General features: G+C 35.4%; 1 protein-coding gene across 4 annotated transcripts; it reads right to left on the bottom strand.

Annotated features, from left to right (window-relative positions):
- Positions 1–3,410: 3,410 nt before the first annotated feature.
- Dok6 (docking protein 6) lies at positions 3,411–385,474 on the bottom strand. Of its 4 annotated transcripts, none has more exons than XM_034518225.2 (8): positions 385,080–385,473; positions 271,071–271,178; positions 244,132–244,246; positions 168,206–168,325; positions 153,205–153,394; positions 105,895–106,033; positions 93,718–93,835; positions 3,411–6,171 (listed from the first exon to the last, which is right to left on the bottom strand). In XM_034518225.2, exons 1-8 carry the CDS (start codon positions 385,143–385,145, stop codon positions 6,032–6,034), a joined length of 996 nt encoding a protein of 331 aa, XP_034374116.1. In that variant the 5' UTR covers positions 385,146–385,473; the 3' UTR covers positions 3,411–6,031. The 4 variants fall into 4 exon arrangements, with proteins under 4 accessions (XP_034374116.1, XP_076768442.1, XP_076768444.1 ...); XM_076912327.1 differs by lacking the exon at positions 3,411–6,171 and adding an exon at positions 87,483–87,808 and having other exon boundaries at positions 385,080–385,474; XM_076912329.1 differs by lacking the exon at positions 3,411–6,171 and adding an exon at positions 87,579–87,723 and having other exon boundaries at positions 385,080–385,469.
- Between the last annotated feature and the right edge of the window lie 54,179 nt (positions 385,475–439,653).

Below are 439,653 nucleotides of genomic sequence, written 5' to 3'. Positions count from 1 at the left end.
ATTTCAACTTCTGAACTCCTGCTTACAGCTAGGTAGCTTACTCCAGTGATACACAGCTCTGTTTACAGAAAGGACTGATTTTATATGCTCAGCCTAAAAACCATCCCGAGAGTAATACATTTGTAAGTTATTTGTATTAATCAACATAAGGATTTCAGATTAGTGATGTTGTCAGAGAAAATTAAATACATTAAAATAAAGCTTATGGTATATGTGGAATTACTATAGGGAATAGTTCTCTTACAAGTGAATTTTTTTTTACAAATATTTACAGGATCATAATACTTAACCTTGAGGGAAAGTGTCTGAAATTTACAACTGAAAGGTGATTTTTAAACTTTTTTCTTATTCATCTAAATTTCAAATAATTTAAATAATGCTCACTAAAATTCATAAAGAAAAACATGATGAACATGACATCCGAATATAAAATTCTAATTCTTAATTTTTTGAGAATGAAAACTGTGTCATTTCCATGAAAGAATATAGCCTTAATGTCATCGTCTATCTAATACAGTTGTGATAAAAGCTATTGACAATGGTACCATAATTTCCTTTGGAGGAATAATAATAATCCCCAGGTTCACACTCTTGAGTAAAATAGAATGGGTTGCTAGCAGATTCACACACAAAAAGTCAGGTGACCCTTCTAATTCATTTAGAGGGATTCATAAATTCATAATTATGGGGATATATATATATATATATATATATATATATATATGTTTCCCTAAAATAATAATCACAGTTATCATATGAGTTGTTAGTAGGCAAAAAGAAAAACAGTAAAAAGCAATCAACAACAAGAAAGACATTGCCTTAAGTTGTAGGTTGCTTATTATTTGAGGTAATAAAGTACTGGTTGACAATTTATACATGAAAATGTTTATAACAACCAATGGAGTTAGTTGCTCACAAAAAAGCTTTTTGGTTTTGGTGTATCTTGGTGATGAGTCTAAGACAAAAAAAAAATTGTAAAAATGAAAGGAGAGCATATCAAGGTACAAGGGCTTAGGTTATTCTAAGCCACAAGCCATTTTCATTTTCCACCACATCCTGCTGAGAGATGGGTGGAGCCAGGAAACATTCATGGGGCCCAGAACAGGAGGAAAACATTCCCAGCTGTTTATTGCCTCTGAACAAATTACAAAACGCTCAGGTTTCAGTTTTCTCCCAAGGGAACATAAAAAGAACCTTTCACTTTGTATGACCTTCAATTGCTGCCAGGGTTTAAGCCCATCTCAAAAATGTGTCTTGTTCCTCAAGATTTTTGCACAAAACTTATAAAACTATTTAAGCCTTCTTTTCTGAGAATAATTGTAGAAATATTCCAGATTCACACTCTTGAGTAAGGAAAAAAAAGGGTTCATAGTAGATCCACATGCAAAAAAGGCAGGTGACCCTTCTAATTCATTTAGAATACATAAATATGGGGATATATGTTTCTCTGCATATACTAACCAAGTAGTCATTCTCATTGATAACACAACTTCATGTTGAAATTCCAAAGAAGTTGCCCACAAAAAGCAATTCTGTCATTACAAAATTGCAGTTTACATACCTTCTTTTGTGTTAATTTTTTCACAAACTGAAGAATCACATGTGTTGGTAATGTGTTTTCTATGGTAATTGTTAAGACTTAATATGATTGTTTTTCACTGCACATAATAGTAGATGAATACCAGTGAAGAACACAGAAGAAACTCTGAATCTTGGAAGAGTATGGCCCAAATGTCATGCTGGTTTTATCAATGGATTCTTTATAATTTTGCTCAAATTAACCTACAGACTAATCATTTCCCATTGATTCTACTTTTTGATGGGTATTTTCATAAACTTTATAACCTAAGAATACTTCATAAATTTCATAGGCTAGAAATTAATTTGTGTAGCATATTACTTAATTTTAAAACCAAGATTACATAGACAAGGAACACCCTTTTGGGGTGGTTTATTTTTGAGAAGGTGGTAATCCAAAGATTATATAACTAATGATTGTAAACGGAAGTTATCATTGCACTATACTGATAGACACATTAATAAATTAGGAGAATATATATAATTTTCATTTGGAGCAGTCATTGACATTATATTTGTACTTTGTGAAATATTAAGTATTAAAGGCCTAAACCTCAGGACCACTGAATGTATACTGCCCATTTATTGTGCTATATTAAAATAGTCAAGACAGAAATATACTTAAAAAAAATAACATAATTACCTTAGTTTGCTTTCACTTTAGCACTAATGGTTATTTTGTATGTGGTTCCAATTATCCAAGAAATAAATTATACATGCTTTCTTAAAACAAAATTTTGTGAGATCTTGGCCAAAAACGAGGGCTAGACACTAACCTTTATGATGTATTTTTAATATCCACTATAAAGATACCACATGCAATAAATTGAATTGTAAAATCTACAACTAACAGTGTGTAGGTATTGATCACCCCACGACTTCTATGTTAGATGAAAGATATGAATGGCTGGTCATTTTATAAGGAAGATGAATGATTTTCAAATAAAATTTCCCAGTGAAGGCAGAAGAATTGCACACTGGAATTAATTGCCTAGATACTAGAATGAGGAAAGGTTTAGTTCTAATAAATATGCTTCTCTTCATTTCACATGCTCTATCAAACAGCATCTTCTCTAATATATGAGACAGTGGCTTCATTCTGAACCAGCAAAAGGCTCACTCTAGATATCTATCTAAATATTATTAAATTCAAATTGTGTCAGTGGCCAAAAGCTACTGATTCAAAACTATTTCCAACTGGTATGAGTAAATTAGCTCTGAGTGCAAAAAAGAAAAAAAAATTGTAGTTGTTCAATCACTTAGTGAAAGATGTGGTTTTGTTCCAATTCCCACCTACCAGAATAGTAAAACAGTGGTCCAAGTCCATTTACACTTTCTGCATATTTAATGCAATGCTATGTAACACAGGTTGTATGTATATTGATAATATCACTAGGGCACAAAATAACCAACCCCCCTCATAAAATATTTAGTGAAAACATGTAGACCTCCAGACTTTGAGAGGAGACCTTCTCATGCACATCAGCCTCTTTCATCATTTGTCTCCACCAACTTGATATTGATATGGTAACCATCTTCATAACTCTGTATAAATCTGAGTGGAAACCCAACTGAGTTACACTCAGAAGGAGCACAAAGATGTCTTTGGTGCATAGCAGTCTCTCCCTCACAATGAAAAAGTCATATATATATATATATATATATATATATATATATATATATATATATATATAATACAATTTTTAAAGGGAGACCAGTTTGCAAAGTATAAGAGGCATCTTAAGTCAGAACATACAGGTTCAGGTGAGCTAACACATGCCCACATTCTAGTAATTTTGGTGGAATGGATTTTATGAGGCTCTGGGAGACTGTCACAAGTATCTTTCCATCTTTGGTTTTTATAGGTTCATCTATTTGTCTCTTTTATTACAGCAATCACTGCCTCATGTCAAGCATATTAGACTACTATAAATTCTTTTACCGCTTTTCTGAGTAGTTTTGAATTAGCTGAAATTTTTGAGTATACTTGGAGGAGTATGCTAGGATAAAGCTCCAAAAGTCTACCATGAAATATTTTACAATGTTATTCTCACTATGGTGAGATTGGTTAAAAGACTAAGGAGGTCACACACTCTTTTCGTGACACTGTTTTCAGGAGAAAAAAAATTATTGGCCTAAACTTACGTGTGACTTTTGGTTCCTTCTCAATGAAACTCATTGTTAATGATCAGAACCAAATGTTGAAGCAACTTTATTCGGGTACTTGTCTCCCACCAAAGAGACACAAGAGCAGACTCATAATTAGCAGAATCCCACTGGACTTGCTATCTGTGCTTCTGGCACATTGATAAAGCTGAGATATAAATCAAGACCCCCAGGGCCTTTCCCATAAGTTCTTTGTAGAAACTTGTGGTGTCTAAGCAACAGCTCGACTCAGTGAGCCAGCAAGAGGCTCGCTCTGATGGCCACACTAGGAACCGTGCTAGAACTGTCTCAGCTCAGAGTTGCTCTGATGTATTTACAAATGGCATTTCTACAGTGCATGCCATGTGTTAAAGAAATCCCGAGGCATTAACCCTGAAAAGTGGGATTTCAGGGAAGGCTGTATCCTCTCTCCTCAGAAGAACCTAGTCATTTGCTTTTCTGCTGTGTCAGCAAAATCCACAGTGCAGAGTTTGGGCAATTTTCTTTTTATCCCTGAAGGCTTAAGGTAATTATTTTTAACAGCCACATTAACTCTTATGATTAGTCTTTATGGGGTTTTCATACCTATTTGAGTGATTTGCGGAGTGTAGGTAGTTGCAGTAAGTGCACATTTATCAAGGAAGGATGCATAACCACTTTTACTCAGTAGTAATTCACTGAAATGAGTTGTCAGTCTACTCTCCACCTATGGATAAGGATGAAGAAAATCCTGATGGGGATCAGAAAAAGGTCCCTTTTAACAGACTAACTTTGATAGAACATTTTGGTATTAAGGAAAAATAAAATCAGGTTTTCCTCTTGCCTAATCTCGGTTTTTTGTTTTTTAAATATGATCTGGATATCTTGATGGATAACTGGTTTAGGCACATGACATCAGGTGAGTCAGGCATAGTAATTTATATTTTTATTCCCTAAATTGTCAGTACATGTTTCTATTTTGACCTGAATTAGCCAGACTTTTCTTTATTGAGTGGAATTTCCTATTTTCCTTCAAATTTGGTAGTTTGTCGTATTTTAGGGCTGAAAAAATTTACAAGTGAAACAGTTTCTCCTTTCATCCCAGCCGAACAAGTTCAGTACAAGAAAAATTAAATCCAAGTAAGTTCTGATTCCACAGTGAATGCTAAGCCCCTGATGATGATAGCCTTTGTGAAATACATCTGTGATATTTGAAATCCTAATATCTACTTTTGTGTAACTTTTGCTCTTCCTCTCTTGACTACAAGATAGCTGAGTTTACTTTAAGTGCAGTTTTGTGTCTCTCTCAGACATTTTGGAGTCTCCCTTTGGAGTTGGAGATTACACCAATTCCTCAAGTATTTCTGATAGATGGCCAAGGGAGGAAACAGTCAATAACAAGGCAACACTAACTAGACACACAATATGGCAACCAACACACAGTACAGCTAGGCCTGTTATCTTGCTTCCAGAACACTTCCCTTTTGTGTTTCCACTCATACTCCTTATAGGATCAGAGTGGACTACAGAAATACTGTTGCTAGTAGGGGGCCTTTAAAATTTTTTTTCTAACATCACTATGTTAGAAATAGCTATTCAACATAACAATCTTAATTTTAATGCAACAAATTAGTTTCCAATAATTTAAGTGAGCATATCCTATCACCCTCCACTGATGATATATACTTATCTGTAGGTTGATATCGCAACATTTGTTACTATACTTTTACACACACACACACACACACACACACACACACACACACACACACACACACACTAGCTATAGGGCCCTTCTTAATGGAGTATTCTAATTTTACACCTCCTTAATTGTCACTGGGCCTTTTTACATCGAGAGTTAAGATGTCATCTGTAGAGCTTACTTGACTTATTTCTGTAAAAACTGAAAAACCACAGGGCTTGCAGTGGGTAATCATGTGTCTAAAGACAGGCCCTATGTCCAAACAGAAGCACCTAACCTTAAGGACAAATATCAGTGCCACCCAGGCTCAAACTGGAGTGAAAAAATTTTCCAGTACCAAAACTGCTAATGTCAGACACAAAGAATTTTTCTTAATTAGATGAGTGTTCAATTATTGGATTCTATTTTTTTTTGTAAAACATAGATTTCCCCCATAGAAATTCAATAAATAAAGGACTTAACCACTGAATCAAGGAAGCAGAACTCCAGTTTTTAACCTTCTAGTCGGGGCTAGGCCCTACCAATGTTAAATTGTACTGCAATTGGTCTTCCAGGAGCATGGGGTGAAATGACCCCATGGCAGGTCCAGGGCAGACTGTCTTGCTGGTCATTGGTGGTCTCTGTGTGTCATTGAATGAGGCTGGAGCTATAGCTGAATCCATAGCTGCTGGACCGTGACAATGGTGGCTGAGCCTCTTCACTCTGTTCTGGAGCATAGCTGGGAAATGTCTGTGCCCTGGACATCTTTGATGAACCAAACCCATGACCTAAAGAAGAGGAAAGAAAAGCTGTACTAAGAAAAACATTCAGAAGAAACAAAAGGATATCTTAGCAAAGAGAACAAATAGATCTAACAAAAGACTTCAAACCCTCAAAACCAAACTTGCAAGGAAGTGGACAAGTATCTAGACTTTGGTATCCTGACTCTTCTTTCACTCAATACTGGGAACTGAACCCGAGGTCAACCACTTTATAGTCAAATACCTTCTCCTTTTACTGTTTATTTTGAGATCGAGTCTTAGCAAGTTATGAAGGCAGATGCTGAACGTCTGATCCTCCTCCCTCAGCTTCCCAGTTAGCTTTGATTACAGTCCAAGCACTACATCAGGCCTGATTTCTTGATCTTTGATGATGTAAAAACATATTCAGACATCAGGACTTTTCCCACATATATCTTTCCTAGGATTCTGGACATCTATACAGCTAGGCTAATTTTTAGGACTCTCAACTTTCCTGTCTTCAATCTTTGAAATAAAAGCAGAAAATCCTTTCCCTGGAAAGCTATTTCTGATGGAAAGCCTAATAATTATTTTCTTTTTCATTACACTCACTTTCTGCAACTCAAAGGTAATGAAATGCTTTCTTTAGAGCATCTGTGAACAGACACACCGAATTTTACTCTAGTTAGTAACAACCAATTATCAAAGAAGATTTTATAACAATAGGTTAGGGGTTCTGGAGTCCCTAGGAACTTTGTGAGTTCCCCCATAACTGATTACATATATTGGTTCATCAAGATGATATGCTTCAATTGGTCACTAAAATTCTTTAAGAGTTTAATATTATACAAAATTTATTCCAAGAAAATTCTTCCCATGATTCCTTGTGATACAGAATTGTTTAACACAAACCAAAGCACAGTGATTGCTTAAAATTTGCCAGGATGTTTAAAATGTGTAGAAAGAAGTGTATATATTAAGGGTTTAGAAAGATTTTCCAGTATTGTCTTGCCTCCTTTTATAACCAGTGATTATTCTTTGTGCTTGAGGATAGTTTGTACCTGATGGAAAGGCTCAGAGAGACAGAAGAAAAATAGATACTAAGCACTTCCCCTTCAGAGTTTATATTATACTCAAGGGATGAAATAAATTTAATTTGATTTGTGTTTTAGCTGATCTCTAGAGTATGTATCCAGAGAACATTATCTGCAAACACAGAAACATGGGACTCCCACTGTCATACCCATCAGTGGCCCCGTCCTTTGCAATGTCATAGTCTCAAAGCCAGTTTCATTGCCACATGCTTGATGACTCCAAAAATATCCTTGCAGTGTTGAAAGCTTGAGATCCAGGGAGAAAACCCACAGGAATTGTGTAATTAAAGGCTAATTAAAACTGGTAGAACTGCTTAAATGTTAAAAAAAAAAAATGTGAGAGACAAATCTTGCTTTCTAGCAAGGAATTGTTTAACTTTGTTGTTGGCCTGATTCTCTTGATGCCTAGAGATGGGGAAAGACTATTGACTATTGCTGCAAATCTGGGAGGAGGAAGAGTGTGGGACATCCTTCCTGTCCTTCTAACGGGTAGCTCTTCTATCAGGTACATTTGAGCTTTTTGAATTCTTTTTGCTTCTGCAATTCTTCCTTATGACTGAATTTATGCTGTGGTGTGATAAACAAAGTTAATACACATCAACAGTTATTGCAATATTATGAAAGTTAAAAGTGGACACCTGAAAAGTCCTTTATTCTCATTTTCCCCACTTAGTGTCTCTGTGCTTTGGAAGAGGCATGTTATTACTCCTGCTCTTGTGCATCTGTCTTTCTCTCTTCCCGTTAGCTACCTAGGCTTTTCCTATCAGTCTAGATGCAGTTTTTTTTCCATTAAATTATTTTAAAATTTCAGCCAAATGTTTCTGTTCTTTCATGAGGACTCTGGTGATATAAAAAGGAAACATGAAAATGAAGCAGAGAAACAGGAAAAGGAGGGAAAAGTCAAGAGAGTTAGGGAGGGTCAATAAAGGCAATGTTAAGGCAATGTTAAGGCAATGTTAAGGCAATGTTAGAGAGGGTTTTGGAAAGGGTAAGAAGTTAAAAGAGTGCATAGAAATTAAGAAAATGTTAAAAATAAGGATCTCAGAAGTGGAAACACCAGGTATAAATGCTGCTTCTGGTATTTCCCTTTTTGTAGTTAACTTTAAGGGATATGACTTTGCTAGGAGAATTTTGGTTTACTTACCTGAAATCAGATGATGATAACAGAGGCACTCAGCTGTATTTTGGTTTTATTTAGCCTATATTGTAGTTTTAAATGTTAAGTCAGTGAGCTAGCCTGTGCCAAATGTTGTCATCCAATAAAAGGATGTGATTCCATGGTAGTCTCCATGGGTTTCACTGTCCCAGAGGGAAGACCACACCGTCTGTTGACTGTATGTGCAATAAACTCAACAACACATAGGAAGACATCTGAGACAGCAGTGTGTCCTAAATGTTAGCTAAAGCAGTAGTGAAGACCTGTAAGGAGGTAGAATCTTGGCATGACACTGATGGTAAACTGATGTGGTGAAAACTATTGGTGTGTGTGTGTGTGTGTGTGTGTGTGTGTGTGTGTGTGTGTATTTCCTATCTCTTTATCTTACCATTGACTAATGAAATTCATGATTCTTTTAACTAGGAACATAACTAGGAACACTATGTTTATCTATATATACCAGCTGGAAATATTAAGAATTTGGCCTTGTGGCTAGAAAGATGCTTTGTGGTTAAGGTAGTGTCCTCTTCCAAGGGACCCCGGAGTTCATTCCAAGAAACTTAACAACTGCCTGTAACTTCAGATCCAAAGGACCTCTTGAGATCCTTCAGACCTCCATGGACAACTGCACTCATGTGTACACCCACTCTACACATATGCATGTAATTAAAAATTAAATATTCATCAAAAATACACTTTGGGCTTTGATTTTATGCAACTGTTATTAAATATAAAAATATCTGAAGAGAGGTGAGACAAATCTTTAATTCATATTATTTGTGGCCTGAAAGTGAAGGCTTAAGTTGAAAATAAAGATTTTTCTTATGAACATAGTATTTTTCTTTTAATTCTATAATATTGAGCATAAAAAGAAGATAATGCAATGTTACAGGCAGTTTTTAATTTTCTTGTTATGAGTTCTGGGAACAGAACTTGGGTCTCCTGGAAGATAATACAAAGAACATTTACTAACCTTCTAGTTAAAAAGTCTCCAGGAAAAAGTATTAGAAATGGCGGCTCTGACTTTATAGATCTGATCAGCTGTCTTGAGAAATATAGTCAAGCAAGGACAGCAAACTACAGACAGCAAGTGAATGGTTTGCCCTACTTTTGTTGAGTAACTAGAGGACAGGTGGGTGATAAAACCATACACATCACTTCAGCACCCCAAACCGCTTCCCCTTCACAGTGTGAACTGTGAATCTCACAGTACATTTCATGACTAGAATGAGCTTCAGAAACAAATTGGACTTTGCTGTACTTTTGTGATCTCATCATCCCATGTTGGGAGATCATATTCTCTGCAGGTATAAAGGAAATTAAACAAATCAACACATAAGGCTGTTAGCAAAAACTGTAGGTGTGTGCTTAATTTTTTTTCTGAGCAGACTGGGCTCACAAGCTTATCATTCCCTGCTCAGCACCCATGTTCCCTTACTGTCTTAATGTGCTGCCTGTCTCCATGATGTTTTGAATGTTTTCCTTTTTCAAGGTCATCAGTACATTTTTCACCTCCTCTGTGAATCATTTCTGGTTTAATTGGAAATTAATTTATGACTTTCTTTTACTTCAACTATTCATTTACTTCAGACAGTTCATAAATTATGCTGTTTAATGCTAATCAGCAAAATAACATGCCTCAATCAGAACTGAATATGTGAAAGCTGTTTGATCAAGAAAACAATAAATGTGAACAAAGAGAGAAAAATAATTAGGCCCCTTTCAGCATTCACTGGAACCATGCCCTTAGGCAGTGTTGATGAAAGAAAAAAAAACAACAACAAAAATAAACTGTGAGGCTTAAACTAAAAACTCAATGGAATAGACTTGTTCATCCTACTGACAGAAAGTCTAGTGAAATGCTTGTCAGTTTTTCTCCACTTGGCCATACAGACAGATATGGAGAATATATACCCAGAGCATCTGCACAATGCTACATATTAAAAACAGCAAATATGTTAATAGCAATAAGTCCATTTAAAAAAAAAACCTCTTAAATTTTTTTTATTTCCACTCTGTAGTCATGTCTGCTTCAGTAGAAATGATACTTTGGTCAAGGACCCTCCGGCATGGCAATTGTATGTGCATCTACTGAACCTAAGCTTCAGAGTTTCACTCTAGAAGATAATATGCTGGGTATAGAGTCATTTAGTGCATTTGTTTATGCTAACAAAATTATTCAGGGAACTGAAGAACATCCCATAACAATAAAGACACAATGAATGCTTACATTAAAGGAAAACTTCACTGCTGGATCCCAAAATGCCCAAACTATCAATGAACTGGAAAGAATGCAAATGCAGTAGAAAACAGTAGCCAGACTGGAGTGCAGGAGCAAAGATTCTTACACAGAGATGGCAGGAAGGAGAGGGTACAAGAAGACGGACACAATATCCTCTTTCCCAATAATTTAGAAGCATGTTATCAGCACTTATTGCTGAATTCTCTCAAACTGATTGGCATCTGGTTTTCTACTTTTACTAACTAATTTTATTTTTAATGAAGATTCTAAAGGAAAAATCTTTTCATAAAAGCCAGGCAGATTCCTCAAACAAAACTCTTGGACAATAGCTTGTAAGAGGAAATGGCCCTGATAAAGAGACTTAATAGTCATGTGCTTAAATGATTTTTTTTAATCTGGAGGAGCTGAAAGGGTGTTGTTTCTTTAAATAACAAAAGAGAAGCTGGTATTACAATATATTAATTGAGGAAGTTTCCTGTGAGGAAGAAAACATGTGGAATAAAAGTATTAGTAAAAGTTTAGGCTGAATAGTTAGGAGAGATATATCCTTAACAAGTACCTTCTAGACACGAGCTGCAAGAAGAGTGGGCAGACTGTGCCCATGCACCTGGATAGGAGAGGAGATGTTAGAAAAATGGGTGTTGCAGAGCTAGGTTGGCTAAGTGAACTCACCACAGTGTCTTGTTGGTAGAGGAGGGTTTTATGCTGTGTTTGATACTCGAATGCTAATATTAAAAGCAGGTGAAAGTTGAAACCACACTAGAGTTAGTCAGCCACAGCTCTACTACATCTCAATAATTAACCATCAGGGATTAATTATGCACTGAAATGCCAACATGCACTGCCAAGTTTTTTTTCCCTACAAACTGTATTTGAATTTTACTCAATTTTTAATAGTTGAAATCTAAACTAGCATTCTTAGAGACCTTCTGAGTTTCTTGTGGAGATTTGGGGGTGTAGCTTTATGACCTTGGGAAACCTTTGGGGTTTATCAAAGATCAGGTTCAGTATATTTGATCCATTGGGGGAAAATGATAATTTGTTTAATCTACATAAAGAATGGTTAAAAAGAAAATTATAAAAACCACTGCTTATCGAGTACAAACTTCATGGCGATCTTATGCTAACTATCAAAGAAATGCCATCCTTAATAAAATCATCTTATCAACTTAATAAAATCATCTTATCAACTCTAGAGGAAGAGATTAAGTATCATGTGTCATCCTGACAGGGTTGGTGAACATTAAGACTTCTGGTAAAATAATTATTTCCCAATATGTCTTTGGAGGTGCTTTGTAAGGCACTCAGTAGATTAAATAAATAAGATCTCTCATCAATGTGGACAGACCTTATCCAGCTCATCTGTATAAAGCAAAAGGAAAGATAAAGGTAACTTCTTTTTTCTAAGCTGAGGTGCCCATTTTTTCTGGTTTTGGATACAGAATTCTTGATTCTCAAACTTTCAGATTTTTTATGAATTATGTTACTGGTTTCTCTGAGTATCCAGCTTACAGATCCCAGGTTTAAGGATTTTCCTCTTCTAATCAAACAACCCAATTTCTTATAAATCTGTGCAGAGTGAGGTGGATCTCTGAGTCCAGCCTGGTCTACAGAGTGAGCTGCAGGATACCAAAGGCTACACAGTGAAACCTGGTCTCAGACAATCAAAGCCAACCAACCAATGAACCAACCAACCAACCAAACAAACAAACAAACAAAACCAACCAACCACACAAAACACTCTTAGGCTTCTTAGGCCATAAACATTTTTACCTAAAGTATAAAAATGTCTCTCACTAATTTATACCCGTTCCCCCAGGTTAGGAAAGTACTTTTCTAAAGTTCAAGAAAACTTTATGAGAACTTACATATATCTCAATGGTGCTTAGAGTTTTTTCTTTTAAATATTTAAATGTTTGTATGTGGTGTGTGTGTGTGTGTGTGTGTGTGTGTGTGTGTGTGTGTGTGTGTATTTCTCAAGTGTGTGAGAGCGTTATGGAGGACAGAGTATGTCAGATCTCCTGAGTGAGGCTGGAGTTATGGGTCCTTATGAGGCATTCAGCTTGTGCTAGGAACTGACTTCAGGGCCCTTGTAAGAACAGCAAGTGCTCATAACTGCCGAACCATTTCTGTAGCTCCATTATTGATGTTTTGTTAATTTTCTTTGGTCACACAAAGTTCCTAAAGCTAGATTTAAAAAAAAAGTCAGGTCTGTTTTTAAGTTTTCTAGGTTTTGGATAGGAGCTTGGTATAGCTGTCCCCTGAGAGGCCCTCCCAGAGCCTGACTAATACAGATGTGAATGCTAACAGCCAACCGTTGGACTGAGCACTGAGACCTCAATGGAAGAGTTAGGGGAAGAACCGAAGGCGCTGAAGGGGTTTGCAATCCCATAGGAAGAACAACAATATCAACTAACTGGAACCCACAGAGCTCCCAGGAGCTAAACCACCAAACAAAGAGTACACATGGAGCGACTCATGGCTCCAGCTGCATATGTAGCAGAGGAGTGCCTTATCTGGCATTAATAGGAGGGAAGGCCCTTGGTCCTGTGGAGGCTCATGCCTCAGTGTAGGGGAATGCTAGGAGAGTGAGAAGGGAGTGGGTAGGTAGGTATGGGAGCAACCCTCATAGAGGCAAAGGGGAGGGGGAATGAGATATGGGGTTTGTGGAGGGGAAACTGGGAAGGGGGACAACATTTGAAATGTAAATAAAATATCCAATAAAAAAATTCTTCTTTTTCCACGAGTATTAAAGTATTTTATTTACCTTTTTGCCAGTATTTTAATAAATTTGTTTTCTCTCTTTATCTTGAACTGATGAGAAATTTACCTTGGTTAATGCTCTACATTAAATATGTCTTATCGTGTAGTATTCAGTGGCATGAGCTTGAAAGACTACTTGGTTTGAGTGTTCTCAATGTTTTCTAACTACCCAGTCCTTCCAGTTTCTCAGAATTGTAATAGTGTTCATAATAGTTCCTTAAATAGAATATGTAGTAAGCTAACATGCTGTGCATTCTAATAGCTAATTACCACATGCTAATACACAAAGAGCAGAGACAATAAGTATACTGCCTCTTTTTGTTTTTTTTAAACCCATTAAGTATAGTATGTGCAGCCCAGATATGCTTGACTGTGTGGCTTTAACTTGAAGATGGTCAACCTATTAGGAGTTTCACTCCTTAAAAAGACTGATTCTTCTTCTCCCAGAAGCTAACTGCCAATAGCTCCTCAGATAGGGGAGGAACTTTGTGCCTGTCATCCTTCCCCATGTTGGAATTTTGTCTGGCCTGAGCCTGCACAGTTGTGCATTCTCATGCAAGCCCTGCTGTATATAGAAAACACCATTTACTTTCTACTGCCTGTTTCTCTTACAATCTTTCTGTTTCATTTTCCATAATAGTTCTTAGATCTTGAGAAGAGAAAGTATGATATAGGTGTTCCATTAGGACTGAGTATTCTGCAATACTCAGTCTACATGTTACTAGTTGTGGGTCTCTGTGTAAAGTACCATCTATGGCAAAAAAGAAGCTTCTCTGATGAAGGCTGAACTAATCAAAGGGTAAAATGAAAAGTTATTAGGAGTTGCTTTAATACTAAACTCATTTAGCTGAGTGGTAGTAATAGATTCCTTATTAGGGCTAAGAATCTGTCTGTTTAAAAGTTCTTGGTCCCAATAATGGTGCCAGATATGGGCTATGCTTTGTGGAGTGCACCATAAATTGAAGCAGAAAGTGGTTGGTTACTAACATGATAGTCATGGCACTATTCTACCAGTGGATATATCTTACCAGACTGGTCACAGATACATTTCATAATGTTTTAAATATTTTTGAGAATTACTCTCTTTTTTCTAAACTTCAGTTGTTGAAATATTTGAATACTGTATTTATAATGTTAGAATCTACTTTCATATCCTATTTTTGTTGCCTGAATTTGTTGTGGGTTTTTAATTTGTTTAACCTTTATTTCCAAATACTTAACAGAGTTACAGTTAAATTGTACCAATTTTAAACTTGTAACAGTCTCATCTCTTTTCTTTCTTTTTCTTGTCTTTAAGGTGCAAACATAGGGATTAAAGAAATATATTTATTGATATTATTAATGGTGCTGTTATCTTTGAAGTTATGGTATTGTCTCACAGGAGAATATCTGAATACTCTTTACTCATATTTCTAAAAATTTTATAAAATATTTAAATGCATAATGTTTAGTTTTATGTAGCACTCAGTTCATAATTAGACTTGCAATTTAAAAACATTCAGATACTAACAAATCAATATAATGTAGTTTTATTACTACTAAAGATTCTTTAATTTATTAAAATAGAATTATATTTTAATAGTCCTCTCATAACAGTTTTCATAACAGAAATAGTTTTACAAATTTTCTGGTTGATGTAACATCCATTTATTCCTATTGCTTGGAATTAATTTGTCTTGTATTCTAATTCTTATAATTACCTACCAGGATATTAATTTTCTACAACTGTGATCGCTTTATGAAAGCTAGCTTAACTCTTTACTATTAGCAGACAAAGAATCCATTTGAATAATTATAGGCTTTACAAACAGTCTATGGCAGCCAATAAAATGATGAATGTTCAAAAGGAATATTTTAAGTTGAAACAACATGAGTCTAGAATGTATTGAAAATCCATTGGTGTTGATGAACAAAAGGAAAAGCAAATAACCTACAACAAAAAATTCAAGTGGTTTCAAAAGTTTATTCTATCATCATTTTCAAAGGGTTGTTTATAAAACTTGAATTCAGTAAAAAACAAAGTATATGTTATATACTGGCTCTCATCTGTGAGCATGTTAGCAGTTTTGGCAATCAAGGAATTATCTATGACTATAAATATACCAAGTTCAGATAGAGACCTGAACAGTATATTCAGTCGTTTAATACATTTGCTGGAACATCACATTAAGGCCATGCAATTTAAGGACAAGAAAATTCATATCAGCTAATGATCCTCAAAATTGTAATTAATACGTAATGAGAATAAGTAATGAGAAATGCTGTTTGTTGCAATCCTTATCTTAAATTAGGCAGATAAACATCTTTTTCTGAGATGCAGACATTTCATGCAATATCTGCTTAGATTTGATTTATTACAGCAATACTACCTGCAGAACTGTTAAACGTCAAATAAATTTTTACAGGGATGGGTTTCAAAAAGTCATCCTAAATGTAATATCAGGATGCTGTTTTTTCAAATAATAGTTTGGATTTTCAAACAATAATGCACACTTTTATTCTGTCGCAGGCTGAAAACAAAGTTCCCACATAGCCTAAAAACTTAAAGTACAATTTATAAGCTCTGCTGTAAAATTTGTGTAACACAATGAATCTGGATTATTCACCTCACTGGTTTTAGAAGTTTGATTATATGATTATTAAAATAATTATCAGAGTAGAAGCTTGGTTAGGACATATTCTTTAATAAGTATTAGATTGATTTTTTTCTGAGATTTGATAAATGCTGTGATAATCACAAACAAAATCCTTAACTTTGCAAGTATTTAACATAAACATTGTATTTCTAAAATATACTATTTGTCAGTTCAAGTGTGTACATGTGTGTGTCACAAAGTATAATCACATAGAGCAAACACCAGGAAAATTAACATGATTTTGACAATATATTTTAGAGTTAAAGTTGCACAGTAGAGGTGGTAACTATTTTTATGTAAACTATACCATAATCTAATTTGTTTGTAGAAAAATCTGAATTATTTGTATACCACTTAAATATAAATGTCTCCTAAGAACTCTCTATTTATATTTTTATTTCCATTTTATGACTCCAAGAGTTTTATCCATAATGGTGTTTTTAAAAAATCTTTTTTTAACTTTGTAAGTCTTAATTATTTATTAAAACATAATCAATTAATCAGTCATTATGATACAGAGTGATACTGGCAATTACAGTCCTGAGAGGCAGACATAGTATGATACAATAAGTTCATGGCCTATCTGGGCTACATGATAACCTGTCTCACAAAATAGAATATTATTTAAAACTTATATTTATATGCAGAGTATCTGCACTGTTTTAAACTTTAGACAGAACATATACATTGGTTCCAAGCTGGATTAGCAATAAAATTAATACGCTAAAACATTATCCTCTTTTTTCTTTTAAAAAGAACTTTAACACTCTATGGGAAATACAGGAAAATGACACAGAACATAATTTGAGATGCCACAGACTTAATTCTGCATCTTGATGCTGTAACTGCATCTTTGGCTTATGTGCCTCAAAAATTGTGATGGTTGAGATTGCATACATGAACTGGTCGATAGGGCAAAACCTGGTATATCTTATGAATATATTTCATTATTTTCTTGTATCTTTCATTTACTTTGGATAAAAATTTTCTCCAAGGAACACAGAAAGGATGCAAAGATGCTGTGGGAAACTGGGAAAGCTTATCAGCTGGAGCTTCTACAGCCTCATTACTCTTGTATTACCTACTGGCAAAGAACAGATTTCTGAAATGAAGGAAATCTTCATGCTTCTTCAGTTTGGCATTTATCAATGGAATAGTAACACATGGTCCAACAAGAACTTGGCAATTACCAAGAAAGTGTTTATCACAGATGTATCCATCACTCTTTTCCATTGTGTGCCTTTTCTTCCACATTCACTGATGTGGGGTATAACTCATACATTAACCCCACAGCTACTGTCTCATGACGGGGGGAACATCTGTCTCCTGGTCTTGCCGTATTCTCTTGTCATGATGTCAGTCATCGTGTCCTGTGGTTTCTACCTCCTTAGCACCTCTTTGATCAATGTATTTCCTTCATGTTTTCTCTACCTTAATTTTATCATCTGGGTTCTTGCTAATATTTAAGAAAACCAGTTGCTTTTCTTATTAAGCTGACCACATAAACAATCTATTTTTTGACAAAGTAACTTCTACTTTTGTACTTCTTTTGAGAGAATGAAAACTCTCTAACATAGTATTTATGGTTCTTAGATCAGCCAGAAACATAATTTTGTAAGTTTGGGAGTTACAAAATTTCTACCCATAAACTGTACTTTAAAAAGCAAAATCTGTTAAAGTATTGTATTTGCTGTGGAAATAATAGTTTACATTAAGTCTGTCTGGGCTTTTTACTAAGAAAATTGTTATCTTTAGCCAATTCTGTCATGTAGTTTTATGAACATGTATTTAGTGTATGTGTGTGTTCTGCATATATGCACATATATATGTATATGTATGTGTGTGTATTTTTTGTGTGTCTTCTGTGCATATGTATATATGTGTGTGTATCCATATATATATATATGTATATGTATATGTGTGTATGTATAGATGTTGTGTGTATATCTCTATGTGTGTGTATATATATGTGTATGTTTTGTGTATTGTGTATATATGTGTACACATTTTATATGTGTGTGTACATATTTTATATGCATGTTATATATATGTATATATATATGTGTGTGTGTGTGTGTGTCTGTGTGTCTGTGTGTATGTGAGTGTGTATCAACTAAGGGTTCTTTGTAAATGTAAATGTGCTTACTCTTGTACCCTTGTCTTTTTCCAGTTTCTATCTTACACTCATCTGAACTTCAGCTCTTACCAAGCTAAAGTTTCCATTTTTCCTCTAGGAATTCATTTAGAAGAAGGGACTGGAGTACTGCCTGGTTTACTTAGAGAGACTTGATCTCAAGTAACAAAATAAAGGGCTGACAAAGTGGCCCAGGTGGTTGCTGCCAAGACTGATGTGCTGGCTAGTTTTACATCAATTTTACACAAACTAGAGTTATCTGCGAGGAGAGAGCTTTAACTGAGAAATCAGGCTGTACAGTGGCTTGAAGGGCATGTTCTTACTTAGTGATTGATGTAAGAGAGCCCATCTTAATGTGCATGGGGCCATTCATGATTGTTGGGTCTGCATTCTATAAGAAATCAGGCCAATTAAGCAAGTAAGCAGCACATCTCCATTGTTCCATCAGCTCCTGCCTTCATGTTCCTGCTCTGTTTTCTGAATTCTTTTCCTGACTTCCTTTAATGATGAACAGGAATGTGGAAGCTTCAGCCAAATAAAATCTTTTCTCCCCAAGTTGCTCTTGTTGTGGTGTTTCACTACAGCACAACAATAGAACAGTAACTAAGCAACTGACAATCTGGATTTGGTCCTTTGAACATAGATGAGGAAACGAGAAATCCTTCTTCACAGAGTTCATCTTTTGAATAGAATATGAGCATTCTGAATGCACACACACACAAACACACATGCATATGCATGCATACACATGAGTAAATGCATATATATGGTAGTTTCTCCATCTTTTGGCTAAGACTGAATATAAAACATAATCATTTAGGAAGCCTGACTTTAGCCTGAGTGAGAAGCCACACACACCTTACTGTGTTCCTTTAGCATCTGGTACAAACCTCCTTTTATCTTTTATCTCTCATGTAGCTTCTCCTTTAAGCTGGTGAAGAGGAAGCTTATTTACCTTTATGTTTTCCCAGCCTTGTAAAATGCCAGGCACATGACACTCCATAAATATTAATGACTAAAGCCATGAAAAATGCATGTGACAGTTCATTCTTGTGTGCACAAAAGAATGGAACATGCAGGGATTGAAGCAGTCACACTTCTTGCTTTGCATACCTTTGATCATAAAAAAATACATGCTGAATCAAAGCAATTAAATGATGAAACCTGGTCCTGACTAATTGGGGAATAACAATCTTTTTTAAAATGAAAATTTAAATCATAACACAAAGCTAAATGGGATCATCTAATATTCATTATAGATATAAATATTATAACAGTCAAAACAGGAGTGAAGATATTCTAAAGAGACACTTGTGCTCTTCCCTTGCCTATCAGACTATAGAAACACTGGTATTCAGGAAATTAAAATTTCTCTAGTTTCTTAGGTTTCTATTGCTATTACAAAACACCATGACAAAAAGCACCTTGGGAAGAAAAGAGTTTCTTTTACCTTACAACTCTCATTACCACTGAGAGAACTCAAGAGTAGAAACCTAGAGGCAGAAACGGATGCAGATACAATGAAAGTATGCTGTTTATTAGCTTTCTCCTTATGTCTTTTCAGCTTACTTTCTTATAGAACCCCATACCAGCAGTTCGAGAGTGGCGATGCCAACAGTGATCTGGGCCCTCCCATATCAATCATCAATCAAGAAAATGCATCACAGGCTTGCCCATGTCCAATCTTATGAGTACATTTTATCAGCTGAGTTTCCTTTCCTGTACCCAATGAATCTAGCTTGTGTCAGGTTGACATAAAACTAACCAGGATACCTAGGAAGTTCATTCTAGAAAAGGAAAGGACAGAGTGAAACCTGGTGTCAGCCGGAAGAACAACTCAACTTATCTGACCACTGTTCAGGGTAGACTTGAGTCTACATAAAGATGGGACAGTGATGGGCAGGACAACATCTTGACCAAGTTTGTTCAGCTGTGCACACCTCCTGGCCTCCATTTAAACCTAAACCTTAGTTAAGGCCCCAAACATGGACCAGAGTGGGTATCACTGGACCTCTTTAGGTGATCCTTTTCCTAACGTGGTCAAATTGAAGAAATTTCTTTTCTTCACTTTTCATTATTACGTGTCGGTTTTATTGGCTTATTGAGGACAGGTGCCTGAGCTTAGTCTGCTAGAGCTAACAGGGCACAGGCTTTGGCTCTAATAACTCTGATAACAATATGGAAAAGGATATGATTGTTTCAGGCTTCTTATAATGAATTTTCCAGCAATGCTAACAATTTAAAATATTTTAAAATTGAAATTGAAATTTATTGGGTGAGAAAATGAGAAAACAAGATCATGCTGTTGTGGCTTTCTAATAGACAGCTCTGTGGATCTTTTGCATCTCTTCATGTTTTCTGAGCAGAGACACTGACTTTTTTCTTCATTTATCTTTTCAAAGGTATTTGTAGAACTCAAAGATTTAGCTTTGGTTCTTACAGTACAAGAAAAAAAGCTAGATATAAAATCTAGAGATGTCCTAAACTTTGGGTTACATATCTGTAACATATTTTACCTCCTGTACAGGTCACCTGATCCCTTTTGATGTCAGCTACTGGTAAGAAACAGAGCTTTGAAAACTATCAAAAATGCTGATGCGGTGGTTAGCAACAATGTTGCGAGTAGTAAATAGCTGGATGTCTTTACCCTACATATCTCAGCGATTCTACTAGCAGCCATGAAATGGTGGGAAGTTTATTTCCAACATCATATGTAGAGTATAATCTCAGAGATTTTCATTGACAATACTAAATCACATTATTTATGATCTTAAGGCTAAAGGAAGCACTTTCAAATTTTGGCAGATTTTACATTTGCCATTTAGTAAAGCTGTGTAAGGTTGCATTTAAGTTCTTCCTGTATTTGAAATAAGTACCACAATGAGGTAATCTATACAGCAGTGACATATTGGATGGTTTAATACAGAGAAATGAATAACTAACTCTATGATAGAAGATACAATGAATGAATATAGACAATAATTTTTTTTTGCCCTAGAGAACAAAAAACAAGGTAAGTGGTATACTTATCATTTAAATCTACATGATTGAAACAAACCATTAATATCAAGTCATTTCCAACACAAACAGCTGAGGCACATCAGAAGAGTTGTTCAAATTATCTCTTATAAAGCAAATAGATTTTGTTGTTGTTGCTGCTGGTATTGGCTTTTTTTGGAGAGAATATCTGTTCTTTAGATGATTTTTTCTTTAAAGAATAGCATGCTGTCAACGAAAAGATGAAACAAGAAAAAATATCAGGGAGCTCATCTGATTTTTCACAGGGAAGAAAGAACCATTTATTTTAGTAGTAACACAAAGCAGAGAAAATGAATGATTCCTATGGTTTTTAGAACCAAGTTTTTATCCTGTTAGAACCATTGTTAAAAAGAGTGAAGCACGTTTTCATTCTGAATCTGATAAATTGTTCTCAGAAACTTGCAGCTCCCCTCAGTTTCTCTAAGATATGATTGCTCTATTACAATAGAGCCCTTTGAAAAGTGGAAAATAAAGTAATTGGAGGGTAAGTAGCCTACAAGCTGGCATGGTTAAAATTCAAAGGACAACTTACTGCTGAATACAGCTCCCATTAGAGGCCTATTGTTGAGATAAGTTTCTTTCTGTGCAATGTAACAGACAGTTGAACTGAAAAGACCCAGACACTGAGTGTTTTGAATGTGCAGTGTTTTAGAATGTTTTATGAAAAGCAGCTAAATGTGGCCACCTGAAGAAGTGGATGAAGAGGGTTGGAGCAGCAAGTAGACAGTCATATCTGCTTAACTCATAATGTTCAATCTCCTGCCTCACCTCAAGATTCTAGACCATCACTAAATACTGTGTGTGATTTCCACAGCATGGAAATCTTTGGTTTTATTCACACAAAAATGATTATATGTTTAAGTGGCTTATGTTTATATTATTCTGATATTTAGAAACATTTGAATGACTTCACTATAATGGGTTTCCATGACATCCACACAGCATATTCATATTTAAGGTTATTGTTTAAAATGATTTGCTATTTCTAGGCATTCTGCCTCTTGCTTCCCAACAACATTACTAATCTGAAAAGATTCACATAAAGGTTGCATACATATATAAATCTATGCAGGAGAAACAAAATGTTTAAATTTACAAATCTGTGTATCAGCAGCTTGAAAGCTTGTAAGTATGCTCATTCAGGTCCCTGGGATTTGTAGTTTTCATGTAGATGTTAGTATAGTAAACTATACTTAAGACTGACCTGAAGATTATTCACAATAGCTAAGGTAAAGGAATATCTAAAAGTCCATTGACAGTTGAATGTATAGTGAAAATAAAAAATGTGTGTGTGTGTGTGTGTGTGTGTGTGTGTGTGTGTGTGATGAATTTATGTAGTAGAACACTACTCTGCTTTATATAAAAAGGGAACCAGCCAATTTGGTAAAAAAAAAAAAAAGTGATGACCTGCAGTATATAATGTTCCTAAAAGTTCCTGCTATCCTGGCATTTTAGTTATGAAAATGAACTAGAGCTGTGGTGTAGAACTCTGTGCCTGCACTTGATAGAACATGTGCATACAAAAAGATGTGGCAGGAAAGTGGTATTATATTAGTGTTGTTTAAACAATTATTAAGCACAGATAAAGGTTGGAGGAATGATTTAATAGATAGAGCCCTTGAAGAACAAGTATGAAGACCTGAGTTTAAATCCCAAGAACCCATGTAAAAACCAGACAGTGACAGGTGTTGGTAATTCCAGTGCTCATATGCTAAGATAAGATGTAAATTCAAATGCATCCCCAGAAGCTCCAGGTTTGGGCTCTTGTTTGGTGGACAACAAAGAGCCCTTGTCTCAAGCAATGTAGAATGGGAAGGACCTGTGTTCCTTTAACATCTATACATATAAGATTGCACTTGTACACATACACAGAGACCACATACCTCTGATTCTGTACATGACACCCCTCCCATACACATAGTAGAGATTTTCACAAAACATCTGCAGTAGAAAATAATACTAATTAATACTCAAGCACATTTTCTTTTAAATAAATGTCCTTGCTATCAGGGATGTTGATGATGATAGATGATGATGATAACATGAAATAAAAGTTCACCTATATGCATACAAAAATATGACTCTCATTGTATGTTTATACCTATTATTCAACTGAAAACTATGCAAGAGCAAGCCAGATGACAATTGTTATGCAGATTCTGCTGGTGCCCATTGCCACCTATACAACGATGGGAGGTTATACCAGCTGCCCAGGGCTATCTTTGGTTCTTTTTTCATTTTTTCCCTCTGCTGGTAGCCAGGGGTCCTTTAACATGCTGGTTTCAAGATGGTTCCAGTTCTTGTTGCCTGGTAGCCCTTAATCACATAATGGAATATTACATGTAGGGATGGTCCTTCATTATATGAACACTACAAATTATAGGTCCCAGTGAATAAACACCAACAGGAGCATTTCTCTAAAGATAGTTTTACAGATGATGAACGTCATAATTAGAGAAATTGTGTGCTACAATCTGAGTGCCCGTGATTTCATAAGTTGAAATAACCCAAGAGCAGCACTGGATAGCTTTGGAAGGAAGACATCTGCTAATGGACAGCAGCTCAGCTTTGCTAGTGTCTTATATGTTAACCTGACAATTGTCTGCATAGTACATGTTCCCACCCTTATGTGAGCTGACTCACTGCATTAAGTCTCTTAATACCTATCTTCTACTCGTCCTGCATCTTCTAATCCATTATAGAACGTACCATGTCCTAGAGATGTCCCTGGATACATTGGAATTTCATCTGAAGTAGATACACCAATTATAGAGTTCTAGGACTGCCACAGATGTAGTACAACCCTGACCAGTGCCACGGTCACTCCTTTCTTTGTGAGCATCAGGATTCAGGTGGTTTTGAGGCACTTGGAATTCCTGGATCCTGAAGTCAAGGAAAGTCTTCAATTTGGGTATTCATAGTGACAGAAGGCATATGTATTTGGTTCTGACTCCCCAAGACTCTTTCTGAATTTCATCGAAGTTTTATTTTTGCAAGTTGAAGGGGAAGGTTGTGATTTCTTTTGAGATGCTAATGTAGGCACTGAACTGATGGCAGAATGCTTATTTTGTATCTAGTATGTGGGATCCTGGTATGAAGTCAACTGTTAGGAGACTGCTCTGGACTGAATTGTGCCCTTCTCAATATTTGTGTTTAAGTTATAACCTTCAAATATTACTACTGAGATATATAATTGGTTTCTTTTTTCTATGACCTGCTTGTCTCCTGTGCAAAGGTAAAGAAGAGTATATGTCACAAAGCACTTGCTGGAGTCAGTCCTATTCTTCCTTCCACCATGAAGTTTTTAGAGATAGTACTCTGGTCATCAGGCTTGGTGTCAAGTGCCATTACCCGCTGACCCATCTCAGCAGCCATAAATTTGAAAGAGAGCAACAAGGGGAACATGGAGATTTTGGAGGAAGGTAGGAGAAGGGGGGGAATAAATAATAAATGATGTAATTTGTATTATAATCTCAAAAATCCAGTGATAATAACACAACTGAGGGTCACATCTTAAAGGGATGACACTTTTCACACAGCATTTACCCTTGTAAATATTCCATGCATGTTAGTTACTGAAGTTCATTAATTCAGTATGATATATCCTTTTTATCACAAAGTGTCTCCCACTGAAAATCTATTTAAAGTCCCTGTAGTTAATTCATTACTTGGCTTATCGAAAACTTAGAAGTTCATCATGTGTAGTTTCTGTTATTTAGAAGACAGATAAACACATCACCCAAGAGATATTAAAGAATGGATCCTATTGGCAGAGGGAAATGCAGAACCATCTGCTATACTTCCAGGGTTCAGAGGATCAGGAAGTTTGGAAATGAGCCTGGTAAAGCCTCAGGCCTTTCTTGTCTGGAATTTGACACTGTACAAATTGAGAGCAATTGGGTTGGGAAAGACTTCCTAATAGATTAATGAGCCTGCTTTAATGTTTTAAAAGATATAACAGTCTAGGGGCTGAATGAAGATGTTTCTTTGTACCTGTGTATTTGGCTCCTCTCCTTTCTCTTAATTCATAATGGTTCATTGTCAGAAAAATATATTTATTTCCATACAAATCAGTATTTCCAAAAACCTTAGAAAATATTAAGTATAGAAGGCAAAAATATAGCTGTATTTTTTCATGTAAATCTATCAACCAATGAAACAAAGCAAAATAAATTTGTAGCCAAATAGATATTACTATTATGCTCTACTATTCTGTGTTCTATCATCTATCTGTATCTATCTATCTATCTATCTATCTATCTATCTATCTATCTATCTATCTCTATCATCTCCCATCTGTCATCTATTTCTGTTATCTATCTATCTATCTATCTATCTATCTAGCTAGCTAGCTAGCTAGCTATCTTCTATCATCACTTATCTCTATTATCTATCATCTTTTATCTATCTTTTATCATCAGTCTATCATCTGTCATATTCTAACATCTAGTATCTACCAACTTTCTATGGTCTATTTAATCTTTAAAATTTCAATATTAGAGTCATCAACTGAAAAATATTAAATATTTCATTTGAAGTTTAACCTAACACACATTTATAAAGAAGAACATATTTAGTATCAGGGTTATCAGTCCTTCTATCACCTGCTATTTTGCTCTTTTATATTTAAATTGTTTATTCCTGAAGACATGTTCTTTGTTAAACATGACTTTGTATACAGAATGATTGTATAACACTAAGCATATCAACACTGCAGGAATGTCATACTTATGTGAAGTTCCAGCTAATTGCTTTACTAAAGTTTGTAGCAGGTCTCTCTGTAAATATCATTGCTTCTAATTTTGTTTTCTCTGTTAGAGTTTCAAATGACACAAAGGATACAAGTCTGTTGAAGCAAGTGATATGATACAGCATATGAGGGAGTGATGTAAAGTTTGTGTTCATTCTCATCCAGGCTCACTGAAGCAGCTATCTCACTGTGCATTTTCACGTGTGCAGTCATACTTCTCAGGCTTGGGCCACCAGCCTTCCTCCCTTCTCTCCTCTTGAAGAGCTGCTAAAACCTTTGTCACACTTTTCCCTGGTATATTCCATTCTGTGCCTTACTGCATTTGAATCTTTGTTATGGTGGCATGAAATAGGGTAGGATGGAACAGTTCATTTCCCCTTTCATTATCATGGGTGTTGGATTTGACTAAATTGGCTTCATAAAAAAAAAATAGAAATATGAATCACCTTTCTTTGTAAAGCCAGGAAATCTGAAATTCCTTTTGATTTTGATGTTCTATAATTGTGTTAATGTCACCCACAGAACTGGAAAACATAATATGTTGTCTGTAATTCAGGCACACAGCAAAATCATTTAGAGTTTTTAAAATACAGGCTTCTGGAAAGGGGAAATGATTCAGTAGTTAAAGGATATGTCACACAGAGATGAAGACCTCAGTTTGAGTCTCAGGACCTCATGTAAAAGCTGGGTTGGTCATATTTATCTGTCCATCATCCCAGTGCACCTATGGCCAGTGCAGAGAGGAGGTATAGAGAGGAGAATCTCTAGAAACTGGAGGCCATAATCTAGGGAGTGTTGTGGCAAACAATAATAATAGTAAAGCAATTCTGTCTCAAGCCAAGTAAAAGACAAGTGTCAAGACTCAAGGTCATTCTCTGACATACACCATGAAGTAAATGTACCCAAGTGCATGGATGTATGTCCTTCCACACAGTCATCCACAAATAAAAACAAATAAATGCAAATTTCCCAGTTCTAGAATTTCTGATTCAGTAGGTTAGGGTGTTTGCAGGGCAAGAACTGGTATTTCTCACAAGCTGTATGGAGATATGTTGATGAGATTAATTTGAGGACTACATTTTAAGAGCTAGTAGCCTAGATAACATCTGAATTTCTATAAATTATAGTGGTTTGTGATCAGGAGTAAGAGAATGATCCATATCAACATCCTGCCAATAAACTATGGAACTTGACACTCTTCATAATTAGCAATGAGATAAAGTGTACTCTTTATATGTCCCCAGGCATCTTCTGACCAGAATTGCATAAAACATTATAGGACTTATAGGAATTTATTATAGGAATTCAAAATTGAATATGTAATGGACCTGGTAAGTTACTGTTTACATTTTAGAAATTTATAAGGCTGTAACAGCAATCCAATTTGTGAATATGTTTAGGAATAAACATAAAGATTTTTAATAAAAATTATTCCAGTGGAGTCTATCTATGATTACCTAGTGTGCCTTGCAAAATACAGATCCTTAAAGTTGATGGTCATAGGACTTTCATGATTGGTAAATGAGATTTATACTATAGTCTGGTTGTTATAAATGTAAATTCAAATGTGTATATTTGACCAGAATTTCTTGCTTGTATCCAGGGAAGCAGTTGTAAGATTTGTTTCTTAACTGTTATTGTGCTTGCCTCCTGTGTTTTAAAGAAAATAATTATATCTGCCTAATAAATATGAGGTAAGCTCATTAATTATACTGGGATTCATGTGGCATTTGGTATAGCTATTTCAAAGATCATTCACATTGAATATTTGACTTTTTACATTATTAAATGTAACAGGCCAACATTGTTAAGTGTTGTGCTGTATAACATACAAAAATAGAAAGAATATTTTATTCAGCTGCCTTCTAGCAAGAATTTAGGCACCCTAATAACACTAATTTCTAAACTGTCTGGATTCCATTAATGATGGAAACTTTCCCACTAAGTAACCGAGCAAATATCTTTAGATGGGACTGTACTGAACTTGGAGATAAAATGATCCAAGATAGGAAAGACATTTAAAGGAGCAGAATAGAATTTCAGTTTAAAACCTTAAAATAGACTGAAAATTCTTGAATATATTAGTGAAAGAGTAGAAGAAGCTGAGGAGGAGGGTGACCCTGTAGGAGGACCAGCAGTCTCAACCTGGATGCCCAAGATCTCTCAGACACTGGACCACCAACCAGGCAGCATATACCAGCTGATATGAGGCTGCCAACACATATAGAGCAGAGAACTGCCAGGTCTGGGTTTAGTCAGAGAAGATGTACCTAACCCTCAAGAGACTGGAGGCCCCAGGGAATTTAGAGGTCTGTTTGGGTGGGAGTTAGAGGGTGGGGACATCCTTGTAAAGACAGGGAGGTGGGAAGGAGCTATGGGATGTGGAACAGTAAGAGGGTGAATGGGGGGGATCTGAAGTATAAATAAATAAATAAATAAATAAAACAAAAAAGAGGCTATCAACTATCATGTAGCAAGTAGGGAGATATGGGAGGGACTTGACAGAAGATAGCTGGGAGGGTCTGGAGTGAGAAAAGGAAGGGGGATGAAGATATAATACTATTTAAATTAAAACATATTTTAAGAAATAGTTGGTCAAACACAACACATGATCTCCTCTTTACTATTCATTTAAACATTTAAGACATAAATATCAAAAACGTACTCTTCAAGATCAAGTAATGAGCAATTATAAGTTGTCAGAACTTTTTTCTTAATAATAAAGAAAACTTGTTTGCAAGCCCAGATGATTATAACTACTTTTCTTATGGATTATTTTGTAAAAATTTCAGTTGATCCTTCAAATATATAAGAACATTTTCAGGAAACTATGACAATTATTAACTGATAGTTATTAAGCATTGTATATTTGCATATTGCCATGGTTCATTTTAATGTCAACTTGGCACAAATGAGAATCACTGGAGCAGGGAGCCTCACCTGTAGAATTATCTTTATTGTCTGAATTGATGTGGGAGATCCAACCCCTGAGTGTAGAGTCTAGTTGGCACCTTCTGGTAGGAGCTGAGATGGGAGGGATGGTAGAAGGGCAATTCTTCACTTCACTTTTTGGTAATCTGACCTTCCCTCTTGCTGATGAGCCTTCCCACTAAGATGATTCTCTCTGTTGCTGCTACTTCTTTTGAGGATATCAGAAGCAGGGTTTCTAGGCTTCCATCCCTCTCTAAGGACCAATGCCTCTTCAAAAACCTCTCGGATTGTGGTGCTAGAGTAGAAATGCTGAGGCACCCATCCTTGTGAACTGAGCAAATACCCATCCAATGTGAGATAGTCATTGTGGGACTATTTCAGCTGATGAGGGCCCAGCCTCAAGGATGGAGAAACTACAGTGCACTCAGCCTTTCAGATGAGACACAACTTGGCAATAATTTATGAAGAATTAATAATTCTCTGTCTCTGTCTGCCTGTCTCTACACAGACACACAGACATACACAGACACACAGACACACAGACACAGACACACACACACATACACACACACACACACACACACACACACACACACAAATACACACACATATACACACACACCATCCTATTGGATCTGTTTCTCTAGAGAATCCTTACTAATGAATATATGTATATTTGTGTATATATTTATATAAATATACACACAATAAATTTCTTTATATCACATCAGGGTAAATGTGTGATAAAACTGTTGAGGAACAGTATGGTCTGCTATGCATTTTTCTTTTATGCATGAGAAATATTAATAATGTCATATTTTCATGGAATATTAAATGAAGAACACACCTCTACAGAAACAGGTTTAATTACAATTTAGGCACCACCTATTTCGTAGGTGGCTATGTTATTTTAAAAATACCTACATTTGTTTCACCTTTTCAATCAGCAGTTTATTTCTTGGGTCATTGCTTGTCATTACTCATTTTTTTGTGACATCTCTCAATAGCTGTCAAGAGCACCTTCAAATCTTGTACTTCTCGTTCTATCCTCTATTAAAGAACAGAGGAAATAAAACCACCTTACCTTTGTTCACGAACTTTTATCCCTTGAGATAAAGATACTTTTTTGGTCATCATTTTAATGTCTTCGTGGGTTATTTAATAGTTTAATTATTTTAACAAAGAAGCAGTATGTATGTCTTCTTTACACTATAATCTACAGAAAGGTGGCTGTGTCCCTTTATGTCCTGTGCAGCTTCTGACTTACTCATAGTCCTTAGTCATAATAGTTGTTAATGAGTAGGTGTCTAACCTCTCCTTCATGTGACTCCATTTTTGTCACGAAACTGTATTAATCACAAGTTGCTCACATATCTTACCCTGCAACCCTTAACTTCCATAGTACAAAGGGATGCCTTATTTACAGAGTAGAAGTTTATTTAAACATTTTATATCCAAGCCTGTGGACTCCCTTTGTTAGATAACTCACGAGAATCAAAGCCAGAGAGAATTTGATTCATGCACACACAGAATCTGTTAGCAGCCTAGGTCTGATGAGCAAGCACTTATGTTAATAGGAAACATTTGCTGTAAGTTTTTATGAGATGCTAAGAGTGGAATCCAAGGTACCATGAATGCTAGGCAAATCCTCTGTCCACATATTGCCTTGGGGTTCTGGAAGAAAGGGTCAGAAGTAGTTGGGTTAGAGGCTGAACCAGTTCTGTGCTAATTCTCATACTCTATGCTGTAATTGTGGTCACAGGTTGTAGATAGAAATAGCAATAACAACAGAAAATTTTCATCTAAGGGTTTATGTTAAGAAAGCATGAACATGAGAACAAGTAACAATTGTGTGTGTTCAGGCCACTAACATTCCAGTGTGCAGACAGAACATAGGGAAAGTTCAATCAATGGGTAATGAATCCTTTGGTCTCTCTTTTAAGTTTTCTTGTTTCTAATTAAAACCAGGACTCAAAGGAATAAATGAAAATGTATAACTCTTACTATAGAATATGAAACTCCGCAGACACATTGGTTGTTTACATAACTTAACTGTTAATAAAGGGACATTTTCTAAACTACTAAAGCATAAATTTGACTTCAATGATCTCAGCAGCTGACTTGCTTAAAAACCTTAATTAAGCTGCCGTGGGGATCTGGCATAAGGAAAGGTTATGTCTGCTCACTCATTGCCTCAGTGAAAGCACTCTAGACTCAGAACCTTAGACCTTCATTCACACAACTGAAGCAATAGACACATTCTCAAAAACTCTGATTTGGTCATTTGATTTGTTCTTCTTTGAGCAGTCTATCATAAGAAAAACAACCCATGCAATTTTATGGAGAGAACAATCTTCTCTCTGAATTACCTCTGTTTTTATTTGACTGGATGATTTTTGATTGTTAAGAGTTTTGGATAATAATAGCCCCTAATACCTTTCTGTATCTCCCTTCAAGCTTTTCTACATTTTATTTTCCAAAGTGTAGGTCAGCGTCATTTCTGTGAGAGTCTTGGCTACTCATTAGATCCTTCTGGAATTTCTTTGATCAGATTATTAAAGTCAGATAGGTTTTGTAAGGACATAAATCCTCTTATTTTTCCATGCACATTTTAAATCTAAGTTATTGCATTTAATGTATTTACTTCTCACTGCAGGCTTGCCTTTTGTTTAGAGGGAAGTTTCTCAATGCTGTATAAAATATATTTTCCCTTATTTATTATTAATTTTTGGAAAATAATCATCAAATATGTGTGGTATTATCAGAAATTATGCTCCTAAGAAGGAAGCATTTCAAAAATACATTATTCTAATCATCAACATTACACTGTATACTGTAGAAATTTTGTCAACGTACCCCTTTAACATTCAAAGGTTATTTAGAAACACAGTCATTAATGCTGTGTTAGGAGACAGGAAGTCTGCATAGTTAGGTAAATCATTACAATATCATATGCAATGTAAATTAAGACAACTTTGATTTAGGGACCTTTATTTTAAAATTATTTTTCTGATGGACTTTTAACCTATATTTAATTCATTTTTGACAGAAACTAATTATATACTCTTTACAAAATGTTCTTAATAAGAGCAAAGAAGTTCATTTCAGGAAGTAATTCTATTTGAATTTTATTTAAATAGATAATTTTGCTTAGAAATTTGGGACTAAGTACATTTCATAACAAGTATTTGTTAGAAGTCAGCTTTATAAAGGGAAAAAAAGGGTCATGATTACTAGCCTCTTAGAATTGTGGTCTAGTGTAGAAGTTGGCAGGGCATAGTTAGACATGTGTTTATATTGAGCATAATGTGGCTCTGGATGGGAGAGAAAGAATAGATGTGGGTGCCAGGAAAGATCCTTTGGTGTTCTCAGGCCATGGTAATGGTACACAGTGAGAGACAGATGGGCCTGCAAGAAGTGTATTAATGGAGGTGGTTTAGAGAGGGTATAGTTTCAAGGATGGGGTCTGGCAATGGCATTCTCTGCTTGACTTATTTATAATATACTTTGACATTAGCTAATGGAGAACATTTGTTATATAAGCTCTGCTGCCTTTAAATTTTATTTCAAAAATTGTAATAACTTTTATTTGAAAAAAAAAAATCCCAATGGACCTACACAATTTTGTTTGTGTGTAGGTGTGTGTGTATGTGTGTGTGTGTATCTGTTTATGCATATAGAAGCCATAGAATAAACACCTCAGGTACTGTTTTTATGTGCTATCACCTTTAAATTTTTTTTATCTATCTATCTACCTATCTATCTATCTATCTATCATCTATCTATCTATCTATCTATCATCTATCTATCTATCTATCTATCTATCGTCTATTTATCTATGATGTGTGTGTACACGTGGTGTGTGTGTGTGTGTGTGTGTTTGTGTGTATGTATTGTCAGAGGACAGCTTGTAGGTATCAATTTTCTCCTTCTACTTACTGGGTTTCAGGGATTGCCAAGTCATCAGCCTTGACTGCAAGTGCTTTTACCAGATCCATCTTGCCAGTCCCTTATCCAACTTTTTCTTGAGTAAGAGCTTCTTATTGGCCTAAAATTAAATTAATTGGCTAGGCTATTTGGCTAGTGAGCCCAAGAAATCTGTCCATAGTTCCCTTACTAATGTGCTAGGATCATAAGCTTCTACCACCATGTCCAGCCTTTTAAAAGAGGGTTCTGAATTTGGAACTCAGGTTCTGTGGTTGCAAAGCAAGCAATTACTTGATGAGAAATCCTGTTAACATTGGAGTGACTTATAGGAATTAAGGATCAATGACTGACATTGGTTAGACAGAAAGCCAATGTGAGGAGACAGGAGGATGGAGAAAAAATATACCCCAAAATGAAGCTTTCAAACTCCCACAGGGAACATGAGATTAAATACGGCTGCCAGTGGATTTTAATCAGTGTTTTAGAGCAGGCAAAATTACCATTACCAAAATTTAACAGATTGGGTGTTGCTGGTGGTAGAAGGATGGTTCACATCAGGGTATAGAGAAGAAACTTAATTAGAGAGATACAGTATGTGCTGTTTTAACAGCTCACATCACCCAAAAATGTTTAGAGACCCTGAAATGATCAGTTAGCTCTAGAAATTTTGGCTAAAAATTAATTAGATTCATTGCAATTTAGGTTTGATAGCAAGCAAGCCAAGCAAGTCTCCAAAGACAAGAAACAACTTAAATACCTAAATATGGGTGTTGATTATATCAAGTAAGGTACAGATATTCTGGATAGAATGTCACATAGCCATTATGAATGTTACTTTGTGAGCATTGATGGTGCAGGGGCACTCCCAGAACATATTGCTAAGACAAATGCTGATTAAAGTACAGAGATGTGTCCTAATGAGTAAAATCCTAGATGTACACACATGAGTACCTGAGTTCCAGTCTCTAGTACCAACTAAAAACAATAGCAACAGCAATAGCAGCAGCAGCAGCCAAACAACAACAACAACAAAGGCATGGCAGTGCATGCTAGTAACCTCCACACTGGGGAGGGGAAAGCAAATGAGTACTTAAAATCATTATCTACTCACTAGCTTATTATTGAATAGCAGCTGCATTGAGAGACAATATCTAACAAATATTTAAGTGGAAAATTAAACCTGTCCCCCAAAATAATGTACCCACATGTATAAAGCATGCATTAGAGTATATATATAAAGATAAAAATAAAAAGATTAAAAGTCACCATTAAGACAGTTTGATGTGCCATAAATGAATAAATAACTGAAAAACTGAATAACAAATCCAAAAAAGAAGTTATGACATGTTACCCCAAAATCTAGCACATTGTTTCTGGAAATGAATTTTAAAATACAGTTTCTCATTTTATATTTAGTATTCTTTTGTTTTTCTCCCAGATTTTCCTCAAATGCCATATATATACACACACACGTGTGTGTGTGTGTGTGTGTGTGTGTGTATAAAATCTTAGAATACATTTAAAATTGAAAGCTTGCTTACACAATGTCAATTATTCCTCCTTTATACTCAGGATAAAAGAAACTATTTCAAGGAATAATTTGATCTTAAAGGATCCTTTTATAGCTGGAAAGGTAGATAATAGATTATAAACACAGTCTTTATCTTATTTGCAATTTATGTTCCTAGACTCTTTGCAGACAGGGAAGACCATATGTCAAAATCATGGCCCATGAAATGGAAAGAGAAGTCTATATACAAATCCTGGAAAGATTTTCCATTAAAAGCTTGTAATGAAAGCCTTTTAATAAAAATATTTCTGCTCTTTCTTTTAAGGTTGAATGTGATGTCTTGAGTTATAGCAGCTGTGTTGTGAGGATTAGCTGACAAGCAGGAAGACAGGAGCAAAGTGGAGGAAACACAAAGACCTTGAGCCACAACATCATCGTTGAATAGCTCATTCAGTAGGATAAGACAATTAAATTTTATTTAAGGAAAAAGCAAATAAATACTCTGCTGACATAATTTATTTTACGTCAGTTGTTCTTTATTTTACTTGTAGAAAAATATATAGAAAGGAAGGGAAGGAAGGGTAAAGGGAGGGAAAGGAGATGGAAAGGTGAAAAAAAAAGAGAAGAATTTTGAAAAAAAAATCCTTATTATGAGGTCTACTAACAAAATAGGCTTCTGGGATCCTAACAAATGTTTCCTTCTGTTCTGTTGTAACTACTTTGCTTCTAAGTCCTTTGTGTAAACATGCTTGGGAGGTGAGAACAGCTTCCCCCAACTTGCCTACCAGAACATACACAGGCATATATTATATTTTCTTATATGATTTCTAAAGTGATGTTTCCCTGGAGAAAAATAAATGTGAAAGGTAACTTAGTTTTCTTAGTCTATGAAGGGCAGGAAGTGGCTTACAGTGCCTTCTGAATCTTCTGTGGGAAGATTCACCATAGTCACAGCCACTGTGGACTGTGTTACTGTCAGAGTGTAAGCTCTCCTCAATTGCTTAGCTGGAGCTCAGGGTAGTCTGTTGGCACTACTAGGGTACACTTCAATACCTCTTTTGATTAAATATGGCCCCATATTAATAGTTCAGAAGGACACTCATTGTCTCAGTGCCCCCCCCCACACACACACAGTCTGGAGAAGAATGGAGTTCTTTGGCATTTTTTTTCAGCTAAACATGATAATTTTAAGACTTAAAGAAACATGATGTCACAATACTGAATTTCTATTCTGAGTCATCTTAAGCATTGAAAACAGGGGAGAACTTCTACTTAGAAAAATAAATATAAACTCACCTGTTAGATTTTAAATTTCAAAATGCCCCTTGAAGACTTGTTAAGGGCTTGGCTGCCACCTGGTGGGTTTTTGAAATGTCACTGGATCCTAGGGGCTCTGACTTTGTAATAGATTATGCACTGATGGATTCATAATTTATTGGTATTACTGTGAGAAGCTGAAAGCTAGGAGGCAAGGCATAGTTGGAGAGCACGTGCATGTGCACGCACGTGCACACACGCACATGCACACGCACATTTCCCATAACTTCTACCTCTCCCAGAACCTTAGATAAAATAACAGTAACATTTGTGAACATTTTTAAATGGGGCAGATTATCAAAGGTATCAGACGTTGGTTCAGAAACTCAGAGTGGCCAGGAAAATCAGGAAAATAAATACATGATACCAATCATTATAACAGCTTTATAGAGGTCACTTTTAAAAATGTAAAAGAATAGGATTCAACTATTATGGGAAAATAGAAAAAATGTGGAACTTTTCAGAAGACTTTTTTTCCCCAAATGATCAGATCTGACAAAATAGAGTAAGAGGTTTTTGTGCAATGGCAAGCTTCTTAGACATGTATGTAAATAAAACATAATAGATGAATAGTGTTTAATAATAGTACTTAATATCTTTCCCTAGAACACAATGTGTAATTTCTACATCTAAGTGATTTCTGGAAAAAGGCATTAACTAGAAGTAAAATAAATGTAGGATGATTTGGCTCCTTTTTATGAGCAATTTAAAAATATAATAAGGAAAGGCAGAAGTAAATTGTAATATAGAAAAAAATTAAAATCCCTTTTTAATGAAAAGCTGTTTAGTTAGTTGAATATATAAAAGAAAATGTTAAAATAATTTGAAATTGAGGAAATTCATAGATTAGTGCCATTTGAATTGTTTTAGTATTTTAGTGCAATAGGAAAATGAAGGCAAATTGAATGATTCTGATTGAGTCTCTTTATATAACATACTAAAAATTTAAAAAACTAAAGATGTAGAAAATTTTTTATTCAGAAACATGGCTGATCTTACAATGGATCAAATCCAAAGACCTTCTAGTTCTGTATGATCTAGCTGAAATGCAGACATGCCACACACTTTTTATCCCTCTGAATGGAATACAGACACCTTTTACACACCTTTAAACCCAAAGAATAAAAGTAAGGTTAGTTTGTAGAAGGAAGCAGCCATGTTTGAAAGTGATGTCTAACTGAGAGATAGACAAAGTGACAAATCAGAGAAAGATTTGATACAGTAAATCCGAGATAGGATACTTCCAACTCAGGAGAAGAGGACAGAAAAGATTTTTCCAGAACAGTTTTACAAAAGTCAGGTTGCATATGGAGACAGAATGAGCCACAGAATAAGAAGGAGCCAGAAGATTAAAACAGATTACCAGAGTAAGTTTAAGGCCAAGCAGAGCAATTCCGTGAGACGCTAAGAGAAGCTAGTTTGAAGCAGTCATTTTGGAGAGGTGTCTGGTCCAGAACAGCTGAGTTGAACCAGCTGGTCAGAGTTCAGAAAGACTTAGAAAGGGTGAGCTTAATCAGCAGTAGTCTTCAAGATGCCAATTCATCTTGTGAATAAAAGTTACTTTTACATAAAAACAGTAAAAAGAAAACCCCCAAACATAACTCCATATAGATAAGTCAGACCACAGTGCTTTTCATGATGATTGCAACCTATTGGCTTACATTTTATATGCTGGGACATGAGTATAATACTTAATTTTAAATGCTTTTATATTAAAGTGAACAGCTTGTGGAATCAAGCTGTGTAGTTAAAGTTAGAAAATTTCTTACATAATGTTTTTTTTAAAGAGCATTTTAGAGATGACCAGTAGAGCTACACCTTGAGTAAATTAGGCCACATCCCTAAATGGCTGATGCAGACAAGATATAGCAGACACATTGAGTTCATGTTATATGCCTTAAAGTTGGTAAAACCATTTTATTTAATAGATTATTGACTTGGTAGGAGTATTTTTGTCATCTTAGATGCCTATCAGAAGAATGCTGGAAATATTTAAGCATAGCTAAAGAACACATTTTTTTCTTTTTATATGGAAGTTCATGAAGTGATAGTTTATTACATTTAGTAGTAATGGACTGTCTCAGTGATTTTGGAATAATGGTTTCTTTTCATAAGCCATCTGTTGCATTTTGTCTCAGGGTCAAGTAAGAATTCATGATTTCATTTGATTACAAGTAAAGGTTAGGTTTCCAGATTTGTAAATTCTTAATCTCATCACACAACTGGCAGCATACTGCTGCTGACAAAATCTTTATTAAATAATTATTTCTAATAGAATGTGGAAAATAGTGAAAAGAACAGTTAATATATTAGGAAATAGTTTCATTTGGCTTACAACTCCAGTATTTTGTTTTCAAGCCAGTATATAAGCAGTAATGGATAAATAGCAAAAATCTTGGTAATTAAGAGTAAATATAAGTTTATTATATACTAAGGTTTTTTTGATTCTTATATTAAATTCTGCTTATAATCCATTGAATTACTAACAAATACTTGTGTTTTGCACATTAATAAATAGCTTCAGCACTGTCATTAAGCTTCCTGGTTACAATTACACTGCCAGCACTGGGCAGAAAATTTCAACAATGTCTACATATCCAAAAACAGTTCCCTCTGCAATAGCAGTATAATTAAGTTAAACAAAATAGCATACCATTAAGCTACTTGTATTTATCATCTTAAAACTTATAAATGTCAGTAAGCTCATAATTTTCTCCTAAATTCTATAATTAATAAAATAGCATCTATTATTTTTATTTCCTTAAGAACTTCCAAAATTCCTCCTACAGTCTGAGGCCTGTAGGGGAGTGCACCCCGGATTCCGCCAGACACATTCTGGGGGATCCATAGAACCCATAGCCAGTGCTAGCACGCCCCTTCCGCCACTCGCCCCTCCTCTGGTCTGAGGCCTGCAGGTGAGTGCACCCTGGATTCTGCCAGACACATTCTGGGGGATCCATAGAACCCATAGCCAGCGCTAGCACGCTCCTTCTGCCACTCGCCCCTCCTCCTGTCTGAGGCCTGCGGGTGAGTGCACCCCGGATTCCACCAGACATATTCTGGGGGATCCACAGATCCCACAACCAGCTTTAGGTAGGAAAACCCACATACTACCCTGAGCTCATAGCTGGGCGCCCTAAGTGCTCAGAATCCAGCAGATACCCCTCCTCGCCCCCCTCCCCTGCACCCCTGCCGGCTAGCACCCCCCTTCTGCCCATCTCCCGGGTCTGAGTCCCGGACCAGACCTCTACCAGGTCTGCAATTGTGTGGACCCCGGATACCGCCTGAGACATACTGGAAGGTCCACTCAACCCAGAGCCACAGAGGTACAACTGAACTCAGAGTGTCAGACAACATATCCTGAGATATCCAAGAGGAGACACTGCACCCAGAACAGCAGACATCTAGCTGGATTGCTACCTTGGAGGCACCATATCCTGAGGCATCCTAGAGATACCACTGTAATCAGGGCAGCTGGAAAACATCACAGAGACATCTGGACTCCTAGAAGACCAAACACAAGCGAGACAACTGGAAAGACAGGCTTCAATCAGAGACAGAAGTACAGGTAGCACTAGAATTAACCAGATGGCAAAAGGCAGGCGCAAGAATGTAAGCAACAGAAACCAAAGTTACATGGCATCATCAGAACCCAGTTCCCCCATCATAGCAAGCCCTGAACACCCCATCACACCAGAAAAGCAGGATTCAGAATTAAAATCACTTCTCATGATGATGATAGAGGACTTTAAGAAAGACATAAATAACACTCTCAAAGAACAGATAGAAACCTTTAGAGAGGAAACACAAAAATCCCTTAAGGAATTGCAAGAAAATGCAACCAAATGGGAGAAGGAATTAAACAAAACCATGTAGGATCTAAAAATGGAAGTAGAAACAATAAAGAAATCACAAAGGGACAATACCCTGGAGATAGAAAACTTAAAAAAATGATCAGGAGTCATAGACACAAGTATTACCAACAGAATACAAGAGATGGAAGAGAGAATCTCATGTGCAGAAGATACCATGGAAAACATTGACACAACTGTCAAAGAAAATGCAAAATACAAAAAGCTACTAACCCAAAATATACAAGAAATCCAAGACACAATGAAAAGGCCAAACCTAAGGATAATAGGAATAGATGAGGGGGGAGACTCCCAACTTAAAGGACCAGTAAATATCCTCAACAAAATTATAGAGGAAAACTTCCCTAACCTAAAGAAAGAGATGTCCATAAATATACAAGAAGCCTACAGAACTCCAAATAGTTTAGACCAGAAAAGAAATACTTCCCGCCACATAATAGTCAAAACATCAAATGTACAAAACAAAGAAAAAATACTAAAAGCAGTAAGGGAAAAAGGCAAAGTAACATATAAAGGCAGACCTATAAGAATTACACCAGACTTCTCACCGGAGACCATAAAAGCCAGAAGATCCTGGACCGATATCATACAGACCCTAAAAGAACATAAATGTCAGCCCAGACTACTATACCCAGCAAAACTGTCAATCATTATTGATGGAGAAACCAAAATATTCCATGACAAATCCAAATTTACACAGTATCTCAACACAAACCCAGCACTTCAAAGGATAATTGGTGGAAAACTCCATCACAAGGAGGGAAACTACAACCTAGAAAAAGCAGGAAAGTAATCTTCCAAAAACTGTAAAAGAAGGTAGCTACACAAACATATCTCCACTGCCAATAACAAAAATAACAGGAAACAACACTCATTTTTCCTTAATATCTCTTAATATCAATGGACTCAATTCTCCAGTAAAAAGACATAGACTATCAGACTGGATATGTAAACAGGACCCAACATTTTGCTGCATTCAGGAAAAGCACCTCTGTGGAAAGGACAGACACTACCTCAGAGTAAAAGGTTGGAAAACAATCTTCCAAGCAAATGGTCCCAAGAAACAAGCTGGAGTAGCGATTCTAATATCAAATAAAATCAGTTTTCAACCAGAAGTAATCAAAAAAGATAAAGAAGGACACTTCATATTCATGAAAGGAAAAATGTACCAAGAGGAACTTGCAATTCTCAACATCTATGCCCCAAATGTAAGGGCACCCACATACATAAAAGACACTTTACTAAAACCTAAAGCATACATTGCACCCTACACAATAATAGTGGGAGATTTCAACACCCCACTCTCAGCTATGGACAGATCATGGAAACAGAAACTAAATCGAGACACAATGAAACTAACAGAAGTTATGAACCAATTGGACTTAACTGACATCTATAGAACATTTCATCCTAAAACAAAAGAATATACCTTCTTCTCAGCACCTCATGGTACCTTCTCCAAAATAGACCATATAATTGGTCACAAAACAGGCCTCAACAGATACAAAAAGATTGAAATAATCCCCAGTACCTTATCAGACCACCATGGATTAAGACTTGTCTTTGACATGGACAAAAACAACAGAAAACCGACATACACTTGGCAACTGAACAATGCTCTACTCAATGATAACTTGGTCAAGGAAGAAATTAAGAAAGAAATTAAAGACTTTTTAGATTTAAATGAAAATGAGGACACATCATATCAAAACATGTGGGACTCATTGAAAGCAGTACTAAGAGGAAAAATCATGGCTTTAAGTGCCACAAAAAGAAAGTGGAAAGAGCATACATTAACAACTTGACAGCAAACCTGAAAGCATTAGAACAAAAAGAAGTTAGTATACCCAAGAGGAGTAGACGGCAGGGAATAATCAAACTCAGGGCTGAAATCAACCAAGTCGAAACAAAAAGAACTATACAAAATATCAACAAAACCAGGAGCTGGTTCTTTGAGAAAATCAACAAGATAGACAAACCCTTAGCCAGACTAACCAAAGGGCGCAGAGACAGCATTCAAATTAATAAACAGAACTGAAAAGGGAGACATAACAACAGAAACAGAGGAAATTTAAAAAATTATCAGATCCTACTACAAAGGCCTATACTCAACAAAATTGGAAAATCTGGAGGAAATGGACAATTTTCTAGATAGATACCAGGTACCAAAGTTAAACGAGGAGCAGATAAACCACCTAAACAGTCCCATAACGCCTAAAGAAATAGACACAGTCATTAAAAATCTTCCCACCAAAAAATGTCCGGGGCCAGATGGTTTCAGTGCAGAATTCTTTCAGACCTTCAAGGAAGACCTAATACCAATCCTCTTCAAGTTATTCCATTGAATAGAAACAGAAGGAACACTACCCAATTCATTCTATGAAGCTACCATTACACTCATACCTAAACCACAGAAAGACCCAACAAAGAAAGAGAACTACAGACCAATCTCTCTTATGAATATTGATGCAAAAATACTCAATAAAATTCTCGCAAACCGAATCCAACAACACATCAAAACAATTATCCATCAAGATCAAGTAGGCTTTATCCCAGGAATGCAGGGATGGTTCAATATTCGGAAATCCATCAATGTAATCCACTACATAAATAAACTCAAAGAGAAAAATCACATGGTCATCTCACTAGAGGCTGAGAAAGCATTTGACAAAATTCAACATCCCTTCATGTTAAAAGTCTTGGAAAGATCAGGAATACAAGGCCCATATCTAAACACAGTAAAAGCAATATACAGCAAGCCAGTAGCCAACATCAAACTAAATGGAGAGAAACCTGAAGCAATCCCACTAAGATCAGGGACTAGGCAAGGCTGCCCACTCTCACCTTACCTATTCAATATAGTACTGGAAGTCTTAGCCAGAGCAATTAGACAACAAAAGGAAGTCAAAGGGATACAGATAGGAAAGGAAGAAGTCAAAATTTCACTATTTGCAGATGATATGATAGTATACTTAAGTGAACCTAAAACTTCCACCAGAGAACTCCTAAACCTGATAAACAACTTCAGCAATGTGGCTGGATATAAAATCAACTCAAACAAATCAGTAGCCTTCCTCTATTCAAAGGATAAACAGGCAGAGAAAGAAATCATGGAAATGACACCCTTCACAATAGCCACGAATAAAATAAATTATCTTGGAGTGAATCTAACAAAGCAAGTGAAAGATCTGTATGACAAGAACTTCAAGTCTCTGAAGAAAGAAATTGAAGAAGATCTCAGAAGATGGAAAGATCTCCCATGCTCCTGGATTGGCAGGACTAATTTAGTAAAAATGGCTATCCTGCCAAAAGCAATCTACAGATTCAATGCAATACCCATCAAAATTCCAAATCAATTCTTCATAGAGATAGAAAGAGCAATTTACAAATTCATCTGGAATAACAAAAAACCTAGGATAGCGAGAACTATTCTCAACAATAAAAGAACCTCTGGGGGAATCACCATTCCGTACCTCAAACTGTACTACAGAGCAGTAGTGATAAAACCTGCTTGGTATTGGTACAGAGACAGACAGGACGATCAATGGAACAGAATTGAAGACCCAGAAATGAACCTGCATACCTATGGTCACTTGATATTTGACAAGGGAGCTAAATTCATCCAGTGGAAAAAGGACAGCATTTTCAACAAGTGGTGCTGGCTCAACTGGAGGTCAACATGTAGAAGAATGCAAATTAATCCATTCTTATCCCCTTGCACAAAGCTCAACTCCAAGTGGATAAAGGACCTTCACATAAAGCCAGGTACACTGAAACTATTAGAAGAGTAGTTGGGGAAGACCCTCGAATACCTAGGCACAGGGGAAAAGTTCCTGAACAGAACACCAATGGCTTATGCTCTAAGATCAAGAATCGACAAATGGGACCTCATCAAATTGCAAAGCTTCTGTAAGGCAAAGGACACTGTCAACAAGGCAAAAAGGCAACCAACAGATTGGGAAAAGATCATTACCAATCCTACATCCGATAGGGGGCTAATATCGAATATTTACAAAGAACTCAAGAAATTAGACGCCAAACAACAAAATAACCCCATTAAAAAATGGGGTACAGAGCTAAACAAAGAATTCTCAACTGAGGAAACTCGAATGGCCGAGAAGCACCTTAAGAAATGCTCAACATCCTTAGTCATCAGGGAAATGCAAATCAAAACAACACTGAGATACCACCTCACACCAGTCAGAATGGCTAAGATCAAAAACTCAGGTGATAGTAGATGCTGGCAAGGATGTGAAGAAAGAGGAACATTCCTGCATTGTTGGTGGGGTTGCAAGCTGGTACAACCACTTTGGAAGTCAGTCTGGCGGTTCCTCAGAAAATTGGACATAGCACTACCTGAGGACCCAGCTATACCACTTCTGGGTATATACTCAGAAAATGCCCCAACAAATAACAAAGACATATGCTCCACTATGTTCATAGCAGCCCTATTTATAATAGCCAGAAGCTGGAAAGAACCCAGATGCCCTTCAACAGAGGAATGGATAGAAAAAATGTGGTACATTTACACAATGGAATATTACTCAGCTATTAAAAATAATGAATTCGAGAAATTCTTAGGTAAATGGATGGATCTAGAAAATATCATCCTGAGTGAGGTAACCCAATCACAAAAGAACACACATGGTATTTACTCACTGATAAGCGGAGATTAGCCCAAAAGTTTGAAACAACAAAGATTCAACTACCAGAAGACACGAAGCTCATGAAGAAGAAAGAACAAGTGAGGATGCCTAGGTCTTTCTTAGAAGGAGTAACTAAATAACCAAGGGAGCAAATATGGAGACAAAGTGTGGGTCAGAATCTGAAGGGGGGGTTGTAGGGAGACCATTGCGTCTGGGTATTCATTCGATAGGCAGTCACCAAAAATAGACGCTGATAGGGATGTCAGGATGGGAAAGCTGTCAGCAGCCTGATAAGGCTATCTCCTTAGAGGTCTCTCAGAGTCGGACATACCCAGAGACAGATACCCACAGCTATCCATTAATCTGATCAAAGTTCCCAATGGAGGAGTTAGAGAGTAAATTGAGGGAACCGTGAACTGTAAGGGCTGGTGGCCCCGTGAGGAGAGCAACAATACCAACCAGCCAGAGCTCCCCAGGGTCTAAACCACCAGCCTAGGAGCACATAGGGAGAGACGCATGACTCCAGCTGTATATGTAGGGGAGGATGACCTTGTTGGGCATAGGTGGGAGACAAGATCATTGGTACCCTGAAGGCTGAGCACTGAGGAGGGGGGATCTGAGGGTGGGGAGGGAGGCTGGGGGTAGGTAGGTAAACACCTTCATAGAGGCAGGAGGAGGGGGGATGGGATAAGGGTTTCCTGGGTGGTGGGGGAAATATGGTAAGGGGATAAAATTTGAAATGTAAATATTATATCCAATAAAAGAGGGGGAAAATAGAAAAGCGGTTAGAACCAACATTCTTAATAAAATGTCAGCCCTCTTTAAAAAAAAATTATCTTGATACTAAAATTTGTTTTGAGAATTGTATATTGCAGAATGATCAGCCTTGGTGTATCTACTCAACAAGCAAGCTGGGCAGACCTGCCCAAACCTCTGAGGTCCAGGAATTCCATCTGGAGGCAGCGAAGACACAGCATCAGAGGATTGTCAATTTGCTGTCCCCCCCACTCCTCTTCTAATATCTCAATGCCCATAATCAGCTTGAAGAAGCTAATGATGATCAGCGCCCCTATTCTCTGGGCATGGGGACTAAGGTGGTAAATGTTGGGCTGTCTCTCTAGGGAAAAGAAGTGGTTTTGTCGGAATAGAGAGGATTAGCTAGGGTATATTGCATAGCCATAACCTATTAGTAGAAATCTGTATAATTAATATCAAGATGAAGATATAAATTCTTAAATGGCACCAATTTACTTTGTTTACAAATTTTAAGGTTTTCATTGGCATGAGCTTCTTAGTGATATAAGAGTGAGATGAATATTGTTACTCTCATAGGCATTGTACCAGTATAACACATTTAGGAATACAAAGCTTAGACCCAGTCCTTCTTTAACTTTTTTTAACTGATTTGAGATGGTCAGCCTGTGAGTTAAGGGACTATAGCAAATTCATGACTTGGAGTTTATTATAAGGGTGTTCTCTATGTTTTATTTAAAAGTAGCTGAGTGGAGTTAACAGGCAACAGTCCAGATTACCTTACATGGATAGCTGGTTTTCAAAACATCAGAAATCCTTAGAATTGACATGACAAACATTTCAGTATTAATGTTCATTTTCATTAGAGACCTGTCTGCTCCGGACAGCTTCCTATGTTAAATTCTAAGAAGAAATTGAGCAGCCTTGGAGTTACTCCAGTTGTGGTGAGACAGCCACTAGGCAAGAATTGCCACTTTCCTTCTACAGACAAATTACTGTCCAGAAAAGGACACACTTGCAGAATAGTCGACTGATTATATCTGCCTAGACAGAGTAATCAGCCCTTAATAATTCTGCAGCACTAAGGTCTGTAAGATGATCCTGGGCCAGAAGGCAGAAGAACAGATGCTCCAACGTTTTGAAGTAGAGCGAGTGTCCAGGTGTTCAGAGGTCTCTATAAATTGGCTAAGTTTTAGAAGCTATGCTTTGTGCTTCCCACAATTATAGTTAACTCAGTCATTCTGGATTTCTGACGGGGTTGAAAACTTATAGCTATTTACCTTGAGAGAAAAGATTTGAGTGGATGATCGTCAGCTGACATTCATCCTAAAGCCAAGGAAAAAGCCAGGTTCAGAACTAAGTGTTTTAGTTAGGATAGATGACAGAGGTGCTGGTTAGTCAACAAAAGGATGGACTGGGTATTAGGACTATCTTGTACCTTACTGGTACAAATTGGCATAATTATGCTCTAATTGTATTTTGAGAGAAAAGTTTCCTTTTAACAGGAAGGGTGATGTGTAGGAGGAGCTAAGGTGGGAGGAGTACTGAGAGGAAGAAAAGGAGTAAGAAGAGGAGAAGAAGAAGGAGAGGAGAAGCTAGGTGATGAAAGAGAGATAGAGGGGGGAGACAGGGAGGCAGATGTTCATGTATCTCCACCAGTCAAAGATAGTTGATATATCTAGGTTGGGTAGTGTGTTACACCTCTGATTGAACAATACCAAACTTATAAAGCCTATGATTAACATTTTTTAAAAAAATGTATAAATTCAAAAAGGAAAAGGGGGCATGGGATAGGGGTTTTCTAAGGGGGGGAATGGGGAAAGGGGATGGCATCTGAAGTGTAAATGAAAGATCTAATTAAAAAAAAAGAACTTCCAAAATTACTTAAAATTAAAAGAAAATTATTTTCTCTACAAATCTGGTAAGACTGAATAAATTTTTAGGTAACTAAATTTGTACAAAGATGTGAAAAGATACAGTTACTTTCTAGCTTTGTCTTAAAATTGTTAAAATGGTTACACTGTTCTATCTGTAATACTATATTATATATTTAAACAGAATAATTACTTTATTGTACAATAAAATATAGATACATAAAAGATGCATAAAAGCCTAGCTTCATATCATAGTTAATCATTGTCAGTTTGAATGAATTTGGAGTCACCTAGGAAACATGAATGTGGGTGAAGATATGTCTAGTGAAGTCAGAGGAGGAAGATGCTTCCTGAACATTTGTGGCACCATTCTATCTGCTAGAGTCTTGGACTATACAAAAAGAAGAGGGAAAGGAGCTCTCGGTGCTTCTTGACTATGGGTATAGCTCCCTCATGTCATATATCTCTACCATACCTGCAAACTCTGAGTCAAAGTACATTCTTCCTTTTTAAAGTTGCCTTTGTCAAGTATTTTGTCATAGCAAAGAGAAAAACAACTACTATTGTCAATAAGTTGTTTTAAGCCTACTTATTCCTGTAGTCATTGAGCCCTTGTAGCTATCATTCATATCAAAGCACAGAACTTTGTTTTCCTATCTCAAATCCCCTCAACTTGCTCATCCTTACAAATTTCACTTTCTAATTTAAAATAAGTAGTCTTCTCACTTTTGCAATCATCACTTATTTATTAAACTCCTTATTTATCCTTTGCCCAGCTGCAACCTACCCCCTGGAGCCCCTCCTCCTAGCTCACAACACCCCCTATCAACTACATCTCTTAGTACAGTCTCAGAGCCCCTTACTTTTTCCTGGTGTCCCCTTTCAGCCTTTCCTTCTAGCTCAGCTCTATAGCTTGTGACTCTGCCAACTGGTAAAACTTCTTTCTACCAGAAACCCAAAGCCACCACACTAGACTAATAATCAGGTTGTAGATATTTATTCTCTTTTCTATCCTTTGTTCTAATCTCCCCAGACTTACCCTTAGTTCTGCTGCAGCCTGCCTGCTTGAGCTCCCCACCCCCACCTGAGCCCATTTCCATCACCTTAGAATATGTTCTCCTGGTTCTGACTCAGGGTCTCCACATCTCTTCCTTATCACCTCTCTCAGCCTTTCCTTCTAGCCCATCTCCCATTGTTTGTGGGTATCTCACAGATGTTCATAACTGTTCTTCACAAGTTCACATGTTCTTCACCATGTCTACTATCCTGGGTTGGGTATCAGGGACTCCAAAACTGCCACATTTGGCTAAAACACAGAGTGAGCATCAGCATCAAGAACATAATAACCACCCAACAACAAGGCCAGATATCTACACCAAAAAAGGACTTCAAAAAACTGTAACTCCTTATGCCTACTTCCAAGCACAAAACCAAAAACATGAGCAAACTAAGAAATACACCTCTTCCAGAAACTGCCAACTGTATTATACCAGGTTCTGAGAAAAGCAATTTAACCAAAGCATGAGATGTGAATTTCAAAATAGCAATTATGAATATTTTTGAAGACTATAAAGGGGATATGAATAAATACCTTAGTGAAGGTCATGAAAATACAAAGTTAAATGAAATAATGCAGACCATTCAAGACATAAAAATAGGATTGAATAAAAAATAAAATTACTAAAGTAAATTCAAACTGGGATACCTGCCCACACCCTATAGCCTGTGTATCTTTCAGGAAATCTGCAGTAACCAAAAACATAGCTGGGATACACACAGAGCTGAACTGATGAGGGATCTACCCACCCTCCTGAGCTCCACCTTCCTTCAGGTCCACCTGGGCCAGATTATCTGGCCCAATACACTCCCACACCCGATAGCCTATTTACCTCCCAGGAAGTTTGAAGTAACCAAGGGCATAGGAGGTCCACTGTAACTAGGGACACAACCAGCCTGCCTGCCACGAGGCCCACAGTAACCAGGGGCACAGGAGGTTCACCCTAAGCAGAGACAGCACTTCATGTCTCCAGGGAGGCCAGCTCTAGTCAGAGACAACCAGGCCAGTTAACACCAGAGAACCAGATGGCCAGAAGCAAGCACAAGACTAAGCAACACAACCCAATGCAATTAGGAACCACCAGATCCCAGTTCTTCCATCACAACAAGCCCTGGATACTCTAACACGCTGGACAAATTGGTCAAAGAAAAGCAAGATAATGAGCTAAAATCCCATCTCATGAAGATGATAGAAGCCTTTAAAAAGGATATAAAGAACTGCCTTAAAGAAATTCAGGAAAACACAGGCAAACAGGAAGAGGCCCTTTAAAAGGAAACAAATAAATCCCTTAAAGAAATGTAGAAAAATATAATCATGCAGGTGAAGGAAATGAACAAAATTTTTCAAGAACTAAAAATGGAAATAGAAACAATAAAGAAAACACAAAGGGAGGGAGATTGACAATTGAGGAAAAAGATCAGGGGCTACAGATGCACATATCATCATCAGAATACAAGAGATAGTAGAGAGAATCTTAGGTGTAGAAGGTACCATAGAAAATATTGACACATTGGTCAAAGAAAATGCAAAGTGTAAAAAGCTCTTAAACTAAAATATACAGGAAATTCAGGATACAGTGAAAAAATCCAACCTAAGAATAATAGTAATAGAAGGAGGTGAAGAACCTAGCTCAAAGGTGCGGAAAACATCTTCAATAAAATCATAGTTAAAAAAAAAAAAACTTCCTCAACTAAAGAAAGATGGCCATAAATGTACAAGAAGCCTATAGAATATCAAATAGATTGCACAAGAAAAGAAAATCCTATTGTTACATATTAATCAAAATGCTAGATGCACAGAACAAAGAAAGAATAATAAAAGAAGTAAGGGGAAAAGGCCAAGTATATTATAAAGGCAGACCCATCAGAATTATACCAGACTTCTCAACAGAGACTCTAAAAGACAGAAGACCCTGGACAGATGTCATCCAGACCCTAAGAGAACACAAATGCCAGCCCAGGATACTATACCCAGCAAAACTCTCAATCATTATATATGGAGAAACCAAGATATTCCATGACAAAACCATATTTAAACAATATAATTCTACTAATCTCACCCAAAAAGAGGATACTGGAAGAAAATCTCCAACACAAGGAGGGTAACTACGCTCCAGAAAACACAAGAAATTGAACATTTCACATCACACCCAAAAGAAGAGAATCATACATACATAATACCACTTCCAGCAACAAAAATAACAGGAACTAACAATCTTCTGTTTTTAATATCTCTCAACATCATTGGGTTGAATTCCCCAATAAAAATACACAGGCTAACAGTCTGGATATGTAAACAAGTTCCAGCATTTTAATGTATACAAGAAATATAACTCATGGACAAAGACAGACACTACCCCAGGGTAAAAGGTTGGAAAAAAGTTTTCCAAGCAAATGGTCTAAAGGAAAAATCTGGAGTTACCATTCAAAAAAAAAAAAAAAAAAAAGACTTTCAACCAAAAGTTATCAAACAAGATGGGGAAGGACACTTCATATACACCAAGAGAAAAATTTACCAAGAAGAAGAGAAGCCTCAATTCTGAAAAATCTATGCCTCAAATGCAAGGGCAACAACATTTGTAAAAGAAATTTTACTAAAGCTCAAAACACACATTGAATCTCACACAATAATAGTGGGAGACTTCAACACCCCACTCTCATCAATGGACAGATCGTGGAAACAGAAACTAAACAGAGACACAGTAAAATTAACAGAAGTTATGAACCAAATGGATTTAACAGTTAACTACAGAACATTTCATCCCAAAACAAGAGAATGCACCTTCTTCTCAGCACCTCATGGAACCTTCTTCAAAACTGAGCATATAGTTAGATAGAAAATAAGCCTAAACAGATAGAAAGTGATTGAAATATTCCCATGCATTCTATTAGATCACAACAGATGAAGGCTAGACTTCAATAACAACAAAAACAACAGAAAGCCCACATATTCATTGAAACTGAACAACTGTCTACTCAATGATAACTTGTTCCAGGATGAAATAAAGAAATAAAAGTCTTTATAGAATTAAATGAAAATAAAGACATATCGTCCCCAAACTTATGGGACACAATGAAAGCAGTGTGTGTTAAGAGGAAAATTCATAACACTAAGTGCCTTCATAAAGAAATTGGAGAGATATCCAGGTAACATAACAGCACATCTGAAAGCTCTAGAACAGAAAGAAGCAAACACACCCAAGAGCGATAGACAGCCGGAAATAGTTACATTTAGGGCTAAAACCAACTAGTTAGAAACAAAGAGAATGATACAAAGAATCAACAAAGCAAAGAGCTGGTTCTTTGAGAAAATCAACTAGATAGATAAACCCTTAGCCAAACTAACTAATGGGCACAGAGATAGTATCCAAATTAACAAAATCAGAAATGAAAAGAAGGGAGACAAAACAACAGAAACTGAGGAAATTAAAAAAAATCATCAGAACCTACTTAAAAAGCCTATACTCTACAAAACTAGAAAATGTAGATGAAATGGATTATTTTCTAGACAGATACCACATACCAAAGTTAAATCAAAATCAGGTAAATTACATAAGCAGTCCCATAAGCCCTAAGGAAATAGAAGGAGTCATCAAAAAATCTCCCAATTGAAAAAAATACCATGGCTAGATTATTTTAGTGCAGAATTCTACCAGACCTTCAAAGAGGAGCTAATACCAAGACTCTTCAAGTTATTCCACAAAATAGAAACAGAAGGAACACCACTTAATTAATTCTATGAATCCATAATTACTCTGATATTTAAGCAACACAAAGATTCAACCAAGAAAGAAAACTTCAAGCCAATTTCACTTGTGAATATCAACGAAAATACTCAATAAAATTCTCACAAACTAAATCCAAAAACACATCAAAATGATCATTCACCATGATCAAGTAGGCTTCACCCCAGGAATGCAGGGCTGGTTCATTATAACAAACTCCATCAATGTCTGCTAAACAAACTCAAGGAAAAAAAGTCACATGATCATCTAATAAGATACTAAAAAAAAAGCTTTTGAAAAAATACAACACCCCTTCATGTTGAAAGTCTTGGAAAGATCTGGCAATCATGGCACACACCTAAACATGATACCAAACCAACATATAGCAAACCAAGAGCCCACATCAAATTAAATGGAGAAAAAAAAGAGAAGCAATTCGACTAAAATCAGGGATAAAACAAGGTTGCCCAGTCTCTTCCTATCTATTCAACATAGTACTCGAAGTTCTAGCTAGAACAATTGGATGACAAAAGGAGAGCAAGGGGATGCAAATTGGAAATGGATATGTCAAAGTATCACTATTTGCACATGTTATGATAGTATATGTAGATGACTTCCAAAATTTTATCAGAGAACTGTGCAGCTGATACACAACTTTGGTAAAGTGGCAGGATATAAAATTAACTCAAACAAATCAGTATCCTTCCTTTATATAAACAAAAAACAGGTTGAAGAAAAAAATTAAGGAAACAATATGCTTCACAATAGCCACAAATAGTGTAAAATATCTTGGTGTAACTCTTACCAAGCAAGTGAATGATCTGTATGATAAAAACTTCAAATCCTTGAAAACAGAAATTGAAGAAGACCTCACATGGTGGAAAGATCTCCCATGCTCATGGATTGGTAGGATTAACATAGAGAAAATTGGCCATCTTACCATAAACAATCTACAGATTCAATGCAATCTGTATCAAAATTCCAACACAACTCTTCACAGACATGGAAAAATCAATTCTCAACTTCATATGGATGAACAAAAGACCCAGGATAGTCAAAACTAATTTCAACAATAAAAGATCTTCTGGGGTAATCACCATCCCAGATCTCAAGCTGTACTACAAATCAATAGTGATAAAAATCAAATGATATTGGTACAGAGACTGACAGGTCTATTAATGGAATAGAATTGAAGACCAAGAAGTAAACCCACACACCTATGGACACTTGATTCTTTGACAAAGAAGCAAAAAGTATGCAGTGGAATAATATAAAACATCTTCAACAAATGGTGATGGTCTAATTGGTGGTCTACATGTAGAAAAAATGAAAATAGATCCACATTTATCACCTTGTACAATGCTCAAGTTGAAATGGATCAAGGACCTTCACAGAAAACCAGATACACTGAATCTGAAAGAAGAGAAAGTGGGAAAGAGCTTGAACTCATAGGCACAGGGGGAAATTTCTTAAACAGAACTCTAATGGCTCATGCTCTAAGATCAAGAATTGATAAATGGGACCTCATAAAACTGGAAAGCTTTTGTAAGGCAACAGGCACTGTCAATAGGACAAAGCCATAACCTACAGATTGGGAAAAAGTCTTCACTAACTCTACATCTGATAGAGGGTTAATATCCAAAATATATAAAGAACTCAACTAGTTATCCTCTAACCTCCTAAATAACTTAATTAATAAATGGGATATAAAGCTAAACAGAGAATTCACAGCTGAGAAATCTGGAATGGCCGATAGAAGCACCCAAAGAAATGTTCAACATACTTAGTCATCAGGGAAATGCAAATCAAAATGAACCTGAGATTCTACCACACACACACATATCAAAATGGCTAAGATCAAAAACTGAAGTGACAGCACATACTGGCAAGAATTTGGAGAAAGAAGACTTCTTCATTGCTGGTAGGATTGCAAACTGGTACAACCACTTTGGAAATCAGTCTTTTAATTCCTCAGAAAATTGGAAATAGTTCTACCTGAAGACCCAGATATATGGGTATATACCACTCCTGGGCATATACCACTCCTGGGCATATACCCAAACATGCTCCACCATACCACAAGGACACACACTCCACTATGTTCATTGTAGTGTTATTTGTAATAGCCAGAAGCTGGAAACCACCCAAATGTACCTGAACTAGAGAATAGATATAGAAAATGTAAAATACTATTCAGCCATTAGAAATGAGGATATCACTTAGAAGTGGGGATAATATAGTCATAAGAGGCAGATGGAGAAAAGGAACTGGGTGGGAGAGGGGATGTGAAGGGGAATGAGGGGTTCTAGATCAGGTATGGGGAGGGACAGGAGATACAGCCAGATGACCCTGAGAATGAATGGAAATATGCAACTGAAGCGGGTGGGAGGTGGCAGAGGAATTTCCAGGAGAGAGACCTGTGATAAGGGAGATGCCCAAGATTCAATGAGGGTGATTTTAGCTGTGACTCACAGCACTGGTGATAAGGAACCTGAATAGGCCACCACCTGCAACCAAGCAGGAACCTCAGTAGAGCAATAGGGACTCCAACCCACCCACCAAACTTTCAACCCAAACTTTATCTTGTCTACAAGAAATACAGGAACAGGGGATGGTGCAGAGACTGAAGTAATGGCAAAGGAATAACTGGCCCAACTTGAGACCCATACCATAGGCAAGCAACAAATCTCTGACACTATTTATGATAATCTGTTATACTTGCAGACAGGAATCTAGTATGGCTTTCCTCTGAGATGATCCACCCAGCAGCTTACTCAGACAGAAACAGACATCTACAACCTAACAATGGAAGGAGCTTGGAGACTTATAGAAAAACAGGGAGAAAGATTGCAGCAGAAGGAGATAGAAATGCCACAGGAAAACCAATAGAGTCAACTAACTTGGACTCTTAGGGCTCTCAGAGACTGAACCACCAACCAAAGAGCAACATGGGCTGGACCTAGGTTCCCTGCATACATTTAGCAGATGTGCAGCTTGGTCTTTATGTGGGTCCTGAACAATTAGAGTGGAAGCTATCTGAAAAGCTATTGTCTATCTGTGGGATATGTTCTAGCTGAGCTACCTTGTCTGGTCTCAGTGGGAGAGGATGTGCCTAGCAGAGATTTGATGTGCCAAGGTTGGGGGAATACACATGGGTGCTCTACCCACTAAGAGGAGAAGAGGGGAGAGGTGGGAGACCAATTGTGGGAGGGGTTGACTAGGAGGGGTGTTATGAGTGGAACTTAAAGTAAATAAAAATTTACGTGTAGTTTTCACATGTGGCACAACATTGGGCATATTTCTTACATATTTACAGCACTAATGGTATTTCAATTCTGTAAAAGAATTCTAGTTAGATACTAAGATATTTCTGGAAAGACATGGAATAAACCTGTCTGAGTGAATAACTTTTTAACTTAAGTTCAATTTTCCTTAGTATTATGACTGCTAATGTTTGTTTCTGTCATAACATAATTTTAGTCAAAGTAAACTCATATATTTGATTTTGATTGTTTTGAATATTTTGCCCAATATTATCTAATGTAAATTGTATAAAGCTTATGTTTAATAAATAATCTTTTACTTTAAATAAATAGCCTCAAAAATATCTTGGGATAACTCTAAACAAGCAAGTGAAAGACTTGCATAATAAAATCTTCAAGACATGAAATAAAGAAACAGATGGCACCAGAACAGATGGAAAGGCTACTCATGTCCATGTATCAGTAGTATTAATCTCTACAGATCCAATACAATCTCCATCAAAATTTCAACACAATTCTTCACAGGAATTGAGAAAGAAATCTTATGGAAACACACACACACACACACACACACACACACACACACACACACACACAGAGTAAAGGACTTTCTGAGTGGGATACAGAAAAATAACACTGCATTAAGCTAAAAAGCTTCTACAGAACAAAGGATACCATCATTCAGGCAAAGTAATGGCATACAGAACAGGCTTTTACTCACTATATATCTCGTATAGGGTTAGATTCTAGAACTAAGAACTAAAACTAAGAAACCAAACACAAAGAAAACAAATAACCCAATTAAGTAATGATGCTTAGGACCAAACAGAATTATCAAAAGATGAAACAGAAATGGCTAACACAAAACATGCAGGAAAGCCAGGACACAATGAGAAGACCAAACCTAAGGATAATAGTTATAGATATATAACTATTATATATATATAATTATATATATAATATATATATATATTATATATATAATTATATATATATAATATATAATATATATAATATAATTATTATTTATATTTATAATTATTATTTATATTATATATATAATTATATATATATAATAATATAATATATATAATATAATTATATATTATATATAATATATATATATATTATATATATATATTATATATATATATAATAGTTATAGATATATATAGATGAGGGTGAAGACTCCCAACTTAAAGGGCCAGTAAATATCTTCAACAAAATTGTAGAGGAAAACTTCCCTAACCTGTATCACATTTTAAAGTAGAGGGTTAAAGTGTTTCTATTAGTATATGTTTTTACTGTCTTTATGCTTGATGCTTCTCTATTGCTTAGTTGAGTTTGCTGAAGTTATTCAAGAATGATCCAGACACCCCAACATATGGATGGCCATCCTAAGTGGGCTGTCCTACAGAAGATTACAGTATTTGTTGTCTTGGTTTCTAAGGTTGTCTGTATATTTTCTTTGCTTCATATATTTAGTTCTCAAATGCTTTCTGCTCATTTTCAGTATTATATCTCATATTCAGGCTTTGCTTATTCAGTCTCGATTACATGATCTCAGGATACATTTGAAATTTTATACCATTATTAAAAGATAAAAGGGAATGAATAGTCTTTGGATTTCATGGTTTGTCCCTGCTTTTGTGCAGCTCAGGGATTAGGCAGTGATTGTGTGCTGCTTCTTTAAGCCACCAATAAAGCATCTGTTTTCTGTCATTGCTGGGGATATATGTGGTGAGAGAACCCATTTAGAATCAATTGGATACAAAGTCTTGCTGATTCATTGGACTCTGATCTATGTTTTGATGAAAACATGAATAAAAAAGAAGGGGATGTGAGAAACAATGATAGGTACCATGAAAAAAATAGCCACCAACTTATTAGAGTAAATAATTATGTAATGTTATTTGTAAAGCCACCAGAAAAGTGGCATATGAAAAAAGATGAAATATACAAAAAATAAAATCCTGTTTTGGGAACCAGCTATAAATGTCTGGAAGAACTAAAAGACAACCTGTACTGATATTTGCCTTAATAGCTTCTTGTGTTAATATATGTTTCATATTCCTTAAATTTTACTATATTAAAAATTAGTTATTTTAGCCTAGTGGTGGTGCCTTTAATATGAGTACACACAGGTACATCTTTGTGATTTTAAGGCCAGCCTGATATGTAGAGTCAGACCCAGAACAGCCAGGGCTGTTAGAGAAAACTTGTCTTGAAAACAAACAAAACTAAACTAAAACAAACAAAACAAATCTAAACAAACAAAAACAAAAAAGAAAGAAACCAACCAATAAAAAAGGTATTTCCCTCTAGAACCTACGAAATAAACCTTCTAGAACCTATGAAATAAACCTTCTGATAGTTTTATGTTCAGCCTGAAAGTATAAAATTATTTTTATAAAGGTTAGTGTCATTTCATACTTTAACATTTTGAGGCAACTAATAATTTGTCAGTTCACTGAATAAAAACATACTTTCACACAACCTAGTGGGATATAGCTTTTATATAGTAATGGTAATTTCAGTCACATGAAATAAGAATGTAGATTAGTAGCAAGAGACTCAGACCTCTACCCAGCTATACCACTCCTGGGCATATACCCAAAAGATGCTCCAACATATAACAAGGACACATGCTCCACTATGTTCATAGCAGCCTTATTTATAATACCCAGAAGCTGGAAACAGCCCAGATGTCCCTCAACAGAGGAATGGGTAAAGAAAATGTTCACAACGGAGTGCTACTCAGCTATTAAAAACAGTTATTTAATAAAATTTGCAGGCAAATGGATGGAAGTAGAAAATATCATCCTGAGTGAGGTAACCCAATCACAAAAGAACACACATGATATGTACTCACTTATAAGTGGATATTAGGCAAAAAGCTCAGAACACCCATGATACAACACAGGCCATATGAAGCTCAAGAAGGAAGACTATGCCTCCAGCTTCAAATGTAGCAGAGGATGGCCTTATTTGGCATCAATGGGAGAGGATGCCCTTGGTCCTGTGAAGGCTCAATGTCCCAGTGTAGGGGAATGTTAGTGTGGTGAGGCAGAGTGGATCTATGGATGGGAAAGCACCCACATAGAAGCAGGGGTAGGGGGTATGGTATAGGGGGTTTCCAGAGGGGAACCTGGAAAATGAGATAACATGTGAAATGTAAATAAATAAAATATCCAATTAAAAACAAACAAACAAACAAAAAACCAAAACAGAAGCTGAGGCAGGAGGACTGTTACATATTTGAAGCAAACCTAGGCTACAGGGGAGACTCTGGCTCAAAACAAAAAGAAAAACAATGAACAATTTTTAAAAAGAAAATTAAAGCAACCAATGTATGTGCTTTCCTACTTGTTTGTGTCAAGTTTTCCATGCTCAATTTGCATTTTATTTGTGCAAAGGTATTTAACTTTAATGTTACAGGTAATTTTATACTTCCATAAAGATGCTTTCTTCAGTGCCAAGAGATAGTTTGTAAGACTTCATTTCTTCCCATGCTTCATGCACAGGACTATGCATTTTGGACAAATGTAAGTTACAATTTCCTAGTTCGTTCATTATAAACACACAATTTTGTCCACAGAGAATTAAGAATCCAAAACATTACATCAATTTCTATGAACAGCTTTGGTTTCCATATAAAGGAGTCACCATAGCAGGTGACTTAGGTTATCAGATAGAAGAATCTTCCTAAAAACAGAAAACTAAAACTGAAACAAAACAAACATTTTTATCTCTGTCTTAAGATATCCTTCTAGGAGATAGTTATAAAGCATCAAATAGCTTTAATAACCCAGTAACAAAGACAAAGACCAATGAGAACGTATACCTTCATCTAGATATACAATGTGAGCTTTGGGCTGCCATTTCCTGTGTTAGACATGTACCCTAAATCCAGCACCTGCACACCCATGGTAAATGGCCATAGGATACACTCACTTTCTAATTTATGAAAGAGAGAAAGAGAGAGGTGGGGAAGGGAGAGAAATAGAGAGACAGAGACAGAGAGACAGAGACATGGAGAGATGGAGAAACAGAGAGAGGTAGAGAGGAAGAGAAGGAGACAGGGAGAGATTTTAATATTTCTCTTTTACCTTAGGAGCAAGATTGGTTCTTTGAAATCAGTTTGTGTATGCTTTGTTCATAAAATGTAACTTTTAAATGCATGCAAATAAGTATGTTTGTGTTTGGGGGTGGGGGGATACACGCCTGTATTCACTGCCATGTGAGAGGCAGTGGATAACTTTGGCTCTCATTCCTCACAGGCTGTCCACTTTGGTTTTCAAGATAGTCTGTCCCTGGCCTTCATCTCAACAAAAGGGGCTAGTTTGCTCACCCAAAAGCTCCAGGTTTAGCCTGTCTCCATGTTCAGAGATCTAGAATCATAAACCTTTTTCACCATAGCCAACTCTCTTTCTTTGGTGTTCTAGAGATATCTTGAACTAAAATATCATGCTTGCAAGGCTATCATTTTGCTGATAAATATATCTGCCTAGCCCCCCCCCCCCAAATATTTTACTGTTAAGACTAAAAGTGTATCTACCTAACTTTTCTCACCCAACAGGTTTCCAAAGTGGTGAAATATCCAGGTCACTTCCTCCGAAGTCTGACATGCAGGTGAAAGCCATAACAGATCACTGCCATTTTTGCAAGACTCAAGTAATAAACCTTCATATATTAGGAAATTAGCCAGAATTGGAAAAAGAATGAAGTACTCTGCTTATATTACAGAGAAATCCCTAGCCACACTTTTTTTTTTTTATGTGGAAGTACAGAACTGGTGATTAGAGGCACTGCTTGGGAATCTGAACCGTTAAGCATTCCCACAAAGTGTGCCAGGCTTGTTTTTGTGTTTCCAGGAACTTTCTCAGGAATTCTTACCCTCATCTCACTAAAATCACCTTGAAGTGACAGGAGAGGATTGGATCCACCTTCGCCTAATCTGGTAATTGGAACTCTGGCCACGGCAGCTCTTCCTGCACTGTCCACTGCCCAGATAATTGCTGTGACATTTCATTTCTCTCTCCTCTGAAAGGAACACTCAGGCAGAAAGCTCATTCTTCTAGAAAGAGCTCCAGGCCTTCAGTTACTGTGTGATTGCGGTTCACAGTTCAATGCCTTGCTCTTTACTTCACGGTCAAGGGCTGCTTTCCAGTTTGATTACTTTGAGGTGAAATAAGTCTAGGCAGATACAGGACTTTTTCTTCTTTTCCACTTGTTAGGATGTGGTTAAATGCAGATAAAGCTTCTCATTAAAGGTCTTTCCCTTTGAGTGTGGCAACACATTCTGCCTGATAAATGGATAAGACTCCCAAATGGGCCACCATTAAACGAACCCATCTGAATAATGAAGAAACTCTGTTACAAGAAAACTTGGTATTTTGTGGAGCACATAGTCAGTGTTGCTTAAATTTGTAGATGAAAAAAAAAACAATGGTAGAAAACTGTTCTGGTAGATTAAGAATAAATATTAATTTTCAATATAGTTTCTTTCTCCCTGGACCAATGAAAACAAAGAACACTCTATACTGGAATATAGAAAAACTAGATACTATCAGAGAAATGTAACTAATATATAATGAGGACATTTGATAGAATTATTTTTAAAAATTAATTGTATAATTATTCTATCTCTCACAGAGTGGCAAAGATGGAGTCAGAGGCAGATGCAGAGACAGAGGCAGAGACCAAGGTGGAGGCAGAGATAGAGATGGGGACAGAGACAGAGAGGGAGACAAAGACAGAGATGCAGACAGAGAGGCAGAGTCAGAGACAGGCATTTATCACATGCATGTGACCATCAAAGGACAAGATCTGGTGGTCAATTCTCTTCTACTGTGTCTTCTGTGAATCTAACTCACTACCATTTGCCATGATATATCTAAGACGAATAAGTAGCTACTAAGAATATTTGTTTGAATTTAATGGCTATGATACCATCGCTTCTCCACAAATACAGAAAACAACTTCTTAACTGCAGTCAATGCAGTTTTTACTTTCCAATCACAATGCCCCTTAATCCCCTAATTTTCAGTGTGAGTGTAATTCTTTTTTAGGGATGCTGAAAGTGTCATTTTTTCCTGGATTCTTTGTTTTGTTCTCTAACATAAGGGGAAGATGATAAGAAAGTGGTGCTGATTCTAGAAAATCTTGAATTTAGTTGTCAGCAGTGAAAGAAACTCAGAAACTTTTGTCCAATCATTGACCAGTTACATCATTTGTATTTATGTATGTGGTGTGTGTGTGTATGAGAGAAGTTATATTATGAGTTCCTGCATCAACTCCTCAGTAGTTAAAATGTCTGAAAGGAAGTCTGCATCTTAATGCAAAAATGATCTTTTGTCTGTGGGTACCAATGTAAATTTAATCCCAAGTTTAAAATGGACACTGGAGTTATATGCAAGGAATGTAATCCTGCTTCATGTTTTATCCACGTTTCTTCATCACTGTTACCAAACATCCAACAAAAAGCCAAATTAAAAGAGGAAAGGATTATTGGAGGATTGAGACAAGGAAAGGATTTGAGGATATTTGCTGCTGCTCTTCTTTGCCTCCCTAGACTTTGGCTGAACAGAAAACAGGAGGCTGAGCCAGGTTTTAAATCTCAAGATACCAGGGACACACGACCTCTATCCATACCCTGCTTTCCAAAATACACATCGTTTCCCAAAACAGTAACTCTGGCTGTCAAATCTCCCATCACAGTGTATGATTAATGCTCAGAGTTTAGAGTTATTGTGGAATGTTTCACACCAAATAATAAAAGTTCAGAGTTCTTGTGCCATAATAAACCTGCTTACTTTTCTGTCTTGTCATTATGCACAATGAATATGTACTAATACAAATTTTAATAGATTATTATTTTTTTTCAAGACAGGATTTCTCTGTGTAGCCCTAGCTGTCCTGGAACTCACTCTGTAGACCAGGCTGGCCTTGAACTCAGAAATCTGCCTGCCTCTGCCTCCCAAGTGCTGGGATTAAAGGCTTGCGCCACCACTGCCCGGCTACAAATTTTATGCATAAAAAGACCTTATACCAATTTCAACTTACATGAACACTACTACTACTATTTTACATTTGATGGAATGTTAATCTTAAGTGGCAAGTTTGTTAAGATGTTGAAGTGATGTTATGTACTCTACTGTAGTGTATTTCTATCCCTCATGCATAGGAAAACATTACCATTCTTCCATGATACCCTCTGGTTAAAAGGGTAGAGCAACTAAAGCAGTTTTATATTGTTAATTTATAGATTGGGGCATATTAAGGAAGCAAATGAGACAGTCATTTCTCATCAAGTTGTCTGGCTTCATTACCTGGTGATTCTACTATAGACCAGGGTGTGTTTAAGAGGCATTATGATGACAATTTACACATTCTGAGTACACTAATGCATACTGTCTTGTGCCAAACTCATTTGCCAATGTTCCAAACAATCAGTTATGCCTCTTGGTTAAGTGCCAAGTTTAAATGGATCATATGTTAAACATCAACTCGATATTGTGATCTTCATGTATCCCTTAATTTTTATTTGCTACATATCATGGATAATTTCTATTCTAACTCTCAAATAATCTACTCAGTAAAAATAGAACTGAGCCTCTAATTGCTTCATATTACAGGTGTACTATTTATAGTTTGGGGTGATGGCCACAATCTCTGGGAATTCAGTCACTTGAGTGATGAAAAGAAAGGTGTGGGCATCCATATTCCTGATGATATTCACACACACAGTGGGTCATGTGCAAGTTCCAAGGACATGATGAGTGTTCACCCTGCTTCATGAGGAGACAATGCAAATGGTTTAATCTATGGGAGACTCAGTTTATAAGCCAGTTAATTCTTGGAAGTAGGGCAGATAGAAGTTCTAACAAAATGTAGGTACCACACATGATATTTCCAGTCAATATACTCTCCCAAACAAGATATATCCTCTTTCTAGGGCCCCATGATATTGTTACATTGGAGAACTTGAAACTACCCCTTACTTGCCTGGAGACTTTGTAGCTTCATCAAAAATAGTCTGTCTGATGGTGCCAAAAATCTCAGTTAGTAAATAAACAAGATCAAGTATGTCAGTAGAAGTGAGTCAGAACTGGGTTGAATTAGCATAAAACATGGAGAACTCAGATTATTTATTATTTCTTTTTTTGCATTTTAAGGTATGGTTTTCAAAGTTATCTGCTCTTTGGGACTTCTTTCATGAAGTATCTAAGCTTAATGAATTAAATAATTTTTCCATCTTTCACCATATTATAGCTCACAAGAACAAATACTTCTTTGATGTCATTCATGGACTTTTTAAGTATTTTTGGTACGACAAATTAAATCTCCAAACTAGCAAATTGAGACTTGCCATCACCAGAGAGTTACAATATGTACTCTCTAGAATATACTGGGCAATATTCTATTGTATTCAAGGTGTGAGCATATACATTGATGTATCACTCAAATTTCCTTTCACAATGTCTGGATAATGTATTGTTTTTAACCTATACCATTCCACATTTTGAAACAGACTTCATTATAGAAAAGATATATGCATGCTGAAAATGAGACAGCATCTTCAACAAATAGGCACTACTTCTGACAGTACAATCCACAGAGGAAGAAATCATGATTGCCAGGTCTCAACATTGAAATAGATGGCTAAGGAAAGAACAATACAAGAGGCTCTTGAGTGGTGTCTTCCTCAAATACAGCAAGATATTGCTCTTAGTATAGGCATCATAGCTGCAAAACTTTGGGGGCAGTCTGCTTGCTTGACAGAAGAAATGTAAAAAAGGACAAGTTGAGACAAAAGCATTCTAAAAACTCAAATACAGAATAGTTCCTTTATAAGTTACTGCTTTGTGCCTGCATTATTTTCTGAGACTTTTTAAGTCAATGGATTTTTGATTGTCTCAGTGTTGTTATGATTCACATTTAAACATGTATAAGCCATTAAAATATATGTTTGGGTGATTTTACTTATTTTATATGAATATTTAAATAATAAATGCATATAGTAGGAAAGTAATTGATAAGCAAAAATAAATATGTAAATCTTCTGCTTTGGGGGTCTGAGCAATTCATCAAATGAACAGCTAAGTATTATATAAGACTCAGCTTATTTTTCTTAGTGGGTCCAATGCCCATTGATATGTCCACTAGGGTGGGTGTGTGTATTTGTATGTGTGTTTGTTTGTGTGTTTGTGTGTGTGTGTGTGTGTGTGTGTGTGTGTGTGTGTGTGCTGACACAAGGTTTTACTATGTAGCCTAGGCAGAAATGAAACTTAATTTTCTTCACTCAATTCCCTTAGCCTGGTAATAGAGACATATGCTACCATACTAACATTTCTGGTGTGTTTTTGAGTGGTTTATAAGTTATAAACATCACTTTTAAATACCAAACTTTCTATATTCTAAAATTAATTTATTTTGTATTTTTCTATTTCAGAAATAAACTTCAGGATAATTGATGGTTTTCTTTATTAGTGAACAGAAATAGAAGTAACTTATGAGTTGAAAACTTTTTTTTTGGACTGGATGAAGAATTTATTGCATGTTTGTATGATGGAACATTATTCATCTGTTTTTTTTTAACATTTTCTTTTTTCTTGAATATTTTTTAATTTACATTTCAGATGTTATCTCTTTTCCCCATTTCCTCCCCCCAGAAACTCCCATCCCATTCCCCCTCCTCCTGCTTCTATGCCTCTAACCATCCACCCACTCTCACCTCCCTTCCCTCTAATTTCCCCACACTGGGGCATCCAGCTTTCACTGAACCAAAGACCTCCTCTTCCACCGATGGCCCCCACCCCAAGGCTAACCTCCCCTGGAGCCATGGGTCCCTACCTGTATGCTCCCATGCTGGTGGTTTAGACCCTGGGAGCTCTGGTTGTTTGGTATTGGTGCTCTTCCCATGAAGCCTCAAACCCCTTCAGTTGAAAATTTTGGTCATTTAAATTTCTGATGTGGTTATGCTTTCAATGGGAGGAGAAAGGGAGGTACCTACAAACAGCAGGATGAATTATGCTCCAATTCCCTTTTATTTCTCCCCTAGGAGTTACCCTGATTTTAGAAAGGCCTCAAGTTTGGAAACATACATCTTCATACTGACTACTATATTCTTATTAGAATTACAAACTACCACACAGACTCTTCAAAATGACTAAAATTAACAAATAGACAATAACAACTATTGGGAAAGCTATGAAGTCAATGGAGTCCCATACTCTTCTTGATGGAATAAAAATGGATATGAACATTGGAGGAAGCTTAGCTGTACAACTTTAGGCGGAGAACATAAATAGTTGATAACGAAAGTATTTTAATCCTGAGATATACAATGAACATTCCCAAGATGAACTGTTTGTAAAAGACAACAATTCTACATACCTTAAATGTCAATTCTTAGTATATGATGGGTAGTTAATGTAGCATATTTATAAGTACAGTACAATACTATGTAGGAGTTAGAACTAGCCAGTAGCTGCCACAGTGAAGCACATAATAAATATCTTTATTGATCAAAAATATCAAGTAATATAATTTATATTCTCATGTTGTTGTTTATACATATTTAAAGACCAATAAAAGCTAAGTGAAAGTTGGGATCAAGGTTACTGACACAGAGAAGAGCATTTATTGGAAGAGGACTGGAGCCAACAAGCTTCAGGTTTGATTTCAATTTGGGTATTAGTAATGAAAATTCATAGAGCTATACTGCAGATTTCTTTATTATTTTTAAGATTTTATTTTATGCATTATATTTTTTATATAAAAAATGAATGACTATTGAATACCAGTTGTTTCCTGATTTAATTTGTTGATGAGTATGTCCAAAGTTGAGGCTATATTTTATTTTGTTTCAATATCAGACCAGGAAACAATATTCTCAAATGAGAGATAACTTTGATTTATTTTATGCAATGTCCATCTGTGGTTTTTTAAAAATAGAAATGGCCCACATGAGTTCATTTTGTTGAATACTTGGACCACAACTGGTGGTGGTGTTAGGGAGGTAATGGAACCTTTAGGAGGTGCAGCCTTGCTGGAGCAAGTATATTGCTAGGAAAAGGTTTTGACAGTTCATAGCCAAATCTCACCCTTCCTTGTTTTCTCTGTTTCATGTCTGTGTACAAAAACATGATCTTTCAGCTTCCTTCTCCTGCTACCTGCTGTCATTTTTTTAAAACCATATGTTAAAAGGAACCATAATTGAAAAAAACCCTCCTTTTTATTGGATTTATTTTTCTTTAAAAAATTTTTATTGGATATTTTATTTATTTATAATACAGATGCCATCTCCTTTCCCCATTTCCCCTCACTAGAACCTCCTATCCTATCCCCCCCTTTTTGCTTGCATACCATTTTAATTACATGCATGTATCAAGGTCAATTCTAAGTTGAAGGTCTAACAATAAAATACATGCAAATAGTCAAGGAACAAACAAGACAATAAACACAAATAGTCTTGTGTTTATTTGACAAATAGTCAAAGAAAAAGCTAAACTCTTATTCAAGTTTTTTTCTGGTCATGGTATTTTATCGCAACAGAAAAATAACAAGTACATTACCCCCACAATAACAGAAGAACAGTTCTTACTACTCTTTCATATCTCCAAAAGATGAGAGAAAAATACATATCTTCTTAAAAGTTTGGAAATCATTGTCCAACATGTCTGGAAACTGTACTCTATATGGAGACAATGGTTAGATCTTTCCACTTCCATTATTCAGGAGTTTTGCCTTGGTTACTTCTCAAAATATCAGTGTATGTGTCTTACATGGCAATGTGTGGCCAGTATCACCTGCATGACATTTAGTACAGCTTTGGCCATCAGTTCAGATATGTTGCCAAAATAGGCCTTATCATATCCACCAGTAACGAAACTCCAGTCAGAGGAAGTTTGACAAGATCCTAATATTCTTTTTCCTTATAAATCTGTTTTTAAATTTCATTTTCATGTAGAAAGCAGTCTGTTTCTCTATGCTTACATTATTTCCTGATTTATATTATCCCTTTCCTTCTCCCCAAACTGAAAGCATTGTTTCCTTATTTTTACTTTGTTTATACTTGTCCTCATCCACCATAGTTGGCTAAAATTCTGGTACAAACTTACTTGAGTTGGCTTGATTTGATCAATTCATCATTTTTTTTTTTGGTAGAAAATCAGAACAGATGAATGCAGTATATTTTGTTATAGACAGTATGCATGTTTTTAGTGCTTTCCTTTTGAAAGTTTTGTAGTGATTCAGGGAGTGAAATATTACATATTCCCTCACCTTTGTACTAGCTACAATAATTATTACTTCCTTTGATGTTTAAATAGACACTACTGCCAAGATCATTTCCTTTCCAGAGTGGCTATTAACCAATTTGGCAATGTTCTCAGTATCTATCTAAATACTTTAGTTTCTATAATTCATGAAGTATTCCAGGTTTACCTAACTTTTTTCATTAAAAAACTGGAACCAATTATTCTCTCAGCAAAAATGCTTTTTCTGGGTAATAGTTCCATAGATATAAACATGTGGCCCATGCATGCATTACATTGTTTCAACTGACCTCATAATGAACATTTAGTGTGACTTCAAAAGCCCTACTAGAAAGCTTTTATCTCTTTCTTTCTGTCCCTCTAATATAACAAAACACATTATTGACTGCCCTCCTTCTCTTGTGTAACTTCTCTTCATTGATAATTTTAGTATGCCAAAGGACATACAAGAAAGTGTAAAAATATTTTCTTAATGTTTCACTTACTCCAATTACATGAAAACAGTCAAGTTGCTGGTAAAAGCCATATATATAATTCATATGTGTACATATATACATATATATGAGATAGTATAACAATGAAATAATTTTTTATAAAGTTATAGAATATAGGATGAATTGGTTTAAATATTCTCTAATAAACAATTCAGGAATAGCATGATGAATGATGAAATTATATATACCAACTATTTCTGTGTATTCATATTCCATATACATACTCATGAAGCTTTGGTAAATTTTTTTAAGATTTAACTCTTCATTTAAAAACATACTTCAAAGAATTAAAACCATTTTATTTTTTAGTATACATACTTAAAGTTTCAATTGGCAATATAGGTTATTTTTGAATTAAAATTATGCATTCTTGAGTGGTTTTATAACCATGGTAGGTAGAAGACCATTAAAAACATTAAAAGAGACAGATGATTCAACTCACTATCTTTTATTCTAATTTGTAAGGGAGAATTTTAGAGCTAATTAAATGTTAGTGTCCCATTATATTTTACTGAAGATATTTTACAGTACGTTTAGATTGAGTACATCCAATTTTGAGGGCTTCAGTCAGGACCTAATACATCTATAAAAAGACACCAAGTATTTTAATGATGTGCTCTCTGTAGTTTTATTTAACAACTGTGTTTTAACCCCCTGACTAAGATGTAACATGACAGCACAGCACATGATCAAATTTTAAATTAGGTAACTGAGCAGAAACAAATTTTATAAGCTACTATATAAGTTGTTGGTAAATATATTTAAATGTGCAATAAAATGCTGGGTACAATTTAGGGAGGATATTTGTCTATCTTTGATTGAATGTGTTGAAAAATTTCATCATATTTTACTTGACTATCCCTTTCTTTGCTAAATTACATTGGTTTTTGCTGCAGAATAATAATCATTAAAGTATTTATTAAAATTGAACAAATACCACCATAATCAAGTAGTCTGAAGAAATAATCATAAATTACCTAGAAAACAGAATCAATTGATATTTAATGCACAATGAACATAAGAGTGTTTATTGTGACATAATGCATAATTAAAGACCTACATTTTAGAAGTAAATTCTAGGCTTGATGAATGAGTTGTCTAATGAGACATCACCTGAATAACCTTTTGGTTTTGTGACTCCACACAGGTAACCTTCTGCTCCGTAATATGTCAACAAAGTTTTACTGATGTTGGGTTGTTGTTATACATAACAAGTTCTGGAAAATGATAACGGTTGGAGAATTACATACATCATATGCCCTTGATAATGGAAGGCAAACCAGCAAACCCATCATTTTCCATTTTTTAAAAAAGACTCTGAACGTACTTTAATTATAGTGGGTAAGATGAAATTATGATTTTCATTTTAAATATTTGTCTTCATGTTTATAGAATCAGGTTTTGAATTATTTTCAGTGTCACCATGGTTGAAAAAACAGTCTGGCTTTGGGTTTCATAATTATATAAAAGAAATAATAAAGTCACTTTTACCTGCATTATTTAAGGTAAAAAAATCTAATACCACAAAAATGCAAAATCTAGTGAATCTGCTCTTAATACTAAGACACTATTTTAAAATCTTCTTAAAAACCCAAAATGTTCTATTTTGTGGAAATAAATCCTTTTTTTAATGAAAAAACTGTTGTCATACTTGATGCATCCAGGAAAATCTCATAGATTCAAATAAATTCATCAATAAAAAATTTTACTGGAATAAGTACAGCCAACCACAGCATGGTGACTAATAATCATATTAGTCAATCATATTTTATGAATAATCATAATTTTGTATGCACAAATGTACTATGATACTTAATAGTAAACTAAAAGAGTATGCTCTTAATATTGAAATGCCAAGACAATCTGTTTTGCATAGTTAAAAAGATTCCAAAATAGATGTTTTTTTTTTAATTTAAGAGAACACAATTTAATGCTAGAGACATCTGTAGTTCATGCTTAAGGATCATAAAATTATCACTATTTTACCATATCTAAAGATTTTTGTCAATTTGTATAAATGTTAACTTGTAATGTTCTGTCATATTAATGACATTAATGAAATGATAGACCTAGATTAATAACCCTTTTGAACGTTTTGTGTGTGTGTATTTTTGAGATGATTGTCACACAGCTCAGATAATCTTGATCTAATTATGTAGCCAAGATTATTCCTAATCCTCTTGCTTTTCTTCTCAATAGGCTAGGGCTTAGATATACATTACCATGTCTAGTTTGAATATTTATTTTAAATAAAAATATTTAAATAATGAAATTTGCATTGTCTCTGAAAATATGAATAATATTAACTGAAGAGTATAATGAAATATAAAATCATAGTATTAGTTTGGAGTTTTTAATAAATAACTAAATACTTAGAATATTTAAAAGAAAAAACTCAAAAAAAATGTGCTGAAAGATACAGAGTTTAGGTCAGCTTCAGATTGGCTGAAAACATAATTAGCATTTGGCTTGGAAGGACACGACTGATGACCAAAGCAAATGTTTTTGAGCTATACATATAATAGGACATCTACTTATGTCTCAATAAAATCAATAAAAATGCTAAAGGAAGAGATGGTATTGATTTCATGATCAGATATTAAATGTGCATGCTTGCATGTGTGTGTGTGTGTGTGTGTGTGTGTGTGTGTGTGTGTGTGTGTTTGTTAGTCACAAAAGTTGTTGAAGTCCCTGGAGCTGGAGTTCCTGGTGGTTGTAAAATGCCCAGCATGGGTGCTGCAAACTGAATCTTGGTCCTTTGCATTAGCAACAAGCGTTCTTAATTATTAAACCATCTCTCCAGCCTTGGTAACAGATTTTGATCCAGTCCATTAAAAATATCAGTTCAACATGTGATTAATATAAAATTACTAATGAGATATATCGGTATTGTTTTCTTTTTAAATCGTCACATCTTCAAATGAGTTATCTTACAAATACTTTTTAATCCCAAGGAGTCAGTGTTTTTAATCCTGAGTCAGTGTTTAACTGCTCAGCAGCCAAATGGGCAGTGGTTATGTTATTGAATATCACACCTCTGCTGCCAGCTTCCCTATACTTTAAAGACATTTGGGAACAGAGATAACATTTTCTGCTTTCTTGATAGGTGATGAGTTTGAGATGTGGCTTACTTTATTGTCTGAGTTAAAAGTATATTCCTGGATCAGTTCTTATGGTCAAGAAATATGCCACTTCAGGGCACCAGGGTTGCTGATGCTGGAAACAAGGATCGATTTATTGACACATTCCAAAGTTCATAGGCAACAAGATGTATAGTAACTACTGAAATGGGCAACAGAGATCTCACAGGAGGAGAAAAAGTGCAGATCCCCTTAGGCGTAGATACTGGGAGAGTATTTTAAATCACTTGTGACCTATTTTGATGTATTGACAAAACAAATTATCTTTGCAAGTGACTTAATGAAATGCAACTTGATATTTAATTTCCCTACAGCTAACGTTCTAGGAGTTTATTCAGTAAGATACATGAAACTTAAGAAAATCATAGATAACTTGGGTTTTCCATGTAGCTTTAGATTTTTATAATATCCTCATCACTCAGCAGAAGAGAAACTAACTACCTTCCTTAAAACTACACTCTTTCTAAATTTTCTCTAACTTCTTGGTATTTCCTTCTTACAGAAACTTCTAAAACTGTAGGTCACAATATAACTATTATGCTGTCCTTTCTGATTATGATTTATTTTCCCCTGGCTAATTCCATTCTATAAATATCAAGAATTAATGGATTGGTTTTTGTGGAGCCAAAACTACAACAAAATGCTTCTATATTCCTTAATGAAACCACTCTTTATTTTGTTAGTAAGTATATTTTTGAGCTGGGGTGATAGCTTAGCAGGTAAAAACACTTTCCATCCATTCAGGCAACCTGAATTCCATCTCTGAACCAACATGATGGATGGAGAGAACTGACCTCTTTAGAACATGCTGTGCTTACACACATACACATACAGCACACACACACACACACACACACACACACAAATAAAATAAAATAAAATAAAATAAAATAAAATAAAATAAAATAAAATAAAATTTAAAACACTAAAAGGAAAGATCTATTTATTGCAAGCCTTCAGGTACATAGCTAGGTAATGTAGGCATCTCAATACAAGGGTATTTTTTCTTTAGTAGCTTTTTTTTTTTTTTTTTTTTTGATAAAAAGAATCTTCTAATTTTTGAAAATTTTCTTCAACATCTGTAAGATGACTTAGAGAGAAAACCTCACAAGCTGCCTCTGGATACTGGCCTAATGACTTGAATCTGATACTACTCGAGTTTAAGCTCATATATAGGCAGAAGGAGAAATCAAAAACTACAAAGTTGTCCTCCTTCCTCCGCACACACTTCTACTATATGCCCACCCATACATAATAATTAGTTGATTGCAATGACTGCAATTACTCTTATGTAACAAAATTAATTATAGTGACCATTACTAGGCAATCTTGTCTAACCCCCTGTATTTAAGACACCATGTAGGACCCCTGTACCTAGCATCCCCATGGATAGCTAGCTGAGACACTTATTTGGAGAACACGAATGTACCTGTACAGCTTCAGTAACATAGTACATCTCAAGTTTCACCTCTTCTTGCTTTGTGATCCTATGCTTAGTAACAAATCCATCACTCCATCATTATGTTATGATATCTCTAGCATTCATTTCTGGGTTACAGACAACCTGTTTTAAAAGAACACTGTTGTGAAACAAAAGCTGGTTTGTTTGAATGTGTGGATAAATTACTACAGAGAAACATCTCTGAACAGATGGTAAGAGTTGGAGGATGTACTCAAAGGAATGCTTTTCTCAAGAAATTTGAGAAAGATCACAAAAAAAGAGCAAGACAGTCAGCCTTAATAAGTTCTCATCCTTTGTTTAAAAAAAAAAAGTAATAATTATCCTACTCAGGAAAGTTCTTGACTGAAGCGTGCTGGTTATATTTGATAGTTTTTTTTTTTTTCTTGAAAAATCTAAAGGAGACAGAATATAGGACTTAGTCACTATATTCAGTCTTTAGGTAGCTGAAATCGTTTGCGGTTCTTGCAAAGACAGGGACAGCATATTTCTAAGAGAGCATCTGTCATCAGTGAACAGATAATCAATGATAACCTCATTGGCTGATTTAAGAAAACTCACAGCTACTACTGTTAATACCTACATTTTCATGCTCATTAAACAGAAAGTAGATTGGAGTTGTGGGATGGCACACTTGTAAAGCTTTGTTTCACAAGTTCACAAGGTCTGGAGTTTGTTATAGAGCAGCCACATAAAAGGTTGGTGTGGTGGTGTGTGCCTGCAATCCAAGCACCAGGGAGAAGGAGACAGGTGGATCACTGGGCCTTACTGACAGTCTGCCACAATCTCCAACTCAAGATTCAGTGAAAGATTTTGTCTTTAAAACTAAGGTCAATGATTAAGGAAAATATCCACCATCAGCTTTAACTCCACTGTATACACGTACACACACACACACTCACATTCACCACATTTATACATGAGAAATAACACCAAATTCCACAGTTTTTCCTAAAGATACTTGGTCACACATAACAAGAACTTAGCATCTTAATTTAAATTACTAGCTTAGTTTTATAACTTTACAGTATCAAATAATAAAAATACATAGTTTGTTTTCAAAAGGGAGAGAAAAACAAAGAATGTGAAGTTGGAGGGAGGATCTGGGAGGGGTTGGAAGAAGGAAATCTGTGATCTGAATATAAAAAAAAAAAACAAGAAAAATTATTTGAGCCTCCCTGGACTAACATGGAAATACATTAAATCCTACGAGTTAAGTTATGAACAGTATGTATAGTGTGGTTAGGCTTAACTGCCCTTTTTACAAACATTAAAAAACTTACAGAATGTCTGACATTGTATACATTTTTATCAATTCTCAGAGATACTGGGAAAACAATTTCATTTTAACCTTCTTATTAATAGATTGTAAATGTTTAATTACAATACACTTTAACAAATATTACAAATGTACAGAGATTGTGTTCACCAAAACTTAAAATACTAACACAAGCCTCCTAATTCCTGTATTGTTTGTTTACTGAGAATCTGAAAGATCTATATTTTCTTGCTCTATTATTTATAGAACCAGAGAAGTTTTTCATAATTTAGAACACAGATATTTCTTTTTCTAATCATACACCACAAATAATATAAGCAGGATACTTTCACTCAGTAATTTTTTATATGAAGAATATGTTACTTATTTATTCACAAGACAGTACAGTGTTTGTCTAGTGTAAATGGCTTTGTAGGAATTAAGTGATCACTGGTAGAATTTCTCAAGAATAAAGCAAAAGAAAAATGCTAAACATATGGTCTTAACTGTGCCATAGTGGCACATGTCACTGCCATGAATTAGTATAAGGCACTGGGCTGGATAGGCAAAGAGGAGACAAGAAGGTCTTTCTATTCTGAGAATCTGGTGTCCACAGGAAGCGGGTGGCATAAAGATATAAAAGACACTTCACTGAACTTATCAATCACAGGTAGAAGGATGATGGTATTATCTCAGTCAATGGAGTAAAGAGAGGGTAAAAATGGGAAAGGTCATTTCGTTTTGAAGCAGTCAAGGCCAGGGCTTTGGAGTCATTGTAAACACTGCAGATATTGGTGAGAATAGGATAGTCACCATCGATATCACTCAGGAAGAATGTGTAGAGATGCTTTTACATTCAGCATCTAATGGTTAACATCCTTGTATTCCCATTTGTATCCCAAACTATAAATGATGCATGATTTCTGTTAAAGATCCAACTAGAACAAATGAGAGCCCTTAAATTCTATCTTTTGTTACTTTTCCCCCTTTTCATTCTCTGGAAAAGCAAGGTTAAATCCTGACAGTCTCTAAAGGAACAAACAGCTAGGTGTGACAGCTATTGCTGTAATCCCAGCACATGCAAGACTGAAACAGGAGGATCACTGTGCGTGTGAGGCTAGCCAGGGCTAAAGACCAACTAACTTTGCAAACTTAACAGTAGTTGTACTACTATTCTACGTTGCCACTTGTTAAGCCAGAATCCTTTAGGGTGTTTCCTTTAATGTGTTATTCACATTGATAATTGAGAATGTTTTTAATTTAATTTTTACTTTTAAAAATAATTTTTTATTTGAGTACTGTTTTGGATCATTTACACCTCTCTCTAAACCCTTCCAAGCTTCTCCAAATTAATGAAATACTAAAAATCACACACACACACTATATAGTATTATACAACAACATTTTAAGTTAATGAGACAAATAGCAAATTGGACCTGTAATATTATAAGCTGAGGAAATGACTTACAATATATAAAAAAAATATGAAGAATAGGATGAGAAATTATAGTATACAATTCAATGTAGCAAGAATTTTGTGGAAACAAAAGGAAGAGCAAAAGTAACATTTGAAAGTAGTTTCTGGAAGTTTTCAAAAATAATAAAAAAACAAAGAATTTTCAAGTAATAATAAATTTTGATCAAAATAGTACTTTTTATTGACAGGCTCAGTGAATTAAGTATGCTTAATGATAGTGTATACTTTAATCCCACCATATGGGAGGCCAAAGGAGACTTTTGAGTTCAAGAAAAAATATCCACAGGGGGAAATATATCTCCTGAAAGAAACAGGAAATACAGAAAACATCATAAAATCATGCATTTGATATTAGATAACCTGTTAAGAAGCATATCGGTGGTGAAAAATTATTCTTTTTTTACAGTATCTATTAATTTCCTGTAGCTTTTCATTGAGGGATAAGACCTTGTAAATTTTCCTCCAAACATTTGTGTGTCAACTGGTGTCACTATACAGGTTGTATATTGAAATTTCATATAAAATGCCCTTGTCATATCTAAGAGATATTATCTAGTAGCAAGCATATTGATCCTCTGTCTCTTACAATTTTCCTGCTACATTTTTTTTATACATTTTTTGAACTGTAGGCATAAAATTTATGTTGTAGTTGTCTTTGTGGGATGGTAGAACATCTCTTGGGTATATCTCCAGGAGTGGTAAAGCTGGGTCTTGAGATAGAATTATTCCCAGTTGTTTGGCAAACTGCCAACTCCATTTCCAAAGTGCTTGTACAAGTTTGAACTCCCACCAGAAATGGAGGAGTGTTTCCTTGGCTCTACCTTGCTATCAGCATGTGCTATAACTCGAGTTTTTGATTTTAGCCATTCTGGCTGGTAAAAGATGGAATTTCAGAGTCGTTTTGATTTGCATTTCCCTGATGACTAAAGACTTTGAACATTTCTTTAAGTGCTTCTCAGTTATCTGAGATTCCTCTGTTGAGAATTCTCTGCTTAGGTCTGTAAAGTTTTTAAAAATTGGTGCCACTAGAGACCCATCCCATGGGCAAACACCAATCCCTGATGCTATTAATGATATGCTGTTATGCTGCAGACTGTCCTCTGAGAGGTTCTACCCAGCAGCTGTCTCAAATGAATGCAGAGACCCATAGCCAAACAGTGGATAGATCTTGGGGACTCTTATGAAAAAGTTGGGGTAACAATTGCAGGCCCCAAATAGGATAGGAACTCCCTAGGAAGACCAAAAGAGTCAACTAACCTGGACCCTTAAGGGCTCTCAGAGACTGAACCAACAAACAAAGAGCATTCATGGGCTGTACCTAGGCCCCCTGAACATATGTAGCAGATGTGCAGCTCAGTCTTCATGTGTGTCCAAAAAAACTGGAGAGGGATTTAACAATCCCAAAAGCTATTGTTTGTCTGTGGAATATTTTCTTTGAGGTGGGCTGTCTTGTCTGTTTTCGATGAGACATAATGTGATTAGCCTTCGAGAAACTTGATATACCAGGGTTGGGGGATACCAGGAGGCCTCCCCCTCAAAGAGGAGAAGGGGAAGGAAGGATACTGTGTGTGTGTGTGTGGGGGGGTCGACTGCAGGAGGGAATTGCAGGAGAGAAGGCAGTAATGGGATGTAAAGTGAATGAAGAAATAAAAAATATAAAATAAAAAGACTTGAAAACATATTATGAAGGAAAAATACAGTTTTCTATAATAAATAAAGCAACTTCCCATTGATTAAAAAAAAGTCCTTCTTCTGGCATGCACTGGTGCACTGAGAAGACTTTGAACATCAGCTCTGCACCTAATCCCCCAAAATTCAGAGGAGGCTGGACTCCCAGGAGCTCTAACATGCCCAAGATCATAGGTGAGGAGGCAGCGACATTCACCCTTTTTATCCTGGAAATACTTTTATTCCTGAACATCCTGTGAAAGCTTTTCTTTAACAACATCACCATGTTGGCAGCCAAAGTATATGACTTGAAACTGAAAATAGACTCCCCAGACAAGTAATTAATTTAACAGGCCAGCAAGCAAAGAACGGGTAAGATTCTGCACAGAGCCTTACCAATCTAAGACAGAAGTGCATTGCTTTTGATAATACATATTCCATGATGGTAAGGAAGGCATTCTTGTCAGAATGGCCTAAGACAGGCTCAGTCTTGTTTATGAAATAAAAAAGGGGGATAGGTGGAGAGCTTTTAGGGCTGCCTGGCAGGAATCTGACATTGGCAAAGGACAAGGAAATGGGCTGCTTAGAAGGAATCTGATATTGACCAAGGACGAGAAAATGGGCTGAAGACAGGAATCTGACATTAGGCTAGAACAAAGGAGTAATTTCAGGCAGGAATCTAAATTCTATGCTAAAACAAATCAGTAATTTCAGGCAGTAATCTAAATCTTAGGCTAGAACCAAAAAGTAACTTTAGGCAGGAATATAAATCTTAGGCTAGAACAAAGAAGTAGGCTTCAGGCATGAAAATGACTTTGGGCTAGGACAGGGAAGTAGGCTCAGAAATTTTGCTCATCCTGATCAGCCCTTAGAAATAGTTATCACAGGAGTGTTCACAGAACTTTGTTACTGCTTTGCTTGTTCTTTGACTATTTGTGCTTATTGTCTTGCTTGTTTCTTGACTATTTGCACCCATTGTATTGCTAGTTCCTCAACCTAGCACTGATCTTAATACTTGCATGTAATTAATATGGTATAAAAGCAAAAAGGAGGAGGTGGAGGGATTGGATAGTGGGTTTATGTGGGGGGATGGGGAAAGGGGATAACATCTGAAATGTAAATAAATAAAATATCAAATAAAAAAAGTCATGTAAATGTATCAGTTGGAACTGTGTCATTCCTCTCCATTTTGATCAGTGTGGATCAAGAGGACATAGACCCTAAAACAGACCCAACTACAGCTATTTTTTGAAATCAATACAATTTCTAACTATAATCTAAATATTTGTGCTTATATCCACAGATAAGTGTATCTCTTACCCCTCATCAAAGTGATTTTCATTTTTGTAACAGATGGAGACTCAATGACAATGTTTTAAGGCTGAAATTTATAGTTTTCATGTTTGCCCATTATAGACTTCCTTTTTGCAAAAAAATAATAATAACAAATACATAAAGATTTACTATTCTTAATTATGCCCTCTCTACCTTGCATGTACTTCCCTTGGCTCAGGCCCAGAATGGTTGCAAAATCTTTAAGGCAATATGTAGTATATGTATTATTTTCAGCCATCTAAGTAGTTGCAAGTTAGTTATATAGTGTATAGTGATTTTGTGTGTTTTTTTCTCAAACTTCTGACTTCATCTCTGAATTTTCTTAATATGCTTGGTTGTTTGCACAGTTTCACAATGTATTCTGCATTGCCATTGCTTTTTTGGATTGCTTTTTTATTGGACCTATTTGCTACACTCTCCACATTCTTTTGTACAGCTTCTTCTGGTCTGACCCTTGCCTGGCTAACTATTGCATGCCTCAATACATCAACATATCTTGCCCTCTCACCTGTTTCTTCAGGATCTGAGCAGGAAATTAGGTTTCTTTTTGTTTGTTTGTTTAAATATTTTTACAGAGAGACAGCCTTTATTTTTTATTTTAGGAATGCCCACATGCTCAACTTCTATGTCAAACACATCAAGGCACATTTATTTTTTATTTTCAGAATTCATTTCTTAGTTATTTAGTCAACTGTTATTATTTCCAGGAACTTCTCCAGGTTATTTTTACCTACAATTCTCTGAACTACAGAGTGCTAATAAACCTCTTTTATGTATATGATTCATTGTTATTCTCAGCTGTGATGGATAAGTAAGCCCACATTACATCTTTTTTATTGTCTACATAGTCATGGATGTAATAACTCTTTTGACCCATTCTTATAAAGTATATTATTTTCATAATTTTCTACATGCATAGAGACAAAATTTTGGTTTATTTATATTTTTATTGTTACTTTCTTTTCTCTGATTACAAGCAGAAACCATGTTAAATACAGACTGCAAAATTTATATTTTTAGACTGCTGGCCAGCCTTCATTATAAGCGATACTTCAGAAGTTTGGGAAAGCAGAAGACATGATGTTTAAATTGGACCTATGACTAACCTTATCAAACTGGTTTGTCCTTTGTGATAGGAACTGGACTAGTCTTTTGTGACATGTGGAGCAAGTGTGAAAGGTGGTTTGTCCATGAGGCCTCAATGACTGTGTGGAGGATTTGGTCAGTTCTGTTATTCAACTGTCTCTGGTCAATTGTGGCAAAGCATGCTGAGTGGTTTTTTTACATATCAATGAAGATAACTTTAGCTAGGAATATGTGATTCCAAAAAATAATATTCATCATGGGTCTTAACTACCCCAAAGTACCACATGTTAAGGCTTGGGAAGTGGCAGAAATTTTAGAGTTGGGCATAATGAGAACTCTTTAGTTAATTTGATTCATGCTTTTGAATGGGAAAGTTAGAATTTGAATTCTTTTAAGTTTCTCTGTTACGTATTGTTGTCACAAGGTCAATAATGACTTTTCTGCCATATATTTCAGTCATGCAGTGCCACCTAGCCATAGGCCCATAGCAATGGGTTAACAGAATGTGTGATTACACCTCCACAACTGTCAGCCAAATGATCCTTTTCTCTTAATCATGTTAAATATTGACTGCATATGTATATCAAGCACTTTGTACAATGGTGATATAACTGATTTAGTTAGTGCATCAGTTACATCATAGAAACTCTGTCTACAAACTGCTAGTACATAGTTCTACCACACTGTGAAACCCACTGTTCCTACTGCCAGGACCTCTGAGACTCCTTGGTTTATCTTCCTTCATCTCCCATGAGACTTACTAAATGCTTTTGATAATCGTCTTAAGGCACATTTCAAGGAACCTATATTCAATGGTAGAAATGGAGATCTTTGTTTCAGGCTTTGGTGTCCACCAATAAAACAGAGCACAAATGTTACTAGGAAAATCTACTTGTGCTTATGGCACCAGGGATTGAACTTAGAGCAGGCAAAAGTTCTTTTATTTCCTTGTATTTTTATACTCATTTTATTATCTTTTATATTAAACTAAAATATTACTAAGTTACTCAGGCTAGCTTCTATTGAACTCACTGTGTAGTACAGTGAGCTTGTGATCCTTTTGTTCAAATCCATCTGCCTCAGATGATGTTATGGGCATCTGTGACTAGGCTAGACTTAGCACTCTTAATGATCTGATTTTTATAAGAAAGTAAGTTCTTACTTTGTTTGAATTTAATTGCTTCATTTTGGCAAGTTTTCAGGTTATGGCAAGGATGTTGAAGGCTTTTCCTTCTTATAATTTCCTAAGGGTATGTATCTAGAGTTTTTTTATATGAGGAATGATGGGATTATAATTGGTCCTTACACACCAAACCAAGAGAAGAAGTTGAGTTGTAATTTTCATGATGATACATTAGACTGTGATAGCCAAGAGACATGAAGACTGAGAGGTTTCTACTGAGATACACCATGATTGGTGAGCAGTACAGGAAAGACTAGATAGAGACAACTGGAAGCAATTCTAGGTCACATGACTCATCATACTTGTCTTTATTGTTCAGAGCCTAGCATAAACTTGGCATTGATGTGGCATTTAATGCTTATTAAGTAGATGAGTTAATTTGGGGTTAAAAAAACCTGAGAGGGTTGCCAGTTTGAAAATAAGGACACACAAGAGTTTGGTGATGTCAAGAATGTTTCTAAGTAAATAACACAGATAAAAAGTTCTACTATGCTAATTACTTTATGGATGACTTTGACGAGAAATTGGGCTTACTAAGAATATTCTAACTCAAGTTCATATAACTCACTCAAAATTATACTTCTGCAAATATGAAATCTTAAGAATAATTGATTAAAATCAAATACTTGTTAATTTACTTGCCTTCTGTGATTTATTAGTGTTAAGAAAAATTATCTACAAAAAATAAATTAACATGAAGTGCTATAATGTCTATGGTTCAAAGACATTAATTTTATTTTCATCTCTTCTTTTTAAAGATCCAATACAAAATAAATAGGAGTGAAGGGAACTGATGTGTGGCTTATGTAGATTTTACAGGGGTGTCTTTCTTCAGAGTGGTAGGTTTGATCATTTTCTTCTGGCTAATCCCTTTCTCAAATATTGATACCTAACAAATATGTGAGGCTAGTGTTCCCTCTTGTAAAATTTCATAGAATTGGAACAAAGCATGTGAGCTGTATGATGCTCTACTCCCATCTAGACTGATGTTCTGGACACTGTATCGCCTACACTGTAGTCATGATCATGTGTTATGCAGTCTCCTTCCTCCTTCCATCATATTGCCAGAGTTTCCTTTGTGGGAGATGTAACATGTTATAGACCAGTTAGATTTTGTTGTTGTTGTTGACAAAATCCATTATGAATTACTTTCTTTTCTGGCATTCTTATTTTACAATCCTCAGTTCTATTCTATTATAGAAGGGATGAATTACATGTTCATATATCTTAGGCACTTGTGTTTGGTACAGATACCTTATGAATGCTAAATTTAAGAGGTGAGAGCTTATCTATGAGCACTGTAGTACATAGTATGCTTTTAAAATAATGTGTATGAATGCTTGTCCTGCATGAATCTGCAAGAGCAGCTAGTGCTCTCAACCACTGTATCATCTTTTTAATCCTACACACAGTTTAAGTGAGTACTGTTTTGTATAAAACATTTGTTTGTATTCGCTGAGATCACTTGGTAGCATGCAGCTTCAAGTTCTTGATAAGAAGTACTTATATAACACATTATTATTAGACTAAACTAACCTTCTTGAGATAAACACAATAAAGCTGTGATGTGGGAGATTGACAATATATTTTTCCTTTTTCTACTATACCCATTTAAATGTAGATCAATTCTCAGGTAATTACTTTTCACCTTTATTCTCTTATAGATATACACATTTGTGGCTATAAAATTTCCTACAACTACTAGTTTAACCACATTTCATAGGTTTTGTGTCATGATCTCCTTATCTTGTAGTTCAATTGTTTTGTGTGTTCACCATTACATTTTTGACTAAAGAACATAGAACTGGGAGAGAGTACTAGAATCAAGGGTACAGCAGGACATCTCTTTGATGGGCTAGATACCTAGAACAATAGAAACTCCCAAGAATTTATGAGGATGATCCTAGCTAAGACTCCTAGCAATAGATATGGAACCTGAAATGACCACCTTCTGTAATCAAGTAAGACTTCAAAAGGAAGATTTCAAATTAGACACAAAACCTTACACCCACAATTTGTACTGCGTACAAGATGTACAGGGATTAAGTTGGAATAGAAATTGAGGGAATGTCTTACCAATGATTGACCTAACTTGAGACCCATGACATGAGAGAGAGAGAGCCCATATCTGACACTATTAATGATAGTCTCCTATGCTTGTAGACAGGAGCCTAACATAATTGACATCTGAGACGCTTCACCCAGCAGCTGATGGAAACAGAATGAGAGACTCACAGCCAAACATTACGTGGACCTAGGGAAATCATGTGGAAGAGGGGGAGGAAAGACTGAAGAAGCCAGAGGAATCAAGGACACCATAATGTACAGAATCAACTAACTAGGGCCCATAGAGGTTCACAGGGAATAAACCACCAACCAAAGGATGCATAGGATGAACAGACAGAGATCCCCTACACATATATAACAGATGTGCAGCTTGATCTTCATGAGGGACCCCTAACAACAGAAGGGCTGCCTTGTTTAGTACCTTGATGCACCTCATCCTGCTGTAACTTGATAGGCCAAGGAGGGCTGATATCTATGGGAGGCCTCCCTTTCTCTGAGGGGATGGAGCATGGAGGAGAGAGAATCGGGAGAGAGGAGGGAGGGAAAGCTGTGATTAGGATGTAAAGTAAGTCAATTAATGAAAAAATACATTTACACTTTTGTATAATTGTTTATACTTTTGGTTTTTGATTAACATGTTCCCATTTTACCATTTTATGATTAGAAAGAACAAACACATGATTGGTTATCTTATAGATGCTAAGATATATCTGTGAATTCATATATGTTAAGTGTAATTACTGGTCCACACATGTTTAAAATGTAGTAGTCTCTAATTTTGTTTTTACTTGAGCTTTATAATGCCAATCAGTTATCTATTTTTCTGCACAACTTTTAGAGTGATGCAATAATAATAGTTTGGCTATTAGAAGAAGAATGGACATATTCTTAAGGTTAAAAGAATAAGAGTTATAAGAAGGGTTTATCAGAGTAATAAGGAAAAGCCAATAGAAAAGAAGATTCTGAAAGATGGGGTATTAATCAGGTATTAGTCACTGTATTAGGGTTATCTTGAGTAACAGATATGTATATGTATGTATATGTATATATATATGTGTATATACATATATAAATACATGAATATATATGTGTATATATGTATAATTATTAGAGTATAAAACATATTTATTAGAGTGGCTTGCAGGCTATAGTCCAGCTAGACCAAAAATGACCCTTTACCAATAGAAAGTCAAATAACACAGTGATATAGTAGTCGTTCAGGCCTTAAGACTCCAGAAATTGAATTTAATCATAATCATTTCTGCCTTCAGATGTGAGAGTATATTCAGTTAAATTTTGTATATTGATTCTTTGCTATTTTGTCAGATTTTCAAAGATCTTTTTCAGACTAGAATAACCACTTTCAACAGAGAGCACAAAAATATTTATGTAAAGGCATTACACTTTGAGAGCAGTTGTACCTTTGCTAGAGAAGCCACTTGAAAAGGCAAGAAAGAATACAATGAGAAGACCCTTCTTGTCAGCATTAGTGCTTAAAACAAGGAAGAAAATATGCTGCAGGATGAAAAGTGTATAGAATAAAAAGAGTGGAGACTGGAGAATGATTTTGAAATCCCCAAAATAAGACACATCAAAAGAAGTTGGAGAGAAGGAGGAACACATTTGAACTTGCTGTCAAGCTTAGTTAAAAGCCTGAAAGGAAATAACGAAAAGTAATTGTAACCCTCAAGGGTCATGCCAATTACTTTACATATACAATGTGCTTTAAAGTGTTTCACAAAAAGAGCGACACCCAAGCCATACAGAACTTATCTTTAAACACTAAGGACTTTCCACAAATTGCTTAGATGGCTTCCATCTGGGTAGTCTCATTTAAAGCCCATTTGAGAAGAGTTGTTGCCTGCTCTTCAGAAAAATAATTCTTGTAAACCTTGATTATGGTTCAGAAAGAATGTACCCATGCAGAAGGATGGTGACTATAAATGTTTATTCTGTCCTGTCTTTAGTTTTGTCAACCCTGGGGTTAGTCACAGAGCCACAAACAAGCTAGAAAATCAAACCAGTTCATTTGACAATACAAATCTTTGTCCTGAAGAAGTTCTTTTGAAATTCTGTCCATCTGTTTTCTACATTTTCTTGTAAAATGTAGACACCAATTATACCATTGTCAGAGAATTGATAGGAATATTAAATATCATGACACAGCACAAAGTGATCAATATATGAGAACAAAGTATGTATACATGACAAAGAAAACTGAAATCTTTTAAATATTTTTTTGCTACATAAAACTTTTATTGAGGTAGTTACAAAAATCTCTTTTTTTAAATTTAATTTTTATTGGATATTTTATTTACATTTTAGATGTTATCCCCTTTCCCCATTCCCCCCCCCCAGAAACCCCCATCACATCCTCTGTCCTCCTGCTTCTATGAGGATGTGCCATCACCCACCCACTCACTCCTACCTTCCCGCCCTTAAATTCCCCTACTGGGGCATTCAGCCTTCACTGGACCAAGGACCTCCTCTCCCACCTATGCCCAACAAAGTCATCCTACATATACAGCTGGAGCCATGGGTCCCTTTCTATGTGTTCTTAGGCTGGTTGGTGGTTTAGACCCTGGGAGCTCTGGTTGGTTAATATTGTTGCTCTCCCCATGGGGTTGCAAACCCCTTCAGCTCCTTCAGTCTTCTCTCTAACTCCTCCATTGGGAACTCCTTGATCAGTTCAATGATTAGCTGTGAGCATCTGCCTCTATATATATCAGGCTCTGGCAGACCTCTAAGGAGACAGCTATATCAGGCTCCTGTCAGCATGCACTTCCTGGCATCCACATCAGCGTCTGCCTCTGGTGATTGCACATGTGATGGATACCCAGGTGGATCAGAGAAAAAGAGGGGCGAGAAGACGATAGAGGAGGACAGAGGGGATGACTGGGAAGCAGGAGGTAGAAGGACAGACGTGGGGTCTGGAAAACCCTCAAGTTATAAGGGTCTCATAGCTGGGGAACAGTGTAGTGTTCATATTTGGGTTGGAGATTTAAATATTTCCCACCACAGAGCAGTCTCTTGATAGCCCCTCCTTCAGTTTCTGTCTCACTCTTTGTCTCCATGTTTGCTCCCATGAGTATTTTGTTAGTCCTTCTAAGAAGTACTGAAGCACCCACACTTGGTCTTCCTTCTTCATGAGCTTCATGTGGTCTGTAAGTTGTATCTTGGGTATTGCAAGCTTTTGGGCTAATATCCACTTATCAGTGAGTACATACCATGTGTGTTCTATTGTGATTGGTCTAACTTATTCAGGATGATATTTTCTAGTTCCATCCATTTGCCTATGAATTTCTTGAATTCATTGTTTTCAATAGCTGAGTAATACTCTATTGTGTAAATGTACCACGTTTTCTGTATCCATTCCTCTGTTGAAGGACATCTGAGTTCTTTCCAGCTTCTGGTTATTATAAATAAGGTTTCTATGAACATAGTGGAGCATATTTCCTTGTTATATGTTGGAGCATCTTTTGGATATATGCCCAGGAGTGGTATAGCTGGGTCCTCAGGTAGTAATATGTCCAATTTTCTGAGGAACCGCTAGACTGATTTCCAGAGTAGTTGTACCAGCTTGCAATCCCACCAACAATGGAGAAGTGTTCCTCTTTCTCCACATCCTTCCCAGCATCTGCTATCACCTGAGTTTTTGATCTTAGCCATTCTGACTGGTGTGAGGTGGAATCGCAGGGTTGTTTTGATTTGCATTTCCTGGATGACTAAGAATGTTGAGCACTTCTTTTTTTTATTATCAAATTATATTTTTTACTTTTTATCACAGGGGTTATAAACACAAAAATGCAGGATGTGGGGAAGGGGATGACACAGGAGCGTAGGTGTTCAGCGGAAGTACATACATCTTTCAGAACAACAGGAGGACCAGAGCTATTATAAGGTACCCTTTAATTACTGGAGGTCAAGCGTTTATCCCTGCCTTGGCAAGATTAGAATCACCACGGCCCTTCTATACTTGGAGAAGGGAGGAGATGTCATGGGCACTCCACACTGAAGGCCTAAAATCAGCCATAAGCCTAAAATCAGCCATAAGCCTAAAATCAGCAATAGGATGTTGAATATTTCTTAAGGTGCTTCTTGGCCATTTGAATTTCCTCAGTTGAGAATTCTTTGTTTAACTCTGTACCCCATTTTTAATAGGGTCATTTGGTTGTCTGGAGTCTAATTTCTTGAGTTCTTTGCATATATTGGATATTAGCCCTCTATCAGATGTAGGATTGGTAAAGATCTTTTCCCAAGTTGTTGGTTGCCGTTTTGTCCTAATGACAGTGTCCTTTGCTTTACAGAACCTTCGCAATTTTATGAGGTCCCATTTGTCAGTTCTTGATCTTAGAGCATAAACTATTGGTGTTCTAGTCAGGAACTTTTTTCCGTGCCCAAGTATTTGAGGCAGAGAAAGGCCTTTCTTTTTAATTTAATTTATTTTTTCTGTTTTTTACTTACTTACTTTACATCCTGCTCACTCTCCCAGTGGTTATCTTCTCCCATTCTCCCACAAACCTTCCCCATATCCCATCTCCTTCACCTTTAAGCAGGTGGGAACCCCTGGGTATTCACTCCCACATCCTCACTCCCTACTTCACTTCAAGTCTGTGTGAGGCTAGGAGCTTTCTCTGCCACTGAGACCAGACAACACAGCCTAGCTGGAACATAACCCACATACAGGAAACTGCTTCTGGGATAATTCCCATTCCACTTGTTTAGGACCCACAAGAAGGTCAAGCTTGCACATCTGCTACATATGGGCAAGGAGGCCTAGGTCCAGCCTGTGTATGTTCTTCGGTTGGTGGTTCTGACTCTGAGAATCCCAAGTGTACAGATTAGTTGACTCTGTTGGTTTTCCTGTGGAGTTATTATCCTCTTTGGGGGCCTGCAATCCTTCCTCCTATTTTTCTTTAAGAGTCTCCAAGTTCCATCCACTGTTTGGCTGTGGATGTCTGTATCTGAGTCAGCTGCTGGGTAGAGCCTCTCAGAGCACAACATGTTCCTGTCTGTTAGCCTTCCCCTGAACTAATATTATATCCTATTGTTATGTAATTTTGCAACTGTAATAATGTATCTATTATGTAATAAACCAAAGGCAATATATGTAATTTTCATAAAACTCGATTAACATTGATTATATGTGTTACTTATATTTATTGTAGTTAAATAATTCAGTCTGGGAAGTTTGGTGGGGGAAGAAATAAAATTTAGAGCAGATTTTGTTTTTAAATTTTTTTATTTGAATTAAAATCATAAAACAATTTATTGTAGTTATTGTTGGACTGTACTAATTAAACAGAACACCTGGAAATACTTAATCTTTTTTATCTGTTGAAAAGTGATTCAGTGTCTGACTTGCTTCATGTCATGTCTTCAGCATATGTCTTGTGCTATTCCAGCAAAATTCTGCCATCTCATCCTGAGGTTCAGCTCCAGTCTAGTCAGTAATGTGATGCTCCTGAGAACAGGGTTAGCAATGTCAGATTCAGTCAATGAATGAGTGTCTGCCAGAGGAAGTGTGCTTCCAAAAGGTCCTTCACCACCTAGAATAAAGTAGTCAGTAACACTTCAAGATTTTTAGCTGGATGTTGGTGAAGCAGGGTTGGCAGTATGCAGAGAGCCTCTATTCAGTGATAGAGAAAAGTCCTAGGTTCTGGAGTTCATTGGCTCCAAGATCTTCTAGATTTCTTAGGCAACCAGACTGTACCATGTAAGGCTGGAAAGGAGTGTCTTCTTCTGATAGTGAGAAGAAAAATGATTGCAAGTAGGTTCAAGACTGAATTTTACTTTTTGGCTGTAAAATCCTCAGGTAAGTGAGGCTTCAAAACAGTGATTCTAGAATTTTAAAGGCAAGAATATTTTTCACAATATAAGATTTTATGAAGTCTTTAGGGGGAAGAAAAATTCTTTATGCATAAAGGAAACTGTAATTCTATTTGGAAGGGAATATTAGAAGTACTGTTAGCAGGTAGCAAGACTGCTGCCAGAGAAAGAGACATTTCTTAGTATGAATTTAACTTACTTTAATACACCAACATTCACTCATATTTCTTGAACATCTGGTCTTAAATAATCCCATTTATTCAATGTGGTAGGTCCTAGTATGCTTGTTTTAGAGACAAATAAAATGAAGCTTAGAAAGGTTAAGTATATTACCCAGAGTCACACACCTAAACAGTGGTAAAGTTACCATTAAAATCAGATTTATTTAACCTCAAATTTCAGGAATGGATGGTACCTTTTTACAAAATTGATCTGCCATAGCATAAAAACGAAACTATCTACAATGTCACTAGATGACAACCCAAAAGATGAAGAAGGGCTTAAGCAAATACATTGATATAAGTTATACATCAGTGCCCCAGAGAGCAGGAAAGAGCTAATGATTAATTATGCCTGCAGGAGATAAGAAACATTTCACAGTGGGAATATTTTGTGCATTTTGGTGATGTCAACTTTGGGGTACAGCGTATTCATTTATCTCAAAATAGTGACATTCAGAGAGATACTTTTTGTTGTTGACTTACTTCTATTAAGGTAAGGATATGCAATAAATTTCCATAAGTATGGTTTAATAGACAAAAAGTGTTGCTTCCAGAAGATGAGTCATATTTTGAAGACTGTTACTCAATTGCCAGGGGCATGCTGGTGCCTGTGGGGAACACTGATGTATTTAGCTACTTTTAACTGTTCTGCCTTCCAAAAAACATATAATCTGAACATAGGAGTGAAGCAATATAGACTGTTCTTTACTTTTGCTGCAAATTTATGTATTAGTCTTTAAGATGCTTTTACTTTATAATCTGGAAAACATGTCATGGTAAAATTTTAAGTAGAAAAATATCAATGGGAAAATTATACGGAATTGAAATTTAAAGCTCAATGAGCATTAAAGAAGGACAGCGGGTCCCAGATCACTGAAGAATAAATAAAGCCTTTGATTCACCTCAAAGTCTATGCTGGAATTCTCTTTAGCATTTTCTGAAGGTTATCTCTAACTCTAATTGTGTGTTTCTGTCCTGTCCTTCTGAGAAATTGAAGCCACAGATGCCCTTTCCATGAGCATCAAATGCCTTTGGTGTAATTAGGTAAGCTTCGGTGCTGACACTGGTGGTCTGTAGCTTAATTACAGGCACACAGAGGGCAGAAGAGGGCAGGCAATTCAGAGCTGACATTTGGATATTAATTGGTGTTAATGAAAGCAGAACTTCTACAACTCCCACCTTTACAGAAGATGGAGCCTCAATCATATTTGTTTTAATTGCTCAGAAACAATACAAACTGTACTCATCCCATATAATTTTGTATGAAAATAAGAGCTTACATATATCAAAAATTTAAGAATGGCACTCCCTCATTAACACTTTATTTGAGACCATTTCAACTCCCTTTTCATTACAGCTTATGAAGAAAAGCTAATCTCAGTGGAAAAGTAGAGATGAAGAGTGAAGAAAATTGAGCTAACAGGTTAAAGGGACAGATTTACTGCATTTCAGAATTGTTTGTGTGCTTACTTATTAATGACTAGCAATAGAAAATGTGTGTGCTCAATAACAATGACCCCTCCCAGCCTTCCCTGCCAACTCCTCTTTCTCCTTCTCTCTACCTTTACTTTAATAGAAAGTATTGCATCTAGAAGAAGCTTTTGTTTATATGAGCTGCTACCAAGTTACCAGTAGCAGGCTAATGCCTTTCTTCCAATCTTCCCTAATTTTCTTTTCTCTTTCCCTTCTTCCTTCCATATATATATATATATATATATATATATATATATATATATATATATATCCTTAAAAGTTCATTTACAGTTTATTAAGAGAGTAATTTTTAGACATAATTTCAGAGTCAAAAGTTCAAAATCAAGTTTTCATTTCTTCAACAGTTTAGGCTCCCTTGGTTCTAGAGAAAACATTTTTGTATGTGTGTGTCTTGAACATTTGACAGAGAAGAATTTGGTTAAATAAAGATTAAAAAGTTACCTGGCAATACAAATTAAGCAGCCTTACCTCTTAAAATAAAAAGAAGTCTTCACTTGTATACAAACAAGTGGGCAAAGCTGACCTATCCTGAGCTATGTGGAGTGGAGGTGGTAAACAGCTCTCTATTACTCAGGACAGCAGGGACTTGTTAGAAGCTAACGATTTCTTTTCTCATTCATTTGATCCAGACTCCATAATATCTCATCCTGTCAGAGCACCCTCTGGGGGTAGCATTGAGAGAACAGATTATTCTACAGCACTTATTCTCCAATCACAAAGTCAAATTCTGCTTCTCATTATTGACATATTTGTCTTTAAAGGGGTGTCTGGCAACAGACAAAGAAATGAAGAGAGTAAAACTTAGCTAAGTGTAAAGCGTAGATGCTGACAGGCAATCGAAGTTTTATGTAAGTTTAATATAGATTAGTTTGTTTTCAGGCCATGAAATTTTTTTAGCTCTACTACATGTGCTGCTTATTAATGAATAAATCTATTAAACTTGGAACACATAAAACTTTCCCTCTTTTCCTTCTGAATGAAAGCTCAGTGAATTTAGTTCACATTGATCCATAGCTTCATAGCTCAGATATAAAAATATAATGAGAAAATTCTGAAACAAATTTGCCTTACTAGACCTTACCTGTGGCTTACTTGACATGATAACTAATATTTATTGCTAGCTTTATTGGATTTAGAATTTTCATGGTAACACAATCTCTGATTGGGTCCATGACAGTGTTTCTAGAAAGAGATAACAATAAACCTTGTCCTTCAGGGAATGTGTCTGTCTGTGTTTAAAGAGATAGTTCAATTCACCTTTGTAAATTTAATTATATGAAATTATTTCTTAGATTGCTTTTCAGTCTAAATATTAACTCCTCTATTGGAAAAAAGTTTCAGTTATATGGTCATGAAAACAACTGTTATTCTTGAATTATAACCAAATCAATAAACAAAGTGTTTATATATTGTATTCCAATAATACATAATTTTATTAACCTCTCACATTATTTTAGATGTTTAATATAAATATTTAATTCAAATATTCCAGTTTCCTCTAGAGAGAAAATAGTATTATCTGCATATACACGTTTATAACTCTAAAAGCATGTTTTCTTGACTTTTTTTGTTGTTGTTGTTCACAAAGAGTGAATTGCCAACCAGGGAACCTGCATGTGCATGAGCCTGATGTAGGCCCTTTACACATATGTTACAGTTGTATAGCTTGGTCTTCTTGTGGGATTCCTAATAGTAGGAGCAGGAACTGTCTGTGACTCTGTTGCCTGCCCTTGGGAGTTTCTTCCCACACTGGTTGTATCCTTAATAAAAGAGCAGGTGACTAGTCTTCCTGCAACTAGACATACAATGGCTGGTTGATATCCATCAGGGCTGGACCTTTTTTGAAGAGTAATGAAGGAGTGAGGAAAAATGGAGGAGTTATAGATAGGGGTGGGGAGAGAGGGGAGGTGTGTGGGAGACTAGGAGGAGAGGAGGGAGGGGAAACTTCACTATTGAAATTGGTATGTGAAATAAATAAAATATAAACAAATCAATAAATAACAAATATGAAACCAATCTGCAGTATCTTAAAAATAAAAATAAAAACAAGCAAGCAAAAGAACCCATGTTTTCTGACTTTAATGCAAGAAACATAGACAAACAAGATCATGAACTATTTTATGGGGCAGTGGTTGGCACTCATGGGGTGTAAACACAGGAAAAACTCAGTTACTCATTTTTCTCTCTGGACTTTTTCTTTTAAACAACACATTCTTATTCTGTAGTCCTGGCTTATCTAGAACTCACTTTGAAGACCAAACTGGCCTCAAAGTTGCATCGATCCTTCTCCCTCTGCTCTCTGAGTGTCTCTCAGTGTCTGTGGTGCGAACCTGGTCCTTTTCTGTCTGTCTGTTTTGTTTGTTTGGTTTTATTTCTGTTTTTGTTTTTGACCAAGAGCATGCAGGGGTCTGGAACATTCTAGACAAGATTTTGAGTACTAATCTCTATATATATGTTCCCTGTCTCTGATTTTTTTTAACCTCCAAGCTTTGTTTACTTTCCATAACTATTGGTCTTTATACTCTTAAATATTTTCCCATCCAAATAAGTGACACTAAAAGACACTGTCTTAAGTACAAGTATCAAGTCACCCATGCATTTAAATAGCTGTTTAAAGTATAAAACGAAATTTTATTTTATGTATGGAAAGAAAAAATATAAAATGATACAAAACCACCAAACTAACCTTATGGCTTAAGTAGCTATGCATTCACTGGGTATTTACTGGGTGCCTACTACATTCAAATCAAAGGTGCACAATAACTGTTTGTTGGATGAGTGTATTTTCAGCTGTGCATTTCCGTATTATTCTTGTGTTTCTTTCTTTTCCAGGGAGTATATTCTATTTGAAGGATTAAAGTATTTGTTTTAAATAAAGGAGAATGGATAGAAAAGCTGATGGCAGGGATTCTGTGGATATACATCAGTTGTCTGTTACCATCCTAGTTCCCTCATCTATTAACTCATTGCCATGTTGGTTAGGTGATCATTGGGAAAATCACAAGGGCGCTGCATTAATACTCCATACCTTTTTGCATTGTCCCTCCTTAATGAGACCCTGATAAGACTTTGGTTACACCTGAAGGCTTCTGTGGGTAAGCTTGTGAAGCATTTTAGTACCAAGCCTGAAACCAGATCCTGATCAGATGTTTAATACTAAAAAGAAAGATGGTGAAAAAGAAAGGACTGAAGGAGCCGAAGGAGTTTGCAACCACACAGAAAGAATAATAATATCAACCAACCAGTCACCCCACCAGAGCTCCCAGGGGCTAAACCACCAACCAAGGAATACACATGGAGGAACCCATTGCTCCAGCTGCATATGTAGCAGATGATGGCCTTGTCAGGCATCAATGGGAGGAGAGGCCCTTGGTTCTGTCAAGGCTAAATACTCCAGTGTAGGGGAATTCAAGGGTAAGGAGACAGGAATGGTTGGTGGGTGGGGTAACATCCTCATAGAAGCATGGGAGGGGGAATGGGATGGGATTTCTGGGGGGACGGGGAAAGGAGATAATATTTGAAATGTAAATAAAGAAAATATCCAATAAACAAATAATAGGAAAAACGATAAAAGATAAAAGAAGTTCTTTGTAAAACAGGGTAGCACAGAGTTCAGCATTTGGCTTTTAGCTTTTCAGAATGTGCTTGGCATAATGTTTTAGTCATTGTCTTCTGCCAAATTTGTTCCTTATCTATCACAATAATTTTTAGAACAATTTTATAGCATGCATGTATAAAACAATAGCTTTTAAGAAGTAATGGTGAGTCTCAGAGTTCTTATTGTGCCCTGAGTAAGTTGCTAAGTGGAAATATAAGAAAAGAAATCAATGCAAATGAACAGGAATTTGTAGGACTCTCCCACAGAAGGAAGTCAATGACAGACAGTGAGGCTTTGTTACTGTAAAGCTACTTGCCTTGCAAGCTGTAGATTTCTCCAACACTGTTCTGACGTGTAATGTGATGCCAGTATGCACTTCGAGGAAGAGAGATGGATTTCGATAATGTCATTGGTTCAGTCAAGCTTGTCTGAAGCTAAAAGAGAAGGAAAATGTTTCTTAGTCCTTTTTAGAGATATCAAAATCAGATCAACCCTTTAAAATGGCAAGGATTACATGTGAGTGACAGAAAATAGACTATGTTAAAGATACCCAGATAATTTCCTATTCAAGGAAAGCTGTGTCAAACGTGAAATTGCCACTGATATGCTTGCCATGCTCCAGTAGATGGCTCCACAGATGTACACATGTGGACAGCACATTTAGACTTTATGTATGGGGGAGAGAGAAACAGAGAGGGGAGTAGGGAGAGAGAGAGAGAGAGAGAGAGAGAGAGAGAGAGAGAGAGAGAGAGAGAGAGAGAGAGAGAGAATTGGAAAGAGAAAGAGGCATGCCGGGGTATGTGGAGAGATTTAGAGGAGGAAAGTAGAGCAGATGTGATCATATTTCATCCTGCAAGTGTATGGAATTATTGAAAATAAGGAGACATCTAGAAAAGTATCAAAGGAGGCAGGGAGAATGGAAATAGTTAAATGGGTAAAAGATCTTGCTGCACAAGAATGACACCAAGCACCTGCTTAAAAAGCTGGGTGGTCAGGTAAGTTCCTGTAAACCCAATGCTTGGGGATGAACTTGAGCAGGATCAAGTTCTTTCAGTCTGTTATTGTTATGCAGGTTCAGAAGAAGCCCTGTCTCAAGGAGTCAAAAAAAAAAAAAAAAAAAAAAAAGGACACCTGATAAAACTTTGGCTTCCACACACAGGTGTTCACTCTGTCACATATGTGTATACACCCTCCATACACAAGCACACACATCATGTGCTACTATAAATATATAAATACTAAAACACACATAAAAAACAAAAGAAAATTATACGAGAAGAATACATGTTAAGCAATGAATCTGACTCATTAACAGGAGCATTAAGAATATCAATGGCTTCTTGCCAATACAGAAAGAACACTGGCAAATACCCAAGGGGAATCAATCACAGGCCACCTTTGAACTGGTTTGCATTTCAATGGTTGAGGATTGTTTATATTGCCCACAGCATTTTTCTTTGTATAGAATGGCAAAATAATTCCAGGCATGAAGGAGCAGGCTGTCAAAGTGACATATTCTAGAAATGGTGACAAATGCAAAAGAGCCATTTTCAGACTCTTCCTAACACCTCCTCCAACCTTTGTGCAGAGCTGTTTTCCTTTACTGCATCATGCTTTTGCACATACTGAATGAATATTCTCTCTGGGAATCTCTGTGATAAGATTTTGTGTGTGCTAAATTTTGAATGTATTGTTTTTGAGGTTAGCTGATTACATCATTCCCTGGGGCACATGAGTAACAACAACAAAAATACAGAAATGGTTCATTTGGTCTTTGAACATGTTACTTTAACATAACCCAAGTAACATATAAACAGACCCCTTAGCTAATGTCATCACAAAGGATAAGAATGCCATTAGTTAACTTCTGAGGTCTATACCAGAGACATCTCTGCTTTGCTGTAATTTTTCCACCTGACATTACCACTACAGTATTTGGAAAATGTCTTAATTTATGCTGTTCTTTGTTCTGTTCCTATTAAAGCTTCATGAAATGTTGTCATGCTGGAAATTGGAATTTGGAGTAATTTGAATTTGCTATCTTGTACAAGATCAACACTTTCAGTTTATTGAAAGTTTGCTACCAGACCAATTTTGCAGCTGATTCTTATGTATCTCAAATGATACTTTCCAGTTCTCTTTCCTATTTACACAGTACACATGCTCCCTCCTCCCACCTTCTATATATGTTGGTGTATATGAGTATGAAGGACAACAAATTGTGGATTTTTTTTTGTGTGTGTTGGTATTAAGTAGAACTTTCTGCATCTGCAGCATCCTTGTTTTGAATGACATGTCCAGTTCAGCTACAGCCCTGAGGGCTAGGAAACAGCTATGTGTAGGGCGATTTATGTTTAGATATCATCAAATATGCTATGTAGATAAATTTCATCTCCTACTACTGTATAGTATACTGTATTGGAAAAGTAGAATGAGGTTTCATTTTATGGTAGCACTATTGAGAGAGGAAGTCAACTTCTCATATGAAACATGGAATTTATTAAGCACATAAATCTTTATTTAATTGGTGTCAGCAATGCTCATTAATAACATCAACTAAACTGAATTCATATTAATCATAGTTTTGTTTATTGTCTAATCTTTATTCTTTTCTTAATCTCGTATAATTTATTATTTTTTAGAGTTACTAAAATTTAATGAAAGTCATTTTCTTTCTGTAGTTTAATTTTGGTAGATATTTTTTATACCAAATGGCCAATCTTGGGCACCATAGAAACACAATAAGCATATGGAAAAGAAATTCCAGAAAATCAACAGAAAATTCCTTCCCTGAACATCTGAGACATCACAGCTCCTGTTGTCATACTGCTGTCTCCATGTTTAGTTTCTTCATTATTTGCTTTTACTTTAGTTTCTACTTGTAGAATGAGATATTTGTGTCTAAAAGTTGGTTATGGATTTCTCTTGACCTGTGTACAGATTTTTTTGTACATTATAATTGTTTTCCTGGACATCAGTGTGTCACTCACCAGTCATACTATAAAGTATGGCTGTGGAGTGAATTGTGTCCTCACCAAGGGCATTGAAGCACTAAATCCCAGCCAATGTGATCATATTCAGAGGCAGGTTCTTTGAGGAGGCCAACAAAGGTTAAAGAAGACCATGGTGTGCAACCCTAGTCCAAGAGGATGGCACTCGTATTTAAAAAGGAAGACACTACAGGAGACAATATTCATAAAAAAGAGGCCATGGGATGATACAACTATGAAATGAACATCTTCAAGGCAAGCACTGAGATATAAGTAAAAAGTAAATTTTTTCAGTGTTGACTTTGAACTTTTAGATTACAGAACTGTGAAAGAGTGAGTTTATGCTGACTAGGCTATCCACTCTACAGTGTTTCTTACCACCATACCAGACTTTAACCAAACAAGGAAGTTGTAATTTTTAATTCTCTTAATATCTTTAAGCAATGTGTTGAAAATTAGCCAAAAGATAGCCATAGTGACTAAGTGACATAGTGACTAAGACAATTTATGGTTCAAGTATTTTTATTAGAAACTACTGTTTATTTTAATTTTAAACTTTTGGTAAAACTTCTTTTGGTGACAGAATTCAAAAATAGAATAGAAAGTCATAATTCTTAAGCCTGAAGGTAAAAAATAGGTCTTAAAATGCTATGGTCATTTCTCAACTGAAAGAAATTTGACCTGGAATACATTACGATAGTTACAATAAGTGTATACAAATCCATGTTTGTATAATAATATTTATATTAGAAATATAAAAAGAGAGATGCACATTTGCATATATATGTAAAAGAAAAATTATGAAACCATTTGCCTTAGTTGGCCTTTCTACTGCACTGAGCAAAACACCAAAAGCAACTTGGGGAAGAAAGTGTTTAATTTTACAATTCATCACTGAGCTAAATTAGGGCAAGAAGTCAAGGCAGGAACCAGAAGGCACAAACTAAAGCAGAAGACATGGTAGAATACTGTTTACTGACTTGCTGTCTATGGCTTTCTCAGTCTGTTTTCAGGACCACCTGCCCATGGCTGTTGTCATTCCCAGTGGCCTAGTCTGTCTTACATCAATAATTTATCAAGAAAATGTCAAACAAACTTGGTTGTAGGCAATCTTATGAAGACAGAGGTTTTTGTTTGTTTTTGTTTCTTGTTCTGTTTTGTTCTGTTAGATAACGCTAACTTTGTCAAGTTGAAAAAAACAACAACAAACAAACAAACAAACAAAAAAAACCAGGGCACCATTTTGGTATATGATAGTGATTTAGTAAATGAAACAGCATTGATTCATGTTTTCCAGTATCTTTGTTGGGAGAATCTGTTGTATTGCTATTTTTTTTGTGTGTGTTTTATCTAGTGAGAAATTGTTTAAGAATATTTAACAATTAATACTCTGGCAAGCAGCATTCACCTGATTCTCATTTTGTATAGGTAGGGTCAGGATATAGAAAGGATGCTTCAGCACAGATATAGAAATCAATTCGACAAGAGAACAGTTAGTTCAACCCAAGAAACACTTGCCAGTACTTTCTGCCACCTCCTTTTTTTGTTGTTGTTGTAGCCATTTGAAATAACATTTAGTTCACTGAGAGCCTGAGCAATGAACCAGAAAATGCTTATTTAGTGTCTGAAAAGACTGCACGTCACAGCTCAACCAAGTGTGAAGAATAGTAGAGATGTCTGTGTTCTACCTGAGAGTGCAGCCCACAAGGCAAAGCCAAAGAGCATGACTTGGGTCCAAAGTGATCTATACACAAATGAAGTGTATACTTGTATGAGCTAGCTACCTTAGATCTTGTCTAGGCAAACAATTTAAAAAATTATTTATTTGTATATTTTTGAGATCTATATATAGGCAATATAAAAACAGATCCTAGTACTATAGGCAAAAACTGAGCAGGCAAAGTAATGACGCTGGAAGTGAGAACATATTTTTGGTCTAAGTCAAGGTTATCTATAGAAGTACAAAAGCCAAGAAAAGTGGAATATTTAATCAATGTGGATGGGGATGAGTGTGTCAGAGAGGAACAGACCTAAGCAGGCTGTATATATTCATGGGTGTGCATGCATGTGTATGTGAGTGTTTTTGTGTATACAAGAATAACTCAAACTAGAAAAGGATAGTCAATATCTTAGTTTCTTTTTCTATTGATATGATGAAATACTCTGACAAAAGCAACTTTTAAAGGGGAAAAGGTTGGCTTATAGTTCAGAGGTACAAACATCATGGTGAGAAATTGAATTACAACAGGAGCTTGAAGCAGCTGGCCAACTCACAACCACAGTTAGGAGGGAAGAGAAATGAATGCTGCTGTTCATCTTTCACTTTAATTATAAAGTCCAGGATCTCAGGCAGGGAACAGTGCCTCCCACAGTAGGTGGGGGTCCTCCTTCAATTAATGCAATCAAAAAAATCTCCCACAGACTTATCTCTCAGGTAATTCTACATCTGTCTAGTTAACAAATAACACTATCACATCTGTCTGATGAGTTAAATGCTTTAAGGAACACATGTCAACATGTTCATTGGTATGGCTGAGACAGGGCAGAATTAAGAACAATGCTATAAAAAAAGCCAAAAAACCTAACTATTGCAAAAATACCAATAATCAAAAAAAAAAAAAACCAACCCACACTAATATGTGAAATATATGTTAGTTGTAAAAAAAATTGGGCTGTGGAATATAAAAAAAAAATGTACAGAGAACTTCTAGTTGAGAATACCACATTTTATTTGTTCTTAGCAAGTTCATAAAACTTTAAAATTGTATGTGAATAGAGACTCCAGGGACAATAAGCCAGCCATGCTTGGCACTGTTTGCAGTCATTAAAACAACCCTCTGAAGTTTGATGGTTTATGGGCAATTGGTTTCTCACGGACTTGGCTTAATTTTCAGTAGGGGACACCTCACACTTAATCTTCCATTTTATTCAAGATAAATGGGAAGGAATTAAAAGACATTTTGCTGAGTTTGTTCTAAGGTAACAAATAAAACGTGATTTACAGAGCCATTTAATGAAAGTTGTTCAATGCCTTTCATTTGATCTTCACAGAATATTATCTTAATTTACCTTGAAACAGTGATTGTTACTACTGTATGTTTTAATTATGTGCTAACAAACTTCATTTAGGTAACTTGAAAAATATAAAACAAATCTTAGAATTAGACTAATGATACCAAAACAAGTAGTCTTTACAATACTCCTTTATTTTTATAACCAGTGATATCTTTGAGAAAGTAAGTACGTTCAAGCCAGGCTTGGTGTGTACTGCAGGTTTATAATCCTAGTATTCAAGAGGCTGAGATGGGAAGGTTCTGAGTTCAACACATGCCCAGGAAAATTAATGAGACCCTGTCTCAAAATAAAAAGAAGGAACATTTACCACCACCTCTTCTTCTTCCTCCTCCTCTTCCTCCTCCTCCTCCTTCTCCTCCTCCTCCACCACCACCACCACAACCACCACCACCACCAACAACAACAACCCCTTGAGATAAGGGTTGGCAGTGGTGGCCTCAGTTCTGTCTTCAACAGCAGACATTAAAAATATTTGCATATCCTTAGATTATCTCACATTTGTGAATTAGAAGATAAATTCATTTACAGAACTACTCTTGGTACACAGGGATCCTGACAAACACATGCTAATCATGAAAGTTTGTTTTACATTGCAATTTTGCTTCTTTAAAACTTTAAATATACAGTGCTTTATTTAAGTAGTGTTCACACATACTAAAAGCTTGGATCAACATTTATGCACAAAGCTAATTTCTCTTTCTTAGCCTCTTTATGAATTAGTAATCTCTTAGTTATCAAGGAAGCCATGCTTTCATATTAACTCTCTGAAGTAGGGGTTATTGCCAAGTTCCAATAGCCAATTGCCAATAGCCTCTTGAATGAGGCTATTTATAGAGGTAGGTAGATTTGTGCATGTATATATGAGTACTCATGGAGACCTGGAGGGAGCCTCAGAGTCCCTGGAGCTGAAGTTATAAGCATTTGTGGGTGCTGGAAGCTAAACTCTGGTCTTCAGTAGTGCTCTTAACTGCTGAGCCATTTCTCTTGCATTTGGTTTCTATTTTTGTAATTTACCTCATGTATATGCATATGATTCCTGGAGTTTTTAAAGCTTCTGTGACTGTATCCAAAGACATCAGTTAAAGATGTTCTGTATATCACCACAGTAAGATGCTTCCAAGTTCTTCATATATTTTTCTGTAGAAAACCTTATCCTTTTCCTGATAATAGAACTGTCTGCAGAATGCATCTAAGAAGCACGTTTTAATGGAATCCTGCAGTGGAAGTCATAATGCTAAGAATATAGGCCATCTGGGAGGCCATTTAGTTTCTTCAAAAGTTATAAATGAGTATATCCCTGCCAGTTATAAAAATTATTGTTATATTTCATATGCTCTAAAATTTTATCCATTTTAAGATAAACAACTATCATACCAAGCACTACAAAGGACTGGATCTGCCAGTCAAATGTGGCCTACATTTGAGTGCGAGCTACTAACATGATGAAGAAGAGGAGGAGGAGGAGAATGATTACTAGAAAGAGAAAGAGGAGGAGGAAGAAGAGGAGGAGGAAGGGAGACACATACACACACACACACACACACACACACACAGAGAGAGAGAGAGAGAGAGAGAGAGAGAGGGAGAGAGAGAGAGAGAGAGAGAGAGAGAGAACTAAATCTGTCATCTTGAAATTAATGCAACATGGTACTTTCCACATGCTGATAGGTCAGTCCATGTAACTATTTATACAAAACATCATTTTGTATCTGGGCAGTAATGAGTGATTATGAAGTGCTGTAGTAAGGTCTAACAGGAGAAGGGTGAACTCATTCAGTTTCTACAGCATTTTAAATGATTTCCCTGAAAAGCCAACTCCCTCTCTTTTTATCTTTTCTTTAATATTACCCATAAAAATTAGATTTTAGAAAAAAAGCATTTTAGATATTTGGTTTCTATAAAATGTTAAAGTATACATCTCTGTATATGGGGATTTCAAATAGGCTTTTTAGTTATTTGTGATATCACAAGTTTAGATATTACTAATCACAATGCCTTTCTTATTTTTTGACAATGTATCAGGAAATCATGTTTTTCTTTCACACATGATTTCTCATTTATTGTTTAAACCATCAGCATTTTACTATGACTATAATACTTAACACCATACAAGTAATTAAAAAGGAAGTTTTTTTTTTATCTCTTCTCCTCTTGCTCCCTCTAAGATCTTCCTCCCCAAAAACCTGTTTGGGTATCTAGGGATATTTTCGGCTTCCCTGTCTATCATGGGTAGATATGTATTCAAATTCCACAGGCTGGAACACAGAGTATGTGGGTCTGAAACTCTGATTAATGATTTCTATACAAGGAATGTAATTCTTGGCACATTCATGGCATAATATTCTTGGCAATATGGTATCTTGATAGCAAAGCACCTTTAAGTAATGAAATTTGCTAAATTTCACTAGTTCTGGAAGGAAGAATGCTATCTGTGAAACAAAAATGAATTCTAGATATATTCTCTTTAAATATACAAATTAAATAATTTGCATATTACTAATCAGTAATAGCTCCAGTTTAAAGTGTACTACCTTCCTTAATTCTCCAATGCACCATAAATAAGATTCTTCTTTTTTTTCTGTGTTTAAAGGTATTTGTATTGATTCTTTGAGCATTTCACACAATGTATCTTGACCATATTCAGACTCAAACTCCTCCCATATCCATCTTCACACACTTACTCATTCAACTTTGTGTTTTATCACAAACAAACTCCACCATATAAACAAACAGAAAGAAAAAAATGATCATCTCATTAGATGCAGAAAGCCAACTTCCCTTCATTTTCTTTTTAATCTATCAGGTCCAGCTTGTATTGCTCAAATGTGTTGCTTTGGGGAATGGGTTCTGTCCAAGAGCATGGTAGATCTACCAGGCTTACAACATAAAGTAAATTGATAGCTCCTCTCCTATGAGCTATCAAATTGCAACAGCTTCTAAGCTAGGTGCACCATTTTCTGGCCAGGTTTCAACCTCCATGCTGAAACTTTTCTGGCCTCACCTTGTACAGATTTTGTGCCTGCTGTCCCAATCATGACTTCATTTGTCCAACAGACCAGCTGTATCTAGAATACTACAGTCTTCTTGTATTCATCCACCAACCACTTTCTGATTTGATTTCAATCTCCCTTCCTGAGGTGGAACCCAGACTTGGTGTTGTTATTAGTGAAAAAAATCTTCACTTTCTGTATAAAACATATTAGGGTCTAAAATCTAAAGAAAATGTTGAAACTACCCAAGATCTCCATTTCTACAGAGTTCTTTCTCCACTTTACAGTAAGACAGCAAGGCTCAGGAGCAGTGTCAATGCAACAGTGGAAGAAAGCCCTCTTATTTATGGAAGGCATTCTCTCTGAAGGGCCCACAGATAGACATCTAAGAAGTTTATTATCCAGAAACTCACTTGGACTCCACTGCCATAAAAACATGAATAACCCAAGGCAATATTTTATTACCATTTATTAAAAATTTCATGATAATAATGTCTTATACATAGTTGCGTTAAGACTTGGGAAACTTGTATTTCAAGAAGTAAAGGGACTTGATGCAAATATGGATAGTACAAACTATTTAATTTTGCAAAACTGCACACAATCTAAAAGAGGAAACTTTAGTTCTTCTCTTGTATTCACCAGTACAGTTCACTGAGTACCAATTAAATGCATAATAATCTTGTACGAGTTAATAAGTAGTTAAACTATGTAAAACATACAGTTTACAATATTAATTGGTCAATATTAATCATTTCATAATCTTTCTCAGTGACAGAAATCAAAATATACATCTTTAATTGTCTTATCAGTTTAGAGGGTGTTTTTTATATTGATATTCAATACTACTTAATAGAAAATATACAGTTGTATTCACTATGGCTGAAATTTTTCTAGATATTAAATTGTTTTATAAAACTATTTTATTTTACATCTATTTGTTTATTTGTGTGTGTATGAGTGTGTAGAAATGTGCACCTGTTATGACACATGTGTGGATGTCACAGGATAAATTTTAGGAATTAATTCTTTCCCTGCATCATGTGGATTCTAAGGACTGACCTCAGGTTGTCAGTCTTCATACAGAGCACCTCTACCTGCTGAACTATCTCATCAGCTCTCTTAAATAACAATAGCAATATGGCACAACCAAGATGATGTAGACATGTTAAAATAAAATTATTACTAATAATGGTAAAACCAGGTTTTACAGCAATGTAATATTAGAAGATTCTTTTGAATTCCCCTTTTTCAAAAAACAAAAGCAGCTGAGGCACTATTTTTACTGTATTTTGCACAAGTCTGTAAATCCACAATCATTTGTCATTAAAAAGGTAAAAGTAAATGCTTTCAGTTTGTCTGTAAGCCTGTTTAGGGAATCCACTGCTATGAAATTCTTTGGTTACCTATAAAAGTATTTTAAAGCATATGAAAATGTGTAAATATGAATATCACGTGGCCTTGTTTGAAAACTAAAATGACAAAACAAAAACAAAACAATAACAACAAAAAACAATTGCCACTGTCATCTTTGTATTTTTTAGCACACACACACGTATAATATATATCTCATATATATAACTATATATATGATATATAATATATATGATATATAATTATAAATATATATTATATACATATATAGTATATATAATACATGTATATATATCATACAGACATATATAGTATGTATATATATAATATGTATATATATATTAAATACAATACCACATTTTTACATTTTAGAGGGTTTTATTTTCACCTTCATTTTGTACTTTTGCCTAGTTTTCACATATAACTTTATATTATTTTAAATTGAAAACAGATATCATGCAGAGCAATGAAGTGCTGTTTCACTATTATTGGAAAGCTTTGTGTGTGTAGAGGAGGTATATTTAAAAAGACAGGAGAAACCTCTGCCATGGGTTTAAAACTTAGTGCTCTTGAGAAGTTATCAAGCTCAGTTAGACTGATTTAAGAAAAGTGCTAGACTAGCTTACTTTGAAGTATTGACTAGAAAGGAAGTACTTTAATTTTTCTAGCATTAATTTTTATGTGGGGACGAATCTCGCGGGCGGGGAAAGGAGGGAGTCCGGCAACAGAGTCTCAGGGCGGTCTGGCACCAGGGCTTCCCGCGCCGCCAGCCCCACATTCATGCAGCTGTCGGTGGGCGGGCCGGCGGCTGCATCGGCAAGGTTCCAGGGTTCCAAAAGCTGGGAATCAGGTGGAGAGACCATGGACACGTGGAGTCCGGTTTTCCAAAGCTTTTATTGTTCATGACATGGTGAATGGATGCAGGTGCTGTGTGCTTCCCCCCCAAAGGCCAGGGGAGACCAGTCTTATAGGGAAGAGAGAAAGGGGAGGGAATAACTTAATTAGCTATGTCCCTGGCCTTTTGATAATTCATTAATATTTAAATCTCTGGAGGTAGAGACTTGTTAATCACGCCCTCTACCTGTCTTACGTGACTGAAAATAACAGGTTAAATGGAGTTACCTCCAAGGCCCAACATCTTTAGAGAGAAACTTACCTGTAAAATTGATATGGAGTTTTTCAAAAACTTACATTTGAATTAGTAAATTCTACTGCTAAGCCTCACAAGACCCATTGTTTGAGTATCCTAGCCTCTTAGAGAGGGAATGCACCCATCTTTAGTGTAATTTAGATCTTTGTATAGGTACCCATCATCTTTAAGATTTTAGGGATAACTGTCTGACTCTTGCCTCAGGTCTGGCCTAGACTGTGATAAGAACACAGCAGCCTCACTGAGTGAATTAAATTTTATTTATAAAAAAAGTCTCAAGATTCTTAGACAATTTTGAAAGAGTGTGCATGATAAGTTGTCACTACATCTGGGCTCAATGTCTTGTTTCTTCACAGATATTGGAAGGTAAGTATTTAAAAACACCCTATATGTTCTGTTACCATCATAAGATGAAGCGTTTCTTGATGGTGTGTATATGTCTGGCAGCTAAATGGATATTAGGGTTTTAATATCCTAGGAGTACAGTCTGTAAGCTGTGATGTTGGGCAATGGGTTTGGAACCCAAACAGGGTGCTGTGTTTCATGACCAATAATTGTAATATACTGAAATAACTAGACATCTTCTCATGAAAATATACTTAAAATTTTTCCGTGATAATCTGCACACCTAGAGCAAGTATAAGTAACAAAGTTCAACTCTTGCCTCATTCTTAAGCCATCAACAAATCTTTTTGTAACCAAGGTGGCAGATCACACACCTATCTATGGCGAGCAGGGCTTCTAAGTCCTAGCAAAAAAATAGTTTTGTGTTAAACTATGCATGGTACTACAGAGCTGAGATTTTCCTTCACAGGTTTGGTTACAGAGACAGAGCATGGGTTGGCATCATATATTACACAAATGGACTAGTACATTCATTCAAAAGCGTTAGATTACATAGGATGGATCCTTACCCGGGCTTTCTGCTCCATTTCTAACATTAATCTTTCATGTTGCTCAGCTATAGCCAGTGTTGCAGAGTGGACCTTCTGGTAGATCATTTCTCCTTCCCTTGTTTGAAAAGTGAATAGTCCTTCTCCTGTGTCACACATTCTGTGAACAAAAACAGATTAAGAGATGGGTCTTTGTGGCTTCCAGTGTGTCAACAATTTCCATATTAAAGATGCCCTTACCCTCAGGTTTCTTCCTCCATGCTACTTCATTCTTAGAAAATCCATCCAACACATGCATCTCTAAGTTGTACGTGAGGGGGAACTGAAGGAGAAAATCCATGTGTACTTGAGTTTTTAATACTTAATTAAATGTGCTGGATCATTAAAAATGGTATGCTCAGTGGAGGCATCTGAATGCTGAGGTTTCCATACTAGCAGAAGTAGCTACCAAATACTTTGATCAAAGAAGAAGAGTTTTAATGTCTGTCATACATACTGTATTTAAATTAAGAATATTTGGTTTTAACATAGTTTCTGCCAGAACAGGGGTGTAAATTTAGGCAAGATGCTCTCTGCCTGTCTCTGTTTGATGTGTTTACAAAATAGGAATAATCAAACCACATCATACAATATTAAAGGTTATAAAGTTGGTAAAGAAACAGTTTACAATGCTGTATACAATGAAGTATAATGCAGTTAGTACTATAGGTTACACATATAACAATATTTAACTTCTTACTAAAAATTCTAATAGAGATATCAAAATAATTTCATTTCCAATTATTTAATCATAATCATTTGATAAGACAATCTTCATTGACAAATTATTAAACACCTTTACAGATCAGTTTTATTAGTACATGTTATTTGTAAAATCTTATTTTAATTGAGATTATAGCCCAGCTTTAACCATAACTGAAGAATACCTATATTCATTGATATTTATACACTGATATGAGGAACTGGCTAAGTTTCTATGCTGTTGGTTTTTAGGTAATATTGTTGATAGATTTACAGGTTAAAACATCAAAATATTCATGAGGCCAAACTAGTGAACAATTTGGATTCTTCTGTGTGACTCTGCAAGGGAATTTTAGTAGCAAAGAAATGTCTCAAGAGATTTCTGACATTGCCCAGACTGTGACTGCCATCCCTCCAGGCCCCATACAACCAGTACTTAGCTTCTGTGAAAGTGATCTTAATAAAATTCACACAGCGTGAAATGGAAAGTCTTGGGGAAAAATGAAGAGTTTTCACAAAGTGAAACAAATGAACTATCTTTGTTGATGCCGGAGTATTTGGAAATGCAAAAGCCACAGAAAAACCATTGATAACTTCTGAGCACATCTTATTTGAGATGGAGGTTTTGTTCATTGTCAAGCACAGAACACTGCTTATTAGCCTCGGGAAGTGAGATAATGAAGACACAAATTGTTATTTCATACTCAGTCATTGAGATGTGAAGTGCTGATGTCTGTCCACTTCCCAAGGCTTAATTCTGCCCAGTGGGGGACTCTGAATGCTTACAAGAGGGTTTTCCTAATTTCCTAATTCACTTCCTTTGAGCCAAGAACAAGGCATTTGAATGTATTACAAGGACTAAAGAAACATTAACTGCAAGGAGCTGATTATATCAACCAAGGTGAAGGTCCATACTCTCACATGATGGGTTCATGCCTATTGTTTTCGTCAGTCATGTTAACTTGAGCAATTTAAGGCTCCCTGCATTAACATGTGCTATCTGAAGGAGGATAGGGAACAGAAATGTAGACTTTTTCTTTTCTGTTTAAACAGCATCATGATTGAAAGCCAATACTAGAGAACAAGGAAAAAGGATAAATAATATAGTTGGCTTTTGACTTGCTTTTCAAAGGAGTACCCAAATAAAGCAAATTATGTCCTCTGAAAAATTATTCAGGTCTTGTAATCTGTATCTTAGCAATGTCCTATGTGGTTCATTTTAATGTTAGGGGACTCAGCTTGTTTATCTGAACATACTCTTTCCTTAACATGGGAAGAGCCCAAGCAGGGGTGCTCATTGCATTGGAGCAATGACTCTATGTCCACCAACTTGACATTAAATTAAAGACATTCAGTGGACGCATTTATTTTGTGAAAAGTTGAAAACATGGATGGTGTGTATTTTCTTAACTCCAAACTACAATTGTCGGTATATATTTTTTCCTACCTATTTTAATAAGAGTTTAACCTCTCCTCTAGACTAGCACCCAGCAGAAGTAGTGGAAGAGAAAAGTTATTAGGATACGAGGGAAGTAGACTTGTTTAGAAATAGTTGTTTGGGGACAAGTTCAATCTTCCTTGTCAGAATATCAGCAGTTTATTCTCATAGCAAACATCCAATATGAATCAGCAGCTGGAGTCCAGTCCTCTTGACAGGCAGAGATCACACAAAAACCAGCAGCTAGAGTTCAATCCTAAAGAAACTGAATAGAAGCCCCGAAAAGCCTTAGGAACCTGACAAGAAGTTCTTTGGTGAATTTCTTGCTGGCTTTACCACAAGCAGATCTCAGCAGCTGAATATAAGGAGAACCAATACTTGTGTGTCATTAGCGAAGAATAGCAAAGAGGAACAAACCAAACCAATGGTTGATCTCCCACTGTCTGTGGAGTCATATTTATATTCCTTTATCACATGGCCTATCACATGTCCTTTCACACTTCTGCTATAGCAAAACATCCTTTAACCTGTGTCTGCTTCAAGAAAAACATTCTTTCATATGTCTGCTTTAGCAAAACATTCTTTCGTCTGTGTGCCCTAGCAAAACATCATTTGACACAACTGACTAATTAAAGATGAGGTTATTATCTCTCTCTCTAAATGTAAGGTATTTACTCAGGACATAATTTTTTCTAACCAACTTAAAAAATTAAAAATTTAAATTTATGCATATGGGTATATCTGTGTACAAGTAACACCATATGCTTCCCTAGAGGCCACAATGCACAAAGTCTTGAAGAGGGCATCAAATACCTTGAACCTTGAATTGTAGATGATTAAGAGATGCTCACATGGGTGCTGAGAACTGAACTTGGGTCCTCTGGAAGAAAGAAGGCACTCTTAATTGCTAAGTTATTTCTACATCCCCCTCTTTATCTAAATTAAGTTGTTGAAGGTCCCCTTAATCTCTGAGGAATAGTCTGGGACCTTATAAAATTCTAAAATGTTAGTAGGGTGGACACACTTGCTTCCATGTTTGTTTTGTTTTAATTGGACACTGGTAAGAAGCAAATTATATCAGCCTAGGACTCTGGAGATGGTGGCATAAATTTGGACATTTAGGTCATGACCTGTCAATACATTTATCATGTATTTTAAAGTCATCCCTGTAAATCAGATACTGAGAATTAAAAGAAAAGAAAATAAACACAATTAATTATTTCTGAGACTTTTCAAGTAGCTCAAGAAAGGAAAACATTGCTTAAAAAGCCCTATAATATTTTTTTCCATATGACATGGAAAATTGCTTTTTTCATGTCTTTGAAAAATTGTGTTGGAATTTTGGTGGGGATTGGGTGGAATCTGTAGATTGCTTTTGGTAGGATGACCATTTTTACTATGTTAATCCTACCAATCCATTACCATGGGAGATCTCTCCATTATCTGAGGTCTTCAATTTCTTTCTTGAGAGACTTGAAGTAGTTGTCATACAGATATTTCACTTGTTTGGTTAGAATTACCCCAAGATATTTTATATTATTTGTGACTATTGTGAACAGTGTTGTTTCCCTATTTTCTTTCTCATCCTGTTTATGATTTGTATAATGGAAGGCTACTGATTTGTTTGATACCAATCAGTTATTTAATACCAAAACATACACACAGGCAACATTTTATAGACTTACATGTTCTGGTTAGCAATATACTTGTACATATATGCATATAATAACAAATAATGAATAAAAGAGGCCAAGAATTTGAAACAAAGCAAGGAAAGGTTCATGGGAAGGTTTAGAACAGTGGATCTTAACCTGTGAGTCATTCAGATGTATTAACAACTCCTACTGAAATAGATTTGAAATGACAATAAAACTGAGAAGATTTTGCTTTAAAAAAGCCCTATAATGTTGTAAGTAGCACAATGTGGGAGTATCAGGAAGTGAAAAACAGAGACCTGACCTGAACATGCTTTTAACTGTTACCTCTTCATCTATAATATAAGGCCAACAAATTTTGGCCAGAAGTTTTGAAAGTCTAATTTATTTATTAGCTGATTAAGTGACCTAATATGGATGCTGATGATCAGGGCAGGGCTTATTTAGTATGTCTGGGTTACCAAACCCTCCTTATTCATTTTTTGCAAAGACTGTTTACAAGATAGTTCTTGGGATATTGTTTCTGTTTTTATAAGAGGCTTGGGAGATACCCTATTTTGATGCTAAAGGGAATACAAAATCTGTGTGCAGGGGTCCCTTCATCAAACTCTTGAATAAGGCTCGGGTGAGTCTCTCTGTTTGGTAGCAGTTCACAGGTACACACTTAAGAGAAAGTTGTGTCCCATTCTAGAAGTTTTTGCCCAGTCCCCTCATTGTTTCATTCAATGGCTTTAATGTATGTTGCATGGTAATCAACCACATTGAATAGAATGGCTTTGACTTATGAGTCTCATAGAAACCTGATGTTGAGACATGTAGTATGTGCTAGGTTGTCAGGATATGATAACATGATCAGAATCTACTTCAAAGGTTTCCTTAAGTGAATAGTTTTTAGATTCAATTTCCTGAGGACATTTCTGGGTTCAGACCTCCACATGTCAAAAACAAAATCAGAATGGTTGGTAAATGATCTTACTACAAAAATAAATATACAATATGATACATACTATTTATCTAGATTTGGTCATTCCATGGTGTATACACAGCGAAATATAGTTACTGCACTTGGCAAATACCTACTATGTACCTGTTAATTTTTAAAAGTGTGTATGGGAAAAATTTATGGGTATTTTTGCTTGTACAAGCACTAAATTCTTAAAGAATATTAAAAAATCAATAACGGAGCTTTATGAGGCATGAAGTATTGACATGGCTCACAGTATAGAAAAGAAACTCTCATAGATAAACCTTCATGTTAGTGGTCAAACCTTCCTAAGGGTTGCAATTAAATTGAATTAGTGAAAATTTATTTACCACATTTCATTTCAAGGCAAGTTTGCTCAATGTCTCAGGAGCATGGTGTAACTGTTGGGGTTATACTGCTTAGCTCATTCTCTGCTCTTAGAAGACACTTTCACTATCAAACTTGAAAAATACTCTGCTTATCATCATTAGGAGTCTCTCATTATTTTAAATTTTTAAACCTCTCTCTCTGTCTCTGTTTCTCTGTGTTTGTCTCTCTGTGTCTCTGTCTCTCTCTGTCTCTTTCTCCCTCTCCCTCTCCCTTTCCCTCCCCACTCACTCCAGAGTTGGCTCTTGAACTTGATTTAGCTGTCACAAGCCAGTCAATACTCTAGCATGGATTGGAGTCTCAATGAGAACTTATTGGCAGTTGATAGCCTGCCTCTGTGAGAGGAAGAATCAGTTTTCTTTAGTGATGACCCATGGTATACTGCACTTGTTCTGCTAGAAGGCCCAGCTCTACATCTATGTGCATTTGGGCAACACTAATAATCCTCAGAGGGTTATACAAAAGTAAAAATATAAGAAATTTGAATTTTATAGTAGTTTGTGAATGCAGAAAGTGTGGGGGGAGTTAAATAAGAGAAAGGAAGCAGAAATGATTTAAGTTCACTGTATTCATCTATGAAATTGTCACAGGTCTCCAGTAAAAAGGCAGGGCATCAAGTGGAGAAATTTGGTTGCCATCCCACAGTAAAAAACTCTGACCCAGAATTCCTGTCTGAAAAAAACTGCAGGAATTAAAATGGAGAAGAGCCTAATGAAAAGGAGATCCAGTGACAGGCCCAAATTGAGATTCAACTTAGGGGCAGGCCCCAAGGCCTGATATTATTACTGAGGCTATGAAGTGCTCACAAAAAGGTTCCTATCATGACTGTCCTCTGAAAGATACAACAAGCAGCTGAAAGAGTCAGATGCAGATATTGCACCCAACCAGTGGACAGAAGGTGCTGACCCTTGTGGTTGAGTTAGGGAAAAGCAGGAAAAAACTGAGGAGGAGGGAGACTCCATAGGAAGACCAGCAGTTTCAACTAACCTGGATCCCTGGGATCTCTCAGACACTGAGCCACCAACCAGGCAGCATATACCAGCTGATATGAGGCCCCCAACAAATTATACTGCAGAAGACTATGGGGTCTGGACTCAGTCAGAGAAAATGCACCTAACCCTAGAGAGCCTTGGAGCCCCAGGTAGTGGAGAGGTCTGGTGGGGTTGAGGAGGACATCCTCTTGGAGACAGGGGGAAAAGGTATGGGATGTAGAACAGTCCAAGGGTGGACCACAAGAAGGATAAGGATACAGTCTAGACTGTAAAAAAAAAATTAAAGAATAAAAATAAATAAATAAAGACAACCAACTAAACAAATAGGGCCAGAGAAGTGGCTCTGCATTTAAGAAGGCGCAATATTATATTAGAGCACTGGAGTTTGTATCTGAGAACACTCATATTACCAAGGCCTCCAATCCAGCTTCAAGGAATCCAATGCTCCTTCAGGCCTCCTGCCCACAGATACACACACACACACACACACACACACACACACACACACACACACCCCACACACATGTACTTACACACAATCTAAAAAAGAAACACAACCATTTGTAGTTTCAAACAGTAACATGTCTACTCTCTTTTCTTAAAAAATTAATACTCAAAGACTTTTATTGTTATCATCATACATTCTTACAAGTATTCATGTGAGATAATTCTTCCATGAATTTGGCCAGAAAATACATTTCTTCAACTGATGCATATATTTCTTTCTAAGCATCCACCATGTTGCTTCTGGTCTCTACATCTACTTAAGTGTTTGAAGAATACTGATTATATTTTATTGTAGTGATATTATCACTAAAGAGGCTCTTGGTGCCACCAGAAATTTAGAAAGAACTAAATCCAAATGTTAGTTACTCTTAGATGCTGAGCTTGTTAGATAATATATAATATAATGAGCACTATTAACTCCAGTTTCCACCCAGAAAAGAGTTCACTGTGGTTGAAGATCCATGTTTCCATAAAATATTTATGTAGGACTTAATGCCCAGTTCAACAGAGTTCAGTTTTGCTACTCTGAATCCATCACCACAGAGCCCTTGTGGATAAGCTGAATGAGCAGTGATTGTTTGAATATGCTTGACCCCTGGAGGGTGGCACTATTAGGAGGTACAGTCATAGTTCTTAAAGATAGAGTCCAATAATAAGCGGCATTTATGTCACATTTATATGTGTGGTAGAATTCTTTCTGCTCTGGTCATCTCACTCAAGATTAAGGGAGCTTGAATTAGTAGGCTAAAATCAATTGTGTGGGCAAAATTTATTCTTGGCAAGAAAGCAGAGGAACAGTATGGGCTGAGATACAAGGAGTGACAACCAAGCAAGAGGTTAAGGAACAGAAAGACAAATGAAATAGGCCACAGAGTCAAACGGTATTAAATAATCAATAAGAAGTAAGGAGAAGTGATTACTCAAAAATAAGAACCATGGTAATATCCTTAGTACCAGAAAGTTCACGGGAGACAGAGTGAAGGGAATAAAGGTCAAATACAGCAAAGAAGGCAAAATCAAATTCAAACTTATGATTTATTTTCAAATCCCATTCTTTCATAATATTTTATGCATCTCTCTTATTGTGCATCCTGTCCAAAATCATAGCTGAGTGTACTAACTGAATTCTGTTGAAAACCTAAGATGGACTAGTGAAAAAATTGTTATCTCTATTAGATGATTTAAAGTAAAGGACACAGTTGCCCCACATTAGATACTGGGGCAACTAGTATCAGCTAGTTGTGAAGGTAAAAATCAGAAAGTGAAGACTTTGGTGAGGGAAGACAGCCTTTTCTTGAGCTCTTAACTTTCTACTCTGGTTCATCTGGCAGTCATATTTTGTTTCATGCATTCACAGTTTATAAGATACTCTACCATCACCAGTTCATGATATTTCTGTGAGTGAACTAAAATATATTTTTTTCGAATTTCCAGGAATACTTTGGATAAAAATTTGGTAGCCTTGGAAAGCTTAATACTGCTAATCAGAATGAGTGAATCACTTCTCTAGCTTATAATTATTAACAGAAATATGGATTTATTTTTTTCTGGAATGAGCAATTTAAGACATGAATGGAGGGCAATCACGAACACTTTGGTTTCACAAACCAACGGGGTCTCATAAAAATATTGTAGGCATGTGAGTAGGAGGAAAGAACTTACAAAATTACTAAGGGGATGACATCAGTACAACATTCTTTGGTATTATGTTAAGAAACGTGTGAGGTAGTTTAAACATCTGTATAATATCTATACCCTTTCACACACCTCCTATAGGAGTAGCAAAGGAAGAGTAAGGGAACATAAAATGATGGGTGTTTCCTTTTCTCTCTGGCTACAATCCTGGTACAGAACACAGCTCTGTGAAGGCAGAATGTAAGTGGGTCTCACTGGATCCCTTTCTGTTGTTTTCATCCCTGTGCCATGATAGCTGTTATAAAGAGAATAAAATGCTAAAGGAAAATTGTTGTGAGAAATTTACTCTTTTACCCTTGAGGCTTAATGGAAATTTATGTGGTATACATTTTATCTTATTTTTCTTAATGGTCAATGCCCTTGGCTGTGTGTTGTAAATACCTATCAGGGACAAAAGCAATCTTGGTGAAAGATATTCCTTCAGCTTTGCTGGTTGTTAAAGCTCCATGAAATGTTCATTTTAATCTTCTCTATGAACAAAAGACTCAGCTGCTAAGTAATATCTGCAGGACTTCATTTTTCTCATGGAATATAAATATGCATTATAGACTCATAATTATGAAATATCTTGCATCACTCTGCTGTCTAGGATTCTAAATGTTAGAGGTGCAATATTATTTTGTATTTATATAATTCAGGACTATATTTTCTTATATTAGGATTGAATCAATAATTCAATTTCCTGTTATTGTTTGTCTCATTATTTTCATGGTATTTTCCAATAAATTAAAGAGGAAAACAAACAAGTGATGTAAAAAGAATAACTTTGTATATTTTATTTAAAATGATATATAAAAAGGAGTAGTAATGGTTTTTCAAGCAGGGTTAACTTGTTTGTTATACTAGGTTATACAAGAAGTAATAAGACTAATTATGAAGTTAAGATAATGCCCCTGAAAGGTTTGTAGGATCCTAAGGAATGCCGATGAGAAGCTTAAAGATTGGGTTGTGCATTGTCTACCCTGGGAAAGTCATCTGTACTCCAATTTGAAACTCTGCCTTACATACTTTAGAGAGTCGCCTTGAGGCTCAAAAGTAAATACATGTTGATGCTGCCAAGCATTCAGCCAAGATAGATAGCAGCATGCTTATGGGACATGGCTTCACAAGTGCTCTGTACCACATGGAAAGAAAATTCTCTCCACAGTAAGTATTATTTTTCTTTTACAAAAGAAGTTGTGTGTGTGTGTGTGTGTGTGTTTGTGTATGTATATGAGTCTGTCATGGGTGCATATGATTATGTATTTGTGTTGAGGTGTAGTTGTATAACTGTGTATATGAGCATGAATGTCAGAAGACAACATTCCTCAGGTACCTTAAACTTTTGTTTTTTGGCAGGGTCTCTCATGACCTGGAATTTTTCCTAGGCTAGGCTAGCTGGCCAGCAGTTTCCAAAGAGTCATCTGTCTCTGCCTCCTATTTCTCTATTACTGAGGTTATAAGCGTGAACCACCCATCCCAGCTTTGCATGTGGGTCTCAGAAAGTCCACTGAACGACAAAACGTTTCCTGTGGAGATGCACATCCACATCTACTCACACCAGATTGGGATTCCACAACAGACAAGTACAGACACCACCAAAGTTCAGCTTGGTAAACCAACAAATTTTATTGTAGTTACTTACAGGAATATGGATGAATAATTACTTTCAGGAGCAGAAATGACTCAGAGCTGAATCACTAAGGCTCACCACACCCTGAGTAACAGCACACAAAACCTGAAACCTAGAGCATGTTGCATAGCCTGAAGGTAGCTCAATAGGTTAGAGTATATTTTCTAGGTGCCTCAGTTGGTGCAAACCTCTTCCAGGCAGCTTGGCTGGTTTCTGTTTTTTTTTCTGGGTAGATAGTCCCATCTGTGAGTCTTCTTTGCAGTTTAACTCCTCTGTGAAAACAATTCTATCTGGCCCTGTAAACGGGGCTTCAAACACAGCTTCTCTTAATCCTAGTTCCCTCTCTAGCATATGCACCTCCTCTGTTTTTTCAACTCTTGATATTTGTGGGGAACTCAGATGGAGATAATCAAGTGTTCTAATGGCTTTCATAAGCCAACCCATTAGGGCCTGATTACTCTCATACTACTTCATGTTACATTGCCTTTGTCATAAGGAGAGATATATAGTTTTCCTACTCAACATCCCTGTCTCTGCAGCAGTCAGACTGATCCCATCCCCTCCCATGCCCCACAGCCTCACAGGCCAGGCTGCAATAGATTCATTTCTATTTAAAAGTTCTCCCCGATTCCAGCAATTCAAGCACAGTGTATTTCTTTATAGGCCTAGTTTCTTGCATTGGACCATGGTTCATGTCCCATGAGCACAGATCCAAAGTGTTTTCTTTTTTCCTTCCTACCCCAAGCCTTAAGAAGCAGAAAGCCAACACCTCTATCTTATCCTCTTATTTATCTAATTTACTTGCCAAATCAGTCACTAACATGGAGGATGCTAGCTGTATTTCACTTGTTGTAATTCCTGCTTTAAACAAACAAGTTTTTGCTTTGACCCCATCTAAGGCCTCAGACTAAATTGTACACACAACAAAGGCTAGGCAACCTCTGTTGCTGCTTGTTGACAACCTCAACCCTAGTTTGCTAATCTCAAAGACTGTAAATTTTTCCCTAGACCTTTAACTGTTTTATGGCATCTCCATATTCACATGGTGAAGTCCATCTATTGAACCGGCATGTTATTCCATACCACACTGATGATGACTGCCATCTGGGATTCCTTCCACTGACATTTCTGATCCTGATGGTTTAGCCTTAGTTAGACATCTCACTACTCATAGCAACAATGATGCAAGAGCTGTTGTAGCACAATGGTATACTAATATACTCCATTCAGGTGCCGGGGCCAAGCAAAAGAAACTTATTCTATGTACTACCATTTCATATTTAGAGTCCATTTAATCATAAACAGAAACCAAATCTAAGGTCCCAAGCTCTAGGGAATCTGTGGACTTCCTGATAGCTGAACAGCTTCTATTATAAGGAAACAGTTGTCTGAATCCAGACATCTCAGGGAAAATTTCTCCATCTTGCTGGCAGGGTCAAACTAAGGTCATGTTTCCAAGCCCAGGAACCTATTCTTAACATGATTGGTAAAATTTCCTTGCTCAATGCCTTATGCCAAAATGTAATTGTACAGTCCTACAGTACACCCTACTCTCCCCTCAATTTGTGGTCTCATCCTTTAAATATGCTGTGCAATTTCTCTTCAGGGTAGCATTTCGTCTCCTGATTGGTAAGTAGCTTGATTACGATAAATTTTTGTCATCTGCATTAATCTGGTGTTTGAGTTATGTCAGATTTGTGTTGTATGTAAATGGACCCCAAAACACAGAAAAGCATAATGCTATCAGAATTGCTCCCACAGATACTCTCCTTTCAGCCTCCTTAGCCTCAGTTCAATGCTTTGCTACCTATAACCATGACCATGTACTCACTTCTTCCCAACTCATTTTTGGATCTGTCATAACCTTGTTCAACTGGCAATTATGTTGTGTGATAAAACTTTTCCTGCAGAGATACAATAGGCATATCTACTCACCTCAGATAGGAATCCTGCGACAGGCAAAGTACAGATACTACCAAAGTCCAACTAGGTAAGCCAATGAGTCTTATTAGGGTTACTTTCAGAAATATGAGTGAGGAGTTACTTACAAGAGCAGAAATGACTTATAGAAATGAATCATCAAAGTCCACCTCAGCATGGATGACAGCTCACAAAAGGTGGAGACATGGAGCACACTGCACAGCTAGCAGGCAGCTCAACAGATTAGAGACTGTCCTTTCCAACTGACTCTGATCTAAATCTCTTTCAGGTAGTTCTCTGCTTTCTGCTTCTTCCAGGGAGATGGGATAGTCTCAGAATCTTCTTTGCATTGTATTACCTTTGCAGCTTGACTCTCTGAAAGGGATGCTCAGCTTTTATTACTAACCCTGGCATGGAAGGGCCTATCAAATCTGGTCAGTTTCAGTGACTTCCTAAAAACTATTTTAAGTAGTTTACCCTACTATCTAAGAAGTGTCCCTTCAGGATGAAATGTTTCAATCTAGGAGGAAACTGTTACAGCATAAACAAAACTCATGTTTTCAAAGCAGTTTATTTGACTGAGCCACACCCCAACTTGATAAGGACTCTTCTTCAGTCCTTATCAAGACATACTTTTGAAGCTTTGGTTAAGTCAGTGCTGTTGAATTTTCTATGTTTGGAAATAGCTTCTGTTTTGAGACTGTGACTCACAATGCCTCTGATAGGCCCAGCCACAGTGTACTTTCCATTAAATTAGTCCTTCTGCCTTTCAGATAATTTGTCTCTTAAAAAGTATTTCCCCTGGTAGAGAAAGAAGTCTGCTTTCCACAGAGGCAGCTTCTCTGGGGTTCTACTAGTTCACACAGAATTTGAAAAGGGAGCAGAAAACACTACTATTTCACCATCTCATGGAAAGGTCATTTGTCAGTGTGTTTCTCCTGCCCGTGATTGTACAGTTCTGGTAATGCTTCTTTTTCAAAATTCATTTTTGTTCTGGGGCCTGTGCTTTCTCCCCCTGCAGCAAGTTTCATTATATTTAGAGCAGCAGAGCGTGCAGAAGATGTAGTTAGAATTGCAGGCAAAATAGCCCACCCCTATTCCTATTGTCAGTTTTCCACATGTTTAATAGAAGTGAAGTACGAAAAGATATTTATAGCTGATCAGGATTGAAGGAAACAGAAAGGCTTAAATCATGCCTTTAGATTTGTGTAGCTTTATTCATTTTCCTCTGGGGTACTCTTTTAAACACATCAATTTTCCTTGGCACAAAGAATAAGACAACAATTTCTTTTAGTGAATATACTTTCTTTAGGGTCCCTATGTTATTATTGGGCTCAACTTGAACAAGTTTTCCTAGTGAATAGAATGATGATCTGTATCTCTTCAAAATCCTATGCTGTCATTTGTGCTTTTGGTATCTAATGTTTGTTATCAAAGTCTTAAGTGAGATAGGATTTAAACCCACAGACATGAAATATTTTCTATTAATGCAAATATTAGCTAAAGAAAATAATGTGATACTTTACTATTTAATTCTTGTAGCTTTATTTGTGTGCTTGCTTGAATCATCATTATGGATTCTATCTCTCTAGTTCTGCTGATAGTGACTTATATGACCTTTAGTGTTTGGCTTGCTCCTTATCTGTGCCTTGAAATCTGTTCTCATTGTCTTCCATCTCTAGAATTGGGCTCATGGAAACCAATTTATACAGGTTCAGATTTTTTGACTTCTGATTTGACCAATGGAAGACTTATGTACTCAAAAGGAGTAAGAACTTGGGGTGTTTTCTCCTGTGGACTTTCTGTTTCACTACAGGTTTATACAATAAATTACCCTTCAAAGATCCAGGTTGTCTGTGAGTTTTGGTTTCCTCAGACCTTTAGACCTTGCTTTGGGAAGAAAAGACATGTAAATCTCCCTTTGCTGCTGCCCAGTGGAGCTCATCCATACTAAGACTATTTCTTAATCATGGTCATACCTCTTGAAATGGTACCTATGTTGGGTTCTCCTTTGTTAATCTCTCTGAGTAAAGTCTGTATATCTTCATGAACCTGAGTACAATTTCTTAAACAAACTGAGATTAACAAGTTTAACAGAGTCCATCTTTTTCCCTGGTCCACTGGACACTCCAGTCACAGCTATGTTCCATCAGCCAGTCTCCATTAACAGAAAAATGATGTGTAAAAGCTGACCTAGCGCCTCTCTAATATTGATAATCTAGAGACTTATGAGCAGAAGTGGTTAGTATTCAAACAATTACACTTTAGAATCAATTGTATCCCCAGCAACAGGTAACTCTCATAGGCATTCTTTGTTAATAAATTTTAAAATGGCTAAATATTTTAAGCATATTATAAAAGCAAAAGGTTATCAGTTGTTACATTAATTGTCAGTGCCATTATGATGGGAAAAGAGTGCTCTAGTGCTGTGATTTCTGGGGCTACTGCAGCAGCTGAGGAAATTTGGCCGAGGCCTTTGGAAGATGAACAGGAAGATAATTTATAACATGAGTTTCCAAATGCCTGCCAGCCATACATATCAAGGAATGATTCCTGAGTGTTGCATAATAGAACTAAAAAGTAAAAAATATACAGAAGAACAACAAAACAGGAATTAGATGGCAAAACAAATAAGTTTCTTGTATTATAGTCTTTTAACAATAACTATATATTTTAAACAACACTGATCATTCTAAATATTTATTGGATACAGTATTGCATTTCAGTAATAGATTATACTCTTAATGTGACACTCAGTTTGGCTGGAGTAGTAAGTAGCTCAGTTAGTAAAGTGTTTATTGTGTAAGTGTAAAGACATGACTCAGTTTCCAGGACTTACATAAAATGTTGGGTGTCGTAGTTTTCACTGGTAATATGAGATTTGGGGAGATTGAGACAGATTTATCCTGGGAATTATGAGTCAACTACCCTAGCCTAATCAAAGTTTCAGGTACTAGTGAGAAAGACTCTGGCTCAAAGTACAAAATGAATGGTGCCTGTAGAGAAAAACAGTGATATCTGATGTTGTCTTATGTCCTCTAGAAGTATGAGCACATACCTGCACATGGTAACTCTTAGAAGATTTGAGCAATACGATTATAAATGTTACTCAAATGTTTTTCTATCCTGATACATGACTATATAAGGAAAAGGAGCTCATCAATCACATTTCTTAAGGAGTCTCCAGAGGACAGTAATGATTGGGCTGAAGAATTCAAGATCTACACATTTGTAGCCAAGTATTTAGCAAATTTGAATGCTCTGGCTAGGACTTCCAGTACTATATTGAATATGTAGGGAGAGAGTGGGCAGCCTTGTCTAGTCCCTGATTTTAGTGGGATTGTTTCAAGTATCTCTCCATTTAGCTTGATATTGGCTACAGGCTTGCTGTATATTGCTTTTACTATGTTTAGGTGTGGGCCTTGAATTCCTGATCTTTCCAGGGAGTTTTTTTTTTTTTTTGGGGTGGGGGGGAGAGCATAACATCTGAAATGTAAATAAATAAAATATCCAATAAAAATGGAAAAAAGCAAATACACACACATACACACACAAAAGAAAGAAAGGAAACATCTACGCCAATGTTAACTCAGATAGGTTTCAAAGAGATAAGCCTTTAGAAGAAAGTGCATTGTAATTGTCTCTAGAATTTGCTCATTAATGTGCTTCTAGTTTTAAATCAAAGGAAAAAAGTGAGTCATTAGGTTTATGTTCAATGCTGACATCCTCTCTGCTATTAAGGACCTATTTGAATGTTTGAAGGTACTCATTTAAAAACAAGAATAGTATTTTACTGAGGTAATCCCCCCTCCCCAATTTTTAGCATTGAGAACCAAAGGTTTACAGGTATGAAAGGCAACATTATTTTTGAATAAATAAGGTATTAAGAATATCAAAGCATCTTCAGCTATGATGAAAAGTGGCATGTAATCCTAAACATTTGAGTCCATCTTGTAATATGGGATTAAATTTACAGTTCTATTTGAAATAACACCATATCATTAAATTTACAGTTCTATTTGAAATAACACCATATCATTTTAAAAGTCAAATTTCTTATGTTACATGCCCTGGATGGACTCATGCAGTCCAAAGTTACATAAATTATTTTTCTTTGACCACACAAATGTTTTACTGAATATACAGTATATACATTTTTCACACTGGTCCAAACACATTTTCCATGATTTTTTACTTTTTCTTATATCATTTATTTATGTAATTTTCAGGTTGTCTTTTGTGACCGGAGGAAAAATGTAAGTCTTTGTTATTTGTTTTTTCTATTTTTTGTTCTCATCAATAAATGCATGAAATACATACTTTAAGTAAATTTCTAATAATGCTGCTACTGCATTTTTAAAATTCCTTCCAAGGGAGATAGCTTAGGCAAGAACTAATATAATTAGCATTTTTTGATGGATGACTAGTGTCAGGATATAGCGATGAAACTGCTTATTAAAGTTAAAGAATTCACCTGAAGGTGTACTGCATACAACAGCAAAATAAAGAAGACAAAATCCCTACATTTTACTTTAGAACAAACATATGATGTTTCCACTTTTATTCATTGTATTTTCATAAGTATATTTTTGGCAAAATTATTAGTATGCTTTTAAAGTTCTTATTGGATCTATAGCTTGTGACTTTGACATTTCTGCTGAATTTGTCATCAATCTTCCAGTGAAATAGGAAGTATGTCAAAATAAGAAAATTTTGTCAATTAAATATTTGATTGGAATATAATCTTCAAGTAGTCAAGTAAATATTTATTGAGCTCTTGATATGTGTTAGAAATATACATGCTTATTCAAGAAAACAGAATAGTTTTCAGTATTGATTCTTTAACACTTGTTAAAGACTTAAGAATATAGGGATTATGTACTTTCTAATGTAAAGATTCTTTTATCACAGGGGATTTAGGTCATGTCTGTCTTCTCTGATAATCCTAATTTTAATGTTTATATGCTATTGTGCTGGTAGATATAATGAACATTAAGGATATGAAGGGTTTGGGAGATGAGTGGAATTGGGATACATGATGTGAAATTCACAAAGAATCGATAAAAAGTAAAAAAAAAAAAGTTACAACAAAACTAATTATAACTGAAGAGAGAACTCAGAAGCTGCTTATAACTACAGCTCCAAAGGATCCCAAATCCCATTTCTAGCATCTATATACACCTGCATGTACACAGGATATATTTATGTCACCACATATGCATAATTAAAAATTTAAAGTAAGATAAAACACTTTTTAAAAATATAATTTTAGTATTTCCCTATGAACTTTTGGTTATGAGCAACAGAATAAAAGAAATAAATATTTTGTGAATGGATTTTTTAATGACATAATGGATAGCTAGCTTCACTGCTGGTGGTATCATTAGCACTAATGCGTGTTCTTAGGTGATGATATAACTACCATGAAGTTAAAAATAGATTGTGGTTAGCATCCTCACTCTCGCCCACTCTGCTCTTACTAGACAGCTTTTTAAGGAAGTTGCTTCCTTGATTATTTTTAGTCTTACCTCTGTGTGTGTCTTTTTAAATATTGTGGTTTGCTTTTCTGACTTTGCAGTTCCCTTGCCTATGTTATCCACTGTTCATTCAAAAAGATTCTATTTTAAAATATATGAACATATCCATGATCTCATATTCTCAACATTTATGTGTCATTCTTTCTCATTTTCAGCATTATTTTGTATGTATAGTCTTACTGAAATCTGTCATGATTTTCTGAGTAGTTACACAATTGGATACATGCTTTTAGCAACACAGTTGGGAATTTACAGTGTGAGGCAGTTCACATTTTCTTTCTTCAGTCAGAGCACACTCTCAGATTTCTCTATATCTCAGAGCTTTTGGCTTATTCATGCTGAATAAGTTCCCCTCTCTGAAAAGACATCAGTATATTCCTTTACCGACTGATCGATGTATTGGTTTTTTCCAAGTTTTATAATTATAAATAAACCAGCTGAAACACCTGTGCACAGAATTTTGTGTGAATATGTATTTAAATCTGTGTAAATGATGATGCAGGGGATGGGCTATATAGTAAGACTGTGTGTATTTTGAATTATATTATATAACTGTATCTGGGGATTTTGAGGTTCATTATTACACTCTCTTTTTGCTTCAGTTGTCTCATCAAATTTTGTTCTGATTTCCTTTTAAATATGCCTGTGGTAGACACTTTCTATTTAATATATCAAGTTATAAGATAGAAGGTTTTCTTTCTACTAAGACAGTTCATGTCTATTCTTTTTTTTCTTTTTTCTATTGAATATTATATTTACATTTCAGATTTTATCCCCTTACCCCATTTCCCCCACTACCCAGGAACTCCCTATCCCAACCCCCCATCCTGCCTCCACGAGGGTGTGCTCCTACCTACACCCCAGTCCCACCTCCCCACCCTGGAATTCCTCCCCGCTCAGTGTTTAGCCTTCATGGGACCAAGGATCTCCTCTCCACCCATGCCCGACAAGGCCATCCTCCCCTAGGTATACAGTTGGAGCCATGGGTCCCTCCCTATGTGCTCCCAGTATCTGTCCCCTGTGCAGTCACCAAAGATAGACGCTGATATGGGTCAGGAAGTGCATGCTGACAGGAGCCTGATGTAGCTGTCTCCTCGGAGGTCTGTCAGAGTCAGACATATCCAGAGGCGGATGCTCGCAGCTAACCATTGATCTAATCAAGGGTTCCCAATGGAGAAGTTAGAGGACCGAAGGAGCTGAAAGGGTTGGTGACCCCAAGAGGAGAGCAACAGTGCCAACCAACCAGAGCTCCCCAGGGTCTAAACCATCATGTCTATTCTTAATAAGGTCCTGCCTCTTTACATGCTGCATGTTGAGTCAGAACTGCCAACAAAATGATCTAGCAGATGACAAAAACTTCAGCAAATTATAGCAGCAAAAATATTGATTGTAACTTAAATATACTGAGAAACAAAGTGATATTAATTAGGTTTTTTTTTTTTTACAAATAAAAACCAATGCATTTTGAAAGCACAAAACTAATTTTTGTATCCATACACTGAAGTCACAGAGTCTTATGAGTTTAGTACCTGTATTGTTGTGCTTTATTAGTAGGAAGAAAGCTAATTAGTAACTAGTAAAACTAATTTAAGATAATAGATGCTGGGATATAAATAAATTTTCTACACTAGGCAATTTCAAAAGAGTCTGGTAATGTGCTGGCAACATCTTGCAATCAGAAAATGACTTGATTATTATAAGAGATTTTTGCACATCTTGATAAAAGGATATAAGTAAAGATTATGAATAAAAGCAATAAGTATTTGCTTAATAATGAAATTGCCAATATAAGTAATGACAATATGAAGAATAATGGGTAAATAATATGATTAATTAATGATTACCTGTAATGAGCTAATAATTGATGTTATGCAAATAATGTAAAGACAGATTATGAAAACTATGATTATAATTGTAACAAAATTATTTAGGTTAATGAAGTATGCAGTAAAGCATGTATGTGAACTTCATCAATGCAAGTTACATTTGCTAAGTTGTATTTTATGTTATTCTTTAAAACTACATATTGTTTGTGAGAATTAATGTGAAATGTACAGTTTTGCAAACATGTAGGACATTTGTATTAACTATATTTTTCTTCCAAAAATTCTACTACAGTGTCTTCTTTGTGAAGATCACAGGTTTATTAAGACTTTAATATATGAAGATTATATTATACCATTGTTTTGTAGTTCTAATCATTTAGATTTTATTATAAATATAAATACACATTCCAGTCTTTTTTTGACATTTAAACTATTTTCTTTCTAGAAATTAACACTGTCTATAGCCCCATCAAAACTCAGGGGCAATTTTTTTTATTTCTTCTTTGAACAAATTATCATTGATTATAGAGTTGTTTAGTTTCCATGGGTATTTGGGCTTTCTGGTTTTCTTTTCTTTTCTTTTCTTTTCTTTTCTTTTCTTCTCTTTTCTTTTTTGTTACTGAAGTCCAACTTTACTCCATGGTGATCTGATAGAATGCATGGGATTATTTCAATCATCTTGTATCTGTTGAGGTTTATTTTCTGTCTGATTATATGATCAGTTTTGGAGAAGGTTCCATGAGGTGCTGAAAAGAAAGTATATTCTTTTGTTTTGGGGTAAAATATTCTGTAGATACCTGTTAAATCCTTTTGGTTCATAACATCTGTTAGTTTCACTGTCTCTCTGTTTAGTTTCAGTTTCAATGACCAGTCTATGGAAAGACTGGGTTGTTGAAGTCTCCCGCTATTATTATGTGAGGTTCAATGTGTGTTTTGAGATTTAGTAAAGTTTTCTTTTATAAATGTGGGTACCCTTGCGTTTGGAGCATAAATGTTCAGAATTGAGACTTCACCATCCTTGACCTCAAGCTGTCTGACAGAGCATTAGTGATAAAAAACCATATGGTACTGGTACAGAGACAGACAGGTCGATTGATGGCAAAGAACTGAAGACCCAGAAATAAACTCACATACCTATGAACAATTGATCTTTGACAAAGAAGCCAAAACCATACAATGGAAAAGGAAAGCACATCCAACAACTGATAATCTGCATGTAGAAGAATTCAAATTGATCCATATTTATCACCTTGTACAAAGCTCAAGTTGAAGTGAATCAAGGACCTTAACATAAAACCAGATATATTGTACCTAATAGAAAAGAAAATGGGAAATATTCTCGAACACATTTGCACAGAGAAAAACTTCCTGAATAGAATACCAATGACTCAGGCTCTAATATCAACAATTGATAAATGGGACCTCATGAAACTGAAAAGCTTTGGTAAGGCAAAGGACACTGTCAATAGGACAAAACAGCAACCAACAGATTGGAAAAAGATCTTCACTAACCCTACATCTAACACAGAGCTAATATCAAAAACATACAAAGAACTCAAGAAGTTAGACTCAATCTCTTTGACTTCCTTTTGTTGTCTAATTGCTCTGCTAGGACTTCCCGTACTATATTGAATAAGTAGGGAGAGACTGGGCACCATTGTCTAGTACCTGATCTTAGTGGGATTGCTTCAGGTTTCTCTCCATTTAGTTTGATGTGGGCTACTGGCTTGCTGTATATTGCTTTTACTATGTTTAGGTATGGGACTTGAATTCCTAATCTTTCCAAGACTTTTACCATGAAAGGATGTTGAATTTATTAAATGCTTTCTCAGCATCAAGTGAGATGATCATGTGTTTTTTTTTTCTTTGAGTTTGTTTATATAGTGGATTACATTGATGGATTTCCAAATACTGAACCATTCCTGCATTCCTGGGATAAAGCCTACTTGATCATGATGGGTGATTGTTTTGATGTATTCTTGGATCTGGTTTGCAAGAATTTTATTGAGTATTTTTGCATCGATATTCACAAGGGAGATTGGTCTGAAGTTCTCTTTCTTTGTTGGGTCTTTGTGAGGTTTAGGTATGAGTGTAATTGTGGCCTCATAGAATGAACTGGGTAGTGTTCCCTCTGTTTCTATTTTGTGGAATAGTTTGAAGAGAATTGGTATTAGTTCTTCCTTGAAGGTCTGATAGAATTCTGCACTAAAACCATCTGGTCCTGGGGTTTTTTGGTGGGGAGACTTTTAATTACTGCTGCTATTTCTTTAGGGATTAGGGGACTGTTTAGATGGTTTAACTGCTCCTGATTTAACTTTGGTACCTGGTATCTGTCTAGAAAGTTGTCCATTTCATCCAGATTCTCCAGTTTTGTTGAGTATAGGCTTTTATAGTAGAATCTGATGATTTTTTTGAATTTCTTCAGTTTTTGTTATTATGTCTCCCTATTCAGTTCTAATTTTATTAATTCAGATACTGTCTCTTGTTGATTTTCTCAGAGAACCAGCTCCTGGTTTTATTGATTCTTTGTATAGTTCCTTTTGTTTTTACTTGGTTGATTTCAGCCCTTAGTTTGATTATTTCCTGCCATCTGAGGGAGATGAAAGGGTTTGTGGCCCTATGAGGAGAGAGAGCAACAATACCAACCAACCAGAGCTCCAAGGATCTAAACCACCAGCCTAGGAGCACATAGGGAGGGGCCCATGGCCCCAGCTGTATATGTAAGGGAAGATGACAGTGTCAGGCATAGGTGGGTAAGGAAGTCCTTGGTCCAGTGAAGGCTGGACACCCCAGTGTGGGGGAAATCATGGGTGGGGATGTGAGAGTAGGAGGGTGGGTTGGAGCATATCCTCATAGAGGCAGGAGGAGGGGGGATGGGATAGGGAGTTTCTGGGTGGGGGGAAGGGGATTACATCTGAAAATATAAATAAAATATCCAATAAAAATTTAAAAAACAAGTTAGACTCAAAAAATTACTCAATTTAAAAAATGGGGTACAGAGCTAAAAAAATTCTCAACTGAGGAATCTCGAATGGCTGAGAAGCACTTAAAGCAATGTTCAACATCTATAATCATCAGGGAAATGCAATTCAAAACAACCCTGAGATTCCAACTTAAACCAATCAGAATGGCTAAGATCAAAATTTCAAGTAATAGCACATGCTGTAAAGGTTGTGGAGAAAGAGGAACACTCCTTCATTGCTGGAGGAATTGCAAGCTGGTACAACTACTGTAGAAATCAATCTGACAGTTTCTCAGAAAAATGGAAATAGTTCTACTTCAAGATCCAGCTATACCACTCCTGAGCATACACCCAAAAGATACTCCCCCACACCACAAGAACACATGCTCCTCTATGTTCATAGCAACCTTATTTGTAATAGTCAGAAGCTGGAAACAACCCAGATGCCCTTTAACCAAAGATTGGATATAGAAAATGTGGTTCATTTACACAATGGAATACTTTTAGCTATTAAAATGAGGCTATCATGAATTTTGCTGGCAAATGGATGGAACAAGAAAATTTCATCCTGAGCAAGGTAACCTAGACCCAAAATGATATGCATGTATCTAATCACCGATAAGCAGATAATAGCCAAAAAGTACAGAATATCCAGATACAACTCACAGACCATATGAAGCTTAAGAAACAGGAAGGCTTAAGTATAGATACTTCAATCTTACTCAAAAGGAGGAAGCAAATAATCACAGGAGGCAGAGGGAGGGAGGGAACTGGGTGAAGAAGGAAGGAAGAGGAGGAAAAGGGGACAGGATCAGATATGGGAAGAGTCCAAAGAAAAGCCTAGAAGGTCATGGGAATACGTTGAAATGTGCAACATTGTGGGGTGGAGGGTGTGTGTGTGTGTGTGTGTGTGTGTGTGTGTGTACCTCTAGAACCTCCCAGTGTCCCGGGATTTGAGAGGTTCCCAGGACTCAGTGGAGATGACCTTAGCCAAAATGTCCAACTGTGGGGAGATAGAACCTGAAGTGATTACCTTCAGCAGATAGACAGGGCCTCTAGTAGAGTTATGGGGCCACTGATACATCTTGAAAAATTTTGACCCATAATTGTTTCTATCTAAAAGAAATGCAGGGACAAAAAAGTGGAGCAGAGATTGAATGAAAGTCCATTCAGTGACTGACCAAACTTGGGATCTATCCCATATGCGGCACCAAACCCTAACACTATTACTGATGCCATGTGCTTGCAAGCAGGAGTTTAGCATGGCTGTCCTGAGAGGCTCTACCAGCAGCTGACTGGGACAGATGCAGATACTTACAGTGAACCCTGGGACTGAAGTCAGGAATCCCTAGAGAAAAGTTAGGGGAAGCATTGAATGAGCTGCAAATGATGGCAATATCATAGGAAGAACAACAGTATCAACTAACCTGATCCCTGGGAGTTCCCAGATACTAAGCCACCAACCAACCAACATACATGGGCTGGTCTGTGGCCCCTGGGGTGTGGGGAGCCAAAAGAAGGCATCTATCATCCTTGCAGCCATCTTGAGCCATATACCCTGACCAGAGACTTGATTGTATTAGCCTACAGCAGCTGAGCACACTCTGATAACATCTTGCTTTAGATACCCAGGATTTTCCCTTGGGTGTGTGAGACTTAAAGGTGTGTGACTTAAGGGCGTGACTTAGAGATCAGATTTAGAGACAAGACCTAAAAGGTGAGAAGCAGACAGAAGAGTAACAGAGAATCAGACACTTCAGAGAGTACAACTTGGAGTGGGAATTAGGCATTAAGACAGAACAACTTAGAGTACAACTTGGGAGTAGTTATTAGACATTAGAGAGAACAATTTGGAGACAACTTAGAGTACAACTTGGAGTACAACTTGGAACTAGGAATTAGGTTAGAGAGTACAACTTAGAGTACAACTTGGAGTAGGAATTAGGCATTGAGGAAGAAGATACTTGGACTAGAGAATTCAGAAGGAGAATTATCATTAGGTATTAGGCACTTGGCACTTAGAAGAAGAACTTGGAATTAGACATTAGGCACTTAGCACTTGGAAAAAGTACTTGGAACTTGGGGGCACTAGGGACTAGGAACTAGGGACTAGGAACTCAAGACTTAGGACTTGGAGAGAGGAAGAGAGACTGAAGAATAAATGGGATTCAATCACACTCTGGTCTCCATTCCTTGTGTCCGTCCTCACTCTCTCTCTTGCTGAACCCCAACCCACAGACTAGAGCAGCTTGGCGCAGTGGCTCTAATGATTTAGCCCCCAAGGCTTTGGCAGTACGGGTTCAAACATTGACAGAGCGGCCCGGAACATTTTGGCTCCCAAATGTGGGGTAGAGCGGCTCTCAACATTTCTGGCCCCCAAACGTGGGCAAGCTCGGGCGGCAACACTGGGGTATGTGTATTTTAGCAGAGGACTGCCTTGTTTGGCCTCAGGCAACCAAGATGCTGGTGGGGATGAGGTGTGAAAAATATCAGGGGCTAAGAGAGGCCTAGTATATTGGAGAGTTGTATTCACAGTGTTTCTTATTAGGTTCATTGAATTGGTAGAATTCATGTGTATAAAAACCCTGAGGCAAGCGAACCACGGGTGGCTCGGCCCTTAAGGCTCCCGCCCGCAGAGGGCGCACCGTCTCTTGGTGCGCGGGTTCGAGTCCCGCCGTGTCCCGTTTCCCGTGTCTTGTGGGAAAAAAAAAAAAGTTTTAAGCCGGGCGGTGGTGGCGCACGCCTTTAATCCCAGCACTTAGGCAGGCGGATTTCTGAGTTCGAGGCCAGCCTGGTCTACAGAGTGAGTTCCAGGACAGCCAAGGCTACACAGAGAAACTCTGTCTCGAAAAAAACAAACAAACAAACAAACAAACAAAAAACAAAAAAAAAACAAAAAAAAAAACAAAACAAAACAAACAAAAACAAAAACCCTGAGGCAGGTTCTCTCTTTATGATCTACTGATACAATAGAAACTGTCTATTTTTTTTTTTATAAACAATACTCTTTCTTCTTAAGGATAAATTGGGCCCTTATCATAACTGTCGCAGCCCAAGCAAAATGTTGAGGCCCGGGTTGCCCCATGTTTGGCGGCCACTGTATCACGGTCCAAGCTGCCGCTCCGGTCCACGGGTCAGGGTTCAGCAAGAGAGAGAGTGAGGATGGACTCGAAGAATGGAGACCAGACAGAGTATGTTTCAATCCCGTTTATTCTTCAGTCTCTCTTCCTCTAAGTGTCTCATTCTCTCCTACTCCAAATTGTTCTCCTTCTCTGTTCCTCCAAACTGTTCTCCTTTACTGTCCTAATTGTTCTGACTAGAGCCAAGTGTCTTCTACCTAATGTCAAGTAATCTGTTACTTTCTCTGTCTGCCTCTATCCTTTTATATGTCTCACTTCTAAGCCAAGACTTCAGGTCACGCCTTTAATCATGCCCTTAGGTCTTGTCTCTAAATCTGATCTCTAGGTCACAGTCTTAAGTCACACACCTTTAATCTCACACACCTTTAATCTCACGCACCCAAGGTATCTAAACCAAGATTATCAGAGTGTGCTCAGCTGTTGTAGGCTATTGTAATCCAAGTCTCATGTCAGGGTATATGGCTCAAGATGGCTGCAAAGATGATAACCGCTTTCTGCTAAAAGTCAGCCCCCAACAATAACTGTAGAAAAAAACCTATTTTTCTAGCAATTTTATTGTCTTGATTTTCTACCCATGACTCATAATTCCTATTTTAAACAAAATGTGCGCTTTTAGTATTTTCAACTCATGTGAATTTGCTGCTTGTTGAAGACAGGATTGAACAATGTAGCATGATATCATGTTTAATGGAAATCTGTCTTCCTCAGCATTTAGTCAACTTTTGTGTACTTTACCCTAACTCCTCTCCTTAATTACCGCAAATAACTTTAATGTTTAGTAAACTTCAAAATGCAAGGAAAACAAATTCTATCCCTGTCTTCAGAACTCAGAGCAGATTCCTTAACACTTCTTCCCAATGGCTATGGTGGCTTAAACTTTAGCTACACAAAGGCTAGACAGAACATCTTTCTTTTGTTTTTAAATGATGGTCAATGGGATTGAGGAAATAACACAAATGTTATAAGCACTAGCTACTCGTCTAGAGGACTAACCAATAATCAACACTAATTCAATACCCAGCACCAGAAAGATAGCGTAAAAGTCATATGTAACCTCAGTTCTGTGGCATTTCTCTTCTCGCTTCTGTGGGGATTGAACACATGATATTCAGCTAGACAAGCAAATTAAACAGCCAGATAAATAAAATGAATATGTAAAAAATGTCTTTTTCAAAAAGATAACTAAAAGGATGTTTACATAATTTCTCAAACAATTCCAAAGGGTATCTTAAAGAAATATACTGAAGAAATGTTTTAAATATATGAATTCTAATTCATTGGCATCTGGGACCTATGAGTTTGGAAGCCCTACCCCTCAGCCAATTCTCAGATACTGAACAATTTATATCAAAATATGCTTTTTCAATGCAAATTCACACATCCAAAGTACCTCTACTCTGCTTCTATGGTGTTCCTACCTAAGCCACTGTCCAGCTGCCCTAATTATATTAAAGATGGATACTAGACAAAGAGGATAGCTCTAAAGTACAAAGCTAGCTGACAGCATTCAAATGAGATAAACCATTTTATCTGAGCTTGTCAGTTCTATAATAAGGGTTCTTCCTTTCAGTTTTCCACTTTCTGTTTCAGAACTGACATGGATAACCTGCACTTTCACTACAATCCAGCTTTGCTTTTATCTCTTGAGACCTTAAGAAAACAATGGTTTTTTCAATTACAACTATCTCTTTATCTCCTACCATAAGAAATACTAAAACCAACAAAACCAGTATCTGTGTATTCAAAGTAAGTTTTGTTTTAAATATTAAGGCAATAGAAAACATTTTATTTATTTATTTATTTCAACTATTATTAATGAAATTTAAAATGTTATCTTGTTTTTGCATATATATTTTTTTCCCCAAGTTTTTGTACTAAACATTAAAGATGTGAAATTATAAATGGCATTTGAGAACACTTTTACCTGACAATCGGTGGTGGTTTGAACACACTTGGCCCAAGGAGTATCACTATTAGGAGACGTGGCCTTAGAGTAAATGTGGCTTTGTTAACAGAAGTGCATCATTGGGGGGGGGGGGGGCTTTGAGTCCTTCCTTCTACTTGCCTGGCAGCTAGTTATCTGGTGACCTTCAGATCATGTTGTAAAACTCTCAGATTCTCCAGAACTGTGTCTGTCTGGACACTGCCTTGCCTCCCATCATGATGATAATGGGATGAACCTCAGAACCAGTAAGCCAGCCCCAATTAAATGTTGTCCTCTATAAGAGTTGCCTTGATCATAGTGTCTCTTCACAGAAATGAAAACCCTAACTAAGATTCAATCTTTTTATTATAAAGGTTTCATACCATAAATTTTTATATGATACATACTGAATATACTTACATTGATTATTAAGAATTTATAGAATAAATGAGTTAGTCTTTCACTTTGGTACTTTGGTACCAAAATTCTTTGGTGAGAGAATTGTTAGAGTATAAAAAATCCACCTTCTGGCCAAGAGAATGAAATCACTGAATAAATTTTACCTGGATCTGAGCAATAATCTGGCTGAAAGACCTGTTAGAAAGGTGGACTTGCCTTAAGCCACACTAAAGAAATAAACAGAATAACTCTTTAGTAGAATACTGTATTTCTCCTTCCCAGAATACCCACTCCTTGAACAGTAGTTTATGGAGCTGCAGACCTGGAGCTTAATAAGTCGGCCTGCTTTTCTCAATTAAAAGGTTTAAATTCCAATCTTCAGTCTCTCTTTTCCAAGAAAAATTTTCTTAAAACTTTTTTCAATGTTTGGGCTTTTTTTTATTCTTTCTCTAAAGCCTTCCTCCCTACCATGTGGCTACTTGTCAGCCATGTGACTTTACCGCTAGGCCAGCTTAAAGGCTTGACTCCCTAACCTCTCCAATGTCCTCCTAGGCAACTATTTAGATTTGCAGCTTACATGTTCTCTGAGTTTTTCTTTTAAACTCTAATAAAATTGCTCCTATTTTTCCCTTTGTGCCCACTCCTAAATTCCTAAATTCTTTATTAATGAGTTGCAAGTCTTATGAATGACCCTTGATTCTCTTGTATCATGTGGCAACCATAAAGGGACATCAAACCCCCCACTAACAGAATTAATTATTTCTTAACACAGAATGAATATATGTGTTTGAATCAATACCTAAAATTAGGGGCCAGCAAGATAGTTCAGTAGTAAAAGCTTTGTATTAATGTTCCAGAGGGCTACAATTTGGTCACTAGTGCACAACCATCTGTATTTGCAACAGAGTGTCTGTGTCTAAGGCCCTCTTCTGGCCTCTACAGGTACCTGCACTCACATGAGAACATGCTCCCAGAGAGTTATGTGTGCACACATAATCAAAAAATGTCTTGTCTTTTTCTAAGAAAATAAAAGAAATGCAAGATTCTTGACTGGTGACAGGTTAAGTAGTTGCAGTATAATCAACTATACAGGACAGAGTAAACTGTACAAGGAGCACTGATCAAAGAATTGGGCTGAGTGAGAGGAGTCAGACACACAATCATATTCAATTCTATGAAAATATAAAAAAAATGTGGAAACAAAAGTTAGATCAGCTTTCACCAGGCACCAGAGTAGGCTGAGTAGCTGTGCTTCTTATGTGCCTATTTAGAAGTTAGAATGAATTCAGAAAGTTTTCTTAACAAAAGAACTTTCTAAAAACAATTGTACAACCTGTGAGAAAATTTTACTTAAGAGAAAAAACTGATCCACAAAGAACTAAAAAAAGTATTCATAGGAAATGTCAACCTTATACTTTGTCTGATATAAACTACTCCATTCTATGACAAGATATGAGAACTATACAAGGGAAGACTACCAGATTTAGTCATAAAATGGTTTGCATTTTAGAGACTTCTCCTAGCTAATGTGGTTTATATACAATATTTATTAAAATAATAGCAATTAAAGAAACAGGCAAGGTAAGTTACATATAGTACAATTCAAACAGACACACTCTGTATCAAGTCTTCTTAATTTATATGCTTTTAGATAAATTCTGTGCTTCAATAAAGATGGAGTCCAGTTTATTTAAGTTTTTATATATGGATGAATACATTTATTGCATTTTAAGTGTAACTATGGAAATAAAGTATTTATTATACAGAACATTTCAAAATATTTTATGATGAGGTGACTTAGTCTGCAAAATCTCCCATATTTTTATTAAATTGCTGTAATACATTGCTGTTTATCAACATGTTTGCAACATGAATTTATTTACTATTAGAATATATTCTTCCTAAAAAATTTACTTGTAGGAATTACTTATTTGAAAGGAACATGAAAAAGACATAATTTCTGTTCAAAATTTATTTTATCTACTTCCTATCTAACAATATGTCTAATATTGGTGAGCAAGGCAAAGTAGTCATATTATTAAGAATCAGTGCTAAATTTTAACTTTACTACTAATAATATTGATCAAGAAGCACATGAAAGGCAATTAGAAGTCTAGGGAATCTAAAACATTCCCACAGACCCTTGTTTTTGACTCTCTAATCCCAGATACATGAGGAATCTAAGACTGATGGTAGGGGTCCGAAAAAAGGAATGTAGGAGTTAGAAAATGCTCTTCATAGCTCAAATGTTTAATGTAAGTACATTTTCTAGAACTTTGTCATGTACTGTAGGTTTGCTTGTCATATATAATTCAAAATGAGGTGTGCCCCACTAAGAGCATTCCACAAAGAAAAAATCTTTTCTTATCTACATCAGAAGCATGTCTAAAGAGGACTGAATTTTTTGCCACTTTCTTTTGTATTTATTTATTTATTTATCTATTCTTTTTTCAATATTTTATTTATTTACATTTCAGATGTTATCCACTTTCCTCATTCTCTTCACCCATTAACCCCCTATTCCATCCCTCCTTCTCCTTTTTTGCTTTTATGCCATTTAAATTGCATGCAAGTATTAAGGTCAGTTCTAGGTTGAGAAACTAGCAATACAATAGATGCAAATAGTCAAGGAACAAGCAAGACAATAAACCCAGATAGTCAAAGAACAAGCAGGACAATAAACAGAATCCTGTGATCACTTTCATGATCACTGTTTCTTTCTTCTTTTTTTTTAATTTGATATTTTATTTATTTATATTTCAGATATTATCCCCTTTCCCCAACCCCCATTAATCCCCTATCCCATTCCTCCTCCTTTTTTGCTTTTATATCATTTAAATTACATGCAAGTATTAAGGTCAGTTTAGGTTGAGGAACTAGCAATACAATAGATGCAAACAGTCAAGGAACAAGCAAGACAATAAACCCAGATAGTCAAAGAACATGCAGGACAATAAACAGAGTAATAAATCAGGCTCACTCCCATGATCACTCCTGTGATCACTATTTCTAAGGGTTCATCAGGATGACCAAATATCTGAACCTACTGAGACTTCCCTGTGCATAGAACCTTACCAACCTAAGACAGAAATGCATTTCTTTTGACAATGCATATTCCACAATGGGTAAGGAAGGCATGCTTGTCAGAACAACCTAAAACAGGCTTAGTCTGGTTTATGCAATAAAAAAGGGGGAGATGTGGAGAGCTTTCAGAGCTGCCCAGCAAGAATCTGACATTGGTCAAGGACAAGAAAATAGGCTGCCTGGAAGAAATCTGACATAGGCCAAGGACAAGGAAATGGAATGCAGGCAGGATTCTGACATTAGGCTAGAATAAAGAAGTAACTTCAGGCAGAAATCTAAATCTTAGGCTAGAACAAGGAAGTAATTACAGGCAGGAATCTGAATCTTAACCTAGAACAAAGAAGTAGGCTTCAGGCATGAAGAGGACTGAATTTTTTTTAACACCCTACTTTACTATGATGCTTACTATTTCAAAAAGTCTTTTATCCTGATTTTAACTAAAAGTAAAAAAGAGCTCACCAAGGACCAAATGCCAGAAAAATTTTGTTTCTAGTACTTCTAACCTATATGACTCTTTTAGTCAATATGCTATTGTTCTTGCACATAGTATAAAATGAATAGTTATTTGTCATTATTAGTAATTAATTGGAACAGATCAAGTGAAAGATGTAAAATTTGCACTTTAATTGGGTAAACAGTTATTAAATTAAAGTAGATTGGGCAGAATTTTAGGAAGGATATGTTACTAACTTATTAAAAATACTTGTAACATTCTTTAAGATATTTTCATTATGAGAGCTAGCTCCGCTGTGTTGTCCAGGCAAAGTGCAGGGCCTGCTCTTCTAAGTATTATAGCTAATGAGGGGACAGAGCTAGCTCTCCTACTCTCATGCCATTGAAGCCTTAAAATATACCTTTTGAACTATATGCTACTGTGATCATATACACACACACACATTATATATACATATATATGTATATATATATGTATATACATATTATATGTATATATAATGTATTATAAACTATGTACTATGTATTATGTATTATATAAGAGCATATATATATAAATTACCTAGATCGTTCGAGTATGTATTTATCAACCTGTTACTTTTGAATAGAAAACTAACACAATGAAGAAAACATCTTTTGAGTTAATAATAAGTTCATTTATCTGACTAAGTAGAAACTAAATTAAATTCATTTATGTGGTATTTTGACAAGACTATGCATATTTAATTGAGACTAATGTGTTCCTCACTTTTCATCAGTCAAAGATTATACATAGGGCTATCACCATTGTGAACTAAATCACAGATATATGATATTAGCTTACTTAGGAAAGTTTTTTGTACAAAAGTTTTGTAAATTGGTCTAAATCATTGAGGTAATAGAAATACACTGCCTTTATGAGGTGATCACTTTTCAAGAAAAAGCCCCTCTATATAATTGTGTTCAAGCCACATGTGTCTTTTGAGATGTCTATAGATGGCATATCCTATTGTTTTTCAAAGGCATCCTTCTCGATTCCTCAGATAAGCCTGTACTGGTGGACATATGAATCTGCATCTGCTGGATTTAAGTAGATTTATTTGTGCCACTTATAGTGACTTTCAAAAACTTGTTTTAGAGCCCATTACTTGCACCTCAAATCAGCCCACAAGGTGAAAAAGTAAATATATTCTTCTCAAGTTCCTATGGATGAGAAAATCAAGCCCCAGAAAGGTTAATGGGATAAAACAAGCTCACACAGAGTATAAGTAACAGACAGATACACAAGTCTCCTGAGTTGTCTGGCTTGTTTTTCTCCCCCCCCCCCAAAAAAAAATATGATTGCTGTGAGAACATTGACCTGGGCATGCCATTTATTTGAAATTATTAACCTACCTAAAAGATCCATATTAAGATATCTACCACAAAGTCACCAGAAAGATATATCTGAAATTTAAATCTGTGTTTATTTGCTTGCTTTAAGAAAAAAAATCCCTGCTGGCTATAAGATAAAGACTGAGTTCTTTTGTCATGACCTAAAAGCCACTTGGTTCTGAGTTTAATCTGCCTTTTCATATGTTATCTCTGCTGCTTTTGCTCCTTACTCTAAATCATAGCAGGAACAGCAGCAGCAACAGCAGCAGCAGTAGCAGTGGCATCAACAAAACAGGAGAAGCAACAATCAAACCAAATCATCCAGCAAAGTAGGACATCCATGCTCAAACCAAGCTCTTCAGTTTTTGTGAGTGTCCAGGCACTCTATCTCTAAGCCATTCTCTCTTTAAATTAAAAAACTCCAGCTCATTTAAAATCATAATTTTTGGGAGATTAATTAATATAATTTCTCCTCCCTTTTCTCCCTTTAAGACTTTTTGTATAATCCTACTTGCTCTTTTTCAACTTCATGGCCTTTCTTTTTAAAATTGTTATTACATACATAAATTTTTGTCTGTATATATGGATATATCATCATATAACTGTGATTTAGTTCACAATGGTGATAGCCCTATTTATAAGCCTTAACTAATGAAAACTAAAGAAGGAAGTATATTATACAAACACATATTAACACACACACACACACACACACACACACACACACACACACACACACACACACACACATATATATATATAACCTGCTCTTTCTATATAGTGTTATTTGCATGTATATGTTTTCAGGGTGACCATTTAGTATTAGATAACCAGTTTATATACTTTTTCCCCTAAAAGGTCTATCTTTCCTCTCACTTTTCTCATTGTATTTAAGAGCTGCTCAGACAAGAGGGGAATCATGCTAGAACCAGAAATCCACTCAACTACTCAGGGTGAGTGAAGTTTTGGATCTTGAAAAATAACCTACAAACACCACTTTATTAAACCAGAATGTTCTCAAACTACAGTTTGAATATCTGGCATAATATACACAGAGAAGAATAGTACTACCACTCATCAAGGAAACTTCTCTTTGCACAGATCAAGACCATTATAGAAACCTATAACGAAACCAGTTAATATGCAGAGTTGTGCATCCCAGTCAAATATCATACATCTACAAAACATCCTACATTTAAGGCTCAGGGATCATTGTGGAAGAGGGTAAAAACATAGTTAAGAGCCAGAGAACAATGGAGTTTACTGTAATATTGACTCTACAAGAAATGTTGGAAGCTACATCTGTTAAGTGCCACTGACATGCATTGAACATAATGCCTAAACAAGAGTTGAATAAAAATGATATCAATAGATAAGCTAATGGAGGAAAGTGAGTCCCAGGAGGACTCAATCCTACACAAACAACTCAGGCAACTAAAGAATAATGAGAACAGGAGATATTCTTCTCCAGCAAAGAACATATCAACTGGATATCTAATACCAAATGGTCAGCCCTGAAATCATGTACAAAAGTAACATTATACAGACTGAGCAGAGTGTATTCATATATTTAGGAATATATCTATTTGTATAATATAACATATATACATGTGTATTAACAAAAAATAAAAAAAAGGCCGTGAACTGAACAGAAAAGAGGGTGTATTGGAGGGGATTGAGGCAGGAAAAGGAAGGGGGAAATGATATAATTATATTATAATGTTAAAAGCAAAAGAGATTTTTTTAAAGTGACGAAGAGAAGAATAGCTGAAATCTTTGTGATAGTATTAGACTATTGGTGTATAGGGATTTCAAGATCACTATCTACTGTGGATACTGTGTTCACCATCATATCTTAATTAGATGGGACAATGAATATGTTAACTGGGTCTTTGCTGAAGAAACCTGATAAAATCAAGAAACTAACTACCTTTAAGACCAAAAGTTCTTGGTGGTGGTATTGGTGGAGAGAACTGTCACAGCAGCAGATGTCAGTATTATTTTTTATAACAAAACAAAACAAAGCAAAACAAAACCTTTCCTTAAAATATATAAATTACTGGATGATATTCTAGCAAAGTTTTGTTGAGGGAACTAAACCAAAATGTTGAGTAACTTTGTTATTTTTTAACTTATATTAGACTAACCACTCATTCATAAATTTTATTTAGCAGTGTTTATATATTTATATATAAATTTATATAAATTTATATCTATCTATCTATCTATCTATCTATCTATCTATCTATCTATCTTGAGCATGGTGACATTTAGAAACTAGTTTTTTATAGAAGAGAGAAATGGAAATAATTTGCATGATGGGTGCTCTCAGATCAGTTGTGAGCCACCTTCTGTAAGACATATCAGTAGTGATTCATGTCAGTAGACATACTTTTCTAAAGTGTCACCATGCTTGCATGAGAAATAACCTCTGCCTGAAATGCCTTATAGACTTCATATCCAGTATAAACTTTATTTCCAACTTATATACTAAGTGGTTGCCTCTCTCTACATTGTCTTTTATACTTGATCAGTTAATATTGTTGTTGACAATCATTTTGCCCCAAATTTTTATGGACACAAAATACTGCCTTTGGTTAGAGTTTTGGTTAGAGTTTTGGTTTCACTTTTCAAACGAAGGTAGGTTAAAGCATGTAAGAATCCTCACTCTTTCTTGCCTGCCTCCTACTTCTTTAGGGTTTATTCATTATCTGATTTGCCTCAGACATCTAGCACCAGTTCTCAGGATGCAAGTGACTAGAAACCTGCCACATCTGAGAAGAACCTTTATCCAATGTCCATGTTAGACATAGTCAAGGACGGTAATGGATGTTAATCCTACTAAGTGAGAAAGGACAGCATGGAAGAGATGGGAGGCTGAGCAATTTCCTACCAAGAAAGGTCATGGATCTTTGTTAGATTGCAGGGTCAGACTCTTGGAATGTCCACTGAGCATCTTTTCAGATTTGACTTTTAATCTTTTGTTTCTTGAGGGAGTATTTGCCATAAAGGATCTTTTTCTCTCTTAAACTACTGCTCATTTCATAGGCTAGGTGGAGGCAGAAAAATGATCCTATTAGATCATTCATCTGGAATCATTCTTCTGATTTGTCGAGCTGTTGTTGCCTACATTACAAATTTCCTACAGACTAAACTCTGACATACAGTCTGAAAGTGTGAACTTTTGAGAGGTTCTTGCTCTTATGGATAAATTGACATGAAGGTTGCATGGAAAATAGATTTTTTTTTTAATTATCAGGGATATGGTTGTGGCAGAGGCATTGATGAGTACCAAATATTCTACACACTGTCCATGTTTCCTCATTCCCTCACAGTTAGATGGAGCTGAGGCAAATTCCAGATAGTGAACTGTTCAAAGAAGTCACATGTATTAGCTGTGTGCCAGAATAGAATATTCAAATGATTTGTATTAGTTATCTCAGGCTGCTATAACAAAATGCCATAGATTATGGATCCTAGACCATAGAACTGTGTTCCCACACAGTTCTACAATAGTCTGAAATCAGTAGCCAGCATGATTGGGTTCTGATTCAAGCTTTTACTTTGCTGGTGGGTTGTGACTTTCTTTGTCTTCACCTGGATTTTTTTCTGTATACTGCATAAAGGTAAAAGAGGAGAGTGATCTCTTTCTTCCTCCTCTTTGTATATAGATAATCATAAATCCTATTAGATCACAGTCTTATGTAACTTAATTTATGTAGTAATGGCTTCATCTCCACTGTGATGATACTGAGGACAACATTTTTACATATGAATTGTAGAGACACATAATTTAGTCCATAACACCTACTAAAGACTTTTCTTCTCCTCTTACCCTGTTTTGTCAGCTGAGGAGGTCAGATTTGTTTGAATTTCATGACTGTAACAGATACAGCTTTTTAATCCATCTGTCCTGGTAATTTGTTTTAGGCATGTATCACATTAATATGATTGAGAGACACTTTTACTGTGTTTAGTCACTGAATATTATGTTAGAATCATCATGTTTTTTAACCACACTGCATAATTTAAGCTCTTTTGGTTCTTACTGATATGTAAACCTCATGGAATTTTTCTTATTGCAGTTTTCACATAATACTTTAGCTACTGATACACTAATCTCTATTCCTTGATGTACATAAGGCCAGTATGTGTGCTTTTCATCTTTACTTCTCTAGTTCTTATCATGGCACCTACTAAATGAATAGTGACAGTTCAGAAGATAAGTCAAGTGTTTTATTTGACAAAAACAAATCAGGGCATCTAGTTGGGTTAATCACATAGTATATAGGACACAGGATTGGGAGGGATGTGATGTGAAAGAAAATCATAACAAAAGGAGTATGTTAGACAAAGCCATTTAGAAACATTGATTTTTTTTTAGAGTATCTAATTTGGTAAATCTCTTGCTTCTTGCTATGATAATAGAACTAATTTTTTCCCCATAGGATAAAGCATTAATTAAATGCCTTAGGAAACCATTCTTATCACAAAATGAAGTCTCTGATCTTAATTTTGCTCCATTAACTCTAAAGTTCAATACATTTTTTTATTGAACCCACACATGTTTTAGTTTGAATTGCTTTTCAGTAATTGGTCTATAGGGATCACAGTGACAGTTTTGTTCTTCCTTTTAGGCTTTCTAATTTTCTTTCAGAAAGTTCCTAAACTTTGCTAATAGTCATTAAGTGAAAAAAGTGATTTCTAGACTCATGGGAGTAAAAAATCAATAGAGAGATATTTGAAGTTCTGGTCTGATCCTCCCATGTTGTATATGGTCACTACTCATGCCAACCAGAAGAATAATACAACATACTAGGTAGTCCATCCACTGAATAGATGCACACAGAAATGCTGTCATTTCTGAAGCTGGGATTGCATTGTTTTATACTAATAGAGGTGTCTTAGCTGAATTGTTATTGACTCTTCCTGTCAGGGATGGCAATCACATAGCTGATGTCATTTACTTACACAGAGTTAAACTGTCCTCAGGTTGATTGGAACATATACCCACCCTTATTACTGTCTAAAATATTCATTGCTGGATGTAAAATGTATCAAAGAGTACAGTATTTACTAAATGGGAATCAATAATTCAGGCACCCCTCTCTTTTTTATAAAGAAAGAAAGAAATCATATTAATACTCTTTGGAAACTTTATTTTGGGAGAAATAACAAGCCAGGGTGGGGATGATTCTGGGTTTCTTTAGAAAAGCTGAACTAGAAATTGTCAAGTAATTTAAAATGTATACCTTCCAAATATTCAAATAATCAAATCTGAAATGTTCAAAATGCTGGAACTTTAAGACTTTCAGATAAGTAGGACCTCAATCTGTACAATGAGTTATACACAATAAAACATATATATTCATGTATTATACTTCTTTAACTATCTCACAACATGTTTAAATAATTTATATTTTAACTTTCCTTGAACTACTATACTTGAAATTTATTAGGGAAAGCAGGCTTTCTCTCTTTATATGCTTAATATAAAAAGTTTAGAGATAAGTTAATTCTATCTATGGAATAATGTGATTTTTAATTATATACATACACTATTTGTTTTCATTAACTAGGTCTTTAAAGGATCCACACTGCAGGATTTCTTCTTTTTTTCTTATTTCTAATTGTTGGGCAATAATTTTATAAAATATGGTTTAGTTTTGCTTTAGATTTGTCATTCAGGCATGCCACTCATTTGGATTTTTGCTTCCCATATTTATGCAGCTATGTGAAGTGAAATTGCAACATCAGCAGTTTACAAAGTAATGTTGTCTTCCATAGGAAAAAAATGAACATAATCAAGAGGCCTGTGACTTATTCTGCAGGTCTGGTAAATTTGCGATATTTTTGGAAAACAAGCTTGCATGGAAAATTGGTTGGTTCTTTTGCTCTTAAAATGCAAAGTTACAATCTTGGTGAAAGAGCAATTGCTCCAGGCTGTTTTGAGAATATGAATGAACACAACTCTCTAATGCTGTGTCTTTCCAAGGGAACAATTTTCTATCTTTGTTTCCCTTCAGCAGTCTTCATGAGGGCATGTGCACCCTGAGGCTCAGGATGTATGATTATAACCATAGTGTGAATGAGCTAAGCTATCATACCAGAGCAATGTTCGAATACCATGCAGACTGTTGATTTTCATGACTTAGTAGCACAATAACATTGATTAGTATGTTTTATAAAGGATGTCTGTGAGAAGAGTATTTTGACAATTTTATTAGACACAGATACACACACATACACACACAAGCATGTGTGTGCTCACACTCACTATACATAATAAGACCCTTTATGAAATGGGCTACTAAATTTTGTTATTTTATATAAGACTAGAAAAATCTAGGTTTCTGTATTAGGCTTTCTGTGATGACTGGTTTGATCCCACCCACAGATTTGCTACCTAGAAAATCTCCGGCCTCATCTCCCATAAAATACAATGTCCCAACTCTGTTTCTATTAGTTAAACATGTACTAAGCCTCTCTGCCTTGTTTCTCTTTAACCAGAAGAGACATACAAAGCTATGATCAGCATCTCAATCTTGAAACAGAAAATAGAAATTAACAAATATACAAAAAGTCAAATATCCAACATCAAAGACAAGTAAAGAAAAAAAGAAAAATGAAGATAACGAGATGTCAAAAGGTTCTATAAAAAAAAAGATTTTGAATCTCCATGTTAGTTCATGCATTCGTGGGTGCAAGAAGGGCACTCTCTCTCTTTGTACTATTAGTAGGTATATCAGTAGATATTACTTTGAAAATAATGTGCTATATTTCAAAGAACCCTTACAAATTTCTCATGCTTTGACCCTGTAGTTCTTTTTAAATCCCCTGTTAAGAAGATAATCAGAATTTTAAATTCTTTCCATAAATAGTTCTGGTGATATTATTTATTAAAGTTCATTTTAAAATATACTATGTGGAATTAGTAATGTGCACAGTTTTATGTTCAGACACCATACTGCTATTATAATCTTGATTGTAAATATTTTCAATATTATATTAAGCAAAATGCATGATAAATATTTGTATGAATGGCAATCTGGCCAGATCTATTGCCTTATGATACCTAGTTCATAGAATAACACAGATTTCTCACTAATCTTTAGCCACATTCTTTCAGATAAGGTATTTTATTATAAAATTCCATTGCCAAATATTCAAACAGTATGAAAGAGTATAAAATGGAAGCAATAAACCTCTTCCTACTTTCTTTCTTCATAGGTTTCCACACGAGGAAGTTTATGATGCAGTTTGCCTATAATTATATGCAAACATGCAATATTTAGTTAACAATTTTATAATTTTCAACAAGGGTAAAGTTGGAAGACAACATTAGTAATGTGTCAGAGTCTTCTATATGATACTCTCTTTGAAAGGGTATTAGAGAGGAGCTAAGGCTTGGCACTGTGAAGGAAAGCATGTAGTTCATTTTTTATTTTACAAAAGCAACAGTAAAAATGACTGAAGTCTTAGTGATGTCTTGAATTTATAAATATTAAAAATTTAAAGACTGTGTGACTTTAAAAATGGACTATTTTCAACTGTAATATTGACATGAGATTTCTAAGGATAAGAAATGAAAAGGTTACAGCTTATAATGATGTGTTTGTATGACAAAGTTAACAAATGGTGGAATGCCTTCTTTCCAGGTATATCCAAGCTTTGTCAACTTGATACAAACCTGGACATATCTGGGGAGAGGGAATATCAGTGGAGCAACTGCCTCCATCAGATTGGCTTATGGGCATGCCTTTGGGCATTTTCTTAATTGCTGATTGATTTGGGAAAACCCACACAGAGCTACCTGTTTGCAGGCAGGCCTGGTCTGTATAAAAAATATACCTGAAAAAAAGTCTTTAAAGAATTGCACTCTGGGGTCTCTGTTTCAGGTCCCACTCCCAGGTACCTGCTTGAGTTCCTGTCTTGGCTTCCACCAATGTTGTACTATGACATGAAATTGTAAGCTGAAATAAATACTTTTCTTTCCCCAATTGGTTTTTGTTAGTGTTTTATCAGATCAAAAGAAAGCAAAATAGACCACTCTTAATGTTTTTATAAGAGTGCATATGAATTGAGATAAAAATTCTCAAAATAATTCTAAATGATAAAATAAAGGCACAAAATAGTTTTCAATGGTATTGGTCATAGAAAAATCAATATAAAAAGTACATTGAGATTCTATTTCATCCATCAGAATGACTATTATCAAAAAATCAACAAATGTATTAAAGATGTAGAAAAATTATTCATACTGTGAATTAGAATGTAATGTGTGGAAATCAGTGTGAAGGTTCTTTAGAAAACTAAAACTAGAACTTCCAGAGGATCAATCCAAGTCACTCCAGAGAATATACCTAAGGGAATATAAGTCAGGGTACTATAAACACCCACATACCTGTACTTTTACTGTATTAGTTATTGCCAAGGTATTCAATTATCATAGATGCTAATGAACAGAAAAATCAAGAATACAGTATATACATATAACTATACAAAGACATAGATACAGACACACACACATGACATATAGCTAACCATAAAGAAGAATACAATTATACTATTTGTAAAAATAGAGCTGAAAAACATTGTATTAAGTGAAATAAACTGGACTGAGAAATACAAATATCATATATTTATTTGTAGGTAGACAAATATTTTGAAATTATTAAAATACAAAGTAAACCATGTGGGAAAATGAAGAGGACTAGTGAGAGGTTGAGAAAGAGAACAGTAGACAGAGTAAGGGGGGGGTAAGTATGAGTGAAACATCCTATGCATGTTTGAAATGGCTCCCTTAAGCCGATCATTTTGTAAAATGGATATTAGTAAAAAATAAAAATATATGAACCACAGGATGTCTTACATGAGACATACATATGGCATGAAATATATAACAAGAACTAATTAATTAAGCCATCACATCAAATCATATTTTTTAATAGTAAAACATTTAGCATTTCAGGATACAGTGTAGTCTTCAGCTGGAAAATTTCTTCATACATTGTGTACCCCAAACTTTCATCTTCCTGTCCATATAAATTAGTTTGATTGATAGAATTTTGTAATAATGTACTCATATGTTGCTTAGAATAACGTTCCTTGCCTTAGACTTTGTAGAGTTTTCAAAAGAGATATTCTATTAAGTAACACTACTATGATTTTTGTATCCAGTCAAATTGTAAATTTTATTGTTTCCATTTTGACTACTATGTAGAAAGCAAATATGAACATCTAGATATGAATATTCTTTTAAAAATAAATTTGTCACAGTAAAATTTTTCTGTCATATAGTGTACATAAAAACTGTCACAGGATTTCTATAAATCCTACACCAGTTTTCATTCACATTACCAAGAGAATAAGAATTGTTATGTCTCTGCTTGAATACACTGGTATTTTGTTTGTTTGTTGGCAAGGTTGAATGCAGTGGAGCTTTGTTTTAGTTTACCATTCCTGCTTTCCAATTTTGTTGGTCATATTTTCTACATATGTTTTTCAGAGTATCAGTATAGCTTCTGTTACAAACGGACATGTTTGGCCATTTTATGAACAGGCTATTTGTCTTTTAATTAAGGACTGTAAAAACTGTTCAGGAATTTTGAATGCTTATAATTTTGCAGTGAAAATATGATTAGATTTCTTTTACTCTGGTCCTGGCTTGTCTTTTCATTTTGTCTAGGATGTCTTTAGAAAAACATAAAATTTTAGCTTTGATGACCCAAAATTAATCAATGTATTCCTCATAGATTTTGCTTTATTTTGTTATTTTAAAAATCCTTGTCATAATTTTTATGACTAAGTTAGAATTTTTTGTTTCTTCTGCGAGTTCATAATTTTAAATTATACATTTATGTCAGTGCTTATTTTTGTTGCAATAAAAGAGAAGGTCTTAGGGAGGAAATAAAAAAAGTTATTTTAGCTCAAAACTCCAGGTTATATGAAATCACAATAGGGAAGTTAAGGCATCAGGAAATTAAAATAACTAATTAAGATTAGGAAAAATGAATACATACTTTCTCTGTGCTTATCAATTATAGGGCCTAAATCCTGAGTTTGGTGCTGCCCACCTCTAGGCTAGGAATGGATTAAGCTGCAGAAATTTATCATCTCAGAGTTCTGAAGGCTCAAGATCAATATGTGAGTTGTATAGTTTTTACTTGGAATAAAATGGATGCCTTCTTGCTGTGTCTTTAGATGCCAAGGGAGATTATGTTGAGCAAGGTGTCTAGAGTCTCTTCTTTATTTTTAATATTTAAGACTTATTTTTAGTTATATTCCTCTGTGTGGTTATGTGACATAATAGAGGCCAAAGGTGTTACATCCCAACAGAGCTGTGGACACAGCAGGCTGTGAGTCATCTGACATGGGTCCTGGAGATTGAACTCAGGTCTCCTGGAAGATCATCAAGTGTTCTTGGCTCCTGAGCCATATCTCCAGCTCCTGTATCTAAATGCAGATGTTATTATAATGGCTGACCTATCTTTATGATCCTATCTTAACCTAAATATTTCCCAAGGGCTCTACAAACATGATTACTTTGGGGGTGAGGGCTTCAACAATAATTTTGGGACACAGTGCCATCTGTAGATGCAAGCTCAAGTTGAGTTCAGGTTTCTGACTTGAGTTTGTACAGTTATACTAGCCACATCTTGTATAATATGGTGGGAAATTACCTCATTTGTTTTCTATATGTTGTGGTCATATAAACATATTTTCATTGCTTTATAGTCTGATTTCACCATAGACAACACTATCACATCAAAAACCTCATCTCAAAGAAATATACATCTAAAATCAAAGAATTTTTATACATCCCACTGGGTCTTGAATGGCAGAGAAACTACTCACTCAAAGTTATGCTCTGAGCATCCATTATAATAAGAGCAGTCATTCAGTATTTCCCTTTGATTTATTCTCAATGTCCTTTTGCAACAGTCATATTTTCACAATGAGCCTACATAGGAAACTCTGGATTCTATTTCTAGAATATTCAGATCTATCTTTCAGGCTTTTAAAAGCAGATGTTCTCCCACATGTTGTACCTGGCTTGTTTCTACCTAAATTTCTTGTTGTTTAGGCCAAGAGTGTAACCTAGTAGAATTTAATATTTTTGTCGAATCTTCAAGATGAGCTAGAAAGTTCCTAAGAGATTAGCCACAGGCAAACTATAAGCTTTCTGAGGAAGTTTTTTTTTTTTTTTTTTTTTTTTTTTAAATGATTTCGCCTATGCCAGTTTTATGTCACCACCGTGCTGTTTGCAGCTTGGATGATCACTAACTCAGTTTCTTCAGACCCAGATAGGAGAACAAAAGCCCCCTAATATAAAGAAGAAAACCCAGCACTGTAATGGGCAAATGGCCCAGGCTAAATGAGTAAGAAAGGAAGCAGTAATCAAAATTCAACTCTTTCTAATCCCCAAGACTAATCAAGACATGGCTATGCACATGATATTTCATATGCACATGATATTTCAGTATTTTAATATTCCTTTTTACAGTGTTATTATGGCAAATAGCAAAAATAAAAACTGATAAATCAACAGCACAATGAATATTTGGAGAGTATAAGCCTTACGTATTCTAATGTGTTAATGTGCCTTCATACATTTTAATACTATTAAAATAGTCAAGGTCATAGAAGTAAGTTTAACACATGTTGCCAAGAATGTAGTCTGGTTTTGAGCTTTGGATGTTAACTTTAAAGCTTGAACGTATTAAAGGCAGGACTGATAACTACACAGATGGACATGCAGTGGGAAGATAGGGATAGGAAAAAAAGAAGGAAAACCACTCCAATAATTCTAGGACATATTTCATGTTTGTTTGTTTGTTTGTTTGTTTAGCTCTTGCTGGCCTCTGGCTCACTATCCACACTAAATTGGCCTGGAAATCAGAGACTCTATTGCTTCATGAGAGATGAGATTGCAGGTGTGAACCATTCTGCTCAGCAAGAGTAGTCTTTAGGCATGTGTCTATATGTGTTTATGTGTTGATGTTCCTTTGCATACAAGTTCAAATGTTACTTTCTCCCTCTTCCTCCTCCCTCTCTTTGGGATTGGGGGTTGTGTGCAGATTCCAGTTGGCAATTTTGGGCATCATTCTCAAATCATTGATCTCCTTTGAGACAGGGTCTTTCACTGGCTGTAACAAACCAATTAGGTTAAATGTGGGGACCACTGATTCCTAGGTATCTCTCTGTTTCTACCTGTTAGTACTCCGATTGTAGGCAGAGATTATGTTGGGCAAGGTTTTTCTTTTTATTTGTTTTTGCTTTATATTTTTTGGTCTCTGTGTTTTGTTTTTATTAAGTGTGTTCTGGAATTGATATTAGGTTTTATGTTTGTGAGTTAATCACTTTATTAGCTTATCTCTCCCAGTAAACAATATTTAGTGTTTATATTTAATCATTAATTAACTTATTAATTTTACATACCAATTACAGTTTCCTCTCCCTCCTCTCAGTCCCTCACTCTCCACTCCTCTACTTTCTCCCATTTAGCCTTTCTCCACTTCCTATCTCTCCTTCTCCTCAGAGAAGGGAAGGCCTTCTATGAATATGAACCCACTTTGGTATATTGAGTTCCAGAAGGGTTGTGTACATCTTCTCCTACTGACAAGGCAGTCCAGTTAGGTGAAAGAGGTACAAAAGCAGGCAACAGAATCAGAAACAGGTCCTTCTCTAGTTGTTAGGGATCCTACCCAAATACAAAGTTGCATATCTGTGAAGGGGCCTAGGTCTTTTATCCCATGTATGCTTTTTGGTTGGTTGTTCAGTCTATTTGAACTGCTATGGGCCCAGGTTAGTTGATTTTGTAAGTTCTCTTATGGTGTCTTTGACCCTTCTGGCTCCTTCAATCCTCCTTCCTCTTCTTCTACAAGATTTCCCTAGCACCACCTAATGTTTGACTGTGGGTCTCTGATTCTATTTCCATCAGCTGCCCTGTGAAGCCTCTCAAAGGACAGTTATGGTAAGTTCTTGTCTGCAAGTATAGCAGAATATCATCAGTGCTGTCAGATGTTGGCTTTCTCATGGCATGTGTCTCGTTAGGCTAGTTATTTGTTGGTCAACTTGTTCTCTCAATTTCTGGTCCATCTTTATCCCTGAACATCTTGTAAGCAAGGCAAATTGTGGTTTGAAGGTTTTGTGGCTAGGTTGGTGTCACCATCTCTCCATTTGATTTATTGCCAGGTTGCAGGAAGTGGCCATTTCAGGTTCCTTATCCTGTATTGCTAGGAGTCTTAGCTAGGGTCACCTTCATAGGTTTCTGGGAGTTTCCCTTGTCCTACGTTTCTAGTTCATCACTGCAAGATCTCTGCTCCCCACCAATCCCAGTTCTCTATTCCTATTCTCTCTCCACCCTAACACACTTGATTCTTCCTTTTCCCCTTCTACACTATCTCCAACATAGTTCCCTCACCCTGTCCATTTGCAGTATTTCCCCTTCTTAATGACTCTTTGGTCTTCTTTGTTACTTAGCTTCTTTGGGTCTGTGGATGGTAACATGGTTATCTACAGCTAATATTCACTGATAAGTAAGTACATACCATGCCTGTCTTTCTGGGTCTGGGTTACCTCATTTAGGATGATATTTTCCAGTTCCATCTAGTTGTTTGAAAATTTTATGATGTTCTTGTTTGTAATAGCTGAGTAGCATTCCATTGCATAAGTCCATTTTTTTCCATTCTTCAGTTGAGTGACATCTAGGTTATTTCCAGTGTCTGGCTATTATGAATAAAGCTACTATGAACATAGTTAAACAAATGTTCTTGTGGTATGATTGAACATCTTTTAAGTATATACCCAGCAATGGCATAGGTGGGTCTTGAGGTAGAACTATTACCAATTCATAATTTTTGTTTAAGACTATGAATTCATTTGAACAATATCTAAATCTGGGAAGACTGATGCATTAACCAATATTTTGTTACATAGAAATCTTAAATCAAGGTTGAAGGTATAGCTCGCTGGCTAGGGTAATCACACATGCATGAGACCTTGAATTCAATTCCTGATGTAGAAAAAAGTCCCTAAATTTAAGTCTTAGATTAAGTTTATATTTTTCTGAGAAGGTCTGAGGATTAAAAATGTTAATTTGGTTGCAACACATGTAATTCCATGTATATGAATTGTAGTTGTGAACAATCCATTCATTTGGGGCTTTAATGGACATCAGCCCCATGCTATGATAAAAAGTCAACCTTTTTTTTTAATGAAAATTGTGGCTATGGCAAAATTTCATCCGTCATTTAGAATCTTAACTTGTTTTTAATAGCTTAGTAGTATTTTATTGTGTAAATTTCACTTTATCACTTGTGTTACCAGCATATACTTGGATGAATAAGTTGTGTAACTCATCTGAAACCTAAAATATAAAACATAAATGATTTAAAAAACTGCATTTTAATATCATTTTCTTTTAATAATCTCACAAAAATATTGCAAGTAAGGACACATTTAATTGTATAGGAATACTATGGCATGAAACATGTCAAAATTAATATTATAGTAATTCAATATCTTATATTATTAAAGTAACTTGATATACATGTGTAAGACTGGAATTATTTTGACTGGAATAATTAACCTGCAATATCATTAATAAGAAACTGAAGAGATTTCTATTTGTTAACCTTTACCTTTTATAACTTAATGCTTCTGTCAATGGCAGCCAGAATTTTCTTCACAGCACACTGTTAAATGTTTGTTGCACTTTTGTCATGAATTGGAACTTACCTTCCTGATTCAAAGGTGAACCAAGTTGAATCCCGACCGTATCTCCTTAGTGAGCTAAGAGGCCACATCACCAGCTTGACCTTGGCATTGTGGATATCCCAGAGATAGATATTCTCATGAGTGATCTGCATTGTGCATTCACCATAAATATCCAGGTTGGGTGTAGGCATAAGATAAACATTGAATCGTTCTACAAAGAAACAAAAAGTATGGAGAAAAATCAGTGAAGTGTTCTCACAGTCCTTGGTATTATTGATGTACACTACAAAACACTATATATATATATATATATATATATATATATATATATATATATATATGGAAAGAAGTTCACCGAACTATCATCACTTATTTATTTACTCTCATTGGACAAAACTATATTGCATACATGCTCTATAGTAAGGATTGTAAAATAATTACATTGAAACATTAGGGTAAATGCTAAGTAGAGTCTTTTCCAAAAGGTGCTTACTTTGGTTCTTCATACAGTTAGTTGATTATCATAAACACAACATTAAAAATTATTATTTATTTAAGAAATATTGAATCAGATACCTCATGACCTGAAATATTTAATGTACAATCAGAGTGACATACTAATTACTGAAGCACTGAAAAACAATTCATTGTGCACATGAAAACATCATAGTACTGGTCAGACTCTGCATATGGTAATTGTAGATGTTTATTACTGCATTCTATAAAATTTAAGAAATGCCCTTGATAAGCAAACTAAAGATATATAATTTTGTTCATTCCAGTATATTTTACAGTTGAAATCCTATTATTATGCAGTGGTTCTAAACCTTGTTTTGTAATTTTCTGTGCATCTCCAAGGCTATTGCAAAATTCTGCAGCCTTTGATTCCCATTTAAATGCATTGAATGCACTTTAGTTCAGAAAAAAAGGAATTGTAAGTCTCAGGAAGTGAAGAACCTATAAAGTGCTGTATAAAGTAAGTGTGCTTCCTAGCACCATTTCCATGGTTTATAGTGTGATAAATATCTGTCAAGACATATGAATGAAGTAAATACGTAATGAATAGAGGATGTGAAAATGAAAGAATCATGAAAAAATAACACCATGATAAGAAGTTCAAGAATTACTGGAAGAGGGGTCTCTGTATGTTATAAACTTAATTGTAGAGAGTGCTGAAGAGGCAGTGTGGTTGAATTAATTATTTTGAAAGATACACTTAGGCAGCTGCACTTAGAAGATACATTCTGGAATATTTTCCTATCTATCATAGCTCCTTGTTCTTAAATACTGACTGTCTACAGCTGTGCATGTGAATTGTTTAGATAATTAGAATCTTTGTATAAAAGATATTATACTAGGAAAGGATTCTGTGAAGCAATGAAACATTTTCAGATCCCAAGTGGGCTAGATTAACTGAAGCATGAATGCTTGAACTTTGCTAGCTACATAACTTACATTTCTAGCTAGTTGTACATTTTTTAAAACAAAAGATAATGTTTTTACTTTGATTAGTGACTCCTGGAACAAATATGTGTTTGGATTTCATATTTCCAAGGAAATACCAATGAATATTGGTGCTGAAAATGAAAGGATATTGCCTCATTAGTCATCTACACTGAAAAATATCCAAATATGTACATATTCCATACAATAGATATGTGATTCTTACATGCAGCCATTTAAAAGATCAATATTTAGTATTACATCAGTCAAATACCCACATTTCTCCTTTCAGGGATTATATATCAATCAATAAATTATGAAGATGTAGATTTATATAACAGTTTTATATAAATGATACTTGAATCCAATGACAATAACTCAGAACTCTAGACAATAGCTGAAAACAGTTCCTTGGCCAAGACCTTTTTTATGAAGTTTATCATTTTTAATCTGTGGTTCACATCATATTTCAGTGGCATCTTTTGTGCATAATGAAATGCTGAACTAAAAGTGAAAAGTAAAATATTCCTCTCTGTAGGAGGAGCTAAGGTGGAAGGAGTAAGGAGAGGAAGAGGAGGAGGAAGAAGAGAAAGAGGAGGAGTAAAGAGAAGGGGAGGAGAATGAAGAGGAGGAGCTAAGGGGAGACGGAGAATGAGAGAGGGAGACATGGAGGCTGATGTTCGCTTGTCTGTAGCATTTAAAAGTAGTTGGTATATCTAGGTTGGGTATTGGGTTACACCTCTGCTTGTAAGGGCATCTTGTTATTAATCATTACCAAATATATAAGCCTTTGATTAATCTTTAAGCATTAGAGTCTCATTTTTCTACCAGGTCAGCTTAGATGGTGGGCTGGTCTGGGGAATGCCCAGCTTGCAGAGACAGCGTGGAAGATTGGCAGAGCTCTCTCTCACACTGGTGTCTCGTGGGTGGCAGGGCTGGTGTTTCTGGCTGGCCATTTCTAGCTGTGGAGTGCACATGGCCTCTGCCCACATGGCTGAGCTAGGCAGAGATGCAGCAGCTTAGTCAGTTGGCTTAACCAGCGGACGCTTTTTAAAAAATAATTACACCACCACCTCTCTACTTTCGTGTCCATTAGTTTCAATCTGAAGACAGCAAAAGAATTAATATCAGGATGCTAACACATAAACATTCTCTAACATACTAAAACAAGCAGAATACCACTACTTAGTTATCATTTGTTAATAATCCAGAGTTATCTATCTAAAAATTAGGACACATTAAAATGACTTTACCATTGAATAATAAAAGAATTCCATTGTATTTTTACAGAATATTCATATGACCACATATAGGTGATAAAACTTTTTAAATGTGGAATAAATATCAACTTTTTATAGGACTTTAGAGACAGGTATAGAATTATAAATATGTTAATTTTTAAAAAGTCACGTGACAAAAAAATTAAGTATTAAAACCATGGAGCCATTTTACACAAAAATAAAATGTGACTGAACAATTTGTCTCAAAGGCAATCTCCTATGGCAAACTCTAGGCAGGGCAAAGCAGATGGTATTAGTCATGAGCTTCATTTCCCTTTCTTGTTTTTGTCTTTTCCTTGCCTCTAGCACTTTTTAACATAAGGCTAAAGTTAAGTCTTTTTTTATTGTTGTTACAGTTTAGAAATCAAAGCCCATTATCTACTAGTGATTGGGTTTTAGGAATTTTAGTTTTAATTAAAGTGGTGGTAATTACTACTAAAATCTGTGAAGATTTTTGTTGAAAGGTTATTTTAATACAGAAGATTTCAATTAGTGCTTCAACATATTTATTTTAAGGTTTGATTTTTAAATTTTTTGTTTGACAATGTTACATATCTACATGACAAATTTTAGTTCTTTTACCTCCATTCCTCTCATCTGATCTCACTTTCTAGCTGGAGCCTTCTTCTCAACAACTCCCCATTCTACATCCATGTCTTCTCTTTCTGTGTGGCCCACAAGTTTAAATTTTCTTGGCCAAGTATGGGTAAAAGGCTATTTTCTGGAGTAGAAGCAATTCTGCATCACTAAGGACAATGACATCCTCCACCCAAAAAAGTGTAGTTACTAACAGTTTCTTAGGAAGGTGGAATAAATACATGAGAGTTTCAAAACACTGTCAAAGAATGTTACTTTTAGAACTAAAAAACCAGCATTTTATTTTAACTAAATATTATGTTTTAGACTTTGATGTTGATCAAAATTGCTTGTGAGATGGGTTTAAACAGAATCTAGGCTTCATGAAGCCTTAATGGCATTGCTAGGCAGATCTGAATTTTTACTCATGCCAGGAGATGATAAGGCTTTCACTTGGAGTTCCTGACTTGTTATATTATTGATTTGTAAAATTCATTTTAAAATACGGCCAAGAAAAAAATAATGGTAGAGAAAGCAATGCTTGTAAAAAGTGACACCACTTTCTAGAACAAACCAGCACACTCCCTGCAAAATCAAGCTCTAATGTTTGCTAATTGTCCTCATCTCAAATATCTTGTGACTCACTTGAAAGGAACAATTTCACATGGCAACTGGAACAAAGGAAAGGATATTAAAGTAAAAAAGTTATATGAAAGTTTATCATTTGCAAAGGTATGAATTCTTATTTAGTGTGATCACAGCAATAAAAGCACTATCAAAGAAGACTAAATAATCCATTTCCAAGTAGAATATAAATTTAAAAAAGCAATTATTTTCAGTGATAATAATGTGATAAATAAAATTCTACACAGAATGTCAATGCTGATGAAAGTAAGAAGAAAGGATTTTTTTGTTATATAAATGATTATCAGATTAAATGTGGTTTTTTTTTTCTCAAAAATATAGAATTTTAAGAAAATCCCCAAACTATCATCCATAAATCTACATTTTGAAATTCAGGGTTATATACAGGCTGGTATACAAGAACATGAAACTTTATTTGAAATGTCCAAATAAGAAACAAACTTGAGTGTTGATTTAAACAAGTTTGTGTAACAAAGATATGTAATAAAATCGAATCTTCAAGTATATTTGCCAGAACATTTCACATAAGAACAAAAACAAGAGATCAAACAAACAACAAAAACAAAGACACAAAACTAAACCATGCTCAAACATGTTTTTAAGCATGGGTAAGGTAACAACTTTAGTAATGGTCCAGATAGTATTATAAATGGATGTGATTAAATGGTTTTGGTAAGATGATGGTAGTTGTAGGCAGGAAGTGTGGTCTGAGTGAAGGATCCTAGTCAGAATATGCAACAGAATGGGTCATTGGTTCACAGAAGGGATGATATCTTCCTCACTCAGCTGGTTTGACTTTGAATGGGTCTAACCAGTATACAGACTAACCAGTCTATACTTATTTGTTTAACTGTGGGACATAGAGAGAAGTAGACCTTACGGCTAAAGAAGCAATTAATCAGATATACTATCTAGTTGTTTAGTCTTCTTTAATAATACTGCTTTTATTATTGTTGATCACCCTAATAGAAATTATACACCATGGCAAATAGTCGATGTCTATAACTTCTTTTTTATTTCTATAAATGGTTTCAATTTTTTGGAAAAACTTTTATTAGATATTTTCTTTATTTATATTTTAAATGTTACCCCTTTCTTCTTTTCCCCTCTGAAAACCTCCTATACCATCCTCCCTCCTCTGCTTCTATTAAGTTGTTTTCTCTACCCACCTATCCACTCCCATGGCCCTGTCCTGGTATTTCCCTATACTGGGGCATCGAGCCTTCACAGGATCAAGGGCCTCTCCTCCCATTGATGCCCCACAAGGCCATCCTCTACTACATATGAGACTGGAGCCATGGGTCGCTCCATGTGTACTCTTTGGTTGGTGGCTTAGTCCCTGAGAACTTAATACTATCTTATTTTTCGAGAATTTTGCACAATTATTATTATTTTTTTTTATTTTTCATCCTAACACTTTTCCTTTACAAGTTCGCTCAGTTCCACTCCAAGTTCCAATAGCCCCTCCTTACCATTTGTATTGACTATATACTTCTGGATGTGGAGTCATACACTGGAATGTTGACTACCATGAGTAACAGCTTTAAGAAACCTGACTCCCTTCCACAGAATCTTTTCTGTTAGGGAATTCATGAACCATTTCTTCCTCCATGCTAAAATGTTACTTGGTCTGATCTTATGTATTTCTTGTACAGACAATTCAGCTTATGTGAGCCTAAAAGTAAAGTGTTTCTCTCTTGTCCCAGAGATGGTGTTTGACTTCAGTCATTCTGAAATCTAGCTCTTACAATCCCTAGGCCTTGGGGAGGGGGTTTGATATTGATTTTCCATTTGTGACTATGCATTTCACAATAACTTACTAATGTTTCTGTAGCCAGTCATGATTTTCTACATTGACCATCATCTACTGAACAACAACGACAAAAATAATTGATGAGGTCTGAGAGCTAGACTACAGATAGAGACAGGCAAATTTAGAAGACAATTTGAGACCATGTTCAAAGATAGTACTGTTCTTTGCATCTCTTCCCATTCATATGTACCTGTACCATGATAATTTCAATTTTTTTTCTAGAGATTCAAAGCAAAGATAGAAGACAGTAACAGATAGTAAAATAGCCACATCCATTTAGCAAAATTTGTTTTATAATAAATAGTATTTTCAAAAAGATGTTTCTGAAGTTTTTATCTAAATTTCATGCACTTAGCATGCAGCTAAATCAAGTGTTTTTGTGAGAGCATGGTGCTACCACTAGTTTAGAATTGCTAGAGTAAGTTTGAGAAATGTTTGTTAGATGCTAATTCATTCTCTTTTTTCAAAAATGTGTTCCTTTAATTAGCTGATTGCTGGTAATTTTTATCCACTGTATTCCATTGCTCCCTGTTCTTCAGATGTGGTGAATCTGGATATGGTGAGATGCAGCTCCAAGTAGCCTATATATCTAGAAGCCAGGAGAGGCACATGTATTAAAACCCACATGTCTTCCATAGTAATTGATTAAACCTAACAATAATTTCCATATGAAACTCCTTATATTTGTGTATCTCTTCCTCTTATAACTTAAATAGTACTCAGAAATATAAGTCCCATAAAATAAGGCATTCTTTAGATCTTAGGTTTTGAGTAATTTTTTGTATTAAATTTTATCTATAATTTCCACTCTATTTGTCTAAATTCCAGTTTTATTTTTTAGATGTTAAAAAGTAGAAACTTCATTTGTTTTTTAACAAATATGTATTTATTAATAAATAAAACTAAGAATTATGTACATTTATGTATAATGGCTATTTATGAAATGGCTAATTATGACTATGTAACCAGAAATGCTGACGTTTTTTAATTTTATATGTTTTTTTCTACTAACCTGTGATTTCATAAAGTAAAGTTGAATATATGAATAGCTGTACTAAAATACCTTTAAAGAATTGACTAAGATTATTTATAAAATAGAATATATAATCTAAACTTATTCCTCATCAAAAACAGATGGAGATTTATCAAGATGTATTTTAGAAAGAAAATGTTTTTCTCCTTTCCTTGCTCCATAACTCTTTATTATTCTCTTCTTGTCTCTGACATTACCTCAGCACATGCTCAGAACTTAGTTCACTGGCATCCATGAGGATAGATGCATCTTTATGCCAGGAATGACTCAGCCACTGTGATCTGGATTTAGCATCTTACCATCCCTTCTGTCAGGGGAAGTCAGGGCCCACAAGGTAGCCATTCTTTTTTGATCCAATGTAATCCCTTTGGTGGTGAGTATCTGTCTTAGAAATGGAAATAGAAAAAAATGGAAAAAATCTTCCTAATTAGATGCTAATATTAGAAGTTTGTTCTGTGTTGCTGTATTCCTAATGATGAGCAATTCAGTAATTGGCTGTGTTTTAAAGGGTACAGAGAATAGCATTTCAGAGAACCATCATAACAACTAGACCATTTCAGGTCTGTGCTCCTTGATGAGAGGTTCTCATTTCCTATACTCCTGAATTGTTCTCTTTTGTGAAAGAATTCCATCCTCTTTTGGCAAAAGACATTTGACATAGCTAGGCAAGTGTCCTGATGTGGGTCATGTCAAGATGAGTCAAAGGTGGGCTAACCATAGGTATCTGCTTGTTTTTTCAAGAAACCCCATGCATGGTTGAAGCAATAAATATGGAAATGTGGTTCACTGAGATATCAGCGTATGTTTATTTGACTAGCAGGAGTAACTGGATCTTCTTTTACCCCTACAACATAGACCTATCATAGGGAAAACAAAAACACTTCAGCTCCAAACAAATGCACATACTCTCTACTCTCCTTTTGTCAAAGCTCTCCTTAGAATTGTGTAGAATAATTTTCCATCCAGTTCCAAGTACTTTTCACCCACTATACACAGCTCTTTGGCTGTTGGAAATTTCTGAGCCCAAGAGGGTATGGGCTTGATTATTGTTGGTATAATAGCTTTAACTACATTAATTGCTAGCACCGTTGCTTCTGCAATTGCTTTGAGACAGGTAGTTAAGACAGTTATTTTTGTTAATTATTTAGAAAAAAATGTTACTAATATGTTGAATATACAAGAGGATTTAGATAGGCATTTGGAACAACTGATTGATCCTCTTTATCCTATTCAAATTATTGGAAGGAGGATCAGGGTCTAAGAGTAAGGAGCCATTTCAAGTGTCATGCCAAATACCATTGGATTCATGTTAGTTCTAAAATTTACAGTGGTAGTTATTATAATTAGAAAAAAAGTTTAAAGACACTTGTAGAGTATTTGGCATACTTCTAACACCTCTCTGGATGTTTTAACTTTGCATAGTAAGCTTATGAATTTAAAGAATGCTGCTCTGCTGAGCATTGATGTGGCAGATACTGCTGATAAAATTACCCATGACCTGAGGTCAGTATTTCTATTTCAGTCAAGTTTCAAGAATGGCATATGTAGCTTTTTGTCCTGGGAATACTTTAATTCCTGCCCGTTGTGTTAAAGCTTGTCTTTAACAACATCAACATGTTGGCAGCCAAAGTACACAGCTTGAACCTGAAAATGAACCCACAGACAGAGTTAATAAAGTAATAGGCTGGCAAGACAAGGAAGGGTAAGATTCTGCACAGAGCCTTACCAAACTAAGACATAAATGCATTGCTTTTGATAATGCATATTCCATGACAGGTAAGGAAGGCATTCTTGTCAGAATGGCCTAAGACAAGCTCAGTCTTGTTTATGAAAAAAAAAGGGGGGGGAGATGTGGAGATGTTTTGGGGCTGCTTAGAAAGCATCTGACATGGGCCAAGGACAAGGAAATTGGTTGTTTGGCAGGAATATGACATTGGTCAAGGACAAGAAAGTGGACTTCAGGCAGGATTCTGACATAAGGCTAGAACAAAGAAGTAATTTCAGGCAGGAATCTAAATCTTAGGCTAGAACAAGGAAGTAGACCTCAGACATGAAAATGACTCTGGGCTAGGACAGAGAAGTAGGCTCAGATATTCTGGTTATTGTTGGGGGCCGACTTTTAGCAGAAAGCGGCTATCAGCTTTGCAGCCATCTTGAGCCATATACCCTGACATGAGACTTGAATTACAATAGCCTACAACAGCTGAGAACACTGCATATTAAGACTAAAGCGACTATAAATATAGAAGAGCAAGGGTCCTTGTGGGACAATGGAGCATTTTTGGGTATATGCTCCTGTTGTAGTAAATATTTAAAAAACAGCCACGAGCAAAGCTGACTATCTAAGCTGTGGTGGCTCTGCCTGACTCAGCCGCCATGTTCAGTGGCCAGAGGCCATGTGGGCGGCTGTCAGTCTTCCACGCTGTCTTTGCAAGGCTGGGCATTGCCCAGACTATCCTGCCAACCACATGGGCTCAGTACAGATGAGACTGTAATGCTTAGATTATCCAAAGGCTTATATATTTGGTAATGATCAATAACAAAATGCCCATACAATCAGAAGTGTAACCCAATACCCAACCTAGATACCCAACTACCTTTGACTGCTACAGACAAGCAAACATCAGCCTCCATGTCCCCCTCTCTCATTCTCTGTCTCTCCCTAGCTCCTCCTCGTCCTTCTCCTCCTCCTCTCTTTACTCATCCTCTTTCTCTCCTTACTCCTCCCACCTTTGCTCCTCCTCCATGCTCCAAAAACTCCATGAGTGGTATAGCTGTGAATTGAAGTAAAACTAGTCCCAGTTTTTATAGAGAAATGACATTTGGATTTCTAGAGTGGTTGTATGAGTTCACACTTCTACCAGCAATGATACACATTAATATGTGAGCATAGTCACATAAATTATCATTATTTTGCACATAAAATATTTATCATTTTATCACACTTATTATAGTGTATGTTTTTTCATATGCTATTACTTATTTCCTAATGATAAAATTTACAATAAATATAATGGTTTACTCTATAGTGATACTACTATTTATTTGATGATTATCTATTTGAAAAATGGTGAATATAAGGCAATGTTTTCTAATTTAAAATTACCATGCAATTATATGACTTTAAGCTCAATTTGACAAATAACTTACTTGTTCTTGTTTAGTTTTACTGATAAATATTCATTCTTTTAAATGTTTTGGCCAGGCTTTAAATTTTTAAAATTTAAAAATTTAAAAAAAATTAATTGTATTTTTTGTTTGTTGATTTGGGAGGCTGTACATGAAGACCTTTCATTATAAGATGATAAATAATTTAGCTAATATTTTTATTAAATTTTCCTTGTTATTTATTAAAGAAGCAGAAAGTAATTGTACTGTCTTTTTTATAATATATTCTTGATTTTTGAAAGATTATTACATATTTTGACATATAAAGAGATGTTCATATATTTTGCTTTTGACAAATATACCGGGGCATAGAATATTCCTGTCACCTCAGGACATTACCTTCCACAATGTTCTAGCTATTCATTGCTCAGAAGCAAGCAACGCCTGGTTTTTAGCACATGGAATATTTTTTCCTATAATAGTAGGCTCTTGTGAATTGGCAGAGGCCAGTTTTAGTAGAGTGCTAATTTCTTCCATCTGTGGCTTTCTTTTTTTATTTACTTCACCTAAAAATATTGTGGTGATTTTGGCATTTATAAATTTGATTTTTGATGAATTAAGGCTGATTTCTTTTTATAGTTCATGCTTTTAGTGTTGTATGTAAGACACAGTTGTATTTAATTGTACCTCATCTTAAATTAATACTTGAGTATGCTATGGACTAGAGAGTATGATTTTGTTGTCTGACAAAACATTTCCTGGGGATCCCACGACAGACCAAAGTACAGATATCACAAAATTGTAACTTGGTGATTCAATGATAGCTACTTACAGAAATGTGGGTAAAAGGTTACTTACAGGAGCAGAAATGATTCTAAGACAGCTGTATCATCAAAGCCCACCCCACTACATGTGACAGTTCACAAAATCTGGGAACCTGGTGCATACTGCATAACTTGCACACAGATTAACAGGTAGGAGAGTATCTTTCCAAATGACTCAGTTGATCTAAACATCTTCCTTTATACTGGACTGGTCTTGGAATCTTCTTTGAAGCTGAATTCACTGTCTAAGGGGGACACCCAGCTTTTATTACTTACTCTGGCATGGAGTATACTAGTGAATCCATTTAGTTTCAGGGACTTTGTGAAGCTATTTTGAGTTTTTTACTTTCCTATTTCAGGAGCTTCCTTGCAGGAGGGAATATTTCAATCTCAGAAGAAACTATTGTACAACAGATTCATATGATATCCCATACATGTATGCCATCATTCTAGAACACTTCTTTAAAATTCTTTAATTTTCTATGGCTATCTGAAATATCTATGGCTACGAGACTAGGAAATTTAAAGAATTGAAATCTACACATATACATTTATCATGTTCTCTTTCTCTTAGCAACACTATTGGAGGTCTTGGAATAGGTTTCTGTGAAAGAGGAACACACACACAAACACACAAACATACACAAACACAGAAACCTAGACACAGAGAGAGATGGAAAGGTGAGGGGTGTATTTGTTTAATATTCCTTATTAGTTATGAAATACTATGAGTCAATGTGAAAGCAGCTGACAGCATGAGAGAAAAATGATCATAGCCATTTTGGAAATGACATGTAATTGAATGACACACAAAGGAGTGAATCAGAAAAGGATTTTACAGAATAAGTCAGAGATAGAATATGCCCAACTCTCACAAGAACAAGAGAGAGGGCGGGGGCAGAGGCTATTTAGGAGTAGCTCAGAGAGAGTCAGTCAGTTGCGAGGCAGTACAGTGAGTTCAGTGTAGTGGAGTTTAGTTCATTCATAAGTTCTTGTAGTTCAGCAGAGGCAGTTAAGGCCAGAGGACAAGGATTCAGAAGATTAGCACAAATTGCCAAAGTTAGTTTGAGGTGAAACAGAACAATTCAGTAAGAAGCTGAGAGAAGCCAGATTGAATCAGTCAGCTTGGAGAGGCATTTGAGCCAGAAAACCTGAGTTGAACTATCCAGCTAGAGTTCAGAAAGGACTAAAAAGGGGGTGAGCTTATTTAAAAGCAATCCTTGAGATAACAATGACATCTGGCAAGTAAAAGATATGTTTACAAGGAACTAACACAGAAACCCAAAAGTTGAAAATATATAGACTGAGAGACTTTGAAGCCCTCATATTTAAATGGGAATTCTTCATCAAAGCTATTCTTTCAAGGTCCAGAGATTTATGTAAAAGAGAAGATAGAAAGATTGTCAGAGCCAGAGGTGACAAATGACTAAAAATAAAATTAAAAATAAAATAGAAACAGTGTCTTTCAGGTATAACAGGACTAATGGACACATAAACATTGTGGGAGTATGCAAATGCTTTCATAGGTTGAAGGTACATGAGGGTCCCAACATTGAGAAATGGAAGTGGACATGAGCTCCCACCCCTAATTAAGAAGATATCTGCAACTGATACCCACTGGTGAAGGAAAATTTAGTTTTCTCTAATGTAGTCAGTCTGACCAGGTACATTAACATTTCAGAGTAGGTGCCATGCCCAGGAGATGGTCAACATTAACGATTTCAATTGTATGTTTATAGACCTTTGTATTGGATTGCTTTTTCATATTGGTTTTTTGCTTGTATAGTTTGGTTTTCATTTATGTGAAGTTTGTGTGTGTGTGTGTTTGTGTTTCCTAGTTTTTGTTTGATTTTTAAAGAGAAGAAACACTTAAGTTGGGTGGATAAAGAAGTGAGGAAGATCTGGGAATAATTGAAGGTGAGGAAAACCATGATCAAATTCTCTTGTGTGAGAACTTTTACAATAACAAAAACATTAAAAATTGATGGCTCAAGGAGGAAATAAGACGTTAATGATTCCACTTATTTTAAAAAGGTTTTTGTTTGTTTGTTTAGAAAAGTTATAGAGATTGGGAATAAACCAAAGGAAAACACTTTTAAATATGTAAATTGTAAAGATTTTAATTAACTAAAACATTAAACACTTACATCATAATTTCAAATAGTGCAGCATATGTCTATAGAATAACTATTTCCTTTGAGACCACTGTCAAATCCACAGGAGAGGATCCATGCTGGCTAGAAACCCACCATAGTTTGACCATAGATTTTTTTTGACCATAGCCTTCTAGTATTTATTGCATGAAAACTCTTTAATCATTAGCATTTACAAGGGGTTTAAAATCCCATAGGAAGAACAACAATATCAACCAACCAAACCCCCAGAGCTCCCAGGTACTAAACCACCAACCAAAGAGTACACATGGAGGGACCCAGGGCTCCAGCCACATATGTAGTAGAGGATAGCCTTGTCAGGCATCAATGGGAGGAAAGGCTCTTGGTCCTGTGAAGGTTTGATGCCCCAGTGTAGGGTAATGCCAGGGCAGGGGGCAGGAGTAGGTGGGTGGGTGGGTGAACACCTTCAAAGAAGCAGGGGAAACTGGAAAAGGGGATAACATTTGAAATGTAAATAAATGAATTATCCAATAAAAAAGAAAAAATAAAAATCTCTTTAAAAGAAAATAAAAGAGGAAATGTGTACTTTATTATAAATCTCTTGTATATAATTCAGTGCTTCCATATCCTGGAGTCCATATTGAAAATTTTCTTTTAAGATTCCAGACAAGTTCAGAGAATCTTCAATTTGAAACAGAGTTGTAGTACACTGAAGGATTACATTATCCATTTGGATGGAAACAATATGCAATTCCTGTTATTTGATGTGAAAGCATATAGTTTGTGATAGATAAATATCATAGTATTTCTATAAGTTTAATTTATCTATTTCCCCTGTTTCCTTATGCTCTTGACATTTTATCAGCCATAGTTTTTAACATCTTAAACTTGAATGAGTAGTGTATATTACATAACACAGTTATGGCTGTTTTGTACTTACCATAGCTCCCAGAAAAAAAATCAGAGTAATGGAAATCTGAGTGAGTGAGGGAGTAGACTGAGAGCATAAAAAAAATTACAAAAGAGTTGCTGGAATTCTTTGATGACTTTGTAAAAAAACTATAAAGAAGAGGCAGCATCTGACATAAATATCTAGATATATGCATACGTATATATGTTTTTGACCAGTCAGCAAGAAATGATTTGATTTCTCATTTTAGCAACAAAGAAAATAGTCTTTTATTAGACTGTGAGATTATGATGCTTGTTAACAATATTGCTCTCTGTAGCAACAAGATTGTAATCATTTAAGGCTCTCAAGACATGCTTTTACCTGTGCTACTAATTTATGTTACCCCTAACTCCCTAAATTCATGTTAAAAAGCAGGGCCAAGTTTAACCAATAATACAAATTGAATATCACAAAAATGCTTCTACTTTCATAATACCAGATTTGTTGCTTATAATAATAATTTTGTGGCTGGATAAAATGGATCCATTAAAATTGTTACAAATATAACCTAAAACACATTGAATGATATATTACTAGATGAATCAGGATTCATTAACATTACAGATCAAGACTATGAAACTCTAGTTAGAAGGAAATAGCAGACATAATTATGAATTTAAACAATATTGTATTAGGTAAACACAAAAACCAACTTCTCACCAATGGGCATACTAGCCAAATACTCTATGGATTTAATATCCAGATAAGCCAAATGTGTTAATATAAATTGTAATCTATATCAAACATCAAAGAAGATAAAAGAATTCATTCATTCAAAAGCCATATGTACAAAATATAATAACTTCACAGGTTTTTAGACGTGTGGCTTTATCACTAATAAGAAACCAGAAACCTGGGTTGAACCTTTGAACTTTCTATAGCTGCTACCTCACCTCATTCATAACGTATGAATAATATGTTCATACGTTTGCTTTCTTTTTCAAATTTTTATTAATTCTTAGACAATTTCATATATTGCATTTTCATTATATTCATTCCCCTCCTCCAACTCTTCTCAGGTTCACTTTGTTTCCATAAACACCAAACATTGTGTCATCATTTATTTTTCAGTCTATTATTTTTAATTTGTTCTGCTCATATACTCTTGGATGTGGCTTTCACAGGATTTCATTCATGACCAGGGACCACACCATTAAAGAAAGTAAACTTCGCTAAAGATGAATTTTCTTCTCCCGTTTCAGCCCACCTGACATAATAAAGAGTAAGTACTCACCATTTTGTTCACGCTGCACCCCAGCTGCCAGCAGGTCAGGCTCCCCTAAGCTGATGTCATTCAGCCTCGTCCCCAGGCATTCCATGCAAAGGTGCTTGCACCACTCCTCAGCCTCCAGCTCTGCAAATGACCACACATGTTAGGATAGGGGAAAGGTTGTAGCTGGATGTTTCCTGATGTTTGCTCCAAGAAGCTAGTAAAGACTGGGCAAAGAAAGCTATATTGATGCAGGAAAAATCTCCACAGTTGTTTCTCATTATTTTGTTTTCATTTTTTATTGGATATTTTATTTACATTTCAGATGTTGTCCTCTTACCTCATTCCTCCCACCCTGAAACCCCTTATTCAATTCCCCTTCCTTCTGCTTCTATGAGGATGTGACCCCCCCCATACCTCCTCACCCTCGAATTCCCCAACACTGGGAAATCCAGCCTTCATGGGACCAAGGACTTCCTCTCCCACCTGTTCCCAACAAAGTCATCCTCCCCTATATATACAGCTGGAGTTATTGGTCCCTCCCTATATAATCCCAGGCTGGTGGTTTAGACCCTGGGAGCTCTGGTTGGTTGGTATTGCTGCTCTCCCCATGGGGCCACAAACTCCTTCAGCTCCTTCATCCTTCTCTCTAACTCCTCCATTGGGAACCCTATGATCAATCAGTTCAGTGGTTAGCTGTGAGCATTCACCTCTGTATAGGTCAGGCTTTGGCAGACCTCTAAGGAGACAGCTATATCAGGCTCCTGTCAGCATGCACCTCCTGGCATCCACATCAGCGCCTGCCTTTGGTGACTGCACATGGGATGGATAGCCAGGTGGCGTAGTCTCTGTATTGACCATCCTTCAGTTTCTGTCCCACACTTTGTCTCCATATTTGCTCCCATGAGTATATTGTTAGTCAGTCTAAGAAGGACCAGAACACCCACAATTGTCTTCCTTCTTCATGAGCTTCATATGGTCTATGTGTTGTATCTTGGGTATTGCATGCTTTTGGGCAATATACACTTATCAGTGAGCACATACCATGTGTGTTCTTTTGTGATTGGGTTACCTCACTCAGGATGATATTTTCTAGTTCCATCCATTTGCCTAAGAATTTCATGAATGCATTGTGTTTAATAGCTGAGTAGTACTCCATTGTGTAAATACACCACATTTTCTATATCCATTCCTTTGTTGAAGGGCATCTGGGTTCTTTCCAGCTTCTTTCTATTATAAATAAGGCTGCCATGAACATAGTGGAGCATGCGTCCTTGTTATATGTTGGAATATCTTTTGGGTATATGCCCAGGAGTGATATAGCTGGGTCCTCAGGTAATGCTATGTCTAATTTTTACTGAGGAACCACCAGACAGATTTCCACTCTTTTCAGATGATATGGTAGTATACTTAAGTGACCCCAAAGCATCCATCAGAGAACTCCTAAACCTAACAAACAACTTCATCAAAGTGGCTGGATAAAAAATATTAATTTGAACCAACCAGTAGCCTTCCTCTACTCAGAGGATAAACAGGCTGAGAAAGAAATTAGGGAAATGACACCTTTCACAATAATCACAAATAATACAAAATACCTTGGTGTGAATCTAACAAAGCAAGTAAAAGATCTGTATGACAAGAACTTCTAGTTTCTAAAAAAAGAAATGAAAGATCTCAGAAGATGGAAAGATCTCTCATCCTCATGGATTGGCAGGAGTAATATAGTAAAAATGGGCATCTTGCAGAAAGCAATCTACAGATTCAATTCAATCCCCATCAAAGTTCCTACTCAATTCTTCATAGAGATAGAACAAGCAATTTGCAAATTCATTTGGAATAACAAAAAATCCAGGATACTGAAAACTATTCATGTGTGTGTGTGTGTGTGTGTGTGTGTGTTTTATGTGTACATGTGCATTCCCTGAAAGAGCCAGAAGAAGACATCAAATTCCCTGATGCTGGAGTTATAGCCAGGTGTAGAGTGCCTAATGTGTATGATAAGAACTGAACTAAAGTCCTCTGCAAAAGAAGCATATACTCTTAACCACCTAGTGAGCCATCTCTCTGGCCCACAATTCACATTTGATAATACATCCAAGGCAGTTTTATGTATTAACCATAATGCTTCGCATTCTAGACTATTTTAGAATGAGTCTTTGAATTTAATTTAATTCAAAATTAAAGTAATTTAAATATCTGGAATTAAAATTAAAAGCAGTAATTTAAATATCTGGAAGTGTATGTGAACAATTGAAAGTAAAACTATATGAATCATGTAACTGTTTGCCTTATTCTGCCTCTGAAGTATGTGAAATATTTGCCTGAAGGTCAAATCCCCAACTCAATGGGGAATTGCAATGGATCATGAACCTGCCATAGAATGGGATTGATTTTGGATGTATTGATATTCCTATACTAAAAGAAGTGGGGAGGTGTCATGATCTTGTCGTGATTTCTATGTAAAATGTGTTCTATGGGCTCATATGTTTGAATACTTAGTCCCTAGGTGGTGTCACTATTTGGGGAAGTTGTGCAACCTTTTGGGGCTAAGTGACCCTTTCTCAGGGTCACCTCAGACTATCTTTATATCATATATTTACATTATAATTCATAACTGTAGAAAACTACAGTTATCATGTAGCAAAAATAACTTTATTATTAGGCATCACAACACCAAGAAACTGTATTAAGGGATCAGGAAGGTGGAGAACCACTGCTTTAGAATATGTGATTCTGTTAAAGGAGGTAGATTGTCTACAGACAGGGCTTGAAAATTTAAATGGTCTTGCTTTCACTCAGCCAGAGGCCTCTAATGTTTAGTTAGCATTTTATAACAAACAACTATCCAGCATTCTCACTACTGAGGGCCAACATTACTACCATGACCTTAAATTGTGATAGATTGATAGATGTCTTCTGAGTCATAAGCCAAAATATGTTAGTCCTCCATTCCAGTTAGGTTTTCTGACAGAGTAATGATAAAAGTGACTATTACATATCCCTTAACCAATTGATTAGATCATTATTCTTGTTTGTATTAGTTCATGACTTCTTTGTTTTCACAAGACACTCTTTATTCATTGGTAGAAATACTAGAGTTTCTCCCATATATCCAGAATCCTTGGCTTTCATTTGCTTGAGCTACTAAAGTTCTAACATGCGGTCATTATAGATGAGGGTTCATGATATGATTGTATAGGAGTCAAGTAGCCAAGCTACTTGCACATTTTTGGAAAATACGTAAAGCTTAATATTTGGAAGCAGTCTCAATTATTACTATAGAAAAAAAATGGACCGAAGCTTTTGCATTGGCACATGCCCAGAGAAGTTTCTGACTTTTCAATGCAGCATAAATCTGTACTGGAACTATGTAATATAGATTTCCATCAAATCTCTTGCTCTTTGTGGATGACACTTCAACCTTTGCCTTGACATTTTAAACTCCCCATAAAAAGTCATCTGTGGCAGGTTGTCTTGAGTGCAGAAATTTAAATATTAACTTCTTTCAGTGACCAACTGCAGAAAAGTCATGTGATGCTTCCCGCCTGAGTTTGGTCACATTGTCCTAATATCAAAAATAGACTATGAAGGTAAAGACAGATTTGCTGCTTCTATTGAGTTTTATGTTAACCACAACATTCATTAGAATAGAAATCAGAAAGATCCTCTATCTTACCACATAATGAAAATCAATGGCCCTGATATTCTAATAATGAGAGGTGATTTTTCTACCTTTGGCACTGTTGAGATACTTCAGTGTTTATGATTTTATTTTGTATGTGTCTTGTTAGAGTTAGATTCCCGCTGATCTCTGAATGTGGGCATGTTGGTCATTTAAAGCATATTCACCAGAAACTGGTAATCTCCTTTCTTCAAGGCTGAAGACATCAAGATAATAGTAACTAAGTCTCAAAAATCACATGGACATTTTCAACATTCTTTTTATGACCTCTGGAATGTGCTGAAAATTTTCAAGTCATTACCTGAAACCTGCAGTTACCTTGAATTCCAGAAGCAAGGAAGCTTGTAAGCAGATCATTTCCTTATGAAACTGCTCTTCTAGAGTAAGAACACCTACCACATAATGAGAATAACTGTTCCAATAATGGGGACAACTGGCCGATAATGAGAATAGCTGCCCCATAATGAGAACAACTGCTCCATAATGCATATAACTATCTATAATATGAACAGGGTCTTCTCTACTATGCAACAGTAATTGTTTCAGAATGAAAAATGGTTTCTTCCTTCAAATGTTTCTTATAAGCCCCTTATAACAACAAACAAACAAACAAACAAACAAAACAAAACAAAACTAACCACAGTCAGACCAGCCAGTACTTATGCATGGCCCTGCTTTAGCTGTTTCTGTTTAATCTAAAGTTTATACCAACTCCCCTCAAATGGAGATAAAGAATATTGTTCTGTCTTCCTATATAATCACATTGAGTCTGAAGCTCTTTTCCTGTCTTTAATGTTACTGTTTTCTTTTGTTTTCTGGAGTCAGTTGGAGCATATAATTTATTAGGACCTTTTTCTCCTCAGAATTAAGCTTCTGGCTTGTGGCTCTGGTAACCCACTCAAATGGGTTTTGAGGTGTGATGTTGAATGCTAGTTTTACTACCCAACCACAGTCCTTTTCCCAGCAAGTGCCTTTCCTACTTTCAAGTGTAACTCATTGAGTTTAAAGGTATTCTTGCATAAGCATGAATGGCAGGTTATTTTCCAGGACATGGGCATCTTTTGTGGTTGCAACACTAACAAAAGTAATACCCCTTCCTCTAGCCAGCATTATGAATAATGAAGCTATGTTTTTGTTGCTGTTGTTCTTCTTATGTAAGGTCTGTGTATTGAAAAAATTTTTATGTACATTAGTTTAATTTGTTATTTTATTTAATTAGCATTTTTCTGTGACTTCTATGTTTCATAAGAACCCATGACCTTGTGTGACTTAGAAAAGTACTTTACAGCTAGGTTATACTTTGTTTCTCTGTCTCTCTATCTGTCTATGTCTCTCTTTCTCTGTTTCTCTCTGTGTGTACATATTTCATTTTTTGTTTTTTAAATGAAACTGAAGTTTATTATAAATGATATTGCTATAGACCATTTGACATTTGTTTTACATATCAAACTTCTTAGTCTATACAGAATGTGCCAATAAATAAACTCCTTTGTGGAAGAAGAGACATTAACTGTTTCACAAAGTTTTCCCTATTTTTCTCAGCATGAAAGGAGTGGTTTTTTTTTTCCATTAAATGCCTTTAATCCATTAGATTGTGATTGGACTTAAGCTCTGAATTCTACACTAAGAATTCAAATATTTCATGAGAGATTAAAAAATTTTCTGAATTTCAAAAGGAAAATTCAACAGTGTATGGGAACAGCAAGACAAGGGAAAAAGCGGAAAGATATGAGAAATGTTTACTACTTTGTGCAGAGATGTGATAGGCAAAACAAAAAAGATGAACCAATATGCTTATTTATACCTGGGTGTCTGTTTATCTTGCTTCCTCTATACTGAGATTTAAGGCAATGAGACTGTATCCCTTTTAGTAAAGAAAAATGTCTTTACCTGGAATGCCCTAAAAATGCCAAAAAGACTTTTGAGTAAATGAATATATTCAAGCTTTATTGCTTTCATTATATCTGAGCTTAAGATATTGACATTACCCTTCCGACGCTCGCCCCTCCTCCAGTCTGAGGCCTGCGGGTAAGTGCACCCAGGAACCCCCAGACACATTCTGGGGGATCCATAGAACACATAGCCAGCGCTAGCACGCCCCTTCCGCCGCTCGCCCCTCCTGCAGTCTGAGGCCTGCGGGTAAGTGCACCCAGGAGCCCCCCAGACACATTCTGGGGGATCCATAGAACCCATAGCCAGCGCTAGCACGCCCTGTCCACCGCTCACCCCTCCTGCAGTCTGAGGCCTGCGGGTAAGTGCACCCAGGAGCCCCCCAGACACATTCTGGGGGATCCATAGAACACATAGCCAGCGCTAGCACGCCCCTTACCCTGCTCGCCCCTCTTGCAGTCTGAGGCCTGCAGATAAGTGCACCCAGGAGTCCCCCAGACACATTCTGGGGGATCCATAGAACCCATAGCCAGCACTAGCACGCTCCTTCTGCTGCTCGCCCCCCCTCCGGTCTGAGGCCTGCAGGGTCTGAGTCCCAGACCAGACCTCTACCAGGTCTGCAGTTGTGTGGACCCCGGATTCCACCTGAGACATACTGGAAGGTCCACTCAACCCAGAGCCACAGAGGAACAACTGAACTCAGAGTGTCAGACAACATACCCTGAGATATCCAAGAGGAGACACTGCACCCAGAACAGCAGACATCTAGCTGGATTGCTACCTTGGAGGCACCATATCCTGAGGCATCCTAGAGATACCACTGTAATCAGGGCAGCTGGAAAAAAACCACAAAGACATCTGGACTCCTAGAAGACCAAACAAAAGCGAGACAACTGGAAAGACAGGCTTCAATCAGAGACAGAAGTACAGGTAGCACTAGAATTAACCAGATGGCAAAAGGCAGGCGCAAGAACGTAAGCAACAGAAACCAAAGTTACATGGCATCATCAGAACCCAGTTCCCCCATCATAGCAAGCCCTGAACACCCCATCACACCAGAAAAGCAGGATTCAGAATTAAAATCACTTCTCATGATGATGATAGAGGACTTTAAGAAAGACATAAATAACACTCTCAAAGAACAGATAGAAACCCTTAGAGAGGAAACACAAAAATCCCTTAAGGAATTACAAGAAAATGCAACCAAACAGGAGAAGGAATTAAACAAAACCATGCAGGATCTAAAAACGGAAGTAGAAACAATAAAGAAATCACAAAGGGAGAACACCCTGGAGATAGAAAACTTAAAAAAACGATCAGGAGTCATAGATACAAGTATTACCAACAGAATACAAGAGATGGAAGAGAGAATCTCATGTGCAGAAGATACCATGGAAAACATAGACACAACTGTCAAAGAAAATGCAAAATACAAAAAGCTACTAACCCAAAATATACAAGAAATCCAAGACACAATGAGAAGGCCAAACCTAAGGATAATAGGAATAGATGAGGGGGAAGACTCCCAACTTAAAGGACCAGTAAATATTCTCAACAAAATTATAGAGGAAAACTTCCCTAACCTAAAGAAAGAGATGTCCATAAATATACAAGAAGCCTACAGAACTCCAAATAGTTTAGACCAGAAAAGAAATACTTCCCGCCACATAATAGTCAAAACATCAAATGTACAAAACAAAGAAAAAATACTAAAAGCAGTAAGGGAAAAAGGCAAAGTAACATATAAAGGTAGACCTATAAGAATTACACCAGACTTCTCACCAGAGACCATAAAAGCCAGAAGATCCTGGACTGATATCATACAGACCCTAAAAGAACATAAATGTCAGCCCAGACTACTATACCCAGCAAAACTGTCAATCATTATTGATGGAGAAACCAAAATATTCCATGACAAATCCAAATTTACACAGTATCTCAACACAAACCCAGCACTTCAAAGGATAATTGGTGGAAAACTCCATCACAAGGAGGGAAACTACAACCTGGAAAAAGCAGGAAAGTAATCTTCCAAAAACCGTAAAAGAAGGTAGCTACACAAACATATCCCCACTGCCAATAACAAAAATAACAGGAAACAACACTCATTTTTCCTTAATATCTCTTAATATCAATGGACTCAATTCTCCAGTAAAAAGACATAGACTATCAGACTGGATACGTAAACAGGACCCAACATTTTGCTGCATTCAGGAAACGCACCTCTGTGGAAAGGACAGACACTACCTCAGAGTAAAAGGTTGGAAAACAATCTACCAAGCAAATGGTCCCAAGAAACAAGCTGGAGTAGCGATTCTAATATCAAATAAAATCAGCTTTCAACCAGAAGTAATCAAAAAAGATAAAGAAGGACACTTCATATTCATGAAAGGAAAAATGTACCAAGAGGAACTTGCAATTCTCAACATCTATGCCCCAAATGTAAGGGCACCCACATACATAAAAGACACTTTACTAAAACTTAAAGCATACATTGCACCCTACACAATAATAGTGGGAGATTTCAACACCCCACTCTCAGCTATGGACAGGTCATGGAAACAGAAACTAAATCGAGACACAATGAAACTAACAGAAGTTATGAACCAATTGGACTTAACTGACATCTATAGAACATTTCACCCTAAAACAAAAGAATACACCTTCTTCTCAGCACCTCATGGTACCTTCTCGAAAATAGACCATATAATTGGTCACAAAACAGGCCTCAACAGATACAAAAAGATTGAAATAATCCCCAGCACCTTATCAGACCACCATGGATTAAGACTTGTCTTTGACATGGACAAAAACATCAGAAAACTGACATACACTTGGCAACTGAACAATGCTCTACTCAATGACAACTTGGTCAAGGAAGAAATTAAGAAAGAAATTAAAGACTTTTTAGATTTAAATGAAAATGAGGACACATCATATCAAAACATGTGGGACTCATTGAAAGCAGTACTAAGAGGAAAAATCATAGATCTAAGTGCTCACAAAAAGAAAGTGGAAAGAGCATACATCAACAACTTGACAGCAAACCTGAAAGCATTAGAACAAAAAGAAGCTAGTATACCCAAGAGTAGTAGACGGCAGGAAATAATCAAACTCAGGGCTGAAATCAACCAAGTTGAAACAAAAAGAACTATACAAAATATCAACAAAACCAGGAGCTGGTTCTTTGAGAAAATCAACAAGATAGACAAACCCTTAGCCAGACTAACCAAAGGGCGCAGAGACAGCATTCAAATTGATAAAATCAGAACTGAAAAGGGAGACATAACAACAGAAACAGAGGAAATTAAAAAAATTATCAGATCCTACTACAAAGGCCTATACTCAACAAAATTGGAAAATCTGGAGGAAATGGACAATTTTCTAGATAGATACCAGGTACCAAAGTTAAAGAGGAGCAGATAAACCACCTAAACAGTCCCATAACGCCTAAAGAAATAGACACAGTCATTAAAAATCTTCCCACCAAAAAATGTCCGGGGCCAGATGGTTTCAGTGCAGAATTCTTTCAGACCTTCAAGGAAGACCTAATACCAATCCTCTTCAAGTTATTCCATCGAATAGAAACAGAAGGAACACTACCCAATTCATTCTATGAAGCTACCATTACACTCATACCTAAACCACAGAAAGACGCAACAAAGAAAGAGAACTACAGACCAATCTCTCTTATGAATATTGATGCAAAAATACTCAATAAAATTCTCGCAAACCGAATCCAACAACACATCAAAACAATTATCCATCAAGATCAAGTAGGCTTTATCCCAGGAATGCAGGGATGGTTCAATATTCGGAAATCCATCAATGTAATCCACTACATAAATAAACTCAGAGAGAAAAACCACATGGTCATATCACTAGATGCTGAGAAAGCATTTGACAAAATTCAACATCCCTTCATGTTAAAAGTCTTGGAAAGATCAGGAATACAAGGCCCATATCTAAACATAGTAAAAGCAATATACAGCAAGCCAGTAGCCAACATCAAACTAAATGGAGAGAAACTGGAAGCAATCCCACTAAGATCAGGGACTAGGCAAGGCTGCCCACTCTCACCTTACCTATTCAATATAGTACTGGAAGTCTTAGCTAGAGCAATTAGACAACAAAAGGAAGTCAAAGGGATACAAATAGGAAAGGAAGAAGTCAAAATTTCACTATTTGCGGATGACATGATAGTATACTTAAGTGAACCTAAAACTTCCACCAGAGAACTCCTAAACCTGATAAACAACTTTAGCAATGTGGCTGGTTATAAAATCAACTCAAACAAATAAGTAGCCTTCCTCTACTCAAAGGATAAACAGGCAGAGAAAGAAATCAGGGAAATGACACCCTTCACAATAGCCACGAATAAAATAAATTATCTTGGAGTGAATCTAACAAAGCAAGTGAAAGATCTGTATGACAAGAACTTCAAGTCTCTCAAGAAAGAAATTGAAGAACATCTCAGAAGATGGAAAGATCTCCCGTGCTCCTGGATTGGCAAGATTAATTTAGTAAAAATGGCTATCCTGCCAAAAGCAATCTACAGATTCAATGCAATACCCATCAAAATTCCAAATCAATTCTTCATAGAGATAGAAAAAGCAATTTACAAATTCATTTGGAATAACAAAAAACCTAGGATAGCGAGAACTATTCTCAACAATAAAAGAACCTCTGGGGGAATCACCATTCCGGACCTCAAACTGTACTACAGAGCAGTAGTGATAAAAACTGCTTGGTATTGGTACAGAGACAGAAAGGACGATCAATGGAACAGAATTGAAGACCCAGAAATGAACCCGCATACCTATGGTCACTTGATATTTGACAAGGGAGCTAAATTCATCCAGTGGAAAAAGGACAGCATTTTCAACAAGTGGTGCTGGCTCAACTGGAGGTCAACATGTAGAAGAATGCAAATTAATCCATTCTTATCTCCTTGCACAAAGCTCAACTCCAAGTGGATAAAGGACCTTCACATAAAGCCAGGTACACTGAAACTATTAGAAGAGAAGTTGGGGAAGACCCTCGAATACCTAGGTACAGGGGAAAAGTTCCTGAACAGAACACCAATGGCTTATGCTCTAAGATCAAGAATCGACAAATGGGACCTCATCAAATTGCAAAGCTTCTGTAAGGCAAAGGACACTGTCAACAAGACAAAACGGCAACCAACAGATTGGGAAAAGATCATTACCAATCCTACATCTGATAGGGGGCTAATATCTAATATTTACAAAGAACTCAAGAAATTAGACGCCAAACAACAAAATAACCCCATTAAAAAATGGGGTACAGAGCTAAACAAAGAATTCTCAACTGAGGAAACTCAAATGGCCGAGAAGCACCTTAAGAAATGCTCAACATCCTTAGTCATCAGGGAAATGCAAATCAAAACAACACTGAGATACCACCTCACACCAGTCAGAATGGCTAAGATCAAAAACTCAGGTGATAGTAGATGCTGGCGAGGATGTGAAGAAAGAGGAACACTCCTGCATTGTTGGTGGGGTTGCAAGCTGGTACAACCACTTTGGAAGTCAGTCTGGCGGTTCCTCAGAAAATTGGACATAGCACTACCTGAGGACCCAGCTATACCACTTCTGGGTATATACCCAGAAAATGCCTCAACAAATAACAAAGACATATGCTCCACTATGTTCATAGCAGCCCTATTTATAATAGCCAGAAGCTGGAAAGAACCCAGATGCCCTTCAACAGAGGAATGGATACAAAAAATGTGGTACATTTACACAATGGAATATTACTCAGCTATTAAAAATAATGAATTCGAGAAATTCTTAGGTAAATGGATGGATCTAGAAAATATCATCCTGAGTGAGGTAACCCAATCACAAAAGAACACACATGGTATTTACTCACTGATAAGCGGAGATTAGCCCAAAAGTTTGAAACAACAAAGATTCAACTACCAGAAGACACGAAGCTCATGAAGAAGAAAGAACAAGTGAGGATGCCTAGGTCTTTCTTAGAAGGAGTAACTAAATAACCAAGGGAGCAAATATGGAGACACAGTGTGGGTCAGAATAAGGGGGGGTTGTAGGGAGACCATTGTGTCTGGGTATTCATTCCATAGGCAGTCACCAAAAATAGACGCTGATAGGGATGTCAGGATGGGAAAGCTGACAGCAGCCTGATAAGGCTGTCTCCTTAGAGGTCTCTCAGAGTCGGACATACCCAGAGACAGATACCCACAGCTATCCATTAATCTGATCAAAGTTCCCAATGGAGGAGTTAGAGAGTAAATTGAGGGAACCGTGAACCATACGGGTTGGTGGCCCTGTGAGGAGAGCAAGAATACCAACCAGCCAGAGCTCCCCAGGGTCTAAACCACCAGCCCAGGTGCACATAGGGAGAGACACATGACTCCAGCTGTATATGTAGGGGAGGATGGCCCTGTTGGGCATAGGTGGGAGACAAGATCATTGGTACCCTGAAGGCTGAGCACTGAGGGGGGGGAATCTGAGGGTGGGGAGGGAGGCTGGGGGTAGGTGGGTAACACCTTCATAGAGGCAGGAGGAGGGGGGATGGGATAAGGGGTTCCTGGGTGGTGGGGGAAATATGGTAAGGGGATAAAATTTGAAATGTAAATATTATATCCAATAAAAGAGGGGAAAAATAGAAAAGCGGTTAGAACCAACATTCTTAATAAAATGTCAGCCCTCTTTAAAAAAAAAAAACTATCTTGATACTAAAATTTGTTTTGAGAATTGTATATTGCAGAATGATCAGCCTTGGTGTATCTACTCAACAAGCAAGCTGGGCAGACCTGCTCAAACCTCTGAGGTCCGTGAATTCCATCTGGAGGCAGCGAAGACACAGCATCAGAGGGTTGTCAACTTGCTCTCTCCCCCCCCCCCCACTCCTCTTCTAATATCTCAACGCCCATAATCAGCTTGAAGAAGCTAATGATGAGTCAGCGCCCCTATTCCCTGGGCATGGGGACTAAGGTGGTTAATGTTGGGCTGTCTCCCTAGGGAAAAGTAGTGGTTTTGTCGGAATAGAGAGGATTAGCTAGGGTTTATTGCATAGCCATAACCTATTAGTAGAAATCTGTATAATTAATATCAAGATGAAGATATAAATTCTTAAATGGCACCAATTTACTTTGTTTACAAATTTTAAGGTTTTCATTGGCATGAGCTTCTTAGTGATATAAGAGTGAGATGAATATTGTTACTCTCATAGGCATTGTACCAGTATAACACACTTAGGAATACAAAGCTTAGACCCAGTCCTTCTTTAACTTTTTTAACTGATTTGAGATAGTCAGCCTGTGAGTTAAGGGACTATAGCAAATTCATGACTTGGAGTTTATTATAAGGGTGTTCTCTATGTTTTATTTAGAAATAGCTGAGTGGAGTTAACAGGCAACAGTCCAGATTACCTTACATGGATAGCTGGTTTTCAAAACATCAGAAATCCTTAGAATTGACATGACAAACATTTCAGTATTAATGTTCATTTTCATTAAAGACCTGTCTGCTCCGGACAGCTTCCTATGTTAAATTCTAAGAAGAAATTGAGCATCCTTGGAGTTACTCCAGTTGTGGTGAGACAGCCACTAGGCAAGAATTGCCACTTTCCTTGTACAGACAAATTACTGTCCAGAAAAGGACACACTTGCAGAATAGTCGACTGATTATATCTGCCTAGACAGAGTAATCAGCCCTTAATAATTCTGCAGCACTAAGGTCTGTCAGATGATCCTGGGCCAGAAGGCAGAAGAACAGATGCTCCAACGTTTTGAAGTAGAGCGAGTGTCCAGGTGTTCAGAGGTCTCTATAAATTGGCTAAGTTTTAGAAGCTATGCTTTGTGCTTCCCACAATTATAGTCAACTCAGTCATTCTGGATTTCTGATGGGGTTGAAAACTTATAGCTATTTACTTTGAGAGAAAAGATCTGAGTGTATGGTCATCAGCTGACATTCATCCTAAAGCCAAGGAAAAAGCCAGGTTCAGAACTAAGTGTTTTAGTTAGGATAGATGACAGAGGTGCTGGTTAGTCAACAAAAGGATGGACTGGGTATTAGGACTATCTTGTACCTCACTGGTACAAATAGGCATAATTATGCTCCAATTGTATTTTGAGAGAAAAGTTTCCTTTTAACAGGAAGGGTGATGTGTAGGAGGAGCTAAGGTGGGAGGAGTACTGAGAGGAAGAAAAGGAGTAAGAAGAGGAGAAGAAGAAGGAGAGGAGAAGCTAGGTGATGAAAGAGAGATAGAGGGGGGAGACAGGGAAGCAGATGTTCATGTATCTCCACCAGTCAAAGATAGTTGATATATCTAGGTTGGGTAGTGGGTTACACCTCTGATTGAGCAATACCAAACTTATAAAGCCTATGATTAACATTTCTTAAAAAAATGTATAAATGCAAAATGAAAAGGGGGCATGGGATAGGGGTTTTCTAAGGGGGGGGGAATGGGGAAACAGGATGGTATCTGAAGTGTAAATGAAAGATCTAATAAAAAAAATTCAAAAAAAAAAGATATTGACATTAAAGTTAAAGGATTCAAAATGTGATATACTTTAAAAAAAAGAATTCTATCAAATTTATAGAAATACTTCTATAAAATAAAACTCTCATTGCAGAATTTAAAAGCATAGTCTTGGCCACATGCTATTTTAGCATATGATCCAGCCAAGAGTAATTTCATGTGGTAATCCTGAATCATTGTAACCAGCCCTCATTGCATTTAGCTTGTAGGGCAAGTCTCAGGAAAGAAGAGGTAAAGTACTCTTGTTGTCTACTTCGCATCTTACAATTTTAATTGTATTATCTTTTTCAGAGTTTTCTATGATTGGGTGATCACAGTTGTCTTCATATTTGTTGAAGTATTAAATATATGCTTTGTAGTAAACTGAAGAAAATATTTCTATGTAGACTATTGCTTAGTGAATGAATATAGAGCTTTCCTCATTTTTATGTAAAATATAGAAAGCAGTATACATTTTGGTGAATGTCCCATTCTTGCAAAAACGTTCATCACACTTAAAACATGAATACTACTTCAGCAAACACTAAGTGACTGCATCACTTTTTAGCACATACAAAATAGCTTTATACTACAGTGTGAGATTTAAAGAACTGATCTGCTCAGAGATGGGGCAAAAAAGAAGGGGCACCTTTCTTTTTCTTTCTTTTTTTTTTTTTTTTTTGATATTTTCCATAAAATTAACTCCCTTATTGTTTCCTTAAAGTTTGGCTTAAATACAACCTTCATTTAGATGCTTAGATCCAATTAGGATGTGATATTGTCTCTTTGCACTTCTGTGTTGTATTTTATTGAAGCCCAAATGCCACTGACATACATTCTGTCTTTTCCAACCATGATAGTTAAATATATAGGCTTCTAGAAAATTCACTTGATTTAGTGTATTGAAAGCATAGTATAGCACACAAACATGGACAATGTAAGTATATGAGGCACAAATAAGTAGAAGAGATTATCAATTATTTCATGGATATTGAATACAACTCCTAGAACCACATGAAAATAATATAAGAAGAAAAGTCTTTGTGGAATGTTTTGAGGTCAATGTTGAGTTTGATGTGGGCCTTGTAATTTTTGCCTACACACTGCTGGCTTATCTAGATAAGAAAGATCTTTGCATAGGAAAGAGAAAAATATAGAATCTCTTTCTCTATCAAATGACAGGGTGCTAACTATCACTCAGTCAAATTCTTTCTTAATTTTATTATCTATATTTTCTTTCGGCTTTATTAGAGATATTTATTCCATCATGGGAATAATACATAAATTGTATTTGGCATAAATTAGTTATCAAAGTTTTGTGTTCTATTTAGACACGCCAAGTGAAATTTCTGAGAAAGGTCAACAAAGAGCCAACACACTATGCAATTACTTAAGTCTATACAATTGTTTATCAAGATAATCACATTTTTTTGGCTTAGCAGAAGCTTGATATAGCAAAGTTTTCAAAGCAGTATTGGCAACACTAGTCTGTTATTTCTTTCATTTTCTGAATTTTAAGAACTAAGTTTAGCTTCCAGACAGCCAACCAAAAATTGTACCTACTTGTTTTCCAGCGTAACAAATGACAAATAGCAGCAATTGACAGAACAATCAAATGTGATATTCTGCTGCCTGACAAGAATGCATTGCAGAGTGCTTTGCTATGGAGGTTAGCAAATGACACAAAACTTATGGCTTTTAAAAAACAAAAAGAACAGAAATTAACACATTTAAGTGGTATGAAAATTATTTTGCAGGTGTATATGTATGATCATACCTGTGTGTGTATCCATATGTTTCTCTGTGTGCATGAATGCATATGCATATGTGCATACATATGGATGCATGTGTGTGATTCTGGTTATGTGTTTTAGAGATGGGAGTTAAAATATTACAGGAAAGCATTATCTCAAAGCAAGTTTTGACCATGTCAGCAAGTGACATATTTGTTTCTTTCTGATTCTTTTGAACAGGTTTAATGATGTCTTAAAATGATACATAGTAATTAAAAGTATTTGTCTTATAGAAATACAAAGTGGATCTTTTAAAATCATCTAGGTCAATAGATGGAGCCACTTTATGATTTCCTGATTATTGTGAAACACTGATATATTTGTATCCTCCTAGTAATATTGAATATTTAGCATTGATCTAATGCTTTGATATATAATATTCTTACAAATTACCACAGGCATACTAAGATGGAGTCATTTTTTCATAGTTTCTAGGGCATTTGAGAGTGTATTTTATCACTAAGACAATGGTCTATTTGCATCTTCAGCATCCAGAATCTCCATTTCTGTAACTGCATTTAATAAACACTGTGCTTGTGTTTGTGGTGTCCTTAACTTTATTTCTGGCTGCTTAGCCAAACATACAGTTGATCACTGTGGGCAATGTTCTATTCCTCAGAGATTAATTCCTAAACAAAATCATAAAAATATTATGCCAAAATCGATGCAATAATATCATGTGCTCCTCTTTTTCTGAAATAAAAACATGTGAGTGTTGGTTTTCATGTTACTCCTGTCACTTTCTCTCAGAAATTCCATTCTTCATATGCTTAGACAGCAAGTCATTTGGAAGATAACTAGCGAATATTTGTAATCGTGATTTTTTAAAAACCAACTTCCATAAGAAACACTTGATGTAGCTTTTTTACATTTGAACGGGTCAATGAGAAAAAGTGCATCCATCCTTCCATCAAAGAAATTAAAAGGGAATTGTCAAAGGACAAATGAAACTCAAATCTTGATAACTAAAATTCCATCCCAGACTCGTTGAATGCACATATAATTCAGTCAATTAATTGTAGGGGCAAAGAAAGTGCTCAAGCTGTATATATTTGTTTTTTTCACATGTTTTCAAATATTTGTAGTGGAGAAAATACCATCCTTAAGTGACCTAAGCAAAAGTGATGTTGCTCTCAAGGAACCATTTTCTCTACCCATTGCCTCCAATAGGATATTGGTAATTATCACTGTTGCAGCAGCCTCATTTTTATAGAATCTTTGTGCTTCAGTCAGAGATAGTGGAAGGGATGAACTTTTTCAAAAAAGAAATTGCTCATTAACATTTTTAGTTGGAAAGTTGAAGTTTATTTATACAAAAATAAAACACATTGAGTCTCACCATTCTGTACTGTTCTGTATTCTGAGATACAAGAAGAAGATGTTTGAAAAATATTTCTTTCTGTTTCTGAAAGAAAGAGAAGTACAAAAAGATGCTATGGAAGGACCTAGGAAGTATCACTAAGAAATCAGAGGGACCCTTGTTTCTAGTGAGAGTAATTAGCTAAGGAAAGAGTTATTGGCTACAGTGCCTTTTTAATGTTGATTTAGATTAATATAAGCTTCTATGATAATTATAGCAATAGTTATGGTTCTAGTAGCTGTTATTTTAAATATTATAATGTTATAATTGTTAAAATGTTATCCTTTTCCTATAAATAGGTACTTCAATGTTTTAACCCAGGGAAGAGTCCAGATATCCAGATGAAATAGGCTCAGTTCTTTTAGAGGCTCAGGGATTTCCAGTAAAAAACATGAATGTTGCCGGGCGGTGGTGGCTCACGCCTTTAATCCCAGCACTTGGGAGGCAGAGGCAGGTGGATTTCTGAGTTCGAGGCCAGCCTGGTCTACAAAGTGAGTTCCAGGACAGCCAGGGCTACACAGAGAAACCCTGTCTCGAAAAAACCAAAAAAAAAAAAAAAAAAACAAAAAAAACCATGAATGTAGTATATGAGGACTGAGATGTCACATCTTCAATTGTGCCTCACTATATGTGATTAATACTGTATTAAGAGTTTTTACTAATTATATTTTAGGCATAGTGGAATTCTAGAACTAATCCCAGAATTACAAAATAAATTAGGTCAAAATCTCTCATTAAATTTGTTGATTTACCATTTTTTCATATGCTTGATCAACTTTTCCTACATAAAATGTTCAAGTCAGAATTTGTTTTGAGATTGTTTTTTTGTTGTTGTTATGTAAATTCAATCGTGAGAAAATGATTCATCACCTGGACAGGATCTATAATCACTTAGGAGACAGTATCTGAGGATGTCTGTAGTGGTATATTTCCCCCGCTACATTTTACAATAAATTCGGTAATTTGGGAGAAGCTAATGTGGGAGGAGTAAGAAGAGGAAGAGGAGAAAGAAGAGGAGCTTGAGTGGGAGGAGGAGAGATGTAGAAGCCATGGAGAACCATGTGTGGGTCCATAGCAGTCCTGGGTAACTATTTAAATATTGGGAAACAACTTTAATTGTGTGGGCAAATTGTTAATTGAGCATTACCAAATATATAAAGCCTTTGAATAATAATTAAGCATTAGAGTCTCATTTCTACCGGGTACCCTGTGGATGGCGGGTATTGTCAGGGGTTCTGCCAAACTGTGTGGAGACAGCTGGTAGATTGGCAGAGCCATCTCCCAAGCTGGCATCTAGTGGGTGCCAGGGCCATACTCCTGGCTGGCTTGGGCCACAGTAGCAGCAAGAACACTCTGCTGCTTGTGGCCTCAGGCTTTGCCTAGTTGGGAACATGGAGGCATCGTAACAACAAGCCAAATTGGGTACTGCAGTTTTTAAATTTTAACTGTAACAGATGTCTTTTGAGAAGCTTTCTAGATGAGTTCATTGATGTTGGGAGGTGTCAGAAGAAATATTTAATCACCATCTTACCCTGGTTTTAACTCTGTGAACTACAAAAATGACCATAATGTTAACTCTGTGAACTATAGTAATGATTGTTCTGGCAAAACATGCTCATTGCACATGATGCATGGTACATGGTACAATAATGGCATGAACATCATGAGGGTAATCAACAACTTTCTGACTGGATTTATATTCTGTTCCATAAGATGAAGCTCCTACATGAAAAACTTATGAGGCAAGAACCCAAGGATAATTTTAGTTTTTCTATAAATAGGTACTTATTTCTTACTCTTTATCTTGTTAGAGGTATGCTAGCTCCAAGCCTTTTTCAGGATTTCTCTTTCCAGAACGAGTTACATGGGGGAGTGTCTAGCTCAATATGATAGCCAAGGTGAGAGAAGAAGAAATGGAGCCTTTGTATTTTGTTAGAATGTTGTTCTCCACATTCCATTTTGTACTTTTTCTGCTTTCTGTTTTTTTATGCCTTAGCATTATAATTTATATATTTCTTTTTTATTGGATATTATATTTACATTTCAGATTTTATCCTCTTACCCCATTTCCCCCACCACCCAAGAACCCCCTATACCATCCCCCCTCCTCTTGCTTCTATAAGGATGTGCCCCTACCTACCTCCCACTCCCACCTCCCCACCCTTGAATTTCCCCCCACTCGGTGTTTAGCCTTCATGGGACCAAGGATCTCCTCTCCCACCTATGCCCAACAAGGCCATTCTCCCCAACGTATACTGATGGAGTCATAGGTCCCTATCATATGGCACTTGTTACAGAGGATTAGGGGGTCCTGATCTTTAAATTTCTGATTTGAAAAATATGGTATGGTTTCTGGGATTTTGTACTGCTAAAGCAAAAACCACACTCATTACTTGGTGCTGTAAATTTTATTTTCTTTATATTGCATCTCTCATGCATAAAGTAAACATGATGTATATACTTCAAAATTTTTCCCATCTTTATGTCATATTTTACCTATCAATATTACATTTATACACATACTAAATTTGCTTTATATTTAATTAATTAATTTGATTCATAGTTCTGATACTAGAGCTCAAGGCTTCATACAGGCTAGGGAAACACTGTGCCTTCATGTCACATCCTCTACTCCTACAAATCTACTGTCCTGAAAGACTTAAATATTGTTCTTAGTACTCTACATTGACGTAACTTTGAAATTTCCAATGTGTTTAGTTAATTTGTGACAACATTTTAGTGTTATGCCATGAACCAGTGATTAACAAATATTAACTTGTTTATTCTTCCACATAAATGAAGTGTTTTATATTTTATTTCCCCAAATAATGTAGGCTACTGCCCTTGATTTCCTCTATGAACTGGAAGGTTGGACTGTACTGGTGAAGATACCACATTCAGACTTAGAACTTGGAAGAACTAAGATAGAACCGATCTAGAACTCTCTTTCTTTAACACTATCTCTTATGGTATTTAAGGGTGCTAGGCAAGCTGTGTAAGCAGAAATACAATTAGAAATCCTACCTAGCTGTAAAGCTCATGGACTTCATCAAAGAACTGCAAGCTGAAATGCCCTAAATAGGTTGACAATGGCTTTTATATCTTGTTGATAAATAGTATCTCTATAACTAGACTTAAAATCAACTCATTAGAAAGGGCTTTGTGTAAACCTAGCTATTTGTGGTTTGTATGGTTATGGACCCTAGATTTAAGCCTACTACTACTACTACTTTGTTTTTCCAGTATAATCCTCAGCATAATTGTACTCTAAATGCATGCTTATGCTCACAGGTAAGTGCAGTTTGCACTCCATCCAAGAAGGTTATTTTTATCAGCAGATTAAGACCATTACAGAAAATCCCAACTGGACAAATTACAGAGAACATCAGATTGTGGTATGTCCAACCCCAAGTGATATCTCTAAAACAAAATCCTTACACATAATGGTCAGGGAACACTACTGCCAGCATTGTGGGAGGAATGTAAAAAGTCAGAGAACCATGATGTCTGTTGCATGCCTGAGTCTTCTATATAAAACAGAGAATCCATACCTATGAAGTCTCAAATTCATTCTCAGCTGAACAAAACCTGCATAATGACTTCAACAGTTGACATGCCAATGCCTTTTGGGGACTCTCCTTAGGTCCCACCACTAAATGGAGTGCAACTTAGCAATAAGAGATGACTATTCAGGTAGTGGGTAAGTTTTGTAATATGAATCAGTTTCCCCAAAGAGTTCAAGCTTAATAAAGTTAGCAAAACATAAAAATAAAATTTATGAAAATAAATTTCCAAGTCATCTGTTCAACAATTATTTCTGAAATCTATGCTGATATTTTTCTGTGATTATTTTCAAGTTTCTTGTTTATATTTAATAAGTCATTTGCAATAACATGCCTTCATGGTGGTAGATGTCTCCTTGTTGATTTTACCTAATTCTAGAGAATACTAATTCTTCATTATGGGTTTTTAAATTCATAATGTTGTTATTAACATTTTAAATTATTTTGTATGTGTCCCACTTACTGCTATTCCTTACATGACAAATCCTGTCTCACATATTTTAGATGGATGTGGAACATTCGCATTCTTACATATCATGATGATATTGCATAATATTTTCTTATATTTTAGAATAAGTTTTTGTATATTCTGTGCTATCTTTATGATGAGTTCTTCAGGGTTATCATCTAACAAGAAATGTTATAGCTTAACATTTTAATTCTTTCTATTTTATTGGTATTTTAAGATATCTTAAAGTTTTTCTGGTTTATTTGCTTATATTCTTTTTTGTTGTTGTTGTTATACTATGCCATTCCGTTCTAAGTTCTTATATTTACTAAGTTCTTATATTTATTTTAAACATAACTACTTTTGTTAATCTTTGTTCTGGTGTTAATATTCCCACTTTGGTGCCAGAAAAGTTTCCTTCACTGTGTGTTCACCATGGGAGAAGAATTATGAGTGTTTGTGAGAAAACTCCCAGAAAAACCTTACTTTATTTGAAAACACAGAATTGTTCATGAAATGTCCTTTCATATCCCTCCCAGCTACAGTGGATAGAAGTGAGGTTACTTCAGATCATTCATTAAAATGGAATATTGTTATTTGTTTTTTATGTCTCCATAGAAACATATTATTTTACCACATTGGGCTTGGCCACCATATGTGAGGGCTTGTCTGCCATGTGCATGGATTTGTCTGCCATATGCAAGGGCTTGTCTTGTCCTTGTGACTATACCCACTACTCATGTGACTCTTTAGTTCCACTCATTTATCTGCTACATTATTCCAGGTCCCACTGCCTATAGTGCATTAAAACTATATTATCATCTATTTCTTTAAAGTCCATGTACCAACATTTCAAATTCATAAGAAATGCTGGGTTTTTTTAAAATCAGGTATTTTTGAAAGTCTGAAAGTTTTCTGAAATTTGTTGGTTTTCATCAAATAAGTTCTTTGATACTTTTAGGTCTGTTTTAGGCAAATAACAACTTCCTGTTATATAGATTGGCTTGAAAGCAGCATTCCTCAAAAGATGATGCTCAGTAGTAAGAGAAACTTTCTGTTTGCTCAGTATGAGTAAGGAAAAGCCTAAGAGATCAGTGTTTATTGAAGTCATTATACTCCTAAGAAGAGCTAACAATCAAGGTCAGCTGAAGGATTCACAGGAGCACTGTTTGTCATCAAAGGCCATGCTCCTTTGTGTTTCATATTAACAAATCAATTTCTATTTCAAGAAAAAATAAATTAGTTTTCTTTTTTCATTTTGTCTTAAATGCTGACTGAATAATAAAACAACTTAAAATATTTCTTTAGTAGGATACCTAGCTTGTCCTCTGAGAAGATGGTTTAGAAAAGAGACTGGAGTAGGTGAGAGGCCAAGAGAATAGGAGGGATTTGGTTGTAAAAGTGAGAAGAATGACATTATATATCTTTAGGAGAAAGTGTGAACAAGTTCCATAAAAAAGTAGCGAAATATTGGCGATATAGCTCAGAGTAGAATGCTTGCTTACAATATATGAATCTATCATCAACTGTTGGAAAAAGAAGAAAACATGTAAAACCTGATCATTTCATAATCTTAAGAATACACATACAAGGCCGGGCAGTGGTGGCGCACGCCTTTAATCCCAGCACTTGGGAGGCAGAGGCAGGTGGATTTCTGAGTTTGAGGCCAGCCTGGTCTACAAAGTGAGTTCCAGGACAGCCAGGACTACACAGAGAAACCCTGTCTCGAAAAAGAAAAAAAAAAAAAAAAAAAAAAAGAATACACATACAAAGTGAAAAAAGCTAGTGAATTATACATGGGATATAAAGATTTCTCATAATGCAAGAAGATGGTAGTTTGAAAATGGTAGGTGAATCAGAATAAGAGCCCGAAATGAGAGGCTAGGACAGATGTGGATGTTGTTCATGCTTTGTAGTGTAATGTATACCAGAATAATGACCACTTCTAATTTCCATGGAGACAATCCCTTACATAAAACAATAAGCTGTGCACAGTTTTCACACATAGTACAGTACTGACTTTTGTTTTGTTATTTTTGTTATTTGTTAGAAAATGTTGCATATTAATACTGTAGTTAAATTTTCAACACTATGATAAAAATATTACAACATTTTAATGAATAATATCTGTATAAGAAGCATTCATTAAGTAGCATGATCCTTTAGTTATGAAAATGCAACATCAGGCATTAGCAAAAGAATCATGAAACAGTTGGAAGACAAATTTGAGAATATCAATATTTTACAGATTAGACCAAGATGTTAAAAATAGATGATAAATTATTAGACTCTTTGTCATGGTAGTACAATGTGCAGATATAGTAGGATAAATTTCAGAATCATCAGACTGAAAAAGGAACAGAAGTAATTACCAAGGAAATACTATAGAAGTCATAAAACCTTACAGTGACTGAAGAGGAAGAATCAAGTGACCTTTCAGAGCACCAAAAATAGCAGTGACTCAGAGACCTTTCAGTGACAAAAACTTACTTTACATATAAGAACCACATGTTAAAAATATTTTATGTTTCTCACCTACAATATTAGACTTCAAGATCACAAATTTATGAGGATTCTAGTCATAAATATTATAAATTAATATTGAAGACAAAATCAATGGTTTTTCATAATGTACTCTGAGAAAATTTATTAAATAATCATGAGTCTGTTTTGGACTTTTCACTATTGTTCATTGGTTTATTTTATTCTTGGCTCTTACAACATACATGCAATAACCATGAGTTTAATGTTTATTTGATTTTTAATGCTTTTTTCATTGTTTGGTTCATATCTATCTATTTTGTTGTTGTTATTGTGGTAACCTTCAGTATAATATTTATCTTCTTAGAATTATCAGTTTTTCATATAGTGTTTTAAACTACAGGTACAACTTTTAAAAACAAGTCTGAAGAACTTATGTTTCTTTCATAGCTTGTCTCATTTCTGTTGAAGGGTCACCCCACTGTGCATGAAAACTTGATAATGTTTAATTGCAACTAATTTACAGAAAAAGGTGGGAGAAGTCTCTCCATGTTTCTTAAGTCCTTGTGAAATACATAACAATAAGTGTCTTATCATTTAATATATTGTTGCTTTATTCCTAGGTCCCAGGTCTTATGTGATTCTCCCTATGTATAAGTTACTTTTCTCCCTGTTGTGACAAAATACTGAACAAAAGCAATTTAATAAAAGAAAGTTTTTTTTTGTTTTGTTTTGGCCCTTAGTTTGAGGATAGTCTGCTATGGTTAATAAGATTGGGCAGCAGGAGACTACTGACCATATTGAGCTAAAGCCAAGAATAAGAAAAGATGAATGTTGTTGATTGGTTTGCTTTCTTCTTAATTAGTCCAAGATACCATACCACTATATGGTGTGTATCACATTTAAGGTGTATATTGGTAACTTTTCTATTGATGTGATAAGATACCATGGCGAAGGCATGATTTGGGGCATATAGTTCTAGAGGGATAGGAGTCCACTAACACCATGGTCAGGAGATTGCAGAAGGAGACAGGCAGATGTGTTGCTGAAGCAACAGCTGAGTACTCACATCTTTAACTACAAGCAGGAGGTTGAGAGAACACCAAGGATAGAATGAAGCCTTTGAAGGTCCCAAATCTGTTCCCATAACATACCTTCTTCAACAAGGTCACACTTTCTAATCTTTCCCAAATAGCCACCAACCTGGGATCAAATTACAAATGCCAGAGACAGGGCATTTGTCATTCACAGCACCACAGGGTATGCATTCCCTCTTCTGTTGTCTTTCTTAAAACACCTTCATAGTCATACCTATAGCTGAATCTAAATCCCAATAAGTAGACAAGATCAATAAGTAGACAACCATCACATGTTATGTGGTTTATGGCTGGGTTTCTTGGAACAGACCTTGAAACAGACTCTATTGCTCTAGTGAAGAGACCCTACTGCCCATGAACAAAGAAAGAATTCACCTTGATACTCTTCTCATTCTAATTGAGAGATTGTTCCTCATACATAACTCCACCCACAGGAAAGGAGTAATTTCATGTATTTTCCTGAATCCTGAGCAAAGTTAAAGAGACATTTTTAAAAAGGTAAGAATTGCAACTAATTTACAGAAAATCTAGAATTTTAAAAAATCATTAATACATGCCAACTATCACATTGGGACCCTAAAGCAGTAACAAAGCAATGAGTACTAATTTTATATAACTATTATTATAAATGAAATTTGCACAAAATAGTTTCTTTAGGGTTTTTGAGAATATTGGTCTTAGCCTCATATCAGTGGCTCTACAAAAGAGATAAGAGAGATCTAGGCTCACAATCAACTTTTACTTTACCAGTTTTGTAAATTTTAAGTTAGTGGCACTTACTTTGCTCACAAAGGTAAATATAAGAAGACTTGAGGTTTTAATATTCTTCAAACATTCAGATTCTCTCAGATTGTTACTATTACAGAGTTTAAATAAATGTCATTGTCTTCCCAATTCTGTTGCAATTATTTTCATTACTTTTTCTTAATATGTATGATGATTTTGTGTATAAAACTTTGATATCTCTGTTTGTTCTTTTCCTTTCTCCCTTCCTTCCTTCTTTTTTTTCTTTTTTGATTGCTTTTATATTTTTTTGAGATTATAATTACATGATTTCCCCCCTCTTTTTAGTCTCTCTAAACCCTTCCATGCACCTGGATTTTATCAGTGATAGGTGTTGAACAACTATTAAAATCTATCTCAATTTAGGGGTTTCCATGTGTTTTGGATTCATTTTAGAGTCTTTTAAAATAAAATATGTGGATACTAACAAAACCTGAGAAAAATCCCTAGCAATGGGGATTTCTGAGGGTTCAAGAATCTTTCCTCTGTATGCCATGCTCTAGCACTGTCCTCTTTAGTGGGACTTTAAACTTAATCATGGTAAAAACACATCTCATGCTTAGGAAAAAAATCAGCCCATGTCTTTTCTCTTAATTTTTGATTTTCAAAGCACTATACACATGTGAAAATTTTCAGACACTTAACCTTCTGTATAGGCACAATACTACTATTCCCAGCTGCATCAATTTTACTGCTGCTGGGAACAGAATGACTATTAAGATCTTTTTTTACTAACTCCATTTATACATAAAGAATATGAGTATTGGCATTTAGCCAGGGAAGCTGAGCAATAAGGGTCAAACAGTCAAAAGAAGGTTCTGGATAGCGGCTTATAGTGAACATTAAATACACATCTTTTAATACCTTCATATCCTCTAATTGCAAATCAAATTTCTAGCATGCTAATAAGCTACTTGTTATAACTGTTTTACATTTTCTGTTAAAAAGTCATTCTTAAGAGTGCGATAGTAAAATATCCAAATAAAACAGCTGTCTGAAACTAAAATCTTTGTGATGTTAAAAGTGAAACCCTGGTTTTATTTTGTTGGTATGGAAAATCAGAATTAAATTTTTTTTAGAAGTAATCTTACATTTAAAAAGAAAAAAAGTACATATCAAGCTTCATTTTAAAACAAAGCATGTATTTAACAGCCTGTGGGTCACTACAATATTCAAGTTGTGGCTTTCAGAAGGATGGTCCTATTAGACACAGCATAGTGATCTCCATGGTGAGCAAGAAGTAAGGGAAGAACTGTGCTTGGCACTCATCTAAGTTGCAGCCTCAGCATTTTTTTTCTGTCTGTTTCATACAAGATGACTGAAAGCTAATCTCTGAGATGTCCATTTCTGAAAGCCTTTAAATATTCAGGAACATACACTTCCACAATCTGAAAATACTCTGATGCATTTCATTCTTCCCCTTTCTGCATTCTTTCTAGCAGTTCCCGGGAAGCATAGGAAATATGGTATGCTCATACAGAATGTGACTGAAGACTGCAATACAAAAGTGTGGTACATTATACACTTACTCTCTTCTTTAAAGCATGAACTCATTTAAAATCATAGGTATTTTCTTTACCATGGTAATATTTATGGCTTGCTTTAGATTTTTATGTATTTATATAGTCATTTACCACAATAATGTGGAAAATAGAGCTTACACACTCACAGCTCTTTGGGGGCATGGAGTGTGCCAGTCACCTAAAGATTTTTAAAAGTTATAATATTTCTCTGCATATGTTCAGTCATCATGTCTCTCATCAGAACAGACAAAAAATCATCCATAATCTTCTAAGTATAATTATTAAACAATAAACAATGTGAAGTCCACATAGTAGTTATGAAAAGTAAAAATAAAATAGATGATGATAGACGATAAATGATGATAATGATGATGATTGATGATAGATAGACTGACAGACAGACAGGTAGGTAGATAGATAGATAGATAGATAGATGATAGACAGATAATGACTGTGTGGGGAAATGAAAGACTATAGTATGGTCACTCATTTTACTTTTGGCAAAAAAAGGTCGACTACTTAGACAAAAAAAGAGATAACAAGTCTGAGATTTAGTGGACAGAGACAGCCCTTGAACTCCCAAGAAATCAGCAGGAAGAGTCTTGTAAGGTTATGGTATGTCAGAGGGCAGCTCTATACAAACTCTGAGATGGAGGAAAATGTGCTTTAGAGGCTCAGAGCAAAAAGAAGAAGCAGGTGCTAAAAAATAATTCAGATAAATCGGGAAGGAGTATGAGAATTATTAGCCCCCACAAGTAGACACATGGAAAAAAGGCTTTTGAATTAAAGCAAAGGAACCTGTCAAGCCTTTAATCCCCGGACTATGTGCTCTTATAGGGTACATTCTTTCAAAATTAATAAATTATAAATCATTAGCTATACACTACTATAAAATTAATAAGTTAGGGAAAGAGAATAAAGACATATCAATAAATATACTTTTATTAAAAATAATCAGAGCCAGAGTTCAAACCATGAAACCATGGTAGTCAGAACCATGAAAAACACAAGGTGGACAGAAGGCACACTTGTAATCACAGACCTGGCAGGAAGATATGGGGGTTCTTTGGAGGAGCTCTTCATTTGATTTAGAATTCTCTGCCTCAATAAGTTAGAAGGCTGATAGAGGAAGATTTCATGAACCAACTATAGATTACCACATATGTGCATATACATGTACCCAAAACATTTACACATGAATAGACACACATGAAGGCAATACACAGAAACATATACACAGAAAATAAATTTTAAAAGGACAGCAGGGGAAAACTATACTACTATATTTATTTCTGCATTTTACTTATTTACATATATATACAAATATATGAAAAACAAATATTTATATTAGAAATTCCTAGAAATAATAACCAAAATCATGGAAGAAATTTGTTAATTGAAATCATGACACAAGGAAATAAACAAACATCAAGACTCACTGTCTTTGTGAATTTTCTAAAGGAGTAGTGAAAATCAACAGCAATAAATTGATTGTGTTTTATGTATTTAGCTACATATTGTTAGTGTATCTATAAAGCTAATTAACTACTAAGACATACACTTACACAAAAAAGAACAGAATTCAAATATCTCACAATGATAATCATAAATGTTTAAGATAACATATGGGGTAAATTAAACAGAATTAACCTAAAACAGGGACATGTGCTTTAGCAGACATTTTTTTTGTACATTAAGAGATAAAAGATGTCTAGATTTGTTTACAATCAACAAAATGCATGTAGACAATCTGAAAACATATAACTTAGTCATTTGGCCCAGAACAGTACTTCTTTACTTCATATCAGGAAAATCAAGCATGAGTAACAAAATTAGATGATAACAGATCCTGATACATCTACATGGTTAAATACCAAAACATATAAAAGACTGAACTATGCTCATGAAACAATATGGATGACTATGCAAAATTGTGCTGTTTGAATCCCATAAGGTATTATGACTTTCACTGCATAATATTCTTGATTTGGAAAAAATTAATTGCAGAAGTGGAAAACAGCATAACTATTACTAGCAGCTATTATGAGCAATTAAGTTGTATGGGTTTGACTACAGGGCCTTACACAGAGACGTGTGTGTGTGTGTGTGTGTGTGTGTGTGTGTGTGTGTATTAAAACAAAATGAAACTGAACACTGACATTGTACACAATTAATTTTCTCAATTTTGTGTTATTCTACACGGACATAAGATAAGACCACTGGAGGAAATGTTTGAGAGATAAAGAGGAGCATTTAAGAGCTTGTAACAGACAATCAAACTCATGTCTACATGAAAATGGAAATCTAAAGTGCCCACATTGTAGTGGCTCAAAAATAAGAATAATGTGTATGTTCTCAGCGAGCAATAACCATACATACAGTGAAATAACCCTATATTGGAGTTCACAGCACTAGGAACAATTCACTAAATTTGTATAAACATCTCAAGAGAACTGTGTAGATTATTTAAAACAATTTTTAAAACTTGCCTACAAAATGATTATACTTGTGTAAAATTTTTTGACACTAATTTTTTAGGTGAAAGGCATACTCCAGGACAAAGCTCCAGGGATGGTTATAGCGACTAATATATATGTTGTATATGAATTTTCATGGTCTAAGCTCTGTGTTGCACAGAAAAAGCTATAGGTGTCATGAAGTTTATAGCACTAAACATACAGACACACATGCATAATGCTGACATTAAGAGACATGCAGACTGAAAGGAAAACATAATCCTGAATGAGTAAATTCAATCTATGACAATCTCCTATTTATGATGATGTTACATGGGGTCTATTTTATTTTTTGTAACTATATATGGACATATGAACTTACAGGAGCCAGATATCCTGCATAGCACATATTTACATTATAATTCTTAGCAGCAAATTAGAATTATAAAGTAACAATAAAATAATTTTGTAGTTTGTAGTTTAATACAATTCCATAATATGAGGAATTGTATTAAAGTGCATCAGGAACATTGAAACCACTGACATAAATAAAGAAAAATACTGTAGTTAATGACTTCCACTAAAGATAAAATACTGAATTTATTCTCAGTAGTCTAAATTATTATAACTGGAAAGAAGCAAGCTTGTAGTTTCATAAGTCAGCTACTATTCTGTACCTCATGTTCAATAATGTAGTTGCTGTGCAAATTAAATGAAATTTACAGTTTGGAATTTGATGCTGAATAATATTAGATATTGTTGTCAAGGAGATAGCTGACAACTAAAACTCACTCTGGGGCTCACTGCATTGTAGATGTCCTCACCTCATGTCATGATGGAAAGAATAAATCTAGCCTACCATCAAATGATGGTATTCAGAAAAAAATACTTTAAAAGCAATTAAGAATTATTGCCATGGTATAACCATTATTTCCTATAAAATGGAATTCTGGATTCTGCTCCAGCGTTAAAGAGTTAAAACATATAGGAATGGCTTCAGAATCTTTTTATAGGATCTATCCCATATCACCAATAAGCCAAGGTATGTGAGTAAGTGAAATAAACTGTTATTTAAATATAAAAAGAGATGTATCCAAATTTTCTCAATATACCTTTTGCAATTAGAATAGTTAATAATTAGGTAGGATTTGTTCCTGTATTCCCTCTCCCTTCCCCACGGTGTGCGTGTGCGTGTGCGTGTGCGTGTGCGTGTGTGTGTGTGTAATAGCATCAATATCACTTTCTATTTCAACTTTGAGGTCAAATATGGTTTTATAAAGAAATAAAAACATTTTTGTAGCAAACAACTACTCTGGCACATTATTGGAGGAGGTTGGCAATGTTTGAAACAAAGCAATAGTAAGAGAATACTTATAACACTTAGTGAAAGGCACTCAGGAAGGGATATGATCCCTGAATGGGTTTATTTATCTGAAAATTCACGTAATAAAAAAAAAGCTTTTAACGTCTTAGTTTTTACAACAAATAAAAATACCCATTCATTTCCCTCAAAGAATCATGATTCTCTACAGAAAGAATACTATCTGTGAATGAAGTATCCCTTCTCTTTTGTACCCTCATGTCTTGGCTCTACAGTTTGCCTTTATTCACCTTTTTTTTTGGCTTTTTAATTTTTTTATTTTTATTAGATATTATATTTCCATCTTAGATTTTATCCCTTTACTTCATTTCCCCCACTACCCAGAAATCCCCTATCCCATCCTTCCTTCTCTTGCTTCTATGAGAATGTATCCTCACCTACCCTCCCAACTTCCCACCCTCGAATTCCACCCCCCCCACACGGTGTTCAGTCTTCATGGGACCAAGGATCTCCTCTCCCACCTATGCCAGACAAGGCCATCGTCCTCTAGATGTGTAGATGGAGTCATGGGTCCCTCCCTATGTGCTCCCAGGCTGGTGGTTTAGACCCTGGGGAGCTCTGGTTTGTTGGTATTGTTTCTCTCCTCATGGGATCCTTTCAGATCCTTCAGTCTTCTCTCTAACTTCTCCATTGGGAACCTTTTGATCAGATCAATAGTTAGCTGTGAGCATCCGCATCTGAATATGTCAGAATCTGGTAGACCTCTAAGGAGACAGCTATATCAGGCTCCTATCAGCATGATCTTCCTGACATCCACATCAGAGTCTACCTTTGGTGACTGCACATGGGATGGATACCCAGGTAGAATGGTATCCAGACAGCCCCTCCTTCAGTTTCTGTCCCAGACTTTGTCTACATATTGGCTCCCTTGAGTATTTTGTTACTTTTTCTAAGTAGGACCAAGGCATCCACACTTGGTCTTCCTTCTTCATGAGCTTCATGTGGTCTGTGAGGTGAATCTTGGCTATTTCAAGCTTTTGGGCTAATATTCGCTTATCAGTGAGTAAATACCATGTAAGTTCTTCTGTGATTGGGTTACCTCACTCAGGATGATATTTTCTAGTTCCATCCATTTACCTAAGAATTTCTCGAATTCATTGTTTTTAATAGCTGAGTAATATTTCACTGTGTAAACGTACCACATTTTTTATATCCATTCCTCTGTTGAAGGACATCTGGGTTCTTTCCAGCTTCTGGCTATTATAAGTAAGGCTGCTATGAACATAGTGGAACATATGTCCTTGTTATATGTTGGAGCATTTTCTGGGTATATGCCCAGGAGTGGGATAGCTGGGTCCTCAGGTAATGCTATGTCCAATTTTCTGAGGAACTGCCAGACTGATTTCCAGAGTGGTTGTACCAACTTGTAATCCCACCAACAACAGAGGAGTATTCCTCTTTCTCCACATCCTCACCAGCATCTACTATCACCTGAGTTTTTGATCTTAGCCATTCTGACTGGTGTGAGGTGGAATCTCAGGGTTGTTTTGATTTGCATTTCCCTGATGACTAAGGATGTTGAGCACTTCTTAAGGTGCTTCTTGGCCATTCGAGTTTCTTCAGTTGAGAATTCTTTGTTTAGCTCTGTCACTCATTTTTTAATAGGGTTATTTGGTTGTCTGGAGTCTAATTTCTTGAGTTATTTGTATATATTGTATATTAGCCCTCTAATATACAATGTAGGATGTAGGATTGGTAATGATCTTTTCTCAATCTGTTGGTTATCTTTTTGTCCTTTGTTTTACAGAAGCTTTGCAATTTTATGAGGTCCCATTTGTAAATTCTTAATCTTAGAGCACAACCCATTGGTGTTCTGTTTAGAAATGTTTCCCCTGTGCCTAGGTATTCGAGGGTCTTCCCCACCTTCTCTTCTATTAGTTTCAGTGTATCTGGTTTTATGTGAAGGTCCTTTATCCACTTGAACTTGAGCTTTGTACAAGGGGATAAGATTGGATTGATTTGCATTCTTCTACATGTAGATACTATATTTCAGTCACCAAGGAGACTAAAGCCCAGGTACTAGGGCTTTCAGGATACATTTGCAGGGTAACAGGAGTGACTTTACACTTGTCACAAGCAAGCCAGATGAAGCATTCTTAGCGTATTCTTCCTTTGTGTCAGCCTCATTCTTTCCTACAAAGTCTCTGTATCCTCTTCAAGTGTGAACTCTATTGATGATAAAGCAAAGAAAGTCCTTTGGTGCTATGAAGAGGGTTCTCTAGGAGCTGATGATCAGCAAGTACTTAAGAGATATTTATTGTAACGTTTGTTTCCCAGTGGCAGAGAAGTGTTGATTGATTCTAATATCTAGCAAGGTGGAGTGGCTTGCACTTGTCTGCAATTCTGGCTCTTACTAAGCTGAAACAGAAGTATTGATGCAAATTTCAGGCCAGCTTGTGTTACATTGTGAGGACCAGGCCAGCTTTTGTTAATAATAAAAAAAGACCTTGTCAAAAAAATCAAAACAAAACAATAAGATCCTATTTCACCAGGGAATTCTTCGTATGTGGACCCCCATAGAAGATCTGACATCATATTTTTTTACTTAAGCTGTTATGCTTATATTGATTCTTCTTTTTGAACTATGGGAGTAACCACAGACTGTGTGATTTGAGCCTAGCTTCTTTTTCTTTTTTTTTTTCTACACAAAGAAAATGAGAGGTCTGATTTCTAGAAGTTTTAGTACTGCCATTTCTACTGTATGAAATCACATCGACATCAAGTTTAAGTGCCATATAAGAACCCATTCTCTTAAGTAGCCATCTGCTATGCTATGATATGTGTATCAGCTCATGTGTGTGGCCATATGTGCCGATGCATTTATACTTTTATATCTGTGTATGTGGAATCCAGAGCTCAAAATCTGGTGTCTTCCTTAGTTGATCTCTGTTGTATTGTTTGAAACAAGGTCATTCACTGAACCTGCATCTCACTGACTCAGTTAGATTGGCTGACCAGCAAGACTTGGGGATCCTCTGTCTGATACTACCAAGAATGGGAATTACAGGTGTGTACCACCACACTCAGTGTTTTACATTGGGACTATAGGTCTGAACACAAATCCTTATACTTATATGTCAAGGTTTTAGCTAACTAAATTACCAACCAGACATAGGTTATAGGTCCTGTACTGAATAATTCTAGAAGTTTCTTAGTGTTATTTTCATCTTCAAAACAAAATGAAACAATTATAAATCATTAGTGATTTAAATAACAAATATGAGCAAAAAAAAAAAATAAAATAAAACTTAGGTGAACCAAATAAAATTAATGTGCCAAGCCAAACAGACAAAATATTAAGGTCCTTTTACTAAATGTTGACTTAGCACAAACTTCTTGTAATTAGTTAAACCTATAAATAATTTGTTGTGGTGCTCTAATAATATAAGTAAAAAATAACACAAAATCATCATATTTGAACAAAAAAGCTGATCCCTAAGCCTCAATTCAAACAAAACTTAGAAACGAAATACTGGAGTCTCTGTTTCCTCCATGAGTCAGTTATATAATAAATTAACAAATGTGGGATAGAGTCTTCTAGAATAGAGTAAACAATTGTGTTTCTTACTAGATCCAGCTTGTTTCTTCTTTTATAAAATATGAAGTTTTATTAACATACAATTGTATCCATATTTGTTTGCTCATTCCATAGTACTGCTTTTTCTATGATAATGCCCAAGTTAAATAATGTTAATAGTTGCCATTCAATGCACAAAAATTGCCATATTCACTGTTAGATCCTTATGAGAAATTTTCTGTTCAGGAACACTTTAAAATCAATAGAAACGTTATTGTCTGGGGATTTAGAATCTCTGAAGTCTACATAACAGTAGTAAGTCTGAGGCAAGATGCTCAAGTGGTTAAAATCAGCATAAGTTAGTATAAGGTAGTAGATGCTGAGCAACACTAGATCACATATGCTTAGGAGATCTCAAATGAGAATTTCTTAAAAAACAAAACAGCAGAGGTATTACATGTTGGCTAAAAAGTGTTATTAAGTGTCTTCCAAAGAATTACTGAACTACCAAAAACAAACAAACAAACAAACAAACACCCACTACCACTTAATGTTAAATGAAAAAAGAAGATTGAAATCATCATTTTCTAGCTTCTTCTTAGAATTCATCTTTTGGAGCTTCTATATAGGGAGATAAATAAAATAAAATATCTATTTTGGCAATAAAATGTTTATGTAGCACTAGACCATGATTATGAGCCAGCAATTATTCCATGTGTGCCTCACCACCATGCCAGAAGCTATTTAAAATGGAGAACAAGTCCTTCCAACTCTAAATTTTGTGAACACAAATGTAGCACACGGATGCTTCACAGTTATTGGGACCATGATTCTTCCTCTGAATGGTGGGAGGATGAAACATTTTCAGGGAATAGGGGATTTAAAAGAGATATAAAATGGAGTTATGTAGGCTCATAAGTTTGGTAATTACTGAATTAAATAAGGATAAGAGTATCTTTCTATTGCTTTTTACTCATTTTTAAATCCTTTAACACATAATTGTGCTTGATAAATATTCAAAAGGGAAGGCACATAACACTGTATTTCCAAATTCCTCTGAACATAAAAAATAATAACTTCCTGCACATTCCTTGTAACCTCTTAAATAATGATGACTGGCTGGCTTTCATTGAGTAGATTTATGACAAGTGCTCTCAATGGTAATTTGATTAAGGAATGGATCAGGAGACTTGGGAAGATCCACATAGACAAGGCCAGGCTGGAAGAATCTTCTCTTCTGATGCTCCTGCTAATGACTCAGCAGACAGAAGTGAGTGTGAGAGAGAGAGCTCTGAAAGCTTCTTTTACAAAAAGATTATATGTCTAATCACCCTATAAATATAGTATCTAATTGTAAAATATACTTGTCTGAAGTCAGTTCACTTCACACACCTGGTGGCTTGCATTTTTATCTCTGTATTCTCTGGTTTTGCCTTTAATCCAAATTTGGACTTCACTGATCTGGGTTTCATTCATGTAAGTGTATGTGAGCTTCAATCTTGGGACACAGAATCAGATATATATTTGGAGTTTGTTCATATTGTCTCAGATCAGAGGTTTACCCCAATATTGATGATTGCAAAAAAACAGCAGGCCCTTTGTGGAAATAGTTTTAAATTGAAAAAGTAATATGCATTGCCGCCGTGCCCATTTCACTTAATACGTGTTGTTACAATAATTTCCAGCTCACCAATAGAGAGTCCTGTTTCATGGATCATAATTATCTTTGGTTGTGTGATGTAAGATTTAAATGTAGTAAGATTAACTTTACAAATTCAAAAATGTTTTCTTCTAAATCATTTTAAAGATATATAAAATGTATCTCAATATATCTTAACTTAAATATATATTGTGATTACTGGATTACAGAGAAATATATAAGGGGTCTTGATTAATGCATAGTGTAGCATGTCTACTCTCAAATTCTGACAAAACATGTACTTAGTGGAGACATATAACATGAGTAGTATATATTAGAGAGATGATTGTAAAGGAAATACTACAGTTCAAAATAAAACAAAAAGCCCCAAACTAAACAATTTATTTCATGTTGCTTTAATCATGATGTAACCCTAAAATAGATACATAATTTAGATAGTATATATGATTATTGTGAGGACAATAAGGTAAATTCAAAGTCATATAGGCACATTGACAAGCAAGAGGTGCTTAAAAACTACTGGACAACGTTACTCCTGTGAGATTATTAAGCTTACCTGTTGTAAGAAAATTATCAAAACAAGAAATTCTATATGTATGTATGTAAATGGCATGTAAATGGGCATGAGTGTGGGTGTAAGAAGTGAAATAAAAAAGGAAACCATTGGAAGAGTATAAGGTATTGAGGAAGTTGGAGCAGGCAATACAACACATGAAACATGAAAGCTGAAAGGCATTATGAGGTGGACGGAGAGTACAATAAGGATTCAAAGGAATGGAGCACAATGAGAAGAATAGACACAAGTAAATTTCATGTGAAAATGCAACAACAAAACCTAATACTGTGTATATCAAATAAAAATAAATACAGAAATTTAATGAAAATAAATCAATAAAAGTTACAGAAACACAATCAAGGTAGGAAAGGCAAGAGATGTATTGCTTCCTGACAGTCCATGCATAAAATATAGTCTGAGAATCCCTGGTTTAAAATTGTGAGTTCATAGCTGTTCCTGCATAAAGGATAAAGATGGCCCCACATCATTGTGATCCAAGTGGCTCCTAAAACCTCACAGTGATGCTGGCTACAGGGGATGCTATCCTATTAGAAGGATTATTATGGTTAATTTTGTGTTACAAGTAGAGTCGAACACAGCAGTGTGGGGAAGAAAACAATATGCTATTGTTGTTTCCTGAATTAGCTAGATGCTAATGTTGTTCTCTCCTTACTTCAAATGAGCTTTGTTTTATACTTGTTGTTTGGGGATTTGTGGAATGTATTCAGCTGTTGACTTCTCAGTAAACACTTTAAAGAGAAGATTGGAAAGCAGCTTATTGATACTGTGTGCTACTAAATATACAATATCACATTTAAAGCAATTTCATTTGTATTTTTACTAATAATTCATAGGCTCATGTCACCTATTGTTAAAATAATGTTAGTTGACTTAGTCTACTGAGTAACATTAATTTTTTAATATTTATATATTTGTGAGGATACACACCTAACTTTCATCCTATATTGTAGATGACTTACTGGCATGTCAGTTTCTTCATGAGGATATGAATATTTTCATCCTATTTTGAAGGTGTTTTTTGAAAATGTTTTAAATGAGATGCATTATTTGAAATCAGGACTTTGAAAGTTTTAAAATAATTACTTTTAAAATTTCTAAATTGGCAAACATTAGGTGGATCTTAGGAAATCACATGGAAGGGGAAGGTGGACTGTAGAAACCAGAGGGGTCAAAGACACCATAATAGCCCACAGAATCAACTAATCAAGACTCATAGAGAATCACAGAGACTGGAATAAATATTTGAGAGCCTAAATGGGTATGGCTTATATCCTCTTAATATATGCTATGGTTGTATAGCTTAGTGGTCTTGTGAGGTTCCCAACAGTGTGAGCATATCTATCTCTAACTCTTTTGCTTGATTTTGGGACCCCTTTCCTCCTAGTCAGTTGCCTTATCCTGCCTTGATGTGAGGGTATATGCCTAGTATTACTGTAGCTTGTTATGCCAGTTTTGGTTGATATCCCTGGGAAGTTTGTTTTCTCAAGGGAAAGGGAGTAGTGGATTCAGTGGGAGAGAGGAGTTGGGGTAAAGACCTGGAGGAAGAGGAGAGGAAATGGTGGTTAGGGCAATATTAAATCCTAAATAGAAATTACAGGAAAGAGAAAGGTGTACAAAAATGCACAAGTTACACACACACACACACACACACACACACACACACACACACATCACCACCAACAACATCAAAACAGGAATTATCAATCATTAGTCATTAATATCTCTCAACATCAAAGGACTCAATTCCCCAATAAAAAGACACAAGCTAATATGTGGATGTGTAAACATGATCCATCATTCTGCTTTATATAAAAAACACATATCAGCAACAAAGAAAAAAATTACCTCAGAGTAAAGGAATGAAAAAACTCAAGGAACAGCACATGTTAGGACAACCACTCTGGAAATCAATTTGGTGGCTTCTTGGAAAATTAGAAATAGTTCTACTTCAAGACCCAGCTCTACCACTCCTGGGCATATACCCAAAAAGATGCTCCACCATACCACAAGGACACTTGTTCAACTATATTCATAGAAGTTTTATGTAATATCCAGAGACTGGAAACAACCGAGATGTCCCTCAAGGGAATAATGGGAAAAAATATGGTTCGTTTATACACTGGAATACTACTCAGATATTAATCCTGAAATTTTCAGGTAAATGCATGGAACTTGAAAACATTATCCCAAGTAAGGTAAACCATACCCAAAAGAACATATTAGCCACAAAGTACAGGCTATCCATGCTACAATCCACAAACCCCAATAAAGCTAAATAACAAGAAGGGCACAAGTGAGGATGCCTGACTCTCACTCAGAAGAGGAAATAAAATAGTCATTGGAGTTGGAAGGAGGTGGGGAACTGCGTGGGAGAGCTTATAGGGAGAGGATCCAGATGAGAGGGGATTAGCTGTAGGGAGAACCAGGAAGACAAGAGTTGGGAGCATGAAGAGAAATTGGCAGTGGTTAGGGATGGGGTGAAGGTGGGTGGGTGGGGCATCTCTAGGATGTGCCAGAAAACTGGGATACTGGAGGCTCGAAGGAGTCTATGGGGGTCAAACTCTAGCTGAGTCTCCTAGAAGTAAGAATACGAATCCTGAACTGTCTACTTCCTGTAGGTAGGACTCTCAGTGGAGGGAGAAGGACAGCAACGTACTCACAAAACCTGTGACCCCAAATTTGTCCTGCTTACTAGAAGTGCAGGGACAAAGATGGAGCAGAGACAGAGGGAATGGCCAAACAATGACTGGCCCAGCTTGACATCAGTGGCATAGGCAAGAGTCAATCCCTGATACTATTAATGGTACTCTGTTATGCTTGTAGGTAGCAGCCTAGCATAACTGTCCTGAGTTAGGCTCCACACAGCAGCTGGCTAAAACAGACACAGAGACCCACAGCCAAACATTAGACGGAGCTGGGAGAGTCTTGTGGAGGATTTGGGGGAAGGACTGAGGGATTCCTAAAGGACAGGAACTCCACAGAAAGACCAACAGAGTCAACTAACCTGGATACTTGGGAGCTCTCAGAGACTGAAACACCAACCAAGCAGCCTATGTTGACTTAGGCTCTCTGCACATATGTAGCCAATGTGAATTTTGGTCTTCATTTGGGTGCTCCAACAACTGGAGTGGGGCCTTACCCTGACTTTGTGGCCTACCTGTGGATCCTGTTTCCCTAACTGGGCTGCCTTGTCTGGCCTCAATGGGAGATGATGTGCCTAGTCTCACAGTAACTTGATGTGCCAGGGTAGGTTGGGTACCCAGGGGGTGGTTCCCCTTTATCAGAGAAGGTTAGGGGGAATCAGGGAAGGGCTATATCAGAGGTATAGGAGGAGAGGAGACTGAAATTGGGATATAAAGTAAATAAATAAATTAATGGATATATATATTTCCTAAATAGAAATTTCAGGAAAAGAGAAAGGTGCACAAAGGCCATTCAAGTCCCATATTCTAAGAGAACTAACATATTAATCAAAATTTAGGTGATACTATACTTATCAACATACAAAATTTCCCATGTATCAATGAGGCCAATCTGTATTCTACAGAATAAATGAAATACTTTATAAGAAACAAGGTACATACCAGGCTTTATAATTCATTATTATTTGGTTATCAAAAATGCATATCAGTAAGTGACAAAATATAGTAAACATTTCTTTAATTCTAAAGAATTGATATTTAATCATGTAAATAACAAAGCTTTCAAAGCAAGTGATCTTAATAGTGATTTAAAGTAGGTTAGAGGTGAAGGAAAATAAACTTGGATAAACAAAAGTACACATTCAGGAAATATTCAAGGAAGGTATTGGATTTGTAGAAATGTTTTTTGAATGGTGCCCATTTGCATTTGTTTTGTGGTGATTTAAAGCCCTTTGGCTGTAATAGTGAATATTTCTGTTTTTTTGTTTTTTGTTTTTTTTGTTGTTGTTGTTCGTATACATTTGATATCAAGCATCTAAAATTGTGGAGAAATACGTAAATTATCTCTGGTGGCTTCTTTTTTGGGTTTTTGTTGTTGTTGTTCTCGTTTTTTTTTGTTTGTTTGTTTTTTGAGACAGGGTTTCTCTGTATACCCTTGACTTTCATGGAACTCTGTAGACTAGTCTGGCTTCAACTCAGAAATCTGCCCGCCTCTGCCTTCCAAGTGCTGGGATTAAAGACATACACCACCACTGCCTGGCCTCTGGTGGCTTCTTGTCATGCTGAGATGTGCTTACACTGCTCATACTGCTGACTGTGGTTCAGTGAGATTCTTGAAGGTGGAGGAGGGTTGGATAGGGTATTGCATTTCCAGAATGATACATGGCAAATTATCAATTAGATAGACTGAAACACAGAACAGAGAGGTGAAGAAAGCTGCTTAGATGTTGTTGATTTCAGGGTTTCTTGCCTAAAGTCTTCAGGGTTAGCTCAGGCATATATCTCTCACTACTCAAATTTTGCTTACAAATTGGATTTTGTTGGCTGGCAATTCTCTAGAAGATACAACAGCCTCAGAAGATACTGAGGTCGATCATCAATATGAATTTTGGAGAACTCCCTTATACAAAAGGCAAATTAGGAAACATTCTTTATCAAATTGCCTATGTTCATATAATTTTTTTGTAAGTAGCATTTGATCCTGGGGAGATACTGAATTATGCTTAATCTAATCTATCATCTATCTATCTATCTATCTATCTATCTATCTATCTAGTTAGAATTCATTATTTTTTAGGATAGGAATGATTTCCTGTTTCTAGTAAATAAATATATATTCAAATTAAACTAAGATTATAACATCTTCAACATATAGATTAATAACTTGAATTAATGTCTTTAAGTTGTAACATTTCAGTTACTCATAGTTCTAAACACTCAAGACTCTTGCATCTACTTTTTATAGCCTTATGACTATACCATAACAAAAGGCGAATAATTTATTTTTTTCCAGGGTAACAAAAGCGTTCAGCAGTTTAAACAGTATCAAATGACTTTTACAGAGGCATTTCATGGGAATTCAACAAAAATTTGTAATATCCAATGGAATATATTCAGTCAGAATACAATTTGACCATTCAACAAAGAACAAAGAAAACCAAAATTATGCCTGGAGCATTGGGATAGAAATGAATATAATGATTTGTGCAACTTGGGAACATTTTTTTTCAAGAAGAATTACAGCGCTGCCCCATTATTATAATTTCATTTTTTATAGTACTTTACATTGCAATAGCAACCTTTTTACATTAAGCTTAGCCCTTTGGCTAAACTCTTGCAGTCTATTTGTGTTTTGATTTCATAAAAACAAATAACTGAAATGACAAACATATAGCTTTCATTATTCATGCAAAAAAGTTTAAAGTAAAATAGACTTGAACATAAATGCTACTGAATTATTTTTAATCCAAGGCTTTTAAAATCCATTCAGATAAATTAATCATTTTTTTTCTGATTTTGATTCTTTTCTTTCTCTACCCCTTCCCCCCACAGAAACACAGTGTCAATTAATCCAAAGTCTATTTTCAATGATTTTGAAATAAAACAATTCAGTTAGGCCTTGGTTCTTTTCCTGGCAGTTGTATGTTGATCTGCAGCACAGGAATGTGTGCACAGAGAAAAATTGCAATAAGCTATTCAAGTCTCAGGGAACTTTGTGGAAGAACAAAAAAGCAAGAGACTGTTGGAAATACACAAGAAATATACAATAAAAAGATGTCTTCTGGATATGCTAGTGGTGAACTCATGGTGATAAGGCAGAGCTCAGAGGCACCACACCTTCCTGAGGGACTATTAGTTCTTTAACTGTTCTGGAGAAAGTGTGCAGTTTTCTTCAGTAAGTAGTGTAGTCCCTAATCAGCTGCCCTTGCTCCAGTAAATTGCTACCCACTCAAACTCAGGCAAGAAACTCTAACATAACTAAACTCAGTGAGCCACGCAGAGAAGACACAGAAACAGAAGGACTTATAAATTGGCTAATTTTATGTTAACTTAACTCAGATTAGGTTTATCAGGGAAGACTAAACGCAAGTGAAAAAGCTCCCTTTTCCACATTGTCCTGTAGGCAAGACTGGTCATTTTCTTGATTACTGACTGATGTGGAAGTATCCACATCAGTTTTGGTTTTGTCGGAATAGAGAGGATTAGCTAGGGTTTATTGCATAGCCATAACCTATTAGTAGAAATCTGTATAATTAATATCAAGATGAAGATATAAATTCTTAAATGGCACCAATTTACTTTGTTTACAAACTTTAAGATTTTCATTGGCATGAGCTTCTTAGTGATATAAGAGTGAGATGAATATTGTTACTCCCATAGGCATTGTACCAGTATAACACATTTAGGAATACAAAGCTTAGACCCAGTCCTTCTTTAACTTTTTTAACTGATTTGAGATGGTCAGCCTGTGAGTTAAGGGACTATAGCAAATTCATGGCTTGGAGTTTATTATAAGGGTGTTCTCTATGTTTTATTTAGAAATAGCTGAGTGAAGTTAACAGGCAACAGTCCAGATTACCTTACATGGATAGCTGGTTTTCAAAACATCAGAAATCCTTAGAATCGACATGACAAACATTTCAGTATTAATGTTCATTTTCATTAGAGACCTGTCTGCTCTGGACAGCTTCCTATATTGAATTCTAAGAAGAAATTGAGCATCCTTGGAGTTACTCCAGTTGTGGTGAGACAGCCACTAGGCAAGAATTGCCACTTTCCTTCTACAGACAAATTACTGTCCAGAAAAGGACACACTTGCAGAATAGTCGACTGATTATATCTGCCTAGACAGAGTAATCAGCCCTTAATAATTCTGCAGCACTAAGGTCTGTCAGATGATCCTGGGCCAGAAGGCAGAAGAACAGATGCTCCAACGTTTTGAAGTAGAGCGAGTGTCCAGGTGTTCAGAGGTCTCTATAAATTGGCTAAGTTTTAGAAACTATGATTTGTGCTTCCCACAATTATAGTTAACTCAGTCATTCTGGATTTCTGATGGGGCTGAAAACATATAGCTATTGACCTTAAGAGAAAAGACTTGAGTGGATGGTCGTCAGCTGACATTCATCCTAAAGCCAGGTTCAGAACTACATGTTTTAGTTAGAATAGATGACAGAGGAGCTGGTTAGTCAACAAAAGGATGAACTGGGTATTAGGACTATCCTGTACCTCACTGGTACAAATTGGCATAATTATGTTCTAATTGTATTTTGAGAGAAAAGTTTCATTTTAACAGGAAAGGTGATGTGTAGGAGGAGCTAAGGTAGGAGGAGTACTGAGAGGAAGAAAAGGAGTAAGAAGAGGAGAAGAAGAAAGAGAGGAGAAGCTAGGTGAAGAAAGAGAGAAAGAGGGGAGAGACAGGGAGGCAGAGGTTCAAGTATCTCCACCAGTCAAAGATAGTTGTTATATCTAGGTTGGTCAGTGGGTTACACCTCTGATTGAACTATTCCAAACTTATAAAGCCTATGATTAACATTATTTTAAAAAAATGTATAAATGCAAAAAGGAAAAGGGGGCTTGGGATAGGGGTTTCCTAAGGGGGGTGGGGGGGAATGGGGAAAGGGGATGCCATCTGAAGTGTAAATAAAATATCTAATAAAAAAAAAAAGACTTCTCACACCACAGCGGGTTAAAAAAAAAAAAAAAGATATATAATTCCTTCCAAAATTGCTTTGGTCATGGTATTTTATCACAGCAAAAAAAAAAAAAAAAAAATCTAACTAAGGCACTAAGACGCGTTTCAACAGGAAAAGGAGAGGGAAGAGAAGATGGAAAAGGAGATGGATGTGAAAATGACTAAGATTCATTATGTACACTTGTGAAACTGTTAAGCAAACACTAAAAATATCTTGTATTACCTAACAGAATGTCATTAGGAATTAACAAATTGCTTTAACACTACTATTAAATGGCATTGCATTTCTATTGAACATACATTGATATATTTGGAGGTACATAGAAGACAGCAGTGATAAATGAGAGTCTTATTTGGAATGCAGAAATCTATGGCATTCTCATCTTTGCAGGGCCTAGTCTTCAAAATAAAGTCATTAGTGTTCAAAAAAATGAAAACTGTACTTTAAACTTTAATTGGAGAAATAAAGTCATTTCTATCATATCGACTCATTTTTCAATGCCTAGTCGTAATGATGCTTTCATTCTGATTCTAAATAAATTAACACTAAATTCCTTTATTTTTTGGAAATTATACATTTTAAAAAGTGACATATGCGAGAAGAGAGAGAAAGATGTGGGAGAACGAAACCTGTCAGACTGCTGATTTTTAATTAGATACAATATGTGGGATGTGAGATGTCAGTAGCTAGTTTAATATATGGATACTTAATATAATCAAAAGAAAAAGCAACAATCATATTCGATGTCCTATTCTAGACTTCAGCAATCATCCATCTGAACTCCTAAATACTGAACCAACCACAGAAACACTGCCTGTTTACTCTGTCCTTCCACAGACTGCATCATTTTTCTGGTATTCTCTGATTATGCCAGGCAAAAGACCACACACAAAAGAGCTGTGAGATAGTTTAGAGCTGGTCTGAAAGGTCTTAGAACAGCAACAAGGCTAGATCTGCATGGTCCAGGCTCCTCAAACTACCAAATTCTTAACATGCCCTCCAACTGGATAGGAAACCATCAAGATGTCCAGCCCTTGTTACTAAACTGAGGCATATTTTCTTACCACACAACACCTCTCCTGCCAAGAGCTAGATGCTCTCTGAATCTTGGCTGTGATCTTTTTATACTCATCTGAGACTGTTCATACTCATGCATAGCTTGTTGTCCAGCATACCTTGGCCTTAAATTTGCTCTTGTGTATGTAAGTCTTACTTCAACTTACCAAAAAATTTTTTCTTTAGGAAAAATTACTCAAGTACTTAAGTTTAATATTCAGACACCCTCAAAATAATAAATGCAGTAATTGTTTCTGTATGTCTATATTTTAGAAATATTATCAGAGAACTAAAATGGTATTCATAACTTGAAAGTATGTGTAGGAAAAGTTGGGTCATATAACCTTTCCTTGGACAGGCATAGATTGCCATAACCTATTAAATAATTTGTGGAGTTCTAAAGTGTATAAACATAATCTTTGATTAGTCTAGGATTCTCCAAATATTTAACCACTCAACAGTTATCTTATAATATTAATTTTTAATCTTATAAAATATGAATGGCATATAGGCTACAATATGGAGAAATATTAATACAAATATTAGTTATAAAGAAATAAAATTTTAGGAGATTTTAGGATATGGTATTTTATGTATAACATTAATGTAGAACATCTTAATTTTTCTCTATTTTGTGAATTTGTGTGAGTTCATAGGCTTAAAAAAAAGAAAATGTAAGTTATAGTCAAAGAACACTACCTCAAAAGATAAATTTTATGTTTCTACAATTGATACTGTTGAAACATCTGTTTAGTCATTGATTTGAATGAGATAAAACCTGAGATTCTTGTAAGTACCCAGGAGTTGGAGCCTAAGATTGAAGAAATGCAGCTCCAACATGTAAAACTATCTTATTATGTAAGTACAACAAAGTTGCTTCCTTACATAAGATTACTACAAAACTAGCACATATTCCATTTTGATTTCTATGATTAAGTGTTATTTATCTTATCATTTCACTTATTTTACTCCCTTCTCAATAAATGTTTCTTTACATTTTCTTTTCCCAGTATGGAAATTTCTCTGACTACTTTTAACATATCTTTAATGACTTGAAGCATCCTGGTTGACATCTAATAAGTTTTGTGAGCTCCTGCATAAAGAAAAATCAAAGAAAGGTGAAAGACCATTTTCTTTGGCAATCATCAATAAAAAGAGATGCTGATGGATCAGGGAAGATTTTGAAATAGATTCAGGGATAGGGTATAGACATCAGATGACTTACCTGAGGTCTTGTATGTTAAGTGTGTCATGGATATTAATATTAACACAGAGATGGTTTTTACTTGGTCTAGGAAGTTAGTGAAGGTGCCAGTCTTCCCTACTCCATATTTCAGAATCTGTTGGATTCACCCATAAATATGTTAAATTTTAGGTTACCCTTTTATTAACACTATTGTCATAGAGATGACACTGACAAATGAAACTTTTGGAACAGTTAATAAGCTTCAGAATAACCAAGCCTGAGTATGTGAATACTTTCTCATGGAGTGCTGATTTTAGTAGTATCAACCTCTGAATCAACGAAAACATAAATAGTGATAAAATTATTTTAATTTTGGATCTGGGAAATAACCAGCCAGTTGATTTGTATATTCTATAAAGAAGTTAAGATATGCATTGGAAAAAGCCAAAATACTTGAACATTTTTTTCTTTCTTTTGCTGAATACAAATTTACTTTACAAACATGGGCATCCAGTGTTCAAATTTCAGAGTAAGATTAAAAATTCATTGTCAGTAACAGACATGAGGATTCTAACTACAAAGCTCTCTGTTTAAAGACTCTTTGGTTTTGGCTACTATACAATTTATCTTTAAGGGTCGGAGTCCCGGTAAGTCAGCTGAAGGTGAGTCATCCTCCTGTGATGCACCTGAGAACTTGATCAAGTCACAGATTTTATATCCATGAGATATTACAGACAAACTTAGTCTCTGGCCATAAACTATGCTCTTCTTAAAATTTTAAGTCACGAGCATGTAATAAAACAACTCTAAGTTGTGACCTTAAAATGAATTCTAATTTGGTCTTGACATTCATAAAGATTGTACCACATTCTCAACTCCTTCACTGCATGGCTTTATAGCCTTTTAAATGACAATGGACATTTACTTATATGGCAAGGTCATGGAAGACGATAGACTAAATTAAAAAAAAAAAAAAAAAAAAAAAAAAAAAAAAAAAGTAAGTTTCCTATCTTCCTAGCATTATTTGCTCAAGTTGTTCAAGAATATAGTTCAACCTTCAAAATATTTTAAAGCAATAAGAAAGAAATGCAATATATAAAAATGTTTGCTGCTTTTGTTACAATTCTAGCAGTCCTTAAAGTTGTACTATACTACTTTACATGTTTTATTTAATAGATATTTGTGATATATCTGGTCATTAAGTAGATGTCTCAAAATTATAGACTGTTTACATCTTTTGATATTTGTAAAAATATACCATACACCTCTCACTAGTAAAATACTAATTTTCCTAAAGGTCACATTTGTGAACTTATGCCTCTTTGATAAATATGATTGTAGCTCATTCATGCTTTAGTTTATCTTCTCTATGTGGTGTGTATTTTTCTTAATTGGTACCAATCCTGGACTCACATTGGAATGTACTTAAGTAGAAAGCACAAGAAGAAAGACAGACAGGTCTTATAAAAACAGAAATATTTCCCCAGGTATCATGAATACAAATGGCCTAAAACATTAAAAAAAAAACAAATCCTTATAGATAACATTTAGACTATAACATGGTGCGTACATTCACAATAATGTGAACCTTCAAAAATCTTGGAAAACATGCAAAGAAAAAAGGCAATGCTCAGTAAGATAGACATAACTGATACTTTAAATAAATGATGTGAAAACAATATTTTATAGATGCAAGTTGGGAAAGTATTAGCTTGTATGCATGACAAAGCAGTTCAAACCAGGATTCATTATACATCAAATATTTAATTACAATTTGTCATTAAAGAAAAGCACACAATAAAATTAGTTAATTAATTTTAAAAATTAACCCCAGAGATCAAAAAGAAGATAATATTTTCATGAAATATTTATGAAACTAAATTTTAAATTTGGTAATTGAACAAGATCTAAATATATAGTGATATGGAAAATGGCTACAGATACATTTTTATTTATAAGCAACACAAAACATGTTTCAGCAAAAGGTTTCTTTTTATCACATTTGACTTTTCTGTAACCAAAGACAAAAATTAATGAATTACTCACTGGTTTTAGATTTTGAGTGCTTAAGACCTTAATTATGATCCTGTTGCTAGCAGGCTTTATAAAATATATCTGATACAATTTGTGGTTCCATCATATAGGAGGCAAAAGTAAGTATTACATGAGTCTGTCCAATATTCAGGGCACCAGGTGTGACATAAGTGGTTGGGATAAGGATGGTGAGGATAAAATGCCCTTAGATGTTTCAGTGTTTTGGAAGAGAGTAGATAAGGCTAGGGATTAATTTACATCACAAGTTAATTCCTGAACTCTTTTCAGATTTATTACTCATTATGAGTTATTAAGTGATTGAAATATATTGCTCATTTATATAAAAATTGATAAAAGTGTTAGCTATCTCAGCATAGTTGTGGTAGGTAGTAGTCACAGTATTGACTGAGTAACACATATTTTATCCCTACTGTAACTAATTATTCTAATAATAATTTTAAAACGTGTGCACTTACAGCAGCAATAAGTAGAGTCTTTTGAGTAATATTCCCTGATTATATATATTCCTGCTGCTAACAGAAATCATACAAGTTGCTTATATTTCAATGAGTATACCATGTCTACCATGTGGGGGTATGCAGAAGCTTCAAATAATGTTGTTGCAATTAATATGATTAAATAAGTTCATATGCACAATACAGTCCCAGACACACAGCAGCATTCAATATATAAATTTCTGTAGCCATCTCTAGAGAGACTTAGTAGTTTGGCTAGAGTCATAAGCTTTATTATTTTACTATATCTAGATTCATTAATTTTCACTGTTAAATGCAGTGTTATTTCTTTAAGAAACCATTTTTCTTGAAATATAATAAATTTTATGCTAGTATTGTCTAGAAAATACAGTTGTTCAAAAATACTTAAACCAAATCTGAATTCTACCTCCCTAGAAACATTTTACATATATTTTATTATATTTCTCCAATATATACTGAATAGTTTCCATAATTTTTGTTTTTAAAATTTAAAGCCTTATTTTTATTCTATGTTTGATTGCATTTATGTCTGACAGAGAGGATTTTGAGTTTCCTGGTACAGATGGTTATGAGCTGTCATGTGAGTACTGGGCATTAAACCCAAGTCCTCTGGAAAAGCAGACAATACTCTGAATCATTGAGCCACTACTAGCCCTAATTTCCATGAATTAATATTTGGATGTGAGAATAATAAAATGTTAATTCTAACTCAGATTTTTTTCCATGTCCAAGAAAGGAAGTAGCAGACAAAAACAACTGCATTCTTTCCTTTCAACCAGATATTCCTATAAACTATAAACATCCTCTAGTTCCCAAGAAGAGACAGGAGTCAGTTTCAATTATTTTATTTCACTTATAAATCTGTGTGTGTGTGTGTGTGTGTGTGTGTGTGTGTGTGAAAGAGAGAGAGAGAGAGAGAGAGAGACAGAGAGACAGAGAGACAGAGAGACAGAGACAGAGAGAGAGAGAGAGAGAGTTGAGCCCTTTGAAGACAGAGTATTAAATCCATTGGGACTAGGATTACAGGTGGTTGTGAGCATTCTAACATGAAGCCATGAAGCTGAGAACCAAATCCAAGCCCTCTGCAAAGAAAGTATGCCTTCTTAATCACTGAAACATTCCTCCAGACCCATGGTAAATATTTTTTAAAGGTGTTCATATAATATCAATTAGACAATGATACTATTTGTACTCATTGGTCAGATCTCCAAATCTCATTTTTCATGTATTCCTGAAGTTCTTACTAAATGATTACAACTTTAACTACAGAGGACATAATAAGTTCATTAAATCTGACCTTATGTTTACATCTGCTCTCACTATAAATAAATTGAGTCAGAGCATCTTAGCAAACCACAGCTGTGTTCTTAGGAGTATGTTTAAGAGCAAGAAAATAAACCCCACTGATTATTTTATAGCATTTCTATTGCACACTGAAGAAAAGTGCTTTTGGATGCAGACACTTCTTATATATTCTTTGCAAGAAATAATAGTTATCAAATTCCTTCACTTGTTAGTGTCCTATGATTCTATAATACAGAATATAAAATCAGAACAGACAAAAATTTCTGAACAGTGAAATAGTCTATTATTCCTCAGTCTTTGGGGTACTAGACAATGTTACAAATATAAGACATTGGGCTTATAAGTTGTGAAGCTTTTGCAGAACAGCTATTGCAGAACATACTGCACACTTTGGTCACAGATCATAGGGAATTAAATCAAATTGAGCTGGAAGTGGGAGGTTTCTCCCTCCTGGCTAGCTTTCATACTGCTGGAAGTTTCTGTGCATGCTGGTGGGAAAGGAAAGTCATAATTACTTTTACCTAGATATGAATCCTGTTAGCTATAATAATATCTAAAAAATGGGAAGGATAGGACTTCTACTGCAAGAGTGACATGACTGTTAAAGGGGTGACTAATAACTTTCTGATAATACTTGATTTTCATGCCTGATTTTATGAAGCCAGTCAAAAGTCAGAGGCTGGTCAGGTCATAGGCCCTAAAAGGGAACCTATTGTTATTGTTGTTGTTATTGCTATTATTATTATTAATTTTATGCTATTAAACCACCTTCTATATACTCACATTTATACCCATATAAGGGTTATTGCCTTCTTCAGAGAAGCTTCTTACTACAAAGAAAAATGGTTAATATAAAAACTCACAACTGATTAAGCTGAGAATAAGTGATGTTGGAGCGCTTAGGCCCAAATGGGACAACTATGACCTCCTTTGAGACTCAGGAACCATTACAGACAAAGAGATGGACATAATACAAGAGTCTAGGATAGGATGATGTGCAGCACATAGAAGTCTTCTGGATATGGCACAGTCATTGCACTTATAATCTCACTGATGCTATGGTTATCTACACCAGACTTGTACAAACTTGGCCCCATGAACATGCATGGAGCGACCTATAAGGCCCATCTCTCCCTGAGTGATTTTTGGGAGTTAACTCACTGTGGCAAGTGATGCCATTGCTCAGTGAGAAGCAACTGACAAGTTTCCCTATCTCCAGTAAATAGTCTCCTACCAACATCAGGCAACAAATTCTGATTAAACTCAGTGAGTAATCTAAAAGGAAAACACTTGAAATATAATGGGGACTTTTTACAAAGAAAGGTGAGAGAAAGAGAGAGAAGGAGGGAAGAGCGGGAGGAAGAAGAGGAGGAGGAAATGAGATGATATGAATCAGGAAAAAGAGGGCTAAAGTTCAGGATATAAATGTAGGAAACTGAAAAAAAATTGAAAAATATATTAAATGTATGTTAAATGAACTTTCAATTATAAAATTTTAACACACTGTGAGATCATTCTCTCTCTAAAAACACATTGCAGTCAGTTGTAATTGATTCTTATATGCTTATAATATACAATGCCTTATCTTCTACCATTAAGAATTAACTATACAAATAAATAATGTTTGTATCTCTCATTAAAACTATTTTCAAGGGAACCCTTTTGTGACATGATAAAAATGACACTTCTATAACTATTATGGAAATATAATCCTTAAATTAAAAATTAGATCTACTGTTTGATTCATGAACCCCAGTATTGGGCATTTATCCAAGGGAACTGAAACAAACATGCTTAGAAGATATTCTTATGTTCTTAGTAGGGCAATTCACAAAAACAGGAAATGAAACAACAGTGTTTATGTACTAATGAATGAATATGGTGTGATGCATGTACACAATGAGGCATTAACCTGTTGTGTGCAATAATACAACCAGAGATAAATGTGTTAATTAAAATATGCCAAGCTCAGAAACAAATGTACAGTTTTGTTCGTACACAGAAATGCTGAATGTGGCTTTACAGGAACTGAGAGTTGAATGGTGGAGTTAGGGGGAACCTAATAGATGTTAAGGGAAGTAGCCAGAAGGAAGGAATGCATAATGTATGACTATGGTGTTCTAAGTTATAATGTCATTGGAGTGAGAAGTTCTGGTGTGCTAGTATAAAGTTATGTGAGAATAGATAAACATAATACCTCATATGTTTGAGATGCCACACTATGCCACAGGGGCACGTGTTCCACTATGTTCTTAGTGGCCTTATTTGTGACAGTCAGAAGCTGGAAACAACCAAGATGTCTGACAACAGAATAATGGATACAGAAAATGTGGTTCATTACACAACGGAATACTACTCAGCTATTAAAAATGAGGACATCCTGAGTTTTGCAGGCAAATGAATAGACCTAGAAAAACATCATCCTGTGTGAGGTAACTCAGACCCAAAATGACACACATGGTATATACTCACTAATAAGTGGATATTAACCAAAAAAGTACAGAATATCCAGGATACAATCCATAGAACTCAAGAAGATTAACAAGTAAAAGGGCCCAAGGGAGGATGCCTCAATTCTACTCTGAAGGAAGAAGAAAGCAATCATGGGGGTGGGTTGGGGAGGGAGGGACCTGGATGGGAAAGGGGGACAGGGAGGGGAAGAGGGGAACATGAACATGTATATTGGGGTAGGGGGGACAGGACTGAAGCCCTGAAGGCTAGCAGAAAGAAATCATCAACCTCAGAAATTAGAAGGTAGGGGGTCTCTCTAGAATGTACCAGAGACCTGGGAGTTGAGAGACTCTCGGGACTAAAAGAGAGAGACCTTAGATGAAATGTCTAAGTGGGACAGTGGGGAGAGGGAACTTATAGAGTCCACCTCTAGTAGAAAGACAGCATCAAGTGGAGGGATGGGGTTGCCATTCCACAGTCAAAAGCTCTGACCCAGAATTGTTCCTTTCTGAAAGAACTACAGGGACAAATGGGAGAAGAGCCTGGAGGAAAGGAAGTCTAGTGATAGGGCCAAATTGGAATCTAGCTCAAGGGAAGGCCCCAAGGCCTGATATTATAACTGACACTATGGTGTGCTTACAAACAGAAGCCTAGCATGACTGCCCTTAGAAAGGTCCAACAAGCAGCTGAAAGAGACAGCCAATGGACAGAAGCTGGTCACCCCTGTGGTTGAATTAGGGAAAAGCTGGAAGAAGCTGAGGAGGATGGCTACCCTATAGAAAGACCAGCAATTTTAACTAACCTGAACCCCTGGGATCTCTCAGACACTGGACTACCAACCAGGCAGTATACACCAGCTGATATGAGGTCCCAGCACATATACAGCAGAGGACTGTGGTGTCTGGGTTCAGTCAGAGAAGATGTGCCTAACCCTAACCCTCAAGAGACTTGAAGCCCCAGGGAGTGGAAAGGTATTGAGGGGTGGGGTTGGGGGGTGGGGACATCCTCTTGGAGATGAGGCAGGAGTGAGGGATAATGCATGGGATGTGGAGCAATAAGAGGGTAGACCAGAAGTGGGATAAAGACTGGACTCTTAACAAAAGTTAAATAATAAGAAAAAGAAAAATGAGAGAAAAAGAAAGTCTACAAGATAGGAAAAATGGTTGAAGATGTAGATATGTTTGACCTGAATTAGATGTTATTCAGTATTTCAAAATATCACATTTTCTCATTGACATATAAAATTTTATCTATTGCATTGATTAAATTTAACTTAATTTTTAAAACCAATTTCAGGAGTGTCTACTATCTTTTCCATTTCTCCACTGAGCCTGTTACACCCAACACTATGTCGACAATATGAAAGTGTTGAAGCCACTGTGTTGATATCCCACATTTTCAGGCTCAACAATTCCTTCATGCCTTCTATCCTTTGATATTCAGTCTAAAGTCAGTTCTTATAGTTGTATCAATGATAAAATGTAAACTTCAACTCATCATCCTACCATGGCTCCTCTGTTTTAATGAAAAAACAAGACAGAAAAATTTAACCTTTCTACCATGTAAAAAAGAAAAGAATACAAATACACAATATTTATAATGAAGAAAGTGGATAATATATATGAGTTAAAATACTAAGACATAATAGTAAAGACTATTGTCACTAATAAAAATTTGCACTTAGTTACTGTAACAAGTGATTATATTCTGAAATTATCATTAAAAAGATATCAAGTCAAAATATTCTGGAATTCAAGCAACTTTCTCCCAAATATGTTACTGATAGTGGAGAACCAGAATTTGAACTTATACAGCTGATACCAGAGGCTATTAATTTGGCGACTTCTACAAAGAATACTGAAATTCAGAGTGAAATGGATATGTTCCCAAAAACACATATTATTAGAATATATTCAAATACAGGTGCAGAAAGCCAGAGTAGCTATTAAATTGGTAAACAAATTTCTTTACAAAAACCTGACAGTAAGATGGATTAAAATACAATATAAAAGTTATATTGCATTTATTATTTAAATTTTTCTAGAATTTAGAAACTGTACTTGTAATCTTGTTATGTAAACACAATGCTCATATTATGGAACCCTCATTAAGAAACTACAACACATTTACAGACATACTTAAACAAAGAACATGACCGGAAGAATCAAATGCATTGTAAAGATAAAGAACCATGCTTCAAAACATGTATCAGCATTCATTCTTAATATAAAAATGATAGTGTTGCCATTTATCAGCTAATTAGCATACCAAGTATTTTATATAAATCTTCATTACATGCCATAGAGTAAGGTGGAAATTTTTTTGTTTTGTTTTGTTTTTGAGAGTTTTTTTTTCTGCCCCTATTTATGCTGAACTGCTCAAAGCCTCAGGAAAATTTAAATTCACACTCTGGCTATAACTTTGTTGCTTAATAGTTCACTACTAGAAAAGATGTTAGAATAATTTAGCCTAATAATGTTTTTTAAAAAAACACAATAACATGTAGTTATACTAATGAATGAAAACTATGAATGAATATGTATGTTAAGAATATTTCACTCTAAAATATACAATTTTCAGCAAACTAAATAAAGGGAGTAAACACTGAACATTTTGAATACAAATTTTAATGGAAATACTAATCAAGCCTTCACAAAGTGTTCTACTCAATAAGATGAATTTTTTTGAACATTAGGTTTCATGATACTATGTATATTTATGTTATATGCATGTAAAATATACACACACACACATATATACATGTTATATAAAAGGGCTTACATACAAACACACATGTATTTTATGCAAGTGTGCTTACACATATGCTCAAATATGTGGTATCTTAATGGTATGTATAGAAAACATTTTCCTCTCAACATATGGCCATAGATCATTTCACAGCAAATAATAAATATCTGCATCATTAGTTTTAATTTCTGAAACCTTTTTATATCAATAACAAACTAATAAATTATTGGTGAATTATTTTTGTTGTTTTCAGAAACAGAAATGCAATGATCATTCTAAGATGCATCTCTATTTATTTTCTAACAATGAGCTAGCAGACTTTTTATTTTTTATTTTTGCTCAAAATTTCGGTCATTTTGCTGGTAAATATATATTTACATTTCAGAAGTTGCACATAGAGCTGTGCACAGTGCACATGTGTCACTTAAGGTGAATTGCCAGTCCTAGTTTATTTCAGATAAACTTCTTATCTTGAAATCATGGAAATGTCATGAGGAAACAGTAGCCAATGAGGGCTATTGGACATAGATGTTGCCATGGAAACCTAGCTAGAAAACGGATTTCTTTCGTTTTCCCTTGTTTGTATTAGATTTTTCATTATCAAATTTTCCATAAAAGTGTGCAAAGCCCTTTCCTCAATGTATTACAACTCAGTATACTTTGTGAATCTGCTATCATGGCTACTGAAATGTACCAATGACCTACATTTATTAAAGAGATGAGCATTCACACCAACACCCAAGCTAGTCATTTTGGAGATATTTTTAACATCTCATCTTCTTTTAATTCCTCAGTTCATTCCCATGTGCTAAATGTTAATTATCTCCACCCAGCCATACTGCCCACCTGTTTCTTCAGGTTCTAATCTGGTGGCTTTTCTGCCCCCTTCAGTCCTTCTGCACAGCCTGCCAGATCTATAAGCTGAATATTTCTTTTAACAGTTTTTATGACTTACATAAGATACTGTATTTTGCATTGTGTGATTTTTAATACAAAAACATTGGTGTCATTTTGCAGACAGAAATGCTTTAATAATAAGAAATACCTATGCAAATATTTTTGAAGTAAATAAATTTATGTATGCTGCATATGTGACTCAATGATAGAATCCTTGCTTGTGGGTTTAGAAAAAGGCCCTGGGTTTAGAAAAAGAAAAGTAAAATTTAGAAATCAAAAATATGTAGACCATTGTGTACAAAAAATACAAAAGATCTGAAATTTTCTATTTCCACACATTTCCAATGTCCAAAATGGTTCATTTAAAGGATAAAAGAGATTAATCATTGTTCCATGTACTGCACAGAATGCTTTCTATCTCTACCTGCTAAAATTCATTTAAAAACTCTACAAATGGCATTTTAACAATCTACCTATCTCTATTGAATCTCCATTTATATAATCTCTGTCTATCTATCTATCTATCTATCTATCTATCTATCTATCTATCTATCTATCTATCTATCTATCTATCTATTGAGATTAGATAGCTATAGATATTGATATTTTAAACTAGGTGTGGCTGTGTATGCATTTAATACCAGCATTTATAAGCAGATGTGAGAGGATTGCTGTTAGTTTGAGGCCCATCTGGTCTTTGTAATAAGTTCCAGCCCTCCCAAGGCTACTTAGTGAGACCTTGTTTCGCAAAAATAAAACATAACATGCATGAACACAGATGTATGAACACAAGTACCTACGTCTGAACCTATGTCTATTCATGAACCTATGTCTGCATTCACTTACACACTTAAACTCATGCAAATGATTGTTTTATCACATTTAGTATTAAATAATTTATTTTTAACCAACATATAAAATACATTGTCTATGGAGTGCCACAAGATATTTAGACCCACATGTATGTTGTAAAATATTTGAATCAGTCTAAACATATCTATATTCTGAACATATATCACTGCACTGTGGTATATGTTCTCAGACCTTTAGGGTTCACAGACCTTTCCCTTGCTTTCCTGAAATGAGCAGTGAACAGCTGTGTCTTCAGTGACTATGCTATATATAATGTATCAGACATCATTGTTTCTATGTAACTAACTTACCATCCACAAATCAAGGATTTCAATATTAGTTGGAGGCAGTTTTTATCATTTTCCTTAGATAGTCATGACAAGTTATAAATGGATAGTAGTATAAGACAATCTATTCTATCATAGTTCTAAAGTGGATGTTAGCAACTGCTGGTTTCTCTTAGCTCCCAGCTTCTTTTGACCCTGGCTGGCATGTCTTGGTTGTAGCTTCATCTTTCTAGTCTCTGTCACCATCCCCTGGTTTTATTTTCCATTTTGTGTCTCATCTCCATTTTTTAATTTCCCTTTTGCTTCTTTTAAAAATACTATTTATTGTTCTATAATGACACGACCCAAAGTAACTTCATCTTGATTATTGCTGCAAACTCTTATCTCTAAGGTTATATTCACATTTGCACACACATTATAGGAATGTCAACTACTACAATGCATATTCTATTATTGATATCTGTGAATATTCTGAATATCTACTTGATCTATATCTTAGCTGATTATATTTTACACACATATATTATTATAAGACATATATTGGCAGAAATAAAATCAGTCTTTATTATTTTTTGTACTACTTAATACTGTCAAACATTTTCTAGAAAATTTAAATGACAGTCTTATAATAGCTTCATGAGTATTTTCAGGTACGTTGTACTTTTAAAAAGCAAATTCAAGACCTCATCAGCACTTCAGCTGAATCAGATTTTTTTTTTTTTTAGTATAAAAATGTTCAAACCATTTTTCTGCTTCAAGTATTTCAGAAATCTGGTTCTCAATTATAGATAGCTAGAAAAAGTACTGTTTTTTAAAACACAGTAGCATATGATAAAATTCTTTAAGGTAATATTCTTCATGTAAACTCTGAAAATGTAAGTGAAAGTACATTTTTTAAATGTTATCTATGTAATTTAAACATGGCTTTCAAATTCTTCTGCATGGAGTATATTGTTCTAGATCTACTTTTTAGAGTTCTGTTGTTTTGGAGGGAGATCTACCTGTGTAGCTTAGAGTTGTTGTTGGTATCAGGCTCAAGCCCAGTGACATCACTTCTAGGGACCCCCACATCATTGCCAAGGCAACTGCCATAGATTCCCAGGATCCACCTGGCTACCTCACCTTTACCTAAGAGAGGCTACATCACCGCCCATATAAAACAGGCAGTATCCCCTGACCTCACTCTCTTCTTCCATATTCTTCTTCTACTTCTCTTCCCCCCACCTTTGCCCTATCTCCTGAATAACCCCCCAACCCTGGAACCATTTGTTCTGGTGTGGTCTGTTCTAAGCTGTGTGTGGACGTCTAACAGTTGTATTATGCAGGTAAACTGCCCTGTATGAATGACATAATGATGACCATATAGTTAGAAGGGGATCTCATGGATTGGCATGGGTCACTAGCATGGACGACATCCAACATTGACTCAGCAGATGACCACCAAGTAAAACAAAATAGCATCAGGTTAAAACTGAAAAAGCAAACTATTGGAGTAGGGAGAAGATAAAAAAATTCATGACATGCAGTCTTACTCTCAAGCTGTCACAAAATTATTGAGTATTCTGGTATAGTCTCTAGTGAGAGATTGAAGCAGGGTATATTGAATTTTTGCACAACATTCTTAATAGATTCCTTTCTTTTTCCAAGGCTTCAATTTGAAAAGCCTATAAGGGGAATGACATATCAGCCATACTCATTCCAGTGGAACCAGTTCTTCCCTGTCCTGACTGTACTTGCTCTTCTGGAATTACTTCAGAGTGACTATCCCAGTCAGACATTTTTGATTCACCAGAGCCCTGAATGTGCAAAGGAAAAGGTACAATAAACTTTGTTTTTCATATCAGTTTTCTCTCTAATTGATTATCCTGCCAGCCTGATCAAATCACAGTCAGAAATCATGCAAATAATTTAAATTTATGTGAGGTACTAATCATGATATGATTTAATATAATTCCTCAGTGTGAGTCTGTGAAGAACATTAAAAATTCAAAGCCTCGTTACATTGTCATGGCTGCACACACGACATTTTCACTGTAGAATTAACCCCTCCATTTCCCACACATTTTAGTTCACATCAGGCCAATCTGTTCTTTTAATATTTTTTCTGCATATCTCTTAGCAGATAGCTAAGAAGCAGATAGTTTTAAATTAGCAATTGTGGTCTTAAACAATGGAATCAGCAAGCTATAGAGGCTGTTCCTTCATGGATAAAGTTGCCTTTTGGATTGAAGAAGAGATAAACAGAAATGTCTCTCAGGATCCCTCAAGTAATGAATGGCTCATGAAAATGCAAGATAGAAATGCTTGGAGGAGGAAGCCTGGTACCACAAACCAAGTTACACTGGAGACAGCATGAGCATTTGATGTATGTCTTAGTTAGGGCACCAAGGCCACACATACTCCAAGAAGGCCACACCTCGAAATCGTGCCACTCCCAGGGCCAAGCATATTCAAACCACCACAATCTCTAAGGCTATATACTAATTTTGCTTCTTAAAAAAATAAAACTGATTTCTTCCTTAGCTTTGAATATATACCAGCTACTGTTTTGAATTAAACATGGTGAACTCACATCATTCTGTATTTGACTATTTAATATCAAAACCAAAACTATATTTTTTTATTATCTAAGTTTCATTGAATCAGTTCTATTATGAACATGGTCTGTAATCTAGAATGAGCATTGAACTGTAGAATCTTTATAGGAGGGAACATTTCCTAAATCTGAAGTTCATTGTAGGTCCTTTGAAACATGAACAATGTAAATGGTACAAAAGAATTTCTAGTAAGAAAATAAAAATACAAAAAAAAAAAATAAACATGGCTGATGAATTTATACTAATCCACCCACACAAAACCATCATTATCATTTGTTTTTATACTTAAATATGATACTTTATTACTTCATAAAATATCCCATTTACTTAACTTTTGTTTCATTGAAAATAATTTCTTTCATACATTGTATTCTTATCATCTTTTCTCTTCCCATTTCCTTCCAGATCTTCCTCATTTACTCATCTATTGACTTCACACATTCTCTCCCTTCTTTGCTGGTGAGATTAGCAAACTGATACAACCACTCTCAAATAAGTCTGGAAGTTCTTCAGAAAATTTGACATAGTACTACCTGAGAACTGAGCAATACTACTCCTGGGCATATACTCAGAAGATGCTCCAACATGTAATAAGGACACATGCTCCACTATGTTCATAGCAGCCTTATTTATAATAGCCAGAAACTGGAAATAACCTAGATGTCCCTCAACATAGGAATAGATACAGAAAATGTGGTATATTTACACAATTGAGTACTACTTAGCTATTAAAAAAATGACTTCATGAAATTTGCAGGCAAATGAATGGAAGTAGAAAATATCCTGAGTGAGGTAATCCAGTCACAAAAGAACATACATGGTATGTACTCACTGATAAGTGGATATTAACCTAAAAGGTTGAAATACCTACAACCATATAAAGCTCAAGAAGGAAGACCAAAGTGTGGATGCATCAGTCCTACTTAGAAGGGGGAACACAATAATCACGGGATGTAGAGGAAGGGAAGGACCAAGGAGGGAGAGAAGAGGGGGAGGTAAAAAGGGGGGCAGGATCAGGTGTTGGAGGAGACAAGGGAGAAGTACAGAAGGTCAGGAATTTGAACAGAGGTATATTGCTGTGGGAGAGGGGGAACTTGGGTAGCCACTAGAAAATTTCAGATGCCAGGAAAGCAAGAAGCTCCGAGGACCTAACAGGGATGACATTAGCTGAAATACCCAACCAAGGGAAGATAGAACCTGTAGGGACCATAACCAGAGCTTAGGCATGGCCTCTGATTGAGGGATGGGGCCACCCATATATCTCAAAAGAATTAACTCAGAATTGCACCTGTTCAAAGGAGTTACAGGCACAAAGAGTAGAGTAAAGACTGAAGAAAAGGCATCCAGAAAATGCCCCACCTTGGGATCTGCAGATACAAAACCCAGACACTATTACTCATGCCAAAAAGAGCTTGGTGACAGGAGCCTGGTATAGCTGTCCCCTGAGAGGCTCTCCCAGAGCCTGACCAATACAGATGTGGATGCTTGCAGCCAACCATCAGAATGAGCATGGGGACCCCAATGGAGGAGTTTGGGAAAGAACCTAAGGAGCTGATGGGGTTGTAATTCCATAGGTAGAACAACAATATCAACCAACCAGACACCCACTACCCCCAGAGCTCCCAGGGACTAAACCACCAACCAAAGAGTACACATGGAAGGACCCATGGTTCCAACTGCTTGCGTAGCAGATGATTGCCTTATCTGGCATCAATAGGAGGGGAGGCCCTTGGTCCTGTGAAGGCCTGATGCCTCAGTGTAGGAGAATTTTAGGCTGTGTGATAGGAATAGGTGGGTGGGTGGGAGAGCACCCTCATAAAAGCAGAAGGAGGGGCAATGGGATAGGGGTTTTGCAGAGGGGAAACCAGAAAGGGAGAATAACATTTGAAATATAAATAAATAAAATACCAATTAAAAGAATGTAAAATAAGAAAAAAAGAAAACAAGCAATAAAAACAAGTCAGAATAAAAACAATGAAAAACATAAGAAATGAGCACATGCACACATACATACACACACACACACTTTTGTCTATAGCTAAAGATTTAACACAGCTTTAAAAATTATTATTATTATTATTTTTTACTATTTCCAGATTCTGTACCACAAATTATAACCAATACAGGCTTGGCCATTATTAAACAGCCGATTTTAAGAATTTTTGTAGCAACTACAACAAAAGAAAAATGGTATCTAGAAGGTGAGGGGAATATTAATTATTTTGGTAGTTATAACCATTACTTAATGTATATATGATTTAAAGCATAAGGTTGTGCAGATTTAACACATGCAAATTTTATATGTCAATAATTCCTTACTAATGTGAAGAAATACTAATCTGACATTAGGCTAGAACAAAGAAGTAATCTTAGGCAGAAATCTAAATCTTATGCTAGGACAAAGAAGTAGGCTTCAGGCATGAAAATGACTTTGGGCTAGGACAGGGAAGTGGCTCAGATATTTTGGTCAATCTGATAAGCCCTTAGAAACAGTGATCATGGGACTTTGTTTATTGCCTTGCTTGTTCCTTGACTATTTTTGTTTATTGTCTTGCTTGTTCCTTGACTATTTGGATCTATTGTATTGCTAGTTCCTCAGCCTAGAACTGACCTTAATTCTTGCATGTAATTAAAATGGTATGAAAGCAGATTGGGGAAAAAAAACAGAATATATAATCCAGTGAAAAGTATATTGTATATTTTTTCTATGTGAATACATTTAATGAACATTCATAAAAAAATAAAGAAATGTCAATCAAATTAGCTGAACCACGTACATAGCATCCTTTCATGTTGAATTCAAGGATGAATTTTATATTTTCAGATAGAGAATACATTTGAATCACAAGAATTATAAAACTACATAGAATCTTCAAAAAGTACTTTTTGTAAAAAGAGTAATAGTATCATAGAATAAAGAAAGAACTATGACATTGATCAGCAAAAATTATGAAGAAAACATGCTACTTTAGAAAATAATAACGTTCTCTTTGTACAAAGATACATGTAAGCACTTCTTTTTAAACATTTTAAAACATTTGTAAAATTAAATATACTTTTTTAAAAACAACAAAATATTACAATAGATTACTAATACATCATGTATTATTATACATGTACAACAGGAACACAGAATTCCTCAGTATATATTTCAAACTGACTGAATCATTGTGCCTTTTGATCTTCAGCTTCCTCTTCCCAGACTTAAGAAATCACCATTCTGCTCACTGTCTCTATTAAGTTTTACTAGTTTTTCCTTGTTTTTTATTGGATATTTTATCTATTTACATTTCAAATGGTATCCCCTTTACAGGTTTCCCCTCCAGAAACACCCCTATCCCATCCTCCCTCCCCCTGCTTCTATGAGGGGCTTACCTATCTGTTCACCTGCTCCTGCCTCCCGGCCCTGGCATTCCCCTACACTGGGGAAACAAACCTTCATAGGACCAAGGGCTTCTCGTCCCATTGATGCCCAATAGGGCAATCCTTTGCTACATATGCGGCTGGAGCCATGGGACTCTTTGGTTGTGTATTCTTTGGTTGTGTGTACTCTTTGGTTTGTGGTTTAGTTCCTGGGAGCTCTGGGGGGTCTGGTTGCTTGATATTGTTGTTCTTCCTATGGGGTTGCTAACCCCTTGAGCTCTTTTAGTCCTTTCTCTATTGCCTCCATTGAGGACTCCGTGCTCAGTCAAATGGTTGAGTGCAAGCATCCACCTCTGTATTTGCCAGGCTCTGGCAGAGCCTCTCAGGAGCCAGATATATCAGGCTCCTGTCAGCAAGCACTTCTTGGCATCTGCAACAGTTTGGGTTTGATGTCTGTATATGGGATGGATCGCCAGGTGGGGCAGTCTCTGGACAGGAATTCCCTCTTCTCTGCTCCACATTTTGTCTCTCTATTTCCTTACATGAGTATTTTGTTCCCCCTTCCAAGAAGGACTGAAGATTCTACACTTTGTTCTTCCTTCTTCTTGAACTTCACCTGGTATGTGAATTGTATTGGGTATTCCCAGGTTTAGGCTAACTTTCATTTATCAATAAGTACATACCATGTGTGTTCTTTTATGACTGGGTTACCTCACTCAGGATATTTTCTACTTCCATCTATTTGCCTAAGAATTTCATGAATGCATTGTTTTTAATAACTCAGTAGTACTCCATTACGTAAATTTTCTGTATCCATTCCTCTGTTGAAGGACATCTGGGTTCTTTCCAGCTTCTAGGTATTATAAATAAGGCTGCTATGAACGTAGTGGAGCATGTGTTCTTGTTGGAGTATCTTTTGGGTATATGCCCAGGAGTGGTATAGCTGTATCCTCAGGTAGTACTATGTCCAACTTTCTGAGGAACAGCCAGTCTGATTTCCAGAGTAGTTGTACCAGCTTGCAATCCCATCAACAATGGAGGAGTGTTCATCTTTCTTCACATCCTCACCAGCATCTACTATCACCTGAGTTTTTGATCTTAGCCATTCTAAATCATGTGAGGGCTGGGCGGTGGTGGTGCACGCCTTTAATCCCAGCACTTGGGAGGCAGAGACAGGCAGATTTCTGAGTTCGAGGCCAGCCTGGTCTACAGAGTGAGTTCCAGGACATCCAGGACTACACAGAGAAACCCTGTCTCGAAAAACAAAACAAAACAAAACAAAACAAAAACAAACAAACAAACAAAAAACTAACTCTTGTGAGGTGGAACTCAGGGTTGTTTTAATTTGCACTTCCCTAATGACCAAGGATGCTGAACATTTCTTTAGGTGTTTCTCAGCCATTCAATATTCCTCAGTTGAGAATTCTGTTTAGCTCTGTACCCCCATTTTTAATAGGGTTATTTGATTTTCTGGGGTCTAATTTCTTGAGTTCTTTGTATATATTGGATATTAGTCCTCTATCAGATGTAGGGTTGGTAAAGATATTTTCCCAAGCTTTTGGTTGCCTTTTTGTCCTATTTAAAGTGTTTTTTTTGCCTTACAGAAGCTTTGCAATTTTATGAGGTCTCATTTGTCAATTGTTGATCTCAGAGCATAAGCCATTGGTGTTCTGTTTAGGAAAGTTTCCCCTGTGCCCATGGCTTTGAGGCTCTTTCCCACTTTCTCTTCTATTAGTTTCAGTGTATCTCGTTTTATGTGGAGGTCCTTGATTCACTTGGACTTGAGATTTGTACAAGGAGATAAGAATAGATAGATTTGCATTCTTCTACATGCTGACTACCATTTGACCCAACACTATTTGTTGAAAATGCTGTCTTTTTTTACACTAGAGAGTTTTAGCTCTTTGTCAAAGATCAAGTGACCATAGCTGTGTGGGTTCATTTCTGGGTCTTCAATTCTATTCCATTGATCTACCTGCCTGTGTTTGTACCAATACCAAGCAGTTTTTATTCACTATTGCCTTGTAATACTGCTTGAAGTCAGGTTGGTGATTTCCCCAGAAGTTCATTTATTGTTGAGTATAGTTTTTGCTATCCTGGGGTGTTTTTTGTTTGTTTGTTTATTTGCTTTTTGTTTTTCCAAATGAATTTGCAAATTTCTCTTTCTAACTCTATGAAAAATTGAGTTGGAATTTTGATGGGGATTGGATTGAATCTGTAGATTGCTTTCAGCAAGATGACCATTTTTTATTATATTAATCCTGCCAAAGAGCATGGGAGATCTTTCCATCTTCTGAGATCTTTGATTTCTTTCTTCAGAGACTTGAAGTTGCTGTCATAGATCTTTCACTTGCTTAAAGTTCACTTGGTTAAAGTCGCGCCAAAGTTTTTTATATTATTTGTGACTATTGTGAAGGGTGCCATTTCCCCAATTTCTTTCTCAGCCTGTTTATCCTTTGAGTAGAGGAAGACTACTGATTTGTTTGAGTTAATTTTATATCCAGCCACTTTGCTGAAGTTGCTTATCAGCTGTAGGAGTCCTCTGATGAAATTTGTGGGGTCACTTAAGTATACTATCATATCATCTGCAAATAGTGATATTTTGACTTATTCCTTTCAAATTTGTATCCCTTTCACCTCCTTTTGTTATCTAATTGCTCTAGCTAGGACTTCCAGTACTATATTGAGTAGGTAGGGAGAGAGTGAACAGTCTTGTCTAGTCCCTGATTTCAGTGGGATTGCTTCAATTTTCTCACCATTTAGTTTGATGTTGGCTCTTGCTTGCTGTATATTGCTTTTACTATGCTTAGTTATGGACCTTGAATTCCTGATCTCTCCAAGACTTACATCATGAAGCGGTGTTGAATTTTGTCCAATGCTTTCTCAGCATCTAATGAAATGATCATGTGTTTTTTCACCTTTGACTTTGTTTATATAGTGGATTATGTTGATGGATTTCTGTATATTGAAGCATCCCTGCATCCCTGAGATGAAGCCTACTTGATTATGATGGATGATTATTTTGATGTGTTCTTGGATTTGGTTTGTGAGAATTTTATTGAATATTTTTTGCATTGATATTCATAAGTGAAATTGGTCTGAAGTTCTTTTACTTTTTTGGGTCTTTGTGTGGTTTAGATATAAGCATAATTGTGGCTTCATAGAACAAATTGGGTATTGTTTTTCTGTTTCTGTTTTGTGGAATACTTTGAAGAGTATTGGTTTTAGGTCTTCTTTGAAGATTTGATAGAACTCTGCACTAAACCCATCTGGTCCTGGGAGTTTTTGGTTGGGAGATTTTAATGACTACTTCTATTTCTTTAAGGGTTATGGGACTGTTTAGTTGGTTTATCCGATCCTGATTTAACTTTAGTACCTGGTATCTGTCTAGAAAATTGTCTGTTTCATCCACATTTTCCAGTTTTATTGAGTATAGGTTTTTGTAGTAGGATCTGATGGGTTTTTTTTTTTTTTTATTTCCTCAGTTCCTGTTGTTATGTCTCCCTTTTCATTTCTGATTTTGTTAATTTGGAAAGTGTCTCTGTGCCTTCTGGTTAGTCTGACTAGGGGTTTATCTATCTTGTTGATTTTCTCAAAGAACCAGCTGCTGGTTTTGTTGAATCTTTGTATAGTTTGGATATGTACTTTAGTCTGGTCTTGAACTTGTGATCTTTTTGACTACGGAGTTCTGGAATTACAAGTATGTGTCATCATTCTCTCAAATTATTTTTTAAAAAGAAAAAATTGTTATCATGATGGATGATATTTTATTTTTGGTGTTTTCCTGGATTTGGTTTGCAAGTATTTTAGTGAGTATTTCTGAATTATGTTCATAAGAAGAATTGGTTGGATGTTCTGTTTCTTTTCTGAGTCTTTTTGTAGTTTAGGTATCAGAGTGACTGTAGCTACATAGAATGAGTTTTTTAGTATTTCTTCTCTTTCTATTTCATGGAATAGTTTGAGGAGTATTGGTATTAGCTCTTCCTTGAAAGTCTGGTTTCTACCACTGGTTTCTGCAGTAAAAACCCTGTGGCCCTGGGCTTTTATTGGCTGGAAGATTTTTAATGACTGCTTCTATTATCTTAGTTATTATGGTACAGTTAAAAATGTTTATCTGATCATGATTTAACTTTAGTAAATAGTCTCTGTCTCATCCATTTCATTTTGATTACCCAATTTTGTGGAGTGCAGTCTTTTGATGTAAGACCTAATGGTTCTTTTAATTTCCTCAATGCCTGTTGTTATGTCTCCTTTTCATTTCTGATTTTTCTTATTTGGATACTGTCTCTATCCTTTTGTTAGTTTAGATAAGGGTTTGGATATCCTGTTGATTTTCTCAAAGGATCAGCATCTGTGTTTATTTTATTGATTTCTTTGTTTCTGATCGATTTTAGCTGATTTTGATGATTTCCTGACTTCTACTCCTTTGTTGTTATTGCTGTTGTTGTTGTGACTGCTTCTTTTTGTTGTTGGTGGTGGTTTCTGTTCTAGAGTTGTCAGGTGTACTTTTAAAGTTCTTGCATGAGAGCTTTCTAATTTTTTTATGAGGGCTCTTCATACTATAAACTTTCCCTTTAGCACTGCTAGAAAGGAGTTGTATACATTTTATTCCTGCCTAGAATGAATTTAACCTTACTGTATTCAACATAAATTAATATGTGCTTTTAGATTTTGTGTGATACAATTTTGTTGAAAGGGTTTTTTTTGCATCTATTAATTATGAATATTCTATGTAGGTTTTAGGTTGCCATTGTATTGTTGTTTAATTTCAGTGTTAGGGTATTCTGGCTTCATAGAATAAATTTGGATGATTGTTTCATCAAATTTCTGTAATTTTTATAAAGAATTGTTAATAGTTATTTGCAAGTAGTTAAGCTTGATAGTGAAGCCAAATGTGTCAGTATTACAGGCATGTGCCACAATGCTCAGCTTTTTACATGATTTCTGGAGTTCTAAAGTCAGGTCTTCAACTTGTAAGTCAAGTTGTTTGTGGATTGATCTATCTTCTAGGATTAACGTTTATAAATAAATTAATTTTGCTCTATTTCATTAATTTTTCATATGTTTTATTTTCCCCCTCTTTCCTGGTTCCTGTCAACTTCACACAGACCTAGACATATCTGGAAAGAGGACATTTTAACCGGTAAAAATGCCTCTGTAAGACTGGCCTGTAGGCAAGTGTTTAGAGCACTTAACTAACCAGGTTAACAAACCAGGAAGAGAAAGCAAGTAAGCAAGCAGCATTTCTCCTTGATTTCTGTTTCAGTTCCTGCCTTCAGGTTCCTGCACTAAATTTCTGCTTCCCACTCACTTCAGTGATGGAGTGTAACATGAGATTTATAAATAGAATAAATCCTTTTCTCCTCAAGTTCCTTTTGCTCTTGGTCTTTTTATCACAGCAGTAGAAACCATAACTAAGAAATTCTTCTACTAATTTGGTGTTTAGTTTAATTTTTAAAACTTAGAAACTTTTAAAAAGAGATCCTCTCCCATTATTAGTGTCATAAAATAATAAAGATATTCTTGAAGTTCACTGTTCTGAGGAGTGAATAGAGATACAGCTCATATCAGAGAGCAATACTGTACATAATTATCTTTAGAGAAAAATTTATTTTTATACAGACAATTCATTTATGTGTTTAATAATCTGTACAATGTCTACTTGTTATAGCCATTTCAAAGAAACCAACTTTTAAAATATATGAGTATTTCAATATGTAATGTACTATATCTTAATTTCTATATAAATAATTTGCAAAAAAATAATTAATTTTCTTGTTCCAGATTTCAAGTCCCTTTTTGTCCACCATCAAAATCCTTGAAGTCAATTGCCAAGGTTCAGCTCAGCATTAATGTACTGAGGAAGGCAGCAAAAGTAACTTTGGAGGTTGCCAAAAGCTTATGGCTTCTGGATACTTAAATATTTCTTACTATTCAGGGGCTTAACGCTGATGACTTCTGGTAATTAACTCCTGTTGCTATCAGCAGAGGATTAAGAAAAGTAACTTGATTACTTGGGATCTTTACTCTTTGACTCATAAGCCTATGAATGACCAGGTGAGAGGCTCAGACTTGTTAACTCTTCATAAGTCTGAGAGAAAAGAAAAAATAAGAAAAGAAAGTCAGGCACACACACACACACACACACACACACACTGAATGAAACAGAAAAATACTACAATGCCACTTTATTGTTGTTCTTAGTTTTTATACCATCTCAGGATAATTGATCACATGGTTTTATAAGCACTTTTACATTCCATAAGTTCATAGAAATTTAAGTCAATAAGTCATAGGTCTATAAAGCTTAACAAGTTACAGCAGGATTGTTTACATGTCTTTCTATTAAGAATAGTACCTGACTAAACATTCATTATCTGTAAGTTTAAAGCGATAGTGTTTATGTCACAAGTAACATGGCTTTGTTAGGAGACAAATCATCTGCCTTGTGTCTTACTATATTGAAGTCTTATATAAATGTCCTAGTCTACCATTTATTTTCTGTCTTTGCACCTGTAATAAATTACTCATTCCCAGTTTATGAGCTTTAGTTACCAGATAGTGGTCCTATTCTTAACCTAGAAGAAATGCTTTCCTTGATTGTAAATTTGTTCCTAGCCTGTTTTCTTTCCTAGTACAATTAGTTCATGACACATGAAGGTTTACAGAGTTCCATTCATTGTTTTTTACTTTTTTTTTTCTTATAGGAAGTTTGAAATTACTTGAACCAGTTTAAGAGTTCTATAAAATAATTTTCAGAAATTATAAAATCATCAATTTGTATATGCAGCATTACTACATGGAAGTACATCTTCATATTGATTCTGCAAATCTTCCCAATAGTGTGGGCAGGTGTCCAGGATTCCTTAGGATATGTAATAGTGGCAGGAAAAGGATATCAGCATGAATAAGCAATCCTGGGATGAAGGCTCTAGGGACTTTGCCTTCAGAGTGCACCCATAGCAGCCATGCAAAATGGTGGGCCATTTCCAGAAATCTCTCTTGCTTACCATAACCTTTCCTAAATGGCTTTTGACAGTCAGCAGTTAAAACATTAAGACATTATTATACCCTTTAAACGACTAACTGCTAGCAAGCAGCTTCATTCTCAAATTAAAAGAATTTCTAAAAACAAATACTTTTAAATAAGTAATAATTTAAAGGTGTTCAAAATTTTTTATTATGTTTAAATAATTTGAATGCCACTTTGCATGCATAGAAAATCATTCTTTTAAATTAGACCACATTGTTTTAGAGATCCCTTCATTTTTCAATAATCTTATATGAACCATGAAACCATCACAAATAATTCTAATTTAAGGCCTAGATTACTACTGTGTTTGTAAAATCTACATATGATAAGCATCAGTCTTTTTCAGAATGGATTGTGTGTACAAAGACTGAATAGAACTTTGCCTTGTGCTCTTGGAAATCATAGAGATTTTATTAGAAACATTTCAAACAAACCATTTTTCTTTATAATTAATAATGGAAAGATTCAAAACTATGAATAACCTTTGATTATTCTAAAGTGATTAAAATTATTTAGTTTAAATAACATATGTGAGGTTTTTACTGTGATTTTTGTGAGCCCATCACATGGTAATTTTAATTCAGAATGGTACTGGTGTGAACACAATGCCTAGGTTTTGAAGCTGTAAGGGTCAAAGTATAATAACAACATCAGGTATCAGTTCCATCTAGTGGAGCAGGTCTTAAAAGTTGGAAAAATTCTAATGAGATATTTTGTAACATTTGAAATCATATGCTTTTTTCCTTATGATTCCATTTGGCATACACTTTCTGTGGACAAAGATGACGCATGATGCATTTTTTCCACATTATACTAAAGGATTTATCACCATAATGTATACCAGATTAGTCAGCTAAATTAGAATATTAGTCTCCTTTAATATCAAGTTTTTTTCACCTATTTCACTTTGGAATAAAGTTACAATGAATATATAACACTTGAAAAGTGATGAATTGCATGTCACTTTCTAATTAAAGATTCTTCTGCAAGGAATATTTTTCTATCTCTGCCCACATATTCATTTAAATTTTATTTATATCAACATGGTCTTAGGATATTTATAACAATTTATAATCCCACTGTATAATTGTTGCTCAAATTCTGTGGATTTTCCTAACTGGTGCTCCTTTAACAGTCTTATGATTAACTAATTAAGTTCTGTAGTTTGTAGCTTTATAAAATGATCTGAGTTCACCTCAACTAGTACCAGCCTTTTGTCCAAGAATCAGCAAGTTCTCCACGAATCCCACTTAATCATTTTTAGAAACCAACTTCTAGATTCTTAGTAAACTTGGGCATTTACTTTAAATTCTATTCTTTTCTGTCTTTCCTGGAAATTGTTTAAGTGCACTTTGAATTCAATTTACTGAGAACTCTACTCTGTTGGTACTGAGCCTCATATATAGATGTGATGTTCAGGCTACACGACATGGATGCCACCTGTGTGCTGTCACATTCCTCTAGGACACCTTGTTGCCTTGATTCCTAGAGTTTAATTATAATTGTTCAACTCATTTCAAGGTCAATACAGCAAGAAGTACAGATGCACACATGGGCTGAGACTTTGTTATGAGCATGAATGTTTCTGAATCAATGTACCAGTGTTGAGACATGAAGAAGCTGAAAGTTTTAAGTCTAGGCATATGGCACGATGCTAATACAGAATGCATGTGTAGTATTGACTTAATACATAGTCACTAAAATATCTCTTAAGAATCAGAGTACATTCTTCTACATGCTGACCTCCAGTTGAACCAGCACCATTTGTTGAAAATGCTGTCCTTTTTTTACTGGATGGTTTTAGCTGCTTTGTCAAAGATTAAGTGACATTAAGTGTGTAGGTTCATTTCTGGATCTTCAATTCTATTCCATTGATCTTCCTGCCTGTCTCTGTACCAATACCATGCAGTTTTTTTTTTTTTTTTTTTTTTTTTTTTTTTTTTTTTTTTTTTTTTTTTTTTTTTTTTTTTTTTTTTTTTTTTTTATCACTGTTGCTCTGTAATACAGTTTGAGGTCAGAGATGGTGATTTCCCCCAGAAGTTCTTTGTACTCTGATTTTTTTTTTTTTTTTGGATGTCAGGAAGTGCATGCTGACAAGAGCCTGACATAGCTGTCTCCTTAGAGGTCTGCCAGAGTCTGACATATTCAGAGGCAGATGCACACAGCTAACCATTGATCTGATCAAGGGGTTCTCAATGGAAGAATTAAAGAGAAGACTGAAGGAGCTGAAAGAGTTTGTGGCCTCATGAGGAAAGCAACAATACCAACCAACCAGAGCTCCCCAGGATCTAAACCACCAGCCTGGGAGCACATAGGGAGAGACCCATGACTCCATCTGTATATGTAGGGGAGGATGGCATAGGTGGGAAAGGAGATCCTTGGTCCCATGAAGGCTAGACACCGAGTGGGGGGGGATTTTGAGGGTTGGGAGGTGGGAGTGGGGTATAGGTGGGGGCACATTCTCATAGAAGCAGGAGGAGGGGGAATGGAATGGGGGTTCCTGGGTGGTGGGGGAATGAGGTAAGGGGATAACATCTGAAATGTAAATATAATATCCAATAAAAAAAAGATTCAAATTACAAAGAAATATCTACTTTTCCTCTGTCCCTATGGCATATATCCTTTATAGATAGGGGAAGTGACCATGGATGATGAGAAAGAATAACATGGAGCAGCAAGTCTTTGGGAAGAAACTGGGTATATAAACACATGTGTCTGCATGTTGTGTGATAGATTATTTCTAAAGAGATGAGACACACAAATGTCAACTTATCCAAGACAGGGAGTCCATGACAGATTAACAATTGAAGCAATGTCAAATTGGGAGGACCAATGAGTTTTTAGTTGGGGTTACTAACAATAGTATGGGTGAGGTGATACAAGAATCAGAAGTTACACAAAAGCAGCTGTAACACCAGAAACTTCACCTCAACCTGGGTGATGACTTCTGAAATTGCAACTGTGGAGTACTCCATGAAGCCTACTGGCAGTTCCATGGTCTAAATTTTCTTTCCCAGTTTGACTGGTAAGAGTCTCTATTTTCAAGAACAGTTCACTCCTATTTACACTATTGGGTAGTGGCCCTCAATAACATTTCAAAAAAAAAATTTCCAACCTGGGCCTGGTTCACCACAACTTAGGCAATCTGGTGCTATCCCGCTCCTGGGATTTCACGATATTGGTGCCCAACTTAACGCAGACACCCTATCAGCACAGCACACTACAGCCCAGAACTCCTGGACTCAAGCAATTCTCCTATTTCAACCTCCCCAGTAGCTGGGACTACAGGCATGCGGCTATGCCAGAACCTGATAAATACAGAGGTGGATGCTCTCAGCCAAGAATTGGACTGAGCATGGGATCCCCAATGGAGGAGTTAGAGAAAGGACTGAAGGAGCTGAAGGGTTTGTAAGCCTATAGGAAGAACAACAATATCAACCAACCAGACTCCCGCCCCCCAGAGCTCCCAGGGTCTAAACCACCAATCAAAGAATACACATGAAAGGACTCATGGCTCTAGCCGCATATGCAGCAGAGGCTGGCCTTGTTGGTCATCAGTGGGAGGAGAGACCCTTGGACCTGTGAAAGCTCAATGCCCCCAGTGTAGGGTAATGCCAGGGCAGGAAGTAGGGAGTGAGTGTGTGGGTGGGGTAACACCCTCATAGAAGCAGGGAAAGGAGGGATGGTTTAGGAGAATTCTTGGTTTTTTTTTTGGGGGGGGGGCGGGGGTAACCGGGAAAGGGATAACATTTGAAATGTAAATAAATAAAATATCTAATTAAATTTTTTTCTCTCTCTTCATCTTTGACCTTTGGGTGACTTTTTTTTTTTCTCCTGAGGCTCTTTCCTCTTGGAGCAAACATTGAGTTTCTACATAACATTGCAATTTGGAGAAACACTAATATATATATATATATATATATATATATATATATATATATATAAAAACACCAGGGAATATGTACTCTCACAATTGTTTTAGAAAAATAAAATGTGAAAAAATGCAATGTTGTATTCTTTCTCATCATTTTAAGCCCTACCTTGAAAAACCAACTGATAGGAAACTGGAGTATGATCTACAGTTAATTAAATTACAAAAGCCATTTGACTAAATATGTAAAATGGTACCAAGTATTTCGACTATAACACTAATAATCATCAGAGTAAAAAAGATAATGTATTGAATTCATTAGGAAACTAAAGGAACATAAACTTTGAGGTAATATTTTTCCAAAATTTCCAAATAAGATTTTTTCTAAATCATAACTAATACCAATTTTTAAAAATTGACTCTAGAGCTCTTTATACATTTCCAATTCTGATTATTGTAAAGTTGAAAACACTAGGCAGTGAAATGTTAAAATTAGGAAAATTATATTTTTGTTTGTTTTTGAGAGACCATCTTGGGCTGATATGTAAATGTGTTCAATGAATGAACTATTTGATTAATTCCAGTACAGTGTAGCAAAGCTCCTATAAAATTAGATAAGGAGTTATTAACCATTCTTATTAGGAAAAGTGACATCATCAGTTTTAGAATATTTGCTTGTATTAATTAAACTTATAAACCTTTAGCCATATTTCCTCTAAAAATGATATCAAAGCTTCTGTAAAAACCTCATCATTACTTTAAATTCACATCTTTCCAGGCTTTGGACATTTTGCCTGTATTCTTTCTATAAATACCCATTTCATTGAGCTAAATACTTAAAAGGCAATAATCCAACTAACATGTTACATAGCACAGAGATTGCTCCATGAAAAAATACTGCAGGTTCAAACGACAAACTACTTGTGTCTCCCTAATGTCTAAGTGTTTTATGAACTTAGATGCTAAAATTCAATTGAAAATATATTGACGTATAGTAGTATTGAAATTCCATGAAAGCAACACATTACTCAAAGTTATGTTCTGAAGTGTCTTGGATGAGCTTTCTCATATCAGTGATACTACTACATTAGAAAATGCTTCACAGCTACACTTTGCCAAACCCAGATTACAAGTCACAAGCTGATCCTGAACATCTCCCAGATATTGTTTACTAAATTCTCAAAGCTTGTATCAAAGTCCCAGGAGACCTCAGAACTCCTGGGAACAAAGCTCCAGACAAAGACAAGATAGAAGAAATCCAAAACACTTGTTCCTACAGCATATCAGTATGTTGAACTTCTTACAAAGCTTTCTGCCACACATTCTCATTACAATACGCCATCATATTCAGACTTCCTTTGCCTTCATCTGTGTGAGTCACTCTCTCTGAAACAACTCAATTTCCTCAAGCTGTAGATGGGTCTGAAATTGCTTACCTGACTCACAAGCAAATGTCTTTGACGTTTCGTCATGAAAGATAATTGCCACTGCATGTTTCTTTGTCTCTCGAGGCAGTCTGGTTATATTTTTGATGTTGTGCAGTTCAGTTACCTTAAAAGAGAAAAATATTTTTTTCTTTTTACTTTTGAAGTCCTGGGGATAAGCCCCCAGGGTCTTTTTGTGCTAATAAAACATTATACCACTAACCTACACCTACAACAAGAAAGAATTTTTTTTATTGTAATGGCTACTATATGTACTACATACAGTGCTTTAAACAAAATGCCCAGTTATCGATACCCTAAGGCCCTATGCACTTTCCAATGGGGCATTGTACTGAGTTTGAATTAACTCTATTTACACCAGTAAAAAAGAAAACATAATGTCTTCCTTTAGGCTTTCAGTTTTGGTTATATTTCCTATTGATTATTGTATTTGAAATAGTCTAATGATAGTGCAGAATATCTTCATAAAGGCTGTGTTGTTATTAAACTTGTATCCACAAAGAAGCAATATTAATCTTGTACAAAGAGAGCTCTCCATTAAATATCTGTTGAATATTGATGAGATTTAATAACAAGTCTCTCCCCCAAAACTCTCAGATCCAAACAAGACTAAGCCACACAACATCTAACATTGCCTATGGGATAAATAAAAAAAATTCAACATTCCAGGTCTCCAGTGTTTGAATGAATAGCTTGGAATGTGTGTATCAACAGTGAACACAAAAGACATACAGTTAATGGTTGTTAGTTCTCTGATACCAAGAGCACTGAAACAGTTTGAGAATGAAATTTCAGTCTGAGGCAGAGTATTAATGCATGCTGAACTTTCCTCCATGATGTTTTTGTTTAACCATTACAAACAAAAATAACAAAAAATTGACAGTTTTGCACCTGTGCATAGAACATTCTGATTACTCTTCCATATATGTATATATATATATATATATATATATATATATATATATATCTCCACATTACTAGTGTGGTAATAGTCTTTTTCTTATTGAGGATTGTTATCATGTCTAGAATTTTGAACTTATACAACTTTGATGAAGTCCTGATGAGTTGATATTATTTTTATCCTTGTAAGAAAGATAAGAAACTTGATGATCAGAGAATTGAACAGTCTTAGTTACAGTTTCTATTGCAGCAATAAAAACACTGTGACCCAAAAGCAAGCTGGGGATGAAAGCTTTTGTTTTGGTTTGGTTTGGGTTTTGGCTTGTTTGTTTGTTGGTTTACACTTCCAAATTGCTATTCATCAATGTAGGAGGTCAGGATAGGAACTCAAACAGGACAAGATGCTGGTTGCAGGAGCTGATGCAGAGGCCATTGAGGGGTGCTTCTTACTAACTTGGTTCCAATGGGTTCCTCAGCCTGCTTTATTATGTAACCCAGGACAATCAGCATAGGGTTGGACAGGCTGGATCTTCCCCCACTGATCAGTAATTGAGAATACTCCTTACTGCTGGATCTCATGGAAGCATTTCCTCTACTGAAGGTCCTTCCTCTCTTGATGACTCAAGCTTGTGTCAAGTTGACACACAAAACCAGCCAGTACAATGACTATCTAGTGCTACAGAGCCTAGTAAATATGCAGAGCAGGCCTGGTTCTAATGTGCAGGTAGATACCCAACTTCTATTGTTATTGGTCTCTAGAGTGTAATCAATGTGAGGAGTATCTTCTTTGATAAAGTAGCCTACCTTTTGACTTACTAGTAAAACAAAAAAAAAAAAATGTGTTCACTTTATCATAGTTGCTTCAATTGTTCTGAAGAAGACTAATAAAGGAAAAAAGCCTAATTCCACTCATAACTTAAAAACTATTAAACTCAATAGAGTTTAGAACCATTAAACTTAGAAATACTAAAATCAATTTTGTAGTGCTTTAAGCAGAATACACAGGTATATTTCATGTATTTCAAAATTTCTTCCTAATTTTTGAAGATTCTGCTGTTAATATTGTCCAGATTTCATAGTATAGACATAGTTAAAGTGATCACTTCCTGACCAAAACCTGCACTTATATCATTTAAAATGACATAAACAAAAGAAAATTATATAATTATCATTTTAAGAGGCATATGCTCTACTTCTTATCTATTCTTTGAATATTTTTAGTGGCCTGAATTTGTAATACCATATGCAAATTACTGTCAAATCCAAGAGAATTCTCATATATCATTATTAATGTTTAATTTTCTCTCTACTTATGATAATCTTGAGGCCAATATGCAGCATTAAAATGGTACAAATACTTTATACAGTTGTCTTTATGTACAAGACAACACAACCAGACACATGAAGGAATTAAACAAAAACATCCAGGACATAAAAATGCAAGTTGAAATAATAAAGAAATCACAAAGGTAGACTACCCTCAAGATAGAAAACCTAGGTAAAAAATCAGGAGTCATAGACACAAGCATCACCAACAGAATACAAGAGATAGAAGAGAGAATCTCAGGTGCAGAAGATACCATAGAAAATATTGACACAACTGTCAAAGAAAGATAATTCTCAATAGAGGAATCAGAAATCTCTAAGAAACACTTAAAGAAATGTTCAACATCCTTAGCCAGTAGGGAAATGAAAATACAAACGGAAGTTTATTAGGCATACATTTTTGTATTTGTTCTCACATATATGGGTATGTCTTGGAATGAATACATGTAAATTTAGAATGTCTAAAAAATAGTACAGAACAAATGAAATTGGTTTAAGCAAAGAAGAAATAGAAGAAACTATCAGTTATAGAAAAATGATACTTTTAGCTTTAATGACACCTATAATTCCAGTAAATATAATGGTTTTACTACTGTGTTTAGTAGACAGTGTCCAGCAAGCACTACAATTTAAATATATATGTGAAAAGATGTCTCATGAACAGTAAAATGACTCTAGGGAATAGTAATATTAAGAAGTCAGATTGGCTCTATTAATATCAGAAGTAGACTAAAATGTACATTCCCCTGTGATAAAGAATAAAGCTTCACAATGATATAGTTAAAAAAAAAGAAAATGCAAAATGCAAAAAGTTCTTAACACAAAACATCCAGGACACAATGAGGAGACCAAACTTAAAGGATAATAGGTATAGATGAGAGTGAAGATTCCTAATTTAAAGGGCCAATAAATATCTTAACATAATTATAGAAGAAAACTTCCCTAATCTAAAGAAAGAGATGTCTATAAACATACAAGAAGCCTATAGAACACCAAATAGACTAGACCAGAAAAGAAATACCTCCTGTTACATAAGAGTCAAAACACCAAGTGCACAAAACAAAGAAAGAATATTAAATGCAGTAAGGGAAAAAGGCCAAGTAACATATAAAGGCAGACCTATCAGGATTACACCAGACTTCTCACTACATACTATAAAAGCTAGAAAAGCTGGACAGATGTCATACAGACCCTAAGAAAACACAAATGCCAGGCCAGGCTACTAAACCCAGCAAAACTCTCGATTACCATAGATGGAGAAACCAAGATATTCCACAACAAAACCAAATTTACACAATATCTTTCCACAAACCCAGCATTACAAAGGATAATAGCGGGAAAGCTCCACTACAAGGAGGAAAATTATACTCCAGAAAGAGCAAAAACATAATCTTCTCCCAACAAATCCAAAAGAAGAAAGCCACACAAAGTTAATTCCACCTCTAATAACAAAAATAACAGGAAGCAACAATCGCTGTTCCTTAATATCTCTTAACATCAATGGACTCAATTCCCTAATTAAAAGACATAGACTAATGAACTGGATATGTAACCAGGACCCAGCATTTTGCTGCATACAGGAAACCCACCTCAGTGACAAAGACAAACTCTATCTTAGAGTAAAAGGCTGGAAAACAAATTTTCAAGCAAATGGTCCTCAGAAACAAGCTGGAGTAGCCATTCTAAAATCTCCATCCGAGAACACAAAAGGAGGGACTCATGGCTCCACCTGTATAGATAGTTGAGGGTGGCCTTGCCAGGCATCAGTGGAAGTGGAGGGCCTTGGTGCCTGAAAGTTTGGGTTCCCGAGTGTTGGGGAATTTTGAGAGCAGAAAGGAGGAAATGGTAGGATGGTGGGAGCATACCCTCAAAGAAACTTCCAGAATTATATGGATTAAACATGACAGAGGCAGGCAGCCAGAAGACTAGATTCCAGAATTCAAACAAAAAATTATCTTGATACTAAAATTTGTTTTGAGAATTGTATATTGCAGAATACGCAGTCTTGGTGTATCTACTCATCAAGCAAGCTGAACAGACCTGCTCAAACCTCTGATGTCCTGGAATTTCAGCTGGATGCAGTGAAGATACAGCTTCAGAGGCTTATCAATTTACTCTTCCCTATGCCCCTCTTCTAACATCTCAACACCTGTAATCAGCTTGAAGAAGTTAATGAAGAGTTGGCACCCCTGTTTCCTGGCCTTGAGGACTGAGGTGGTTAATATTGGGCTGTCTTTCTAGGGAAAAGTAGTGGTTTTGGTGGAACAGGGAGGATTAGCTAGGATTTATTGCATAGCCATAACCTATTGGTAGAAATATGTATAATTGTTATTAAGCTGAAGTTATAATTTCTTAAATTGTACAAAATTTACTTTGAATTCTACATAAAGGTTTTCATTGGTATGAGCTTCTTATTGATATAAAAGTGAGATTAATATTGTTACTCTCATAGGCATTGCACCTGTATAACACATTTAGGAATACAAGGCTTAGACCCAGTCCTTCTTCAACTTTTCTAACTTATTTGAGATGGTTAGCCTGTGACTTAAGGGCCTATAGCAAATTCATCGCTTTGAGTTTATTGTTAGGGTGTTTTCTATATTTTCTTTAGAAATAGCTGAGAGGAGTTAACAGACAACAGTCCAGATTGCCTTACATGGATAGTTGGTTTTCAAAACGTCAGAAGTCCACAGAATTCACATTACAAACATTTCTGTATTAATGTTCATTTTGATTAGAGACCTGTCTGCTCTTGACAGCTTCCTGTCTTGGATTCTAAGAAGAAATTGAGCATCTTTAGAGTTATTCCAATTGTGGTGAGTCAGCCACTAGGCAAGAATTTCCTCTTTCCATCTACAGACAAATCACTGTCCAGAAAAGGACACACTCGCAGAATAGTCAACTGATTATATCTGCCAAGACAGAGTAATCAGCCCTTAATAATTCTGCATCACTAGGTCTGTCAGATGATCCTAGGCCAGAAGGATGAAGATCAGATGCTCCAATGTTCTGTAGTATAGGGACTGTCCAGGTGTTCAGCGTCTCTATAAATTGGCTATCTTTTAGAAGCTATGCTTTGTGCTTCCCATAATTTCAGTTAACTCAGTCATTCTGGATTTCTGATGGGGTTGAAAACTTATAGTCTCATAGTCTCATAGCCAATCCTTGCTATTTACTTTGAGAGAAAAGATTTGAGAGGATGGTTTTCAGCTGACATTCATTATAAAGCCAAAAAAAAAAAAAAAAAAAAAAAAAGCCAGGTTCAAAACTAAGTCTTTTATTTAGGAGAGATGACAGAGGTTCTGCTTAGTCAACAAAATGATGGACTGGGTATTAGGTCTATCTTGCACCTTACTGACATAAATTGGTATAGTTATGCTTTAACTGTATTTTGAGAGAAAAGTTTTATTTTAACAGGAAAGGTGATATGTAGGAGGAGCTAAGTTGGAAGGAGTAAGGAGAGGAGGAGTAAGATGATGGAGAGAATTCAATTAAAGGAGGAGGAGAAGGAGAGGAGGAGCTAGGTGATGGAGAGAAAGAGAGAGGGGGGCCAGACATGGAGGCAGATGTTCACATGTCTCTGCCAGTCAAAGATAGTTGATATATCTAGGTTGGGTATTAGGTTACACTTCTGATTGATATTGAGCATTACCAAATTTATAAAGCCATTTGTTAACATTAAAAAAATTGTATAAAAGCAAAAAGAAGAAGGGGGTATGGGATAGGGGTTTTCTAGAAAGGGGAAATGGGGAAGGGGAAGGGGACAATTAATAAATGTCACTGTTTCTATATTCTGAAATGTAAATAAAATATCCAATAAAAAAAAGAAAAGGTCATTTCACATCAATTAAAGTCATCAAGATAATAATTTACAGCTTATCTTCCGATTAATGTTAACCATCACACTTTCTGAGAGACTTGTGTAAAAGAATAAATTGTTTCTAATGGGGTCTTTTATTTTGGCATTTCATCTCCACACACTAAGTGCAGTATTGACTTTGTATGAGTTCTTTTCATTCCATACTTTTGACTCAGTAGTTAAATATAGTGATTCTATTAATTCATGACATCTATTTCCAATCCTTACACAGACTTCAACCCAGAATTTATTTACTGGGGCTTCTGATCAGTTTCTCTTAACTACGAAGGCCAAAAGAAATGTAAAAAAAAAAAAAAAAAAAAAAAAAAAAAATTAAGTGAAGCAAAAACGCAAAAAGCATGACTAACTTTCTTGGGATGCATGTTCAGAGGAGAACATGTGTAGACATTTTAACCGTTATAAATAAACAGAAGACCAGATATCAGGGGAAACCTGTACTAATTAAGAATCCACACTAGCAAATTAGGTTATACTAGGACTGTCAGTGAACTGAGGGGATTTGCTATGTGCTGGAAACAAGGTAATGTTTTCTCTCAATGACCATTTGAGTTTTAAAATGACTTTATTTACATGAATAATGTCATTTAGAATAAATAAATTAATAGCAATTACACAATTTAAAATTCATTATACTATTTATTTTATGTATCTTTGCTTTAGTTTAGTGGCCAATTAAATTAGATATTAGAATGTTATGTCAATATTGCTATTAAAAGTTGTGGATACCATATTTATGCATGACTGTGACAAGTATAATCATTAAAATATTAAAAATTATATCTTCATAGTTTACTTCATGAAAGTAAGAAAAGATAACTACCCATATAAATGTGTAAAACATCTCATGATAAACCTAATTGTCTCAGGAAAAGAATGTTTATTTCTAGATTAAAAATAGATTCAAGTTAGCAGATAAGTCACATTTTTCTTATTCATTTTCTCAATGAATATTATCCCTGTAATTTACTAATATTTCCCAATTATTTTAATTGAGAAACTGTTTTAATATATTGGTTTTGGTTTGGTTTGGTTTTTGTAAAAACAAGAGTGTAGAGCTGAGTTTTTAAAATTTTGTTAAGATAGATTATTTAGTAAGAATATATGGGAATCATAGTTTATTATTATTACAATGATTATCTCAATTAATAAATGTCACTGTTTCTATATTCTCTTCCCAAGCTATCATAATAATAATTTAAATATTTGCATCATTTCACACAGTTAAGTGATTCAGATACTTCATATACTTCAATAACTTCCTGATAACCTTTCCATTGAAATAATATCGCTTCTTTTCAACAACTGTATTTGTATCCACTTCCCAATAACTGCTTCCTTAAACTGAACTCTTTTCTCAGATAAATATGAATATCTTTCAATTTAAAAATGTAATCTATTCCTTAAAGCCATTTATGAATATTCCAGAGTGTTCGTTAACAGTATCTACAATATTTATCTTCTATATATTTGGCCAATATGAATTATTTTAAATACTATACCATATTATATGATACAAATCTAGAAATGAGTCATTATGAATGCTGTTCTGTTAGAACTGACACTATCTAAAATTTGACCTCTATGTCTATGTGCATCTGAAAATTCAGAAACTACAAACTGAAAATACCAAAAAAGTGTATTATGTCTTTATGGAGCATCTAAGCACTTTTCTTATTATTTTAAAATCCAGATGCCATATGATGTTTACATAGTATTTAGATGATAATAGGTTTGATAAATAACTAAGAAATTAAAGTACATGCAAAGGTGTATTGTGATATTGTATAAACTTGGCCCATGGAGTGGCACTATTAGGTATGGCCCTCTTGGAATAGGTGTGTCACTGTGGGTGCGGCTTATAAAACTCCTATCCTAGCTGCCTGGAATCATGTGTTCTGCTAGCACCTTTCAGATGAAGATGTAGAACTCTCAGCTCCAGCTGTATCATGCCTGCCTGGATGCCACTATGTTTCCGCCTTGATGATAATGGACTGAACCATTGAACCTGAAGGTCAGCCCCAATTAAATGTCCTTTATAAGATTTGCCTTGGTCTTGGTGTCTGTGCACAGCAGTAAAACCCTAACTAAGATAGAAGTTGGTACCAGGGACTGGGGTATGGCTGTGATAGGCTTGACCATCCTTTTGTTTAGAAAAATGTCGAATTTGGGACTTTGAATTTGGAAAGCCATGGAATGCTTCAAATGGGGCTTACTGGTTTTTCCTAGTAAGAATATGGAAGACTTCATTGCATAGGGTGACTTGAATTGTGGAAGCCTGGCTCTAGAGGTTTCAGAGGAGAAAAACTTTAATATGTGGCCAACAGACTGGTTTTGTGATATTTTGGTGAAGAATGTGGCTGCTTTTTGCCCTTGTCTGAAAAGTATACCTAAAGCTATGTTAAAGAGATTTATATTAATTGTATTGACAAAAAAAGTCTCAAAAATGCCCCACATAGACTGTTCTCTGGTTAAGTCTCATGAAGATTGTTTATGAGCAAGTGTAGCAAGCTTAGAAAGGAAAAATATAAAATATATGGCTTAAATATTAAAGAGGCACCAGGGAAGTAGAATGGAACTGAATCCTATGTTCTAGGAGATAGCAGATTAAGGGACTAGGACTTTCCGGCAAGATCCTCCACAGATAAATTTAGATCTAGGCATGGTGGTACACACCTTTAATCCCAGGAGATATAGCTAAACATATCTCAGTTCAAGGCCAGCCTGGGACAGAGCAAGTTTTAGAAGAAAAGCTTAACTCCAGGTGTAGTGAAAAAGGAGGGGGCATGTTCCAGTCCCAACAAGCAGCAGAACTCAGCAGTTTCAGCCATTTGACTCTGGTGTTAGAGTCAAGAATAGAAGGGATTACTAGAACAATTGATGATGGTTAGGTGGAGCTAAGAAATTAGTGGTGATTAAGAAAAGACCAGCATCACTGAGGTGAAATTTGGGAAGTGTTTTCTGAGAGCAAAAAGAAGCTATGTTCCAGAGATAGCCAAGGTTGTACCTCCTGCAGCTGCTGTACCCTCTAGTTTATTTGCTGTTTGCAGAACCCATCTTATCCACTTAATATTCTCTTAATCAAATAGCTTTGTGCCCGACTGGGGCAGTATAAGACATAATTCACTGTTTCAATGCTAACTGTTTCCTAGCTCAAGTGAGTTGAGAAAAGGCCCACCAAAACGTATATCCAAACATTGTTGGCCCTCAAATACATGTATAACTGTGGGTATGGTGATGCATGCTTGCAATCCTAGTGCTGGGGAAACAGACACATGTGAATCTCTGGGTCTCACTGACTAGAAAATTTAGCCTACCTGAGAGTTTCAGACTAATAAAATATCTGTCTCAAACCCCATAGGAATGACACTGCTGATTGAGTTCTGGGCTCATATTGTACACACACATAAACACACAAACACACACACACACACACAAATTGAATGCCCAAGTCTTATTTCCAGAACCTTTTATGATGTCATTAAAAAAAAGGTCTTTGAGGATATCATTAAATCTTGAATCTTGAGATAACATCTGGAATTTAAAGCATGTCTCACCTGTAATAATCAGTGTCCTTATAAAATAAGAGTAGAAGGAGTTCAAAGACCAAGACAGAGGAGAGAGACTTTTGTGAAGACAAAGGAAGACACCTTAATTTTTAATTCTACCTTCTAGACAATTAGGCTAAACTTAAATGGTTTTAAGCTAAGAAGAATGTGAGAATTTGTTAGGCAAGACCTGGGAAAGCAATATAATTGTATGTAATTATTTTATGATAACTTTTAACATTTTATCACAAAGTTAAAATTCTTAAACAAAAACAAAATGAAAAAAAGACAGTCATGAAAATTTATATATACCCTATAGTCCTAACAAGGGATACATCTTTCTTTGCTTTGTATGCCTTTAAATAACTATGTTTACTTTTTTCTTTGGTTTTTGTTAACAAAAATCTCCCTGCAGCTCTCTCATGTGATTTCCCCAGAGCCTGGACCAGTGGCTGATGCATAGTCACAAGAAAGGTAGAGAACCACTCAGGCAGGACCTTCCTGTCAACAAGCTTTGTCAGAATTGTGCTCCTGTGGGAAAGACAGTGGCAGGGTGACAAACTATAAAGCTTCTTTTGGAAAATGAACCTGCTGATATTTGATGGGGTCAACAGGAAGGCTGACCTGCTACTGAGCTGGTATGCTATCCTTAATTAGGGAGCTGGTTATGAGGAATGGGGGCCATGCACCTGCAGAACGGGTCATTCAAAGATCAGGATGAGAACTGAATGCTGCACCAGAGTGTCTGAAGGTACACTGTTATTGTATACAACCAATAATTGCTTTTACTTATAGTTTGATTATGTTAGTATAAAGCAGAAAATGATGCTATGTGGACTTGATGTCAAACTGAAAAACTAAGCACAAGAACCCTGGGAAAACTTTCTTGAGTAGCACACTCTCCCTTGAATAGAATTATCAGATTATATTCCAAATAATTGTTGGCAAAATTCTTTTTCTTTTTTCCATGATCTATGGTTTTAGACTACAAAGTTTTCATGGGGACCTCACAAAATAATTGACTTATGTTTGAGCATATTATCTTGATTATTATTTTGTAAAATTGGTTCTTAATGACATTTTTGGAATCAAGACACAGGAATACTCACTAAATAGCCAAGTTCAACATTTAAAGCATGTTTCTGTCATTGGGCAAAATCTAAAATGGTATGGCCAGGATTGCTGGCACCAGAAGTATTATAGGTATAGGACAGGATGGTTAGCATTAAAAAAAATTATATCTCTAGAGAGACTTTCTTTAAACATTCTTGCAGTTGTTGGACAGACACAAGATTGTCTGGAGAGATGGCTAGGCATACTTTCTGTTCCTCCAGAGAACACAGGTTTGGTTCCCTGCACCCACATCAGCTGGTTCACAACCTGGTCTGTAACACCAGCTCCAGGAGGATATGCCAGCCCTAGCTTCTGTGAGCATGAGTACTTGCATTCCTAGACTCACATAATTAAAACTAATAACAATCATTTAAAAATACAAAAGAATATAAGTATGTACAGATTCTGACTATTCATATTATAACTGAGAAGTCAGAGCAAAAATGAAACATTACAAAATATTGTATAGTCCAATGAATAGTTTTCATATTCATATCTTGGTTGCACAGATGTGCATCTAACTTGCCTCTTTGGGTATGATTATATAGCTGTTAAAGGTAGCATGGTAAAAGAAAGGCATCATAAATAGTTTATATGTGGCTCCATTTCCCTAATACAATGCTAGTTTTTTTAAAAATCAGATTCTATAGAAACACATTGATTTGTCCAGGAAATTATACTGGCAAGGAGAACAGGAAAGGAAAATGTGATCTTACAGTTAATTGCAGGAGACTGAATAGCTCATATTTAAAAGGAAGTTAAGTGGCACATTTATCTTTTTCATAAGCAAACAGATGAAACCCTTAAAAATACAATTAATGTTGGCAAGATAATTTATGTCATCTAAGTAGATCAAAGCATATATATATACTATAAACAACAAAAGAAATGAACTTTTCTGTATAGCTGGAGTACTTCTAAAATTGTAAAAGTAACAGGTTGCAACATCCTTAGTAAATTCAAAAGGATAAAATTATTGCATTTTTATTATTAACATAATTAAAATTAATAAGGTATACATATTTAAATTAAATATGATAAACCCTAAAGAATGTGTGAGTTAATAGATAATTAGAAGCTAAATAGAAAAATAAGTGGTAAAGGCAGGAAACAATATAATCAAGAAAAAAAATTAATAAAGCCACAAGTAATAAAACCAACATCTAACAAGTTAGATAAGGCAAGACAAAGGTAACCTAAGTACCCAATGAGAGAGAAATGAACAAGAATTCCAGTCACCAATAGAAAGCATGCACACTTGACTGTATACTAATATGGATATGCAAAAACATAAAATATTATCATTGTTATCAAAAACCCTCCAAATTGAATAAGAATATGTACATCTTCTAAAAGCCTAGATCCACAAAAAACAGAGTTTTATACAAATTTTAAGAGATTGTGAGTTAATATTTTTTGCAAAATATTTTAGAAAATAATGAATATATTTAGATCTTATAATAGTATTTGACTTTCAATCCAAAGTTAATTATTAAAAATATTTTATAAAGTATGGCTATATTTTACAATAGAACAAAACACAAATATGAAAAGGCATTTATTATGAGAGAAAGTATAAATATAAGAAAATATATAAATATAGTTCTCAAAATTTTAGATTAAATAAATGAGAGAATTGCATGAATTTTTCAGAAAAAAGCATCATAAACAAAAAATAACATTTCCTATGAGAAAATGATTTCTGTATAGAAATTACAGAACAGATTCTATTAGGTCAGATATCATTGGCAAAATCCTATTCTATTTTAGGAATAAGCATCAGGGACCTTTTATCACTGGAAGGTATATAAGGATGCTTTACATAGAGTCTCTGTTGTGTATAGAAAAAGAGACCAGAGAAGAAAATAAATGTTCAATATTTTATGCCTATAATTAGAATATAGTCATTAACAAGTTATAGAAAGGTATAATATTTATACATATATATGTATGTAACAACAATGGAAAAAGAGGTCATGAATTTGAATGAGAGCATGAAATGCTATATGGGAGGGTTTGAAGAAAAGAAAGGGAAATGAGAAATGATGGTATATTATATCCTCAAAAGTCTAAAGAAGCAGAGGTAGGTACTAATGTTGTGCCTTGCTAACCAGATAACTCTAGATTCAGTTAGAATTCCTGCCTAGGAAGGAAATGGAGGGAAATACACAACAACATCTGGTCTCCATGTACATGGGTCTGTGAGCATAAACAAGTACACAGCATACATCAAGCACATAAACATAAACACATATATTCACAAGTCTAAGGTTCCTAACTCTGTGTTCATATATAGAGACTATGGATATGTAAAGCAAAAATACTAAAGTAAAAATCCAATGCTAATTGAATACAATTTGTGGCCCTTGAGAACATAGAAAAAAGCAAACAACTGCAAAACAACAAAATTTAATTATCACTTTATTTGAAAGAAGAAGGAGGAGGAGGAGGAAGAGGAGGAGGAGGAATAGGAGGAGGAAGAGGAAGAGGATAAGGAGGAAGAGGAAGAGGAGGGGGTAGGGGGAGGAGGAGGAGAGGAGGGGGAGGGGGAGGAAGAGGAGAAGGAGGACTAGAAGGAGAAAGAGAAGGAGGAGGAGGAGGAGGAGGAAGGAGAAGATGCTGGTAATCTGTTTTTGTTATCAGAGAAAGAAAGAATAAGGCACAGTGAACCCAAAGCAGGAAATAAATTATAGCAATTAGGTGGAAAGCCACTTCAGCATTTCCTTAAATTAGTGTGAGTAAAAAAAAGAAATGACGAAGATCCTAATATAAAAGTACTTGTGTGAATGAATAACACTGAAAATATAAGACATCATCAAGGTATATTCATATGAATCCCACATATGCAAAGAGTCCTGCTGAGGGCATTAATACATATCATTATAAAGTATAAAAGAATGCTCTGATTACTATTGTTTAAGAGAAATTCCTCCAAAAATGTCTAGTTTCATTGGGAGTTTCCAAAAGACTTTTCTCTACATTGTCACTGAAGGAGTCAGTGATTCAAAATTTGGGAGGACTACACTTCCTTGCTGGCTTCGGGAGGGAGAAAATACCATGTCTAACTTTGGAGCAGGGTTCAGTTACTGCAATCTAGTTGGTGTGGAAGGAAGGCTAAACACTGAAGCCTCACTGCCACTCACTCAACCTCTTTGTTCCCAGAAATTATGACTCTGAGACTTAATTATATATGACTAAACGCTTAGGCCATACACTTCAGCTTGTTCCCTGACTAGCTAACAACTTAATTACCTGTTTATTCTATTCTAATTCCCACCATGTGGTTGATTATTTCTCCTGAATTTCATGCAACTCTGTCCTTCAAAGTTCGGTGTGGATATACCTGTTTATTCTATTCTATGAGTGCCACCTGGCTGATTACCTCATTCTCAGTTTCATGCATCCTTCTCCTATTGTATTTGGGACAAACCATGCCACACACAAACTCCCACCTCACCCTCTGCATGAACTCCCACCTCCTATTTCTTTCCTCAGCTCATTGGCCATAGGACTTTTTATTGACAGGTAATGGTTCCACACAGTATGTAAAGATTCTTTTTATAGAACTCGACCCTATAGGTGTGAGCGTCCTCCCACCTCCACCTCATGATGTGGCCTGAGGACATGGAAGATTCCTTCCAGAAGTTTAAGTTGCAAGCTCCTTCACCACTTAACTTCAGCCTTGTGAAATTCACAGATATATTTGGACATGCTTTGACCTACACAGTGTGTTCATAAATGAATGCCCCACCTCCATCTATAATAATTGTTTACTCAGAAAAAGGAAATTTCACCTCAAATCTTGTCAGTGTTTTAACTTTGTTTTAAATTCAGGTTGACAGTTGGGATGAAATTAATCAGATTAGTTCACTTGTAGAATCCAACTGAACTAAACTGCTGGACCACCTCGGACTAGGCAAGCAAGCCTAGTTCTAAGATAGGCAAATACAAGTTGGAGGTTAATCCTTATAAAACTTTCTGAAAGGACAGAAAAAACTGTAAGAGAACAGTAGACTCCTGAAAATCAGGTTAAAGTTTACTTTTACTGTATACACCACACCTAAACTGGCTGAACTCAGATAGAAAAACAGAAACAGAAAAATTGTCTTATTATGGCAGATATTTTTAATATGTAAAAGCTGTGTTTGTGTGTGATTGTTGGACTAGATAATGAACACCTATCTCAAATATTTCCCCCAAATTAATAAAATCAAGTAAACTAACCCAAATACTTAGTGTTTCTAAACACTACATAAACAGAATATATGTCACTTCTTCAAATTATTTGAAGGTCATAATTGTAGGATAAGAGTACAAACATCTTCAGATGCCATCCCCAGCATCTTTATTTCACAAAGGCAAAAAGCCATTTATTCTCTTGGACATAGCATTTCATATGTTATCTGTGCCTGATATTGCATAATTAGGCTTATATGACTGATGAAGAAAAGTGGGATCATTTTAAGAGCCAAAGCCACTCAGAATATTCTGAAATTGTAATTAAAGGTATTAGGTCTGTGAAATGTAGAAATGCTTCAGCATGATGAAAATATGTCTAAATAGAATTGTAGTCCTGTATTTTCCTTTACATTATCTTTGATTTACCAAGCAAAATAACTCTTGAAATTAAAAGCTACAGTTGTTATCCAAACGTGTTGAAATTGTACAGCTGGCATGAGTTGTTTTTATGATTTCTTGCATGTAGCCTCTGAAACAGAAATATGCTGAACAATGTGACCCCGTTACTTTTTATGTCCTATGAGCATTGTTTTCTCACTTCCTATACTAGGTTATTATTTGAATTTAGAGAGGGGAAATTTAAATTAGGCCATATATTTTTTTCTATAGAAGCCATTATAATAAGTTGCCTTGATAGAGAAAAAAAGCAGATTACTTACAACTTAAATAAGGCCGAGAATGTAGTTTGATGGTAGAGCATTTGATGAGCATGTAAAGGGCCTTGATTTCTCTTTTATCAAAATAAATAACCAAAATACTTCAATATTGTTTTCTAATGTAAATCACACTGCCATGTACTCTAAGTCCATTTTAAATCCAATGTACAACATTTTGACCCACATTTATTGTAATGTGAAAGGTTATAATAAAATCTCCCACTTAAAAAAGTAATTTGGTTCTCAGGCATTTTTGAACTACATGGAATAATCCTTACTGGAATTTCCTCAGATTTGGGGGAATTTTTACTGGCCTAAATTCAAATGCTGCAAAGATAAAACTAAGCTCTAAATGCTTCCTAACATTTTTAGGTCACACCTTTGCAGATCTGTTCTGGTCTCCTCCATCCAAGGGCTTAACTCCTGGTTTCCTCTGTTTAAACCTACAATTGTTCATTCAAACACAAATAGCTAATCATACATTGACATTTTCTTTCTTTTCATGTTCTGCATGTAACTAATTTTCCATATTTATTTTTATTAAGTGTTACCCAAGTAATTAGTATTTGTAAATACAGTGAAGATGGTCAATAATTGAGTAAAACTGTTCAGGATAACAGGTGAGGTGTGACTGTCTCTGAACCAGTGTGTTAGTAGCTGTTCTTGTTCAAGAAATGAAAATGTCTTATAGATGGAGGAATGTATTAATGTGGGAGAGAATAACAGTATATAGGATTTTTAATATATAAAGGATGTTCACTCCAGAATTTCTTATAGGATTCAAGGCACACCAAGCCATTGAGCATAATCTACATTACATCAAGAATGTGATCATCTAAAAATGGAGCCCTACCTTCATGACATCAACATGAGAAAATCAACATGATGTGCACATGGACTATGTCTACACGAAACATGTTTATTTTTAAGGGGAAGTTGTAAAGGCAGAAACTTTTTTTAACAAGGCAGATTTCCCCATTTCTTGGACTCTTTCAGATGTTTGCTTTAAATGCAGTAAATATCTTGCACCAAGAAGAGGTAGTAAAAAGAGAAAATAATTTCAGTACCAGGTAACAGGGATTTAAATTGAGATTAGGGAGGTAGATATGTCTCAGTGGCAATGTCACTTGGCTACCATGAAAAATACTCTGAGTTCAATACCCAGCAGTTCAACAAGTAGAGATAAAAATGAGATTATTATTGATATCATCATTTTTCTAACATCACACAGTTTCTATCTCTGAAACTTCTAGCCATCTTATCTCCATTCTTCTTTATTTTATTGATTTTTACTCTTTATGGTTAGCACTCATTTTTGTATCACTAAAGTTTCTTTAAATGACTTCTTTGTCATCTGCTCAGAAAATTAAGGAAGATTTATTAGCTGGTCTTATGTAAATTGCGCTTGTTCAGTTTTCATCTAGGATAAATTTGTTTTGAATATCTATTATGACAATTATGTACAGCCCCATTCTCAACCCTAATGCATTTTTAATAACTTCCTTCAGTAGCTAGTGATTTGAAATTCAAATTTCTTTCTCCTAAGTTTAAAAAGTATATACCATTTTAAAATTGTTTGATATAAAATTGATTTATGCAGTAAGATCTCTCATACAGTAAACATGTCAAGTGTGTAAATGAGAACATTAATACTTGTAACCATATTACAGACAGGGCATAGCACACAGTTAAAGTTGATAAAAAAATTTTGTATCCTTAGCTTATTTTTAGTAACCCTTCAGTTAGGTTAGAACTATTAATTTCTGGCTATTAAGCATGACTATAGCTTTAGAGAATGTCAAAATAACTATTTTTTAGTTTAAAGAGCTTATAGATTAACAAACAGAACATATATAACAATTACAAACCATTTTAAGCTTTTCCAAACCTCTCTGTGGCTTACAATACAAAACATCAACTTCTGTGCAAAGTCTTCATGCTTCTTCTCAATTCTTGGTCATTTTTTCATGTGCCAGGTGTTCTTTAAGGGGTTACCAGCACTAAAATAATCAAAATCTTGCCTAATCTAATAACAATGTAATTTTTATTACTCATATTCGTATACTTTACTCTACATAATGCATTTTCTCCATCATTTTGCTCTGTGAAAACTGATGTTTAAGGAACTCCCTACATGTACAGTTTCTCCTTATTAACTTTTAACTATCAGAGGTGGAATTAACTGTTGTCATCTGTGAATCATCATTTATTATATTTAACTATTTATAAACCTTTTCCTCCCTAGATTTTAAAATGTTAAAACAAGAATTAGTTATTATGCCTTACTAGTTAAGGTCTACTCCATTATGTGTGTGTGTGCATGTGCATCTGCATGCATGTGTGTGTGTGTGTGTGTCTGTCTGTCTGTCTGTCTGTCTCTCTCTCTCTCTCTTTCTCTCTCTCATTCTCTCTCTCTCTCTCTCTCTTCCCTCTGTGATGTATGATGGTGCAAATGCCATGTGTGTGTGCTGCTCATTCATTTAGTGCACATGTATCTGGTAGTCAGAAGTCAACTTTCTTTACTGTTGTTCTTTAAGAATTCTTCCATCTTTTTTGGGAAAGACAATCTACATTGAGACCAGAGGCAAGGTAGTCTAGGCAGGCTAGGCAATGAGACCCTAAGATCTTCCTGTTTCCGCCTCTGCATCACTGGAATTACAAGGTAGTAAAACCACACCCATGTTTTACTTGTGTTGGGGGTGGGGAAAGTAAGCCTTTTTACTGAATTATGTTCCCAGCTCTTCTAAATATTCCTAAACACTTTTGTGTACAGTATCTCATTTACACATCACAGGAGGGCTGGAGGTTGTTAACTACTGCTGTGTTTGTTACATGGGCAAAACCACCTGTATCATCTTATGAAATACTGCCTATTTTCACACTAAACACAGCAGTCTCACAGGAGTATATACTGTTTTTAGAGTGTGTGTTAAATTTTATATTATAATGCCCATTACATAAAAATTGGGGTTAATCATGATTTCATGATCAAGTGTGTCTCTGGATAGTTTCTTTATCACAAAGTAGCAATTACTGTGAGACAAAAACACACTGTAATTTACTCATGTTACCTGAGGTTTTTAGTGAAATGTGCACAATTCAGTTATTTAAAGGTAACATGATTTTGAGGACTTGGACAAGTTATCATATTTGAGTGATTAAAATATCTTTGTAGGTTTATAATAAAGGGATAACGAGGAAGTGTAAGCTAAGTAGGTATCCAAAAGAATAAAAGGACATAATTACCATTGAGTTAGTTAATACTATTGTGAAAAGAAAAGGATGAAAATGATTTAAGAGTGTGGTTGTGAGAGCATCAAGTTTCTATGCAAAAGCCTGAGGCTATGCTGTTCAAATTACCCAATCTGAGCAATTGGACTGGAGGCTTAGCTTCATGAAAATGAAACTTAACATAGCACTGAGGAGCTATGATCTAATTATTCTTCTGATTAATACCAGCCAAAACTCCCCATTTCAGCTTCCAGTCAATCAAAGGAAAAAAGTGTGGTTAAATTTATAATGAGTGTCTTAAACTATTAAGATTGTAGGTCAGTCCTGCCTATACTATAAAGTGTTGTAGTAATAAAACCTTTAGTCTTCATAGTAATGCCATGAGAAAATATTTGCCTCATCACATACACTAAGTCTTTAGTAATGGGTTTTGGAAGCCTGAAGGCACAGTAAGTAAACCTCATCTATTTATGAAGAATCAATTTCCAGGATGAGGAATTGGCTCTATCAGTGAAGTGTTTGCCACATAAGCATGCAGGTCTGAGTTTGCTTTGTTGTTGTGGTAAAGAATTGACTAAAAATCAACTTAGGAAAAATGGCTTATTTAGCTTATATATTATTGCCTTTTATGGAAGAAAATCAGGGCAGAAACTCAAGATAGGAACCCAGAGGCAGGAACTGAAACAAAGACCAAGGATTGTTGAGAGGAATGCTTTCTTGTACTGTTTATTCAACTTCTGATTTCTGCACCCCAGAAATCTGGTTGTAGTAAGAACTTGGTATTGCCATTATTATGAAACATCTCCTGACTCAACATTTTGTAAAACATTGTTCTTCATCGTCTTCTGCTTGGTCAATAAAAAGTTGACTAGCCTATACCTTGACGAAAGAGAATAAGGTGGGAATTCAATGTCCAGAGAAAGAAAGGGTCTCAGGTGAGCCAGAAAAGTCACCATCAGGATTCAGATGTAGGAGGCCAGATTGAGACCAAGACAACAATTAGTGAGCCTTGTGGGTGGGAAGTGGGTGGAAAGTACTCTAGGCCAGAATAAACAGGTGAGAATAGCTCAGTATCTGCCCAGCTATGGTAAAAGAAGTCCATTAATAATGAAAGGGGTGGCCCTTGGTCCTGTGGAGGCCTGATGCCCCAGCATAGGGGTATGCTAGAATGGTAAGGAGGAAGTGGGTGAGTGGATGGAGGAACACTCATAGAGGCACTCACTCATAGAGGCAAAGGGGAAGTGATAAGAGGAGGGATATGTGGAATGTGGAAGGTTAACCAGGAAGGGGGAATATCTTTTGAAATGTAAATGAATTAAATGATTGATTAAAAGAATATAAATACTATATATATGTATATATACATATATATATATTCAATATACTTATACATGTATGTTGTATACTATGTGGTGTCAGTGCCTATTGAGACAGAAGAGAATGTCTGATCCCATGGAACTGGAGTTATGGACACTCTCAAGCCATCACAGGGGTGCTGGGAACTGAACCACAGTCCTTTGAAAGAGCAGTCAGTGCTCTTTACCACTGAGCCACATATCCAGACTCTTTGCTTTTTTTTTTTTTTTTTTCAAGAAGACTTTCTGGAATGTTATATCCTACACTATATAAAATGTCCCTTTTATTTCCTCAGGTGAAGTAATGAGTTGAAAATTGTACCCAAGCTGTGTGAGGATGAGACCAGAGTGTTTCATTCTCTGTTCTAACTATCCCTAGGCCTAGGCCTGGAAGCATCTATCCTACATACAGTCTAATCTTCCTAGTTGACTGAATCCAGAGTCTCTTGACTTCTGATTGAATTGCTCTGCCTGTCCTTATACTAACTTTAGCTATAGGTTCTAATCCTCTAGCTCATTCTCTGTCTCATTTTTACATCACCTGTGTCTAGATTGTTGTCTCTGTAACCTGTCTCTGTAAAACTTTCCCAGTAAAACTGCCATACATGCCCATACATCACTTACCACAGATTTTTTAATATCTCCCTGTTCTTAAGTAATCTCTCTTCCTCTGCTGTTCTCCTGTGAGTTGGGAATATCCTATAGCTGACTCATTTGTCAAATCTTTCTCTAATTCATTATTTTGTCTGCCTGTCAATTAGATGTCACTTATAAATATGGCTGCTTACTTGTACAAATTTACCTTACCTTCATTATTAGGGATTAAATGTATGTGCTAAAGGTGTGTTAGTATTCTGCCATATCATAATGTCATCCAGGGTGTGTCAGCATTCTGGTCTGATAAGATTTTAGGATATGCTCTCTCACCAGAGTAGTCATGTTGCTGAATTAAAATTCCTCTTCAAAGATGGTCATGCACTCTAAACTTCTGAAACCCTAAGTCTCAATAAACTCTTTCTTATATAAAACTCTAAGTCTCAATAAACTCTTTCTTATATAGGTTGCCTTGATCACAATGTTTCTTCACAATAAGAGAAAAGTAAATATGGCAATCCCATTACATAATGTGGTTAGAAATCTTTATCTTCCTCAAGAATATAATTTAATGGTGGCCTTTTTTACTATTAATTAAGGATAATAATTCACATATTCATAATGCATTCATTTAAAGTAAACAAATCAATATTTTAAATCTGTATAAAATTGGAACAATTATCATCATAAAATAAAACCAGTTTCCATATCCTCAAACCACCACCAAAACATTTCAGGCTCTTACACCCTTTGCAATCCTTCCCATACCCCAATTCTACTCTACCTCTCCACAAACCTGTCTAACCAAACATTTTGTTACTTTAAACCCATAAGAATATATTATAAAGAGCATTAATTTATGTCTGATTTCCTTAATTCCACCTAAAATGTCTGATATTTATCTGATATTTTGTATGTAAGTGAGATAGTTTTTTATGTTCCTTTGTAGTATTTCAGAGATTTGTGAATTTCATATTTTCCCCTTTAGAATATTCACAACTGCTATTGCAAATGAAGTGAACATTCCTACAATGTACTTATATGAAATTGTTTTTCACTTTTATTGAAAATCTTCTAAAAGTTAGAAGGCTGGTTAGCTATAACATTTTTTAGTAAAACTGTGCAATATTGGTTGTATAATTTCATAATTCATTTACTGTGAATATTAGCTGCTCTACAGTTTCACAAATTTTAGTTATTTCTAGAAGTTTTCTTTTGATTATAACTAATGTTATGTTGAGAAGTGTGTGATTACAAGTTCATAATGTATCCATTTTAAGACTGCATTGCTTATCTTCTTCTTAAGTTGCAAGATTTATGTCGCCTTGGGAGATTTACTGTGCCCTGTATGTTCTTTGAAAATGATTTTTTCCTAGTCAGCAATCTGCATTTTAAATAAAAAGGGTGATTTGAATGGAAAGTATTTTACATTTTGATACATTTTAAATTGAATTTTAGAGAATATTTGTTTTAAGATATTTGCTTGTAGAATTAATTTTTCCTTATAAAACATTTTTCTTTTGCTTAATTCTGTCAATTTTATACTTTTACTGGTTGGCTTAGAAGACTGACTGGCTTTGCATTTATACTGTTTGTAGTGTGAGGGAGTGTTAATTTTGCTTAACATTCAGTTGGTAGTTGAAAAACATTTCCCTGTTGATTTGTCTTTATTGACCAAATTGGATTGATCACTTAGGGTTGGATTTGCTTTTTACTTCTTTTTTTTATTTTATTATTAACTTCTATTACTTATTACTTTATTACAGCCCCTTACTTACATCATATGACCAAGATTTCTGTAATTTTAGAATGTTTCAACAAGTTCAACCATTCTAACTTTGCTCTAATGTACTAGTAAGCCTGCTTTGTTTAATTTATGTTTTATACATTTTTATATCAACCCACCCTGTCAGTATCTACAAAAAGAACCTAGTATTTTATGAGAAATATGTGGGCTAAGTATCAAGTTTAAGATAATGACAACCTAGAAACATGGAGGAGTCATATGCACTGCCATTTCTTTATGTATGTGCTTTCTTTCCTTTATTCTGAGTTAATTTCCATAAGTTTCAGCATGAAGGATTTTTATGTGGTTTTATGAATTCATTCATAGTTATTTGTTGGCACTATTATTAATGCAGTTCTTTTTAGCAATGCAATTTGATAAGTGTCATCTGCCATTATGTGAAATAATGCAATTGATTTTTCATTTTAAAATTCTCATGCCTATTGTTCGCTGCATTCATTGGTTCTGGTATTTCTAGTTTAACAAGCATTTACAACAAATAATTATGTTGTCTAAGAATAGAAAGCATTTTTTCCTTTTCTTCTAGATGAACTTATTAAAAGCTCTTTTTCAAATTGTTGAAGCTTGCTCTATTGATGGATTATTGAGAGCTATGCATGATCAATGCAGGTTAAATTTTGACAAATGCCTTTTCTTGTATTTCTTTTTTTTTTTATTTTTTTTTTATTTTTTATTTATTTATTTTTTTTTTTTTGAGACAGGGTTTCTCTGTGTAGCCTTGGCTGTGCTGGAACTCACTCTGTAGACCAGGCTGGCCTCGAACTCAGAAATCCACCTGCCTCTGCCTCCCAAGTGCTGGGACTAAAGGAGTGTGCCACCACTGCCCGGCATTCCTGTATTTCTTTAAATGGTCCTGTGATATTTTCACCTTTTATTACTAATTATTCCATTAAGTTTCAAAGAAAACCATCTGGTCCTTCTGTAGTAAACTACATTTTATGGTGACAGTGTTTTCATATAATTCTCGTTATATTTCTGATAATAGTTTCCTAAGAAATTCTGAGATTTACAGAAAATATTGGTAATTTTCTTTCAAAGTATTTCTCTTGTTTGGTATTTTTATGCTACTGACAAAATTAATTAGAAAGAAAAAGAGGCTATCAGTTCTGAGGTGGGGCATGGAAGAGATTTAAGGGAAAGGTAGCCGAGAGGGGCCAGAGGTTGCAAAGGAAGGTAATGAGTGATGAAAGTGATATAATTCTATTTCAATTAAAACATTAAAATAAAAAAGTAAATAAAAAGACCAAATATTATAAAAGAAAATAGTTAATAAAATGTAAAATTTAAGATTGTTGTTAGATGATGATTCAGAAATTATGCCACTTCAGGTTTCTCATTCTGCAGCTCATGCTTTAAGCAAGATACACAAGCCTTCGTTATGAAATGATCTCCATTTGCCAGATCTTATCTCCCTCACTGTCATCTGTGGCCCTGTACTGAGCATGTATGTGTCTTTGAGGACATCTACCACTAGTTTTCTCTTTTGAAGTGTGTTTTTCTTACCCTCTGATAGCCTAAAATAACCAGAGCCAGCTACTTCCCTATGCCTTCTAGTTTTCTTGTGATAGTGATTCTTTCAGTGCCAGGGCCATTACTACCACCCCTCTGACTGCCCCTGCACTTAGTAAAGGGGGACATTTTGTTTTGGTAATTCATTTGTTTCTACTTTACAAACAAAATCCCTTGGTTCAAAGACCTAAGCTATACCTAAGTTATTTTGTGTTTTAATGTAAAAGTTAAGGATTACTTATGTATATTGGCAATAGAAAGAGAAATAGATATTTAAAAAAAATAGTCATATGATACACTCTCTTGTTTAAGCCATTTCATACATTTCTATGACTTTTGGAATATATTTCAGTTCTTTTTTTTGTAAATCTCACTTGTCACACTTTTGTCCCCAAAAGTCTTTTGATCTTTCCCAGGTGGTTTTTGTTTATTTGTTTTTCGTTTGGTTTGTTTTTGTTTTTCTTTGCTTATGGAGTGATCTTCTATTACATATGTCTTGGATATTCTTATGGGCTGTTTTTTTTCTAATTCTTCATCTTTGTCACTTCAAGCTGTAGCAGTTTATATTTTATTCTGATTCTATATTACAATAAAAACACTTTATTTATATAATACTTTCATAGTCACTTAAGCTTAAGACCAATGGTAAACAGAGAAAGCATTTCATAATTTTTTTCCACCACTGCATTCCTTGGTGCAGTGCAATATTTCTAGCACAGTGAACAATATTATACATAAAACAAACTCTAGAAAATCAGGCATATAATGAGCTTGAATTCTAGGTCAGACTGATGAGCAGGATAACTCAAAGACTGAAATTTTCTTAAAACCTAACTTTTCACAGTGGAAATGAAGAGATTTTCAATGAGCAGTGTCCAAGATAAATCAGAATAGGCATGTACTTTATCCCTAAGCATTCCTATAGAGAGCGTGTGATTGCTACTGTAGTATAAAAATAAATTAAAGTTGGAAAAGTCAGCTTATATAAAATTAGGAGTTTCAGTTGTGATGATTCATGGCTATATTTTTTATCTCCTGAATATCTGAATTCAGTGGCTCATATATTCACAAGTAGATGGGGCTATATAGTAAAACTTGGTCTCAAAAATAAATAACACCTATGTGAAAAATTATGGGCAATTAATGACTCCTAAGAGATATGGATTCAGTCCGTTCCAGGAAACAACCCTCTGATAATTTATCCTAGCTACAAAAGTTGCCTGTAATCATCAATACATATGGGCCACACTAAATAAACTTAGTATATGGCTAAATATATGTAACAATAATAAGTAAGGAAGAAGAAACCACAAATATAATAAACAAGTAAAACACAACATCAACAACAAGATAAGCAAGAAGAAAGGGGAACTGCTTCATATCCCTCAAAGAGGTAATCACTTTGCAGTAAGTGGTGGAGACATTACTACCACAACATTCATCACTCAGGTGCATCTTTGCTAAGACATTTACTTGAATTACAAATAATGGGAAATGCATAGTTTTCTAGGTCTCCATGTTGTGCTATGTGCATATGAATTTTGTCTGCAGTAAGATTCAAGGTTTTGGGAGTACAATGGCTTTGTCTTATGCAACCTTACGTAGCAGGACAAATAGAAGATCTGTCATAGAGCAGACATCTAAGATGTATTTGTACCCAAATTACCAGTCTATATAAGCAGTTGAAATCCTAGAGCAAATGCATCTTTTTATATAAAATATGGCTAAGTTCAAGCTTAACATAATGTCTTGTTAGGTATTTTGCTTGCTTTATTTGGGAGAAAAAATTTTGTACTGGCTAGAGTTTCAGTGTATATCACTGCTGAGCAGGCAGGTTGCACTATTCACTCTTCTATTGTCTTAATAGAACACCACGACTCTGGAAGAAAGAGTTTTATTTGGGCTTATGAATCCAGATGGATTAGAGCTTATGATGACAGAACAGAAACATAGTAGATAGAGATGGATGTCAAAAAGTTACATCTTGCATTCTAAACAAAAAGCAGAAACATTTAATTGAGTCTAGCTTATAGTTCAGAGGTTTAGTCCATTGTTATCATGGTTGGTAACATAGTGGTACTCAGGCAAACATAATACTAAAGAAAGATAAAAGTTTTACACCTAGAGTGGCAGGATGCAGAAAGAGAGAGGAGGGAGGGGAGAGGGAGAAAGAGAGGAAGAGGGAGATTGAATCCGGCATGAGTTTCTGAAACCTCAAAACTCAACCCTAGTGACACATTTTCTCCAACAAAGCCACACTTATTCCAAAAATGCCACAAGTCCTAATCCTTTCCTAGGATTTATGCAGCATCTACCTGTCAGCATATTTGATGATCATTTTTTGTTAATTTGCTGAGTAAAAGGCTGATGCTATCTATATTAACAGTGTCATTAACACTGCTAAAGATTATCTGATAAATGCCACTTCCTAAATACTTCCTATAGTTCCCTAATCAGAGTAGCAAATGCACAATTAACCTGAAAAGAGGGAAAGTGCCCACTCAGCACCTTAGAAAGGATCAAGTTGAGTTATGATTCATCTCATTTTGCAAAGTCACCATAAAAATGAGCCTTTCACTTTGCAGAAGTATAGCTGGGATTTACAGCAGATGATTAAGATAAGGAAGAAAAATAACTTTTGCATTTTATCAGAACAGGAACATTTTATCTTGGCCATGAATTTTTCTCTCTGTAGATTTCATCCATCAAAGAAATTTCTCCACAAGTTGTCAAGTGCCCAGTTGTTCCCCAGGGACCTCTATGTGTGTGACTTACCTTGTGAAAGTTTCTGAAATAAGCTGCCTTTTCATCTGGAAACTTTTCTAGCCTTCTGGGCCCCTTGCTAGAAGCCTTCTTAAAAACCAACCAGCATCGTCTGAATATCTGAAAGCACATAAAGGAATCTGATTATCCATCATTTCCTATGAGTATTTTGGTATTTGGAGTTTTATCTATTCAACTATTCCACTAGGGTTGAGCTTCTAAAATTCCCTTTACTTCATAGAATGATTTCTTCAAAGGGAAGTGTGTGACTAATAGAAGTTGCAGCACAATTTGAAAACATAATGCATCATGTGAAATTCAATGTGTCAATCTGTTGGCATTAATCATTTTTAATATAAGTAATCATTTTGGTGTCAATACTGCACACGTGATGACAATTTTTCATTTAATTTCCCACTGCTGTGAGCATTTAGCCCAGATAAGTGAAATAGATACATACTGTTAGTTTTATAAATTCTAATAAAATAATATTTCTAATTGTCTTACACAAATTGAAGATTTTCAACAAATAGTCATAACTTAGAAAATAGCAAAAGTAAAGCTTCATTTTGGGCTCATGTGATTCTCTTCTTTTACAGTAAGTAGGATATATTAAATAATTATTAAGTAAAATACAATATATTTTAAACTTTTATTTACAGGTTAATCCTAGTAACTACTGCTGTAAACAGGTACTATTTTTTTCATATTATCATAAATGTAACAGACTGGTCAAGGCTTGAATACATGTATTTCTGAATCTTTTGCTTTAGCTTTAAAAATGATCACTAATTATGTAAGCTGAGTGTATTGGTTTTGGGTTCATGTTCTTTTTTTCTGGAAATAATCAATGCCAACTTTTTAGGTTGGCATCTTGTTTTTGCTGTATTATATCACATGTTTTCTGTAGATATATTGAAAAACAAAATAAGTAAAATGCATTTTTCTAGTAATTTAACATCTTTGGTATTCAAAATGGCCACACTTTTTAATTTATAAATTTAGCATATTTTATTCCTGGAGAAATTTTCTTCACCAACATGAGGAGAGATTTCATCAAAGGCACTTTCAGAAATGTTAGTCACTGTGTTTCTATTCTGTGTCTTTATTCCAAATATACAGTTGTCACAATCCTTTTTCTGCTATTAGAAGACAGAGAGTGTAATTCTTTCAAATTATTCCCATGAACATTGTTTCTTACTCACTGAAAGACAGCATTTTCCATGTTAAAACGCACTCTCAGAGCTATCACAAAAGATTTTCCGCACTAAAAGTAAAATAAGTAAAATAACAATGTGAAGACAATCCCAGTGCTCCTGCTGTCTTTCTTAGATCTGCTATAGTCTTGAAAAATACATCAAGAATGATGTTGAACTTTGAGCACACAATAACATGTCTGCCCATCTCTGCAACCAGTTATGTCTTTCTTATCAAAGGGTTAGTAGCTATACACCTGCAAACAAGGAACTGCGCAATTTCTTTATAACTACTGGTGTTTGATACGTTGTATTTAGCACATGGCATCATAGTTCTTTGTTATTTGTTGGACTTTCACCAACCCCAACTCCAAATGAAATTCTGTTAATGATTACAATATGGAATCAGCACAAGGTTTGTTTAGCTTTAATAATGAATTTTAGTCATTTTTACCCCATCTGTTTCTCATCTCTATCATCCTCCTGCTGAAAGGGTTCTTCTCAACTTTTCTATTTGCAAATCTTTTTATGTGAGACTCATTAAGCTTAATTAGTCTCTTTCCTCAGCATAGGTGGGAGGTTATTTACTGAAACAAAGGCAAGTTACTAATGTGAAAAAATAGCACCCTTTTCCTCAGAAAACATACACTGCCAGTGATCTCTCAGGGAGGCATAGAACCTCAGGAGGCCCTCCCTAAGTCATACAAAATTATATGAAAAATGCTAATATATAAGAATTGATAGATGGGGGAAATTGTTGAATCTTTTGTATTGATATCACAGTTTTCTTATCTACTCATCATACAACCTAGGCAAATTACTTGGTGCTCAGCTCATAAAGAAGGGTAATGCATGGAACTGAGGGAGAATTTGAAAAGATGGGCCAAAGTTTTAGTGTACAGAAAATTCTCCACAAGGTGTTATCCTCTGTCATGTTATCTTATGAACTAAGTATTATTTGCTACACATGGCAAAACTGTACATAATGGTACTTTATTTTTATTCTAGGAGTCCCAATTCTAACAAATATTCAAGCAAAATAATCAGATACAAAAAAATTCTATCCATATTAGTTTACAATTTAAACATTTCAAATAGTACAATAGAAAATAATATTAATGATTTCCCAAACACAAGCTTTGGGATTTAACAAAATGTACTTGAAATTTTACCTTTCTTTTTGTTAAGCATTCAAAATTTAGACTATCAAGCCTTTTAGGCATGTGTCCTTAAATTAGTCAAGAAAAAAATAATGATTTAGGTTTAGGGCTAATTAGTAAAGAGAAAATAAGTAAGTTAACTTACTACCACAATACATACAGAGGAGTCATTGACTAACACAGGACATCCACATACAAAACAGACAAAATGCTTTTAGCACAGTCGTGATTAACACTTTTGAAAAACAAGCATATTTGCCTATTATTAAAAACTGGCTTGCACAAATAAGAATTTAATGGTCTCCTATGATTCTGATATAACTTAATATATATGACCAACCAATACCAAGTGTTCAAATGTTCCCTTGAATACAAATAGAGCTTCTATTAATATTTCATCATGGTTCAAATATTGTTGAACAATATAACTGTGTATGCTTACATTTAGCAAAATATACTAAGAACAAATACAAATGAAAAATTTGTTCTCTTCTTAAAATTCCTCTTGCTACAAAATAACATGAAGTAAGTTGTGCTTAAGAAATCATTTAATTTAGGTTTAAATCTGTTGTGTTAAAATTTGGAGTCTTGTGTTGTAATGTCTAAGAACATAGACAAATTTCATGTAAGTATTTTATAATAATTAAATATTTTGTCTCAAATAATTTATTTAAGCTTATCTTCAACTTTAAGTTTCTCATCAATAGATTAATTTCCATCTACTATAAAACTTGCCCATTTAAAGTATAAGAGATGTCCCACAGAAAACACCTAAATTGCATTTGAAAAGTAACCTTCCTCTTATCAGAAATTGGTAGGGTACTGAGTTCTGTCTCTCCAAAGTTCATACACTGAATCCAATGTGATGTTATTTGGAGATATATAATAGTGCTAGACAGGTTTGTGGAGGTAACTTTTGATGGTAGAATTAGGGTTTTCATGAGGATAATCATGACCATCATGCTTCCTTTTTTTCTGCTTTTTAAAAATGAGAGAATACATAAGTACATAATGAGAAAACCGTCTACAAACCAAAGAAAAATAGTTTTCTGTGGTTAAAGCCAAATAATGTGTGATACTTTATTAGGGTAGCTTAGGCTTATTGACATAGATGCCATAGATAAATGTATAGATAAATCATTGATAGATAAATAGATATATAGATTGGATATATGATAGATAATAGATGATAGATACAATAGATGTTAAATAGTTAATAGATACATGATAGGTAAATAGATGATAAATAAATAGATGATAGATGACAGATAGATAATATAGAGAGATGATCAAAGTTAGGTAGATGATAGGTATATAGATAATAGATAGGTAGATAGATAGATAGATAGATAGATAGATAGACAGACAGACGGATGGTTGGATAGATAGATGGTATTTTATTTGTAGCATTGATAGGATGTTTGTGACCATAGTGTAACAACAATATTGTGTAAGTGAAAAATCATAAAATTATCTCTATGAATCTGAGCAGGAATTTAACTGGTCATGAGCACAAAGATAAATAAAACATACAAGGTAGAATGCATACAGATTAGAAATACTTTTTCTAGTTGGCAGGGATGTATTGAAACTCTTCCCTTGAAGAAAATTGACATGAAAATTTTTAGTAAAACTATTTTTGTTCTTTTGTACTGAAAAATGGTCACTTTATTGAGTACATCTTGGTAATTATCATAATATCAAATAAGACCTTAAAATATTCATAGATATCCACATATATGAAGGCACTACAATGTTCAATTTGTGTTACTATAGTGAGTTTAAGAAGTGAATTAAATATGAGCAAGAAAGTCTTTAAGTGTTGTTAAATCATTCATTATTATTGCAGAACAAGTGATAACAAATAATTAAAATACTAAATAGAGTTATTTTGATAGTGTCCTAAACTTCAGCTTTTATAACATAGAGGCAAACAACCACATATAAATGACCTTGTTTTTAAGGGTTCAGGAAATAAACTTTTTTCCAAGTTGAAAGACCTGCCACTTATTTTTGGAAAGGATTTATGTTGTAAACAAGCTCTAAGATTAATAAATTGGACAACATGAAACTTTAAAGCTTCTGTAAGGCAAAGGACACTGTCAATAGGACAAAACAGTAGCCTACAGATTAGGAAAAGATCTTCACCAACTCTACATCTGACAGAGAGCTAATATCCAAAATATATTTTAAAAAAAAACCTCAACAAGTTAGACACCAACCACCCAAATAACCCATTTTAAAAATGGGATACAGAGCTAAACAAAGAATTCTCAACTGTGGTATCTCCAGTGGCCAAAAAGCACTTAAAGAAATCCTCAAAGTCCTTAGTCACCAGGGAAATGCAAATCAAAACAACTCTGAGACTCCATCTTACACCCAGCATAATGAGGAAGATCAAAAACCCAAGCGACAGCATATGTTGGTGAGGATGTGGACCAAGTGGAACACTCCTCTATTGCTGGTGGGAGTGCATACTTATACAACCACTCTGGAAATCAATCTGACAGTTTCTCAGAAGATTGGGAATAGTACTACCTAAAGACCCAGCTATACCACTTCTGGGGATATACTGAAAAGATGCTGCTCCATACCACTAGGATGTGTTCCACTGTATTCATACAGCTTTATTTGTAATAGCCAGAAATTCCCAGATGCCCCTCAACCAAAGAATGGATACAGAAAATGTGGTTCATTTACATAATGGAATACTACTCAGCTCTCATAAACAAGGACATCATGAATATTATAGTCAAATGGATGAAACTAGAAAATATGATCCTGAGTGAGATAACCCAGACCCCAAAGAACATGCATGATATGTACTTACTTATAAGTGGATATTAGCCCAAAACTACAGGATACCCATGCTATACTCCACAGATCCAAAGAAGCAAAACAAGAATGAAGGCCCCAGGAAGTATTTTTGAAGCTCACTTAGGAGGGGCAACAAATGGTTATAAGACAGCTGGGTGAGATAGTGGATGGGGCGTTTCAGGATCAAGAGACATGCTTGTTCTTCATGTGGGTCATGCAACCGCTGCAGCAAAGTTTGTCTGTAAATCTGCTGTCTGTCTGTGAAATACATTCACCTAACATAGCTGCCTGGTCTGGCCTCAGTAAGAGAGAGGTACTTACCCCTACAGAGACTTCCTGTGCCAGGTTGGGGAGATACCCAGTGGGAGACTCTACCCTCTAAGTTGAGAAAGGGAAAGGAAATGGAGGGAGGGACTATGTGAGGGAGGGACCAACACTGGGGGGCAGCAATAGAGATTTAAAGTGAATAAATAAATTATTTTATTAAAAAAAGAGTGCATCAAGTTCCAATTATTTAAACCAATTTTTAATAACAAAAGCTTAAGGAGATTTTGAATGGCTTTCAAAGTGAATATATTCATATTGGCAAAATACTAAAATAATTTTTAAATACATTAAGCAAAAACAAATTTAACTCAGAATTTAAATCTATTTTTCTTATCCTGTTCTATTTCAGGGACCAGGTGTACATTCTAAAACTCTAATCAGTGATAGCTTCTTAGACATTTGAGTTTTGTTGTTTGTTTGTTTTGTTAATCATAACCTTGAAAATTTTGAATTGTACTAGTCAGTTTTTTCTACAAAATTCTTTAATTTTTGTTTGTCTAATTTTTTGATATTTAACATCTAAGAAAAATCTGACAGTGATGTCACTAAAATATATTTTATTGTAAAAAATATTATAAATAAACCATGGCTATGGACTAGTTATTTTTATTATACTTTCTAATTGAAAATTTAAAGTTGGAAAGAAAAATGCTTAATAAATGTTGAATTCTTTTTTCTTTAGTCATAATTTTTCTAAATGCTTTGAATTTAAATAAGAGAAAATAATGACTAAGACCATAGTATGGAGACATTTCACATGTCACCTATGTTATTGATATGAAGCAAAATTAAGTATGAGTCAGAAACTTAATGCCTCCTCCACAACAGTAGTAGAAAGCAAATGGGAAGGAAATATATTCCATTTGATCTTTTCATCAAACCAGCTTTTATTAGGGCACCACAATAGTGCTCTGTAGGCCCAGAACTAGTGCTTTAAATGAGTATGTTGGAGACTTTCCTGATATGAGTAAGAAAAATGATTGCTTGAAACTAGAAAAATCATTGCTTGGTGGGGAACAAAAGCTATATGTAAAGAAAAGGTTTTATTTTGCTTTTAAATGAAAATGTAAAATTTTTCACAAAATGAAAGAGAACCCCATGAATGAATTAGTCAATTTAATGTCTTAATGTCTTTGAGAATGATCATCAATTAATGACCTTTGTGAGTCCTGTGTATAAAGTGAGGGGGGGGTTGTTCTATTCTCTTTAGATACATCTTGCATTTCAATGGCATAGATAGTTGCAAATCTTTTGGTTTGGGCTCCTTAATGACAAAATTTATTGCTTGGAGACAGCTTCCATGTCAAGTGTCTGTCCCTTTGCAGTTAACATTGTTGCAGGCTCCACCTTGGTTTAGGGAATGCTGCAACTTCTATCTTAAAATAAGAACTGAGAATTTCACTTTCTCTTTCAGAAACCCATTCTAAACAAGCTGGTTGCCCTAGCAACCAGGCTAAAAGATGACCTCTGGGTCTCCTTATAGAAAATGGCCTGTTGCTGCCAGAACTCTAGAAGTCCCACAGATCTCCAGCTGGCCCATTCCAGCTTGCCATAATCACATGCCCTTTTCTTCTGATGAAAACTTTTTTTACCACATGACTTTTTTCTTTTTAGCATTTCACCATTTCAAGGTGATTTTATACAAAGCCATCTTTTTCCAGTTAAGACTCACAAGGAAAAAGTAGATACCATTGGGTGTAGTTTATAGCTGTAATTATGTTATTTAGCAATAACTCATTCACAAGTTTAACATACTCAACATTAGATTTAATAGACCTATTCAATTACAAGCCATTGACCTAATGAACACTGCATGTCAAAAATAGGGTTTCAGTAACTGAAAAAAATTCTGATAATAGGAATTGTCAAAGTTGACAGTTTATGGCAATAAAAACGTCAGAATATTTCTCTAGGGAACATACACACACACACACACACACACACACACACACACACATACATATACTATGTATCTGAGTGGCATATTTTTGTGTTCTCTCCTGAAAGTAAGATTCTGTCACCCTCCACATGCACACACAAACTCTTACAGATACACAAATGATTCATTGACATATAAGACTTACTTATTCAAAAGTGTGTATTTGATGGACATAAAATAACAAATATGTAAAGCAACCCTGACATATGTATGGCAAAATTATGCTGTAACTTCCAACAGCTAGTTGAAGATCTTTGTCCTACCACAGAAGACTGTTTTGTGTGTGTGAAATGTAACTATTATTATAAATAAGCTTAATCACCTAGTGGATTTTTATTTATTGTGTTACATACCTAATCAAACCTTGTTACTAATTTATACCTAATTGCTGTTATAGATGCTTGAATATCAGAAACTCACTCATGTATTCATCCAGAATCCATCCACCCATCTATCATCCAGCCATCCACCTGAAAACAGATACCACTCAATAGAACGTTTTGCAAGGTGGCTTGAATTTCCTGTTCCTAGCTTGAAATTCTAATAACTATAAATTAACTGAATCATTCTTTATTCTAGGATAGATGGCTAGCCTGAGAACTGGGATTTTCCCAACTATTCCAAGAGCTACAAGATACCCAAAGAGTGAACTGAGAAGCCAGGAAGAGAGAAAAATTTCCAGTTGTGGGAGTGGCTTATGAAAGGAGGTTGTTTTCTGTTCCTATGGGATGCCATTAGAAACTCTGAGTAATGATGGAACATGGCAAAACTTAAACAATAACAAAGAAACTATTGTACCTGCATTCTTGAAGTGGACATTGAAGTAAACTGTACAATCAGAGATAAAGACACTGTAACATAACCAGAAGTTAGTGTGCAGAATATGTAAAAATTTCTAAATTTTTGAGCATTTATATGTGTAGCCTCCACATTTTAAATCAAAATGTGACAAAAAGCATTTTTAAAAAATCAGTATTCTCTGAAATATCCCTAAAGATTCTCTTTTTAAAATGTAAATCATAGCACCTGTTTAAACAACTGTTACAATGCTAGCTGACTACCAATTCTGCTCTTTTAAAAATACTTATTTTTATGTGTATACATGTATAGCTGCATGATAGTATGCATACATGCTTGAAGGTGTTCATGCTGATTAGAAGAGTGTGTCTAAATCCCTGGAGCTGGAGTTACAGGAATATGAGCTAAACAATATCGGTGCTGGGAGCCAAATTCAAGTACCCTGAAACAGAAGATGTATTCTTAACCACGAGCTAATTTTCAATATTTCCCCTCGTTACTTCTTTTAAATACAAGGTATTCACATTTTCACAATGATGTCACACAGTTTTAGTCACAGGAGTCAGATGAATACATGACACAAATATTCAAGACTTTGTAAATGATACTTTAGTAAAAGCAGATACTAATTACTATGTCAATGACCTCACAGAAAAAAAGAGCACTAAAATGTAATAAGAAAAGATCTGAAAAGAAGGAATTCAATTTGCTGAAGATTTATTTTTATGTCAGGAATGAATATACTAAGAAATAAACATAAAGGAATTGATAAGGTCTTTATTGTACACATTATTCCAAAACAAACGTTTCTAGAAGTAAACAACTCCAAGAATTTCAAAAGAATATTTAATTCTAGAAAGGGAAGGATACTTTAATTGCCTCTTGTGAAAAAGGAATTTTATATGAGCCTAGTAAGTTTACAAATTTGCTAAATCCTTAAAACTAAATCTGAGTAATCTGAAGTAGAAACATGAAGAGACAGCTCATTCTTAACAAAAGAAAAGAAGAGAGCAGTTTGGGATGGGGGTCGTTGGCTTCTGTTTCTGCTGAATTGTCTGTTTAGTGAGTCTGGAAGAGGCACGGCTATGGGAAATCTTGTGATATCTCCAGAAATCTGCACAGGCACTAGCAATTCTTCCGTGTTATGTACCCAAGAGAAAAGTGTATGTACCCTTTACAACATTTGTGATAGCATTACTCATCACAGTTTCAAATGTGAGCACTATGATTAATGTACACACCTGAGCAATTAACACCCTTGAAAGTATATGAGCTATTGCTACAGAGTCAATTCTCAAAATCATCGCTTTAATAAAATCCCAGTAAAGGAAGACATGTGAAGATCCATATGTTCACATATGGATCAATCCTCCAGGTTGCCTAAACCACATTGCGATGTGCAACCTATATTTAGAAATAGAGTGCCAAGAGCAGGAAAGTGACTTCCATAATAATCACCACAGTGACTGACTCATTTGGAGGTACAGGCATGAGAGGAAGGTCTATGTTGGAGATACTTTTTCCTTACTAGAAATATTCTGGCTACCTGATGCCATATACACCAATATTTGCTTTTAGGTATATGTATGGAGTTTATGCCATTTTATTAGTTTGCCTTAATTTGTTTGGAGAGTATTATGTACTTACTCTTTCTCTTTTCCTTCCTCCCTCCCTCCCTCTCCCTCTGCCTCTTCCTCTCTTCCTCTCCCTCCCTCCCTCCATCCCCCTCCATCCCCCTTTCTCTCTGTGTAATAGGTCCATGCACACAAGAAAGCCAGAACAGAACACTGGCTGTCTTTCTCTGTCACTCTCCCCATTATTATTTTGAGACAAATATTCCACTGAAAGTAAGTCCTGCCATTTCCCTAACCTAAATGTCTAGCGAGCACTTGAAATTCATCTGTTTCTGCCCTCATTGGTGGGGTTACCAGCAGGATCAGCCATGCATGACTTTTTCCATGAGTCCTGGGGATTCAAACCCAGGTCATCATACTTGCTGAACAAGCATTCTTACCCAATGAGCTACTTCCCAGATCCTTTATGATTGTATTTTAAATTTATAATATCCCATGTGTTAAAGTTTACAGAAATGTCAGTTTACACATTTTATTTTTCTTTCTTTTGTGGTTCCTATTTCTAAGAATAAAATAAAATAAAATAACAGACACAGAGGAAATAATCCTCCTAGTATTTTCAGTGGAACAGATGGCAGCCATTGATAAGTGTGCTAAAAATGTTAGGCTCAACCATTAATCAGGCTGAACACAGTAAGGAAACAGACAGACACCATGAAGCTTCTGGCTAATACTCAGGCATACAAGAAGTACTTACGTCTAATATTACCAAGTTTCTACAAATTAAATCCTGGCAGCTTTAGTTTCATCTATTAAAAATCAGTTAATAAAAACTAGCTTTGCACTTGTGCATCTAAAGGGGAAAAGTCAGGACTTTAACTAAGGAAGAGTTTAGGTAAACACCTGCTTGCTAGTAGTTAAACTTTGTCCAGGATGTCACATAGAATCACATATTCTATGAACGTGCCCTCAAAGAAGGGGAAATAGAATTAACCTGTTCAACTCCAACAGTTTTTCAAAGAATATTAACCCCAGTGGTGTTTAAAAAGCTCTCATGCTCTACTATGTTTTTCTGACTTTAAGGTTTGTTTTCTGGGCCCATATCTGTAATCATTTGCATATGGATTGTCTGTAATATTAACTGAGATATACTTGTCACATGATTATCTTTACAAGTGAATGATAAACATACAAAAAGCAAAACATAATTTACATCTTACTCTTCCTGTGTGAAATAACAATCATTGTTAGTTTTCATGCATGTGTCTGAGTGCGAGAGCAATGTGTATTCATGAGTGTTCATTTGGGTAGTACTTACCCCTGCAAACACATGTGGAATCCAGATATTTACTTCAGGACCTCCTCTACATCCCTTCACCAGTGATTTGAGAGAGGATCTTTCATTAACCTTGGAGATAAGCTGGAAAACCAGTGACTGCTCAGACTGGCCTGTCTTTCATCCAGCACTGGGGTTTCAGGTAGGCTACTTCACCTGTCTTTTACAGGAGGGCTGAGGATCTGAACTCATGTCCTCATGCTTATGCAGCAGACATATGCAACAACTGAGCCACCTCTCCAGCTTCACTTGAGAGTATACTGTGATTGAATTCATGATATTTGACTTTGTTTTTCAGTTAATGTTTCATTATCTTTTCTGCTGAATTTGAGAGAAAAAGCAGTTCTCCTTTTCTGCTTGCAATAGTAGACTTAAAAATAGAGATGTTAACCCTTTCACTACAGAATGTATCTCAGTGACAGCTCATTTTATTAAATACCCAGCCCATTTCCTTGTCTTCTGCTGGGTTCACAGAGTAGCTAGGGTAGTGCAGAAGGAGCTGGAAGCACCAGGACATAAGTTTTTCAGTCAGGTGATTCAAAAAGGACAATCATGGGTTCAGGTGCTAGCTGCTCAAGAGAGAGCAGAGAGATAGATTATCTGTGTAAAAGATTTGATTTTTTTTAAAGTACCATTTGTCCAAAATTCAGTAAAATGTTTTATTAATTAAAAATTTGTTGTGGATAGACAATTAGTTGTGCTGATATTTTGAAATAATTTAAATTTTTAAACTTTCTATGTTCAAATAATGTATTATAACAAGAAGCAAATTGGAGAGTACTAAAAAATTATTGGAGACACAGACTTTTTCTATGCATATGGCCTCTGGTGGATATACATATTTTTAATTTATTCAGTCCACAAACTTCTCTCAATGCCTATCAAGTGCTTCTCCAGTAAAACGGTGTAAATCAATGAGCCAAGAATATGAGAATACCAATGACCCCTAGCTGCATGTAGGCTCTCACCTGGTAATGGCACAGGAAGCATACAAATTATGAATAAACTCTTAAATGGTAGAGACTGATGAGTAGTAAGAAAGTTAACAGAGAGGGGAAAATTTACTCCAGGGAGAGTAAAGGAGGTCTCAGTATGATCTTGTCAGGTCTCACTATGATGTTGTCCAGTGGGAGTAATAGAAGTCTCACTATGATGTCATCTAGGCTCATCTGGAACTCACTGTGTAGACCAGTTTGACTGAATATCCTCCAAATCACAGAGATTTAACTGCCTCTACATTTTTAGTGCTAGGATTAGACTTATGGACAACCATACATGACAATCATAACTTTCTCATGTAAAATAATCTAGACTTCAGGCCTGGTTCCTACACACACACACACACACACACACACACACACACACATATTTGTGTGTATGTGTATATATATTTATGTATATATATATTTGTATAATACACCTCTAATGGCAAAACATAATTTTATATTAAATATTTACATACAGTATTTATGAATTATAGTTTTTGAATATGAAATTTTTTGAGTATAAATTTTGAGTATGATTCCCTACAAAAGAAAAGGCAAGTACATCTATTTACATAGTAAATTAATGTCTTCAATATATTCTATTATATATTTGAAACATGAATTTACATGTTTTATATTTCTATTTCATGGCATCTAAAACCCCTTTTTAGAGTATGATGATAAAATTTTTAAAATGTTTTAAGCCTCTACAAATACATAAAAATTCCTAAGTAGCTTTCTGCTTAATGTATTCATGAGACAATGACTTTCTCAAATGCAGAAAATGTTTTCATTTAATCCTATGCATCAATTTCTCTATGCCTTCCAGGAAAGTGATTTTTTAATTATTGTATTTTTTGAGAGAGTATAAGAGCATGAGGAAAGTGGCTTTATAATATCTTCCTAATATATTTAATAATCATTCAAACTATTTTCTAGAAAACCAGTAAATTTAATAATAAAAGAAAGACTTTTCTTTCATGAGAATGAGATTTGAGTCCTGTTTCCATAGTGTAGTGGTTATCACGCTCACCTCACACACAAGAATGAGACTTGAACAAATAATTTAGTACTTTAACAAGAACACAGCCTTTGTATTTTTTAAAAATATTTTTCATGAAGAATTCAACAAGATATTTTAGAAATTATGGTTTAAATTAGGATAAAAATCATTCTTGATAAATTTAGTAAATTCAAAGTGTAAATACATCAGTGTCTCTAATGAATTTAAATTTCATTTTACAGCTTCATGGATTTCCTCAGAAGAAAACCTATGGCATTATCCTGTTTAATTTATTGTTTTCCTATGTATGTCTTTATTTCTCATGTCTGACAGAGAGTATTATTATTTTCTATTCTGTTTATAAAGCTTTAATGCATGTAGGCATACTGATCAATTATTTACTGCTTAAAAGATATCTCTATTCAACATGGAGTGCCTTATGTCTTCTTGATTACTGAGATATTCACATTGGTACTATTTGAATCTTAAGTTAATTTTTATCACTTATGTATCAAAGACTTTGTCCTCAATGCCCCAGAATAGATTGGAAGGAAGTGGCTGCGTCATGAAAGCTTGGACCTCATCAATGGAATAGTCCATGCTGGAAACCACTCAATGGAAGTATGTCTCTCAAGGATGCATTAGGTTCTCAGGTTTTTCTGGACTTTCTGTATTTCCCTGTGTCATGAGTTGAGCAGTCTTCTTCCATCACAGTTCACTTCAGAAGTTCTGCCTTGCCACAGGCACAGAAAAAAATGAAGCACATGACCCCGTTCTGAAACCTCTAAGTATATGATCCAAAATATTTTGTTTTTTTGCTGATCTCTTTCAGGTTGTAAGTAAAAGAAAGCCAAATAACACACATAATCATGTCCTTCAAAGTTTGTAATTCAAGTAAAATTTGTCTCCTTGGGGTTGTACATTGCAGCTCAGTTCTGAGTAACATGATAAAAATGAAACATACCTCACTTATGCAATATTTTAGTTTTTATAACTGCTTAATTGTTCCAAGAAAATTTATCATATAATCTCCTAGAGGAGACTTTTGTTGTTAATTATTTATTTGTACATGTTTTTAAAGCAGAATGCTATCATTAGTTCACCAATAAATATCTTTCTATTTTAAGATTTGATTATATTAGAAAAGTTGTAAACTTAAATGTTTTGACACGTAACTAAGTTTAATATAACTACTGAAAATACTGTCACAATAAAACATTAAATAAGACATGATGTTTACTGTCCGCAAGTGTATGAAGTTATTTTATATAATTTGACATTGTATAATTTTGTTCATATTTTTAGAAAGAAAGACTTTCACATTGTAGTAGGCAGTAGACTAATACATAATCTTGTGCTACTGTGTGTTGAATAAGAAAGAAAAATTTGCTGTGTATATTAAAGATTGAATTCACTTGAGTAAATCCTTTTTGGATTCACTTAAGAAATCACAAAGCATTTATAACATGCATTTAGAAAAATGAAGTATATATTATCTCTAAAAGTAACTGAAACATATTTCTTTTTGGCTTTAATTATAATTTATTTATCCCATTATTTATTTATAATCTAATTCTGGTGATCATTCTGTTCTGAGATACACCTGTGTATAGACAATGGCATTTATTTCTTAGATTGAAGATCTCAAAAGTAAGTATGACAAAATTATTCAAATAAGCTTTTTTTAGTAAGCTTTAAAAATTGTAAAAACCTTAGCTTGTAATACTTGGAAACTAAGGTGGAACACTTGTCTACTGGAAGCATATGTTTCTTTGAAATATTCTCAGAAAAAGTATTGAACAAAGCCCCACCCATTAAAACAACAACAATAATAACAACAACAACACTTAACAACCAAAATCTACAGGATAAATTAAAATATTAATGCCCTTCAGAGACTTGCTAACCATCAGTAGAGGCATAAAGTCTATCTGTAAGTTAAGCCACTTACATTTTTAAAATATAATAAAGAAACAAACAAATACTGGCTTAAGAACACCTGAGATTCAGATTATTTTCCTTTAATAATTTAAGAATATTCTTGATGATCATTGTGCTTTTGGTTTATTTGAGAACAGATCACAACTGGAGAATTAGGATGAGAAGAGTCCAACTTTTTTTCTCTGTATACATACACATATTTACACATATTAATTTTGCTTTTCAAATTTAATTTCTATACTTATATAAATAATATTCACAAGTATATATATATGAATATTAATTTTCATAATCACATAGAGAAAGATCAAAATAAATGTGTTACTCTTTAACTCCCTTTTTTGTTTCTAATAGGCTATTGTCTCTGAATATTGATGGTGGTAAAGATGATGGAATTCTTAAAGGACTAAAATGATTCCAAAATGCTATCTGGTGGTAATTTTTGAGGCATCTTAAAATTAAAAGAAAAATCTCCTGACTAAATGAAATTATTCTGCACTTTTTTTCTCTAACCAGGTCATCAGTGAAATATTATGAGAGAATATTCACATGGTTTAGAGTCACAGCCAGAAATAAAATGTTTCCCTCCAGGTGAAAGTTTGGGGTCAGACCTGGAAGTTGTCATCATCATCTTGTAGATGTAGAGCCCATGCTGGGTCGTTCCTCAAGCAAAAGCAAGTTTTAGAAACAATCACAGCACTCTGGGCAAACTTCAAATTACACCTTTCAGCCTCTGCTTTGAATAGATAGGCACTGATGCGATAATGGAAAAAACACTTCCCCTTGCTCCAACCTGTTTTCCCTTATACTGTTCTAGGCTTCAGTTTTATTAAAATAAGGCTATACTGACATCATGTGAATTTTGACTTTTCAAAACTCAGTTGCAGAGACAGAACCCAGAGCTTAGGGCTCCCATTAATCAGCAGGCTCATTTTTAGTTTATGGATATTAGTAGAGGTCTTGCTCCCATTAAGATGCAGATATTGAAGAATCAAGTCCTGTGTTTAGAGTGATCCTCAGAAAACCAAGAATTTTTATAGATATATCTGGTATATAAAACTTCTGAAATTCTTTTCTTTCACTTTTCTAGACATTTATTTTCTGTGACTCTCCTCTACTGACATTCTAATATTTCAACACTTCTTCTTCTTTTGTTTCTTAACATCTTCTTAGATTTAATCCTTTTTATTACTTCCTATTCCCTGCTTGTGATTTCTCCGATGGACCATTTCTTCAGGCATCATATGTTCATGAATAATAAAACATGAATTCATTAGGCAGTAGAAGCTTCTATTTTTAGTATTAATCAAATATTTACTTGGTGATTGTGATGCAAAAATATAATGTATTTCAGAAGTTATTGTTTTTCCTCATTGATTTACTACCAGCATTTTAAATTTTGTAGTTTCATACCCAACATTTAGATCATAGATTTAAGTATAAGTAGCTTAAAGTAGACATGTAACTGTTATTTGTCTAATCATAGATTCTCAATTAAATGACTATCATAGTCTTTATAAGCTCTATTTTCTGTTTTTCTTTTTTAGTTAACAAGGTCATCAATGAAATATTGTGAAAGAATATCCACTTGGCTTAGAGTCACAGTCAGAAATGAAATATTTTCTTCCAGGTGCTTCTTGGGGTCAGAAGTGAAAATGTCATGCTGACTTAACTGTGATATATATTGCTATATGGGATAATTGTAAAGATTTTATATATATATATATATATATATATATATATATATAGTATATTACATATACATATATTATATATATGTTAGATATTATCAAGAACTATTTCATCTGAGTTTGAAATGAATAACCTGCTTGATTGTTAGAATTAAAAGAATTAATTTGGATGAGGGAATTAATGGTATCTTGATAAGCTTTCATGATCTTTATGATGAAATGTTCTGTATGAATCTTGGATTCTAGTAAGTGACATTTTAATCTATTCCATAACATCAATGTTATCTAAACATCTCAGAGATTATGAAACTATAATATTAATATCCAAGAGATGTGTCAGTTAACAAATGAAACTGCTGTCAAACTGAAAACAACCTGAGTTCAGTCTTTGAAAAGAGATAATTGACTCCAGCAAGCTTTCCTCTTATTCCCAAAGGGAACCACAAGATTTGTACCCACACAACAAGCATGCACAAACAGACACAAACATACACACACACAAACAAATGCAAATAAAAATGAGCCAAAGTGCAATAAAATGTAAAACTAAAATATTAATAGTTGACTTGATTATAAATCAAAATGACTTGAGATAGTATAGGATTTATATTTGAATTTTTTCTGTATGACTAATATGTTTTCCTTTGTGAATTTTCTCATCTCAGGTGTCTGTGATTTTTCAAATAAACATAAAGTAAGAATGAGTCCATAATGGCACTGACAATTCTGGAATGATGCTTCACACTCACACACACACACACACACACACACACACACACACACACACACAAAAGACAGCATTTAAACATAAAATGAAGTATCAACATCAGACCCCATGGTGAGCAAGAAGCAAATTGCAGGTTAAAGTTGAATTTCCTGTGGTTGGAGACAGCAGGATCCAGAAGGTAGACTGTCCAAGGTCAGACAAAAGAATAATTAAATAAAAGCTTAGCGACAGGTTTAAAGGCCTTTTAAATTTTAACTGTCTGACCCTTGCCTTGTACTCTGACTACCTGGCTGGAATTGAACCATTCTGTAATTAAAACATAAATAACTAAATGTAAAAAGCTCAGAAAAGAAGGAAGGAAGGAAGGAAGGAAGGAAGGAAGGAAGGAAGGAAGAAAGAAAGAAAGAAAGAAAGAAAGAAAGAAAGAAAGAAAGAGGGAACAAAGGCAAGAGAATGGTATCCTGCTACTGCTAGACCACTGGAATAGAAGTTGGAAGCAATGTTCTTCTTAGAGATAGCCACAAATTGATCCACCTTAAAAAAAGCATATCCAAGCCTAGAGTTAGGAGAGAAGGGGTCTTAGAGTAGAGAAACATAAAAGATTCTAATGCTGTACACAAAAGGCCGAGTTTCTACTTGAATATTTATAGCACTTATAAATAAATCCATTAAAAATTTATATATAATTACTCCTTATGTTGTTCATTTATTTACTATACTTTGATGTTCTATTTATATTTCAAATATATTTATGTGCCAAAGAAGAAAATGGAATACACCAGTGACTAAGTAAAACAAAACATTAGTGGCTTTAGGAAACTTAATTTCATTTTTATTATTATTTTTTATTTAATATAGATTTTTTAACATGATATATTATGTTATGGTTTCATCTCCCTCTACTTCTCCCAGGTCCTCTCCAACTAACCTTCCCTCAGGATTCACTCCCTTTATGTCTCTTTTTAGGAAAGAACTAAGAGACTTCTAAAAGATTTCTTAGGGACATCAAGAAAACACAATATAAAATATGATAAGATAAAACAAAACCATCGCATCAAAATTGGGCAAGAAAAACCAACAGAAAGGAAAGAGCCCCAAGAGAAGGCCTAAGAATCAGAGATCTACTAATTTACATGCTCAGGAGTACCATAAACATAACAGTACTGAATGGCATTCGATTGAGTTATTGGCCAAGGGGGTCCCATGGAAATTCCCAAACAACTCAAGGTATTGCCAAGACAACGGGTTACTCTTCATAAACTGACAGCTCAGCTCCATTGCTGAGGACCATACCCACACCACTCAATGAAAATGAAGAAGTTGAGCTGGTGTCTACATGGAACCTTTATTCTTATGTTCTAGTGTCTTTGATGTAGGGAGGTACTCTGCAGGCTGCCAAAAGACAAATGTAAACACCAACCTAGCCACAAACCCTTTGACCTATATTCTGTCCTGCCTGCAAGAAACAGAATTTTTTACAGAAATTATAAAAGTAGTCAACCAATATCTGTTATTACTTGAGGCTCACTCCATTATATGTACCCCATATTCGACACTGCTTGAGTGACCGAGAACCAGAGACTAAGTAGCCCAGAAACCTAGGGTGAAACCAAATACCCTAGTTAAAACAAAATAACAATAAAAAAACAGTACCAATAAAAGGATTCCTAATGATATTTTATATATTCAGAGGTCAGTGCCTTATCCAGTCATACTCAGAGAAGCTTGTTTCTGCAGCAGATGAGAACAAATTCAGAGACTCATAACCAGACATGAAAGAAAGGGGGAGGGGGAGGGGGAGAGGGAGGAGGAGGGGGAGGGGAAGGGGGAGGGGGAGGGGGAGGGGAGGGGGAGGGGGAGGGGGAGGGGGAGGGGAGGGGGAGGGGGAGGGGGAGGGGGAGGGGAGGGGGAGGGGAGGGGGAGGGGGAGGGGGAGAGGGAGGGGGAGGGGGAGAGGGAGAGGGAGGGGGAGAGGGAGAGGAGAATCCTTGGAACACATAGCTCTAAATCAGAATCAGATGTCTCCATCAAATCCCTACCATCAGAACTCAAGGAACCCTAAGGAAGAGGAGGTTGAAAGAGTGTAAGAGTCAAAAGTGATTGAAGACACCAGGAGAACAAGGCCCCCTAAATCAACTGAGCAAGGCTCATATGGACTCACAAAGACAGAAGCAACAAGAACAAAGCCAACAGGAATTTGCAACAGTTCTCTGTACACATATTATAACATCCAGTTTAGTATTTTTATGAGAACCTTATTAAAATATATTTAATTTATTTTTAAATAATCATATATGTGGAGAGACAGCTAAAACTTAGGCCATTTGAGGGGTCATGTAGAAACTTATTATAGCAGAAGGTTCTTAAAAGACATTCACTTATAAAATAAATCTAAATAAAATGGCCAAATAATAGGAGAGACAAAAGGTTAACTGGACATCTTTCATGATCAAATGAAACTTTCTGTATTGAGAATGGGTTATACCTTATCAAGTTGTTGGCCAAAGGAGCCCATGGAAACTTTCAAATAATACAAGTCATTGCCAAGAACTGTATTGTAGAGGACAAATCTATCCTCCACAAACTGATGGTAAGGCTCTATTGGTAATAAATCAAAAAAAAAAAAAAAAAAAAAAAAAAACACTATACAACTCATTGAATAAAGACAAGTAGGTCTAGTGGCTATCAATAGATGCCTTACTCATGCAGACTAATGTTCATGGTACAAGAAAATACACTTCACACTACCAAAGAAGAAAAGTAAGCATTAATTAATTCAGCTTTAAGCACCAATCCACAATAAGCTTGCAAGATATGTTAGTGCAATAGTCGTTGGAGTGACCAACCAATATCTGATTGGATTGAAAGTCCCTCTATGAGGCAAGGCCCATGTCAGGAATGAGCCTAACGTGAATCTGAGACCAGATAGTTCAGGAACCTGAGGGAAAATCAGATGCTACTGTTTTGCAAACATAGGTAGCCATAAAATGACTCCTAAGGAAATTCTGCTATACTCAGAGATCAGTGAACTGATTAAGCGTCATCAAAGAATCTTCCTTTTACAGCAGATGTGAACAAATACAGAGATCCACAGCCAGAAAATTTACAGAGACCTTGGAATACTCAATTCTAAATGTAAGTCTTTATCAAATCTCTCTCCTTAGGGCTTAGGGAACTCTGAAAAGGGAGGGAAGATCTAAAGATTCAGAGGGGATGGTAGACACCAAGGAAACAAAGTCATCTAAATACAACAGAAGAATTCAAATATGAACTCACAGAGACTGAAGCAGCACACACAGGGCCTGCCTGCATGGGGCAGAGCCAAAGGGAAACCAGCACTGAGAGAAGTGGACACAAGGCTCCATTCCTAATCTGGACACTATCTCCAATTAATAATCTCTCACAAAAGAAAAATGAATTCTTTTCAGCTGAATTTTACTGGGAATACAAACTGTCCTGGTAACCCCCTCTACAACCCTTCCCCCATGTACTCATTCTGTCTCCTCTGAGCTGGCAGTGACCGCCTTGCATATCTCTCCACCCTGTCATGTCAAGTCTCTGAGAAGCTAGACCCTTCTCTCACTGAGGACAAACAAGGCAGCCCAACAAGAAGAGCATATCCCATGTACAGGCAATAACTTTTAGGATAGCCCCCATTCCAGTTGTTGAGAACCCACATAAAGACCAAGCTAATTAACTGTTTTATAGCTTATTTTACTCTAACATAATTTACATACTAGTAGTAGTTGTCCTAGGAGGAGTAGCTGTCTTAGAAGTAGACTGACACAAATTAAACTCCATGTTTGTTTATTTTTGTTTTGTTTTTAAGACAAAGAATATGAAATATGGTGGGTTTGGGAAGTGAGGGAGGATCTAGGAGGAGTAAGCAGAAGGAAACAATATTCTCATAATAATAAAAATATATAAAACAACAACCTCAAGAATAAATAAACACATGAAAAAGATCATGAGTAAAGAGAATGTCAAGAACTGTACTCTGGGGTGTTAGAGGGCATGGGCATTTTTGTAGCCTCACAAGAGCTCAGTTATTAGTACTTGATGGTTTTCACCTTAAACGTGAAGATACTTTGAAAGATGTGAACTGACATCTTAAAGAATGAATGATTTCAAATGCATGAAAATCTCTGAAACAAAACATCTTACACAAGCGTTTTTTACACAGAAAAGTAAATCAACTTACAAAAAGTACCCAGTGCTTCCTTCCTTCTTAATATTTTATTTCAGTTATTTTCACAAATTTAATTTTGTTAGCTATTTTAAAACAGCATCAGCTTGTTTGGAACTCCACAATTAGATGAGATGGCTTTGTGTTTGTCTTCATATTATTTTGGTGCGATGATTTAACCTGACTTTTCCTGGGTCAGCATTCTGGGTACCACAGCATGTGTAGCAACAGTGACCTCAAAATTTCAACATCAATAACTGTCACTTTACATCCATTCCCCACCCACTGTCCTAATAAGTTTACAAATAATAACACAGTTAAAAGTTGTCCTCATAATAAGTAAGGCAATATAATTATTCAGCTTACAGAATAGACCATTTCATAAAAATGTCTAATAGAAATGTTTGTCAGATTATTGATTATTATTTCTTGGAAGTGACTTTCTCTGATTTATTTTTTATTCTAAACTATTCTGCATGCCACCACCAAAATAATTTTTTCAGAATCCTGAGCATATATGAAGGTTTTGTATACTAATAAAATAATTAAAGTTGTATAATTCTAACATTAACTTATAAGACATTCTACATATCCAGATACTTCCTTGTGGCAATGTCTCTCCTCTTGTTTATTCACTCTATAATTTTTTGTGTCTCAAATGAACTACTTAACATCCTCTTTATGCTTTCTTTGTGCTCTGACTTTGATCAATATGATTTTTTAATACTGCACGTAGCCATATAATAATTTCATGGAAGAGCTCTTTGTGTTGGTCTTGGTTTCCTTAGCATTGAAATGTCTCTGTTGTCCATATTTTATGGTATTATAGGCAACATGACAGGTGCTGTGTCTATCTTTTAAAAACATCAATATATTAAAAGTTTATTTCTTCTATTAGAGGCTTTGGACATTGACAACAGGTTTCTAAGTCAGTTTGTCTCACAATATGATCACATAGGGCTTTAATGTATATAAATATAAAGAATGAGTTTATGCCTTATATTCCTTAAAAACCAGTAACTATTGTTCCCACTTTACTGGTAAAGATCAAGTTTAGCTCATAAAAAGTTCACCTCTTATTTTTAATAAAAATATAGTTTATTAATGACTGAACATGATTAAAACTATTGACTACAGTAATGTATTCAAAATAAGTGGGTAATTTAAGTCTTTAATGCCTAAATGTCATCTATTGTTACCTTTCATTTTACATTCTTACATATTTAGCCATTACAAAGTGCATCGATTCTTCTATGACAAACAAAAAAGACATTTTTCTTGAAAATTATGTCAGAGCATGAGAACAAGTTACAGCAGGTTGCAATTTCAGAGCTTTAACTTATAATTGGAATTGCAGGGTAAATACATGTTGACATTGTACAAAATAGCAGAGGACAAAATATATAATTGCATTCAAGGGGAAGGGGGAACTCATGAACTCTATAATGGAATAAGTTTTGGATGAAATATATATTCATATATATGTGTGTGTGTGTATGTACATATATATGTAGGAGATAAATGATCCTGAGGAAATCTGAGAAATATCTCTACAAACCAGGGACTGAAACATACTTATGATTAGAGGTACTACTATAGTACAGGAGGCTCTAGAAACCAACCTGAAAAGATGACAGACATTTGAAAATTCCTGTTGCAGATGACAGAAGGCAGTGAATATCCAGCTCAAGAGAAATGGCATTATCAGACCATTAAAGCTATAGTCTAACTACTTACATTTTCCATCATTCTTTTCTCATTTATCATCCATGAAGATTCTCATATATCAAAGTAACATCTATTCTCAAAATCCAGTTGTTCTAGCCAAGAGGGCAGTTAGGATAAAAGCCCATCTATCTTTGATTTCAATAAAACAAGTATAAGCCTGTAACATAAGATTTTTCATATGTCACAATCATAAAGTATCAAATTGAACATGACAGTTTTATTTTAAATCTCTGCTTAGATTCAAATGCCTTTTGAAAATCCTTCAATCATTCCTTTAGAAAAAAATACTCATACAGAAAACCTTCTAAGAAGCTTATTTTTACCAGGAGCCATCTCTCTGATCCACTGGGGACTTGTTGGACAATTCTTTCAAGACATAGTGTCATAAAAACTATTAAAGCCATGAGAATGACCTCTCTACAAAAGATTTTAAAGGGATCTTGGTCAAGTAAGTACTAAAACTAACTTTAAAATATATTTTCTAGAGGGAGTTCATAAATTATCCATTGGTCCAAAATAGAAAATTAGAACAGGGCAATAAATACATTTGTATGAAATTCATACATTACTTTATAAAGAGGAGGATAAATCATTTCTTCTTAATCTTACTCATAAGGTTTCAACAGTTGATGGAATAGAGATAATAAAAGAACACAATATATAATCTGTTAAGTAAATTTTCATCGAGCATTTTCTGTGCCATGCTTGGCAATGTGCAACATAATGAACTTGAAAGAGTTTGCAGTGGACAGATCAGAGCAGCATGCAAACAAATAATTTCAAATAACACTAGAAAAGATTAAGACAATGACCTTCTCATGATGAAAACATTTTTATCTCTAGCCTAATCAAAGGTCATAAAAACACGTGTGAAATCTAGTTTAGTCTCCAATACTAAGTCAAAAAGCAAAATAAAATCTCAAGCACAAGTCTTCATAAATCAAAATACTATAATCCTAGTGGATAATTTTATCTTATATGCATATCACTTAAATTTTTTTCCTTTGGTGTTAATGTGTATATTGTTTGCATAATGGTGATTAGTTTAAAATACATGAATACACTAGCTTTTATTCAATAAGCAGAAATGAGTAGCTTATCTTGCCAAATTTGATTATTGTTGTTTTGATTTTAATTTTTCTTTGTGGACAAGGTCTTCCTATGTAGCCTTAGCTCATCTGGAACTTTTAAAGAAGCCAGATGTACCTACACTCTATACTATCTCTGACTCCTTTGTGCATTAGGATCATTGGCTTGTGTCTTCAATGACTGTCTCTGACTCCTGTGTACATAAGGGTAACAACTATGAACCTTCCATGACGGTCTTTGACCCCTGTGTACAATAAGATAACAGCCATGCACATTCCATGCCTGTCTCAGCACCCACCATGAATTATTCATTATTCTTATAAAATGAGAATGTTAACTGAATAACTACTTAATATTTCTCAAAAACAAAAGTAACATGATATATTGTAGATTTTTCAATAATGAACTACAAAGTTTATATCTTCATTTATATCATCAAAAGGTAAATATGTTTAGAAATATTCCTGTGATTGTTTTAATAAAATGAAAATGTAGGACCGAGGCATCCACATTTGGTCTTTCTTCTTCATGAGCTTCATGTGGTCTGTGTGTTGAGTCTTGGCTATTCCAAGCTTTTGGGCTAACATCCGCTTATCAGTGAGTAAATACCATGTGTGTTCTTTTGTGATTGGGTTAACTCACTCAGGATGAAAATTTCTAGTTCCATCCATTTACCTAAGAATTTCTCAAATTTTTATTTTTAAGAATTCTTTATTATTTTTAATAGCTGAGTAATACTCCATTGTGTAAATGTACCACATTTTTTGTATCCATTCCTCTGTTGAAGGACATCTGGGTTCTTTCCAGCTTCTGGCTGCTATGAATACTCAAGTAAGCAAATATGGAAATGAACTGTGGGACAGAAACTGAAGGAGGAGCCATCTGGAGACCATTCCACCTGGGTCTCCATCCCAGGTACAGTCACCAAAGGTAGACACTGATGTCGATGGCAGGAAGTGCATGCTGACAGGAGCCTGATATAGCTGTCTTCTTAGAGGTCTGCCAAAGGCTAACACATTCATAGGCTGATGCTCACAGCTAACCACTGATCTGATCAAGGGTTCCCCAATGGAGAAGTTAGAGAGAAGACTGAAGGGGCAGAAAGAGTTTGTGGCCCCATGAGGAGAGCAACAATACCAACCAACCAGAGCTCCCCAAGGCCTAAACCACCAGCCTGGGAGCACATAGGGAGTGACCCATGACTCTGTACATGAAGGGGAGAATGGCCTTGTCTGGCATATGTGGGAGAGGAGATTCTTGGTCCCATAAATGATGAACACCGAGTGGGTGTGGATTTGAAGGTGGGAGTGTGGGGTTAGGTAGGGCTACATCCTCATAGAAACATGAGGAAGGGGGATGGGATAGTAAGTTCCTGGGTGGTGGTGGGAAGGGGGCTTAGGGGATAAAATCTGAAATGTAAATATAAGATCCAATAAAAATTAAAAAATAAAATGAGGATGTTTTTTACTAATTATAAGATTTTCAACTTATAAATATAGATGTAAAATTTGACCGATAGTAATTTGACCAATGAGAAATATCTAAATTATTAAAACAATTAGTATTTCATACTGCTTAATTACATACTTGATAAGTAGATATATGAAAAGATTTTATTTTATACAGGAAAGGGATATTGAGTAAAAGATGTGCTTAAGAACAAAGCATTGATTTTTCTATTTAGTTTTAACAAGATATATTTAGTATATAGTATTTTCTTCACATTTTAACATCTCAAATTCCATGTTATTTGCCTTACATTTTGTTTATAACTAAGTAAATTATTTAAATGTCACAGACACAGTGCTTATCATTTTTCACCATAAACATTCAATACATGAAACAATCATACCCATTTTGGTGGACCTAATTTTATTTAAAAGTTACTTATTTTGTAACTGAAAGGGGAGACCTCTGAGGTCTTACTTCTATTATCACATGTTTGTGTTATGCTCAGTCATTTTTATACACTAAATTTCCTGGGAAGTACTTGGTTCTTTGAGTCTTTGTAGAAATATAATTGCAGTGGTTATTGCCCTATAATTTCAGTTATTTTATTTTGAATTTCAATGTTATTTTAAAAGATTTATTTCAATTGTTGTTAATTTCCAATAGTTTTCATGTTTAGAATGATATGCCTGCTGTAATATTTTGGAGTGAAAGAGAGAATATTTGCAATATACATACATCTGACAGGATTAATATTCAATATACATAAAATCATCAACATCAAATATCATGAGTCAAGAAAATAATGAGCCAGGTAAAAATGTTTATAAAGCTGATCAAAAAGCTCTGAAAAAAGAATAAAAATAGCTAAGAAATATCTCAAAAAGTGTTCATTATACTCAGCACTTAGGGAAGTATAAGTAAAAGCAACTTTGACATTTAATTTTATCCTTAAACTTGTTGGTCTGAGAACTCCAAGCAACTTCCCAAACACAACAATCTATTGCTGCTACTCTTGGTTGTCTCCCTACATTCTAGAGTCTTTTCACAAGAAGGTACTCTACACTCTACCTAGGAGAAACAAAACACCAATCCAGCCACAAACTTTTTGATCCACAATACTGTCCTGTCTAGAGCTTATGCTAGAAGAATGGTGGCATGAAGCCTGTGTGAATAACAATCAGGGTAAGATTTGACTTAAGGCTTACTCCATGAGGTAAATCCCTTACACAACATTGCTTGTCAACCAGGAACCAGAGACTAGATATCCCAGGATCCTAGGGTAAAATCAAACACTACTGTTCTAGATAACACTCCTAATGACATTGTTCTATACATAAATAAGTGTCTTGGGGATTCATCAGAGCATTCAGAGAAACTTTCTCTTGTAGCAAATGGCAACAAATACAGAGATCCACAACCAGACATTATGCAGAGTTTCAGAAGCCTTGGTAAACCCAACCCTAAATGGGATGTCTCTAATAAATCACTCTAAAGAAAAGAAAGCATGAAGAATGTAAGACACAGAGGGAATAGAGGACAAAAATCAAATCAAGCTCTCTATTTAAATCGACATGAATAAAGCTCATATGAACTCAAAGAGATAGAAGTAGCACTCAGAGGGCAGCACCGATCTGCAGCCCAGTCCTCTGCATGAATATTATGACTTCCAGTTTAGTGTTTTTATGGGATTCCTGAGTGTGCAAATGAGTGAGTCTCTGATTTTTATATCTTCTTTTAGGTTCTTTTCTTATTGTTTGTTTGTCTTGTCCAACTCTTATGTAATAGTTTTTGTTTTATTATATTTTATTACTTTACTTTTATCTCTTAGAAATCTGTTTGTTTTCTAATGATAAAAAGAAAGAGGATGGATGACAGAGAAGGTAAGGAGGAATTGAGAAGAGTAAGAGATAGGGGAAACAATTTTGATATAATATGTGAGAAAAAAGTCTATTTTCAATAAACAGGAAAAAGGGGGAAATGATGATAAATCCAAAAAACAGTATAGAAAAACAAAAACCTTTATTCATGAGTTTATATTCTGATACATCTGCTCTGCAAACCAATATGGAAAAATCTCAAAGAGCTAAAACTAAACCTACCATACCACTCAAACATTCTACTATTTTACATATGCTCAAGTGGCATGGTGTCCTACTCCACAGAAATCTGCTCACCTATGTTTGTAGGTACTGTGGTAACAGTAGGTAGGGAATTTAAACCAGCCAAATACCCTTGAAGTGATGAAAAGATAAAGAAAACAGGTCACATACACACAATGGAGTATTATTTAGTTGTAAAGAAAAATGAAATCAAGAAAGTTTCAGCTAAATGCATGAACCTAGAAAATATTGGGTGAGAGAAAAGGACTGAAGCCCTGAGGGCCAGCAGAAAGAATGGAAACAGGCAGCCTAGGGAGGTAGGAGGTTGGTGGGACCCTCCAGAATGCACCAGAAACCTTGGAGGTGAAAAAAATAGGGAGAGAAAACTTAGAGAGCTCACCTCCAGCAGGAAGACAGAGCATCAAATGAGGAAGTGGGTGGCCATGCCACAGTCAAAACTCTGACTTGGTCCTGTTTGAAAGTACTACAGGGATGAAAATGGAGAGGAGCCCGAGGAAAAGAAGGTCCAGCAACATTTGTGGGAAAAGATTTTGCAGAACTGTGAATGATAAGCCAGATAATCTCTTTCTGTGAGCTTTTAGGGGTCCTGTTATTTTATCATTGCAATGGAAAAGTAATGCATACATCCTGAAACCATCAACTTTAATCTGGCTTTCAACCGCTCCAAGTTGAGGGCTATATACATTCAGTTCAGAGTAGTGCCCTTCAATATGTTCATATTTAGTAAAAATTTGTAAAATTAATTTTTGAATAAAAATATCTTTGGGCTGGAGAGATAGCTCAGGTGTTAAAGGTAAGGCTCAAAACCAAAAATATAAGAATGTCTAGAAACTGTCATATAGTGGTAGATTTCTATAGAGAATGAAAAAAGTACGACCACAATAAAGATAAAGGAAAACATGTGAATGATATATATCTAGGGGCTATACTTCTGATGTGGATATAATTCACAAGAATGGTTTTTAAATAACCATACATATTTTTTTCTAGAATATTTTCTTCATTTATGTTTCAAATGTTATTCCCTTTCCTGGTTTTCCCCCAGGACACCCTTTATCCCATCCCCTTTCCCCCTGCTTCTATGAGGGTGTTTCCCAACCCACTTACCCACTTGCACCTCCTGCCCTGGCATTCCCCTACACTGAGGCATCGAGCCCACAGAGGATCAAGGGTCTTTCTTTCCATTGATGCCCAACAAGGCCATCATCCTCTGCTACATATGTGGCTGGAGCCATGGGTCCCTCCATGTGTACTCTTTGTATTTATCTGAGCAGCACTAGAAACATCTGTTAAATTGTACTTCTTAATCAAGTTGGAATCTTTATAGTTCATCATAATGTTACTTTAAGAATAAAGAAAAGACTGAAGGAGTTGAAGGGGTTTACCCCATAGGAAGAACAACAATATCAACTGACCAGAACCCCTAGAGCTCCCAGGGACTAAACCACCAACCAGATTCCATAGTCTCTGATTCCTTTCTTGGGATACTAAGTCTGTTAACTGAGATGGCCTAAGTAAAGAATATCATCAATACCAACATTTGTGGGAAAAGATTTTGCAGAACTGTGAAATAAGAATCACAAGATCATCGAAGTGTGTTGGGCTTGTGAGCCACAAGAATTCTGTTCCTTTCAAGGAACTTTCTGTAAGGCTCATTAACCGATTAGGACTTCAGTGACTGTGGGTGTTTGAATGTTGCTGGTCCAGAGCCAAATTATCTCAAGCTCTCTTTAACTGTCTTAATAGGCATTCCTCACCCTCCTCTTTACCTGACCTAACAGTTTTGTAAACATTAAGTAAATTATCTGAATGTACAAACATGACACTAGTTTTTCTCTGGAGTGTTCTAACTTAGTACTAGCTTCTACAAACCAAAATGTAATAGTGTCACAAAATAGCATCAAGGTCTGTAACAAAGCTGTTCCTGCTTTAATATAATCCAGATATCTTTGAAACCTATATCTTTGTTTGTTGCTGTATTGGATTATGTTTGTTGATTAAAAATAAACCTTGAATTTGGGTGGGTAGAAAGGAGAGAGGATCTGGAAGAACTTGAGGGATAGAAAATATGATCAAATAGATATTTAAATTATAACTTGTTTTGAAAAATAAAATATTATACAAAGGGAAAAACTTTTAAATAATGTTCTTTCACTTTAGAAAAATAGGCATGTACGTGCATGTGAAGAGAAATGGTGCTGAATCTATTGGCTACACTCATTGCAAATAATTCCTCCTTATTCTAGAATTCAGGTAATTTCTTTCAGCCTGTCTGTAAAGTTTTGATCCCTTGTGCATCCACACTCAACCTACATTGTTTTATAGACCTAGCAGGGCAAAAAAACAAAAACAAAGACAAAATAAAAAACAAAAACAAAAACAAAAACAAAAACACCAAACCACTTCTTTTCTCTTTCTTTTTTTAATTGTCTTATAATTAATAAGACAATATAGGCACAGCCAAAACATCATCTAAAGTGATGCTGCTTTTGAGTAGGGGGTATTAAGCAATGTTACATAAGTAATGAGTGTGCTAAAGGTGACTTAATGAGTTCTGGGTAGTGCTACAGTCTGAGTGATGAATTCTCAGTCTAAAGAGGCACAAATATATTACATTTTATATTTAAATAGAAAGCTTATCTAAGTAAATACTAGAAAACAGGGTCTATTTATAGTTTATTGGCACTGTAAAACCTGTGAAATTAGAACTTTCTTTGGGAGAAGCATTCTTACTAGAAATCAGAGTTGGGGTCTACTTCATGGAATCCCATGAATAATGTCAGGTACAGGAACCAAAAATGTCCTTGGATAAGTTGTCCCAAATCAGAAGACTTCTACTGTGTTCCAAACTATTGGGGAGTCTCCTACTCCCTATGTTACTAAGTTCTCTCCTCTTACTAAATCTACATTCTTCAAAAACCTTTAGTTATAAAAATAATAATAAAGAATACTAATGGTGTTTTATGATGATACAATAGAGGAAAGGACAAGAAAACAACATTTGATCTAGAAAGGGGATTGAGAGTTTGACTCTGTCAGTCTGTAGCCTTTGCACTGAAAAGTAGTCCGGTTACATGCAAGCTAAGCTTTCTGATGATAAATGAAAATATATGACTTTACAAACAGATATACAATACCACACATTGTATGTTAAATTTTATGAGGAAAAGTAGAAGTAATAAAAATATTCATTATTTGATGAATACACACAGGGTTCATATTTACATAATGTAATTTTGTTAAGCCATAAAATTAAAATAACATGGGAGCATTATGTCAAGCCAAGTTACTGAGTTATAAAACACGGAACTCCTGATGTAAACTAATCAATGGAAACCACTCCTGGTGTTACTGAAGTTTGGTAAACAGAGAAGGAAAGTAGAATGATTATTTATTATTGTGGATGAATCATATTCCATGATTCCATCTCAATATAACTTGTACAAAAATAAGTAAGGAAAACACTAGTTCAGGTAGATTTAACTTAAATTGATAATGTTTACTTAATCAAAAAATTCTAAACTGAATATGTTTGATTTTATAAATTGCATTGTGGATATGTTGTGGTATAAAAAAACAGATTGAAGGCAAGTTTGATGTATGACATAGAGATACAAGATTAGGTGTTTTTTTTTTTTTTTTTCATTTTAAGCACCTAGGAAATCATGAGAAATGTGAATTATACAAAATTCAAATATCACTTTCCATAAAACCTTTATAGGAGCACAGCCACACCTATGAACATATTGTCAATGAAGATTTTCTGCTCTAGTAGCAGAGGCAAGCAGTCATAAAAGACTACTTTTATGGCCCACATAACTCAAAATAGTAGATTTCTGCATTTTTGGAGAGAAAGACTCTCAAATTTCTACTCAAGGCAAAGCAGAGAAATGAATTGCCAAGTGTGGTCGTCTGTGTTTAAACTAAGGTGTGAGGAACACTAGTGATATGTGGTGATGCTGGACCCAGTACAATTACTCTTTGGTCTTTCTATAAGTCTTATGGGAAGAATCTAGTTTCTATAACAATTACCAACTTCTATTTATTCAGTGATTATCCAAACCTTTGCTATGTAATAGAACCTCTATACATTCTACAAAATGGTTCAAAATATGCTTTACAATATAAAAAAAATATTTTATGCTTAAATTTTGAAAAATTTCAATAAAACTGTATGTTAAAGTAAAATATATATTTTTTAATATTGAATGATTGACATTTGAAGATTACATTATCCATCGATTATGATCAAGTAGATCACAATTTTGAGATGTACCAAGAGAAATTAAAAGCTATGATTACATCAAAAATGTCTGTGAATGTTTACAGCAGCATTATTTATACTCATCAATTGATAACTACAGTATGACTAGCTGGTGTATTTGCACAATATTATATTGTTCAGCAATATAAAGAAATTTGATATCCATATATATCTTAATAAATTCATGATGTCAAATGAAATAAATTGAAAATAAACCACTATGAGTATTTTAAAGAGAAACTAAATTATATACATTGTATTTTATCTTCATAATTTAATATTATAGAGAAAAATATGAAGATTATTTTTTAAACCCCAAAACTATATCTCTAAAGCAGCTATCCCACTTCTGTGTACATGGCCAAGGGAAAGAGTGCCTGCATATCAAAGAGATATCATATTCTAATCTTTGCACAGCTTATTTCACAATAGCTAACATCTGGAATCAGTACAGGGACTCATCCACAGAGATAAATGCAGTGTTACAGGTGCTGATGAAGCAGTATTATCCTGACTTTGTGCTCTACTGCTAAACACTTACAAAATCATATGAAACATTAACAGCAAAAACAAAAGAAATATAGAACTTTGTAACACAAAGAGGTATTTTTTTTGGCATCAGATCAGTAGCTATAAAGTTTGAGAAAAAACCACTAAGTTCAAATATTTTAACTGTCAAAAAGAACATATACATTGAACTAAGTTACAAAAACAATGACAGCTCATGCCTTAAGTTAATTGTAGTAAATTTGAATTCATACTTGTTTCCTTGATTCATTAAATAAGTTATTTTCAACTGAAATAAATATTATCTTTATGCTTCATTGAAAAAATTAAGAATCGTTTATGGGAAAATCAAAACCTGTCAATATTAAATAATGTATAGTGATAAAAATAAATTCTGGAGAGCAAATCTCTCATGATTTTGATCCTTTGTAAAATCTTTTTTTTCTTTTTTTTTTATTAGATATTTTATTTACACTTCAGATGGCATCCCCTATCCCCATTCCCTCCCACCCCCCTTAGGAAACCCCTATGCCATGCCCCCTTTTCCTTTTTGCATTTATACATTTTTTTAAAAAAATGTTAATCATAGGCTTTATAAGTTTGGAATTATTCAATCAGAGGTGTAACCCACTGACCGACCTAGATATAACAACTATCTTTGACTGGTGGAGATACATGAATATCTGCCTCCCTTTCTTTCATGTAAAATAGTAATTGTATATTCCAGAAAAGTATACGGGTAAACTGTGAAAATATTCAAAGTGTGTATCTAAATATTTAAATAGGCATGTGTTCAGAAAAGTAACTATTGTTTATTGACAGTACGCTGTGTTCTTAAAAATAAGTAAGTGAACATTAAATCTTCCAACACAAAAATAATAACATGTGATGTAATACATTAGTTAATTCTCTGAATTTAACTCTCCTAGATGTGAAGAGAAAGAGGAAGAAGAAGAGAGGAAGGGCAGACAAGGAGAAAAAGAAAGGTGTGGTATGTAATTGTGTTCAGGTGTTCATAATCTTGCTAATAGACTCATTCAAAACTGAGGTACTGTGGAAACAAATTCTACTTTACCACAGCAGCAGCATTTTCCTGAAATTAAGGAATGATGAACATTTTTCTTTATAAGAAATTTTGTAATTTTCATGACAAATAGTGATCATCTTATGAATTATTAAGAAATTATGGAAACTAAGCTGTCAGCAGCCATTGGGGAAAGCTACCAAGGGACAGGTAAAAACCAGGACTTTCCAGCTTGTGTATAAAGATATTACCTAAGAGAAGGCTGAGCTGCTGCTGCCATCATTTATTATATTTATTCCTGTAGCTTGTGATGTGTGGAATGCCTGCACTAGACAAATCAGACTAAGGGGAGTTCAAACCCATATAAAAAAAATCAACTCCTTGGACAATGGGACCCAATATACACATTAGTGTTACTTACTGGTTAGGATGCACTACCTCTAAAAAAATGTTATGAAAAAATTAAACATGACCCAAGAGAATATAACACCAATTGAAAATGCAGGTTGTATTCAGTTTACAGAGATCTAAAAGGCTACTACCTAGTCAACTGATATTAATAAATGGGACCTCATGAAACTGAAAAGGTTCTGTAAGGCAGAACACACCAACAATTTTATAAGAGGCAGCATACAAAATGGGAAAATATTTTCAACAACTCTCCATTTAATAGAAGGCTAATATCCAAAATATACAAATAATTCTAGAAATTAGACATCAATAAACCAAATAATTCAATTAAAAATGAGAGAAAGATCTAAGCAGAAAATTTCATTAGAGGAATCTCAAATGTATGAGAAACACTCAAAGAAATGTTCAACATTTTTAACCATCAGAGAAATACAAATCAAAATTACACTGAGATTCAGTCTTATACATGTCAGAATGGCTAAGATCAATAACAGAAGTGACAGCTCATTCTGCCAAGGATGTGGAGAACTAGAACACTTCTCCATTGTTGCTGGGGGTACAAACTCATATAGTCACTATGAAAATCAATATGGCAGTTCCTCAGAAACTTGAGGCTCAATATGCCACAAGATCCAGGTATCACACTCCCGGGCATATATATCCAAAAGACACCCCATCCTACAACTCACTCAATTATGTCAGTAGCAGCTTTATCCTTAATAACCAGAAACTGAAAACAACCAACACTAGAAAGAGATCAGCCTGAACACGAAACCCAGACCCAGAAAACCAAACATGATATGTACTCACTTATAAGTGGATATTAGCTGTTAAGTAAAGTATAATCACACTGCAATCCATGAACCCAAAGAACATAGATAATGAGGAGATGTCTAGGGAGAACAGACAGATTTCCCAGAGACAGGAAAATAGAATAGACTTTGGAGTGGGGGTAAGTGGGAATGGGAACAGGAGGGTTCATATTGGAGAGATGGGGTAGATAGAGTACACAGAGAGAGAACTGCAATAGGGGACATTTATAGAGTGATGTGGAAACCTAGGGCACTAGAAACTTCCTGGAATTTATAAAGGTGACCCTACAGCAGACTCCTAGGGTTTGGATCTTGAACTGGCCATCTTCTCTAATGAGGCAAGGCTGCCAGTTGTAGGACTAGGACACCAACCCAACTAAAAACCTTTGAAATGTAAGCTGTCCTGCCTGAAAGATGAATGGGCAATGCTGACTCAGAGTTGTGGGAATGGCCAACTAATGACTAGTCAAAGGAGGCCCAGTCCACAAGGGGACAGCCAATGCACAACACTGCTTGTATAGCTAGGACTGTGAAGCTAGACAGCTTAGATACCCAAGATTGAACCAAACAGAACTGACAAAAAGAAAACTCAGTTAATGATTCCTAATGATATTCTGCTATCCTCATAGAGTGCTGCTTAGCTCAGTCATCATCAGGACGCTGTCCTCCAGCAGCTTATAGGAGCAGATACAGAGACTCACAGCTAAACATTTGGCAGATCTCCAGGAACCCTGCAAACTAGAGAAAAGGACTGTAGGAGCCAGAGGGGTGGAAGTCACCAGGAAAACACAGCCCACAGAATCAACTAAGTAGGGCTCATAGGGGCTCACAGAGCCTAACGGAGCAATCACAGCATCCTGCATGGGTCTGCACTAGGCCCTCTACATTAGCCTGGGCTATTTGTTGGCCTCCTAAGAGTGGAAATGGATGTGTCTCTGTCTCTTTAGACTGATCTTGTGACTCTTTTACTCCTACTGGGTTATATAAGCTAGCTTTGATGTGAGAGTTTGTGCCTAGTCTTAATGCATCTTTTGTCATGTTTGGTTTAATATTCCTGGGGGGTCTGTTGTTTTATGAAAAGAAACAGAGGAGCAGTGAATCTGAGGAAAAGGGAGGGTGAGGGAAGGTTGAGAAAAGAAAGGGAGAGAAGACAGTGATAAAAATAAATTGTATGAGAAAAATTAAAAAAACTATAAATAAATAAATAATAAACCATCTAGCTACAGCCAATCAATCAATTAACACATGCATACATACAAAAGTGAGTCTATGACATGGTTTGCAGAGACTACTTTGTCTTTATTCAACTACTGAAAGTACCTCCAGGAGTATCTAAAATTTAATTACATTTAATTAATTAATATTACAATTATAAAACAATGTTGATTTTCAAAAGTCTTCTCTTTCTAAAGAATTATCATCTAATGAATCTTCTTGTGTGTTTCATTGCTTTTATATACATACCTTGTTTTTATCTCTACATCCTTGTACATACTTTTGTTCATGTCTCACTAGGAAAAGTCACTTAATAGTTTATAAAATGGTAATTTTTAGAGACCAAACATTTAATAAGAATTCCTGGAATTTAAAGCTTTCATAGGTGGAGTGTACCTTGTAAGCTATCCCAAGACTTTATAGGCACATGAAAAGCGCCGTATAGTTCCCTGATCATAATTGTAAGTTTCCTGCAAATGTAACTAGAATACAATTGTAACTCATGTTGCAAATTACCAAGTAACAGAACAATAAAAGTTGATTAAGATTCTGTCAGTCACGAAAATGCAATACCTAAGAATTAGTGAAAGTTAATCTATCTTGTAACTTGGGTTTAAATGTACAACTATAAACTGAGATATTCACAGTATGTATTAACATGGTTGAAAACACTCAAAACTCCCCACAATCTGGAAACAATCTCCAATTACAACACTCCCCCAAAATTTTTGTGCCCATAAAGTAGTTATTACTATAATCTATTACTCTGTGAAGCCATTCTAACACAGAAGTTTCTTTCTCTTCAACAAATGTTGACATAAATTACTCAACCAAATATGGATGGAAGGATTATCATCAATATATTTCTCACTTCAGAGTCATTCTTCTGTAATGTCAGGAGTTTTTCTTAATAATTATTTTAATTTATTTTTTCATATACTATATTTTATCATATTCTTTTTCCATCCCACCTCTGTTCATATCCTCACTTCCTTCCTACACAACCAACTTCATGATCTTCCTCTTGCTATCTCAGAAAACAAGAACAAAATAAAAACTTAAAACAATCAAATAAAAACACAATAAAACAAAAAAAAGTACATAAGTCACATAAGACAAAACAAAAAGTACATATGTAACTATGTAGTTCAGTTTGTATTGTCCAAAGACTCCTGGTCATGTGGCCTGCCCTGGAGTGTACTTGATATACCCACTGACACTACATTGGAGAAAACTGATTTTCTCTTTCCCCTGCAGGAATAAATTGCAAATGGCTTCTTGGTTAATGCTGGGACTTAGTGTTGCTGTTTTGGTTTTTTTTTTTTTTTTTTTTTTTTTTTGGTTTGAATCTGTGCAGGTATTGTATGTGCTATTATAATCTTTGTGAATTTATATGTGTATTAGTCTTGTTTTCTATGAAAGATGCTATTTTACCATCTTTCACTATTTTCCCCCTCTTTTTCTACATAGATTTTTGAAGAGGATATACACCTGAATGATCCAAAGTCTCTCACATGGTCCTATTGCTGTGTTAACTACTATCTATTACAAGAAGTGTCTCTGATGAGTGTTCAGTAATGCTTTGATCTACAAATTTTATAATTTCATTTTTCATAATGGCTGAATAATATTCCATTGTATAAATGTATCACATTTTTATCATTGATTCTTCAGCTGATGAACATCCAGGAGGTTTGTTATTTTTGACTTAGACACAGCCCAATATAGTGGTCCTGGTAGAAAGTAGGTATGAGGTTGGAGTCAAAAAAGAGGGCAGATGGACTAGAAAGAAATGCTGAAAGTGCAAAGCAGAACTAGCGTGACCTTGGGTCTGGCAACAAAAGGCCCAACACTGGGGGATGGAAATGACTGAGAGGAATGCAGTTTTATTCAGTTCCTTTCAAGACACCATTTTTATTTTCTAAGACCCTTTCATTGTTGCCTTAGTCTGAACAATTACAGTGGGGTGATAAAAATGGCACTCATGCTTTCAAGTTCTGGATGTTTAGTGTGCTTTGTGGTGCTGACATACTCAATTGTCCCATATACAGGAAAAAATGAGACAAATGATGAATCAGGCATGAGATAAAGTAGAGTTTTTTGTGTATTTTAAAGATCCTTGAAGTTCACAGCACAATGGGTGTATGAAAGTATTCACCTTAAAGTTTGGAAAAATATACTGGACATTCTCTGAATCAAAATTATATAAGTGATAGCCTACAAACATATGGAAGTACACATTGAGAAAAGCATTTTTAACATTTATGTTTTTATAACATAAGTTTAGAAAGAAGTGATAGAAATTAATAAAGTACATGTGACTAAACTACTCTTCAAAATATTTTAATGTAAATTACATGTATCATCTCACATGCAATAAATGTCTTTATGTAGAGGGATAAACATCATAAATAAGTGAGCTAATGTCTTCATCTTAGTCCCAAGCAAAGGCAAACTATATAAACATCTGATCTAAAGTATTAAATTTTTAAATGTGCTGAATATGTCATCCCAGTAAATGAGCAAAACTTCAGATAAACCTGACACTATGGGTACAAGACATAGGTAAGTCCTGGGTTGCATTATGTATTGCCTATATGTAATAATAAGAGATCTTCTTCCAAGAAAATTAGATTCTGTGGTCAAGTATTTCATAGAACATAAGACACTAGCCATGTCATTACAGTGGAAGATATTTCTGATGTCAATTTCCAACATTAGAATATGAGTCATGTATCTTGTAACTTTGTGTAGCCTATGTCCTAATATAATCCAGTTTCTCTGGCCACCATGGCCACCTGTACTCATATGCACATGCCCACCAAACCATATAGATATATCCACCCAAAAAGATACACATACACAAAGTTAATCTGAAAACAGTTAATAAAATAAAGTGTTTTTAATAAAATGAGCTATAAAACTATCTTAATGTATTGACATAAAAAGCATGATGGAAATTAATATATTTTATGATTGATTGGTTATAGTTATGCTTTGATCCACCACTTAAATTAATGAATTAACCTCCTACTTCTTCATTACTAACACAGAAATCTTTAAAGTGTCTAAGTAAATCATCTGGCTTATATATCAGGATTCAGTCAACTAGTTTAACAACTACATAATGTTTTCCAACATTATATCAAATTTTTTAGGACTATTACTTTTTCCTTTTTTGAAAATTTACTGTGGCTAGATTTGAATATAGCTGTCGCTGTTAATTTTTCAACATGATAGCAAAAATATTTTGAACATCTTTTTTACTCATCACTTTGTTTTTTATGTTTTATTACTTTATAAATTCATTTATATTTTTGTTATAACTTTGAATAACTATATTGATCTCAAAATGATCTGAAAAATAGGATGTGGATCCATCAATTTTAGAGTAGCACACAAATAATGAAAATATTAGAAATAGAACAGTAATTGCAAGATAAATGTAGACAAAAATCAATGAAAGTTAAATTGCATCTCATCAATTTTGAAACTTTTGACTTAGATTATTATTGCATCTTTAAAAATATAATCATGTGTATAGATAAAGTCAATTCCTAATCAGATGCATTATGTATTTTAAATAAAAATAAAGACCTAAAATTTCATTACATTTTAATCTGCCAAATACTAATATAAATTGTGAAATATATTTTATTAGGGAGAACTTAACTTTCAGGAGATAATAAGGCAGAATTTAATTATAAAGTGTGATTTTGCCAGTTAAATTGTTTGAAAAAACTATAATATTTCACTTTTATAGTAAAATTGTTGATCTCTTGACAAGTAGAAGTTTCATTTATTTACTGCTAAGCAATTTAACCAAACAAAGTTTTGTAATGAACTCTGTGATACTTATATATTGCTTTGCTGTCTGAGAATTCTTCCATGATACAAAAACAGTTCAAAGCTACTCCTGTTATGCAAGATTTCAAATAATAGTTTGCAAGATTACTTATATTATTCGTCACCTCAACTACTTAACTGGATCTCTGATTACTAAAAATTATTTGTAACCCAATTAACATTTTTTTTAGCCAAAGTAAGAAGTAAATAAGAAAGGGCTAAAGATGAATAGGAATAATAAGCAAAACATTTATTGAAGCTGAAGCAAGTTTTACAATTATGACAATATTGTGAAGCTTCAAATTGTTATTTGTAATTGACACAGTGCCTCATGTAGCCTAGGCTGGGTTTATAGTATCTATTCATCCGAAGATGATCTTGAACTTCCAATCCTCCTATTTCTACATCCCAATTCAGTGCTATCAATCAAGCCCAGATCTTTGTGTATGCTTGACAGTTAGTCTACTGGCTGAGCTATATCTATGTCCAGGCAAAAGTCTAAAAATCTGTTAACCATTTTGCTTCTAAACTATGTTAACTATGTTAACAACAGATGTAATTTTCTGTTTTAAAAATACCAGTTCATAATACTAAAATGTGTATACAGTTCAGTAAAACAATTCTATTCTTGTTCATATCTTGTTTTTGCCCCAAAATGCTATGTTTATATCACTTTTGAAAAAGGGCAAACTGATACTGTGCATTTTATTTAAAAAACATGAAAAATTTACAATACTTGACCTCATATTTGGTACCTAAGTATAATAAACTCATTAATGAAATTGATTTTCTTTAGGCAGAATTGGCAGTATATATCAGTTATCTTAGAACTGTGGGAGGTAGAAACAGGAAATATAAGGCACTCAGGATTATCTATTTCTACTTAGTGAATTTAAGGACCACCTGAGCTACATTAGACATTGTCTCTAGGAAACAACAACAAAAAGCAACAACAACAAAGTAATCTCTATTTTGAATATTATGGGCAAGTGTGCTCCTAAAAATAATTAAAATAACATTAATATGAAAATAATAGCTCATATTTACACAACCAAAACTAATGACATGAACAGTAAAAGTAAGGTATCTTGCAAAATGTTTAAAGATGTTTGCAGTATTTAATGACTAATAGTAACTAAAAGTAATTCTGTGCAACTCTACTAAAAAAGATACACAAAGTAACTAAAATTTAAACAGTGTAGTAGCTCCAATTCATTGTAATACATTAACATTTTATTGCCTCTTATGCTTAAGAAAAATGCTGGGATTCATTTGTTTCAAATAATTTTCAAATTTAGGCAAAATGACTCTAAATAACAAAAAGTTTCTAAAGCATAAATTAGAGTATTAATCTCCTAGGACAGTGATCACAGGGTGAACGATGGAACTAATCACCATTTTCCATTAGGCATGTGTGCTTCAAGAATTATTTAATAAAGCTAATGAACATGAAGTTAGATCAACTTGATTATCACTAGTAGGAATCTGCCCCTACTATTGTTACTGCTGTGTTTGCACCAAGAATGAAAATAATGAGTTCATTTCACATCCAATTGCTCTAGTATAAAAATGTATCCTCTCACCCCAAACTCTGAACAATAGCACAGCTACAGTTTGTTTCTGTTCACCAAAGTAAATATTAATGGCACAATTTATTATGAAGAATGTTACTGAAATGAAGCAAAATAAAAGTCTCATTGTCACAGGGTATAAGTAATTTGGCTCTTAAGCATGAATTTTTGGTTATTTCCATAAATTTAGCCAAGGCTTTAGGAGAGAATTGGATGTCAATATTGAAAGACAATTTTACAGGATAAAAGAAAATTAGTAAGCACAGATTTTATTTTTGAACTGTTACTCAGTTAATTTGGAAGAATAGAGATAAGGATATGTCCTGATAAATAGAATTCTAAAGACGGGTACTTATGACCAGGGGAACAAATTTTCATTATCACAGGCAGGGCCTAATCTTGACTAATGTTGGAAACATGATGTAGTTGTTAAAATGTGTAATATCAGCTCTTCAAACTTTAAATATATTTTATTATTTCATTTAAATTATATAAAGCAGGGCATTAGAAACATCAGCAACTTCTTAAATCGTCAGTGGACTCCTGCCTAGGTGAATAATGGTAGCACATGGCCTAGTACCAGTAGCTTTCCACTGTGCTGGTTACTACACTTTCAGTTATCTTCTTCACTGCATAAATCTTCCAACATGCAGTCATAAACTCCTGTGACAAGTTGGACAACAGTCATGTACTCGCCGATATGTGGATATTAGCCATAAAGTTCAGAATGCTCATAATATACCCCACAGGCCCAATGAAGTAAGATGAGAAGGAAGGCCCAAGTGAGGATGCTTGAATCACACTTAGAAAGGGGAACAAAGACATTGTATAATACAGAGGGGATGCTCACCGCCAACCATTGGACTGAACACAGGGTCTCCAATGGAGGTTCCCAATGGAGAGTTAGAAAGCACTGAAGGAACTGAAGGGGTTTGTAACTCCATAGGAAGAACAATAATAAAAGACAACCAGACACACACACACACACACCCAGAGCTCCCAGGGATTAAACCACCAACCAAGAAGTACACATGGAGGGACCCATGGCTGCAGCTCCATATGTAGCAGAAGATGGTCTTGTAGGGCATCAATGGGAGGAAAGGCCCTTCATCCTGTCAAGGTTCAATGTTCCAGTGTAGGGTAATTCAAGGGCGAGGGCGGAGAGGTGGCAGTGGGAGTGTGTGTGGGGGGGGACACACCCTCATAGAAGCAGGGGAGGGGGGATGGGATAGGAGGTTTCTAGTTGGGGGGACCGGGAAAGAGGATAACCTTTGAAACGTAAATAAAGAAAATATCCAATTAAAAAAGGCGGGGAAACAAAATAGTCACAGGAGGCAGAGAGACAGAGGGAAGTCTGTGGGATAGGGGACTGAGAGGGAGAGGGAGAGGGGGAGGGGAATGTGGGGCAGGAGGAGTTATGTGGAGAGGCAGGGGGAGTTATGTGGAGAGGCAGGAGGCAAGAGACCCAGAGAGCCAGGAAAATAAATGGAAATCTGCAGCTGCCAGAGGTGGGAGGGTGGGGGGGAATCTTTAAAAAGTCCCAGAGATCAAGATGGAGGAAACTCCCAGGAGTCAATGCGGGTGACTTTAGCCAGGATGCCTAACTGTGGGGACCTGTAACCTGAAGAGGCCATATCCTATAGCCAGGCAGGACCCCCAGTGGAGGGATAAGAACAGTAGTCTACCCACAAACCTTTCAGTTTAAAGTTTGAACTGTCTAAAAGAAATGTAAGGACAAAGATGGAGCAGAAGACTGAAGGAATGGCCAACCAATGACTGGTTCAACTTGTAACCCAACTTACGGGAAACCACCAATCTCTGACATTGTTAATGATACTCTTATGCTTGTAGAAGTAGCCTAGTATAACTGTCCCTAAGAGCAGACTGAAACCAAAACAATCAAACATTGAACAGAGGTCTGGGATTCTTAAGAGTTAGAGGAAGAATTGAAGGCACTGAAGGGATAGGAACCTCACAGGAGGACCAACAGAGTCAACTAACCTGGACCTCTTGGAGCTCTCAGAGACTGAGCCACCAACCAAAGAACACACAGGGCTTGAAGGAGGTCCAAGGCACAGATGTAGTAGCCGCTCAGCTCAGTCTCCATGTATGCCCCCTCCCTAACAATGGAACAGTGGCTCTCCCTAAAGCTGTTCCCCAACAAGTCTGCCTTGTGTAACCTCAGTGAGGGAGGATGTGCCTACCCTGGCAGAGACTTGATGTGCTAGGATGGGGAATACACAAGGGAACCCACCTCAGAGGAAAAGAGGAGAGATGGTGGAGGCTTCTGTGAAAGTGGGATCATAAGGAGACGTTTGATGTTAATTAATTAATTATAAATTATTCATATATACATTATAGGAATTATTTCACAAAATATTAAACCTTTAATTTGGTGCTTATAAAAGAAGCATTTATCTGAAAAATATGTGACAATACTATATTACAAAATGTGTCTTATTTTCAAAGACAAAAATATTTCATTTATGTTCTTTTGGCTTTAACCATTATTTGTGGAACTCTATCTTGGAAGCAGACATGTATCAATCTATCTGAGGTTAAATGACAGGTACCAGTAGCATTCCTAGATGAATGTGTGATTAAAAAGAATCATATACACACAAAATGTTAACTGCTTGAGGTGTTAGAAAATTTTAATTAGTTTGATTGCAATAATCACTTTAGAGTGTATATGCCTATAAAATAATCTCTTTGTATGCTTTAAGTATATACAATTTTAATGTGTCAATTATAATTTAAAGCTAAAATAACATAGAATGAAAACATCCCAAATAACAGCCACAAGAAGTTACTTCTGATCTGTTTGCCACTTTAAAATTTTCTTTCCTTTATAGATGTATACCTACCTGTTCAGACTATGTGCAAGAAGTTTTACTGTTCTGAAAAGATCCATGTATAAATTTTATATACATAGTCTTACGAATATGGTAATATTTAGCATTTTTCACTCATTACTTTTCATATTATCTGTATTTTCTTTGTAATGCATGCTTTATTGGTTCTCAAATTTAGTGTGTGTCATAATTACCTACAGTGCTTTCACAAAAACTCATTGTGACCTTCTCTCAGTGTTTGTGGTTTAGCAGGTAAGGAGGAATTGCTGCTGGTCTCTGAGCAACTTTTAAGAATGACTGTTGGAATACAATACCTGTGTCTTGGCCACTAATGATATATATGGGAAGGTAAACAAGCTTTTATCTTCTTACCTCAGTCTTGACACACTTTCCAGAAAGAGAAAGATTAACCAGAATGGCTGGATACTGTGATCTCTTTTCAAACATATCACAATCTATAGGGAACTACTAAAGAATACATATTAAAAGTTTCTTCTAGGTTTTTTTTTTTAACTTATGTGTATGTGTACACAGGTGAAAGAAGATATCTCTAGAGCTGAAGAGTTGTGAACTTTCCATTGTGAAGGCTGAGAACTAAATTCTGGTCCTCGGCAAAAGCAGCAAGTAAATTTAATCCCCTGACTTATTTCCCAAGTCCACTCCTATGCTTATCCATAGGGTTATGGACTCCACTTTGGATGTTTGAAAAGATATATATTATTTTCCTTTTTAATAATAATATTGTGAAATAACCATTGTGATTTGAAGGCAAAAATAGGTAACTTTTACTGGGATCACTGTTATGTTTCTGTTCTTATTTAGAACATACTGCTCCCATGAAATAAGTTGTACCCCTGTCTGATTTACGAAGGAGTAAGGACAGATATCCATTTTTACTATAGTAATCCTCCCTATCCATGATAATGGGAGATCTGTTCATCTTATGATAGCTTCTTCAGTTTCTTTCTTCAGAGACTTGAAGGTTTTGTCATGCAGATATTTCACTTGCTTGGTTAGAGTTACATCATGATATTTTATATACTTCTAGCTATTGTGAAGAGTGTTTTCCTGATTTCTTGCTCAGTCTGTTTATCAGAGGGCTACTGATATTTTTCTTTGTAGTTAATTTTGTATCCAGCCACATTGCTAAAGGTGTTTATTACCTGTAGGAATTCTCTGATAGAATTTTTGGGGTCACATATGTATAACATCATATCATCTGCAAATAGCAATAATTTGACTTCTTTTTCCAATTTGTATTCCCTTGATCTCTTGTGGTTGTCTTATTGCTCTTGCTGGAACTTCAAATAGTATATTGAAGAGATAGAGAGAGACAGAGAGAGCAGTCAGCCTTATCTTGTAACTGATTTTAATGGAATTGCTTTAAGTTTTGCCCCATTTATGTTGGCATAATGCCTTGCTGTACACTGCAATTATTGTGTTAGGTTTGAACCTTGTGTACATGATTTCTCAAACATTTTTTAACATGAGTGTTGGAATCTGTCAAAGGCTTTTCCAGCTGCTATTAAAATGACCATGCTTTTTTAAAAATTTTTCTTTCAGTTTGTTTATATGGTATATTATATTGGTGGATTTTCATATATTGAACTAACCATGCACCAACAGAGGGCTAATATCCAAAATAAACAAAGAACTTAAGAAGTCAGACATCAACAAATAAAATAACCCAATTTAAAAATGGGATACAGAGCTTAACACAGAATTCTCAACAGAGGAATCTTGAATGGCCTAGAAGCACTTAAAGAAATGCTCAATGGTTTTAGTCACTGGGGAAATGCAAGTCAAAATAACTCTGAGATTCCACATTACACCCACCAGAATGGCTAAAATAAAATACACAAGCAACATCACTGGATGGCCAGGATATGGAGCAAGGGGAATGCTCCTCTATTGGTGGAAGGGGTGCAATCTTATATACACACTCTGGAAGTCAATTTGGCAGTTTCTCAGAAAATTGGGACTAGTTCTACCTCAAAATAAAAACCTATAACACTCCCAGGCATATACAGAAAAGATGCTCCACCATACCACAAGGACACTTGCTCTACTATATTCACAGAAGCTTTATTCGTAATAGACAGAAACTGCAAACAACCCAGATGTCCCTCAATTTGGTTCTTTACACAATGGAATATTATTCGTCTACTAAAACCAAGGACATTTTAAAATTTACAGCCAAATGGATAGGACTAGAAAAATATCATCCTGAGTAAGATAACCCATTCCCAAAAGGACATGCTTGTTATATGCTCACTTATAATTGGATATACTACATATACTACAGGATACCCATGCTACACTCCATGGAACCACAGAATATAAATATCAAGGAAGGTCCAAGTGAAGATGCTTGAATCTCCCTCAGAAGAAATAAAAGTGTCATAAAAAGTAGATGGAAGGAGGGAACTGGGTGTGAGATGAGATAGGGAGGGGAATGGGAGCGATCAGATATAAGGAGACTATTGGAGACAGAAAGCCAGGAGAGTGAAAGGAAATCAGCAGTAGGGAGGGCTCTCTAGAATGTGCCAGTGATCTAAGATGGAGAAGGCTTCCAGGAGTCTATGAGGATGGCTCTTCTTTAGACTTCTACCAGTGCAGGACTACCAATTGAGGGATACAAGAACACCAACCCACCCATCAAACCTTGAATTCAGAATTTGTCTTGCCTATAAGAAATGCATGGACAAAGATGGAGCAAAGACTGAGGGAATGGTCCAACAATGACCGGACCAACTTGACATCCATCTCATGGGCAAGCACCAATCCTCTGACACTATTAATCATATTCAGTTATGGTTGCAGAAAAGAGCCTAGTACAATGGGCCTCTGTGAGGCTTCATCTAGCAGCTGACGAAAGCAGATGCAGAGACCCATAGCAAACATTAGATGAAGCTCGGGTTATCTTGTGGAAGACTTTGGGCAAAGATTGAGGGATCCAGAGGGCATAGGGACTCCTCAAGAAGACCAACAGACTTAACTAACCTTGACCATTTGGACCTCCCAGAGACACAACCACCAACAAAAGAGCATACAGGGATTGGAACTAAAGGCCCCTTCCTCTGCAAATATGTAGCAGATGTACAGCTCATATTGGGTTCCCAGAAACTGAAGCATGGGCTTACCCTGACTCTGTTGCCTGCCTGTAGATCCTGTTACTCTAACTGGACTATGTTGTCTGGCCTCAGTGTAAAAGGATTACCTAGTGCCTGCAATAACTTGAAGGCCCAAGGTGGGTTCATACTTAAAGGAAATCTCCCACTTCTCATAGATGGAGGGGAGGGGACATGTGAGGAGAACTGGGGGGAGAAGCTGTAATCAGGATTCTGTAAAATGAAGAAATAAATAAATAAATTAGTGGGAAAAAAGGCAGATATGGGAATTAGCATTTTCTAAAAGATATGGCCATAAGAAAACTATGTAAGATCTCAGTTCAAAGATGCTCATGTTTGTTACTTTTTCTGTTCTGCAAATTACCTTGATAGAGTTACTCAAAGTGGGATATAAATTATTTTTCATATATTTAGATAGCATGTCCAGAAATATTCCTGGGCAAACCCAATTATAAACAAATTCCATGTTGAGATATATTGTAAAGAATTATCAACACTTGGTTACATGTAAAATAGAGGCCTGCAAAACAATGACTGCAATTTAGCGAACCTTACCTCATGGCTATAATTAATATTCTTATATTTGTGGTTGTGAGTCTAGCTTTTAACAGGTGATTCATCTCTCCAGCCCTATAATTAATATTCTATATAAGTTATTGTGACTTCCTTAGGAAGCATACTCATAAGAAAAATTGGTTTTGCCCATTTATGACTAGGATTATATCATACAAGTACTTAAGATACAATAGTGTATTTGAAAAAAATATTCTATAAAATTTACCCTTATGTAACCATTCTGATATTTTAGGAGATTGTCTTTTAGTATATATTTTAGTATTAGATTAATTATTCTACAAAAAGTCAATAATACAGAGAGAGAGAGAGAGAGAGAGAGAGAGAGAGAGAGAGAGAGAGAGAGAGAGAGAGAGAGAGAGAGAGGGGGGGGGGGGGGAGGAGAGAGAGATGTGGAGGGTAATGTCTCTGAGGAAAGCATTATTGGACATAAAACATTCAAAGATGACATTTAGTTCAGTTTTATTGGTCATCTACTCCTGGAAATGGGGCCTGGCCTTTAAATTAGTTGTTTCTTCAGTGAGACTCACTTGAAGCAAACTAAATTCTTATTTGCAAGTGGTTATTAATTAGAGATAGCTTCTGTGTTACTGGTGGGGGGCATGAGTCCTCTTCTTTAACTATAGGACACCATTTAGTACAGTTCACTACAGGGTCTGTGTATGCTGCCTGAGTCTCTGTGAGTCCATATGAGCATTCATCCTTCTGTGTTTAAAAGAACTTTTTTTCTGTGTCCTCCATCCCCTCTGTCTCTTATACTCTTTCCACAGAGAAAGACTCTCTTCTTCAGAGACTTTCCTCAGCACTGACAGGAGAGATTTAATGGACACACCCCATTTAGGACTGAGTATTTCAAGGTCTTTCACTCTCTCCATATTGTCTATCCATATGGGGTCCTCTCTATTTGGCTAAATATTATTTTTAAGACAGTGGAATGACTTCTTAAACTAGGAAAAAAAATCTCTGTTCTTTTGCTGCTAGTTTCTGAAATTTAGAATAACCCAATTACATAATATTCCTGCTTCTAGGTACTAAGGAGATATCAGTCCTGGTGTGTAGGTTTAGGATATAATAGTCATGACCATTAGAGAGAAAATTAACATCATGAACATTGATTGGCATATACCATAAGTCAAATACTTTAGTCATTAATTTAATGAATAATGTGTAATCTTTATGGCAACCTTGATAACATGTAGAAAAATGTAAAAAAGTATGAGGTCAAGTAAACAGTCACTCGCTGGGATTGATTAGTGTGTAAGACAGAATTTGAACTCAGGATTGCAGACAAATAGCCATCATCTTTTCTTACAAAGTTTAGTATCTGCACCATTTTAGCAGCATTATATTTTAAATATAAGTATAGCTATCAAAAAACAGAAATAATAAAAGAAATAGTAGATTCCAGGTGAGAGGAAAATAAGGAAGTATGAAAAACATGTTATCAAGTTATTATAACACAAAGAAAGTTTAGAAATTAGAGAAATACAGCAAGATATACAAAGTAAAAAAAAATCTTATATGACCATTGTAAATATAATTAAATCCCATACTATCTTCTTTGCAATATAATATATACTCTTAGTTTAAAATATTTCTAAATTAGAAATCATATTTCTAAATAAAATATGCCTAAATTTTACTTATTAAAAAACAGAAAAAATAGGTCTTTATGGTTTTTCTGAAGTTTCTGATTTACTATATACGTTATCCTTGTGTTCCAATTTCTTAGTTAACCAGGCCCCCAAGCAAATTGATATATCTGCATCACAACTTGTATATTTATGGATCAGGGACCATTGGGATCAGAAAGATTATAAGAGACAGACTACTAGGAAGTCCTCTGTGAAAGTTTCTCCTAGAAATGGCTGCATATAAAAGGTAGAAACAATGGCAATATCAATCAAAATTGTAAAACAGAAGGGAGAAAACTTTGTGGGATCACATTCCTACACAAAGAATTATAAGAAACTAATGACTGGCTAGAGAAAAGAATTAGCCTTCCCCAATAATAAAACTCCTATTGATTGACCAATGCAGACTGGAGAGCCTTGAAACTGTATATACCCAGACAATAAAAAAGAATACAGCAGGCAGTGTTCATAAACACATACACATATATACATAGATGTATGTATAGCAATGATAACCATTGAAAATTAGTTTATCAGCATGAGAGTGTGTAGACTATGGAGGCGCTGTTAGAGAGAAAGTAACTGGGAAGGGATAGAGGCAGAAGAGTGAGGAAAGTAATATTGAAAGCATATGTTTGTCTAAAAGGAAGTATGTGAAGTGTGTGTGTGTCTGTGTATGTGGTGTGTGTAATATGACAGAACATAATTTTATTGATATAATATTAAAGCTACAAAACTCATGTTTTCTCCTTTGAGTGCATCATAGGTGTCTGATGATAGGATATCAACAAAAATCTCCCACAACCTAATGTATTTCTTTTTTTCTTTTCCCTTGATACGTTTTACAAATGAATCCATAAAGCATATTATAATTATATGTAAGGAAATAATTTACTTATGAGCTTTCAATGGTACAAAATTCACTAATTAGACTTTTAGATATCAATTCAATTGTTTTAAAATAACTGGGAGGCAAGAGCCTCTCAGGACTCAATGGGAGTGACATTAGATGAAATGCCCAAAAGAGGGGAGAGGGAAGTCAAAGAGTTCACAGGGCCTCAAGTGGAAAGAAGGGATTACCAACCCACAGTCAAAATTTGTGACTCAGAATTACTCCTATCTAAAAGAACCTCAGGGACAAAAATGGGGAAGAGACTGGGGAAAAGGCAGTACAGTGCCTGGCCCAACTTGGGATCCATCTCATAGGGAGGCACCAAGGTCTGAGGATAATGCACTGTGAAAATTGATCAAGCTGTTAGGAATTGCATGAGTCCTAGAAATATTAATAGCATGTTATCAGGCATGGAGAGAGGACTGGTATTCTGGCTTGCTGCCTTTCCACTCCAACAATGTCCAGATTATAGATTCTTGATTTCCATAGTGTAAATATTTTCACTGGTATGATTGATTCCAGACTGATAATGTGAAGTCATGAAATAAACATAGATAGGACTTAATCTCTTTAATTTTGTCTATCATCTATGGCTGATGACTTCCAATATTTGTCAAAGTTTATTGTTTGGAAGTGAAGTACTATCCTTTATGTTAGTAGATTAGATATAGAATTAATTGATCTTCTGTATTTGCACTAGCTGTTTTCTTCTTTTCTTTTTTTAAGAGTCCAGAATGTTTCTTGGAAAAGATATTTAAAAACTGGCATTCATTACTATGGTTAATCCTTAATGTTCTAGGCCACAAAAAAAGATTGATTAGTTTAGAGTCAGTTTGAATGAATGGACTTATGGTTACAGTTAATTCTCTTTGTTGAACTTCTTCCAATGCTCTTACATGGGTAGTCTGCATTTTAGTTAGAAAAACTATCACCTGTATTTAAAATCAGAGCTGTTAACAGTTTGTACTCCATGTAACCTTTACCAACACCTTTTGTTCTTTGACAAAGTACCTGAAAGAAACTATTTTACATTTACACAATGGAGTACTATTCAGCTATTAAAAAGGATGACTTCATGAAATTCTTAGGCAAATGGATGGAACTAGAAAATATCATCCTGAGTGAGTTGACTCAATTACAAAAGAACACACTTGGTATGCACTCACTGATAAGTGGATATTAGCCAAAAAGCTAGCAAAACCCAAGATACAATTCACAGACCACATGAAGCTTAAGAAGAAGGAAATGTGGATGGTTTGGTCCTTCTTAGAAGGGGGAACACTGGAGAAAATATGGAGACAAAGTGTGTAGCAGAGACTGAAGGAAAGGCCATCCAGAGACTGCCTTACCTGGGTATCCATCCCATGTGCAGTCACCGAAGGCAGATGATGATATGGATGCCAAGAAGTGAATGCTGACAGGAGCCTGATACAGCTGTCTCCTTAGAGGTCTGCCAGAGCCTGACATATACAGAGGCAGATTCTCACAGCCTACCATAGAACTGATCATGGGGTTCTCAGTGGAGAAGTTAGAGAGAAGACTGAAAAAGCTGAAGGGGTTTGTGGCCTCATGGGGAGAGCAACCAACCTTTTCTCCTAGGGTGTATACCCCAGCCTGGGAGCACATAGGTAGGCTCTACCCATGGCTCTAGCTGTATAGGTAGGGGAGGATGGCTTTGTCTGGCATAGGTGGGAAAGGAAATCCTTGGTCTTGAAGGCTGGATAGGACGTCAGTAACTAAACTTGCTTCCTCCAACTAGGATCCAACTTCCCATAATGTCATCAAATTACATATGCATTGTTTGTTTTTATCCACTGATCAGATCAGATCCTCCAATATCTCTGAATCTAAATATACTTCCCTGGGTAACATTTACATAATTTAAATTTTTAAATATTTTTATTTTTTAATGTTTATTGAATTTGTTCTTTCACAGTTATGCATATATAAAGCATATTCTGATTATTGTACACCCTAACATCTCACTATTATTGATGCCACTTCTTCCTACAATTTCCTGTAAAGCATTGTTTGAGACAATTGAGTTCAAACAGTATCTTCTGTGTGACTGTTTGTTTAGAATTAGCGATTTAAACTTGTTGGCTCCTCAAAGGGTACACAGCTGAAGAATATATGATGTGTGGATGTTCAGCGACACAGAGACACCTAAATTTCCTCTGTAAGGATGAAGAATAGTTACAGAAGAGAGGAGATAAAGAATATATAGAAAGGGCTGTGAAATGCTATTTGGTCATGACACAGCCAATCCAATCCTAACTTCTCAACAGCTGTGGCTGTAATAAAAGGTGAGTATAAGACTGGGTTTATATCAGTCGATTATAGTTTGAGAGAAACCCAAGGAATCTTTTTATAGAGAGATCAATCTTTTAGCACACAAACTTTAAGAAGAATGCAGCATATCCAAACCACAGCAGATCTCAGTAGTGACAATGGAATCAGAGCAGAGATCCAGCTTCACTTCTCTCTTAACTTGTTTCAGTGAGCATCAGTGTCAATTCTAGTAATTTAAGGTAGTATGACAACAGATCTAAGACAAGTGATAAGAGACCACTGCCAGTGACTCACAAGAGTAACCAAAAATATATAATCCTGAAGCTTAAAGGACCTGGGTACACTAGTGCAGACCGAGAATATGGGTAGTAGTATCATTTAAAGGAAATATGATATATATAATGAATATCTATTTCCCTCACAAATTATATATTTAAGCCTTACTCTCAATACAACTGTGTTCTAAAGCAATGCTTCTGGAATGCAACAGGGACTAGATGAGGTCATGAGAGTGGAGGAATCACAGGATGGCTGGTGACTAAAAATTAATAAAAGATGCTGCTGATAAAATAGGTGTTATTGTTACACATATCACTGGACATTCCAGCTCCATTTTTATTAGAATAAATTACTATTATAAAGGGCACCTGATCAATGACATTTTTTCTGTAGTAGCCTGAGCAGGTAAGAGGCTCTATGTGAATAGAATATCTAGACTGTTGTGGATCTGTGGAATACAAAATATACCTAGGACCTTTCTTTTATGATAAAATGCATTGTCAATTTGATATACAACAGACCTGGCATACAAATCCACAAAATTTTTAATAATCTGAATCCTTATCTGAATGCCAAAGTTACTTTACCTCATTTCATGCAACAACTATAATAAAATTTAAGTTTATTTCTAAATATGTTTAAGTTGATTGAAGATATACTTACAAAAATTAAAAGACTACAAATAGGCACAGAGTATAAATCTACTATCTTCAAAAAGAAGAGATGTTATTATCAACTTACCAGATAATTTACTTCATATTTAGAATTTTATTTCTGTGTAACTTAAATAGTAAATAACAGATAAAAATATTTTTCACAGGGGAAATAAATGCCAAAGACATAAAACCCATTACAGTAATTTCCATTAATGATTTAGATTTCACTGTCAAATATTTACATAGTTTATATGAAAGTAAAAAATATGCATTTAGTATGGTGAAGTGGCATTTTTCCAACGGATAATTTTCTGTAAAAGCTTGCTCAAAATATATTATAAAAGCTTTAATAAGCCTCCATTTTTGCAAGGCTTTTTATCCATGTTTCTGAAAGATACTTCCACTTCCTAACATTTTTCTAAGGACTCTATGATTTTATGCTAGCTTTATTTACCACATCACATATACATAAAATTTTGTATTATCTGTACTGATTATGTTAACATGAACAATATAGATGTGCATTTTTCTGTGATTAATAATGTCAATTATTATTGATTTTGTCATGAACAATCCAATTACCAAATGCAGAGGAATATAAAATTAAAAATGAGAAAGTTTAATTTGATTACAACTAAACGGTTAGCATACTACAACATCAAGTTGATAATTTTTCTTATTGTGAAGCAGCTAGATGTTAAATATTTATTTTATGTTACCTTTGCATATTTTAAGGTACAATGTGCTTTGATATACATTCCCTTTGCATAATAATTACTTCAGCCTCTATTATACTATATTTTTATTATCTTAAAATTAACTTGCTTTATCTCTTATAGTAAGAGTCTTTGAAGCACCCTTATAGATGTGTATGGTTCCAACCACACAATGCAAACTTCACTGTCCCACTAATATCAGGATTACTGTCATGAATGAATGCATTTTATGTTATAAATAGAAAGTTCAAACAAAATGACAACCCCCCAAATTTTCCATTCTTGCCCCAAATTGATAGCAGGTCACAAGGCATACAATGATGTCATTACTCAAAAGGACCTTCAGGTTGTTGACAAGTACTCAATTTCAACACCCTTCACTTGTCTGACAGAGGTTGTTTGCAAGTCTTCCATCTGTACTTCACATGACCTATGTCCTTCTTTTTAGGCAGGATCATCTCATGATAGAAATAGGCAGCAAGATATAGAACCTTTAGCTCCTTGGGTGGAAATACCCATAGGATTCAAGTAGGACATCTATTTCTAATTGAATGGTCTCTATCACAAAGGACTTTGATTAATTTTTTTTCCAAGCAGCCTTACAAAGAAGAGCTTTATTCCAATCTGAAATATTTATATTACATGTTTGTGCAAATTCTAATAGAGATAATGCTCTCTTATTCATATCGTTTGAACCTTTAGACACATTTTGAACACATAAGACGTGGACCAATAGTCAGAAATCTATTTGGAAGATATTTTCAAGCATTTGACTGAACTAGTTATTTACTTGAAGTTATTTACATGAGCCATTCATTTTCTTCTGAACTGTTTTTAAAGAATCTGTCTTTCATACAAAAAGATACATGATAGACAGGTGGGTAGTAGATGCTGGATATATGATTGATCAATGACTGATATAGATAAATAAATATAATAAGTCATATTGATAAGTGATTTTAACATTTTGCAATTTAAGAAATTATGAAAATTCATTCATTGACAAACTCATTGATTCACTCAAAAATACATATTTAACAGTTTATCCAAAATGGAAGATGAAACATTGGATCTAAATTAATGAATAATATTGTTTGTGTGGCAACCTTGAACTTTTTACTAATCATTTAACTCCATTGGTAAAGAAATAAAGTACATTCAAGACTGCTAACTTAAATAATTTGAAATACATCATTATTATTGTTTTTCTTTAATTTTTGAAGAAGAAGATAGAGGGTACATAATACAATGGGACATGTTCTAGTCTAGGGCACTGTATTTGGTTTAAATTTTCTGTGGAATCAGAAAACAGTGCATTCATTCTCTTAAAACCAACCATAATGATGGTTTTACTCCTATTGATCAACAAGGCTGTCTATCTAGCAAAAGTAAAGAGGATACACCAATATTCAATCAGGCCTCTCTCTATTCTTCTAAAAAAAACTTTAATAATGGAAATCAAACCCAAAGCAATAAATCTTTCCCACACACAGATTTTGAAAGGAGGTATCTTTGGGTGCTGCTGTCAAATGTATATATTAGATGATGGGTATTTTGATGCTCTCTGTGTTCTGAGTTAAATACCACCTGAAGCAATGCCTCACCCATTGCAGAGTTTTCTTTTCTTCATTTTTCTTCCTCATCTCCTATTTGCTAGGAAACTTTATAAAGTTCATTAAAATGGATTAGCCAACATGTCTTATATAGAAAGCTCCTTTAAAATAAATCAGATTCAACAATCTAAAAGAAGTTTGTCCAATTGATATAAAAGCTCTAAATACTCATTTTCACTATCTGCCTCCAATTATTATTGAGTAGGATATGATGGATATCACTGTGGGACTAGGAGCTGAATGAACTATTGCTTCCAGGATTGTCAAGCTCTTTCCCTAAAGAGCAGTAATGATACAATATGAAACGTGATTGATATACTCTATCTCTGTCTCTATGCCTGTCTGTCTCTCTCCCTCCTTTTCTCTCTGTTTCTATGTGTGTGTGTGTGTGTGTGTGTGTGTGTGTGTGTGTGTGTGTGTGACTGAGAGAGAGAGAAAGAGAAATGGAGACAGAGAGAGTGTGTTATGAATTTTTTAGTTAATTTACTGACTAAAGACATGGTCTTTCTCTCATCTGATGCAATTGTATACAATAGGCAGAGACAATATGTCATTGTAAAAGCATTAAAAATGATAAGGCTATGATATGCCTATGAGAAGACGTATGTTATATATCCAATGTGCTGGCTGGAGTTACAGTGCTGGGGGTGTGAATTCAATACAACTGAATAAAAATCTATATTAAATGTCTTTAAGTGGTGGCACACTCAGAACAAGTCTATGTACTGATGCGTTGATGGGTGTATTACGTCAGGCTTTGAGAACCTGGCACTTTTTTCCATAATTAATGGCTTAATAGTAGTGATGACAAATTTTAAGGCTGATCTAGATTTTTTAAATCTTAGTTCTTTAACTCATTGAGCAAACGTGAAACACAAAAACTGAAAATGACTGCATCTAAGAACTAGATTGTAAAAGTAAAATGGCTTCTAAATTTATGTTGTCTTTCTATTTTCAAAAATAAATCACCTAAGCTTCTATATGCATATTTATAAAGCTGAAACATTTATTTTAGATTTCTCCTATAAATAAAATATTTTAGTTACTTCAAACTAGAGAGGTTTGGAATTATAAAAAGCATAAAATGATATAGCAAAACATTGATTAAAGTTCTAAAACTTATTACTATTTCTGCTATACAATGATTTTACAAACCTAGCAAGTTTACCTTAGTATTTGAGGTAGTTTCATAAGGCCTATTATTTACAAATCAAGAAAACAAGAATTTACTTTGCATAAGAACAACAGAGACATCATCTATGAGTAGGACTTCTCAACCTCTTGGCAAAAAAAAGAGACTTATTAAGTTGTTGATTTGCTTATTAATTTGAAAACTAAAAGTTTCTATTGAAATAAAAGAACTACTGGGGGAATCACCATCCCTGATCTCTAAGCTATATTACAAAGCAATAGTAATAAAACTGCATGGTATTGGTACAAAGACAGGCAGGAAGATCAATAAAATAGAATTGAAGACCCAGAAATGAAGCCAAACACCTATGGTCACTTGAACTTTGACAAAGTTGCCAAAACCATCCAGTGGAAAAAAGGCAGCATTTTCAACAAATGGTGCCAGTTCAACTGGAGGTCAGCATGTAGAAGAATGTAAACAGATCCATTCTTATCTCCTTGTACAAAGCTCAAGTCCAAGTGGACAAAGGACCTCCACATAAAACCAGATACCCTGAAAATAATAGAAGAAAAAGTGGGGAAGAGCCTCAAACACATGGCATTGGGGAAATTTTCCTGAACAGAACACCAATGGCTTATGCTCTAAGATCAAGTATTGACAGATTGGACCTCATAAAATTGCCTAATTTATAATAACCAGAAGCTGAAAAGAATCCAGATGTTCTTCAGCAGAGAAATTGATACAGAAAATGTGGCACATTTACACAATGGAGTATTACTCAGCTATTAAAAACAATGAATTCATGAAATTCTTAGGCAAATGGATACGACTAGAAAATATCAACCTGAGTCAGGTAACCCAATCACAAAAGAACACACATGGTATGCATTCACTTATAAGTGGATATTAGCCCAAAAGCTTGCAATACTCAAGATACAACTCACATACCACATGAAGCTCATAAAGAAGGAAGACTAAAGTGTCTTCGGTCCTTCTTAGAAGGAGTAACAAAATACTCATGGGAGCAAATATGGAGACAAAGTATGGGACAGAAACTGAAGGAGGGGCTATTCACAGACTGCCCCACCTGTGTATCCATCCCATGTACAGTCACCAAAGGCAGATGCTGATGTAGATGCCAGGAAGTACATGATGACAGAAGCCTGATATAACTGTCTCCTTAGAGTCTCTGCCAATGCCTGACACACAGAGGTGGATGCTTGCAGTTGAGATTTTCAATGGAGGAGTTATACAGGAGACTGAATGTGCTAAAAGTGTTTGCAGCCCCATAGAGCGAGCAACAATACCAACCAACCAGGCTCACAGGGTCTAAATCACCAGCCTGGGAGCCATAGGGAGGGACCCATGGCTCCAGCTGTATAGGTAGGAGAGGATGGCCTTGTCCAGCATTAGTGGGAGAGAGGGTCCTTGGTTTCATGAAGGCTGGCCCAATATGGGATAATTTGAGGGTGAGGAGGTAGGAGTGGGTGATTGGGTGGGGGCACACCCTCATAGAAGCAGGAGGAGGAAGGATGGGATAGGGGGGTTGGGGGCATATGGAAAAGGGTAACATCTGAAATGTAAATAAAATATTCCAATTTTAATAAAGAATAGCAACATTTTTTAAAAGGGAAAAAAATGAATATTACTCTGCTGAGTGTTGATGCTTCAGATACTGCTAATAAAATTATCCATGGCCCGAGGTCAGTATTTCCATTTTGGTCTAGCTTCAAGATTGGCATATATAGCTTGATTATGCTAGCCCTTTTTGTCCTAGGAACACTTTTATTCCTGCCCATCAAGGTAAAGCTTGTCTTTGAAAACATCAACATTTTGGCAGCCAAAGTACATGGTTAGAAACTGAAAATGAACCCCCTGGACAGAGTTATTAATTTAAAAGGCTGCCAAGCCAAGGACAGGTAAGATTATTCACAGAGCCTTACCAACCTAAGACTGAAGTGCATTGCTTTGGATAATGCATTTTCCATGACAGGTAAGGAAGGCATTCTAGTCAAAACTACTTAAGACAGGCTCAGTCTTGTTTATGAAATAAAAAGGAGGAGATGCAGAGAGCTTTTGGGGCTGCTTGGCAGGAATATGACATTGACCAAGGACAAGGAAGTGAGATTCAGGCAGGAATTTGACATTAGGCTAGAACAAAAAAAGTAATTTCAGGCAGAAATCTAAATATTAGGCTAGAACAAAGAAGTAATTTTAGGCAAGAATCTAAATCTTAGGCTAGAACAAATAAGTAGGCTTTAGACATGAAAATGACTTTGGGTTATTAGTACAGGGAAATAGGCTCATATATTTTGGTCATCTTGAAAAGCATTTAGAAACAGTGATCACTGAACTTTGTTTATTGTTTGCTTGATCCTTGAGTATTTGCATATATTGTTTTGCTAGTTCCTCAACCTAGAACTGACCTTAATATTTGTATGTAATTAAAATTAAAATGGTAAAAAAGCAAATTGGAAAAAAAACGAGCTTCAGATCCTAGGATCCTCATCAGGTAGCTGACCAACCACCTGTAACTGCAGCCACACTAGATCTTACTGTCTCTTCTAGTTTCTAATAAATGTGCATATGTATATACAGTGCATACATGCACACATACACACACATTCACATATACTCACACACACTCCAAAACACACATGGTCTTTCTTATAATTGAATAAAAACCTAATAACAGAATAAATTTTGAAACTTAAGGAAATAAAATTAGCAAGTCCACAATGTGTTATTTATTAGCTTGGTCTTCTAAATTATTCTTGCAGAACAATAATTTCATGCATGAAATTTATTAGCTATCACACAAAAAGTTTATCATTTATATTAGATTTAAATTATTTTAAGGTATTATCTTAATTATTTTGTCATTACAACTATTAATTGGTACTTGGTATATTGTTTATTTGAAAATAGGAGGATATTTATTATTAATAATGTATCAACACATAAAGTTATTAGTTGAAGAATTAAAAGTGTTTTGAATGTGCTAATTACTAATTTTTGAAATTGACTTACTCTTGATTGTGTTTAAATTTATTAGTGGTGTTGATAATTAAATTAAAATAAGATCACAACTGCATACTCATGAGACATGAAACCCATGCAACATAACTGTTTAATTACATAAGTGTCATCCTTCATTCAACATCTTGTATAGAAACTGAAGCATTTAATTAAATTATTTTATATCTGTACATAGAGTTTTAAATAAACTTTTCTCCTCATGAAAATACTTTAAACATCATTCTGACACCATAAATGTCCAAGGTCTATTCTTTTATTGTAAAACTATGCTAAAATTAATGAGTATATCACATTCCTCAGAGAAGAATATTTTAAATTACATATTAATGCTTGTTACTATATCATTTTCTTTCCAAAGAATTCCCAAATACATTCTCAAAAAATGTGTTGTGATGATGTCACAAAAAAATCTTCAGTATAATAAAAACTGAGGGTAAAACAACACTTCTCCAGTTCCTGAACCTTAAAAATATGTCTTGTCATCTCTCAACCAAATCACTGTTGTTATGTATTAAAGGCATGACATGGAAACATAATGATACCTCATATTACTTTATTTTGCTAAATGTACTGCATTTGCTTGATTTTATGTGAACTTATTTTCTGTACACAACTTTCTATGAATTGATACTCTTCTGTTTGTGTTTTAATGGAACTCTTTGGGACCACACTTGCTCAACTGCTAAAATCTCTTCTCTTCCAGAGCAACTGGGAGTCCCTGATATTAGGGTTTACACAGTCTGTCTGTAGAGTCACCACATCCTGAGAATAGCCATCAAGAATTCATCTTTTACTTTCAAATTTACTTGCCTCCCAATATAAACTCACTTAATATACTAATCTATTAGTCGATAGTATAGCAAAAAATTAAATAAGTATGTAAATGAGATCTGTATCTAAATTGGCTCAATGTGAAAGTTTTCCCATGATTGAAAAACATTAATAAATTGATATACCACTCAATATAATTCTCTCTTCTAAATTTTATCACAGAACAGCAAAAAGACATCAGTGAAAAGCCCATGCCGTAAAAGTAAGGTCTAAAGTTCACTTGATAACAACACTGACACAAGATTCTTAGCTTTGCTAAGTCATGTAAGTTGTTAGATGTGGCAATCATTGTTTAAGAACAGACATTATTCCAATATTATTGTAAACAAATTACACATCGTCTTTCTCAATTATATTTCTGATACTCTGTCCACAAACACACAAATTAATGATGTATTAGAAATAAAGTGATGGTAACATTATTTATATTAATATATAGTAATAGAATCAGAAGGAATAAATATGAATCTTACAATGGCACTCAATAAATCTGTTCCCAGAAAAATGATTTTAAAAAATGAAGAAATTATTATAAGAGAACTAGGCTATTTGCTTTTATTTTTTATTAGATATTTTATTTATTTACATTTCAGATGTTATCCCCTTTCCCTATCCCCCCTGAAACCCTCTATCCCATCTCCCCTCTTCCTTCTTCTATGAGGATGTGCCCCCACCACTCACCCACTCACTCCCACCTCCCCACCCTCAAATTCCCCCACACTGGGGCATCCAGCCTTCATGGGACCAAGGACCTCCTCTACCACTGATGCCAGACAAGGCCATCTTCAACTACATATACAGCTGGATTCATGGTCCCTCCATGTGTGTGTGTTCCCAGGCTGGTTATTTAGACCCTGGGAGTTCTGGTTGGTTGTTATTGTTGCTCTCCCCATGGGGCCTCAAACCCCTTCAGGCTATTTATTCTTATTTTCTCAACTTTTTAAATATAGAAATAAAAGGCATTTCAAAGTGATTATTTTCCAGTAATGTCCTAAGTAAGGAAAAGAAGAATCAGCAAGAGAAAAAGTGGAAGAGGAAAAGGTAAGAGAAAAGAAAACAAGTTAGCAGAGGTCAGATCAGAAGATGAATCTCCAGAATAAGCACACAAGAAGATTCAGGACTAATGCAAAATTCTAACCCAACGTCCTACACTAAAATGGGGCTGTTTGACTTTTAAAGTAAATATAATATTCCCAAATCCTGTAGACCATGAAAGAGGATTCATCCAGTGTTCTCATGGAGATTTAGAGTAAATGCACATGTTCTCTTTGTCTCTATCTCTGACTTTCTCTCTCTCTCTCTCTCATGTGTGTGTGTGTGTCTGTTTGTCTGTCTGAGAAACAGTTTTTCTTTTCATTTGCTAATATGAATGATTTGTCTTTATTTGGCTTTCCATATTAACATAACTATTTCCAAAATTAGCATTAATGAGATGAAGTCCAAAATCAAGCTTGATGACTCCCACTGAAATTCTATTCCTCAGGACGCTCACACAGAACTGCTGAGAGCCTGAGGCCAACCTGAAGTACATACTGAGTTTAAGGCTAGCCAGTAATACAGTGTGAGACTATGTTGAAAAAATAATAAATAACTGAAGCAATATTCTTTTTCACTGGACTTTAAGGGCCCAAGCAGTAAAACTTAGGGAAAGTGAAAACATGATTTAAAGTTAAGTTCATATTAAGATGAAGGGTTACCATCTTGTCTGTTGAGATGATAAATGGATCTGAACCTAAAAGACAATCAGTTTTTAAAGTTTTTTCATTGAAAATGCCATGCAGCCTTATTACCTCAAATAAAAGTCAGAAATTGGATTAACTTTAATTTCTAAACATATGTGGAGCAGCTTCTTCCAAATATATTGATTCTATGCTAACATATAAAGTAAAATGTTGGAGAGATGGCAGAGCCATTAAGAGCCCTTTATAAACTTGAAAATCTGAGATTAGTTCCTGGCCACCGATGACTTGTAGGCTTGTAATTTTAGCCCCAGGAGATATCTCTTCTGGCTTTCACAGGCACCCATACACACATTGAAGATACGTAGAGACACATGAAGGTATACAAATAAATATTTTAAAATAATTTTCAATTTCAAACCAATAATACTTTTTTAGAAGAACTGAGTCATTAGTATTTAACCTTTCTGAACAATCAGATCTCAATACTATTGGAAACACAATTAGACAAACCCTTGCTTTAAGCTTTACATAGAAGGCAATGATCCAAAGAATGAGCAGTGGAAGGTGAATACCCTCATTCTCAATCGGATGAAACTTCAGTCACAGCTTTGAAACAGTATGCAGGTTCACACTCCCTACTATCATAGCTTCCAGGGAAAAGGAATATCTTAACAATTGCCACAATTTGTGCCTCTGACCCTAAATAAGTCTGTAAGACTTCTTTCCAGACCTGAAAGTTTACACAATTTCACTAAATATAAATGTTTTTCTAAACTTTGAATTGCAAAAATATATTTTCAACAGCTATCATTATCATCATACTTCATCATACTCCTGAGAATAATGATAGATGTCCATCATGATATTAATATCAAATGATATTAAATTGCCATTAACAATGCTACATGCATGCTGCCAGTAACTTATTTATGAGACAGATGTTAATGGAATTTATTTAAAGTGTATATAAATCAAGTTGTTCTATGACATTTTCTTCATTGATAAGCCTGGGGATTATGCTCTGTTTTCCCACCCCTTCTGGATTCCTCTTGCTGCTCTGTAGCTTCTTTCTCCTGTATATGCTGCTCTCTTTAGGGACTTCACAAATTTCTGGCATCTGCCTTTGTCTTACCACTGTGCTTGTGATATAGATAGATGCACATTACCACATCCAGCTTTGACATTGATGGCAAGTACTCAAATTCAGGTCTTCATGTATGTGCAGCAAGAACTTCATCTCCCTAGTAATATCTATTTCACCCCAGACAACGCAGGCTGGGGAAGTCCTTCTGAGAGGTCACAGAAAAATATCAAGGAAAATGTTGAATAATATATAAATACTTTCTTACTCTTCTCATAAGAGATGGCTGTTTCTGGCTCTGTGATACATTTTCTTTTTCGTTTTTCCTCTTTGTTTTAGACTTCTAATGTCAGAAGAATTATTTTTGTTATTTCATTATGGACAAATTACAAAAATCTAAGTAGGAATTCATTAACAGGGGATGAGTGTTTCCATGAGATTCAGTCACAATGCTGATTATACTGTGCCCTAGGAAGCTACTTGTACTTTTGGTAAGACCAAAGGTTTTTTGTTTGTTTGTTTGTTTTTGTTTGTTTTTCCAATTCCACTGGAAAAATAGATTCTAATATTAGTTTGTTCTTAAACACAATTTCATTATATTCTGATGTGACTGAATAAGTTTTACAAATGTTGTTTTTCTTTATAACTAAGTAGATTAAAGTATGGAGGTGTTTGCTTGCTGTTATTTCATAGCCATGGTATCCCATCAGGAGTGAGCTTTTGAGTTTTTTTCTTAATATTTCTAAGAAAATATTCCAAATGCAATAGCCAGAACTTAAATAGAATATGTTTTTGGTTTAAGCTGTATCTTGGGACAGTTGTAGTATTTTAAATTTTAAGGTACACATTTAATAAGTTGAATAGATACTTTACTATTTAAAATCTGAGACACCATGATACAACATTTAATAAGGTTTAAGATTCTGCTTATAGATTTATTGTCTCAGATTATTGTATTTACAGTGACATTTTTTCTTATAAGAATTATATGACTCTATTCATTTAGTTTTTGACAAGATATTTTGGCTTTGGGTACACTATATTATATTGCCTTGTGTAACTTTTAAAAGGTTTTAGCAATGCTATGGCCAAATATGTTCTTCCCAAAGAGGTTATAAGTACTTTTCTGGGGATTTCATTATAATTTTATTAGACAATGAACAGTTTAAAAAAATTGACACATTTTCCAATGAACTGATCTTTGTAATATATTAAATCATGACAGCCTCCTATGAAAAAGTACATGAAATTTACCTGTACATATATATTTCATTTTAAGGATGTTCACATATATTTTGTTATATATTTGTGAGTCTAGGGTAAAGCAACAAATTTTATCCAAAACAAATTAATACAATTCAGAATGTGACTTTAACTGAAAATTCAGTATAAAAGTTCTATTTTTCTTTTTCTTTTCTTTACTTATTGAATATATTATTTACATTTCAGATGTTTTCTCCTTTCCCTAAAATTCTACATCCCTTTATGGTAAAGTCCTGGAAAGATCAGGAAATTAAGGCCCATACCTAAATATAGTAAAAACAATATGTAGCAAGCCAGTAGCTAACATCAAACTAAATGGAGAGAAATTTAAAGCAATCACATTAAAATCAGGAACTATAAAAGGCTGTCACTTGATCAAATTCTTTTTCAGTATCTAGTGAGATGATCATGTGTTTTTTTTCTTTGAGTTTGTTTATAATGTGGATTACATTGATATATTTTTGTATATTGAACCATCCCTGCATTCCTGGGATAAAGCCTACTTGATCATGATGGATGATTGTTTTGATGTGTTTGTGGATTTGGTTTGTGAAAATTTTATTGAGTATTTTTGCATCAATATTCATATGGAAGATTGGTCTGAAGTTCTTTCTTTGTTGTGTCTTTGTGAGGTTTAGGTATGAGCTAATTGTGGCTTCATAGAATTAATTGGGTAGTGTTCCTTCTTTTTCTATTTTGTGGAATAGTTTGAAGAGAGTTGGTATTAGGTCTTCTTGGATGATCTGATAGAATTCTGCACTAAAATCATCTGGTTCTGGGCTTTTTTTGATGGGGAGACTTTTAATGACTGCTGCTATTTCTTTAGGATTATGAGATTGTTTAGATATTTTATCTGCTCCTGATTTAACTTTGGTACCTGGTATCTATCTAGGAAATTGTCCATTTCATCCAGATTTTCTAGTTTTATGAGTATAGGCTTTTGTAGTAGTATCTGATGATTTTTTTTTAATTTCCTTGGTTTCTGTTGTTATATCTCCCTTTTCAGTTCTGATTTTATTAATTTGGATACTGTCTCTATGCCATCTGGTTAGTCTGGCTAAGGGTTTATCTATCTTGTTGATTTTCTCAAAAAACAGATCCTGGTTTTGTTGATACTGATATTTTGTATTGTTCTTTTTGCCTATTTTTAAAAAAGGTTTCTTTACCTTCAATTTTAAATAGCCATGGAGCTATTATGTTGGAGTTTAAGAGAGGGTATTGGCACAGTGGTAAAGCCAAGTATGAAATCAAATATAATATCTAATAGATGCTGGGACCAGTACAGTCTACAGGGAGTGAGAAATAAGGTAACTTCCTCATCAAGAACTTCTAGACCTTCAAAACTGCAGGTGTCCTTCTAGATTCTGGAATATATCAGGAGGTATTTCATTTGTAATTATGGAAACAATTAAAGGTATTTTAATACTTTTGGCTTTGTCATGTCACTAAAGTATTTTATAATTAGGATTGTCAGATGTGCTAGTTAATAGTGTCATCTTGACATGAGTTAGAAGGGAGTGTTCTGGGGACTTTTGAAACTAGTTTCAAAAAAGAAAAGCACAGTCCAGTGTGTGCAGCGCCATTTGATAGACTGTGGTCCTGGATTGAATAAGTGAGTGAGCATCCACATATCTTTGTTTCTTGGATGCAGGTACAATGTGACTAGCTCCTTCATGCTCCTGCTACCCACCCTGACATCCTTGCCATGCTGGACTGTAGCCAGTAAACTTTTCCTTAAATTCCTTTGTTTAAGTATTTTATCACAGCAATGAGGACATTTAACAAACTTAAAGTTATTACATTGGGCATATTTTTAAACTTTAAAAATTTAATTTATAGTTCTTCCCAAATTAAAATTTACCCTTATATTCTATGTGGCAGTGTCAACTTATAATTACATTGCAATGATGAATTGTTTGCTTTCACTTTAGGAAAAAAATGACTGTTTTCATTATATAAATTTAGCAGTGCCATTTTTATCAATCTATGTTTACATTTTAAGATTTATTCTTATTGGGTGTTTTGGAGGGCAGTCATGATAGGCCCCTTTTTTGTGAGCACTCCATAGCCTCAGTAATAGTGTCAAGCCTTAGGACCTCCCCTTTAGCTGGATCCTACTTTGGGCCTGTTGCTGAACATTCTTTTCCTCAGACTACTCTAGTGCTTTGTATAATCATTTTTTTATCTTTACAAGTTTTTTTGCCTATACATTATAGTTTCTAATTTTATGTCTTTATGAGATTTCTGCATGTGCAGTATGTGTATCTCCCCATCTATGTGTTTCTTCTGCTTTTCTTTGTCTCTTTTTTGGTTTGTTTTTCTTATTCAGTTTCATTTTATCTTCTTTCATTTTACTTTATTTCTTTAAAAAATACTTGTTTGTTTCTAATGAAAGAGAATAAAAAATCCTGTGTATTTGGGTGGGTGTGGAAATGGGGAAGTTCTGGGAGGAATTGGAAAAGGGAAAACAATAATTAGAATATACTTTATAAAAAACATATTATAAACAAAGAATAACTTTTAAAAAAACCTAATAGTTTATTGCTTCCTTCCACTTTTATCTGATTAAAGGATACTATAAAAATAAATAATATGAGCTCCTATAAATTTACTCATTATAATTACATCACAAAACATAAACTGATATATTTAATTTCTCTGTTGGGATAGAAGCTACAGTATAATCAATTTCCAGTTTTTATTGTTTTATATTATCCTCTTCAAGATAGAAATCAGAAACACTACACACAAATATATTATGCAAATTGGTGGTTGTGTGTATATTTATATACACACATAATTGAATTTAACATCTTAGATTTCAAGAATATTAAGTGAATTGAATGAGCTGAAGTTTAACTTATAGTGGTAACAAAGGTGTTTAATAAACAACTAAGTTAGACAAACATACTATAAATAAAAATAAATCTTTCAGAGCAGTTAATTAGAAGTATTCCAACTACCAGTGCTTTTCTATCCTAATAAGTTCTGTTTAATTGCATGCAATAATAGTGTAAGTCCTATACTACTCTGTGATTTTCATTATTCCTTGACTCAGACAGGATTACTAATTGGGTACAATTAGAAAGATTTTATTGATTAATGTATGATATCTACCCAAGAAGTTGTAGCTATGAATTATGTAGACCAATTTCTATCAGTAGTTAAGTATGTAAACCCCATAATTAAATATTATTATCCTAGAAGACAAAGGGTGAAAGAATAGCATTGCTATTTATGTGATAGCTTCTTCTCGTTAGCTAATATGAAGTCTCAGATAAAAAAAATCACACCATTGTTACCAGATTTTCGACACATGTGAAGATGAAAATGCTGCCAGCATTGGTAACAGGTTCCTTAACAAACAGGAAAGTGAGCCATAATAACCAAGATTTAAAAAAAAAAATTCCTTCATTGACATGCACATCTTGTTTATAGTCTCCTAGTACAAGTTTTAACTTGAGATTCTGAGGGAAATATAAATCCCACATCAGGATATGTGACAAATTACAGGAATTCATATTGATTAGATGATTTCTTTCAGACTTGAGTCTGTTATTAGTAAAATGTGTTTATGAAAACAACATGCATGCTGTTAGGTTATTATCCTCATTAAGTGTGCTACAATTTGCAATTATGCTGGAAACCCAGGAAAAGCTGTGCATTAAAAAAATTGATGCTTCTATAGATGACCCATATTTTTATTCTTTTAGGTTATAGATTGTAAATGACAAAAACACAGAAAAAAGCAATTTTAGTAAAAAATATTGATAAAGTTTAAACTAAACTCTTAAAACAGAAGCAGTAGAACTTGTAATGATTGCTGTTTAAATATTACTTGACATCAGTAAGATGTTAAGGACTTTCTTGAGAAAGCTGATGTACTTTTATAATATTGACATAACACAAGGTTACAATTGGAGCTAATTTCCACATAGACAAATATTCTCTATGACATGCAAGCAAATATACATGCTTGTACATACATAGAAATACAGAAATACATACAACTATAACACATAAGCATATTCATTCCAATGAATAATTACTTTCATCCAAAATTACTCATGCACATAGATGCACAGATAAGTGTAAGAACATTTATTCAACCATGTGCTTCACCAAACTTCATAGAAATAAGTACAAATATAGATTCACAGGTGACCATGTAGAGAAATAAACACAAACACACAGATACATAAACACATAAAATACATGTGCAAAGATCCATAAATACATGCCTATGTATATTCAAGCATTCATGTACATGTACATGTACATATAGAATCAATGACAAAGAAACACATACAGAAAAGACACATAGATATGCATACAAATACATACTTGCACATTAAACACAGACACACATGTGTATATAAGCTACAAGACCATAGGCAATGAAAGGTCATTTCTCTGTAACAACTAAGAACTTAGATATGTTTGGTGAATTTATTTCTTAAGTGTTTTATTCAATAATACATGACCCTAAATTTTCAGTGAGTAATGTCAGAATTTTAGAGTTTCAAACATGTCTAAAAGAAATGAGGAGAGAAGAATGTAAAAGTGAAATACATCATCATGAGCTTTGTTACTCATGTAGGTTCTAGGAATAATGAAGAACTCTTATGAGCACAGTTGGACTATCACTTGAAGGAATAGTGCCTATGGTCTATGAATATGAATATGCCTATGGTATATGAAAGTGAAGCCTTTGGGCAATAATTAGGTAAAGAAGGAAGAACCCAAATTTGAGGTTTGATATCCTGATTAGGGAAGCCTGGAAAAGACTTCAAGCCTATATGAGCATATATCTAGAAAGACAATAAGTGAATAAGAAAGAAAGTGTTTATGATAGCAGAATCTGCTAGTGAATTGGACTCCCAGTCTCTAGAATTTTGACAAGTGAATTTGAATTGTTCATAACCTTAAGAATGTAACTAGTAATAGAAGTCCAAATGAACTAAGAAATTGTTTAGATGTATCCCCCAAATTCTTGACCATATTCTCCATTTCAAACAAGAGTTTTATAGAGTCACTGATGAATGCAATGAATGGCATGCAAAACAACTTTTTCAGGCTGGTCCCTCCTGGTTCAAACAATTTTAAAAGCAGGATGATCCTTAATGGCTGCAGTTACTTGAAGATATAATTAAAATAATTGATCAAATCCCCAAGAGAAAGCCCCTTTGTAATTCTTAAGCTGTATTAAACTGGATTTGCTGAATCCTGCAAAGATTTGAGTTTCGTAATCTTCTGGCAAAAGAATTAATGAGATCATACTGTACACAAATTCTTTACACAAATAATTTAGTCACAATTGTTTACTAAAGTTTTTAACACCAATGAAGACAAAAAGAACATAGTTCAAACAGGACATTTTTTTTTATCATTTTAAAGAGTGTGCTGAATAAATGTGGCTTCAAATACTTAGGACATTCAAAATTTTAATAATAAAATCGAAAAAAGCAATGTATAATGAACATATTCACAGAAAGCTGATGCCTGAAAATACATTTTGTAAACATTCATAACCTTCTTGTTCCAAAGGGAAATTTGAGAACACACACACACACACACACACACACACACACACACACACACACATCTATCGTTTATGCAGGAAGCCAAATAGCACATCATTTAAGCATTTAGTCTCAATGGCTAGTGAATGACTTCTACTTAATAGAACTAATGGATTAAGAGCACATATATTTAAGAAAATATAAAGAGTATTTGACTTTAATTCTTGTGGTAGTAGATATATGGACAATAAGTTGTAATTCTACCATAGTTGTAACAAGTAGTTATAATTAGTACTATCGGAGTTTACTCCGGGAACTACAATTCATGAAACAATTTCAAGACAGATTTCCTAGAAAAGTGGTGCCATATCTACATGAAACATTGATTAACAGGTGACCTTATAGGAGCAGGAGAGACTGCAGAGATGAGTTTAGCAGAATATCATTATATTGTTAGGAGTCATTTTGGTAATACATTTTTTTTTTTGTCCAGTAGTATATGATTTTACCCTAGGCCTCTGAGCTAACTAGTCTCTCATGGTTGGTTATCCAAATAAGGTTGGGTATATGTTCCTTCTCCTGAAGTGGGCCTTAAGTTAAATCAGACATCAGTTGGTTACAGCCCCAGGTTCTGGAGCATCCTTGGCCTATTTTATTTTGAAGGAAGGACAGATTTTTGTCCCTGTTTTTGGTGTTTATTTCTCTTTTGGTAGCCTACAGAGTACCTTGCCACACCAAAGAGACTAGAATGTAGGAGTAAAAGCTGTATGTAGGCACCAGCTAAACATCTCCTTGTTCGATGAGTTGTAGAGATGTTGTCATCAACCATGGGGCCCAAGATTTAGTTTTTGGAGAGCAACCCCTGTCTCAGAAACAAACCTAGGTTGTTTGGGAATTTCTATGGGAAAATCTTGGAACAACTAAATTGAATGAAACTCAGCCCACCACAGGAAGCCTTGGCAGCAAGGTTCAGTCAGTTGAGAGTTCTTATTGCCAATTACTGGAAGCTCTCATTAGGATCATTTCCATATAATCCAGTACGTCTCCACTGCACTAGTTTTCCAAATCATACTCCAGTTGGGCAGTCAATTCCAGCCTTCTCTCCCTGCATTCTCTTCCTCCACCTAATCTCCCAAACACCTAATCCCCCCTGTTTCTTTTTCTACTTACCCCAAGTCCATCTGTAAAATCCAACCTATTTTCCCCTTCCAGGGAGATCCATGCATCTTCTCTAGACCCATCCTCTTTACCTAACCTCTCTGGGTCTATGGATTGTAGCTTGTATATCAGTTACTAGATGGATAATATTTATTCAATGCATGTATTGTATTTACAGTGAAGTAAATATCCTGAAAATTATTCTTATCTTTTATAAGAGGGAAACATAGGTCTAAAACTAGAAGGCAATGTGTGATTGAAATGTTTTAGATTTCATGTTTAGAGAGTCTTCACTAGACATTTACATTAGTGAAATTGAAGAGAGTGTGGGAAATAATTTAAAGATTTAAAATGAACAGATTAAATAAGATCTGTCCTAATTTGCTTTTCAGTTGCTGTGTTAAACATTATGATCAAAAGAAACTTGAGAAGGAAAGGGTTAATTTTACTTTCAAATTGAAATCCATTGCCATTTGTTGTTGAGGGCAACTGTACTCTTCTATTGCTGTGATGAAATTCCATGACCAAGGAAAGTTATAAAAGGAAGGGCTTATTTGGGTTTATAGTTCCAGAGAGTTAAGAGTCTATAACCATCATAGTGTGGAAGCATAAAATCAGAAAGGTATGGCCATTGGAGCATCAAACTGAGAGCTCACATTTTTTTTCTTTTTTTATTGAATATTTTATTTATTTACATTTCAGATGTCATTCCCTTTCCCCATTTCCCCTCCCTAGAATCCTCCATCTCAGTTCCCCTTCTCCTTTTTGCTTTTATACCATTTCAATTACATGCAAGTACTAAGGTTAGTTCTGGGTTGAGGGACTAGCACTACAATAAATGCAAATAGTAAAGAAAGAAACAAGACAATAAACACAAATAGTCAAAGAACAAGCAAGGCAATAAACAAAGTTCTGTGATCACTGTTTCTAAGGGCTTATGAGGGTAATTAAAGTATCTGAGCCTACTTCCCTGTCCTAGCCCAAAGTCATTTACATCTTAAACTGCTAACAGGAAGCAGAGAAAAACAACTCAAAAAAGGTACTAGAATTTGCCTTCTCAAAGCCTGCCACAAAGATATTCTTACTCAAGCAAGGCCATACTGTCTAGCCTCTCCAAACAGAACCACACACTGAGGAACAAATATTCAAATGTCAGAGGCTATGGAAGACATCTCATCTACCACAGAAGTCAAAGCAGGAACTCCAGCAGCAACCTGGAGGCAGAAACAGAAGCTAAGACCATGGAGAAAGACTGCTTTACTTTCCCTGGATTACTCAACAAGCATGTTTATTCAGCCCAGCCACATCTGCTCAGAGATGGCAGCATGAACAGCGTACAAGGCCTTTGTATATCAACTAACAAGAAGACTTCCCACAGACATGCTCACAGGCCAATATAATGGAGGCAATTCTTCAATTGAGAGTCTCTTCCCCAGTCACTTAATGATACAATGCTCATGTCAAACTAACAGAAACTCACCTGTAGAATATTTCTGAGAGAAATTAGACTGAGCATAAGTATATCAACCTTTGTATTTGGATGGGCCAAGTAAAGACATGTCTAGAAACCAGTACAATCATAAAATATTTATTGACAGGCTGAAGAATCATTGTTAGATATTCTCAAGGTAAAGTGGGTGTTGAGATTACTGCTTTGAGTTAGGGGAAATGAGGTAGGTCAGGGGCTAATGGCAAGAAAAAAAGGTTGGAACCAATATAACAGAGAACTTTGCAGGCTCCCAATGAATTTCAAAACACTTTCAAAAAGACCTGTGTGTGTAAGAGAGGACAGCCAACCTGTACCACACACACATGCAAACATGGAGAGACAGAAAGCAAGAGAATCTATGTGCATGTGAATTATATGAATCAGAAACAAAAGTTAAGCCTTATTCATTATAATAACAGTATAAACAATACCACAGTTCTACAAATATTCAGCATTTCTTATGAGCAAGGCTGTAAAGAAGAGATTGAGAAATCCAGGTCAGTTTGAGAATTTTTTATGCTTTCCTTATAAAGCACAATATTACATTTTGCATATATAAATTTATGTACATGTAAAAGCAATAAAATATAAAATTTACAAATGTGAAGCCAAAAGGATTAATTAGTTCTCTGGAAATTCAAAAGTGAACTTGTTTGGGTTGGTAATAAGAAACTTCAGTAAAGGCACAAGCAGACTTTTAAAATATTAACCACAAGGGCACTGAGGACAGAATCAGTTAAGTGCAGTGCAGGCATCAGAACCTGCGCTTTAATATCAGCACCCAAGGACTAATCTGGATGTATAGTGTAATTACAGGGCTGGGGAGGCAGCAGTAGGAGCATTGAGACTTTCTGGTCAGCTGGACTTGCCAAATTCTTGAGCTCCATCGTTAAGGAGAAACCCTGCCCCAAAAACACAACATGGAGAGAAATAACGGAAGATTCATTCTCTCTCTCTCTCTCTCTCTCTCTCTCTCTCTCTCTCTCTCTCTCTCTCTCTCTCTGCTTACACACAGACACAGACACAAACACACACCACACACACACACACATGCATGAATATTTAAAATCACAAATAATCATTGAAATATGAAGAGACAATGGTCTACCTTTTAGAAAATAAACAATCTTTCTGTACATGGTAAAATATAAGAGATGGGTCACACGTGTAATTTTAGCTGCTAGTAAGATTGAGGCTTTGACCTCCGCCATTTCAGGACAATCTGAGAAACACATTAGGACAGTGTATGCTAAAATATATAATAGATCCCATAAATTAGCTGTAAAATAATAAATACACTAAATGTCTCTCAGTATAATCTTTTAGAAAACAGTAAGTTTACCTACAGTTTGTTACAATGTCTTATCTATTCATAAAAAGATATACACATGACTTAATATTAAATTATTATTGTTTCAAGATATACAATCTTTATGTTGAAGCATTAATATACTGATATACAAGCACAGTCAATCCCAAGCTTCACCTTTATATAAATACAAATTAACACACAGACACACACACACACACACACACACACACACACACACACACACACACACACACATATATATATATATATATATATATATATATATATATATATATATGTTTATTTGTACCAAAAATTACTGGCATATATTTAGAAGTCCATATACTATATCCAGGTATCCTATTCATGGTATATTATTAATACCTTGGCTACATATCTTGTTATTATATTGCATCAGGATGTGCTGGTATTTACACATGATAGATAATTTTGTTATTTAAATAAAGAATTTACTATTTTATGTTTTCACACAATTATCAATTATACCTTGATTATTCAATAATTTACTTAGCACTTGTGAACATCACTATCATTTATTTTTGCAGTTCTTATACTTTCTTGGTAAGCATAAATTTTACTCTCTTCCTTACACTTCTAAGGTATTATGCCAGAAAATATAGGAGGAAGCTCCACCATGCTCTCATACACTCGGTAACTACAAAAAACACAAATGTACTATGCATTGAAAAAGCAATAAGATAGTATTGTAACTGTTTTCACACTGTTTTATACAGAACCAGTACCTGTAGAGAAGTGAGCTATCTATATTAACTGTGATAAACATCACACAGTAAAATGCATATTCAAAACATTATATAGAACTGCATTAAGATAATTAAAGGCTTTTAGTTTTTAGATTTATTTTTCTATCATTTTAATCAGTGTTTGGTCTGCATGTAGGTGTGTGTGTACATATAAATTTTGGTGCTTATAGAAGACAGCATAAAATCTCTTGGAACTGAAATTACAGATGGTTGTGAGCAGCCATCTGGGTACCAGAGTCTGAACTCAAGTACCTGGCAAAAGCAACAAGAAACTTGCAACCTGTATCTTCAGATCCAATAGATATGCAAAATTGTAAAATTTTGCATGACACTTACAAATAAATAAGACAAATATAAATAAAAAAATGAAAAAATTAACTAAAATTTAAATTCTCTAACAGAGCCCATAAATAACAGTACAAAAATAAGGAAATTTATTTTCAAAGACAGGTGATCATCTGAAAAGTGGCTACTTTAGTAACCTTTTCCAAAACACACACATCAATACTCAATTATGTTATCAAGATTTATTTGCAATGTATATTATATTAGTTATGCATATTCAAGACAAGTACCAGATAGAATCAGCAAATTGCTTTTGCAGTTCTTTTGGAGGATATTTAAGGTGAATAATTAAATATTATTCATTGTAAACTTTTAATTAGAGTGATGAGATATTATTTATGGAGAATATCAATGTGGAAAGAACAGAGTAGTTTGTATAGTTAACATCAAGGCAGCTTATTCCTACTTCCTAATCAGAAGCATCCATTCCTCAAATTTAAGAAGTGAATGATTAAAAATTAATATCTGATCAAAAAAGTGACATATATAAACAATTCAATAAATATTATCACAATTTGAATTAGTGTTATTAGACTTGAAAGCCAATGAAATTATGCAGAAAAATTGATGAGCCACAAAACAAATTCAGCATTAAGTGATTCTGATGATAAATTTTCAGAGTTTGGAATATGATAAACTAAGTAATGCCTAAACAAAATATCTATAATTTCAAAGCACCCCTAGATTTAATACAGTATTTTGATATCAATGAGAAAAAATTTAACATGCTTTACTGTGCTGTTTCTTTGCTATAATAGGTGAATAATGAATGCTTATCTTTATATGGCAGAAAAAAATTGAACTCAGGTATTTCAAATAAATTTAAAGTTTTCAATGACTCTTAAATTCAAATTTAATTTTTTAATTTGTATAGGCTGGAGTCAATAGAAGTCTCTTTAGAGAACTGACATTTCAAATATCTTGTTCATTCTTTGGGGGAGATTAATTTTGTCAGTACTCGCATGGATATAAAAAATAAATGAGTTCAAATTGCCTATAATCTAGGTTTTTTTAAATTTAAATGACAAGTCATTTGTTAATACATCTGCAGGTAATTTTACTGAAAGAGAAGTATTGCCAATATTTTACACTTTATATTGTGGCATTTACCCTCCCCCCAATGTTATCTGTTGTTTATCTACTGTCAAATAAAATCCTGAATTCTGATGACTTCTATCTCACATTACTAATGCAAAAACAAACTCCCACATTGATAAGATACTTCTCATCAAACAAATTGGACTCCAAGTATAATATTGTAATGAGTATGCTACATATAATATAAAAAAGGAAAATGAAGAAAAAGAATGCATATGAAGAAAATAAGAATATCAAGGATAAAATTCAGAACATTTATATGAACTGTGTATAACTAATATGATATAAATAAATACCCTTCAGTTCAAAGAACTCACTCAGTTTCTTTTACTCAAAGAAACCTAACAGCACCACCCAAAGCATGTGCAGAAGTATTCATAGTAGTTCTACTCTGTTTATGTATTTGAGAATTACAAGCCTAAGTATTATACTTACATCATTTCCGCCCTTCTCATACACTCTCACTCCTTTCAAGTTCCAGACCTTTTATTCTTTATTTTTTTTACTCACCAAGTTAAGTATACCTACACAGAGAGATATCATTCAGCTATACACATGAGGTATTTTTATATGATTAATTTTCTTGTACTTCGAACACATTTTAGACAAGAGGGTCAGACACATAAGACAACACATCACATGATTCCCCTTGGATAATATAGTCAGAAGAGAAAAATTCAAAAGGATGGGAACATAAGTTGCAGGATGCAGTGACTGAAAATGGAGGATGATTTGATTGGAATATATGGGCTATTTAAGAATGATGAAAATATTTCAAATCAGCATACATAATAGCTGTACCACACTGTGAATGTAAATGTTACTAAATGGTAAATTTGGGATTGTTAATTTTGCATTGTGTTGCCATATATATATATATATATATATATATATATATATATATATATATATATATCTCCTCATTATTCTGAACATAACCATCATGCCTTTTCATACTGAAGAGACAGCAATAAAATAATAAATTTGTTCTTTGAGGTTTCAACCTAGTAAACCTCAGAGAAATAATACCAAAGTACATAATATCATGCATAGAATTTGGTATCTGGGGAAGTACATTTTTGAGAAACAAACCCAAATTAAATCAACTCCATATTATGCCAATCTCACATAATTGTGAGTTCCTATCTTTAGAGGTCCATTGATGCTCTCTGATTCTCTGCTAGCATCCAGATGACATGAGGTCCCTCACAAGTGAACAGACCCTAATAATGACTGCACTGCCCACTGCCTTCTCAACCAAAAAAAGATCTTAAAATTCCAAGTCATCTGCTAACAGGATCTTTTACAAGCTCAGCCATTTCACCTTAATTATATAAAAGAGCCTTCTTGAAAGTTTTTTTTTTTTTTTTTTTTTTTTTTTTCTTTTCAAGACAGGGTTTCTCTGTGTAGTGCTGGCTGTCCTGGAACTCACTCTGTAGACCAGGCTGGCCTCAAACTCAGAAATCTGCCTGTCTCTGCCTCCCAAGTGCTGGGATTAAAGGCGTGCGCCACCACCACCTGGTGCCTTCTTGAAAGTTTAATGTTTAAGTAGGCTTCAGACATGAAAATGACTTTGGCCTAGGACAGGGAAGTTGGCTCAGATATTTTGGTCATCCTGATAAGCCCTTAGAAACATTGATTACAGACGTGTTCACGGAATTTTGTTTATTGCCTTGCTTGTTCTTTGACTATTTGTGTTTATTGTCTTGCTTGTTTTTTGACTATTTGCATCTATTGTATTGCTAGTTCCTCAACTTAGAACTGACCTTAATAATTGCATGTAATTAAAATGGTATAAAACAGAAAGGAGGAGGGGGGATAGGATGAGGGGTTCTAGGGAGGGGAAATGGGGAAAGGGAATGACATCTGAAATGTAAATAAATAAAATATCCCCCCCCAAAACAAGATGCTTCCCTGGCTGCTCTGAAAGAAGGGAGGTCATATTCCCTGGCTCTGCAAGGAGGTCATATATAAACATCTGTGTGTTGTGTGTGTGTGTATATGTGCACATATGCAATTCCCTTGTGTTAACATTCACATGTAATTTATTATATATGTATATGGTGCTATTCATGTATTTATATTTGATTATATAGACACAGACTGTGTGTTTGTGTGTGTGTTTTCACACATAAAGAAGCACAAAGTCTTAAACTCTACTATTTGACTTGGGAACCACAACCAATAGAAAAGTGAATAATTTAATCTATTACAATGCATAAAAAATACTGTCATGGATATCTAGGCATTTTTTAGCAACTAGGTAAATGCTAACAATACCTTCAAGCAAATATAGAATTATTAGCAAGTAGTTATATGTGGCTAAAACATGTAGCACAATAACAATTAAAGAATCACAGGAAAATACTATATGACATAACAATAGATAGATCAGCATAAACACACAACAGACAGACACAACATAGCAGACACACATTAGTATATACATAATAGTAGACAAGACAAGGGCTGATCTAGAATGACCCTGTAGTCATGCCAACAGGTTCAGATTTTGTATGGAACAGCTTACAAAATTTGGAAACAAATGGAACAAACAGGAGATTCATTAGTTACTCTATTTCTAAGCTATAAGATACAAAAGATCAGATTTTTCAATCTTAGAAAGAGAACTCCTCTTCTCAAGCAGTTGCAGTCAGAAAGTTAGATTCTATGGCACTTAATATAACAATATATTTGTGTGTGTGTGCACATGTGTGTGTGTGCATGCGTGCACATGCACATGTGTGTGACACACACACAGAGAGAGAGAGAGAGAGAGAGAGAGAGAGAGAGAGAGAGAGAGAGAGACTATTCTAATGGATGTACATGACTTAACTCAGTAATCTCAGTAATTATTACCCAGCATGTTTGCAAAGGATAAAATCCTGAGAGAAATGATGAGGAAATCCTCCTAAATCACAATGCTGGCTAGTGCCGGTGCTAGGCTTAAACCTGAGACCAGATTGCTACATGTACTTAACCATAATCCCATGGTATCTTTGCAAAGTTTTCTTATATGATCCATTAAAGAATTTGGGTCAAGGCTGTACACACAGCACATAAATATCAGGTTGTGGGGGGTGGGTCTTAAAATTAACACTAGCCTGGTCAATAAAGAGAGAACTGGTCTCAAAACCAACAAAAAGAGTCTCTATGTAAAGTGCTTGCTAAGAGGGAAGCATGTATCAGATTAATCAAATCTCACTCCTTTTTTCTTTTCTTTTATTTTAATGGGTATTTTATTTATTTACAATACAGATGTCAGCCCCTTTCCACCATTTCCCCTTCCTAGAATCCCTTTTCCCATCGCCCCTCCTCCTTTATGCTTTTATACAATTTTGATTACATGCATGTATTAAGGTCAGTTCTAGGTTGAGGGTCTAGCAATGCAATATATACAAATAGTCAAGGAACAAGCAATACAATAAATACAAATAATCAAAGAAAAAGCAAGGCATTAAACTCAATTACATGAACACTATTATGATCTCATTCTTAAACACTAAAATTTATTAAAACTTCACATTCTATTCTAATTAATAACATCATTAAATCATGTTTGGAAATCTATAGATTTGTAAATATTATCTTGACAAAATATATCAGTTTTGTGATTAAATGTACTAATACATTGCTATGAATTAGACAGCCCTTTTTGTATTCTTGCAATGGCACCCAAAAATTTTGACTCATCCATTTTTTAATAGAGTGACTTTAAGTTAACATTTCCTTGCAAATAATCTCAACAGACAGCTGCTATAGGTTAACTTTGAGCTGTGAGAATGTTCTGAGAATTGAGAAAAGTTATTGAAAACTTGTGGAACTCACAACACCAATGTAAGGATACAGACGAGGTAAAATAGTCACTGAGATATACAGTTAAATTGTGAATATGTGGTATGAAGTAGAAACTGCAAAAATTTTAAAAACAAGTAAGTATTCTGTCAGAGGCAGCATTAACTTCTTATTACTGAAAAAACTAAAAATATTATTGAGTCCTCAAAATCTTTACAAAATAATTCCCAATAATATTACCAATACCCAATGTAACTGGAACCCACAGGACCCAGGAGATGCAGGAACCCCAATTAGAGGCACATATTCTCTCCAGTTTGCACCTGCTCCCAGAGCAGACACAGGCCTCTGGCCCCCCATCCACTCCTACAACACCCAGAGGAAGCATGACTTCTAGGAGCTCTGACACACACAGGATCACAGAATCACAGAGACAACTGGACTCCCAAGAGTTCTGACACAATTGGCCTCACAGGAGGGACAGGCTCCAGTCAAGAGACAGCAAGGCCAGTTAGCACTAGAGATGACCAGATGGCAAGAGGCAAGTGCAAGACCATAAGCAACAGAAACCAATGCTACTTGGCAACATCAGAACCCAGTTCTCTCACCACACCAAGCTCTGGATATCCCAACACACTTGAAAAGCAAGATTCGGATCAAAAATCCCATCTTACAAGTATGATAGAGGACTTGAAGAAGGACATAAATAACTCCCTGAAAGAATTACAGGAGAACACATGTCAACAAGTATTAAAATTCTTAGAGAGTGAAACTGACCCTAATTTGAAGTGAACGACCAAGTAAAAGTTCATACTAATGGTGGATTTTTTAAAGTTAAGAAAATTAAGACATAATTATAGATTATTTGTGTACTATCTAGTTATCCACACCATCTGGATTCTTGATTTCATTCTATTACTCCATTTCAGCATCTTTCCTTGGAAATTGCATAGGAATCCTTGGCTTAAACAGTATCTTCTTTCAGAAGTATTATTTCCAAAGTCCACTCTCTTTCCAGCTAACACAATTTGCTCTTTGGTCTCAGTATACAATATACTTCTTGTGTCTTTCTTGAGGTGCTTATCTGATAAGATTATGCAGAGCATGTATTGATGCTTTTTCTGTACCGCAGTGCAGTGTCTTTAAAGCATGGGATACCTGTGGTGTATTTTTCACAAGGCAACAACTGTTCCATGAACAATTCTCCCGTGCATCCTTGGCTGCTATTATGCAAAGAAGAATATATTTTTATCTAAATTTATTACTGCTGTGTCGGAGTATGTTCTGGTGAGCCAAAAATTGCAATTATCCCACTCAGAAATGCCCTGTGGATTCAAGCTATCTTTGCACCTGCTTTTGAATGCACCACTAAGCATAAATAACAGTATTGCTCTGAAAATTTCTCATAATGAAAAATATAGTTTTAAATGGGTCATTCAGATGTTGAGATTTAACGTGAACTAGCTCTCATAGGCCTATATATTTTATGTCAGTCCCCTGGTGGTGTAGGAGGAGCTAAGGTTGGAGGAGTAAAGAGAGGAAGAGGAAGAAAAAAAGAGAGAAGGAGGCAAAGGAAGAGGAGGAGCTAAGGAAGAGACAGAGAATGAGAAAGGGGGACATGGAGGCTGATGTTTGCTTGTCTGCAGCAGTCAAAGGTAGTTGGTATATCGAGGTTGGGCATTGGGTTACACTTCTGATTGTATGGGCATCTTGTTATTGATCATTACCAAACCTTTTAAATAATCTAAGCATTAGAGTCTCATCTGTACCAAGGTTGGAAGGATAGTCTGGGCAATGCCCAGCCTTGCAGAGATAGCGTGGAAGATTGGCAGAGCCATCTCCCACACTGGCATCTCATGGGTGGTAGGGCTGGTGTCTCTGGCTGGCCATTTTTAGCTGCAGTGTGCATGTGGCCTCTGGCCACCGAACATGGTGGCTGAGCCAGGCAGAGCCACCACAGTCTAGACAGTCAAATTGACCAGCGGCTGATTTTTTAAAATAATTACTTCAAGATGGTGACTCTGTTTGAGAAGGTTGTAGAAATATTAATAGGTGAAACCTTGCTGGAGGGTTTGGATACTGTCTTACATCTTGAGGCTCATATTTAGACTATTTCCTTTTGGGTCTGTACTTCTAGTTCCACACAGATGGAGGGACTGAAAAGTCCCAATGGTATGTGCTTCCTACCATGTCTTTAATAACATGATTGAATGCAACTTCTGAAATGCAGCTCCTATAAGAGTTCTCATTACATCTATGAATCTATGAGAGGGAAGCTAATACATCCCATTCAGTTGAAGAACTATAGTTATTTGAGAGAAATGTCTTCTTGAAGGAAAATTTTCTTGATTTCTAAAGTCTTCAATTGCAAATATTTAAAAATGTGAAAGAAATAATATCTTCAAAGGAGATGCACACTGAAAAATTATTATATTATAAAATAATGGAACAGGAACAACCTAATTATCAAATTGTAAAACTAAAGTTATCATAGTAATTTTATAATATTTATATTTTGCTAGTATAATTTTGACAGTGATAGTATATTGGTAATATATATAGCAAAATGGTACCTTACTGAATTTGGGAATTGTTGTAGGGGGTAGCTTCCTTTTCCAGATGAAATAACTGAAATAATATGAATCCAAGCACACATGTGGGTCCACACATATGCATACTTTACTAGGAACACAGTACATTGAATTTGACAAGTTTATTTTTGTACCTTTTTTCTATTATGATGTAAACAGTTTAAAGTATGTAAGTAACTTTTAATTATCCTCCTAAGCATTAAATAATTGGAATTGAAAGGTTTTCAGAAACTGCTGCAGCTCTCTACCCACTCATTCAGCTCTTGTATTAACAGAGCTCTACCTTAACAATGAATGGTTGTTTTTCAATTCAAATATTGAAATTATGCATAAAGACTGTATTCTTTCATATTCAACAGTACTTACAATTATAGAAAGACAGCCTATATTTTTAAAAGAACAGAAATATCAGGAAAAATTAATTCTAGAAAAATGAGGTGACAAAAAGAGCAAAGGTGTTTGTCAATGCTCAAAGGCCGTGAAGGATATCTTAAGCCAACCCACCCTCATGGAAACACTCAAGGTTGATTTCTGTAATTACAGAAACACTCAGCCCTAAGAGAACATATATATCACATCTTTTACTGTCTTCATGGATCTATCTAATGTTAAAAGGTTACAGTCCAAGTAATCTAAATGTATACCAAAATAAAGGTATCTACATGGAGACACTGTAGTAGTGAATTTAATTTGCATCCCAATTCAAATTGCATCCTCAAAAACCTATACATATATTACATATCAACTAAAAGGAAACACATGAATGTAAATTTACAAAAGTGATGTTTGAATGCACAAAACTATAATTATCTTCCAAAATAAGCTTATTTGAAAAATTGAAGGGAGACATAACTAAATATGTGTGTGAGCTGTCTCAGCAAGAGATAAAAGAACATTCTCACAAACATTTTTACCCATAGGCTATAAATAATGCACTTTTAACCAAGAGAAAAAGAAGATACACCTCAGGGGGGGATGAAAATCAAAAAGGAGAGGGGAAATGAGAAAAAAGGTATAGCTTTTTTAATATGTAAATGTTTGTATTGTTTAAAATAATGAATTTTAAATATTGTAGGCAAAAGAATTATAAAAGTAAAAATTTTGAAATATGTTCACTAAAATATGATAATTAGACTTAATCTTATTCTAAAAGTTTATACTATTTTATCTGTTCAGAGTATTAAAATAGTCATTTAACATGTAAGGATATTCTGGCAATATGGATATAATGGCAGTTGTATATAACTCAGTTGTTTAGTGATGATGTGACTGTCGAATTTAGAAAGCCCATACATTCATATGTTCATAATAAAGATACAACTCATTTCCTTATAAGGGAAGCACAGGACTGTAAAATACAGGTTCAAGATCAACATCATTAAAGAGTGTTGCAGGAATATTTTCACATAGTTAAAAAGAATTCTTTTTTGTGCCTCATAAAACTTGGAACACTCCTCCAAGAACCCACAGACTTTTTAGTTTACCAGACCATCCATGGAATTCAATGAATTCTAAGTAGATGGAAAGGATCACCTCTTACTGTCATTACATCTCCACCAGAGTGCTGGGCTTAAGTACTTAATAAATGAATCATTATGTAGACTTTAAAAGCAAAGGATATGGAAGGGTGAGAACAACCTAAGGCTGAGAACTGACAGATGAAAAACTGGCAGATAAAAAACTATAAAGACTGGGTTCTGGGGCTCAGTGTGCCACAGTTCTTAAGGGCGTATCAGCTCTAAAACTCTCCGAAGTGCTGCAGATACAGAGATCCAATGTAGGTCAGCTTCTCTTCCAACAATACCACCTTCTTTATCCCCTTACACATGCAACTCCCAAGACTAGTCACAGAAAACCATCCACATGCAGACTTTCAGGTACATTCAGCATTGGGGCACAACAAGCCCCTTGCATTTTAATTGGGCCCCAATCCAATCAATAGGGCAATAATTGTTTTCCTTTGGTCTCCAATGAGTTGTTTACAGTATTATTTTTAAATTCATCAAACAACACAGGAAAAGCATATGGCAAGATAACCAGGAGGAAAGCAAAAACAGCTAAAAGTCTAAGGCATCTAAAGAATTGATGAAATTTGAAAACATGTTACAAACACAACTCTGCTATGCTACCATTGTAGATCACAACCAACAAAATATTACCTTATGAAATCATGGTCAGATAGTAAGTTTAAACTCAATAAAAAATGTTTCAAGAGTACCGTGAATGGTGGGATTTTCTATATCCACTGGAAATATTTGAATGAAAAATGTTGCTGCAGTTTGGTTATAAACTCCATGGATTGTGCTGGCTACTCTTATGTCAATTTAACAGAACTGGAAAGGAGCCTCAACTGAGAAAATGTCTCCATAAGATTAGGCTATAGGAAACCCTGTAGAACATTTTCTTAATCAGAAATTATGCATGGGGCCACCTCTAGGCAGGTGGTCTGGGTTCTATAAGAAAGAAAGCTGAGCAAGCCATAGAGAGCAAGCTAGTAAGAGCACTCTTCCTTGGTATCTGCATCAGCTCCTGCCTCCAGGTTCCTACCTGTCCTCACTTCCCTAGATAATGTACAGCAATATGGAAAAGTAAACCAAATACACTTTTCTTTTCCACATTGCTTTGGTCATAGTTTTTCATCACAACAATAGAAACCAGAACCAGTGATGCAGTATTATTCTGATGGTCATGCTTTGGCAGAACTTTATTTAGCATGCAGCAAATCTGAGGTAGAAGATTACATATAACAAAATCCCAAAACATTGCTCTTTTTATATTTATACTATCTAGTGATTTCTATGTTAGAAAAAAGAACTATAACTCCAACAGCTCCTGGGAAGAAACATGTCACACACACACACACACAAACACACAATCTGCTTATAAGCAGGAATTAGAGAAAAGAACCCATGGGCTCTTGTTCTTTTTGGCGAGTATCAGAGCTTGGCAAAGCATCTAATTTTTTGCTTCTAAACTCAATCCTACTCAGAGCAAAGAACCAGAGTGGGAGTACTTCCCAGCAATGAGCTCTCTGTATTGTTTTCAAGACAGCATGAGAGTTGGATTACAGTCTTTAACTTTATTTGGGATAATTTTTGGCTGCTATTTTGGTTTAAATATATTTTATTGCATTTTTATTAACTTGCAAAATTTGCTATAATAAAAATAATGATTGCTTAAATGTTATTTCTAATGCTTTATTTCTACTGCCATGTGCCAACAGTTCTCAGAAAATGTCAGAAAGCTTTTCATATGCCTAAGCTATTAGGTTTTAGCCATGCCATTAAACAGTAAAATGTTTTTAAATTGTTCACCAAATATCAGAAAAAGAAAAGCTTAGAGACAATCTGAAATTTGTTTCCGGAGACTAGCTTACTCACTCTTCTTCAGCAGAGGTCCTTGTTTTACCTCAGACATAACACTGATAAAGCTAAAACACTTGTATGTAATTTATTAGAATTTCAAGACTTAATTCAAGTGCTGTTAGTATGCAATAATAAAATAGGTTCAAACCCAGGAAAACACACATTATCAAGCTCTTTAAATTAGACTAAGTGAGGTACTGGGAACTTCTATTTTAGTATTACCACAATTTTTACAACTACTACTCCCATGACTTAGGAGCAATCATTACCATTAAAATGAGCAAATCGCTGTGCTATGAGATCAAGCATGCATGGCTGAGCCTATAAGCTTTGACTTGTCAACACTGAGTTTACCAGACATATAATTCATAGCTCTCATTCAGTATTCAGTTAGAACATGTATAAGAATAAATATCATCTTAGTTTTAATGCATTATATTTGTGTATTAAATGGATAACATCTCAGATTTAGACATATATTTATTTAAAATAGCATCTATGAAGATATGAGAACCTATGTTCTCATTTTATTTTTTATTATAAAATTCTAGGCAAGACAGCTTTTTAACTCATTTACATATTTCAAACACAAGAAAAATTGTAATATTTTAAAATTACATTAAATTATGCTTTAACATTTGTAAATTTCTTCCAACAATAATTTATAAGTGCACAGTTTAAACACATAAACTTTGAATATTACTTTCTAGGCATTCAAATGACCAATACATTATTGATGCTGATAGTTATTATGTAATTAGTCAAACTGTGAACGAAATTAATCTCACATGCTGCAACCTTGCTGAAACACAGAAATGCATCTGTTTCTTCTCATTTTTCAAATATTTATGCTAACAATCACATCAAATGGTCATTATTTCACTCAATTTATTGACAATTATAGAGTTGTAACCCATCCAAGAAGAATTGGAAATAAGTTTATTTAGTTTAGTAATTTATAAAAGCAATATTTATCTTATGTGAACTATATTAGAATATTCTGGAGTTTAACTGTAACTTAGTTTCAAATTCTTGTTTGTTGTCATTGAACATAGATTCCCATAGTTTAATAAATGTCATTTTAAATAAATATATGTCTAAATATGAGATGTTAACTAATTAACACACAAAATACAATGTTTTAAAAATGAGATATTTATTCTTACATATCTTCTTATATGTTATATATTCATATAATATATATGTATATATGTTTATATACATACATATACATATATGAATATATATGTATATATGTTTATATACATATATATATGTATATTTATATGTATATGTACATATATATGTATATTTATATACATATATATGTATATAAAACATATATGTATATATGTTTTATATACATATATATATATCTTCTAACTGAATACTAAATGAGAAGAACATTTAATCTTTAATTCTATTAATAAGACAGGATCCATAGGTAGAGGCCATCCAACTGTACTTACAATATTAATACCTATTCAAAATGTGTATCCCTATATTTATTGTGAGGTATAACATTAGATTGAATGTAAATGTTCCATTTGCTCGATTACAATAAAAGATAAGCTAAATGTTAGATGTAAAGTTAACAGAAATAACTTTTTAGAAGAATATTACCAACACAGTAGCATACTAATGTCCTTTTGTCAATACTATTTATCTTTTCACTGAAAGCCTGTTAGACACTTTTGCATGTAAAATTATTTGCATAAGAGTAAAAACTCTTGCCTGGACATGCTGTCCCTTCGATTAGAGAAGCAAGTGCCACTGGCACCAAGATACAGAGATTCAATTAAGAGGTTGCTAGACACATTATCTCATAGGCAGCTTTTTTATTTTATTTTATTTTATTTTTCATGGGGAAAGGACTGTGTTTCTATTGAGCCCAAAGCTATTGCTTACTATTTTAACTTTTCTTTTTTTGCACACATAACAATTGTGCTTTACTTACATTTTACCTAAATTCTAGTGTTTTATAAAACAATCTCAGAAGCCTAGATTTCTCTTGCTATGTATCCCCATCTGCAATGAGAGTCAAACCCGATTTTCCTCAGGGTAGAAAAATTCCACTGCCTTTATAGTCAAAATCAGTAGACTGTTAGGACAACAGATACTAGAAAATGAACACTGGTGCTTTACTTGTAAATAGAGAAAAATTTATGAACAATGTGTACGCTCTGCTATATTTTTGCAAAATACAAAAGCATTCATGCAATTCACCCCGGTGAAAATAAAAGTTTTCCAGTAAAATCAACATGATGACAGCAATCCTAATGAAAAAAGGAATGGCTGTAGGGAATGTAATTCCTTACAGTTTTCTATGCTGTATGAATTTAATCTGAAACATAGGAAAAAATATTTTAAAAAGAGTAAAAATTTACCCGACTCAAATGCAAAACAAAAGTAGATAGTAGTATTCTGCATCTAAAATCTGAATTATCTAAAGATAATAAAGATGCCAACATAAATTATGTGGTGTTTTTGCTTCTTTGCTGTTTTTTATAATGCCCAGATGAAAAATACTAGATAAATTAATATCTTAAGCTTGCTTATTATTCATTTAAAAGAATTGACGGAGTTAATACAAATATTTCAAATAGTATGCTTCTTATTTCCAATCCACTATCACAAAATCAACTCCATATTCTAAAATGCATTGTAGAGCTAATTGTTGCAGATTTGCACTGCCTACTAAGTGATTCATGATAATTCAAAATATTTAGGTCAATGGTGGAAAATGGTTCTATCATGCTAGGACCATTTAGGAAGAAAAAATCTTTACCTTAAATGCTCTTGGGTGGTTTTAAGCTTCATATTTTCAAAAGAAAAATTCAATAGATAAAGGGAGTAAATTGTCAATATTTTATAATCAGTCATAACTAATGTTTTATAACTAATAGCTTAATCGGTTCTCAAATTGGCAAATTTAAACATAAGAGGAACGATTGTAAAACCTTGTCAAAAGCTGGAAGACGCTGAGGAGGAGGGCGACCCTGTAGGAGAACCAGCAGTATCAACAAACCTAGACTCCCGAGATCCTTCAGACACTGGACCACCAACCAGGCAACATACACCAGCTGTTGTAAGTCTCCCAACACATATACAACAGAGGACTACCAGGCTTGGGTTCAGTAAGTGAAGATGCACCCAACGCTCATGATAATAGAGGCTCCAGTGAGTGGAGAGATCTGGGAGAGGGGTGTCGGGGGTGTGGGGACATCCTCGTGGAGACAGGGGGTGGGGAGGAGACATGGGATGGGGAACAGTCAGAGGGTAGACCGAGGGGGGATAAAATATGGAGTGTAAAAGAAAAAAAAAAAAGTATCCAGAGGTGATTCTGTACCAGAGCTCTACATACCCAAATACAGCCAGGAGAGAGCTGGTCTCCCAGGAGTGCCAACACACCTGGAAGCACTTCTGCTCAAATTCCCTGCCCAAGAAGGACTCATGGAGAGCCATCAGGACACAGGAAACAAGGAACAGCCAGGGACAGGATCCTTCCAATTTCCATCTGCACCCCAGAGCTGACCCTGTACCACAGCTCTACATACTTGAATTTCTCCTGGAGAAAACTGGTTTCCCAGGAGTACTGACACACAGGCTTCCAGGAGGGACAAGCACCAGTCAGAGTCAGCAAGACCAGCTAACACCAGAGATAAGAAGATGGCAAGAGGCAAGGGCAAGAACATAAGCAACAGAAACCAAGACTATTTGGCAGCATCAGAACCCAGTTTTCCCACCACAGCAGTCCTGTATACCCCAACACACCAGAAAAGCAAAACTCTGATTTAAAATCACATCTCGTGATGATGATAGAGAACTTTAAGAAGCACATAAACAACTCCCTTAAAGAAATACAGGACAACACAGGCAAACAGGTAGAAGCTCTTAAAGAGGAAACACAAAAATCCCTTTAAAAATTACAGGAAAAGCCGGGCAGTGGTGGTGCACGCCTTTAATCCCAGCACTTGGAAAGCAGACGCAGGTGGATTTCTGAGTTCGAGGCCAGCCTGGTCTACAGGACAGCCAGGGTGACACAGAGGGAAACCCTGTCTCAAAAAAAAAAAAAAAAAAAAAAAAGAATTACAGGAAAACACAACCAAACAGGTGAAGGTGAGAGAATTGAACAAACCATCCAGGATCTAAAAATGGAAATAAAATCAATAAAGAAATCACAAAGGGAGACAACCCTGAAGGTAGAAAACCTAGGAAAAAGATCAGGAGTTATAGATACAAGCATCACTGACAGAATACAAGAGATAGAAGAGAGAATCTCAGGTGTAGAAGATACCATAGAAAACATTGACACAACAATTAAAAAATGCAAAATGCAAAAAGCTCCTAACCCAAAACATCCAAAAAATCCAGGACACAATGAACAGACCAATCCTAAGGATAATAGGTATAGAAGACAGGGAAAATTCTCAACTTAAAGGGCCAGTAAATATCTTCAACAAAATTATAGAAGAAAACTTCCCTAGCCTAAAGAAAGAGATGCCCATAAACATCTCTTTACAAGAAGCCTACAGAACTCCAAATAGATTGAACTAGAAAAGAAATTACTCCAATCACATAATAGTCAAAACCACAAAATGCACAAAAAAGAAAAATATTAAAAGTAATAAAGGAAAAAGGTCAAGTAACATATAAAGACAAACTTATCAGAATTACACCAGACTTCTCACCAGAGACTATGAAATCTATTGCAGATGTTATACAGACACTAAGAGAATACAAATGCCAGCCCAGGCAACTATACCCAGCAAATCTCTCAATTACCATAGACGGAGAAACCAAGATATTCCTTGACAAAGCCAAATTTACACAATATCTTTCCACAAATCCAGCCCTATAAAGGATAATAGATGGAAAATGCCAACACAAGGAGGGAAACTACACCCTAGAAAAAAACAAATAAATAATCTTCTTTCAACAAACCCAAAAGAAGATAGCCACTGAAACATGAAAATAACATCAAAAATAACAGGAAGCAACAATCACTTTTCCTTAATATCTCTTAACATCAATGGAGTTGATTAACCAATAAAAAGACATAGACTAATAGACTGGATAAGACTGTGGCTCCAGGTAGAGAGCACAACAGTTAGGTGGTGTAACAGGATGGCTGTTCTAGGCAGAGAGCATAACAAGTAAAAGCTACCTGTCTCCTATAGTGAAAGTTTGAATTAATTGCTTTAAAGATTGTATAAAGTTATATTGCTCTAAGTCTTAGAGGATACTCATAGTCTTTCTAACGTGGGCTCCATGGAAATTTTGGGTTAAAATCCTTGTCTGACAAGCTCCCTGCTTATAAGCAGGTATAAAAAGAAGTGTGAATCAATTGTTTTAATGATGGTATAATAAGGTCTGCAGGAAATTTGAAATTCCACAGGAATTTTGAGGTGATTATCCTGACATGACAGATTACAAAACAGGCCCCAAAACAGGTTTTTACAGTAAGCAAAAGTTTTTTTTGTTGTTGTTGGGTTTTTTTGTTTGTTTTTTGTTTGTTTGTTTGTTTTTTAGATAGCAAAGAGATTGTTTGAAAACAATTGTTTTAGGAAAGATTTGATAACTCATATTCTTTGAACATGAATGTAGACTCCATGGAAATTTTGGGTTAATTTTCTGGCATGGCAAAATAGGCACTGACAGTATTTTAGCTTATTCCATTTTTTCTTTAGATTGTTTTAATTTTCAAAATGGGTGTGATTTTGAGTTTTGTGGTTATATTATTCCTCTGTGAGAGTGGTCTCAAATAAAGGTTTTTCTGGTTATTGGCCCAAGGATATGATGATTTGGGAGAAAGGTTTTGTCTTTGTGTTTTTAGGTAAGGTGATTAGTGTCTATATACCTTCCAGAGTTATATGGATCAGATATGACAAATGGAGACCTCTAGAGGACTAGATTCTAGAGACTCAAACAAAAAAAGATATCTTGATGATACTAAAACTTTGTTTTGAGATTTGAATATTGCAAAATATACAGCCTTGGTGAGTCTCATCGTCAGACATGCTGAACTGACCTGCTTTGAACTCCTGATCTCTTGGACTTTCAGCTGGATCCAGTCTGGCCACAGACATCAGAGACTAAAACAATCGTTGGTGGGGCCTTTTTAAGGCCAGCAAACTCCCTCATTTTCCCTATCCTTCTCCCCCCACCTCAAAGATATCTTAATGTCCATATTCACCTTGAAAAAGTTATGAAGAGTCGTTGCCCCTGTTCTCTGGTCTTGGGAGTTTAGAGGTGGTTATTCTAGTTGTCTTTCTGGGGAATGTTGAAATAGTCATAATTGGAACAGGGAGGAAATAGCTAGAATTGATTGTGTAACCATAATTGCATTTGGTGCAAATCTTTACACTAGTTACTAAGTTGAAGTCATAATTTTTTATTTTGGTACAGAATTTATTTAGATACAGAATCAAGGTTATCATTGGTGTAAATTTCTTCTATTGATACAAAAAATTTAAAAGTACATAGCTTGGACCCAGTCCTTCTATAGTATCATTACAAACTGATCTGAGATGTTTAAGCCTGTGAGTTAAGGGTCAAATAGCAAATTCATGGTTCTGAGTGTATTGTTAGGGTGTTTTCAGATAATTTAATTAACAGTAGCTGAGAGTAGTTAATGGACAAAAGTCCAGATTACTTTACATAGATAATTGGTTTTCAAAAACATCAGAAATCCACAGAATGTGACATTTAATGTTATTTATTCTTTTGTTGTTGAGACATATTTGCTCCTAGCAGCGCCCCTTTTGAGGTTTCAAAGAAAAAAGTTAGCATCTCTACCTCCAGGTGAGGTGGTACATCGTGGCTAGGTGGCCACTGGGCAGAAATTGCCTATCTCTCCTGCAGACCTGTACAGTTCTTGAGAGGACACAAGTTACAGGTTAGAACAGCTGAGTTCTGCCAAGACAGAATAAGCTAGTCCTTAATAATTCCTGTTTTTCAACAATCTGTCAGATGATCCTGGGCAAGAAGGCTGAAGACTGATGCTCCAACTTCCTGACTTACTGGGTAGGCAGCTGTCTCTACAACTTGTCTCAGTTCTGGAAACTGAGTTAGTTAGGCTTCCTATATTTTCAGATAATGTTGTTAGTTCTCAGATTTCTGACGGGGTTGGAAGACTACTTATAGTCTCATAGCCAATCCAGGCTATATAACATTGAAAAAGATACATTTGAGAAGATAGTTCTCAGATAATACACCAGCTAAACCAGGACATAACATATGGATTTATAAATCTTTTAAATTAGGATAGATGACAGAGTGCTCTATTTAATTGTCAAAGATGATGGACTGGATGTTAAGTGTTATCTCATACTTTATAAATTACAAAATGGTAATAAAAAATAAAAATAAAGCACTAGAAAAAGATTAAATAAAATTTAAAAAACATGTTTAAATCGATATAATTGTAGTTTCTCTCTTTTGAATAACCTCTCATTGTTACTTTAAAGCCTAAAATTATAGTCATGTTGATGGAAAAACAGTAATTATCACAGACTTTGCATTCCAAGCATGTCAGGAACCAAGACAAATTATGTGCTCTATTAACAAGTAATGTCCACATCACAGATACAGACATGGGAATCTTATTCAGCCACTTGAAATCTATTATTTCTGGCACTTGATCCATCAATTAAGCAATCACAGCTTATTTTATTTTAATTAACTTTTTCTTTGACCTTTATAGCTCAATATTTCTTTATGATGTTATAGAATTATACATTTTTTCCTTGTTTTGCTTGTCCCATACTTCAAAAATTAATTCATTTATCTGCTTGAAAGTAAATTTATGTATTACTGATTAATTAGAAAAAGATTTAACTCTCTGAAATGATTATAATTATTCATGACACAGGAAGTAGTAGATCTATATTATAGGCTGATGTAGTGAAAACATGAACTATAAAATTTAAAAGAAAGTTTTAATTTACCACAGTTTTACAGTGTTAACAAGGTCTACAAAGTGCATTAGGCCTGATGTACTCGAGAGAGAAATGGTCATTTATTCTACACATCATAATATATATTTTGTCTAGACTTACATTGTATTTCATAAATGTTATTATCTATACATTAGAATAAATGTATATTTATTATATATTATATATATTTATTATATGTATATTATTTATAAATTATATATAGAACAAATGACTACATGTTCATAATTAGAATTAATAATTTTAAGCAAAGTGGAAATATTTGTTAACAGATTTTCTTGAGAATTCCATTTTGTTATTTTCATAACCTAGTCATTATTTTCAGTACTTAGGAACATGTTCTGAATTTTAGTCACTTTTGTCTTCCCTTAAACTTTTTTATATAGTTAATCTGAATTTTCTCCTACTCTCTCTCACTTTTATATTTGTAAATTAACCATTGAAATCTAGGAATGTTTAAAATTCATGAGTCACTGTATTTAAAACTTTTAAATTAATACTTTCTGATTAATAATTCAGTGAAGTGTTTGTTAATAAGCATATCTTAAAATACAGATGACAAAATTAAGAGCTAATGAAATCTCAGACAACTTTGAAAGGATTAAGAAAAATACAGATGAGGTATACAAATTCTTTTCAACCTGATTGGCAAATGGGATGAACTACAGAGCTCAAACAAAACCCAGACAGGTGGGGTACATAAAAGAAGTAGCATTGAATATGAATGGAACAAAGATAGGCTAACATATAATGGCGAGAAAATCAGCTGAATACATGGGAAAACCTGAACATATATCAATCATAATAATTTCAGGTGAATCATACATTAAAAATTAAGCCCTTAAATTGTTATAATAAAATGTAGGAGACTGTTTATTATCTGAAGAGATTGAGAAATTTTAAAAATATTTAAGTGTACATTCCTAGCTATAATATGCTAATGTTAAACTTCTCTTAAAGATGGTCTTGATTTACTCCTTAGCATATCAACCAATAACTACAATAAAATAAGAAAATATTGTTTTTTGAGTTTCTTATGTATTTGGATTTTTAAAACAGAGAGGGGAGGGAGGGAAGAAGAGAGGGAGAGAGAGAGCGAGCGAGCAAGGGAGAGAAATACATAGTATTTTTGCCTCCAATTCTGACCCTGACAATCTAGATAATACCTCTTCAAAAATAACTAATTTAAACTAACTTGACATCTTTTACACATTTGTGGCTATGAAGAACTTTGTGCTCCACACCTAAGTAATATGTGGCTTCTACAGCCTTTTCATATTGCTGATTGAATCCTTCTTCCAGACTCACCTCTGAGCCTCTTCCATGAATAGTAATCCAATAACTTCTGACCCTTTGGGAACTTCTTGGTTCTCAATAGCAGACACCTTTGTACTTTCTCCACTATCTTCTCCCATCCTGGGCTTGTGTGAGTCTTCCCTCATACTAACTGTTTATTTTTATGGTTATCTCTTTAGTAGACATATTCCTGGAAGGTGAGTTACATGTTTGCATTAGTTCTTCTGAATACCCCCCAAAAGCAATCCATTGGTACAATCAATATGCTATTAGGGACTAAGTACAACATTGTTATAAACTGATGCTACCTAATAGAAAATGTATTTTGGGGAAATTTTTCATTCAAAGAGCAAACACTATAAACCTATAACACTTAATTGTTAATATATATACATGGAACATTAAAAGCTAGATTTATATGACAAACTTATTAATGAGAATATTTAATATAGGTTAAAAACTGCCTGTCTCAATAGAAATAAGCAAGTCATAGATTTAAACATTTAAAAAAGACAGATTAAGGGATTAAAGACCTATGGATGAAAAAGTTGAAATAGCCTATTCTACAATTAGAATTGAAAACTGTAATTTATTTTACCACAGAGAATAGCTTCTTAAATAAGACATAAAATGCAAGTCAAAAAAAAAAGAACCCATAAATGTGTTTTTATTAATGTATAAAATATTAGTAATATACTTCATAAACTTTCAGAACCTAAAAGCCAAGTAAGGCTGACTCACTCTGTAATCCCACCTTTAGGGAGGCATATAGAATGATCTCTAGATATTTCCAGCCAACTAGTTTTAGTGCTTGGGTGAACTCCAGATTCCTTGAGAGATCTAGTATCAAAATATCAATTGACGAGAAGAAAGTCAGACTTGACCTTGAGTACCCATACATGTGTGTAAATATATGTGAATGTACCCACAAATATACATTAATATGAATGCCTTCATAACACACGCACACACATACACACACACACACACACACACACACACACACACACACACAGTAATGAATCCATAACTTCAAAGACTAGGCCAGAGCTTTTTCATTACATTACAACCACATCTCACTGAGTGCGATTTTGCAAGCTGAAATTTTATAATGCCCATAAATGAAGGGTGGCTTATTCCTAGAAATTCAAGTAACATGATTATTGAAATAGAAAAAAAAATAACTAGATATTGTCACACTTGTAAATTCTCCCTAAAAATTTTTGCATGATTTTATCAAGAGGGGTTTTCAAGTTTTATCATGATTTTATCAAACGGGTTTTCAGGTTTAAATGTTTTCTTGCTTTTAAAACAACAACAAAAAATAAATAAGAAAGAAAAAAAAAGAAAAGCTGAAAAAATAGTAAAAGACTACTGAATAATGTTTGCAAATGTAGATAGTTTATACACAAAGGTTTATAATTCCTCTAATTTCCTGTATATTTAAAATATTATACTAGAAAGCTAAATGCAACAATGGTAGGCAATGTGGACAGCTTTGCATTGCTACATTAATTTTAATTAGTACTCAAGGCAATGAGAAATTGTAGGAAATGTTAAGAGGGGAGGGAGAATTACAAGTTTCTTGCTGAAATTTACAAAATTAGTCTTGCCAAACATATAAGCATAACCCAAAAGACAAAAACAAAAGTTAAAAACAAAACAAAAAAACAAATTAAAGTCATGGCAACTGGCAACTCCTGAACTTTTAAGCTAGAGATGCAAAATGTTTCTCTGTGAAAGAATTGAGGGTTCTGAACTCAATGTACAGCCCCTGACAGACATAATAATGACTGGATTCGGTGAGATAAAGGAAAAATCCAACTCCCCTTCCTGAGTGTAACACCAAAGAATTTTAAAAGGGAAAATGGAACTAACCACTGTTATCTATTTACATAAGATTCAAGCTGATAATGCATTGTATTTAAAGTCTCTGTAACAAGGAGTACTGGGCAGGAATCACTTCACAGAAATTTGGGCATGCAAACTTGAGAATTGAAAGTATGAACAATTTTTCTTTCAATATGGAGTTTTTAGGTTTCCATGAGTTTGTAAGGTTTCTGTTGTTTCTATCATTGTTGATATACAGCTTTAATTCAGGGTGGTCTGATAGGATGTAGGGAGTTATTTCAATTTTCATATATCTCTTGAGACCTGCCTTGTGGCTGAGTATGTGGTCAATTTTGGAAAATTCCATGAGGTTCAGAGAGGAAGGTAAATTCTTTTGTGTTTGAATGAAATGTTATGTAAATATATTAGGTCTCTTGGAGAACAGCAGGAGAAAAAAGCCCTCCAAATCAACTGAGCAAAAATCATATGAACTCACAAATTGAAGCAGCTGGCACGGCTCTGCACCTGATCCTCTAAATACATATTATAGCTTTCACTCTAGTATTTTTATGTGAATGAGTGGATCTAATTCTTGTCCCTTCTCTTAAGGCACTTTTCCTTTTGTTGATGGGCCTTGTCCAACTCTGATGTGATGGTTTTGTTTTAGCTTAATACACTTCCTTTTCTGTGTTTACTGTTATCTCTTAGAAGACTGTTTTCTTTTAATGTGAGACAAAAAGTACTGGATCCTGATGGGAGTGGAGGTGGGAACTAGGAGTACAGGGAGGAGGAACTGTAATTTGATATATTGTATGATAAAAGAATCTATGTTTAATAAAAGGGGGGAAATAATAAAAACTTTATTAGGAAAAAGAGGGGAAAAGTGTGAACAAAAATTAAAGTGCCTAATTTATGTTTTATTCGGCTAAGAACAAAACAATCAGAAGCTAAATAAATAAAACTCTCAGAACTAAAAGATCCTTAGGAAAATAGACAATGGTTTTCAAGAGAAGACCAGTGGGAGCACTATTACAATAGTTCCTCAGGAGGAGGACCCCAGGCCACTTCGGGCTAAGTGATCACCCAGTACCAGCATTAGAAGAAAACCCCCTCCCTAGAGGGCTATTAGAAGATAATCTACAAGTAAAAGTCTTCCTGGGTGATACTGTACTTCTGGAGGATGCCACTAATAGAGGTGACATTCAAAAACTACCTGTGAATAACTGAGCAGTGTTAATCAGACAAAAGCCTGCAGTCCGACCATTCCAATTGAGGATGCCTGGAAGTCACAGGCTAAGGTGAAATCAAGATTTATTATGCTGGCAACTTCCCCACAGGCTCCCCAAACTTTTTTTTTCTTTCTTTTTTTTTCCCCCACAGGTATCAATTCATGAGAATAACATTGTCCCAGTAATATGTCATCAACAATCGGTCATGCAATTATAACCTACATGCTTGTGGTGTTCTAAGTGCAAACCCTACAAACATTGTTACTCAAGGCACAGAGAATTTGTGTCCCAATGATCCAATATAGAACATTCCAAATTGATGATACTGCTTAATTGTAGAAAGCCAAATTAGTGTTTGTTATTTTGAGATTTCAATAGCAACAAGTTAAAAGATACTGAGTGCTACATGTCTATGATATACTGCCATTTGTAATCTGACATTTATAAATGAGGTATAAACCTAAAATGTAGAACCCCCAAAATATTTCTCTATCTTGGGCTTTTCCTCTGTACTATATTCTGTCTCTAAAAAGATTCAAATACTTGAGCTGTGGCTCACATCATATCAACAATGATGAAACAAAGGGTTTTCTAAAGCAAAAATATGTGGAAAGTTGCTTTAGAGACAAAATACTACAGTCATCAATATAAGGGGGAGATTGAAAAAGTCATGTAAGTTAAAAAAAAATCACATGCTAAGAAAGGAAAGGACACCTATTTTAGAACTATACTTTTTCTTACAGGACTACTTCTATAAAGGGTTTGCATGTAGAAGATGGAGACTCCTCGTTAACTAAAAAGAAGAGCCATGTTTATGACAAATACTGTTATATGGCAAAGTGTTCTAGTTTACCTTCTACAGTTGTGATAAACAAATGCAATGATCCATAGCAACTTGGAAAGCAAAGGTTCATTTGGCTTATAGTTTAGAGCCCATCATTAATTTAAATCAAGACAGTAAGTCAGCAAAACGGCCTAGAAGCAGGAACCAAAGCAGAGATCATGGAGGAAGAACATTGCTTACTAGCTTCTTTTCCTTCTCTTCCTCAGACATTTTACAGTTCAGGCCCATGTATCAAAGACTGGAACTACCCTATGTAGATTGGGCCCTCCTACTTGGATACATGAATTGATAATCAAGAAATGCCCCATAAATATCTCCATTTGGAATTTTTTTGGCCACTGGTCATATGCAGACATGTGCTTGCACACAAACATTCTCTCTCTCTCTCTCTCTCTCTCTCTCTCTCTCTCTCTCTCTCTCTCTCTTGGTCACTCGCTCTCTCTCTCCCTCTCTCCTTCCCTCCCTCCCCTCTCTGTTTTAAAAATCCAAATACATAAGAAACTCAAAAAACAATAAAATATAAACAAAGACCCCAGTTAAAAATAGATAAGTATATAAGAAAAATCTCATAACAGTTAACAATTAATGACATGTAAATGAAAATATCAATGACACTTTGCTTCACACATATTAGAAAGATTAATACCAACAAGACAGAAGATAATAAGTACTGATGAGGCTAAAGATACAAAGCAATCTTAGTAAATTTGAGGGGTTGAATAACATAAGGATATTATGACAAAACTTTAATCATAAAATTGACAAAAGAACTCTATCATACATCACTCTCATTATGAGATATACATCCAAAGGAAAGAACGTCATGTGTCAAGAAGACATATGCATTCCCATGTTCCTTGAGGCCTCATTCACAATAGTGTATATAAACCTCAATATCAATTAATGGAAAATGTGTGAATGAAAGCATAACAACATTGAATACTCTTTTAAAAGAATTAAATGAGAAACAACACAGATAAGCATGGAGAGTGGTATTACATAAGAAATAAGCCAGGAACAAATTCATTGATAGGAAAATAGTAATTGCCATAGTTTGAAGAGTAAAGAGAATAGAAATCATAGGTCAAGGTGTGCAAAATTACATTTATGTATTAAACATAAGATGAACAGACAGAACTACAGCATGTGAAATCTACATAATGCATTTGCCTGGCTTCTTAAAACTTCCCCCAAAGAGAAGAAGTTATTCAATGTTTTCTATACACACTCAACGTGAGGTGATATGTGAAGTGATAGAAGTGCTAGTTAGCTTGATGGTGGTAATCATTTTACATTGTATACATGCATCAAAACATCACCTTACTTAGCTTGAATATACAAAATTATAGCTGATTATACCTCAAACTAAAAAAAATTTTTAATAGAAAACTTTGAATTGTTTTTTAGAGGGATATCTGAACCATTTCAAATTCCCACTAGCAGTGTCTGTGAAGGCCAATTTTGTTGCATCTGTGATGGCGTTTGATGACATCATTGCTTTTTATTTTAGTTTTATGAACTGGTATTTAGTCATTCATCATGGTTGGAAATTCGGCCTCATAATGGTTAATGATGATAATTGTCAAATGTCTGTTCATCAATTTGTTATAAATATTTACTTTTGTCTTTTTAAAAATTTCATTCATGTTTTCACTTTCTTGTATGAATATTGTATTTATGTCATTTTTCTCCTTTCTCCAACTTTTTCTTTGATCATCTGTTCCCTTTAAAACACATACCTTCACTCTACTTAATTATATATACATATGTGTGTATATGAATGGATAAATATATAAATACAACCTGCTAAAGTCCACTTAGTGTTGCTTGTATGTATATGTTTTTAAGGCTGACCACTTGACTTTTAATAACCAATTAGAGGGCTTGTCCTTGAAGAAGGCTGATTCTCCTGTTAGCGGGCATTAATTACCCATAGCTCTTTATCTAAGGGTGGGTTTTCTAAGATTTCTCCCCTCTACATTGAGATGTCAACTGATGTTGTCATTGTTCAGGTCTTTTTTAGGCAATAATATTATTGAGATTCCATGAGTTTAGCTTTCCTGTGATATATAAAAGACATAATCACAGAGCAGAAATCCTTGTCCTCTGGAACTTTTAATCTCTGTAGCCCCTCTTCCAAGGTGTTTTCTGAGCCTTAGGCATACAGATTGTGTTACAGTCATAGATAAATCGGTGTGGAATATCTTGGAGTCTGATGTTCCTTGCAATGTACTCCACACACTACAAAAAAGTTTATTTGGTGAAGGATGAGACCTACAGTTATCTGTGGGTGTAAAAATTTGTATTTAGGATGCAGTTAGAGATTGTATTGGTTTGGATGAGTTTAGAGGAATTTTAATCCAGCAATGTGATTGCTCTAGCAAGGGATCACATCCAAAGATATATTTTGTCTGGAACACAAATATACTCTAGATTACAGTATGATCTGGCTGAAATACAGACATAACCTTGGTACACAAGTTTAATGCTTAACAATGAAGGTAAGGATAGTTTGTAGAGAAAGTAGCCATGTTGAAAGTGACATCTAATTGGGGGGCATACAAAGTAACAAGTAAGAGAAATATTTGACAGAATGAGTTGGAGATAGAATAGCCCAATTCATATGAGAATAGCAGAGGAAAAGATGTTACTTAAGAGCATTCAGACAGAAAAGATGTGGTATGGTGTATGGTAGGGGGTTTGTGTGTGTGTGTCAGTTTTACTTGAACATATTTACAGAGATGAGTTACAGGGAGAACAAACTAGACACAGATGAAGACAGAATAAGTCAGGAATGAGGAGTCAGAAAATTAGAACATGTTGCCAAAGTTAGTATGAGGCCAGGCAGAGCAATTCAGTCAGAAGCTAAGAGAAGCTGGATTGAATCAGTCAGCTTGGAAGATTAAATTTTATGGAAGCTAGAGGTTTCCAGGCTGTACTGGCTGGTTTTGTGTGTCAACTTGACACAGCTAGAGTTATCACAGAGAAAGCCTCCTTGAGGAAATGCTTTCATGAGATCCAGCTGTAACATATTTTCTCAATTAGTGGTCAAGGGTGGGAGGGCCCATTGTGGGTGGTGTCATCCCTGAGCTGGTAGTCTTGGGTTCTGTAAGAAAGCAAGTTGAGCAAGGCAAGGGAAGCAAGCCAGTAAGTAACATCCCTCCATGACCTCTGCATCAGCTACTGTTACCTAACCTGCTTGAGTTCTAATGCTGACCTCCTTTTATGATGAACAGCAATGTGGAAGTGTAAGCTGAATAAACCCTTTCCTCCCCAACTTGCTTCTTGGTTATGATGTTTTGTGCAAGAATACAAACCCTGATTAAGACAGGCCTAGGCCAAGGGACAGTTAGAACAGAGAAGGAAATGCCAAGCCAGATATTCACACAGCTTGGGCACAGCTCTCATCTTATCACTTCATCTGAGGAAATAAAAGTGAAATTTAGAAAGTGGCAGGAGTAGATTATCTTCTAGGTTACATGGCCTCACCAGCCATGGGTAATGGGCCATGTTACCAGTGCCACAGAACAATTCCCTCATTCTCAGCAGCCATTAAGTTCAATTTGATTCTATTTTTGATAGAATTTGAAAGGATTTCTTTTGGAAGTGGGGGATTAGTTTTTTTTTTTCAAAGGAAGGACATTTGTAAATATTTCTATCTATTATTATCAGTATCTTTATGATCATAATAGAATTCTTCAAGGTACAAACATTTTATTTTGGATGGAATGCATTTATCAGGTTGTCTTTGATGGATCTCACTTTGGCATAATGTAAAATATTTTTATTTGTCCTACTTTCTGATGATTCCTTTCATGATTTTACAAAATGTTTCATAGTGTTAAATTTCACACATTAATCTATGGTCTCTTACGAATTTCCAAGTGTTAAGTTGATGTTGATCTTCACACAGTATGTTTATGTATGTTCAATCACAACAGCAGCCCAATTGAACAGGTATCTGTCTATTCATCATTAAATTGTCCTTGAACCTTGCAGAAATATGAGTTTGCATGAGAATTTCCCCCTTTCTGAAGTTCTGGAAGCTCAAACTGCAGCTTCAAACATTTTTATTAATAGTATAATACTAGTGTTTGTTTATATCAAAGCTTTTATGTATCTCCTTGAATGAACACAATTTTAATATTGTATTCTTAGACTTTAACAAAAACAAGTACTGTGTACAGGGGGAAGTAATTTCTAATGACCACATCTTCCTAGGAAAAGTACTTAATATTCATGGCTCAAGATACTACTTTAATATATTGTTTCTAAAGGTTGAGTTTCCTCCAATAATGCCATCTAGTCATTCCTATTCATTTGTTGCAAGCAACAAAATATGTTACCATAAACAGAAAGGGATTTCTTAGATTTCACATGAATTTGAATTAGAAATGGATGGCTAGATAACAGTTTAAGACTAAGCAAAAGCAGAAGACTACAATAGACATTAAGTTGTTTGATGATGTTTTTGTCTTTTGATAGTAGCAACAATGAGCCATATTTCTTCTGTAATACTCCTGCATAAATAAATTTATATGATAGAAATGCTTGTTTTGTTTCCACTGTTAAAACCTTCGTTTGTTTTTAACTCAAAATCTTCCCTGGATTCATATGACTGATAAATTCCAGCTTAAGCTCTCATGTCCTAGCTACAAAGTTGTTGAGACAAGAATACAATTACAGTTCCTCTTTCTATACTGCAAAGCACGCTTACTTATCTACCTTCCACATGTCTAATATTAAGAGTACTCACCAACAAGACATGCACTTCCTCTTTGTTCTGGTTTCTTCATTGTTTAACAAGGACTCCCAACCCTAGCATCACATGGAAAACACTTGGAGAAAAAGCTTATTTGTGCTTAGATGCCAGGCCACTTCCATGAGAAAGTATCAGGCATAAGAATAAAGCTTTATAGTTAAGAAGAATATGTATCTATGGCTTTTTAAATTTAAAAAGTATATAACTAAATACAGTGTAAGTAAACATAAAATGTAGGTTTATATTGGAACACAGTCCATGAACAAAGATCTGTGTGAGATTTCTGAGAAAACTCTAAGTCTTAATCTCAGTTCCTCTATAACTTGATTTGGGTTTTTTTTTTTCTTTTATTGGATATTTATTTATATTTCAAATGTTATCCCCTTTCCTTGTTTTCCCTCCGGAAACCCTCCTGTCTCATTCCCACTCCCTCCTTCCCCTGCTTCTATGAGGGCGCTCCCCCACCCACTGACTCCTGCCTCTCCAACCTGACATTCCCTGTAGACTGGGGCATCAAGCCTTCACAGGACCAAGGGCCTCCCCTCCCATTGATGCTCCACAAGGCCATCCTCTGCTACACATGTGGCTGGAGCCAAGGTGATTTGTTTTTAGATTGTGCATTAGTGCCCCTTCCAGCTGTAGTAGATAGGAGTGAGATTCTTTATTTTGTTTTACAAAATAAAGAATAGTTTAAGAATGTAACAATATATAATAAAATTGTTCATACTGCCCTTCTAAAGAATTTTATATTTCTGAACCTGTAACTGTGGTAGGAAAAAAAAATGCCATTTAAGAGTTTGCATGTCAGTGAATTCACAGGCTATTTGAAAATAGATACATATTATACTTAATAGTTTTATATTGCTGTTTAATATATGTATAATTACGTGTATATGTATGCATGTACCCATTAAGATATATACATACATATATTTTAAGTGATAGTGAATAGTCAGACAAAAGCAATACCACATTTACAATTAAAAAATAAGAAAAATTGTAGTAGATGTTATATTACTCTATGTAATTATATCTATAATATAATCTATTTTTAAACTTATGCATGTAAGATAACTTTTTGATAGTTAATTAAAAAGAAGAAAAATTAAAAAGATATTAATTAAATATCTCAGAATCATTATCTGTCCCTTAAAATCACTAAGACAAATATAAACAAGCATGACACAGTGCAGGGCTTAATATGCTTAAGAACATGGGCTTCATTGTTACATCACTTGCTGTGTGATTACATCACTAAGTACTACCTATTGATTTCTCAGATCTCAGTAAATATTACTGTATAATTACTAAACAGATTTTCCTTTACATAAACCCACTTCCATTCAAATTTGTATGAATGTAATATTTTATTTAATCACCTTAAACAAAAGATCATATCTGTAAACAAAGATTAGTTGTGTTAATTTTCTATTGCTGTAATAAAATACTATGGTCAAGGCAACTTATCAAAGAAAGCATTTAATTGGGTTTCTTCTTTCAAAGTTAGAGTCCATGACCATGGAGTGAAACAATGGCATCAGGTGTCCAGAGAAGCACCTGAGAGTCCATATTCCACAAGCTTGAGGCGGAGAGATAACACAGGGAATAAAGTGGGGGTTTGGAGCCTCAAAGCTACCAGACTGTGACATGCATCCTCCAACAGAGCCATATCCCCTAATCTTTCCCAAGCTCTTAAACCAGCTGAGAATCAATATCAAACATATGAGCCTATGTTATCATTCTTTTACAGATTACAACATTCTAGTTCCATACCCCTACAGGCTTGTGGCTGTATCATAACGAAAAATACATTTGGCCCAACTTCAAAACTCCCCACAATCTTTCACAATCTCAGTACTGTTTTAAAGCCTAATGTCTGAGACCCAAGGCACTATCTTAGTTGGAATTCCCTGTAAAATTAAAAAGCAAATTACACATTTCCAGCATGCAGTGGCACAGAATGTACATTACCATTTCAAAAGAGAGGAATGGCAGAAGGGCAGGGGTACTAGAAACTAAAGAACCACAGAAGATCAAAATCCAGCAGGAGAAACTTCAAACATGGTAGCTCCATCCAACTGGTCCTGTCACTCCAGCTTCTTTGCCTACAACATAAATCTCTTTCTTTGGCTGGTTCCAATCCCTGCATATAGCCCTCTTTGGTAAATACCCCGATTCCTCTTAGGGATTTTATATACTTACTGTTCTACCGCATGTTGTGTAACCTCAGCAGCTCTCCTTACCTGTCGAGGGAGATTCCAAAGCCCCTTTTTACCAGCACATCCTTCATAACTTTAAAGCCAGAACCTCATGAAGATACTGCCAAATTTGAAAAACAATTTCTGGTAAACACTGCCACCCTTGAACCACATTTGCAGCAACTCTAATTCATTGTTGCTTTTTAGGAGCATACAGTTCCTCAGACCTTTCATTTTTCCAAGTTAGAAGCTTAGCTGGATGGAGTAACACTCTGAAAGCACCCCACCCTTTACTCCATTTCAAATCAGGTCCCCTCTCAATCTTCTTTCCTCTTTCAGCACAAGCCATGGTTCCAACATTAAATTTCCTTATGTTCTTTTTCCCTTCAAACTTTACAGTTTTTATTTCTTTTTGCCCCAGTTTCACCTTTATTTAGTAGACCTGCATAAAATGATTATTAATAACCACAGGACAGACCCAATATTAGACTGCTCTACCAAATAAATTAGTCCATTACTTTTTTAATTAGCCTCAAGGCAAATTCTTATGGCAGAGGAACAAAGAAGCCACATCCATCCACCCCTACTCCACACAAAATATCAAAAGAACAGTCTCTAGCCCAGTGGCTAATATTCTTCAGCTATGAAACTTCTTGAGAAAACTCCTACTAGGATGGCCCAGTAAGCTCTGTTGACAATGTCCAACCACTTTCCTACTCCAAAGTTTCCAACTCTTCACATTTCTCCACTAAAAACAGCGTAGTTAGGGTCTTCAAAGGAATAGCCCACCTCCTGGTACCAACTTCTATATTAATTAGTTCCTTTTCTATTGCTGTGATGAACCACCATTGTTAAGGTAACTTAAAAAAGAAAATGTGTAATTTTGCTTATGGCTTTAAGGTGTTAGAATCCACTATGGTGGCTATAAGGTATGGTAGAGGCAGTAGAGGCAGCAGCTGAGGTCTCACATCTCACAGGCAGAGTCAGAGAGAGCACACTGAGAAAGAAGTAAGGTTCTTGAAGCCCCCAAAACCTCCTCCAGTGATACATATTCTCCAACAGATTCACATCTCCTAATCCTTCCAAAACAGTTCCACCAATTGAGAGCCAAGCATACAAGCATTTGAGCCTATAGCAGATATTCTTGTTCAAATTACCACATAGGTAAATATACATTTAAATATATTTTAAATGTTTCAAACTCCACTCTGACACTTACAACTAATATGGGCCCTGCGTGGATTATTTTAAAGGATAAACTAGCCAAATGTGAAACCATAATAAATGCATATGGACTTGTGACTGTGCTGAGTGGTGGCCTTAAAAAGTATTTCTAGAAAGCCTTTTAGTGTGATATAAGTTCTTCCTCTAATGTTTTCTTTAGTCGTGATCCAAATAAATTATTTGAGTGCTATAAATGACAATGGTAGTTTTATACCAGTTGAGCAATGAAAAATAAATGTATTTATTTTGGTAGCTATGAAGGTAGCTCAGTTGGTAGAGTGCTAACTGTAAAAGCATGAGGACTGAGTTTAGATGCCCAGAAACTATGGGAAATCTGAGAGGTGGTATGCAGTTACAGTTTAGAGCTGTGGTGTGGCACAAAGTAGGATGCCAAGAACATATTAACCAGCCAGATCACTGCTCTAGTCAGAGAGCTTGTTACAAAGTTGCAACACTCCCATATATACAAAACTTTATTTTAAGGAAAAGTGTATTTGTATTTTGGGAGTACACATGAATGTGTTCTTTTTGATGTTTGTAGCAAGATGGTAACTATTATACAGTAAATACAATGTTGAAGTTGAAGTTAAAACCTTGTTTTCAATGTGCAAACTCACAAACACAGCATGAGTTTCTATAACTCTAATTGACACATTTCACTTCTTTAAGATTTTAGTTTATAAGTAAAATAGGAATAAAAATGAAATGTACAGACAAAAATAATGTTGGAAGAATTACATAAGATATCTGAGAACTTTTTATAACCTGAAAAATGCAGAACACATAAAAATCCGCCGGACTGAGTTCTATATTATTACATTTCAGATTAACATAAGCTCTGATTTATTCATGTTTTCAGTAATCGTACTATTACGTTTTTAAGGCAGTATTTTATAATGAATTCAGTAAAAGTAGGAGAAAAATATCTTGCACATGCTCAAAAATTATGGCCACTATTAATGAGTCCAAACATTGTGGAAAAAAACAATAATTCAATGTATATCATCTGTTTACATCAAAACACAATATATCATTCAATTTGATGGGCAGATATAATACTCTTATAACAAAATAGTGCAAAAACAAATGACCGAATATCTTAAAACCTAACTAGTGGGTGTTTATGTGGAAAGTTAATAAAAGCATCCTCAGTCTAGAATTCATGGTCTCTATGGATAAAGTTATAAAAGTCCAAAAAGAGAAAAGATAAGATAAGAAAATAAAATGAAACAAGAGGAAAAATACTCAGTAAAGAGAGAGGAAATAAATCTGAGGCTACAAAAATTACACTTCATAGTCCTTTGTAATAAATAAATCTCACTTGCTAGAAGTTAATCTCACTTGCTAGATGTCTAGGTATCATGTACAAATTAAGGAAAATGTAATTTGTGTTGTTTATATTGCTGATGCTTTATCTTCTAGTTTCTAAGATACAGTTGGTGAAAACAGAATAGTCCAAAGGTCTGTGTACTTCCTAGTTTTGCACAGGTGTATCCTTGTGGCTTATTATCGTCCAAGAAAAAATATCAGTGAAAACTACTTCAGAAAGAAAACACCCATAGCAAACATACAAGCTTTGCATTAAACAAATCCCTTATGCTGATACATATTCGCCAGAATAGCAACAGTAGCTGTGTGTCTCTGGGAATAGTGCAGGAAATTGAGAATATATAGTACAAACATATGTAACCAGAGTATCATAAAATTGTTAATTCTATCATTTTAGGAATTTCTTTAAGTACTTACAGTAGAGGCTCTCAACCTTCTTAATGCTCTAACCCTTTAATACATTTCTTCATGTTGTTGTAAACCCCAACCATAAAGTTATTTATGTTGCTACTTCATAACTGTAATTTTGCTACTGTTGCGAGTCATGTGAATGTAAATACCTGTGTTTTCCCATGGTCTTAGGTGATCCTTCTGAAAGAATCATTGAACCCTCAAGGGCTTATAAACCACAGGTCGAAAAACGCTGACTTAGAGTAACTGATATCTGAGGAAAGAAATAGTATTTTCAATTTCACCAAGCTATCAGTAATGTGTAAATCTGTCAGGGCATAAATGTAGCTATGAATCTTTATAGTCTCCTTCCTGAATTCCAGTTTTCTAAATATTCTATATCCTTGATCACTTCAGATAAAATTTCAGCCACATATCTAGGTTTGATTTTTCCGTGTGTGTGTACATAAATGTGTGTGTTTCAATCCACATTTTAAAAATTCAATGACTATAGAATATGCTCATGTGTGCATTAAGATTAAAAACCTAAAAATAAATAAATTTTATTATGATAGATGCCATTTTCTAAGTTTATGTCTGATTTAATGTATAAGAGTTAGATAGACTATGTATATGATCTTTCTCTACTTTGAAATTTAAAAAAGTTAAGTGCACACATATATATGAATACAGAAGTAATTGACACAGTGTACATACTATAATATATTATATAATAGTTAATATGTATGTATCATGTGTATAAACATGAAAAGACCTACAACAAACATCATAAATAATTGGAAATTTTATTATATTCTAAATCTGTATTTAATGAGAAAGAATTAGTTATAAACACGAGTATCATGGATCCATTTCTGAAGCAATGTTCAAGACACACAATAGTAGAATATATATTTAAACATAACAAATGGGATTTATATATCTAGAGGTGGAGGTTGGAGTATCAGAAGTTCAAGATCATCCCCAGTTATAATGCTAGTTTGAGGCTAATACAAGAGCCCCTTCACAACATAAAAATCATAATGATTAATAATAATAATAATTATAATAATAATAAATATTCCTAAGTGGGAAAAAAGATCGTTGATAAATTAAGATCAATCTCAAAGTTGATTCAATGTTTCTTTATAAACGATTGTCCAAATAAGTAGACTATCTACTAAAGAACATGGGGAAAGCCATCCAGCAACTATAACCTGGAACCAACATACCCAAAGAGCAAAAAATGCTTTAGTCTTTCCCTCAGCCTGGTGCTAAGCCCTCATTTAGAGGTAGAAAGGGGTATAATAAAATACTTCATCAAAAAATGTGTCCTTATGCCACAGGTATACAGTATGCAACTGGCCACCTACACCGAGTAGTTTTCAAAAGGATTTTATAAAATTTTATTCCTAAAAGTATGATTCCTCATAATTTATCAAATATGAGCACAAATTCAATTTGTGTATATACATACAAATACGCATATATATTGAAATAGAGTGTTCATTATAAACCACATAAGAAACACCATATATCACTAGAATTTTAAGTGGTTTGCTTGGAAGATTGTGTAGTTTTGAGTCCATAAATTAGAAACACATACCATTAATTATGAAAATAAATATCAATGACTATCCAATTTTTATTTGTATGATTTTTGGTATAATTATATGTTTAAATTCTTAAGTACATGCACTGTTTTTGTTACTTAGGGTTTTACTATCTCATGGTACAATATCAAGCTTTGCCACTTCAACTTATTCTTTTGAATTTAAGACTACTCTGACAATAAATATATATTATGAAGTTTCTTTAATAAATTATGTTTTCTAAAATGGTTAAGAATATTTTTAAAATAAAAGGTTTCAAACATTAAATGTTAAGGTTCACATTCTTCACACAGAAAAGAAGTAAAATAAAGATAGTTCGTACATAGTTCCACTTTTAATAATTATAAAGAAGTCTGTCCTTTAAAAAACAGTTTAAGTTTTAATAGTTGGTTTAGCAAAAGATTCTTTGCTCTAAATATACATGAGCATACATGGTTAGATGGAAAGGGTGTTCTAGAGAGACATTTCACAGGCTTTTAATGCATAGTTACCCTGGAGGCAGTTGGTGGTCTTTCCATAGACTTTATTATGTGACTAGGCTACATATCCAGGTTTTATAGTATAGAATCCTAGATATCATAAATGGAGGAAGGGGATAAACCCTAGTAACTCTTCTATGAGGAAGAACCTCTAATTATCAGCCCCGTTTTTTCTTGACTGAAAGAAGAAACAAATTTCACTGAGATGGGGAATGGGTCTTAATTCTTCCATTAGTTTATACATTTGGAAGACGCAGATAAAACTTGAATTTAATAGGAATGAGGTGATAGGTAAGTAATAAGAACCATGTCAGAGCAAAGGGAGTCAAAGGCCAAGTAAAGAAGACTCCAGTCCATCAGGACTTCTATCTAGCCTTTCTTGGCTGACAGCTATTGGGTTCACATATAGGATCTCTGTGAAGAGCAACTGGCTCCTTGGATAACTGCAGGTTTTCACCGGGTCAGCCCCTATCTCTAGTTGGGGAAGGGGAGGCATTATCTTTTATCCAAGAAAAGCCCTTCAAATCTTGTCCCTCCCTCCCTTGAGCAGGTGGGTAGCTGAGCTGGGGGATGGGAACTAGGGATGTTAACTTTGTTGTCCTAGCTAGCTTTTCATTTCCTGCTTGTTAAGCATCCTGGATTTAGTAATTTGCTTAAGTTTGATAAGGAATTCCGGTGTTCTTTGGTCCTATTCAGTGAGAATGCCAGCAGAGGCAACTTGCTGTCTCTATCACTTGCCTCCAGCTAAAGGTTCATAAACCATTTCAGAATTCTAGGATGATCCCCCTTTTTTTCTCTGACGCTCTATACCTATTTTTCAAGACCAAAATGCATATAGCTTTTATTTACAAATTTACGATCCCCCCTTCTATGAATAAATTTACCACCACCATCCTCCCCTCATTCTTTTCCTTTCTACAAGTTGCAGACCTCACTCATCCAGTAGAAAAATCTGGGAACTTTCCACCTCCAAGCCAGGATTCTAGAAAGTCTCAGGATAGGAACTTGTGAACTCAGGAAGGCAGAGACAATAGGCAAACCTGGAACATTACATTACGTTGAATTTCCCTTTCCTCTTGTGGCCAGATGAACCTGGGCTTGCCACAGTGCTCAGTTGTGGATGTCTCCTGCAAGTTAGTCCACTCTCATTCATATCTATCAGATCTGGACAGCTCCTCCCCAGGTGTCCGCCCATTCTTTCCTGTCCATTACATCTATATCCCAGGTCTTTTCAGGACAGTCCCTTTAAAACACCGATCGAATCATCAAAGAAGTTTAGTCTTTCCTCTCACCTCCTGGCGTAGGTCTATACTGTTATCTCCCAAGTCAGACCAAATATCTCTCAAGAAGAAAGTAAGATTCCATAAACTTTGCTTCCACGGACTTTTCTGCAACGGTGGGCGAGTAAGTACACCAATGCACACTTGCCTACATACTGGGACAAATACACATGTCCGGGAAAACAGCGGGTGAGGCAGCCAGACTGTGGGCAACTATTAAGGCAACTTAAAGTCCCTGCTGTAGCCAAAAGGAACGCGCTGCGCTGATGAGGCATCAAAGGAGAATTTCGAAATGGGCTTGGAAAAAGAAGACCAGAAAATGGTGAATCTAAACACACAAGAAAGACACCTTTTACACCTGCTGTCAGCACATGGCAGTTCTCCCCAGAGTCACACACTTTTGAGAGAAATCGTTGTAGGTTGCACAGAATGTAATAAATCTCTACGGCTTATGTATCTTCGGAACTGACAATCCCTGTGTTCTATTGGACTTCTGGCTATGGGCACCATGAGCCCAGCGCACTTGAGGACAGGGACCTAGGCGCTCCAGAGCCCTCACCTCCGTGTGCAGAGTACCTCGGGCAGGTGCCAAGCGCTGGTCGGGTCAAGCAACAAGCGGACTATCTGGGCAAGGCCGGCTGCTCTGGTACCCACGCGGGTCACCTCTCCCCGCCCCCATACCCAGCAGTCCTCCTGGCCGCCAGAGCAGAGAAGAAGGAGAAAGCCGAGTTAACCACTCACCCCTAGCTTCCTGCTGCGGATTTTCACGTAGCCCTGCTTGACTATGTCGTTAAAGTTGGAGGCCATGGCCAGCGCGGTCGAGCTCCTCTGCTGGGCGATCCGCTTCCCGGAGTCGACAACCGCTGTCCGCCGTCCGGACCACGCAGGTCTCGCATCCAGCCGGCGGCCGCCAGCAGTCGCGCCGCCGCTGATTTCTCCCCAGGCTCCTGCTGGCGCGGACCCGGGGTCGATAGCTGGGCCGCCTCACAGGGAGACAGGGGATCCGGGGCCCGGAACTGCTCAGCAGCACCAGCACCTCGCGACCCGTCGTCACCTTCGCCCCTGGCCACAAGCGGAGCACCGCGACCCGCGCCCGCCAGCTGTGCCCCCCCCCCCTCCGCGCCGCCGCCCCCGGCAGCACCCACAGGCTGGCGCCTCACTCGGCGGCTCACAGCTGGCCGGAGCGCACCATCGCGGCTCCCCGGCGAGGAGGAGGGGGAGGGACGGCGGGGCGGGCCGTTGCGCCCGATCGGCTCCCTCCCCCTTGCCCGCGGGGTGGCAGGGCTGGAGGATGCTGGCAAGATGCACTCCATCACTCTCTTCTTGGGCAAGGAGCTCCGCCTGCCACCCGCGCCTAGGATATGGCTCCCACCGTAGCCCAGTGCTGGCACCACTCGCCCAGGCGTGGATTCCTAAGGACAAGGTTCCTCATTCCACCGCTGTTAATCTCGCCTTCCCAAACTGGGCAATGTAGACAGAGCATGGGGGGGGGGGGGAATTCACAGGTTCGCAAAAGGCAAAGAGGAGCGAGACAATTGTTTATTTCAGAGATGGTGTCTATAATACATTTTTAGTTCTAGGCACACGTGGCCTTTCCCGGTCTTTGCCCTGTTGGGAAGTGTAAATCGAAGCCCTTCCTGATGCACACACAAAGAGACCAACCCTGCGCATGTGTCTAATCCTCAGGCTGCTGAAGTCAGAAGGAATCCTAGAGGCAGCAGGTCGCAGATGTCCTCTACAGAAAAGGCTGTGATGCCTGGATTGTCAATCGGTTTTTAGTTAACTAGGGCTCAATGTGCTGCTGGCGTTTCATCCATTCAAGAAATAAAAAGGCAGAACGATGATCCAGGGATGTGCTGAAATGTTCAACTTGTAAAAAAACAAAGGAATGAACTTTCTCCTCTTAATCTGCGAAAACATGCCTTAAAATATGTAAAGACAGAATTTTGAAGTTACATTGTTTTAGGTGGGTCAAGGGAAAGGAGCATTGAATATTGGCTGGCAGAAATTTATGGATTTCTAACTATAGTAAAGAATATTTACAGCTTAAGTAGCTACGGAGGTTGATAGTTTTAAAAAGATGTGCAAAGACTTTTCATTTCTGAGGAATTCATATTTAATGAATCTTCATAAGACCACATTTAATTCTGCTTACTTCACAAGAAGTATTTTTCTAGATTCTCATTTAAATTGTTCTCATTTTCGAGGTTCTCATTTCATTTCATTTTAAAAGATGCTACAAAGAGTGTCTCACACATTAATTAATGACTTATTTCATGTGATCCTCTTTGCAATCACAAACGTCAAGTGAAACATACTCCCCACTTATCAGAAAGAACATTGAGGCCCAGAAATGTTCTGTGACTGGACAAAAATTTCAAGGTTGGAGTCAATAATAACTACATGAGCATAAAGTTTTTCATTTAAAAAACCTTTGTATTAGTTGCTTTACTCGTTGCTGAGACAAAGTACTTGACAAAAGCAGGAGATATAAAGGTCACCGTGACAGGGAAAGCATGGCAGCAGCCATTCAATGACAGTTGAACTCAGTCACTTAACAAGGGAAGAGGGGATTATGGTACACAGCCTGCTTCTTTTTGTTTTTCTCTGATGTAGGGCTCCAGCCCATATTCCCAGTGTGTCTTCCTGCCCATGGAAACAATCCCACGGGCATGCTCCAAGTTATATATTCTAGGTTATTTTAAATCTATTCAAATTGATGGCAGAAATTAACCATCACAATCTATTTCCATGGAAATCCAAGACTCGGTCTCAGCAATCATCTTAGAGCTTAGTAATATTCAGTCTGGGTTAGTAACCACAGCTAGTTAGGAGTATTTACACATCATCTATAATTGCACTGAGCAAGGTGGTTTTTTACATCCTTGATTATAAGGTGAGCTAATATGATATCTTTATATTTATCTATTTATTACTTATAGTAGAGGGTCACCTGCATGCCACATTTGAATCTGTGAAGGTCAGAGGAAAAGTTTATGGATTAATTTCTGTCCTTCTTTGGTGAAAGATATGAAGATGGAATCAGTCATGAGTTTTGGTGGTAAGTGTCCTTACCACTGAGCCATCCTGTCAGCTCTGGAAATAAATTTAAATGATTAGACTATTCTCTTGTATTATTTCCTTTGAAACTCTATGACATAGTAATTTGTTTGGTCCTTTCCCTATTTTAGCATTGCTCCCTTATTTTCTACTTAAAAATAGTAGATTGTTGTTTAATGTTCTTCAGTTCTTGATTTGTGTGATTTTATTCTTATGGTGCCTCACTTAAGTTGATATTTTCCTTTAGCCAATAATATGACTGAGAAATTAGGTTATATTCTGTTTTCTTGCAAGAATAATTCATGAGGAACGTGTACATCCTACTGAATCATACTGCATGGAACAAAAGGTCTAGTTGTAGAATAGATTAGAAAGCTAAAATGTCAGCCTGATCCATACTTTATAAAATACATAAAGTATAAATTAAAGAAAATGAAAATTTTAAGCATGAAACTATAAAATTCTTCACTAACCTCCCTTTTAGTGATGATGACTTTTCAAAGGCATCATTTCATTAGGGATTCCACAGTTCTAATTGGCTAGTTGTATTCGTTTCTTGAAAATGAAACAATCAAGCAAAAACACTCTTGCTTGAAAATTAGAGGACTGTGTAGTTTTGACTTTATTAACCAGGCTTCAGAACTAAGGAATAGGTTCTAACAAGTTCCTAATGAGCCCCTATTCTCTTTAGAATAGCTGTATATTGCTTGATTTCCAACTTCAATTTTTGTTTTCTTTGTGGTGTCTGGACTACAAGGGGTTTCTTTAGGTGGTACTCTTTAAGTTTGCCAAGTAGGTACTCAAGGGATTTACTAGCCTTGCTATGTACATGAGGTAATCCAAGTTCGTCTTATATATTTTTCAATTCCTTATCTACTGAAAACTACTTCTCATCTCTTCCTCTCTGCTTTCAAAGACTATGTAAGGAATCGCCATAAATAAGAAATAAATATATTAATTAATACATATGCAATACATATTATGTGTATATGTAGAAACAGGACCAAAGATAATCTAGAATGAGAAGAGACATTCAGACCCCCTATATTCCATTGGCAGAAGCCAATCTGACAGAATCAATTGTAAAAATCAACTAACTAACTTGAAAAGGTAAAGGCTATGCAGAGAGAAGAAGCAAGTGCATGTGGAATAGAACAAAAATCAGAGATAATCATATTCTGACCTACAGAACTAACCCAAGGACTTTCAATGTTTCTCCAACTCCATCAGGATTTCACAATTATTATTATGCAGTGAATTATGTATGTCTTCTATTTTTCCCATTTGTGAACAAAAATATGTTCAGTATATACATTAGACTGATCCCATACTTGCCTTTTGAATTTGAGGAAGAGAACTCTTTTGTTTCTAACTTTTAAGAAAAATTCATGCTTAAAATTTTTAAATTTTACTAATGCTTTACATAGGAACATGTTTTACAAAACAAAATTATCTGCTTTAAGCATATATAAGATAGGTTGACAATTTGAGGAGCATTGGTGGTAGGTAAGCATATTTTGCACACAAGCCATGATAAGTATAAGGGTCCTAGGGTAGACTGCTACAGACATTCCCAACTTCATTCTAATCTCCTTTCTGAGCTAGATTTACTGAATGAATTATAGAGAATTGCACTATGACAGAAGAAATTTGATGCTATTTCTAACACTAAGTTTTCAAAGGAATGTGGGTGTGTTTGCTGAATGTCTCTTGCCTTTCCTGTCATTTTTTAAATGGGCATGCTTTTCATGGTTGTTACCTGAGAATACTATCCATCCAAGTCAGAGCACTTAAGAAACAAACACACACTTTTTGCTTGTGCTTATTTTTAGTGAAATTTTATTGTATTTGATTTATAACTTCAGTTTTGTTTGGGAAGGGGTAATTTAGAGTATTATTGACATCATCTTTCTCTTTCACCACAAAATTGTCACAAAAAGAGTTTTATTGCAATTGTCTTTATTCTTAATTAATATGCAAAAGAATGAATGGTATTAATGGATTTCATATACTTTTTTTCTTGTTTAATTCCCATACACTCCTGAAGACATTCTCTTCCTCCTAGTAGCCATGGCAAATCTGTAATCCAACTCATAGGCTTCTTCAAACTTACTTCTTGATCCTCTTCATCAACCAATATTTGAATCTTAATTTCTGTCCTTTTTTCCCCCTCTATTCTTAGACCTGTCCTTTCAAGACATGTTTTAATATTTCAAGAATCTATGGCAACTTCATTGCATGCTACTGTTTGTTACTTGCTATATTCTCCCATGTGGAATATTCCATGTTCTATCTTGCCAGCTAGTTACATTAAGGGGTTCCCAAGATAAATACAATCTTATGAAATATGATTTTGACCATTTTTTATTTCCTCAAATCAGTATTTATTTGGTAGTATTTAGTAATTCATTTCATCAAATACAAATTTGATGCTGTAATAAATTTTCTGTTTACTGTGACTTGCATTTAAGTTTTTATGTGTTCCTCTTGTCCACCCTCAAAAAAATGGAGAAAGAGAAAATGTTATTTTTATATTTCTGTGACATTAAAAATAAAATATTTTATTGAGCTTTGATAGTATCATCATTAGTGCATATTATAGGAGTTACTTATATCACCACTTCAAACAAGTTTAATTACCCCTCCGGTTTGTGAAGTCTTTTTCTCATAGATAAATGAGGTCTGAGCTCAGTTACATTACATTTTTTGCACCTCTCTTCATAGGCTCTAAATGTTCATATTTGTTTTATTATTTTTTATTTCCATCTTTGTTTCACAGAATTGTATAACCTAAATTGTATCATCTAAAAATTCACAAATTAACATTCTCAAGATATAATTATATTCAAAGAGGTAACAACCTTAAAATCAAATTACTAGAGTGGCTCTAATCTAATATGACTATGTTCTAATACAAAAATTTGTACATAGACAAGTAGGGAAGATATTTATTAAGAGGTCACAGGAAATATTTGTCTACAAGCCATTTAGAAAGGCCTTAGAATCAATCAGCTCTGTTGAAATTTTGATCTCATGTAACATTGCAAGAAAAAAATTACTGTTGTTTGCGTCAGCAAGTTCATGGTTTTTCATTATGGGAGTCTCAACAAATAAATATACTGTTACCTTGAATGTTTAATAGTTTTCTAAGTGGTGATCTTAATATATTTCCTTAAATTTCTCACTTGGTATATTTTCTGGTTTGTTTTGACCCAAACTAGAGACATCTGAGAAGGAATTTCCAATGAGAAAACATCCTGGTCAGAATATTTTTGATTGGCCATTGCTGTAGGAGGGCCCAGGCTACTGTGGGCTGGGGCATCACTGAGAGAGGCAGTTGGTCTTGAGATGTATAAGAAAGTAGGCTGAGCAGAGCAGAGGAGTATGTCAATAAGCAACACTCCTCAATGGTCTGGTTTCAGTTCCTGCCTTTCACATTCATCCCTGCATTGAATTCCTGCCTTGGCTTCCTTCAGTGGACTACAATTTAGGATAAGTACAATAAACACTTTCCTCTATAATTTGCTTTTATTTTTTTTTAGTTGCAGCAATAGAAACAGAAAACTAAAATAGAATAAAATTTATATTTTACATAACTCTAAACAGTGATGCTTTTCTGATGTATCAATATATAGATACCTTGTGCTTACATATAAAAATATTGACCTCTATATTGATATATTGACCTGTTAAATCTGTGTGTATATTTCCAAAATAGTTTAGTTACCCATATGTTCATCCCATTTTTTTAGATTTAAAGAAGACATACAACAGGGGGACAATTTTGTGACACATGTCTGGTATTCCAGGAACTTTGGCAAGCTGAGGTTATATGATCATTTGCGTCCAGGAATTCAAAGCCATTATAGGAAAGATTTGCCATTTTTTCACATTTGTTTTTGTTTTGGTAGGTTTTTGTTTTGTTTTGTTTTGTTTCTGTGTTTTGTTCTGTTTTTAATGAGAAGCTGGAACCTTGGTCCAGTGATAAATGCATGTACTGTGCAAGGTAAGAATCTGGGTTCAATTTTGATTGCCTGAATAAAAAAGAAAGTCATGACAACATGCATGATCTTGTAGTGGCAGTGCTGTGGAGGATGGAGACAAGAGGATCAGTGAGGCTTGCTGGTTGCCAGAGTAGCTCTAGGTTTGGTGGAAAGACCATACCTCACAGGATTAGGGTAGAGAGTGATAACAGCTTGATTCATGATGTGCTTCCTGAGCCTCCATCTCAGTGCACAGGCACCTGACCCTCAGGCCCAACATACATATATACACACATATCACACATACACACACACTACCATCCATATATGTATACCACATAAACACTCAAAAAATCACATATATAAACTTCTGGGTTTTGAGTTAAAAACTGAGGTGGGTGTGGTGATACACTCTTCTAATCTCAGTACTCACATGTCTGAGGTAAGATAGTTGAAATGAGCTTAACATTGGCTTGAAATATTTTATAACACCTCTGCCACTCCTTCATAAAAAGAGCCTGTCTCAAAGGCAGATTGAAAGAAAGAGAGAGGGGGGGAAGGGAGAGAGAGAGAAGGAAGAAAAGGAGGAGGAAGAGAAGAAGAAGGGAAGGGAAGGAAAGAATGCAATAGACAAAAAAGAGAAAATAATTGAATTTTATCTCTTTTCCTATTCTTATGGCTCTCTCCTTTTCTTTCCCTTAACTGACATGTTGTGAGTTAGGCATACTCAATAATATTAAATTAGAAATGGCAAAATTGGATACCTTTACTGTTTTCTTATTTGAAAAAATATTTTAATATTATAACATTAATTATAATCTTAACTTCATAAGTAGCATTTTTGTGGAGATACGTGTATTGCTGGCATTCTGTCGAATTTTTATCATGAACAGATTCTGAACTTGATCAAATAGCAAATGTCTTTATAAGGAGACCATGTTCCAAGCACAGCAAGACTGCAATCTGTTACTCAGATCCAGAGCCACTTCAGCAATTCCATTTGGTTTCTCTTTTCTGTCTTGGCCTAGTGCTGGGAGCAAAGTAAAAATTCCTAGTCACCAAATGGATCAGAATAGCCAAGTGTCCTTAGGAAAAATTTGTCTGTTTGCTGCTGATTTCATCATGTTTTCAAACATTTACCTGTGAGCAGTATTGCAAAAACCTGATGAATCTCTGGCTTTAATAAAGGTGTTTGGGTATAGAGTTCTTTTCTTTCACTTGTAACCAGAACACATGTCCTCCAAATTCAACATATACTATTGGGGCAAATCTGGTCAGATGTTTAAGGACTTTCAATTTTTTAGTCTGTCAGTATTCACAGGTTTTTTTGTTTGTTTTGTTTTTGTTTTGTAAGGACTTTTGATATGTATATGAAAGATTCTTCCTCTTACTACTTTGTTAGGTTAGAAGGCCAGGGATTTAAAATTGGCAGTTAAGGAGACTAGGCCTAAGAACTGGGCAAGTCCAGACAAGCCCAAGCAAATCAATTTCTAATAGAAAAAAAAACAGGTTCCTGCCTTCATGCTTCAATAGTGGTTTTGGAATGCCTAGAGGTAGAGTAAGATAAAGCTCATATACCCTAGAATTCCAATGTTCTTTAAATCAGGCCTGCAAGATCACTTGGTTGTCATTCTCTATCCTGGTAATGGGAGACCCCAGCATCCTGGACTTCTGCAGAATAAAACACTCTTTGCATTTACATGCTGTTTGAGTCCAGATATCATTCTTTGGATAAACATGGACCCTTACATAGGGATTTCTATATAATCAAATTCTGCAACAAGGGCTGGAGAAATGACTTATCTGTTAAGAGAACTGGCTGCTCTTTCTGAGGACCCAGTTTAATTCCTAGCACTCTCATGGCATCTCACCCTCATTTATTTCACCAGTCGCAGGGATCTGACACCTGCTTCTGGCCTCCAAAGGAACTGAAAGCACATGAAACACATTAATGCAGGTAAAACATTCAAAAAAATATAAATAAATTAAAAGTTCAATTTGCCTATAATAAGTTACCAATTTGTTATAAATTTATTAACTTGAAATACAAAACTGTAATCAGTAAAATACAAATCTGTTCTTAAGGCTTAGTATGGTTTTTATAAGTGGACAAATAAGAGATGGTGATTCAGTGATTGATCTCTTCAGCTAAGCTTATGTTTTTTATTGTTTGGTGGTTTTTGTTTGTTTATTTTTTCTGTTTATCTTTAATAAAGGCATGTTGGGTCTTTTCAGTATCATTTGAATAATTGGTGAGCTAAAAGCAACATGTAGACCCAAAGAATCCAGACAGGAAGGTTAACTTGGCTAAATGTAACACCTGTGAAAGCACATGGTAGGGGATCCACCTACCAAACCCTGCTTGCATCTGCCTGTTCCATGCTGAAACTGCAGGGGAACTCATCTCTTCTGCAAATCAGGCTTGTTCCTCAGGCTGCTGTCCACACTAGGTGAAGACATTAGAAACTGTCTTCTGAGATGAGTACCAAATTATCTGTGTCCAAGGACACCACTCTGAACTCACTACTCCTATTCATATCTCTATCACACCAGTATCAACTAGAGAGAGCCACACCTGACCTGAATTAGATACTTTAACTTTCAAAGCCTCACAGATTTAAATAACTAAACTAGCCTAATTGGCAAATAGTCTGCAGTTTCCCACCTTTAAGTTTCATTTCTAGTCTTCAGTCCTCTTCTTCTTTTATTCCTTCCTTTTAATGCTTCAGGTTTTAACAACAAAAACTTCTAAACCTCATTCTGCAAATCCACTTTCTCTCAGATGTTAATCTCACTGATGAGGCCCCTCTCTATGAAAGTGGAGCACATTAAGTAATTTTTCCTGTGGTGTTTAAGTCTCTAGATAGGATGTTGCCTTCTCAGATCTCTACGCTGGGTTGGGCTGGTCCCCTGACTCTGACAGTGAAGAGGAGAGCAAAACAGTTCAATTCTAACCCCATCCTGAAACTGACTTGGAAATATTCCATAGGAAGTTATTCGTAAAACATCTTTATACTTTCTGCAACTCTGAAGAAACTCCCTGCTGTGTTTCTAGCTACTTTATCAGCTACTTATAGTCTCAGCTTTCATGAAAAGAAACCATAAAATTCTCCCCTTTGTATCTTTATTTTGCTAATTTGGTTCTACTTGCTTAAGCTATAGGGTACCATCTTCTCCTATTTCCATTCTAGCTTACATAACTGAAGTATCTTTTAAAAGGAGAGGGCATAAAAATCAGTGTTTGATCTGCAAAATGGTGGCTCCCCCAGGTACTTCTGTCCTGATAGTGAATGGACTCACATCACCATAGAGCTAAGATCAGTTTGATCAGAAAGCAATCATGTGGTTTGATCACTATATTTTCTAATGATTTCATAAAGAGGGCAAATGCCATGTGACTTCACCACCATCTTAGTAAATGACCCAACATGCACAAACCAAAATGGTTATACCCACAAAACTTTTTGGTCTCACTGAGTCCTTTGGAGATCATTGCAACTCTTTTACATTAGAATAAGGAGAGAACATTAGACCTCTAACATGTTTATTCTGTAATTTTGACACTTTTTACATAATACATTTACTGGCTTTAAGGAGAACTCAAATTTTTCTGGCCATGAGCATCTAGCACAGGCATCCTAAGAAAAGTAGCTTTGAGATTCTCTGATCACAGCAGCAACTCAAAAGACCAAACTGCCAAGTGACAGACAAGCTGTTGCCAATGAGGAGCTGATACATAGGCTTCATTGAGTCTCAGTGTCCACTATTTCAGTCTGTATCTCCAGGTGGATTTTTCTCTGAAATAATATGTTCTCCATCCTCCAAGAACCCCTTATACTCCTAGTACATTTCTGCCTGACCTAATAATATGAAAGGTTCTCTTTCACACAAAAAAATAAAAATATATTCCTAACAAATAATAATGCTCAGAATCTTGGTTTATTAAATGTATTTTCTGTATGATTATATACATGAAGACATCCACATGTGTTCCTGAGGTTTTTTTTATTATTATAATGTATCTAGTACCAAATTCACTTATATCTAAATACTCATGTAAACTAAAACTGTAATGTTATGAGATCCATTTAGATCCAACACATCTCAAACAGCAGGGCAATACATATAACAAAAATATATTGTAATAAAGCTGCTACTGATTGATCAGGGACACAGAACAGACTTAGGAGCTGAACTGTGACCTTGAGTCAGAATGTTACAGAGGTTTAAGCCTGAAAATGACAAACATCTGTGTTAAGTTACAATTACATTTTTCCACCAATTAGGATTCAGGGAGAGGAAACTTTCTTAGAAATATTTCCCTAAGTGGTATACTGTACCTCGCCAACCCTGACCAGCAGGAATTAAGACATGGAACAACTGGTTCCTTCTCACAGCAGTTTACTCAGGATGCTTAGCAGGTGATAGTCAAGATGGCGAGCCTGCGATTCCCTTCCCAGGCGCCGATTATAAACCCTACCAGGAGCCCATGAACTCATGCCACGTGCACCATACAGCTGAGGTCACTAAACAGCAAAACAAGCTATGTGGGATAAACAATATATTTATCAGAATGTGCTTCAGCTGTTATAGGCTTTTGAAAACAAAGTCTTTCATCAGGGTATATGGTTCCAGATGGCTGCAAAGTTGATCTAGCCACTTTCTACTAAAGTCGGCTCCCAACAGTATACTTATTCTGTTCTCGTTGGTTGTATAATTCAACTGTGGTGGGACAACTTACTAAGCATTCATGTCTCAACTTGCCAATCAACTTACCCACCCATGCACATGTTTCTCTGTCAGGCAGGATGCCAGTTACCTAAGGAGGTCTTGGGAACTTAAACTTTATTTGACCCATATTCAAAATAGAAGTTTTAACTAAAATGGCTTCAATTAAGTTCCTTCCTAAATTAACTTGCCCACCTTCAATTTTGCTCATAGAAAAAAAAAGCCACATCAAACAAACATTTATTTAATGTGGTACAGTATTTTCTTTTACAAAAGAATAGATAAGATACTGTCATCAAAAACATACTTTCTTCTTTTATTCTTTCTCATCTGTGAAATAAAACATATCTAATTTACTGAAATTTAATCTTAATAAATCACAAAAATTAGATTTTTTTCACTACTATACATAAAATGAATTATTCAGACTGATACCAACATAAAAGAATTTTCATTTACTTACACATTATATGAATAGAACTTTTACATTAAATGCCTAACCTTATTGTAACTTGTTATGCACTTTGATATACCTGAGAGACCTGCTCTTTTCTGAAGGGAAATAGGGAGAGTAGATCTGGTAGAGAAAGGAGGCTGAAGAGGGTGCGGTATGAGAGGAAGGAAGAGAAGGTAATTGTGATCTGGATATAATATATGAGAGAAGAATACGGAAAATAAAATAATGAAATAAAATAAAAGTGGACCAAATGTGAATCAGAAACAGGAACATTCCTGGACATGCCCCAGTGTGTAGGGGAATGCTAGGGCAGTGAGGTGGAATGGGAGGGGGCACCCTCATAGAAGCAGGGGAGAAGGGTGAGATAGGGGGTTTTGGATGAGAAACCAAAAAGGGAGATAACATTTGAAATGTAAATAAATAAAATAGCCAATAAAATTTTTTTTTAAAAGCAGGTGTTTTGGATGCTGTGGAGGATCTCAGGCTGCAAGGAATCTTCACCCCAGTACAGAATTCTTTTCATTAGTCCATTATTTTCTCCTGATATCTTCTACCCAGGCTCTGTAACTCTCTGTTGCTTCTGCTAGCTTCATTCGTTGCTAAATTTCCCTGGATGTGAAATTAATCATTGTTACCAGGTTAGACCAGATCTGTAATGAGAATTTCTCCTAACATTCCTTGACCAGTCTTGCACTACAATCCTTGGCTTCATACACTGACACCCTTACTTTTACCTCTATATCTAACTTTCAAAGTGAAACATCCTTTCATTAGCCACAACCACTTAATTTTACCCTTCTCCCCTTGATGATGATTCTCCTATGGACTCTATCTAACCTCTCCCCTAAATCATTGTGCAAAAGAGCTGGATACCCCTCTTAAACAGAACTCACTAGTTCTAAAATCTAGCCAGTTCCATTTAGTCATCCAGCCTGGGTCTGTCTGTTTACTATGGTCCAGCACTCCTGGAAGGATTCTGCCCCCTCATCACTCTTTATCCACATGCCCTCTCAAGCTACATTTTTTTTACCTAATGATTGACCCATTCCTAGGTCCTATACTAATGAGCTCCCAAGATGGTCCAGGCTCTAATCACATCCTAGTGTTTCCATAATCCTGAAAGGAGCGCTATCTCTCTCCTCAAACTCACCAACACTACTTGCATTCCTTCCCATTCTGACATGAGCCAAATCTAACAAATAACTACTGCCTGTTTAGAGAAACAAAACAAATTCTTTCCTGCCCTGTATTGGAACCTCTGTCTATAGACATCACCTCCTCTCATTGCTTCTTCTCTGTGTCTCCTGCTCCTACTTTCCCTCCTCCAGCTTCCACCTTCCTTGGCAATCTCTCACTTTCACTCTAGAACCAAATTATCCATTTACAGTCCCCAGATGATTACTTTTCAAAAGTTGCTACAAGAATTCATGGCTGCAAACACACTATTCACCTCAGCCACTCAAGTTAAAACTCTTCTACTATACAAAGTCAATCCAATTTAAGTGTCATAGATTTAGGAACAAAGCCTACCCTTTCCCTCCATTGTCCCCCTTCCATAAGAAGCAGCCACTGAACAAATACCTTTCCTTTTTTATGTGACATTAGGGTCTGAAATGAAGGATTAATGACCTAATAGACTATGATACTGAACCTGAAACTAGTAATACCCATGGAAACTTCTGGTAAAGGGATTGATACAAATCTCACTGGCACCTCCTACTTTGAGACCCTGATAGGACTAATCTGTAGATGGAATCTACCATCTCAATTTTCTTCTTTTCACTCTCTAAAACCCTCAATCACCACATGCCATGCTATGTCTCCTCTCTCCTTCCCCAGAGTCTTCAGCTCATTAGTTGTCCTTATTAAAGAAATAATTTTGCTTGTATCAGAATTTATTTATTTTGCTTGTATCAGAATTTGCTACAACTTTTAACTTCCTTATGGTTTTCTGCATTGAAGTTTATTATGTTGTAATTAAATTGTCTTTTGTGCCTTTAAGAGTATTATTGTCTTTCATTCTTTCTGTTGCATGTTCTTTAAAGTATATTGCTAAAAGTAATGCCTTCTTGTTCTTGATTTTTATGTGTGTCCCATGTCCAAGTCTTTTATTTCAATTTCTTGAACTATATTAAGTGTGCTCAATTTAGAGTTTTAAATTATAGCTAAATTCAACCTATTATAAGATAAAAATTAATATGCAAATCCTAGAATATGTTTTGATTGCAGTAATTAATTCATTTTTTCTTTCCTTTGTTGTTGTTGTTATAATTTGTGTTCATGTGTGAGGAAGGGTAGGCAAATTTATGTTGTTAATCTATTTGAGAGGTAGTTATGAGTCTTTTTCCATAAAAATCAACATTTTCTTCCCAGAGATATGCTATTTTCTTTAAGGCTCAAAGAAATCATGACTTATATTTCAATTTCCACAATCTCTTATCCCATCAGAAATTTAGAATGGTGTAGCTTTACTTATTTTTGCTTCTTTAGTATTGTTTTATGAATTCTTATTAATAGTTTAGCAAAAGTTCTTGTATTTATATTTTGAGAATTTCATATAATTTATATTTATAGTAAATCCTCCCCCTTTCCTCATCCAAATCTTCTAGTATGCCCACACTCCCTTCTCAAAATCCATTACCTCTTTTACACACACACACACACACACACACACACACATGTGTGTGTGTGTGTGTGTGTAGGTATGTGTGTAAATACAGCCTGCTGGTTACATTAAATGTTGCGCATACGATTATGTGTTTATGGTTGACCACATGGAATTGTCTAACATACCAGTGGACTTTGCACTAGAGTAGCTTTTATCCTTCATCAGCAAGCATTAATTGCATGCTGCTTTGTTTTTAAAATAATTTTAACTATAAAAGCATTGTATCACACCCCCCCATGTTCTTCCTTAGTTCCTTCCAATTTCATGGCCACTTTTTAAAATGTTATTGTTACATATTTGTATGCATGTTTGAGTATGTACGTAGCACATGGCACATGAATTTATAAATATAATTTTATAATTTAGTGATTCTGCTTAGTGTTGATGTACATGATTTTAGGACTAACCACTTGGTGTTGGATAGTCAAGTAAGGGATTCATCCTAGGAAAGTCAAATTCACTCTCTCTTAGCTTTCCTTAATTGCCTGTAGTTCTTTGTGAAGGGATGGAGCTTCATGAAATTATTTACTTTTACATTATTACACTTATTGGTGATGTTCCTGTTAAGCTCTTTGTGATAAAGCCACACTGTGAAGTTAGCATGGGTGAATTTCTCTCTCATATATAAAAGATACAATCTCACAGATTAGTCTTCTGGCTCTTATAATTTTTTACCCCCTTATTATGATGTTTTCTGAGCATTAGGTGTAGAGATTGTATTGTAACTGTATAAGCTGGGGTTGTTCACAGCACAGTCAATTCTCTGCATTTTGACCAGTTGAGAATATCTCTAATGATCTCTGTCTGTTAAAAAATTTCTTTTATGATGGATGAGAGCTACATTTAACTGAGGGTATAAAGGGAAATATCAAGCATAGCAATACTTCTTTTTTGTTGTTGTTGTTTGTTTTGTTTTTTGGGGTTTTTTGTTTGTTTTTTGGTTTTTTTTTGTTTGTTTTTGGTTTTTTGTTTTTTGTGGTTTTTTTTGGGTTTTTTTTTCTTTTGTTTTTTTTCAAGACAGGGTTTCTCTGTGTAGCCCTGGCTGTCCTGGAACTCACTCTGTAGACAAGGCTGGCCTCGAACTCAGAAATCCTCCTGCCTCTGCCTCCCAAGTGCTGGGATTAAAGGTGTGCGCCACCACCGCCCAGCCTATAGCAATACTTCTTGTATGAGCACTTACATATTACTAAATTTCTATTTTTTATAGATCATAAATAATCAATATATAGTATAAAATATAAACTACAATGCGTATTTAACTTTTTCTTTTAAAATTTTGTTTCTCTTTTTAAATTTGTGTATATGTGCCTGTATGAATTTATATTCATTATGTTTGTGCAGATGTATGTTGAGCCAGAGAGGGTGTCAAATACACTGAAAATGGAGTTATAAGCAGTTGTGAACCATCCTACAAGAGTTCTTGAAATCAAGCCCAGGTCTTTAGGAACAGCAGTGTTGCTCTTCATATTAAGCCATGTCTCTAGGTCTCGTTTGAAAGATTTTAATGTGAGTTTATTTTTAATTCTGCTTTGAATTGTGTTCCCTCTCTCTTAACTTTCAGGAACACATGCAAGGACCAGAACTTGTTAACATTTTAACATGTTATTACTCTAACAGATATATTGTCTCTTTTTGAATTGTTTATATTTTTTCCGTACCTATTGTCTGACTTGTTTCTTTAGCAGTGTTTTCATATTACTCCAAATCAAGGCTTTGTTTCTTTACTTTTCTACCTCATGTTTTAAAACATCTCTTTATTTCTCTATCTTTTCTGAAATTTTCTTTACACCAATGAAAATGCTTCTCCATTTCCATACATCCACAGTAGTATATATTTTAATTTGTTTGTTAGATCTTGAGCATTCTATCTGGAATGAGATAAAATCTCAAAATAATTTTGAACATTACTTATATATTTTCAGCCATACATATTTAATCTTTTGAGAAATCTATCTAATCTTTTGCTTAACTCAATCAATGTGTTTAATTGAGTTATATGTTGTCTTGATTGTTCATTGTCTAAGTTCTTCATATATTCTAAATAGTAATGTGCTCTCTCCAGCATTCTTTTTCCACTTTTGTACTGAGTCTTCACTCAGACCACAGTGTCTTTCGCTGTACAAATATACATATGTTTTAAATTTCATGTGGTCTCATTTGTCAATAGTTGGTATTAATATTTGTGTTTTCCAGGTCATATTCAGACAGTCTTTTCCATTGCATATAAGTTCAAATATATTCCCTATTTCAAGATCCATATCAGGCATTATGTAAAGGTCTTTGATCTACTTGGAGTTGGGTTTTGTTATGGGTTAAAAAAATTATTGAGTTTTATTCTGCATGCAGCTACCCACTTTAACCAGCACTATTTGTTGTAGATAGTGTCTTTTCTTTAATGTGTAATTTTGGCTTTTTTGTCAACAATCAGGTGGTTATTAGTGTATAGAGGCTTATATCTAGTACCTCAGTTCTGCTTCATTGGCTAGTGAGTCAGTCTTTATCCCAGTATTATTCTGTTTCTAAGTTCTGCAATATAACTTAAAATTAGGAATGATAATATTTCCAAAATTTGTTACTGTTTAGTTTGTTTTAGTTATTATTATTTTTCTGTTTCTGAATTAAATTGATGATTATTATTACTTAAAAATTGAAGAATTGTGTTGGGATTTGACTGAATCTGTAGACTGCTTTTAGGCAAGATGGCCATTTTTCAAATATTAGTACAATTGATTACCTCCTGTTCCTCTTTCCAACCCCTTTTCCATCCAGTTCCCTCCTTCCATCCATATGTCTATTTTATTTTCCCTTCTTAGGTAGATTCAAGCATCCTGCCTTGGGCCTCCCTTCTTACTTAGTTTTTGGGTCTGTAGATTGTAGCATGGTTATCCTATACTTTATGGCTAATATTCACTTATAAGTGAGTATATATCATGTGTGTTTTTCTGGGACTGGTTTACCTCACTCAGGATAATCTTTTCTAATTCTGTTCATTTACCTACAAATTTCATGGTGTCTTTGTATTTAAAAGCTGAATAGTATTCCATTGTATGAGTGTACCACATTTTCTTTATCCATTCTTTGGTTTAGTGATATCTAGGTTGTTTCCATTGTCTGGCTATTGCAAATAAAGCTGTGATGAACATAGTTGAGTAAGTATCCTTGTGGTATGGTGGGACATTTTTTGGGTATAGTCTCAGGAATGGTTTAGCTGAGACTTGAAGTAGAACTATTCTCAATTTTATGAGACACCACCAAGTTAATTTCCAAAGTGGTTGTACAAACTTGCAACCCCATGCAAAGAACAAGGAACTAACATGTTTAACAGGAATACTGGGCTTTGAGAAAGTTTGTTAAGTTTGGTTAAGCATAGAATTAAACTTTTTTGAATGTAGTTTGGTGCAGAACACATGGCTTCCCCCTTATGGCTAAGTGTCTGTTGTGAAGGTTTTTAAAACTATTTTTTCTTGAATTTTATTGATTTTATGACAAAAAACTTAAGTATGAAGGAGGAGGAAAGGTCTTCCATATGTGTACTATTGGTTGAAATCTAGAAACATTGTCTACTAAAGAATTGAAACAAAGTTAATAAGAAAAAAAAAGCATCAACTGTTTCTTGGAAAAATCCTTGTAAAATGTATTTGGAGTCATGTTCAAGGCTTTGTATACTAAAACTACTAATAATATAAAGGTAAAATTTATATCTAAATGTAATACTAAGTATCACCAATATATAGACATGTAAAAATAAACGTATTAAAAAAAACCCACAATTGACAGAAACTTTGGTAGGGCATAGCTTGTCTTGTATAGGAAAAGCATCTAGCCAAACCACAGCATAGAAATGATCCAGCAGGAAATGTACACACAGAGACATATGCCTAGAATAAAAGAAAAGCAGTATGAACAAAGGAAACACAGACAAACTAAAGCAGAGGGAAGATAATATGTGATGTATCCAACAATGTCGCTAATTTAATCTCTGTTTTCAAATATAATTTTGGATTAGTTGTTTTGCTAATTTAAGAATCACAATTATTATGTCAGTATTTGTCTTCTGTATAAGTTTCTTCCAGACTGAATCATTCCATCTTACAGGGATTCTCCCTAAGACTGAAAAAGTAAACAATGTAAAACACATTCAGAAAGTTCTTTAAACTGACCAGATTCACTAGGTTCCTCTTTCACCCAGAGTATTTAAACAGCAAACACAAATGAGAATCACTGCCAGACAAGCCAAGCTGCAAGAAGACTCTAGGAGGAGTCATCAAGAAGCCTGAAAGAAGCAGAGACCAGTTGAACTGTCTGGAAGAAGGTTAGGCTAACTGAGCTACCTGGAAAAGACACTACAAATCATTGAGTTGCCTACGGCTGTTGAGTGTACTGTTCCCAGATTTTATGACGTTTGATGGCTTTTGTGATCCAGCTGTCTTTGAGTAATTTCTGCTCCTGTAAGTAACTCCTTGTCTATAGTCCTAAAAGTTATCTCCTCAGAATAAAGGTCTTAGAGAAATTTTCTTTGACGTCTTCATCCACCATCATTATCATCTTCCATGTTCCTTTGCTCATCTTTATCAGGTCCATTTAATTCACCTAAAACAACACTAGCTCTCACTACATTTTGTTTGTTTTTAGTTTGTCTTGAGTCAAGGTTTTGAGTAACCCAAACTTGCCTCCAATTCACTGTGTAGCTGAAGATCATAAACTTTTCTTGTCTCCATCTTCTAAGTGCTGACATTACCACCATTCTTTACCACACCCAGCTGCTTATTCTCCCTTTAAAACCTCCCCTGAGCTTGTTCCCTACCTTGAGCTTGCATGTTTTTTGCCTCATACTTTGTCTACTTTTACTTCTTATAAACTTCTTGCTCCATTTTTCCTAATTTACTTCTTATAAACTTCTTGCTCCATTTTTCCTAATTTGGTTCAGTGTTCAAATAACTCTATTTCCTTAATTCACAGATAATTCATTAAATCCATATTCTTAATTTACTACTGATTATAACATAACAAAGAAGATGTAAGATAACACTGTTAATATTATGTACAACTAGACATGAAATTGGTTCAATCATAAGATAGTAGCTTTCAAACTACTAATGTTTCTCATGATATTACAGCCCTTATTTTCAGTTTATTTAAATATAGAGTTTTCCTTTCTAGGAAGAATGCTCATTCAGAAAAACAATCAATCAATCAATCAAATAAACAAACACACTGTAGATGCATGAGTTCAGATGGAGTGAACTCATATTCAAAACATGGGCTAGTAGTACAGGCTTGTAAGCCTAGCACTGACAAAACAGAGTAGGTATGTAGGCATGTTGGGGCCCAAGCTCGAGTCCCTGTTCAGGCGCCAAAATAAATGTTGCAGCCCAGGCAAAATGTTGAGGCCCGGACCGACCCACGTTTGGGCAGCCACTGTATCCCAGGCCAAGCTGCTGCTCTGGTCTGTGGGTCGGGGTTCAGCAAGAGTGAGGGTGAGGGCAGACTCAAAGAATGGAGACCAAACAGGGTATGATTCAATCCCGTTTATTCTTCAGTCTCTCTTCCTCTAAGTGTCTCCTGTCTGATTCTCCCTCTATAGTCTCATGTCTGGTTCTATCTTCTATAGTCTGATGATGATCTGTTCTGTCTCTGCCTTTTATATGTCTCACTTCTAAGCCAAGCCTCTTGGTCACACCTTTAATCATGCCCTTAGGTCTTGTCTCTAACTCTGATCTCTATACTTCTAAGTCATACTCTTAAGTCACACACACCTTTAATCTCACACACCTTTAATCTCATGTGCCTTTAATCTCAAGGTATCTAAACCAAGATTATCGGAGTGTTCTCAGCTGTTGTAGGCTATTGTAATTCAAGTCTCATGTCAGGGTATATGGCTCAAGATGGCTGCAAAGCTGATGGCCGCTTTCTGCTAAAAGTCGGCCCCCAACATAGGCATAGTTCAATGTGTGTACTCCAGACTTGGTGAAAGAACATCTCCAAAATTTATGGTAAAAATACCTGAAGGTGACATCAGCATTGACCTGTGACCTACAATCACATGAGAGGAGGGCAGCAATAGGGGAAGAGGTAGAGAGGAGAGGGAGAAGGAAAACGGAGAGGGAGACAGAGAGGGAGAGAAGATAATAATCTACTCTAGAATCATTCAGCAGATGAGGCAAGCTAAATGAACATTTTTATGCCCAGCACTCACATTTAAATCCTCAGGTAATAGTACAGATTGTAATGCTGTAGAAATCTCTGGAAACCTCTGAAAATTATAGAAATCTTGGTAAATTGTAGGAGTCAAGATATTTAGGAAGCATAATTTATAGTGCTGTTCTAGTAAGGCATTGTTCTTCAGTTTCCATCTGTTTCTCAGAAAAATACTCTCGCTGTACTTGGAAACATCATTTCAACATTCAACAGTTTGTCAGATGTCATATGTCCTGTGTTTTCTTAGTTTTCCGATATGATCCCTTCAATATATAGCAGGGAGAAGGATTTGATTTACACATGGCATGTAATTTCAACATAGAAGAAAGTGATTAGGTAAAGCGGACTAATACCCACCTCTGAAACAAAGAAACAAAAGGGGTCATTTATAATTCTTTCAAAGCTAGATTTTAGGCCAGATAAAACCAAAGAGACACAAAAATGTTTTTTAAATGACTTCTGGTAATAACCTTGGTTCTCATTCTGAATCTCATTAAACAGGTTAAAGACTGAAACCATTTTTGTGGCCTAAGATTGTTGGGAGCCAACTTTTAGCAGAAAGTGGCTATCAACTTTGCAGCCATCTGGAGCCATATACCCTGACTAGAGACTTGTTTTTCAACAGCCCACAACTGCTGAAGCACACTCTGATAAACATCTTGTTTATCTCGAATATCTTGGTTTGCTGCTTAGTGACTCCAGCTGCATGGTTCTCACAGTAAAGTGTCTTCAGCTGTGTTCCCCTGCTTGTGCTTATGAATACCCAGGATTTCCTTGCAGGGGGAGAGAATAAGAGAGAGACGATGAGGAAGGGACAATAAGAGAGAAGGAGACAATAAGAGGAGACAATAAATGAGAAACGAGACTTGATCAGACCCTCTGGCTTGTCTCCTTTCTCCGAGTCTCTTCCCTTTCTTTCCCCACTCTCTCTCTTGACCAGAGCACTTAGCCCCAAAACGTGGGGCAGGGCGGTCCTCAACATAAGAATTAAATTCTTGCCTGAAATTACTTCTTTGTTTTAGCCTAATGTCAGCTTCCTGTCTGAAGCCTACTTCCTTGTCCTTGGCCAATGTTATATTTCTGCCAAGCTGCCCATTTCCTTGTCCTTGGCCCATGTCAGATTCTTGCCAAGCAGCCCTAAAGGCTCTACACCTCTCCCCCTTTTTTATTTTGTTAACAAGACTGAGCTTGTCTTAGGTCATTCTAACAAGAATGCCTTCCTTACCCATCATGGAATATGCATTATCAAAAGCAATGTACTTCTGTCTTAGGTTGGGAAGGCTCTGTGCAGAATCTTACCTGTCCTTGGCATGCCAGCCTGTTAAGTTAATAACCCTCATACTGTGAATCCATTTTCAGTTTCAAGCCATGTACTTTGGCTGCCAACATGTTGAGATTGTTAAAGACAAGCTTTAACAAGATGGGCAGGAAAAAAAGTATTCCCAAGACAAAAAGGGCTAGCATGATCAAGCTATAAATGTCATTCTTGAAGCTTGACCAAAATAGAAATACTGACCTCAGGCTATGGGTAATTTTATCAGCAGTATCTATAGCATCAACACTCAGCAGAGCAGCATTCTTGAAATTCATAAGCTTACTATGTATAGTTAAAACATCCAGAGAGGTGTAAGAATTATGCCAAATACACTGCAAGTGTTTTTAAAAGTGTTTCCTAATTATAGTAACTACCACAGTAAATTTTAGAACTAACATGAATCCAATGGTATTTGGCATGATACTTGAGATGGCTCCTTACCCTTAAATTTTGAACCTCCTTCTGATAATTTGAATAGGATAAAAATCATCAATCCATTCTTTCAAATGCCTATGTAAATCCTCTTGTATTCAGGCAGGAATCTAAATATTAGGTTAGAACAAAGAAGTAATCTCAGGAGGGAATCTAAATTTTAGGCAGAACAAGGAAGTAGGCTTCAGACATGAAAATAACTTTGAGCCAGGACAGGGAAGTTGGCTCAGATATTTTGGTCATCCTGATAAGCCCTTAGAAACAGTGATCACGGGAGTATTCACAGAATTTTGTTTATTGCCTCCTTGTTCTTTGACTATTTGTGTTTATTGTCTTTCTTGTTTCTTAACTATTTGCATCTATTGTATTGCTAGTCCTTCAACCTAGAACTGACCTGAATACTTGCATGTAATTCAAATAGTATAAAAGCAAAAAGCAGAAGGGGGATGGGATAGTTGGTTCTAGGGAGGAGAAATGGGGAAAGGAGATGGCATCTGAAATCTAAATAAATAAAATATCCAATAAAAAATAAAAGATTTTTTTCAAAAATATTGAAACCTTTTGTAAAGCCTAGATGTATTGAAAGGGACCATTATATCACAGCATACATAATACTGCAGTGGGGACCTCTCCCACTTCTGTTCCACTTTCCATTAATAATTAGTTTGTTCCTTTATGATTGTAAATGCATTAGCATTGATATTTGGACAGTCTTTGCCACAGTAATAGAGTCACAGGGAAATTACTAACTTTCAGTTAAAGGCATACATTTAAATGTGATAGCATGTTACTGTGTAATAGCTACATTACCCACTTTCTAGCATATTAGCTAGTGCTCTGCACTAGGGACCATGCACAGTAGTATCTGTGACTTCTGGAGCTTTTCTTGCTCAGCCCTATCTTGTTTCACTTTCTGATATGTCTTGCTAATGTTGGGACAGCCAATAGTAACATCAAAGTAAAGCATGCACTGATAAAACTTTCTTCATGGAATGGAAAATAGAAGCCCAAACATCAATCTTTGCTTCTTTGTCCTTGATATTTCTTATATGCATTATCTACTTATAGAATTAAAGTGTTATTCCAGATTGATTTGGAGAGTTGATCTTGATCTTATATAAAATGGCTTGGCCAAAATCTAATTCTGTCTATCATTCTAGCCAGTATATGAGCTCCTTAATATTTCTCTACTATTCTCAGCACAGAATGTTACCCAGGCAAATGTAGAGGGCCTGCCACATGGCTCTTGTGATCCAGAGGACCTCAAATGATTGGTAAGTGGAGACTGCTGAGGACTGCGCTCTGTCTTCTTTTATTTTCTGGCCTTGGTTTAAACCACTTTCCCTGTCTGATGGAAAAAAATCCCTGTATACTTGCTCCAGGGATGAGGGTTATGTTTAACTCCACAAATAGTGTCTATTTACATTGTTACTGTTTTGTGAAAAAATTCTTAACATGATCTGTTGGTTATACTTATATAAGGAAAATTTAGACAAGATTGGACACAAACAGAGTGGTTGACTATAGACTTTTAAGGCAAACATAATCTTTCAGTTTAAAAGCCAAATTTAGAAACTGTAAAAACAAAAAACATTAATACTTGTATATCTGGGGCACAAATGACTGAGAATGTCATTAATAATAAGTTCAGTAACAAGTCATGGGTCAGAATTATAGGCTTAAAGTAAAGATGGAAAAATGAGGCTCCCATGTTATGAAATATGAAGAGTGTGGAATCTATGGCATGGAGGTAAACAGACAGTTGGCAATGTATGAAATACCTAGTAGTAGTGATGGTGTGGAGTTGACTTAAGTTACCTTTATTTTGTCATGTGCCTTTTTTATTCATAATTTTAGCACTTGTGAATGAATTATGTGCTTTTTAACTGGTGCTTAGACTACTCCATCACATAATAAGCTTTCTATAAAAATTTATTTAATTGAACCTTTACTCAGTGTCTAATGTAGAGGCACTCAACGTTTAAGCCTTTGTATGTGGATAATTTTTATACAAGGGGCATTACATTATAGCAGAAAGAACAGAGTGTTTTGATATTGGTAAACACATGTGTGTACTGTTGAAGGTTATTTTTAAAAGCCCATTATCATTTTCTTTAAGAGGGCAGTAAATTTTAAATGCATTTAACCTTGTCATTCTTCCAAATGAAAACACATTTAAAAACAAAACAAAAAACCCAACAAAAAACATAAGCAAAACCAAATGAGCTCGAAAATAAGATATTGACATTTGGCTGGAATATGAGGGAAAGTGAGTTCTAAATGTCACATTTTGTTGTGGGTGGGGGGAATAAAATGTCCTTACAATATGTTTTATCACAAAATACTGGACCAGAGGGAAAGACAGGAGTCACATTTGAGATAGAAAATGTTATGAGATGATGGTGGGATAGAAATGAACTGAGCTGTGTATTTAGAAAGGTTTCTGACAAAAAAGTGAACTAAATGCAGGGAAAAAATGAAGTGAGCAATGTCACCACAGCCATGTTTATATTGTGTAACCAAGGCAAACCATATTTCCTAATTCTCTTAATAATGCTTGATATATCAAAATTAGCTCCCAGAAAGTCTACCTCTCTTCCTTTCAGTGTGAAGATCAAGATACAAGAATTTTAATATAATTGACTATAGGTTATTTCCCACAAAAGCTGTTAAGCCATTGTTATTGAATGCCAAGTGTTAAACATAAAACAAGATTTCATAGTACATCACTTTCCACTTCATATGGCATATTCCAACACTCAAACAGTACAGACTTGGGAGTATTTGGGGCTTTTAATATAGAACCTCCTTAACATACCATTATGTACTATTATATCTCATAGAGACTATATAGTTATGCTTTTAGAACTAGCAGAAATACCTTAACAGTTCAGTTTTATTTGGATCTTCCTTTGATTGACATATTTATTTGCCCAGCAGTGATAGACTTATTTTTTTCTGGTCATTGTTTAAATGTAAATGATTGCCCCTTCCATGCCTTTCCACTTACAGATGAGGCAATTGGAAAGCATGACTAATTATTAGTCATATGTTAGGCATTGCACTGGTCTCACACAAGTCTCAAACTAGTTCTAAAGTTCTGTGCATAACTGACGTCACAAAGGTTACCTATAGAACTATTACAATTTTAGGCCTTGAGATGTGAAATTTAACCTGGATTACCTGGATGAACCATATCTAATCTTCATTTGCTAAAAGCACAGAACCATCCCTAAGATACCTGTAGAAATTTAAGGTTAAAAAAAATGAAGTTGACCATTTGCTGGTTTTGAGGGTGGGGGACAAAATACACAATAGAGGTGCTGAAATTTTAGAGACTAGGACTATTTCTCACAAAAGGGAGCACCAGAACAAGGATATCAATCTTACAGCTTGAAGCTCTGAATCCCATAAAAATCATGGTCAAGCCAAAGTAAGCTAAAGATCCCCTCTGAGTCCTCCAGAAAGAAGCACAAGGATGTTGACCCCTAGATTTGGGTGACATTTTAGGCCCTGGGATGTACAGAACTGGAAAATAATGAATTTACTTTGCTTTAAGCTGCTGTGATGACAGTGATTTGTTATTTCAGCACTAACAACCTGGGCTCACTATACATCGATGATTATATCGGTGACTAGAAATTGAAATTTAAATGCTGCCCCAGAAATCCTATAGTCTACTTTAATACTCTCTATGTGATTACAAGTGTTTAATGGTTTCTCTCCTCTCAAAAGTATATACCTTCTCTTCCATATTCACACACATCCCATAATATCATGGCCTCCTACTTTGAGAAAAGAGAGGCATTCGAAGATAGCTGGCAGCAATTTTCATGTAGTACCCACCTACATTCTTGGATGAAGCCAACCTCTGTAATTGAACAATGTGTTTCTATTCACCGGAAATCCAATCTCAATAAGACAAATTGTTCTTGTGTTTTTACTTTCTATTTTCTCAGTTTTGTCTGAACTTTTTCTTATCGAACTTGTTTCAGTGAGTGTGTGTGTGTGAGTGTGTGTGTGTGCATGTGTCTCTGTGTGTGTCTGAATTGTAGAGTTCTAGGTATGATTTATTTGAATCCCCAATGACAAACTATGTTCTCATTGTCTTCCTAAGTAAGTCTGGCCAGCAAATTTTCATTTCAAGGCAAAACATCCCCCCTCAGCCCCTGCAAATGCATGAGTTTGGAACCCATGATCTCATTTGTTCCTTGATCTTTCTCAATCAGGCCTCCTTTCTAGATGGCTCCAGTTTTCTTCCTGAAAAGCAGATAAGGTACAGTAGCTAAGGATGCTCAGTACAAACACAGAGGATAGAAATTATAGTGCATCTGCTCACTTCTGAAATATTTGACATTTATCTATCCTTTATTTGAGCATTTTTGGCAATACTTGGGAATGACAGCATTTATCACATCAGGTTATGTAACTTGTAGTCATCATATATTATCTGAGAATATATAGAATTTATATATGAATTCTATGCTTAGATCTATTCAAATTTGGTAATTTGGAAACAGTTTGCAATCATTATTACTACAAATGTTTGTTAGCAGCTATACTTTCTCTTTTTGAGGCAGAATCGTATTCTGCTGCCCACATTAACTTTGAGCTTATCACTGGTCTTGTAGCTGAGCTTCCTAAGAGCTGGAATTACAGGTGTCTTCCAAATCTTTAATGTTTGTTTGGGTTTGTGAGCTTCTTATGTATGACTGCCTGAATTTAGTATTTATTGCCAAGCTTTAAGCTTTTCCCTAGGACTTCTAAGCCAAAATTTCCCAAGCTTTAATGACTAACAATGATCTCAGTGTTAATCAACAATATCCCCAGAACTCTTTTCCAGAGTTCTCAAACTAAATTAACTTTAATGGCAAATCAAGTCTTGTTATAGCTCTCCAAACCCAAGTTTGGTGTTCTGGTAAATTTGGACTTTTTGTGCATCAAAGAAATGATCTTTTTTCATCCTTTGATAGTGAATATTTTAATGAAGTCGCCATCATTTTTATATAGAATAAAGGTTTATTTATTATTATTATTATTATTATTATTATTATTATTATTATTATTAAAATTTTTCAGTCCAGTCGTTCTCCCCCTCCCAGTGTGCCCTCCAACAGTTCCCCATCCCATACCTCTCTCCCTGCCTCTGCCTCCAAGAGGATGTTCCCATCCCCCTCACTCACACCACCAGACCTCCCCACACCCTGAGGGCCTCAAGTCTCTCCAGGGTTAGGTGCATATTCTCTCACTGAGGGCACACCAGGCAGTCTTCTGCTGTATATGTATCGGGAACCTCATATCAGCTGGTGTATGCTGCCTGGTTCGTGGCTTAGTGTCCGCGAGATCTCGGGGATATAGGCTAGTTGAGATTGTCTTCTTATGGTGTCGCCCTCCTTCCAAGCTTCTTCCAGCTTTAGCCCTTAATGCAATAAAGTATATTTATATTAACTATGAACTTTGAGATTTATGTGTATTTTATGTAGCAATATATTAAGATGAAATAGTACTTCCTGGAGTGGGCAAAGCAGTATTCTAATACTTGTGAACCTCAGAAATCTCTGAAAACTACCAGATTCACAAGACCCTTTCCCAAGGTTAAAGAAACAGTAAGCAATTCCAAGAAAAGAGAATACTCTCTTCAGTGAACTTCTACTTGTACACGGAACTCCATTGATACACGATTTTTATTTTTAACCCATGCTGAGGAGGCCTTTTATGTGATTTGGCATTGAGTCTACACAATCCTAATAGTAACCTTTTATCATACTCTTACATATATTCTAGATGAACTGTTCACCAACCTATACTTGGGTGGGTTGAATAATTGGTTTGATTTCCATTCCTTATCTACAGTAAATGGATGTTTGCACACAGACCCACAAGAAAAGTCACACAACACACTACACTAGCATCATAATTAAACATTAAGAAGAAATTTAAGGACATTCTAGGGGATCCATAGAACCCATAGCCAGCGCTAGCACGCCCCTTCCGCCGCTCGCCCCTCCTCTGGTCTGAGGCCTGCAGGTGAGTGCACCCTGGATTCTGCCAGACACATTCTGGGGATCCATAGAACCCATAGCCAGCGCTAGCACACTCCTTCTGCGGCTCGCCCCTCCTCCTGTATGAGGCCTGCGGGTGAGTGCACCCCGGATTCCGCCAGACATATTCTGGGGGATCCACAGATCCTACAACCAGCTTTAGGTAGGAAAACCCACATACTACCCTGAGCTCATAGCTGGGCGCCCTGAGTGCTCAGAATCCAGCAGATACCCCTCCCCGCCTCCCTCCCCCACGCCCCTGCCTGCTAGCACCACCCTTCTGCCCATCTCCCTGGTCTGAGTCCTGGACAAGACCTCTATCAGGTCTGAAGTTGTGTGGACCCCGGATACTGCCTGAGACATACTGGAAGGTCCACTCAACCCAGAGCCACAGAGGAACAACTGAACTCAGAGTGTCAGACAACATATCCTGAGATATCCAAGAGGAGACACTGCACCCAGAACAGCAGACATCTAGCTGGACTGCTACCTTGGAGGCACCATATCCTGAGGCATCCTAGAGATACCACTGTAATCAGGGCAGCTAGAAAAAATCACAGAGACATCTGGACTCCTAGAAGACCAAACACAAGCGAGACAACTGGAAAGACAGGCTTCAATCAGAGACAGAAGTACAGGTAGCACTAGAATTAACCAGATGGCAAAAGGCAGACGTAAGAACTTAAGCAACAGAAACCAAAGTTACATGGCATCATCAGAACCCAGTTCCCCCATCATAGCAAGCCCTGAACATCTCATCACACCAGAAAAGCAGGATTCAGAATTAAAATCACTTCTCATGATGATGACAGAGGACTTTAAGAAAGACATAAATAACACTCTCAAAGAACAGATAGAAACCCTTAGAGAGGAAACACAAAAATCCCTTAAGGAATTGCAAGAAAATGCAACCAAATGAGAGAAGGAATTAAACAAAACCATGCAGGATCTAAAAATGGATGTAGAAACAATAAAAAAATCACAAAGGGAGAATACCCTGGAGATAGAAAACTTAAAAAAAGATCAGGAGTCATAGACACAAGTATTACCAACAGAATACAAGAGATGGAAGAGAGAATCTCATGTGCAGAAGATACCATGGAAAGCATTGACACAACTGTCAAAGAAAATGCAAAATAAAAAAAGCTACTAACCCAAAATATACAAGAAATCCAAGACACAATGAGAAGGCCAAACCTAAGGATAATAGGAATAGATGAGGGGGAAGACTCCCAACTTAAAGGACCAGTAAATATCCTCAACAAAATTATAGAGGAAAACTTTCCTAACCTAAAGAAAGAGATGTCCATAAATATACAAGAAGCCTACAGAACTCCAAATAGTTTAGGCCAGAAAAGAAATACTTCCCGCCACATAATAGTCAAAACATCAAATGTATAAAACAAAGAAAAAAATACTAAAAGCAGTAAGGGAAAAAGGCAAAGTAACATATAAAGGCAGACCTATAAGAATTACACCAGACTTCTCACCAGAGACCATAAAAGCCAGAAGATCCTGGACCGATATCATACAGACCCTAAAAGAACATAAATGTCAGCCCAGACTACAATACCCAGCAAAACTGTCAATCATTATTGATGGAGAAATGTCAGCTCAGACTACTATACCCAGCAAAACTGTCAATCATTATTGATGGAGAAACCAAAATATTCCATGACAAATCCAAATATACACAGTATCTCAACACAAACCCAGCACTTCAAAGGATAATTGGTGGAAAACTCCATCACAAGGAGGGAAACTACAACCTAGAAAAAGCAGGAAAGTAATCTTCCAAAAACTGTAAAAGAAGGTAGCTACCCAAACATATCTCCACTGCCAATAACAAAAATAACAGGAAACAACACTCATTTTTCCTTAATATCTCTTAATATCAATGGACTCAATTCTCCAGTAAAAAGACATAGACTATCAGACTGGATACATAAACAGGACCCAACATTTTGCTGCATTCAGGAAACGCACCTCTGTGGAAAGGACAGACACTACCTCAGAGTAAAAGGTTGTAAAACAATCTTCCAAGCAAATGGTCCCAAGAAACAAGCGGGAGTAGCGATTCTAATATCAAATAAAATCAGTTTTCAACCAGAAGTAATCAAAAAAGATAAAGAAGGACACTTCATATTCATGAAAGGAAAAATGTACCAAGAGAAACTTGCAATTCTCAACATCTATGCCCCAAATGTAAGGGCACCCACATACATAAAAGACACTTTACTAAAACCTAAAGCATACATTGCACCCTACACAATAATAGTGGGAGATTTCAACACCCCACTCTCAGCTATGGACAGATCATGGAAACAGAAACTAAATCGAGACACAATGAAACTAACAGAAGTTATGAACCAATTGGACTTAACTGACATCTATAGAACATTTCATCCTAAAACAAAAGAATATACCTTCTTCTCAGCACCTCATGGTACCTTCTCCAAAATAGACCATATAATTGGTCACAAAACAGGCCTCAACAGATACAAAAAGATTGAAATAATCCCTAGTACCTTATCAGACCACCATGGATTAAGACTTGTCTTTGACATGGACAGAAACAACAGAAAACCGACATACACTTGGCAACTGAACAATGCTCTACTCAGTGATAACTTGGTCAAGGAAGAAATTAAGAAAGAAATTAAAGACTTTTTAGATTTAAATGAAAATGAGGACACATCATATCAAAACCTGTGGGACTCATTGAAAGCAATACTAAGAGGAAAAATCATAGCTCTAAGTGCTCACAAAAAGAAAGTGGAAAGAGCATACATTAACAACTTGACAGCAAACCTGAAAGCATTAGAACAAAAAGAAGCTAGTATACCCAAGAGGAGTAGACGGCAGGAAAGACGGCAGGAAATAATCAAACTCAGGGCTGAAATCAACCAAGTCGAAACAAAAAGAACTATACAAAATATCAACAAAACCAGGAGCTGGTTCTTTGAGAAAATCAACAAGATAGACAAACCCTTAGCCAGACTAACCAAAGGGCGCAGAGACAGCATTCAAATTAATAAAATCAGAACTGAAAAGGGAGACATAACAACAGAAACAGAGGAAATTTAAAAAATTATCAGATCCTACTACAAAGGCCTATACTCAACAAAATTGGAAAATCTGGAGGAAATGGACAATTTTCTAGATAGATACCAGGTACCAAAGTTAAACGAGGAGCAGATAAACCACCTAAACAGTCCCATAACGCCTAAAGAAATAGACACAGTCATTAAAAATCTTCCCACCAAAAAATGTCCGGGGCCAGATGGTTTCAGTGCAGAATTCTTTCAGACCTTCAAGGAAGACCTAATACCAATCCTCTTCAAGTTATTCCATCGAATAGAAACAGAAGGAACACTACCCAATTCATTCTATGAATCTATCATTACACTCATAGCTAAACCACAGAAAGACCCAACAAAGAAAGAGAACTACAGACCAATCTCTCTTATGAATATTGATGCAAGAATACTCAATAAAATTCTTGCAAACCGAATCCAACAACACATCAAAACAATTATCCACCAAGATCAAGTAGGCTTTATCCCAGGAATGCAGGGATGGTTCAATATTCGGAAATCCATCAATGTAATCCACTACATAAATAAACTCAAAGAGAAAAACCACATGATCATCTCACTAGATGCTGAGAAAGCATTTGACAAAATTCAACATCCCTTCATGTTAAAAGTCTTGGAAAGATCAGGAATACAAGGCCCATATCTAAACATAGTAAAAGCAATATACATCAAGCCAGTAGCCAACATCAAACTAAATGGAGAGAAACTTGAAGCAATCCCACTAAGATCAGGGACTAGGCAAGGCTGCCCACTCTCACCTTACCTATTCAATATAGTACTGGAAGTTTTAGCTAGAGCAATTAGACAACAAAAGGAAGTCAAAGGGATACAGATAGGAAAGGAAGAAGTCAAAATTTCACTATTTGCAGATGATATGATAGTATACTTAAGTGAACCTAAAACTTCCACCAGAGAACTCCTAAACCTGATAAACAACTTTAGCAATGTGGCTGGATATAAAATCAACTCAAACAAATCAGTAGCCTTCCTCTATTCAAAGGATAAACAGGCAGAGAAAGAAACCAGGGAAATGACACCCTTCACAATAGCCACGAATAAAATAAATTATCTTGGAGTGAATCTAACAAAGCAAGTGAAAGATCTGTATGACAAGAACTTCAAGTCTCTGAAGAAAGAAATTGAAGAAGATCTCAGAAGATGGAAAGATCTCCCATGCTCCTGGATTGGCAGGATTAATTTAGTAAAAATGGCTATCCTGCCAAAAGCAATCTACAGATTCAATGCAATACCCATCAAAATTCCAAATCAACTCTTCATAGAGATAGAAAGAGCAATTTACAAATTCATTTGGAATAACAAAAAACTTAGGATAGCGAGAACTATTCTCAACAATAAAGGAACCTCTGGGGGAATCACCATTCCTGACCTCAAACTGTACTACAGAGCAGTAGTGATAAAAACTGCTTGGTGTTGGTACAGAGACAGACAGGACGATCAATGGAACAGAATTGAAGACCCAGAAATGAACCCGCATACCTATGGTCACTTGATATTTGACAAGGGAACTAAATTCATCCAGTGGAATAAGGACAGCATTTTCAACAAGTGGTGCTGGCTCAACTGGAGGTCAACATGTAGAAGAATGCAAATTAATCCATTCTTATCCCCTTGCACAAAGCTCAACTCCAAGTGGATAAAGGACCTTCACATAAAGCCAGGTACACTGAAACTATTAGAAGAGAAGTTGGGGAAGACCCTTGAATACCTAGGCACAGGGGAAAAGTTCCTGAACAGAACACCAATGGCTTATGCTCTAAGATCAAGAATCGACAAATGGGACCTCATCAAATTGCAAAGCTTCTGTAAGGCAAAGGACACTGTCAACATGACAAAATGGCAACCAACAGATTGGGAAAAGATCATTACCAATCCTACATCCGATAGGGGGCTAATATCGAATATTTACAAAGAACTCAAGAAATTAGATGCCAAACAACCAAATAACCCCATTAAAAAATGGGGTACAGAGCTAAACAAAGAATTCTCAACTGAGGAAACTTGAATGGCCGAGAAGCACCTTAAGAAATGCTCAACATCCTTAATCATCAGGGAAATGCAAATCAAAACAACACTGAGATACCACCTCACACCAGTCAGAATGGCTAAGATCAAAAACTCAGGGGATAGTAGATGCTGGCGAGGATGTGAAGAAAGAGGAACACTCCTGCATTGTTGGTGGGGTTGCAAGCTGGTACAACCACTTTGGAAGTCAGTCTGGCGGTTCCTCAGAAAATTGGACATAGCACTACCTGAGGACCCAGCTACACCACTTCTGGGTATATACCCAGAAAATGCCCCAACAAATAACAAAGACATATGCTACACTATGTTCATAGCAGCCCTATTTATAATAGCCAGAAGCTGGAAAGAACCCAGATGCCCTTCAACAGAGGAATGGATAGAAAAAATGTGGTACATTTACACAATGGAATATTACTCAGCTATTAAAAATAATGAATTCGAGAAATTCTTAGGTAAATGGATGGAAGTAGAAAATATCATCCTGAGTGAGGTAACCCAATCACAAAAGAACACACGTGGTATTTACTCACTGATAAGTGGAGATTAGCCCAAAAAATTTGAAACAACAAAGATTCAACTACCAGATGACATGAAGCTCATGAAGAAGAAAGAACAAGTGAGGATGCCTAGGTCTTTCTTAGAAGGAGTAACTAAATAACCAAGGGAGCAAATATGGAGACAAAGTGTGGGTCAGAATCTGAAGGGGGCGTTGTAGGGAGACCATTGTGTCTGGGTATTCATTCCATAGGCAGTCACCAAAAATAGACGCTGATAGGGATGTCAGGATGGGAAAGCTAACAGCAGCCTGATAAGGCTGTCTCCTTAGAGGTCTCTCAGAGTCGGACATACCCAGAGACAGATAACCACAGCTATCCATTAATCTGATCAAAGTTCTCAATGGAGGAGTTAGAGAGTAAATTGAAGGAACCGTGAACCGTAAGGGCTGGTGGCCCCGTGAGGAGAGCAACAATACCAACCAGCCAGAGCTCCCCAGGGTCTAAACCACCAGCCTAGGAGCACATAGGGAGAGACACATGACTCCAGCTGTATATGTAGGGGAGGATGGCCTTGTTGGGCATAGGTGGGAGACAAGATCATTGGTACCCTGAAGGCTGAGCACTGAGGGGGGGGATCTGAGGGTGAGGAGGGAGGCTGGGGGTAGGTGGGTAAACACCTTCATAGAGGCAGGAGGAGGGGGGATGGGATAAGGGGTTCCTGGGTGGTGGGGGAAATATGGTAAGGGGATATAATTTGAAATGTAAATATTATATCCAATAAAAGAGGGAAAAAATAGAAAAGCGGTTAGAACCAACATTCTTAATAAAATGTCAGCCCTCTTAAAAAAAAAAAACTATCTTGATACTAAAATTTGTTTTGAGAATTGTATATTGCAGAATGATCAGCCTTGGTGTATCTACTCAACAAGCAAGCTGGGCAGACCTGCTCAAACCTCTGAGGTCCAGGAATTCCATCTGGAGGCAGCGAAGACACAGCATCAGAGGATTGTCAATTTGCTCTCTCCCCCACTCCTCTTCTAATATCTCAACACCCATAATCAGCTTGAAGAAGCTAATGATGAGTCAGTGCCCCTATTCCCTGGGCATGGGGACTAAGGTGGTAAATGTTGGGCTGTCTCTCTAGGGAAACGTAGTGGTTTTATCGGAATAGAGAGGATTAGCTAGGGTTTATTGCATAGCCATAACCTATTAGTAGAAATCTGTATAATTAATATCAAGATGAAGATATAAATTCTTAAATGGCACCAATTTACTTTGTTTACAAATTTTAAGGTTTTCATTGGCATGAGCTTCTTAGTGATATAAGAGTGAGATGAATATTGTTACTCTCATAGGCATTGTACCAGTATAACACATTTAGGAATACAAAGCTTAGACCCAGTCCTTCTTTAACTTTTTTAACTGACTTGAGATGGTCAGCCTGTGAGTTAATTATGCTCTAATTGTATTTTGAGAGAAAAGTTTCCTTTTAACAGGAAGGGTGATGTGTTAGAGGAGCTAAGGTGGGAGGAGTACTGAGAGGAAGAAAAGGAGCAAGAAGAGGAGAAGAAGAAGGAGAGGAGAAGCTAGGTGATGAAAGAGAGATAGAGGGGGGAGACAGGGAGGCAGATGTTCATGTATCTCCACCAGTCAAAGATAGTTGATATATCTAGGTTGGGTAGTGGGTTACACCTCTGATTGAACAATTCCAAACTTATAAATCCTATGATTAACATTTTTTTTAAAAATGTATAAATGCAAAAAGGAAAAGGGGGTATGGGATAGGGGCTTTCTAAGGGGGTGGGAATGGGGAAAGGGGATGGCATCTGAAGTGTAAATGAAAGATCTAATAAATTAAAAAAAAAGAAAAAAAAGAAGAAATTTAAGGCAAATATCTTAGTAGTTAATAAGCTATTTATTTAATGGTAAATACATTTTGAAAATTGCAATTAAAATTAAAACATTGATGTGAAGTTTTTTTTTTTTTTTCATTTAAAGATAGATAATAGATGTCCAAGCAATAGGACAAGTTGTGTAAGATTTGGTTATGTTTGGTGTTTCTATACCCAAGGAATTACAGTTGCAGTGAATATAATGTACATCCCTCACAGAGACTTGCATCTACTCATTTAGAATATGTTTTCTTCCCTCTATCCTCTTCCCTAGACAATGGCTATTCATACAACTTTTTGAATAAACCTTTTGATGAACCAAACATGTATTCTGCAGTGGTTAGGTATGCTTTATAAACCGCTATCACACTTAAATAGTTGTTTTTTTAGCCTAAATTTTAGATTACTTAAGCGATTGGGTAGATATGCTAAAGTATTGTGCCATTATAACATTGTAAATTAATCTTCATTGTAAAATTCTGCCCATTTTTATTTCATATTATTTTGAAGTTTCTATTAGTACCCATAGACACATTAATACATTGTATGATCATATAATAACGTATCTTTTTTGCCATTATGGAATGAGCCTCTTTATCTTAGGAGAAATACTTCATCTTGCAATCTCTTTTACATAATGGGAAAGTAGTTTTCCCAATAGCTCTGACCTTATACATTTTTATATGTGGCATATTTTTACCCATTTACTTCTAATCTGTTTTATTTTATTTAATGCATCTTTCTTGTAGACAGCTTATATTAGGCTCAATTTTTATTTGTTATATCATTATAGTTTCTATAAGTGCTAGAAATAAGAATGAACAAAATGACCTTTCATAGTTAATACTTAGAATTGTTTACCAGTTTAGTAAATTACATGACATTTTACCCATCTAGTCTATATCTCCCCACCACTGACCTAAATACTTGTTATCTGCATTATATAGACACAAACTGAAAGCCCTATCAAACAATGTTGTAATATAATATTTACTATTAAATCTTCTATATATTTTCCTTTTTTGAGACAAGGTTTTTCTGTTTAGCCCTAGCTGTTCTGGAGTTTACTCTGTAGACAAGAATTGGCCTTGAACCCTGAGATCTGCCTGCTGGGATTAAAGCATGTGTCACCACAAGTAAAACTTCTACATGTTTTCAAGGAATAAAAAGAGAAAAGTAGCCTTCTTCAAGCCGAAATTATTAATATAGTTTTATTCCTCCCTTCTTAAATTTCCATCTGACATCTTTAATATTTTTCCATTACTGTGAAAAAACTATTATTTATTTTCTTTTTCCTTTACAATGTTTTAGATGGATAGCCAATTACTGAGCTTATCCTTAAGAGAAACTAATTCATTCAATGTTGTGCTTGCTTTCCTTTAGGTTTGCTGGTCAGGCAGTCCCTCATTTCTACTGTCTTTGTATCCTCCCACTACTCCAATATTTTGGTTACAAATGCCTGTTGTTTATTGCAGATTCCAGGGAATTTGAATTCAAGTTTTCATGATTATGCAGCAAGTACCCTCACCCATTGAGCAATATCCCCAGACTCAGGATCTGAAATTTCTTTGGAAGTTTCGGCCATCACTACTATCCTGACAGTGAGGTTATGGGATCTATCCTAGGACAAAGTTGTCACTATACATAGAAAAAAGGTACTAACATAAACTCACCCAAATATGCCTCTTTGTCATCTGTCCTTACTAATATTAAATCTCTTGGCAATTGACATTTAAAAAAAATTTGTCCAGTGTATTTAGTTTTCATCAACAAGGAACATTGAGTAGTAGATTTAAGCCACGGTGTCAGAACTTCCTTGGCACACTTTATAGGACGATAAAATAGAAACAAGAAATTAGCTACTGAGAAAAGGAATGAGAAGCCCACTATCCATAATCAAGCATTGCTTCCTAGCCCATTCCTCTGGCTTCTTTTCACTTTTCACATGCCATTTTCTGCTGTATACAGTGAGTTTTCCCCTGTCCTCAGTGGTCTTAACTGAAACCCATAATACAGAGATATCATATGGTTCTTGTGCCAACATGGACAACTAATAACTTTAACAACTAAACAACTAAAAATGTACTGAGGATGCATAGAGTTTAGACATTTCTTTGGTAGCATAGCTTCCTCAAATTTTTGAAGGGTAATATGTTTCATATCTCAAAACAGCTCTGTGAATTTAATTATACATGGTTTTTTTTTTGGAAACCTGATGAATTTTCTCTTGTATTATGTGGCTTATGTTTGCACAGATTTCTGTTTCTCCTCTTCAATTTAATGCCATTCATCTCTTTGCCACATAAAATAATAAGCTTTAAGGAGAAATGCTTAATTAGATGGGTACATTTGGGATGGCTTGGAGGAAATTATATCTCCTGCCCCTTGGAATATATATGAATTGGCTTTTCCATTTTCATGAATTGTCAGTCATTGGACTATCAGTTATTTTAAATGACTTTGGCATGAAACTTTTATTGGCTTTCATTTTTACCAATCACTAACAAGTCTGGCCTCATCTTATGTTATATAAACAGCCTACACTCAAATGAACTTTTCAATGTGCTAGCTACAAGTTTCTTAACAAAATTTCTACTCCCAATCCACTACTCAATTTTAACTTTAGCAGAAATTCATTTAAACTCTTTATCATTTTCATATTCAATAATATACTATGTTCAAATATTTCAACTTTAATTACTTCTCAAATGTAATAATCATTTCTTATCTCCTTATAACCATTTGAAGAAACTATTTTAAAGAATATGGTCTGAAAGCAGAAGTCATTTACAAAATAAATTATATTTTGATGGACCAAGTAAATTCTACCATAGTCAAGGGATAGTTACATACTATAATCATGTTCTCAGCTTAAAAGAAGTCTCTGTTAGAAATTTTTCAATATTGATATCCAAGTGCATAAAATAAAAGAGTGATACATTAATTTGTATATTTCTAAAAGAGTGGAGTCTAGAAAGTCTTTTATTTGGATTCTATAAGTGACTGTGAATATCTTACACAGTTATAGTAATGAAAAGCAATTGCAGCATGGTAACATAGTGGTGCTGGATACTTGGTGCTTTTTTAGACACAAATTCTTGCCTATGTATTTAGTGAACTTTTACTTGTGTTGAGTTCTTGGCAGTTAGACTCTGACACTCCCTGAGTTTACACAGAAAGAAGAGAGTCTTGGATATCATGTCTGGTAAGATGGACCCTGAGATGATAAACAAACACATGTGAATATGTGCTTTTAAACCATGGCAATGATGCCACAAATTCATCACATGAAGGGATACAACATATAGAAGACTAAGTTTACACTGTACTGCCAAATTTGACTTTTATTTTATTTGCTTGCTCATCTTAATATTTGTATATTTTATTGACACTTATTTGTAGGCTTAGATGTTTTCAAAACCTACTTTATTTAGGTTTCTTAAACACTTCAACTTCCCTTCCAACCCACTGAGCAGAGATAGGGGGGGAAAAAAGAAGGTTAATAGGAAAAGGGTGTTGTGGACCTGTTCAGAAGTAATTCTTTGGGGTGATTTCACTCTTTGCTGTCAGGATAACAGAAATCCAGTTCAATAATAAACACCAAACACAAATCAGCAGCAGCATTTTCAGCAAAACATCACATGCCCTTTCACAAAATGTCTTCCTGAAAAACATCACATACCACTACTGAGTTTTTAAAGAAACAAGAAATTTGCTATATCAGTTATTTTAGCATATGTTATTTAGAATAAGCTCTTGAAATCCTATTCACTGATAATGGAAGTTTTAACTTTTAACTCCATGGAAGAGGGAGAGAAAGGCTAGACTTAAAGGGATAAAGGACACTAGGAGACCATGACCCACTGAATCAACTAAGTAGTGATCATAGGGGCTCACAGAGTCTGAAAGGTCAAACATAGGCCTGCATGGGTCTGTACCCTATCCACTGTCTATGTCATGGCTTTTAAGTTGGTGTTTTTGTGGGACTCCTAACAGTGAGTGTGGGGCTATCTCTGAATTATTTTACTGCTCTTAGAATTCTTTTACTCTTACTGGTTTGCCTTGTCCAGACTCATTTAAAGAGTTTTGGTCTTGTCTTATTGTATTTTCAATTATCATGCTTGGTTGTTGTCTCTTGGAGGCATCTTCTTTTCTCAAGGGAGGGAGGTGTAGATCTAGAGGAGAAGTGAGGAAGAGCTGGGAGGAGTAAAGGAAAAGGAAATGTAATTGGGATGTAATATATGAAAGAAGAACCTCGTTTCAATTAAAACAAATAAACATTAAAAATAAAAAATAATATTCAGAGAATTCCTACTATGCTACAATTTTTTTTCATATTCACATTATTTGAAAGAATCAATATTTGTTTTATTTTTTCTCTTGCTATGCTTGCTTTTCTAAACTGTATCCATCATTTGCATCAGAGTATGTCTTGTAATATTTTAAAAATCAGATAACTTTTGTTTAATGGCTTTAGTACTTGATGTTGAATGCACAATAAGTCCTGATTCTTAGGATGAAGTCTCTTGCATGACTTGGCTCTATGCCTCTTTATTCATGTTGTCTCACTTCCTCTGATACACTGCTAGAGGAAGTATGATCAGTTCTAACAGAGAGAAATTAAAAGTGAAAGGCATAAAATCATTTTAGCATATCCTCTTATTTACAAACATAAGTAGGAGTAAATGATCTGATAATAAAGAATGTTTAATGCATGAGTAATTTAGCTCAGTAAAAATCAATTAATGGAACAAAGATATCCTTAAAATAATTAATTATTCACCAGTTTAGGTCCAAAAGCAACATAGAAATTATTCTAAGAAAATCATTGTTGCCAACTTTAAAATGTTATTAGGAGTTGATTTGGAACTGTATTTATATGGGTATCCAAATGGGATTGCCAAGATAAAGAAATTGTATGTGAATCAGTAAAATGGAATTACAACATCATGCTGAGAGAATGTTTTACTGGCTTAACATTTCCAATGTGAATATCTCTTATATATTTCCTCAGACCTTCCTGCCATGCTAGTAGAGAAAATGGTATTCATTCTAGTGTCAGTGAGTCTCAACCCAGCACCAATAAAATAATGCCAGCTGCTACTAACACCTTGAGACTCAGTATCCAAAAGGAAACAAAATGAAGAAAATGTAGAGAAACAGAGATAGTATTAATAGAGAAATCTAAGACATAACCTGAATAAGCAAAAGAAACATGGTTGAGAAACAAAGGTTTCAAGTGGATCAAGGTGTGATGTAGTTAACTATACATTGCTTATTAAGAAAGTCTATATTATCATTTAGATTATCACTGAATGAGGGTTACCACTTATTTATGAGTCAAACATGATTTAATTTAATGTCATTGTCCATCTTGGGTTCCTGTAACAGGAATTCATGAACTATAAAAGTTTATTTGTTTCATGTTTTGGTAAAAATAGACGTTAAAGGGGTATACCTTTTAAGACATTTCTTGCTGTATTATCTCATAGCAAAAGATAAAAGGACAATGTATCAGAGAGAGGGGGGAAGCAGGAGGAAGAAGATGAGAGGAAGGAGAGAAGACAAATATACTTACTTTTATGTCAAGTCCATGCTGTCATCATAATGACCCTTTTAATGTCCTGAGAGTGAAATTATGATAATGAGCTCCCTTTAACAAGCATGACAAAAGCTATCCCATTACCTAATCACCTTTGTGAAGTTCCACCTGTCATAAGGTTGCTTTGACAATTTAATTCCCAACTAAAGAATTCTGAGGCATGAATCCGAACCAGAGAATGTGATCAATCACAAAAAACACTAAATTAAATCTGTATTATAGTTTAGATTACCATTGGATGAGGGTAGAGTATATCCACATATATTGTTAACTTACATAGTAACTATATTACTAGTCTACTTGATATTTTCCTTAAATCTGAAATATATGTTACTTAGTTTTATTTTTCCAATGCTTCTTTCCAATGGGAGTAAAACCTCAAATTTGATTATTTGTGTAACAACAGGCACAATCCTAAAATTAAAATTACTGTTTTGAAAATTACCATAGAAATTCTTAAGGATAGTCCTAATACCCAGTCCATCATTTTGTTGACTAACCAGAACCTCTGTCATCTCTCCTAACTAAAACACTTAGTTTTGAACCTGGCTTTTTTCTTGGCTTTAGAATGAATGTCAGCTGAAAACCATCCACTTAGATCTTTTCTCTCAAAGTAAATAGCCAGGATTGGCTATGAGACTATAGGTCTTCAACCCCATCAGAAATCCAGTATGACTGAGTTAACTGAAATTATGGGAAGCACTAAGCATAGCTTCTAAAACTTAGCCAATTTATAGAGACCGCTGAACACCTGGAAGGCCCCTATACTATAGAACGTTGGAGCATCAAATCTTCAGCCTTCTGGCCCAGAATCATCTGACAGACCTTAGTGATGCAGAATTATTAAGGGCTGATTACTCTGTCTAGGCAGATATAATCAGTTGACTATTCTGCAAGTGTGTCCTTTTCTGGACAGTAATTTGTCTGTAGATGGAAAGAGGCAATTCTTGACTAGTGGCTGTCACCGCATAACTGGAGTAACTCCAAGGATGCTCAATTTCTTCTTAGAATCCATGACAGGAAGCTGTCTGGAGCAGATAGGTCTCTAATCAAAATGAACATTAACATAGAAATATTTGTAATATCAATTCTATGGACTTCTGACATTTTGAAAACCAACTATCCATGTAAGGTAACCTGGACTGTTGTCGGTTAACTCCTCTCAGCTATTTTTATATAAAATATAGAAAACACCCTAACAATAAACTCAAAGCCATGAATTTACTATAGTCCCTTAACTCATAGGCTAACAGTCCCAAATCAGTTATAAAAGTTAAAGAAGGACTGGGTCTAAGCCTTGTATTCCTAAATGTGTTATACAGGCACAATGCCCATGAGAGTATCAATATTCATCTCACTTTTATATCATTAAGAAGCTCATACCAGTGAAAACCTTAAATTGAAATCAAAGTAAATTTTGTACCATTTAAGAAATTATAACTTCATCTTGATATTAATTATACAGATTTCTACCAATACGTTATGGCTATGCAATAAGTCCTAGCTACCTCACTGGTACAATTAGGAATAATTATGCTCTAATTGCATTTTGAGAAAAAGGTTTTATTTTAACAGGGAAGGTGAAGCTAGGTGATGAGAGAGAGAGAAAGAGAGAGAAAGAGAAGGGGGGCATGGAGGCAGATGTTCAAGTTTCTCCACCAGTCAAAGATAGTTTATATATCTAGATGGGGTATTGGATTACACTTCTGATTGAGCATTACCAAACTTATAAAGCCTTTGATTGACATTTTAAAAAATGTATAAAAGCAAAAAGGAAAAGGGGGCATGGGATAGGGGTTTTCTAGGGAGGGGAGATGGGGAAAGGGGATGGCATCTGAAATGTAAATAAAATATTTTTAAAAAGAAAGAAAGAAAGAAAGAAAGAAAGAAAGAAAGAAAGAAAGAAAGAAAGAAAAGAAAGAAATTCTTAAGGATAAACAAAGGTCACAGGAATGCCAGAGGCGTATTTTACGTGCATTCAACATTGTATTTAGAAAGCCAGGTTAGAATTTTGGCTCAGAAAGATGGGCTGATTTCTGCAAAAGAGTTTCCTGTCAGATCTGCTTGGAGGCTGTGAAGAGATTCAAGAAATATTTGTTCTGACAGTTGTCTGAGTCTTCAGCTGATTCTTTTTTTTTTAAGCCAGAAAAGTTTAACACTCTCTAGGTGTTTCAAAAGTCAGCCTTTCTGAAATTAAAGATCTTATGTTCTTCCCCAGCATCTTGACTAGGGAGAAGTTTCTATTTAATTAGAGATAGCATTGTATACTTACATGTTTTGCATAACAAACTGTAATGCATCATAAAATAATCTATGCACGACTATATATCACTAACTTCTATTCTGAAACTAGTTTTGTTTACTTCACGTTAAAATATGTTTTAGGATGTGTGATTTTAAAAATAGAAGTACACAGAGAACAGTAGTGTTAATGTGAGAAACAAATCAAATAGATGACATGTTTAAGGTAAATGTAACCAGTGAATCTCTGGAAATAATTTGATCAGCGATATGAGCTTGAGATCTAGGTTTTGGGCATTTTGACCTGGATGATTTATAGTGGCTTCTATCAAGAGAAGTGAATATTAATTGACTCTCAACTTTTGCCATAGGTTTTGTGAAATGCTTTGAGCTATTTCTTTTTAGCTTAGGTTGGCAATTATAGTTTATGATGTTTATTTCATTGTTTTTCCATATTAATTTTGTACTCCCTTTGATTATATACTTCACAGTATCTTCAAAATAGGCAGCAAGCTATCAGAAAGATGCTGTGAGAAGCTTCAAAGAAGCCTTATGTTATGCATGTCAGGACTTGCTCATTTCTGGGTCTAATAAGCAAATACTACTCCTATTTTAGAGCATCATGCAGTTAAGAAACCCTAGAGGGAAGCTATCATATCTTGTTTGGATCTAGGCTTCATAGTATTTATGGTTTTCCACACAAGCCGCAAACCATTAGAGATGCAGATACACAGACACATCTCACAGTGAAACGCCTGGTGATTTAATTATGATAGTTGTAAAGTCCCTAATTTTTGTAATGTTAAATTAATATGAATGTAATAGTTTTAGTAATGTCTATATAAAACTAAATGTATCCCTTTTAGCAAATCATGTTGGTGTCACAAAGACACTGTATTACTCAGATTTTTATTCCTGTGACACAATCTCACAAAGAAACAACTTAAGAGGAGAAGGATTTATTGAAGCTCGGAATCCACAGTCCTTGGTTTGGATGTTTGGGGCCCATAATGAAACCAAATATCATAGCATCAGAAGCATAACTCATCAAAGAATCAGAAAAAGAAAATGCCAAACAAACAAGCAAACCTTTCTCTTTTGTCCTTTTGTAAGCATGTGAGCTTCCAGACTATGAAACTACCATTCATTTTCTTGGCAAGTTTTGTTTTTTTAAGATCTTCTTAATTAGAAGTACACACTGATATATGGTAAGGTCCTAGGAATTTATAGATATGATCAAGTTGATAATCAAAATCAATTATCACTAAAAGTAAAGAAATCATGAAAAATAGTAAATACTTTGAGAAGAATCCTTGTTGTCATAATTAAAGAAGTGAAACAATTGAAACAATGAAAGGAAAATATGATGTATTGAGTAGAAAGATAGTTTCCTTTGTAAAAGGGTAAAGATGCTAAGACACTGTGGTGGTTGAATAAGAAAGCCTGTATAGACTCATATATTGAATGCATGGTCTTTAGTTGCTGGGAATGTTTGGGTAAATAGAAGGTGTGCCTCTTTTAGAAAGAGGAGCCTGAAGAGATATCACCATATTCATGGTAAAATAAATCATAATTCAGGGATCAAGATCAAGTGTTTTCAACATGGAGATTGATAAGAAAATGCATAAGAAGCACACAGTAAAGCAGGGCTGGACAGATGCTCTAGTGAGTAAAATACTTGTTTTGAAAGCACAAGGACCTGAACTGAGATATACACAGACATGCAGACACACACACACACACACACACACACACACACACACACACAAAGCAAACAAGCAAAAAGACAACAAAGCCAAACAATAAACAACAAAAACAACCTCCCCAAAACAGGCATAGGGGAACAAATCTATTACCCTTTTACTAACAATAGAGGGAGGATCTTGAAATGAGAAGATCCTGGGGGCTAAATCTGAGTCATCCTATTCAAACAATGAACTTCATGTGGAAAGGTTGATGTCAAATATTTTCTTCAATTGCTTTCTGTTATATTTCTTTTAAAAATGTAGTGGAAAATAATAGAAGAAAATATCTGACATTAACTGCAGTCTTCTGCACAAACATGTAGCAGTATGTATACATAAACTTCTGCGCACTCACGCATACACGTTTTTTAGTTAGTTAAGTTTTAAAAAATTGTAGTAAGGCTGGAGAAATTCATGGCTCAATAGCTAAGAGCTATTGTTGCTTTTACAGAGAACCCTCATTGAGCTGCTCGTGGCTATCTATATTACAATTTCCATAGGCTTTAAATCCTCTTCTGGCTCCTGTTTGGACAAAAAAAACTTGGTTTATATTTCACATATAATTTATTCGCTGATTATCTGTTTATCTGAATTTTCTAGACTTTTAAGAAGCAAGATACATATGCTCAAGGATGGGCACACATAGACATAAAATTAAAAATAAATCTCAAAACAAAATGGTGGTTGTATTTATTCCAAAAATTATTGGTGTGTATTTAAAGAGGAGACTCAGAAGTTCAATACAATGATCTAATAATAACCATAAATACTATAAAGTATCCATGTACTGAAGAAGTAAAGAAAGTAAGTTAAATATAAGATTACTGATTTTGGGGGGTTGGGGGAAATTCAGTTGAACTAGGTAATTTTAAGTAGGGTATTCATGAAAGGTAATTAAGCAGTTTGCCTTTGCAAGTTGCCTGATATACTTAGGTAATTATTACTCTGGTACACTGATGGTGAAAAATGACACCAGGAGTAGACAGATGATAATACAGAGGGATTATCTAGTTCATGGAAGCAGATAAAGCTATGTAATTCTTAGAATATCTAGAGGCATTTCATTGTAAGGACCAAATATAAATTATTGTGATGAGAAAACAGATGTTTTAGCCATAAAATAGCAAAAATAAAATGTCGAATAGTCCTAGGTTATATTTTTAAAAAGATTTTTCCTAAGGAGATAATAACAATCAACAGATATGATAGTAATTAAAATCAAATGAAAAAAATTACAAATTTATCTTAGAGTGGACTAAGGAGAAGGAGATTATTAGGTAAGATACAAAACGTAAGTGTGGGGTTTCTCACAGTTGGCTGCATATAGAGAGGTCCACTCCACCATGGACAATGATACACACAACTGTGTCACTTGAATCCCCAATAAAACTTGTAAGGTGACTTCAACAGAGAAGTTTATTTCTTGGAGTGATTTTTTTTTATAGTTTATTTGAATTGTAGAGGAATCTGTTGAGTCTTGTGAATTCCATGTATTTCATACCCTCAGGAGAGACTTTTTCAATTGTCAGGAAATACTTGTATTTCACTATTAAAACAGAAAATTTCACATTGTAAACATGCACAAAATATCACATTGTTGTAACATTACATGTGGCTGTGTATAACTGTTCAACTAAAAATAAAATTTGTAGCATCTACACATATTACCAGAGTAAGGAAATGAAGTTAAAAATAAGGTATAAGATGAAAGTCTTGAGTACCCATATAATTGGTTTTTAAAAGAGCTACACAAAAGCAAAGGGAATATAGCAGGGGGATGCATTTGATGGTTGTTGGAGGATTAAAGCAGCAGAATAAAATCATGTTCTTCAATATTCAAGGCCTTCAGAAAGTGAGCAAAAATGGATGTGTGATGCAGAGAACTTGTGAAAGAATCAGCTATAGGTAAATTTAGGTTCAAGTTTCAAAAGCATCAAATTGCAGCCCCAGATCAGAATCTGAAAGTAATTATCCCAAGTCAAACAATTAAATTAATGGAGGAGAACCAATTATGAGTAGGCAGTTTTCACTGGATTTAATTTATTTCATATCAAGAGGTAGCAGACTATAGAAGATACTCTCTCAGATATATGCTAACATTAGTAAAATACAGAGTCCCACATTTGAAATAATGAAAATCCCACATTTGGTTCTCAAAGAAGGGAACTTCAAAGACAGTATGTTGACTGGTGACCTGTTTGTCTGATTTTTAGACTTTCAAGAAGCTAGACAATTTTAATGTTAGTGTATGAAATGGGACACAAATGTGTAAACAGATTCTTTAGTTAAGACTTTGCAATTGTATACAACCAAAATGATGCCTTGTTGGTTTATTATTTCCCAGTCCAAAGCAAATATGTAAGAAAGACATGAACTAAGATTGGAAGGACTCTTAGGAAGATTTTCTCCATCAAGCTTTCCTCTTACTCGGTTTCTGCCATGGACTTATGCAAAGCACTGGGTTCTGAAATACAAATTTATTTCAGATAACTGTTAGAAGCACTAATGATTGTCCGTATTGTGTGTTATCTAGAGATAGAGGCCACAGATTTATATTACTTTGTATTTTTTCCCCAAACACTTTATTTATCAGTATTTGTATATACATATATACTTATACATGTATACATATATGAACAATAATTAAATAAGATATATTTGAAAAGTATTGGGGGTTGGGAAGAGCGGGAGGAAGGAGAGAAAGAAAAAAATTATGTAAATACAATGCTCATATATGAAATTCTCAAAAAGGAATCTATTTTTTAAAAAATGTTCAACAGATTAACTTGCATTTTACAATATGAAAATAAATATGACCTATAATTATGTTGAAGGACATTTTAACTCACTACAAACTTTAAAATTTAAAATGAAATCAATAAAAATTATTTTACCCAGCATACTAAAAAAAACCACAATAACATTTTATAATTCAAAGTATTTCTGAGAACAAAAAAATGGATTGTCAGAAGTTAAGTCAGCAGAGCCAGGGGGACACTGTGTGTTATTTCTTTTCTTTTCATTTCTTTTTTTTCTTCTTTTTTCTTTTTTTCTTTTTTTTATTATTATCAAATCATAATTTTTACTTTTGAACACAGGGGTTATAAACACAAAAATGCAGGATGTGGGGAAGGGGATGACACAGGAGCATAGATGTTCAGGGAGAGTACAGATATCTTTCAGAACAGGGTATCAGCTAGGTGAAGGTTCAGGGGTCAGGTCACTATGACTCTGCCTGTGCTTCACTTGTCCTTATCTAAGTTGGTACTATCCGCCAAGGCTGCCTATTTACAAGGTCTATAACTACTCAAGCTGGTAGATTTCCACAAAAGCTGCCTGTTTACAAGAGTTTATAGACATCTGTTTCAGTGTTTTTCCATAGAGACCCAAGACTTTGTGTTAGCAGGCATGTATGTCAGGCCTATTGCTGATTTTAGGCTTATGGCTGATTTTAGGCCTTCAGTGTATAAGCAGGGCTGCCCCTGACATCTCCTCCCTTCTCCAAATATAGAAAGGTTGTGGGGATTCTAATCTTGCCAAGGCGGGGATAGAGGCCTGACCTCCAGTAATTAAAGGGGACCTTGTAATGGCTCCAGTCCTCCTGTTGTTGTCCAGTGAGGCATGAAGGCCATACCCGTCCCGATGTCTTTTTCCTGGAGAGGGGATACTTTTGACATCAACCCCTATGCAGTCAGGCTTGTCCCTCAGGGAATCCAGAAACATATTTTTAACTTTTATTTATATTCCCTTGCAGTGCTTAGCCTCACAGCCTAAGCAAGAATTCAGATCGCCAGACAGAGGGGGTTCTGGGTGGCCCCTCACTGCTTGGTCTAGGGGCAGAAGTCCCCTCTTTTAGGTTGGGTGGAGATGGGACTTGGGAGCATCCTCTTTCTCTCTCTGTCTTTTCTCAAGACCTTCTCTGGCCTTTTTCATGCTCTCTTTAATCATCCCTGTTTTGTCTATGTAAAAGCAGCATTCTTCTTTAAGGGCTGTACACAGTCTAAAGCTGTACACAATCTTTTCTATTGTAAAAGAGAAAATCAAGTCCAATAAAGTCCTTTGCAATTTGGGGGGATTGCATCAGACAGCGAAACGAGGGATTTCTTCAGATTAGTGATGTCAGTCTATAGCTGTTTGACGTCCTTATCAAAGACCCATTGGAGGTCTGAGTAGTATAAGTCCAGAAGCCAGCATCAGGATTAGAACTCCTAACAGCAGACATCACCAGTGATTAATTTTTTACCTGGAAAGAAAAAAGAAGGGAATTCTCAGAGAAATTTTTCTTCCCTGGATGTCAATTATTATTCATCTTATTTATAATTGGGCCTGGTTTTGTGGGGGTATCTATTTAGTTCATTAATCTTTTTGGTGGCCATTTAGCTGTTCCTTCTGTGGTATCAAACATGCATATCAATCCTCAGCCCCATGTAGGAACTGGGTCCTGGCCATTCCATTTAAGAGTAAAAGGGTCCTTCCACATAGTTGTGGCTTAGTTTTTATTGGTCTCAGCAATGCCAGAGGCAATCAGCAGCAGATTTGCCATGAGCTTTCAGTTTTAGAAAGTTAAGAATAAACAAGGCATGCCCCTTCCACCCTCAGAGAGTCATGAAGACACTATTTAAAGAAATATAATTCTTTATTAATAATTCCTTTTATCAAAGGACTATTATAAAACAGCCAACAATTAATCAATCTATATCAATCTACATAGTATATAAATTAATGAGAGCTTCTTCTACTTTTTGTAAAATTACTCCTCTTTTGTCAATTAATTGTTGAGAGAAATTAGGATTTGCATCTCTCTTGAGAATATTAAACAGAGACATAAATTCTTTTGTGAAGAGCTTAAAAGAAGATCTTAGCCAATAAGCGTCTCCTGGAAACCTTTGAAAATCATTTGAAATAAGTAAACTATCTTTTTTTTTCCAGACCTATTATCTGGGTTGGGCTTTTTTTTTTTTTTTTTTTTTTTTTTATTTTACATATTTACCTTTCACTGTTATCTCCACTTCCTTTCTCCCCCAAAACCCCCAATCCCATACCCCCTCTTCCAATTTTTATGAGGGTGTGCTCCCACCATTCTCCCAATTCTGCTTCCCTGCTCTCGAATTCCCCAACACTATGAATCCAATCTTTAGAGGAACATGGCCCTCCACTTCCACTGTTGCCTAACGAGGCCACCCTCAGTTACTTATACAAGTGTAGCCATGAGTCCCTCCATTTCTGTTCTCAGTCTGGAGGTTTAGACCCTGGGAGCTCTGGTTGAGTATTTTGCTACTCCTTCTAAAAACAAAAACAAAAACAAAAACAAAAACCAACCCATCACACTTTGGTCTTCCTTCCTTCTCTTGAGTTTCATGTGGTCTGTGCATTGTGTCTTAGGTATTGTGAGCTTTTGGTCTAATATCCACTTATCAGTGATTGTATGCCATGTATGTTCTTTTATGATTGGGTTACCTCACTCAGGATGATATTCTCAAGCTCCATCCATTTGCCTAAGAATTTCATGAACTCATTGTTTTTAGTAGCTGAGTAGTACTCCATTGTGTAAATATACCATATTTTCTGTATCCATTCCTCTGTTGAAAGACATCAGGGTTCTTTCCAACTTCTGGGTATTATAAATAAGGCTGCTATGAACATAGTGGAGCATGTGTCCCTGTTGTATTTTGAAACATCTTTTGGGTATATGGCAAGGAGTGGTATAGCTGGGTTTTCAGATAATACTATGTTCAATTTTCTAAGGTACCACCAGACTGATTTCCATAGTGGTTGTACCAGCTGACAATCCCACCAACAATGGAGGAGTGTTCCTCTTTGTCCACATCCTTGCCAGCATCTACTGTCACCTGTGTTTTCGATCTTAGCCATTCTGACTGGTGTGAGGTGGAATCTCAATATTGTCTTCAATATTTTGTGTTTTATAAAGATGTTTTAAATGTTTTTTTTAAAATATATTTTAGATTATAACTACATCATTTCTATCTTCTCTTTCCTTCTTCCAAATCCTAGAAATATTCTTCCTTGCTACTCTTCAAATTCATGATCTCTTTATTTTTCATTTAAAAAATAGTTTTCCCCAAAAAAGAGCCCCCAATTAGTAATCCAAGACTGAGTAGTCAGCCCTGAAATCATTTATGTTTAATTAATATATGGACAGAACAGATTGCGAGCACACACACACACACACACACACACACACACACACCATACCACACCAACAATAAAAAATTAGAGGCCACAGGCCATGAATTTTATAGAAGCAAAAAGGGGAAGTACATTGGAAGAGGTTGGAGAAAGGATATGGAAAGGAGAACATGATGTCATTATATTTTAATGTAAAATAAGAAAAACAAATAAAAAGGAAGGAAGCAAGGAAAGAAGGAAGGAAGAAGAAAGAGAGGAAGAAAGAAAGAAAGAAAGAAAGAAAGAAAGAGAAAAAGGAAAGAAAGAGAAAGCAAACATTGCAGTAAGATAAAATAGGGAGAGGCATTTAAAGGGTGACTATAATTTAAATTCTAAATAAAATAGTTGTTCTTTCTGTTTTCAGTTTTGACAAACACAGTAGTGTATTTCAATTGGTTTGGGTTCATTATGTCTGAATTTTAATTTGAATGCACTTAAATTTTTTCCCTTAATTTCTTCTTAGGAATTTTTAAAGAGCATAGCATTAAAAGATGGCCAAGTGAAATTGAGATGAATTGAAATTTATAAATTTTATCTTAATGTTTATTGCTCAGGCCACTGTGCAGCTTTGCTAAGACTTCATTTAAAAAAGAAAAGGTATAGAAGTGAGGGTTGATTTCAGTGCAGATCAGAGAGGTAACACCTGAACCTTTGAGCACAGGATAAGCATTAGACACAGAAGTTCTCAGAACAAAAGTCTCAGATGGATTTTAGCAAGGTCTAACTGGGGGCTTCCACATCTGTGAAGAGGTAACAAAGAAATGCTCAAAAGTAACCAGTTGTAAAGCTCAACTCTCATCTTATTTTCCTAATGTTCTATGGTGAAGTTGTGTTTTGTTTTTCTGTCAGTTAGGAAGTAAAATTACACAACTCTGAAGTTTAGTCTCTGTTACTAGGCTGAATACTACATTTCTGTTTATCTCAAATAATACATTGCTATTTGACATAACTGGTAAGTTATTATTAAATTGATTAGGATCTGGTAAAATTTCAGGATCTTGATTTACAGTCTTCCCAGAGAAATGCTCAGTGTTTATATTCTTCGGTTTACAACTTGAAGCAGAGACCGAAGCAGAGGGTTAAAAATAAAATGTATGGACCATGACTTAGATCCATTTAATCTTACAGTAGATGATAAATTTCTAAGAGTACATTACTTTTCCATCATGAAAACTGTATAATCTGCTATGCAGCAAAAATGGTACCAGCTAGTACCTTCTGTAGAGCTGAATTGGTGGACAAAACTTGCTTAAATTTGTTCTTATTGTAAAAATTTTTGTTTCATTTTTGGTTGTATTTGTAATTTTGCTGGCTATAGTAGTCTAGGCTAGCATCTGAGACACTGTAGAACATCCACCCAGGGCCTTCTGGCTTTCAGAACCTTCACTGAGAAGCCAGGAGTTATTCTAATAGTTCTGCCTTTACATGTGACTTGATCTATTTTCCTTGTAGTTTTTAATACCCTTTCTTTGTTCTGTACATTAAGTGTTTGATTATTATGTGACATGGAGAGTTTCTTTTCTGATCATGTTTGTTTTTCTCTTGTACTTTGATAGCTATTTCATTCTTTAGATTGAGGCAATTTTCTTCTATAACATTACTAAAAATATTTTCTGTGCCTTTGACCTGGATTTCTTCATTTTCCTCTATACCTGTTATTATTAGGTTTTGTCTCTTTTTATAGTGTCCTAGATTTTAAGGAAGTTTTATGCCTGGTGTTTTTTTTCCCTCCATTTCTTTGACTGAAATATCCTCTTCTATATTTGTCTTCCAGACTTGGTTAAATGTTCAGCACCCAGGTGGTTCACAACCACATGTAGCTCCCTGTAGAGGGTAATAAATATTCTCTTCTGACTTCTACAGGTACTGCTTACATGAGGTAGACACCTACTTGCAGGTAAACATCCACATACATGAAAATTTAGAAATGTAGAATAAACAACAATAATAATGACATGAAAACTCATGGTATTCAGGAAGGATAGTGTGGGTTTACAGTAGCCAGGTTGAGACTTGCTTCTTTCCCACACTTCTTGAGTTTTAGGAATTTGAGTTGAGTGTTGAGTGCCTTTCTGAGTTGGTGAGCTAGTTTGTGTCTCTGAACACTGGATAAGTTTCTCGAGGATAATATTGTTAAATACTGAGTAGAGATTAGAAGGACAGGGTTCTTTAAAATCTTTGTCCCACAAAGATCTTCAAAAAAGAAAGAGTGAAGTCAATTCACTCTTTTTCTGTGAATCCATGATATTACCAATCTCCAAGATCCTGGGAGCTGTCAAAAAATTTAGGATAGATACCCAAATCATATGTAGGTTTTTACTACTGAGAATGTGACATATGATATTTTTAAGACTCAGTCTGATAGGATTAACAGGGAAATAAAAAAAAAATCTGTGGAAGCTTGAGTGAACAAAATCCACAGAAATTACAAATACAAATGAAAAACTGATGGATAAAACATGAGACTTGAGCAAGGTAATAATAATATCTAATGGATTCTACCAGTGATCTCTCTCTCTCTCTCTCTCTCTCTCTCTCTCTCTCTCTCTCTCTCTCTCTCTCTCTCTCACACACACACACACACACACACACACACATTTCAAATACATAAATGTTATTTAAAATATTAAAGTAAATAGAAACAAATAAATACAGGATTCTCTGCATGTCACTTCTACAGCCTCATGCTTGGAAATTGATGTGTTTTCTTTCTATACTGTTAGTTCCTAGCATCAATCTCAGGTTATTAGGCTTGGTGACTAGCACCTTAGCTTGCTGAACTACTGCCAGCCTCAAAGATTTCTTAAAATATTATGTTCTGTGTATATATTAAAAAAAGATAAAACTCAGTGCACTGGTTTCAAGGAATATGTCTCTTATGTCACATAGATTTATCATATCTGTATGTACACATAGGTCAGGCATATCTTCCTGTTTATATAATAAAGACAAAATATTAAAATACATGATAATAATGCAGTGATAAGGGTACGTATGGCTAGCCATACTTGGATTGGCAACATGTTAAAATTTAAAATCATGATGTAGAAGAGCTAAATAAAATAATAATTATGTCCTCTAGTGATGAATGTGGCATAATTATACTTTTGAATTTATGTGAAAGTGTCT

Source organism: Arvicanthis niloticus, chromosome 14 (genome assembly GCF_011762505.2).
Source record: "Arvicanthis niloticus isolate mArvNil1 chromosome 14, mArvNil1.pat.X, whole genome shotgun sequence".
Taxonomy (NCBI): Eukaryota; Metazoa; Chordata; class Mammalia; order Rodentia; family Muridae; genus Arvicanthis; species Arvicanthis niloticus.
This window is presented reverse-complemented; position numbering and strand designations above follow the sequence as displayed.

What these genes read in the sequence shown, in the direction of transcription:
- Dok6 (XM_076912327.1), bottom strand. Translation starts at nt 385,145, where the DNA reads ATGGCCTCCAACTTTAACGACATAGTCAAGCAGGGCTACGTGAAAATC. An exon ending in TCCGCAGCAGGAAGCTAGGG is followed by an intron (nt 271,179 to 385,079) that starts GTGAGTGGTTAA and finishes ATGTGCTTTCAG; the next exon opens with ATATTCAGACGATGCTGGTT. An exon ending in GGTGCAGCGTGAACAAAATG is followed by an intron (nt 153,395 to 168,205) that starts GTGAGTACTTAC and finishes GTTTCTTTGTAG; the next exon opens with AACGATTCAATGTTTATCTT.